At 50.7% G+C, this 526,499-nt stretch overlaps 19 protein-coding genes, 1 long non-coding RNA gene, 1 other non-coding gene and 2 pseudogenes across 37 annotated transcripts; 9 read left to right on the top strand and 14 right to left on the bottom strand.

Moving 5' to 3' along the window:
* Positions 1-250: 250 nt before the first annotated feature.
* Positions 251-34,238, bottom strand: WBP2NL (WBP2 N-terminal like). Its single transcript, XM_032882863.1, has 8 exons — positions 34,112-34,238; positions 18,911-19,019; positions 18,509-18,650; positions 18,215-18,307; positions 13,264-13,374; positions 9,615-10,120; positions 5,504-5,638; positions 251-321 (listed from the first exon to the last, which is right to left on the bottom strand). Exons 1-6 carry the CDS (start codon positions 34,171-34,173, stop codon positions 9,681-9,683), a joined length of 957 nt encoding a protein of 318 aa, XP_032738754.1. The 5' UTR covers positions 34,174-34,238; the 3' UTR covers positions 251-321; positions 5,504-5,638; positions 9,615-9,680.
* A 1,857-nt stretch (positions 34,239-36,095) lies between these two features.
* Positions 36,096-58,484, bottom strand: SEPTIN3 (septin 3). Of its 4 annotated transcripts, none has more exons than XM_032882866.1 (11): positions 57,077-58,484; positions 50,254-50,445; positions 47,116-47,244; positions 46,612-46,693; positions 45,528-45,665; positions 43,808-43,925; positions 42,814-42,909; positions 41,054-41,150; positions 39,946-39,997; positions 39,576-39,669; positions 36,096-37,439 (listed from the first exon to the last, which is right to left on the bottom strand). In XM_032882866.1, exons 1-11 carry the CDS (start codon positions 58,395-58,397, stop codon positions 37,374-37,376), a joined length of 2,385 nt encoding a protein of 794 aa, XP_032738757.1. In that variant the 5' UTR covers positions 58,398-58,484; the 3' UTR covers positions 36,096-37,373. The 4 variants fall into 4 exon arrangements, with proteins under 4 accessions (XP_032738757.1, XP_032738756.1, XP_032738759.1 ...); XM_032882865.1 differs by having other exon boundaries at positions 41,054-41,153; XM_032882868.1 differs by lacking the exon at positions 57,077-58,484 and adding an exon at positions 54,963-55,108.
* LOC116882539 lies at positions 48,168-48,286 on the bottom strand (annotated as a pseudogene).
* Positions 58,485-77,346: 18,862 nt separating the features above from the next.
* Positions 77,347-87,197, top strand: CENPM (centromere protein M). 2 transcript variants are annotated; one of them, XM_032882869.1, is made up of 6 exons: positions 77,347-77,484; positions 78,024-78,103; positions 79,134-79,241; positions 81,575-81,654; positions 82,779-82,870; positions 87,045-87,197. In XM_032882869.1, exons 1-6 carry the CDS (start codon positions 77,428-77,430, stop codon positions 87,183-87,185), a joined length of 558 nt encoding a protein of 185 aa, XP_032738760.1. In that variant the 5' UTR covers positions 77,347-77,427; the 3' UTR covers positions 87,186-87,197. The 2 variants fall into 2 exon arrangements, with proteins under 2 accessions (XP_032738760.1, XP_032738761.1); XM_032882870.1 differs by having other exon boundaries at positions 77,349-77,484; positions 79,149-79,241.
* Positions 87,198-96,060: 8,863 nt separating this feature from the next.
* TNFRSF13C (TNF receptor superfamily member 13C) lies at positions 96,061-98,214 on the top strand. Of its 3 annotated transcripts, none has more exons than XM_032882876.1 (3): positions 96,061-96,272; positions 96,551-96,868; positions 97,232-98,214. In XM_032882876.1, the coding sequence occupies exons 1-3, from the start codon at positions 96,128-96,130 to the stop codon at positions 97,411-97,413; spliced, it is 645 nt and encodes a 214-aa protein (XP_032738767.1). In that variant the 5' UTR covers positions 96,061-96,127; the 3' UTR covers positions 97,414-98,214. The 3 variants fall into 3 exon arrangements, with proteins under 3 accessions (XP_032738767.1, XP_032738768.1, XP_032738769.1); XM_032882877.1 differs by having other exon boundaries at positions 96,073-96,272; positions 96,632-96,868; XM_032882878.1 differs by having other exon boundaries at positions 96,075-96,272; positions 96,635-96,868.
* Positions 98,215-106,680: 8,466 nt separating this feature from the next.
* SHISA8 (shisa family member 8) lies at positions 106,681-112,135 on the top strand. Its single transcript, XM_032882874.1, has 4 exons — positions 106,681-107,596; positions 110,011-110,141; positions 110,835-110,981; positions 111,439-112,135. Exons 1-4 carry the CDS (start codon positions 107,067-107,069, stop codon positions 111,831-111,833), a joined length of 1,203 nt encoding a protein of 400 aa, XP_032738765.1. The 5' UTR covers positions 106,681-107,066; the 3' UTR covers positions 111,834-112,135.
* A 2,315-nt stretch (positions 112,136-114,450) lies between these two features.
* Positions 114,451-174,201, bottom strand: SREBF2 (sterol regulatory element binding transcription factor 2). Of its 2 annotated transcripts, none has more exons than XM_032882872.1 (19): positions 173,934-174,201; positions 148,989-149,447; positions 147,867-148,048; positions 147,034-147,180; positions 144,942-145,163; positions 143,866-143,980; positions 143,461-143,642; positions 141,196-141,388; positions 140,448-140,629; positions 137,858-138,137; positions 135,153-135,322; positions 126,961-127,129; positions 125,551-125,668; positions 124,672-124,781; positions 123,177-123,309; positions 120,585-120,753; positions 118,255-118,440; positions 116,515-116,626; positions 114,451-116,177 (listed from the first exon to the last, which is right to left on the bottom strand). In XM_032882872.1, exons 1-19 carry the CDS (start codon positions 174,019-174,021, stop codon positions 115,957-115,959), a joined length of 3,438 nt encoding a protein of 1,145 aa, XP_032738763.1. In that variant the 5' UTR covers positions 174,022-174,201; the 3' UTR covers positions 114,451-115,956. The 2 variants fall into 2 exon arrangements, with proteins under 2 accessions (XP_032738763.1, XP_032738762.1); XM_032882871.1 differs by lacking the exon at positions 173,934-174,201 and adding an exon at positions 164,835-164,985.
* Positions 174,202-179,489: 5,288 nt separating this feature from the next.
* Positions 179,490-192,717, bottom strand: CCDC134 (coiled-coil domain containing 134). Its single transcript, XM_032882875.1, has 7 exons — positions 192,598-192,717; positions 190,777-190,892; positions 189,821-189,942; positions 189,538-189,622; positions 187,148-187,329; positions 186,779-186,850; positions 179,490-179,678 (listed from the first exon to the last, which is right to left on the bottom strand). The coding sequence occupies exons 2-7, from the start codon at positions 190,874-190,876 to the stop codon at positions 179,553-179,555; spliced, it is 687 nt and encodes a 228-aa protein (XP_032738766.1). The 5' UTR covers positions 190,877-190,892; positions 192,598-192,717; the 3' UTR covers positions 179,490-179,552.
* A 1,079-nt stretch (positions 192,718-193,796) lies between these two features.
* Positions 193,797-271,050, bottom strand: MEI1 (meiotic double-stranded break formation protein 1). The gene is made up of 31 exons (XM_032882887.1): positions 270,848-271,050; positions 267,557-267,680; positions 266,697-266,747; positions 264,530-264,603; positions 263,071-263,176; positions 262,331-262,534; positions 260,586-260,716; positions 254,068-254,182; positions 253,039-253,155; positions 251,786-251,885; positions 251,529-251,663; positions 247,523-247,637; positions 246,556-246,647; positions 245,576-245,717; positions 242,385-242,496; positions 240,372-240,432; positions 239,274-239,371; positions 236,293-236,461; positions 230,274-230,421; positions 222,728-223,003; positions 216,726-216,891; positions 215,286-215,390; positions 213,514-213,624; positions 212,833-212,993; positions 209,413-209,494; positions 209,051-209,226; positions 197,445-197,526; positions 196,880-196,986; positions 195,029-195,160; positions 194,730-194,839; positions 193,797-193,973 (listed from the first exon to the last, which is right to left on the bottom strand). Exons 1-31 carry the CDS (start codon positions 271,016-271,018, stop codon positions 193,928-193,930), a joined length of 3,819 nt encoding a protein of 1,272 aa, XP_032738778.1. The 5' UTR covers positions 271,019-271,050; the 3' UTR covers positions 193,797-193,927.
* Positions 225,586-226,134, bottom strand: LOC116882461 (annotated as a pseudogene).
* Positions 271,051-271,122: 72 nt separating the features above from the next.
* LOC116882519 lies at positions 271,123-281,514 on the bottom strand. Its single transcript, XM_032882991.1, has 4 exons — positions 281,257-281,514; positions 277,830-279,918; positions 275,485-277,715; positions 271,123-271,173 (listed from the first exon to the last, which is right to left on the bottom strand). Exons 1-4 carry the CDS (start codon positions 281,470-281,472, stop codon positions 271,123-271,125), a joined length of 4,587 nt encoding a protein of 1,528 aa, XP_032738882.1. The 5' UTR covers positions 281,473-281,514.
* A 3,902-nt stretch (positions 281,515-285,416) lies between these two features.
* SNU13 (small nuclear ribonucleoprotein 13) lies at positions 285,417-294,965 on the top strand. Of its 2 annotated transcripts, none has more exons than XM_032882885.1 (3): positions 285,417-285,524; positions 292,783-292,903; positions 293,720-294,965. In XM_032882885.1, the coding sequence occupies exons 1-3, from the start codon at positions 285,522-285,524 to the stop codon at positions 293,980-293,982; spliced, it is 387 nt and encodes a 128-aa protein (XP_032738776.1). In that variant the 5' UTR covers positions 285,417-285,521; the 3' UTR covers positions 293,983-294,965. The 2 variants fall into 2 exon arrangements, with proteins under 2 accessions (XP_032738776.1, XP_032738777.1); XM_032882886.1 differs by lacking the exon at positions 285,417-285,524 and adding an exon at positions 291,234-291,344.
* Positions 287,802-287,905, bottom strand: LOC116882529. The gene has a single exon (XR_004385653.1). It is a non-coding gene; the product is annotated as a U6 spliceosomal RNA (small nuclear RNA).
* On the bottom strand, positions 291,443-324,541 carry XRCC6 (X-ray repair cross complementing 6). 4 transcript variants are annotated; one of them, XM_032882880.1, is made up of 14 exons: positions 324,416-324,541; positions 323,692-323,776; positions 320,930-321,042; positions 317,314-317,452; positions 316,798-317,052; positions 315,195-315,378; positions 312,187-312,373; positions 309,617-309,785; positions 308,741-308,902; positions 306,995-307,124; positions 306,255-306,355; positions 302,552-302,665; positions 300,773-300,856; positions 291,443-291,525 (listed from the first exon to the last, which is right to left on the bottom strand). In XM_032882880.1, exons 2-14 carry the CDS (start codon positions 323,765-323,767, stop codon positions 291,497-291,499), a joined length of 1,743 nt encoding a protein of 580 aa, XP_032738771.1. In that variant the 5' UTR covers positions 323,768-323,776; positions 324,416-324,541; the 3' UTR covers positions 291,443-291,496. The 4 variants fall into 4 exon arrangements, with proteins under 4 accessions (XP_032738771.1, XP_032738772.1, XP_032738770.1 ...); XM_032882881.1 differs by lacking the exon at positions 291,443-291,525 and adding an exon at positions 291,984-292,015; XM_032882879.1 differs by lacking the exon at positions 291,443-291,525 and having other exon boundaries at positions 300,449-300,856.
* Positions 324,542-324,680: 139 nt separating this feature from the next.
* Positions 324,681-344,170, top strand: DESI1 (desumoylating isopeptidase 1). The gene is made up of 6 exons (XM_032882884.1): positions 324,681-325,020; positions 335,705-335,726; positions 336,891-336,960; positions 339,280-339,389; positions 340,061-340,183; positions 341,682-344,170. Exons 1-6 carry the CDS (start codon positions 324,933-324,935, stop codon positions 341,770-341,772), a joined length of 504 nt encoding a protein of 167 aa, XP_032738775.1. The 5' UTR covers positions 324,681-324,932; the 3' UTR covers positions 341,773-344,170.
* Positions 344,171-352,667: 8,497 nt separating this feature from the next.
* Positions 352,668-361,958, top strand: PMM1 (phosphomannomutase 1). 2 transcript variants are annotated; one of them, XM_032882888.1, is made up of 9 exons: positions 353,142-353,407; positions 354,996-355,099; positions 355,232-355,349; positions 356,435-356,511; positions 356,638-356,729; positions 356,971-357,070; positions 360,094-360,169; positions 360,902-361,017; positions 361,413-361,958. In XM_032882888.1, the coding sequence occupies exons 1-9, from the start codon at positions 353,347-353,349 to the stop codon at positions 361,533-361,535; spliced, it is 867 nt and encodes a 288-aa protein (XP_032738779.1). In that variant the 5' UTR covers positions 353,142-353,346; the 3' UTR covers positions 361,536-361,958. The 2 variants fall into 2 exon arrangements, with proteins under 2 accessions (XP_032738780.1, XP_032738779.1); XM_032882889.1 differs by lacking the exons at positions 353,142-353,407; positions 354,996-355,099 and adding an exon at positions 352,668-352,804.
* Positions 361,959-362,985: 1,027 nt separating this feature from the next.
* Positions 362,986-374,277, bottom strand: CSDC2 (cold shock domain containing C2). Its single transcript, XM_032882891.1, has 4 exons — positions 374,125-374,277; positions 366,052-366,350; positions 364,762-364,884; positions 362,986-364,179 (listed from the first exon to the last, which is right to left on the bottom strand). The coding sequence occupies exons 1-4, from the start codon at positions 374,269-374,271 to the stop codon at positions 364,017-364,019; spliced, it is 732 nt and encodes a 243-aa protein (XP_032738782.1). The 5' UTR covers positions 374,272-374,277; the 3' UTR covers positions 362,986-364,016.
* A 10,566-nt stretch (positions 374,278-384,843) lies between these two features.
* POLR3H (RNA polymerase III subunit H) lies at positions 384,844-396,748 on the top strand. The gene is made up of 6 exons (XM_032882892.1): positions 384,844-385,260; positions 387,964-388,060; positions 393,535-393,621; positions 394,053-394,116; positions 395,464-395,665; positions 396,553-396,748. The coding sequence occupies exons 1-6, from the start codon at positions 385,150-385,152 to the stop codon at positions 396,604-396,606; spliced, it is 615 nt and encodes a 204-aa protein (XP_032738783.1). The 5' UTR covers positions 384,844-385,149; the 3' UTR covers positions 396,607-396,748.
* A 1,349-nt stretch (positions 396,749-398,097) lies between these two features.
* ACO2 (aconitase 2) lies at positions 398,098-450,744 on the bottom strand. The gene is made up of 18 exons (XM_032882893.1): positions 450,629-450,744; positions 419,592-419,728; positions 415,672-415,930; positions 412,397-412,489; positions 408,822-408,980; positions 408,442-408,592; positions 407,161-407,265; positions 406,099-406,190; positions 404,995-405,100; positions 403,504-403,661; positions 403,236-403,309; positions 402,654-402,765; positions 401,635-401,757; positions 401,207-401,362; positions 400,134-400,325; positions 399,628-399,760; positions 399,018-399,139; positions 398,098-398,615 (listed from the first exon to the last, which is right to left on the bottom strand). The coding sequence occupies exons 1-18, from the start codon at positions 450,662-450,664 to the stop codon at positions 398,478-398,480; spliced, it is 2,346 nt and encodes a 781-aa protein (XP_032738784.1). The 5' UTR covers positions 450,665-450,744; the 3' UTR covers positions 398,098-398,477.
* A 381-nt stretch (positions 450,745-451,125) lies between these two features.
* Positions 451,126-457,036, top strand: PHF5A (PHD finger protein 5A). Its single transcript, XM_032882895.1, has 4 exons — positions 451,126-451,244; positions 451,679-451,702; positions 452,228-452,394; positions 456,925-457,036. Exons 1-4 carry the CDS (start codon positions 451,193-451,195, stop codon positions 457,012-457,014), a joined length of 333 nt encoding a protein of 110 aa, XP_032738786.1. The 5' UTR covers positions 451,126-451,192; the 3' UTR covers positions 457,015-457,036.
* On the bottom strand, positions 452,412-465,553 carry LOC116882471. The gene is made up of 2 exons (XR_004385649.1): positions 464,190-465,553; positions 452,412-452,582 (listed from the first exon to the last, which is right to left on the bottom strand). It is a non-coding gene; the product is annotated as an uncharacterized LOC116882471 (long non-coding RNA).
* A 1,672-nt stretch (positions 465,554-467,225) lies between these two features.
* Positions 467,226-474,620, top strand: TOB2 (transducer of ERBB2, 2). Its single transcript, XM_032882894.1, has 2 exons — positions 467,226-467,682; positions 473,410-474,620. Exon 2 carries the CDS (start codon positions 473,509-473,511, stop codon positions 474,517-474,519), a length of 1,011 nt encoding a protein of 336 aa, XP_032738785.1. The 5' UTR covers positions 467,226-467,682; positions 473,410-473,508; the 3' UTR covers positions 474,520-474,620.
* A 22,228-nt stretch (positions 474,621-496,848) lies between these two features.
* Positions 496,849-522,636, bottom strand: TEF (TEF transcription factor, PAR bZIP family member). Of its 5 annotated transcripts, none has more exons than XM_032882900.1 (4): positions 522,374-522,636; positions 506,766-507,098; positions 501,633-501,853; positions 496,849-500,462 (listed from the first exon to the last, which is right to left on the bottom strand). In XM_032882900.1, exons 1-4 carry the CDS (start codon positions 522,474-522,476, stop codon positions 500,247-500,249), a joined length of 873 nt encoding a protein of 290 aa, XP_032738791.1. In that variant the 5' UTR covers positions 522,477-522,636; the 3' UTR covers positions 496,849-500,246. The 5 variants fall into 5 exon arrangements, with proteins under 5 accessions (XP_032738791.1, XP_032738792.1, XP_032738790.1 ...); XM_032882901.1 differs by having other exon boundaries at positions 506,766-507,083; positions 522,374-522,633; XM_032882899.1 differs by lacking the exon at positions 522,374-522,636 and adding an exon at positions 511,958-512,122 and having other exon boundaries at positions 506,766-507,083.
* Positions 522,637-526,499: the final 3,863 nt, after the last annotated feature.

The raw sequence follows: 526,499 nt of genomic DNA on the forward strand, positions 1-526,499 counted from the left end.
GGGCAAGAGACCAAGAAAAAAAACAAAGATTTCAGGATTCCCTTTTTCCTACACCAGCTTAGCGGACTTGAGGGCAGCTAGCCTTGGGCTCCCCAACCCCCACACCCCAGTTACATGGCAGCAGAGGATCTAGAACACATCTTCTGGCCCTGTGAGAAATCTGAGCCCTCTTTGACCTACTAGACCATACCGGATGCCCTCCGACCACCAGGGATGGTAAGCCCACAACCAGGAAGGGACTCCGAGCTTACCAGGACCTCACAGATGTGCGGAGAGGATCGAGGTACCACATGCAAGGAAACACCTCCTACTGCCTGGCACCTGTGGGATGAAAAGAGGATGATGCTAGGAGGTGGGCTCCTCAGTCAGGGGTTAGGGTCACAGGCTCTGGAGTTCATGTTCAGCCTGAGTTCATGTTCTGTGTCCACCACTCAACAGGTGTGGCTTCTTTGGTTTCCTGAGGTCACCAAGCTTTAGTGTGCTTAGCTGTAAAATGAGGAAATGAACAGTCCGCACCTCACTGAATTACTGTGGGGATGAAGTGAGACATGCTTATGAAGTGCCTTAGCACATTGCCAGGCACTCAACTTTAGTAATGATCATTAATTCACTTCCAAAGACCTTTGACACCAGGTAAGTTCTATGGGACCACCTTGCCAGCAGTGGTTTTGGCCAGTAGGAACCATATAAACCATGGCTGTGAGGTAGGAAGATGTGAAACATAACCACGCCTTCAGGACTGTTCAACTCAAGCAGACAGAGAAGGGACAGCTTTCTCTAAAATCTGAAATTCTAATCCTCTCTAACAGCCTGCCAAAAAAAACTCATCCTGCAAATTATAATCTTCAACTGGGGGCCAGAACTTAGTGGTGTATATATGTGATGTGTGTGTACATGATGAATCAAGAAACACAATTTTTCACATCTTTATTCCCTCAACAAATGTTTACTGGACACCCACTCTGTGCAGCGCCTTCTGCTAAGTGTCCCTGCAATGTGACACAGGCTCTGTTCTCAAGGAGCTCACAGGTCACGGAGGAGATGGGCACGCAAGCAATCCCAACAGGTTTAGCACAGGTGTTCGCCAAAACAATGCAAGCTCAGCAGAAGGGTAATTACTCTGCAAGGGGAGTACTCAGAAGAAAGAACTTTTCACCTTGTTTTTTGAGAGATTCCACCCAGCGTTAGGGAACCCATTGAGGAAGGCCAGGGACCTAGTTTTATCACTGTATTAATCATATCTTTTATTTTCTGTAGTCTGATTCTTGGACATCTGGGGACTTGCTACCCCTAAAGGGGCTGCCCCTCTCAAGGTTAGCCAGTTTCTAAAGATGGTAAACAAGCTGCCGGAAAACGTGCCTTTCAAAAGGAAGCAAACCATTCTGGAGCCATTCCCCCAACCACCTCTTTTATGAGGCTCTACCTGCTCTAATCGTCCCTGGGCCTGGTACTGGACAAACAGGGACAGCCTCTCTGCCCCTGAGCCCACTGAAGTTACTCAAACTATGCAGTCCTAAACCGGCTTACCCTGCCTCACCTATTCCTTCCCCTGGAAACCACAGTAAAGACTCTGGTACAGTTTCCCCTCACCCCTGGTGCTTTCCTTAGTGGCGCCCGTGGCGTGGCATGCCACTGCCTTTGCATCTGTAAGTGTAACAAATTATCTTCTCAATGGCAGCTGTCTCCTGATCCGTTGGCCTTTACCGTACCTAAATAATAATAAAACCTATGCTAAAACAATAACCAGAAATTCTTTTCCCTGAATCCTCCAGAAGAGTGGCAGAGTGAGGCAAACAATTACCTGACAACTAGTTCCCTTTTTGCCCTAAAGCGCTGATCAGTAAGTTCTTAGAAGACAGGGACTATATTTTAAACAACTTTGTCCCCAGTCTACAGCACTAGGAGTAATGGCCCAATAAATGTCCTCAGAGAACTCACAGTTCAGGGCAGAGACAGACATATAAACCAGCAATGACAATTTACTCTGTAAGTGCTCTCTAATGGAGTCATGCACAAAACAGAGTGGGACAGAAGAAGAAATAACATCTGGGGGCACCTGGGTGGCTCAGTGGGTTAAAGCCTCTGCTTTCGGCTCAGGTCATGATCCCAGGGTCCTGGGATCAAGCCCCGTATCGGGCTCTTTGCTCAGCAGGGAGCCTGCTTCTTCCTCTCTCTCTGCCTGCCTCTCTGCCTGCTTGTGATCTCTCTGTCAAATAAATAAATAAAATCTTTAAAAAAAAAAAAAAAAAAAAAAAAAAAAAAAGAAATAACATCTGAATTTGGTTGAGAAGTTCAGGAAGGTTTCATAGAGCCTTTGAGTTGGGACTGAGCAGATGAACAGAACTTCGCCAGACAGCCAGAATTATCATAGTGTTGCAGCGGGGAGAGGGGTAGGTAGAAAGCATTCTAAACGCATACATGGTGATAAAGGAGAGCAAGGCACATTCTGGTAACTTCTCACCAAACTCAGGAGATGACTATTACCTCTCTCGGAGATGGAGGATGAAAGTGTCCCTGCTTTTTCTCACAAGGCAAAAATCTAGCCCCAGTGGCTTTGGGGCTAGAGATTTGTCAAACGATTTGTCAAATGACTATTTAGACCTTAAAAAGAATTTAACAACTGTGGTCAATATTAGTAGCTACTTATTAACACTCAGTTCAATTAAAAACCTGTTTTATTTTTAATAATAAATGCTCATTACTAAATGTTATACAAAATTTTTAAACATTAGCTACTAAATGCATAGCTAATCAAATGGCTGGTCAAATCTATAGACCCTCTCCCTTAGACTGAATCCCTTCTTCTCGGGCCATTTAAGAATCTTCAAAAAGTTTATCCTCCAGCAGTCCTTGGTCGAGAGTGCCACACTATCTCCCTCTCCTAAAGGCACTCCAGGTAAAGGTTGGGATGGATGCTACATGTTTTACTTTCTACCAGATGGCTAGGGCACCTGTGCACTATGAATTTGAATTGGGTCTTTACATCCTATACATAGTCACACATACATGATTTCAAGCAAGCAGCCAGGCAGTGGGTAAGAAAAGCCAAGTCAGCATAAAGGCAAAGGCTCTCTATTATCTTCTGTGGAAACCCAAATCCCGAGATTAGGATTATAATGGCTGCTCAAGAAGTAGGAGGGATATAGTCAAACCTACTCTAGGGATACACAGTATAGCACTGAGTAGTAACTAATAAATATCTGTTATGTAAATTAAAAAAAAAAAAGTATAGGATGGGGGTGCTGGAGAATCTGAGAGGTTGGGAAAGAACTGGAGCCTCTCCAGGAGAGGCACTGGAATCCTGCTCCCCAGGGCTCAGGGGTGACATGGTACATGGAGTTGGACCTCGGACACCCAGCTGCCAGGCCCTACCCAAGATTCCAGGGACATGAGGGAACAAACGAGCTATCAGACTTAATGGGACCAGGACTGGGCAGTAGCTCTTTCAGAAGTAACCTGATGCCTAGAAGGGGCTTCCTGGAGTCTTGATGCCGCATGAGATCTGGATACCTTTGCATAATCTCAGGAGTTTGGGGGAATCCACCAGCAAGGCAGATGGTGGGGGGGATCTTGATAACAGAACTAAATTAAGGGATAACAAAGACATGCAATATTTCCTGCATATATTAATCTATGGACTGGAAAATCCCATCCACTCTACATTTTCCCCTTGATTCCACAGGACAGTCAAGCCAGAAGGCTCTGCAGCAGCAGGCTAACAAGCATCCACTCATCCAGGAAAAAGACTATTTAGGCGGTGCCTGGGTGGCTCAGTGGTTAAGCAGTTGCCTTCAGTTTGCATCATGATCCCAAGGTCCTGAGAATGAGCCCTGCTTCAGGCTCCCTGCTTGGTGGGAAGCCTGCTTTCCATCTCCCACTTCCCTTGCTTGTGTTCCGGGCTCTCGCTGTCTCTCTCTGTCAAATAAATAAATAAAATCTTAAAAAAAAAAAAAAAGAATATTTAGATGCTTATTTTGTGGGTCCACTAGCAGATAGTGCAGAGATAAAAGGCCTTTTTCCTTTCCCTTTGTATTTCTAATAGGAAATGAGGAGACAAAGTATAGAAAACAAGAGTAGTTTCTGTATTGCAGCTAGGGAAGAGAGAGGAAGAAGAAAGAATCCACAGCTCAGGGAGTGAGTCAGGAAGGAAGCATCCAAAATGTCAGTGGAGGGGTGTCCGGGTGGTTCAGTCCGTTAAGCGTCTGCCTTGGGCTCATGATCTCAGGATCCTGGGATCAGCCCTACAAGCCCTATGTTGGGCTCCTTGCTCAGCGGGGAGTCTGCTTTTCCCTCTCTGCCTCCTCCCAACTTGTGCACTCTCTCTCTCTCTCAAATAAATAAAAAAAAAAAACTTAAAAAAAAATGTCAGTGGGGAGCTGAATGGCCCAGTGTTAGTGCTTTCAGCACATAACAGGCCTAGCTGAACTCTCGCGGGACTTATGATAGGCGGCGCAAAATCAGATCCCTTTGGATACACAGGACCCAAAGCTCTCTTAATAGGATGTGCTTTTTTTTTTTTTTTAAGATTTTATTTATTTATTTGACAGAGAGAGATCACAAGCAGCCAGAGAGGCAGGCAGAGAGAGAGGAAGAAGCAGGCTCCCTGCTGAGCAGAGAACCCAGGATGTGCTTCTTATAGAAAGACTCTGAGTCTTTGGGGGAACAGCTGCACCAGGTAGTAGGAGCTAAAAGTAGTAGGTCTGTCACATAGCCCCAAGTGGATCCAAACTGTGGCTCTGCTTGGTCCCATCTCTATACAATCACAACCTTTGGTTGTATTCAGGCAGCCTGGTAAAACAGGTGAACAGGTTCCCTTTGCAGGGGAGAACATTATGGAATTCCACCTTCAGGAGACTTGGACTTACTAATCCTTCTAGGTCACTGGACCTCACTTCAAATTCACCTGGTACAGGGGCCCCTGGGTGGCTCAGTTAGGCATTTGACTCTTGGTTTCGGCTCAGGTCATGATCTCAGGGTTATGAGATCAAGGCCCCCCAACCCACACCAAGTCAGACTCTGCACTCAGCGAGGAGCCTGCTTGAGGATTCCTCCCCTCGGCCCCTCCTCCCACTCACGCATGCTCTCTCTCTCAAATAAATCCATCTTTTCTTTTAAAAAAACCCACCTAGGGGACCTGGGTGGCTCAGTTGGTTAAGCAACTGCCTTTGGCTCAGGTCATGATCCTGGAGTCCCAGGATCGAGTCCCACATCAGGCTCCCAGCTCTGTAAGTAGTCTGCTTCTCCCTCTGACCCTCCACCTCTCTCATGCTCTATCATTCTCTCTCTCAAATAATAAATAAATAAATAAATCTTAAAAAAATAAAAAATAAAGATAAATAAATAAAAATTTAAAAAACCCACCTAGAATGAAGAGCAGAAGACAAACTCTAGTTGCTACTCTTTTAGAATTCTAAGCCTAGAATGTGTCTGCCAGACATTGGTTATTTAGAGAAATATCCCGGCATAAAAGAGGTCTCACCCCTTGACCCTATTCCCAACTCACCATCACATTCCAGCAGAAACCGAAAAGCTGAATGAGGGAAATCCTATTCCTGCTCTGGTTTGTAGAATCTCTCCCTGTTCATCTTGTCACTTCTGCCCATGCAGAGAGGTTTAGAAGTGAGAAAAGAAGAAACTCCTGAAAGAAAAAAAAACCAAAACATCCTTATCACTTTCCTCAAAAAGATTTTAAGAGAAAGATCTGGAACCTGTGACCCACATTTAAGATCCATATGATCTAAGTTATCTATTTGGAACCTTTAGAAAAGGGTTATGCCTACGGTTTCCCTTTTTACTTCTTCCCTTCATGACAGCTGTCTGCGCATACTGTCAACCCCTTGTGCTACTGACATGCTAGCTTCTTAGACCCATGACTCTATGCCAGTAATTTCTGAGAGGAATCCGGAGCTACTTTCTATATCAACATTTACCTTCTTCAAGAAGATCCCCTGCTGTCTACAAACTGGACATGAAACTCTTTTTCTTGAAAGGGAAAGAATGGTCCTTGACTTGTCTCACTGCTGGAGTTTCAAGGGCTAGCATATTCCAGAGACTTACAGGACTTTAATTCTAATATCCCCTCATTCCAGAAAGTGTTTCCCAATGTTTGTTCCACTGAGTAATAGTTTTTCCAAAATGTTTAGTGACTAAAATAGTCTAAGGTCAAATAATTTTGAAAAAATATGTATAGGGGCGCCTGGGTGGCTCAGTGGGTTAAGCCTCTGCCTTTGCCTCAGCTCATGATCTCAGGGTCCTGGGATCGAGCCCCACATTGGGCTCTCTGCTTGGCGGGGAGCCTGCTTCCCCCTCTCCCTGCCTGCCTCTCTGCCTACTTGTGATCTCTCTCTCTCTGTCAAATAAATAAATAAAATATTTAAAAAAAATTTTTTTAAATATGTATATTTTGAAATTCTCTCCCTCTAGGGGATTTATGTTCATTAGTATATTCAGGGTGCTAAGAAATCATAAAGTAAAGAAACCTGTTTACCTGGCTTTTTCAAATATATATGACTCCATAACCCCGCTTTTCACTTAAGACCCATTAACACCCACCACTTCCTTAGGAAAGACTGTCCTTGGCAACACAGGAGCATCTGGTTTCCTAATTGTTACAATAAAGATCAATCAGTAACTCTAACCTCTTTTAAGGAAATAATCCAAGATTTTTTTAAAAAGCTCTATATAAGAGAAGTTAATTGCAATGTTGTTTGTAATGGCAAAAACTTGGAAACAACTAAAATATCTTAAAATAAGGATCGAGAAAATATGTAATGGTGCAACCCTGTCAGAATATCATGTAACCACTAACAATATTATGAAGAATTTTTAAAAGTCTATGAAACTCATTAAACTATACATTAAGGAGCTCCTGGGGGGCTCAGTCATTAAGCAGCTGACTTCGGCTCAGGTCACGATCCCTAGGTCCTGGCGTCAAGCCCAGTGTAGGGCTCCCAGGAGCCTGCTTCTCCCTCTCCCTCTGCCTGCTGCTTCTCCTACTGTGCTGTCAAATAAATAAATAAAATCTTTTAAAAAAATACATTAAATATATACAATTTTTAATGTATCAATTATACCTCAAAGCCATTAAAAAAACCCTATGAAAATATAAGTATCAGGTGAAACTATATGTACAACATGTTTTCAGCTACATACAAAATATATAGATAAAAAAATATATGATTTAAATGTCTTCTGATTCTGGTAATATTGTGCACTACAGTCCTTGAAGCCCTTCTGCTATATATCTAAAAATACTTGACATAATATTTTTAAGACACCATTTTTAGGTGGCTTGATGACCTGAAAGCAAGCAAGAAAAGGCCAATTAAATCAGGGAGTTGGTCAAAGTTGGGGGAACAGTGAGCTCTTAAGAGGCTGAAAACCTTGGAATAGTCTAGAATGAGTTCTCAGCAGGGAAGGCATTGACCCTCAGGGGGCAATTATGGCATAAGTGGGGGCATTTCTGGTTATCACAGTTAGAGGCCACAGTTGGTATTCACCAGGTGAGAGGTCAAGCATACTAGACATCCTGAAAAGTACAGGGCAGTTCCTCACAACAAACAAATGAATCTCTGGCCATTGATACAGGTGAAACATGGGCTTGTAATCATTTAAGCCTAGATCCTAACCTTGTTTCACATGATTTTAATACATACAGAACTTTTCTGGAATTCCACCACTGTGTAAATCAAGGAAAAACTAAATCTTTTATTTGGAAATTTGTCAAGAATTGGTTATTTTGGAAAATGACATTGCCAGTGGCATTGCCAGCCTGGTATTCAAGTCACAAATGCAACATACAAGGATCAGTTGGCGTCCCCAGCATTTACAAATTTGGTGAATCTACATCCCGGGGTGAGCACCTGATTACTTCGTGGTCTTCTAGTACGGTGGGATTTGAGCATTTATATATTAAATACTTAAAATTTTACTACAAACTAGTTTTCTATTATTTCTCTATATCACATTTATGGTATTATATGTGGATTTTGGTTGCAATGGTGTGGAATCATACTGTCTACAAATTTGACTCCAGTAATATAAAGGAGACATTACCAACTATTTGTTATGTGGGCATTCAGTCTGATGGGATTGAAAATCACTGTAGTATATAAGCCCTCAACTTGCCTTTCTCATTTAACATTAAGACAGAAATTGTTGCGCATGTAGCTTAGATGTATCATAGTTTATGTAAATATTTACTATGAGTGAACACATAGGTTGTTTCTAATTCTGAGATGTTAGAAACAATGTAATAACATCTGTCTGCACGCATCTTTGCGCACATGTACAAACATTTCTCAGGAACAGATACTAAGAAGTGAAACTACTAAATGGAGAGTAGGTCCTTTTAACTTTTAAAAGGTACTGCCAAATTTCCTTCTAAAAATTCATACCTATTTATACTCTCACTAGTTTTGTATCAAATAACCTTTCCCCCACATGTGTTCCTTCTCAACACTTAAGTTTTCAATCTTTTCAATATTTGTAAATCTTTGTAGATAAAGTTCTCATGCTATGTTGCATTTTCCTAACACTAGTCGAGTTGAATAAACATCTTTTCAAATGTTTCTGAGCCACTCTATTGCCTCAGTTAATTGGGAATTTACATCTTTTGTCCATTTTTTCTTTTTGATTGACTTGTCATCAAAAAGTTCTGAATGCAGAGTCTGACTTGGTGTGGGGTGGGGGGGCTTGATCTCATAACCCTGAGATCATGACCTGAGCCGAAACCAAGAGTCAAATGCCTAACTGAGTCACCCAGAGGCCCTTGTACCAGGTGAATTTGAAGTGAGGTCCACTTCTTCATATATTCTGACTATAAATTATTTGTTTAACATACATATTGGAGATTAACTTTCTCTTATTCTATTTCCTAGCTTTTTATTTTGGTCATATGGAAGTCCCAAATTTTGATATCATCAACCTTATCACTGTTTTCCTATATTGTTTCATTGTTTTTGATCTTTTTAAAGATTTTATTTATTTATATGACAGAGAGATCACAAGTAGGCAGAGAGGCAGGCAGAGAGAGGGGGGAAGCAGGCTCCCCGCTGAGCAGAGAGCCTGATGTAGGGCTCGATCCCAGGACCCTGAGACCATGACCTGAGCCGAAGGCAGAGACTTAACCCACTGAGCCACCCAGGTGGTCCCATTGTTTTTTTTATCTTAAAGAAGATTTTTCCTAATCCAGATATCATTTTCAATGGCCACATAATATTCCACTATATGGATGTACCATGATTTATGAAATTCTCTCTCGCTATTGGAAATTTAGGTTGTTCCATCCTTTCAATAATATAAATAATGCTGTGTTCAACTTGATATTTCTAACATATTTTAGGGCCTGGCAAACAGCACAATAAATGTTTCTTGAGTGGGGTAGAGGAGAAAGGCAGGAAGATTTTTCCACCCTCACATATGTTAAAAAATGCAGCCCAATGTCAACCAAATTATCAGGGAATTAGCTCTAATTCTACTTCTCCTCTGGCCCGTCTAATCAAGAGTTGACCCAGCTTCTAAAGTCTAGGCACGGAAGTACAGCTTTATCCTTCCCCTAAGACTGCCCGCCCTCAGGGTGCCACGGTACTTCACACATGCCTTCAATCACATACCCGAGTCCGCCTTCTCACCCTGACTTCGGTTTTTGAGTGCCACTTTGCTTGATGAGTCTTCAATGGTTATTTCCTAAAAGATTGTAGATGGCCCTCAGAAGATGAAGGAGGGGGAAGAGAAGGCTCATACCCAGCAGGCTGGGCTGCCATAAATCTGCTAGACCCAGCTCTAGTTCCAACAGGTGAAATTCCATATGCCGGGGGCGGGGCTTCATTTGCAGCGGGTGGGTTTTCATTTCCGGCCAGTGAAGCTTCATTTCCAGCTGGTAGGGAACCGTATCCTGCAGGGGGTGTTCCGTATACTCCAGATGGGGGTCTGTATCCCGCAGGCGGGGGCACGTATCCTGCTTGTGGGGGTCCGTATCCCACCTGTGGGGTTCCATACACCCCTGGTGAGGGTCCGTATCCTGTCTGTGCTGGTGCGTATCCCGCCTGCGGGGACCCGTATCCCGCCTGTGCGGGTCCATATCCTGCCTGTGGGGTTCCATAGACAACAAATGGGTAGGCTGAGAAGGAAAAAAAAAAAAAAAAATCAGTTACTCATTTTTTAGAGTGGGCAAGGAATAGGTAAGAAGGAAGAAGAAGCGAGCTGACACAGGAAAAGAATTCGGGCAGAATACTGCTAAAGCCAGATCCTTCAGCTACCACTGGATGAAGGCTTTACCATTTCCTGTTTTGGAGGGGTTCAAGTTAACATGAAAATAACCTTACAGTTATATCTCTACATTACTTATAGTTGTGCTCAAAGATATATTTTATTAAATAAATTTTGAGTATGAAGAAAGCAATACATGCTGAATGAGGGGTATGTATTTAGAAAATAAAGATGAACTTTATTTTTTTTAAAGATTTTATTTATTTATTTGAGAGCGAGAGACACAGTGAGAGAGGGAACACAAGCAGGGGGAGTGGCAGAGGGAGAAGCAGGCGGGGCTCAATCCCAGGACCCTGGGATCATGACCTGAGCTAAAGCCAGACACTTAGCAACTAAGCCACCCATGCACCCTGAAAAGATAAACTTCAAAAGTCGTCTATAACCCACTCTCAAATACAAGAATTTAATATTCTGGTGTATTTCTTTGTAGAATCTGTTAATATTTTTATACACTCACAATCATAACACCCATACATTTTTTTATCTGGCTCTTTTTGCTTGACATTATAAAAATTTTCTTTATATTATTAGCATATTTCATACATTAAAAGCTAGACAACATTTTATCACATGGATAGGTGCTACTTAATTTCCCTGCTGCAGGAGAGCATGTTGTTTCCAACTTTCTTTCTTTTTTTTTTTAAGAATTTTTATTTATTTATTTGACAGATAGAGATCACAAGTAGGCAGAGAGGCAGGCAGAGAGAGAGAGAGAGAGGAGGAAGCAGGCTCCCTGCTGAGCAGAGAGCCCCATGTAGGGCTTGATCCCAGGACCCTGAGATCATGACCTGAACCGAAGGCAAAGGCTTTAACCCACTGAGCCACCCAGGTGCCCCTAACTTTCTTTTTTTTTTTTTAAGATTTTATTTAATTTATTTGAGAGAGAGAAAGAGAAAGCACAGGAGCAGGGAAGGGGAGAGGGAGAAAGTCTTAAGCAGACTCCACACTGAGCACAGACCAGATCCCAGGACCCTGAGATCATCACCTAAGCCAAAACCAAGAGTCTGACAATTAACTGCACCACCCAGGTATCCCATTTCCAATTTTCTAACTCATATTGCAATAAACCTGGACTTCATTTATTTTCTTGGCTACATTTCCAAAGTGGTTTAACTGAGTCAATGAGTGGACAGCTGTCAAGTTACTTTGCTGTAATCCACATTTATGTTTGAGATAACCAGAAAAAACTTTAAAAGAATGGTCTTAAAGATTCTTAAAAAACGAAAGGAAAATGTGGAGGAAGTCAAGAAAATGATGTATGCATCAAACAAATACCAGCAGAAGTGGAAAACTTCACAAGAAGTAAAAAAGAAATTCTGGAGCTGAACAGTACAGCAACTGAGATGAAAAAATCACTATAGGGATTCAAATTCAGACTGGAGTAGGCAGAAGAATGAATCCATTAACTTGAAGATAAGACGACAGAAACAATAGAGGTTGAGGAATAGGAAACACACACACACACACACAAAACCGAACACTGAAGAAGAGTGAACAGGGCTTGAGAGTAACAGGGCTTGAGGGACCTGTGGAACACCATCAAGCAGACCAGAAGGAAGTCCCAGGAGGAGAAGAAAAAGGGACAGAGCAAATATTTGAACAAATAGTGACTGTAAATTTCTCAAATTTGATGAAAACATGAATATAAACATCCAGAAGCTCAATAAACTTCAAGTAAGATGAACTTAAAGAGACAAACACTGAGATACATTACTTTCAAAAGACAGAGACAAAGGGAGAGTCTTGAAAGTAGCGAGAGAGAAGCATACAAGGGATCCTCAGTAAGATAATCAGATTTCCCATCAGAAACTTTAGAGGCCAGAGATAAACTGTCAAACGAGAATCCTCTATTTGGCAAAACTCCTTCAAGAGGGAGAGAGAAATGAAGATGTTCCCAGATACACAAAAGCTGAAGGAGTTCATTCTTACTGGGTAAGAAGTGCTTAAGGTAGTCCTGCAAGGTGAAGTGAAAGGACACCAGACAATAACTTAAAGCCAACTTTATAGGGATAAAGACCTCACTATAGCTGAATCACTGGGCAATTACAAAAGCTAATATTTTATAATAATAGCTTGTAATTCCATTTTTTGTTTTCTACATAATTTAAGAGACTAATGCATTTATTTATTTGTTTTAAAGATTTTATTTCTTTATTAAGAAGAGAAAGAGCATGAAAGTGGAGGAAGGAGCAAAGGGGGAGGGAGAAGGAGAGGGAAAGAATCTCAAGAAGAGTCACGGCTGAGCGCAGAGCCTGACATAGGGCTCGATCTCATGACCCGGAGATCACAGTCTGAGCTGAAACCAAGAGTCAGAGGCTTAACTGACTGAGCCACCCAGGCACCTCTCAGAGACTAATGCATTTAAAAGAATTATTAGATTATATTTTTAGCCACACAACTATAAAGATGTAATTTTGTGACATCAGTTGTACACAAAACTAAAAGCTGTAGACATGTATGTCATGTTCCAAGGAGAACCCAAGAAAGGACTACCTTTTGGGGCCTGTTGACGGCCTGTTAGGAGACCCTTTGTGGCCCACCTGTACGCTGTGGACCACATTTGAGAACCACTGTGGACAGGCACAACTGTTAAAGGACACAGGGCATGAAGCTGGAGTCCTCAGTGATGCTGAAGGGCCCGGCACGAGCATGATGGCTATACTTGTGTGAGATGGGAAAGGGTCGGTGGGGAAGAGCACCTTTTTTGATGCAGGCTATAAGTAGGAAGTGACGGTTCCTGCTAGCAGGAGTCGTCCATGTCTGCTCCGTATGTGTACATTACAGTTAAAAGTAAGCCTCAAACTGAAGCCCAGTCATTGCTGACCTGCCATGGGGCTTCAGTCTAGAAATGAAGTCATGGACTCCATTTCCAATTCTCTAAATGTCTCCTCTTTCTCCTATAGCAGAGTTGCAGGCAAACTAGCAATGAATGGATCTTTGAGCCCTTGGCATATTTTTCCACCACCCAAGAAGAACTTCCCTGCCACTCCTTACCTGGACAAGGCATCTGTTGGGAGCACATCATGCCCCCCTGCCCAGTAACTACATACAGTCCTGGAGAGCCGAACCAGTAGTTTACACTTCCAAGTGGAACTCCCCTGGCAGCTGAGAAGACAAGTTTGGCAAAATAAGGACTTTTTAATTCTTTTAAGCAGCTATCAACCAAATAATTAATAAAGTATCAACCATCATCTCACATATGTATCCAAAAATGCTCCCAGGATACGAGATAAAAAATATATACCTCCCTTGTCCTGAACTGCATGTTCCGTGAGGGCAGAGATTGTGTCTTATTTGCCTGTGCTTATCCAGGGCCTAGCATAGCACTTACCATAAAAAATATTCAGAATCCAAGTGAGGATTCCATCTAGTTGGCAAGACACAACCATGGAAGCCAATGTAATGGCAACGTGATACAGAAGAAAGAAAGCGCTTCTTGTATATCTTCCTCTGCGTCTCTCTTATAAGGACCCTTGAGATGGCATTTGGGGTGCACCTGGATAATCCAGGGCAATCTTCTCATCTCAAGCTCCTTAAATTAATTACATCTGCAGATTTTTTTTTTTTCCAAACAAGGCAACATTCACGGATTCTGAGGGTTAAGGACATAGATATATCTTTGGGAGCCATTATTGGCCTACTGCTCTACTTCTGGCTTATGGCATGTGACCAGAAGTAAGGTACACCGCTTCCAGGGCTTCCCTGGTGCAAGCTTCCCAGGTGAAATATTTACTCTCTTTCCCTCCCTGCCAGCTATCCAGAGGGGCTGTGGAAGCCATGTGTTGAAGATGGCAAAGACCCTAGTACTCTGGGTCCCTAAATGGCTATGTGGTTCAGAGCCCCATATTATCTTTGCTAATTGTCCTTTACATAAGCAGTAGTATCTACTGCCTTAAGCTATGGATAATTTGGGATTTTTCTGTTTCAAGAGATAGCATTATCTTAACTAATTCATTATAAATCTGAAGTTGTCCTCTTTACCCCTACTAACCTCCTTGTCAATATCCTATTAATATCCTTCTCAGAAGTAATTATTTTATTAACTTATATGTTTGCTCATTTTTTCTTTTTTTAAAAGATTTTATTTATTTATTTATTTGACAGATATATATATATATAGAGAGAGAGAGAGAGAGAGAGAGAGCGCGCGCGCGCGCACGCGCACAAGTAGGCAGAGTGGCAGGCAGAGGTTGGGGGAGAAACAGGCTACCCGCCGAGCAAGGAGCCTGATGCGGGGCTCCATCCCAAGACCCGAGGATCATGACCTGAGGTAGATGTTTCACTGACTGAGCCACCCCGGCACCCCTATTTGCTTATTTCTTATATGACTCTCACTAGACTGTAAGTTTAACAAAGTTAGGGGCTATGTTCGCCTTGTTCACTATTGTGTTCTTAATCATCTCATATAGAGTTTGGCAAACAACAAGTACTCAACATGTATTTGGTAAAAACAAGAATCAAAGAGCCCCAACAAGTCAGCTCTGTAGAGGGGAAGAGACTTCTGCAAAGGGTCAAAGAATCAGATCATGAAGCATGATGGGTAGTTAATTCTAAAGACCTCAAAGAAGCCCATCTCACAATCTTACGTTCTTACTGGGGGAGCGGGGATAGGCTCCCACACCTAAGCCATGATGTAATCAGACACAGAAAACAGTGGGCCAAGCTCAATATGTTGCCTAAACTCTTCCCAAGTAGCTATATAACTGCTGGGACTCCGTAGCTTTGCAGACCAAGAAGCAGATTTTTTTTTTTTAATTGACAGAGAGAGACACAGCGATAGAGGGAACACAAGCAGAGGGAGTGGGAGAGAGAAAGGCAGGCTCCCCTCCGAGCGGGGAGTCCGATGTGGGGCTCGAACCCAGGACCCAGGATCCAGGATCATGACCTGAGCCAAAAGCAGATGGTCAACCAACTGAGCCATCCAGGCACCCCCAAGAAGCAGATCTTAATGAGAGCACAAAGAGGATCCCCTCAAGTTGCCTGATCCTTGGCCCATAATCTTAAAAATAAACCCCCTCCGTACTGTGAGGCCAGAAATAAGAGCGAACTCAAGAACCAATATGCAGTTATTCTGAGTTCTACAGACACCGGTAGGAAAGAGGAGCTGGACTTCCAAGTGGCCCCCGACTCTGGATTCCACAAGGCTGTGCTCTGTCTGCCAGGACACCTTGCTACCCAGTGTCAGGCTTCCAGATACTGTCTGCCCTTTGGACGATGAAGAGCTGTTGGTTGGGTACAGCGTGTGAGCTCCTTGGCCTTTGTATTTTTGCACTGTATCTTAAAGGTAACAGTAAAACAATTTCTTACTCCTCAATTTCTTATATATGGCTTTTCTCCCACCTGTCTTCTTTAGCATTTCTCTCTTTCTAAGAGCACCAACAAACTCAAATTTCCACATGCAATGCACATCCTTCAGTCTTCATTTTATCAAACATCTCTGTAGCAGCTGACAAATGATCACTCGGTAACGCCTGAAACTGTCTTCCTTGACCTCTAGGACAATAAACTCAATTCTCCTCCTACCTCAGTCAGCCCCTTTGCATTCTTCATTAAGGTCACCCCTCCCTACCCATCCCTGAGCTGTTGAGGACCCTTGGAATACCATTCCTAAGTCACTGAAGGATCCTATCACTCACATGGCTCCAGAGATGACCTGCGTGCTGAGGATTTCTAAACCAGTCTCTAGAAGATACAGTTCATCTTTGGAGCTCTGAGCTGCAAATCCACTGGCCACTAGCACTCCAATTTGCCTCATATTTAATAAGATACAGGAATGAATAACATAGGATCAAAAAAATACAACATCACTTATATCGTATTCCTGCCATTTAAAATGCATGATGTGCATCTAAGCATGAGGAAACAGACGAACCCAAATTAAGGGACAGTCTACAAAACAATAAGCCTGTATTCTCTTTAAAATGTCAACATCAAGAAAGGCTGAGTCCAGATTAAAGGAGACCAAAGACACAGGACAACTAAATTCAATGTGTAATCTGGGATTAGATCCTGACTGGGGGGGAAAAATGTGCTATTAGAATTAGGAACAGTAATGGGTTAATCATTTGAATTTGAATATAAGCCAAATATTAAATAACAGCATTGTTTCCATGTTACATTTCCTGAATTTGATAAGCAGACTGAGGGTAGATAAGAGAATACCCTTGCTCCTAGGAGATTTACATCCAAATACTTAGGGATGAAGGAAATGATCTTTGTGACTTATTCCCAAATACTTTAGTAGAAACAAAGCAAAAAAAGAACAAGATAAAGCAAAGTTGGGAAAATGTTAATAATGGGTGAATCTAGATGAATGGTCCATGAGAGTTTGTTGCAATACTTTTTTTTAAAGACTTTATTTATTTATTTGACAGACAGAGAGAGACAGCTCATAAGTAGGCAGAGAGGCAGGCAGAGAGAGAGGGGGAAGCAAGCTCCCCGCCAAGCAGAGAGCCTGACAGAGGGTTAACCCACTGAGCCACTCAGGCACCCCTTGTTGCAATATTCGTGCAACTTTTCCAAAGATAAGATTATTTTTCTTTAAAAAGTTCAAAAAAAGAGCAAGAAGAGTTTTAGGGTTTAGATTCTAGCTCCATTGCTCTCTATCTGTACAGCCTTGGGACACTGTATAACCGTCACTGCCTCAGTTTCTCCTGTTATCAACTGGGGATAATGACTGTAGCTACATCATAAGTTTTTGTGAGGGTTACAAGTACTGACACATGTAAAGGGTTTGGAACACTGCCCACTATATAGTAAGTGTTCAGTAAATGTTAGTATATCTAAAATTGAACTCCAGTGAAGACTGTCTCTTGCATTCTTCACTATGGTTTATAGTATCATGATCCAATCAGTCTTCTGAGCTAGAACATTCATTCCATCCTTCTGTGTCCCCAGCATTTTGTCCATGCCTCTGTTATGGCGTATTTGCATATGTCCATCTCAGCTAGATGGTGTTCATCTCAACGAGATTGAAGTTGGAGGTGGAGGCAACAGAGAAAGAGAAGGAACATTCCAAATAGAGCAAATTTCAGGACACCTAGTGGACTCAGTCAGAAGAGCAGGTGACTCTTGATCTTGGGGTCATGAGTTCAAGCCCCATATTGGGTATAGAGTTTACTTAAAAAATAAAAATAAATAAATATATAGATAAGTAAATAAAATTACCCAGAAAACAAATAACATGAAGGCACAGAGATGAGAGAACAAGGCATACAGAAGTCCAATTAGATTGGAGTACAAAAGGTGAGAGAGGAGGGGTATGAAATGAGGCTAGATTAAATAAAAATATATCATTAAGGGATTTATTTTTTTTTTAAGTAGGCTCTGCACCCAACATGGGACTTGAACTCACAACCCCTAGGTCAAGAGTCACATGCTCTACTGACTGAGCCAGACAGGTGCCCCGTAAAAGGATTATTTTTATTCACAGTCTGAAAAGAGTTATCTGGTACATACTTTAGATTAGTGCTGTGGCACTTGACAACACCTCTTCCCTCTTCTCATGAAAATGGGAACTACAGCTAAGAGAAGCAAAGACAAAGCCAGAGAGGAGAAAAGACAAAAAGGCATGACAGAGAAAAAGAACTCAGGCAACTGGGGCTTCCAGAGCTGAAAATGAGACTAGTCAATGATAGGAGACCAGCATTTAAATGGACAAGAGATTATCAGGTAAAATTAGTCATTCAGGTGTCTGAGTACAAGCTCCTGGTAGACTGCAAATTCCTTTAAGACAAGGAGGGACTGACTAATCTTGCTCCCAGCCTGTGGTGTGGTACGTGTCCCATAGTAGGGAGGCTCAGGAAATGCCTGCCGAATACATGTGCAGCTACCAATGGCTTGACCTCAGAGGCCAAAGTCTTGACCGGGTGGGTAAGAGTCCTACTTCGCCTCCACAGGCCTCAAACCCCCCAAAGCATTTAGAATCCTTATTAGCATTGCTCACCAGCAGAGGCAGCTTTCATCATCATCTGGGCAAATTCGATGGCACCTCCTTTTCTGAAGGCTAATTTAAAGGTAGCCTGTCCTTCCCAGCCACCTGGGGGAAGAAATGACACACACTCACTAAGGTGCTGGCACCTCTGGCTAGAGGGGACTGCCCCAGACAGAGAGAGAAGCACTACCCAAAGGAGCGGGGCAGCTTTTTTTGAATTCCAGCATGAGCCAAGTCTGAATCTTAAACATTCTGGAAGGTTTTGAGAAAAAACAAACAAAAAACCACTTCTGAGGGGGCACTTACCATCTGGGGCTGCCTGAATGATTCCTTTAATGAAGTTGGGGGTAAAGACTGGTTGTTCAACGGTGCAGTTACTCATCAGATCAAACGGCATCATAAAAGAAAACATGGAGTCATTGACTGTGTGTGAAGTCACGAAGATCACCTACGAGAGGAAAGAAATTTCAGAGAAGGACTACAGTTTGTCCACAGATTGAGACATAGCAGAGCAATTCTAAGGTAAAGGCTGCTTTGACATCCTGGCCTAATTGAGAAACATCACCCATTTTCTTCCATATTCCTCAACATGGAAAATCATAAAAGTATGAATGTTTTAAAAACACTTTGAAAGTCAACATTTACCCTCTCTCCATTTTAAGGAAAACAAATGTGCAGTTAATCCGATCAAAGAAGAAGTAGAATTACCCGGTAAGAAGTAAGAAACACTGTTCCCCTCTTTGTACCACAGAAGACACTGGATCCCTCTGGTTGCTGTGGGAAGGAGAGTTCTACATCCTGACACTGAGTCAAGACACTGCAGAAAAGAAAGGGTAGACACCACTCAATTTCAAAGTTATATAAAATGACACACATAAAGCTTTTAGCATAGTTCCTAGCCCAGAGTGAGCACTCGATAAACATTAGCTGCTGCTGTTATTGCCATTATTTTATTGAAATAGAAAGGAAATTAAATGATATTATTCTCTGCTCACTTATTCTTCTCTCTTTTAATCACTAGTTTCTCTTTTTTCTTTTTCTTTTTTTTTTAAGATTCATTTATTTATTACAAACTGAGGGTTGCCAGGGGGAGGAGGGTAGGGAGAGGGTGGTTGGGTTATGGACATTGGGGAGGGTATGTGCTATGGTGAGTGCTGGGAAGTGTGTAAACCTGGCGATTCACAGACCTGTACCCCTGGGGCTAATAATACATTTTATGTTAATAAAAATTTTAAAAAATGTTTTAAAGATTTATTTATTTATTTTAGAGAGAAAGCATGCACAGGCAGGGGGAGAGATGGAGGGAGAAGGGAAGCAGACTCCTCACTGAGTTGGGAGCCCTACGTGGGGCTTGATCTCAGGATCCTCAAATCATGACCTGAGCTGAAACCAAGGGTCAGAGGCTTAACTGACTGAGCCACCCCGGTGCTCCGGGTTCTTCTTTTTCTTAATTTACATTCTTCTTCTTCTTAACCTTCTTACCATCTCAAAACCTTCTTACCATCTCAAAAAAGAATTTTTATTCCTTATGTGCAGTAAGTATAAAGCACTGTGGTAATGGAAATGTTTCTCTGACTCTTATAGAGACGGTAAGGCACACAGGGGGCTTCAGATTCCTCAGGCATGTTGTGTCCTCTTCCTGTCATGTTCTCCCCTCACTATTATTAACCTGAGAAACTTGGACTCATCCTATTCTCGCTCACAGAATCCTAACGGGTTTCTTCTCTTTCTCAGTAATTACTATAATACATACGTGCTTATTTGTTCAATGTCTTAACTATGATCATTAAGGACAATGTCTTTCCACTGTAGCTCTTGCAAACAGTGGGTGCTACTAAATATTTATGGAGAGAATGAGTGAATGAAAACATGAATATAAATAATAGAGCAAGTATTGGGGTGTCTGGGTGGCTTAGTGGGTTAAAGCCTCTGCCTTCGGCTCGGGTCATGATCTCGGGGTCCTGGGATCGAGCCCCACATCGGGCTCTCTGCTCATCAGGGAGCCTGATTCCCCCTCTCTCTCTGCCTGCCTGTCTGACTACTTGTGATCTCTGTCTGTCAAATAAATAAAATTTTTTTTAAAAAATAATAAATAAATAAATAATAGAGCAAGTACTAATATGACATACATCACATTACTGGCACAAAAATGTCATAGTAGTTTAGTGGAAGGAGAGATTAGCTTTGGTCGAAGTGATTAAAAATGACTTTATAGAAAGATCGAAGTGTGAGCTGATTCTTAAGATATGGACAGTGTTTCAGGAGGCAGAGGTGAAGGCAAGGGGCAGTCCAGATAGGGAGCAAACAGCATGAATGGAGGTGCAAGAGCAGCATCCATGGTGTACGCAGTGGGAAGCAAACTGCACACTTGGGAGCCGGCTACATGTGTGGATTCAGCAAAACAGCATGGGAGTGTTGGGGTGGAGGAGAATAGTGAGATAGAGCTGGAAAGCCATGCTGGAACTAGAGCTTGGAGACACTAATAGGCAAGGAGAAACTGTGAGCTACAGCTGTCTTAGCAGGCTAGTCACATGATCAAGGAGCGGAGGGGGTGGTATATGAGAGGCACCACTTTAAGAATCCCTAAGGGGTACTGTGCTGGCTCAGTCAGTAGAGCATGCAGCTCTTGATCTTGGGGTCATGAGTTCAAGTCCTATGCTGGGTATGGAGTTGACCTTAAAAAAAAAAAAAATCCCTAAAATATTCCTGATGTGCCACAATAAGAACTGGAACTGGGGTGGTGGTGTGGTGATAAAAAGGGTTTTTTAATATACAATGAAAATATAGGATGCCAGCAAAAATGTCAGGAAAAATAGGGAATTCCGGGGGTGCCTGGGTGGTGTAACTTGTTGAATGTTGGACTTGGTTGGGGTCAGGTTGTGGCCTCAGGGTCTGGGATTGTGTCCTGAGTTAGGGTCCACACTCAGTGAGGAGTCTTCTTAGGACACTCTCTCCCTTTCCCTCTGCATCTCCTCTCTCTCTCTCTCTCTCTCAAATAAATAAATAAATCTTTAAAAAAAATAGGGAACTCCAAAACTCAGTTCAGAACTCTGGAATCTAACCAAAACCTTATAGCAACTAAGATAATGTTTAATCAAGAAAAAAATAGCTGAGTCTCAGTAAGAGAGCTTTTTGACACTTTAACTTACCCTGGTACCATCCTCCAATCCCCATTTTGGCAACAGCCTTAAAAATAACCCACATTGTGGGGTGCCTGGGTGGCTCAGTAATTAAGTGTCTGCCTTCGGCTCAGGTCATGATCCCAGGGTCCTGGGATCAAGCCCTGCATGAAGACCCCTGCTCAGTGGGAAGCCCACTTCTCCCTCTCCCAATGAAACTCTGGTGAAGCAGACTATTTCTGAATAAACGTAAAAAATAAAATAAAATAACCCACATTCCTAGTCTAAGTGCCAAGTACCAAAGAGAGCAGAACACACCTTATTCTCAAAGAATTGTGGTTGTTTTAACTTGTCTGGTAGCTCCCTGAGGGGCTGGCTCAAAGGGTGTGTGCCTAATTCAGGCACTACCCAGGTGACTACCCAGGGTGCATTTATCAAAAACAGTTCAAGGTAAATGTATTAGTTGCTGCTATCTGGGGCAAAGATGACACTTAGTGCAAATGAACAAAACTGAAAAGTTAGGGAGGAAAGGCTGATGAGATGCTTTAGTGAATAACAGCTTTGAAAAGCTCTGACATATTCATGGAACTCTAGAAAGCCATATGCATCTCTGCCCAGGGCTGGATTCAGGCTCAGAAGAAAACTGAGAAGGCCCAAAACTTTTACCTCTGGTTGACAATAAGGCTCTTCTCAAGCAGGAAGTGAAAGCTAAGACAGAGCTGTAAACTACCTGGCTGAGTGACAAAAACATGCTCTAAACATACGGGCAGACCCCATCTGCAAAGGCAGGGAGGTTTTTTTTTGTTGTTTGTTTTGTTTTGTTTTGTTTTTGTACAGATTTATAAGGTAATAGTCAAATCACTAGTTGGCAACTAAGTTAACATAAAAGAGACTTTAGTGACAACATTGGACAAAGAGTACAAACTTTATAAAATTTATAATTCAGAAAGCTTTTAAACAATAACCACAACAAGCAGCAACAATGTACCCTAAGAGAGAAAATCTGATTTTCAGATTTGCCAAATTATAATATTCAGAATGTCCAGTTTTCAACAACAATAAAAAATCATGAGGCTTGCAAATAAACAAATAAGTATGGCCCATAGGTTTTTCTGTGAACATTAGACAATCAAACTAATAGAAACTGTACTGAGGAAGCCCACACATTGGATTAACTGAACAAAGATGTTATTTGTTTGTCTGTTAGGTGAAACTCTAAATACAACGTGGTGCTCAAACTCCCAACCCCAAGATCAAGGATCACATGCTCTACTGACTGAACCAGCAAGGCACCCCACAAGACCAAGACTTTAAATAAACTATTTTAAGTATGCTTAAAGAGCTAAAAGAAACCATGTCTAAAATAACCAAAGGAAATAATGAGAACAATGTTTCAAAAAGTTGAGAATATCAATAAAGAGATAGAAATAGACAAATGAAACAAATAGAAATTCTGAAGATGGAGATTATAATAAGTGAAAAATTCACTAGTGGTGGGCTTAATGGCAGATTTCAGCAGGCAAAGGAAAGAATCAGTGAACCTGAAGATAGGTCAATTAAAAATAACAGTTACTACCCCAGTAACAGAAAGAAAAAAAAATGAAGAAAAATGAACAGAGTCTAATAGACCTGTGGGACAAAATCAAGCTTACAACCAAATGCATAATGAGACTGCCCGAAGGAGAGGAGAGGAAAAAAGGGGGCATAAAAAATATTTGAAGAAATAATGGCCAAAATTTCCTCCAATTTAATGAAATACATGAATCTACATATCCAATAAGCTCCTACTAGGATAAACTCAAAAAGACCCACACCAAGACATATTATAATCAAACAGCTGAAAACCAGATACAGAAACTCGAAAGCAGCAAGAGAAAAGGATCATCACTTACAAAGTATCCTCAATAAAACAAATAGCTGACTTCTCATCAAAAACTAGGGAGGCAGGGCTGCCTGGGTGGCTCGGTTGATTAAGTGGCTGCCTTTAGCTCAGGTCCTGATCCCAGGATCCTGGGATTGAGCCCCACATTGGGCTTCCTGCTCAGCGTAGAGTCTGTTTGCCCCTGTACCTGTGCCCCTCCCCCTGCTTGTGCTTTCTCTCTCACTCTCCCAAATAAGTAAGATCTTTTTTTATTATTATTTAAAAAAATGTTTTAAAGATTTTTATTTATTTATTTGAGAGAAAGCAGGAAAGAGAGAGAGCATGAGTTGGGGGGAGGGATAGAGGGAGAGGGAGAAGCAGACTCCCCACTGAGCAGGAAGTCCAACACGGAACTTGATCCCAGGACCCTGGGACCTTGACCCAAGCCAAAGACAGATGCTTATTGGACTGAGCCACCCAGGCACCCCTCAAATAAATAAAATCTTTAAAGAAAAGAAAAAAACTATGGAGGCTAGTGGGATGACATATGCAAAGTGCTAAAAGGAAAAAAAATCTGTCAACCAAAAATTCTGTATCTGGGAATACCATCCCTCAAAAATTAAGGAGAATTTAAAGTACTACCAAGTAAATAAAAACTGAGAATTCATCACTAGTAGATCTGAACTATAAGAAATGCCAAAGGAAGTCCTTCAGCCTGAAACAAAAAGACTCTGGGGTGGGGGGCTGGAAGGCTGTCAGTTAAGAGTCAACTCTTGATTTCAACTCAGGTTATGATCTCAGGGTTGTGAAATTGAGCCCTACATCAGGCTCTATGCTGTGTGTGGCCCCTGCTTGGGATTCTCTCTTCCCCTGCCTCTCTCCTTCTGTCCCTCCCCCACCTTTCTCTTAAAAAATAAAAATAAAAAGACACAGACAGTAAATTAAACCCTTACAAATAAACAGAGAACACTGGTAAAGCTAACTACATAGGTAAACATAAAAGTCAGTATTAATGTATTTTTGGTTTGGAACTCTTCATTTCTTCCTATATGAATTAAAAGGCGACTGCATAAAATAATAATTGTAAATCTTCAGTGATCAGTACACAATGTATAAAAATGTAAACTGAGGCAATAATTGTATAAGGGGACAGACTATATAGCAACAAATTTTTTGCATAGAATTAAAATTTGATATTGGGGCACATGGGTGGCTCAGTCAGTTAAGTGTCTGTCTTTGGCTCAGATCACGATCCCAGGGTCCTGGGGTCAAGACCTGTGTAGGGCTCCCTGCTCAGTGGGGAATCTGCTTATCCCTTTCCCTCTGTTCCCCCAACTCATGCTCTCTTTCTCTCTTACTTGCTCTCTTTCTCTCTCAAGTAAATAAATAAAATCTCTAAAAAACAACTAAATTGGTATTCATTTGAACCAGTGTTATAAATCAAGATGTTAAATGTAATCTTCAGGACAACCACAAAGAGAGTAACTAAAACACAAACAGTAAAAGAAATAAGGAGGGAATCAAGATAGCATATTAGGAAATATCTATTGAACACAAAGGAAGGCATTAATGAAGGAACTGAAACATAGAGGAAACAAATAGTAAAGGAGCAGAAGTTAATTCCTTCCTTATAATTATATTAGGTGTAAGTGAATTAAACTCTCCAATTAAAAGTCAGAGATTGGCAAAATACACATTTTTAAAATATGATACAACTATACGCTGTCTATAAAAGACTTCCTTTAGATCCAAAGACACAAATAGGTTTAAAGTGAAAGGATGAAAAAAGATATTCCATGAAACAGTAGCCAAAAGAGAGCTGCAGGAGCTATACTAATACCAGAAAAAAAATGGACTTTATTTATTTTTTTAAAGATTTTATTTATTTACTTGACAGAGATCACAAGTAGGCAGAGAGGCAGGCAGAGAGAGAGGAAGGGAAGCAGGCTCCCCAGTGAGCAGGGAGCCTGATGCAGGGCTCGATCCCAGGACCCTGAGATCATGCCCTGAGCCAAAGGCAGAGGCTTTAACCCACTGAGCCACACAGGTGCCCCCCAAAAATGGACTTTAAAACAAAAATTATTATGAGACAATACTATATCATGATAAAAGGGCCAGTCACCAAAAAGACATTACAAATGTAAACATGAATACATTTAATAAACGTCAACTAGACCTAACATAAGGACACTTCAGCCACAAAGGTAGAATACACATTCTTCTCAAATACACATGAAACATTGTGTAAGACAGATCATATGTTAGGCAACAAAACAAGTCTCACTAAATTTATGAAGACTGTAATCATATTGAGTATCTTTTCTGACCACAATGGAAGGAAATTATAATAACAGAGGAAACCTGACAAATTAACAAATATGTGAAAATTAAACAAAATGCTCTTAAACAACTAATGATTCAAAAAAGATATCACAAGTGAAATTAGAAAACAGAATTGAATCACTAGAAATTAGAAATTTTTAGATGAATAAAAAACACAAAACTTTCGAGATGCAGCGAAAGTGGTGCTTAAGAAGGAAATATATAGCTTTTAATGCTTGCAATTTTTTAAAAAGATTTTATTTATTTATTTGACAGAGAGCACAAGTAGGCAGAGAGGCAGGCAGAGAGAGAGGGCGAAGCAGGCTACCCGCTGAGCAGAGAGCCCTATGCAGGACCCTGAGATTATGACCTGAGCTGAAGGCAGAGGCTTAACCCACTGAGCCATCCAGTTGCCCCAATGCTTGCAATTTTTTTAAGAACAGCAAACCAATAATCTAATTTTCCACACTAGAAAACTATAAAAACAAGACCAAACTAAACCCAAAGCTAGCAGAAGGAAGGAAATAATAAAGATTATAGTGAACATAAATAAAGAATAGAAACAAAAGAATCAATGAAACCAAAATTTTATCCTTTATCCTTTAAGCAAAATTGACCAACTTTTACCTAGACTAAGAAAAAAAGAAAGAAAACCTAAATTACTAAAATTTGAAATAAAAGTGGGGATGTTATCACAGATGTTATCACAATTTATAGGGAAAAAAGGATTATGAGTGAATATATGAAAAATTACATGCCAACAAATTAGATAATCTGGGGCACCTGGGTGGCTCAGTGGGTTAAAGCCTCTGCCTTCAGCTCAGGTCATGATCCCAGGGTCCTGGAATAGAGCCCCACAGTGGGCTCTCTGCTCAGCAGGGAGCCTGCTTCCCTTCCTCTCTCTCTGCCTGCCTCTCTGCCTACATGTGATCTCTGTCTGTCAAATAAATAAATAAAATCTTTAAAAAAAATTAGATAATCTATTTGAAACAGATAAATTCCTAGAGACAAACAACCAAAATGGACTAAAGAAAGAAAATGGGGCACCTGGGTGGCTCAGTCATTAAGTAGCTGCCTTTGGCTCAGGTCATGATCCCAGGGTCCTAGGATCAAGCCCTGCATCGGGCTCCCTGCTCAGCGGGATGCCTGCTTCTCCCTCTCCCACTCCCTCTGCTTATGTTCCCTCTCTCACTGTGTCTCTCTCTGTCAAATAAATAAATTAAATCTTTTTAAAAAAAAATAAGAAAGAAAATCTGAATAGAACTATAACAGATTGAATCAGTAACCCAAAAAATTCCAACAAAAAAAGCCCAGGATGGGGCACCTAAGTGGCTCAGTGGGTTAAATAAGCCTCTGCCTTCAGCTCGGGTCTTGGTCTCAGGGTCCTGGGATCAAGCCCCGTGTCAGGCTCTCTCCTCAGCAGGTAGCCTGCTTCCCGCCCCCCCTCTCTGCCTGCCTCTCTGCCCATTTGTGATTTCTGTCAAATGAATAAACTCTTAAAAAAAAAAAAAAAAAGCCCAGGATGTATATTATGTGTTGTTGGCGGAGGGTTTTGCACGTGTCTATTAGGGCCAATTGGGCCCAATAGTGTTGTTCAGATCCTCTATTGTTTTATTATCTTCTGTCTGGCTGTTCTTTTGATCAGAGTTTCTTAGTAGCTGGGTTGAGTGAGTAATGTGGAACGATTCCTTAATAAATACAGTTTCTTTTGGGGTGATGAAAATGTTCTGGAATTAGACAATGGTGGTGATTGCATGATATTGTGACTATACTAAAAGCCTCTGAATTGTACATTTTAAAATGGTTAAAATGGGGGGTGCCTGGGTGGCTCAGTGTGTTAAAGCCTCTGCCTTCAGCTCAGGTCATGATCCCAGGGTCCTAGGATCAAGCCCCGCATCAGGCTCTCTGTTCAGTGGGGAGCCTGCTTCCCCCTCATTCTCTCTGCCTGCCTCTCTGCCTACTTTGATCTGTCAAATAAATAAATAAAATTTTAAAAAAAGAAAGAATGATACCTTGTGTCTGAGAAGAAAGATATTTCTACGCTAAGAACTCCATCATATGTCTTAATTCCATAAAATAAAACCATTTTTTTAAAAAATGGTTAAAATAGAAAATGTTATGTTATATGAACTTTACCTCAGTAAAAAAGTAGGTTTATATATTAAGTGTAAAACCTCAATAAATCAATTAATCAAATTTAAAAAACTGTGAAGAAAGAATCCCATGAGTTTGGATTGGATCTGGGAGACAAAAAAGTCATGAGAAATCAAAGGTGATCTTTGCCTCCAAAGAAATAGGGAAGCCAGAAAAAGAAGCTTATTGGGAAGTAGGAACATAAATTTGGCTCTAGACATGTTGAAATATTCAGGAGATAGGAGTAATCTTTGCAATTTCATTCTGTCATGTCCTTGGGTCAGCATATAGTACACGGGGTTTCTCAATCTTGGCACTATTGACTGGGTTAGATAATTATTTGTTGTTACGGGCTGTGCTTTGTAGATTGTTTGCAGCACCCCTTGTCTCTCGCCACCAAGTATCAGTAGAAGCCCACCTCCACACCAAATTGTGAAAACCAAAATGTCCCCTGGGTGCAAAATCACCCCCGACCAAGAACCACTGTCCTACAAGGATGGCAAAGTGACTGCAAAATTTCAGTCAAAAGTACAGTACAGTGAAACAAAGAATGAATTTTTGTCATGTTGGTAAATGTTATAATGTGGAAACAACAAATTTCTAAAAAAAGGGGTAAACACTGCAAATGAAATTTCACAGTACCAGGGTGCCAGGGTGGCTCAGTTGTTGGGCATCTGCCTTCAGCTTGGGTCATGGTCCCAGGGTCCTGGGATCAAGCCCCATGTAGGAGGACTCCCTGCTCGGCAGGAAGCCTGCCTCTCCCTCTCCTATTCCTGCTCCTTGTGTTCCCTCTCCTGCTGTGTCCCTCTCTCTGTCAAATAAATAAATAAAATCTTTTTTTTATATAAAAAAAAAGATTTTTTAAATCTTAAAAAAAAAAAAGATTTTATTTATTTGTTTGACAGAGAGAGGAGGAAGCAGGATCCCCACCAAGCAAGAGCCTGACTCGGGACTCGATCCCAGGACCCTGAGATCATGACTTGAGCTGAAGGCAGAGGCCTAAACCACTGAGCCACCCAGGCGTCCCAAAATAAACAAAATCTTTAAAAAAAAAAATTTCACAGCCCATTTGGCTAAGGATATCAAATACTATTCTCTCTCCAGTTAACAACCTAACTTTACACCTCGAGAAACTAAAGAACAAACCAAACCCAAAGCTAGTAGAAGGAAGGAAATAAAGATTAGAGCTGACATAAACAAAAAAGAGAATACAAAAGCAACAGAAAAAAAATCAGTGAAACTAAGTCATTTTTTTAAATCAATGAAACTGACAAATCCTTGGCTTGATTAACTACTTAAAAAAAGAGATGACTCAAATTACCAAAATCAGAAATGAAAGAAAGGACATTACAACGGAAGCCATAGGAGAAAAAAAAAAAAAAAGGATAAGACAATACTATGAAAAATTGTATGGCGACATATTGGATAACCTAGAAGAAATGGACAAATTCCTAGGAGCTAATTCATTAATAAATAGAAAACCTGAACAAACCAATAATAAGTAAAAACACTGAATTAGTAACCAAGAACTTCCAGCAAAGAAAAGCCCAGAATCAGAGGGCTACACTGGACAATTCACCAAACCCTAAAAGAATACCTAACACTGATCCCCCAGAAAATCTGCCCAAAAACTGAAGAGAAAGGAACACTTCCAAAGTCCTTCTCTGAGACCAGCATTACCCTGATGTCAAAGCTAGAAAAAGATACAAGACAAGAAAACTATGGATTAACATCTCCAAAAAACACTGATGCAAAAATCGTAAACAAAATGCTAGCAAACTGAGTATAACAGTACATTGAAAGGATTATACACATAACCAAATGGGATTTATTCCTGGAATGATATGTAGGATGGCTCAATATATGAATATCAATCAACATAATAAAAATAGAACTATCATATGATCCAGCAATCTCACTTCCGGGTACATATCCAAAGGAAATGAAAATAGGATATCAAAGAGATAACATGCACTCCTATGTTCACAGCAGGATTAGTCACAATATCCAAGATAGAGAAACAACCTACTTGTCGGTCAATGAATGAATGGATAAAGAAGATGTGGTATTTATATATACATATCATTCAATCATAAGAAGGAAATCCTGTCACATGCTACAACATGAATGAACCTTGAAAACACTGTGCTAACTGAAATAACCTGGAGAAAGATAAGTACTGTATGATCTCACTTATATGTAGAATCTTAAGGAAAAAAAAGTCAAATGCATAGAAGCAAAAATAGAATGGTGGCTACCAGGGACTCAGGGAATGGGGGAAATGGGGAGATGGTGGTCAAAAGGTACAAATTTGTAGTTATGTAGGATGAATAAGTTTAAAGATCCAACATACAGTAGGCATGATGACTACATTTAATGAGTATATTGAAAGGGCGCCTGGGTGGCTCAGTGGGTTGGGCTTCTGCCTTTGGCTCAGGTCATGATCCCAGGATCCAGGGATGGAGCCCCACATCGGGCTCCCTGCCCAGTGGGGAGCCTGTTTCTCCCTCTCCCTCTGCCACTACCCCTGCTTGTACTCTCTTGCCCTCTGTCAAATAACTAAAATCTTTCTTTTAAAAATGAGTATAGCGGGTGCCTGGGTGGCTTGGTGGGTTAAAGCTTCTAGGCCTTTGGCTTGGGTCATGATCCCAGGGTCCTGGGATGGGCCCCCGCATCAGGCTCTCTGCTCAGCTGGGGGCCTGCTTCCTCCTCTCTCTCTGCCTGCCTCTCTGCCTACTTGTGATCTCTGTCTATCAAATAAATAAATAAAATCTGGGGCACCGGGGTGGCTCAGTGGGTTAAAGCCTCTGCCTTCAGCTCAGGTCATGATCCCAGAGTCCTGGGATCGAGCCCCGCATCGGGCTCTCTGCTCAGCAGGGAGCCTGCTTCCGTCTCTCTCTCTCTGCCTCCCTCTCTGTCTACTTGTGATCTCTCTTTGTCAAAATAAATAAATAAAATCTTTTAAAAAAATTCTATAGGGTGACTTTGCAAAAATATATCTTTCTTTTTTTTTTAAATATTTTATTTATTGATTTGACAGAGAGAGATCACAAGTAGACAGAGAGGCAGGTAGAGAGAGAGAGAGAGAGGGAAGCAGGCTCCCCGCTGAGCAGAGAGCCCGATGCGGGACTCGATCCCAGGACCTTGAGATCATGACCTGAGCCGAAGGCAGTGGCTTAACCCACTGAGCCACCCAGGCGCCCCCAAAAATATATCTTTCAATATACATTCGTTTAATTTAAAATATTTTTGACAGAATTTTTATATATTTTTAAAAATACATTTTAATCTTTTTTAAAAAGTCTGTATCCTCTGAGTCCATTGTTCCACTTTCAGGAACATATCCCCAAGAAACTTTGTGATAGGTGGGCAAAGATAAGTCATCAAAAGTGTTCACTGAAGCAATGTTTATAGCAATGACAAATTACATCTTGAACATCCCGGAGAGGAGCTTGAACAAAGATTCATGAACACTGGAATACCAGTCATTGAAAATAATGATGTAGGTATTGATACTGGAGAGCATTCCCAATACATTGGTAAGTGAGGAAAACAAATTACAAAGCAGTCTCAGGTGTGGGGGTGTTGCTCATATTTCCCTGGGAGGAAGTGCAGAAGGATACATACCAAAATGTAAAAAGCACTGGATGTTGGAATCTGGGGTAATTTAATTTTTTTTTCTAGTTTTTCTACAATAAACACATATGGTACTATCTGCACAATTTTAGAATATTGGTTAAAAAAGAAAACTCAGTGTCTTCCCTATTTACCAGTAGAGTCCTATATGTTCAATTATAACTTAGCTGGGGGGAAAAAAAAAAAGCAACCTCCCCAGAACACAGCTACAGTGTGATAAAATTCTCAAATGTGTATTCTGAATAGGCAAAAGAAGTAAAAATACAACCAATCTTCTTCTCAACCTTGTTTTAAAAAGTAGTCTCTATCATCACCAAAAGAACCCCAAACAATCCCATTTAAAAATGAGCAGAGGAGCTGAATAGACATTTTTTACAAATAAGAGATACAGATGGCCAAAAGACACATGAAAAGATGCTCAACATCACTCATCATCAGGGAAATGCAAGTCAAAACCACAATGAAACCTCCCTTCACACCTGTCAGAATGGCTAACATCAAAAAGACAAAAGCAAGTGTTGGAGAGGATGTAGAGGAAAAAGAACACTTGTGCACTCTCTGTAGGAATGTAAATTGATGCAGACAGTGTGGAAAACAGTATGGAGTTTTCTCAGAAAATTAAAAACAGAAATACCATATGATCCAGTGATTCCACTACTGGGTATTTACCTAAAGAAAATGAAAACACTGATTTGAAAAGACATATACACCCCTATGTTTACTGCAGCATTAGTTACAGCAGCCAAGATATGGAAGTAACATAAGTGTTACTGCATAGAAAATTAGATAAGGAAGATGTGATACACACACACACACACACACACACACACACACACACGAATATTATGCAGCCATAAAAAAGAATGGGATTTTTTTTTTTTTGCCATTTGCAACAACATGGATGGACCCAGAGTGTATTACACTAAGTGGAATAAATCAAAGAATACCATATAATTTCAATTATACATGGAATCTAAAAAAAACAAAATGAATAAACACCCAAAAAGAATAAACACAGAGGATAAACTCATGGTTGCCAGAGGGAAGGTGCGGGGGTTGGGGGGGGGGTTGAGTAAAATGGATGAAGGGGAATGGGAGACACAGCCTTCCAGGTTTGGAATGATTAAGTCACAGGAATAAAAGGGAATGGCATAGGGAACAGTCAATGGTACTGTAGTACTGTAATCTGTTTTGTATGGTGACAGATGGTGACTATTTAGGATGAGCCTAGCATCATTTACGGAGTAGCCCAATCACTATGTCGTCCACCTGAAACTAATGTTACACTGTGTGTCAACTATGATCAAATAAAAAAAATTAAATTAAATAAAAATAAAGAAATATCGTAGTTTCTACACAAGAAGCCAGAGCACTGACAGGGTGGGTGTTCTCTGATGACAAGGTAGAGAAGCAGTCCTTTTGGTTTCTGAGGGTCAGCTGGAGTTGAGACGATCAGACCCCAATCCAAGCTCTCCCGGTGCGAGCAATTTACTTCTCTTTATTTCAGTTTGAGGAATTCCCGGAGAAATAAGGGAAACACTGCTGATCCTCATTGTAGATAGAGCAGGGAAGAGTACGAAGCTCTTACAGGTGTTTGGCGATGATCAAGCATTCAAGAGCACAGAATGGACGCCATCAAGGTAACTCGAACGACCATGAAATCAGTGTTTCTGATACAACCTTTTAAAACATGCTTCATGTCCTGCCTCCGAGCCACACACAGAAAAGCAGAGAGGCAGACCCGACGCCAGCGAGAAGATGCCCAAACACCAGATCAGAAGTGACTGCAGGGCACAGAGCCACCTGCGCTCAGGTCAAAGCGCTCTGGGCGGGTGAGCCGGGAGACCTCGCACGCGGCGGGCCATCATCATCTCCTACTACAAGGGAAGACCGACGGCCTCCACTGCACGAAGGAATCTGTCAACAACATTTTCTCGGGGAGGAAGCAGAGAAAACAGATCTGGACATCAGCACTCGGTACTGTCTGAGCGGATCTTCCCGACAAACGCGCAGTCCCCCGGGAGCACAGCGCTGGGTGTCAGAGTCTCCCGCTACCCGACAGCAAAGGAGACCGAGGGCCAGTCGGAGCCGAGACACGAGCCGAGGGGCACCGCGCAGGAGTCTGGAAAGCCGGGAGAGAGGAACCAAGCAGGGGAGCGGCGTGGAGGCGAAGCACGAGGTGGGAAGGGGAGCGAGAGGCGGACCCGCCCCCGCGCGAACCGGGAAGCGCCGCGCAGCCAGCGTCCGCCTCCCGAGGGGTCTGGTCCGCATCTTTACGGTAAAAGAAGCGCAGTCGGCCCCCCGCCCCCGTCGGGGCGAATAGAAACGGGGCTTCAGGAGGTTCTGAGGGCGAGCGAGGCCCTCGCAGCGCGGGACCGTCAGAGTGGGCCGCACTCCCGCCTCTTCCGCCACGGCGTTCCGGGAGCCCCGGAGGGGTGCGCCCACCGCTTCCCCTTACCCCCGCCCGGCCGCCGTCACCTCGCGGAGGTCCTGCACTCCCAACGGCAGCAGCCGCACGCGACCCCAAGGGGCGGCGCGACACCCTACTTTTACCAGTGCGCTCCCGCCTTTCTCCTGAGGCGACGAGAGCCTCGCACCGCGCACCCGCCCACTTACCTGACCGAGGCCACGCGCTCCAGCCTCGGCCACCGCTGAGCCCCTAAACGCCCGCCGGGGCGCGCGCGCTCAAACGGAGGGGGCGGGGCTCCGCCTGCGGTACCCGGAAAAGGCGGGAAAGGTCCCCATTGGCTGAGAGTCTGCAAGCCGCCGGCCCCGCCCGCCGGCCTCCTCCCGGCTCTGACAGCACCCCTCCCCGGCCCCCGGCTTCCCTTCAGGCACCTTTCGCCAAAAGGGATGATGGCCCCGCGGCGGTTCTCGGTGTGACTCTGATTCACTGCCATCTTTCTCCAGGCCCCCTCCTGCCGCCCCTCAGATGGGAAGGGGCGGGGCCTGCGCCAGGCCGGGGGGCGGGGCTTTGAAGGGGAGGGCGGAGATTATGGCGCAAGGACGAGGGTGGGGGGTGAGTGGGCGAAGGGTCTGGTCACGTGAGGGGCGGTGGTCCGAGAACCCAGAGGTGTCCAGGTTGGGATGCCGGCTGCGGGGGAGCGGGCGGGGAAGGGAGCGGAACCGGGGAACGAACCGGGGGAACTGACCCCGCCTCCGGAGCTCGGAGGGTTGAGAGGCAGGTGAGTGGCCTCCTGGATCCACACCTGTCCTCTTGGTCCCCGCGTCGTAGCCCGGGCATGGCTGCTCTGCTGCCCGCGGGAGTGGACTCACAAGCAGGATTTTCCTGCATCTTTCCTGGCCCGGTCAGGAGGCTAATGCCCTATGGAGAAAGGGTCCAGAAGGATTTCTCGCTTCTCCTAGGGCGAGCATAACTTTTCCCCACCCGAAAAAGCCTGGAATCTGAGCCGGTTTCTTATGAGGCAGCGTCCAGGAAAAGGTGCGGGGGTGTCTGTGCCGGCCCCAAGATCCAGAGAGGCCGTGTCAATCATCCTACCTGCGCGGCCTCCTTGGACCAGTGACTGGGAGGATCTGGTGGGATACGTTATATTGGAATCGCTTTGAAGACTAAACTGTTGTCCATACTCTTATTTCCTTTAGAATTCGCAAAACAGCACCAAAGGGCTTCAAGCAAAGGGATGTTAACATCTTCAGGATTACCGTATTTCTCCAAGTTTAAGATGCTGCCAGTTATAAGATGCATCATTTTTAAATATACCACTGAGAAAAAACAGTTGCCAAAGAAAGATGTGTCATCGGTTGTAAGCTTTTTTTTTCTTTTTTTTTTTTTAAGTAATCTCTACACCCAACATAGGGCTTGAATTCATGACCTGGGGATCAAGAGTCACATGCTCTAGGGACTCAGTCAGCCAGGTGTCCCAAGCTGATTTTTTTTTTTAAACACAAAACTATTGGAACAAATGCAATACAATAGGAATGGTGTGAAGCTGTAGAATGAGCATCGAGATGATGGAGTACTCCTCTTGCAATGGTAACTAAGCGTGCAACTTTGGGCAAGACAACTATGCTTTCTGGACTTCAGCGTCCATATCTGTATCAAAGAATGGAACTAAAAGAACTGTTTTCTCTTAGTTGTGATTTTTAAGTTGGCAGAACTACTCTGTCACTCAAATCTTCCCACATCTATCCATCTTGGTGTGGCATTGCCACTCTGCCCCTGGTCTGCATCATTCTACCTGAATGACTCCCCACCACTCTTCTATACCTTGCATTCACCCTACAGAATATTAAGGCCCCAGACACAATTGTTTATGGCCATCACATTCAAATTCAGAAAGGCAGAGACAAAGTTGTGTTATTTGTTGGCTACAGAAGAGATTAGGAACCTCAAAGGGAGGAAGTTTAAGTTTGAAAAAGACAAGAGACCAGCTAGTGCTTTAGATGTAAACTCTTAACTCTTTAAGCATTCACTGTACAGTAGGCAGGTCTCCAGGCACAAAGGGCCCACTCCTTTCATAGAATTGGGTTTTATGCCTTCTGGAGAAAGGAGGGAAAAGCTAGGGAATTAGTTAAATGAAAATAAACCTTGTTTACATTGAAGGAGACTGTCTATACAGAACAGTGTCCCTGAAGGTCTAGCATGATAGCTCCATCACTCCTTCTAAACACAAAACTCCGTAGAATAATGACTGAAGTCCAACCTCAAGCCAACTGAAGATAAACTGATCTCACGAAATGTTTTCCACCTATAATTCCTGTGGCTGCTTCTTACCAAGACGGTCCCTGTCTCACCCCCGACCCTGTAATGGCTGATTTAGGCCAAGGAGTGAGGAGCACAAATGAAACACAGGCCAGACAGTTCTTGTTCAAACAGCAATGTTTAGTTGTACAACACATAAAGTCTAGCAACATTTATACAACCAGTTGGAGTGTCTGTTGGCTTGTTTTCAATTGGGAAATTTAACCATAATGTCACCCAAAGGTTGGCTGGGACTGGTAACATTTAAGAAATGGGTCGTTCTTGCATCCCCTAGGCTTGGGCCTCTTGCTCCATCAGGACTTAGTTGTAGATGAATGGCCCACAAGTCACCAGCCTTTGAGAAAGTAGTGTCCAGGTAGAGATGGCGGGGGTGAGCAGGTGGGCGGGGGGATCCCATAAAGACATAGTATGTGGGGCAGTGGCAGCCAACATTCGCAAACATTCATGCATCTGATGGGGGGCTTTGCCCTCCACTGGGTATTTTCCACTAGCCTACAGTGACCAACTGAGGCCAGGCTAATTCATTACTCACATTAGCAGGGTGAAGGTCAGGGTAGCAGGTAGCAGGAGTAGTCAGGGTAGGTGGGAAGAGATCCTTCTTATTGCTAAGTGGACAGAAGGGTGCTTTTTGTTTTTTCTTCCTAGAGTTCACATCCCACGGGTTTCTGGAGGTTTATGTCTGTATTTAGTTCTTTTTTAAAGTTTGAGGGTAAGGAAGTCAATTCCGGAAATGTTTCTCCAGGAAAACCACTCTAGGTGGCCGCCTTACAGGGTGGGGCGAGTGTGAAGCTGAACTCTGGGCCAGCTACAAGTGGTGGTTTTTATTTTAAAATGACCCTAGGCCTGGCTCCCCCCACATCCATAGTGACCCATCATCAGAAATAAGCTGTAAGCAATGAAGGAGACACCCTTGTCCCACACTGGGGCTCACACGGCTGACATCCACAAATCTGACAAGCAGAAAAGTTGCTTTCTTGACCCTTGAAGGAAGCCAAGAGTAGCTCATGCAGATGAATGGACAGGGAGCAATGCCATTTCCCTTCGGAGATGGTTACAAGTAGCTGGTAGGGGTGTCCAAGGGCAGAAGGAGCTCTTGATGAGTTCTTTCCCCCTACAGATGGCCTGGGACCAGCTGATACAGACGATGGAGGAGGGCTGGGCTGGCGAGAACTCCATTCCACTGGGAGCAGGGAGGGGTTTGGATATAGGGAGAAAGCAACTGTCCTAAAGAGACAGCTGGCCCCTCCGACCTGCTGAGAGCTGAAGGGGGGCTGTGGTGGTGGTGGGCTGGGCAAGCACAGCTCTAAAAAAAGGGCATAGCCCAGCAGCAATAAGAGCTGGGAGGAATGGAGGGAGAAGCAGTGCTTGAAATGGCCTTCATTCAGCAGTGGGGCAGGGGGTGGCTGGCACAGGTGGAAGGACAGTGCCCAGGAGGCCTTCTCCCTGCAGGGGGGGGGGTTGAGAACGGTTGAGGGTGTGGAGGTCAGCAGCTGGCAGCAGACACATAACACAGCTTCTCCGCAGAGGCTGACGTCAAGGTGTAGGGGTGCCAAGCATCATTCTCTACTCAGCCTCTCCAATGCCCGCCACCCCCACTAGACCTCCCCTGCCAGCCTTAGGTGGCCAGTCCCGCGTCTGCATACATGACTGCCCACCGTATACCCCAGGGGTCCCTCTCCTGTTGAAATGTAGCAAGCTCTGTGCTTTAACCCCGCTGCTGTCCTACCCTGCTAGGTGCTTACCCTGCAATGACTTTGTGGGTGCGGGACTATGTGTATTGCACTGGTAAAGAGCCTCCAAGAAAGACTGAGACCATAGGTTTTGGGTCTCTGGTTTTGGGGTTCACCCACCTCCTTCCCCTGGCCCACTGAATCTTGATCTGAAGTCTATGTGTTTTCCTAGCACCTGAGTGATAAGAGACTAGAAATGCTGGGATTTGTCGTGGACCAGTAAAACACCGAGGGCTGGGCCCAGAAGTGGAACAGGAGGTTGTATGAGGTCATTGTAAACGGCAGCTAGTTGGGTGTTTTCCCTTACCTAAGGCTAAACTGTTTCCCCAGCCCCAAGTTTCAGCCACCTTACGGACTAAAGGAGGAAGAGGAACTTGTTTGTAAAACCAATGGGGGTAATCTAGGCCTTAATGCAGAGCTGAAGGGAATGGCAAGAAAAGGCCAACGGTATGATTGTGAGTGTCCTTAGGAATGTCTGCAGGAGTCAGGAGGGGGAAAGCGAGGAAAAGCAGAGACAGACAGACAGACAGACATGCACAGTGAGAGAGAACAGAAGCCCGGGGGGGTGAAGCATGAATGAGAAGCAAGCAGTAGAGAAGCCAACTTTTGGGGGAGGGAGAACCCTGATGGAGAAAAGTGAGGTGTTGTCTCACATTTGCCTCTGAAGCAAAACCACAGAGAAAGGCAAAGATTGTGTACCGCTCTTGAGACGTCTTTAGATCTAATTCTTCTAGAACTCAGTGCCCAAGGGTTGTCTCACTGGACCAGCACATGTGCTTCTCGAACCAGATACTGGGAACTGGGTAACTCATCGTGTTTCCTCCTCTGCCTGGGCCCACAGGGGTCCGCCATGCTCTGTGGATACTTTCTTTCCCTCTCGTCTCTGCGGGTCTGATTTCTCTCGTAATCCCGGTGGGCACTGTCACGTGGTTGGCTGTGATTTTATTTTAAGGTGGCCTGAAGGCCTTTTTGGGCATAAATCCTACATATAGGAATGTAGCTAAAATGGGTTAGACTCAAAGCGAGTGGAAGAAGTCACAGAGAGGGGCAGGATGAAGGAATGCGGGAAGGGGGAGAAGCTGGGAGCAGAGGGGAGTGAGGCGAGGCGTGTGTGGAAGGCAGCGGACTGCAACCAGGACGGACGGTGACAGGTGGTGGGTTTCCGACAGTGGAGACAGTGGAGACGACACACACTGAAGGGTGGAGCTCTCTTCCCCACTTCTCTTTTCTGCAGGAGCCCAGCTCCCACCTACTCTGCTCTCCTTCGACCTTCCCACTCCTAGGAAGGCCCAGCCTTACCCTAGACGGCCACCTCCCACCCCCTCCCACACCAGGTCCAGCTCCAAAGCTGTCCTTAGGGAGTCTCTGCCATCCCCTTTGTGGGCGGTTCAGAGATAAGAAAGAGTTACCTGCGGCTCACTTGTTCCCCATCATTTTGAAGTGAAACCTCCCCCAAAACCTCTTGAGTGAGGCGCACAGCTTGGTTCTGGGACACAAGGAAAGGAGACAGATAATGGACAGCCATGGAGGAACCAAACTTACAAGGGACCTTCCAGGGAAGGCAGTGACAATACCTCATCCCTGCGTAGGTACACACACACACACACACACACACACACTCTCTCTCTCTCTCTCTCTCTCTCTCTCTCTCACACACACACACACACACACACACACACTGTAGACAAACTCCACAAACACCAGACAGGCCTGCGGGACAGAGTAGAAAGCAAGAAGGTGGTTGGTGGTGATACTGGGATGTGTGTGTGGAAAAGCAGGGATGTGTGATGATACAGAGAAAGGGCCGTCAGGGGTTACTGTCGTGGCTTTCCTCTGTGTCCACGCTCACCGGAGGGAGGCCTCCATTGTCATTGAGCCGCTTGGCCCTGTAGGTCTCGTAGTGGATGTTGTGTGTCACTTCCTTGAGGTCCTGGAGGTGGGTCCTGAAGGACACGGGGTGAGGAGAGAGAGGGTGTGGTTATGGGTGGGAGGAGGAAGAGACGGACCCACACCTGAGGCCAGTGCTTCACTCCCATGGCCTAGGCCCAATGACTGGGACCCAGGCCAGAGAGAGAATAAAAATACTTCTTTGGCCCCTTCTGCTTCATAATGGGACGAGGAACAGGGCGCAGAGCGCTCTGTCGGAGGAAGTAGACCTGAGGGCATGGCCTCCTGACCAACAAGTAAAGCCACCCTCTGAGGGAACGGGCGAATCTCACCTGATGACAAAGTCTCGGAGCAAGGCGAACTCACAGTGGTTGAGGTTTTCCACTGTGGACAAAGCAGAACAGGTGGTCATTTCACTAATGCAGAAACACCCAGCAGGCTCACTTCTATTCAGGTCACACAGGGCTTCTAAAAACTGGCCCAAGGCCTCAGACACAATTCCTATCCTCGAGGAGCTTATGATCTGATTGGAAGAGAGTAACACACGCCAAATGTAACAGCCGAGCCATCTTAGAAAAGGTCACACGCTATATGGTGACTCTAACTCAATACAGATTTGAGTACCTACTATCTGCAAGCCGTCTGCCGCGCATTGTGGGAGAAGGGGACTAAGCCACGAAGGCTCTAGTCCCACGATCTAATGGACAGGACAGACATCCTCATAAATGATTCTAGGTCAAGGCGGATGAGAAAATACAATTAAAAAAAAAAATCTCAATACAAGGTCATCGGCAAATGAGAGACATGATCCAGTGGGATGAACTTGGTTTGGGAATTAAAATCAACTCAGCTGTGGCCTTGAACTCTGGCTCTAAAATCCCAGTTTCAACTGCTAACAAGTTGTGTGATCTTGAGCAAGACCCTTCCCCTGTCTGAGGCTCGAGACCCTCGGGGGCTAATGTTCTGAGGACAGGCACGCCTCCCCTGCTCCCCACAGAGGGTGGGCATGCTCGAACAAGATCACTGAAGCAATTCTTTGAAACCTTCCAGAATCGTTATTGACCTTCTTAAGGTCACATCCGTTCACAACAAAACGAAAACGAGCACCTCCGAAACACCCTTTAGCAGTTTGTCAGATCATGTCCCCTTTCATGTGAAAATCTTTCTGCGGTTTTCCAGTGCTTTTTAGTCTCTCCATGTCCTCCGCTCCTTTGACGCATGGGTCAGGGCCTCCCAGTCAGGTGTTAAACCAGCCTTTGACCGCTGCCTGCCTCTGACACTCATCTTCTCAGTTAGACTGTAAGCTCCTTACAGCAGGGTCTGGCTGGCATTCATTTCGTATCTGACGTGCCAGGACAGTGCCCTGAACTCTAGAGGCTGAGTAAGTAAGCATAACGTACCCACAACGGCCAGTTCTTCAAGAAGATGCACTGAATTTACCTTCAATGATTCCCCAGGGAGTTTTTCTGCCGAGGACACGCTTGCCATTCACTTGGTACTCCTTGTCACTTCCCACGACAGCGAACGGCATGCTTTCCTGCTGACAAACCACACACATGCACGTCAGCCTCCTGCCGTCCCGGCCGCCACGGACAGGATGCCCAAGGGTCCTGGGCCTCTGGCCTTGACCTACACACTTCCACTGCCCATTCCATGATCCCACGGATGGGCAAGGGCAAGGTGTGTGTCTCTTAAAAGGGACTCTGAAGTTCTGGGTCCAGCCCTGGCCGCATCCCTCCCTGTCTGGCGGGTTAACCTTGGTAGGTCGGCTTTCCTTCAACCAGAGAAAGCTTTGTATTTTTTAGGGAGTTTTAACGCATTTGGTTTGGTTTGGAACAGCTCGGACAGAACGACAGCTCTTTAGGGATACGCACCCAAGGGATAGCCAAGTTACATGTTTTACGCTACCTCCCATCAAACCTGCAGGCAGAGGTCCGTGTCCGCCACCCTCCACCTTTGGAGCTCCATAGGCTCCTCTTTTCCCCCTTAGTGGGTCGTATATATTCCCAAATCCATTTGCCTGATGTGTGTTCCACTTGCTCTTGGAAAAACTGTGATTTAAGCCAAGGATGTGTGACCGTGGAGAATGGTTTCTCTGAAAATCGAGCTGAGTGTTTCAGAAAGACTTGAGAAAGTCTTAAAAACATTTAAGATTTGCATACACCATTTTTTTTAAAGCGATTTCTTCTCTTCAGTGGATTTTCTCAATTAACTGACCCACTACCTCTCTCAGCTACACCAGATAAGGGGCTTCGGACGGATTATCCACCCCCAACAGAAGAGAAGACTCCAGACCAAAGCAAACAAGTGGCTTGTCTCAGGTCATAGTGGTGCATAGAAAAGCCTGGACTGGAACTCAGAATTCTGATGTAAAATCCCAGAACTGTCAAAGTTTGGAATTGAGAGAGGGATTGTAGAAATCCCAAGAAGTCTTAAGATCCACAGGAGAGGGGCACCTGGGTGGCTCAGTGGGTTAAAGCCTCTGCCTTCAGCTCAGGTCATGATCTCAGGATCCTGGGATCGAGCCCCGCATCGGGCTCTCTGCTCAGCAGGGAGCCTGCTTCCTTTTCTCTCTCTCTCTCTCTCTGCCTACTTGTGATCTCTGTCTGTCAAGTAAATTAAAAAAAAAAAAAAAAGAAAGAAAGAAAAGATCCCCAGGAGACGCCCCAGGGATAGCTGAGAAGACAGCGCTCTGTGCCCACATCCCTGAGCCAGAGCAGCTCTGTTTTCATGTTTCATATTTCAACAAGAGTTCTGTCTAATGTTTAATTTTTTAAAAGAGTTCCTCTAGGGGGAAAAAATGACTACAAGCCACTCACCTAGCCTGAACTCTGCATCTTATAGAGGGGAAACTGAGGCAGGGCTCTGATTAGAGCATGGACACCTTGGAGCCCAGCTTGATGTTCTTTCTGCCCATGCTCTTCCATTAACCACACCCTGTTTTTCCAGGCCCTGTTGGGGAAGAGGCTTTTGGGGTAGCCCGGGGATGGATGCAAACCTTGGCTCTCTGGGTTCAGGGTTCGCAGTCCTGGCCAGGGCCCTACCGCTCATCCTCTCCCATATCACTTCTGGTCTGGGTCAGCAAGGTGGGGCAGATGGTTCAAAAGGGGGAAAGCAGGTGGCAAGACAGAAGGGGGACACAATCCACATCCCACTGGTTCCAAGGGGGACATTTGTGCGCCAGAGCCCTGGGCACCCACCCGGATTTTGTCATTCTCTGTCTTGTCCTCCAAATCCTCATCAAATTCCTTCTGGGGATAGAACTCAATGCCATTCACTTCAAGCTCCTTTCGAACCTAGGGGTAAGGAAGAGAAGCAAGGTAACCAAAGGTAGCCAAGTGTCGGGATAACTGGGTGGGGGGGCGGTGATGCATGTGCATGTGTGTGAGTGTGTGTATGTGTGTGTGTGTGCACTGAAGTCAGAGGGATGAGTGCAGCCTTTGCTAATCCAGTCATCTCTGAACCCAAGGCCCTGAGCGGCAGGAAGATCATAAATGGCAGCCCCAGTCATCCAGCTGCTACAGCCCAGGCTGAGACGAGGAAGAATCTGGGGGGTGCGGCTTGCTCATCTCGGGGTCCAGAGCTTAGGGTTTAAACAAGCAGCACTGCTGAGTAGAGATTCCCCAAGGGCAGTGCTCATGCTGCCGTATGTCACATTGCTGTTTGCAGGGAAGAGAGTTGAGGCTCAACCCCAAGCCTGTCTGGTCTGTCCTTTCTCGAAGCTTGGCTTAAGTCTCACCTCCTCCAGGAAACTGTCCAGCAACTCCCCAGTGTTCTACCTGATTACAAGTTTCTCAAAGGCAGCAAATGTCTGTTTGAAGACCCTACTTCCATCCCTGTGCATCCAGCATGGGGACGAGCTTATAGAAGACACTAATAAAGACTAGCGGACAGGTGATTAATTATTCTAGCCCCTCAAGCACGCTAACTAACATCAAGGAGCGCTTTCCAGTTGCATGGTGATTTATGTATTCAGCGGTCTTCTCCAGAAAGTTTGGAGGGTGGGAAGGAGGCAGCCTGAGGCTACTAATTTCTCTTTGCCATTGGTCCTCAACACGGCCAGCCCAGCCTCTTTAATGGTTCAGTGGGAGCTGAGTGGGAAGGGGGGATATGATGACCAAGGATAGGACACGGCTTGGAGCAGAGGAAGGGAAGGAAGGGTGGGGACAGGAAAAGGAGGAGGGGCCTTCTCACCCTTTGCTTGAATTCAGACTTCTCCTCCAGGGTCATGGTGTCAGCCTTAGCAATGACCGGAATGATGTTCACAACTTTGCTGAGGTGCTTCATGAACTCCAGATCGAGGGGTCGCAAGCTGGGGCCCAGAGAAGGCGGGGTGTCAGAGCCACCTTGCCCTCCCCACTCTGACATGGCCACCACGCCAGGGCTACCCTTGGGACAGGAGGGACTGGGCGGGGAACCTGGCTGAGGTCAAGGGGCTGCTCCTTCTCCTCCATGACACGCTCCCAGAGTCTCACTGCCTGCGGAACAGGCTGCAACCGTCTGCCCCCACAGGGCAGAGACCACGGTCTCCCCTTCTCTTCAAATCCCGCCCCTCCTGGGATGCCTGGGTGGCTCAGTTGGTTGGACGACTGCCTTCGGCTCAGGTCATGATTCCGGAGCCCCGGGATCGAGTCCCGCATCGGGCTCCCAGCTCCACGGGGAGTCTGCTTCTGTCTCTGACCTTCTCGCTCATGCTCTCTCTCACTGTGTCTCTCTCAAATAAATAAATAAAATCTTAAAAAAAAAAAAAAATCCCGCCCCTCCTGCAGCCCTGCTCAAACAGCTTCCTGCCGTGGGGATCTTTTTCTCTTGGGAATAGCCAAGGACTGTCGTCTCTGCCTTTATGTCCCCTTAAGTCCTTGCGTCACAGTTACTGATATATCTTATTATCCATATAGGACAGCACTTTTTTTTTTTTTTTTTTAGTAATCTCCATGCCCAACATGGGGCTTGAACTCACAACGCCCCTGATTGAGAGTCGCGTGCCCCACGGACTGAGCCAGCCAGGCACCCAGGACAGCCCCTCTGATGGGCCTTCTCCCCATCCACCCTTAGTCCTGCAGGGCCCAGCTGGGGGCTTTGGCCCTCGCCATCTGAGGGTCTTGCTCCCCTGGGCTCTGGGGCCCCCATCTGGCTCTAGTTCCCAGTCTGGTGACTTACTGAGTCAGGCTATCTGCTGGCTTGCTCTACCATGAGTCCACCTTCTAGGGAGCAATAAAGCTAATCTTTTTATTGAGTTCCTAGACCCCACCATCGAACACTTGCTGAGTACCCAGTTCTTCCAAAATCGGGACACCACCTGGCTCACATCGTCCGCTCAAGAACTGAACCCTGGCCCAGCAGTTAGGCATAGTAGTAAGTTATGGAAGCTCGCCTGCTTGCCCACCGGGATCTCTCCATCCCACATTGGCACTCGCTGGCACTCGGCCCATCTGCCACTCACAACTGGACTTCCCTGCACACCTGCTTATCACCAGCCTTCATCTCTAGACATGCTGGGCTGCCCACCCACCAAAGCCTACAGCTGGACCCCACGCCCCCCCAAAACGCCCACCTGATCTAGTGGCCCTGCCCCTCCCCGTTTCACTGTTCTTGCTGCCCACCCCTCCCCCATCCCAGCCTTGTGCAAAGCAGATCTCCTGTATAGACGAGGAGCCCTCTGGGCTCACATGCAGGACCCCCCCGCCAACTGGCACAGTTGTGCTAGAACATCAGTGGGCAGCATGGCGGCTGGGCTCGGTCAGCTTTACTCTCTTGGTAGGAAAGTCACACTCTCCGGGGGAAAGTCCAGGCGATCATAGGGCCCTGATGGCAGCAGGGCCCATCTGGGGGTGTTGATTCTCCATGACAGAGCGGGCACAGCTGACACAAACCAGAGTGAGCCACAGCCATGTGGGGAGGGACTGGTACATACGAGTGTCCCGTGGGGGAGATGAAGTAGAGGCAGCAGTGGACACGAGTGTCGGGGATCCGTTTCTTCCTGGAGATGTTGACCTCTTCCTTCAGGAACTTCTCGTACTGTTCATTGATGTACTTCTCAATGGGCTCCCAGCTGGGGGTGGAGGGCGGGGTGGGAAGAAAGCAGATGGATGTCCCAGAAAGAAAGGCCTGTTGGCCACTCTCCCTCAGGCCCCCATGGATAGCTTTCCTTGTTAAGCAAAGCCAGAACTCCCACGGGGACCTGGTCCTCTTACTGGGCCAGAAGAACTTGCAGAACCCCGCCTCACCCCAGAGAGTAGCACACACTCTCCCCACCTCCATTCCTTATTAGCTAGGAGGCTCTGTGCGAGTCTCAGCCTCTCTCTGAGTACCAATGTGTGCCTGGAGGGATTAAGGACTACTTAAGACAGCAACGGCACATAGAAAGTATTCAACACAGCCACAACACATTATCGTGACCGTTGTCAACGCTATCACTACCTTTCTCCTTTAAGGAGCATGCTATAACCAGAGGACAGGACAACCAGTCGCTTTTCTAAGATTGTTCCAAGTTGTGTTGTTTGGCGATCCTGCCTTGCGTGCGGCAGACCCCAGCATCCTCACAGAGGAACCATGGTCTCTGTCCCTATCTGGGAGCAAATCTCCGCCTGGAACTTTCCATCTACATCCTTTGCGGGATGCTGATGGCCACTTTGCTCTGTGAATTCCCGGAGGTGTTCTCCTCCTAGAAATTCCCATGTGTCCTCTCATCATGCAGGGTTATGACACTGCCCACAGGCCAAGCTCGGCCACAGACTTCAGGTCAGCCTAGATGTTTGCCACAGGTCCCCTTGGGTCTGCCCTGCCCTGCTGCCACCTCCAGGCAATCCCACAGCCAAAATTCCCTCTGCTTTGGCCCTTTCCTGGGGCTCTTCACAAAGCCCCCATCTCCCATCCTTTAGCTCGCCTTCCCACTTAGCCCCTCAGCATGGAGGGCGCAGATAGTTCTCAATATGAAGGAATCTGCACCGTGTTCAGCGTCTTCAGGGCAGAAATCTCACAGGCAGGCAGACATATACCAGTTTTCATTGTTGATCTGGTCTCCGAATCCCGGGGTGTCGATGACAGTCAGCTTCATTTTGACCCCGCCTTCCTCTATCACTAGAGGGTGAACAGAAAAGGCACCAGAGATGTCAATCGTTGGGCTGATGCTGGCTATGCTCCTGGCTACCATCCAGGGAGACCCAGGCTCCTTCCTTCTTCAGGACCAATTATGGGAAAAGTCAATTTCAGGGTCTTCCCACTTCAGCAGCTCTGTTCATGCTGTTGCCTGCACCTAGCATGTCTTCCCTGCTTCTTGCTGCTTGAATCCCACCCATGCTCCACCATTCAGCTCAAGCCCCATTTCTAATCCCCCCCTGTCTTTTCTAGACCAAGGAGTTGGTTCTACAGACCTTAGGCCTCCGTTCTCTTCTGTCTTGAGATTGCTTTCCATTTGTCTCATTCCCCAGCAGGCCCATCTCTCCCTCCCTGGCAGAGAGCCTTCTGAACAAGGGCCACAGGGGACCCCGCCTGGTCCTCACCGTGCCCAATAGCTTTGATCTCCACGGTCTTGGGAATCTTCTCCTCCCGGTTCCAGCTGGAGGCCTTGCGGCTCACCTGGGATTTGAAGAGTGTGTTGACCAGCGTTGACTTGCCCAGTCCGCTCTGACCTGCCGCAAGACAGGAGGAGGATGACACGGTGGGGAAGACCTGTGTCTACCTCCTGAGCCTGCCGTCTCTCCTACGAGCTTACAGAATTCTACAGCCTTGATCCAGGTCATGCCCCCTCTTCACCACCCATGGGGGGAGCAGAGGACTGGATGGGAGAGCAGGCAGGTGGGAATGCTTCCCTGGTACCGGAGAGGGACTTGGGGAAACATCAGTTGGATTCCACATTCTCTCCTTCCTGGAGCCCCAGGACCGTGGGGAGGCGAAACAACTTCTGCCTTTGTCTAGTGCAGTGATTTCTTGTTTTGTGCCTGCTGGACTTCAGCTTTTAGTCTTTACTAATACTAAACGGAATGACAGAACTACTTTGTCTTCCTAGGCTGCCTCAGTGCATCCGAGACTTTCACATCTGTTAGCCACATCTGCCTTTGAATCCCACAGCCCTGGGAATCCCCTAGCAGAACTCTCCTTATCCCCAGCTCAAGTTGTCCCAGAGAGATTGACCCCCACCTGACATAAAATGTGTGCAAGGTCACATAACTAAGAAAGGCAAGACCAGGGCCTTGAACCCAAGGAACCCCCTGGTTCCGTGTCCACTCTTCTTTCTAGTGCTGCCTTAGTACCTCATGCCAGAAAAATGCCCAAGAGGGCACTGAGAGAGGAGGGGGCAGCTGATCAGCCAGGGCCGGTCCCTCAGCTCTACTTCCCTCGTGAGCTCTCCCTTTGGACCCATCTTTTTCTTTTTTAGTTTTTTGGTTTGTTTTTTTTTTTTTTAATTTTAAATATGCTCCACTCCGAACTTGGAGCTTGAACTTAGGACCCGGAGATCAAGAGTCACATACTCTACTGACTGAGCCACCTGGGCACCCCATTTTGACCTGTTTTACACGAGTCTGCAGAATCTAGAGAAGATTTCCTTCCAAGGAGGAGTTCTGCAACTAAAAGGCGCTTGAAAACCACTGGCCCAAGCCGCACTTCTCAAACTTGTACATGCACGAGGATCAGATGCTACACTTGATCTTAGCCAAAAGGCCGAGAAGCGATGCACGAGGATCACACAAGCCCTACATCTACTCAGTGGCACCAGCGTCACCTGCACCCTTGCAGGAAATGCAGGATCCCAGGCCCCGCCCCAGCCCTTTCATTCAGAATCTGCCCTTTGACAGGACTCTCCCAGATGAATGACATACACAGTAAAGTCAGAAGTGCTGGTCTAGAACATGCCTGTGGTATACTGGGGGGCTGATGAGACCCAAAAGCTCCAGACCCAACACTGCTGTTTCCCTGAACACCTGGGACTAGCCATGTTCACTTTTCTAGTTTCCTTACTGACAACTGATGGCAAGGGAGGGAACTGGATGAGACCAGGGATAGCAGATAAGGGGCATGTCTCATTCCAACTGATCAATCAACAGTAGCCACCCAGGCCAATATGTTAAAAAAGGCTACCTGTAAAAAAAGGCTCAGTCCTGAATGTGAGCTGGGACTGACCAGCAATGTCTCTCCCAGTGGCACCGCTAGGGAGAGAAGAAGCCTGCACAGCTTCTCCTTGCTGTTCCCAGTCTGGATAATTTCTGAGGTTGTTTGCTCAGTAAGTACTCTTGAGTGCTAAGTGCTGTGCTGGAATTGGAGGCAGAGAGGCAAACAAGACAACATCTTTACCCTCAAGAAGCTGTTTAGTGTGCGGAAGACCAAAACACAAGTGGGTAGTTATGATATGTTGCCATTATCACCATGAAAAAGGGAACTACAGAGTATTACGGCAGCAAACTGAAGGGAATGTAATCCCGTCTCTCTGGAATAAAGGAGGACTTCTCGGAAGAAGCAACAACTAAGTTGAAACCTTCGGAGAAACTTTGAAAGACCCCTGAGAAGCTGGAATGGGGTTCTAGACAGAGGGAACGGCAGAGTCAAAGGTTCAGAGGCTGGAAAGAACACCCTGAGTCCAGAACTTACCAATGAGGAGTAGAATGCTACACGGTTAGTGGTAAGAAGTGAATGGAGAGAGAGCCCCCGGGCAGGCTAGGAGTTTAAGCCCTTAAATCTACTGAAGGGTTTTAAGTAGGATGGGGGACCTGATGAGTTCTGCAGGTTGGGAAAATTATTCAGATACTGGTGAACAATGGTTTGAAACAGAAAGAAGACAGAGGACCAGGAGGGTCAATGCCAGAGTGTGGCCCGGGGCCATGGTCCCTGAACCATTTGCTACTCGTTCTTGAGGTAAGAAATTTGCACCAGAAAACATATTGACCATACCACTGAACACACTATTTAGTTCACCTGATTTTTTTTTTCCTTAACAGCAAGACTTTCTAGATGATTTAAACTGCAGCCAGCTCCTTATCTTTGAGCAGCACTGAGTCAGGGAGCTGTGGCAATGTAGGTGGGAGGCCTAGCTTAGCTCAGAGTGGTCACAGCGGAGAAAGAAAGACATGGGCAGACTTCAGAGAGATTTACAAGGGGAAACTGGCAGGACCTGAAGGCTGATGGAATGAAATAAGGGAGAAAGAAAGATGTCCATGTCTCTGTTTCAGCAATTGAGTGAATATCTCACTAATATCAGGCAAAAGTCCCTTCCTGCTCTTACATGCTGTGACCTGGTGACACCACCTAGTGACCAATCAATATCCTGCAAATTCTCTTTAAGGTTTCAAACACTACAGAAGATCAGAAAGAAGACCACCCTCCATCTGACACCAGTGGGGAAAGACACTGATGATTTCCCCGTGCCACACACCTAAAAACTGGCTGAGTATGGCTAAGAGGCTGCCTGTGTCCACCCTACTAGTATTGGGGCCAGGCGGACCATCTACCCACAGTTCCCACCCCTGGATTAGCCAGTCTTCTGGGGAGAAGAGAGTCAGGCTTTTGTGATCAACATAGTGAAATCCTTCCTCCTGGAAAGAGTTCATCTTAGGGAAGCCAGGGCTGATGCCCAGCCTAGGGACAGAGACTGGATCCTCGGTGCTGCCCACCAGCATGGCCTCCAGTGACCCCACAGCCTTGCATACCAACCACCATGATGTTGAAGTCGAAACCAGTCTTCATGGTTTTCTTGCGCATCTGCTCAATGATGGTGTCAATGCCAATGTAGCCGAGCAGGTTGGAGTTGATGCTCACGGGTTTCATGGGCACTGCCGGCTTAGGCCTGGGCTCAGGCACCAGCTCTGACATGGCTGCGTCCGTCCTGGTCTCTGGGAGCCCTGCAAAGCCAAAGGGGGAGAGGTGGGCTAGGGGAAAACAGAAGTCACGTGGAAGCCATAGTATTAGTCTCTTGATACAGAATCATACAGAGTTGGGACTGGAAGGGACCTCAGGTGTCATTCAGCATGGGTCCCTCACGTCACAGATGGAGAGACTGAGGCCTGGGGGGCGGGGGAGAAGGACTTCCCCAAGACACAGAGCAAGTCAAATGCCAGATTGGGATCAGTGCCCAGCCTCTCCAGCTGCTGGGGCACTTTCTGGGGTACTCGCTGCCCCAAAGCGCATCTATACATCTAATCCAGGGACTTCACCTTGGCCCTGTTGACATTTGGGTCTGGATAATTACTGGGGGGGGTGGTCCTGTGCACTGTAGGATGTTCAGTGCCCCCCCGACCTCTATTAGATACCAGTTGTGACAACAAAAAGTATTTGTACGCAGTGCCAAATGTCCCCTGGGGACAGTATAACCCTAAAGGAGAACCACCGATCTAAGATATGTCTGGGGTTATTCTGACCTGAGTTCTGCCTCCTCAAATAAAGGGCTAAGACCTTTTAGGATACTGGACCTAACTTCTATTAACAGTCACTGACCTTCTATAAGACAAAGCAACTAGTTGCTTTGTCTTATAGAAGCAAACAGGGCTCCCCCCTCACACCACAGGAGCATCACTCTTGCCTCCGGCCTAAGTGTCCCCTCTCTTCCATAAGCACCACTGCAAAGTCGGGGTGTCCATGCCTTGAGGAGCCCCAGACACCATCCTAGCCATAGTTTTAAATCTGTGGGAAGAATAAGTCTCTCCTTTTGACCAGTGGGGAGGGGATGAGACACAGCCCGCCTGCGGCAGCCACTTGCCTAAGATGACATAGTGTGTTCTTGGGATGGTGAGTGGCAAAAGAAAGGGGAGGCTAAGGACAGAGCATTCCCTAGAAGGGAAAGGCCAACATCCCTCTGGGCCTGGCAGGTCACAGGCATGTTCCCACACAAGGGAAATCTGTGCATTTTCTCATGGGGCCAATGTTCCCCAAGGCAGGTTTCAGTATAGAACACCTCCATTTTCCCATCCATAAAATGGGTATATGTGGTGAAATGGACCGAGCCTGGCCCTGCTACTTGCCGGATGTGTGGACTTGGGCAAATCACCACTCCCCGCCCCCGAGCCTGTTTCCTCATCTATAAGCTAGGATCATGATTAAGGCTGTGGTGAGCATCACGTGAGCTATGATGCCCAGAAGCAGCGGCATACCCCCCACACTTCCAGACCCTCTTGACCCCTGTGCCCCTTTCAAGTTCACCAGCTTGTCTGGAGGGTAAATGAGGTGGGGCGTGGGCAAGCGATGCTAATTACACAGCATAGTTATTGGACTCCACGCTCTCTCCAGGACCCCTTCCAGCGCTGCCATTCTGGAATCCTGGGGTTCCTGCAGAGTCTCAGGCTCCTGGGAGAGCTGATGGAGCAGCAGATGGGCAAGAGGGGGAGGGGACAGGAGGGCCTCCCTCCCCCACCCCCAGACTCAGCCAGGAGTCTGTTCTTGTACCCCCACCACCTGGTCCGGCCACCGGTCCTGGCAAGACTCTCTCTCTCCCAATGGGAAGCCGTTCTTTCCTTGTCACTCCCAGGCACAGCCAAATCTGACAAAGCCTCGGGACCTCCCCAGGGCCTGGCGTGGCTTCCTCCTGCTTCCCAGGAAGCTGTTGCCAGCCAGACGGCTCCAGGCGGCCGCAAGATTGGCTCAGCCCTGCAGCAGCTGACTCTCACAGCCTGGCCTGCTCCTCCACTCTCTGCACGTGGCTCCCGGGCCCCACTCAGCACACCTGCACCAGGGGCCGTGCCCCGTTTTCCCTGCCCAGCTGCCGCCACGGCTGGCCCAGGCCACTTCCCGCCATGCCTCTACAGCCAAGCCCACTTGTTCTCACAGCCATGTTGTGAGACAGATCCATCGGAGGGCAGGGGGGTATCCCATACCATTTTACAGACTTGGAAAGTGAGTCTTGTATTTATTTTCAGGAGATTTTGTTAGTATCCTTGTAAAGGAGGTGCCCTCCCTATGGCTGGCTCAGCTTGAGCCCGTCAATGGCAGAATCCTAAAAGAGCTTTCCCAAAAGACGGACGCTGGTTGCGAGAAGGGGGCTGCCCACCAGATTCCCAGGCAACTTCTAGAACCAGCAAGCACCTCCTCGCACCCGTGCACACACCGTGTTACGTGCCTGCTGGCAAGTCACACCTCTCCCAACCCTAGGCCAATTACATGCCAGCCACATGCTATCCGCAACCACCCGTCAGCCACACGCACGGCAAACGTGTGGCGGGTTACCATGTCACAACCTCTGCTGGACGGCCCTTGGCCACTCCAGCCCCTGGCCGACACCTACTCCTTCTTCACCATTGGGCTCAAGGCCTACCTCTAGAAAAGCCTCTGCTTTCCTACCTGATACGCGTGGCCCTCTTCTGTGCTTCCTTGGCCCCCCAGTACCCTGTACCCATCAGGTTCATTCCTTCACTCTGTCCCTTCCAGGACATTTTTCTTTTAAGATTTTTATTTATTTATTTGACAGAGAGAGACACACAGAGAGAGGGAACACAAGCATGGGGAGTGGGAGAGGGAGAAGCAGGCTTCCCACTAAGCAGGGAGCCTGATGTGGGACTCGATCCCAGGACCCCGGAATCATGACCTGAGCCAAAGGCAGACGCTTTAACAACGGAGCCACCAGGCACCCCGCTTCCAGGACATTTCATGTGCTGCCTAATGGAAACCTACTCCAGCCAACCCTAGACTTCATGCCGAAGATACTTTTGGACCCCAGACAAGGTCCTCGCCCCCAAGGGTCCACTGTGTGGTGAGGGTGCCTGACAAGCACACCATTCCCAGGGCACAGGACGATGCTGCTCTGGAGAGGAATTCCGTAGCTCCATCCCTAGCCCAGAAAGCAGCCCTGGTCCTACCATGCCAACCCCAGATGGGCATCTGGCCCAGGCTTAACTCCCAGCTGGATGACCTCTGTGAACCTCAGTTTTCTCCTCAGGAAAATGGGCACATTACCTATGTTGCCAGGTTGTTGTGAAAGTTATACAAAAGCATGGATACAAATTACCTGGCATTGAACACAGGCCCATCCTTCTTCAGGGAAGGGTCGTGTCTCATTGATCTCTGTGCCCCATTGAACCTAACATAACACAGGCACTCAGCAATGGATTGATGGATGGATGGATGGATGGACAGACGCCTGACAGGGAGGCAGATGTCAATGGATGGATGGTTGGATGGACGGATGGACAGATGCCTCGCAGGGAGCCAGATGTCACTTTAGAACCATCACTTTTCTTCTCCCTCACAGGCTGCTCCCTTTGCAGACCAGCTGACCCCCCCCCCCCCCACCGCCAGCAAGCAAATGGCTCCTCGGTAGGCCACGGTCAAGGGAGCAGACTCTGTTAAGAGCAACCCTCTCTCTCCCTGCTACAGGGACTGGACAGGGGTTCCCTAAGGGTGGGATGAGCTAAGGATGAAGGTCACAGCAGGATACAGCTCAAGTGCCACCCTGCCTAGATGGTCCTTTGGGGTCCTCCTAAGCTCCCAGCTCTCCCAGGCTTTCTGGAGAGGTGGGGGTTCTGTCAGCAGCACCCCCTGCCAGGTGCCACCTGCCCCATCAATGCTCTAGGGAGATGCACTGTCCACCTGACTCGGCTCTGGCTGAGGCCCCCACAGAAACAGCACCCCCCTCCCCGTGCCAAGCAAGTTCCCCAGCGCTTTTTTTTACACGGGCGAATAAATGGCTTTGTCTTTGTCTGGCCCAGGGACCCCACCCCTCTGTTGGGAAGGTGGCAGCAGGGGGAGGGGATCTTTCCGGAATAGCACCTGCCTCCTTGGCTCAGCGAGGGGTGGGGTGGGAGGGGTCTCTTCCTCCCTTCCAGGGCTGGAGATCTTCCCCTGCTCCCAGCCCTAGCAGCCTCCAAGACCCCACCCCCACCGGCAAAGGCAATTCCAGACCAATTCCAGACCACCGCAGCTCCAGCCCCGCTCTTAGAAAACGAATCACCTAAGACATCTCGATCCTTTCCCATTCACAGTTGCAAAGGGCCCTGGGACACCCCCTTCCCCCATCCCAGTTCTCTGGAGGCCAATGAGTTCCCTTGGAGACCACCAGCTGGTGCCTGTCTCAGTGTGCGCCTGTGTGTGGGGGAAGGGGCCTATGTGTCAGCGCACAGGTCTCTTATCTGGCCGTCCCTGGCCCCGATACCTGTGCGTGGTGTGCATGTGTATGCGTGTGCTCTAGCGTGGGGTTTTCTGTGCGCATCTGGGTCCCTGCTTGTACGTCCGTGGGCCTCTCGAACTCCCCGCGATCCGTGTGTGCGTTTCTCCGGGCATGTATACCCTGGGGTGTGTGCGTGTGTCCGTGCATATGTCACAGCGCGTGGGCTCCTCCGCGCAGCAACCCTCCCTCTGGCAGCACCTCCAGCCGGGGTTTTAGGAGCCGCAGCCTCCTCCCAGCGGGCGCCGGTGGCCCGGCCAGCCGCCCTACCTTTGGACATGAATCCTCCTTTGTCTCCGTTCCTCCGGGGAGATGCTCAGGGCGCGGGGCTGCAAGGCTGAGCAGGGCGCGGGCTCCCCCTGGGCAGAGCGGCCCCTGCAGCCGGGCCTCGCCTCTCCGCGCTCTCCGCCCACCCGCCCGGCCCGCGGCCCGGCCGCGCCGCCCCTGCGCCCCGCGCCGCCGCGCCCGCGGGGGACCTGGCTTCGGCTCGCTTGGCGCCGCTGCCCCTGCCCGCGCGTACCGATGCCGCCGCCGCCGCCGCCGCCGCCGCCGCTGCCACCCGCACCACGTGACCCGCGCGCCTGCCGGCCCCGCCGAGGGCCCCTCCCCCTCCCACAGCGTCCGCGCCCGCACCGGCTCTCCGCCCGCCCGCACGCGGGAGCGGGTACCGGGTCCCGGCTGCAGGCGGCCCGGGAGGCGCGCGGGGGCGCTGTGTCTGCCGCTCCGGATGCCGCGCCGGGGGAGGTGCCCGAATCCCCGTCTCGATCCCTGCCCGCCCCCCATCCCGCTCCCCGCCTCTTACCCTGCAAGCTGGGGCGGGGCGGGGGGCGCGGGGGATCGGAGACAGCGGCGAGCGGCGGTGCGCGCGCGGGTCACGCACGGGTGGGGATGTTGCGCGGGCTCAGCGCGTTTCTGCCCAGGCGCCGGCGCCTGCGGAGCCCTGAGTCAGGGGCCCGGGTTCCAGGCCTGGCTTCTGGATGATGAGCCCTATGACCTTGAGGTGGTCAGGAACTTTCCTGAGCCTCAATTTACCCATCAGAAAAAAATGTTCATGTATTCAGTCAACATTAATAGACAGCTCATTGCCAGGCCCTGGGGGCACAGGAATGAGGATGACTCTTCTAGGCCTAGCGGGGGAGACAGCTGGGGGCTGGGGTACGCAGAGAGTACTGGGTGCTCTGAGGCGGTCATCCCGGGGAGAGGGATTTTGGAAGAGTTCATGGGGAAGCTGAGGGCCAAGACAGAAAGGCAAATGGTGGTGGGAGGGAAGAGGGGAAGGACACTGTGGTTAGGGGCAGCAGAGGTGAGCAGACCCAGAGGGGAAAGCTGCATGGTGCTGGTGGACAACTCACAGCTCCTGGGGCAGCAGCAGCAGAGAAAATTCCAGATGGAAATACAGAGCTGGAGGCTGGGAAAGATCAAAGTCTTGGAAGCTGGGCGAAGGAGCTGGACTTTGAGGGAAGCAGGTGGTGAGTCACCAGTGACTGTTAGCATAAAGAGCCACCATCATATCCCTGAGTCCCTGGGACAGCTGCATGGGGAACAGAGACCCCCCCCCACACCCTGGAGTGCAGGGTGCGGTGGGGGGAGGGAGGGTGGGACTGTGGCATGGCAGGGGCAGAGTGTCAAAGAGTAGGGGACAGCCAGCCAAGTGCCGATGAGATAGATCATCAGAGATGGAAACAGACTGGTTGGAAAGAGAGTGAAAGATGAGGAAAAGGAAGAAACCCAGGTTTCTCTGAGACAGAATGAACTTCTAGCCCTTATGTTGACCTATTTACAGTTCTATGCGTACTGTATGCAGGACTTCTATGTATACAAGTCTCCAACTTACCTTTCAGGATGAAAGGGCTGGGGGTAGGGGACCAAGGAAGAACAGGTCAGGTGGGACACCTTTCCAGCAACAGATATCTTCCTGAAAGGCTGCATGTGCATTGTTTAGAAGGTCTCATGTGAGGTCACTGTGCCTATCTGAGAGCACTGTAGGGACGGCTGTTGGGCAAATCACGGCTTCTTGACATGCGAGTCTGTATTTCCACACAGGTGGTTCGCTTTGAAAGCTGGACTCACCTGTAGATCACCTGATGACTCCACCACGGAAGACGCTAAAGGAAGGACTCAGCGCAATTGCTCCTGCACAAGTCACCCCTGGAAACTTCCCTTCTGGTGACTTCCCTCAACCTCACCTCTGACCAGCAGGGGGGACCCAGCTTAGGGTGCATCCCCTGTGTTCCACCCCTTGGTCTCGATGTCTTTTCCCTCAGCACGTTCACCTTTGACCTTACAGTCCTACCTCCTTTTCCCCATCTATTTATCTCCAAGCCAACACACTCTGACCCCCCACAACACCCCCGTACATCCCCAGCCAAGCCCTTTGCATTTACCTTTGGTTTCTCTGGCTCGGTCCAGTGTGCCAGGCTCTGCGGGCCAGTCTCTGGCAGCATCTGCAGTAGCATGGACCCACGATGGGGCTGTGTTTCTGCTTGGCCTCAGCGGGTAGGTGGCTGATATGGTCAGGTTAATGACTCTGTCCAGTGTGATCTCCCCCATGGCGGTGCCCAGCTTGCTTGTGTCCAAAGTCAAAGAATCTGGAGCTCTGTCCGGCTGGGCTGTATTTGCTCTAGCCAGAGCCGTGGCTGCATGTGTCCCGGCTGTGCCCAGCTTGACTGAGTCTGGTACCACCAAATCCACGGCTGTGCCCTCTGTGGTTGGATCTGGCTTGGTGGGACCTGCTGTAGCTATGGCTTTGCCCAGCTTGTCTGGCTCTGGGGTCACCAAATCCGTGACTGTGCTTGGCTCGGTTGGGCCTGCTGTAGCAAAGTCCACAGCTGCGTCCAGCTTGGTGCCCAGAGCAGGCAACTCCATGCCTGGATCCCGTCCGGATGTGTTTGGTGTGGCCGGATGGACAGTCAAGTTAGGTCTGTTGGTGACCATTGTGCTTAAACGTCTGCCTGTGCCTAGCCTGGTTGTGTCCAGAGTAGCCAAATCCATGGTTGTCGCAGGACCCATGGTAGAGTTGGCCCTTTGGAGATGCAGCCGGGGTCTCGGGATACCCCTGGCCCGGGGCTTGCCTCTTCCTGGAGATGCTCTGGTAATCGCATGGGCAGTCCCTGGGACAGGATGCTTCTGACCTACCAAGCCTGGCCCTGCAGAACATGGTGATTTCTGGGCTAACCGGGATTGAAACGGTAGGGCCAGGTAGGAACTCACCAGAGGCTTCTCCACTATGGGCATCCTGCTGGGTTTGGCCAGACCTGGGCTCCCTGGGCCCTCACAGTGGACTCTGCCCCCAGGCACTTGGGTCAGAGATCGTGAGCCTGGGCTGAGCAGCCTCCCTCCTCCATGGGTGGCAGCCTCCTTGCCCGGGGTGGGCAGCTCTTCCCAGTGAGAAGGTAGGGGACTCAGGGGCCATGCCTGGCTGTTCTGCCGGAGTGTTAAGGAGATGGAGCTGAGCTTCCGGGGCATGGTCTCCTGTGGGGGCACAGTCCGGGCCCTGGCTCCAGGGCCTGGTCGGCCGGAAGCCTGTGGGATATGGCTTTGAGGAAAGGCATCCAGACGGATGGTTTTCCTGAGGACAGGGACGAGGGGAGACACCCTTCCAGAGAGCTTTGAGGGGCGGGCAGAGCGCCCCAGCAGGTGGCTGTGGGAGAGAGGGGTTGTGGGGTTGAGGGAGCCATGCTGCTGCATCTCAAAATCGTGGTCCATCCAGGTCTTCCGTCTTCCCCTGAGGCAATCAACAGAGAGAAGGCGCCAAGCGGGGGGTGAAGGGCTCCGCTTGCATTTCTTTGATTCCTAGTTAATAAAGAGTATGAAAACTTCTTTACTAAGTAGCAAATTAATTTGCAGTTGTCAGTGTTTGCCAAGGTCTTATAAAACAAGACAGTATTTTAAAATGCAAAATACTTAAATCCTATGAAATGTTACAGAGTAATTGTTGGGTAAAGCCTGATTTATCATTTTCATATTATGCAGTCAGTAAGGTACGAAATAGTTTTAAAAACTATTCACCATATAACTGGTGGAAATATAACAATGGAAGAAATTGCTAAATATATATGTAAAGCGGGGCACCTGGGTGGCTCAGTGGGTTAAAGCCTCTGCCTTTGGCTCGGGTCATGATCCCAGGGTCCTGGGATCAAGTCCTGCATCGGGATCTCTGATCAGCAGGGAGCCTGCTTCCCTTCCTCTTTCTCTGCCTGCCTCTCTGCCTACTTGTGATCTCTGACTGTCAAATAAATAAAATCTTTAAAAAATAAATAAATATACATATATATAAAGCTTAATCTTTAAATATAATTTGTTAACAATGAGACAACAGAAATGTTTTACAAGAAATATATTGACAAAAAAATTTTAATATATCGGGATATAAAATTGTGGCATCCTCAATGGTTTGAGTTTTATACTACTTATCCAAAACACAAATGCCTAGAGGTCATGGGCGCCTGGCTGTCTCAGTCAGTACAGTCAGTAGAGCGCACAACTCTTGATGTTGGGATTTTATGTTTGAACCCCATATGAGGCAAGAAGCCTACTTAAAAACAAAAAACAAGAAGCAAACAAACGAACAAAAAAACACTGCCAGGTCTGAAGGGGCCTTGTTCTGGGACCCCTGCTGGAGGGCAGTGGTTATCAGAAGCCCGTCTGCCTCTGTCTTTTCCAGGAGGGAACGGAGGGCTCTGGGTTCCCACCCACAGCACCCACAGGAGTTCAGGCATCCAGGTGGGAGACCGAGGGATGACCTGTTTGGCTTGGGAACAGCGTCTGCCTCTGGGGCTTCTGCCCAGGACCAGGAAAGAGCCTGGGCTGGCCTGCTGCTGGAGCCAGAATCAGCCGGAGCTGAAGAGGGCCGCGGTGAAGGGGGGGCTCGGAGAGCCAAGTGACAAGGGCTCACAGTGAACTAGCCACAGTCCCTGCCCCTGGGGAACCTGCCATCCCCGGTGGCGCCAGGCAGTGAAGCCGGCCCAGCTAAGCCCGGACGTGGGCGTTGGCCTCAGAGGAGGGAGGCTGGCCTGGAGGCTGGGGCGACTCCCACAGAAGCCCCAAAGGGGAGGGGTGTGTTATCTGCCTGAAAATCAACTGTGGGACTCCTAGGCTGTTGGGGAGGGGATGGAGGGCAGGACGGCCTAAGGCCACAGGTGCAGTGATCAGGTCCAGGCCAGGCCACAGTGATGCGCAGCCCAGGAAAATGACCCAGTCAGATCAGCCGGTGGTAAGAGTCACTCCTGTGCCGGGTGACAGACGGATGAGAAAGGAACAGAAGTGGAGGCCAGGGGAATGGCAGGGACACACACGGTTGAAACTCCGTGGCTGGCATGGAGCTGGAGAAGGCTGCCCAGCACAGGGGTAGAAACAACAGTCCAGCAGGAGGAGGGGGCGGTGGTCAAGGACGCTGGCTGATAGTCTGTGTGGATGAGCTATCCCCCAAGGTGGGCTCCAAGACCCCCAGATGGCCAACTAGCGCACACTCTGGGCTCCATATAATTTCCCTGCGGGACTGAAGTTGTTCCTGTTGCTTTCAACATAGCAGGCAGGGCAGGCCGGGGCTGGTCGGAAGGGTTCTCAGGAGAGGGGCTGACCCTAAAGCCATGTCCCCAAGGTCTGGAGCAAGGGATCTTCACAGTGATACCCCAGCCCTTCTCCAGCCACATGTTTGTATCCAAGACTGTGCCAGCCTCCATCACCGCCCACTCAGCACAGCCGTATGGCCCTGCTCTCCTGGCCTTATTCACAACCACGCATACCTGGGCACACGCTGGCCTCACCCGCAAATATCTACCCCCGGTGTGCATGCCCACACGGAGAGGGCAGGCCCAAGGATAGGATCTCTGAGATCCACTTGTTCCAATGTCGCCAGACCCCCACCCCCTCACTGAGCCTATCTCCCATCATCTATCCCTGGTCCCCTCCCATTTACTCCCTCTCCATACAAACACACATAAATACCCACCTGCCTTGATCAGAGAACAAGTAAAGTCCAGTGCTCCTCAGTCCAGGAAGCCCTCCTCTGTGCCCAGATGGCTACTGTGACCAGCTCAGGGTCCTCTTCCCTCTGGTCCCCTCATGGGCCTCTGCTCAGCCTCCAAGCCATCGTCCCCAGGCCTAGGGCGCAGCCCTCTCCTGACCTGTCCCACCAGCTACATCGGCAGCTGGGCTGGGCTCTGGGGCAGGGAGGGGCTGGCTTCTCAGGAGTGGGCGTCTGTGAATGGCTGTTCTGAGCCTCTGGAATCCTGAAGGGCCTGGGGAGGCTCCTAATGGCCAGGCTGGGCTGCCCTGGACTCAAGGGCATCTTGGGGGAGGGCCGTGCCCTGTTGTCTGCCCTCCCCAAATTTAAATCTACTCTGTCTCCCACAGACTCTCACCCCTGAGAGACATCTCCTGGTTCCCTCCAAAGTTTCCCTCAGCATAGCTAGCGCTCTCCCACGGGAACCCACGCAGTTTTATCCTGTAAACCAAATGATTAGAACTCTTGGAGCCAATTAAGGACACTCCAAATACGGCCACACTCCGGTGGTCCCCGCACCATCCTCGTTTCTCTCTGCATTGCTTCCACGCCTCCGTTTAGCTCTGCGACCCCCAGCTATCTTGTCACCCACCTGAGGACTTTTCTGGGTCAAGCTGGAGTTCCCAGAAGCTAAAGCCAGGGCTGTCTGCTTCAACAATTCCTTGAGCCCTTCCCCACTCCAGCTGGACCCTGTCCCAAGGCCCTGAGGACATGAAGATGACCCAAGTCTGGGCCCGGGAGCCCCACCCTGTGAGCTGGGTGTCTTCTTCTGCCCCTGTCATCGCAACAGTAATAACAGTGATCGTGCTAATCATAGCTGCCATTTACTGGACACTTACTATATGCCAGGCACTGTGCCGAGGCTGGGAAGGAGCTCGCCGGCTGCTCAAGAAGATGGGTATGTAAACAGGTCCTTACAGTAACACAGCAATGACAATACAGGACATCCTTTGAGCACTCCCCCTGAGCCAGGAACTAGGCTAAACCTGCTCTCAGTGCCTCCTGTAATCTTTGCCTTGTCACCTGCTTTTGGCTGATGAGCACACCGCCACCCACAAACGCTGTGCGGTCTGGTCGATTTTCCTGGGGATTACCCTCCTTAGCGAGTGAGCTCCTGGAGCCGTGCTGGCCAATAGAACGTTCTACGATAATGGAAATGTTCTATATCTGTGCCATCCAGTGTGACAGCCTCTAGCCACAGGGGAACTTATTTTCTCTGGGTCCGAGGCCCTGGCAAGCATCAGCTGAATGAATGAATGAACGGATGAGTGAATGAATGAAATGACGGAGTGAATGGTGACTGTGTGGACTCCGACCTTCCCCTCTCTATCCATTCTCTCCCTTTTCAACCTCTAAGTTTTCCAAACTTGGCTGCGCTCTGGTTACTGGGGCAACACCTGCTGGAAGCCCCGTGGGTGGGGGAGGGGCGGGGTCTGGAGTTCCTCCCCCTCCCTTCTTGTTCTGGGGACCAGCCCAGTTTGAGGAAGAATACAGATGGCTGGGGGAGGGGACAGCACAGTTCTGCCTGGACAGATTGGGTAGGGGGAGCCTTTACTGGTCACCCCCACTGGATTACATCATTCCTGAGATATGGAAGCCCTGAGTAGGAGTCAGGAGTCCTGGATTCTCTCCCCCACTTTGGCAAACGAGTCATTACACAGCTTCTACCAGATCGCTTGGGCTTCTGGCCCTCGGTGTCCTTTGCAAAGACATCCCAGGTGCCTTCACGGGGGCTGTTCCAGCTTAAAGATCTAGCATTCCTCCACCTGGCTCCCTGCCAGGCTCTTAGGGACTTGAGAGTCAGGCCTGAGTCTGGCTCAAGTCTGCATCTCCCAGGCCCATCTGCCCCGCTCTGTCCTCCAGGATTGGGGGAGCGGGGGCCACCTGGAGGGCACTGCCTGCCCAGTAATTACAGCCTGGGTTCAGCTGCCCTCTAGTGGTCTGCAGTGGCAATGACCTCATGTCTGCGCTGCTGTTCTTTCTCCGCAAAGGAATGATCCTCAAGGCCTTGGAAGTAGCCTCAGAGGACAAACATTGATCCAAGCAAAACATCATTGTGGTGGCCTCCCAGACAAGCGATGCGGGCTCTAGAATCCCCGTCTTGGATTTACTACCGCCGTGTGATTTTGAGGTCACCAGTCTCCAAGCTCCAGTTTCTTCACCTGTAAAAATGGGAATGGTATCGGTCAGGATGGGTTAAATTATACTGCAATAACAAACAGTTCCAAAACCCGAGGGCCTTATAACAACAAAGGTTTCCTTCTCATTCATTTCTCATGTCCACTGTGGTATGGATCCACAGAGGCTCTGCTCTGTGTCATCTTCCTGGGACCCAGGCTGATGGAGCAGCCACCTTCTGGAGCCTTGCAGGTCATTGTGACAGACAGACGGAGGGGTGAAATGTGCACTAGCAATGAAATGCTTTGGCTTAGACTCTCTCCTCCTCCTCCTCCTCCTCCTCCTCCTCATCCTCCTCCCCCTCCTCCTCCTTCTCAGTAGGCTCCATCCACACTGGGCCCAGCTCCAGGCCCAGACTCATAACCCTGAGATCAAGACCTGAGCTGAGATCAAGAGTCAGACGCTTAACTGCCTGAGCCACCCACACACCCCTGGCCTGGACTCACTTCTGATCCCAGAATTAGCCACATGGTCCCACCCACCACGAGGAGGTAGGGAAGTTAACCCTACTGTGTGTGAGAATGGAAGAGCCAGAAATAGTTGATGAACAGGACCGATGACCCACTTGCCCAGTTGTAGGTATATAGTGAGAAGTGCAGTGAATTCAATCCAGGTTAGCCACTAAAGCCGTAGCCTCGTCATTCTGGTTCCCTTTTTTCTTTGCCCTCATGATTTCCTGTGACTTCCGCATCAGCTCCACCTGCTTCCAGCTGCGGATACAGGGGTGGGGGGCAGACTTGGACTTGAGGAAACTCACACAGTAAACCTGTGGCTTGCCATCCAGGTCTCCAAATTCTGAGCCCTTCCTACTGTAGGGGGCAGAGAAGGGGTTTGCCCCCTGGAGGCGTTGATTGACAGCGTGATTGTCTGTTGAGGGAGCCTGAAGCCTCTTCCTTCCTCCCGAAGCTAGTCTCTGGCCTTTCGAAGCCCTTCCTGACCGACCAAAGTGGAGAGCCGAGGGGGTGGAACAATGGGAAGCCTGTGCTGCAACCCCCAACCCGGGGCCAAGAGTCCAAACATTGCAACCACTCCTACGCAGGGACCCTGTACATTCCTGCTTCTTGTCCTGTTCTGGGCCTGGCCCAGACACACCCACCATCTCCCGACAGCTCCCAGATGGTAGGAAAGGGAAGTTTCGGGACTCTGCAAAACATCCCAAGGCATTAAAAAACCTGCACAACAGTTTCCCACGCCCACCCTGGCCCCCAGGAAGCCTCTAAGCCTTTCTAAAATCTCAGTAGCTAAGCAGATGGGTAGCCCCTGGCAAGACTTCCAAAGAGACCAGCCCAGCCCATTCATCCAACAAGCATGCTTTCACGGAGGCCTTGCCCAGTGCCAGGCAAGCTGTGGGCTGAGATGAGGAGATGCCATTGCTGCTCTCCACTGACACATAAACAAAATCACAGCACAAGATTAGGGCTGTAATGGGGAAAGCTGGTGGTGGGATCAGGGAGGGCTTCTTGGAGGAGGTAGCAACTGGAAAGTCATCTGATTCTCTCCCTGGATCTAACCTTATGTGAAAAACCACCTTCTGGTCATTCAGTCTCCCTTCCCACCACTCACCAATATTCTAGACTTCAACCACACGACACCCCTCACACTTTTCAGAGAGTACCGGGTTCCCCCTAACCTCCATGGCTCTGCACTTACTGACTGCTCTTCCCTTTACAGGGAAAACTCTTATTCAGCCTTCAAAACCCAGATGAGTCGTTATGTCCTCTAGGAAGCTTTCCTTCACAAAGCCCCACCCCAAGAGTCTTCAGTTCTCTTTTCAGTTTCTCACACAGCTCCTTGCTGCGGTGGCACTTCTGTCATTTGCTTACACATCTGTCCCCTCCAGCATATGAGCCCTTTTAATTCAGAGACTCTTATCTTCTTTGTCATTGCATTCTTGGTAGCAGGGCTAGTGCTGGGTAGAGTAGGTATGTGATAGGCTTCCATGGGGTACGGGAGGATAGCTATAGGACACACAGTATTTATAGGGTGCTTACTTGCCAACTAGCTCTTTTGACATTTGCCACAACCCAGGGGGCAGGCAGGGCAGGAGTGATACAGAAACAACACGCCATCTACAGAAAACCTGCCCTGGGCTGAGCATGAGGCCAGGCACTGGCGGGGGACATTCATCTGGGCTTCGGTCATCTGTGATTTTCAGTGCCTGGTGCACAGAAATGCTGGCTGGATTCTGATGTATGTCTACAAGCTAAGGAAGCTTGCCCAAGGACGTGCGATATAAATGAACAGTTTCCTAGGATTTATTATGGTCAGGTCCCGACCCCAGGTTGCTCCCAGTATAGTCCTCTGGCATGCCCTGGCAGAAGGAAAAATCTGTCTTCATGGGCAATGGCCTGTTTCCGTAGGCTCTGCTGTCTGAGTCAATCCTCCCCCTTCCCCCAAAAAATGCCGAGGATACAGTCTGTTGTGTTAATGTCCCATTTGAGACATTTCTTTTTGTATCTAGAACCAGAAATTTGTCTTTCACAAAGAGTCCATTTCTCTCCCTTCTATCACATAACAAGAATAAAATGACTACTTTTTTTTTAAGATTTTTATTTATTTATTCGACAGACAGAGATCACAAGTAGGCAGAGAGGCAGGCAGAGAGAGAGAGAGGAGGAAGCAGGCTCCCCGCAGAGAACCCAATGTGGGGCTCAATCCCAGGACCCTGGGATCATGACCTGAGCCGAAGGCAGAGGCCTTAACCCACTGAGCCACCCAGGCGCCCCAATAAAATGACTTCTTAGTGTGTCCTTTCCCTCTGGCTGCCGGGAAGCTCAGAGACAATAGTATCACGGGAGTAGTCAGTCAGAATGTTTCCTTTTCGCCCCTATGTGTGTGGCTTCTTTAACTGAAACCTTCTTGCATTCTTTAGGCGAAGAGCAGATGTAAATAAGCATTTATGTAAGAAGCTGTGGGAACTGGGAAAGGGCCCAAGTTTAGGCACAAGGCTGGCGAGAACCCCTTACCCTCTCTGAGCCCTAGGCTCCTCTTCGGCAGCCCTGGGATGAGAAGCTCTGCTGCTCTGCAGCAGTGAGGAGGACTGGCCATGGCCCAAGCCTCAGGCAGGGTCACGGTCAACACCCTCCCTGCGGAGATTACGTGTTTATAACCTTGAACACGTTCACACTTCGAATCCAGTGTGGCCAGAAGTTTTATTTTTAAAGAGGAGTCAGAAAAGGAGATTTCTCATGTGAAATCTCCTGACTTATAAATGTTGCCAATTAATTTGCATTTTCCCCCAAAACGCTGTGTTGGACAAACCAAATTTGGCAGTAGGCCAGATATAGCCTGAGGCCCTCGCAGGCTCAGCTAGTCCAGCCCTCTGGGTAGCCTGGGTGGCTAACATCTCTCCATACTTGTTTCCTCCTCTTTTTTTTTTTTTTTAAGATTTTATTTATTTATTTGAGAGAGAGACAGTGAGAGAAAGTATGAGCAAGGAGAAGGTCAGAGAGAGAAGCAGACTCCCCGTGGAGCTGGGAGCCCGATGCGGGACTCGATCCCGGGACTCCAGGATCATGACCTGAGCCGAAGGCAGTCGTCCAACCAACTGAGCCACCCAGGCGTCCCGTTTCCTCCTCTTCAGTCCCTCTCTCTTCCTCCCAAGACCTGTTTCCTCCCTCAGGCAACTGCCCCTCCCTGCCTGCCCCAGCCCTCCTGGGACCATGTGATCAGTAGGCTATCTCCACCCGGGTCCAGCAGTGGGGACCAGAGGGGCTGGAAATCGGGGCGCCCCATGCCCTGAGCTCATGTGCCTCCAGGGGCAGGGGCTGAGGGCAATGGGAGTCCACGCCCTGAGCTTTTGCTGGAACAAGATGCCTGCTCCATCCTGGAATCAAGGTGCTGAAGACTGTGGGAGCCTAGGACTGCCAGGGGAACTTGACCGCCACCAGGAGAAAGTCTGCCGGAAAATGCAGCCGCCACAAAGGAAATCAGGACCAAGGGAGACAGACAGAGAGATGGCAGGTCCTGGGGACATCCTTGAACACCATGGTCCAACAAGCCTCAGTCCCGACCCAAACCCTTTTACTTCAGCTGATTTCACGTTGGCGTCTTGTGCCTGCAAGAAGGGCACAGTGAGGGTTAGTGAGGCCAGCCCCCTGGTACCAGAGCACGTGGGGAATATCTCCACAATTGGACGCAGCAGGGCCGGGCTGGGGGAGGCCAGAGAGGCCCCAGGGGCACAGAACTGAAGGAGGCACTTGGGTGTGAGCCTCGGGTGCCTCTCGGGCCTCCCCCTGGCTGGGTTCTGCAACCCAGGGTAGGCAAGACCTGGGCTTGTCCCATAGCAGAAGAGCAGCCCCAGCCCTCCAGAGATGCAGCTCCCGCTTTCCCTCATTCCTTAGGGAATGAACATCCGGGGACCCGGCCATCAGACTAGCTCCCAACAACCTTCCTGAGAACTGTGCTGTGAGTGAGAAAGAACATTCTATTTGGTTTAAGGCCTTTGTTTTGCATCTCTGTGACTGAACTCTTAGTCTCAGTGGCACGCGACCTCATGTATTCAGCTAACAGCTTCAGCTGTCCTGAGTAGGGGGAAGGGGTGAGAGTTACTGGTTTCCAGTTACTGGTTTCCAGAGATGCCCATTCTCCCACAACACACAGGACAGCCTCCCACAGCAAAGAATGATCTGGGCCACCACATCAGGAATGCTACTGCTGAGAAACTGCTTTAGCTACCCTCTCTGAGACAGGTGTCCCCATCCCCTAAAAAGGGGAATATTGCACTATCATAGTTTTTTCTGTAGATCCAATGACATGACAGACATGAACCGCCCTTCAGGAAAGGAGAGAGTCCCACAAAAATAGTCAGAAGTCTTTTTTATTGCAAGAAACTAAGAGGGGCACTCCAGGGGAAGAGAGTGAGACAGACTGCCAATCACACAGGAGGGCGGCTCCCTGGTGGGGCTAGGGTGGGCAGGGTGGGTGCGGGGAGGGGGCCAGTATCTGAAAGAGCAGTACAGGGCAGGGGCCTTGGGGACGGGGAGATATAGAAAAGTTTGGCCGAGGGACAGTTTCTGCTGTCCACCAGCTGCTGCTGGTGGCCCCGGGGGCTGCTCACTAGCTCCCCCTATCCCCACTACCTTCCCACTCCGCCTGTCACACACACAGACCTGCATCTCCTCTCCCCCACATGCCTCTCCTCTCCCCCCCAGACATACTCTCTCTCTCTCATGCACACACACACACACCCCTCCTTCCTCTGTGGTCTTACACCCTGCCCCCCATCACATACTCTCAGTGCCAAGCCTGAGTCCAGAGGCATGGGGCTGGGTTGGGTTAAGGACTTTTCCTTGGGTCTGCTTTGAAGTTGGCCATGTGAAGCTGTAGGGTGGGTGCCTTGGGTGGCCTGGGCCGTTGAGCATCACCAAGAATTCAGTAGGGAAGTGGGACTCTCTCGAGGCTCAGGACAGGCAGGGACAGCGGTGCCTGGCTGCAGGTGAGGGACAAGAGAGCTGGGCAGCACAAAGTCACTGGGGGTCAGTGGGGAATTAAACCCAGAGCTGGGGAGGGCAGGAGGTGGAGAGCAAGCCCTGGGCCAGCAGCAGTGACACCTTAAGGTGCCCAGGTTCCCCATCTTAACAGGTGCAGCCAGGGTCCACCCGGAAGACCCGGAAGCCTCTGCTGGGAGGGTCCAGGCTGAAGAAGGATGGCCTGGAGGACCAGGGGTTGTCCTCTCTGCCCCGGGGTCTGCAGGCTGGCCGAGGCGGGGGAGGGCGCCGGGTGCCGGCCACCGGCCACCCGCGGGGGTCCACTCAGACCTCTGGCCCTCCAAAGGCCAAGTTGTCTCTGACCATCAGGGTCTTGCGGAGGTCTCGGTCCACCAGGGGGCGCTGCATGCGCCACTTGTGCGCCTCCTGCAGGCCGGGCTCGAAGTAGTAGATGCAGGCGCCGAAGCCCACCAGGATGAGCACAGAGATGACCAGGTAGACGGGCACGAACCAGTCCAGGAAGTGCGGCATCGCGGCGGCCTCAGCTGTCGAGACACGGGCGGTGAGTGCTTGGCGGAGGCGCCCCTGGTCCCACCTGCCAGCCCGGAGGGACCCGCGCCGGCTTCCCAGAGCCAGAAGGTCGGAGCATCACCTTACAGCTGGGAAGGCTGAGGCCCAGGAGAGTGGAGGGCGGGGACTCGCCGGCTTGCCCCCTGCGCGGGGCCAAGAACAGAGCTGCCCCCCTCACAGGGGCCCTCCTGGGACCTACTCACCCTTCACGAAGGCCGCTTAGAGCTGAGGGCGGGACCTGGCTCCATCCCTCACAGGCCCCGGTGCCCTCAGGCAAGTTGCCTAAACTCTCGCTCAACCGGAGCCTGGGGGGGGGGGGGCGCTCAGTGAAGGACAGCTGGGGCCATGCCTCGCCTGAGCCACCCCTCCCGGCCCTGACTGTGCAGTCGCAGATGTTGCCCTCTGCCCCCCACCCTCTTGCCAGACCCTCACAGATGAGTGGGTCCCCAGCCGCTGGCACATCCTGGCTGGGTGTGGCTTGCAAGAGCCATCTGAACAAACACCCATCCTCAGGGGACCGGGTTGATGGCAACAGGGTCTGCGCAGTCTCCCGAACTCACGCCTATGCCCAGTTTTGTAATTATAACACTGTGAACACCGCCCCAAAAACTTGGGCCTTGGGTTTCTACATCTGTAAAATGGGCATGAAGATAGCACCTGGACCAGGGAGCTGCTGTGACTGTTCAATAGGTTAATTTATGTAAAATACTCAGAATTAATGCCTGGCCCATGATACGTGCTCTATAGTTCCTTGTTCTTACTCTCTGAGCCTCAGTTTCCTTATCTGTAAAATGGGGACAGAAGTAGGATCCATTTCTTAAGGTTACTGTGAATGTTTGACAAGGTAAGACCTAAAGAGCATTTAGGACCAAGCTGCATGGCCCCGAATCAGCCCTTGTCTTACCTGTTGTTATTTCCAGCCCACCGGGGGCAGGAAAGCAGGAAAATGGAAGGTGGCAGATATAAGGTGCTTCATGAAGTTTCCATATACCGAGACCCCTTAGAATGGCCCAAAGGTACTCATAGCTGTGCTCTGCCAACCTCCCCATCCTCCTCTCCCCGCCCATGTGCCATCCTATGGAACTGCTCATCAGTCACCTGTGTGTCCCTGCGTGTCATACAGTCTCCATCTTTCATAGGATGGAGATGCCCTTTTCATTTTCATTTTCCCTGGGATGTCCTTTGTACCATGTTCATGTGGTAGGCTCCTACTCATTTTTCAAAAGCCAGACCATCTTTTCCAGGAATGGGATAGAGTAGGACCCATTTAACCCACCCTCAAACCCTTCTTGAGGAGTAAAAATTGGGGAAGAATGAGAGCCCCACGTTTGCCTGCCAGGAGAGAGCCCTCTTAGGGCGTGTTTACAAATCACGAGGCCTGTGGGGTAGGTGTTACTGTCTACATTTTACTGAGGCCCAGAGGGGTTCACTAACTTGCCCTGGGTTGGAAGGTGACTAAGAGCTGTGTGGGCCCCAAAGGCCCAGAGATGGCCTGAGGTTTGAGTCCTCCAGAATGAGTAAAGGACGCCTGAGCAGACTGAGATGAGCAGGGACCCACGTTGGCTTCTGGGGAAGGAAGAAAGGATGAATGGAATGACTCCAGGACAAGCTAAAGAGAAGCCCCAGCTCCTCAGACCTCTGTCTCCAAACTCCAGCCCCTCTTGTCCTGCTACTTCCAGGTGGGTCTTCAAGGTGTGCCGTAACCCCCGGAGAGAGAGATGCTGCTTACCAGTCCCACATCCATCCTGATGCCTGCCCCTGACCCCCAGGGTCCCCACTGGCCCCTCTGAAGCACAGACAGAGTCTCAAGGTGCCATACTCATGGAGAAATAAAATGAAGAGGGCTTAGCCATTCTCTCCTAAGCATCTGCCTTTCTGGAGAGCCAAAGAGAGAGTTCAAAATTGCTTTGGTGCAGCTGGGTTGAGAGGAAGTCAGGAAGAGGGACCCCAAGCAGGAAGGCTGCTCCAGATGAACTTGACTGAGACCAAGTACTGTATTCGTGCCCCACCCCCCAGCCACAGGCAGGAATCCCAGTCCCCTTGCAGCTTAAACATGAGAATGAAGGACTTGGGCAGAGCCAAAGCCACTTGGGCTGCAGTGGTGTGGCTCTATGGAGCAGGGTTTAGAGTTCCCCAACCTCTCCATCCCTGTGAAGAAAACCCCAGGCATTCCCAGGCAGACTGAGGACCCCCGGACCTTCTCCTGGATTCTCAGGGACTAGCCTAGCTGAAACAAATCACTCGCTGCGCTTCTGTGCGACCTTGGGCCGTACCTCACCCCACTCTGGGCTTCAAGGTTCCCCACGCACCGTGACGAGGTGGAAGAGGGGTTATCAGATGATCTATAAGGAACTTTCCAGCCCCATTCTAGCCAAAGTCCCATCTAGGACAGTGTGAGGGTTGAGGACTGTAGAGCCCAGCTTCCTGCCTCGCAAACCATCGGCAGGTGCCCCCTTCCCCTCCCCCAAATGCCCGCAGACCCACCTCACGCCCTGCCGATGCCTGTCCAGGGCGGCTCTGTGCTGAGCGCACCACCTCAGCCAGAGCAGCTCAGCGTCGGTCTGCAGACTGTTGCAGCTGCTGTCCCCAGACACACTGCCATCTGCAGCCGCCGTGGGTGCTGGAGGCAGAGAAAGGGCGAGGCTAGTGTCCCCCGTGGGAGACTGAGCTCCTCAGGCCCTGGGGGCTCTGACTGGGCCAGGAGGGGGAAGTCTTATGCCGGCAAGGCACACTGGTACCTCTCCCTGCCCATCAAGACCCCTCTACCCCCGACCCTCAGGATGGTGGGAGGCGGGATGTGTCTCAGCCAATCAGCAGACTGGCAGAACAAGGGCTTTATCCTCCGTTGCCCTGGCAACCAACCTTCCCTTCTGGATCCCTCGCGCTGTGCACGTGGTACAGAAATGACAGTCAGAGCAGGGTTGGGAGAATTCGGGGAGGGATGGGAACCACCCAGCAGGCTGCTGGGTCCAGTGTCTGCTGAGCCTGGAGAGGAGGGGACCCAGCTGAGATAAATAGAAGGGTTTGGAGGCTTGCGGTTTGGTTTGCGGGTAGGGAGAGATGAGGGTCCCCAGCCAGTGGGTGGGTACACAGTAGTGACTGGTAGAGCCAATGAGAATCCTGTATTGTAGAGGAAAGAACCAAGGCGGAGACTCTGGACACTTAGGTCCAATGTAGACACTGCTTTCAGTGTTTTATGCATAGTAATTCATTTATCCGTCATCCAAGGTCACACAGCAAGAAAGTGACAATGCCAGAGTCAGAGCCCTAGCCTGGCCTTCAGGCCCCCACACAGGAGCTGCCTCTCCAGGTTCTGCCTCACCAGCCCCACAGTTGCCCTGGCTGGGATACAACCTCACATGGTTGTGACTCCCGGGCAATGAGCACCCCAATGTCCCAGGCATGGCCACCCACACTGTTTCATTCTGTCCTCCAGCTGGACTGGCGTTGAGAGCCCATCTGGGATGAGGCTGCTACAGCTCAGAGGTGAGGCTTCTTACTTTCTCCTCCCTCTAAGTCACCCAGCTTCTCAGTGACGAAGCTAGGGAGTGGGGGTGGGGTAAGGGGTCCACCTCCCAAGCCTGGGTCCTCCCACCTGTGCCATAAACAGAGTGTCAGCAAAGTGTCAGGCTCCCAGTGTGCACTCCATAAACATCAGTGCCTACTGCCTTAGGGTAGAGAGCAGCCCCAGAGGCCTATAGGGCGGGAAAGCAGTTTCAAGGAAACACTTCCTCAGGGAGTCCATTCCCAGAAATATGAGGATAGGCAGGTGGGAAAGGTCATTGGGGGAGATGCCTTCAGGACCCAGGGTCCCCCACCCCACAGACACCCTGCCAGCTCTGGGACCATCTGGACCCCTTTAAGGGTGGTGGGTCCTCTCCAGATGCATATGGCAAGGGGAGTAAGTTTGCATTCACAGGGGGAATTGTAATGAGACTGAGTACTCATTTAGTAAAATGCAAATCTTAAGTGGTGAGTGTTTACCTGTGTATACAGCTTTGATCAATGTCTAGGAGATTTCCATCTCCCCAGATGGTTCGCTTCTTCCTGGTGCCAGTCAATACCCCCTTCCCAAAGGTACCCATTGATATCTATCACTGTAAATTAGGTTTTCCTGTATTTGTATTTAATGTAAATGGACTCATACATTATGTACTTTTGTGTCTGGCGTCTGTCGCTCAACACAATCATTTTAGTTCTCAACTGATGTTGCTACATTGGTCAGTATACCACAACTGGTTTATCTGCTGACCACCGAAGGACATTTGGGGTGTTTCCAGTATGGGACTGTTGTGAGCATAGACTCCTCAGTGCTTCTCAACAGTCTGGAGTGGAAGGACAGAGAGGAGTTGGGGGAGGGGTATGGAGAAATTTTCAGAGGTAATGGACATGTGCATTACACTGATGGTGGTAGTGGCTTCCTAGGAGGACACACTGGTCAATACTTATCAAACCACAGGGACACCTGGGTGGCTCAGTCGTTAAGCGTCTGCTTTCGGCTCAGGTCATGATCCCAGGGTCCTGGGGTCAAGCGCTGTGTAGGGCTCCTTGCTCAGTGGGAAGTCTGCTTCTCCCTCTCCCTCTGCCTGCTGCTTCCCCTACTGTGCTCTCTCCGTGTCAAATAAAAAAATAAATCTTAAAAAAAAAAAAACTTACCAAACTATAGACTAACTATGTGTAGCTTATCCTATGTCAATTATACTATGGTAAAGCCGTAAAAAATGTGATCAATGGCCTTCAGATATTGTTTTAGCCATATGATTCTTTATTCACACACAAACATATTGGGGGCGCCTGGGTGGCTCAGTGGTTTAAAGCCTCTGCCTTCGGCTCAGGTCATGATCCCAGGATCATGGGATCATGTGGGATCGAGACCCTCATCAGGCTCTCTGCTCAGCGGGGAGCCTGCTTCCTCCTCTCTCTTTCTCTGCCTGCCTCTCTGCCTACTTGTGATCTCTGTCAAATAAATAAATAAAATCTTAAAAAAATAAAAACATAATGGGAAGCTCAATATAAAACAGAATAAAGCCTGAGCTGCTTCTGTTAAATAATGGGATGGGGTTTCTGGGCCCTACCCACGCAGCTTCCCCTTGCTCCTTATAGCATATCCCTAAGGCATCTCCCCAGAGCTCCACAGAAGCCAATTTGAAAAACACTGTCCCAGAGGGTGTCTGATGGCCCTGCCAGTTCCACATGTTCTTGATATTAGAACCTCCAGGCCTGGGTCTGGCCTTCTGGCCCATCCTCTCCCTTCATCGCTGTATGGATCCCACACACAGCTCCTTTCTACTGCACTACCCAGGCGACAAGCCCCAGCTCACTTTCACATCTCAGCCAACCGTTACCTCCGCAGCAAGTGTAGCGGTGGCTCCCCAGGGACCCTACATGCATCTGGGCCCCCGAGGCTCCCTGGGGTGGCTCTCACCAACTGGGCTGCTTTGGCTGTTGTAATCGGTCCAACCGCCACCGAGCAGGGATGGTATCTCTGGTGCCTGGGTCACTAGCGCGCAGCACCAAACCTGGCCCAAGGCAGGCACTCAGCACCTGATGATTGAATGGGTCTCAGCTCAGTCCCTTCTAGCAAGTGCTACGGGGGCCAGGGTCTCTCCGGGGCACTCCGAGGGCCTCAGTGACCTCTGCAGCCTTCCCTCTCCCCACTGTCTCCTGACTCCATCTGCTTCGGCCCCTGGCCTCCCTTATCAGGGATGCTCCCCGCTCTGGGTCTTAGCATCTGCTGCTACTCCTGCCTGAAGCCCTGTCCATATCCTTAACTGGCTCCTCTCTTGCTGAATTCAGGCATCTGCTCAAACATGACCTGCTGACAGAAGCCTCCCCTGACCCAAAGTAGCTTCTTCCTGTCCGTCTCCATCCCCTAGCTCACCTTACTTAATGTTCAGAGTACTAATTACCATCTGACTTTTGGGGAGTCCCTTCCACACCCCATGTAGCAGCAATCAGGAACTGGGGCAGGAACTCCATGAAGCCATATATTTCCCGCTCTTTCTAAGCAAGATACAGTTTCGCCTGCAGTGAGAAGGATGTAGGTTAGCCAGGGAGTATGGCTCTGCTCTCCCAGACACCACAGCAGGGAGCACACCTGTGTGATCAGGGTCTGGTTCCCCCCCACTCCAGAGCTGACAGACAATGCCTGACTTATCTGTATTCTCAAGGTGGGGTGAAGGGTCCGCCTAGGAAATGATGAAAGAACCCCCGCTGAGAATTAATCAATGGATGTAAATCTATCCATTCATTCAACAAATAATATTGGAGCAACTCCCATGGGGCCAGGCACTTTTTAAAGGCCCAGACAGGCAAAATGACAAAGTCTCCGCTCTCCTGTGTCTTTTGCTGTAGCTTGAAAGACAACGCACAAGTAATCATGTAACTGTTGGGAGAAACAATGGGCCAGCATCAGGCACTTCGCTGCGGGCTCCTGCCGGGAATGCCAAGGGAGCAAGGCCCTGAAAGCTCTTTACCCAAACGATTGATTTCTCAGGGTTGTGTTTGCAGCAAGCAACCTTGAAGGAGGAGGTGACATCTCCCCCATGCCCCGGACAAAGAACTGTATGCTGCTTGCTATAAAAGGAGTGAATGTCTAGTCCCCTTCTATACTGCTGTCCTACGCATGAAGTGTATAAGGGTCCATGGTGGGTCCTTCACAGGGCTTGGGGGACATGGAGTAGTGACACAAACACACCTGCTACTGTTTATACCATGAGTAATAGGAAACAAACTAGACAAAATTCTTTGTCTCTTACCCAGGAGTTTCATCCATGAAACAGTAACACACTATAACTAAACAATAATAAACAGTAACAGTTTATTCGTTTGTAAATGTGGTACAATCTCAGAGGCTGTGCAGTTCTTGACCACATGCGAAGTGGAGATGAGTGCTGTTGAGAAAAATAGAGCAGAAAAAGAAGACAGGGAGATTTGCTTTTTTTTTTTTTTTTTAAGATAATGGAGGGTTGTTTTTTTTTTTTTTTGATGATTTATTATTAATTTAAGTACACTCTACTCCCAAGGTGGGGCTTGAACTCACATCCCCAAGATCAAGAGTGGCGAGTCTACCAGCTGAGCCAGCCAGCCTCCCCAAGACTTGCTACTTTAGATAGGGATTGTTAAGAAAGGCCCTTCTAAGTATTTTTTTTTAATTAAAAAATAAAAATTAGGAGCACCTGGGTGGCTCAGTCAATTAAGCATCCGCCTTCAGCTCAGGTCACGATCTCAGGATCCTGGGATCAAGCTCCATGTCAGTCTCAGCTGAGAATCTCCTTCACCCCCTGCCACTCCCCCTACTCATGCTCTTCTTAAAAATAAAAATAAATAAAAATAAAAACAGGGGCACCTGGGTGGGTCAGTCCGTTGGGCATCTGCCTTTGGCTCAGGTCATGATCCCAGGGTCCTGGGATCGAGACCCACATTGGGCTCCCTCCTCAGTGGGAAGTCTGCTTTTCTCTCTCCCTCTCACTTTGTGCTCTCCCTCTCTCTCAAAGAAATAAAATCTAATAAAATAAAATTAAAAATTAAAAAAATAGGGGCACCTGGGTGGCTCGGTCCGCCTTGGGCTCATGATCCCAGGGTCCTGGAATCAGAGTCATGCAGCAGGCTCCATGCTCAGCACGGGGTCTGCTTCTCCCTCTCCCTCTGCCTCTCCCCCTGCACACGCTCTCTCTCTCTCTCTCTCTCAAATAAATAAATAATCTTTTTTAAAAATTTGAATTTGAATTTGAAAAATAAAAATTAATTTAAAAATAAAAATGTATGGGCCCCTGAGTGGCTCAGTAGGTTAAGCCTCTGCCTTCAGCTCAGGTCATGATCTCAGGGTCCTGGGATCAAGCCCCCCGCATCTGGCTCTCCGCTCAGCTGGGAGCATGCTTCCCCCTCTCTATCTCTGCCGGTCTCTCTACCTACGTGTGATCTTCGTCTGTCAAATAAATAAATAAATAGAATCTTAAAAAAAAAAAAAAAGATGGCTCTGATTGCTGCATGGAGAAGAGCCCCCCTGGGGAGGAAGCGGGGACCCAATAAGAAAGTTGTTACACGAGTCTGGGGTGAGAGATGACGATAGCTTGTCCTGGTGGTGGCGGTGGAGGTGGTGAGAAGTGGTCAGCTTCTGGATGCATTTTAAGTCTGAAACCCACAAGCTTGCTTATGGATTGGATGTGGGATGCGAAAAGAGGAGCCAAGAGTGACCTCAAGGTTTTGTTCTGAGCTGAACCAGCGAAGACTTGGGAGGGGCAGGCTTGGAAGGAATCGAGAGTATGATGAATGAGCATGAGCGAACGAAAACGAAACACTGAATGCCTTCTTCCTCCGAGGCGCGAAATAAAAGGCCTGTCCCAGAGACTGTACTTTAGGAGCCTGAGGCCAGAGCTGGAGCTCCCGGCTCAAAAAAGGAGGTCAGGGTTCCTTTAAAAGGACTCCGCCCCTCCCCGCGAAGCCCCGCCCAGATGAGGGTCACGTGCCCCTCTGTCTCTCGCTTAAGGGCGGACCTCAGCGGTTTGAAAGATCCGCGCGCGGGGCAGGAGCGGAGGTTCTTTGCGTGACTGGGATGTCGGTGTTGCGGCCACTGGACAAGCAGCCTGGCCTGAACACGGCCACCATCTTGGTAGGCGTCAGCTGCTCCGCTTCCCCCGCCCGCCTTCCCTCCTTCCCTCCTTGGCTGCGCCTCAGCTGCCAGCTCCTGGGCGCTCTGTCAGGGTCTGGAGCGCGCCTTTCAGGTTGCGGTGTGGTGGGCGGGACAGCCACACTCCGAACCAATGGGAGTGGTCGCCCGCTGAGGCTGAAGGACGCCCCCGCCAATACGTGCGCGGCGGGCTCTTTCCCCGTTTCTGATTGGTGGAGCTGCTGGGCGGGGAGACTAGGGAGGGTCCCGGGAGGCTGAGTTCCTCACGGAGCCGGCGAAGTGGTTCCCGGGGTCGCCGGTCCCGCGGCCCGGGGGAGGGTCCTGGGAGGGAAGGACTGCTGTGCGGCCAGCACTGGGCCCTCCACCCGTGCCCGGCCGAGCCCTGTCTCGGTAAACGGCGCCGTACGCGCGAGAGCGGGAATCCGGGAGCCGCGCGGCGTTCGGTGTGTGGCCTGCTCCCCGGGCCCCGCGGCGCGTCTGCGGCGCCCCGGTCTCAGGAGGCCGCCTTCTCTGCCGGGCAGCTGGTGGGCACGGAAGATGCTCTTCTGCAGCAGCTGGCCGACTCGATGCTCAAGGAGGACTGCGCCTCGGAGCTGAAGGTGTAAGTAGCCGAGGCCGGGGGTGTCCGATGGCTCTGCGGTGGCCTGAACGGTGGGCCCAGGAGCGCGAGCCGGGAGCCAGAGAGGCGGGCGCAGGTGGGGCCAGGCCCAGAGGCGCGATCCGTCCCCAGCCAAGGGACCCTCCATCGCTCTCTGTCACGCACTCCTGTTTTCCTGCAGCTCTTGTGACCACAGGAGATGTCTTTGTGCACCGGTTCGTTTTCTCGTTTCGGGGTTGCCAGCCCCACGGACCCCTGGGTCGGCCCCTTGAGGTCAGGGACTTTGACTTTTTTCCCTACTGAATCCCCAGTGGCTTGAGCAGTACTTGGCACAGAGGAAAGTTCAGATTATCCCCCAGATTTGGAGAAAAGTTGACTAAAGAAGTAGTATCTTGTTTTTCTTTTTTTAACTGGTGGAGAGTGGAAACAGCTGCTGGTGGGAATCAAGTGACTGGATGTATGTGGGTGTCATTGTCCCTGCTGGACAAGCTCCAGGGGCTCATGTTGACGGAGAAGGATCCCAGTCCACTGGGTGTTCCTCCATGGGAAACGGAAACACCCCTCACTGGGAGAATCAACCCCCTTCCAGCACTTGAAAGAATCTGATGAGGGAACAAGCTCGGACGAGTGATAAGGGTGACTTTCCCAAGGTCACATAGCTGGTCACAGGCAGCCTGAGATTTGAGCCCACTTCCATTGCCCTCCAGAGAGGTTCAGCCTTAACCCCTAATCCGCACAGTCTAACACCCCTCCTCTGAGCTTGATCTCCCTCCCAGCATGCAGGGTAGCTGGCTAGCCCGGTGCCATCTTCTACCCCGACTCCCTCTTGCCAAGGTGGTTACCAGACAGAGCTACCTTCTGGCAGTGGGGGTCAGTCTAGATGGGACCAGCTCTGCCCTGCCCCTATGCCCCTATGTCTAGTCCACAAGAGCCTCGGGGCAATAGGTGAAGAGCCCTTGACAGCCTCCTGCCCCAGGGCGGGCAGCATGCAAAAGGTCCCTGTGATGTGGGTATGTATATCTTTATCCTGCAGTTTCTCATTTTTCAGCCACCTGGCAAGGTCCCTCCCTCTGCCCTCCAATGTGAATCGGCCCCGAATTGACCTGATCATGTTCGTGGTCAACCTTCACAGCAAATACAGGTGAGAGCCAGAGAGTGGGGGCGTCAGGGCTCAGGTAGACCTGGCTTAGGGGTGTACTGGGATGGTGACCTCACTTGTGATGGGAAGCAGGGGACACAAGGAGAGGCTGCCTGGAGTTAGCCCAGAGGGTGAGGATGCGGAGCCAATGGCAAGTGAATGATATTTTAAAGACACTGATTAAGGGGCACCCGCATGGCTCAGTCGGTTCAAGCATCGGACTCTTGATTTTGGCTCAGGTCATGATCTCAGGGTCCTGGGATTGTGCTCCACGTGGGTCTGCCTGAGATACTCTGTCCTTCTCCCTCTGCTCCTCCCCACCATGCACTTGCTCTCTCTCTCTCTCTCTCTCTCTCTCAAATAAAATTTTAAAAATAAAAAATAAAGACACTAATAAACTCCAGCGGTGGCATCGGTCATTTATCTAATGCTTTCAGCAACCTTCTCTGTATCCCTGATGGCAGACCCAGACATGAATGAAGCAGACCCCCCACCCCAAGGTGCTCCCAGCCCACTGAGGGAGGAAGCCAGACTCCTGAACAGATGATTACAGTATCTGGCATCGGTCCTGTAGAGGAAGAATGCGTTGGGCTATGAGACTCCCAACAAGACCTCTGACTCGGGACTCAGGGCAGGGTAGACTTTCTGCTGGAGGTGACCAGGACAAATTAGCCTGGTAAAAATGGGAGTCAGCAGAAGGTTCCAGATGAAGAAAGTTAATGTAATGGGTAGGAGGAGCACAAGTTGTGTGTACAGGACTGTGAAGGCCAGTCCAGGGTCAGGAGCCCAGGGTAGTGGGAGGCTGTAGCTAGGGGAGCGTGAGTGGTGGTGATGCTGGGCGCCTGGCCTGGCCTCCCTGTGGTGCTGGCTGCCCTGGGGGACAGGACCGCAGTAAACCTGGGGAATACGGTAGAAGGCCTGCTTTCCCTCTTGGGGGATGGCCGACTGAGGGTAGGCGGGGTGCACCTCTAGCACAGAATCTGAAACACACACCCAGTGATGAGGTGGGGGTTAAGGGAAGGCTGGGGTGGAAACACTAGGACCAGGGACATAGAGCTACCAAACACAAACACCCAGCAGCAGGATCAAATCCAGACCTCCTGCCCAGCCAGGGGGAACAGGTGAGCAGTCGCTAGAGCCCATGGTGGCACAGAGAAAGGGCTGAGATCTGCCGTGATTGCCAGAGGTCCTGACTCAGCAGATCTGCTGCTCTTTGGGTGAGATCTCTGTTCGAAAGGGATGCTGACCTGTCTCGGGGGAGGTTCTGCTCTACAGTCACACGTCGGGGCAGAGAGCCATCCTTACTTGCTTCAGGCCTTGCTCATTCAGGCTGAAACCTTGGCTTGGTTCTCCTGATCAAGATGGCTTTTTGGCCAGGAGACAACAGATTTCTTTATCCCTCCTTGGACACCAATGAACGAAACCCTTGGCCCAGCGGGTCAAAGTGCCCTTTTCCTAGAGGAGAAGATTGTTTTCATATACTTGATAGGACTATAAATATTGTCACTTTATTGGAAAGCAATTTTGCAATACCTAGGTACTTTTTTTTTTTTTTTTTTTTTAGAGAGAGAGAGAGAGAGTGTGTGAGCACAAGTGGGGGTGGTCAGAGGGAGAATCTCAAGCAGGCTTCATACTCAGTCCCATGGAGCCCAACACGGCTCTATCCCAGGGCCCTGAGATCATGACCTGAGCCAAAAGCAAGAGTCAAGAGTCAGACAGAGTCAGATGCTCAACCGACTGAGCCACCCAGGCGCCCCCAACCTAGGTACATTTTAGAAAGACACATATTGTGACCCAGCCACTCTGCATCTAGCATCTTCCCTACAGAAACATTTGTCTACATGTGTAAGAACACACGGGGAAGAATGTTCATGTGGCATTCTTTGTAATGATGAGAAACTGGAGACCACGTAAGCATCTATCACCTAGAAAATAGATTGTGATACGGGGTGGTCGTTCCAAAAAATGTCACAGGTTGAACCCAACCAAACCCAACTACATGCTTATACATATCACTGCCTGTATTTGCATATGAGAAATTCATGTGCAAATGATATTATACCCCAAACTGTGGGCAGCAGTAACCCCTGGACTGTTGAGACAGAAGGGTGGTGCCAGAGAAGGACACTTACTCTTTACTGATCACATCCATATTTACTGTTGGATTGCTCTACAGGCTTGAGTCACTTTGTAATGACATGTCCTTAAACAAAGTGAAAGACAAAATATTCCCCTAGTAGTGTTTCCTCTTACATCTCCTTCTCCGGCCCCTCTGGGATGAGGAAGGCCTTCTGCCTTCTCGGTGGTAAGGTCTGTCCTCTGTCTTCTCGCACCAGCCTCCGGAATGTGGAGGAGTCCCTGCGCCATGTGGACGCCACCTTCTTCCTGGGGAAGGTGGGCTTCCTTGCCACGGGCGGTAAGTCCATTCCACCACTCTCCCTTCCCCACCCCGCCTCCCAGGGAGACTCCTCACTGGGGCCATGCAGATCCCCGGGACCTGGGGCGGCGGCAGGGTGGGGAGGAACGATGGAAAGAGCGTGAGCTTCCGAGTCTGCCCTATTGCCCGCCTCTCCGAAAGCAGATCTGAGCAGGTCATTCCACTGAGATAATTCCGGAGAGTTAGCTGGGGACTCCCCGTGGCTTTCAGAGTAAAACCCCAGCTCCCATGAAGACGAAGTTTGGCCTTCCGCCTTCCTGTCTGGGCTCACCCTCCTGTCACTCTCCGTTCTTGGGCTCGGCTTATAGTTCTCTGAGCAAATCCTGCTGTTCGGAGACTGTCGTATTAACAGCGGAACTGACAGTCGCTGGCCTTTCCCGAGCACTCCCTGTATACCAGACAGCGTCATTTCTCGGTACTTCATCTTCACTACACTCAACCCTTTGAGGCACATACTGTTACGTGTTATAGCTGAGGAAACTGTCCGTGTGGTTTAGTAACCTGCCCGAGGCCTATTGCTAAACAGCGGTACAGCCAATAGTCCTACCTCGAGAGCCCTCTTCTAGAGCCCACGTCCTCCTTAATGACTATATCCTACAGCTTCTCATGAATGCTCTTTTCCTGTTTGCCTCGCTAACCCCCATTTCCCATCTCGTGGGGGACAGCTCCCTGACCGGCCCTGCAGTCTGGGCCCCTGGGAGTCCGTCCCATAGACTCCCCACCCTCCCTCCTCCACCGGTGGTGCGTCCTCACCGTCCGCCCCGACCCAGCTGAACTGTGCACTCCCCAGGCTGTGCGGCGGCTGGTACAGATTATGCTCAGTAAGCATTGATGAATTCCCTATAGATTAATTCACTGAATCTCTGTAGTCCTGGGGGCTGTTCCCATCCTCATCTTCGAGATGAAGAAACTCATGTTTCTAGAGCACGCTCTCTCCAAGGCCTCCCAGCTTGAGAACAAATTATGTTCTAATTTGACGAAAAGCAGGTTGAACAGGCAACTGAGGCCCAGAGAGGGGTGATGAATGAGTTTGCCCAGTGCCTCCTGGCTCACGGCCGCCAAGGCAGACATTCCAACCTGCCACACTCACGGCTTCTTTGCAGCCGGCCGGGAGAGCCACTGCAGCGTTCACCGGAGCACCGTCGTGAGGCTGGCCCGCACCTACCGGAGCCCCCTGCTCTTCTGTGACCCGGAGGTGAGGACGCTGGTCGCGGGGGCGCAGGGAGAGGGCTGTCAGCGCTCCGTGGGTGTGTCAAGAACGCTTCTCCGAGGGTCATCAAGTGCTCGAGCCAGGGGAGCCTGATGTGAAGATACAAGATCCTGATCTGAATCCTGGCTTTGCGGCTCACTGTACCTCGGGTACAACAGTCAGCCTAAGCGGTGGGGGGCACAAACGCAAAGCAGAGCGATGATACACATTCAACCTGAGCACCTCCGAGACGCCAGGCGCTATGGCTTGTGCCTTGCGTTGCTTTGTTTTCTCTCATAACCAAGTCTCGTGTATGTGCGTGTGGGTCCTCGTTACCGTCTTACTCTCCTGCCGGGCTGTCTGTGCTGTGAGGCCAGGCATCTTGTCTGTTTCATTAACCAGGGCTGCCTCGTGTCCCCTGCAGTCAGAATGCCCACTGCCCCCTTTATGCCCCTGGACTACAGGCCTGGTCCAGTCCCAGTGCGGGGCAGGGCATCCAGCAGGCAGCGGCGGTGGCCGGGCAGTGGGTGGCTGGAGGGTTGGAGGGTGTCTGTGGTGTCGGTTCTGTCCCAGCTCACTTCTGTTGGGGCTTCTCATGGGTGATCCTAATTATGAGCAGGACAGAGCAGTTTTGCTGGTACATTTCACCCTCCTGCTTCTCTTCCTGCAGTATGAATCCTGACTTTTTGCTAAAAGTGGTGGTCAGCGGAGGACTGGGTGGTCAGCGGAGGACTCCCAGGGCCTGGGCCACCCCACCCATGTACCAGACCTGCTCAGTTCATTGTGGGCTGTGTTTATTAGTTTTGAGGTGCATTTCTGCTCTGTTTTGGGGCTTGCACCTGTTCCCAAAAAGCCAAGTGATGTAACGCAGAGAGAACCGAATCAGCGCCCTCTCCGTTATCAGTACCCAGACCTGGGGCTCTTATTCACGGGTTTGTGGACCCCTCTGGTCTGAGGGTAGAATTCGGGGGATCTGTGAACTTGTATGAGAAAAAAATACTTCCTTTTTTCCCACTAAGCTCTACGTGAAATTTAGCATTATGAGTATGGGCAGGAGAGGTCGGCAGTAGTGGCCGGGGCTGGGTCTGTTACCAGCAGAAGCGGCAGACGTTCCATCTTGTCAGGGGAGGGGCAGGTCTCCTGACTCAGTGCATTGATACAGACTGACGCACTACTCTCACAGATTCGGTTTTCGTATTGCGTGACTATTTAAGTCAGCACGCTGATGTCAGACAGGACCGTGAGGCCTGTGCCATGCCCCAAGTGCCTGTCCTTCCAGGCTTTTCTTACAATGTACCCCAGACACCCAAGACCTAGAGAGGAGAGGCGACTTGCTCAGTCATGCAGCTAGTAAGTTCCACGGGAGAGCCAGCAGATTTGCAAGCCGCTGTCTCCTTCCCTTCTTAGCCTGCTGACTGTGTGACTTTGGACAGGTCACTTCCCCTACATGCAGCCTTCATCTCCTCACCTCCAAAGGGGAACCATAATCTTTGATCCACAGCCCAGGTACCTCAAACCTCAGGTGTTCCCGCTGCGGGGTGCCCAGGACCTTGCGCTGTGTGGTGCAGTTCCCCTTATGGCCAGTAGGTGGCAGGCCACACCAGGTCCTGGGGTCTCCGGGAGCCTGACTCCAGGAGAAGGCCTGCCCCCAGCTAAAGCTGGCATTCCTTCGGAGGAGGCAGCCGGTGTTTGGACAGTCATCACTCCTCATACCTGTGTTGTCCTTTGCCGGACACACCCCTCCACATACCTGAGTTTGCGCCTCGCTGTATTTTAAGGCCTTGCCCGGCAGGAATTTTCAGTCCTGCTCTACACATAAAGAAACACATTCCAGAAGCCGGGGCATTGACCCAGTGCCTGTATTTCCCAGCACTGCTGATAGGGCCCAGGGCTGCTGCCTGAGCATGCAGACGGGCCAGGCATTGCAGCTGCCCCCGCAGAATCAGGGGAGCTAGACCGCAGGCACCGTGTGCCGTGGCAGGACTTGCCGAGACCTGGAAGCCTGGCGGTGGGATGAAGTCGTTCCTCCCTGCGGGTGACGCAGCAGCCTGGGGTGGTCAGATTTGGGTTTGGGGCCACAGCTCCGGAGTGTGGCGTGTGGATTGGAGGAGGCCCGGCCAGGGACGAGGCTGCTGCAGGAGGCCAGCCGGGGAGGCTGAGTGACAGCAGCAGCAGCTCGGAGCTGTATTCAGGGGGCGAAGGCCACAGATCCCAGAGGGAGCGGATTTCGTCAACAAAGACTTCTTCGGTACCTCCAGTGAGCCAAGCGCTGTTCTAGGCACTAGCCATGCAGCATAGAACAAAAGAGTGAAAAGGGAAGAGGAAAACCCCAGCTCTGTTGACATGGAGGGAACAAAGCAAAGAAGTAAAAGGTGTGGGTGTTAGAAAGTGAGCATGTGGCGTGTCGGGTGGTAAAGCAGTGAAGGTTGGTGGGGTTGACGGGAGTGACCATGAATGGAGCCTTAACAGACTTGAAGACGATCGGAAGGCAGGTGCCGAGACCGCTGGAGGGAGGAGGCCGGAGGACCAAGTGCGAAGGCCTGGTGTGTGGACCTTGCCTGGTGTGCCCAGGGTGCCCTCCCCGGGAGGCCAAAGACCAAAGCACAGCATAGGGCAGGGTAGTGGTGGCTGTGTCGTAGTGACCGCATCCCCAGAGCAGGAGGGCCTCGTGGGTCTTAGTAAGGGTGGTGACTTTCAGGCTGCGTAAGATGGGAGCTGCAGGGAGGGTGCCGGGGTGGGGGCGGGGAGGGCCTGATACGGGTTTTATTTATTTTTCTTTTCTATTTATGTGATGCAAGTTTAAATGGATCCCTCCAGCTGTTGCGAGGAGAGTAAATGGAAGAAAAGCAAGGGCAGATATGAGGAGGCGGGCCTGGGGGCTATTTCTGGAAGAGTTAGGAGTGGCCTGGGCTCCACGCTGCCCAGGGAAGGGGGAGGCAGGATGGCCTGTACCACTGGGCCATTTTCCAGGGTGGAGCCAACCGACTGTGCGGGTGGCCGGGGTGTGAGACATAGGAGAAAAGAGAGAATGGCCCTGGGGTTTTCAGCAGAGCCGCTGTTAGGATGGAGGTGCCCTTGGCTGAGATGGGGTAACTGCAGGGGGGACAAGTTGGGAGGACCCTCAGGGACTGCACCGGAGACATGCTAATCAGATCAGGGTGTCTGTCAGCCATGTACCCGGAAATCGAGCAGGCAGCCACGTCCGTGTGTCTGACGTTCAGAGGAAGGGTCTGGAGATGTAATTTGGGCATCGTGGGTAGTGAGAAGGTTTTAGATCACAGAACAGATGAGCTTCCCAGGGAGTGTGTGTGGGGAGCAGCCTGCGAAGGCCAAGGCCAGGGGCAGCACTTAGATGTGTGTGTGGGGGGGGCGAGTGTGGCATCCTGGGGCTGGTGAGAAGCCTTCTGGAGACGGGAGCGCTGTGGCTGACCAGGGTCTGATGAGAGACTCGGTGAGAAGGACAGCTGCCTCTGGATTTGGACTAAGGAGCCACAAGCGACAAAGATAGGAGCACAAGCAGCACTGAGGGTGCCCGGGCCCTAGTGAGGGTGACTGGTCGGATGGCAAAACCCCTTCCCCAGTTAGAGGAGGAGGAGGACGACGAGATGTGCCCACGGAGCCTGTTGGCAGGGCAGGGCGACTGAGCATCGTGTGGCCTTCGCCAGGCACTGATGTCGCATCTCCTTTGCTGCTTGCTGGCGCCAGGCCCTGGGGACAGAGTTGCCAGCCCTACCTGACCCCACCCCACGGCACCTCTGGGCCCCTGCCTTCAAAAGCCCTGTTAAAGGAACCCTGTTGATGGGACCTCCCTGTCCCCATGAGGGCCACTCTCTGTCCACTCCTCTTTTCCACGCCCAGGTAAAAGGGTCTTCAGGGCCTCTGCCTCCGGGACGTCGGTTGGAGCTGGGTCTGGTTCAGATCCCAGCCTGGAGACCGCTAGATCTGTCACCTGCCTTGGCCAGCCCTGCTTGCTGAGCCTCGCCTCCCCTGGAGGAGGGGTCACTGTCTGCGCATCCCTGGTCCCTGGAGGACCTCTGAGGGCTCTGTAAGCCAGAGCAGTTGGAAGCTGCTGGGTGAGGCGGGCTGTGGACAGGGGCCTGGCCACAGTGGGCAGTGGTGCCCGAATCCGGCCCCTGCTCTCGGCTCCCGCTCACCCCCATCCTCCGCTCTCCCTCGGCAGGTGGACGGCTTCCGAGCCCCGGTCGCACAGCGGCTGGTGCGAATGCTGCAGATCTGTGCCGGCCACGTGCCTGGTGTCTCAGCCCTGAACCTGCTGTCCCTGCTGCGGAGCTCTGAGAACCCCACCCTGGAGGACCTGTGAGGCCTGCGGTCCCCTCCCCACCCGACTGAGTCGCCCCTCCCCAGGGCCCGGGGTCTGGGGCCGGGGACTCCGCTGTTGCCGCAGCCCGGCTCTGGGTCTGCGGTCTGCTCCCTGCACGGCCCAGACTCGGGAGCCCCGCTAGTGGGACGGCAGCCCCCGCCCCGCCGTGCTCACGCCAGCAGAGCCCCGTGTCTTCATCCACCTGCCGGGCTGCCCCACCGCCCCAGGCTTCGTTTGAACAAAGCATCCACAGCTCAAAAATAAGTCTGAAAACCCCTGGTCTTCTCCACCACTTCGATTGTGCAGATGAGGACACTGAACCCGGACAGTTATGAGGGTCGGGCCGGGGGGCTTGGACTCTGCGACCCCATCTGACCCCACATCCTAGCCTTGCCATCCTCACAGAGCCCGCTGTGGCCTCATAGACCCTCAGTTTCCCCAGGTGCGTAATGGAGATCGTTCTACTGAGACATTGTCACGTTCGTTGGTTAGGACCGAATGAAATGACAGGCCTGCCGCTGTCGTGCTCCCTCCACGTCAGTTCCGTGTATCCCGTGATCCTTTGCAGTAAGGCCTTGCCCGGTTCCAGCTAAGCGCTCGGTGAACAGTACCTATTGTGTGAAATCCCAGAGCTGGGTTCAAAAGCTGGTGCAAACCCAGGAATTACACTGTTTATGAATTGATACGTTTGTGGGAATTATGTGAGAAAGGCTGTCTGGAGGGTTGGCTCCCGGCTTGGCGGCCAGAGGTTGTGCCGTGACAGTGGCTCCCCATCTCCTCTGGGTCTAATGAGAATTTGCAGAAGTGCCAGGGTTGGAATCCAGAAATCCGGTCAGCCGCCAGGGCTCCTGCCGCTGCCCGGTGGCCAGCGGGGCACACGCTGGTGGAGGAGACCGCAGGAGGAGAGCCGGGTCTGGGCTCCCTTAGACCATGACGGTGCCCCCTCCTCGCCCCCATTTGGCTCATGCAGGGACCTGCCTCCAAATTCAGGCCTCTGCTTCGACTTTGCCGTCACAGCTGGAGCCCCTGCTCTCCATGAAGTGGGGCCAGCTTGAAAATCGTGAGGGGTGCCTGCCTTTCTCCCCGCCACAGGCTCCTGCTCAGGCCTGGCCCAGCGCCGCACCCCTGGTGCTCAGTAGGTCCAGCAGCCAGACGGCTGGCTGATTAGAGGCCAACCCGGGGGACCCACTGAGAACCTCAGCTGCGATGATTCCATCTGAGGTCCCTAGTGTCCGTGACACAGCAGGGCGCCACACACTTCATTCTCCTCACACGGCCGCTCCTGTGTCCCCTGGCAGACCTGCGAGGTCGGTACTATTTCCCTACTTCCGCTCATGCCAGGATGCCGCGGCCAGAGGCGTGTCCACATCACACAGCTAATCAGGAGGCCGACCTCCAGGCCCTCCCCTGCTCTTCCCTCCAGTTGTTTTCTTAGGTGCCTAATGGTTGAGCAAAGGTTCGGGCATTTCTGCTGGGCAGGCCCTGGCTGTCCACACAAAAGTGGTGGACACGCAGGCCTTGAGCCTGAGAAAGCAGCTGTCAGGAAGGGCAGTCTCAAGGAGCTGCTCCCGCGTGCTGGGTCCGCACCTCAGGACAGGGGCAGGCCTGGGGGAGGAGAGGGCGAGGAGCAGGGTAGGAGCACTGCCTGAACCAGAAAGAGGACGACTGCAAATGTGGGGCTCCTCAGCACTGGGGAAGGGAAGCCAGCTTCCGGGGTGAGGTTGCTGCGTCCAGGGTTGAAGGAAGAGGCCGAGATGAGGTGAAAGTGCACGCTAGTCTCTGAGGGGATGGGCAGGATCCGCAGAGGCCCGGTGCCTCCTAGGAACCAGCCTTGTCTTCAGCTCCTCAGCAGCCTGGGCCGGAAAGGTGGGGCTTTGTAGGGCAGTGCGGAGAGGGGGTGAAAGTAGGGGGGGTCTCTGGGAGCCAATGGAGCAGGTATCCAGACAGAAGAGGAAGGCAGTGTAGACACGGCCTCCCTGCCTTTGCTGGGCCCCGTCCCTTTGTTGGAGACGAGGGGCGCCCCTCCCCTTCCCCCCTTCGCCTCCCCCTGGGCGGCATGGGGCACACTTCTCTCCCCTCCCCCCACTCTCTTGTCCCTGTGCCATGTTTTCTTTGCCACCTGGTGCCATTTAACAAGAGAAGTGGCATCACACTCCAGCCAAGGATCTGAGAGCCTTCCAAGCGCGGGGGGAACTCAAGGCTGTCACTGCTTCCAGCTCCAGCGAGCTTGGCAGGGGCCCAGGACCTGGGAGCCTGCCTCTGCCTCACCGCAGAGCTGAGCAGCCCCCGAAGGGCAGTCAGCAGCCCTCCCAGGCCTGTTCCCCCCGGCTGGGGAGTGCGGCTGCTCTGTACTGTCCGGAGGCCAGGGATGCTGGGAGGCAGTTCAAGCAAGGGAAGTAATGGAAGGCCAGTCTTTCCACCCCAGTGGTGCCTGGAATGGCTGCCTGATGCTGTGGTGGGGTGGGGGGAGCTAGGAGAGGCTGTGCCAGGCTCCTTAGGGATCTTGTGACCTGAGGCAGGTCCCTTTATCTTCCACGAGCCTCAGTTTCCTTGTCTATAGAATGTGATCAGGCTAATGAATGCCTTTCTCCCCGGGGGGCCTCAGGACTGAGAAGGAGAAGCCATTATTTTATTTGATTTATTTATTTTTAAAGATTTTATTTATTTGACAGAGCAGGGGGAGTGGCAGGGAGCGGGAGAAGCAGGCTCCCCGCTGAGCAGGGAGCCTGATTCGGGACTCGATCCTAGGACCCTGGGATCATGACCTGAGTCCAAGGCAGACGCTTAACCAACTGAGCCACCCAGGTGCTCCAAGAAGCCATTATCTTAAACACAAAACTTCCAACCAGTGTCAGAACTCTCAGGTTGGCCTTGGTCACAAGACAGTCACAGGCGAGGCAGTTACGGGGGGCGGGCTGAGGCCCCTATAGGAGATGCCTTTCTGCTGGACCCGTGAGCTGCTGGCTCCATGCTGTCTGAGCGCACGGAGGAAAGAGGGGGTTTGGGCCCCAATGTACGGGGCAAGGCTTGGTCAGCCCACAGGTTCTTTTGTTCCTTGGGCACACCCCAGGGGGCTCCCGTTCCTTCGCAGGAGAAGGCCTGGGCCTGTGTCCTGGCCCCAGTCTAATGCTATTTCCCACCCTGGCCAAGGAGGCCGAGCCTCCCCAGGGAGGAGGGGGCTCAGCAGCAGGGCACCGGTGTCCCCTTCAGCCCTCGGCAAGCGGAGGCAGGGGCAGCCTCCGGCTGGGGCTCTGCCAGGGCGACCTGGTCACAGAGGGGAAGTGGTGCAGTGGGAAAGGGCCCAGCCCTTGAGTCTCACTGACTTGGGGTCTGTGGCCAACCTGCGTGGGACCTGGGGGAGCTCACTTCCTGTCTTCCTCTCCCCACAGCCTCTTGAGGTTCTCATGGGTCTCAGAGAAACCAAAGAGCCCGACCCTGTGCGTACCCTGTGTATGCCCTGCACAGACGGGGCTGGCTGCCCGTGCCCTGCGGCGTGGCGGGCATGGTGGAGTGCCGGGGAGTTCTGGAGGTAACGGCCTGCCACAGCCGGCCCCTCCCCTCCCGCACCTACTGCCGGGCCAGGCCTCCCCGAAGGGCTCCAGCAGAAAGGGACCCTCTCCACAGGGCACACCTGCTGGCTTGCCCTCCTTCCTTCTGTCTCCCCTGGGGCCGTAAGGGCGCAGCAGAAACTCGGTGTGGGAAGGCTGCTCGTAGACACCTGGAGACTTGAGGGGCTGGGGGTGAGGAGTGAGGACAATGTGGTGGGTTGTCAGGACCTGCCCACCTCTGCGTCCCACCTGAGTGTGACCCTGTGGACTGAGGGCTGCTGAGGACCAACTCTGGGAGGGAGGGAGAGTAGGGAGTCCCAGTGGCCCTGACCCGGACAGGAGGCCAGGAACCAGCCTTCCTTCTAGGGGCCACCCTCTTACATCCGGAGGAATGCCAAAGGCATCTGGGGGCCCCTGGGAGTTCACACTGGGGGGAGTGCTGGTCTGGCTACGTAGTGGCCCTGCGAGGCCTGAGGGCTCCCCGCACCTGGCCGTCCTCGGCCGTGTTTGGCCACAGGCTGATCTTCCACTGAAGGCCACTGACCTTCCCTCCACCTGCTGACCGGGAGGGGACTCCACCGATGTGTGTGTCCTGGGAGCCGTGCGGGGGAGATCTCAGGGACTGAGGGGCTGTCTGGCTCGTCCCCCATCCTCCTGAGCCTGCTTCCCTCTTTGTAAAGTGGGAACCCCGCTGCCGTTTCCCCCACAGGGCTGAGGCAAGGGGTGTGGGCTCCCGCAGGGCACAGGCCGGCAGGTGCTCAGGCAGTACTGGGCCCTGCCATTTTCCTGGTCACTGTGCCATTCCCTGGGCCTCGTCTGCTCCTCCCCGGACATCCTGGGTGCGGGGGTCACTCTCACCCGCCTCCCTCTGTTCGGAAATCTCACTAGGCCGGGCCTGACTCGGGCCCGGGCCCTCCCTGACACCCTTCCCTCCTGAATTTGTCTCCCCAGCACTGCTCAGCCCCTCACCTACTACACGGTTTCCCCGTTTGGATTTTGTCTCGGGGGCTCCCTGCCCTCTCTCCAGCACCTAGAACAGTGCCTGGTACAGAGTGAGTCTCCGAAAGTACTTGCTGAAGGAATGCGGCGTCTGCTCACAGTCGGCCTGTGCTGGTCGGACTGTGCCAGTCAGACAGGGCCGAGAGCTGCAGGGAGGCCCAGAGCCCTCGGCCCTTGTCCCTGCAACGCCGGGGGAGGCTCCCTGCTCTCCCACCTGCCACCCGCAGGTGCTACTAGCCCCCAGGTGGCGGTGACTGTGTCCCCCATCCCAAGGCCGGGCTGAGAACGGCTGAGAACGGCTGGGCTGCCCTGGGCCGCAACCCCCAGGGATGCTGGACTGTGTGGGGGTATGTGTGCACGTTTACGTGTGTGCGTGCACATGTGCGTGTAAGTGTACGTGTGTGTGTATGTGTGGATGGTGGGGGGCAGGGAGATGAGGGCCTGAGTCTAGGCAGCCTGGGCCTGTGAAAACCTGGACAGGGTTTCCAGAACCACATCATGGAAAGGCCTCACCTGCCCTTGGAGAGTCTGGAGTGGAGGGCAGAGGGCTGGGGGCTCTCCACCTCGCGACGGCATTGTATGGAGCCTCTGTCTCTCCTGCCCCTCGTCCCAGGGTCCCCACATTCCTCCAGGGAGGGGGACTTTGTAGCAGTGTCCTGTGTGTCAGCGCTAGGTACAGGAGAAAGACAAAGGGAATCCCTGTTCTGGGGCCCCTGACCACTCCCAGGACAAAATATGACAAAAGACGAAGGAGGGCCCACGCGGCTGAGGGCTGAGGCGGGCAGGGAAGCCCACAGAACTGCGCACACTGTGTGGCCCCTTTTCATGAATCACAAACCCTGCTTTTCTGCAGACACTTACCTGAGAATGGAAAGGCACAAAATAGGATGGGAGGAAAAAGTCCAAAGGGAGAACAGCCCCCCTCTGGGGACAGCAGGGAAATGCCCCACCTTACTCACAGACTCCTGTGTTGTTTGAGGGTTTTTTCGTGAGAACGTGTTCAGGTATTACTCACAGAATTGCAAATAAAAATAATTTTTACGTAAGGAGTGCGCCCTGGGTCTCCGAGCACTTTCACATCTAGATCTGGGGGGGCCGGGCCCCTCTGTCCCCCGGGACTGCCCCCGCTTATCACCGAGCTTGTCCAAGTGGCAGAGTTTCCTCCTTTCCCCCACCCTGTCCCCAAGGCATGAAGGGCACAGGCCACGCTTCACAGCCGGCCGGGCACAGGCCCTGTCCGGGCTCCCGGGACGCGCCGGGTCATTCCTCTGCCCCGCAGAGCCCCTGCTTCGCCACCTGGACACCGGTTGTCAAGATACCGCCTGGGTCAGACCTATTGGGGGAGTGTCTTGAGGGGAATTCAAGGGACAAAGATCATGGGAGACTCCCTTTTCCCTGACAGACCCCAGATTAATTATCTTTGTAAAACGATTCACCAGGAAGCGAAAACGTGAGAACACGGAGACGTTCGTTAGGTGGGTTTTTCAGCAACAAAGACCCTTCTTGGGGCACTTGGGTGGCTCAGTGGGTTAAGCCTCTGCCTTCAGCTCAGGTCACGATCTCAGGGTTCTGGGATCAAGCCCTGCATCCCTGCATCAGGCTTTCTGCTCAGCAGGGAGCCTGCTTCCCCCCCTCTCTCTCTGCCTGCCTCTCTGCCTACTTGTGATCTCTCTCTCTGTGTCAAATAAATAAAATCTTTTTTTTTAAAAATTCCCTTCTTTTCTACATAGTACCTTTGAGGCCATGATACCAGAGTTATAAATAAAAATAAAATAAAAACTATCAAGCACCCAGCTGGCTCAGTCAGTAGAGTGTGAGACTCGATCTTGGGTCCTGAGTTCGAGCCCCACACTGGGTGTAGCAATTACTTAAAAAAAATAATAATGGGGCGCCTGGGTGGCTCAGCCGGTTAAGGTTTGCCTTCAGCTCAGGTCATGATGTTGGGGTCCTGGGATCGAGCCCGCATGGGGCTCCTTGCTCAGCGGGGAGCCTGCCTTTCCCCCTCCCACTCCCCCAGCTCCTGTTCCCTCTGTCAAATAAATAAAATCTTCAAAAAAAAAGTGATGGAGAGAACATGAATAAAGAAATTAATCGTCACTTCAGAGATGTGAACCAAAATAAGGAATACACTGAGAATTTAACCTAGCATTTATCATGCTGGTCCGTCGCGGAAATTTCTCTTAACTGTGAGGTCGAGATTCGAGGCCTCCCTCCGCCTCCCGTTCAGAAGTGGCGAGTGAGAAGGTGCGTGCGGGGTCGGGCACCTGCCCACGCCACTGACACGAATCACACACGCCTTTCGCCGTTGCCTGCTTTGTCCTGGGCACGTGGCCCGTTCGGCACCCCGGCGGCCCCCGGGAAACAGTCCCGCTCCCCACTCTGACTGGCGCCCCTGAAGGCCACGTCCCCTGCTTTCTACGGGAGCCCGTGCGGGCCCCAGTGAGACGGGCCCGCCCAGCCTGCGCAGAAGTGGCTCCTGCAAGTGACCCCAGACTGGCCCCACGGGCCCACCTTCTCCCAGGGACGGGTTCCTCACTCCCAGTCCCCGCAAGACTCAGTCTGCTCTGCCCGATGGAATGAGGGTTCAGTGAGGCGCCCGGTCCCATATAAGGGCTCTGCGGTCCTCAGGGTGACAGGTCGTAACAGCTCCGCCAGGGGTGGGGGTGGGGGTTCTGCCGCCGCTCCCCTCCAGGCTCCAGGTCCCCCCACGCCCTCACCACACACCCACACTCACACCCACACCCACCGCCCCAGACCCACTTCTCCTTTGCAGCTGCCTGACGCCTACACCTTCCTGCCAGGGAGTTGTTGGCCCGTGGGCAGGGGCCGGAGAGGCAGTGGGCCAGGGCTCCTGGAGGCCAGAAACCTGGGGCCCAGCCTCGCTTCCCTCACTCCACAGCATCACTCTTTCCTCCTAAACAACTTCGAGATGGTTCCCCTGCCCTGGACCCCTGTGTCCTATCTCCAACGCCACAGTAGCCAGAGAGAGAGGGTCCTTAGGAAGCACAGCTCCCTGCACTCACGTACCTCCTGGGGCTCCCCGGGGCCCAGCGCCTCTGCAGCCTCAGGCTCCCTGCCTCCCCAGCACCCCGCCAGGTAGCCATGCCTGTCCCCAGAGTAAGCGTCCCCGTAAGCGTCCCCTCTTACCTCTCTTTGCCTTTGCCCTTGCCAGTCTCTCTGCCTGGAAGCTTCTCTCCCCCTTGCAGCTGCTGAAGATCTACTCCCGTGCCCAAGCCCCTGCTGTCCCCTGGATCCCCAGCCCTGACCGCATAGGGGTCTGGTGTGGCCCACCGTGTCCGCTGTGCTGGGGCTCGCTGCCAACCCCTGCCCCCAGGGCCAGGGCAGCAGACGTCAGGAAGGCTTGTGTGTGTGTGTCTGAGACTCAATCTGAGAGACCGAGGGGGACAGACAAGTGGGGAAACCCAAACACTGGAAAGGAAGGACAGACAGAGGGGACTTCTGAGACGCAGAGGCAAGCAGGCCGGGACACACATATCCTGGGGAGAAGGAGTTGGGGTGGGCCGGCCGCCCACTGGGCCCTGGTCTGTCTGTTCATCTGTTGATCTAAGTCTCCCTCCTTTCCAGGATCTGGAGACAGCTGTGAGCCCTTGGACCCTCGGCTACCCCCCCTCCCCTGGCCGTGCCCTCTGCTCCTGCCAGAGGTTGCTTACTCTCACGCAGCTCGGACTAGGCACTGTCTGCTCAGAGCCCCGCAGAGTCCCCTGGTGCCCTCAGCCAGGGTCGAACTCCATAACCCTCCACTGAGGTCCCAGCCTAGCCCTCCGACCCAGCACTCTCTGGGCTCCTGCTCTGTCCTCCTCTGTCACGCTCCCCTAGACCTCGCTCCCTCTGGCAAACATCTTCTCAGTATTGCCTCCGTGACAAAGCCTTCCTGTCCCCCTCCGTGGCTGCTGCTGGGAGACACTGTCTTTCCCTGGGAGATGGGGCACTCAGGAAGCATCCGATAAGAGGACCCAGCTCTGCCTGGGAAGGGCAGGAAGGAGCCCCAGGGGCGGGTGTAGCTGGTGGGGGCTGTCTGGGGCTGGGGCTGGCCCTTGGGGAGCAGGACAGAGGAGGCCACCCCGAGGTCTTTGTCCTGACTATGAGGCCCAACTCTATCGGCCAAGAGCAGGCCCCGGTCTGCACCCCAGCTCTGTCCCAGAGCCCAGCACGGGGCCCACCCAGCCAGCGACTGGGGGTGATGGTTGAGCGGTTGAGTGGAGGAACCGCAGGTAGAAAGAGAAGGTGTGGGGTGCAGGGCCTTGGGGCCCTGGGTGACGGTGGTCCCACCCCAGCAGGCAGGAGGGTGGGGCGGGGCACAGTGGGTGGTGGCCCCTCCCGGTTTCCTCCTCCCGACAGCAGAAGCCAGACTCAGTGCGCCGGGTGTGAGGCAACATGGGCAGCAAGAGGAGAGGGGCCAGGAACAGGAGGGGCAGGGACGGCCCGGCCCCCACACAGTGTGTCCAGGCCCAGTGCTTTGACCCTCTGGTCCGAAACTGCGTGGCCTGCAATCTCTTCCGGACGCCAGAACCGAGACCGGGTAAGAGCCCGCCCAGTCGGCCAGCTGGGCAGCAGGGCAGTCCTGGTGGGGGGAGAGAGGGACCCCTACCAGCCCCGCGGCACCCAGGAGCCGCAAGCATGGTCTCTACCCCCTCCCCCCAGCCCCACGATGGGGAAGGGGCGCGGTGACCAGTTTGATGGGGGCCTGTAAGCAGGGGGCCTGCTTGGGGACCTGTGGTCCCCACGTGGCCCTCACCGCTCCCTGTCGTCCCCTCCTCCTGTCCACCCGCCCGGCCCTCTCTCGCCTCCCTGGCCCAGCCTCGCCTCCCACCGACCCTTCCCCTCCCCCGCCGTCTCTTCCCTCCGCCCCCTGCCCGCCCTCTCCGTCCCTTCCCCCAGCAGCGGGGGCCAGCAGCAGCCTGGCGCCCGGGACGGCGCTGCAGCCGCAGGAGTCGGTGGGCCCGGGGGGCGCGGCGGAGGCCGAGGCGGCGCTGCCGCTGCCCGCGCTGCTCTTCGGCGCCCCCGCGCTGCTGGGCCTGGCGCTGGCCCTGGTCCTGGTGGGCCTGCTCGGCTGCCGGTGGCGGCAGCGGCTGCGCGCGGCGGCTCCCCCAGGGACCCCGGAGCCGCACCCCGGCGGTAAGTAACGCGGGGCCTGGGAGCTGGGAGGGAGCCTGCAGCGGGGGCCGTGCTCTGGGGCGGGCGCTGAAGACCTCGGGTCGATTCCCCGGGGGGGACACGACTCTAGCCTCCCAGAGCCCTCGGAGCCCGAGAGCCAAGGCTCCCCCGCTTCTCCCTTCCCCCGCACCTCCCATTTTGCCAGCCCGCTCTGCACTTCCTGTCCCGAGGCCCCATGCCCTGCCACCCCTCCGCACCCCTGCAGAGGAGCTTCGGGACTAATGGCTCCGTCCAGGGGTGTCCCTCCAGTGAGGCTTCCTGCACAGGGGTGGGGAAGGGCTGTGACGCAATCCTGACCTTGCATTCCCCACCTCCCCCCACCAGAGACCCTGGACCATGTCACCATCCTCCCCCCGGGACCCCTTGATGCCACCGCTCCCGTCTGGCCTCCAACCAGAGAAGACGCAGCCAACACCCCACCTGCCCACAGCGTCCCCGTGCCAGCCACAGAGCTGGGCTCCACTGAGCTGGTGACCACCAAGACAGCCGGCCCTGAGCAGCAGTAGCGACGGAGGGGGCAGGAGGTGGCCCCTGTCCTCCCAGTGGGCCGTCAGCCAGGGGCTTGGAGGTTGGATTCGGCTTCACCCCCCGTGCCCACCTGCCCCTTTTCTGGGAACCACGCTGCTCCCCTGCTAACCCCGCAGAGCCACAGACTACAGACCTCAGACGGCAGGCGTGGCGGCCCTACCGCACCGTAGCATTTGGCTTAAAACCAGACCATCTTTGGCGGTCCTCGAAGGTTGTGGCTGAGCTCCCGTGCTTTTGAGTGGCTGGGGCACATGGCGTAGGAGGTTTTTCTCTAAGCGCAGGGAAGCCACCATCCACCAGAATGAATCTAGGAGAAGGATCAGGTGGGAGGATGCTTAATTTATAGCTGGGTGACGTATCTCTTTAATACGTGCTCTCCCAGCTGTCCTGCTTCTAACCGATGGAAATGGCAGCAAGGAGTAACCAGCCGACAGGTTTGCTTCAGGATTTAATACAGAATGATTCTGATTGTAAAAGAGCCTGAATTGTGCTAATTCTCAGGTATCTGTACCCAAGGGCCAACCCTGAGCTTGGCCCAACCTTCTAGGACCTGCGATGCCATTTTTCACCCCAGTAGCAGCTTCCAGAGCCCCAGGCTTGCCCTTGGGAGGAAGTCTCCAGCCCCCTGGGGCTGGACTGCAGGCTCACGCTGAAGGCACACGGCCAAGCTTCTCTCTCGGAGGCCACCTGGAGTCCCAGCTGTCTCCGAGGCGCTCTCAGCTGTACACAGGGAAAGGCCCAGGACCACCAAGGGGCTCCTTTGTTCAGAAGCCAGAGCAGACCTGTGGCCTTGAACCAGCTGGACCTGATGTCCCTTGAGCTCCCTCTCTCCATGGCCTGCCCTTCTGAAGCACTAGGCCCCAAGTGCTATGGTCACTCGGCCATTTTGTACCAGCCCCCGGGGTCACCTAATCTCCCAGGGGAATTGCTCCTCTGACAGCAGTGCCCCTTGCTCTGGGGCCTGGGACTGAGACCATCTCGTTGAGTTGTGGACCATGCCGTACTTGGTCAGGCACTGCGTCTCCTGCCGGCTCTCCTACAGAGTTAGAACCTCCTGACCCGGACAGTCCTTGGAACTTGTCACAGGTTAGCACCCTCCGAAGGAACATGGACTAGGAATTAGAAGATGGAGTTTTGGGTCCCATTTGTCCCACTGTAGGGCCTTGGCCATGTTCTGTTCCATGCATCTGATGCCTTTCTGCCCACTTCTCCCTGAGCTGCCCAGCAGAGCTGCCTGGCAGATACCCACCCTTCCTGGCCACCGGCTTCTCAGCCCAGAAGACGGCCTGGAGCCCCCAGCACCCTGACACCCAATTTAACTCTTCCTAAGCCACTCCCTCCCTGAATTCATCCCAGGTGCCCCTCTCTGCAAGCTGCCAGGTGGCTGGGGCAAGGTCAGATGGCTGGCAGTCGGCAGGAGGGTGGGAAGCTGGCCCAGCATGGGCCCAGACCTCCACTGTACTTCAACTGGGTACTGGAGAGTCTATGCTGTTCCTGGCCCCCTCTGCCTCCCACTCACCTTTTGTACCAGAGCAGGGGGCTGGGCCCTGGGGGTAAAACCCCTCTGGGGTCCAGACATGCAAACCTCTGGCACCACTGTGTCCCAGCCAAACCCCAGCTTCCCCTCTGGTCTCGGTTTCCATTTCTGAAAAATTGGGGCCGGGGGGTGGGGAGGTGTTGGATGCAAAGTGTTTCTCCAGGCCTGTCGCTGTCCGCTGTCCGAGGAGAAGGACTTGAAAGAACCTGAAAAGATCCTTGTCCACACCCCACCATTTTACAGATAAGGAAACTGAGACCCAGAGAGGGACAAGACTTGGCAAATAACAGAAGGGAGGTTCCTTGGAGAAGAACCAGGAGCAGAGGCGGGGGGAGGCATGGGCAACGAGGGGGTCAGTGTCCCCCAGACCCCGGGAAAGGACCCCACCACTCAGGGGCTTCCAGTCTCTGGCTCTGTGTCCCAGGAAGTGTTTTCTAAGAAGCCTTCAATGAAGTCACAGCTTTTGATCTTAAGGACAGCACCCCGAGGAGGGGCGTGGGTATTTGTTCGCTTTTTTCTTTTTTTTTTTTAAGGTTTTATTTATTCATTGGAAAGAGACAAAGAGGATGAGTGTGGGGCAAGGGCAGAGGGAGAGGGAGAAGCGGACTCCCCACTGAGCAGGGAGCCCCCCATGGAGCTTGGACACCAACCCAGGACCCTGAGATAATGACCTGAGCCCAAGTCAGATGCCTAACCGACTGAGCCCCCCAGGCATCCCTTGTTCGCTTTTTAAAAAGTTTTCTTTTTTTTTTAATTAGAAAAAAATTGAGACAAATACTTTGTAAACGCTTTGGAAAATTCAGGGCAGTGACCCAGGGTGGAGGCCATGGAGAAATGACCCATAAGCCTGAGTGACTGTCATCATTTTACACACATAAATTCGTACCTTGGCTGTCATACTTGGTGAGTTTTGTCTGGTCTTTCAACACTTCACCAACAAGATTTTCAACATTTGTAAAGGCTTCCACTTGAGTACTTGGTTGTTTTGAGCTTTTACTACTGTAGCTGAGGTAGCGCTGCCTCCTTGACCTAAACCTTTGCCTGAGTTTTTTTATGGGCCCTGTGGGTTGAATTGATTTCCTAAAAATCTGGACCAGTTCATGTCCGTGAACAGGGATTAGATGTCCCATTTTGCAGATAGGAAAAAAGAGGCCCTGGAGGTGAGAGGATCTCGCCCAAGCTACAGTTGGCCCACCATGGTGGAGCTGGGCTAGAGAGGCTCCGGCCCCTGCCCAGCACCCCTGTCCAGAAGGTCACTGGCCCAGGTGCCCTCCTTGGGGACGACGGACTCCAGGAATCCATTCCGGGCTTGACTACTTGCTTTCGTCACTCCTCAAAGATGTTTCTCCCCAACTGGTCTCTTTTTGCTTTAAAAGGGACCCAAGATAGACTCTGGAAGAACTGCTGGTTGGGGTGGGGACCTAGGGAAGCAGCTTCCCCTCCCCCCAGCCTGGGTTTCTGGCCAGTTTTTCCTGAAGGAGGCTCTGGTTTCCCTGAGGTCCCCAGGGCCCGGGCAGGTGGAGGCAGGGCTGGCTCAAGTCTCAGTTCCTCCTGGGGCTTCCTGCAGGCACCTTTCACTTCCTGCCGAGCAGCCCTGGGCTCTGGGGTCAGGGTGGGGGTGGGGCGGCCCAGCTGGGGAGGCCCGGGAGGAGAGACCTGACCCCTTGGCTCCCGAGGTCTCAGCCAGGACAGCCCACACAGCCCTTCCCTCTGAGCCTGCCTCCTCATCTCCGAAATGGAGCCCAAGGGCCAAGCCGCCTTCGGAGATGAAAGAGGTCATGTGGCAAGTAGAAGGGTTTTCACCCTAGAGTGCCGCCTCCTCCTTTCCCTGGGATGGAGTCACCAGCCCTAGGAAATTCCTCTGGAAGGTGAGTTTCCCAGAGCTGGTCTGAGGCTCTGGTCTCAGCAGTTACCACTCCTGCCACTTGCCCATTTGTTTACTGCTCCACTGGTCACACCAGATCCAAACACACCTGCTCTGGGCCAGCGCCATTCTGGGCAATGCTTGGAGGTCAGCCTCGGGCCCTGCCATTAGGTTCTGGTTCAATGGGAGAGAAGGAGTGGGACATAACGACGGGACAGGGCGATCCCTGCCCCAGGCAGGGGGATTGACTGACCAGCATCTAGGAAGTGCTTTGGACCGTAGGAAGTACGCCCTGAGCCTTGCCCACTTTTCCTGCTGGAATGGAGCGGAGAATAGGCATTCCTGGTCCAGGGGACTGTGTGCAAAAGTGCAGAGGAGAGGGCGGGCGCAAAAGGGTCACGAAGCAGGGCGCAGGGGCGGGGAGCTGGAGAGGTGGGTACCCTGACCTCAGAGTGCCGGGTGGGGCTGTGTCACAACCTTTCCTGCACTCCTGCCTGCCCCTCGGCTCATGGGAGGCATCCATCCCCCCTCAGGGAACCCCAGGTGCTTCTCCAACCCCACCGTTTAGGGTCTCACCAGACCCCTCTGGCCCTCCTCTGGGCCCAGGGTGGGAACTCACTCCCATTTGCTCTTTTTTGGGCGGCTGAGGTCCCATTCTTCCCCACCCAGAGCAGGAATCTGCCCTCCCTCCAGTCTCTACCTGCTCCCCAGCGGCCAGGTCCCGACCCGGGGGTGGCGGTGGGGGTGGGGTAGGAACGACGGCCCGGGGTACCGCGGAAGGAGGGTGGGGGAGGAGCGGGGAGGGCACGGATGTCCCTGTTCCAGGCCCACCCTCTTTCCCGGGACTCTGTAGGGAGGGGAAGCTGCCCAGGCAACGCTGCAGGGGTCCCGGGGCCCAGAGGGCCTCTGAACATCTCCTCCACCTCCCCTGAGCTGCAGAGAATCTGTGGTCCGGGAGATGACTCCGGGGCAGGCGAAAGTCTAGCTCCGCAGCTTCCGCGGTCAGCCCAGCAGGAGGCACCCAGACCTGAAGCCGCGGGGTGGCGGGAGTGGGGCCGCAGGACCGAGCGGGCGGGGACGCGGCTGGAGGCGCGGCTGCGGGCGGGGTCGGGAGGGAGGCGGGGCTGAAGGACACCGAGCCCCCGGGGAGTCGGAAAGGGGCGGGGCCGGGGCGAGTAGAAGGAGGGAGTTGAAGGCCAAGGGGCGAGGAGAAAGGGCGGCCCCCGACGAGCGGCTGGACCTAGACCACCAGAACCTTCTCCAAATCCTCACGCGGGGTTCCGGTCCTCACGAGCATCCCGGGCCAGATGCAGGGCATGGCCCCGGCTTTGGAGCGAGGCCTCTATGTCGAGGGGCTCAAAAACCGCTGTGGGCTGGGAGCTGACCTCAGAATTGTGTCCAGGAACCGGCAGGCCGGCGGGACGGGGGCGGGGGGGGCGTGCTATGCCGGGTTGGGGGACGCGCTGTGTGGCCTCCGCTGAGCTCTGTCCTCTCTGAATCTATTCCCGTCGTAGGGACTTAGTGGCCAGTCCAGATCTGCATATTCACTGGGGCCGGTAGTAGGTTGGGGGGGGGGGGGGGGTGTTAATCAGGGAATTCCAGCTGTGATGTCTGCAGCGCGACTCCCTGAGGCAGGGGAGGGGAGCTCCAGGGAGAGGGTGCTCCAGGATTTGGGACTGGAGGCTAAGCCCCCGCTCCCAGCACCCCTCCTCCCCCCATGTTGCTCCCTCAGGACCTCAGCCTGGGCGCCCCCTCCCTCCCACAGGCAGCTGGAGCCTGAGTCACAAGCTGCCTCGCAGGGAGACAAAGGAACCAGGGGCCCTCCCTTCCCGACCTGCTCCCGCACTGGAATAGGCATCGGTGCCAGCAGGGAGTCCATCTTTCTCTAGAATCTCTGCTTTTGGGGCAGCCCTCTATCACGGAAGAAATGGAAGCAAAGTGGGCTTGGGAATGGGATCGTGGAGGCTTACGGATGGCACCCACCGTGGCAATCACTGTCTCAGCGCCGTGGAGGTGGGACACTGGACAGCATGTACCTGAGTGTTTCTCCATGGGGTTTGGGGGGGACTGGCTTCTCCCTGCAGCCCGGCCAGAGAGGTGCTAGCTGAAAGAAAACAGGCCTAGAAAGATTGGCTGGTCCTATTAGAGCGGGAATCCCAAACCGCCTTAGTCTGTCTCCAAAATGAAGGATAAGTAGGAGCCGTCCTTGTGAGGGGCTGGAAAGGCATTCTGGGGACAGGAACAGCCTAGGGCTGGGAACAAGAGGCTCCTGTAGGAGTCGGGGCACATCAGGCATCGTCAGGCATGGAGTGTTATCGGGCTGTAGGAGCACTTGCCTGGCCTCTGGGCCAGAACTTCCCGCTGCTCTCTTTTTTGTATTAAACTGGTCAGAAATAGGATTGAGACTCACAGTTCAGGTTCCAAGTCAGACCCTGGTCCTTCCTGGCTGTGCGCCAGTTACAGCAAGCCATTTCCACTCTCTGGGTCTTGGGTTTGTCTCTAGGAAATCCCAAATTCCCTGGCCCAGGGCTGGGCAGACTGGTCACTGACCTTCAGTCTAAAATGGGGACACTGAGGCCCCTCCTGGGCTTTCCCTAATGTCCATGACCTCTCAGGACCCTGAGCCTCGCACAGCCAGAGCTGGGCACCAGGCAAGGACTCAACCATGAAGGAAGAACACATGTGCCCAGGGGTACGCACACCAACACACACACACACACACACACACGTGCACGCACATGTCCAGGGGGGAAGGAAGGGCTCATAACCAGGCTGCCCCCAGACACGCACTCTCACTCGCATTCGGAAGCACACGCAGACACCCTCACACTCAAGCTGCTGGCGCTCAGAGCTGGGGGCGGGGCGGGTGCCCTTCAGGCACAGAGACACGGCTCCTCTGCCTGCCCCGTGGGGCCCGCTGCAGATGCCAGGGGTTATTTTAAGCCCGGATCAATGGGCGATTTTTGGTGACACAGGCTTGGGGGGCAGGCAGAGGAGCCGAGAGACGGGTGCTCTGGTACCTTACTGAGGAGAAAGACCCCAGGGTCCAGGGAGGGTAACCTGGGCCAAGGGGTCACCCCTTAGCTGGGCCGCTCCATTTCCAGATGGTCAGCAAATGGTCAGGCACCCGAGGGGCAGCGCCAGCTGAATGAGTGGCCAGATCCCGGGTTCAGTCAGTCAGCCCTGATCTGTCTCTGCATTTGTCGCCTCCCCCCCACCTGCCCCCAGGCTCTGTGTTAATATTGAGAGAGCATAAGTGTCTGGCATTGGCCTGGTAGATGTGGGCATCTATGGTTACTGGCTGACCACTGAGCCAGGCCGAGACCGGAGGAAGCCTTGGATGTGGGGAGGAGCTGGAGGCTGGACAATCCGCTGGGGGGGGGCGAGGGGCTGTAATTCGGGATCCAGCTCCTTCATGGACAAACGATCATATATATCATGTGTATATGATATATATGACCTATGTATCATATATATGATCTATAACCATATATTATATGGTTATAGTATATCTATATCTATATATCTATGTGTCATATCTATAACCATATACACGTATATATAAGTGGACCTGATGGCAGCAACAGGGGCTGGAATCTCAGCAGGGCACCCAGTGGTGCAGGGACAGTGGGATAAGAGAGGGGCCTCGGGGGGCGCCTGGGTGGCTTAGTGGGTTAAGCCTCTGCCTTCAGCCCAGGTCATGACCTCAGGGTCCTGGGATGAGCCCCACATGGGGCTCTCTGCACAGCAGGGAGCCTGCTTCCCCCCCCCCCTGCCTGCTGCTCTGCCTACTTGTGCTCTTTCTCCCTCCATCAAATAAATAAATAAAATATTAAAAAAAAAAAAAAAGAGAGGGGGTGCCGGGGAAGGGACATAACCCAGGGAGGAGCACTGGAAGCTCTGGGCTCAGTAAGGCCATCCTACCTGGGATGAGGCCACAGTCCCAGGGGGACAGAGTCAAGCCTCTTAAACCTAGTGTCCAGCCATAGGGTGAGAAAAGGGGAAGAAGCAGTCCCCCTGAGAGCCCTGGTAAACTGGAGGGCATGGTGGGGACACTGATACAAATGGGACAGTTTGTGCCATGGAGTCCCTTTCTGGAACAACACCCCCGACCCGGGCCCCCAGGGACCAAGAATGGCTGCACCAGGAATATAGCAACTAAGTTCTAAACAGAATAACAAATGGAAAGTTTGATAGCGTAAAGTAAACTAAAAAACGAGTCACTGAAAAACAGTATGTAAAGTGGGGCTTATTTTAGCCTCAGTTGTCCCTGGTGATGGGATTAAGGCAATTTCACTTCATTGCTTTGCTCATCTATTTTCTTTGGCTCTAAAATTGTGATAGTCTTCTAACGGGGTAGGGTCTTCTGAGACGGATCAGAAGAGTGTTGTATGGGGAGGAGGAGGGAGCCGGCTATCTCTGGACAGGGCAGGAGGAATGACCCCGAGGAGGGAGGGCCTCTAGGCATTAATACCTGAAATTAGCCTGTCAGCCCCTCATCTCCACAACACGCGGACTTGATCCTCCTTTAAATGTAAATCCTTCTCCTTCCCCCTCTACTTCCTCCATTTTTATAAGCTGATCCCAGTCGCTGAGTGAAGACACCATGCAAAGGGGAGCAGGGAGAACCCTAGGAGCCCAAATCTTACAAAAACTAGACGCTAAAGTCACATCATTCGTTCATTCATTCATTCATTCATTCATGCAGCAGATACGACGCGGTGTGGGAACACTGGGGCGCAGTGGACGCCCAGCCCTTGTTCTCCTGGTGCTCCCCTCTGGACACTGGGAGGCACCGTACTGGCCCCTGCCTCCTGGAAGGGGTGGAGTATGAAACTGCCCACCACCCACCTCCCCGAAGAGTTTTTGTTGTTAAGATGAGAAACTGAGGCAGAGAGAAGCAAGGCGCCCCGAATCGGTCACATTTTCCAGTTAAACTCAGCTTCGAAAACACCATGGAACGGCTCCGTGCTAAGCCCAAGTTCCGAACCGCCTTCTTCCCCCTTCTCCCGGGGCTGGCGGGGGGCACCTGGGGGGCACCTGAGCGTCCTTGGTGGGGCCGAGCGGAGGTTCCGCCGCTGGCCCCGCCCCCTGACCCGGCCCCGCCCCCCGCAGCGGAGTCAGGGTCCAGCCTAATCTCCCCCGCCCCGCACACCTGGGATAGCGAAGAGATCCCGGGAGGACGCGGACTAGGCCATGCCCATCGCCGTAGAAGTGGGGGACACCGCAGGGCCCCAATCCGGGGTCCAAGAGGTTTGGGGACCAGGGCGCACGGCCCAGGGGTAACGCTGCGCTCCAGGCGGCGCAGAGACGACCGGTACTTGGCTCTGTGGCGCGGCTCTGCTCGGGGTTTCCTTCCCATTCGAGAGGCGGGAAAATCGAGGCGCAGAGTGGGGAAAGGGCCTGCCACCTGTCACACTCTGTCCCGGCCAGAACTGACGGAGAGGATGGGGAGGAGGAGGAAGGGGTGGGAGCGGCAACGACCCTCCCGGGACTCTCTGTCCCCTAAGTCCCCGCACCTGTACAACCGAGGCGCACTCCCGCGGGCCTGCGTCCGAAGTAACAGTCCTGAGAGCATCAGCTGAAGGCCCTGGAGCCCCCAGTTCCGAGGAATGTTTCTGAGAGGCCCTCGGGGGGGGGTCCCCGCGGGGGCGCCCCGGTGGTGCGGGCCCTGCCGCGCCCCCTCCCTCCCCTCGCGGCGGCCGCGCTCCTCCCCCGGCTCTGCTTCGCGCCCGCCCGCCCTCCTCCCCTCGCTCCCTCCCTCCCCCGCCCGCCCGAGCCCGCGCGGAGCCCGAGCCGCAGCCAGAGCGCGGGCAGCGCGGAGCGGGCGGCGGGAAGGCAGCGGAGTCGGGCGGCCCGCCGCCCCCGCTAGGCCCGGGCCACGCACGCCCGCCAGGCCGGGGAGAGGCCGGGGACCGCGCGCGGGCGAGGACTGGCCGCCCGGCCCCGGGGGGCGTCCCGGAGCGAGGACCGCGGGCTCGGCTCCGAAGTGAGTCGGCGGGGGACGCGCCCACCGGAGGGGCGGCCCCGCGAGCTCTGGGCGGTGGCCTCCCGGCTCCGGGGTCCGAGGAGGAAGGTGACCGCCGAGGAGGCGTCCGCCGCAGCCGGCGCCCGGGCGGCGGGGCCCGCGAGGTCCCGGAGGGCGCCGAGGAGCCGGCCCGGAGGCCGGGCGGCAGGGAGCCGCGGCGCGCCGCCATGCGCGGGCCGCTGTAGCCGAAGGCGCGGGCCCGATGGAGCGGGCCGGGGCGCGGGGGCTGCGGGGCGGCGGCGGCGGCCCGCCGGGGCTCCGGCTCGCGCTCGGGCTGGCGCTGCTGCTGGCGCGGCCGCCGTCGGGCCGCGCGGGGGCCCCCGAGGCGCAGGAGCCCGCGGAGGAGCCCGGCACGGCGGCCCCGGCCGGGGGCGACCGCTGCCGCGGCTACTACGACGTGATGGGCCAGTGGGACCCGCCCTTCAACTGCAGCTCCGGCGCCTACAGCTTCTGCTGCGGCACGTGCGGCTACCGCTTCTGCTGCCACGACGGGCCGCGGCGCCTCGACCAGAGCCGCTGCTCCAACTACGACACGCCTGCCTGGGTGCAGACGGGCCGGCCACCCGCGCGTGCCCGCGACGCCGCCGCGCCCCGGGACCCGGGCCGCGAGCGCAGCCACACGGCCGTCTACGCGGTGTGCGGCGTCGCTGCGCTGCTAGTGCTGGCCGGCATCGGGGCGCGCCTGGGCCTGGAGAGGGCGCACAGCCCGCGCGCGCGGCGCACGGTGACCAGGTGAGCGCGCGCCAGCCCCGGGCCCGGGGTCCCCCGCCCGCCGCGCCTGGACGGTCCTTCCCGACCGGTGGGCGCCCCCTCGCCCTCCCTCATCCTTCCCTCCCGTCTGGAAACTCTCGTCTCTCGGCAGCCCCCTCCTGGGTTTTCCTTCCTATTTCTGTCTCCAGGCCTGTTACTCCCCCTATCCCCACTTCCTGGAGGGAGACAGCTGATACCGTCTTCCCTTGACCTTCCAGAGGGAGCTGGGTGCTGAGCCCTTCTCCCCCGCGGCTCCCGCCTCCTCCGGAGTGGGCGGGAGGGCTGGTCGCCCTGGACAGAGGGCACCACGACCGCGCACCCCGGAGAGCGGGCCTGGAGCCTGAGACCCACTAGTGCGGGGTAGCGTAGGCTGATGTAGCGTTGGGCGTCTCGGTCCCCCATCGGAGGGAAGGGAAGGGGCATTTTCTGTAGCCCTCTTGGGTCTCTCCCCTCCTGCTTCTCTCCCCACTCCGCCCTCCCTTCCACCCCACCCCCAAAGCTGTGACTCAAGCCTGACCTTCTTTCCCCGGGGAGAAGGCCTCCCCCCACCGGCCACCCCGCTCCACTCCATACACAACCCATCCCATCCCCGACAGGGGTCAGCGTCTCTCCGGGTGTAGGAAGGCGCTGGAAATGTGGGGGACACAGATTCGTTGTTGCTGAGGCCAGGACAGGTGCTAGCTGAGTCTGAGCTTTGTGGGAAGTGGGGTCTACAAGTGGGGTCTCGGCTCTAATGGGGACTCTGTGTCCTTGCCCTGGAACTCTACCCCCACCCTGACACGCTCACGAGCCCCCCCATGTGTTGGGGCCTGTGCCCTCCTCACCCAGGTCTGGGCTCCCTTGGGTATGCGACAGGCTGGTGTTAGAGGAGACAATAGAGAGGCGCCCCCATGCCTGGGTAGGCCAGGTGTGGATGCTTCCGCCTCCTAGACTTCAGGGCCAGGGGATGAGGGCTTCCTAGGCACTCCCCAGCACCCCTGCCTCCCGGACAGCTGCAGGGCAGAGCTGGGAGTGGAACCCTGGCTCCGTGGTGACGCTGAGGCGCTCATCCTGGGTCCTGGATGCGGTGGGGGCCGGTCCTGAGCTTTGAGCCCCTCATGCTGGGCAAGGAGAAGACAGCGCCTTGACTGAGAGTGGGGCAGTGGAGCTGAGGGCCGTGAGGGTGCAGAGGGAGGGGTGGCTGGGCCACCTAGCGGACACGTTGCCCCTAGAGCCCACTTCTCCACAGGGCACGGGGAAGCGGGTCTGGTGATGCTTCGGAAAGATGTGGCTACCCGGGATGTGCTGTGTGGCCTAGGCCAGTCCCTTCCTCTGTTTGGGCTCCAGCTCCCATGTGCCCTGTTTTTGCTTCTCCGGGGAGGTCTGGAGCCCAGCTTAATTAAGCTCATGTGTGGCTGTGTGCTGGACCCCTGCCCCCTCTGCACCCCCCCCCCCGCATGACAATCACTCAGGTGCTTGGGAGAGCTGGCGCAGAGGTGGGACCACTGGGGCAAGCAGCCGAGGATTGGGCGGGGCGGGCGGGGCGTGACGATCAGCTCTTGCCACTTTGCAGCCAAACGGCATCTACCCCAGAGGGCCCACCTCTAGTGTGCTTCCCTGTGCTTCAGCCATTTGAGCCCCCAGCCCCAGAAGGAGGGAGGACCAGACAGCGCCAGAAGAAAACCATGGATTCTGGGCACCAAAGGCAGCTGGGTGGGAGGCCGGGTCTGGTTGTCTGCAGGGAAGGCTCAGTCAGATACCATCACACCTGGGTGGGACTGGGTGTCCTGGTACCATGGAGGTGGCCGCCCAAGGTCACAGAGTCTTGGGTGCGGGGCTGCCACTGTGGGATCTCCTGGCTCCTCCTACCCTTTATCTATTTGTCCTCCCCTCTGTGCCTGTGTGGCAGCTCTGTCCCAGGACCCAGCAGAAGCCCCTGCTGCAGGAAGGGAGTTAGGTTGGCAGGTAAAGAAGGCTTCCTGGAAGAGGAGGGATTCTGGTGGGGTTTGAAGAATGAGTAGGAATTTTGCGGAAGGAGATGGAGGAGAATTGTTGGCACAGGGCGCCAGTGCCGGCGCAGGCCAAATCCAGGGGCCTGGTACACCTGGTACACCTGCGGAGATTTCATGGGGAGAGGAGGCCCAACCCTGCGGGTCTTGATGAATGGACCCGGGGAGCAGGGGAGTCTTTGAGAAGCAGGGTGAACCTGTAAGAGTTTCCTGATCTGCCCTGGAAGTGGCCAGGTTGGGGAAACCAGATGTGGAAACTAGATGTGTGAGATCAACCACAGGACAGAAGGGAGGCCCACAGAGGTTGAAAGAGTGACAGAGTGTGGCGGCTGACCTTGGATAGGCCCTGCCTGACCAGTGGGGAAGTAGGAGGTTGGGAGGGCTGCTTCTCATCCCTCTTCCCCACAGGACACTCACAGAACTTCTGAAGCAGCCGGACCCCCAGGAGCCACTGCCTCCACCCCTGGGCCCACCTCTGGGCAGCTGTGTCCAGGTGCAGATGGGTGATGGCCGCCCCCGGAGCTCTCCCAACAACACAGGTGTGTAAGCTGGGGGACGGACATAGGGCCTGGGAGGAGCAGAAGGCAGGGGCTGAGAGGGAAGAGGCTCTTAGCTGACTGGCGACTGGAATGAGCTGTGGCCTCTGCAGGTGTGTGAGTGGGGGCTGGGCAAGCCGGTTGGCTCCCCTTGGTGAAGGGAGACCCGCTTGGTGTCCTGCAACTTCCAGTCACAGGGACTCGGTGAGGAAGGGTCCAGACTCAGGGATCCCTGGCTCAGGCTGTGGCTCTAGGCCTTGGCTCCATACCCACGGCGACTGCCTGGCACCAACCTGTGGACTCCTGTGGGCCTTTTTCTCCAGGCTAGAGCCTCCCTCTTGGTCTCTTGTTGGTGAGACAACACCCCGCACCCCCCATGGGTTCTGATTCTCAGACATTAACTCCATCTCATGAGAAGCAGGTCCTGGGACTCAGCGCCTGGCCCAGGCTGAACATGCTGGGGAGTCATCCACTGGGCCGCAGCCACTCAGGGCTGGCTGCTGTCATCCACATTATTCGGGGCCAGGCCCCTGCCCCAGGCACTGGAGAGTCAGGTTCCTCTATCGGTCTCCCCGAAGCAGCCACCACACCTGCTCTCCTTGAACTGCAGTTGGGGCGAGGACAAAGAGTGCTAGTGCCGGGGGAGAGTGTCCTCCAGCCAGCAGGCCGGGTCTCACCTTCCCTTTCCCGTTCCAGATAAGAAGCGCCCCAACAACGTGCCCCTGGGGTCAGCAACACCGGGACCCCCGCGTGGCCCCAGGCTGCAGGGCGGTGGCAGCATGACCCTGCAGCCCGATTTCGCCAAGTACGCCACCCTCAAGGCAGGCGGGCTCAAGGCCGCAGGTGAGTGGCCGGGGAGCGCCCCCCCCCCCTCCCGGTATCTAAGCTCCCATACAGCAAGGCTTGAGGTCCCGGTTGCAGTTCCGCGGTTCCCAGCCTTGCGGGACGGCGCTCCAGCCAGCTTCCTTATCGCGCCTACGCAGCCGGTCGGCTCCCGCGCCTCGACCTCCCGTCCCCTCACCAGGCCACCGGCTAGTCCCCCACGGCGGTAGCCGAGCCCGGGTCTTGGAGACCCTCCGAGTCCCGAGGCGGGTCCCTGGCTTGTCCCGCCCACAAGCCGCCGGGGCCCCGCCCCCGAGGCACGACCCCGCCCCCGAGGCATGACCCCGCCCAGTTCCGCCCAAAGAAGCTGAGGCCCCGCCCCTGCGGCCTGGCCTCTCCCTACCCCATCCCCGGAGTCGCTCGGGCCCCGCCTCCGGGGCTGACCTCGCTCTCTGGCTCGCCCCCGCTGTCCCCGCAGAAGCCACCCCACAGGACTTCTACCAGCGTTTTCCCGCGACCGACCCTGCCCCGCTGACCCTCCCGGCGCGGGTCCCGCGGCCGCGCGAGGACTTGCCCGCGATGCTCGACGCCTGCCCCTGGGCCCCGCCGGGCTACGCTCCCCCCGCCGGCCTTGCCCGGTCGGGCCACTACAAGGCCTGGGTCGCCAGCCGCCAGGCCCGGCCGCCTCCCCGCGGCCACCTGGCGGCTCAGGCCTCCCCCGCACCCCGGCGGCCCGGCCATGCGCCCCGGCGCCAGTTCAGCGTGGAGAAGCTCCCCGAGGCTTTCAGCCCGCAGCCCCCTGGCCTTTACGGCAGCGCGGGCCGCGGACCCTGGCACCTGAGCACCAACAGCAAAGCCGAGGTCACCGTGTGAAGACGGGGACCGCTGGTTCTCCTGAGCCATCGCATCTCCGGGGGCCCTCATCTGCCTTGGGGGGCGCCTTGGGCCGGTTCCGGGGGAGGAGGGGCGGCGCCCGTGGAAGGCCAGCCTTTCCTTACGCCCGCCCAGACTGGACTAGGGCCTTGGAGCCTGCAGGGCTAAGAAGGGGCCCAATGCGTAAAGCCAGTGGCTCTGTTCTCGGGGTCCTAGGGCCCGGGTTCCTCATGTAAATAAAGCCTTTTTCTGTGGCTCCCATCCCTGAGAATAAAGGAGCCCCAGCTTGGCGGTGAGAGGCACTGATGGTGGAAGCATTGGTCATTGACTGGACAGACGGCGGTCAGAGCAGAGGGCACAGCATGTGCAAGAGCAAAGGACGGCTCCTGAGAGCTGCGGGCGCGTGTTCTGGGAGCCAGGGAGAGGTGGCTGGAGAGGGTAGTCAGGGTTGAGTGCCAAGCTTAATGTCCGCACCAGTGGGAGCCGTGGGAGTTGCGCCCTAGCCATCGCAGGGCTCCAGAGCGCAGGGGAGAGGCCTGTTGGGGGCCCGAGGCCCCATGGAAGGTCCATGCCCCTTCCTGGAGGTGTCCCCGCTCCAGCCACTCACTCACTCTCCGTCTTGAGTTGGTTGAGCCCGGCTGATCCTCATTGACATAATCTGGCCCTGAGCCGGCACCTGGCTTGCAGGCCACTTGGCCAGCTTGGTCCAGGGCCACCCCCCTAATGGGTGTGGGCAGTGGGCCAAGCAGACAGCTGGTGCTCAGGATGGGGGAGCCTCCTCCCAGTAGCTGCTCTGGGGGGAAAGCGAATGGGGATGCTGGACACAGAGCCTTGGCAGTGTCCCCACTGGGGGGTGCTCACACATGCTCGGCTAAGCCAGCTCTCCCCCTTCCTGCCAGGCAAGCCTGGGTACCTCGCTGTGTCTCAGGGCATGGCCAGCAGCCTGGGTGTACGAGTTTCTTTGTGCCACGGACTGTTGGGGAGGTTGAGGTCTGGGTTATGCCCCTCACTGTGGGACATCATCAAAGCCAACCAGTTGGGCCTCAGTTTCCCTCCCGTGTAGCCTAGGCATGGTACACTGTTAGTAACAACGGTCACCATCTGTTGCTGCGTCTCTAATCCTTACAGAAGCTCTACGGGTGTGTGCCTTTAAAAATGAGGAAACAGGTTTTGAGACCTGAGTAGCTTGTCAAGGTCACCCAGCTGAGCAGTTTAAGGACTCTGCTGTCTTTTGCTACTGTGCATCTGGTGAATGGTGGGCAGGGCAGGGCAGGGCAGGGCAGTCCGGGGAAGCAGGAAGGTATGAATGTGTGTGCGGGCCGGGCTGGGGTGGGGCGGTGCTGCTAGGGAGGAACAGGCAGTCTGTCTTCCCCCTGCCGGCAGCCCGGAGGGCCCCTAGCCCCCAGGTCCTCACCTGGAGGAGGGCCCACCTCACTCTCCTGGCTTCTGAGGAATCCCAGGCCCAGAAGCCGCAGGACGTACCAGAGCCAAGAGTCTGTGGTCCTGCCTGCAGTGAGGACCCCTGTGGCTTGTAGGGGAGCTGGTCCTCATACTCTCAACTGGGGGTGGGGTGCCCCCAGCCTATCCTGCAGCTGTGCAGAGAGCTGGGGGAGGAGGGTGGGTGCTGAGTCATGGAGCCTGCGGAGACTCACAAAAGGCACAAAAGGCACAGGTTCCTGGGCGCATGGGCCACCCACAGCCACCCACCTTGGTGACACGGGCCGACTGGGCTTTGCTGGGAGGTGGGGACATTTGCAGTCCCAAGGCCCCTAGATCTCCATCCCGGGGGGGCCAGGCTGGGGCTACCGGCAGGGCCACCACCAAAAATGCTGCAGCTGGGCCTCTACTGGCTGCTCTGGCCCTTGGGACGGTGTGGCCTGCTGTGACTGCCCTTCAAAGAGGGGAGTGGCTCATTTCTCAGCCGGGCCAGGTCACAGACCTGGGCTTGTCCCCCAGATCACTTCGGACTCCTCCCCTTCCTGCCCACCGCTCCCAGTGGTCTTGCCCCTCCGCAGGTGCACAGGGCACTTAACTGTAAACTGGTACCTATTCTATCACTGAAACTGACCAACAGGTCTATGGGGACTTTGTCAAAGGAGGGGACTGTCATCCCTGTCGCGCACACATGGAAGTGGAGGTGAGGTTCTGCCCCAGGTGACCGAGCTGGGAAGTACGGGAGGGAGCTGGACTTGGATGGCAAGTCCATCCGGCGGGCCGGGAAGAGGAAAGCAAATGGCAGCACCCCCAGAAGGTGAGAGATGTATCCTTGAGGGGTGAACACATACGGGCTTAGCACCCCAATTCCAAAGCCACTGCTGCTGTGAGCAGCCAGCTGTGCCCTGGCCATAGGGACCTCTGCCTCCAGCAGTACCTCCAGCCACCCTTGTACCCCAGGCTCTGTCCTGGCCCCAGGAGCATGTACCAGGGAGCGGGCATCAGAAGGAAGGGGCTGGTGTGTGGGGGGGGCGAGGAAGGTCCTTCCGACTGGAACCTTCCAGGGGCCTCTCAGCAGAGAGGGAGAGGCTGTCCTCAGCCCCTGACCCACCAGAAGCCAAGCCACGCAGTCGCCTGGCTTGTCATCACAGCGGTCACACCACAGACCCTCACACACCTCCTGCTGGGTGGTACCAATCTGTGTTTATTGAATAACCTACATCCAGGACACAGTGAATGACTTCATATCAAGGAAACCACAGGTGTATCCCCTTTTCTGTGAAAAACACCCCCTCCCACCCCTAGACAATAATAAGAAAAGGCACGGTATATACACATGACACAAGGGCTGGCTCACCTGGGGGTCGGGGCAGGGGGCAGGGGCCACAAATCAGAGTGTGTGTGGGCAGCAGAGACAGAAAGGGGGTAGGTTCCAAGCTGAGCCATTCCAGCCTGCACTTGGGAGTCAGGGGGAGCCCCTACTGGTGCCCCCCAGCCCAGGCGGGGAGCGAGGGATGGCAGCCCCTCTCGGCCTTGCAGCAGACTCTGGGGTCTCAGGCAGTCCTTGGATCCTGGGAGAAACGGCCTCAGGGGAGGCACCAAGCCAGGGGGATCCAGAAAAGGGAGCACTTTTCCTCCCAGGGCCCCTGTCAAGGCAGGGGACATTAGTCCTAGTGTCCTCCCCAGAAAGGGATGGGGAGGGGTTGGGGGCTGGTCCCTGCCACCCCGGCTTATTTTCAGGTCAAGAGTTAGGGATAAAAATAGACAGTGGAGGTAGGAGTTGGGGTGGGCGGGAATTGAGAGCTCACACTGGAGGCCCCCGGTCCTCAGGCCCGATGGGTAGCTTCATCTCTTCCAGCCCCCTGGGCCTACCCTGAACTTGGGCTGGCATCCCAGGGGGTGTGGGAGCGGGAAGGAACAGGACAATTAAATAAGATACCATTTATTTTTTAGAAAATTAAAAAATAATGCCGACATTATTTCATCCAACCCCAGGCCTGCCCCCTGCCTCCCACTTGCCTCCCCAGGGCCGAGCTCCCCTCCTTCCCTGGCTGTCCTGTGTAATAAAGAGAAAACAATGAACTGGCTTTGTCAGGCACAGGGGAGGGGACACAGACTCAAGGAGAGAAATCAAGATGCCGCAGCAGCTCAGCCCCGAGTCACGGCAAACCCCAGCACGCGGATATAAAAACATCTGTATAAAAAGGAGGAAGGGGGCGAGCTGGGCCCAGTGCCAAGGGTGAAGCGCTCTGGTGCCCAGAGACCTATGTTCCCCACGGGGAAAGCCTGATAAAAAACAAGAAGCAGGAAAGGGGGATGTTCGGGGAGAGCAGAACTGGGGAGGGTGGAGGGCTGGAGGCGAAAGCCAAGCAGACTGGGAGCCCCCCACTGCTTTCAAGTCAGGGAGCTCCCCAGTTCCTGCCTGCCCTGGCTTTCCTCTCCCAGACCCATGGGCTCCTGGACCACGGGCCTCTCTCCGCAGCAGATTCTGGGGCTCGGCCCAGGGGCCTACCAGGTTGAGGTGGTCCAACGCCTCGGCAGGCGACAGCTCAGGAGACCAGGCTCACCCCACAGTTCCCAGAGGGAGCAGGGAGAGAGACAGCTAGACAGAGAGCAGGGAGAGAGACCCGAGAGACAGAGGGAGGAGGGCGAGGGGGGCAGGGGGGCTGCAGTGGGCGGAGCCCGGGGGTCAGGAGGCGGCAATGGCTGTGCCGCCCCCCAACTTGACAATCATTTGCTGGCAGTCGTTGCACGAACGCCGGTCACCCGCCTTCTCCAGGGTGCGGGCCGCCTCAGCCAGCAGCACCGCCCGCTGGCCCGGAGAGGACAGGAAGGACAGGGGAAGGTGGCGGCAGGCCAGCAGGATGGCGGTGGCCCGCTCTCGCTGGCCGGGCCAGGCGTCCACCTCTCCTGCGGGAACGAGACACGAGGAGGAAACCCTCACTAGGAGGCCTCCAGGACGCAGGGGCTGTTCCGAGGGCTTGCTGGGGCTCCTTTACTGAACCTCAGACCCCCCTGCCCCCCGCCCCGCCTATGAGGTGAGTTCTGGTGCCCTCCCTGGTTCACAATGACCCGCAGGGCACGCGGCTAGCACCCCGCCTAGAGTTCGCGGGTGGGGCTGAGATGTACCCCCCGAAGTGTGGCTCCAGGGCCCCCGCCCTCCCCTCCCTGCTCCTGAGGCACAGCAGCCCTACCGCGCTCGGGGCTCCTCCCCGGCCCAGAGCTGGGGTGCCCGCGGCCGACTCACCATGCTTGGTGCTCTGGGCTGTGCGCCGGCGCAGACTGTGCTCCAGCAGCTGGTGCGTGCGGGTGGGGCTGGCTCCCGCCATCAGGCGGACGGTGGCTTCATGCAGGAACACCTGGGGAGGGGCAGGGGACACGCCTGTTCCAACCCCAGCAGACACGTCTCCCGGCATCTCAGCGGCCACCCCACCATGGCCCTTCCCTGCTCTCCCCTTGGAAGCCACCTCTGTCCTCTGACCTCCAGGCCCAGTGGGCCACTGGGAGCAGCAGCAGGAGTGGGGAGCAGGGTGCAGGCTGGCGTGGGGCAGCGTGAGACTGAGCCCAGAAAGAGGCAAAGAACCGCTCCCCTCTCCTGGAAACAAGGAAGCCAAGAGGCCTGGGTGCAGCCTCGAGTCCTGCGGGGGTGGGGGTGGGGGGCTGCCTCCCGCTCGAGATCAGGCTGAGGTGAGGCAGCGGCAGCCGGGGTCCCATTTCCCTCAGTTTCTTCAAAATGAGAGGCCACAGGGGCGCCTGGGTGGCTCAGTGGTTTAAGCCTCTGCCTTCGGCTCAGGTCACGATCCCAGGGTCCTGGGATCGAGACCCACATCGGGCTCTCTGCTCTGCAGGGAGCCAGCTTCCTCCTCTCTCTCTCTGCCTGCCTCTCTGCCTACTTGTGATCTCGGTCTGTCAAATAAATAAATAAAATCTTAAAAAAAAAAAAAAAAAAGAGAGAGGCCACAAAGTGCCCCCCTTCTGTAAATTCGAGTCACTGGGGAATAGGAAGCAAGGCCTAGGCCTGTAATTCCTTAGGATCTCAAGGCTCCTTTATACTCCGTATCTTCATCGTGGGGATTGAGTGCCACCCAGGAAGGCCACGGGAGGCCACAGGGAGGGGGGGACCACTAAGGAGTGTCAGCAGTGTGGGGGGCAGGATGGAAATGGTGCTTCACGAGGAGGCCTTTGATGCCAGCCAGGCCCCGAGCAGACCACAGGGCCCCGAACCCTGGGGGCACGCGTCCTCTTTTCCCCGCTGGCGGGTGGGTCACCGGTGATAAACGTGTTTTGTCCACTGGCCATCCTGGCTCACCACACGCAGGAGTCACAGTGTGACCCATGAGGGCCCAGGGGAAGGCAGCCTGACTTTTTCGTGCCCTTCCCCCCTCATGGACACTTCTGGCCTTCTCACTTGAGTTTTTAGAAAGTAATTCAGGCAAAAACATGTTGAGTACATTACTCTAATTAGCAATAAAAATAAAACAAGAAAGTTATTTGGGTCCAATAAGCCCAGTTATACGACTGCCCTCGGAGACTCCTCAGATCCCGTGGCCATCAGCAAGGGGTCTTCCTTGCAGTCAGGCGGCAGAACCAAAGCCCCCAGGGGCTCCGAAAAAGAATTAAATGAAGTTCTAGGGAGATTCGGTCACTCTGACACCAGTGAGAAAAGCCAGAGTAGAGTTCTCTCCGTGTCCCCCAGCCATCCCAGGGCCAGGAGCTCCTCCCATCCTCACGTTGGGTGGGTGAGGGGCGCTCTGCGCCAGCCTCCGCCCGCGACCACCGGGCCGCTCACCGCCATGCCCGAGGACCGGGTGCCCAGCAGGGACTCACCTAACACAAAGCAAGAGCGGGGGGTCCCCGGCCCCAGGTCCGGCGCTTGACAGGTGAGCCGGCAGACCTCAGAGGACCAACTCCGCAACCCCACACTGGAGCCCCACCGGGGTCCAGGCCCCCCACCCCCACCCTCCCCTGCCGGGCACCCTGGCCTCACCTTGCGGTAGGCTGGGCGGAAGCCATGTGCCAGCCGGCGCAGGCTGCCCAGGTCCCGCTGGAAACCGGCCAGTTCAGCCCCCCACGCGTGGTATGTCTCGCCCAGGGCCTGGCTGGCTCCCGCCTGCTTCTGCCAGAGAGCCGTCCTCAGCGACAGCAGCAGGTCACAGGTCAGCAGCTGGACCACCTGTGGAGTGAGCCCCGAGGGAGGAGACAGGTGACGGGCAGCCGGGACAGCGATCCCCGCGTGGATCAGGCGGCTCCCCAGCCCCCCACTCAGTAGTGCCCAGAGGAGGGGAGGGTCCCAGAGGGGCAGCGGCCTGGAAGACACGCCACAGGGAACAAGAGAGCGGCTCAAGGGTGAGCTCGGGCTCCCGGCATCTGGCCCTCTCTGTGGCAGCAGGTGGGGAAGGGAGGCCCGGGCAGGGGCTAGCTTGTGTGTCAGGGACACACGTGGCAGGGGCAGGAATGAAACCCTGAGGTCTGACAGGGAGGCACAGGTACCTCCCACACCACAGGAGCCCCCCGCGGGTGGCCTGGCTGCTGAAACCCCCAGAAGGCGCCATGGCCCTGTCCCCCTGGGATGGAAGGGCCTGAAACGGAAGGATGGCCAGGAGATGGAGAAAGGGAAGGAGAGGCTCACATCAAGGCAGCCAAGGCTCAGCCCGGGTGGTCCCTGGGGCTGGGGACACAGGTGTGCAAGAAGGCAGAACCACGGAGCAGCTGAACGCCGGGGTTTAGACCCATAACCCTAAACCAACTGTGGTTCTGCCACCGACCAGCACACGACTGAACCTCTCAGCCTGTCTCCTCATCCTCGAAGTGGGCACCAAAGGCTGTTTGTGTTACATGAGAGCACTGTGTGTGTGTGTGCGTGTGTGTGTGTGTGTGTGGCCCGCGCCTGGCCTTGGGAGGCACTGTCAACGCCAGCCGCTGGTGCACGGACCCCACACGAGTGGGGGCCTCATGTACTGTCGTCTGCACGGCACCCATGAGGCCGGGCCGCCCACCTGGCTCCCATCAGCACAAGGGAGCGGTGACAGTGAGGAGACAGCCCAGTCCTTTCTGAGCGGGGTCACACGCAGTCCTCCGGTTCAGATGGACGCCCCAGGATGTTCCCCTTCTCGCCCCTTTGCCAGGGCACTGGACCCACCCTGGACCCTGCCTCATGCCTGCTCTGTGTCCTGACCCTTTGCCACAGTGTTTTCTGGCTGACGACAGCCTCCGGGGATACGGAGGCGGCCTTCCTCTTCAAACCGAACCTGACATTTCTAAGGCGTGAGCGTCGGGGGGAGCACCTGTGGACGGGGGAGCAGCCTGGGGCTGGATTCTGTCCTTTGAGAGATGCCAGGCTCCACGGCATCTCCTCCTTCTCTGCCCATTCTCCCAGAGAACTACCACCCGGGCACCCCAGCCCCAAGGGCGCCACAACCTCTCTCCTGTTCCCCAAACCCAGCTGAGACCATCTGGTTCTCTCACGACGACGAACTCCACCGGAGACCACAGAGAAGGGGCCCAAAGTGAGCGGTGGCTCCTCTGGGGGCTTTGCTCTTGGCCCTCTCTGCACCCTGCCCGTCCTGCAGGGCCGGCACGCTTCCTGGGCTTGCCTCAGTACTGGAGGCCACTGGCCAGCCGCTGGGGACCAAGCCTCAGTAAGGGTCTCAGAACCGAACGCTCCAGGCCACAGCTCACCACCCCCTTCGTGCAGTGGAAACAAGGCTCCTGAGGGAGCAGATGACGCTTCACTTCTCATTGTGGGCCCCCCTCCTTTCCCCTCCCCTCCCCTCCAGTGGGACGGACAATCCCACAGGGACAGCGGGGGCCCTGGGAGGGGGCACGGGCAGGCAGCGTCCCGAGGGCCAGGCAGGCCTCTGGGATGCACTGTGGAAACATTGCACGGGTACGGCCGGAACATGCAATGCAACTACAATGCACCGCAGCTGCCCGCTCGGAGGCGTGCGTGGGGCCGCGGAGGTGCCCGGGGCGGTCGGCGGGCCGGGGCCGTATGCGGGCGCGGGTGGGCGGCCCCTCGAAGTCTGGCCTGCGGCGGCCTGGGCACCCTGTGCAAGCTGCCCAGGGAAAGCGCAGAGCCCTGGCCAGCAGGGTCTGGGACTCAGGGAACCCAGCTGAAGTGCAGGCGGAGACACGCTTGCCTGAAGGCTGACAAGGGACCCCGACTGGGCCCAGAGGCGACGCCTGCGGGACAAGCACCTGCTGGCCTGGTTTGTCTTTCGGATGGCCCTATGGGCGTGTAAACCCAGGTGGGCCAGTGCATCCCTCCCCACCACAGCCGCCCACCTCCCTGAGGGGCCAGACAAACCCCCCACTCACGTGGTTGAGGGGGAGGTCGCCGGTGGCCCCGCTCACGTTGAGGCTGCTCCAGAGGTGGCCGCTGGCCCGCTCACAGTGGCAGAAGGCACTCTGCGGCCCATCCGCCTTCCCAGAGAGTGAGGTGTGCATGGCTCTGCAGGTGTGCAAGACGGCCTTCACCAGAGGGCTCCTGGGCACGGAAAGGAAGGGGAGGGGCGGGAGGTCAGTGGGCGGCACCCGGGCACCAGGAGGCGGGGCCTGAGCTGGCGACATGCAGGTATGTCCACTCCATATGCTGCCACAATGGCTCCAGATCCGAAAGGCCGGCCCTGAATGGGGGTGGAGGGGCTCCCCACCCCGACAGCATCTCCTCCATTCGGGATGGGGGCGGCAGAGCCCCAGGCCTGGCGACCCAGCCACGAGCAAGCCGAGCGGGCGCTCACTTTCTAGACGAGTCAGAGAGAACATGCACTGACCACGGAAGATGCAAGGACAGGCGGCAGATGTGCCAGGAAGGAAAGCCAAGCAGAGGAAGAAGGCAGCATCTCATGAGGGAGGGTGGTCAAGGATGTCCTCTCTGGGAAAGGAATATTTTAGCAGAGACCTGAGGAAACATAGGAGTGAGCTGTGTGGGTTTCTAGAGAGGATTCCAGGCGGAGAAGCAACACGTGCAAAGGCCATAAGTCTCCAATGCATGGGAAAATATCCAGGGGCCAGCATGACCGGAGGAAAGGAAACAGGGGGAGCAGAGAGAGGGCAGGTCCTTCTCAGCCAAGCCATGGCTCCGGGCCCCCACCTGCTTCTGATTGCTCCAGGAGGCAGGCACCCGGAGCCCACCTCCTTTTCCTTTCCTACTTCTGTGCCTCTGCTGACGTGGACGCAGGGGAGCGCCCCTTCTACCAACTTGTCTCCTGAGACTTAGTCCATCCACTGTGGCCCCTGGGCTGTCTTCTCCTGTCCTGCCCCCTCCCGGCCTCCTCTGACCACCCACGGGGTCAGGTCCTTTGTACCCACCTCTGGTCACCCTAACACCGGCCTGCGGTAGGCGGGCTTCCCTCCCTCTGGCCCAGAACCCCTCTGGGTGAAGAGACGTGCTGGCCACTTCCCAGAAGCCATGACTGGCCTGGTGAAGGCAGTCGCGCCAACTGCCCACAGAAGTGGCCATGCAGGCCTGGCCACTATCACCTGCTTGTGGCCGCAACTGGCTCTCTTGTTCCCTGCTGCCTCTCAGAGCCTAGAACACAGCTGCAACCAAGAGGGCCCTCAGTTGAGCATCTACTCAATAAACAATGGAACCAGGAAAGGGGGAGGGAGACCTGGGAACAGGGCGTGTGTGGGCGAGGAAAGAATCGGAGACCCAGGTTCACCCACCAGGAATGCCACTGAAGAGCACCTGATAAACCATCTGTGCCTCAGTTTCCTCATCTGTAAAGTGGCCATAATCCCATTTGCTGCCACCTGTGGCGGCATGATGTATTGACTCCATTATTTGCAGCTGCTCTCTGAGGGGCCATTCCCTCAGAAGCTGGGTGTTCAACTCTCTCGAGACACGTAACTTCTTTTCAGAGAGCAGATCGGGGAGGCTGGAGAGGCTGGGGCTGCAAGGGGGCCCCCGAGCATCATCAGCCATGAAGACGGACCCCAGAGGGACTGAATTCAGGAGTGTCTACTGAGGGTCTGAACGGATGCCAGGGCTCTGCTGCTTACACGAGGGGACCCCGGACGACTGACCTGCCATGTCCTCAGCCACCCTGGCTGGGAGAGCACACATGCAGGGCAGAGCGCAAGGCGGGTGCTGACTGGTCAGGGCGCTGGAAAAACAGGTTACCTGAATGGAATGGGGGTGTCAGACCTACCTCAGAGAACCTGCCTAGACCTACTTTCTCAGCTCCTTCCTGCTCTCCTGGTTCATGGTCTGCTTGACAGGAAATGTTCTAGCGTTGGCTCTGAGGACCAGACCTGATGGGGCTTTTCTGTCTTGGAGCATTTTACTACTTCTCTGGAGTTGCAGAAGATGTTAGGGACACGGAGTCAGCAACAGCAGAGTGTCACTTACTATGGGCCAAATGCCCCCCAAGAGGCAGGCGCTGAGTCCCCCAACAGGAAGGTCAAAAGCTCTCTGGTTACGCTCCTGCTACGGGCCCAGGGCTTTCTGAGTGACAGAGCTGACACAGGGCTAAGAGACGGCTGGAAGGAAACAATACCACACTAGCCCACGAGAGGATTCTAGAGCCCTCCCAAGCCCTGAGCCATCATCACACTGCCTGGCTTCACCAGCAGCTTCCGAAGATGCCAGCAGCCGCACTGCTCTCCCTGCAGCCTGTGGCTCCACGGGGGATGGGGGAGGTGGCGCCGGGAATCAGCAGACAGCCGCGGGGACAATACCGCACAGACTCGGTGCTTGCCTAGCTCGGTTTCTCCTCGCCGCCCTCTCCCCGCCTCTCGCTTTCTCTCCCCGTCTACCACGTAGTCCCCCGGCTGCCTGACCTGAGGTCACCCCAATGACCGCTCAGACCCGCTCGCTCCTGCTAACACGGAGAAGTGAGCCTGGCACGTGGGCCTCGGGGAGTGCCCCGGACAGAAGCAAGTAACCGGTCAAGGGGGCTTACGCACTCTGTCACTTCCAGGGCTTTGGGGACACGCTCTACTTCAGTAAAATGAGTGCGTACAGCCGCATCGTCTCCCTGGAGCCAGCTGATGGCCACCGTGATGGCGGACGTCCACCACCGACAGATGACATCTGGACCTAGAAGGGAACAGTACCAAACGTGACTCCAGCACCCACAGACCAACGGCGCTCAGCCCGGCTGCCTGCGCCTAGTTCCCGTGAGCACAAGCCATCGTTACCTTCTGGCTGTGGGCTGGGGACTTTTGGATTGTCCCCTTATACAATTCTGGTGGGACATGAGCCAGCACTATCTTCTGGAAACCTGTATGGCAACCTGTATCAAGTGCCTTAAAGATGTTCACTCCTATTAAGGTAGTAATCCCATTCTGGGCAACCTGTCACAAAAACACTGGCCCCAGAAAGAGGAAAAAAAAAAGAATAACAAAGGTGTGCACTGTAGTGTAATTTTTTAAAAAGATTTACTTATTTGAGAGTGAGAGCACGAGAGAGAGAGAGAGAGCAGGTGCTCGAGCAGAGAGCAGGGGCAGAGGGGGAATCTGAAGCAGACGCCTGCGGAGCGAGCTCAGCCCCTGCGATCATGACCTGAGCCGCAATCAAGAGTCGAACACTCAACCGGCTGAGCCACCTGGGTGCCCCATGTAGTACAGTTTTTAAGGAAAATGCTGGAAACAACCTGAATCTCCAACAGTCATGAAAAATGGGGCTTCCCAAAGGTTCGAAATAAAAGGCTCTTGTTAGAATCTTTAGTCTTTTCCTCTCAGAGACTCAAGTTTTCTCCGCTGCCGGTGGTCTCGCCATATGGGGTGGGAGTTGGAGGGGGGGTAGCGTAAGATAAAAGGCGCAAGAGCCTGTGCTTTTCTTAGGATAGTCCACAGGGTCAGGGGTCAGGGGTCGGGGCGGTTGCTTTTCTGGAATCTTTTCCTTCCCAGGGAGAATGGCCAGAAGAGAGTCTGGCAGCCCCCTCTCCCAGCAGCGTCAGAAACGCCTGCCATGCCACCATCCTGACAGCAGGCTAGGCACAGAAGCAAAGAATGTCCTGGCGCCAGCTCAGTCAGCGGGCTGCACTGGCTCGACCAATGGGCAGCTGCAGAGGACAGATGCCCGGATGAAAATCTCTACAGCAGAGAGTGTCAGACCCAAAAGCAGCCTTGGGGCCCCTGGGCATCCAAGAGTGAGCCACCATCAGCCCCCAGTCTGCGTGTTGGGGAAAGCTCCTGCCCCACTTAGCCGGGGCCCAGGGAAGATATCCCACTGCTTGTCATCCCACTTCCAGAATCAGGACTTCCTGTCCTCACAATGCCACCCAGCTGGGGGCACCTGTGAGCTGGGACTACGTGCAAGTCACAGACACACGCCTCAGATCCAGAGAAGATTCTCCAGCACACACTCGTAGCTGCCCCAGAGCCCTTGGGACCAACGGGCTGGGAAGGAGGGAATTTGGCAACACGAGGCCTGCAGAGCCGACATGCCGATGCTCACCAAGGGCTGACTTGAGCACGGAGCTGCTGGAGAAGGGCGGGGTCACAATCCCCACGGAGTCCACAAAAGAATTAAGTAATTTCAAGTACTCCAGAGCATTAGAAAATTCACTAGAAAGAAAAGAAACAGTCCCAGTGTACGTCAGAATGGACAGACGGCCCACCCTCATGCCTGGCTTCCAGGCTCCAGTTCCAAGACCCAGTGACCATTCTGGTCCCTTCTCCCTCATCGCGCCAGGCACACCCTGAGCCCGGCCCCCAACGCCGTTCCCAGTCTCACAGGCCTGCCTTCCTCACGTGTCCCTGGGCGGCTGATATCTAGCCATTCTCTTTCATTCCTTGTCCAGCATAAACCTGACTCCTCCCCTCAAGGCCTAGTTCACATGTCCTCTCCTCCCATCAGTCTGTTGATGTCATGGGGCAGAACTGGCCTCCCTTCCCCACTCAGGTACACTCCAGCTGGGACCTGGGCTTTGCAGGACAGTGACCTGGACACCTGTCTGCTCTGCAGGTCTTACTCTGAGGAGAAAAGACAGAGCCCCACTACTCTGTAGGAATAAGAAATTGCTTGGCACACGTCCCTCAGACGTCCGCCTTCTGCTCGGCCCTCCACATTCCAATCCTATGTCCCTGACAGGCCATCCCTCCCCACCCCAAAAAGCACAGCAACCTCGTCAAATCTCGGCACGCTCGGTCTGGGGGTAAAGGGTAAAGAGGGCAGGTCTGAACTCCCATGGGACTCTCGTGGGGCTGCCAGGTTTGGGAAATAAACACCAAGGAGTCACTTGACTGCCCGCAGACCCTACACTGGGTCTTGTTTCCTGCCAGGCATGTGGGCCTCGCGGATGCCCGAGGCAGGGGCCCGTCCTGGGGGCATTACCAGCACTCCTCGTCCTGGTCTCCAGCCTTCTTCTTGGCCTGAGGCTTCACCAGCGACTCCACAGCTCGCTCCAGCAGGTTCCTGCAGAACGCCTGGTGGACCTGGGCAATGGGGTCCGCTGAAGAAGAGGAGAAAGGCCAAAATGGTCAGAGGGTGTTCTCATAAGGCCATTCTGGCTTTTCTGAGAAAACAGAGGAAGGGGAGAGGAACCCCAGAAACAGCTCTCCTGTCTGAATAGGAATTGAACCCCCTTCTCCAGCAAAGCCCCAAAGCACCCTATTCGATAGCTGGAAGGTGGGGGGACGTGAGGTAGGGCAGTGCAGTGTCTCCCAGCAGTGCTAGCCTTCCATTCAAGGTTGGGGCGGCAAGCCTCAGCAGGAAACAGAAATGGGAAAGTGGACAGTCAGCAGAGGACAACAAAGTGGTGGCCACTGCCTTGACATGACACGCTCCTGTTTTCCAGAACTTTGTGGCCAATGATGGTCTGGCTGCACTGATTAAACAAGTGGCCTTGTACTGCTTGCAACAGCTGTCATGGCCAAGTTCCCAACTGGCAGGCCCGAAGCAGGGTGGCAACGGCCCCTTCCCTCCTGTCCCCTGCAGGGGTCGCTTGTCAGGGCTGCTACCTGACAAGGATGGGGAACACATTCTGGGCAATAGGGCCTAGAAACGAACGGAGTCCCCACGAGGTGAGAAAGCCTGTGGAAGTCTGCGGTGTAGACAAAGCAGACCGTGGGGATGGAGCTGAGATTCAGGATGACTTTAACTTTTATCCTTTCTTTTTGGTGTTGTGCACCATCGTTACACTGAGCCGTAAGTGATTATTTTTGAAAAAAAGATAGTGGAAGCTCATGCCTGGGCCATTTATCTGCAGAACACGCCCCACTCTTCCCATGCTCCCACTTTAGAGAGGGGAGAGCACGCAGGGAGCAGAAAGCCATTGGCCGCCCAAGTCTGAGAGTGGGACAAGTCACCTCCAATCACTGTCAGACACCAGGGACAGCAAGCCAGCATCTCCATGCCTGGGGCCCTGTTCCGGCCACCACTCTGAGCACCTGATGACCGCCTGTCGCCTACTGTTTTTCAACCACTCCGTATAGGACTGCTTTCCAGTGGGACTGGGGGGCTGGGGCCAGTGAACAGCAACTCCTCATCCTTTCTCCACTCATCCTTTGTGTCTCCAAAGCACCCAGAACAATGTGATGGAGTTAAGGGCCCCGGGCTCTGAATGTCAGAGAGAGGCGAGCTGCAAACCTAGCTCAGCGGCCAGCCAGGTTTGTGACGTCCCTGAGCTTTAGGGAGAACGAGATTGAGACCACCTGTGTCCCCGTGTGTTTGGAGCACAGTGCCCCTGAAGTCCTGGAGGCTCTCGTGGCTTTCTCCAATCCCTAGTGGCTGCCACTTTCTCACCTGGGTTCCTCTGAGCACAGTAGAGGCTCTCCTTGGCAGCCGACTTCACCGACCAGCTCCGCTCCATGAAAAACTTCTGGCCCAGGGGGTGACACAGCCATCTCAGCGAGTCGGGGACTGCGCTGCGCTCCGGGCCACACAGGCTCTGGGCTCTACTGAGGAAGTAGCTCTGCAGGAGGACAAGGACCAGGGGTGATTCCAGGGTGGCAGGATGCCAGCTGCAGCCACCACGGGCCCTTCAGAAAGCACCACTGTGGTGGAGGCAGGCTGGGGACTGATTAGCAGGGGGGCCGGGCCCCTCACCTCCATGGAAGTAAACGCCACCGGAACCAGGGCAAGTGGCTCTGGGGGAGCCAGCTCGACTTGGTGACCGGCAAGAGCGGGGGACAAGGTTTCAGGGCACATATGGTGCCCCCGCTGCACCCTGCCCTGCTCGGTTCACCTCACCCTCGTGCAATCTCCCTCTGGCCCTGCTGGCGTTCAACCTGCAGAGGTGAGGAGGGGAGGTTCGCAGAGGAGAGGTCACGGAGGTCTGCAGCTGCATGTCCACCCTCAGCCCTGTGAGGGACTCGCAGGGCCAAGCCAGGCACCCACCCCCTGCCGATCCTGGGACTTTTCCTGATCTGGCATTTTAATTACTTATCCTTAAGAATATTTTGAGGCAAAAGAGTGTTCTGCTTTGACTGGTTTTTCATCTCTTTAACCTCTGAGTATTAAGAGTAGAGAAAAGGCACACAGCAAGCAGCTAGGAACTGTTATTTTTGTCACCGTCAACGCTGGAAAGCACTGGAGCGACGGGGTAGCGCCCAGGTTCGTCCAAGGATCCATGCAGGCATGCGTGTCTACGGCTGCTGTCTTTCCCCCCAAAGCTGGCTTTGCAAGGGCTTTATCTAGTCCCCTAAAGAGACTGAGGCACCAGGCCTAGAGGATCCCCTGACACGAACACCAGCCTGTGAGCGAAGACTGGGAGAGACTCCGAGAGCCTCTCTGCGGGCCCTTCGAAGCCAGCGCCCTCGTCTCCCAGGCCGCTCCTCGCCTGCGGGGTCTCATCACTCCAGGCCTCCAGGAAGAGCTGCAGGCATGCTGTCCAGCTATGTTTTCAGAAATTCTGTCATTTACTGAGAGATGATATTTTTACTCTAAAATCCACGATTTCAAACCCGTAAGCCCACTCAGTGCGGGCTAATGTGAACGAGAAGCTGAGCCGAGAAGGATGGGAGGGAGGGAGAAGCACAAGACCCAGAGCTCAGGAAACCCAGAGGGGCCACTGGGACAGGCTCGCGGACTTAACCTTCACACTTCCGCCCCTGCCTCCACAATGAGGGCAGCGCCTCCCTGTCTGGTTCAGTCTGATGGTTCTGACCTTTACTGGGCTCTAAGCAGCCATCAGCTAATGTAACAGCTTCAGACGGCTTGAATGCCAGGGTCAGAAATAGCACCACCGAAGTGCTACTCGGGGAACACAGACCGAGATGACAGACTCTCATGGGGGCGGTGGGGGTGAATCCGGAGCGTGCTGCCTGAATCTGAGAGAAAATGGCCTGGCTGGCCCGGCCCAACTGCCCTACAGAGATCCCCCAACACGATCGCGGCACTTCCCCGGAGTTTCTAATCGCGGGGCCAGCAGCACTCATGACCTTCTCTCCTCTTGGCTGACCGCCATATTCGAGATGGGATACTGGAGAACAAATGCAGAGGAATCCCATGACCTTCACCTGACCCTCAACAAAGTGCTGCGGAATCTGAGCCTGTAACTGCAGTGGAGGAGCAGAAATGGGCCAAGAAGTTGGGCGTGGGGCGCTGGCAATCCCAAGGCATCTGAAGTCAGAGAAGCTTCTCACGGCTGCCTCATCAGCAAGGGAGCACAGTGCCACTCCAGGGGAAACTGAGAACGACTGGTCCCGGGGTGCCTGGGTGGCTCAGTCGGTTAAGTGTCTACCTTTGGCTCAGGTCATGATCCTGGGGTCCTGGGATCGAGCCCCACATCAGGCTCCCTGCTCAGCGGGGAGTCTGCTTCTCTCTCTCCCACTCCCCCTGCTCATGCGCTCCCACTCTCTCTCACAAATGAATAAATACAATCTTTTTAAAAACAAAATAACAATAAAAAACAACTGGTCCCTCAGAAAATCCCAAATATCAGCAAGAAAAGCAAAAACAAAGCCTCATTAGGCGGTTTTGCAAAAGGAACCCAAAGAATGACTTAGAAAATCATTAAGTTAGAATATATTTGTAAGCTTAATACTGCAGAAAAACCTCAGTTCTAAGACATCTCAGTGTGTGTGTGTGTCTCTGTGTGTGTGAGAGCTGGGGTTTAGCGGTTTGTATTAAGAAGACATATAAATCCTGGGGTACAATCATCCACAGTATAATTTCTAGGAGGCAAACTGAAAGAATGATGTCTGTTGCTCTTTTAATTTTCTTGGCATTATCACCCTACGATAATCTCCCTAAATTTTACAGACAGAATCCCCCCAGGCTGCGGTCTAAGAGCCGGATCCCCTCTAACTCATCTGCTAACTGCCAAACCGAGCGGCTGTGGCAGGAGACTCAGAACTGCTTAGATCCTGAGAGCCACCCTGCAGTTCCTGGCCAGGCCCAGTTCCACAGTGTCCCTCCCACACCAGGCTCACCCTAGAGTTCTCAAACTGTGTGCTGAGGTACCCCAAAGCACCCAGGGAACTTGGAGGGGCACCAAGGGAAGTTCACATTTCTGAAGTAAATACAGCCATGCCCAACACGAGTCAGACACTGCATAAACTACGAAGTGGCAGTTTGAAGTCTCGACGTGAGACTGCACGATCTCCCTTTGGATGTCACATCTTCACGAAGCTGAGTTTTAAGAGGCTATTGTAATAAAAAGCAAGCACTGGGGGCGCCTGGGTGGCTCAGTCGGTTAAGCATCTGCCTTCGGCTCAGATCATGATCCTAGAGTCCTGGGATCGAGCCCCACGTCGGGCTCCCTGCTCAGCGGGAGTCTGCTTCTCCCTCTACCTCTGTACTTTCTGCTCACTCACTTGCTTGCTCTAATAAATAAGTAAATAATCTCTGAATAAATAAATAAAAGGAAGCACTGCCTGAAAATCAGAAGTCGGTGGTGGTATTACTCTGATTTCAAAGTCTGAGAAGGTATGTGACACCCAACAGGTCCATGTACCCCAGTGATCAGTAATAACAGTTATCAAGATAGTTATCAAGTATCAATAATAAGTTATCAATAATAGTTATCAAGAAAAAAAATACTATTTCTTCTTTCAACTTTGTGTCTATTTCTTCAATAACTACTAAACTATTAAGACATAAATGTGTATTAAGATGTCTGTACCTAACTAATAAACAGAACTGCTAGGTATTTCTTTTAGCCCAGGGCAACCATGAAAAAATTAGGGAGACTCAAAGGGTGCCGTGAAGTGAGAAAGATTGGAAATCTCTAGTCTAAATCATTTTCAGAGGCCAGCCCTCTGCTTGCTCTCAAAGCCCGACTCATTTGCTAGCTAAATATATTCGACTGGGGCGCCTGGGTGGCTCAGTGGGTTAAGCCTCTGCCTTCGGCTTGGGTCACGGTCTCATGGTCCTGGGATGGAGTCCCGCTTTGGGCTCTCTGCCAGCGGGGAGACTGCTTCCCCCGCCCCCTTCAGGGAAGGACTGTCTGGGTCTCTGAGTCTGGCCCCTCTCAAGAGACGCCAATCCATGAAAGGGGTGGCTCCTTTCCTAGAAATCAGTTCCTCTCCTGTGCTCAGCCTTACTGAAACCCCAACTCTGGCCATACTGATGGGGTTCCAGATATTAATGCCCTCGGAGCACACACCACAACTTCTAGAGATTTCACCTCAGGAGAGACTTGGACAAGCAGGTGAGGACAGCATGAGGGGACACGGCCCGCAGCACCGTAACTGCAAATATGGGAAGCAACCGGATGCCCCCCAGCAACCATGCTGTGGTGCCAGGAGCCTCCGTGGAGTAAGGAGCCTGCAAAGATAAAGGCCCAAGACTCACAGGTTGGAAAAAAGCAAGTGGCAGAACAGGGAAAGCAGACTCACCACCGCGCAGGAACCCCGATGTGGGACTCGATCCCAGGATCCTGGGATCATGACCTGAGCCAAAGGCAGCGGCTTAACCGACTGAGACACCCAGGTGTCCCAAGGACAGTCATTTTAATAACAGAGTCTGGGGGCAGGGAGATTTGCATATGGAAAAATAAAGTAGATCTTACATCTCCACCTCACACACAAAAGTCAATTCCAGGTGGATTTGGGCTTGGGTCTGGAAATAAGAAATACAGTAGAGCATCTTCACGACTGAGACAGGGCAAAGAGTCACTGCACAGGATGTAAAGTCACTAACTGTAATGGAAAAGACTAATCGTCTAATTTCGTGAATATTAAGAACTTGTGCTCATCAACTGACACCAGGGAGAGAGATACTAGGTGGCTAGGTGGGGCCCCTGTGCGGCTCAGTCAGCTGAGGGTCTGACTCTTGGCTCTGTCTCCGGTCATGAGACTGAGCTCAGTCCGTGCTCAGCATGGAGTCCGCTTGAGATTCTCTCCCCGGCCCCCACTCCATATACACTCTCTTTCGAAAAGAAATAAATAGGGGCGCCTGGGTGGCTCAGTGGGTTAAGCATCTGACTCTTGGTTTTGGCTGAGGTCATGATCTCAGCATGGAGTCTGCTTGAGATTCTCTCTCCCCCTCTGCCCTTCCTGCTGCTTGTGCTCCCTCTCTCTCAAATAAATAAGTCTTAAAATAAATAAATCTTTAAAAGAGAGAGACCGGGCAAGCCACAGAAGGAGATACATGCAAAGAGGATATCCAACAAAGGATCAAAGTTAGAATAAAGAAGTTCAATCAGTAAAAAGAAAGAAAGGGGCGCCTGGGTGGCTCAGTGGGTTAAAGCCTCTGCCTTTGGCTCAGGTCATGATCCCAGCGTCCTGGGATCGAGCCCCACATCAGGCTCTCTGCTCGGCAGGGAGTCTGCTTCCCTTCCTCTCTCTTTGCCTGCCTCTCTGCCTACTTGTGATCTCTGTCTGTCAAATAAATAAATAAAACCTTTAAAAAAAAATAATAATAAGATTGCTGGGCGCCTGGGTGGCTTAGTGGGTTAAGCCTTTGCCTTTGGCTCAGGTCATGATCCCAGAGTCCTGGGATTGAGCCCCGCATCAGGCTCTCTGCTCAGCAGGGAGCCTGCTTCCCCTTCTCTGCCTGCCTCTCTGCCTACTTGTGATCTCTGTCAAATAAATAAATAAAATCTTCAAAAAAAAAAAAAAAGACAGACATTGCAAATAAACAGGTATAAGACTTGAACGTGGTTTTCACAAAAGAGATTATCCAAATGGCCAACGAAAAGGTATCAACCTTGTTAATTCCCTAGAAATTACAAATGAGAACTGAGATACCAGAGATATCAGAAGGGCCACGAATGATGGGATCATGTGTTTGGTGAGGAGGTGGGACCGGAACTTTCTTTCCTACACTGCTAATGGAGCGGAAAGTGGTGCAGCTGCTCGGGGAAAAGTGCTGGGCACGGTCTACTAAAGCTGAACACCGTTGGCGCCGCTGACTGGCAGCACCGACCCTACAAATGGAATCACACACTCACCACGGGACGGACAGCTACGTTCACAGCAGCACTGTTCATGAGAACACGAACAGGAAACTCAAAAGTCCATCTCTAGGTCTCGCCATAGGATGGACGATCTCACTGTGTGCAGCAACACAAACCAATCTTATACACAACCCTGCACAAAAGCAGCTGGACAGGGGGCACCTGGGTGGCTCAGTGGGTTAAGCCTCTGCCTTCAGCTCAGGTCATGATCCCAGGGTCCTGGGATCGAGCCCCACATTGGGCTCTCTGCTCAGCAGGGAGCCTGCTTCTCCTCTCTCTCTGCCTGCTGCTCTGCCTACTTGTGTTCTCTGTCAAATAAATAAATAAAATCTTAAAAAAAAAAAAAAAGCAGTTGGACACACACAGTACCTGCTACTCGACTATCCTTTCATAAAGTCCCAATAGACGCAAACACCTGCGGTGACCAGGATGGTGGCTACCTTGGGGGGGGTAGGTACGGGGACTTTGCTGACTGCAAGGGATGCTTCTGGGGTCCTGGTCATGCTCTGTTCTTGATCTGTCTGCTGGCTGTGCGAGTGTATTTGCTCTGTGAAGTCACTGAACTGTTACTTGATTTGTGTACTTTTCTCCGTGTACTTCAATAAAAAGTTTATAGAAATAACAAATAAGAGGCAGATTAACTTATGGTGCCAGAATTCAGAATAATGGTTATCTTTGTAGGGGGCAGTGTGAGTGAAAGCCTGTAAAAGCTTCTGGGGGTAACGGGAAGTTCTTCTTTTTTTAAAAGATTTTATTTTATTTTATTTTTTAAGATTTTATTTATTTATTTGACAGACAGAGATCACAAGTAGGCAGAGAAGCAGGCAGAGAGAGAGGAAGGGAAACAGGCTCCCCGCCGAGCAGAGAGCCCGATTTGGGGCTCGATCCCAGAACCCTGGGATCATGACCTGAGCCAAAGGCAGAGGCTTAACCCACTGAGCCACCCAAGTGCCCCTAAAAATTTTATTTTTAAGTGATCTCCATACCCAACGTGGGGCTCAAACTCACAACCCCAAGATCAAGAATCGTGTCTTCCACTGACTGAGCCAGTCAGCGGCCCTGCAAGTCCTACTTGTTGATCGGGGCAGCTGTTACATGGGTGAGTTCACTCTGTGACAATCCAACAAGCTGTACATTAAAATGTACACATTTTTCTATATATGAATTGTTATCTTGAATTAATGTCTTCAAAACACTTTTGGGGGGCAGAGAAGTTAAAAGTGTGATGACATCAGCCCAGAGCACCGGGACAAACAAATGGGACAGGGAAGCGGCCTTAGCTGATGTCTTCTGCTCTCAGCCTCGACTGGCCTTGCCCAGAAATGCCACCTTGCCTTCCACTAACACTGGGTCAAGAGCAGCATGCTCTCTGGGCAGCCAAGTGAGCCCCAGCCTTGCACTCACCCATGGTTCTTAAGGCCTGTTCCTTGTCTGGATGCCCTGCCAGCCTGGCTGCTCCCTGAGGACAGGGCGGACACCCTGCACAGCACTGCGCTTCCGCTCCAGCAAACGCCTGGTCTGGAGCAAGGACTCGGTAACATTTCCTGAATGAACATCTTTTTTTTTTTTTTTTTAAGATTTTATTTATTTATTTGACAGAGGGAGAGATCACAAGTAGACAGAGAAGCAGGCAGAGAGAGAGAGAGAGAGAGAAGCAGGCTCCCCGCTGAGCAGAGATCCAGACGTGGGGCTCGATCCCAGGACCATGAGACCACGACCTGAGCCGAAGGCAGAGGCTTAACCCACTGAGCCACCCAGGCGCCCCCTGAATGAACATCTTATCTAAGGTCGCTGAAATAGAGTTGAGACACAGAAAGTACATGGGGCTTTCCTGTGTCCTCTGTCACCTAGACAAGGGTGACACACTTCAGGAAACATCAGCGTCCCCAAAGGGCACGTTCCTATTCATCAGCTCATCAGTGCCACGACTGAGCTACGGCAACAAACGGAGATGCGATCGCTCTCTGCTAACACAGCACATGTACTCAGCAGCCTACTCAAAGCAGGCACCGAACAAAACGTCTCTTTCTGCTGGAGTAAGAGAAAGCCCAAGGTCAGCAGATGTGGGGAACCAGTTGATAACAAGGACTGTGAACTCCCAAGGCTGGCCCCATGCCGGGCACAATTCTGGCGCCTGATAACAGCTGTTCCTGCCCCGGGTCTGACCTGAGCTCCTTGAAGACGTGCACTGTTTTCCGTTTCTGGACTGAGAGTAATAGAAGATACGCACTAACTACATTTTGTGTCAATAAAAACACCAGGAGACACAACCATAAAAATCTCAGTAATTTTTATGACCACTTGAAGAACAGAAGGGTCATATATTTAACCCCCTAGAATGTGGGTCACCGTCTCACCGAATCCATCTTCTTATTTCAGGCACTGAAATGTCCTGCTTATGCTTCTAAGGGCCAGGAGGGGTTTTGTTATCTTGTGGGCCTGCTTTGTTTCGTGCCTCAAATGTGTGAAAAGACCCACTGACTCAGTATCTACCCGTCTAGGTAGTCGCCCCGAAGGCAGGGCCACACCTGTTTCTGCATCTTAGCTCCTGGCCGGGGAGGCGCGCCTCGCACTGGTACTACGGGGTACTCACCGCCAGGAAGCCTAGCTTGCCCCCACACCGGGTCTTGAGCCCCATGGCGGCCGTCAGATGGATCTCAACCAACGTGCTGGGCGGGATTTTCTCTTCTGCGCATTCGGCCAAGTTCACGGCGCACAAAGCCATGTGTACATCGGAGCAGGCAGACCCTGCAGGAAGCTTCCCTGTGCCAGGCAGAAACAGATGCTGAGTTGACCGCTTCTTCCAAACCTAGCTTTTTTTCTGTGTCCTCCAGTGTAATCAGAGCAAGAGCACAAGGACTAGAGAAAGTACTTGAACTCTGTCATCAGATGCTCCCGGCTCGGATGCTAGGCTCTGTGAGCGAGGAGCTGTGTGTTCCTTTCTACCTCACAGGCTATTGGGGCCGAGAGGAAAAGCGTGTCAAGTGCCTCACATGTGGCCCACGGGCTGTTTGCAGGTGGTTGCAGGGGACTCAGAGGTAGGTACTGTGACACTTTCCAGACACAACCATGTTCTGGGAAACATCTTGCGTCTCCAAACATGGAGAAAGGTAATAAAAATTGAAAAAACAACAAGAAAAAAAAATGATGTGAATTTATTTTCATTGTAAAAGAATGCATAATATCTAAGCACACCCCTTTTGGAAGAGTAAGTAACAAAATGGCAATGACATTGGCCACGTCTTGGGTTAGCAGTGGAAGGCCAGGAAGGCTTCCTACACACTCCGTGTGAGGGTTGCAGTTATGTGGCGTGACCCTGAAGTCAGGGGCGGAAGCGCCCCTGTGTGGGCAATGAGGGCCCATCAAGGCCATGAAGCTGTCACACTGTTGCTCACTTTGGTCCTTGCTACAGGGCCAGGCATGGGCCAGGACAAGCTAGCTTTGCTCAGGGAGGCTATGCTTCAGAGGGACCCATGTCAACGGTCCAGACAGTGGCCGAGCCAGGCCTCCTGACCTCATCAGCCCCACATTCTTCATCCAGGGCCACCCTGCCTCTCCCATCTTTCTATTAGTCCCTACACTTTGTTCTGCATGGACATCAGGTGTGGCTTTCTCTCTTCAGGGGAGGGAAGGTGGAGGGCAATGACAGGACCAGGTTTTAGTCACTTGTCCTTTCAGTGCCTTGAATAAAGCCAGGCCCACAGAGCGCTCAGCAAATGTTCAGGGAATGAGTGACCCACCCCAGGTAGAATTCTCCAGAACAAAACAGCTGGGAGGACGAAGCCTCCTGAGCCGAGACCTGGGAGGGAGCTGGTTCCATCCCCTGAGCGTACTCTGAGAGGGGAGAGAAGAACGAAGCCGGGTCTGCAGACAGGGACCCGCTGCCAGAACTCTACCATGATCCCAGGTGTTAAAACCCCATGGCTGGCCCCACGGGTCTCATCTCCCATTCACTCCACGCCTGGGGCCTGCTATCGCCCCGTTTCTGGGCCGAAGCTCCCTCACCGGTGCATTTCCACCACCTTCCTGTTACATCCCACTGCTGCTTTCTGACCTTCAGCAGTTATCCCCGTAGCAATCTCCCTTCTTGAGCCCTCTTTTCACTCCCCCAGCACCAAACCTCTCAGGCAGCCTTCGCCTGACTCCTGCCCCTGGCCTGCCCATGATATGTGATGTTTTTCTGGGTTCCTTGAGGTTCCCCTTCCAAAGCCTCTCATCAGCAACCTCGGCTTTCATTCTCACTAAAGGACAAAGACCAAGCCCCCTTCTCGGGCCACAGATCCAGCTCGCCCACCGCCATGCATCATTTCCCTCCAGTTCTCACAGGCAAGCGTCCAAAACGAAACTCCTCCCTTCTCCCTAGAAAACTGCTCTCCAGCCTTTTCCCCTCACCTTTGCTGGCAGCAACACCATTCCCTCAGACTCTCAAGCAGGAAACCGGGGAACCGTCCTCACCGCTCTTTTCATGACCCTCATGTCCACTAGGCCCCCAATTCTTGTCAACGTGAGCTTCTGCTCTCTCTCTGCCTGTTCTCCCGCCCCCTCTCGTCTCCAGCTGCATCTGCTCTCATTTGGCCTCCATGACGCCAGCCTTCATCCTCTGCCCACCCACCTTCTACCTGCCATCAGAGCGAATCTGCTCACTTCAGAATCTGATGGTGTCATCACTGTCTGGCTCCTGTCACCGCCGCCCCCCGCCCCTTGCCCGGCTGGCTCTAAGACCACCAAGCTCTTCTTCTCAAGAGTCATCCAGCTGTCTGGAAGGCACACCCCCTTCCACGCGGCTGGAGAACCATCTTGTCATGCAAAGCTGAGACTTTCCAGAAAGCCTTTCCTGAAACCCTCAACAGTAACCCCCACCCTGCAACTGAAACCGGGGCCTTCTGCTACCTCCACCACCCAAAATCAGAACTCACTTGCAGACCTGCCTGCCAGTTATCAGAGCAGGAGTTTGCTGAATGAAATGGATGACATTTCACTGCAACTACGGTGACATCCGTTTTAAGTCTACTATTAATTTAAATACCACTAAGGAAAAAACAGAGCCAACTCAGACACACCATCCACTGTGTAAAGGACACGGCCCAAGTGTACAGAGGTTAACGTGAAAACGCATGTGCCTTAAACCGATGAGGTATGGTAACGAGCCACATCTGTAGCCACGGATGTGGGAGGTCTGTCCGGGTGTTCTAGGAGAGCAGCATGAAAAGGGCTTTGGCCAGGGCAGAGAGCAGGCAAACCAGGCTGGGGTGGGGAGACGGCCCGGGGGCCTGCCGGGCAGGGGCGGCCCCCCCTCACCTGTGATGTGCAGCTGGTGCAGCCTGTGGTAGGCCAGGGCAGCGTCCCGGGCGCTGGCCTTAGCTTCGTCCTCGAAGCCCGCCGCGGTGGCCGGAGGGGCGGCCCGCCGGCGCTGGAAGACCTTCCTCAGCAGCCAGCGCACCAGGCGCAGCTTCTGCAGGCTGTAGCGAATCACGTTCCAGGAGAGGCTGCAGGCCAGGTCCAGGCGAGACGTGGGCAGGGCCCTGCCCAGCACCGACAGGCAGGTCTGCAGGTTGGCCGCAGCGGCTGCAAAATCCCCCTGTAAGGCAGCAAGTGGGGGCGGTGGTCGTTCACTGCGATCTCGCTGCAGCCTTTTCATTTTGCTTTCTTTTTTTATTTTTTAAAGATGTTCTTATTTATTTTAGAGAGAGGGGCAGGGACAGAGGGAGTGAGTCTTCAGCAGACGCTCTCTGCTGAATGCCGAGAGGCAGGCTCGATGCGGTGTCTTGTCTCACGACCCTGAGCCCGTGACCTGAGCCGAAACCGAGGGTCAGACACCTAGCCGACTGCACCACAAAAACTTTTACTTTCCCTTCACTCCCTAGATCATCAGAGTAACACATGATCACTGAAGAGTCTGGGAAAATTCAGAAAGCAATGAAAAGGTAAGAAGAAATCACCTGTAACCTTACCTCCCATGGTTACTGACATTTTCATGCATTTTCTCCTGGCCTTTTTACTAAATTGGGATTGTACTGTGGTCTATCTTTGAGCAAACACTATTGAGAATTTCCTACAGTAGCATTTTTTTTTTTAAGATTTTTAAAAATTTATTTATTTGACAGACAAAGATCACAAGTAGGCAGAGAGGTAGGCAGAGAGAGGAGGGGAAAGCAGGCTCCCCGCCGAGGACAGAGCCCGATGCGGGGCTCGATCCCAGGACGCTGGGATCATGACCTGAGCCGAAGGCAGAGGCTTTAACCCACTGAGCCACCCAGGCGCCCCTCCCACAGTAGTTTTACACATAAGATGAGAAGATGGATTTAAATGGTGATCTTTCAGGCTTATGTGACTTTTTAGGCTTTTCGGTTCTCAAAGTGTGGTTCCTGGGGACCAGCAGCATCAGCCCCTGGGATCTTGCTGGAAATGCAAATCCTTGGTGCTCTAGCCCCACTCTCCCCAAACCTGCTGAATCAGAAGCTCTGGGGTTCTGATCACCTCCAGGTGATTCTGTTGCCTGCTTAAGTCTGAGAGCCACCGTCTTAGACAAACACCTGGCTACGAGACCAGAACCAAGGATCTCGATAAACTACTCTATGCCAACCTGAGAGGGTCCAATGGAGAGTCTGTGGGCCTGAAGTGAAGGTCTCTCTCTCATGACCAGCAACCAGAAGGAAACCGTCCTCTCCCTTCTCCTGTCCTGCAGTGGGCACAGCTGCACTTCCTTCCAGCATCATCACAGGTAGTGGATGGATTGGTACAAAGGGAGCACCCCTCTCTGGCTGATGGGCGGGTTCCAGATGCATCTCAACCCTGCCCCCGGCCCCTTCTCACTCCCAGGACCCTCTCGCTGTACTTCCGAGCAGCACAGCTCAGACAGAGGCCACCGCAGCTCCAGCCTCCCCTACCCCGGAGTCAATGCCAAGTCACTTCCACTTCACCGCCTATCTTCAACATTTCCTTAATCAGTCTTTCCTTTCAATTCCAGGCTCTCACTGCCTCTGATCCAGTCTATCTCAAGAGCCCCTAACTTGCTTCCGTGCCCCTTCCCGCAACCCATCCTTCCTGCAGCTGCCAAAATGACAATCATGAAACACAGACCTGAACATGCCTCTAGGATATACATCTTGGAATGCTGTTTTTCTGGGAACAGGCCTGCTTCAGGCGGTCGGCCTCCAACAACCACACCTATAGTCCAGGAGCCACAGCTCTCGGCCTGGCTGGCAGCTCCAGGCTACTCAATCAGATTCTCCCCGGTGGGCACTGCAACCCACCACCACCAGCCCATGGGAGAGTCGGCCCATGGTGTACTGCAGCTGAGGACTGTTCTCGCTCTTGTTCCTGAAACGTGACCTTGAACTCTTCCTTCGATGCTGTGAGATGCCCCTGAATCCTTCCCATAAACTTTCAGCTAATCTCCCTGCTCAAAAACCTTCTTGGTTCTCCAGAGAACTGGGGAAAAAAAAAGCCCCAGATCAGTTACTAGTCAACGATCTCTCCAATTTGGGCCCAAGATACATGACCAGCTTTAGCCCTCATCTGTCCCAAATGTATCCTATACTCCAGACATACCTGTCTACCTGCTGGTCCCTAAGGAGCCCATCTACTCATGACCTCTCCACCTGGAAGGTCATCCCTGCCCCAACCGCTCGGCTCAAGCCCCAGGTTCCCTCGCCCAGCTCGTCCCTTCCGCCGCAGCTCCCAGAGCACTCTCCTCCTCCTCTGTGATAACACACACCACAGGGTATCTCGCATCCGTGGAATCATTCGCACACAGGGGTCCTCTCCTCTGCTGCCCTGTGACCGGCAGGGGCAGGGTCCTTTCCTGCCACCCACAAGCGCCCGCCCCAGCACTTCACACACCAGGGTGCTCGGCAGAAGTCGCCGAGTTATTAGCTGCAGACCTTACCCTGGCGAGGTCCAGATCTGCCTGCTTCCGGTGTCTCCAGAAGGTGACTGAGGGGCGTGAATGGGGCCGGATCACCGGTTCCCCGTGGACCAGCAGCTTCACGAAGACACTCAGGATGATCACACCATTTACCAGCCACAAGAGGAGTGTTGGCATCATCCAGTCAAACCAGCCTCCAGAACCTGAAGAGGCACGTCTCAGTGGAGCCCACAAGCGCAGTCCGAGGGGACAGCAGGCCCCCCAACTGACCACCGCATCTAAGAGGTTAGAGCCCTCCACCTCATTTTCAGAAGCGTGGAGAACAAGATGGCTTCATTTAGTAACAGTGTCTGAACGCTTTCCATAGGAATAAGACATAACCTTATTCGCACCCCAAGCAAATTTGGGACAGTTCTGTAGCCTAAATAGGAACCCTGTAGCCCTTGTGACTATGGAGCCAGGAGCCACAGCTAGATAGCAAAGATGACAAAAATGCCACATCCTCCTTCAAACAGGGACACCTTCCCTCCCCAGATCCCCAAGCCCAATGGTAACAGCAGCGTGGGTTCCTGATTTCTTTCGTTCTTACTGACTGAACTCGGGCTTGCCCTGTTACTTCCAAAATGTGACTTATGCCAATCCCTGGCAGGCCTGGTACAAAAGCCCTCTGGGACCCGGGGCACAAGCCGAACAGAGGGCACACACGGGGCCCGTCCCCTGCCGCAGCAGCCCACCCGTGTTTGGGGGATACAATGGGCCCTCCACCTACCTGACTCAAGGGACAGGATGCTGCGGCCAGAGCCTGAGTACGGGTGCTGGTCAGAGCCGTGGGCCCCTCCCCACTGCAGCAGGGCGGTCAGGGGGTTGAAGGAGAGGCAGAGGAAGGTGAGGACACACAGCAGGATTCGAGAGCGGTCCACCATGCCCAGTGCTACCGGCGGAGAGTCCGGCTCATCCTTGACCTTCAAAGCAGGGCCAAGAGGTTGGAATGAATACTGCGCAGGGTTTCACGGCATTTTACTTTTATATATACTGGAGTCAGACTGCGAGATTTAAATTAAAGACTACGAAGTCAGACAGGAAGAGAGCAGGAGGCAAGGAAAAAGCCCACAGCTCTTCGGCTGCTTCTCAAACACTGGCACACTTGTCCTCTTGCCACCTGGGACAAGAACATGTTCTGAAGACCAAAGGCACAGGAGACCTGCTCATAAAATAGAGCACACAAGAGAATATTCTGCACGGTTCGGTATAATTCCACAACAGGCAAGCTAATCTAACCTAAAGCAACAGAAAGCAGATCAGTAGTTGTCTGACGCTGGAGAGGGATGCGGGAACTACCAGCCACGGTGTACGAAGGAGCTTTGCGGAGATGGAAATGTTCTATATCTTGATTATAGTGACAGTTACATAAGCGAACTCTTCATACTGTACGCTAGTGCCTTATGCTACTATAAAACAGCTGCTTTATCTAAGCATGTAAATTTAGAATCAACAGGGGCGCCTGGGTAGCTCAGTAGGTTAGGCGTCTGCCTTTGGCTCGGGTCATGATCCCTGAGACCTGGAATGGAGCCCCGCATCAGGCTCCCTGCTGAGTGGGGACTCTGCTTCCCCCTCTGCACTTCACCTTGCTCATGCTCTCTCAAAAAAATAAATAAAAATCTTTAAAAATAAATAAACAAACATCAGTAGAACGAATTACAGACCATACAACTGGGGCACTTGGGTGGCTCAGTCGGTTATGCATCTGCCTTTGGCTAGGTCATGGTCCCAGTGTCCTGGATTTGAGCCCCACATTGAGCTCTCTGCTAAATGGGGAGCCCGCTTCCCCCTCTCCTTCTGCCCTTCTCTCCCCACCCTACCTGCTTGTGCTCTTTCTCTCAAATAAATAAAATCTTAAAAAAAAGACCATACAACTTCAGTATGAGTCTATTTACAGGACTTTGCCTGCTGTAAAACTGTAACACTGCTTTTTTTCCCCTCCCCATCTTACAGAGGGAGGACTGGAGGCAGGAGCCCTGCCTACCTAGGGAGCCGCCCACAGAGAGGCAGGGAGGAAGCCTGGGACCAGGTCTCCTCCAACTCTCAGTGCACACATACCACACCACTCTTTTTCAATATTTATTTTTAAGGATTTTATTTATTTGAGAGAGAAGAGAGAGAGAATGAGCCATGGGGAGGGGCAGAAAGAAACAGTCTCCCTGTTTAGCAGGGAGCCCGATGAGGGGCTTGATCCCAAGACTCCAAGGTCATGACCTGAGCTGAAAGGCAGATGCTTAACCAACCGAGCCACAGGTGCCCCTCCTTTTCAACATTTTAAAGCCATCTGAAAATTTCTTCTGATGACAGATGCCTAGCTAATTCAATGTATATGTCACATGGCCTTCTGTTACCAAACAGAATCACATTTATAAAGTACTTCAAGAATAGAGCTTTCTCAGTAAAATTAGGTACATGATACTCCAAACAGTTTGACCCAAAACAGGCTAGAAGGGAAGTTTGCACTTTCGAAATGGGAACTTGCCAGTAGGCTCCACCAGTTCCGAGGGCTAGATCATTAGGCTCGAGCCTCTTTTGGCTAATTCCATTAAACCACAATCACCAGGGGCTTTCTTGGACGATTAATGGCCCTTGGTTGGAATGTTACTTGTCAGGCTGCAAATTGTAATCATTTCCAGAAGAGGACCCAGAGGCAGCCTTGCCCTATACCGACTCAACCACCTCAAACAATGGTCTTGCCAGGTCCGCTACGAACGAGGGATGTAACGAGGCGCCGCAGGCAGCGCGACAGCTGCTGTGCGTTCCCGTTCTGATTTTGGCCCTTACTCCTCTCAGACGGGCTCCTGCACCAAGGACCACTTAAACTGGACTACACTGAACCAGTTAAGCGGATTTTGTGGGGGACGCAGCAGGATTCCTATTCTCCTTCCCTGGTCCTCTCAACACCTGGCCTGGCCCACCCTTGGCAGTGTCTCCACAGTTCAGCTGGGAGAGATGGGAGAGATTCCAGGGATCAGAGGATTTCAAAAGCTCATACCTTTGCATCATCCAACAAAGGGCTTCCTGGCTCTGAGTCGATGGAGTAAGGGGAGAAGCCAGCTTGGGACCCCGAGTCAGAGGCCGGAGGGGACATCAGAAGGACATTCTGATTAAAGTCATCGATCTTCAGCTCCACGTCATTGTCCACCAGGCTGCCTAGGTCGATGCCCTTCAGGAGCTCTGCAAAGAAAACCGCATCTGACAAATGTTCAGTTTCTCCAGAGCCCCACCACCCCCCGCTGGTGCCTAGGCCAGGGCTGGGCTGGGGGAGGGGCCCACGGTCCTTTTTCCCATTTCACCCCTGAAGGCGCCTTGTACACGGCCTTGGGCCCTCCGCAGGGCCCAGCACAGGACTTCTACAAGCAGAAGGTCTGATAACCCTTCTTTCCATGAGCACACTCACTGTTTTTTTGATTTGCCAGCTTCAGCACCATGTTCTCCTGGCGCAGTTTATGGTTGACCTGCTGCAAGTACTTAATGTAGTCGATGGCCTTCCTCAGGACACCAGACTTGTGCATCTGGGAAGGAAGATGAATGAAAACACTGAGAGGGCTGAGGCCCAGAGTCTGTGGGTGAAAGCAGGGCTCCGGGCTGCGATGCTGGCTCACTCACTGGTTAGCTGTGCGACCCAGGACAAGTCACTCAGGATCTCTGAACCCTGCTTTCCTTGTCCTTAAAACGGGGATAATGACGATATATGAGTCAAAGGTGTGCAGTGAGGGCAAAATGAAATAATGCTTGTACAGAGAGTAGCCCCCCTCCCCAGTCTGGGGCACAGTGACACTCGAAATACAGATTATTAGCTAGTACTCCTCTTAGAATAATCCTAGAACCAAAACAAACTTTAAAGAAAGCAAACAACAAAAATACCAGAGCACTGTTGGCTAACTATCTTAAGGAAAGTTCAATTAGCACATTTCCGGTCTATAGGCTAATAAGGAAAAAAAAATTGTCTTTCAAAATAGAGATGATGAAGATAAACAGATAACAGGTTAAAAAAAAAATCTATGGGACAGAAGATAAATTCACTGTAATACCTGAAACAATGAACAATCTAATCCCTCTATTTGCTGCTGGTTAAAGACCCAATCTCCATCTTCTCTCGTCCCTAAAGAGGTAGAACTATTGCTAACCACTCGCGAACACAACTAAACTGTGTCAGCAACGCCACCAGCCAACTCCAAGGTACACCCAGCCTCTTACCTGGCCGCCATCTTGCAGCACAGATCCCTCCGCCTGTGCTACTGGAACCTGTGGTCACTGCAGAGCAAAGGTCCAGGCAGGCTGCTGCCTTACCAACCCCCACCAGTTCCCTTATGTTGGTTAATATTTTATAATCTTGGATAAAAAAACACAAAACCCAAGACGCTTTAGTAAGAAAGCACCTATCACTTGGACGTGGGTTCTCCTAAATTCCTACGGCAAAGACAGAGAGAGGGGAGGTGATGGCACATGAAATGGTCGCTGCTCGGCACCCACCTTGGCATCTGTCCCCATGACCAGGTCCTTCAACTCGATGATTTTGTCATTGATAGAGGAGCGGTACCGCTTCTCAATGATGTTGTGGGTCGTTCGCCTTTCTCCCTCTTTGGGGGGCTCCAGTTGCTTGACTCCCCCAGGTACCTGCTTAATGGGCACTTTCTCTTGCCCCATCATCACGGGCATTGTGGTCAAAATGGTCCCATTGCTGCCCACCAGAGTCTAGAACAGGCAGAGACACAGGGCAGAATTACCCCGGGGCTAGTTGGAGTAAAGCAATCCCAGAACCTGCTGGCCTTGGCCTTGTGCCATTACCTGGTCTGACACTCTTCGTGGCTGAACCAAATCAGGCCCCACGAAGCCTCAGGAGCCACAGTACCTGAGCTCCTACACCCCCTTCAGAACCACTGTCAACAAATCACACCACAATGGGATTAACGTGGATAAGTATGTTTTAACCTTTGATCTAAGGGCACCCGAAACAAATCATAGGATTCCTGTTTTGCTGGTAAACCATGAGCCACCTGTGAACTCACGTACACTGCACCATATCATTCTGGCCTCAAGAAAAGCCTTCTCCTGGTGCAGGATATATCTTTTCCTCTCACATGACAGTGAAGTCACTTGCTGTATTTCCTTATATAATTTGGCTATCAAAAAGCACAAGGGCAGAAGGGCTAGAGCCATTCCAGTAGATAAACAGGCCAACTGTAGAGGCTCCCTCTTTTCTCCTCAAATCTGCTCTCTCCCTGTTTCTATTTTTACCAATTTTAGTTTTATTTTCTTCAATAAATGGCCTCAATATCCAAATGGCCAGTGAACTTCATTAACCATTAAAAAATAATTCTCACATAATAAAAAGCACACATTTTAAGTGTACAGCTTGATGCATTTTTTAAAAAGATTTTATTTATTTTTAAAATTTTTTTAAAATTTTATTTATTTCTTTGACAGAGACAGATCACAAGTAGGCAGAGAGGCAGGCAGAGAGAGGAGGAAGCAGGCTCCCTGCTGAGCAGAGAGCCCGATTCGGGACTCAATCCCAGGACCCTGAGATCATGACCTGAGCCAAAGGCAGAGGCTTTAACCCACTGAGCCACCCAGGCGCCCAAGATTTTATTTATTTATTTGACAGAGAGAGAGATCACAAGTAGGCAGAGAGGCAGGCAGAGAGAGAGGGGGAAGCAGGCTCCCTGCTGAGCAGAGAGCCCGATGCAGGACTCAATCCCAGGGCCCTGAGATCATGACCTGAGCTGAAGGCAGAGGCTTAACCCACTGAAACACCCAGGTGCCCCAACTTGATGCATTTTTACATATGGATATCACGCGTGTAACCAAGACAACCCAGACCAAGACACAGACCATTTCTATCCCCTTAGAAAGCTTGCTGGTACCTCTTCCCAGTCCACCTACCCCCTTCCCCCACTTGTGATCACTGCTCTGATCTCTAACACCACAGCTTAGTTCTGCCTCTTCTCGAACTTCATGTACTGGCATCCCCAGCGTGAGCTCCTCTGGGACAAGCATCTTTTGCTCAACGTACTATTTCTGAGGTTCGGCAGTTATATGTAGCAATGGTTCTTTTTGGACACGTGGGTTGTTTCTACTTTTTGGCTCTTATGAATAAAGCTTACTCTCAAATTCTGATCATCTCTCACTCTCTCGGACTCTTTTGCTACAAGCCGCTGAAGTGGCTATGACCCTGCAGCCCAAGGACGGGGCCTTCCCTGTCCCTCGCCTTGCAGCCCCTCCTTGCCTGGTGGGCCTGGGCTCCTTCAGAAGCCAAACCCCCATCAGCGGGACCTAGAGGCAGACAGCCCTGGGTGAAGCCGTTACCCAGGAACCAGGGATCCTCTGCTACTCCTCTCTCCTCCCTCAGAGTCCCCAGTACTCCCACATTACATGTACTGATGGTACTTCTCAAGGGGGAAAAAAAAAACCCTAAAAGGGGGCGGTATTTGCAATCTGACACATTCCACAGGGGTTCTGCCCCTGCCCATTCTGTAGAGGTTTTGTTAACATCTCTGGGGCCCAACACCTCCAAGAGAGGAGGGGGTGGAGGGGGGAGGGCAGGAAGGCAGGCGGTTCTTACTGGTACTTGAAGGGCAGCTGTCTGGATGGGGGTGGTGAGGGCGGTGAGGGCTGGGTTCTGGACTGCGGCCATGACAGGGCTGCCATCTGTCTTTAGTGTGGTCAAAACAAGGGAATCTGTCTTGATGATCTGAGGCTGTACCAGGACCTGGATGGAGAACGAAGAAAAGGAGAAAGGAAGGCAGTATTATTTTCCTATTTTGCCTTAGCTTCTTACTACACAGACTCCCTCCAGGAAAGAATGAAAAAAATATATAACATTTTCCTCAAACCAAGAACACAGCTTGATGGCGGGGTTGAGAGGGAGAAGGAGTAGAGCTGAAGGGTCTTAGGTTTTAAGATTGGAAGGGTTTGAGAAAAGCAATGTCAGGGCCTGGCAGGGGCAGAGTGGGGGGGGGGCGGAGAAAGAGGACAGGAAGGGGGGTCTGATTTTGGACAAACTCAGGAAAGCCAGGAACATGGCTGAGAAGCAGAAAGGAAAAAACCTGGATTTTTTTTTTTTTTCCCAAAGATAAATGACCTTGTTAGTAACTACAGTCCACTATAATAAGTGACTTGTAAACATCTTGGCACATCTCCTTCCAGTTTTATGCCCATTCTGTGTGTCACTAGAATAAACCACCTCCACTGACTGAGTCTGCGTGAGGGCCAGAGTATATCCACAGAGGCGGTCTCAGCCAGGTCTCCACACCCGGCTCAGGGGCGCCTCCCAGGCACCCCATATGCTGCTCCCTTACATGCTGCTGTTCCTTTGTAGTATGCAGACCACCTCTTCAACCAAAGGCCAGCTCCCAGCCTCTACCTGGGCCTCCCGACTTCTCAGCGGCCACCTACCGGGACCTGCTGCACCTGGGGGGCGGCGACCGTCTGCACCGTGGCCGGGGCGAGCGTCTGCAGTGTGCCATTGGCCGTCTGCGTCAGCACCCGCTGGGCCTGCACCGTCTGCACCTGCTGCTGGATGGTGACCGGCTGCACCTGGGAGGATGTCACTAGGCTTTGGACTTGAGGCTGAAGAACTTGGGAGAAGAGGAGGGAAAAGTCACACGGAGGAGAAATGCACCGTCACCGCAGCTGCAGCAACAAGCGAGGGGAGGGGTGCCTCAGAGCGATCCCGACTCCCCACCTGCTGCTGAAGAAGTGCACAGCCATTTGCAGGCTGGTCTAGATAACAAGAACATCCCATGAGGGCTGCATCAATTTCTGAGGGAACGGGAACAGATTGTTTTATTACTCTGAGTGCTGGGGTGGAAGTGCAGGGAGCTAATCGGCCAATGACTGCACCCAGCAAGGGAATTCAGAATCCAAGGAACCTACAATCGCACCAAGCTTCACTCCTTCTAGTGGAAGGAAGAGAAAGCGCACTCTGGGATGACCGACTCCGCTTTGCTGCCTCTCCGCAGCCCCAAAGCCCTCAGCAGCACACTGGAGAACCGTCAGATCCCTTGAACTCCAGAGTATCCCGCCCAGGGCTCCCGGCCACATGGGCACGGGGTGTAACAGGACACGGAGGGTCACTCGCATGCACTGAGGCCTGCGCAAGCCCTGCTGTGCAGAGCCAGAGCCCGAGCCCCTGCTCTAAGTCATATTCTCTGCGGTGACTGCTCAGGAGATGTTTGCTGAATGAATGGTTCTCCAGCTCCGGGCGCCAGGATCTGGCTGGTGTTTGGGTAAGTCTCTGGACTCGTTTCACTCAAGCCTCTAGCCCTAGTTACCAGTGCGGCCCTGTCTCTACTCTGCTCGTTAGACGCTTCCACCAAGGGTCCTCGAAGCAGGCATGACAGATACTAGGGTGTCTGAGGACACATAGAGTGTGAACTATTCCTGTCCCTACCGCCAAACTCATTCAGACTCGGTCATCCCCGAAGAGGGCAGAACCCTTGACCTCAGAAGCGTCTGCAAACTGGCCCAGAAACTTCTGAAGCAACCGGTCACTCCGCTCTCTGACTTCTGAATCACCTTGGAAGCTGGTGGCTGCGTTCTGGTACAGCAAAGGCTGCTGGATGATCCTGGTCTGGGGAGCGGTGCTGAATGTCGGGGTGATCATCACTGTCTGCGGCGGCAGCTGCGCGGGCGGCGGCGGCGGGGGCTGGGGGCGAGGCTGGAGCACAGGAGCAGCCCGAGGCGGGGTGGGCACCGTGCTGGGGGGGACCTTGACTTGCAGGGCTGGCGCCTGGGGGGAGGCGGCCGAGGGAGAGAAGGTGGGTAAAGGGACCTGGCTGAAGGACCGCTGCTGCATCGAGGGGTCCCCCGCTCCGGCCCCCCCATTGCTGCTGCTGCCGCCACTGCTGCTGCCCCCGCTGCCTCCGCCACCGCCACTGCCGCCGCCACCACCACCACCGGGGAAGGAGCTACACAGCTGCTCTGAGAACAAGTCAGGGAACTCTCCAACTTGATTGCTGACGAACTGCAGCATCTCTGTGAATAAACAAAAAGGAGTAATTTTATTGCCATACGAAAGATCTATTAACTTCCAAATTTCCTTAAGAAATGGAGGCATGCAAAGCAAAAAGCATTCCCGGGACCAGAGCAGAAGTGGGTCAGGAAACCCTCTTGGACCTCTCAGGAGGCAACCAATGGGCTTAGACGGCCAAGGGACAAAGGCACAGGACTTCCCGTCTCTGAAGTTCTCTCCCCACCCTACTTCCAGGCCCTTTCCACCAACTTTCCTGATTATATCAGGCCAAACAGAAGCTCCCTCTGTGCCAGGTGAGTACTGCTTTTGGAGGTTACTGCCCGTCTCATTTCACAACTGGGGACCCTGGGGTGGAAAGCGGGAATTGCTGAGTTCAGCAGCCTCAGGTGTGAGGCCACCTCCAGTCTCAGCACTGCTCCCCCGGACAGAGCTGGGGTCAGGAGAGTCTGGCTGCAAAGTCGTGCCAGACCCCAATCCGCTCTCAGCCCAGCAGCATTCCCTGCTCACCACAGGCAGGCCCCCGGCCTTCTCTCCAAAAAGGACATAGCCCTGGGCACTGCTGGTACCAGCAGGAACACTCAAGGATGATGAAGCTGATGGCCTCCGAGTTAGGCACTTTAGGGGTGGAGTGGATGTAAACATAACTAAAGCCCAGAACAGGGAAATAACTTGTCCAAGGTCCTCCAGCTCATCAGGACACAGCGAGGATCAGAACCAGTTCTCTGTCTCCCAGCTGCACGTTTTCCTACTGCACCACAGGGCACTCACTGCCGGAAGGCTGGGCCAGAGCCCCCATGCTTTAGAGGGGGCCCACTCTGGCCCTCTTTGGGCTGGGCCCTTCTCTCTGAGCAAGGAGTCTGTGGGACCAGAGGGATGTGTCCACCTGGAGACCATGGCCCCCTTCTAAATTATGTTCCAAGTACCTGGCGCCCTAAGCCCCAGCCCAAAGGCCTCAAGCCTGCCTCCAGGGCCTCTTCCCCTACTTCATCCTCCCTGAAATTTACCAAAACCCAACTTAATCCACAACTAAAACTCATCTCTCATGACTCCTGCCTCACCACAGAGCTGGTCCCCATCCGAAGTCTGGGGCCTCGGCTGTGTGCCAGCTATTTTCAGACCTATGGTTCTTCATGTTGCTTCCATGCCTTCCCCTTTCCTCTCTAATACATTCCCAAGAAGCTACTGCTTGTTCCCAAAGTGTACACCCTCCTCCTTAGCTAAACATTCAAGGAAACACAATGCTCTGACTTAGCCACCAAAATACCCCAAACCAAAAAGAAACACCAACTCTTCTCATTCCCCCAAACCTCCACCAGCAAGTCCCTCCCACCCTCCCAGGTCTCTAACACTGTGTGTGTGTGTGTGTGTGTGTGTGTGTGTGTGTGCGTGCGCGTGCACGTGCGCACAGTAATGGGTCTGGGCTATGAAGAGCCTTAGGTCAGGCAAGCAGAAAGCTCCTGCGGCAGCTTCATCGGGCGGCTGAAGCTCAGCAGTTAGTACTTCCAGCGTTTGATCAGTTCAACCTGCTGGCAAAACGGCATCATGAAGGATTACACTGTGCGGCAGTATTATTTACCAACACCTCAACACTGCTGTGTCCCCCTGACACTCAGCCTGCTGTGTGTGGGAAGGAGAAATGGGCACATTGCCACAGATACTGTAACTGGGACCCAGCAACTCCTTGTGCGTGATTAAACTAAGAAACGTCCTTAAAATCAGCACAGAATTTCCACAAAACACACTTTACTGCTGACAGAGTCCAAGCACAACACAAGATTTATAAAAACTTTTAAGGAAATGCTTAAGAGAAACCGAAGAATCTGTTGAGCTTTCCAGAATTCCCATAAAGTTCTTACTCTGGGGGATCAACACAGAGGCCGGCTTTGTGAGCCCAAAAAACATCACTCCCTGACTGACTGTTTCAATCCATGGAAAGCTAAGGAGGGCACAAGGCAACAGAGGCCAGAAGCTTGGCAGACAGGGCACAGACTTTGGCACCAGCTGGGTCTCAAGGTGCCACCTACACAGCTGTGTGAACGTGATCAAGTCACCTCTCACACCCTGGTTTCCTCACCAGGGAAGGCTGCCTTAAGAACACGTGGCTTCTTTGTTGTGGGGATTGATACAGTCATTTGTGTAGAGTGCTTGGTGAGAGGTAGACCTTTATAAAGGTCGCCGTTAGTGGTCATTCCGGAGCACCGAGCTCCTGGGCACTTGGCTCCACTTATCTCACTGGTCGAGTGTTCTCCAAAACCTTTCATGGAGAAAGACATGGGCTGGCACAGCGAAATAACCAGCAGAGGTCACAAAGCTTGTTCACAAAGCAGGTTAAGAGTGTGTAGGCAGATGGGATGCGGTGGTTTAAATTAAAAAAATAAATCCTTTCCAACCCACACACGACAAGCTCCAGCGGTGTTATCTGCAGCCAGGCGGAGAGGCATGGGGCTGAGCGGCGCAGAGGGGCCCCTTAAGACCAAGCATTCGAAGGCAGAAGTAATGGGAAGAGGCTCCCTGAGCCCCTGCTCCAGCAGGGCACTCTGGGCCTTCCCAGGACCCCATCTGGTCTGCAGTGACAGAGAGGAGGGGACGCCCTGCCAGCCAGAACGAGGCTAGGAGAACTGGAGCGCGGAAAGCCCACCCTGGGTGCAGTTTTGCTCTAATGCTCCACGCCACGCCCCGTGGGAGAATCCTAATGTCTGTGTTTGCTGCTCTCATCACTGGAGTGCCACAATGACACCGGCTCTCATTTCCGCCGGGGGCCATGAAACCCAGAAAAGAGAGGCATGGGAGAAGGCACAGGTTTTATGGGGCTTTGAAAATGAAGTTCCAGATCCTGCACGACGAGCTGCGGTCCCTAGAGTGGAAGGCCAGACTCGGGCCTCCTGGGAGGCCCCTAGGCCTGCAAACATGAGCTTACCTGGCAGGGTGCTCCCAGCGGTTACCTTCCCCAAACAGGCCACAGTCCCATTTTTTTAGCTGCTGCTTAAAGTAAGGGATAAGTCTGCTAAATAAAGTAAGTTGGGCCCCAAGAAACTACACTTGGGCTTTGAGCTCTTTAAAAGCTCAAGCTCATAGCCCAAATCAGAGGCTGCGGCTGTCACCTGTGCACTGCAGCCATCCAGAGCCTCATCCAGAGAGACCCCAAGTTCATGTGCACTTCACGGAGCTTGCAACCACCAAGCACTTTGCCTGGCCCAGCTAGCAGCATCCACCTGAGAGCAAGGTGACCCAAAATCTGGGCAGATTAATTCTGGCCAGGGATACAGAGTCTAAAGCCCCAAATGAGGTAACACAGTCTCCAAACTGCATAGTCAGTCAGGCAACAATCCTTCACTGGGCATCTGCTACCTAGCTCGGATAGGCGCTAAGAGACGTCACAAAGGTCATTTATTTTTCTTAGATTTTGTATTTTGTTACTGCCTTGTGTCAGATAATGTTCTAAAATAACTTTCTTTTTTAAAATCATAAAAGTCACACTACGGAAAACATTTGGAAAAACGTTAAAGGAAAAAAAAATCTGCAATTCCACCTCCCTGAGACATCTACTGCCGATGTTTCGATGTGTCCTTCCTAAGAGCAAGGCTTGCTTGCACGCGCACGTGCACATGTGTAAGGACAGTTTTACAAAAGTGGGATTGCACTGAAGATGCTCTGTTGCACCCTGCCCCCCTTATTCAGTAGCCATGGGAAGTGTTCCGTGTCAGCCATTACGGCTACGACAGCGTTCTCTGGGAGAGTCCCAAGTATGCATCGTAACATGTGGTACTGACACCCTAGAATTTCACCACTTAGTGATGACAAATGTCTATTTTCCATTTTTTAGCATTAACAACTTTTCTTTTTTAGATTTATTTATGGAGGGGAGAGAGGGATGGAGAATCTCAAGCAGCATGGAGCCCGACGTGGGGCTCGATCTCACAACCCTGAGGTCATGAGCCAAAAGCAGGAGTTGGATGCTTAACCGACTGCGCCGCCCAGGTGCCCCCAGGATTAACAACTCTTACAAAAATCTTTTCCCACTGATCTGATGATTGGGATAAACTTCTAGAAATTGATGGCAGGGTCAAAGGACAGGTTTATGTGCTTTGGGGAGGCTATAACAATCTATGCTTTTCCCCACAGCATTTCCCCACATCCGTTTCTGTTATTCAGATGGTGGGGAAAGAATGACATCAAACTGTTTTGGCTTGCATGAATGAGCGCTAAATGAGGCTGGATGTCTCCCTGCCCATTTTACTGGACATTTGTATTTCTCCCTTTGTAAATTGCCTGCCCTTGACCTTTGTGCATTTTTCTATAGGGCTACTTGTTTCTTTTTACTGATCCGAAAAAATTTCATACACTGTGGGTATAAGCTCCTTATATATGTGCAAATATCCGCCACAATGTTATTCTTTTTTACTGATGTACAGCTGACATACCATCCACTTTATTTTTCTTTAAATTTGTTGAGAAAAGAGAGAGGCACCGTGGGTGGCTCAGTCAGTTAAGTTCAGGCTCAGGTCAAGATCTCAGGGTCCTGGGATGAAGCACCTCCCCCAAAATCAGGCTCCCTGCTCAGTGGGGAGTTTCTCCTTCTCCTTCCGTTCCCCTGCCTTTCCCTTGCGCCCTGCTCCTGTGTGTTCTTTCTTCATCTCTCTCAAATAAATAAATAAAATCTTTAAAAAGACAAAGTTGCTGAGAAAAAAAAAAATGGCACGGGGTTAAATTATCATGCCCTAGCCCTATAACTTAAAAGTTTTACTTCTCTGGGCCACAGTTTTCTCACCTATAAAATGAGGCTGAAATTACACCCACCTGGCGGGGACGCTGAGAGCGCGCGTGCACGGACTCTAAGGCACAGGGCCTGGCCCTCGGGAATGCCTAGTGCATGCTATTCGTGGCAGGGTTTTTTGACAGTCAGTTTTGCTTGGACTCTTGTTTTGAAAATCTGAATTTGTTCCAGTGCATTTGGATTTATCAGGGAACACTTTGGACCTATCGTGAATTCTGTGTTTACTTATGCATGAGAGAAACACTAGAAAATGCAAAAACATTCCCAGCTGAAATGAGCCACACAGGAGTACACGAAATGAGCAAAGGCGCACGCCTCAAACATCCGCCAGCTTCGTCAGCTCACTGCACCTGTTACGAACCATAACCATCCACATCGGGACCAGAACTTTCCATTGGACTGTAGACTGCCCTCCGCCCATCACTACACAGGAGCTCGAATACTAACGCCCACTTCCACAAGCAAACCTCAGATCTTTTTTAAGGTAAGGGGTCCTATCTGTTGTATTTCTGTGTTTCTTACCCACTAAGTATCTATAAAACTGAGCTGTTTTATTAGGTTCTTAGCTTCCAGTCTTTTTATTTTCTTTTTGTTACCGCTGAAGATTTTGAGTGTTGTCACCCAAATCCCACTTCCCTCACATGCTGTGGTTTGCATTACATGATTTTGCTCAGTGTGGGGATTTTAAGGAACGGATACGTTGCATTACAGCAGAACAGCCTATACACAAATGCTAATACTGTGTAACGAAATTATATGGTTTTTGTGTTACACTGAAAAGGTCCCGCGTCCCCAAGATTAGGATATTCACCTAAACCTTCTTCATGGAGTGTTGTTTATTTAATCTTGCCCTACATCAGACCTGCCCAACAACATAAGAACACTGAATAAATGTGGTATGTGATGTCTGTAGGCTGCTGGGAATCAGATGGACCACAACCACTGACTGAGAGGGAGGTAAGCACAAAAGTTTATTCCCAACAAGCAAGCTTCTTAAAAAACAAGTATCCTGGGGAAAAAAAAAAAAAAAAAGAAAGAAACAAGTATCCTGAATTCAAGCTGATGATCCTATCTTCCCTCCTTCCTTCCTACCCTTCCCTAGGATCTGTTTTTTCTAATAATTAAAAAAAAAAAAAATCAAATGCAGACTAGTATCAAACCTGAGTGTCAAAGTGAGATAACTTTTCTTTTCTCCACCATTTTGCTATGTGTAATCCCCGCTGCTTTCTCAGGACCTGAAAAATTAGTTACCCCCCCTCAGGTCACCAGAAGAGCAGTTCAGAAGCTGGACTGTCAACTACACCCTTCTGCGTAGAAACCCTGAAATGCAAGACTGTAAAGAGCATAGGGAAAATAGTTAAGAGGCAAACTGGTGCCTAAAACCAATCCAAACACCAGGGGGCCCATTTGCTAAGAAGCTCATAGCACAGGGATAGCATCATGTACTTTAAGGAAGTCTGGGTCACCTTCTTGGGGGACAGGGAGTCCGGAGGAGGGCTGAATGACACCGGATGGCAAACTAGTGACTCAGGCATCCTATGTTTTAGGTCAGGGATGAGTAAACTCTTTTTACTTACAAAGAAACCACAAAAGAAAATTGGGCAGGGAGGTGGAAGTTCTCAAACATTTGTGTTGCGTAACACACACTTATGTATCACTGCATATATCAAGTATTACATAACGAGATAGATGAAAATTAAGAGAAAAAGAAAGCACAAAGGGAAGCACAAAAAAGAAAGCTCAAATGGCATTCTGGTCTGCTCTATTTGGCTCTCTCCCTGTCTGCCCGGCTGGCTGTTAGGGGCAGCCTCAGAGTCCCAGCTGAGCTGGCCAGTCCTGCCTCCTCTGTCCGGCACAGCTGGTCCCCAGAGCAGCTCCCAGTTTCAACCAGGACAATGATCTTCAGCACGACCTTCAACTGCTTTTTCTGTTTCTTTCCTCTGCCAGAAGTTTACTATGAACTTCTGGCAGGTCTCCTTTCACGGTATCAGAGTTTCCTTGCTTAACTTCCATACTCTGCCTTGATTTCAACCGCAACCTCCTACCCAGTAACAACTGTCTTCTTTGAGTATCTTGTTGGTCCAACAGTCTTTCAAATCAAATCAAATCTCTAAAACACAAGCGACAAAGCTTCCTACCGATTGCTCCCTCCCACTCCAAGGGATTTCACTTCCCACTCACCTTAGCTCATCATTCACCTGGGGAAAATACCCACACCCTTTTCTGCACATGCCTTTGGCGGGGTTAGGGAACAGAGCCTTTCTCTGTGACTCCCGTGCCCCACCTTTTCTGCTCTTTACCACCCTCTCTTCCCGTCTGAATTTCACAATTCCATTTCAAAACCACTTAAGGATTACTCTCAACCGGATTCTCTACCTTAGATCCAGTCATCTTTGAGCTCTTGAAACCAGCTGTGATTTATTTGTTAAGAAAAATTATCTGAGGGGAGCCTGGTGGCTCAGCTGGTTAAGCATCTCACTCTTGGTGTCAAGCTCAGATCTCAGGGTGGTGAGACTGAGCCCTGCCTCTGCACTGGGCATGGGGCTTGCTTATAAGTCTCTCTCTCTCTCTGCCACCCCACTCCCAAACGACACCAGCACACACTCTCTAAAAAAAAAAAAAAAAAAAGAGAGAAGAAAAGAAAAAGAAAAAGAAAAAAAGGGGGGGGGGGAATTATCTGAAACTTAAAAATAAGGCAAAAAAAAAAATGTCCTTTTAGAGTCATACTAGAGGTAGCCATGTCTATCCTGACTACATCAAGGTCATCTGATGCTCTAGAAACATAAATTTGTCTGACTTTTATTTACCACAGATTAGACCCACATTCTGTAAAGTTAGATGTTCATGTAATATAAAACTGGTAAGCTGTGAACAATTTTAAAAAAGATAAACTCGAAGGCTTTATTTTTATTGCCCTGTAAGACAGTAACCAGTTTTGCAACTAAATTTGCAATCTTATTCCTGCATCCTTTTTTTAAAAACTACATAAATATCTCCTTTACCTTTTCCTTTGACCCAGCTTTGTCATCTTGATGGTTTTTTCACTAATAATGTTAATAAATCTCTGATATGTGCTGATGATGTCTTAGTGTAAGAGTAGGTTTTTCACATATAAACATTTTTAGTTTGCCACATTAAATATAGTAAGTTATATTTTTAAATGTTTTTTTGATATTTTGTAATTCACAAGTGCATGGACAAAATCTTCCACTCCCCTGTACCTCTTCAACCATTAACCACTCCGGCAGTTTAAAAAACTGGCATCAATTCCCTGAAGTGCTCCCCAAAGCAACTTTCACGCAATCTGTCAAAATGGCAATTATGCTTTCTGAACCAAAACTAGAAGGGACATATCACCTCACAATGGGACAAGATATTTTTGAAATCCAGGTTATCCTGGAAAATCTGGACAAATCTGCAATTTCTGTAAAGCTTCTACTTTTGATGAAGTGGGTATGTAAATGCAAAAGGATTTAAGCGTGTTGAGCACCCACTGTGTGCTGGCCTAGAGAGATGATAAAAAAAACTCCTTGACCTCAGTGAGTTAGTGAAAATGACATAATCACAGCAGCAAGGAGGACACAGGGCAGGTGTAAGTGGAACAGCTTCCTGAGGGAGCTAGACTGAAGGCTGATGGGCACCCAAAGTGAATTGTAGGCCCAGGGAATCTCACAAGCCCAGGCTTGGAAGCATAGAGCTAGCACAACGGGCTGCTGAAGAGAATGGGCAACTGGCAGGACCCCGGGCTGGGCAGGTAGTCAGGGTCAAATCATGTCAGGTTGTATAGCTCATGATGATGAACCTGGTCTTTCTCCTTATCAAAGAAGGAAATGCCATAGCAAGTAGTCCAACAATGCTCTAGGAAGGGGAGCCTCTCTGGCCCCGTAGTTGCTCCTGCTGGTTTATACAGGGGCATCTGCTGGCCTCCCCAGAACCCCATGACATCATGAACACATTCTGAGCACAGACTTAAGACTGAATTCTGACTTGTGAAGATAATATCAAAATAACTGAAACAAAACTTGGAGAACTTCATCAACTGATGAAGAGAATCAGAATGCTGATTCAAGAAAAGTTCTGGTTGGGGTGCCTGGGAGGCTCCGTGGGTTAAGCCTCTGCCTTCGGCTCAGGTCATGATCTCAGGGTCCTGGGATCGAGCCCCGCATCGGGCTCTCTGCTCAGTGGGGAGCCTGCTTCCCCCTCCTTCTCTGCCTACTTGTGATCTCTCTCTCTCAAATAGATAAAATCTTAAAAAAAAAAAAAAAAAAAGAAATGTAAAGTTCTGGTTATATACGAGGTTCTAGAAAATGGTCCACACTGGGAAATAGGCCACCTCTGAGGACTATGTGAAGGACGTGTGGCCAAGAATCATAGTAAGGGAGAAAAGCAGGATGTCAGAAAGCTAAACCAAGAACTAACTAGAAGGCCGAACAGAAAGGGGATTCCCAAGTATAATTCAAAGAGAACTGGCTGAAGAAAACCGGGCTACCAGATTAGCAATGCTGGGCCATGAATCTAGTAATGCAACTGCTGTGCAGCCTTTGGAAAAGAAATCTCCCTGAGACTCAGTTTCTTATAGATATGTGAATGATCCAAACTCTGATATGTGTATATATCACACACACACGTGTATGTGTATACACACATATACACATTTTATAAATATATATTCAAGTCCATATATGCATGAATATGTCCAGAACATTAAAGAGTATTTGATTCTTTCATAGTGTTTTTTTTTTAACCATAACAAATATGAAAGGGCATCATCTCCAGGTTAGACTCTAATTTAACCCTTGAATAAAAGTCAGTGGTCACTATTGACTTTTTTTTTTTTAAAGATTTATTTGAGAATGAGAGAGTGAGCATGAGTGGGAGGGGCTGAGGGAGAGAAACTTAAGCCGACTCCAGGCTGAGCACAGAGCCCAATGTGGGGCTCGATCTCACCACCCTGAGATCATGACGCGAGCCAAAACCAAGGGTGGGATGCTTAACTGACTGTGCCACCCAGGCACTAAACCACCATTGATGTTGAAAAGCAAAAATAACTCAGTGATGAAGCTAATAAACTTATTTTCTAATCAGAGATCACATTTATGTATTATTTAAAAGTACACAGGTGGTTATGACTAAAATTACTTTCACAGTGATTCTAGGTGGACAACATAATAACAGCTCTCACTGACAGTTACTTAGTACTTTATATAAACCCTAAGACCAGTATTACTCCTTTGCTTATTAATAAATGAGGAAAATAAGATTCAAAGAAATTAAATTACTTGCCTGAGTCCCCTCATAAGATTACAAAGTGGCTGAACCGAGATCTGATTTGAGATCAGATTTTGGTTTACCTGAATCTCTCCTCTATGCATACTATTTTCCCTATTTACATTTGTGCTCATCACAACTTGGGAGAGAGATGCGAGAGAGACCTGGAGTGACAATAAAGTAAGGAGAACTGAGGGGTGTGGTATAGAGGGGGGTGCTTATGTAATCCACCTCATTATTTCCAATATTAAGTTCAATGTTAATGGAAGATTAATCTCAGGGTAAGCACACATGTAACTGACTCACTGGGGCAACAGGGGAGAGATATTTTTGCCTCCCTATTTGTATTCTGTGAGCATTCCTTCCTACTCAAATGATTACATTTATTCTCCAAATGAGACTTTCTGCCTTGGTAAGATGCTTTTTCTAGAAGTCTCTCTCTCTCTTTTGAAAAATACAAAACAAATAAAGACACATCAGTTAAGACATGCATTCAACAAACATTAACTAAGTTTGTTATGCACCAAACACAAAATTAAAAGCCTTCGAGAGGTACATGGTTTTTTTTTCCTTTTTTTTTAAGATTTTATTTATTTATTTGACAGACAGATCACAGGTAGGCAGAGAGGCAAGCAGAGAGAGAGGAGGAAGCAGGCTCCCTGCTGAGCAGAGAGCCCAGTGCGGGCTCGATCTCAGGACTCTGTGATCATGACCCGAGCTGAAGGCAGAGGCTTCAACCCACTGAGCCACCCAGGCGCCCCATGTTTTTTCTTTTTAAAGATTTTATTTATTTATTTGATGGAGAGAGAAAGCACAAGTAGGCAGAGAGGCAGGCAGAAGGAGAGGGTCAGTCTCTCCATGGAGCAGGGAGCTGGATGCAGGGCTCGATCCCAGGACCCTGGGATCATGGCCTGAGCTGAAGGCAGAGGCTTTAACCCACCGAGCCACCCAGGCACCCCAAGAATCTTTTGTAGTTGATTTTTACTACTATTTATCTTCTGTTTGTGTGTGAGTACATATTTATACGCAAAGTTTAAACATTTTTTTCCCCACTGGAGAAGAACCCCATTAGCACTGCCCCCCAAGTTGTTCTCGCCGGCACGCGCCCACATACCGTGGTATGTGACCTTCCACTCACCCTGGGAGGTAGCAGTTCAGCTACTCTTTGAAAAAAGAGTTAGTGTGTGTAAAGTGCGGAGAACGGTGCCGACATAAAAGTTCGTGAAAAGTGGTGGTGGTTACACGGGAAGAAATAAGTCCAAGTCCAAAGAGGGGATGGCCTGCACATGGTCGCAGGCAGGTGGCTGAGCGAGTGGCAGTCTCCCCTTCCTCTTCCCAAGCCTGTGCTCTTCTCACAAGTGCCCTGCCCCAGAAGTCCCGGAAAACCACACTGCGGGCCTTCCTCTCCGGAATTTCCTCTCTGCGCACGCCCAGCCTCCGGCCCGGGCTCAGAAGCCTGCAGTCAGCAAGCAGGTTCGACACCATGCAAGCGCCCCACCCTGGGTCCCAGGCAGTGCTCACTCAACACCGAGTTAGAGGCATGAGACTGCTGGCACCTCACTTTTGAAAGGCTGTTCCTCTTATTCCACCTATTACTTTTCAATGCCTGCTCTTAGGGAGAGGTTAAGAAGGGACTTTGAGAACCATTAAGAAGAAAAAACCTGAGCCAATTAGTGGCAGCGCTAATAAAAATAGTATCTAATTGTTAACATTTACTAAACTCTTACTAGTGTCCGCAGTTGTGTTAAGCACTTTGCACAGATTCCCTCAGTTAATTTCCACAACACTTTGACACCATTATCACCTCCACTTCACAGACAAGGTAAATGAGGCACAGAGAGGTTAAGCTGCTTGTCCAACGTCACCGAGTCAGGTGGTGGAGCTGGAATCTGAGGTCAAGTTCTCAGCCACCACGCCGCACAGATGCGTTGGTTCTACTACTGAAGGGAATTCACCAGACAGACCCCCGCAGCCGGCAGATGCTCTGTAAGTGCCTCACTCAGGAATGAGAGCCAACACCCCCCACTGAGAAGGGGAAGGACTGTCAGCTCTGGTCTTCCTGCATTTCCGCCTAGTCACTTGCCCCTCGCTGCAGGCTTTCCCTCTCCTGGAGAGACTGAAAGGTGAGCAAGATGGAGAGTGAGACTCCCAGGAACCCATCCCGCACCGTCCTGTTCCGGAAGACAAGGGCATCACACTTCCCAGCGCCAGCTGACCAAGTGGCCACAAAATCAGGCGCAAGCAGAACCACCTCCCGACTCTCCCAGGTGCAGAGTCTCCGTAGCAGGGGATCTCAACCCTGCTCAGTCCTAAAGCCAGCCAGGCAGAGGTGAAAGACCCCAGTAACCCACCATCCCATCCTTCCGCTCACGGCCACCCTCAAAGCTCCCTAAGACTAAGGACAAAACAAATACTTGGAAAGCAGGTTATTAAGTCATGCTACCAACACCACCCCCCGCCCCTGCACCACACCTGTGGGTTACCCTGCTAGGCGCTGGAGGCCACTGAGCACCTCGCCTGGGACCCGGCCCAGAGCCAGAACTCAAAAGGGCTGGTTCCCCTCCCACCTCCCAGTCTCACAGCGAAGACAGAGAAAGCCAACCAACTCCCATCCAGTGGGATAAGGGCAAGAACGGCCAAGCGCCTCACAAAGAAAGGGCCGTCAGGGAGCAGAGACAGGACTGATCCGTGCTGGAAGGCAGCGGACGAAGGGTTTTAAGAGAGAGAAGGAAGGTTACTGCAGGCAAAGGAAACGGGCTGAACAAAACCACAGCAGCAGGAAACGCCCTGCAAGCAGCTGAAATGGAGAGAGCATGAACAGCGAGGACAGATGCGGCTGCTTACAATTAAGTTGGGAAAGGCCTTAACAGCACCCTAAGGCATTTGGCTCTTCTTGTGGAGGCCAAGGGAGGCACAGAAAATGTAGTGGACATTTGCCACTTTTGTTGTTTGTCATCTGGCTGACCCTCCCCCCAGCACCCTGATATTCCTTGTGGAGAACCCCCACTGGGTGGTCTTGGTGGGAGGTCAGGCTTCCTGCCTGCCAGTCAGCCTGGATTCACGCAGACCCCCAACCAGGGGCATGGCTCTTGCCACGGAAAGCAGCGGGGTCCTCCCCCAGCAGCCCCTGGGCTCGCCTCATGAGCATCCCTTGGTTCTGGCCCGTTTTCCAAGCTTGGCTCTGTAGCTTTTCTGGTCAGTCCGTGTGCCACTGTCCTTCCAGTAAACTCTTCCATTCATGCTAGCCAGAGGCAGTTTCCCCTGATTATCACCAAGACTCCTGACTGATAGAGAGCACACGGACGCAGCAGAGGGAGGGACCCGATCAAAACCGCGTTTGAGAAAGATAACGAACAACAGTTATCAGGATGGTAGCCTGCCCACCCCACACACCCAAGCGCCTTTCGAAAGGGCTGTTCCCTGAGCCTGGAACGTGACTCCTCTCTCCCACCCCCTTAGCTGTAAGAGCCCAGCTTGCAAGGCGCCTCCACAAGAAACCTTCTCTGATCCCACCACTCCACTCCTTAGGTGCCCCTCCTGGATGCCACCCCAGACCTGTGGGTTCTCAGACACTTCGCCGTTTGAGAACCTCAGTCCTCTACTGTACTCTGGCCACCCTGAATCACATGTTCCCAGAACATGCCAAATTATTCCCAACTCTGCTCCAATTCTGTCAAAAATGAACACCCTGACACTTTTCCTTCCTAAAGTTCTATCACTCATCCTTCACATCTTGGCTCAAATGCTAAAGTCCCTGTGAAGATATTGCTAATTCCCTTCGCCAGTGCTCAAAAAAACCTTGGAGTTTGTCTCTCTGCCATGGCCTCTGCTGCATTTCACTTTGTAAATCCGGCTGTTTGGAGGTCAGCTCCCTGAAAGTGGGGACAGTTTCCTTCATATCCAACACCCCAAAGAGTCTAACACTGCTGTGAATATAGTGGATACTCATTCGTGCTGAACTGGTCTGAACAAGTTTAAAAAGTTTTTTGGTTTTTTGTTTTTTGTTTTTTTTTGACAGACAGAGATCACAAGTGGGCAGAGAGGCAGGCAGAGAGACAGGAAGGGAAGCAGGCTCCCTGCTGAGCAGAGAGCCCGATGCGGGGCAGGCAGAGAGACAGGAAGGGAAGCAGGCTCCCTGCTGAGCAGAGAGCCCGATGCGGGGCTCGATCCCAGGACCCTGGAATCGACCTGAGCTGAAAGCAGAGGCTTTAACCCACTGAGCCACCCAGGCGCCCCTGAAAAGTTGTTTCAAAATTTTTAAAGACTTCTGACCAGAGCAGGGTCTGCTAAGACAGGCTTCCTGAGTCAGGATACCTCCCACCTCATTCCCACAGGGAAGGAAAGAGTATGGGCACCCACGTAAGAAGGCCCAAATTCAACTCCCGACTCCCATCAGCATGGGAAACCTTGGGCAATTCAATTTATCTGTTTCAGTGTCTCACCTGCAAAATGGGAATAAAAAGCAAGCATCTACCTCACAGCACTGTCAGGAAGACAAATGTACCCAACGAACTTTTGTAAATTACAAGGCTTCACCATAAATTTCACACTTAGCCAGAAGCATGGTCTCCCCCTGTTGCTGTGGGAAGGTAAAGGCCCCAACCGAGCGAACAGCAGTTTAACAAGGCAGCTCTACATCTGGTTCGCAGACGGATTTTCACCACTGGTCCAAACCAGACTCTGAACCCAACAGACCAGTTCCACCCTCCAGATCCGGAAGCCAGATTATAAGGGACATTCTGACACATATTCTTTAGCAATTCCAAAGGGCCTAAGTGCTGCAGAAAGGGCTGTGCTTTTCCAGTTTCCAAGCCAGTCAATGGTTTAGGATTTGTTTCTAAACAGAGGTTCCTCAGGGAGCCTTACCTGGAGGCCCCAGTCTCTGGGATCCTGCTACTCTTTAAAAAATTCCACAATGCCCCCCCCAAATCCACAATGTCAACCAAGTTTAACCCTTGAATCCTGTGCTGCGAAAATGGAACATTTTACCCTGTACTCTGTGACTGCTCCTTGGTGTCCCGCCCACCACACCTACAAAAACCCTTTCAAAAGGAAGAAATAAACATTTCAAAACCGTATTACAAAAAAAGGCCCTTTGATCCTAAGAGTCAACTTGAGAAGTGAAGTTCCTCTTTCATTCTCAGATACAGTCAAAAGGGCATGTCAGTTCCTATCCTCTTCCTTTTATGTGCTTTTTTCACTTCTTGCAGCACCTGTGACGTAGACATCTCCAGTTCCTACCTTATAGCAGAAACTAAGGCTCAGAGAAGTGCTGCAGGACCCGGGGGAAGTCACTTGAAGTTCAAGTCCACAGCAGACCCCTCATGATAAACACATGTCCCTAAACCTGAGCAGAGGATCCAGGGTCTCTCTGGCCTTCGTCCACCACACCAGCTTGTGTTTGCAACCAGGAAGTTCACTGACATCAGACAGAGATGTAGCACAAGATACAGGAAAAGTAAACAGGTTTTGGAGTTAGACATGTCTGGAGTGAGGTCACCATTCTATCACTTAAAAATTGTGTAATCTGGGCCTCAGTTTCTTGTCTGTAGCACACCACAGAACTGGGAGGAAGGATTAAAAGCAAAACCACATTAGGAGGCAATGTAGGCAAAGGGCCAAACACACTTGCTTGTTTACCCCACCAGTGCTGTAACCAGACTCCGGCATAACACAGGTCCTGTAAAGATCTCAACTGCATGCCTGCCTAGCTAGACACAGTGACTGCAAAACCTGGTGAAGGACAGAAAAGTAAAGGCGATCGTGGGGACAGTCAATAACTAATAAAGAAAAAGATGAGTCACATTATCCTAAGAACACCAATGACTTTTAAAGTTCAAAGGAAGGTAATATGAGAACGGAGCTATTCAGAACAAAGGATACCCCCTAAAATGTCCACTGATTTTGGTGAAAAGTAGTCTTAAGAGAATTACAGCGAAAGCAAGCAACTTCCAGAACACCGTTTATAGTGATGGAAAGCCCCCAAAATGTTTTCTAAGAGGACACACTTAAATTTCAGGGCTCCATGGGCTGCCACCGTGAAGCTACATTAAAGAGAGCCCAGACAGAAGAGAGTCCCAGCGAAACAATGTAAAACAAGAAATCATCTTTCAAGTGCCTCAAGGTGGAAAGCTGAAAATAAGGAACTGCTCCACATTAAGGAGTATTTTTTAATAGGAGGCTCCATGCTAGGCATGGAGTCCAACACGGGGGCCCAAACCCAGAACCCTGAGATCAAGACCCAAGCTGAGACCAAGCGTCAGACGCTCAACAGACTGAGCCACCCAGGCACCCCAAGGAGCAATTTTAAAAGAAAAGAGAGCAAGCAAACCCGATGAAGGATCACTCCACGAAACCGAAAGTGGCAGAGTTCACAAGCATGAGGGTCCTGGACAAGCAAAGGGAACATCTGAGACCCAGGAGGTGATCATTCAGAAAGCTGGTCGCTACCCACAGACTGTCCAGTGGTCTAGTATACAGAAAAGTCAAGTGAGGCATGGCGAGGCTGGGACAAAGGGGTCTGCGTGTGTGTATTACCGGGAGTGGAGGGAGTGGCGGGAGCTTTGAAATGGCACATTTGGCAAAGGCAGGCAGAATAAAGGGACCAGAGTTCTAGACTCTGCCAGGACACTGAGGGGAATCAGGCCCTCTTCCACACACTGGTAGTGGTGTAAATTGGTATATCCACTGTGGACAGCAGCTTCCTTGGATTTCTTAAAACTGCAAACACATGGGCCAGAACAATGTTAGTTCCTGCCCCTTCCTTTTATACGTTTGATACCCTTGGGTTCTGTGGCATCCAATGTAGATATTCCCATCCCCACCTGGACCCAGCAATCCCACTTTCCATCATTTATCCCACACTTACACCTGCACATGTGTGAAATTATGAATTGATAAAGCTAGTTACTGGAGCACTGTTTTGGGTTTATTTTTTTATTATTATTTTTTTTAAGTAAGCCCCACACCCCACATGGAGCCCAACTCAGAGCCTGATCTCAAAACCCTCGGATCAAGACCCGTGAGATCAAGAGTTGAATGCTTAACCGATAGAGCCACCCAGGTGCCCCAGCATTGCTCTTAATAGCAGGACTGGAAAAAAACTCTCAAATGTCCATCAAAAAGGGATTGGATGAATGCGTTGCACGGCACCTGTGCCATGGAAAATCGCACAGCAGTGAAGACTGGAAAGATCCCCAACACACACAGTTAAGTGAAAAGGCAAAGGTGCAGAAGTACAGAGCTTGTCGCACGCTACCTATTTGTGCGGAAATTAAAAAGGCAGCAAATATTAAAATCCACATTTATCTCTTATATTTGCATTAAGGAAGTTCTGAAGAAGGTAAAAGAAACTACAAAATGAGTTACTTGCAAGGAAGTAGAGCTGGTGGGTGCTAAGCAGATGGGGGCAGGCCTGGGAGCGTGACTTTTCAGGGTCCCCTCTCACATTTTTGTATTTCGCCATGTGAACATACTGCCTTTTTGAAGAAATAACGATCTTTCCCAAGTAAGTGACAGTCAGCACAGTAATCACAGTAATGTTTAGTACTGGAGAGTTTCCAAACTGGAAGGGCCATGGAGGGTAGTGTGTAGGAGCTCTAACCCACCTAGTGATGTAAGGTCCTCGTTGGGAAACCGGCACCAACAGACTGACTCTGAAATAACTTGCTCCTCCTGCTCAGAACAATAGCGTTTATGTTGATGGAAAGATGCAAATGATCTAAATGTCCCATGGGAGGTGGATGTGCAAAGGCCTGCCTATTTGGGTGGATTACACTGGACTATATAGCTATCCCACATCAACTCTTTCAACACCTAGGAACCCATATGTGAAAATGTAACAATTTGTGCACACATTAATAAAGTTCAGCCAGAATCCAGAAGATACAAACAGTCTGATAGTCAGAAAGCCCTTTTTGAATCAAGTTGTTCAAGAACTTTTTAAATTATGAACTGGAGAAGAGAAAAGATCCAGTGGATATAGACACAAAAATCTATATTTTTAAATGCCAATACATGAGCTGAGTAGGAGAACGACAAAAAAGACTCTTCAATAACAGGTCCAAGGCCTGGGTGTGAATGCAGAACAGTGTTTGTCAAGGGCACAGCCGAAGAGATCCAGGGAGGAGAAACCCACGGAGACTGGTTCAGTGGTCTGAGCAATCCGAAAAAACTTTTATGTCCCAAGAAATGGACTAGATGAGATCAGGAGTTAAAATCAGGTAGAAAGCAAATAAGCTGTGATCAACAGTAGCTCTTTCAACCCAAACATGAGCAACAGTGATATATAGTCAAGTGTCAAAACAAAATGAATGTCCTGAAAAAGATCTGCACATGGGTAAAAAGCAGATCTGCACTTCACCTCACTGAGCAGCTTCCCCAACCATGACTCACTGGAGAAATGCACGTCAGTCGGTTTCCACCCCTCCAGGCACCTCAGCCTCCCAGGACTGCGTTGGCCACACCCTCCCCACGCACCAGCCTGGCTCAGCGGGTCGGCCACTCCAAACTCCCCATTGATGGGGACACCTGGCTGGGGGCCTGCGCTTGAAGGGCCAGCCTTCGTGAGACACACCTTTACAGAGCACCTGTTCTGTGCTAGGTAGTGTCCCGGTCTCTGCCAGAGATGGCACGGACTGCAGGGAGAGACAGCAGAGGACAAGGCGGTGCTACCCAAAGACTCAGGAATTGGAAGTTCCTCAGCAGGCTTGGAGTGAGGAGGAGGTCTGCATGAAGGCAGGTGTCTGACACAGTGAGCCCTCCAGAGCCCCCCAAGTAGGTACAGTGACTGACAGTTCAGTCACATCAGTGTATGTCACCAAGAAACTCAGAACACCAAGGATAAAGATCCTACAACCTTCCAGAAGGGAAAACAGGTGGCACAAAAGGATCAGGAAGCAAATGGTATCCAAGTTCTCAACTACCAGAGGCCAGACGACAATTAGGCAAGGCCTTCAAACTTCTGATATAAAACTAGGTGCAAGCTAAAATTCTAAACTCGCCCAAACTATCAAATTGGAGTGAGGTTAGAATAAAGATATTTTAAGACACACAAGGCCCCCTCACCGTAAATTTACCTCTAATGTACCCTTTCCCAGGAAGCTACCAGAGGATGAGCTCCATCAAAACTAGGGAGTAGGGGCACCTGGGTGGCTCACTTGTTGGGCGTCTGCCTTCGGCTCAGGTCATGATCCCAGGGTCCTGGGATCAGGCCCCACATCAGGCTCTCTGCTCAGTGGGAAGCCTGCTTCTTCCTCTCCCACTCCCTCTGCTTGTGTTCCCTCTCTCGCTCACTGTATCTCTCTCTGTCAAATAATAAATAAAATCTTAAAAAAAAAAACAACTAGGGAGTAAAAAAAACAACAACTAGGGAACAGGGGCTTCAATATCACCCCCCAGGGTAATGGCTAAAGTAATCCCATGGTAAGTGTGGGATGGTAGAGCTAGACAAACATCAGATGGGGCAAAAAAGAAGGAGGGCTTCAGAAGAGACAGTGACAAGGGGGATAAAAGCAACTAACACCCCACTGGGAGTTTCTGTTCCAAGAATTAGGGCTGAATTAACTGCCAGGACATGGAAAGTAAGCAAGTGAGTAACCAGTGCTATTATAAGCCCAGGGAAAAATACAAACCCAAGAGAAATTAAAACCTCCACCCAAACTAAAGCTTGCACACAAATGTTCCTAGCTGCTTCATCTGTAACAGCCGAAAAGTGGAAACAGCCCAGATGTCCATCAACTGACTGATAGATACATGAAACAGGATGTCTCCACACGAGGCAACACGGTGCTGCAACACAGATGAACCTCCCCATCAGGCCAAGTGAAGGAAGCCACACGTTGTAGGATTCCATTTGGGCGAAGTGTTCCGAACAGGGCAAACCCACAAAGACAGAAAGTAAATGAGCTCACTGGAAAGTTTCTTCGACCTCCTCCAAAGGAAACAGCTGTCTCTAATTGCCATCACCCACGCACTCCTGACTTCTTTCTGGCTTATCTAGACTTGGACCCCTTCATCTGACGGCTCTGTCAAATGTCGACCTTCTAATTGCCAAATCCCATGACTTCTTTTGTGAACTTGTCATCCCTGGTGTCCTCTGCACCACTACCCCCATCATCCACTAACCACTCCCTGAAAAGCTCTCCTTCCCTTAGTTTTTATTACACTTTCCTCACCTGACTGGACCTCCCAGTTCTACCTTCTCTCACCTCCAGCCTCAACTCCAGTGACTACTCCTCAATCTCTATCTCCAGTTTGACCTTCTCCTGAGTACTGGCCTCTGATCTCCTAGTGGATTTCCCAGCCACCAGCACCTCAATTTATGCCCAGTTAAGGCAAATGTTTATCATCTCCCCAAACTAGCTCTTCCTGCTGGCTTCTGAACTTGCCCAATGCCCCCAGGATGGAAGCTGGGATGGGATCTTAGAACTCCACCTCTGCTCTGCCTTCAGGATGAGGTCTTTGCTGAAGCCCCATCCTGTTATGTCCAACAACTTGCATAATGGCCACTTCCTATCCCAACCCCATCGCCCTCTTTATCATTTCGTACCCAGATGCCTGCAGCTCCCCCTAATTGGTCTCCCTGACTCCAATCTTCTTTGCCCATCACCACACTTAAATTTTCCTAAAATCCGTGTTTAACAGGTCATCACCCTACTCACTCAGCAATTCTCTCTCCACATTCCACAATACATATGCATCAGGTATGAAGACTGTCCGGTCTGGCTCCAACTCACCTTTCAGAACTTATCTTCTACCTTTTCCTTACACACACCATAGAGTCCAAGAACTCACCAGTAACCCTTTATCTCCAAGGCAGCTTGATCCTTCTCTGCCATGTGCTTGTCTTGCTGATGTTGCCACCCACCCTTCTGGGCCTCATGAGAAGGACACCTCCATCACTGTGCCTTTCCTGATCCCAGTGGAAAAATATCTCACCTTTTTGCGTTTCCAGAAGACCTGCTTTATCACAATACATGAGGCACTTTCTCATAACACAGCTATCTGCCATCAAAGAAAGTGCTCTAGATAATCTATCATCAGGGGCCTGGGACCTGGGACAACAGAGCATCCTGAAGTGCAACAAGGCCCTGGAGATCAAGTAACACAACAGATTTCTTTGTTGGCCCTACAGTATGTTTCTTTAAAAAACAAACAAAACCCACTTTAAGCCAACATTTAAAAATGTGGATACATCACATAAAAATCCCAACTTGGGCATCCCTTAAAAAAGAGAGAACAGATCTCTCCACCAAGAGGCCTCCCTTGCCTACCCCGTCTAAATTAGTCTGCCCTGGTTATTCTCTATAACACGGGTTTATTTACTTTTTTATTTATTTATCAAAGAGAGAGAGAGAGAGAGAGAGAGCGCGGCAGGCAGAGCAAGAAGCAGACTCCCTGCTGAGCAGGAAGCCTGATGCAGGACTCCATCCCAGGACTCTGGGATCATGACCTGAGCTGAAAGCAGACACTTAACCAACTGAGCCACCCAGGCGTCCCTATTTTTTTTTTTTTAAGATTTTATTTATTTACTTGACAGACACAGATCACAAGTAGGCAGGCAAAGAGAGAGGGGGAAGCACACTCCCCGCTGAGCAGAGAGTCCCATGTGGGGCTGGATCCTAGGACCCCAGGACCACGACCTGAGCTGAAGGCAGAGGCTTTAACCCACCGAGCCATGCAGGCGCCCCTATTTTATTTTCATGTGTCCTGCCAGAAGTGTTCATTTCAGTTATTTGCTCAGCTTGTTTCCTCCCTCAAGAATTTAAGTTCCCTGAGAGAGAAGAGATCGAGTATGTCTTGTTCCAAAGCGACCCTCGGCACTCTGTCCATCACAGGGGTACTGAGAAGCCACCGAAGAGACGTGCTGAATAAATGAATGCATGTGGCTTCCTTGGGCTCACATCCTTGAAGGGCCCTCATGGATTACAGCAAGAATGATGTTGCCCAGTGAAGCACTCTTGCCCTCCTGGACTTCCTGGAGATAGGCATGAGAGCTCCAGGTTGCAAATACCAACCCCCACCACCACCGCACACACAGAGTAAATGTATGTATTCATATCCAGTCTCTTCCCTATCTGACTGGCTCCTAGAAGCAACTGATCCAACCCAACCCCAGGGGATGTGTCTAATACAGCTTAGAATCCTCCCTAGCCCAAGGTCACTAAATTCATTCAGGCACTCCAAAAATACTTAGTTCTAAGTGCAAGAAACATAGCCGAAGGAAACAACGACCAGGCCCTCATGGAGCTGACATTCTGGGGAATGGATGTGTAAGAATACAGGGATATTTGTAGCTGTTTTAGATCACTGGCCTTCAGCCCACCCAACCCTTCTTGCGCTCCAAGACCCCAATGAAAGGCTACCTCCTTGGAGTCGTCTTCCTGGTGTGGCAGTCTTTACCAAGCTCCTTCAATGTTGACTTTCACTTACTGTAAGCCATTCTGTACTCAGCATTACAGTTTTACTGTTATTCATCTTAAGTTCCATGAGGCCATAAAATTCTCTTTCCTATCTTTCATGTTCCCTACAGCTCAGAGACCAGAGCTGGCACTTGAATGCTTGCTGACCATTATAAGACAGGGAGTCATTTTTTCCCCAATCTGGTATGGGGACCTGTGAATCCATTAAACCACTGTGGTCGTTTCCAGAATATATATTTTACTCAGAAATCTACAGGGGAAAGGCTAATACTTAACCACTAGGAAATTTAACACATTACAAATTAAGATAAACAGGAATCAGTTATGGAATGAGAAGGCAAAATGCACAGGACTTTCTTCATGGGAGCTTGCTGATGGGCAGCCTTAGTTAGATGTACTTCTTACTGGCTAGGTAACTTTGGGTAAGTTAATGAACTATGTTGAACCTCTGTTTCAGGATCTCAAAGGTGATGAGAGCAGTATAACAGACGTTATCTACCTGATGAAACTGTTGAGGATTGAGAACATTAATGTGTAGGAGTGCTTAACACGGTGCCTGCCACATAAATGCTCAAAACGTGTTAGCTACCCTTGTTGAGTTTCAAGAACCTCTCTTCTCCATTTGTTAACACATCTCTTTACCTAGGAGCACGTAGTGGAAAAATCTGTGGTTAGACCTGGTGCTTCAATTAAGGGTCTTCGCTCACTGCCAGGAAGACCAGAAACAGAAGTCAAGGACAAGCCAAGGGGTTAAATGTCACAGAAGCAAATCCTTTTCAATTAGATGCTGCCACTTATCTCTTCCCCTGGAAGAGAATCTTCTGCTGCCTCAGTGTCTTCATCTGTACAATAGGGACGGAGCCGCCATTTCTGCCTGCAAGACCGTAATGAAATTCTGGACATGACTGTACTTTATAAACTCAAGAGCACAATGCACTTGAGTTAGTGGTTAAGAGCATGGGTTCTGGGCAATCTAAGGTGAGTGACCTTAGACAAGCAAACATCTGGCCTCAGTCTCCCATGGGACTGTAGTGAGGAGTAAGTGAAACAGTACAAAGAGTCTGGGGACTAGAACATCAAAAGAGCCCAACTCCTGAGAGTTACTATTATGGTTATTAACCTGTTCATTGGACTCCTCACCCCGAAGGGTCAGGTAAAAAGCATGATACAGTGACACAAACACTAGCCCAGGAAATGGGCTCTGAAACCAGCTGGTTGACCTTGGGCAAGTAGCTGACCCTCTCCAAACTTTGGATTCCCATGGTCGTAAAAATGAGAACACTGCAAGGGAAAATCCCTGGGCTCCTACCAGCTCTTCCACTTCGCTGTAAAGGTCGCCTGAACAAAGGCTACACGCTCCCCAGCCTGTCCCCCGAAGGGCCACAACTCAAAATTCTCGCTCTTCAATTCCCTTTGCAGCGCGACAGCAGGAGCGCCCGGGTCTCCATCCCGGGGAGAAGCGCCCACACGCCGCCGCCACCGCTCGCTTCATCAGCAACTTGCTTCTGCAGCCGCTCCCTGCCCAAAGTTTCCCTGAGCGCCAGGAGACCTGGCCGCGGGTCAACGCTGGGAAGACCAGAGATGAGAGCACAGAACCTGGACACCCGGTTTCGGGGATCCACAGCCGCCCCCGCAGACGGGCGGGGAGTGACAGGTGCGATGCGGAGCTCAAGCGACGCGAGAGCGGGACCCCGGGCGGCGCGTGTAGGCGCGCGAGGGAGGCGGCGGCCGTCCGCTCTCCTCAGGCGGCTCCCTCTGGACACTTGCGACGCCCCCGCCTCCGCGCTCGGGCCCCACGACCCCCACTCTGCTTCCGGACACGCGGCGCCGCAGAACCGAGAGCCGGGCGGGGGCCCAAACCCGGAGCGCTCCAAAGGGATGGGTTCCGCCGGGCGGACCGCGCGTGCTGATTCTTCCCGCGCTAGCCAGGGCCGCGGGGGGTGGGCGCACGCGCACCCGCGCGCTGCCGTAACCCCTTCCTCCCCGCGCGCCCCCGCACTCCCCCCCACCCACCCACCACTCACCGTCGATGTCCCCCAGGGTCAGCTCGTCGCCCAGCTCCGTGAGCGTCTCCATGGTCTCCAGACCGCCCAGCTCTCCGCTCTCGTCCATCGCCCGGCTCGGCACGGAGGCCCCCCGAACCGTCCCGCTCAGGGAGATGCGGGGGCGGTGCCGCCGCCACCGCCCATGACACCCGACAGCCTCCTACCGGTACCGCCTCACCGGCCGGTGCCAGCCGCCGCCATGTTTGCGCCGCGCGGGAGGGGCGGGGCGGGATTCCCCCGCCCCAACCCGCGCCCCCTGCGGCCCCGCCCACAGGCCGCGCGCCCCCTTGTTTGTTGTCAATGGGACCAGGCTCTTCGTGGCCAATCGGCTCGCGAAGCGGCGCGTGGGGTGATGGCGCGTCATCGATCAGCAGCTTAGATTTGCATAGGGAGCCCCCACCCCTCGCGGTCTCCTAGCGAATGCGAAAAGAAGCCTCTGGGTCCTCGGCCCAACCTTCCTCCCCAGGCTTAAAGGCGCCGCTCACTTTTCCGTTGGGTCTGCCTCTACAAGCTCTTCCATCCACCGGCTGGGGGTTGAAGGGTTAACCCTCTCCGCCCCCGCTTGCGGGTCGCCCCCGGAGCGAGCTCTGAGCACATTACGTCATCTTCCCAGCTGCTCCCCCGCCCAGCCTGCCTGGGAGAGCGGGTAGAATCAAACCTGGCCCCCCAACACTGGGGCCCCGAGGGGTCTGGATCATTCAAGTCGCGTTCCTCGCAAGCCCCTTACAAAGGCGGAAATGGAGGCTCGGCGCGGGCCGGGGACTGCATTTTACAGCCTCCACGCCTTTGCACCTGTCGCAGCCACGCGCCAACTCCGGCGGCCCTTGTGGGGGTAGCTCAGAAACGCCTGCAGACGTTCAGCAGCAGTGCTAGTGCCCGGTACCACAGGCCCCCCAGGGTGTGACCCGGGCAGGAGCGTTTTCACGGTGCCGCAGAGATTCTGACGCGCAGCCCGCCCGCCCGCAGATTCCCGCTCCTTCAAGCACCTCCTTGCCCCATCTTGCAGCTGGTCGCGATGTAAACACATTTGCAAACTAACAGGAGTGCATCCTACGGAATAAAAAGTATGAGAACTCAAACAAGTGCGCAAATATTAAGTTCAAAGACGCTCATCACACAGTCCTCCCCGTAACTGGGACGAGCTGGGAAGCCTCATAAAGGAGGATGAACAGTACATCCACACAGTGGGATACTATGGCATCAGCCAAGATTGGGCACGTAAATGTCTCCCTATGGACAACTCTCACAGTATACTGTTAAAAAGGAAAAATAGGTTTCCTAAGAGATTGCTGGTGCTCTGGGGTCAAGAGGTGAGCACACAGACCCTGGGGGGCAAACACTCGGACCCACTCACGCAGTGTGACCTTGGGCTGCCTACTTAACTGCTCTAAGCCTCCGTTTTGAAATCTCTAAAATGCGGGGAAAATAGGGCCCTCTCAGTTTGGAAGATTAAATGAAATAAATCATTCGCACATTCGTTTCATAGTATTTATTGAACATTTCTGACAGGCAAAAAAGCAATTCCTGCCCTCCGGGAGCTTCCAGTAGTGACGAGAACAGACATTACACAAATGTGAAAAGCAGACAACAGTACAAGTAATCAAGGGAAAGTACTGGATGTGAGGCAACTAAGGAAGGATTCAGACATTTAAGATAAAATCTAAAATTCTTAAGAATCACATCTGGTGTAGCCAGGGCAACAGATGATACGGACAAAGGCCCTGAGGCAGGAGGAGCTGCCAGTGAGCACTTGGCATAAGGCCTGACATATACAGAATGTGCCCATATGCGAGAGCTATGGTAACTGAAGAAACAGGATCTCTGTATTCACATTAAGGGCTAAGAGGCTGGAGCCCCAACAGCCGAGAGTCCGTCATGATTGCCGAGTGGTTGGATTTAGGGTGAATTTTATTTCTTCTTGGTATTTCAGTACTGTCTAAATTACTTCTTATAATGAACATGTATTATTTTGGGGGGAAAAAGGACAACGTTTCTTCACTGTTCACATGCAGACTATACAAATTAGTCTCACCCTGAAATGGAAAACCAGACCCTGCTGCTCTGCTTGGGACTAAGCACTGACTTGGGCAGTGCCACCTTCGACAAGGCCTCTCACAGGGCCCCCCCCCACTGAGAGGTGACTGTCTGCCCGCCTACCGTAACTCACTTCGGTCCAGTGCTCTCCCAATCCAGAGCCTCAATAAGCCGCTGCAAAGGGATGACTGAACAGCAGGAGGTCCGGTGAGTGGGCACAGCACCTGTCACTCCGCGCTGTCCCCACAGCTCCTCTCTGAACCTGCCCAGGGGCTGCGGTGCTAATAAAATGGCCGGAGGAGGCACAAATGAAGGCTCAGTAGAAACTGCAGAAGAGGGGTACCTGGGTGGCTCAGTGGGTTAAAGCTTCTGCCTTCGGCTCAGGTTGTGATCCCAGGGTCCTGAGATCGAGCCCCGTGTCCCGCTCTCTGCTCACCAGGGAGCCTGCTTCCCATCTCTCTCTCTGCCTGCCTCTCTGCCTACCTGGGATCTGTCTGTCAAATAAATAAATAAATAAATAATCTTTAAAAAAAAAATTATAGAAACTGCAGAAGAAAGCTGACTACACCACACCCACACCCATCCTTAGCAAAACACTGGCATTCTCCCTGTGGCACTCGGTCCCAACTCAGTGAACATCGCCTCCAGTTGGCACCTTGCCCTGGGTGGGAGAACAGAGTCTGACTCTCAGAGATGGAGCAGCCTTAGACAAGTCACTCCTCAGGACCTGGGTTCTTCACCTGGAAAGGGACGGACCAGGCAACCATATATCCAGAGATCTACCACAGCCGGGGCAATCACTACAGGGCAGAGAAGTGAACTTTGAATATGCTTTCTCATTTACTACCCTCAATGCCTCCCTTTTAGGCCTCTGCTCAGAGTGCCTGTCACTTTCTCCCTCCTCCCCCAATCTTTCAGGATGTAGTTGTCACTTCCTCCGGAATTAGGCAAGAATGTGTACCCCACAGTTTGACAGAGAGATTAGGCTTGGGGATGGAAAACAAGTTTGCTTTTGGGTAAGCTGAAACATGAAGACAGAGTGTTATCAGTGGCAAGAGGGCAAATAACATCAGCTTTGGGGTCTCAGAGAATACAGCTCCCAAAAAGAAAAGCGCAGAGAGGAGAGACTAAGCTTAAAAAAAAAAAATGCTTTGGGGTACCTAGATGGCTCAGTTTAGCGTCTGCCTTCGGCTCAGGTCATGATCTTGGGGTCCTGGGATGGAGTCCCTGCATCAGGGTCCCTGATCAGCGGGAAGTCTGCTTCTCCTCTGCCCCTCCCTCTGCTCATGCTCTTATGCTCTCTCACAAATAAATAAAATCTTTAAAAAAAAAAAAAAAAGCTTCATTTAAGGGGCAGGTGAGGAAAGAGGAAGAATCAGGAAGAGACAGAGGAGACTCAGACTGAGGACAGAGAACCAGGACAGCATGGCAGCCCAGAAGCCTGGAAGGATCATCTCAAAGAGGTTCCAACAACATCTTTCTGGGAGCAGTGACAAGACAGCAAGAGGAAGATGTGGGGCTGGGATAAGGAGGGACAAGGGCTGTGGACCAGGGAGATTTTGCCCGTGGGATCATCTAGTAATGTCTGGAGACTGCTACTAGCATCTGGTAGGCAGAAGCTAAGAAAGCTACTAATATCCTTCAACACACAGAACACCCATCCTCATATACACAACAAAGAATTATCTGGCCAGAAATGTAAATAGTGCCACTGTTGAAAAACCCTGCCTCTGAGGATACAGGGGGCTCCCAGACCCTCCAGGGGGGCCTCAGATTAGACTTGGAAGCTCAGCAAACAGGAACAATATCCAAGAACACGCTGAAAACACCACTAAAGATGTCATTGTTGCCACCACTGGGCACCCCTGGCGTTAGTCTAGTCTGGTCACTAGAACCAACCCATCCCCTGCCCCACTGCTCCCTCTGGTCGCAGCGGCCTCCACCTCCATCAGCACAACTCTCACGCAGGCTGGTACATCTGGTTGATGGCACATTGCCCACAGGACCCAACCCTGGTGCAAGGAAGAAGGACAAGTGCCCTGGGGCCTTTACACCTCCTGACAAGGAAGTGGGAAGGCTCTGCCTGCAGTTAAGACTTGAGGCAGTCTCTGGAACTAGTAACCACAACAATGGCATCAAAGGGAAAGAGGAAGGGAGAACAGAGTTGTTCCGTTTCTTTCTTTGAACGTGTCAGATGGGAAAACTTGGGCCCATCTGAGGATGGAGAGGAAGGAATTAACCAAGATGGAGAGCCTAGGAGAGGGGCACCAGATGGGACAGAGGTGAAGATGGGTTAAGATGGCGCCCCTCTCTTTTGTTGTGCCTACAGAGATGCTCAGCAAACCTAAAGGATGATAGAAAAACCATCAGAGAACATCTGTCCCTGAGAAGCTGGGCCCCAGCCTCAGAGAAGCAGTTTAAGGCAGGACAGAGGGTTCAGACATTGTCAAATTCATTTTGCTAATGAAGCCACAGCGCAGAGAAGGGCTGCGCCAGGGTCACTTAGCAAGTCTGAGGGGCTGAGACAAGACTCCTGTCTCTCTTGGACTCTGTCAGTGTTGGGGTGCTGGAGGGTTCTGGGATGGTCATGTGTCTCTCCCCTTTTAAGACGCCGACCTAGCTTGGCAAGTCAGAGACTGAATTGGAATTCCCACCAGAGCCTCTCCTTCCTCTGCCTGGGAGGGACATGATTAAAGGGTAGCTGCCCATTCAGGGCCTAATTCTCTGCTCTGTGTCCCCTGGTCTCTGCCATGGGGAGCCCTCTGACCAATCCAGCCTGGGGAAGCCCAGCCATGACAAAGCACAGCCTCCTGCAGAGCTACAGCCAGTCCCCGACATCCCCTCCCCATAGCCCAAGGGCCTCCTAGACACACTGATTCTACCCTGCACCTGTTCATGGACTGTCCCCTGTATCTGATGACAGAGATCATGTTAGACAGAGATCTAAGGTCCCTGGCTAAACCCCGGGATGCTTCTTCATGAAGGACAGTGCTCTGAAGGGTAGAGGAGACCTAAGCCAAGCCCCTGCTTCACTGTTTTGCCAGGCCCCTGCCCCATGAAAGGGTTCCCAGCTCCCTGGGGCCCAAACCAGCATCCATTAGCCCAGAGGATTTGCTGGCTTTTACTGTGTCTTTGCAGAGGGCTGGGACCTGTGCCCGGCAGCTCAGTGCCACGGTGGGACCGGCAGCAGGCACGGCACTTCTACAAGTGGCTCAGAGCCCGATGCTGCTGCCTCCTCATGAAGGGCGGCAGCCAGCTGGCCAGTGGTCCTGACCCAAAGGGAGAGTCCAGCTCGGGATCCTTCCAGCGTCCCCCGGCATCTCGAGATGGTTTGATCTGCAGCATCGCATCCCCTGAAGAACCCCCCTGGCACCCTCTCCAGGGAGGCCCCTGGAAGGAAATCCAGCCCTCTGTGGCCCAGTCACTTCTGTTAGGGTGCAGAGCCGGCTCCACGGGGGCTGAGCAAACGCCACCTCCCCGCTCACATGGGCCAGCTCTCACCCAATCGAAGCCTCTGTCTCTTCCTCCAGACTGGTCTCCTCCTGAGCCCTGGGCTGCTCCCGGCTATAACTCCGACTGGGATCTTGAGATCCGCGGGCCCTTTCGGATCTCCTTCCGCTTCTCCTCTTTCTTCCTGCGTTTCTCCTCCTCCCTCAGGGCCTTCTGGAAAGGGTCGGTGCTAGAAATGAACTGAGAGAACAGAGCAGTCTGGTTTAGTCTACCAGCAGCAAAGAGTTTGTGCTGAGCCAGGCTGCCTTGGGCTTGGGGCAGCAGGAAGATGGCCTAGACGCACGCTCTGCCCTCAGGGAGCCCGCAGACAAGGAGACAGTTCAATGAGCCTGGGGAAAGCTGCTCAGAGGGTCTCGAAGCATAACCAGGAGCTCCCCAAGCAGACAGGGTGAGGGGAGAAAAGGACGTTCCAGGCAGAGGGGCAGGTGCTGAGGTGTGAACGTACCTGGGGCTCCTCCTCTCGGGGTGAGGGGGCTGAGTGCCCCAGACAACCACAGACACCCCCTCCCCCACCACACCCCTGAAGGGGGGAAGGCAGCCAGCGAGAGCAGGAGACCACGGACGTCCCACTGCTGGGGAACAAGCTGCAGAGAAGCCCAGGCAATGGGAGTACAGCCACAGGAAGGAGCGCACCAGACGTCACACTGGCAGAGCCTGGAAAGGGGGTGGAAAAGAAGATGGTAGTGCCCAGGCTCACGGCTTCCGGGGTGCATGGATGGTGGTCCTGGCAAGGAGAGAGGAAGCCAGGGCAAGCCAGGGTGGGAGGAGGACTTCAGTGGAGGTACTCTGCTCTCCGCAGACCCGCTCATCTGAAGCGCTGGCTTCTGTTAGGTGTGTCAGTTACCACTCAAACCGGCATCTCCGTATCTAAAGGCCGCTAGGATGTCCCCGATGTGCCCCAGACTTGCCATGACTCCATCTCCCCAAAACCCATTCCTCTTCCAGTGTCCCTGTCCTCGCGAACAGCAGGGCTCCACACCCCCACCTCTCTCCTTCTGCACAGAATCCTTGGCCAAGGCCCAGCTCATGGTACCTCCTAAGTTTCTCTCAAACTCATCTACTTCCCTCCATCTCTCCTATCGCTAACCCCATCGCCAGAGGACAGAGGCACTGACCAGACAACGTCCACGAGCTCCCACCTCCACACCCACCAACCCAGCTGCTTCTGTGCCCACGCTGCTCTTGGAGACAAGGCCGACCCTTCCCCTGGGTGCCAGATCCTCTCCCCTGCCTTACTTGCTCCTGGCCCTGCACCATCAACTCTTCCCGGCTAACGCGCTGTCCCCATCAACACGCCTAGTCTCTCCCACCAGATGAAAACTTCCCCTGGAATCCACACCCCCTCCAGCTGCTCTCCCACTGGTCTGTTGCCCTTGAAAAGAAAGCTCCTCGAAGGTAGTTGGCACTTGTTGTGCCCACCTCCTTGCCTCTCATTCTCTCGAATCTGATCTTTGTCCCGACCACTCCACCAAAACAGCTTGTATTAGGATCTCTGATGGCTACTGGCCATGGTCCTAAATCCAGGGGCCTATTCTTAGGCCTCATGCTCCTCAGCCTTCCAGCAGATTCTACAAGCTGCTCACTCCCTCTTTGCTACGCTCTCCTCACGGGGTCTCCAGGAAACGATCCTCTCCTGGGTTGCTACTCTCACGCTGACTGTCATTCTGGGACTTCTTTGCTGGTTTCTCCCCGTCCTCCCACCTCTACCTGTAGGCACATCCCAGACCTCAGCCCTCTCGTCACTGCTCTATCTGCCCTGGGGTGATGGGACAGAACCTGGGCCGTGGCTCTCTGTACCTTCCTTCACAGCATGACTCACATTTGTAGCCCGAGCTTCAACCCCCAATCTGGAGTTGAATTTCTAATCGCCTCCTTGACATCTTCATTCAGATGCTCACCAGGTCCAGAAACAAAGTTCTGATCTGCAATCCAGGCCTCAACCAGGTCCCACCACAGTCTGCCCATTTTAGAAAACAGCAGCCCCACCTTCCACGCGTGCAGGCCGAAAGTCTTCTAGTCCTTCTTAATGAGTCTCTCATGCCACATCTGCTTCCTTAGCAAATCGTATTGACTCTGTCTTCTAAACAACCAGAATCTCGCCATCCTTACTGTTGTCACCTGGTTTAAACCACCGTTAACTCCCACACGCACAAGCACAGTAGCCTCATGAGTGTCCCTGTTCCCACCCTGGTCCCCTAAACTACTCCCCACACAACAACCAGGCTGATCCCTTAAAGGGGGTTAGTCAGAGCCCATTACCCCACTCTCCATGTGTCTCAGAGGAAATGCCAAAGCCCCTGAGAAGAACCCCCCCTGCAAAGGGTCTTGTGATCTGGCCTACTCTGACCTTATCTTCTCACATCCTCCCCTCCCCCAAATATGCTTCCAACTCAGGACCTTTGCACTTGCTGCTCTTTCGGCTTGGAATGTTCTTCCCCCAGACACACGGCTGGCTCCCTCGCCTTGTTCGGGTCTTTTCAGTAAGACCTTCTGTGTCTGAGTCACATGAAGTAGCAATTATATCTCCACGGACCTTATCCCTGAATCCTTACCCATATTCTCCTGTTTTTCACCACCTACTATATTATATGTTTTTTATTGACTCTGTCCCAGGAGAGCAGGGCTAGTTGGTGGCTTCTCTAGTGGCTGGGATTTAGGAGATGCTCACGGAATGATAAATGCATGTGCTAGGCCTCTGAGCCTTTGTGCAACTAACTAGTCCCTCTGCCTGGAAGGTTCTCCCCAGGCTGGTCCACCCTTCAAGTCTTATTTATCCCAGGGTCTTATTTATCTCCACCGCCCACCTGCTGCAGCAGGGTCAGGTTCCCTGTTAGGGGTTCTACAGCTCACCATGCTTCCCTCCTCTCCTAGTGTGGTGATCACGCAAGATCAGGACTGTTTCCCTGCTGCCTTCCCCAACAGACCATAAGCACAGGAAGAGCAGGGAGAGGGCCAGCCCTGTCTGGACAGGGGCAGCGGGGTTGTTGCAGAGACGGGTACGTGAGCAGCAGGTGAGGATTCCCACAGTACTCCCTGGCATGGCAAGTGCATGCGGGGAGCTGCTGCTGCTGGGACAGGTCCACACTGAAGGCCAAACAGTGAGTCAAAGCTTGAGACCGTCCCCAGCCAATGACAAGTAAGACACAGATGTTGCTGCTATGGTTATTTCCAAGCAGAGCACACTAGGACATCTATCCTAGAACCCGTTCCCTCTGGTTCATGGTCTCACCCTCCTCCTGTGCCAGAGGCATTCATGACCTATGGGGCAAGGAGAGCTGATGTCACAGCTATAAAGCTTCTCTGTGGGTGCCCCTCCCTGGGAAAGGCAATCTGCCATGACCTTGAGTGTCCTTGCATATTCTTGCTGGGTATGCCCTGACTGTTCTTACACCGGCCATTTATCAGGGTTGCCACGGAAGCAGGCAAGCTCAAGGGACGTTACGTGATGGGGTGATAGCAGCAACCCTGGTAGGGAAAGCCCGATCCCCCATTCTGCTGCCTGGAGCAAAGCCACTGGTTCAAGGGGGCCCTTGACTCAGAGGTTCCCCTAAATACTCATGCTGGGTCCACTGAACGTTCACCTAAATTAAGAGCTAATGGTGCCATCCAGAAGAGTTAACACAGCGGGCCTCACTGCTAGTCTTCGAAAGGACTGCTTCTAAGGTGGGATCTTGGCTAGTGTCTGGAAACTTGGATTTGGCGGGCGAGGCTCCCACCGCCCTAATTAATGAGTGGTTCACTGAGCCTACTTTGTAAACAATGTGGTTTATGCTGAACACCTGCTTTCCTCCTGGGAGTCTGGAATTCTGGAATGCACTGGGCAGAGGTTGCTTAAGTGACCAGCTCCCAATAAAAACTCTGGGCACAGTCTTTTTTATTTTTTCTTTAAAGATTTTATTTATTTATTTGAAAGAGAGAGAGCACAAGCAGGGGGAGCAGCAGAGGGAGAGGGAGAAGCTCCTCGCTCTCTGCTGAGCAAGGAGCCCTACACTGGGCTCAATCCCAGGACCCTGGAATCATGACCTGAGCCAAACACAGACGCTTAACTGACTGAACCACCCAGGCACCCCGAGCTGAGTCTTTAATGAGCCTCCCTGACAGACAATTTCTCACGTGTCACACATATGCTCCTGGGGAACTCCACTGGGAGAGGACTCGTGGAGGTTGGCACCTGGTTTCCCTCAAACTTCACCCTATGAGTCTTTTCCCTCTCCCGATTTTGCATTGTATCCTTTCGCTGTAATAAATTACAGCCACGAGCACAACCACACACTCAGTCCTCATCAAACCTGGGGATGCTTTCAGGAACCCTAGATACTGGTATCTACTGGCCATCCAGTCCCAGTGACAAAGCTGGAAGACTAACTGCCATCAGGGCCGGTCAGATATTGATCCGAATTTGAAGCCACCACCCTCGCTTAGATGACACTCTGAACACCACACACAGTGTATTTCTACCGACTGTCATTAGCATTCTAGTAGTCTGGCCTGCCACTTAGAAGACAACAAACGGGCAGATCAAAAACAACCATTCCTCTCTGGGGCCACAAACCATGGAAACAAACTGTGGTGGATGGTTTAACAGTCCAGCTCAGTTGGTCAGATGTCCATCCTAAGGCCCACTCTCTGATGAGACCAACCAGAATCAAAACACTGAGCAAGACTCCGCTGCCCAGTTATACTGGATTGTGCTGGAAGCGGCAGCAAACCTGCCGCTGTGGACGGGCACAGGGCAGGGGGCTCCGTATTTCTGGCTTTACTACCTAGAGGTGCTGGTCGGGAAGGCATGATCTGAGATCATTAGGATAACGACCCCTCGAAGACCCTGTAACGGTGGCCCATGTGGCCCAAGATGGAAGATACAATGTGTCTCTGATTGTTTTGTAAAAATGCCCTTGTCCCATTCATAGCTGACCCTTCTAAATAAAACAAAGGTCCAGGTGAGAGTAGCAGATGACTGGAGAAAAAGTGGAATTACAGGTCCTGGGATGTGACACCCTGATTTTGTGGCAACAATCTTAGCATCTGGGGAGGGAACAATTATTCCTCTTGGTCTCTTAGATCCAGCACCGCCACCTGGCAAACAACCCTAGGTTCTGCCCAAGCTGAGAGGCAGCTGCAGCTGACAATCTAGTCAGCTGTTGGGTGTCTCACTCTCAACCCTGTGATAGGAAAACTCACAGGGACATGGTCAGTAGTGAACTACTCTAATGCGCCTGCCTGATGCCATCAAAGGCAACTCCCAAAGGGACCCTGTGCAGACACGCTCAGCAGCACAGCCTGCTTTAATCTGACAGATACAAATGCATCTGCTTCTCCTGACGCCTGAGTGACCTTCCATTATGCCAAGTAGGGCAACTGAGGCTGCAGCTCCGTAGGGATGTTGCCCTCGGGGCTCAGGCCAATAATATAATGGTGACTCAAATCAAGTAGTAACGTGTGGGAGACAGTGGGCCATGAAATGTCTCTTTACTGGGGCGCTTGGGTGGCTCAGTCGGTTAAGGAACCAACTCTCGATTTAGGCTTAGGACATGATCTCAGGGGTGTGAGATGGAGCCCAGAGCCCCATGTCAGGCTCCATGCTGGGTGTGGAGCCTCCTCAAGATTCTCTCTCTCTCGGGGCGCCTGGGTAGCTCAGTGGGTTAAGCTCCTTCCTTCAGCTCAGGTCATGATTTCAGGGTCCTGGGATAGAGCCCCACATTGGGCTCTCTGCTCAGCAGGAAGCCTGCTTCCCCCTCTCTCTCTGGCTGCCTCTCTGCCTACTTGTGATCTCTGCCTGTCAAAAAAATAAATAAAATCTTTAAAAAAAAAAAAAAAAAAGATTCTCTCTCTCTCCCTCTGCCCACCCCGCCCCCTGCCCACTAGCACAAGTATGTGCACACACTCTAAAATAAAGAAAAAATGAATGTCCCTTTACTGGGGACAAGGACTGCTCTGGGTCCATCTACTGCTCCCTGTAATTACTGACAATAACATCAAAGATCAGCAGGTCAGTCTAAACTCTTACGTGGATGGTAACAGGTAACTGACTGGCCTCAGACCACATTCTGATTATCTAAGGTAAGCCCCACTGGCCGGCGCAGGACTTCTCATACTGGCTGAGTCTGCGATGCTGCGGGGTTGAGATCAACACAGAAGACTGGCTTCATCCCGCTGCTTAGTGTCCTGCTGATGGCAGCCTTAACCAAATGGCAGTACGCAACAAACTGAACATATGTGATGCTAGCCTCTACCTATGAGATCAACCAGAACTGAACTGCATGGTCATGCGGAAATTTAAGGTAAGCCAAGAGGGCTGAGGGATGAACTATGGGGGAGGCAATCAACCAAGGCCCTGAGCATCCCTGCAGATTCTCACTGGGTTCCCCAAGAAAGCAGAGCCCTGATCACTCAGTCTGGGCCTTCTGTCAGGACGGCTTGCAGAGAACAACCTGGAAGGGTGACATGATGACTTCCCATAAAGAGCAGGTCTGCTTCTATTCATTCTGAAGGCCGTGACCGTGAATATCCCAAACTCGGTATTCTTCAGCTTCATGCAAACCCACCGCATGCACAGTATCTGCCTGGGCCCCTGGGTCACCCCTGGGTGACTTGGGGAACAAGGGGAACCCACATGACCAGGCCAACAGTCTACATATTGCTTTTGCCGCAATGAACTCTGATGTCTCTGACCTGTCAGCATCCATGAAGCAGGAGCAGCTAAAATCCTAGACCCTCATGGACCCTGACACTCCTTCCTGCACCAGAGGAGAGCCTGTGATTTGACAAGTCCAGTCCTCCAGCCTTTCCTGCCCCTGCTGCCCTGTCATCTCTGATTCCCTCCTCCTGCTATGTGTCCCCATCTGTGACCCTACCCTGCAGCCTGCAGCCCTTGGAGCCCACCTCAGCCCCCTAGGATGAAAGCATATGCAGGAATGTGAGACAGAAGCCAGGCTGAGCACTCAGAGGCTCAAGGTCAGAGAAACAGGGCCTGACCTCCCCGGTGTCCACTTGATGTTGGATGCCTAGTGTACATAGGGATGGTGCGTTCACAGCTTCTGACTGCCCCCCACAGCTGGGGTCCATACCCCATGAAAAGATAGGGAGCCTGACGCTATGACAGGGGCAGCAGCTTGCCCAAAGGTACCAAGGAATGAGTGATGGTACGTGCATCCAGACCCAAACATGTCTGGCTCCAAGTCGAAAGCCCTCCATTCAAGGTGCCCCAGCCCCTACATGACCTGGCTGCCCATGACCCCGCAGAGGCAGAGTAGACATGGCCATCGGTTCCAGCAGCTTACCTCTGGGCGGTCTACTTTAAATGGGTTCTGGAAGTCAGAGTCTTTCTCGCTGATCCCCAGCTCCTGGGCCATCTGTGGATGAGGAAGAGTTAGTCATCCTCTGCCTTCTCCTGACTCCTTATCCACGGCCACTCCCTCCACGGTGGGACCCAGGCCCAAGACTTAGGCAGATGTGGAACAGATGATGACCTCTAGGGACCCCGGTCAGCACAGAACCCCTTGAGACAGAATCTCAGGGTGCCCTGAGCCTCATCACAGAAAACACGACCCAGGGCTGACATTTGCGCGCCACTGAAGGCAGATGCGAGGTTCGCGGTACACCACCAGGCAGAGGGCCCCCTCACCTCCTCTGCCGCAGCCAGTCCTTACCAGGCTAAGGATGGGTGCGTGGGGGCCCTGGTCAAACACACCCGACTGGTTGCAGAAGCTGATGCCCCAGCGGATGAGGAGGTTCCAGTTGGAATTGTGGTCAAAGTAGTGGTGCACAATCCTCGGGAAGCGCAGCACCACGTCACCGAAGAAAGCCGTGTTCTCCACTACTTGCGAGAAAGCTGGCGAGAGGATCCTGATGAGTGGTCTGGGCAGACGTCCTTCTCCTGCCTGCCTGGCCACCCCAGCCACCCCTCAGAGAACCGAAGCCCACTAAGCCTACTCATCAGAGAAGGGAACTGTGCCCGCTCTCTGCAGGGGCTGACCACGTGTGCAGTGCCTACTAACGGCTTTATGTCCATCAGTGACCACCAGGTCACTGAATCCTCAACACTTCCTCCAGGGAGATGTGGCTGCTGTTCCCTCTGTACAGATGGGAAACTGAGGCTCAGATGGTGGGTGAGTGGCAAAGCTGGGCTGCAAACCCAGGTCTGACTCCAAGGGCCATGTTCTGTCCCCTGTAACTCATTTGTTGTGGGGACCAGAGAGGTGGGTGTCATTTTGCACATGAAGACCCATGTGTCATGTGAGGCTTGGCTGGGTCTGACTTCCCCAACTTGGCCTCCAAATACCCAGAGCCAGGCCCCAGTGTTAACACAACTGCACTGCATGTGAAGGGCAGGTCTATTAGGATCACCGGGGAACACATAAGGGGCTTTTTGCTCTTTTTAAAAAATCTTTCCAATTTTATATTATTTTTATTTTTTAAAAAGATTTTTATTTATTTATTTATTTGAGAGAGAGAGAGAAAGAGAGCATACATCCAAATGAGCTCAGGGTACAGGCAGAGGGAGGAGAAGCAGACTCCCCACTGAGCACGGAGCCCGATGCGGGACTTGACCCTAGGACCCTGAGATCATGACCTGGGCCCAAGGCAGATGCTTAACCATCTGAGCCAACTAGGTGCCCCTTTATTTTATTCCAAATGCCTCTTGAGATTTATATTAAAATAACTTTATTTTTTTTTTAAGATTTTATTTATTTATTTGACAGAGAGAGATCACAAGTAGGCAGAGAGGCAGGCAGAGAGAGAGGAAGAAGCAGGCTCCCCGCTGAGCAGAGAGCCCAATGCGGGGCTCGATCCCAGGACCCTGGGATCATGACCTGAGCCGAAAGCAGAGGCTTTAACCCACTGAGCCACCCAGGCGCCCCTTAAAATAACTTTAGACTTCCATCATACATCATAAAATTCCTACACTTGGCTTCCCCTAATGTCATCATCTTACGTAACCATTGTACAGCTATCTAACAAGGGAATTAACATCAGGACTAATCATTAGACCTTATCTGAATTTCACCAGTTTTCCCACTAACGTCCTTCCTCTGGTCAACAGATCAGTTCTGACTAAGTCAGTGTGTCCATCATGGCGGAACGTCCCCCCACCCAGGCTACCATGAAATAGAACACTCCCAGCCCCGCTGAAGTTGCTGTTTGGCCATCCCTGCAGATAAGGCCCAGGCAGCTCTCACCAGCATCAGCCAGGACGCACAGAGAGATAAGCAGACTCCTCCAAAGATATGCCAGGTTGGGTCCAGGTTTCTGGTGAACAGAAACCTCTGGGTTTCAGAACAGCCTTAAGCCTCAAAGAACTCAGGAAGTTAGCTTGGTTTACAGGTTTGCAAGAGCAAACCCCTTAGTCTCTTTTTATCTGGAAAACGGGGGCAATAGTACCTTCCTCAGAGTTAGAGCAGAGACTCGAGATGGTGTTTGTGAAGTGCCCACCATCTGATATATAAATGCTATTTCCATCCTCTCTCAGACAGTATAATCTAACAAGTTTTATTGTTAGATTATGACCGGTTAACACGGGGGAGGGGGAATTACCCCAAGAGAACAATTCTTAGAAGAGGGGATGAAGGGACACAGGACATTATTTTACTTATCTATTCTTCCCATCATGTCTCAAAAAGGATTTAAGGGGGTTGGGGCTTTCAAACAGTAGTAAAGAGCACTCTGAATTGCCCCCACTGGCCATTCTCTTCAATAGAATTTAGGTTTTTTCTCCTATAAACGGGAACAACCCTTGCCTTCTCTACTGCAAGGGTCAGGATGGTAGAAAAGGCAAGAATCCCTGAGGTGAGGTCATAGGCAGAAGCTTCTCCCTGTTTCCCTTGCCCCCAGCACAAGACAGTACAAAGAACTATATCCAGAAACTGGCTCTGAAGCCCAGAAATATGGTTTAAGTATCCACACACCCAAGGGGACCCCTTGGAAGGTGTTCTAAGCAGATACTTCCACAGAAAAAAAGCGTGAGAATAGGAGGGAAGGAGCAGCTAGAGAAGGTCAAGGTGGTGGGGAGCGGGGAGGAGTAAGATTGGGAAGACCATACCATCCTTCAGTTTCTCGTCCTGGGGGAAGGGCCCATCTGGGAGCACATCTGCAGCAATGAGCACTGTCCGCGAGTCCTCCAGCACCTGAGGGAACCCCACCCAGGCTGAGTGGCTTTGCAGAGCCCTTCACACATGGCCCTATTTATTTAAACCCTATTTCAAAACTTTTGTGCATGTAGTCCCCCTTCACTGAACACCATGCCCTTAGGGAAATCCTACCCATCCTTCAGTGCCCAGATCAAAGACTGGGCCTGCCGTGAGCTGCCCCACGCCCACACGCACCTTAAAGAGCCCCTTGAGCATGACGTCAAGAATCTTGTATTGCTGGTGGACATCGTTTAGCTGTGCCAGGTTTTTTAGTGCCAACAGCTGTTCTCGCCGTTTCACCTCAAACATCTTCTTGTCTGAGCAGCATGAAGTTAAGGGGCTGGCACCCATACTCCTGCCTGGACAATCCAGCGGTCCCAGTCCAGAGGCCCCATTCCCGACAGAAAGTGTCTGCAAGGGCCGGAGATGCCCACGGCTGAGACACCCCCCTTGTCCCCCACCGCCAGGGAAGAGACAAACTGGGAGGCATAGGCATCCATTTCATGTAAGATTCTATATCTGACACCCTGAACACAACCCTGACGACCTGGCTCCTCGCCACCCTCCCCATGGTCTTCCTGCCACCTGCTGCAACCATTCACTATTTCCAGAACCTCCTCTCTGCTTACACTGTACACTTCACCTGGGATGCCACTGCCCCCAACCCCTCCATGAGTTTGTACTCTCAAGACCCAGTTCAAAAGCCACACCACGTTTCTCCCTGCCCCTCTTCCCCAACCATGGTTCATAAAAGTACTGACTGAAGAGAAGAGCGTGAGGTCTGTGAGTTCCTCAAAGCCAAGGACTGGTCCTGACTCTTCTTTGCGTCTCTGAGGTCTGGCCCCAGAGCAGGTAGCTGAGGACGCCAGGGCCTAAGTCTCCACCTAGGGTCTCCCCCATAAGATGCAAAGCACACGCACAATCCTCAGAAGAAGTATGCCTTGCCTTTTCTGTTCAACATACAGGGACACTGAGGTTTAGAAGAGAACTGACTCGATCAAGTGTTGGTCAGAACACCTCACCTTTTCTTCCATTCCCATAGACTGGGTCTGCTCCAATCCTGAAATCCAAGCGTTTGTGGGTCCAGAAAGACTGTTTATAGACAACCTCAGAAAGAGCTTATTAACACTACCTCCCATGGCAAAGGATACAGATCTCCAGGCTCGGGTCCAGGGAGGTCTTCAGGGTGCCTGTGACTCCCGTCCCAGACAGCAGCAGGACAAAGAGGAAGGCCAGGAACTGAAGATCCATATCCAAGATCCTAGGACTAGGAAAGTAACCCAGAGAGAGGTAAGATCCAGAGCTTGGTTTTATAAAATAAAGAGTGCAGGTGAACAGCAACTTCCTGACATGCCATGGCCTCCAGATACCAGGAACCCAGCTTTGGGAAGCCCTAGAGCACTAGTCTCAGCCCGGGGCCTGTGACCACCAGACACTCCATAAACACTGTGGGATGGTAGGAGGGTATATATACAGATATACCGATACTATTGGCAATTTAGGAACGCTTAAGGCACAGGGGTCAGTGTCTAGAGCTCTGGGCTGGAGCCTTGGCTCAGCCTCTGACTGTGGGCCCTGGGGCAAATTGCTCAGCCTGAGCCTCAGCTTTTTCACCTGTAAAACAGAGGTTTCTCCCTACTGTAGGGAGAAAGGACTGGGTGAGGCATTGTGCCTGGGGAAGGGGGGTCCGGTCATTATCATTCCCTTTCAATATACCCCATCCTGGGCCCCAGGAAGATGTCCGGTTACGGAAGCCCAGGGGAGATGTGAAAACTTTCAGTTTCCCTCCCTCTCTGACTTCTGTCATCAGAACAGAAAGGGGCCACCTGCTTGGCTCTGTCAGTGGGCATGCAACTCTTGATCTTGAGGCTGTAAGTTCGAGCCCCACACTGGGTGTAGAGATTACTTAAAAATAAACTCTTAAAAAAAAAGAATGGAAGAAGGGATTTGGGGCAGGAAAGGAGGGTGCACAGTCTTGGGTAAGAAGGCTGCCTGCCACTCACTCACTGTGGAACCACAGGCACCACAAGCTACACCTGTTCCTACTCAAGCACTATTCCCTAATTAATTTTTAAATTCCACATTCAAGGCACTGTTTGAGACCTGGGAATACACTGGTGTCTAAGACAAAAATCACTGCATTCATGGTACTTGTGTCCCCAGAAGGGGAAAGGGACAATCAATAAACCTGTAAAACAAGCACAAAAGGGTAAGGGAGCTGACAGGGTGGAATATGAAACACAGTGGTCAGGTGACAGCTGCCCAATTTTACCAATGTGGAAACCAAGGCACAGAAAAGTGAGGTGATTGTCCAAAGATACTCAGCTATTCCCAGGCTAATGAGATTCTGGATAAGCAAAGGCTACCTCAAAGCCGCCACTGTACTAGCAGGACACCTGCTCCCGGGGAAAGACGCTCAGTGATTGACAGAGCCTGCAGAGGTCATTCAGAGAACCGTCCCGGTGCCTGAGGATTAGACAACTGAAGCTTCCAGGACGGGAAGGAGTAGTCCAAGTTCGCCCAGGACCACCTGCCTTCCAACGTCACGCTCTAGACTCAAGAGAACGACCCGGGCGGGCTAGGGCAGAACTTGAAGCCAGGGGGAATCAGACAGCCGGTAACGACCGAAGCAGGAGAAGCGGGAAAGGGAAACCGAAAAAGCAGACCGCGTGGAGGCGGACCCTGCCTCTCAATCCCGCTCCCCGCCCCGTGCGTTCCCAGCGCTCTTCCCGGCTGGGTACGAGGCTCTCAACCCATTCTGTAAGGGGAACATGGCGGTAGCGGGCTCGCGGACCCGGCTTGCTGACCCGAGCCTTTGAGGCTCCCAGAGGAGACAACGAGTCCTTCCGACGAGAAGACTCCGGGGCCGCGAATCTCATCCGCTAGCCCCAGCAGCAGGTTCGGGGGCCCTTGGTCCCTGCGCTCCAGCCCCACTAGGAGCCCGCCCTCCCTCGACCCCCGGCCCCACCTACCAGGCAGGTCAGTGCGGTCAGAGGCGTGCGGATAGGACGTCGGTGTGCAGCCCGGCTCTGGGGTCCACCCGGCGAACTGCAGAGACGCGGAACCTCACACTAGGCGCCAGCAGCAGCGCAGGAACCTCCGAGCGCGACCCCGCCAATGAGCGCGGGCCGCGACCGCCGCTCCGCTGACCTCACTTCCTGCCCCGCCCCGCCCGGACCCCAGCGCGGCAAACCCGAGTCTTGTCCCGCCCACCTTGTGACTGGGTAGCGACTGTCGCCCTGTCACGGTCAGATTGGAGGAAGTTAAGCCTGCGTGGGGTCTGGGCCCGACTCAAAGGGCGCGCCAGCGGACTGGGACCCTGACCGAAACTTTTCATAAGCTGACAGTATCTTTTAAACTGTAGTTGACGCAATCAGTTTGGCGGGTCACCACTAGCCCTTTTTTTTTTTTTTTTTTTAAAGACAACTGCAGTTCGGAGTTGGTGCATCCCCTGCTCGCCTCTCCAGTCCACCAGCTTCTAAACCTAGTTCGTCGGGGGCCTCCCTATCCGTTCATTAGGACGGAGTTCAGACCAGTGTTGTGCAGGGTCCCAACAGCCAAACCCGAGGAGCTGGGTGGGCTGCCCAGTTACGGGCACCCAGGTCGGGGATGGGGGGACCGGGGGTTTCGGCAAGCGGACGAGCCAGAGGCGCGGTGGGCTGAGTTGGGAACAGGAAGCAGCACATTTGTGGAGAGCAGACCTTAAAAGAACTGCACACGCGGTAATCAAATACTAACTCTGGGGAGGGCACACGGAAAAAACACAAGGGACCTGCTCTAGCCAGGGAACAGCTGTGCTGGGCTAGCGAGGCACAGGATTTGAACTGCTCAGCTTCCTTGCCTGGAAATTGCACCTCTCTCCACCTTCATGTGAGGTGAGGGAGCAGGTAAAGTGCCTCTTGGAGCACTTGGATCACACGGGTACCACACACATGGCCTTTCTCTGCACTTCCAGACCCGTGGATGGCCTTGCTGGTTTTTTTCTGGGTACAACTGAGGCAGCCGGCTGGTGCTCTTTACATGTTACCAGAACAAATCCCAGCCCCCCGTCCCTGAGGAGGCCATCCATTCCTCACGGAAGCAGTCCACTGTCTGAGTGACAGAGTCACCAGCTCCAGGGAGCCAAGACAAGTCACGTCCGAAACGTTTTTGGAGAGCCCACAGAGACATGTTGAGTGTATCATTTTATTTCCTGACTCCACTTCAACAATGGAGTTAATGGCTACAGTTGTCATCCATTTCCCCAACAATCCTTTCTCTTCACCAGGTCTTAGTTCTCTGTTTCTGGGCCTTCTACAAAGGTCAGTCTCTGATGTGGGACAGGGATACAGCCACCCCTCCCAGGCAACTGGCAGCAAAACATGAGAGGAAAACAGCAGAAAGGTGGAGCCAACCATGGGAGAACTACACTTCCAGTGCTCAGAGGTGCCGTAGGAAGATCGGGCTGGGTTCTAAAGCTGGGACCCAAACACCAGAGTAGCTAGTCGCTATTCAACAGGGAACTGTTTCAGGCACAGGGGAAGGAGAGCCAGGGAGGTAGCCAGCAGGGATGGGGACTGAACCAGATTGAACACCCAGACGGAAGTGTCTCTGGGGCACCCCAACCACCCCCAGAGGGCCTCTAGCCACTGCCCACAGCCCCAGGCTTTCTCAGGGACATCACCCCCCCACACACACACTGGCCTGAGGGAAGTACCTGTATCTGCTGGATTTGTGCAACTTTCTCCAAAGCTCTTGGGGAAGGACTGGCTCCTTCCTGAGTTTGGTAATGTGGCTTTGGAGGCAGACAAATGGGGGTCAGATCCTGATGCTATTACTGTGTGATCCTGGGCACATCATTTAACCTCTCTGGTCTAAGTTACATCTATGTTAACACCCTAGCTTCTGTGAGGATTAGACATGGTGCAAGTAATGTGCGTGGCCCTTGGTAGGAACTTAAAAAGAATAAGCTATTGTCATTGCTATCACTATTATTCTCACTGAAGCAGATGCTTTAAAGGACAGGGCTGTAGACAGTGTCACCCTTCTGAAGCATGATGCCACAGCCTCCCATAGCCTGAGTGACCTTGCCCAGGCCAAGGCTCCCAGATGCAAGAAAGGATACAGCATGTCCAGGGGTGGCTGGGTGGAGGAGCTATTCAGGGGAAGGCCCTCTAGGGAGGCCTGCAGGGTCTGGGCCGTGGTGTGATCAACCAGGAGGCCCATGCTCTGGACCTGGAGGAAGACGACGGCAGGGAAGACAGTCCTTCTCAGCAGCCACTCCACACAGGCCCTCTCAACCCTCCACCCTCTGCACTCTGCCCTCCCCTCAGCTGCTGTGGCCAGAACCACCATCCTCCGCACAGAAAACGGCGTGGAGGGTCTAGCCTTACAGTGGCTACACAGCATCCCCTCCCCACCCACCTGCAGGAAGAAGCCACGCAGAGCCTGGCGTGTGTTGTTCGACAGGGTAGAGAGGTCAGCCAGAGCCGCGGCTTGCAGAACATGACCCACCTCCTCGTGAGAGAGGACACTGCTGCTCTGGAACCGCACAAGCTAGGCCAGGGAGAGAAGCCCCAAACACACGGGAATATTTCCTGTGCCTCTGCTGTGTCTGGCCCTGGGCTGGGGGCACAGATCTGAAGCCCAGAGAACCCTGCCTTCAGAAGCTCAGAGTTGGTGGGCAGAGGTGGGGTTGTCATAGAAGAAGGGTGTAAACTAGGCACACTGTGAAACACTCAGAGAGTTGGCCCTGCTGACCTCTTCAGTACCCTTCCCCTCACTCCTTGGCCCTGCACGAAACACGCATGGCCAAAAAGGACTATGTGTGGTTACCCAAACACACCACCATGTATTCATTTACCTGCTATTTTCACTTCACTACCTGGAACACTTGTCCTCTTCTTTGCCTATTAATCCTTCAAACCTCAGCTAAAATGTTACCTTCCTGCTGAATGTTTCCATTTCATTAAAACAGGAGAGGCATTAATTGAGTGCTTACTGCATCCTTATTCACCTCTCCTTCCTGGCTTTGGCAGAAGCAATTACAGTCAACCTTTGAACAACACGAGAGTGAACTGCACAGGTCCACTTAGACACAAATGTTTTCGATAATACACTATTATAAAAGTATTTTCTTTTTATGATTTTCTTAGTAACATTTTCTTTTACTAGCTTCCTTTATTGTAAAAATCAGTATTTAGTACACATAACACGCAAAATGTGTGTTAACTGACAGTTTATGTTATCAGTAAGGCTTCTAGAGAAGAGTGGGCTATTAGTAGTTAAGTTTTGGGGAGTCAAAAGTTAATATGCAGATTTCCAACTGTAAGGGGGTCAGCACCCCTAACCCCCACGTCATTCAGTGGTCACCTGTGCTCGTCTCCGTGTTCCCACACCAACCACTGCCTTATTCACTGATCCACTTCACTACCATTCACAGGCTCACGGCTTTGTTCTTTACTCAGTGGGCACTTACTGTGTGCCAGGCACTTAGCATATCTTCTGCTGAGCCACTAATAACATCATGTTTCTTTTTTTTTTTTTAAAGATTTTACTTATTTATTTAACAGAGATCACAAGTAGGCAGAGAGGCAAGCAGAGAGAGAGAGAGGCGGGGAGGCAGGCTCCCTGCTGAGCAGAGAGCCCAATGTGGGGCCCAATCCCAGGACCCTGGGATCATGACCTGAGCAGAAAGCAGAGGCTTAACCCACTGAGCCAACCCAGCCGCCCCATAACATCATGTTTTAACTATTAGTTTCCTTTTCTATTTTCTTCTCTAGACTGGGGGACCCTTAAAAGGCAGAGCATTTGGCTCGGTGACATCTTTGGTCCCTAGCACAGGATCTGGATGTGGCAGACAAGCCTTGGCCAATGTTTCACGTGCAAATGAATTAGAAAGAGCATCTGGGGGGAGCCTGCGTTCAGCTGGGGTTGTGATCCCAGGGTCCTGGGATTGGGTCCCATGTTGGGTTCCCTGCTCAGTGGGGAGCCTGCTTCTCCCTCTCCCTCTGCCTGCCTCTCCGCCTACTTGTGCTCTCTCCATATATAGCTGTCAAGTAAATAAATAAAAATCTTAAAAAAAAAAAAAAAGAAAGAGTATCTGGGTCTTTTGGGGTGAGAAGATGTGGGCGCTTAGAGGAATTCTCTGAGCAGCTCTCAAAGACGGTGAAGGCCCACCCAGCCCCTCTGCTTTCTACCCCTCTACCTGGCCTCTTCAGGACCACACAGCTCATAACAACCTTCACACCACAGGACCATCCATTCTGCACTTACCAGGGTCATGAACCTCAAGATATCAGGTCTGAGGAAGGAACTCTCTCCAGCATCCAGGAGGGTAAACAGCAAAAACCGATTCCAAGGCTGGGAGGCCACATGGAATGCTACAGGAAACACCAGTCACCCTGGGTTGTTACTGCTGCTTTTCTGTAGGCCTTGGAACATTGCTGAAGAAGACGTTCTCTTATTGTCTCAAAAAGGGGCTGCTCAGCTAGCGGTAGGGCCTGGGACAAATTGGCCACTGCAAGTTTCTTTCTTCCCTGGGCTTCTAGCCACCTATGCTGCCTGGCTCAGGGAAACCACATATCCCACTATTGTGGGAAGCAGGAGGAAGGGCTGTGCCATTTCGGAGCTTTGTGACCTTGGTTGGGCAGGTTACTTGACCTCTCTGGACTGCAGTGTCCTCATCTGTATAATGGTCATTATAATGCCCTTGCATGTTATGAAAAGAATTAAACAAAATGAGTGTGTATCAAAAAACAGAGGTTGGGAGTCTGGGACAGAAGGGTGGCAGGGGCTGGCCACCCCTATGGGAACATCAAAGAATGGGGAAGGTTTCTACCGATGTCTGGGCTCCGGGCATGCAGGTAGTCAAGCAAAGCTTCCAGGCAGCCAACACAGGCATAGGACAACAGAGGGTCCTTCTGCAAGCAAACAAACAAATAAAACCCCTTCATGTCAGGTTTTGCCACCAATGAGTTTTGGTGCCAACCAAGAAAAGAAATTTTGGTTTTCAGAACAATCTGTATTTCAGAATTTCGGATTTGGGATTGTAACCATGTAGATAATCAAGAAATATCTGTTGCTTTTACCTCTAACTCACCCATAGAGCCTAGTACTTATACTGATGATTTACCTATATTCTATCTACATTTAAGAGACCTTTTCAGAAAAGGAGCAGTGCCTGGGTGGCTCAGATGGTTAAATATCTGCCTTTGGCTCAGGTCATTATCTCAGGGTTCTGGAATCAAGGTCCTCATTGGGCTCCCAGCTCAGTAGGGAGTTTACTTCTCTTTTTCCCTCTGTGCATCCCCTTCCCACCCCACTCCTGCTCTTGTTCTCTCAAATAAATAAATAAAATCTTTTTTAAAAGAAGAGAGGAAGACTTTCAGAAAAGGAGTTAAGCCCTGGGCTCCACTAAGAGATTCACAGATTACAGACTCTGTAAGAACCTCACAGTTTATCTAAACCAGTAGGTTTCCACCCTTTTTTTTTTTAAAGCAGAACATTACATCGAACAACATTTTATGCTCTAATAAGCATACCAAATGATCTCACTATCATCAGTCATTAGAGAAATGCAAATAAAAACCACCATGAGGTACCATTACAACACTTACCAACAGCTAAAATTAAAAAGACTGACAATACCATGTTGGCCAGAATGTGGAGCAACTGGAACTCTCATACACTTTTGATGGGAAAGTAAAATGGTGAAGTCATTTTGGAAAAGTTTGATGGTTTCTTATAAACACATACTTACCATACATGGTAGGTAGAATTTTAAGACTCTCTCATGACCTCTGCTCCCAGATGTTACACCTGTGATTATGCTACAGTATATGGCAAAAGGGGGATTGATTGGGCCCAAACTCGTCTACCAGCCCTTGATAAGCAGTTTTTTCTGGCTGGTGGCAGAACCAGAGAGCCTGGGGTGTGAGGAGGACACAGCATGCATGGGTGGTTTGAAGACAGAGGGGCTGGCTAAGGAGGAACGTGAGCAACCTTAAAGAGCTGGGAGAGGCCCCAGAGGAAGAGGTGGATTTTTTCCCCCAGATCCCCCAGATAAGCACCCAGCCTGGCCAACACCTTGATTTCAGCCTTGTAAGACCCTGAATGAAGGACTTGATTGATGGAGAGACTTCTGATGGAGAGAACTGTGGGATAGTACAGTGCGGTGCTAAGCCATTATATTTGTGGTAACTTATTACGCACTTAGAAACTGAATATGTTGTTTGACCCAGCAATTCCACTCCTAGATATGTACCCACAAGAAATAAAATCCTATGTCCACAGAAAGACTTGTACTTCAGTATTAACAACAATTTTACACATAATCGCCAAAAATCTGGAAGTTCCAAATCAATAGGTAAATGGGTAAACAGCTGTGGTATGGCCATATGATAGAAGACTGCTCACTAATAAAAAGAAATTTAGTACTGACACACATGACTCTCAAAAGCATTAAGCTAAGTGACAGAAGCTAAACACCCAAGACCACATTTTGTACAATTTCATTTGTATGAATTCTAGAAAGTTCAGTGACAGAAAGCTGGTTAGTGTTTCCTGAGGGACAGGGATGAGGAGAGGAGACTGACTGCAAATGGCACAAGGGAACTTTCTGGGGTGAGGGAAATGTTCTTGATCATGGTTGTGGTAGTGTTTATAAAACTATTTGTCAAAAGTCACTGAACTGAAAAAGAAAAGTCATTGAACTGTACACTTAGAATCAGTGAATTTTATTGCATGTAAGTTATATCTCAAAAAAACTGATCTTTTAAAATCTTTTTCTTTTTTTATTTTTATTTCTTTATTTGTCAGAGAGCCAGAGAGAGATCAAGCAGGGGCAGAGGGAGAGGGAGGGGAAGAAGCAGACTCCCCTCTGAGCAAGGGTTCCCAGGACCCTGGGATCATAACCAGAGCCAAAGACAACCACTTAACCAACTGAGCCACCCAGGTGTCCCAAATAAAATGTTTTTTAAAAATAAACATTTTAAATTAAAAAAAAAAAGAATATGGGACAGACTTAGACTTGGCATCCTTGCTTAGTCACTTATCATCTATGTGACCCTAGCCAAGGTCACTTACCCTTGCTGAGTGCAATTAAAAAAAATTCCGGGGTTGCTGAGAGGGTTGGATGAGAACGGATACGGTATTCAGCCAGTGCTTGGCAGAGTAAACAACAATGGGTGAGAGCAGCCTCATGAAATGCACAACAGAGGAAACACCCCCCTCTTTAACAACTCCTGGGTTTTCTCCTAGAGCCCCTAAGGCCTCCAAGGCACACAGCTTGAAGTGTTTGAGCTAATCCACTCACCTATTTTAGCGCTAAGATAATGAGGTCCAGGGGGAAGCAATACTTGACTGGAAGACACCGGTCCATATCAGTAAATGGCAGGTCTAGAACAAAATCCTAGGCTTTGTGCCCTTTCTCCTCCAATCTAAAATTAACTCTTGGGGCACCTGGGTGGCTCAGTCAGTTAAGCATCTGCCTTCAGCTCAGGTCATGATCCCAGGCAATTGAGTCCCTTGTTGGGCTGCCTCCTCGGTAGGGAGCCTGCTTCTCCCTCTGCCCCTCCCCCTGCTCATGCTACCTTTCCTTCTCTGACTCAAATAGATAAATAAAATCTTTTTTTTTTTTTTTTTTTTTTTTTAAAGATTTTTTATTTATTTATTTGACAGAGAGAGATCACAAGTAGACAGAGAGGCAGGCAGAGAGAGAGAGAGAGGGAAGCAGGCCCCCTGCTGAGCAGAGATCCCGATGTGGGACTCGATCCCAGGACCCTGAGATCATGACCTGAGCCGAAGGCAGCGGCTCAACCCACTGAGCCACACAGGCGCCCCGATAAATAAAATCTTTTTAAAAAATAAAATTAACTCTTAACCAGTGGGAATTTCTAGCCTCTTCCCAGGTATGCAAGCTCACATAGCCACAGGCCAGCACACTTTGGCTTCCCCACCTGGTGAAGAGCTGTGGCCCCAGTGCCACTCTCTGACCCCATGCCCATATTACCTAACATACCCAGTGAGGACTGGCTGAATGGTGTGTGGGGAGCCGGGGCCACTGGGCATTAGGAAGGCCAGGTACTACTACTCAAGTAACAATGGCTTCTATTCACAAGAAGCACTTCTTGAGACACCGAAAGAACATGGATTTGGTAGCCAAAAAGACTTAGGCTTGAATTCTGACCTAAAAGTGTGTGACCTCAGGTAAGTTACTTAATATCTCTGGACTCTGTTTCCTTGTCTATAAAACTGAGATGAGGGGCACCTACGTGGCTCAGCATCCAGCTCTTGATCTCAGCCCTGCACTGGGCTCCACGCTAGGCATGAAGCCTACTTAAAAAACAAAACGAACAAAACAAAACAAAAACCCAAAAAAAAACAAAAAAACCTGATACCTTATAGAGGAATTGTAATGAATAAACAACATATGTCGAGTGCTTACACAGAGTAGGCACTCAATGTTCTCCCCACCTTCCACTCTCCGAGAACATTAACCTGACATGAACCTCTGCTCTAATAGAAATGATCCTCGAGATCAAAACCTCACATCTTGTAAAATTAGCTCACTGATATCCAAACTGATAACAACATTCCATGCCCACCCCAATCACAAAGCCGAGTTTGAGCACAAGGATAACTGTCTCTTCCCTGCTCACACCCACTCTTACCCTTTCCCAAGCCTCCACAGAGATGTAGCAGCTGGACTGGAGTCCAGCAGACGTTCTTGCTGGAGACACCTGGTTTCTGCTTGGAGACCCCCAGCCACAAGACACTCTTCTCCATTCCTCCCAAGGTGGCCTGCTCTACTGTTAGTCCTGGCCAGGAGAAAAGGCCCCTGCCTGTCTTCCTGCAGCTCCACCTGCTGGCCAAGGTCTCCATCTCCAAAGAAAACCAGAATAAACCTACTTTATTTCTACTCCGGAGACCTTCAGAGATTTGCAGTCCTGAGGTTCCTCTGAGAACGAAGCAGAAGGAAAGTTTGTCCTGGCTTTGCCCTACTCCAGTGCCATGCAAATCACACCAATGACAACAGCTCTTCTTCGGACCCTTCCACTGCTACTAATGTGCCCTCCTTCCGCCACGTAACCCAGCGTGATGAACCCTGGACACTGTGTCCATCCTCACTGCAACCAACATATCTCTCCTGCGCTCCATTCCTGGGGGAATGGAAGCTGTTCTAAGAGGCCCAAATCACTTACTGCTGAAAGAGTCCTTTTGTTTTGCAGATAGAGAAATTGAGAATCAATAAGAGATTGAATTGACTTGCTAAACCCCTTAAGAGTTAGGAGCTGGGCAGGGGCTCAATGCAGATCTCTGTGATTCTGGCCAATGCACCTTCCACTGCACTGCACTGGCCCGCCTCGGTCAGACAGCGGCAGATCCTCCACACGCTGCCCAGCACTGCATCATTGGTGTTGATGCTACGTGGCTGCTTTGGCCCAGAGATGTCAAGGAGGACCAGCACTGAGCGCACTAGCTTATGCAGTACTGTCATTCTTTCCCCTTTGATACCGCTTTCTAAAATAACAGCTTTAATGAGATCTAATCCATAAACCATAAAATTCATTCTTTTAAGGGTACAGATCAGCATTTAGTATATTCACAGAGTTGTGCAGCTATAGAATTCCAGAGTATTTTCATCATCCCAAGGAGAAACCTCATTACTCATTAGCAGTTATTCCCAATTCCCTGCCCCCCCCTAACCTCGGTCCTAGGCAACCACTAATCTACTTCCTGTCTCTACAGATTTGCCTATCTTGGACATTTCATCTAAATGAAATCATATCATACGTTGTTTTTATTTCTGATTTCTTTCACTGAGCATGTTTTCAAGGTTCATCTATGTTGTAGCATGTGACTACCTCATTACTTTTTATGGCCAGTTTTCATTTGTATATACAATTTATTTATCCATTCATCAGCTGGCGAACATTGGGGTTCTTTGTACTTTGGAACTACTATGAAGAGTACTGCTATGAACATCTGTATACAAGCATCTGTGTAGATAAACGCTTTCAATTTTCTTGGGCATAATACCTGGGAGCAGAGTTGTTGGGTCATATGGTAATTCCACATTTAGCTTTCTTTCTTTCTTTTTTTTTTTTTTTTTTCAAAAGATTTTATTTATTTATTTGTCAGAGAGAGAGAGCGAGCACAGGCAGACAGAGTGACAGGCAGAGGCAGAGGGAGAAGCAGGTTCCCTGATGAGCAAGGAGCCTGATGTGGGACTCGATCCCAGGACGCCGGGATCATGACCTGAGCCGAAGGCAGCTGCTTAACCAACTGAGCCACCCAGACATCCCCCACATTTAGCTTTCTGAAGCACTTCCAGGCTGTTTTCCAAAGCAGCTGTGTCACTTTGCGTTCCCATCAACAACCTGTGAGGGTTCCATTTAATCTACATTCTCACAACATTTGATATTATCTATCTTTTGTTTTTAGCTATCCCAGTGGGTATGAAATGGACCTTACTGTCATTTACTTGAGTCACAGCAATAATCTCTTGTTCAACAGTACCCTTGCCTTCAGGCTTTCCCCTCCCACCCCTCTTCCCTACTGACCCCAGTGATTCATCAGTCAGTTTTGATCAGCCAGTGATCAAAAACTCAGTCTGATATCAGATAAAGGACTGGTATCCAAAATCTATAAAGAACTTATCATGGGCGCCTTGGTGGCTCAGTGGGTTAAGCCTCTGCCTTCAGATCAGGTCATGATCTCAGGGTCCTGGGATAGAGCTCTGCATTAGGCTCTCTGCTCAGCGGGGAGCCTGCTTTCTCCTCTCCACCTCCTTGTGACCTACTCAGTGACTGTGAGCCTGCTTTCTCCTCTCCACCTACTTGTGATCTCTGTCAAATAAATAAGTAAAATCTTTAAAAAAAAAAAAAAGAACTTATCAAACTCAATACCCACAGAACAAATAATTCAATCAAGAAATGGGCAGAAAACATGAACAGACATTTCTGCAAAGAAGACATCCAAATGGCCAACAGACACATGAGAAAGTGCTCAACATCACTCAGCATCAGGAAAATACAAATCAAAACCACAGTGAGTTACCTCCTCACACGAGTCAGAATGGCTGAAATTAAGAAGTCAGGAAACAACAGTTGTTGGTGAGGATGTGGAGAAAGGGGAACCCTCCTACACTGTTGGTGGGAATGCAAGATGGTGCAGACACTCTGGAAAACAGTATGGAGGTTCCTCAAAAAATTGAAAATAGAGCTACACTACAACCCAGCAATTGCACTACTGGGTATTTATCCTAAAGATACAAATGTAGTGATCTGAAGGGGCATATGCACCCCAATGTTTATAGCAGCAATGTCCACAATAGCCAAACTATGGAAAGAGCTTAAAAGTCCATCAACAGATGAATGGATGCCTGGATGGCTCAGTCGTTAAACACCTGCCTTAAACACCTGCCTTAAACACCTGCCTTCGGCTTGGGTCATGATCCCAGGGTCCTGGGATGGAGCCCTGCATCAGGCTCCCTGCCTGGCAGGAAGCCTGCTTCTCTCTCCCTCCCCCACTCCCCCTGCTTGTGTTTTCTTTCTCTCTCTCTCTGTCAAATAAATAAATAAAATCTTAAAAAACAAGGTGTGGTATATATATACAATGGAATATTATGCAGCCATCAAAACCCCCCAAATCTTGCCATCTGCAACAACATGGATGGAACTAGAGGAAATAAGTCAATCAGAGAAAGACAATTACCATATGATCTCTCTGATATGAGGAAATTGAGAAACAAGACAGAGGCTCATAGGGGAAGGGAGGGAAATACGAAACAAGAAAAAATCAGAGAGGGAAATAAACCACAAGAGACTCTTAATCTGAGGAAACAAACTGAGGGTTGCTGGAGGGGAGGGAGTAGGAGGGATGGGGGTGGCTGAGTGATGGATATCGGGGAGCTTACGTGCTACGGTAAGTGCTGTGAATTGTGTAAGACTGATGAATCATAGACCTGTACCCCTGAAACAAATAATACATTATGTTAATAAAACCCACGGATAAGAGCTCAGATAGGAAAACCTGGATTTCAGTCTCATAGATCTGTAGTACAGAAACCAGCTGACTTCACCTGTAATAATCATCTACAAAATTATATAATAAATTCACGTTAGTTAAAAAAAACAAATGTGGTAAAGAGGTTTCATTCCATGATATTAAAAAAATGTAACAAAATTACTTTATTTCTTAACTTTGTATATAACACATGTGTCATATGAATTTCTTTAAAGATTTTCAATAAAAGAACAAGTAGTAAAATGAAAAAAAAAAAAAAAAACCCTCAATCTGATAGAAGCCCTTCATGGCTCCTCTCAACACTTCTTGGCCTGGCACATAAGGTACTGACTGGTGTCCTCTGTACCCAGCTCCTCAGTGTCATCTTCTAACTCTTGCCACCCCCCCCGCCCCGACCACTGCACACTTCTATATTATGTGCTTTTGCTCATGCTGTCTTCCCTGCCTGCAATGCCCTTCCCTCTACCTCTGCCTAGACACTGTTTAAGTCTGAATTCAATGTCACCTTCTCTGTGAGGCTCCCTATGACCTCCGCAAGCAGCAGAAGCTTTTGCCTAAAAGTTTTACAGAAGAAGACAGAAATGCAGACCACTGACCATATAATAAAATATGAGAAATGTAACCCTTATTACAGGGGTGAATAAACCATTCCAGGAGCTCAGGAGAGAGAGAGAGAGAGAATGAGACCTCCTGGATTGCTTGGAGAGACCTTGGATTTCTATGGAATAATGTTTGCTGAATGTATAAATGATTGAACAAATGAAGAACTATTTTTAAACAGCAAACCTATGGAAGGGTCCAAAGGAGGTTTAGCTCCAGCCCTGGAGGAAGGGGAAGGACAGAGAAAAAAAATGACTCTTCCATATACTTCCCTGGGTCAAGGGCAGTGACAGAAAGGTCATTATGGCTAAAAACAATAGGGCAGGGAATTTCTCGGGAATGTGTCAGTGAGAGAAAGGAGGAAGGGGCTTCTTGGTCCTGTTCACCAGGCTGTGACAGGGACAGTGACTGTGAGGCTGAGCAACTCCCCACACAGACCCAGTACCCTCTTCATGAGGAATTCATGAGTTACTCCAGTTGGTTCACCTTCCCCAGGACTGCTGAGGAGAGTCAAAAACTTCCAGAGAGATAAATAGTATATTATTCTACTTATATGAGGTCCTAGAATAGTTAAATAGTCAAATAGAGACAGAAAGCAGAATGGTGGTTGTCAAGGGATGGGGAGAGGGAGCAGTGGGGAGTTACTGTTTGATGTGGACAGTTTCAGTTTGACAAGATGAAGAAGTTTTGGAGAAAGAAGGTGGTAGTGTTTGTACAACAATGTAAATGTACTTACTACCACAGAACTGTAACTTAAAAATTATTAAAATGGTTAATTTTGTTATGCAATATTTTACCATGATTAAAAAGAAAAAGACTGCCAGAGGCACAGAAGAGTGTCACAGGCTGATGACATCCAGGCTCTTGGGCAGGAGAGCTGAATGGTAATGGTGCTACAGGAAGTCACTGACCCCCTTGTGTTTAGGCTACTGGTTTGAGGAAAGTTTTTCATCACTCAAGGCCTGGTTCGAATGCAACCTCTCCTATAGAGACTTTTTTGATTCAAATAATAGGTCATTTTGGCATTAATTGTAATAATTAGTATTTCCTACTATCTGAGTGCTTAAATGGCTAGAACTGTAACATATTCATTTCTGTGTCCTCATTCACTCATTCAACAAACATTATATACCAATTTGGTGCCAGGCTTTATGCTGGATGTTGAGTATAAGGGAGTAATTTTTCTCTTATGTTCTGAATGTTAAAATAGGAACTTTGGCCTTTTCAAAAACATTGGAGAGAAAGCATTTGCCTTTCCTCCCACATTTAACTGGCTCCTCCTCACCAAAGGAGAGATTTATCTAATAGGTAAAATGTTAGCTTAACATTTAATGTGCCAGCAGGACAGGATCAAGGTATTAAAAGTCATGTTCCCATGAACTCTTAAGATCACGGCCAGGTGGCAAAGTGTCCATAATGTAAACATAATTTCCCTGCCTATGGGCTTCTGGTATGGCCTGGGGGGAAAAGAGGGTGGTTCAAAAGCTCTCTTTGAGGGGCACCTGGGTGGCTCAGTGGGTTAAGCCTCTGCCTTCGGCTCTGGTCATGATCTCAGAGTCCTGGAATCAAGCCCCACATCAGGCTCTCTGCTCAGCAGGGAGCCTCCCCCCCCACCCCGCCCCCCACCTGCGTCTCTGCCTACTTGTGATCTCTGTCAAATAAATAAATAAAGGGGTGCTTGGGTGGCTCAGTGGGTTAAAGCCTCTGCCTTTGGATCAGGTCATGATCCCAGGGTCCTCGGATTGAGCCCCGCATCAGGCTCTCTGCTTAGCGGGGAGCCTGCTTCCCCCTCTCTCTCTGCCTGCCTCTCTGCCTACTTATGATCTCTGTCTGTCAAATAAATAAATAAAATCTTTAAATAAATAAATAAATAAAATCTTCTAAAAAATAAAAAATAAAATCTCTCTTTTAAAAACATTAATTAATTAATTAATTAAAAGGAAAAAAGCTCTTTTGGGTAGATATAAAGCAAGTATACTAAAATGCTAATGGTAGAATCTAGGTGGTGGGTGTATGCTGTTTTGGTTAGACTTGGACTCCCACAAAAAGTCTTTCACCTTTGCTGTATATGAAAAACTCCAGGCCAAAAAAAAGCCCAGTATGATCTGAAGTCCCAGCTACATTCTCCTACAGCATTTACCAGAAATAAAGCTGATGTTTTGGTTCTCATCTGATTTCTGATTTTTTTGAACGCACAAGGGGAACAAGACACAAAGATTAGTCAGACATAGTTCCTACCTTTAAGGAGCTCACAGCCTGGGAAAGACTGATATGAAAATGGGGACTTACAGCAGAGAGAGCTAAGTGCCTTGTGCATAGATATGCTGGCAGGACAAGTCTCAGCAACCACAGAGCCAGCACAGGGCGACTCCTGGAGCATCCTCTATCTCCTTACATTTCCAACTTTCCCCATACTGTGTAGAGGTCCAGTGGGGACCAATCCTCAAATATAATCTCCCACAATCAATAGCCATATCATATATGTGCAATAACCAAATAGAGTCTACTCAAATCAAGGCCCCCTTCCTACCCCCAGAAGTCTCTGCAACTCGTCTCACTCATTTGATGGCTCCCTGCACCTCCCTCCTCTTGTCCCATGAATGACTTGCCATCAGATCACACTGGATCTGTCTCCCTTAGACAAGCTCCAAAGGGCAAGGAAAGAGAGTCCAAGTCTAACTAAAACAGCATAAACATATAGGGCTTCAGTCACCTTATGGTGGCCGGCTCTTATCTGAAAATAATACACACTAACCTTCTTAGAAGAAAGTCCTGGGGAATCAAGGGTGGGAGACAGGCCACGAGGCCAGGGACAGGGAATGAGTCCATACCAGAGAACAAAATGGTGCTGCCATCAAGATAAATGCCATTTCTGATAAACCCCTGCCCTTGGGGAAGAAAGACAAGTCATGTGGTCTTTCCAGCCCAGTTCAATCACCTCCTTCAGGAAACCTTCTCTGACAGCTAGCTCTGCACTAACCCTATACCAGCCTATTAGTTATACCTGGGACTCCCACAGTGCAGTTGTCCCTTTAGCCCCAAACTGACCACATGGTGTTATCACCTCTTGTCTATATGGCAGCCCACAACCAAATGCTCACTCCTCAAAGGCAGACACGTGACATATCTCCATGCCCCAACTACTCTTCCCAGCATTCGAAAGCTGGATAAACAATGATCTCCAAAAGTCCTCTGAGCCGTGAAACATAAAACCCTATGAGGTAGATATCTACTGTTTCGGCTTACATGAAATTCATTCCTCCTTTTTCTGTGAACAGTTTTCTTTGCAGAACCATCCCTCTTTTATGTTCACTCTACACGAGTTATGGAGAGCTGACCATATGCCCCAGCCTCCGGGAGAGGGCACTGGCCCAAGCCAGGTCAACCAGAGCATCGGATGGCCCAGCCACAGTGACTGGCACATTACCCCAGCCAGGCTAATGAGACTCCGTTCTGGCCACTGCTGGGAAATAGAAAGTCTCTTGTTGCTGGAAAGGTGCTGCTATTGGTCATCTTACCATCCCATGAGAACAAAGCGGAGAGAAATGCAGAACCAAGACATGGACACAGAGTTCTGATAACATTGTCTGAGCCCATGGGATCCAGGTGGGCCTGAAGCCAGTGCTGAGCCCTGGCCTTCTCAGTTATGAGCCATTTTGAGTTTCATTTCTGTCACTATAACTTTGAAAGTCCCAATTAATCCACCCCCCAATCCTGGAGGAAATGCCAGGTTCCTGACAAGCAGCCACCTCTTCCTACAGTTGTTCTGGGAGAAGCAGGCTCCACTGACAGGGTCCTGTTCAGCAAGGGCCTTACCTGCACCAAGAGGTTCTGCAGTCCAATGACCAGGGACAACACCTGTGATATTCTCAGTGGAGCTAGGACAGTGTTCTCAGAGGCCGGTGGTGGCTGGGCCCCTGAAGGCACCAGGGCCACAAGCGCAGAAGAAAAGTTTTGCCGCAGGGCTGTCCGCAGGAAGCATACGATGGCAGCTGAAAGCAAGAACCCCCTTATACTCAGTTCCTTCCTCCTTCCTCACCTCCCACCTAGCTCTGTCACAGGGGGAAGACAGTGGAGATAATAATAGGGTGACCACAGGCTGGCCTGGGGAGAGTGGTCCCATCTCACCGTCTAAGGGAAAAGCTCTTCCTTTCCTGTAGAGTGCCCTGGGACCATACCTGAGAGCAGCACAGCCTTTTCCTTTGGAAAGCTGAGGACCTTCAATACTTGGTCCAGTTCCACGGACAGTTTCTGGTGAACCTGGTAGGGCAGAGGTAAGGGGACACCTCCCACATTCTGGAAGCTTGAGCAGAAAATAACCTGTCCCAATAGCTCCACACATACCTACTGCATCCAGAGGGACAGAGGAGACCACACAGTCTTGTGAGCCCACCAGCCCTGGATTCAGGAATGTGGAGGCAAATTAGCCTGTACATAGAGGACCCTTCTTCTCCCAAATCTCCCCCATCATCAATGAACTCTTCCACTAGGGAACCTTCCTGGCCTCATGTGTGACTCAGTCTCCACTCCAGCCCACCATCCAACTTAGATCTAGAGCCAGACAGCCCAAAATCAAAACCCTGGCTCTGCCACTAGCTATCCAAGTGGCCAAGGGGAATTCACTGCCCCTCTCCCAGCCTGCCTCACTTTCTTCACGTATGAAACGGGAACAATGACGCCTGCTTTCACTCCTTCCAGAACTATTGGGAAGAACAGCTGAGGCTCAGCATTGGGGAATGTGTCTTTAAAGCCAAAGCACTGTCCAAACTGAGGGGTTAGTTGGGAGTCATGGGTTCAAAGCTGAGTCTGCTCTGCTCGCCTCACCCAGAACACATGCTGCTTCAAGGCAGGAATTACTTCTCTGCCTTCTCTACTTCTTCTACTTCTCTGGATCTATCACAGTCTGACACAAAGCAGTTCGTCAAAAATGCTTGGCTGGTGGAATCAGCAGGTTCTAGGCAGAAGAACCAATCTGTACAAAGGTACTGAGATGACATACTAATGTAAGATGCTAATAGAGGAAGCTGTATAGGAGTTATTCGGGAACCCTGTGATAACAGCTCAATCTTTCAGTACAGCTAAAACTACCTTTAAAATAAAGGCTATTGGGACACCTGGGTGGCTTAGTCAGCTAAGCGGCTGCCTTCTGCAAAGGTCATGATCCCAGGGTTCTAGGATCGAGTGCCACATTGGGCTCCTTGGTCAGCAGAAGAGCCTGCTTCTCCCTCTGCTTGCTGTTCCCCCTGCTTGTGTGCTCTTGCTCTCTTTCTCTGAAAATAAATAAATAGTGCTTGCTTTGGCAGCATATATACTGAAAATATAAATAAATAAAATGTTAAAAAATAAATAAAATAGGGGCGCCTAGGTGTCTCAGATGGTTGAGCACCTGCCTTCAGCTCAGGTCATGATCTCCAGGTCTTGAAATCAAGCCCCACATCCGGCTCCCAGCTCAGCAGCAAGTCTGCTTCTCCTTCTCCTTCTGCTTCAACCCCTGCTTGTGCTCTCCCTCTCTCTTGAATGAATAAAATGTTTAAAAAAGAAATAAATTAATAAAATAAAATAAAGGCTATTAGGGGTGCCTGAGTGACTCAGGTCATGATCTCAGGGTCCGGGGATCGAGCCCAGCTTTGGGCTCCCTGCTCAGTGGGGAGCCTGCTTCTCCCTCTGCTTCTGCCCCTCCCCTCCATACTTATTTGCTTGTGCTCTCTCTAGTTCCCTCCCTTTCAAAAAAAAAAAAAAATCTTTAAAAAAATAAAGGCAATTAAGAATCAATCACTCAGGGGCGCCTGGGTGGCTCAGTAGGTTAAGCCTCTGCCTTCGGCACAGGTCATGATCTCAGGGTCCTGGGATCGAGCCTCACATTGGGCTCTCTGCTCAGTGGGGATCCTGCTCCGCCCCCCCCCCCCCACTGCCTGCCTGCCTGTCTACTTGTGATCTCTCTCTGTCAAATAAATAAATAAAATCTTAAAAAAAAGAATCAATCACTCAGGGGCGTCTGGGTGGCTCAGTCATTAAGCGTCTGCCTTTCGCTCAGGTCATGATCCCAGGGTCCTGGGATCGAGCCCTGTGTCAGGCTCTCTGCTTGGTGGGAAGCCTGCTTCTCTCTCTCCCACTCCCCCTGCTTGTGTTCCCCTCTCTCGCTGTGTCCCTTTCTGCCAAATAAATAAAATCTTTAAAAATAAAAGAATCAATCACTCAATCAAATCATCAACCATATGGAGATATGAAAGAGCAAAGCTGATTTGGAGAGGAGCTAACAGTTGGTCAGAGGACAGAGGAGGGTAGAATGGCAGAAAGTAAGGCTGCAGAAGGACCAAGGTCAGCAGGGTCTCAGCGGCCATGTGGAGCATGCAGACAGACTGGCTGCAGGGACGGGAGATATGGAGCAAGGGAAAGACCAGGGACCAGGAGACTGAATAGGCCACTTCAGAGGTGAGGACGAACCATTAAGGCAATGGAGAGGACTCAGAGTGGAGGTGGTTAGTAGGTAACTGGCTGGGTATGAGCTGAAGACCAGAGAGCCAGGGACACGGTGCAGGTTCCCACACAGGCAGGTGACTGCAGGGGTAAGGTGGGCCCAACAGCCTCACAGAAAAGCAGAAAATGCTCCTGTCCCCAATCAATGCTGTGGGCAACAACCAGAAGACTTATTACAGTACAGATCTGCCACAGCCTGATGCCACTTTAGAGGACAAACTTTATTTTGTTGTTGTTTTTTGGGGTTTTTTTGGGAGGCCAAACTTTAAAAATGACTTCACTTCTACACAAAGGAGCATGTGCCTGGCACTTCAATGGCACACGGCTGGGCACAGGGCAAAGACACCTCAAAGGCTAGAAGATGGTTTCTATCCACCAGCAGCAGTCGGGCTTAGGAAGGAGACACAGGAACGTGGAGCAGCCCACATAGGAGTTCACGCACGGCACTCTGATGACAAGGTCCCATACAAGGGGGTGAGGAGGGCCTGAGAGGGAAGAGGTGCTTTGTGGATATGTCCACTGTTCCCGTTCCCTGCATGACCTTTCCCAACAATACAATGACAGCTTGCATATGTCTGGCATTTCACGGCTTACCACCTAGCACTGTAAGGTCACAGGCTGGCTTCTGCCTTCCTGTCTGATGTGACAGGCCACTCCCTACATTCTAGTCACATGGTATCTCACCAGTCTCCAAATATGTACACTTGTCCAAAATTTGTGCAGCTTCGTGTCTTTTTTTCGAATTGTTCTCTTTACCTGGAATGCCTTTCCCTACTATATTTGCCTGGTACAATCTTACCTTTCAAAGCTTTGCTTAGAGACTACAATACAAAGTTTCCCAAGTGTGGGGTACAGGCTGTATTTATTTCTTATTCCTCTGTGCCTAGAATACAGCCCGGCATGAAGGTTATCCGTGTATGATAAATTAATATAAACCAACCTGACAACAACCATGGACATTTTCTTCCCCATTCTGTAGGCAAGGACACTGAAGCTCAGAGATTAAATATCTCGCCAAGGTTACTCAGCTAATAAGCCACAGAGCGGGAACCAGAACTCAGGAACTTTGTTACTCCTCTGTGCCACCCCATGCCCCAGAGCCACACGGGCTAGTGACTCACCTGCAGACCGCCATCGTGCTGCTGAGCAGAGAAGGAGGCAGTGAGCAGCCAGGCGGAACAAAGGAGTGTGGTGCTGGGAGAGGCCCCCTTGGTCCAGGTGAGTCCCAGAGTCTTCTCCAGAAGCTCAATCAGGGCCGTGCTACTAAGGAGCACTGCAGCAGCTGGAGACGGTTGGCAGGGTAAGGGCTATGAGTTACTCAGGAGCCCCTGCTCAGGCTGCCGGCACCGTGGTTAGCACCTGACAGGGACTTCACGCACACATGGTGAATGAACAAAAGGATCAGCTTTAGGCTCTACGGGTTCCAGCTTCATTCTAGAACCACAGGTTATCAGGACCAGAAAAGATCTTATGACCATCTGACCCAGCGACATCCTCCCCATATGTATATATAGTTTTTAAGATTTTATTTGACAGAGAGAGATACAGCAAGAGAGAGAACACAAGCAGGGGGAGTGGGAGAGGGAGAAGCAGGCTTCCCGCGGAGCAGGGAGCCCGACGTGGGGTTCGATCCCAGGACTCTGGGATCATGACCTGAGCCAGAGGCAGACACTTAACGACTGAGCACCCCAAGAGCCCCTCCCGATATATATTTTCACAAGCGGAAAAAAACTACGGGCAGCAAAGGCCACAGACACTGCCCAGCACCCCTCCTATTCATTGCCTCGCTGGGGCCTCAGCACCTCTTTTCTGACTGCTTGGTGTAGTCTGATGAAGGCTCCAGTACAGGAAGTTGAAGGCGGGCTGCAGGATGTCCACGTCAGCAGGGCCACATTTCCCACACAGCTTGCTCACTGCAAGAGTCCCCAGGACCCATCATGTAGCCCTTCATGGATTCAATGCACACCAGCACTCACAATTCTCACAGATAATGGCCTTCAACTGGCTAATTTCAGATGTCAGTCTGTCAGTCTTGGGGACCAAGCTCAAACTAAGTGTCCTTAGTAATACAGCCAAGGAAGAGAAACACAGTAACAAAAGTGAAGGCAAGCAGCCCATAGCTGCAGCTCAGGACAGACTATACAAGTTTATGTGATCTAAAGGCATCCTGGAACAGCACTGATGCCAGAGAAGACTCCAGGTTGGAGTGTCTGCAGAGGTCATCTAGGCCAGCCTGCCACACCTAGCAGGAAAAGATCCAGCCTCTGAAATCTTCCAGCAATGGGGCACTCACCACCTTTCCAGTGGACTCCATCAACATCAGTGTGAAGTTCCCTGAATTTGCCATATTCTTTCTCACATCACCCTCATCTGGCTAACTCCTTAACTCCTACTCAGCAATTAAGATTCAGCTCAAAGTTCACCTCCTCCATGAAGCCCTCTGTAACTTCTCATGGCAAGAGTCGATGTCGATTGGTCCCCCAGCCCTCATCAGAGTAGTTACTACACTGTAGAGCAGACATCTACAGAACGTATCCCTTTTCTCCTGGGATTCGGCACTCTGCTCCCTGACCTACACCACCTCAATATGAAACCTACCTAAGTCTCCGTTCACTGTTTTGGCGGCCACATCACACTTGACTTTTAAGTGGCTTGTGGTCAACCAGATAAGCAGCCCTCTCCTCACCCGTCTTCTACTCGCAATGCTCTCAAATAAAAGGATTATATAAAAATGTATATTACACTTCACACGTATTTCAGGTCATTATTATCCCCTCCAGAGGCCCTTTTGACAGCGGTTTGATTTTGTCACAGGCAGTCTTCCTCCCAGCTGAGTGTTACACTTGACCTGATAGGCTGGGAGGACCAGAACCAGGCCAGGCCTGAAGGCCCTTTTTAAGTCTGATACCGATCTCATGAGGATGCCTGGGCTCCAGGCAGGGAAAGAACCATCTTCACCTGTGGCCAGAGCATCTGACAGTCCACAGCACCTGACTAAAGACACACCATTTTTCCTATTGATTTCAGTATTTCCTCAATAATCTTCCTAAGGATACTGCCTCTGAAGTGGCAACTGCATTAATCCGCAATGAAAGGTCCTGATGAAGTCTGGGTACAGGTGAAAGAGGCCTAGGGAACTGTGACGTGGATCATCAGATCCTGAGTCAGTTGTGGAGTGCGGTGGAGAACTGAGCTTGTGCCCAGAACAGGGAGTCTGCACAGAGCTGCACTGGAAGTCTACTGTGTGCCAGGCACTTGAGTATTCCACATCTAGCTCTCCTTTATCGTAACCCTACATCAGCTAAGTACTACTGTTTTACTTGTGAGGAACCGAAAGCCAGGTGATTGCCCAAGGTTGCATAACTAGCGACTGAGAACAAACCGAGGCATTCCTGACTCCAGAGCTTTCTTTTCCCAAACACTCCCACAGTACAATTAAAGAAAGAGCTAAAAGGTCCCACAGCAGGAAGCTCACAGGAACAGTGACCCACTAGCTTCTTCCAAAAGGCTGAATGATGGAATAAAGGACCATGCCCAGCCCTGGGCCCTCAGGCACTGTCCCAAGCCCAGGCACCTTGGTGAAGAAGCTTCATGGCCATGCTGTCCAGTTCTTGCTCTGATGTGTTCTTCAGCTGCACTAAAGAAAGGAGGCTCAGGAGCAATGGCAGGTTCCCTGAGGCTGCGAGGAACAGAAGGGCTGGTCAGGACACCTAATACTCAGATGACCTCAAGGTCAAACAGACGCCCTACCCCCCTGTAAATGTTTGCTGGGATTCACTCCTACCTCCTGCCTTCTTCCTTCAGTACAGGGGCAACTGACAAATTGGGTGCCAACTCTGGGCTGGGTACCAGAAATTTAATATTTCACTTAATCCCCCTTGTGAACTAGGGACTATTTCTATTTTGCAGTTAAGAAAACAGGCTCAGGGGCACCTGGGTGGCTCAGTGGGTTAAAGCCTCTGCCTTTGGCTCAGGTCATGGTCTCAGGGTCCTGGGATCCAGCCCCGCATCGGGCTCTCTGATCAGCGGGGAGCCTGCTTTCTCCTCTCTCTCTGACTGCCTCTCTGCCTACTTGTGATCTGTCAAATAAATAAATAAAATATTTAAATTATAAAAAAAAGAAAGAAAGAAAAGAAAACAGCTCAGAGAAGCTGAGTGACTTCTCCAAGCTCCGACAGCCAGTTAGTGGCAGGGTCAAGACTTGAACTTAAATCTGAGTTCAATGCCCACATTTTTTCAACTATGTTTCCATGAAATCTCATGGCTCTTATACATTATTATCAGTTAGATGTGACTTATCCTTCCCTGCCAAGGAAGGACTCAGCTCCTCTAGACTCTCTTAAAACTATCTGAAAACTTTCATCCTCAGTCAGGACTGATCAAATGAACTACAGTTCTCCTCCCACTTCCTCTTAATTGCTTGGAAATTTTAAATTTCAACTTTTTAAAAATAGGAAAAGATAAAGCAATGCCAATCTTTTCAGTGTCTTTAATCTGTACCAAACATCAAACTTCCTGGACTCCAGGGACTCCGGGGAGTCCCATTCCAGATTTGGAAACTATCCTTCTGGATCTCACTAGCAGCTTCTAACACATTTCAGATCCACCCCCTTCCAAGCCCTTGCAGGCTGCTGCTGCCTTCGTGGCCTCCCCCATTATTTCCTGCTTTCTTCTTCCCAAGTGGGGGCTACCATTCTTATGACAAACAGCTCTGAACACATGCCACGCTGGGTGGGGACATGCATGCATAGACTGAACACACCCACTTATGCTAAACACACAGAAACATTAAACATAAACACATGCGCTCCATACACACACACATACATCAAGTATGCTGAGTGCTTTGTCTCTGATGAGAGGAAGGAGGTAAAGTTTAGCTTGATCCCACACTGGCCTGACTTTTATTTTCCAGAGAAAACTCTGACTCTCTCCTGGAGCAGATCTCATCAGGGCACAGATGCCCACTCCTGAGTTAAAGGTCAAAACACACCCCTGACAGCTCCAGACTAACCTCCTGAGGGAGAGGCCCCATGTTCCATCAACAGTTGTTGTAGGATCAGCAGGAAGTGGCCTCGGATGAGACCACTCACTTCGACATCCTCATTCTTCCTCAAAAAGGTCCTTAGGACAATCAGTACTTTGCGGGCTGTGTCCACTGGGCTGGAATAGATGAGATCCTGAGCAGGAGAAAAGGAAGCCAGAGCTCAGAAGACATCACAGTTGGGGACAGGTAGATAGGAAAAAGAGAGGAACTGGGGAAGGACCCAGGATGATGGTGTCACAGAACCTGGGGAAGGGAGCACTGCCTGAAAAGGTCCATCCCAAATAGGAAGAAACTGAGACTCAGAGCGATTATGTGGTATGCCAAAGGTCACAAAAGCCAGTAAGGGGCACAGCTAAGATTTGAATCTCCTACTTCCAAGCCCAAAGTTGTTTCTACTTTCCAGGATGCCTCTCTCTGAAAAGGTAAGTTTTAGGGTCAAGAAGAGGTTATTTCAGACAAGGGACCTGAATGTGCCTTAAGGGAGGAAAAGAGAGGGGGATGGAGATGTTACAGGGCAGGAAAAGGATGGGTTAGGACAGATTCAGGGCACAGGAAGGGAAGCGAGGACCAGGTCAGGCCCCTTCTCTTCCACGGCATCTGGCTATTTCTGCCCCAAGCTATAAAGGCCTTGGGTTCAGAAGGTAGGAAAGGACATCACTTTTTATTTGCTTTCAGAGTTATTTTAATGAGTATATGTTACAGGCAAAGCCAGTCAGAAGCCACACCAGAGACCATCCTACTGATAGCTCCTGGCACCTACCAGCTCAAACAAGCCAATTCCTTTGGACATGCTCGGTGCTATGCAGCCAAGGTCACTCATGGACTCCCTTTCCAGGGAGGACAGCTGACACACAGAGAGACATGGCTACAGGGCACCCAGCCAGACAACTCCAGATGTGCTGATCACTGGGTGACACAGGGCATCTGGGCTTGGCTCTTCACAAACGCCCACAGCTTCCAGAGAAACAACGATAAATCAACAGTGATTGCTCAACTATGGACTAATAACGTCAGGTCCTGCGATGTGTTTAAACTGCAGCTGTATGTTTGTTGATGGATTATCTGCATCTTCAAAACTCTTCTAGGTAGGTGTCACCTTAATTTTTCAAATGAGGCAACAGGCAGATTAAGTAGCCTGCCTGTTGAGACGGCAGTGGCACTATAAAATCTACTATGCTGTGAGTTAAGGAAAAACAGACATGAGTTCGGCTTCATCTTTGTCACCTTATACAGGGACTCAGAAAACTTCTCTGGAAGGAGATGATCACAGAATAGGAGGGTTAGGGAGACTCTCAGTTCATTTACATAAACCGTTTTACTTTACAGGGTATGAGGCTAAAGCCTGGAGCGGGTATGATTTGCCCAAGGTCAATTCCCTGATCCTGCTCCTTCACCAGCACTTGGTGGCCTAGCTAGAGAGCTGGTCCCTCAGGACCCTGAGTTAAATTTTAACAGTCCAAAAGGAAGAAGGCTACACAGCCTTCTGTGGCTATGGTGAATGCCAGGGAGGGAGAGTGCACCCCACTGTGTGGGTCAGTGCAGAAGGCTCTGGATGGAACACGGTCCACTCTGCAGTCTCTCCTGCCCAGAACTGTCCAGAAATTTCTGAGTGGGATCAAGTAGGGTGATATGGGTAAGGAGGAAACAAACAGAGCTTCTGTGACATCATTGTTTTTCACATTTAAACAACCTACATGAAAGACCACCCATTGATAAGAGTGGCAATTAACAGCTTTGTTTTCAGCTGTTAATTACCCATATCAAAAACAGAAATTGGTACCAACACATATTTTTAGACACTTTTTCCCTCCTGTGGCTAGAAGCTGGAGAGAAATGGTAAGAATAATATGTATAAACAGACAGCAAAGTTGTTCCTTGCTATTCTTTTTCACCACTGATGTTTCCAGGATCTAATTTAGTGAAAAGCTCATTAACTTGTAGGCTCCAATCACAGTCATGACCTTTATTAGTTATATGACCTTGAGCAATTTAATAAGCTGTTCTGAGATTACCATTCTCTCTCTGATTCAATGATAAGCCTAACTGTGTACAGGATAACAAGAGTGTTTCCCACATATTCTTTCCACATATTATTCCCATATATTTATCCACATGTTATCTCCAATTTATACACAAGGAAACTGAAGCTCAGAAAAGTCTTCATCTTCCTGGGTCCCTATGTAGCATCTAGCCCTTGGGATAGATTTTTCTTTTTGAACTCTAGGCCAGCAAAACACAAGGCTCCTTCCTCCCTGCCCAGGAAGGAGGGGTAGTGAGGGTGATTCACATCCAAGGACAGTAACTGGGTCACCACAATAAAGGGCGGAGTGCCTGCCCCAGCCTACCTGAGACATGGTCTCTCTAAGAATTTGGTCTTAGGATGCCTGGGTGGCTCAGTGGTTTAAGCCCCTGCCTTCAGCTCAAGTCAAGATCCCAGGGTCCTGGGATTGAGTTCCGCATTGGGCTCCTTGCTCGGCAGGGAGCCTGCTTCTCTCTCTGCCTCTGCCTGCCTCTCTGCCTGCTTGTGTGTGCGCTCTCTCTCTCTCTTTCTGACAAATAAATAAATAAATAAAGAATTTGGTCTCTTGAGATTCATTTTCTCTTTAGCTTATTTCCTTTAAGTACTTACACTCCTTAAAGCTAGTGACGCAGGGTAGTCTTCCTCTAAGGAGGGATCGCCACCCTAGAAGGACCCAGACTGAGAAAGAAAACTTGGGGGAGGAAGATAATGAGCTCCATTTTAGACAGAGATGTCAAACAGATGATTCACTACATGGGTCTGGAGCTCAGGAGAAAGGTCACAGATGGAGACAGAGATTTGGGTCATCGGCATGTAGCAGGAGGCAACCAAATCCATGAGAATTATTGACACAGCCCAGAAAGAAGACACTGAGTAAAAAGAGAAAGTTGAGGCACATCAACTTTCAAGCACTAGCTAGAAAGAGAACTTTTTATGAAAGAGACTGGAAGAAGCATGAAGAGAGGTAAGGGAAAAATTAAGAGAGCTGGTATTGCCAAAAGCAAGAGTGTGTCAATAAAAAGTGGACAATCATGAAATAATAACAGGTCATGTAAGATGAGAACCAAAAAGTGCACTGTAATTAATCACAAGAACATTGCTATTGATCCTGCTAAGAACAGTTTTAAGTAGCAATGTGGGCAAAAGCCAATGGGTGAAGGAATAAGTAAGAGATGACAGTTTTGAGAGCAGAAAACTACTTCTAGGGGTTTGGCTGTAAAGGGAAGGACATGAACATGAAAGGGTTCGGAAGGGAAGGACCAGTGAGCATCTGGGTCCCAGTAGAAGACAACCGGAGCAATCAGAAGTAAGCCTACAGGGCTTAGACTCTATTAGACTCTACCACTCCCATAGCCCAGTGTCATAACCTGAGGTTTCTTCCTAGCTTCACCACTCTTTGATTCTCCCCTCCCAGGGATACTTTAGAAGTCTCTATAAGGTGACAGATGAAACAAGCATCTGTGATTTCCTCAATGGCAAGGGAACAACCATATCCGAATGGCTAGTGCCTATTAAGTACCAAATAAATGTATGATAAAAGAAAAAGTGAACAACAAAACTCAAGGCCTCTAAAAACTGCTCCTCCCTATCCTTCTTCAACCTCAACTCCTGTGACATACCCTCCATGCTCCAAAACCTCACCCGACCACTCAATGTCCTTGAATCACAGTAAGAACTTGCATGCTGCTGTGCTGGCCTGGCAGGACCCTCCCCCAACACTGTCACTTGTCAAATCCTTTGCAATATATGACATCTTTCAGCCCCCCCACCCCCCGCCACCCAGGTACTCTGCCTCACCTTTACTGCCACACTGTTAGGACAGGTCCTACTGGTTTGTTGTGTCCAATTCTCTCCCTGGCCTATGGGGCAGGCTCTAGGTCCAGTGCTTCCCTGTATCCTGCTGCTCAAATAAAGAGCTCTCCTGTTAGATGCAACACTGGTTCAGGGTTGTTTTCTCTCTTGTTCTGAGAGTTAGCTCAGTTAACTGGGAAGAACATTACACAGGGAGTCAAAATCTGGGTTTTAATTTCAACTTTTGTGACCTATGGGAAATTTCCCTAAACCTATCTCTTTGTTTAAAAAGAAAAAAGTACCATAAATATCTCTATCGGAAGATCTGCTTTTTTTTTGAGAGAGAGAGAGAGAGAGGCTTCTATCCAGAACCCTGATTCAATGGGTCAGCAAATATTTTTAAGTACCTACTCTGTGTGAGAAACTATCCCTGAATGGTTGATCGCAAAGAAAATCCAGTATCTTCGCTCCATCCATTGCTACCCTTCCTGGCACCCATCTTGCCTTCCTCCTCTATAACTGATGCTTTATTTTTAGCCCATTCCTTCTCTTTTCCTCCTCTTCCAAGGAAGAATTTGAGCCAAAGCATGAATGTGGTCCCTATCAAGCCAACACATGTGGCCTCACAAGATGAGAGGTCTCAGGGATGGAAGATGAAGACTGAAGTCTGAGCGGGGAGCGTGTGCATGCATGTGTGACTATGGACAGAAGTACTTACCTAAGGAAGTGAGGTCTACAACGTGAAGGTGTTATTTTCACCACAGTCACTCTAATAAAGTCAGTCCAATAAAAAACTCAATAAATCATGTTTGTTGGTGATTAAGAACATCAAAGGAATCCCCACTCTTCCCTAACGGGCTGTCATTCTTCCTGGACTAGGGAAGGGCAAAGTTGGTGAGCTGGCATTGAAAGCGGTGGTTTTAAACTAAATGTCTCCCATGCTGCAGTCAGTTTGGCACCTGCCACTAGTAATCACTCACTGAATACAAAGTGTCAAAGGGGGGCGCCTGGGTGGCTCAGTTGTTAAGCATCTGCCTTTGGCTCAGGTCACGATCCCAGGGTCCCAGGACGGAGCCCCGCATCGGGCTCCCTGCATCAAGGCCCACATCGGGCTTCCCTGCTCAGCAGGAAACCTGCTTCTCCCTCTCCCCTACTTGTGTTCCCTCTCTCACTGTCTCTCTCTCGGTCAAATAAATAAATAAAAATAAATAAATAAATAAAATCTTAAAAAAAAAGTGTCAAATGGGGCAGATGACTTTCTTTTTTAAATAAATAACAAATTCTAGCGGTTACCCCTATAATAAAACTCTGTTACTCTCATTAATTTATTTTCCAACATGCTTTCTTGAGTGGATGAAGAAAATGGAGCTAAAGCTAGTGTATTAGAAATTGCAGATGAGGGGCGCCTGGGTGGCTCAGTGGGTTAAGGCTTCTGCCTTCGGCTCGGGTCATGATCCCAGGGTTCTGGGATCGAGCCCCGCCCCGCATCGGGCTCTCTGCTCAGCAGGGAGCCTGCTTCCTCCTCTCTCTCTGCCTGCCTCTCTGCCTACTTATGATCTCTGTCAAATGAAGAAATAAAATCTTTAAAAAAAAAAAAAGAAATTGCAGATGATAGGCAGCTAGATGACTTATCTGATATACCTGATAGGAATTACAGGAATGTCTTAATTCATTAAAAAAAAAAAAAGCACTGGAATTTCTGACAACTTGGGATTACTTGGGGTTTGCCCAAGGGAGTGTGTTGCGCATATAATGTTATCTTGTGAGTCATGGTAAAAAAAAAAAAAAAAAAAAAAAAAAAAAGTGCACGGTCCCTCTATAATCAGCCATCTCCATTAACATGCCCCAGGGGTCTCCTCTGACATTAAGCCCTTGTTTAATGTCGAGAAGACAGGGAGGTGAGAGGGAATGGTGACTGGGGTCAGTATTTCACAGTTCTAGTCCATGAGGAGTACAGAGGGACAGATCTCTCAGTGAGCAAACTTCCATTAGACTTAGAAAAGAGTATGGATTCATAGAAAACAGGCACCTGCCTGCCAGTTCACATGGAAACGTCGATAAATCCAGAGGCAGACACAAACATCGGAGGTTGCCTCCTGACCCCAGTAATCCAGCTCCCGGAGAGAAAGAACCCAGCACTCAGCAAGTGGTCACCTACTAGCAAGATGAGCAGGATGCTGGGGCTGCTTCTGAGCACGTGGAACAGGGCTGTTAAGCTGGCAGGAAGCGGGGACTGTCCAGCAGAGGGGACATCATCCAGCTCCTCATAGCTGCTCTCTTCCCAGGAGAACCAAAGTTCCAGGACGCGGTGGCCAAACCTACTCATCAGCTCTGGATACGACAGGAAGAATCTGAGCAGGAGGGGGTGGTGGGTGTAAACCAGGTGCAGGTCTGGGATGTCCTCTAAAAATTTTCTGATGGCACTGACCACAGCCTGGAGACAAAGAAAAAAAGAAAGAAAGAAGAGAAAGGGACTAAATAAATCTTGCAGAGGACCCAAGACAGCCCAACAAACATAGCCAAGACGTAACTGGGAAAAAGGTTCTTGGCATTTCAGTACTCCAGGAGAAAGAAAACTCATTGTGCTCACCTGTAACAGTGGTTCTCAAATTAGAGTGATTTTGTTCCCCAGGAGACTTTTGGAAATGTTTACATTTTTTATTTTCTTGATTTAGGGAGTGCTACTGGCATCTAGTGGGAGAGAACAGCGATGCAGCTAAATATCCCACAATGCACGGGACGGCCTCCAACAGAAAAGAATTATGTTGTACAAAATGTTAATAGCGCCAGGGTTGACAAACCCAGCTCTATGACACTTACTGTGCCGTGTTGTAATTACCAGTGTAGGTGTCTACCTCCACACTAGACTTGAGCTGCTTGAGGAAACAGACTGATGCAGATTAACCCGTGCCCCTGGCACAGGACCTGGCACAGAGGGGGCAAAGGGCATGTGTGTTGAATCATATATTAACCCTCAAAAGCCTACCTCCTCCCATTGTACATATAGCAAAGTTTAATCCTTAATATGCAATTCTAAGAGTTTTATACTTCATAGTTTGGGCTGTTTCATTTAGGTCCTTGATCCATTTTGAATTTTGTATATACTATGAGATAAGGGTCCAACTTCACACTTCTGCATGTGGACATCCAATTGTTCTAGCACTGTTTGTGAAAAAGACTATTCTTTCTCCCACTAAATTGCCTTGGCATCCTTATAAAAAATATGTGGGTTTCTTTTTGGACTGTCAATTCTATTCTATTGATCTAGATGACTATCTTTATGTCAGAAACACAGTCTTGATTATTCTGGTTTTTTAAAAAGGAATATAAAACTCTTGACTATTTACCAGTATTCACAATAAAGTAAACAATATATAGTTGGATAACATTCTGATTACTATAAAGTTATTGTTTTTCCTGGCTTCTGCAGAACCAGTAATCCAAATACTGAGAAGATTGAGCCTACATGCAAGGAATGAGTTGCGGTAAAGAAACAACACGCAGGTCAAGAATTTAGATTACAGAATTCTATTCACTCATTTATTCCAGAAGATCCTAAACTGCCAACATCTTTAACCATCTGATTATGATTACGTTTCCATGAATGAGGTCTAGACATTCCATGAATCATGACCTTTTGTCCAATACAGCACAGGGATTTCAACTTCTTGAAAAGGAATGGATCCCTAGAAGGAAACTTTAAATGTCCATTTAACTAAGTTTTGCTTATCTAATTAAAATACACCAGCACTTATCTAGTTTTCTCATTTGGGTGAGGAGGTTGTGATAAAATTTTCCTTTCAGGGATGCCAGGGTGGCTCAGTTCATTGGGCAGCTGCCTTCAGCTCGGGTCATGATCCCAGCGTCCTGGGATCGAGTCCCAAATCAGGCTCCTTGCTCGGCGGGGAGCCTGCTTCTCCCTCTGCCTCCGCTACTACTCTGCCTGCCTGTGCTCTCTCTCTCTCTCTGACAAATAAATAAAATCTTAAAAAAAAAAATTTTCCTTTCAGAGGTTTTGTAAATAAGCTTGCATTTCTATAACTATAGAGATGGATATGAATTCTGATATGGCTGCTTTTACATTGTCCAATTTAAATTGCTTCCATTATATTTAAATTACCCCCAAAAACTATAAAATTTGAAAGGTTAAAGTTTCAGAAGAATTTTCAATCTAACTTTAAGTGATTTATTTCTTAGGGTGCTGAAAATGATAGCATCCCAGAAACATGGGCTTACCCACGGTTATGAAATGCTGTTTTTGTTTTGGTAAATGTGAAAGAATGAATTGAAGGAAGGAAGGAAGGAAGGAAGGAAGCTAGTTGGCTCGGAGAGAGAGAGGGAGGGAAGGAAACTATTTATCTATGTAATTTTATGTATACACCCCGAAAACCCCCAAGTAAACAAAAAACCCAGAATGATCCTTGGGCATATGGGGGTTAAACACAAATTCTGATTGAGTAACAACTATGAAGACTTACCCAACATTTAGAAAAGGTGTTCTCTTTTTTTTTTTTTAAGATTTTATTTATTTATTTGACAGAGAGAGAGACAGCGAGAGAGGGAAACACAAGCAGGGGGAGTTGGAGAGGGAAGAGCAGGCTCCCAGTGGAACAGGGAGCCCTACGTGGGGCTCAATCCCAAGACCCTGGGATCATGACCTGAGCTGAAGGCAGCTGCCCAACAACTGAGCCACCCAGGCGTCTCTGGAAAAGGTATACTTGAATGCAGGGGAATAATATACCATGGTCTCAAATATTATTTTCTGATGCAGGGAGCAACTACAGAAAGCTTATATTTGTTCAAAGTAACCAGTGCTAGTAGATGCAAAAGAACCCCAACAACTCCCCCAATACTACTTCAAAAAGAACCTATCAAACTGGTTTTTCATTAGAATGTTATTTCTTCACACTAATAAATAAAAAACCCAAGGCCCATCTATACACACATACATACATATACACACACTTAAGTATATATATAAAAACATATATAAAAAAGCAACGCAACCCCTCAAAATTATTGAGCTTCATTTTCTGGACAAGAATGCCAAGTTAGTCTCTCTTCATAAAAAGCAATTACAGTTTGAGAACACTTCATATTTGCCTATTTTGCCAGCACCAAGTCTGCCTCATCTGAATGTCTACATTTCATGAGACCCATGAATTCTCCACTGCTGTCTGTAGCACTGACTCTTCAGCCTGATCAAGACTTCTGGCAAAGCCTCTTGTTATCAGCAGCATCTCTTTCCTCCTCTGATTTGCTGTTGTTGGATTCACTGTCAGATAAAGATTTTTTTTTTTTTTTGGTACCATCTTTTTCTTAACTGGCTTCTTGAGAACTAAGAAATACTTCCATTAACTCAGGACAATCTAACTTTCCTTCAGGTTCCCAAGTACTGTCCATAAATCCCTTCCACTTTAGGAAATACTGCACTTTCCCATTCACTACACATTGGTCCAGTATTTTATCCACCACAAACTCTTCAGGCTCTCCCTCTTCTGATTTTTCAGTCTTTTCATTCTGTTTCTTTCTCATTTTTTGTAATGTAGTCTTAGTGGAGGCCATTTTTTAATGTGGACTTGAAGAGCTATTTTTCATCACCTCAGAGCTGCTCTGGGTCCTGGGTATCCAGCATCTCCCTTGATGCCTCTAGTTTGAAATGAAGGAGTGTGAACTCTTCAACTTTATTCTTCTTTTCAAGACTGTTTGGTTATTTTGGGTCCCTTGCATTTCCATATGAATTTTAGGAAGGAAGGAAGGAAGGAAAGAAGGAAAGGGCAACTGGGATTTTGTTTGGAACTGTGTTCAATCTACAGATCAATTTGGGGACTATTGCCATTTGAACACTATTAAGTCTTTTCCCCCCAGTTTTATTGAAATATAGTTGCTATATAACATTGTGTAAGTTTAAAGTACACGATATAATGATTTGATAAATGTATATATTGTAAAATGATCACAAGGTTGGCTAACATCCATCACCTCACACAAAGTCTTTTTCCTTGTGTTCAGAACTTTTAAGCTCTACTTTCCCAGCAATTTCCAAATACCCAAAAAAGAATCATCAGCTCTAGTCAGTATTTTGTATGTTGTATCCCTGAACTTTTTTTTAATCTTCTAACTGGCTATTAAGTCTTCTGATTCATGAAAACAGGATGTCTTTCTATTCGTTTAGGTCTTCTTTAATTTCAATGATGTTTTATAATGTTCAGCAGTCAGAAGTATATTTCTTTTGTTAAATTTATTCCAATGTATTTTATTTCTTGATGCTATTATAAATGGAGTTGTTTTCTTAATTTCATTTTTGAGCATTATTGTTAAAGACTTAAGTCTACCTTTTGAGCTTCTCTCCAGTCTGTCTCCTAAATGACTCAGCTAAGGCACATTACACCTGACTTTCTTCCTTGAAGAAGAAACTGTCAATTTTGTATCTTAATTCTCTCCTCAATGAAGCCTCTCCTGATGTCATAGTCAGATACAATCTCTTTCTCTGTGTGTTTTCAAACCTCTCGAGCAGTCAGTCCTCCAGCTCCAGGAGAGCATTCATTGTTGTTATTACCTGCCTGTAGAGGACCTTTTTTGTTTCTCCTGCCAAACTGTGCTGAGAGCAGGGAGCATGTTTGATTCACCCCAACCCTGACAGGAGGCCAGATGGCATGTGACACATGTCAAATGGTCAATTCATATTGGGGAGTTATTATTTAATAGGTATAGAGTTTCAGTTTTACAAGATGAAAAGAGTTCTGGACATGACTAGTGGTGGTAGTTGCCTAAAACTAATGTGCTTAATGCCACTGAACTGTACACCAAAAATGGTTAAGATGATACATCTTATTTGGGTGTTTTACCACAACAAAAAATACTGAATGAATAATATATAAAAATAAAAAAACAGAATTGAGTTAAAAATCAAGCTGTGATTATATATTACCATTTATATATTTATATATGATTTTTAAACATGCAAAACATGTTATATGTCATTTATGGATTCATACCCTAGAGGGAAAGCCTAGAGTTTCATGGGCTCCTTTGAAGTTTCCATGCTACCACTGGTAGATATGGAGAGATGTCCTGAAATTCTATCTTACCACCAATATTAGTCGTGAAACTATCAGACTTTTCCTATCATGTTCTTTCCTCCTGTTTACATTAGTCACCTCAGGAAGCCCAGAACTTCCAGATCATCCCATATGGCTCAAAACATGCCCTTTTCTATTCTCATCTCCCACTCATTCCCAGTTTCCAAAACCTTTCCACAGAGCCCTTCAGAACTCACTCAGTTATCAGCAAATTCCTTGTCCTGTGCCTCTTTGAATGTTCCCTTCACCTGCTTTGATCTTCTTCCAAAAACCTGTCTTCCCTACAATCTCTCAATCAAGGCTATATTTGCTCCCACCTTCCTGGTTCCCAAAACATGGCCTCAAAGTTCTTCTCCCTTCTAATATCCTCCACTTGCCTCAGCCAGTCATGCCCATGCATGGTCATGCCCCGACGCCTTATCATTACCAAGAACTGCGTGTTCCTCAATAATCCCAGTTCCAGCACGCCACTTTACCACCACCCCCTCTCTCTCTCCAGATCACTCCCTCTCGTATTTCAGTACAACTCTTTGGCCCCCATCAGAACCAAAATCTTTGGAAACATCCTTTTATTCTCTCTGATTCTTACACCTCACACTGATCCACCAAGATTCTATTGGCTCCATTTCAAAATATATCTGAAGTTAATACTCTTCACCACCTCCTCTACTATCTCTTGTCCGTATTATTGCTGTAACCTCCTAACTGGCTTCTGCACTTCCGCCTTGTACCCTTCTGGTCTATCATCCTAGAAGCCAGAGTCACCTTTTTTAATTCAGCCATGAATCAAACCATAATACACAATACACAATATTGTTGTATAAAAACAACTATATGAGATCACCAAAGAAATAAATTTAAAGAGAAAAGAAAAGCATCAAAGACTGAGCCCTGGGATATGACAACACTTGGAGGTCAGGGAGATAAGAGAAAATCAGCAAAAGGCACTGAGACAGAACCGCCAGAAAGGTAGGAGGAAATCAGGAGTACACAGCATTCTAGATGCCAAATAAAGGCAATGTTTCAAAGAAAACAGATGCTGTTGATAGGTCAAGTAAGGTAATGACAAATATTGATTACTGGCTTTATGTATCTGTTACTGGTGACCTTGATAAGTGCATTTCCAGAGATGTGGTAAAGTTGAAAGTCTAACTGGGGTAGGCTCAAAAGCAAATGGGAAAGCAGGAAGTATATACAAACTTAAAGCATCTTGTCATAGCAGAAAACCCAAACTCTGCCAAAGAGTACTAGGGTTGTGTCAAAAGGACTCAGGATCTACCCTGAATAGGCTTCCACTGATCAAAGATAGGACAATTGGAGCTTCAAAAGGGTAATAACTACAGTGGATTGAAACACATCAAATATTTTAAAATCCATGAATTCATAATGACACTAAAAAAAAAATCTCTTTGGTCCCTTTTGTGGAATGCTAGAAAATCAGTTCATTTCTTATAAACTGTAATTAAAAGAACCAAACATTCAACCTTTGCTTCCTATAAAATCTACCATTCAGAGTAACTGAGTAGTTGATAAAGGAAGTTTCCTTTCATGCAAGTATGCCAGTTAATAAACAAAGACTAAATGACAGAATTAAGGTATTATTTTTTTGAAACCCTTAATGAATTAACAGTAGGCAATGATCACAAGTGGCTTCAAATATCACCAAAAAAGAGACAGTGGAATATTGTATATCTAGGTCTATCTTACTTGAAAACTCATGCACTTCAACTACAACTTTCTGCTTCCATTCAAATTAAACCAGGTCTGCTTCCATCATGTTTGCCCCAACAGGAATAAAAAAGGGGTGCCTCAATGGCTCAGTTGGAGAAGCATGTGGCTCTTGATCTCAGGATCGCGTTCGAGACCCATGTTGGTGTAGAGATTGCTTAAATAAATTTTTAGTATATGAGCTGCTGAAGCGAGCACGCTTAAATAAATTTTTAAAAACCCTTTAAAGAAAAAGGAGGTGAAACATTAGCCAGTGAAGAAAGAGTATCCTTAGGTTGAGGCCGAAGTGTCCATCTCTAAGAAGGAGAAGCAATCTTCAGTGAAAGAGGTGGAAGATTAGCGATCAATCAGATATAGTCCTTGATCCATAAGCATTTATAAAGAATCTGGAAAGAGAAAACTTGTATACATACAACAAAGCGATCCAAAATCAGCCTGATTAACAATGTTCTGGGTCCCAGAAACCCACTTTGTTTGGTAAACCGTTAACAGAAGGATCTACCTCACACTGCTCTCCTCCTTCTCAAACCAGAGATGGTACTAAGATAAGTGTCTTGGGAGTTGATCAAGTCTAAATTGGAGTCCCCGCTCTCCCATCAATTAATTGTGTGACCTGGAGAAAGTTACTTTAACCTAAGACTTGATTTTCTTACCTGTAAAAAGTGGAAATAATAATCTTTATCTCTCAGGACTGTTGAGAGAATTCACTAAATCTCAATGTGTCAGCCTCCTCCCACTCCCCATTCCACCAAGATTCTCCCTCTCCCTCTCTTCCCCTCTATCTCTCTCTCTCTGCCACCTGCCTTCTCTCTGTATATCATCATGGTCTCTCAAGGAGCCATGATGTATGGCGTGCAGCAGGAGGAGGAAGGGCCCCAAGCATTTTGTCCATACCTCATCTAGGGCACAGTCTTTGTCCTGGCAGACTGCAAGCAGATAGATGGAGGCTCTGAAGACCACCAGTGGAGGGCGCTCACCCTGGTCCTGCAGAGACAGGAGGAAGCTTTGCACAGCCACAAATAATTCTGCCTCTGAGACAAACCTGTTGACCAAGGAGAGTCTAAGTGAAAAAGACAGAGATGGCTATCCTGCCTTGTCACGTCCTGTCTTGCCACATCCCCCCTCTGCCTTCTGTCCTTCTGCCCCAGCCTGTCCATGGCCTAATGACACCTTGCACAAAGAACACGCTATATATACTTACAAAACATAGTCATACATGCATAGCACAAGATTCTATGCTTTGTACAAAGCCCTGTCAGGGGCCAGAAACTCCTCACTCACAACTAGAAGATGAAGTGTCTGGGCGCCTGGGTGGCTCAGTGGGTTAAGCCTCTGCCTTCAGCTTGGGTCATGATGTCAGGGTCCTGGGATCGAGCCCCACATCGGGCTCTCTGCTCAGTGGAGAGCCTGCTTCCCCCTCTCTCTCTGCCTGCCTCTCTGCCTACTTGTGATTTCTCTCTCTGTGTGTCAAATAAATAAATAAATAAAATCTTGAAAAAAAAAGAAGATGAAACGTCTGCCAGCTAGAATAGCACTATTAAAGAGAAGGATGCCACTTCTGTGGTTTAGCAATCCATTTTTTGGCCAACAGCCCACTCCTCTTTATCATTAAACTGGTATGTTCAGTGGGTTAGTTTCTGGGGAAGGGAATTCGTCTATGCTTGTACATGCAATGGTAACAGGGGTGAGAAGGGGAATGACTTTTTTTTAGTAAAATACAAAAGGCATATACCCTATTATATCTTTTCAATTTTCCACCATGGGTATCTCTCATCTATCAGATTAAGTTCTTAAAAAAATTAAACATTTTAAAATGGGTAATACTAAACACAACGTAATGTCCTGGAACAGAAAAGGGACAGTAGATGAAAAACTAGTGAAATTCAACAAGAATGCCAAGACCAGGGGCGCCTGGGTGGCTCAGTGGGTTAAAGCCTCTGCCTTCGGCTCAGGTCATGATCCCAGAGTCCTGGGATCGAGCCCCACATCGGGCTCTCTGCTCAGCGGGGAGCCTGCTTCCTCCTCTCTCTCTCTCTGCCTGCCTCTCTGCCTGCTTGTGATCTCTGTCTGTCAAATAAATAACTAAATAAAATCTTTAAAAAAAAAAAAAAAAGAATGCCAAGACCATTCAATGGGGGAAAGGACAAGCTTTTCAAGAAATGGTCCTGGTGGGGAGCCTGGGTGGCTCAGTTGGCTAAGCAGCTGCCTTCAGCTCAGATCATGATCCCAGGGTCCGGGATTGAGCCCCACATTGGACCCCCTGCTCAGTGGGGAGCCTGCCTCTCTCTCTCCCTCTGGCTGCTGCTCTGCCTACTTGTGCTCTCTCTATACATATATATCTGTCAAATAAATAAATAAAAATCTTAAAAAAAAAAAAGAAAAGAAATGGTCCTGGCAAAATTGGATATACAAAAGAATGACTGTGACCCCTCACCTAACATGATCTAAAAGAATATAGATCCCAAATGGGTCCAGAGCTAAAACTATAAAACTCTTGAAAGAAAACATAAAGCAAAAACTTCACAACATCAGATTTGGTAATGATTTTTTTGGATATGACATGAAAGGCACAGATAATAACACGAAAAACAGACAAATTGACTGATGAGGGTTTTTAACTTCCATGTATCAAAAGATACTGTCAACAGAGTAAAAAGGCAACCCACAGAATGGGAGAAAATATTTACAAATCATGTATCTAATGAGAAATTAATATCCAGAGTAAATAGAAAACTCTTAAAACTCAATAACAACAATAAAACTTGCTGATTCAAAAATGGGCAAAGGATTTGAACAGACATTTCCCCACAGAAGACATACAGATGTCCAATAAGCACATGGGAAGATACTCAACATCACTAATCACTAGGGAAAAGCAAATCAAAACTATGAGGTGATAACCTCACATCCATTAGGATGGCCACCATCAAAAAGCAGAAAATAATAAGTTGATGAGAATGTGGAGAAACTGGAACCCTTGTGCATCATTGGTGGGAATGTGAAAAAGTACAGCTGCTGTGAAAAAGAGTATGGCATCTCCTCAAAAAATTACAACTAGAACTGTCAGATGCTCCAACAATCTGGGTACATACAAAGAAGAATTGAAAACAGGGTCTCAAATTGATATTTTACACCCATGTTCACAGCAGCATTATTCACAACAGCCAAAATGCAGAAGCAATCCGATGTCCACTGATGGACAAATTTGTAAGCAAAGTGTGGTATATACATACAACGGAGCATTATTCAGCATAAAAAGGGAAGGAAATTCTGACATGCTACAGGACGGATGAATCTTGAGGACACGCGTTAAATGAAATAAGCCAGCCACAGAAAGATATATGCTGTGTGATTCTACTTACAGGAAGCACTTAGAGTAGTTAAAACCATTGGGACAGAAAGTAGCATAGTGGTTTCCAAGGGCTGGTAAGGGGAAATGGAGAGTTATTCAATAGGTACAGAATTTTACTTCTGCAAGAAGAACAGAGTTCTGGAGATGAATGGTGGTGATGATAGACCAACAATATTAATGCACTTAGTAACCCTGCACAGTACACTAAAAATGGCTAAGACATAAATTTTATGTTTGTGTATTTTACCACTATAAAAAATTGGGAAAAAATACTAATGTACCAAGGTTGGTGTCTTAGTTTGATAAATGTACCATAGTTATGTTAACAGTAGGAGAAAATTAGTGAAGAATTCTCTGTATTCTTTACAACTTTTGTATAAATCTATAATTACCCCAAAGTAAAATGTTCATTTAAGAAATATAAATAAAATGGATGATAGGTATAATTTACACATTGTACAGCTACTAAAAGTATGAGGCAGACCTATTAATAAATACATGAGCTAACATGAAAAGACCTCCAAGATCTATTGTTAGGTTAAAGGGCCAATTGAGGGGCGCCTGGGTGGCTCAGTGGGTTAAGCCTCTGCCTTCGGCTCAGGTCATGATCTCAGGGTCCTGGGATCAAGCCCCGCATCGGGCTCTCTGCTCAGCAGGGAGCCTGCCTCCTCCTCTCTCTCTACCTGCGTCTTTGCTTACTTGTGATCTCTGTCAAATAAATAAATAAAATCTTCTAAAAAAAATAAATAAAGGGCCAATTAAAAACCTTATATAATATCCCATTCTGTATACTGGGAAAAAAGAAGCATATGTGTGTTTCTTGATACATAGACAAGTTCACAAGTTCACTATTAGGTCACCTAATAGTAGTTAATGCTGGCAACTATTTTACTTGCATATTTACATGAATTTTTAAAAAAACATTCAAAGAATCACATGGGCAATAATCAATTTTATGGTATTGCCATAAAAACAGACACATAGGCCAATGGAACAGAACAGAGCCCAGAAATAACTCCATGCATATATAGTCAATTAAATTATAACAAAGTTACCAAGAATATACAATGGGGAAAGTACAGTCTCTTCAATAAATGGTGTTGGGAAAATTGCACAGCCACATACAAAAATAAATAAATAAATAAAATTGGACCACTCTCTTATACCATACACGAAAACTGACCAACATGGATTAAAGACATAAATTAAGACCTGAAACCATAAAATTTCTACAAGAAAACATAGGTAGTAAGCTACTTGATATCAGTTTGGCGGATGATTATTTTAGAGCTTCTACCAAAACCAAAAATAAACAAATGGGGCTCTTTCAAACTAAAAAGCTTCAGCAAAGCAAAGGAAACTATCAACAAAATGAAAAGGCAACTTATTGAATGGGAGAAAAATCTTTGCAAATCATATATCTGATATAAAGTTAATATCTAGGGGTGCCTGGGTGACTCAGTGGGTTGAGCCTCTGCCTTCTGCTCAGGTCATGATCTCAGGTTCCTGGGATTGAGCCCTACATCGAGCTCTCTGCTCGCCGGGGAGCCTGCTTACCCCTCTCTCTCTCTGCCTGCCTCTCTGCCTACTTGTAATCTCTGTCTGTCAAGTAAATAAATAAATAAATCTTTAAAAAAAGTTAATATCCAAATATACAAAGAACTCATACAACTCAATAGCAAAAAATAAAACTAAAAGAAAGTCCAATTTAAAAACGCATAGAGGATCTGAATACACATTTTTCCAAAGAAGATGCAGATGGCCAACAGGTACATGAAAAGATGCTCAACATCACTAATCAGCAAGGAAATAAAAATCAAAACCACAATGAGGTATCACCTTATACCTGTTAAATGGCAATTACCAAAAAGACAAGAAAAAAACAAGTGTTGGCAAGGATGAGGAGAAATGGGAACACATGAGCACTGTTAGTAGGAATGTAAATTGGGGCACTCACTATGGAAAAGAGAAAGGAGTTTCCTCAAAAAATTAAAAATAGAACTACCATATGATCCAGCAATTCTACTTCTGAACTCAAAAAGATATCCACACCACAATGTTCATTGCAGCACTATTTACAATGGCCAATACATGGAAAAAACCTGCGTGTCCATTGGTGGGTGAACAGATAAAGAAAACGTGATACGTACATACAGTGGAATACTATTCAGCCAAAAAAAGGGGAATCCTGCCATTTATAACAACATGGATTGACCTTAGGGCATTAGGCTAAGTGAAATAAGTCAGAGAGAAAGAAAAATACTTTATGATCTTACTTATATGGGGAATCTTAAAAAAAAAACAACTAAACTCTCGGATACTAATAACACATGAGGCTGGACATTGTTACCCACGGGGTGAATGCTTAATGGGTATGAGGTTTTATTCTGGAGTGATGGAAATGTTTTGGAACAAGAGAGGTGGTGGTTGCACAACTGCAAATATACTAAATGCTACTGAACTGTTAACTTTAAATGATTAATTTTGTGTTGTGTGAATTTTACCTCAATACAATTATTTTTTAAGCTTAAGGAACAGTCTTTTGATTTTGAAATTTTAATCAATTGTACAGTAATTTGTTTGTTGTTTTTTTTAAAGAGATGGAGGTGGGGGGCAAAGGGAGAGGGAGAGAGAATCTTAAGCAGGCTCCATGCCTAGCACAGAGCCCAGTGCAGAACTCGATCTCAGGACCCTGAGATCATGACCTGAGCTGAAACCAGGAGTTGGACGCTTAATGGACTGTGCCACCCTGGCACCCCTTAAACTGCACAGTAATTTTTAAAAAGATTTTACTTATTTATTTGAGAGAGAGAGCTAGTGCAAACAGCAGGGAGGAGAGGGGTGAGGGGAGGTACAAGAGGAAAGGGAAAGGGGGGGTAGAGGGAGAGGAGGAGCAGAAAGAAAGGGAGAAGCAGGTTCCCCACTGGGCAGGGAGCCTACCCCAGGGACCCAGAGCTCAATCCCAAGACCCTGGGATCATGACCTGAGCTGAAGGCAGACACTTAACTGACTGAGCCACCCAGGCACTCCTGTTTAGTAATTCTTTTTTTTTTTCCCTTAAAGATTCCATTCATTTATTTGACAGAGATAACAAGTAGGCAGAGAGGCAGGCAGAGAGAGAGGAAGGGAAGCAGGCTCCCCGCCAAGCAGAAAACCCAACTCGGGGCTCGATCCCAGGACCCCGGGACCATGACCTGAGCCGAAGGCAGAGGCTTTAACCCACTGAGCCACCCAGGCGCCTCCTCTTTAGTAATTCTTAAAACCAAAGCAAACCACTATTTTTTTTTCTATGCACAAACAATACTTTTTAAGGATACCAAAAAATTCTAATTAGCACTCTAGGCCTCTTCTCTCTACACTGTAACTACCCACCTATCTGCCTTAACCCTCCTCCAATATGTGAGCCCCTCAAGAATAAAACCCATTTCTCACTTATCTCTGTGTCCCCAGTGCCCAACACCAGGCTTGGAGTAGATGCCTCTGTGAATATTTATCAAACTAAACTAGGCTACAGATGTGGGTCCCAGGATCCACTGCCAGCCACTAGCATCGAACACTGACCTATCCTCATGGATGTAGGCCAGGTAGAAGAGGAGCAGGGTGCTGTACTGTCTCTGGCGAGCAGTTCCCTCCACATACTGGCGATCTGACAGGAAGGCGAGGCTTTCAGGGCTCCTGCTGCTTATCTGGGGCAGCCCCTGCTGCAGGAAGGTAGATGCTGCAGAGAGTTCTGGAGAGGAAAGAGGCAGGAGAAAGCCACACAGAAAACACAGAAGAGCAGGTAATCAGCATATAAATACGTGCCTACATGAAGGGTACTGCACAGGGTAGCAGGGTTCATAGAGGATAAAACGAAATCAGAGTTTCCTATTCCTATAAAGCTTTCAACCTGCCAGGAGAGACTAAAGATGTGAAGATGAACTAAAGATGTTCTTCCACTAAACATGTGGAAGAACATGGATACAATCCTTGATTCATTCATTCATTGACAAATGTTCATTGAGTGACTACACTAGGCCAGGCTGTGAAACACAGGCTCTATCTCCCGGAGCTGATAGCTGAGAAAAGACAGATAATGAGACAGACAGTTTAATAGGACATGCGATCAAGTGTCCCATTCAAGCGTGACTCATACCACCTGGGGTGGGGAGGACAAGCTCAAAAAGGAGGGAACTGTGGAAGGTATGCAGAAAACAGGCAGAAAAGTGAGGGCAGAGAATCCTAGGCATGGGAAGAAAGGGGTTCAGGGGCCCAGAGGCTTAAGAGGACATGCTCAGGGTGCGGCAAGGAATTCCGTCTGACCAAACCAGCGATGAACAGACGTGGAGTGTCAAGAGTTCCAAAGTGATGTGACATAATTTGTAGTTTGAATGCTGAGTCAAGAATTTAGATTTTGGGGCGCCTGGGTGGCTCAGCCTCTGCCTTCGGCTCGGGTCATGATCCCAGGGGCCTGGGATTGAGCCCTGCGTCTGGCTCTCTGCTCGGCGGGGAGCCTGCTTCCTCCTCTCTCTCTCTCTCTGCTTGCCTCTCTGTCTACTTGTGATCTCTGTCTGTCAAATAAATAAATAAAATCTTAAAAAAAAAAAGTTTAAAAAAAAAAAAGAATTTAGATTTTATCCTGAGAATAGATCTCCTATGAAATCTCTATTTCAGAAAAGAAAGGATATTTTAATACCAAGAGTATAAAGAAAAAGACTTCAGAGCTTAAACTTGAATAAAGTCAACTTTATAGAAAATTCACTATATTACCCTTATTTTTTACATTTCACCATGGATCAGAGGAACCTTCAACACTGTCTGACAGTGTCCCACAGACTGATCTTCAGGGGCCACCAGCTGAAGGCTGGGGTGTTAGGATGGTAAGACTTGATTTTTTGGACAGATCTTTCCAGAAGTGGATGGAAACCAGTTGGAGGATGAGAAACTGAAAGCAGGAGGCCAAGTCAGAGGTCAAATGAAGGGTCTGTCCTGCCAATACAGTGGACTTAGGACCAAGTGGAGGATGAGGATAGAGAACATGTACAGCAGAGCCAGGTCAGTTCTCCTAATTCTAAGTTTAGTCATTTTTGTACCAAAGCACACTATAATCATTATTGTAAAAATGAAACTAATATGCTAGAGTTCCACACATCCACCCACCTTTTCTCCTGATATATAAAAGAAAGAAGCAGTCTGCATGTTAGTAAGGTCTGCTGTTCTTCCTGGTACTCTGAGATTTGACAAGGCCTCATTGTCTAAGGAGGCAGATATGTGGGGCTCCTCCTATTCCCCCAAAAGAGGATGCTGTCAGCAGCAGTGCGGCTAGCACAGTGAGCACAAGAGGTGCTGTGCCGTTGGCTACCAACGTAAACTTAGGCGTCAACCATGGCAGAAGTGGTTGTGCTAGTGTCTCTGAAGGCCAGACCACACCTAACACGCAAAGAGCAGGACACCACATGGAGAGGAGTGCCTGCTACAGTGAGAGACTTGGGAACCAAGCCATGCTGGAAGGAATGAAAATGTTCACCCGAGATTCAGTCTCTCTCAGCACAGTGCTGGAGAAAAAGGAAAAGAAGGAGTGAGGTTTGGGAAGTGGAGGGACATGACACATCTTCATAAATGTAAAAAGAGGAAACACGGCCAGTACCACAAAGAAGGTATCATAGTTGCTGAATGAATAAGACAATGATTAAATTGTTTTCTATTATACCAAAAGAAGTCTAGGATAGAGGAACTCCATGGGGGCAGAGAACATGTTGTAATTATCACCATAGCCACAGCAGCACTGTGGCCTCCCTGGCATGTAGCAGAAGCTCAGTGACTTTCAGCAGAGGGAAAAACTTCAGCTCTCAGCCCTCCATCTGCTGTTCCTCCGGCCTAGACTCTCCATGAGCCTCCTTTATCTTACGCAGACCTCTGCTAACATGCCACCTACTCACAGAGGCCTTCCCTGACCACCTATCCAACATGTATTTTCTCCCTCCACCATCCTCTATCCTTTTGTCCAGTTTCATCGTTTTCATAGAACCTATTCATTTTTGACATTGAATCTATGTGTTTATTGTCTACCTCTCTCATTCCATGAGGACAAGATGTTGGAACTCTATCACCAGCACCTGGAAAGAGCCTGGCACACAGTAGATGCTCAAGAAATATTCCATGAATGAAGAAACAAAGAAATGGAACAGACCATTCCAAGTATTTTGAGCAGAAATCTCTGGAGGTAACAAGAAGAGAGCGAAAGTTCTGCTGTAAGGGATGTTACAGAGGAGATGGCCTGGATGAGAAACTGGACTTGATAAGCTCTGGAGTCCTTCTCAGTCCTTAGAGTCTAAGGGTCCAGGAAGCTTGGATTCTCTTGTTTTCTGATTCTATTATCTCATCTCCTTAAGTGTTAGTCTCTAGTCCTACCATTCCATGATTCCATGGTTCCTCTGGCAGCTTCTAGCAAAGAGGTCATAATTACTGTGATATTAACTCACTACCCAGCCAATCAACAAAGGCATCCAGGCTGTAAAAAGATCACCTTGGACCTGAGGAGTGGTCAAGCCGCAGCATCTTACCTTCTTCGGAAGGTGGTCCTGTCTTCTCTGGAGCTGAGAGGAGGTTGAGGCTCATGCAGTAGAGGAAATTGGAACATACCTGATTTAGGGCTGAGTGACTTAGAGGGTGGAAAGGAAGAGAGAACGAGAGGACATTGTGACTTTGGCTGGGACAGCATTACCCTTGCCATATACTGGGGCACCACTGCCTTGTGCCAAAGCCCAATGAAATTCTAACCACGGCTCTGGAAGAATAATTCCGGACGTAGCTGTGAATAATTAGTATGGAACCTGTTGCCACAGCTATAATGTAGACACATGGGCATTGACTAAAATTCAGAGTTGAAAAAATAAGTCAGGGAAGGCTACTGAACTCCGACTTAACAAAACATAGCAACAAAAACAAGTGCTCCTAGACCAGGAAAGAGCTTGGGAGTACTAGGGGGTAAAGCTATTGAATCCAAGACAGGTAATTAAGATCTCCTTAATTACACACATCCAAAATTGTGACTTTGAATCCAGATCGATCCTTGTATTTGTATCCCCTCCTGAAAGTTGGGTGTTCTATTCAGAGATATGCAAGGAGACCTAGACACCGCACTGTGGTCGCCTTGCAGGTTGTAGGCAGTAACAAATGGGATCTGCCAAGTAAATGCAGAGACAGGTGGCAAATCATAAATGGGAAGGAAGAAAAGGCTACTGCAGAAACATTAACAAGACAGACTAAAGTCTCTATTTTGAACAAGAGAGTTTCTCCTCTGGAAATGCTGGGCTGGCAGCAATGAGGACATGACTCTCTGTGGACACTTCTTTCATACCCTCAAGGGCTTCCAGTTCCCCATTTGTAAAATGAGGGGTTAGACAAATGATCACCAAGAGCCTTTCCAGTTTTGACGTAACAGGTGCCCATCCACATGTCACATGGAATGAATGTCTCAGCAGAACCAGACTAAATAAAAGCTACAGAAGCATGTCAGGTTCATACCACCAGCTGCTGAGCAATTCTGACACTGTGTCAATCCCCTCACAGTCCAACGACTAAACCAGTCAGATATTTCCAATTGTCCAGTCAAGGACACTGGCTCCTTTGCCACCAATTTTGCCTGAGACCAGACATACCTCAGGCTGCTGCGGAATCTGGCCTTCAGTTCCAGGGTTAGTCGTATGAAAGATGAGGAAGCTTGGGAGAAAAGGGAAGCAAGCAGAGAGCGGTTTAAACTAGATTTATTACATCGTCATCCCTGCCCATACCGATCACATCCTCTACTGCCTTCCCAAATCAAAACCTCTCCCAGTGAGACTTCTCTCAATAAAAATCAGCACAATCCACCTAGATGGCAGCCACAAGCCAAGGCATTACCCTGAGCTGTTCCCTCTCCTTTCTGCCCCACATCCAACTGTCACACACCCCCCAAAACCACCTTTGTTCCTATCATCAACCTGAGTTAATACAAGAGTTTAAATTATTTTCTCCAGTCTTGCATTCCTCTAACTCATGGTTCATACCAAATCAAAAAGGATCGTTCTAAAACAGAAAGCTGAGCCTATCACTCCTCTTTTTTAAAACTCAAAGTTCCTAGGATAAAGTCCAAATTTCTCACATGGCCAACAAAGCCCTCCATGACCAAGCCCTGGCTACTCCTCTGTGGTAGACCTTCCACTATATGCTATGTGACAGGAAGAAAGGGCAGGGCTTTAAATGATAATGGTAAGAGGTAAGCATTGCATAAAAATTGAGGAAGCAAAAAAAAAAAAAAAAATCAGAAAGCAGGCTCCAGAGCCAGATTCCCTGAGTTTGAATCCTGGGTACACCACTTCTAGTGCAATCTTGGGCAAATTATTCAACCTCTCTGAGTTTCAGTATGCTTCTTCAGAGAATGAAGATAATCATAGCACACACTTCCTAGGGTTTTTCTGAGAACTAAATGAATTGATATGTATAAAGCACTTAAAACAGTATGTGACAGAGGTTCCTGGGTGGCTCAGTCAGTTGAGCATCTGACTCTTGATTTCAGCTCAGATCATGATTTCAAGGTCCTGGGATCAAGACCTGCAGGCTCTCTGCTCAGCGGGGAGTCTGCTTGTCTCCCTCTCCCTCCACCCCTCCTCCCCTCCTCCTGTTCACATGTGCTCTAAAGTAAATAAATAAATAAATCTTAAGGGGGGGGGACAGTATCCGGGGCATCTGGGTGGCTGAGTTGGTGAAGCATCTGCCTTCAGCTCAGGTCATGATCCCAGGGTCCTTGGGATCAAGCCCAGCAAGAGGCTCCCTGCTAAGCAGGGAGCCCGCTTCTTCTTCTGCCTCTCCTCCTGGCTTAGGCTCTCTCAATCACTCTCTATCTCTACCAAACACACAAACAGTGTCTGACAATAGTAAGAGTGTAATAAGTGTTAGTTGTCATTAGTTATTAATTATTACTCCCTTTCTCTCTACTCCCTTTCTGCTTTGGGCTGTTTTCCCCTTCCCATTCTCACCATCACTAATACTAAGGAAAATAAAGGAGACTCTAACTCTGACTCCTGGGCTTATTCAGCAGACTGAGGTATTTACAGGTAACAACTGGACAAGTGAGAAAGGAAGCTCTACACTTGAGAGGGAAAAAATGACTGGCGAGAGAAAAAAATAAATAGATGCAAGAAAGCCTGGATAAGGCTGAGGGAATCAAGAATCCCTGGGGTTCAATTATAAGAAGGCAGTTCAGTGTACAGCGAGACAGCAGCTTTCACACAGAGTGCTAGTTCCCCCCCAGAAGGCATCTGGAAGTCTATGGGACGTTTTTCAGGTGTCACAATGACTGGGGGTACTTCTGACATTCAGCACTCAGGTGTCAGAGATGCTAAACATCTTGAGAAGTCTGAGGGAATATCAAGTATGGAGAACAACGTGGAAAGATGTGTGTTGTGGGACTGGAACTGGAACCTCCTTGATATTCTTAGAGAAATAGCAATAAATCCGAGAACTTACTTTAAGTACCTTCGGTTGTTGGATAGTATTGCCTTCCACTCAACACTGGGCAGAATATAGATATTGACTCTGAGTGATCACATAAACCTCCTGCCCACAGGTTATGCTCTCTTTGAATACTCTGGCACCCGCCTCCCTCCCAACTTCCACACTTGCCTGATGCCTACCGAGCTTCTTGGAGAACTTCTCCTTCATGTGGGGAGCGATGACAAAGAGACTGTGCAGAATCGAGAGGAAAACTTCCATCAAGTTTGGGTGGGTGGCCTGCTCTGAGTGCCTCTGCAAAGAACCAGGAGGGAGAACACAGCCCACCAGGACTGAGCCTCTGAAGAAAAAAGCATCAGCAAAACTGGCATCAAATCTAGCAACAATAAACTAACCCTTTTTACTTGAAGGGCACAAGAAAAGCTAGGGAGTCTGAAATCACAAGCCTGCATCCAAGGATTGTATCCACCACTTAATAAGTTGTATGAGACGCATCACCTCTCTGGGTCTCTCTGTACCAAAAGGAATAAAACAGTAATAACAACAAGACCTAGCTCCCAGAAAGAAATAAGATCTGATGTGTAAAAAAGTACTTTCTAAACTATAATGCAGAGTGATGCTGAAGTTTCTTTCTTTTTTTCTTTGTTTTTTAAATAGGCTCCACACCCAACATAGGGCTTGAACTCATGACCTAAGATCAAGAGCCACATCCTCTACTGACTGAGCCAGCCAGGTACCCTTCCCTGACACTCAAGTTTCTATGACTAGAGCCATCAGTAATAATCATATAGTTTGCAAGCTATCTTCACATTTATTTTTTTAAGATTTTGTTTATTTATTTGACAGACAGAGATCACAAGTAGGCAGAGAGGCAGGCAGAGAGAGAAAGGAGGCTCCCTGCTGAGCAGAGAGTCCGATGCAGGGCTCGATCCCAGGACCTGGAGATCATGACCTGAGCTGAAGGCAGAGGCTTTAACACACTGAGCCACCCAGGCACCTTGTTCACATTTATTTTTCCTTTTTCTTTTAAGATTTTATTTATTTATTTGGGAGAGAGAGAGAGAGAGAGCATGAGAAGAGAGAGGTCAGAGGGAGAAGCAGACTCCCTGCTGAGCAGGGAGCCCGATGTGGGACTCCATCCCCGGACTGCGGGATCACAATCCGAGCCAAAGGCAGTCGCCCAACCAACTGAGCCACCCAGGTGCCCCACATTTATTTTTCATGTGACCTCTGTGAATACTCCAGTCATGGGGCAGCCCGATAGAGCAGACAGAGCTCTGGATTAAGAGTAGACAAACCGGGACGCCTAGGTGGCTCAGTTGGTTGAGCAGCTGCCTTCGGCTCGGGTCATGGTCCCAGCGTCCTGGGATCAAGTCCCACATCGGGCTCCTTGCTCAGCGGGGAGCCTGCTTCTCCCTCTGCCTCTGCCTGCCTGTGCTCACTTTCTCGCTCTCCCTCTCTCTGACAAATAAAATCTTTAAAAAAAAAAAAAAGATTACCCCTGGGGATAAAAATATATGTTTATTTAAAAAAAATTAAAAAAAATTAAAAAAATAATTAAAAAAAAAAAAAGAGTAGACAAACCTGGGTTCCAAATTAAGCTCTGCACAAAGTCACTTCGTGCCCAGGGGATAGTTAACCCTGCCCCTCTCAGTGTCTCAGTTTCCTGCCTGTGAAAGATGGGGTCTCAGAGACATGGTTCTTATAGATACATTTCCTTTGGTTTTTAAACAAAAAAATTTTTTTAAGATTTTATTTATTTATTTGACAGAGAGAGAGATCACAAGTAGACAGAGAGGCAGGCAGAGAGAGAGAGGAGAAAGCAGGCTCCCCACCGAGCAGAGAGCCCAATGTGGGGCTCGATTCCAGGACCCCGAGATCATGACCTGAGCTGAAGGCAGAGGCTTAACCCACTGAGACACCCAGGCGCTCCACAAAAAATGTTTTTATTTAGAAATGTAATACATGCTCATTAAAGAAAAATGATCAAATACAGAAAAGTAGAAAGCAAGAATAATATAATTCTATCAATTACTTCAAAAAATTTTTTAAATCTTAAAAAAAAATACCCCAAGCCTCCAAACGCCAAAGTGTGGTATTTAGAGTCTATCCAGTTCCAGATCTGACTCAACACTTTGTGAGTCTAGGAAGAGGGCAGAGCAGATGAGGAACCAATGTGAACTGCCCAAGTGTTACTGCTTAGTGAGTGCCAATCAGAACGTGCTTGCAGTCCACGGCTCCTGACGGTGACCCACCTGAAGACCCCCGCATGCGGGCTCAAAGGCTTCTTCCAAGAGGTCTCTGCCTCCAGAACCAGAGGATGCCTCCCTGCTGCCACCTACTGTTCACAGTAGGTGTACGAAAGTGCCCTGACTAAGGCACTCTGCAGGCTCACCTCAAAGAAGACAGGACTCACCCCAAGGCAGCCAAGCAGTCAGACACTCTGGACCCAGCTCTTCCTACCACCTCCATCTCAAGTCAGCTCAAAACGAAGCGCTTTCGGACCAGGTCTCTCTTCGGAGTGGCCAAATTTCATTTACAGAATATGTGTGTGTTCCTTGGTGAAGCCTGAATCACAGACCCTCACCACTGTTCTTCACTCATCCTAAGGACACATGGGTTCGAATCTCAGCACTGTCGTGCACTTGCTTTACGACTATTGGAATGTGACAACCCCATCTTTAAATTGAGGTGGTTATAGCACCCATCTCACACAGTCACTGGGATGACCAAATTAGGTAATGAATACGAAGCATTTATCACTCCATAAACACTGCTTATTTATTATATTACTACTGCTTTCTACTTTTTCTTGAGAGGCATCTGTTAATGTTCATCTGTTAATGAAATACCACACTTTGGGGTTTGGGGGCTTGGGGTTTATTTTTTAAGATTAAAAAAATTTTTTGAGGGGCGCCTGGGTGGCTCAGTGGGTTAAGCCGCTGCCTTCGGCTCAGGTCATGATCTCAGGGTCCTGGGATCGAGCCCCGCATCGGGCTCTCTGCTCAGCAGGGAGCCTGCTTCCTCCTCTCTCTCTCTCTCTCTGCCTCTCCGTCTACTTGTGATCTGTGTCTGTCAAATAAATAAATAAAATCTTTAAAAAAAAAATTTTTTTTGAAGTCACTTCTACACCCAATATGGGGCTCAAACCCACAACCCCAAGGCCAAGAATCGTACACTCCACCGCCTGAGCCAGCCAAGTGCCCCTACACTTTGTTTTTAAAACCAAAGGAAAAGTGTCTGAAGAACAGCAGCACTAAGACCCTCAGAAGGTCTAGTTGAGTACCCGCAACCTTGTGTCTCTCGGCCTGGCTCAGTCTCACATCCCTCTCCTACCCAAACTTCATGCTATCTGTGGCTCAGGGGAACCTACCATCACCATGGGGATACAAAGGGAGTCACAGGCAGTGAGAAGAAATTCCGAGAAGGCCTCCAAAGTGTCTTCATTCTCGGCACTGGGAGCTGTGAATGGGTTCTCCTGGGCTGAAGGCTCGCTCTGGAATTCCACAGCCAACCTAAGAAATCAACATGTGAGTGTATCCACTACTACCTATGCAACATAAAGGTCAGAGGCATCCTCCCAGAGCTCAGGGTTCTGGGAAAGTATCCCCATCATCAGATCTAGAGAAAATTCAAGAGGCCTCAATGACAGAGCACCTGGTCCTTGGCCACCCGTCCAGATGTGTGCTCCCCACCCCCTCTCCCATAGTACAGAACTCTCCTGACCTATCACATGTACCTCCCTGAACACACCATGCCACTTGTTGTTTCACATCTCTTTGCCTTTATGGATGCTGCTCTCTCTGCCAGGAAAGCCTTCCCCAGATTTGTGACAACCTAATGAATCCTACATATATACACAAAACTGCCTCTTCCCCAAGACACTGTAAGCTCCTTGCGGGCAGGAGTCAATCTGACCTTATCTGTCTACTCCCACTGTCTAGCCACAGGCCTGACACAGAGTAGACTCAACAGACACTTGTTACTGTAAATTAAATTAGTCCAACAAGCATTCAGCAAACACTATTGGGCAAAGTTATTTGGGAAGAGTAACAAAGTTGAATGAGACAGAACCTCATTGTATGGCAACAAAAACTTCACCAGGAGGGAATCTTTAGAGACCTCCTACTCTAGCTCCTCTTCCTCAAACCTTCTCTACACACCCCTGCACACACACAAACACACACACACACACACACACATCCCCAACCTCTGCCCCTGCCAAGCTGCTCTCATTATGCAGCAAAGCATCAGAAATCAAACGTTGCTTCTAGAACTTCATCCTCAGTCTGATTCTTCTCCACCTCCACCCTCCGTAATACTGCCTCAGACCACAGAATGTCAGTCCCTCACCTGCAGGCATTTCTAAATCCCTCCAAAGTGCTCAGAAGGAACTTTCCCCTTCGAAGAATGGCCTTCTCTGAATCTCTGCTGGAGGCACGGCCCTGAAGTGAGAAGAAGAGGGGAGCATCTATTAGTCAAGTACGTACTCTGTGTCCCAAACTGTGCTTGGAGGACCACAGACCTCTTCCTCCCCCACTGGAGTCTGGCGTTCCCATACACCTAACACTTTCCAGGGGATCTTGGTTATATTCTCACAAATCTAGTCATCTAATAGCTCTTTAAAAAATGGCAGAAGGGGGAACATTAACTATTTGTCTCCCTGCGAACCGCAGGACTGGCTCTGTTCTATTATATGCAGAAAGCTGTCACAAGCTGGTGCACATTAGCCTAACTGGCTGTAATGCCCATATTAGTTGCTCCAAAACACACAAAAATCCCACCCCATCAGGTGTGATAAGCTTAATTTCCAAAGTTAATTTTGAAAGACATAACCAGCATTCACATTACCCATATCCTTTCTGATATTTTAAGTGGTGTGCCATTAAAAGCCAACAATTTCAACACATTGCACATTGGTCAGATACTTTCCAAGATTCTAGCGAACCCAGCCTTAAATAATTTAGTGAGCATGTTTACCGTAACTGCTTAGATGATATAAAAGAAAAAGTGGTATAGTATAGTAGATCTGGGTACAAACACCCTGGGATTTACTATCCAAACTCAGATACTCGCTACTTTTGGACCTTAGAGAAAAAGTATTTGACCCTATGGCTTCAGTTTCCAAATCTGCAAAGAAGAGGAGAGCAATCATGAAGCTTCATAGCTCTGCCATTAGGGGAGAAAAATAACACCTCATTATAGATGTTTTTGCATGAGAAAAAGTTATAAAGAGGCATACAAAGGTAAGGGAATTATCTTCTTAAAACACCTCATAGCATGATCTCCAGAAGAAACAGGCTGCATGCAGCGTACTGACCAGGGGCCTCCTGTTCAGCGGGGTCTGGGATAAATCGGCACAGCGGCTCAGCATGGCTTCAAGCAAGGCCCGCAGTTCCCTGTACTGCACAGGTGGAACGCTCTGGTGGTCCTTCCTGCAGCCAGAGAGACAAAGGCAAGCTTAGGGTAAGGTAAGAGGATTCCAAGATACCCTCATGTTCTTAGGCAATGGGAGACTGTGATGGATCAGAACATGGGTGTAGGATCTGATCTGATAAAAATCCTTGCTCCAACACTTGTCTAGCTGCGTGACTCTACGCATAGTCCTTGCCTTCCCTAGTCCTCAGCTTTGTCATCTATTAAATGAGAGGTAATAGCAGTTTCCTCACAGAATTATTTTAAGGATCAAATTAGATAATGTATGCCAACCAGTTATGACAATGCTTAATAGATAGTAAGCCCTTATAAATGACAGCTGGGACTATCATTGGTGTTATTAAGGAGACAGAGGGCTTTCTCATGGAGGAGGACCTCCTGGTGAAAGTAGTACTATCTAGAAATGAAGGTGCATGAAGACATGAAATGGCTACTACCCCCAAATTAGTAATAAGTTCTCTTGGGGAAGAGAGATCAAATATGCTGTTACCTTGGTAAGGAAAACCACGATCAACAGGGAAATATTATCAGGACTCAGACTTTATTTCAGAATAGAGAAGAACTTCCTAAGAGTCAAATTCTAGAGAGGTAAAGGGGAAATTCTAGGTGGAGCAAGCTCCCCATTCTTAGAAATTATAAGCAAAGACTAGAAACTAGTTTTGGAGATTTAATCATTCTGAGTGTGGCATAAATGTGGAAAGTAACACTTTCATATTCCATGGATTCAGGGAGGCAAGAGTCATAGATTAGTCTAACTGTGAGTTCCAAGAGGCCAGAGACCAGCTATATCTTTTCATTTTACCTGAACAGAACTAGATGCATTATAAACTGATGATAAATGTAAAAATATGTTAAATGAATGAATAATCACTCGACAGGGTATAAAGTAGCTGTATTTGTTTCCTAGGAATGCTATAACAAATTATCACAAAACGCATGGCTTAAAACAACAGAAATTTATTTTCTCATAGTTTTGGGAGATAGAAGTCTGAAATCAAGGTGTTGGCTCCCTCCAAAGGCTCTAGGGAAGAAACCTGTCCTGCCTCATTGTTACTGGTGGTTGCCAGCAATCCTTGTCATTCCTTGCCTCATAGCTGCATCATTCCACTTTCTGCCTCTTCTTCACAAGGCCATCTTCCCTGTGTCTATTACACTGTATGTCCAAATCCCCCTCTCCTTATAAGGGCACCAGTCTTTGGATTTACCAGCCAACACTGTATGACCTCATTTTAATTCAGTTGTCTCTACAATGGCCCTATTTCCAGATAAGGTCACATTCACAGGTTATAGGTGGGCATGAATTTTAGAGGGATGCTATTCAATCCAGTGCAGGAACTTAGGGGAAACCTATGTCAACCCTCATCCCTGGGCCTTTTTTGAACACTGAGAGTAATCTGTTGAGCCTTCTAACAGGCACTCAGTTCACTGTATATAGTTAAGCTTTGATTTCCCCTTTCCTTCTTCATTTCTAGAAGCTCTGGGTCTTCCCTGGTGGTCTAGTGGTTAGGATTCGGCGCTCTCTCTAGAAGCTCTAAACTTTCTGTCCTACAGTGATTGTCAAGTCCTGGGTCCACCATCTTTAAATTCTTTTCAGCAGTTCTCATTCCTCGTTCCTCCTTCCAGCTGGGCTTCCCAGAGACCCAGTGAACCACTATACTTCAGAGGGACCACTTCAGTAAATATTCTGGGAAATTAACATGAAAAATAAAATCATCTAAAGATTAATAACCAGCCCTCAACTTAGCACTCTCCACAATTCTGACCCAACCTGCTTTCCCAGCTTCTTCATGTATTACTCTCCTTCACACAACCTGCTGGCCAGACTAGCTACTGTACCCTAAGTAATCCCTACACTTTCCCACTCACAAACCTAAATCTCTCTCATCCCTCTTAGCAAAGCTCGAACATCACCCACCTCCTGCCTCAAAGGTGCTACCAGTTCCCCAAAGAACTGGCCTCCTGGGAGACTTCCAGTTCTACCTGTGCACCTCTAATTGACATTGCTCTGCCTCTGTGCCTTTGATACCCTGTCAGTTTACTCATCTCCCCCTCACTGGGATTCATGTCCCAGATTCAGAGATTCAGATCCGAGGAAAGAGGAGGAAAAGAGACAGACTGAAGTCATTGTAATGTAAATGTTATTTTATGTTTCCATTTTTAGATCCCACCTACAGTCAAATCACAAAGACTTAAATACGGTTACAGAAGAAACTATAAATATTAACAACCTTTACCATGTAAAATTAAAGGTACAGCTGACTAACACTGAGAAGGAGAAGGTGGGGAGGAGAAAGGAAAAGCTGGATGCTAATATACTCAGCTAATCAAGGAAGGAGTCAAAGATACTACTTGAAGTTGAGGGAACAAGAAATATAAATTTTAAGTATACCATTTAAAGATTTGAAGACATTAAATATTAATTAGCAAAAATGCCGAGGAAATATAGAGAAGACAAAATAATAGGATCTAAATCTTGGTCTTTCTTACTGGTGACTCAATGAATAATGTCCTAAATTGATAAAGTGACAGCATTATAAGCACATTGTTTAGGTGCAGGGAGATAATCACCAGAACTAAAACCAAAATGAGTTATAGTTCATTTTCCTTAGAAACTGGGAGAGGGAACTGTTCTTTTTCATTATAAACCTATATATTTTATTTTTTATTATTTGAATATATTACTTTGTTAGATTTTTGGAAAGGAAAACATGGAAATAAAGTACAAGTTATTTCATAAATAAATATAAGTTTTCTCCATTACTTTTTTTCAAGGTATCAAGCATCTTGCTAAGGAATACTTTACCATCCTGACCCTAGGATCACTTAGTCTTACCATCTGTTTTGATATCCTTCATTCATACGCTTTCAGGAGTGAGGCATACAGTAGTGAGCAAACTGACATGGTCCCTGATCACTTGGACATTATATTATAGTGGGGACAGACACAAAACAAATGAATAAACAAGAACTATTCAAATGTTTGATAGGTGCTATAACAGCCTAATAGGTCAGTTAGGGAAAGATGCTCTGAATGTGACCTGAATGATGGGAAGAAGCCAGTGGTGCAAAGATTTTAAGGAAGAGCATTTCAGGCAGAAAGTACAATTTGTAGAAAGGAAATAGGGGGAAATTCTGGACTAAAACAGAAGACTGAAATGTTTAAAAAATTACATCCATGGAATAAACAGAATAAAATGTTATTTGAAAACATGCAAGTGGGGCACGTGGCGGGCTCAGTCAGCAGAACACGCGATTCTTGATCTCAGTATTATGAGGTTCAGCCCCACATTGGATGTAAAGCTTACTTTAAAAATTAAAAAAAAAACATGCAGGGAATTGGGAAGAACTCTTCCAAATTAAAAATATGAAAGCAAAAATAACACACACAGTAGAAGTGTTGAAAGATAAAGTCAAGAAAATTTCCCAGGGCGCCTGGGTGGCTCAGTGGGTTAAGCCGCTGCCTTCGGCTCAGGTCATGATCTCAGGGTCCTGGGATCGAGTCCCGCATCGGGCTCTCTGCTCATCAGGGAGCCTGCTTCCCTCTCTCTCTCTGCCTGCCTCTCTGTCTACTTGTGATCTCTGTCTGTCAAATAAATAAATAAAATCTTTAAAAAAAAAAAAAAAAAAAAAAAGAAAATTTCCCAGAAACTACTACATAATGACAAAAATAGGCAAAACTGTCAGAAAACAAAGAAAATTAGAGGACCAGTCCAGATCCAACATTTGAACAGCAGTTCCAAAAACACAAAAGAGTAAATAGAGTATTGGAAAGAAAAAATTGAAGAAAATTTCCCTGACCTACAGGACAAGTACTGCCTGAAGCTTCCCTGGCTTGACCTGGCCCACGGGGCATACAGAGGTGGAAAGTTCAGTCTGCCTGGGTCTCTCACCTCAGAAAGGCAGAAATGGCCTTCACTGCCTCAGCAGCCACCTCCAGCACAGGGCTGCTTACTGCTTCTTGGAGAGCACGGCCAGCATCTCTACACATGGCTGAGCTTGTAAACAGCTTAATCTCCTCTGGCTGCCTGAGCAATGGTAAATGATCAATGAATAAGTTAATGCCTATCATGGACACAGCCAGGAACAAACACTTCTTTCCTTCTCCAGTCTGGCCCCTACAGGCCTGACACCCCATCACTTTGCTCACCGAGTCAGGATCTCGGCAAAAAGCAGCAGGCCCTGCTTATGCAGCTCTGTGTTGTTCATCCGGAGGCTTCCCTGTAGGCTCCTCACCACTGACTCGATCCCTATCTCAAAATGACATGACAGAGGCCAGGGATCAGTGCTTGGTAGCTCCTTCACTGCCTGCCCAGGAGAAGTGAGCGGCTTTGGACAGCACATATTTGCTGGTGGCCCCTCACGGAGGGGCCCTGACACGACTGCATGGAGGGGATGGGACTGTGAGATCTTCAAGGGCAGGCCATTCCCTGATTCATCTCTGTCTCCCTGAAACTCAGCACAAGCCATAGCACAGGCCCTGGTACTTGAAGTATTTAGTAAATGTCTACTGACTGAGTTGTGCCTTTTCCACTAGACACACTCACATCCCTTCTCAAAGAATTGGGTCAGACCTCCACTCCTCCTGGAAGCCTTCCCTAATCCATTCAGGCAGAGCTAAGGACCTCCAGTGAGCTCCCACACCTCCTATACTTCCCTTTGGCAGAGCCCTAATTGGCTCGTTTGCATTTCTCTCCCCTTCCAGAGGACAGGGACCACATTCTAGGTATCACTAAATCTCTAAGTCCCAGCCTGGTGCCTGGCACAGAACAGGAACATAGAATATAAAATGAATGACCGAATGTGTCCAGTCTAAAAATCCAGACATGATGTAAAAAAGTCCCAGACAAAAAAAATACCACCAGGAAGGAAGAAGGGACAGTTTCAAAAAACTATGAAAGAATGAATCAGCTACACTTAGGGACTAACTTTATGGACACATATCTGGGGGACAGGAAAAGACTGAATCCAAGGCTGAGTAAAGTTATTCTTAAGGTACAGGAGGAATTCATTCAGGGGCTAATAGGAGTACTTTTCTCTTGCCAAACAAATAGACTTCTTCTAATCAGCTATGGGAACTGTCTGGATGTCCCTGCTTGCATATGGAATCTGGTAATGAGTTTGGGCGGATAGAAATGACTAGACCCAGCCCTCCCTCCAAGGTGTAAGCTAGTGCCCCATCCTTCTTACTGCTACTCACCTTCAAAGTACTGACCACCCTGGGGGTGTGTGGGGTGGCTCAGTTAGTTAAACATCTGACTCTTAATCTCAGCTCAGGTCTTGATCTCCGGGTTATGAGTTCAAGTCCTGCACTGGACTCCATACTGGGCATGGAGCCTACTTAAAAAAAAAAAGTGCTGACCACCACCCTACCAGAGCTAGTGTAGGACTCCCACTACCAACCATACACCGTGTGGCACTTGGAAAAGAAGAGTGGCTCTTCTGCCAGGAGTATCAGGCAGTTGTAGCTGGACCAGACAAGCACTTCGCTGGAAGAGGAAAGGTGCTCAAAGAGGAACTCTGGCCGGGAGAGGGGAGAAAACAATAAATGACAGTCGTGTGACCACGATCCCTTCACCAAAGCTAGGGGCTTGGACTACTCAGCATCTCACACCTATTACATCTGTTCACACACTCCCTCCGTGAGATGTGATCATGAATTCACAGGTAAACCTGGAAAATAACCTCAGGATTATGGTCTAATGTCATCTTTTTAACAGGTGAGGAAACTGAGACCCAGAAAGAGCTATAGTTAATGGCAAAGGTTTGACTGGAACTCGGGTCTCTTAAAACCCAGGGTGGGTGGGGCGCCTGGGTGGCTCAGTGGGTCAAGCCTCTGCCTTCGGCTCAGGTCATGATCCCAGGGTCCTGGAATCGAGCCCCGCATCGGGCTCTCTGCTCAGCAGGGAGCCTGCTTTCCCCTCTCTCTCTCTCTGCCTGCCTCTCTGCCTTCTTGCGATCCCTCTGTCAAATAAATAAATAAAATCTTAAAAAAAAAAAAAAACCCACCCAGGGTGGGTAACAGCATGATGCAGAGAGAAGTTTTTAGAGCCAGAGAGGCTTGACTGCATAGCCTTCTCTGCCAGTGACTAGCCTTATAAGTTTACACCAGTTATTTCCCTTCTCTGATCCTCAATTTCCTTATCCATGAAACAGCCAAGTTGAGGACCTAAATGCGGCATCTTTCCATCACCCCACACTAGGTATTACCCCTAGACGGTCAAGGTCATTATAAGGAATCTGTAGCAAGAGGATTCACTTAATGAGGCCTTATTCTCAAGTCTATCCTGTACAACTGAGCTTGCCATCAACCTCTCTCCAGTACGCACTATCAAAAAAACCCCAATAGGACAGCTGCTGCTGCTGTGACTCCAGGGTCTTTGGTCAGAACTCTGGGGTCCTCAGAAGAGAAGATTAGAAGGAGATCCCTACCTGGGATGTCAGCATGGATGAAGGCTGGGGCATGCTTCAGCGGGGAATGGACCAGTACTGCAGTCATACAGTGGGCACTGGCCACCTGCAGAGTCTCATCTCTAGAGAGGAGAAGCTGGAGAAACAGGCAACGAAAAGTGCTTATAGTGACAGAGGGCCCACGCAGCATCAGGCACAAGGGTGGTGCTCAGGGAGAGCTACAGATTACGAAAGGGGTCTCTATGAAGAACAGCGGGTGGGAAACAGAACAAAAGAACATAATGGCATCAAAGAACACTAAAGCCATCACCAAGAAGGGTTTGGGCCTTCACTGACAAAAGTATTTTCACAGCCCTCATCTGGTTTTGATGCTTGCAACAAGCCTGAAAGGTAACAAGGGACCATACTACTGTGAGTCTCACTTTACAGAGTGTGCTGAAAAGAACTAACAATGCAGGCATGAGGCTGTTATCCTTAGACATGGCTGTCTGCAAAGTTCATCATTGACTGGATTTGGGAAGCTGGATCTCAGGAGAGCTCCCGCCACTCCAAGAACCAGTAATAGTGACTCTGTGACTACTCTCTGTACAAACAATGCAGTCTACATGCTGAATACCTGCCATCCTTCTGTGAGTCTGGAATTTTGGTATGTGCTAGGTAGAGGGGGCCAAGGTGACTAGTCAGCCCCCAACAGAATTTTTGGCCACTGAGACTCCAATGAGCTTCCCTGCCAGGCACCATCTTACATGTGTTGCCACAATTCATTGCTGAAGGAAGAAAGTGCATCCTTGTCTGACTCCACTGGGAGAGGACTCAGAATCCTGTACCTAGTTTTCCTGAACTTTACCACATATGCCTTTTCCCTTTGCTGATTTTGCTTTGTATCCATTTTGCTTTGCATCTGTATTAAGTAAGAGCTATGAGTATGACTATCAGGAGTATGACTATCTGTTGAGTCCTCCTAGCAATCATTGAACCAAGGGGTAGTCTTGGAGACTCTCAACCCACAGAAGAAGGAATTAAAGCTCATGGAGGTTAAGTCACTCGCTCCAGGCCACACAGTTAATAAGTGGCAAAGCTAAGGCAGAAACCCGGGTCAGCCACGTCCAAATCTGGGAGTCTTCCTACAGGAGAGATGCCTCCTCCACTAAAGTTTTAGATTAGATTATTTCTCTACTCAAAATATTTCAGTGTTGGGGCACCTGGGTGGCTCAGTGGGTTAAGCCTCTGCCTTCGGCTCAGGTCATGGTCTCAGGGTCCTGGGATCGAGTCCCGCATGGGGCTCTCTGCTCAGCAGGGAGTCTGCTTCTTCCTCCTCTCTCTCTCTCTCTCTCTCTGCCTGCCTCTCTGCCTACTTGTGATCTCTCTCTGTGTCAAATAAATAAACAAAATCTTTAAAAAAATATTTCAGTGAATTTCCATTATACTCTGAGTAACATCCAAACTCCTACTGGACACCATACCTATTAGGAGTCCATGACATTTTCAGAAATCAAGGAAAGGGGACACCTGGGTGCCTCGGTCAGTTAAGCATCCGACTTGGTTTTGGCTCAGGTCATGATCTCACGGGATGGGACTGAGCCCCACACTGGCCTCTGCATTCAATGTACAGTCTGCTGCAGATTCTCTCTCCCTCTCCCTCCCGGGCACTTGCTCTCTAATAAATAGAGAAAATCTTTAAAAAAAAAATAAAACCTTCTTGGGGCACCTGGGTGGCTCAGTGGGTTAAAGCCTCTGCCTTCAGCTCAGGTCGTGATCCTGGAGTCCTGGGATCGACCCCCGTATCAGGCTCTCTGCTCAGCGGGGAGCCTGCTTCTCCCTCTCTCTCTCTGCCTGCCTCTCTGCCTACTTATGATCTCTGTCTGTCAAATAAATAAATAAAATCTTTAAAAAATAATAATAAAAAAAATCCTTCTTTAAAAAAAATCAGGGAAAGGGTTAACTGCAACTGCGGACTTCAAGTGTAGGAGAAACTGGCCTCCTATGGGAAAATGGTGAGTAAAACATATAACATGAGACAAAAGAGAGTATGTCTGGTTTTAGAGCTTCAGAAGAAAAGGATCAAGTCATGCTCATACCTGGTAGAGACCCATCTGAGGGCTGTAAGCTTAAATAAACCTAGCTCAGTCATGTCAGACTTAAAAAATAACACAATTGACCAGCTTTGCTATTAGTATGTGAAAGAGTTTCTAAATATTCTTAATCTTTATCTTGTTCTCTTTTATATAAGAAATGACATGTATTTCAAGATGCTATTGATATAAGGCAAACCATTATTTTATATGCCACTAAAAGAAAAAGAGCTATAATTAAACTATGACACACTATTGATGGTAAAATGTCTTCCAATTTCAGAGCTGCTAAAATGTGAAAAAAAAAATCTTAGAAAAATTCTCTCCAACTCTTAAGTAAAACAATGATTCTTGGTTTAAAGTGCATATTCCTTATTATGTTGAGGAAAAAAACCCACTCCAGTCCTACTTTTCCATCATACACAAACTTAACTATGAAAATTTATCTTTAAAAAAAAATCCTAGGGGGCGCCTGAGTGGCTCAGTGGGTTAAGCCTCTGCCTTTGGCTCAGGTTGTGATCTTAGGGTCTTGGGATTGAGCCCTCATCAGACTCTCTGCTCAGCAAGGAGCCTGTTTCTTCCTCTCTCTCTGCCTGCCTCTCTGCCTACTTGTGATCTCTCTCTCTCTGTCAAATAAATAAATAAAATCTTTTTAAAAAATAAATAAAGGGGCGCCTGGGTGGCTCAGTGGGTTAAGGCCTCTGCCTTCGGCTCAGGTCATGATCCCAGGGTCCTGGGGTCAAGCCCCACGTTGGGCTCTCTGCTCAGTGGAGAGCCTGCTTTCTCTTCTCTCTCTCTCTGCCTGCCTCTCTGTCTACTTGTAATCTTTGTCTGTCAAATAAATAAAATCTTAAAAATAAATAAATAAATAAATAAATAAATCCTAGGGGCATCTGGGTGGCTCCCATGGTTGAGCATCTGCCTTTGGCTCAGGTTATGGTCCTAGGGTCTTGGGATCAAGCCTTGTGTCAGGCTCCCTGCTCAGTGGGGTGTCTGTTTCTCCCTCTCCCTCTCCCCTGCTTATGCTCCCTTTCCCTCTCTCTCTCAAATGAATAAACAAAATATTTTAAAAAGTAAAAATTAAAATAAATTAAAATAGACTAAAAAGTCCTAATTGGGGCACCTGGGTGGCTCAGTCGATTAAGCATCTGCTTTCAGCTCAGGTCATGATCCAAGGGTCCTGGGATTGAGCCCTATGTCAGTCAGTCTCCCTGCTCAGCAGAGAGCCTGCTTCTTCCTCTCCTGCTACCTCTGCTTGTCCTGTCTGCTCCCCACCACCTTGTCAAATAAATAAATAAAATCTTTAAAAAGAAAAAAGGCCTAGGGTGCCTGGGTGGCTCAGTTGTTAAGCGTCTGCCTTTGGCTCAGGTCATGATCCCAGGGTCCTGGGATCGAGCTCTGCACTGGGATACCTTCTCAGGGGGAAGCCTGCTTCTCCCTCTCTCACTTCCCCTGTTTGTATTCCCTCCCTCGCTGTAAAATAAATAAAATCTTTTTAAAAAAAAGTCCTAATTATTTACCATAACTCATCAGGACTTGCACGATTTTCCCTGCTTAATCTCTAGACTCATCTCTGGCCACTTCAACTTTCTACCCACCATCCATCCCATTGGCCTCCGTCTGCTTCTGGAACACATCAAACGTCCCCCTTCTTTTGGCCTTTATTTGTTATTCTATCTGCCTGAAATGCTTTTCTACCTGTTCTTCATATCACTGGCTTACTTATTTTACTTATTAATTTGTTAGTTTGTTTATTTTCAGTTTCACTGAGGTATAATTGATCACTGGCTTACTTTAATTCTTCAAGTGTCAGCTCAAGCATCAACCTTTCAGAGAGGCCCTGCCTGACCACTCAGCCTATACCTGGACTTCCTCACTATCTCATTTCCTCTTTATTTCCTTTGTAGCAAAATAAGAGTTACTTTGCTTTTTCATTTACTTGTTCATAACCTGCCTTCCCCACTAGACCGTGCAAGGACAAGGAACTCATCTATTTATATACCACGATATTCCCAGTGCCTAACACAGTGACTATCACATTGGTGCTCAGTATGTATCTGACTAAATGAATGAATCAACATTGCAACAGCAGGGATACAAACATTGACAATATATATCTAAGGACCTGAGTTTTGGAAGAATAAGTTGATTATCAGCCAAAGCAGGAAGAAGTAGCATTAGACTCTGACAAAAATATCAGAACAGACGTAAAAGAATACATGTCCGTCTCCTCTTTATTTAAAATTTTGGTATTTTGTTCATTATGAATTTTTTGCATTGATTTTTTTTAAATACTGCACTGAAATACTATCTATCTTGATTGCTGAGTTTTTTAGCATCCCTTTAAATTTTACACCTGAGGCAAGTGCCTCACTTATCTCACCGTAGCCGCAACCTCACTGGTTGCTGTAGTAAAATATGTTGATCATCCAAAATTGTCAAGAGAAGAACAGTCTCCATATGTGAATGGAAGACAGGACCCCTAAACCAAGATTCCTATCTCTACAAAGTCCTGTCCCCTAGAGAAGTGCTCTAATCTCTGTCCCTGCCACCACTGTGCTTTGTTGGTGCACTGTGAGGACATAAGAGCTTGTGCCCTGCTGAGCCTGAGATCAAATGTTTTAACTAGATGTTACCTTGGACTCCCTGATGGCAGCAACAAAATGAGCACAGAAAAGAACCCAATATGAGATATTCTGGTTCAGAGACATAGGACTTGCTCTTCAGAGTTCACTGGCCCTGAGTGGACCTTTCTAGAGGCATCCCAGAGAAACGAGGAGAAATTTACGCTGGCTCTTTTTTTTTTTTTTTAAGATTTTATTTATTTATTTGACAGAGAGAGATCACAAGTAGGCAGAGAGGCAGGCAGAGAGAGAGGGAGAAGCAGGCTCCCTGCTGAGCAGAGAGCCTAATGCGGGGCTCGATCCCAGGACCCTGGGATCACAACCTGAGCCGAAGGCAGAGGCCTAACCCACTGAGCCACCCAGGTTCCCCCACACTGACTTTTTAATACCTACCTTATCTATCCCCAACTGCCCTTTCCCACTTCCGATCAGAGCTCCTCCTCCTTCCTGCAGAAGGAGTCCCACAGTCTGGTCATTCAGTGATATCCCCACAATCAGATGAGGATAAGTAGTTCTGCCAAGCCCTGTGCTGAGCACTGCAGAGAGATACAGCCAAATCAGGTTCTGCCTTAAAGAAACTCCCAGTAGAACAACCACAATACGGTGAAGTAAGTGCTGTGACATAAGGCACATTCTCCCTAAAGGAACCAAGAGGACAAGGGAACCCTACAGGCCTTAAAGAATCAATACCAAGGACAGGGGAAAGGTTTTAAGGCAAAGGGGAAGAGCATCTACACAGGCATAGAAACAGGATGTCCCAACACATGCAAGGCCAGGGAGAAGTTATATATGACTGGAGCACTGGGTTGTATGGGGTGGAAGAGACAGATTAATAAGGCTGAAGTAAGGCAAGCTCCAGAGAAAGAGGGCTCTAGCAAGTTGTTTTATCCCTAAAATAACCGAGATAGCTTTGTTTCTGTTGATGCCTGTATTCTGCATTATCTGTCAACCTAGATGTTAAGGAGAAGATGCGTATATAAGGACTCACAACTGAAATAAAACCTACAGTTGATCCCTGAGCAATATGGGTTTGAACTGCACAGGCCACTTACACATGGATTTTTTTCAATAAATACAGTACAGTCCTATAAATATTTTCTCCTTATGAATGTCTTTTTTTTAAAGATTTTATGTATTTGACAGAGACAGAGAGATCACAAGCAGACAGAGAGAGAGGGAGAAGTAGGCTCCCTGCTGAGCAAAGAGCCCGATGTGGGGCTCCATCCCAGGACCCTGAGATCATGACCCAAGCTGAAGGCAGAGGCTTAACCCACTGAGCCACCTAGGCGCCCCTCCTTATGAATTTCTTTTTTTTAAATTTTCTTAATTTTTTATAAACATATAATATATTTTTATCCCCAGGGTACAGGTCTGTGAATCGCCAGGTTTACACACTTCACAGCACTCACCATAGCACATACCCTCCCCAATGTCCATAACCCCACCCCCCTCTCCCAACCCACCTCCCTCCTTATGAATTTCTTAATAACATTTTCTTTCCTCTAGCTTACCTTATTATAAAAATAAAGAATATAATAGATATAACATACAAAATATGTGTTAATTGATTGTTATCAGTAAGGGCTCTGGTCAACAGCAGGCTATTAGTAATTAAGTTTTGGGGGAGTTGAAAGTTATATGTGGATTTTCAACTGCATGGAAGGGTAGTCAATGCCCCACCCCTGCGTTAAGGGTCAACTGTACATCCAGTACTCTAATAGCATATTGCTTGGGCCAGCAAGAAAACACCTTGGAAACCTTAGATAGTAGTAATACAAGGGCCAGGAGCCATTTGGGTTCTCTTGTTATTGAATCTAGAGACCAGGAATAACAGGACAATCACCTTTTTGAGCACCAAAGGCAATGAGGTCTTTCCCGGCGGCCCCTCAACACCCTCAGTACTTTCCGCCAGCACAGACTTGTTCATGATCACAGACACAAAGAGATCATACTTAAGCAGCTGCCTCAGCAAACCTAGAAAATGAAAGTTTTGGGAGGTGAGGCAAGAGGAGTATAGGTACCAGAGTACACCCAAGGTAGCCCCTCAGACATCTTCTGGAAACTTCTTCATGTCTCCTTAAACATTCCTAAGTATTTTGTGGGTTGTTTGTTGGTTGTTTTTAAGATTTTACTTATTTGAGAGAGGACAAGTGGTGGGGGCCAGGGAGGCAGAGGGAGAGGGAAAAGCAAACTCCCCATTGAGCACAGAGCCTGTAGGCTCCTAGGACCCTGAGATCATGACCCAAGACAATGCCAGACCCTTAACATACTGAGTCACTCAGGTGCCTCAGTACTTTGTTATTTTTAATGCTGTTATAAATGGGATTGTTTTAACTTCTTTTTCAGATAATTCACTATTAGCATTTAGAAAAACTGATTTTATAACCTGTGACTTTACTAAACTCATTTATTAGTTTTTAACAGTCTTTTGGTGAAGTTTTTAGGGTTTCTATATATAAAATGATGGCATCTGCAGAGACAGTTATATATCTTCCTTCCTAATTTTGATGCCTTTTATTTCTTTTTCTTGTCTCATTGTTCTGGCGAGGACCTCTAACCCAATGTTGAACAGAATCTCACACTTTTATATACCACCACCATGACAACACTTACCACACTGGGCTCTAATTGTCCACATCTGTTTTCTATACTAGACTATGAGCTGCTTCAGAACAGATCTCAGGTTTGGTCATCTTTATGACCCTAGAGCCTAGCCCAGGGCCTGGGCCAAAATGAACAGTCACCATGTGTGACTGGACTGTTCATAACAGAGCTCTTGGCCTAAACTGTGAAAAGAAACTATTGTCATTTAGACTATGTTTTTCCCTGTAGATCCTGCTTTGGAACAGGCCCTCACCCAGTCTCCAATCATAGTGGCCATGTGCTCTGTTCAAAAAGTGAAAGCTCCCTACTCAGAAGCATTTGATAGATCTTGTGTACATATGTAAGGAAACAGCAGGAGAAGAGGCCGAATGGGTACACTGGGGCTCCTAAGGAGCCTCAAATAACAAGAAGAAATACCTAAACATCACCCTGGAGGCCAGAGATACCATAGAAGATTTTTCAAATAGGAAAACGTGACCTATGCAGTGTGAAGAATAACTTGGCAGCAAAAAACAGGACACACTAGGACAGGCAGTAAAAACCTGAGGTAGAAAATTGTTGTGCCACTTTCTTTCTTCTTTTCCTTCCAAAGGCAACATTCTTTTTTTCTTTTTTTAAGATTCTATTTAAGCATTTGAGAGAGGGAGTGTGAGGGAGATAGAATGAGTGGGGGGAGGGGAAAAAGCAGACTCTCCACTGAGCAGGAAGCCAACATGAAGCCAATCCCAGGACCCTGAGATCATGACCTGAGCAGAAGGCAGATGGTTAATCAACTGAGTTACCCATGCGCCCAAAGGCAAAAATTTTTAAGATGCCACACCAACTCTAGTCATTTGTCACAGTCTGTGCATCTTATGTTCCAAACCCATGACTTCTACCCTTTGCAAGGCACCAAACTTCCCCACCACTAAAGAGCCAACATCTCAAGTCCTCAAGCAAAACCTCAAAAGCTTTCTCTCTTTTCTCTCCAAACCTACATCTTACCCAAACAGTTGATCTGTAGCTCCTTTGTCTGGGCACCATCCAAGGCAGAAAGGAAGAGAGGACACAGCTTCTCCCGGAAATGGCCCGAAAGTATCTCAGCAGCCACTGGTGAGGAGTACAGCTTCCCATAGAGGTAACAGACAGAAGCTTGTACCCCCTCATTGGGGTACACTAAACCTCTCAACAGCTGCTCCATCAGGTCACCTGTCCATAAAACAGTATGAAACTGCTGTATGTCAACTGTGTGCCAGCTGTATGTCAACTGCTGTATGACACTCCAGACTACTGTGCCCAGTAGGGTAGTAATAGCAATCCCCTATAATCGCCCATAATAAATGACTTCTGGGCACTTAATTAGAAGGGAAAACCAAAGCTTATAGAAGTACAGTGACTTACCCTGGGGTAAACAATCTGTGAGATATTTATTTGCTTTTTATTGATAGAAAAAAATACTTCTATATTGCAGAACTAATTCCTCCTTTCACCCAAAGGAAGGTTCAAAATAAGTATTTAATTAGTTTTTACTAACATAGTAAATCAAAATGGCTCAAGATCAGAGTCAAGAAATACTTTTTTCGACTTGGCCAACATAGAGTACATTTTGCAGATGGGGAAATTAAATCCTAGAGAAGGAAAGTAATGATTTCCCAGGTGTATATATACTGAATGGACCACCCAGATGGAAGTGTGATCAAACCGGGTAAAAGGGTAGTAGCGGCTCCTCCCCAGAGGTCACTTACTGTGCTCCATTACAAGTTTATCTGCCAAGGGAGGGATGGCATCCACCAACTTGCCGAGAAGGGTCAGGGTGGCCAGGCTGCCTCTCATGGAGGGCATGTTACACAGCTATAGAAAGTGAACACATTCCACTCCATAAATTAGGATCAGGACAGATCTCCCACCAAAATGTATCTTGCTCTATCCAAACCAAAGCCTATATTGTATGTGTCTCTCAACGCAATCAGTAATCAGCCTCTTTAACTAAGTGTCTATCTCCCTGGAGAAAGGCTCTGAGTCAGATTCCTCTCTGAGTGCTCAGTATCTAGCTCAGTACATGACAGTTAAACTGAATTAAAATTAGCATATTTTGTCTCCTATAGAGCCAGAAACGGGGGGGTGAGAGTTGGGAACATCATAAGGACAGAATTCTGGCTAAGTGCAAAAAAAATAAAATAAAAGTAAAAATTAAAATTAAATTTAGTTTAATTTAAACATATATATACACACACATATATATATATATATAAAATCGTTATCATAACCATTATTGAATACTATTTGCCAGTCCCTATGCTTAATGGTTTATAGGCAGAGTTGATAGTATATATTTCCCTTTTCTAGTGACTAACTACAACATCTTAAGTAAGACTCTTAATTACTCTGGTGGGAAATAATAATAGTACCAACCTCATAGGGTTGTTAGGACTAAATGAGATACTGCACGTAAACCACCTAACACAGTGCCTAGCATATGGAAAGTGCTCAAAAGGGTTAAATGGCACTCTCATAATGATAAGCATTGATATATATAATTATAAATTCAACCTGATATATTAATCATATGCAGAGTAATCATAATGATATAATTTAGTATAATTTATAATTGCATGTTGCTCTTGGTATTAAAATAAACATCTGTCTTCCTTTTGTAAAAAGTAAAAAGTGATTCTGATATTATTCCTAAATCTTAAACACAATGCAAAATCTACTTATTAAAGTGGTATCTTTGACTACCTTGAAGAAGAAGGCAGGTTAAATATACCTACTCAGTGCCTGCCTTAGATGCTGATAAAAGCAAATGACTTCAGTATAAAATACTGTATACAATTCAAACCAAATAAAAACACCAAGCAATCCAAGACATAGTAAAACTATTTCCTTAAATTAATCAAGAAAATCTATGTTGTACTTGGACATGGAGAATAGCCATGGGGTGATTATGTCAGAAAGATGGGACTTCACTGCACAAAGGCAGTGTTTGGAAGACTGAAAGGGGAAGGAGGGAAGCTACAAACAGTAGCGGACCAGGATCAGAAGGCCCAAGCCTGAGCTCTGGCTCTGCCACTGACTCACTGATCACACAGATCCCTTTCTCTATGTATTCCAACCTCCCCAACTATCTACCCAAAGAGGGTTGCACCCAGCTCTGATTTCTGAGGATTCTGAGGGGTACTCAAGAACCCACAGATATTCACTGACCTCTTTGTGGCACTCATCCAGCAGGCAATGAATGATCTGCTCTAACTTCAGCTGAGTTGTAAGCTGGATAAGGACTGAGCAGACACAGTAGCATTAGTAACCAGAAGACAACCCCTGGCCCACATGTCGCCTTTCATAGCCCTTCTACTCAAAGTCATTTGTTTGTATTACCAGTATAGTCTTTTCTATCTCCCCAATTAAACTGTGTGTATATATCTAAACCAAAGGATTCCTGGCTTCTTCATCATTTTATATAAGTGGTTCACAATTAGGCTGCACATTAGAATTACTTAGGAAGTTTCCAAAAATATATTAATGCCCAACTCCCAGTCTAGACAAATTAAATCAGAATCTCTAGAGAAAGAGCCTAAGCATTTGGATATTTTTTAAGCTACCCAGGTGAGTCTATTGTGAAGCTTAGGTTGAAAACTGCTATTTTATACTCTCCCTACTTTTTTCCTCCTCACAATTTGCTCCTTTATATGCTAGAAAACAGAATTATGGCAGACTCAATAGTATAGATTTCCCTTTTCTAGCAACTAACTATAGGATCTTAAGTAAGACTCTTAATTCCTCTGGTGGGAAATAATAATAGTATCAACTTCATAGGGTTGTTAGGACTAAATGAGCTACTCCAAGTAAACCACCTATAATTGCCTATAATGTTATCTCTCAACCCCAAACCCATCTTTCTATACATTCATTTGTGATGCTTCTGCTGGTATGTTTGAGGAGCAGTGAAGAAGAGGCTGGCTCTGCAAGTCTGGGCAAAGCTACAAATTAGATTTAGAGGCTACTGCAGAAAGGCTCTGCCATTTCCAAGGTAAAGAAACATTCTAGGATAATAGAAACAGGAAGAAGGTAGGCAGCAAATAGGAAACAATGAGGAAGGAGCAAATCCTTCTTCTCTCTCTGGCTTTGCAGTCTCTAGTGCCTACCACCTCAGTAAAGTTCTTGGGTTCTGAGGAAGTTCTGCAAGTTACCCTGGCACCAATCAGAAGTGGATGGCTTTAGAATTATAGCCCCACCCAAGAGTGGTCGAATGGTGAAGGGAAATCTCCCCATTCCTGCCAGTGGTCAGAACTTCAAGTGGTATACTTGTCCACATTATCTAGACGGAGAGATGGACAGAGGGATATACAGATCATATTAACTTGTGATCTGTTACAGCTGCTAACTGCGAGGCTGGATGGTCAGAGACCCAGGAGCAGTAAGCAGCATCCCCTCCTCAGAGAAAATTTATGTTTTAGTAATTCCAACCCCCTTTTGTTTCCCCAGCCCTAAGGGTGGGAGTTGCTTTATGATATTGCTACATCTGTGAAAACTTGGGTGTTCTCTTTTTGCCTTCAGTTACCCAGCTAATAATTTTTATATTAAAGTTTTCCCTGTTTATTTTTTAGAAGACGTTATTTATTTATTTGAGAGAGAGAGAGTACAAGCAGGGGGAGCAGCTGGCAGAGGGAGAGGGGGAAGCAAGCTCCTGCTGAAAAAGGAGCCCGAGGCGGGGCCCAATCCCAGGACCCTGTGATCATGACCTGAGCCAACGGCAGATGCTTAACCGGCTGAGCCACCCAGGTGCCCCTAAGTTTTCCCTGTTTAAATAACTCGTGTGGTTTCTGTTTCTTGACTAGCCTCTAACTGATACAATTCTTGCTCTTTCTGCAAGAATCCTCCTATCCCAATTCTCTTGTCTTCTTTCTCCTCGAGCCCTTTAAAGTTTATTTTAGTATTTCTACCCCCAACATGAAGCTAGAACTCAAGACCCCAAGATCAAGAGTCATATGCTCTTCTGATTGAGCCAGACAGGCACGCCACTCCTCCCACCCTTTCTACACTTCCACAACTCTTACTGTTGCCTATGTGCAGGCAACTTTTAACCAACAAATGTGGATGGAATGAAAACAGAATTTGTACATGCCTTTCTAACAGTGTTCTTCAGCTCTCATTATTGTCATCCAATCTCTCCTCCAGATTGTAAACTCTTAAAGGGCAGGAACCATGTCTTACCCATCTATGTATCCCTGGTTTCTGACACAGACTGACAATTGACTTTTCCTGATAGGTCTCTAAAATGAAGCAGTTATTTCATCAAGATCTCAGATAACCAGAGCTGCAATCGAGGTTAATATCCTCAGCTTCAAAAGCTAGGTACACAGTTTCGCCTCACCTTCAATACAGCGCTCTGTTACACTCCCATCTTCCACATTGCATAACAGCCCTTGGAGCCGAGAGAGAAGAGATGGGGATGGTAAATAGTTAAAAGAGAAACAAACCCACAGAGGCAAGCTATAAATTCTAGACTAATAGCAGCTTTAAGCAATGTCCCAGATAAATGCTATCCTCAACACCAAACACCTAGACTTTCAGTGACCCACTCTGGCTTTAAAAGGATAAAAACAGTCAGTGTGGCACAGCATAAAAACTAAGTGTTCTGGGGTCTGTAATAGACCTGCGGTAAAATTCCAGTTCTGCCTGTTGTTAACCATGTCTTCCTTTAGCCTTGGGGACCATCTTCTCTCCCTTAAAAAACTGTCTTGGCAGTTAAAAGCCTGAAAAGCCTCTAGCAGAGAAAAGAACCCAATATGAGTTAGCTCCCCTCCTCCCTGAAAGGGCTCTTTCCATAGGACATTATAATTACATTAAAAGAAGGGACCTTTTAATCCATCTCAGGCACAGAAGAGGGAAAGTAATTCAATCAGGGTCACACCAGGTCAATGGAGTCTAGCCTGGACCTTCTGACCCTATTGAGGGGCAGAGTGGACTTTTTGAAGATCACACATTTCCCATACTCATATTCACACTTTTACAACCCTCTTGGCTGTAGCAAAGCCAGTTACCAACCAATGCATCATGTGTCTTAGAAAGGGGATCATTTCTTCATAATATGACAAAATAATTTACTAATACATTAAACTGATAAATGGCAAAAAACCTAAATTGTCTTTCCAAGACCACTTCTCCAAACCCCAAAACAAATATGCATGCTATACATACAAAATTCATGCCAAGTTCCCCTTCTAATCTCACCGAAAAGCACGCTTATGAAGTGAATACAGATTCTCTGATCCTGAGCCACCAGCTGCATGACCAGCGAGGCATGCCTCAAGAGAGCATCTCGGAAGCAGGACAGCACATGCTTCTTGCGCACCAGCTAGGGACAGATGAAAAAAAAAATTCAGTAACAACCAAGCCTCAGCCATTCTGAACCCAAACAACTGTAATTTCTAAATATAATTGCAAAATGATACCAAAGGGTTCATCTAAACAATAGTACTCCTAAAGGGAGTAGGAAAAAGGGCATCGACTACACATAGGAATCCATGTGTTCATACAGAGGATTAAAATGAGCTAAGGTTCCCACCACCCTGTATTTACAGAGCACTTTACTATTCACAAATCACTCTTCTGTCTACTAGCTCATTTAAACCTAACCAGTTGGTGAAGCAAGCAAAAATAGGTATTACTGTCACCGTTTTATAGATGGGAAAACAGAAGCCCAGGACTCAAACGTCTCCAAGGAGGCCTTATGCAAGGTCAGCGCCCTTTCCACTTCAAAGGTCCAGGAGAGTGATTCTGGAGACCCTGCATAAGCCTCAAAGAGGCCAGTAGAGACACGCATCCTTCCATTCAACATGGACATAAATCTTCACACTCAATTCACCTCCCTGTACAGGGAGCTGGATAGTAGCTGTGTAAAGTGCTCAAGATAGTAGCAAAAGTTAGGGAAAAAAAGGGAGTATGCCCCGAGGATAGAACAGGAACATGGATACAACTGACAGCATCCCCCCCTTTCAATTGGTGAGAGCCGAAGCTAAAAAAAAAAGTGCATTCAGTAAGAAGTAAAGTGCAGGGTTGCCTGGGTGGCTCAGTGGATTAAAGCCTCTGCCTTCGGCTCAGGTCATGATCCCAGGGTTCTGGGATTCAGCCCCAAATCGGGCTCTCTGCTCAGCAGGGAGCCTGCTTCCCTTCCTCTCTCTCTGCCTGCCTCTCTGCCTACTTGTGATCTGTCAAATAAATAAAATCTTAAAAAAAAAAAATAAGTAAAGTGCATTTTCTTGGTGCCTCTAACCTGTGCTATTGCAAATCTCATGTACTCCTTCACCAGTTCCTCCTACATAATTCATTAAGCTAGTGATCTAAAAATCTTGAGGACTCTCTTTTACCTGTGGGATTAAGTCCACACTCTAGCTTGGATTCAAACGCTTCGAGGAACTCATCTTAACCTGGCTTTTCAATCCCACTTCCCTCAACTTCCTTTCGAACACTCTGATTACCTCCCCGAACTCATCCTTGCTAATACCTGCCTCCTGGGATAAGCTCCCCCCATTGCCTCTGGTCCAAATCTCACTCATCTTCTCCATCCTAATTCAAATGCTTCCTCCTCTAAAAAACCTTTTTCCTGGGGCGCTTGGGTGCTTCAGTGGGTTAAGCCTCTGCCTTCAGCTCAGGTCCTGATCTCAGGGTCCTGGAATTGAGCCCCGCATTGGGCTCTGCTCAGCGGGGAGCCTGCTTCCCCCTCTCTCTCTGCCTGCCTCTCTGCCTACTTGTGATCTCTCTCTCTGTCAAATAAATAAATAAAATATTTTAAAACAAAAACAAAAACAAAAAAAACTTTTTTCCAGTTTCCCTCTTTATCCCAACAGCTCTTGACCATAAATATATCAAGCTACTAAAATCCTAGTAATTTTTAGCCTTCTCATATTCTCCTCTATAAACCCTCTTATTTATCTCTTTATGTCTGACTCGCTATCAAGGAATGGCAGCCTTAGAACTCCTGGTCTCAATGAAATCTCAAATATTCTCAGCTAGAGCTATCAGTTCTCAGAGGGTAGCCTGGGAACCCCAGAGGGTGCCCAGAACCTTTACAGAGTATCCAAAAGATCAAAATTATTTTCATATGATACTAAGATGCAGTTTGTTCTTTTCACTCTTATTCTCTCACAAGCATACAGTGAAATTTTTCAAAGATTATATGGCAAGTAATACACAACAGATTAAGTGCAGAAATATATGAGAATCCAGCTATCTTCTATTAAGCCAGACATTAAAGACACTTGCAAAAATGAGCCATTCCTTTCACTACGTTTTTGTTTTGGAAAATATCATTATTTTTACTTAAATTACTTATGCTACAGAACTGTACACTTAAAACAGTAGATTTTATATCATGTGTATTTTGCCGCAATAAAACCAATTATGCTAATATGTAATGGACTTAGCAGTATTTTTAAATTAGTATTTTAAAATTGTTTTTACTTCTAATACAGTAAATGTCAGTGGATACAACCCACATAAACAAAAGCTCTCTGGGGTGCCTGGTGGCTCGGTGGGTTAAGCTTCTACCTTCGGCTCAGGTCACAGGGTCCTGGGATCGAGCCCCAAATCGGGCTCTCTGCTCAGCAGGAAGCCTGCTTCCCCCTCTCTCTCTACCTACTTGTGATCTTTCTCTCTCTGTGTCAAATAAATAAATAAAATCTTCAAAAAAATTGTGTTTACTTCTAATACCGTAAATACCAGCGGATACAACCCACATAAACAAAAGCTCTTTGGGGGTCCTCAACACACTTTAAAAGTGTAAAGGTATCCTGAGAATAAGAAAACACCTTGAGAACCACTGATCTAGCCCACCCCCCTTCCCTCCAAGGGACGAATTCCCCTCTCATGAATCTGAGAGAAAAGTGATCTCCCAAACTTTTCTTGGATGCCTCCATGGACCAAAAACACTCACTACAGAGGTGGGCAGGCAGTGAGGGGAAAAGCCCATTTTTCAGCCAGCTCTGCTTATTAGAAAGTTCTTCCCCTTCACCCCACTCTGCCTGGCTGTAACTTCTCCTTGTCACCCCTGCCATCACAGAGACCAAGGCAGCCCCCACATTTACACCCTAAGACATGCGAAGGGAACGAGGAGCCTGGTCCGTGGGCCCAGCCGAGGCTAACTCCCAGAGACATGGCGACCGCAACTAAGGGCAGGGCAGCTACAGAGAAGGGAAGGGAAGGCCGGCATGCGAGCCAGCACGTCCTGGAGGGCTGGCGGGCTTAGCGGACAGGAATAGGCCCGGGTGAGATCCAGAGCCAGGCGCCGGGGCTAGTCTGAAAAGCGGCCCTCTGCTCCGAGCAGGACGGCCTGCAGGGTAAACTGAGGCTGGGATAGTACAGAAAAGAAGGCAGCTCCGGCCTAGCAAGGGAGCAGGCCCGCTTACGGGGTCAAGTTAACGAAGCGGCTGGGCCCGGTGTAGGGAAGGTGCGTCAGGTTCTAGGGAGTCGGTCTGGTGAGGTAAGGCTGTTTGGTGAGGGAAATGCCGGAGCCTCTGTTCCTACCGATACGCAGGGCTCCGGCAGCAGCTCCACCATGCAGGCCAGACAGAGGCGTGGGGGCACGGGCAGCAGCCAGCACGGGTCATGCCTGTAATGGGCCCTCTCGAAGAGCAGCGTCGTGTCCTCGTCCCTCCCAGGCCCGGGAAGGCCTACCGCCGCGTCCCTCACAGACATGTCTCCACCACCTTTTCCCGCGCAGCGTGTGCGCAAGCGCACTTGAAAGAGCCCCTTTCCCTTCGGCGGGGAGTGGGGGGTAACGCGCGTGCGCAACTCGAGTGCTACGCAATCTTCACGCGAGCAATCTCGCGCGAGCAGCGGCCTTTGAGAGCCTGTGGTAGGTGCGAGGACTCGCGAGTGTCCCGCAAAGGACAAAGCAGTTTGCTCATTGAGTTCGTAGGCGTTTGCCTTCACCGCGCTAGCTATGGGTTGAAAAATATTTATAAAGAAGCTATCAATAGCCTTGCGAAAGGAAGGAAAGGAAGTAATCTCTTTCTACTATTAAAAACGTAAACGATCTCAGGGATCTAAAAGCTGTTACTATTTTTTTAACTCTACGTGACCCCTTTCTCGAAGAGTCTAAGACGTTTCCCTTAAGATGCCCTTTCACAGACGGCTGCACGGCACTTGAGACTTTGTGAGCGCGCAAGGAACACTGCAGAAGGAAAAATCGTTCATCGTTGCATGTATGAGCAGTAACAGTCTATCCATCTACAAGGATTTATTTAGCACCTGAGTGTCCAGCAACTGGCTAATGGTGAAGGAGGTAAGCTCACAAGGTGTTTTCTACATTCAGAAGCAGTGTCACTGCGTGCAAAAAAAATTATTCCATAGCGAAATAGTTCAGAAAATAAGGATTTATTGTCCAATGTAGCGTTATGAAATAATGTTTGAGAAAAGTAGGTATTAACATGGACTAGTTCTCATTAAAATTCTGCACACAAAAGATGCAGAATTATATATAAAGTATTAAAATAAGTAAACAACATTTATTCATCATATTTTAAATACATTATAGCAATAGTACATATTCAGTGAAGACAATGAAAGAAAAATAATATTTTGGTATATTTTCTTTTAGTCTACACATTTTTAAATGTATTTTTAAAGAGATTTTATTTATTTATTTAACACAGAGAGAGATCACGAGTAGGCAAAGAGGTAGGCAGAGAAAGAGGGGCAAGCAGGTTCCCTGTGGAGCAGAGAGCCTGATGCGATGCGGGGCTCAATCCCAGGACCCTGAGATCGTGACCTGAGCCAAAGGCAGAGGCCTTAACCCACTGAGCCACTCAGGAGCCCCAAGTCTACACATTTTTACAACAGTAACATACAAAGTTTGTGAACTGCTTCCTCCAGATTAAAAGATATCATATATGTCTTCCATATCATTAAATATTATCCTGTATATTTTTAAAATGTCAACAAACTATGTATTCTTTTTGACAGAGTTTTGAGCTAGAAACTGGGCTAGGAGCTGGAGGATTCTAAAGTGAACAAGACAATTCTCGTCCTCAAGTTTAGTCAAGGAAGCAGATGATCAATTATTGCAATACAGTGTTAGTTATCTATTGCTGTGTAACAGATGACCCCATGTGATGGGTTGAATGGTGACCTTCAAAAATATATCTCCGTATCTGCTCTGGACTGAGTTGTGTCCTCCAAATTCAGATGTTGAAACCCTAACCCCTGATGTGACTGTATTTGGAAAGAGAACCTTTAAGAGGTATTTAAAGTTAAAAGACATTGTAAGGGTGGGACTCTGGTCCCACGGGATTGGTGACCTTATAAGAAGAGGGAGAGGGGCACCTGGCTGTCTCAGTCATTAGAGCATGTGAACTTTGGTCTCAGGGCTGTGAGTTCGAGTACCACATTGGGTGTAAAGATTACTTAAAAATAAAATTTTTCTTTTAAAAGAGAGAGAAAGGGGCGCCTGGGTGGCTCAGTGGGTTAATGCCTCTGCCTTCGGCTCAGGTCATGATCTCAGGGTCCTGAAATCGAGTCCCACATCGGGCTCTCTGCTCAGCGAGGAGCCTGCTTCCCCCCTCTCTCTGCCTGCCTCTGCCTACTTGTGATTTCTGTCTGTCAAATAAATAAAAATAATCTTAAAAAAAAAAATAAAAGAGAGAGAAAGATCTCTCACCTCTTTCAGTTTACATGTGCCAAGGAAAGGCCATGTGAAGACGCAGTGAGAAAGCAACCATCTGCAAACCAGGAAGAAAATTCTTACCAGAAACCGAATCAACCAGAACCTTGATCTTGGACTTCTAGCCTCCAGAGTTGTGAGAAAATACATTTCTGTTGTTTAAACCACCCAGTCTCTAGTATTTTGTTACAGCAGCTAGAGCAGATTTATGAAACACCCTAATCCTCAGAATTTGTAAATGTTACCTTGTTTGGAAAAGTATCTTCACAGTTGTGATTAAGTTAAGGATCTTGAGAGATCATCCTGGAGTATAGAGTGGGCCCTAAATCCAATGACAAGTGTCTTGAGAAGAGACCCACAAAGTAAAAGGAAGAGGCAGCTTCTTTCCAGCTTCTGCAACCACCAGAAGCTGGAAAGAACAAGAACTGATTGCCCTCAAGGCCTACGGAGGGCCTTCTGACATCTTGATTTCAAACTTCTGGCCCCCAGAAGTTGTTTTAGGCCATCAGGTTTGTGGTAACTCATTACAATAATAAGCCCCCAAAACTTAATAAGTAATAAGCCCCCAAAACTTAGCAGCTTAAAATAAGAAACCTGGATGATCTCATTGTTTATGTGCACCAGCAATCCAGGAACAGCTTAACTAAGTGACCCTGGTTCAAAGTCTCTCACAAGGTTGTAGTCATCTCACAAGGTTGTAGTCATCTCTAAGGCTGAAGGATCTGCTTCTAAGCTCGCTCGCATGCTTGGTGGCAGGATTCAGCTCCTCGAAGGCTAAGTGAGGACCTCCCTTTCTTGACAACTGTTTTCCAGTGTTCTTCTCGGTGCTTTGCCATATGTGCCTTTCCATAGGGCAGTTCACAACATGGAGGGTGAGTTCCCTCAGGGAGCAAGCAAGGGAACAAGAGAAATGCCCAAGATGGAGCTACAGACTTTATAACCTTTTCTCCGAAGTGACATTCCATCATGTCTGCTGTATCCTAGCTGTCAGAAGCGACCCACTAGATCCAATCCACACTCAAAGAGAGAATATACAAGGGCAAGGATACTGGGAGGTAGGGAGCATTGGGAACCTTCTTAGAAAGCCTGCCTATCACAATGTAAGTGCTGTAGTAGAGGTAGGCATGAATTGCTATAAGAAACACCATACCGGGGGCACCTGGGTGGCTCAGTGGGTTAAAGCCTCTGCCGTCGGCTCAGGTCATGATCCCAGGGTCCTGGGATCGAGTCCCGCATCGGGCTCTCTGCTCAGCAGGGAGCCTGCTTCCTCCTCTCCCTCTGCCTGCCTCTCTGCCTACTTGCGATCTCTGTCTGTCAAATAAATAAATAAAATCTTAAAAAAAAAAAAAAAGAAACACCATACAGGTAGCAATGTGTAGCAAGAAAACTATCAACACAGTAACTGGGTAATAAGATTATGGATTATTTTTCCTTTTCTGAATTTTTTAAACTTCCATCAATGAGCATGTATGGGTTTTACAATGAATAGGAAAACTAAATGAAAGGTAAGAAAAGAAGGGAGGAAAAAAAAAGAAGGGAGGGAGGATAAAGGAGAGGGAAGGAGAAAACCTGGATTAAATTCTCAACTCCAGCTTTCATGGATATAGGATATAGGATGCACTTCCACATGTTGAAGCTGTCTATAGAAGTATCATAAGACATGTCTTTTGGCTCAGAAGCTTCAGGCTTGATTAAAACAAATAATCACCAGGATGTCCCATTGGTGAGACAAGTAAGGCAACAAGTAATTATGGTTGACAGTGCTTGAGAAGTGGAGGGGGGAATGGCTTTTCCATGAAGTATGTTCATGGACAGCAGAGTTCCAGCTGGGGGAATGCGCCATAATCAGTTTCCTTCCTTGTGACCAAAAGACTTGCATATCAGTGTCACGTGCAGAGCAACCCCCCTCCCCAAACAGTGTGAGCACCCCACCTCAATCAGAATTAGCCTGGACCAGGACAGGACAGAGCCATGATAGAAACCTCAGTATACCCTACTGTGAGGAGCTAGGGAAAGGAAATGTGTTTAGGAGATGACGACATTGGGTTGACCCACATTCCCAAAACCTTCAATACCACAGAGTACACTGGCTTCTACCCCACCTACAAAGTATCCCAGCCTCCAAAAGGGGATACTCAGAAAACATGTGCCAGAAATAGCAGAACCCCACAGGGCCCAAATAACCAATTTTATTAGAAGCTTTGAGGGTGAGCAGACAACTCATGCCTTCTCTTATGTGTTCTGAGGACCCTGGGCCTGCAGCCTACTTTCTAAAGCCAAGCTGGAGCAGAAAACATCTCAAATGCTTCATTAAACCAAACTTCTGGGGGGCTGATAGATTCTTCAGGGATCCATGTAGGTTCTCAGGTTCCCCCTGACCCTGAAAGCACTTTATCTTGGGAAGAACTGCCTCGGCACAGGAATGACTTGGCGGCTGAAAGTCTGTCTTCAGAGAAATATAGACTCCAGGGCTGTCCTCCCTTGTATGTTGGTCACTCACTTTGGAAAGCAGGGTAGGATCAGGATCCCGCAGGCTCAGGTTGGGGGCTGAGTGCTGAGGCTTGGCCCAGTGTGGGGACCAGGATATCTTGTTTAAAAGGGTCACGCTCAACCTTGCTGCAGCAGAGTGGAAATTACGTTTGAAGCTGGAGGTATTTGTGAAACGGAAGGAAGGCTGCTGCCCAGCCCCGCTGCCCTCTGCAGCCTCCAGGCTTTCTCTTCTCCCATGTGTGGGCTGCTGACATTTAAGTCTGGGGGGCTTAGGGGCCTCCTGGGGTATGTGCTCCTTCCTGCAGGCGTCATGGCTTGCCCTGGAATATGAGGTCCTTACTTTGCAAGGAGCCATCTCTGCCGTCTGGGAGACTCCTGGCCTGACCACTTTCCTGTCCCTGCTGTTCTCACTGGAAGGCTCTTGGCCACACCAGCTCCTGGACTGTGCTGCGGGCCTGGAGTTCCTGTAAGTGGCAGCAGCCTTGGCTCTAGGAGCCTTTTCCGGGATGTCCCGTGGTTCTCTAGTGCCTCCTGGTGGCCGGACTCTCCCAGGCTTCTCAGAATGGATGGAAATGCCCATGGACTCGCACCCATGTGACCCACATTTCTCTAGAGCCCTGGCCCGAGTAGGAAGTTTTGAGCTTTTTCTTTCTGGGGGCTGAACTCTCTGGGATCTCCCAGTTGACTTGAGGACTGGCCTGCAGCCCTGGGCCTCACAGTGCGTTCCCTGCTGTCGTTGGAGCTCACGGGCTGTGTACAATCCAGGGAGCCTCATCCCAGCACGGGGTAGCGGGCATGGTCCCAACTTGTTAAAGAGCAAATGGGACTCCAGGATCCGCTTGGGGAGGCCCCACTTCAGGTGTGCAATCTTCCGTCGCATGAGGGACTCCAAGAGGAGCTGTTGGCTCTTTTTGAGGACTGGCCACTTGGGCAGGACAGTGAGGGCAGTGGGAGCACCCACCAGAGCTGCAGCAGCTTGGGAGGCTTGGCGACATGAGACAGAGGGGCGGGCAGCGGGCAGGCCCAGGGGAGCAGCCAGAAGTTCTCCAGAATGTACGTTCTGGAGCTGCCGCATCCAGCCAGAAGTCCTCCCTGCATCCACCCTTTTATCCTTTTGTCGGCTTGTCAGGGCTTCAGGTGGGGCCTGCTGGGAGGCTAGCCTGACCCTCACTCTGTGCTTCTTGGCAGAGGCCATGCTCTGGCTGACCATATGCTCTCCCTCCTCACTGACATGCAGGGACAGTTGACTGCAGCTGGAGAGAGGCTTCAGCTCAGGACAGGGAGCAGAGGCCACTGCCTGTTGCTGTTCCATGGCCTCATATCCAGGCCCCTCGCCCCCAGAAGAGTCAACTGGGAGATTGTCTTTAGCAACATCTTTTCCTCTGACCTGCTTCTCGTTTCCTCCTTTTGGAATGTGAGGTCCTCCAGCCTCCTCAGCTCTGCACTCTCTCTGGTTCCCAGCTTCTTGGATTTCTGCAGCGTCTTCATCTCCATCCTTGTCCTGGTTCCCCAGCTCTTGTATCTGGATCTCTCCATCGACTTCACTTTTTACCTGTCCCTGGTAATCTCCCCCTGGAGCCTGGGCCTCTGTACCATCATCACCTGTGGTCTCTCTCAGGTTTCTCTTCCCTTGTATTTCAGTGTCTGCACCATTCTCACCTCCTGTCTGCTCCTGGTTCGTCCACTCTGATAAACAGCTCTTTTCATCAGCTTTGCTTTCTATCAATCTCCGGGAACCTCCGCTAAGTCCTTGGGTCTTTCCACTACCCTCACTCCTAGCTTCTCTCTGACGTCTCTTCTCCAATGTCTGATTTTCCTCCTCCTTTCCCCTCTGCTCCCAATTGCTCCTCCCTCGTGAGTGACTCTCCCCAGTTCCACCATCTAACTGTTGCTGGTTCTCTCTCTCAGGCCTCTGGGTCTCTACAGCATCCTCACTTCCAGCCTGAATTTTTGTTCCATTCTCACCTCCTGTCTGCTCCTGGTTCTTCCACTCTGATAAATGGATATTTCTATCAATAACACCTTTTACCTGGCTCTGGTCTTCTTCTCCATGTTCCCAGGTCTCTGTATCATCTTCAACTACAGCTTCTCTCTGGCTTGTCTTTATTGGAGCTTGAATTCCTGTACCATTCTCATCTCCAACGTGCTCCTCTTTCTTCCATTCTGCTGAATGAGCTTCTCCATCAATGTGATTTGTTAATTCTCCTCTCTTTTCAGTCTCAGATGCCTGGGTGTTTCCACCTATCTCACCCCCAACCTGCTCCTCTTTCTTCCATTCTGTTGAATGAGTTTCTCCATCAACTTTACTTGTTAATTCTCTCCTCTTTTCAGGTTCAGATGCCTGGTTGTTTGCACCATCTTTGCCTCTAATGTATTCCTGATTCTTAAACTCAGATATATGAATCTTGCCATTAATTTTACTGCTTGACTGACCCTGGGTTTCTTCCCCAAGTTCCTGGGTCTCTTTACCAACTTCACCGTTAACCCCTCTCAGATTTCTCTTCCCTAGTGCCTGAATGTCTATTCTATTATCATCTCCAAACTGCTTCTCATTCCTCCTCTCTGGTGGAGGGGTGTCTACAAGAGTTTCATGTCTTAATTGTCCCTGGTTCTCTGCCTCAGGAGCCAAGGCATTTGTACCATCTTCTTCTCCATCTTTTCTCTGATCTCTCTTCTCTGTTGCCTGAGTTTCTGCCCTAAGTTCACCTCCAATCTGATTCCCCCAACATGGTATCTTGCATTTTCTGTCTATTTCACTTCCACTCTGGTCCAGATGCCCCCAACATGGTATCTCAAAGTCTTTGTCAATTTTACTTGCTACTAGTCTCTTGTTTCCCCACCAGGGCGCCCGGATCACCACCCAGTCCTCCTCTCTTATCTCCCTGAAGTTCTTCCTTCTAGAGATCTGGGTCTCTCCAGCATCCTCCCCCTTTCTCAGGCCTTGGTTTCTCCACCCCACTAGAAGTTCGTGTCTTAGTTGTTTCCAGATCTCTTCCTTAGATGCTTGGATCTTCTCAGATTTCTCACTTCCACCCTGATCCTGCTTTCCCCACCCTGGGGTCTGAGTCCCTATAACATTCTCACGTCTAGCGCATTCCTGTTTTTCCCACCCCAGGGCCTGGGTCTCCACACCTTTCTCTTGTGTTACTTCTCCCAGGTTCTCCCTCCCCAGTACCTGGGTTTGCACATCATTCTCACCTCCAACCTGGGCCTTGTCTCTCCTCTCCTGTGCCTGAATTTCTATGCCAGTATCATCTTGAATCTCGTCTTGTTTTCCCCATCCTGACACCTGGCTTTCCTCACCATCCTCACTTCTACTCTGGTCCTGCTTCTCCGATTCTTGGGCCTTGGTCTCTCCTTCATCCTCTCCTCTGGCCTCTTTCTTGTTCTTCTCAAGTGCCTGGGTGACTATAGCATCCTCATCTCTACTCTTCTCTTGGTTCCCCCATTCTGGTGTCTGGGTCTCTGCATCAGTTTTACATCTTAACTGTTCCTGGTGCTCTGCTATATGTGCCTGGATTCCAGGAGGATTCTCACCTTCAGCCTCCCTCTCGTTTCTATTCCCTAGTTCCTGAATTTCGGCTCTATTCTCAATTCCCATCTCATCCTGGTTCTTTGACCCTGATGTCAGGATATCTCCATCGGTTTTACTTATTACTAGTTTTTGACTTCTCCATGCCAGGGCCTTAGTCTCTGCACCATCCTCCATCTCAAAATTCACTGGGAGTTGCCTTCCAGTTGCCTGAATCTCCCAAGCATCCTCCCCACTGCTCTCTGTCTGGTTCACCCACCCTAGAGCCTCCCTGCCTAGCATCTGGTTTTCCCTCCCTGGTACCCAGGCCTCTTGTGGGCATCCCCAGGACTTCCAGGTGGACATTCTCACTTGTTGGATGGAAGGATCAGGCAAGAAGTCTCTGGAGCAGAACTGTAGCCTCTGAGATGAAGGGAGATTTGAGAGAGAGGTAGCTAAAATCCTGGATGTGAGATGAGATGTCAGGCTGACAACAGGCTCCAGTGGCACCAACTCTTCCTGGGAGTGGACCAGCAGCTGCTCCATCCTTTGGTACCAGTCCAGGGCAGGGGATAGTGACTTGCAAATCAGGTGAGTCTGCTCATCACTGAGACACCAGGGTACCAGCCATGCTTCCCGAGAACTGTCCTGGGGGAGCATACAGGTGCTTGAAAGGGAGGTGGTGCAAAAGAAGGGCTCAATAGGTGTTTGGAAATCCCAAGGTGGGCCCTGAAATGGGTGTTGCCAAGAGAGCAGGTGTTGGGTCCATGATTCCTGGAGGCCCCTTCGGTATTCCTGTCTCTTCTTTTGTACCCATTGTTGGACATGAGCATCCAGGTCGTTGAAATTATCAGGACTGAAGAAGAATTCAGGGGTCATCCTGAAGCAAGTGTCATGTCTCACGGAGGGCACTGTCCACTTCTGCTGTGTCACCTGTGGTTTAGAATGAAGAAGCTAAATCTTTGCTCACACATTGTCTCATCTAATACTCACAGATCAGAATTACAATGTCCATTATCCAGATGAGGATACTGGGCTCAGAAAAGAGGGAATCACTTCCCTTAGGGCATTCATTTAAGAAAGACAAAGAGTTTACTCCAGACCAGGCACTATTCTAGATGCTGGGGTTACCACCATGAACAAGACTAAAGTCCTTGTTGGGAGCTATCTTCCAGACATGAAAGACACAATAACCAAGTATACAACATGTTAGGTATTGAAAAGTGTTCTGGTGGAAATAAAAGTAGACTGGGTAAGGGACTAGCTCCCTTAGACAGACTGGTCATAGAAGGCCTCTCAGAGGAGGTGACATTTGACTGGAAACCTGAATGAAATGATAGGCAAGATGTTAGTGCAAAGGTCCTGAGATCAGAACAAAGTCATGTGTATAAGAACATCAAGGGACCCTATGCCCAGAATGGAACAGGTAATGAAAAGTGTGCTGGGAGATGGGGTCAGAGAGAAATGTAGGACAGATCATGTTGGGCCTTGGACTTAAGGTTAGGAGTTTGAATTTTTTCTGAGTTGACAGGGAGTGTACCTGTAGGAGCCGTTGAAGGGTTTTGAGGGGCAAAGTGGTATGATTTATTTTGAAAAGTCGGTTCTTGCTCATAAGCATGATTTTAACTCAGGTGCAAAGGAATACCTACCACATGGCATCATCATACAGGCAAAACTAGTCCATGTGATTAGGAATCAGCATAGTTGTGACTGCAAGCTTCTGGGCTGGGTGCTGCACGTGGATGTATCCAGTTTGTGAAAATTCATTGATCCATACACATGCGGTCTATGTACATGTATTATCCCTGAATTAAAATTTTAAGGGAGAAAGAGAAAGAAAAAGAAAGAAAGAGAAGAGAAGAGAACGAAAAGAAAAGAAAGAAAGAAGATAATCCTGTTGGCTGAGTGGAACATCGTCTGTGCTTGGATGAGAGAGGCCACAGGAACCGGAGAAGACAGTGCTACATACAGTGTAGGGGAGATATGAGGGAGGGTTTGCCCAGGGGGCAGCAGTGAGTTTTCTAGAAGTGATCAGATTTGAGATGTGGTTTGCAAGTAGAGCCCATACGACTTGTAGATGGACTGAATGTGTGGAATGAGGGAGAGGGATCAGGGTGACTGGTGGGTTTTGGGGTCTGGTGATGCTCTCCCTGACCAGTCTTAAGCTCCCTTGTGATTTATCTCTGGTATAGGGCATAGAACAGGGTCCTCATAACAAGTGAATGAGACAATCTTGGTGCCGAGGGAAGGAAGTGTGTGGGGTCCCCTCACCTTGATGACCTTCCGCGTGCTGGTGTGGGTCCTTGTGACCTGGTGCCAGTAGTGCTGGACCTGCCAGATCAGAAAGAGGCAGAGCACAAGCAGGTTGCCACAGCACCGAGGGTCCCTGCAGCTGCGATCTTCAGAGAGCAGGCCCCGCACTGGTTCCCACTCAGGGCCCTGGAATGGCCCCACCACAGCACAGGCTCCCAGCAGTGGCAGCAACATGACAAAGCCTAGGTGAGCAGGTGGTGTTAGGGAGTTGGAGGGCAGGACCGGTGTGGCTGACTCAGCCAGTTTGGGGTGAGGCAACCCCTGCCTCACAGCACTCCTGTCACTGAGGCTACCTCACAAAGGAGCCTCAGCCTCCGTTCCAGCCCCTGAACCTGGCACCAGAGCTGGCTAACATGCCCTTAGTGCAGGTAAGGACAGCGTTGGGAGACTGCCCAGAAGGGAATTAAAAGGAAGAATTTGTTTCATATATCCCATCCTCTGGAGGGAAGAGATTACATTTCTCCCTATGTGATGGGGTAATGTAACTTGCAGTTTATATGACTCTTTCTTCCCATCAGATACTTTCATCCATGTGTCCATCTGTCTATCCACTACCAAACATTAAGTAATGAACACTGTATTGAACATGTGTATTCTTGTTTGAACACCCAGCATTCTTTCCTCTTTGTTCACAGTATTCTGGTTTTCTGTTGGGGGTTACTTTTCCCATGTCAGGATTGGTAGAGGAAGGAATAAATGCTACCCTGAACACTGTCTTTCACCCAAAGGTTATATTCAAAATATTGAATAGTGGAGTAGGAAAGGGCATCAGTCAATTGGATGGGCCAGGCCTTAGCCCTTTAATAGCTGCATTATAAGTGTTCCTGAGCATCCCAGGAAAGGGGCATCACCTACTTGCCAACCAGTTGGGATGTATTTCTCTATTTTAAGAACCCAGTATCCCACATGGTGTATTCTGGCTGAATGTTACCCCAGCTTATATATGATACTCTCTCATAGATCCAGGACAGTCAAGGAATGGAGGTGTGACCTAAGCTTGGCCAATGAGGCTTTCTCTGCCAGGGCTCTAAATATCAAGATCAGAGATTCAAGGTGGGTAGAGGAAGTTGGTGAGAAAAAGAGAAAGAAAAGCAGCCCATGACAGCTAGGAACTGGCCTGTTTCTACCAGTTAAGACTTGGTATTGCTAGGAGATGCCTTGACACTCACAGCTGGGTCCTGGTATTCTCCTGCTCAGTATAAACAATTTCATAGATTATCAACATCAGACAAAACCACTCTGTGATAATCAAGACAAAAACAAGACCACTCTTTAATCCCATCTGAACAAAGACAAAAACATGAACATTATTGAAACCACAAAAATCACCAAATTCCTCTTCTTCTGGCTAATATGAGTGACTGCTATTTCTTTACCAATTACAGCTTTAGCCCCACTTTATTCCTTCTGCCTTGTAGATAAGATTATTACGATACCCAATTATAGGGGTACCTGGGTGGCTGAGTTGGTTAAGTGGCCAACTCTTGATTTTGGCTCTGGTCATAATCTTGGGGTCGTGAGATTGAGCATTGCATTGGACTCCACATTCAGCAGAGTCTGCTTGAAATTCTCTTCCTCTCTCTCTGCCCCTCCCCCTGCTCATGCACTCTTTCTCTAAAATAAATAATCTACCTATCTTAAAAAAAAAGATGTCCAATCACAGAATTATTCACACTGCCTGAAGTCATCTAACCCAGAGTAAACCCCTCAATTTCTTGAACCTTCCCTAAAATCACCTATTACAACACAAATCCTACAGTAAATCCTTCCTAAGACCCTCTTATTGAGAAGGCCTATCATTGCCCACAATGTGCATTCTCCCTTGATGCAATAAGTAATAACATTATAAGGTGTGTTCCTGCTAGTCCTTGGCTGGAAGGCACTGACAGTGGAGTGAGACTGTAGGGCTGCTTCTGCTCTCACAACCAACTCCTGTGGAATCTGTGGGCTCCACAACAGAGTTTTTCTCAAACTCCTTTTTGATTGCTTGCCAGCAAAAATCCCTAAGTGAAACAGGCACTACCTCTGGGCCAGGCATAGTGCCAGCAGATAGGTATTCAAAGTACCCAAGGCATCTACAAGACCTGCTCTCATGGAGCTCTTGGTGTGGTTGGAAAAGTGGGCACTGAATAAAGGCGATGTTGACAGGTGCTGTAACAGGCAAGGACACAGGACTGTGGGTCCACCCGGCAGGGGCAGTTACCTGATCTGGGTGATCAGGGAGGCTTCACTGAAGAGGTGATGAATTGAAGTTAGCTTAGCAAAACAGTGGAGCACATTCCTCTCAACAAAGGTTGGGGTTAGAGAAATTGGGGTGTTCCCGGGGTAGAAAAAAGGTGGGTACATCTGTTATCATTGGGATGCAGGTGGGGACTGGTGGAGAGGAGCCTAGTAAGCCATGAAAAGGACTTGGGTTTTTAAGCACAGAAGTGTGGTAAAGGACAAATTTATAAGACAGATTGATATTGAGCATATGTCAACATTTATGAACTTACTAGCAAGAGAAAAAACAAAATCAAAAGTGTGACCTAGCTTTAAGAGAATTTGGAAACTGAGTCATTATATAGTTGGGAAACAATTAATTAGGTGAGATGTGCTGTCTCTTACTCATAGTACTCAAAACTTCACGTCCCCATTAGTCTTTACTGAGGAGACCTGAGATATGATGGTTCTAGATGCCAGGTAAGCCAAGTAACAACTGGAAATTGTTTATAAAGTATATCTAAAAATCAAGTGATAAGGACACATCTATGACTATAAATTGGAATAATGTTTAATTCCCCAATAATGGTGGTTGGTAGGTTCCATTAATATGGAAACATAAACAGGATCTGAAAAGTGAGCAGCACAATCCAAACCACAGGTTCTGCTCTTACACAGGAATCATCTGTGGGCATTTCTTAATTTGGGGACAAATTTTGTTCTTTGACAATTTTTCTAGGATTTGCATGAAGTGAAGTTCAATGGAGCCATTTTTTATGTAATTCATGTTCCGTCCTGGAGGCAGTTCAAACCCATTCTGTTGCCCCATACCACAACTTGTCTCAGGCAAAGCAGCCAGATGTGGTGGAAGTAATCCGGGACAACAGCCAAAATCCCAAGGCCCAGTTCTGATTCAGCCACTGCCTCACTCTGTGACTGTGGGCAAGTAGCTTCCCTTCTCAGGGCCTTGGTAGCTGTAAAATGAAGAGATTGCTGCATGATTCCTAAAGGATCCTGCTAGGGCTCTAACTCTAGGTTTCCAAAATGATTAACTGGAACTAGCCTATAATGGTCTAGTTTGGGCTAGATCCAAATAGTCCCAAGATGTGTTTGGCATCATGTAGGAGAGAAATGAGTAAGGGCCCTAAGGACTTCTTGGAGGTGGCGAGGCATGAGTCTAGCTTTAAATAATGGAGATTTGGAGCAGCATAGAGAAAAGAGCAGTATGCTGGGCAGAAGAAAGTGGGTGTCCTATGAAATCTCCAAGCTCAACCTGACGGAAACTCAACCCTCACCCCACAACCTGCTCTTCTTCCTGAATTCCCTACTCAATGGATTCCATTTCTGGTGGACTTCACATTTCTCACCAGTGTTTTAACAAGGATATCTAAATATGGGGGCGCCTGGGTGGCTTAGTTGGTTAAGCATCTTCTTTGCGCTCAGGCCATGATCCGGGGTCCTGGATCCAGCCGGGATCCAGCCCCACTTCAGGAGCAAGGTGCCTGGTTCTCCCTCTCCCTGTTGCTTATGCTCTCTTGCTATCTATCTCTCTCTCAAATAAATAAAATCTTTAAAAAGAGAAAAAGGATATCTACATATGCAGGAAAACATTTAGGATTACCCATCTTATCTCCATACCGTTCCCTCACCAGTGTAGGGTCAAAAAGAGGATTTTAAAAGCACAAGAATGTCCTCAAAGATAAACAGGCAATGGAACGATGACACCATTGAAACCCGTTGGTGTGTGTGCTGTGTGTACGCAAGTTTAATTCATTGTTCCTGCCAAAGATTTATAGTATAACGAAAACAAAGATAGCAAATTACAGCCCCTCTCCCAGAACCTACGCGGTAATAGGGCGACCTTAGAGGACGAGATCCGCCCGCTTTAGTGGCGTCACTTCCGCTTCCTGCCGCTCGCGGCCATTTCCACCCTCAGGCGCAACTTTCCGGCAGTGGCGCGCGCGCTCCCGCTCTGACGTCGCCGGCGCTCCAAGGGGTGGCGGGACCGCGGAATCGCAGCTATGGTGAGTGCGTGCTCCTGGCGCCGGGGCTGGGAAGCGGGAGACTCTGGGTTCGGGTCACCCACTGGACTGCGAGGGCTTAGAACTTACGTTGGCTAGACAGTCCGGTCCGGGGTTAGACCTCCGACGACCGCGGAGTCCCAGCCTCCCGGCCCCGAGTTAGAACTCGGCAGTCGCGGGGTCCCCAACAGCCCCCCGCTCGAGGTTGGAACTCGGGAAGCCTCACGGTCCCAACTGCTGAGGTCGGGGGTACTTGACAACACCCTGTGCGCGTGGCCGAAAGCGTCGGGGGAATGGAGGAGTCCTGGCCCAACGTGGGAGAGATACCAACCCACGTGGGGGAGAGTAGGAAGTGGGGTGAGAAAACTTGGCTCCTTTTTGGCGGGGGGAGGGGGGAATCGCTAAGGATGGTGTGGAACCCAGGATTCGAATCAGTCTGCTCTACACCATTTCCCATTTGTGATGTTCAGGATGGGGAGATCTAGGTCTCCGTGGGTCTGCGCCCGCCGCGAGTTACACGTGCCAGGGACTTACAGATGGAGCCTTTGGCGCTTGGGGGCTGCGGGAAATGAGGCCCCGAACCCCGGCCTGGTTTGAGAAAAGGCTTTCTTGGGGCGGTAGTCTCCCAAATCAGAGGTCCTGGTATTACCACGTGCAACTTATCTAAGTTGTTGGTGATCTCCACGTTTTAATCAACTCCTGTAGCTTGGTAGCTAGTTTTGTTTAGCACTTGGTAAGGAAGGAACAGCTTGCAAAGAGGTTCCACTTCCATGGTGAGGTTTAATCCTTCGAACGGATCTTGGATCCCGTGGCCATCTTCTCCCCCTCGCTTTCTCCCCACCCATTTCTGTGAAGCTAGGACATGGCTGAGGTTAGAACTTGAAACCAACTCATCTTGGGCAATTCCATGAAAAGTTTTGATATAGAGTGGTCTCAACCTGAACTTAAGAGAAGTTTCCCTAAACTGTAAAAGGGGGATAACGATGCATGAGCATGTTTTCATGATTAAATGATATAATGCAGGGGCGCTTGGGTGGCTCAGTGCTTTGAGCCTTCGACTACTTATTTCTGCTCAGGTTCTGATCTCAGGATCTTGGGATAGGCAGCGTGTCTGGCTCCATGCCCTGGGTAGTGTCTGCTTGGGATTCTCTCTCTGCCCCTCCTCCCTGCTCGCTCATGCGCTCATTCTCTCTCTCTCAAATAAGAAAACTTTTTTAAAAAAATTAAATGAGATAATGCATGTTAAACAGCTAATCCTAATACTTGGTAGGGTGTTAATGAGCATGCATTGTTTATTGTTAAATCAAAACTTTGCGGGGTATTTTTGGCTCTCTGGTGTACAGGAAGACCAAAGGGATCATGTTAGGGATGAAAATCAGCTAGCAGTATGATTTTATTCCTTCACTCCATTTAAATAACCCTCAGAAAAAATTAAAAGGTGGATAAATACACACTAAGGAAATTTCAGTTACTATGTATGAGCCGACCTTTTATTGTTGATTGTAATTAAAACGATAAGGTGAGACCTTGTTGATGGTTTTGGGGGCTCCTGAATTCTTCCCTTTTTATGCATTTAATATTTTGTTAAGAGTTGAGAATCCTAAATTCCAGAGATGGGTTGTTGGAATTGTATTGGAAATACCTGATGGGGATGCCTGAGTAGCTCATTTGGTTAAGCAGCTGCCTTCAGCTCAGTCATGATTCCAGGGTCCTGGGATCAAGTCCTGCAACCAGCTCCTTGCTCTGGCAGGAAGCCTATTTCAGCCTCTGCCTGCCACTCCCTCTGCTTGTGCTTTCTCTCTGACAGATCGATCAATCGATCTTAAAAAAATACGTAACAGTTTTTTGAAGTATATTTTTCGGAGTGATTTTTAAAAATAATTTATTTTTTATAAACATATAATGTATTATTAGCCCCAGGGGTACAGGTCTGTGAATCGCCAGGTTTACACACTTCACAGCACTCACCATAGCACATACCCTCCCCAATGTCCATAACCCCACCACCCTCTCCCTACCCCCTCCCCTTGGCAATCCTCAGTTTGTTTTGTGAGATTGAGTCTCTTATAAAAATATGGGGGGCGCCTGGGTGGCTTAGTGGGTTAAAGCCTCTGCCTTTGGCTCAGGTCATGATCCCAGGGTCCTGGGATCGAGCCCCGCATCGGGCTCTCTGCTCAGCGGGGAGCCTGCTTCCTCCTCTCTCTCTCTGCCTGCCTCTCTGCCTACTTGTGATCTCTGTCTGTCAAATAAATGAATAAAATCTTTAAAAATAAATAAATAAAATATATGGAACGCTTCACGAATTTGCATGTCATCCTTGCGCAGGGGCCATGCTAATCTTTGTATTGTTACAATTTTAGTATATGTGCTGCTGAAGCGAGCACTTTTTGGAGTTGAATTAAAGTATTGGATCCTTTATTGTTGATGAACATTAGATTTTGATAAGTCAAAGACATGTGTTGTAATCTCTCAGGTAGCCACTAAAAGAATACAGATCTAAAAGTCCAAACCAGTAAATGGAATAGTAGTGTGAAAAAATAATAAACCCAAAGGACAGAAAGAAAGAAAAAGAAACATATCAATTGAAACAAATAGAAGGCACAAAAGAAGTATTTGAACCGAACATATCAGTACTTATGTAAATATAGAAAGAGACCGGGGTGCCTGGGTGGCTCAGTGGGTTAAAGTCTCTGCCTTCCGCTCAGGTCATGATCCCGGGGTCCTGGGATCGAGCCCTGCATCGGGCTCTCTGCTCAGCAGGGAGCCTGCTTCCCTTCCTCTCTCTGCCTGCTTCTCTGTCTACTTGTAATCTGTCTGTCAAATAAATAAATAAAATCTTAAAAATATATATATATATAGAAAGAGACCAAGTGCTCCAATTAAGACACTTAAATTAAAAATAGTAAATGTTTGCCAAGTTAAAAGGTATGGTGTAGCCTCTCTAGACATCATATAGAAATGGGGTTTAAGGTGAAAGGCAGGGATGCCTGGGTGGCTCAGGTCAAGATTATGGGGTTCTGGGATCAGCGCCTGGGATTGGCAAGGTATCTGCTTCCCTCTCCTTCCCCTGCTGATGCTTGCTTGCTCTCTCCCTCTTCCTCTTTCTCAAGTAAATTAAAAAAAAAAAATTTTTTTTTAAAGATTTTATTTATTTATTTGGTAGACAAAATTCACAAGTAGTCAGAGAGGCAGGCAGAGAGAGAGGAGGAAGCAGGCTCCCCACTGAGCAGAGAGGCCCATGCGGGGCTTGATCCCAGGACCCTGGGATCATGACCTGAGCCGAAGGCAGAAGCTTTAACCCACTGAGCCACCCAGGTGCCCCTAAAAAAATTTTTTTTTAAGATTTTATTTATTTATTTGACAGAGAGAGAAAGAGGGAACACAAGCAGGGGAGTGGGAAAGGGAGAAGCAGGCTTCCCTCCGAGCAGGGAGCCCAATGAGGGCTGGACCATGACCTGAGCCAAAGGCAGACATCTAAAGGCTGAGCCACCCAGGCGCCCCAAGTAAATAAAATTCTTTAAAAAACAACAACAACAACAAAAAAGGATGAAATGCATCTATGAAGATAAAGTGGCTTAAAAAATAAAGTATGAATAAAAATGACATAATTACAAGAAGAAATAGATAAAAATGCAATTATATAGCATTTTAGTATATAAATGATAGATGGTAAAGCCAGAACATCAGTATGATAATAGAGGATTTGAACAGCACCATCAATAAACTCGATCTAGTGGTTGTAGTGAGTCTAGTGAATAAAATTGTAATGGAAATTTGAAAACAACTCATCAAGAAGGAGAATACCACACACCAGAGCATGTAGGAATTAGCTAAAATAGTACCTGAAACTTAAAATGCTTAAGTTGGAGGGAAAGGAAGTATAAAAGGTAGAAAAAGAATAAAAGGACAAAATACAAAAGCAGAAATTATTGAAAAAGCAAATAGATCTGATTGTTACTGGGAACACAGAATCAGAAGATTTTCTTTGAAAAGTCCCCTCTGGTGAGGTTAATCAAGAAAATAAGCACAAGAGGTATAAGTCAGCGGTAGCAAACATGAAGGAGACATAATCTGCAGATATTAAAAAGGATATTATGAACACTTTGATACATATAAATATAGAAACTGAGATGAAGTGAATAAATGCCTGAAAAAAAAAGTATCAAAAAACAATTTAAGTAGAAATAAAACTTAAGGAGTGCCTCAGTCCATTAAGCATCTGCCTTCAGCTTAGGTCTTGATCCCAGGATCCTGGGATCAAGCCCCACATTGGGCTCCCTACTCAGCATGGAAGCCTGCTTCTCCCTCTCCCACCACCCCCTGCTTGTGCGCACTCTCTCACTTCTCTCTGTCAAATAAATAATAAAATCTTTTATAAATAAATAAACTCTTAAAACTGAAGAGTAAAGAAACAAAATTAAAGTTTTTTTCATGCAGAAAAATCCTATACCTGGTTTTGAAAATAGCTTTATTGAGATAATTTATGTACTATAAAAAGTTCATCATCTGTTTGAAGTGTATAGTTCAGTGGTTTTTCATATACTGACAGAGTTGTGCAATCATTGCTGTAAAATTTTAGAACATTTTTATCATTCCTCCCCACCAAGAAACCTTAAGTCCATTAGCTAATGGATATAAAATAAAATAAGAAAGCCTATTTAAGTTGGTTTTATCTCAGGAATGCAACATTGGTTTAACATTCGAAAAACTCAAAAAATTAAAGGAAGAAAGCCTTTTTCATCTGTGTCAGCTCAGCACCAAAAAAAATCTGATAGAATTCAACACCAATTTGTTTAACAAAGAAAAAATTCTTTTTAAAAATTTTTTATTTAGGGGTGCCTGGGTGGCTCAGTGGTAAAAGCCTCTGCCTTCGGCTCAGGTCATGATCCCAGGGTCCTGGGATCGAGCCCCACATCCGGCTCTCTGCTTAGTGGGGAGCCTGCTTCCTCCTCTCTCTCTCTCTGCCTGCCTCTCTGCCTGCTTGTGATCCCTGTCAAGTAAATAAATAAAATCTTTTTAAAAAAATCATTAAAAAATTTTTTACTTAAATTCAGTTATCCAACTGATAGTACATCATTAGTTTCAGAGACATTCTTAATACAGTAGGAAATAAAGGGAATTTTTTTTCTTAATAAAGTGAATTTTCTTAGCCTGAAATATCTAGGAGTAAATCTAAAAGATGTTAAGCCTTCTGGGAAAATCGTAAACCCTTACTGAAAAGTGCTGAGTTGGGGTGCCTGGGTGGCTCAGTCATTAAGCATCTGCCATCCGCTCAGGTTATGATCCCAGGGTCCTGGAATCGAGCCCCGAATGGAGCTCCCTGCCCCGCGGGGAGCCTGCTTCTCCCTTTCCCACTCCTCTGCTTGTTTCCTCACTCGCTGTCAAATAAATAAAATCTTAAAAAAAAAAAAAAAAAAAAAGAAAGAAGGAGGAAAGGAAAGGAAGGTACTGAGTATATATAAAGTGATGGACAGATTGTGCATCCTAAAAGTCTTACCGCAATTGGGATCATAGCAAATCTGCAAATCAGATTATCCCAGCAGATTTTTATGGGCCTTGAGCGGCTGATTCTAGAGTGTATGGAGAACACCGGACCAATTATAAGACCTTTTCCCCGCTTCTTCCGGGATCTCCAGCCTTCACTCAATACCACTTCATCCTGGGACCACTGCAGTGGTTTAGGGACGGGGCGTTTTGGTGCAGTCTCGCTCTTGGTGTCACTTCCGCTTACGTCATCCCTACATCACTTCCGGCTTCCCTGCGGGTGGGTCATTTCTGTGTCCTTGCGGTATCGGGCAGGAGACCACCGAGACGGACGCGATGGTGAGTGTTCCCACCGGGCCGTCACCCATGGGGTCACCACCTAGAACTGCGGTGCCGCGTGCCGCGGTCCAGCCTCCAGAACCAGGGTTAGACCGGACCGCCGGGGCGAACCGCTTGTTGCTCGCGATGATAACGTGGAGTGCTCCCGAATTTTATATGCAAAATAGTTGTAAAAAGAATCCTAGGGAAAACAAGTGAGAAATTCATGAAAATTGTTAAACTCGAGAGGTAGGGGTGAGGAGGAAGGAATGGTATAAGCAGCCCCCCAGTTCGTTCCGTACCTGGGTTATTTTGAAGCAAAGCCAATGACGTAGTGTTTTATTCATAGATATTAAAATATGTGTAAAATAAGTTTTAGCAACTGCAACGCCATTATAATTTAATAATTCCATAACAGTAAATATCTAATACTAGAATCAAAGGCTTGATCAGATTTTTTTCTTCCCATTTGTCCCCCCCCCCCCCAAGACTACCTGAAGGTAGATAATTTCGTTCTTCAAGGGGGGTACTGATCACATGGCATCTTACGATGTTGGTGGCTGTGTCTGAGTTAATGACCTGGTGAATATGGGTTGCAGGATGGTGGGATTTGATTGAATCGGTCCTTCTTTATTAGGTGGAATAATGATACAAGAGAATGTTGGCATCTGTTTGTTACCCTGTGATACAGTCTGTAGGAAAGGTGGGAATAAATGCGTTACTGTTTACCAGTTTTCAGAACACTTTTAGCTCACTGACATAGCTTTTACTTTGAAAACATGTAGATATTTTACAGATTTGAAAAGTAAGATCTTAGTTCTTTAAGCAGGCTGAATACAAAGGAACCCAATTTGTATATCAGATTGATAACCACAGGGAAAAAATGGAATAACTTGAATATAATACTGTCTTTGTGGGTGAATATATACTCTATAATATAGATGGCCCTAATCAGATATATTCTAAGAACAAAAGGAAATTTCAACCTTGGTGAGCTTGTTGGTAGAGGTACCAACCATTTTGTTGGTACCAGCCATTTTGTATGTATTAACAGGTCAGATAAAGGAGAAAAGATGTTTTGGAAACCAGGATTCTTAGGACAGAGGAAGATTTGAATATTGAATGGGGAATGGAGAGAGAAAATTCTTTGCTACATTTGTATAAATTATACCTTCATTTTGATTCAGTAAATATGTATGACTCAAGTGGATATTGAGCCAAGAGAACCTATTTGTAATCCATTTGCTATAATATTACCAAGGAAAAGAGAGGCACATATAAGTATATAAGCTTTAGTGTACATCATTGGACCGGGTAATTGCTAAAATTTTTTGAAGCTAATCCTTGTCTCTCTCAGTTGTTAACTGAAGTGTTTTGTGACTTGTCTGGAACAACTTCTGGTTCAGTTTTAACTGATGCTTTAATGACTACCCCCCCACCCCCAATTCACATCCCATAGACTGAGGCTGATGTGAATCCGAAGGCCTACCCCCTCGCAGACGCCCACCTTACCAAGAAACTATTGGACCTTGTTCAGCAATCATGTAACTACAAGCAGCTTCGGAAAGGAGCCAATGAAGGTAAGGCAGCTGGAGAGTGCTTGAGGTAGAGTGATAAAGACCCTGTCTCTGGCTTAGATTTCCAATTTGGAAAGAGGGCTGGATACTCCTGATTGGAACCAGTGGATGGACTGACTTAAGAGCAGTATTTTGGCAGTAGATGCTGAAAGTTAATGGACTAAGAACGATTTTAGATCCACCAATTGGTAACATTTTGCAGCATCTACCTTCTGATGAGTAGGAGAGTCAGGATTTGGACATGGCCATTGTGACTCCAGAGTCTCTGGTCTCGTCAGTACTCCAGCATTAACAAAAACTGTGCCCTAGCACTGGGCGACAGTGGTTAAACAATGCTGTGGGGTGCTGATTTTGCTTGGTAAGTTGCATGTGGTGTGAGCTTTCCAGAAATACTGCTCATGACAAACTGGGATGGTAAAACCCTGGATCCTTCCTTGATCGCAGAGTGTGAGAAGTGCTGTCCTGCAGAGCTTGTGTGAGAGCTGTTCTTGTCTACCAGGCAAGAGATGGTGGTGACTTAGGCAAGTGTGGTAGCCAAGGAGAGGAAAGAAGTGGTCTGTCTCAGGATGTGTGTTCACAGAACTGATGGGTTTAACGTAGGGTTTGAGAAAGGCATGGAAGATGGCTAATTGATGCTTAAATCCCTTATCACTTCCCAGGGCCACTACAGGACACACAGAATTGCTTGTGCCTAGGGATTTTTGCCCAGTTTTCTTACACCTGTGTTTCTTTTTCTTGGAAATTGTTTTGTTATAGCTTTCCTGCCCAGCCCCCACACCCCCTCAATCATTTATTGACCTCCCGTCTTCCTCTCCTCAGCTACCAAAACCCTCAACAGAGGCATCTCTGAGTTCATCGTGATGGCTGCAGACGCTGAGCCCCTGGAGATCATCCTGCACCTTCCGCTGCTATGTGAGGATAAGAATGTGCCCTATGTGTTTGTGCGCTCCAAGCAGGCCCTGGGGCGGGCCTGCGGGGTGTCCAGGCCTGTCATCGCCTGTTCTGTCACCATCAAAGAAGGCTCCCAGCTGAAGCAGCAGATCCAGTCCATTCAGCAGTCCATCGAAAGGCTCTTAGTCTAAACCCCTGGCCTCTGCCCCACTCCTCACTGAATCCTCCCCCTGGGGTTGTGTATCAGACCGTCTGTGTCCGCATGTGGTTTCTCCAGCTCCCTTCTCATTGTATTCTAGTACTAAATCTGGGGTTTGCATTTTTGTATTATTTTTGTTTTGTTTTATAGGTTGTTTTTCATATATTAATCCCTCACCTCACCCCCGGTCTCTCATTCTACTCTCTCTGCCGTCCCGTCCTCTTTTGAAAAATGAACTAATGCCGAAAACGGGCGGAAACAGAGTGATGACACCATTCAAAGGCAGGGAAGAGCCAGGATAGAGATCTGGTTCCAGCATTCAGGCGCTCACTTCCTGTTGTGTGTAGGGCATGATGGATGTACACGCCATTCACTTTGTATCCCTTGTGCCTGGAGTACGGAATCATTCCATATGTGTTTGCCCTCGGGGAGTTATGTATCATTTGGGGAGAAAGCATGTATTCCGTGAGGTTCTTAGGTGTATGTCCAAGAGTCATTTGCCAGTATACCCCTGCTGTCTGCTTTGGTCACGTGATGTTATTCCCCTTCTTCCCCAACTCCCAGCCATGCCCCGGAGGGTGGCGGGGCAGCAGCATACCAAAGAGATGTGCTGCAGAGTTCCAGAGGCTGCCTGGGCCAGGTAGACCTGAGGCAGCTGACCTCGGTCTTGAAGGAGTCCAGAGGGGCTAGAAAAAAGAGGGTCAGCTGATGCTGGAATGAAGAAGTCTGGGCAAGTCACAGAGACCTGACTGGAAGCTACAGCAGAGACGTTGGATGGAATCAAGGAAGCATCCTCTCTGGTGAATGGAGATGTCTGCAGTGGACACTTGGTACCAGCTCTGAGAGCCCTGACTCCGGTTTCCTGCCATGACATAGGTCAGATGTATGTATTCTTTACCACTTCGGAAGGACAGTGCTAGTGTGTCATTCTTGTGAGCAACCTAATAAAGAAATATATTCATATTCCAATTTAAAGATAAGTGTGAGTCTTGGTACGTATCCAGCTGATGCCTAACTAAGGACTGCTTAGCATTATCAGAATGGCCACAGCTCCATAAACTTTGTACCAAGAAGGTGTGGAAAAGCCAGCACCTCGGCTGATCTCTAGTCGCTCCAAGTGTCTGGTATAGACTCTCTCACTGAGGTGCTGCTCTCAGGCTACAAAGGGTTTCTTGGCCACAGCACCGCTGACGTTTTGGAGCTGGAGAATTCTTCACGATAGGGGGCTGCCCTGTCTGCTGAACTTTCAGCAGCATCTCTGGCCTTTACCCTCCAGCAAGTCAGGACCAGTCTCCCACCCCCAAGACAGTGCCAGATGTCCCCTGGTGGCTAAGTCACCCTAGCTGAGAACTGTTGCAGAATGAGGGCTCCTCGTAGCCTTTGGCATATGTTAGATGGGGGGAGGGGAAGGTGATGATGGAATCCCTGCCACCTCACCTGCCTCTTCTACCCGTTCTCTCAGGGTCAGCACTGTGAGGTCCATGTCCCTCAGCAAGAGTTTTTTTTCCCAAAGTGTAGATAACTGGATACCATAATGGCCAGATGAGTAAGGATTTTATTTAGTGTCTTTTCAACCAGCTTGGGTCCATATGCAGGAAACCTGGAAATCACCCCACCCTGCAAAGACCTGTTCTGTGCCTACCAGGCTAGTCCTTTCTCCAGGCTCACTCCAGTGTTTACATACCCCTATCCCATCCCAAGCAGTTTTACATTTGTGGATGGTGGAGTCCGAGATGCTTACTGTCTCTTGTGGTGCCCATACATTTATAATTATACTTTAAAAGACGGAAGTAATTCGGGGAATGCAAAAAAATCAGGAAGTCTGGATCTCCACCTCGGTGGAAACATCCATCGCCACTAGAGCCCTAAGGAGTGGGGTGGGGCAGGGGCTCCTAGGATCTTCACTCCTAGCGCCCAGTTAACCCTGGAGTGTTAGCCCAGTTGCCACAGCCACAGCGGAAGCCTTCGAAGGGCAGGGTGTTCGTCTGCGATCCTGCGGGAAAAATTGGCTCTTTTCCCCTGCTCCTTGTGGCCTCCGCTGCCTGTCCTGTGCCTGCCACTTTGCTATGTTCTGTCTTCGCTCAGTGTTTCACATTTGGTTTCTCCAATACTCCAAACCTACTTTCTTCTCGTATTTGGTGTTCCTTTACTGCACTGGTGGCTTTCTCCTCATGCCAGTCTTGATTCAAGTATCACTTATGGAGGGCCTGAGGTACAAACTACCTCATTTCTCCTTCCCCCAGTGCTGCGACATTTGATTTTTAACTTGTCCTTAACTAGTATCAGGGGTTTGTTTTCTGATTATTACCCTCATGAGAGAGCAGGAACTTGTGTGATGCCGTAGCACCCATGGTGGTACCCTAACACAGATGCTCCAAAAGTGGAGAATGAGTAATTCCTAAACCAGACATGCAAGCAAGGACATCTAATAATTTCCATCCAGCCATCTATGAAGTTGGTTGCAGAATTTTGCATATAAACATTCTGGAGAGAATCCAGTGGCTTTCATCAGGTCTGAAAGGGTCTTCTGACCCCAAACGAACACTGGTTAGTAACTCCTGTTTTAGCCTAAGTTTCCTGAGAGGACCCATGATTAAGGAATGTGTTTTGTTTTGTTTTTAAGTAATGTTTTTTACATTTGCAATAATGACCTTGCTAAAGGCCATTTGTAGCATGTTAAGTACTAAACAATAAATTTCCATTATTTTTAATCCCAAACTGATAAGGAAGGAAGGGTAGCTTGTTCTAGACACTTGGTATCCCTGAGTCCCTCTCAGTGTCAGCTAAGCTACATTTTGAAAAATCACATATGTGCTTCTGACTTAGATGTATCTGTTTATGGTGGGAGTTGGGTGAGTGGGTATAACTGCCTGTCCTCTTCCAAAGGAAGAAAAAGAAAGTAGCCAGTCAATATTTTCCATGATAATCCTATGGCAGCCAGCCTCTAAGATGGGCCCCAGTCATCCTCACTCCTGGAATTCATTCCCTTGTGAATTGTGGGCCCTCAGCCCACACCAACTCAGAGTTGGACCACATGACCAACATGGCAGAATGATGTGACTTCCAAGGTTCCAGAAGACATTACAGCTTCTGCCTTCATGTCTTTGGATCCCTGGCTATGAGGGAAGTCATAGTCGTGTTACAAAGTCCTTTAAGCAACCTGTGAAGAAGTCCAAAGGCTTCTAGGCAACAGCTAGCGTTAACTGCCAGCCATGGCAATGACCCTCTGTCTCATCTGTACTCACAGGATCTTAATTTACAGAGGTGAGTACAAATTAAAAGAGGAGAAGAGGTTGATGCCATTGGAAGAATTTACCACTTACATTTCCCAAGAGAAGGGGGCATGCCACACCACACAGAGCCACAGGGGAAGCACCCAGGATTTGGTCGGGTGGTAGAAGCAAGAGCAGGGGGAAAGCTGAGGCCAGGCTTTATTTGGGTTTCTGTGGCAAAGGCAAGGCAGGGCAGAGTAAAACAGCTTAGGATTTGCCAGTCTGAACAATGCCGGTGGGCTCTGGGCTCTAAGAGTGGTTTTGAGTTGCCTAGGAGCTGGCTCTGGGATGATTTAGGGCAGGGACAATGTTGGTAAGGTGTCTGGCTTGCATGAGAGGCATGCTGGTAAATACATCATTTACCGTGTCCACAAACTAGCTAGCTTTGGGGGGGGCAGTCTCTCCCCCAGCCTAAAAGCACCCTCCCGTCCCTGATGTCAAAACAAGATACAGAAAATTTAAAAGATTAATCAGCCTTCTTGTAAGTGGATCCTCCAGCCTCAGTCAAGCTTTCAGAGGACTGCAGGCCTGACCGACATCTTGAATGCAACCTCATGATTGACTTCAAGCCAGCCTATCCGCTCCCCAGATGCCTCACACACAGAAATGCTAAGAAACAGTAAGTATTCATTGTTTTTAAGCCAAGTTTTGGGCTGATCTGTTACACAGCAACAGACAACTAAGGTTGTGGGGGTTGGTGACTCTGAGGGGTGAGGCTGTCGGGTCAACACAGAGATAAATATGGCCATGTCAAAACTGCAGGGTCATGCAGAACACCAGAGGTGCTGGCAGGGCCCACACGGGAAATGTCCCTGGCTGCTTCAGAGTGGCCAGAAGTAAATCCCACGTGGGACTGGCTTTCACAGGTAATGCAATCAGTTACAATAAGAATTATTCCACATTCAGGGACACTTTGCACTAAAACCAGAAAGGCTGGATAGTTGTCTGAGTATAGCCGGGGGTATGTTCCCGCCCGCTGCACGGAACTGAGGTTGGAATTTCTGGATGAGGGGAGGGAGAGGAAGTGGATGACTAATCTCTCCCCAGAGTTTGTGGTCCTGCCTTTTCTTCTGATATTTTAATAAGACATTAAAACAAGACATACCAGAAGATGTTCCCTCTGCATCTGGCCTGGCTGGAAGTATAAATGCACATGCGCATACCTTCGCTTGCTGTAGCTTTGACCAGAGGTATTCGTGCTCTCCAGCTGCTGCCCACCGCTGCTCCATCACCTGCCCATGCTGCTGGCCAATCCACCAAGATGTGGTGACCCCACCCTTCCCGCCGGGGACGCGAATGCGCGGCCATAACGCCACTGGGCTCTCCACAGGGCCCCCAACCCCGGCACATGACCACCCCCTGGTGGACCGAAGCGTGTTTGCAGCCAGAGGGGTTAGACGGCTCAGAGCTAGTACCTATTAAGCAGCGTGTTACATGTTTTCTATTTTCACCATTCCATGGTATCCTTCTTATAATAAATATGAGGAAACTGCGGCTCGAAAATGCCAGAGAAATTGCTCACGCTCACTTGGATGTATGTGAGGGAGCCAAGATGCACATTTACTAAATCTGATTTAGGAGCTTACAAAAGTCCCACCAAATTACACTTTGGTTGTATTTCTTCTCTCCTGGAGGATCAACAGCAGGGAAGGCAAGCTGGTCAATTCACTCAGAGAGATCGTACCACTGCTGTGTATCACAGACCTCAGACGGTTATTTTTCTAACATCATTACCTTGAGCTGTTTCCTTCTCAACACTTTGAAAACAGAACTGAGGGAAAGGAGCCTGGACTTGAGTCAGGTCCCCCAGGAGTGCATAGAAAAGCCTGGATTTCACTCTAGGGCTTCTCCTCACTAGCTAGGAAATCCAGGGTTTAAAACAAAGGCTCAGTAATGGTACTCATTCTTACTCTCCTACTTGTGACTAGCCTAGATTCAAATCTACCTTTGTAGTACTAGTAACATCCTCTAGAACTTAGGGTTTCCAAGCATGCTGCATGTAAGAGGGATGGTCTAATTTCTCAACGAGAACGAGCACTGACTATATTAAATGAATTTGCATCATCTTGCTGTGTCTTCAAAAGCATCTCTTCTAACTGGAGAATTAAGTTCTCTCTCCCGCAGAGAGAAAGGCAAACAAGAACATAACATCTGCTTTCCAAGTAAAAACAAAACAAAAAAACCCTTATAATCCTCAGAGACCAAAGCATCTAAAACCAAAAACTCTCTTACAAGAGTAACTTGACCCCTCCTATGTCTCATGAGATGCTCAATCTGGTCCTAAGACACAGGACCTGCGAACTCTGAATCTCAAGCTATCCCTGGAGGATACAAACCCTTCCAGATGCTTTCCTTCCTTCTCTCAGGCTAATTCTTCAAAAGCAGTAGAGCAGAAAGAGCAGGAAAGGGACAGGGAGGATAGAAGAGGGATGGCATGTGGGGGGCATAGGGGACACAAAGAGAAAGACACCCTACCCTGCTCCTTCCTAGGACCTCTCCTCATCTTACTACAGCTCCCCTGAAAAATAGAAATAACTCACTTCACTTATGTTGGTACCCAAATTCTCAGGGCAACAGAAAATGTACATATAGGGGCACCTGGTTGGCTCAGTGGGTTAAAGCCTCTGCCTTTGGCTCGGGTCATGATCCCAGGGCCCTGGGATCGAGCCCCACACTGGACTCTCTGCTCAGCAGGGAGCCTGCCTCCTCCTCTCCCTCTGCCTGCCTCTCCACCTACTTGTGATCTCTGTCAAATAAATAAATAAAATCTTAAAAAAAAAAAAAAAAAGAAAATGTACGTATCTTCATATACCTGAATGTCACATTAACATCTTAAAGGAGCATGAAGGGGGTTACTGTTACTGATGAAGCAAGTGGTACCAGGATTAGAAATGTTACATACTTACTGCTTCCAGAAATCTGATCTTTAGATCTATATTAAGACGCAATGAAAGGGAAAACAGGTGGGAGGCCAGAGCATGGATGAATATTGCTAGGGCTTGTCATCCCTCAAGTATATTCACCTGTCCTTAATTGTCACACTATCCCCTGCCTTCACTGATATCTGCTTCCATTATGATGATGATATGTTCCTAATGGGAGAGAAAATTAAGCTAACAAGCCAAAGGCAAGTGATCTTTGGATTTGAGGCAGACACATGCTTCTGCATCACACTGAAGAACAGTATATAGTACAAAGTTAAGGCTCTTTATTCAGACAATAAAGCACAGCAAAGTGAGACGGCTATGCTGCTTCCATGGCAACGGAACGTCTCATAAATGTAAAGTCCTTGGCTTATAACAGGCAGACTCTTCCTGGCTCAGGAGAAACAGGTTTCAACTCGATGAGAACAAAACCAGGCAGCCTGGCGAGAGTGCAGGAGGAGGGGCTGGCTGGCTGGTCAGTTCTGGAAGCGCTTAGTAAGTGCGTCCAGCAGCTCCTGCTTCTTTAATCCGCCCCTCAACCCATACACCCTGCAGGCTTCCTTCAGCACGGGCACAGTGAGCTTACCCAGCGTGCCCTTGTTCACGTGGGCCTTCAGATCCTCTTCAGATAACTCCATCTTGGGCCTTTTGCTTCCAGAACCTTCGTCATCTGGGGGAAAAGGTCAGGAGGGAGTGACTGTTAATGCCACCAGCGGCATCCCAGCTACACTGCACAGGGACCCTCCTATGATCTGGGCTGCAGTTAGCCATTTTCCATAAGGCTGTGATGTCCACCTAGAACACCACGGAAGGGTGGTTTTTGGTTTTCTGGGTTTTTTTTTTTTTTTAAGATTTACTTATCTAAGAGGGAGAGAGAATGCAGGAGGAAAGGCAGAGTGAAAGGGAGAGAGTCCTAAGCAGACTCCACACTGAGCCCAACATGGGGCTCGATCCCAAAACCCCAACATCAGGACCTGAGCTGAAACCAAGATTTGGACGGTTAACCAACTGCACCACTGAGTCACCCCTGAAGGGTGTTCTGATAAAGCAGCTTCATTAAAGCATAAAGTCCCACACCAAGAAGGGAGTTCAAAGTAGTTTAAGTGCCACAATTTACCCAAAATTGGTGCTCACTCTGAGTAAGTCATTCATTCCTTCCTTTATTCAAAAAGCACTTACCATGTGCTTGTTTTTATGGCTGTGTAAAATACTTAGACATCATGCTAGGTGATCTCAAAGTGCGCACGGCGGTGGATCAACAAGTAAATCACAAAGGTGTGCACAGGTGTGAAGAGCGAGGACAGCAGTTCACACACGGCACTATACAAGTCACTTCGGATGCAAAACAGAGAACGTTCCATGGCCACCAACCTAGGCTCTCGCCGCTCCACTTCCTTGTAGGGCTGCTAGGCAAGCAAGGCCCACACTTGGCTTTACTAGACCAAAAACAGCCCCCCAAATTATAGCCTAAGCCAGAACTATTGTCACATGCTGAGGAACTCACAACATGCTGTCCCTGAAAAAGGTGAGAGTCACGGTGAAGAGTATTTTGGGTCTAGTGGTAATAAAAAGGATAGTCCAATAGAAAAAATGGTTAGAGCCAATCCCTGGAAGTTCACAGAAAAAAAAAAGTCCAAGAAAACCACATCTCATCTGGGATGTCTGGATGGCTCAGTCAGTTAAGTGTCCGACTCTTGATCTCAGCGCAGGTCTTGATCTCAGGGTCAGGAGTTCAAGCCCCGCAATGAGCTCCACACTGGGCATGGAGTTTATTTAAAATTTAAAAAAAAATTTTTTTAATTAAAATTGAAAAAACAAAACAAAACTAGATTTCATTCCTAACTGGAGAATTACAAATGAACACAGGATATAGTTTTCCCTCTAGTATTCTTTGTGAAAAAAAGAAATAGTGTATCAGGTCCAGTTCTGGGGAGAAATGTAGGGAAATACACACACCCTTTCTTGAACAGGGTATAAACAGTATCACTTTTTCAGAGGCCAACTGGTAATTCCATCAGAATTTTAAATGGCGACACCTTGACCCAGCAATACCACCGCTAGGAGCTTATCCTGGGTAACTGGTGGGTCCGCTCACACCGGAACGCAACAAGGGTTCATGTTCACTGCAGCATATCCGTCAAGAAAAGGTGAATGGCATTGCCCTTCAGCTGAATAAACTGTGAACATCTATCCAGTGATGTACCCACCATATGTAGCTACGTAACAAAATAAACTAGAAAACAATGTGAATAGAAATATGTATGTTTGTGTGAAATGCGTTGGCCTGTACAGAAATTTCTGAAGGAACATGACCCTCTGTGATAGGACCATAAAGGCAACTTTAAAAAATAACCCAGCTCCTCACCTTGCCTCCTCTTGGAAACTTTTCCTTCAGGATTATAATCTGGTGGGTAGACAAGCTCCTTAAACTCACTCACCAGGAAGCCCAGTCTTTTGTCTATTGCTTCAATTTTAGGCACTAGAAAATCCAAACACAGGAAGAGTGGCCAGGTGAGTCACAAGCCCTGGCTTTCTGTACAGTTCCAAGCCTATGGGGACCGGAGGAGAAAGTACCTGACTGCTGGGGTCGGGGGGAGTCAGGGAAGGGTCCAGGAGGAGCCACCTGATCTGGCCATGACTACGTTCGTGAAGCCTAATATTGATCAAGCACCTTGTAACAACCGCATTTAATGAGCACTTACTACAGCCAGGCACCCTTCTACATGCTTTAAACTTGTTTTTCAATTTAATCCTCTAGAGGGTAGGTAGATACATGTGTCTCCCCGTTTTGCAGAGGAAAGCCAAGAGGTTGAGAGACTTGTCCAAGGCCATAGAGCTGGGAGTGATAAGAGTCACAAACGGGGCTGGATTGTGGGGTTTCAAACAAGAGTCCGCGCCTGCAGTGGGCTTACAGTCTGGTCAGGGTAAGGAGGTGGTGAAAACAGAAATGCAGTAGGTGGCAATGCCATGAAGGGACCAAACAAGAAACACTGGAACACGGGAGGGGTCAGGAACGACTTTCGCAGGCGGGTCCGGAAAGTGGAGTGTTCCTCCTCAGGCAGATACTATTCCAAGCAGAAGGCATAGGGGCAAGAAAGGGCAGATGACATACAGCTTGAAGGCAGAAGGTCAGGAGGGGAGGACCAGCGAGGAGGCCGGAAAGACAGTCCTGGCGAGGTCATGGAAGCCTTGAATGCCTGCCCGGGGCTTTGACATTATCCTGAGAACAGTGGGGAAACTCTGAAGGAATATGGGCAGGGTGGCAACAGGATCCCATTAGCATTTTAGAAAGAGTCCCCTGGAGCTGCGTGTGGAGTATGAACCAAATGAGGGTGAGACAGAAGGGAGGGGAGCAGGGCCCGTAAACCTTAGAAGCTGCAGAACTGACGGACGCACAGACGGAACGTGAGGTGTGGGGGCAGCCGGGCGGAGGTGTGGCTGGCTGGGAGGGCAGGGGCCTTCCCCAAGAACGCTACAAAAGAACAAGACAGCTCTGGGGGAAAGACAGTATTGGTGTTACCTTACCATTAGAGATGGTTTGTGGGGCTTGTGACGTAAGCTGTGTCACATCAAGGGCAGACATGAGATCGAGTCTCAGCATCTCCTCACGTGGCCACGTTTGCTAAGTACTGAGGGGAACTCCTGGCACAACGTCACAGCCAAACCGGCCAAGTCAGAAGCCCCGTGTCCCAGACTACACAAGCATCTGTGAGAACTCTGGTTCTCAGCCTGGGAACCACCTAGAACTTCTTTTTAAGGATCTGAGAGAGACAGAAAAAGCACAAGCAGGGGGAGCAGCAGAGGGAAAGGGAGAAGCAGGTTTCCCACTGAGCAGAGAGCCTGATGTGGAGCTCAATCCCAGGACCCTGGGATCATGACCTGAGCCGAAAACAGATGCTTAACCCATTGAGCTGCCCAGGTGCCCCAGGCACACTGATGCTGCTTCCCCCTCTCTCTCTGCCTGCCTTTCTGCCTACTTGTGCGCTCTGCCAAATTAAAAAAAAAAAAAAAAAAATCTTTGGGTGCCTGGGTGGCTCAGTGAGTTGGACCTCTGCCTTCGGCTCAGGTCATGGATCCCAGGGTCCTGGGATCAAGCCCTGCATCGGGCTCTCTGCTCAGTGGGGAGCCTGCTTCCCCCTCTCTCTGTCTGCCTCTCTGCCTCGGGTGAGGCCTAACCAGCCAGACTTTATTAAGTTCCCTAGACAATCCTATTGTACGGCCAATGTTGAGAACGAGCATGCTAGAGGTGGGGGAATGTCTCAGATCACCTGGAAGGCTTGTTGTAAAACACGGATTGCTGGGTCTTGGGAAAGGGCTCAATAGTGGATTCTGACAAGTTTCCAGGCAATGCCAGTGCTGCTGGTCCAAGGAGCACCCTCAGAACCACTGGGGTAGCCTGCGGAGGCCACCTCGGGAGACATGAAGTGACAGAGAAAGATGGGGCCCAAGGTCATCTAGAGTGCTCCCACGTCTGGAGGAGGAAAAACGGAAGCAGGCCCAGCAATGGAGTCCTGGGTCACTGTGGGCCCAGGGGAAAAACCAAGACAGCGTGGCATCCAAAAGCCAAATGGAGAAAGCGACAAAACAATCATAAGTCTTCAGTAAGTGATTTATGAAGAGAAAACCACTATCACTGCGCCAGAGGGAAGCAGAGACGCTCCAGATTAGAAGTGAATAAAGAACATAAAAGGGCACAGAGTCAAAGCTGTGGGATATCTGAGCGGTAGGAGAGCCGAGTCCCAGGGCATGATGGCCGCTGGGCAGGACGGCTGCGGTCCGGGCCAGAGCCAAGCAAAAAGGACAGGGCTGGGGACACAGGCTTGGGAGGCATGGAAGTGAGGGGACACTGGAGGCTGTCAGAGCAGACCAGATAACCAACAGCTGAGGAGTTAGAGGAAACATCAGCGCAGCTGAAAGGGTTTTAAAAATGCTGCGGAGGAATGGGGGACTGCTGTGTCCTGAGCACTTCCTGCGCCTCAGGACCGAGATGTACTTAATCCCTTACAGGAACATCACACCGTCCCCATCTTCCCTATAAAGAAACTGAGTTTCAGGGAGATGAATGAGATCCCAAGCCTACTCGAGCTGGTATGTGGCAGACCTGGGATTCAAATCTGTATCAGCTGTTTCCAAAGTCCGAGTCCTTCACCCCATTGCTGGAGAGCAGGCTGCTTACTTCCTGAGTCACCTCAAGGCCACCAAGAAGACAGGCCACGTCACCCCAGCCTTGCCCTCCTGCCAGATCCAGCTCAGGGTCCCACCCCCGCACGGGGGCACTGGCTCTCACAGCTCTTATGCTTGGTCTAGCGTAAGACAGATTAGTAAGTGGGGAGCTAAGCAGGCCGCACGAATTGTTCAGATCTTTTCAACATCTGTCCAAAGCCTTCATTAAATCCCGTCTGTTTCCCGCTGGGCAGGTACTTACATCCCTAAACCGCACATGCGCTCTCGGGAAATAGGTAAGAGAATCACAATCAAGAAAGGGATGGGCAGCGAGCTTAGGGCTCGACTGAGGAGGGCAGGCCGATCTCCCCCGCGCGGGGTAACGAGGGGGATCCTCTCGGGCACCGCGGGGCCGAGCAAGGGCTCCGGGCCAGACTCCCTGGACTCTAAACCTGGATCCACTGCCCACCACTTAAGGCCTCAGCCCATCACTTCCTTCTCCAGAAGCCAAGGTCGACAGCAGCACCTACCTCACAGTTAGTAACAAGAATTAAATGAGTCAACGGCACACAGGACAACAGTGCCTGGCACACAGCGCGCGCTCAATAAATGTTACGGATTTTTTTTTTTTTTTTTTACTTTTACCAACATGGAGTCATGAGGTGGCCTCGTTCAAAGGCAGGTCTCAGAAGCCTGGTACTTTCCTCTCCTCTGATGACAGAACCAGCCAAATCAGCTCCGCCGCGGCTTACACTGCTCTAGAGCATCTCTCAGACGCGGCTGAACAGGGAGGCTAGGTCTGGAGAGGGTGCTAGGAAATGCAGCCACCTTTCTGGTCTGGAGCGAGAGCACTACGAGAAGTTCCCACGGAAAGGACCACGGGGCTCCGCCGCGGCCCTTCTTACATGTCAGATCCACCACCTGCTCGGGCTCCGAGAGATCCAAAGCCAGCGCCTCCAGGTTCCTGAAGTGGTGCTGCAGCACCGGGTTCTCGAAGCTGTCACTTCTGGTGGAATAGTCATAATAGCACAAATACATTAAAACACTGAAAATAATTTAAAATTATTCAATAAACCCGACTGAGGCGGCTCAGGCCTGGGGCTGGCTGAGGCGAACAGCCCAAAGCAAACAGCGGGGAATCTTGTCTCTTGAACCAAGTTTTCGCTCTCCAATTTTCAGTTTGTTGGGAATCTAGAAGCTAATTTAAAGGCAAACACCGGGGCGCCTGGATGGCTCAGTGGGTTAAGCCTCTGCCTTTGGCTCAGGGCATGATTCCAGAGTCCTGGGATCGAGCCCCGCATCGGGCTCTCTGCTTGGCGGGAATCCTGCTTCCCCCTCTCTCTCTGCCTACTTGTGATCTCTCTCTGTGTCAAATAAATAAATAAAATCTTTAAAAAAAATAAAATAAAATAAGGGCAAACACCACCTGCCCCTCTGTCCCGAGAAGCAGAGGGCAGAGAGAGACAGGGAGGAGGCAGGGCCGTGGAAGTATGAAAACAAGACGAAGGAGAGGAGGTGGGACACGGGGAGAGAAAGGACCTGAACGCTCTTCCTCCCCATACTCAGCAGCAGCCTGGGAGTAACAGAATCCTCTCACCTCAGGAGACAGTTCCAGAAGAAAGCCTGAGACGGACCCACCGCTCACCTATAGTTGAAACGGAGCTTCTGAACGATAGCTTTCATCTTATCTATCTGCTCTGGGTTTGCCATGACTTTCTCAGTAAAGGGCACCTTCCGCTTATCGTCCGCGTAGGGCAAGAAGATGAGCTGGAAACCTGAGGAAGGGGGAAAAGTTCTCTGAGATTTGCCTTTATGGAAGGTTCCAGTTACAGAGCTGTCATTTGTCTCTCAACTCCAAGTTCACCCTTCTACGACCTGTGACCCTGGGGCAGGGACCCTGCCACCCCTGCGTCTCCTTTACCAACTGACCCCTGTGAGCATCTGCCCGACCAATTCCCTCTGGAGCCTGCAGAGCGGACAGGGAGGGAGGAGTACCCCTTCCCGTGCCCTCCCGTCCCTGCCACCCTCGCCCCCCGCCATGGCTCCTCGCCAGGGCCCTTCACCTGCCCGGCGGTCGGCTCCAGCCTCCAGCTTTCTTGACACACCCCGAGCCAGCTGGGCAGCGCCCCCTCCCTTTCTGAGGCCCTCCTCTGCGCTTCAGCCTCTCCCCTTGGTTCCCACACCCCCAACCCACGCTAGAGGGAAAGGAAAGGTTATCAGGCTGTTCCTGTAACAGGTTCTGAGAGACTCGAAAATCTGGACTGGAACCAGCGGCTGCTGCCAGGGGAAGGGCCCTTGCTGGCAAGGCCAACAGCGCTGAGCAAAAGGAAGGAACAAGTCCCTTTGCTCTCCGCTGCCTGAGGCTCTCACGAGCACCCACTACTGAGACAGTCTGACAGTCAGCGGTGGAGGAGGAAACTGGGTCTGGAGAGCATCAGCCTCAGCAGCACCGAGCGTAATGGGGGAATCTGGAGCTGAGAGACCGCCGTCTACTGACTGACATACAGAGCTCTTCCTCAGCACCCTGATGACCAGGGTTACAAATAGAACATTTTCGGGTGCCTGGGTGGCTCAGTGGGTTAAAGCCTCTGCCTTAGGCTCAGGGCATGATCCCAGGGTCCTCAGATCGAGCCCCACATCGGGCTCTCTGCTCAGCGGGGAGCCTGCTTCCTCCTCTCTCTCTGCCTGCCTCTCTGCCTACTTGTGATCTCTGTCAAATAAATAAATAAAATCATTTAAAAAAAAAGAACCCAAATATAACATTTTCGAAGAATTACTTTATAGTTTACTTTTATTAGCATGGCCTATTGTCTTAGGCACTTTCACAGTTATTAACTTGTTTCACATGGGAAACAACCTGAAAAGTAAGATGTTCCAGAATTCTCATCTTTGCAGATACGGAATGTAAGTCGAAAGGTTAAATGATTTGCCCAAATCGGCCAGGTAACAAGTGGCAGAGATGGGCCTGAAATAAGAGAGAGTAAACTTTCCCACACATAAGGATAAGTCAAGTCTGACTTCAAAACCCATGGTCTTTCTGCTATACCTCACTGCCTTAGTATATGCAGAGGGTAAACCAAACACCAAACATTGCAAAGGTGTCTAACAATGGCTTTTAGTAAAGGTGCAGCAGTTGCGCCATAAACTTTGTCAGTAACCTGCAAACAGTCCCTATGCAGCCAATTCTTTAATGGTGGCTGCAGAGCTGCCTTGCACAGTTGCACATGCCGTGCACTGCACAACCATATTTGGCAGTTTTACCTGGCTCTGCATCAAATTCACCTGTGAAACCCTAAAATTACACCTTTCCCAGACCCCACTCCTGGAGACTCTGGCTGAGACTCTGGTCTGAGCAAGGTTCAGAAGCACTGAAAAGATCTCTTCCACATACCTGGGGGAGTCACCTGAATTTTCTGCTCATCCAGCTCCTCTTCCTGTGGCAACAAGGCCACAAAATAAGGAGGGATGTTCTGACGGGCAGTGTATCGGCACACTGCCATGACCTCCTTTTCCAGACACTTGGTGAGGAGAGCATTGAACAGGGTTGAGCTCCCTGGAAAACAAACATCCCAGGAGTCTGCATCCCAAAGGTATCTCCTCCTCTATTCCCTCTAGCCCAGGTTACAAGCCTATGATTTCTCTTCCATTTTCTTAAAAGGGCTTATGATACTTCATTAGGTAAAGTGTGATGAGCCCAGAGCTGAAAGGAAAGTGGGGGCAGCAGAGGCACAGAAAGGAAGAGAAAGGAAAGAAATGAGAGATTAAATGCCTCAAACACCCATTTCGGAGTGTGAATTATTAACATCAGTTCATTTTCACTATCTTTAGACTAATGCTATAAGCCCCAGTTACTAATAAAAGCCAGCCAGGTCAAATACAGGGGCCGGTTAGCTATAGCACAGAGGAATTTAGGTCTGGACAGCACAAACACAATGACCTAGTTAACAGCATCTTTAATTGCCAACACTAGGGGAGAAACTGTTTGTTTGTTTTTTTTTAACTCTCCATCTGATGCCTCAAAGGAAGACTTCCATAGGAAGTAAGTTTTAAAAATTCTAATTCCATATCCCCCCCTAGATATTCACAAAGCATATTAGTGTATTGTAAGTCCTAAAGAAACATCTTTAACTTTGTTTAGTCCCAAATTTCCACAACTTATCTAAGCACGAAACACTTTTAGAATGCCCCCTTAATATGTCCTATCCAGGCTCCAAGCAAGACTGCCTTCTGTGACTCATGCATTTAACCCTCGGTCCACACCACATACCATTCACCAGGGACTCCTCGGGGTACATGAACAGGGAGGGCCTCAGGTGATGGTGTTTCTTCAGCATCATCAAGGGCTTGAAACCGATGAGAATCAAACCTGGTTCGTCAAAGCGTTTCAGCTCTTCTGTTTCCTCTTTCTCTAGTACAATCTGACGACTCCCATAGCTCTACAGGAAGGGGAACACGAGGGCCACATACACAGGCTACATGGAGATGCAAAGTGATTGCCACACGACACTAGCAAGTTAAAATCAACTTTCTTCTAAGGAAAAGGAAGATGGCTCACCAAGGACATCTTCCTGCTACCGCAGGGAATGAACAGTTACTGAGGGCCTGCCAGGCACCTTACACACAATTTATCCAGCCGAGGCGGTAGATGTTAAAAACTGCTTTACAAATGAATGAACTGAGTCTCGATGGTTGATAACTTGCTCCAGGTTATATAACTGAATTGGGCTTTAAGCCACCATCTCTCTGGTGCTGAAGGCCATTCTCTTCCGGAATTTATCTCTTCCCTTAGTTAACATATAGCGAACCCTCAGCATCGTCCCTGATCCACAAAAGCAGCTCAAACCACGACTACTGATCAAGAAGACCTATGTGAGGTATTGGGGTAGGTCTGAGCAAACACGCACATTAAGTATTACTTCCAAACTTTAATTCTGGATTATGGTCCTAGATATACGACTGGTAACAGAACTTAGCGACAGAGTCAAATGTGAGGTTTTTTTTGTTTTTTTTAAAGATTTTATTTATTTATTTCAGGCAGAGATCACAAGTAGGCAGAGAGGCAGGCAGAGAGAGAGAGAGGTGGAAGCAGGCTCCCTGCTGAGCAGAGAGCCCAATGCGGGACTCGATCCCAGGACCCTGAGATCATGCCCTGAGCCAAAGGCAGAGGCTTTAACCCACTGAGCCACCCAGGTACCCACCCTTTTTTTTTTTTTTTTCCAAATTTGAGATTAATGAACAAAACAGACCCCTCAAGTTTTTTTGAAGGCACAATGGATCAAGAAAGAAACTCCATGGGGCACCTAGGTGGCTCAGTCGTTAAGCATCTGCCTTCAGCTCAGGTCATGATCCCAGAGACCTGGGATTGAGCCCCCCATCAGGCTCCCTGCTTAGTAGGAAGCCTGCTTCTCCCTCTCCCACTCCCCCTGCTTGTGTTCCCTCTCTTGCTGTGTCTCTGTCTGTCAAATAAATAAATAAAATCTTTGAAAAAGAAAAAAAGAAAGAAACTCCATGACCAGAAGAGCGACTGCCTATGAATAAACCAACATGAGTAACTAGTTACTTCCAAAATGGAAGAGGAAATTTCTAGTCTTCTCCTTCCAAAAGTAGGGCAAAACACTCCGGCCTGAGATTTGTGCTCCAAAAAATATCTCATGAGTTGAATCAAAATAATAATTAATTTTAGTCACTTAGTTGATCCTTCTAGGTCCTGAACTTAGGCAAAAAATCTCAGATTCTCTCCCACATTTTGCATAGTTAAAAAGGATGAGTCATGGGGCGCCTGGGTGGCTCAGTGGGTTGAAGCCTCTGCCTTGGGCTCAGGTCATGATCCCAGGGTCCTGGGATCAAGCTCCGCATCCGGCGCTCTGCTCAGCGGCGAGCCTGCTTCCCCTTCTCTCTCTGCCTGCCTCTCTGTCAAATAAATAAACAAAATCTTAAAAAAAAAAAAAAAAAAAAAAAGGATGAGTCATTTGATTTTAATTTTAGACATCCAATACTTCCACAGATTGAACAAAGGTAAGAGAACGAAGAAAGATAATGTTCTGCATTCTTAGTCCGTCCTTCGGATTAAGAAAGGCATGTGTATATTATTTCAAAGCACAGGAAAAAATTTGGTTTGGGGGGAAAAAAACTCCCCCCCCCAAAAAAAGTTCACTTCACAGCTAACAGCTTCCTTAGCTCATCTCCCTAGTTAACGATAAAGCCTTTTCTACTACTATACCCAAGCAAGGAATTCGACTGTTAGAGCAAAATACAGAGGGGTCGAGGGCCAAAGTTTCCACTGCCATTTTTTTTCAAACGCTGGTTCTAACTCTCTAGCTGTCAAAGTATCAATGATCTAGACACTGGGGTGCTTGGCTGGTTCAGCTGGAAAAGCATGCAACTCTCAATCTTGGGGGTGTGATTTCAAGCCCGACATCGCCTGCAGAGATTACTTAAAAAAAATTTTTTTTTTTTTTTTTTTAGATTTTATTTACTGGGCTGCCTGGGTGGCTCAGTCAGTTAAGCATCTGCCTTTGGCTCAAGTCATGATCTCAGGGTCCTGGGATGGAGCCCCATGTTGGGCTCCCTGCTCAGCGGGGAGTCTGCTTCTCTCTCTCCCTCTGCCCCTCTCCCCCTGCTCCTGCTCTGTCTCACTCTCTCACTGTCTCTCAAATAAACAAACAAAATCTTTAAAACAAAAGGTCTAGATGCCAGAGTTCCAAACAGGAATGGTTTTGTGTTCTAACAGCCTAGCTACAAAGACGTACATAGAAAAATATTTAACTGGTTAGGCTAATCGTCTCCCTCCCTGTTAACTCTTCAATGGAACAAAATACAGTAAGAAAGCAGGCCTACCTGAGACCTCTTGGTGTCACTAGGCAGAAGCAAACTGCCCGTATTTACATTAAATGTCCGGGTCTTGGATTTCACTGGTTCATTGGTTTCCCGATAAAGCCTCACTGGAGGAGGTTTGACAGCCTTCTGGACCATATTATACATGCCAACAGTGAGTGCTATATCTTTGCTGAGCTTAAACTTCAACCTGGTGGAGAGAAAAACAAAAAACCATGGACTGAAAGATTATGGTTTCCTAGCTAAAATTCTTCTGTGGTACCCAAGCCTTGTTTCATTCTCCCCAACAGTCCAAATTCCTCAAATATAAATATAACACGTTTAAATAATACAGTAGAGTTTGCAGAGCACCTGGGTGGCTCAGTGGGTTATGCCTCTGTCTTCGGCTCAAGTCATGATCTCGGGGTCCTGGGATTGAGCCCCGCATCGGGCTTTCTGCTCAGTGGGGAGCCTGCTTCCCCTTCTCTGCCTGCCTCTCTGCCTACTTGTGATCTCTCTCTCTGTCAAATAAATAAATAAAATCTTTAAAAAAAAAAATACAGTAGCGTTTGCTATAATAGTATCTCAGGGTCTATATCACAAAAATTAGTTTCAGAATATATTGTTAAATTACTTAAAATAACGATAAAGAGTGTACCGTAATAAAAATAATGATTGTTTTAGGGTGCCTGGGTGGCTCAGTCAGTTAAGTGTCCAACTCTTGATTTCAGCTCAGGTCACAGTCTCAGGGTCAGGGGATGTGAGATCAGGTGCCTATGTCAGGTACACTGGGTTCCACACTCAGCGGGGAATCTGCTTCTCTCCCTTTCCCTCTGCCCACCCCCCAACCCCACCACACACTCTAAAACAAACAAAAAGAAACAAACAAAAAAAGATTCTCTTCCTGTTCTTCTGCCCCTCCCCCACCAGGCTCACACATGTTCTCTTTCTGTCTTTAAAAAATAAGGGCGCCAGGGTGGCTCAGTCAGTTTAGCATCTGCCCTCGGCTCAGGCCCTGATCTCAGGGTCCTGGAATCGAGCCCTGTGTGGGCTCCTTGATCAGCAGGCAATCTGCTTTTTCTCCCTCTGCCTGCTGTTCCCCTTCCAGTACTCTCTCTCTCTCTCTTGCTCTCTCTCTCAAATAAATAAAATCTTTTCAAAAATAAAGATAAAAGTTAGTATGTTAACAAAGAACTTAGGACAGTGCTGGCATACAATAACCTTGCAATTACATAATTCCATTATTTGATTATAGTGAGAACATTAATCATTTTCTAGGCCTAAGGCGTTATTAGTTCTCAAACAGTTCCAGTTTATTACTCCTATCAAGTATCCTGTAACCATTCTTCCAAAGAATAATACTAACATTTGGGGACGCCTGGGTGGCTCAGTTGGTTAAGCCGCTGCCTTCGGCTCAGGTCATGATCCCGGGGTCCTGGGATCGAGTCCCGCAACGGGCTCCTTGCTCGGCAGGGAGCCTGCTTCCCTTCCTCTCTCTCTGCCTGCCTCTCTGCCTGCTTGTGTGTACTCTCTCTCTCTGACAAATAAATAAAATCTTAAAAAAAAAAAAAAAGAAAATACTAACATTTGTAAATAATTACTATGCCACGCACTCTGCTTGGGTTATCTATCTGGGTTAGTCAATATAGCCGTCCTATGAGGAGGGACCATGTTTGCCCCCATTCTACAGAAGTCCAGAGAAGTCATGTGACTTGCCCCAGGTTGCCGAGCAGAAGGGCCGGGACTACAATCCAAGCCAACCTGGCTCTAGGACCTACATTTTTTTTTTATTTTTTTTATTTACTTATTTGACAGAGAGAGAGAGATCACAAGTAGGCAGAGAGGCAGGTGGGGGTGGGAGAAGCAGGCTCCCCGCTGAGCAGAGAGCCTGATGTGGGGCTCGGTCCCAGGACCCTGAGAACATGCCCTGAGCCGAAGGCAGAGGCTTTAACCCACTGAGCCACCCAGGCGCCCCCAGGACCTACATTTAACCGCTATTTTATCCTCTCTGCCATCCCCACCGAAACATGTGCTAGATTTCCAAATTGCAGTGACAATACTCCATTATTTCAGGAAGGGAGAAGAGATGCCAGCGTGTTTGTGTGAAGAAAAAGAAATCATTCCCAAGGGGCAAAGGAGAGAACCAACAGCCAAACTATAACCATTCGCAGTGGGCTGCTATGTGGTTGCCCTAAAATCGTTTCATGGGTTTTCTAGCAGAACTGTCAGTAACCTCCTGAATCAAACTCAAAAACTACCTATGGTCATGTTCCCCTATGTTGAGGAACCTAGTCTAAAACAAAAGCCTGATGTGCTGATGTGAACCTTTTGAAAGCAACATGGGAGAGCCCTTGGGACTCTCGGGGCAAAGTTCTCTAAGAGAAGGTAACTTAGGGGAGCCTGGCTCAGTGGGTTAAGCCTCTGCCTTCGGCTCAGGTCATGATCTTAGGGTCCTGGGATCAAGCCCCATATTGGACTCTCTGCTCAGCAGGGAGCCTGCTTCTCCCTCCCCTCTGCCTGCCTCTCTGCCTACTCCTGATCTCTCTGTCAAATAAACAAATAAAATCTTTTTTAAAAAAATAAATAAAATTTTTTAAAAAGAGAAGGTAATTTAACAAGCTGGTTCCTGTTGATCTCAAGTTTGTAAGAAACCAGAATAATGCAACACCAGTGACAATAACTAGCACTTCCGGAGTTTTTGCTCTAGACCAGGTATTACTGTTATCCCCAATTTACAGAGAATCGAGCAGACAACATACTAGTGACTGCAGATGAGGACAGCAGTAGACCACAACTGTTTACCCCAAGGAAGTGGAGAGCTGTGTTCTTCTGGAGAACTAGCCTACCCGCTCTTACCAGAGGAGGAGAAGCACAAAGGCAAACATGCTAGGCTGAGATAAAGCGAGTTTTCAGAGAGGCACACCGGGAGGCACCACCCAGAGGTAAGAAGCCAAGGAAGCTTTGTCAAAGCAGCTGGGTGTTCCAGACCGGGCAGGGCCCTTGCGGGAGGCTGGCCCAGGTTCAGAGCGCACCTGCATAGCACACGCTTCTTGGTTTCCTTGGCTCGGACTTTCCTTAGCAGGTCCTCCAGTTTGCTGGATTCCTCAAAGTGAACCCCTAGGTCCTCATCCTCGGCCGTGCTGATGATATCTCGGTAAAACAAGGATATGTCAAAGCCCCCACGTTTCTTCAGGTGCATCAAATCCAGGAAGATACCTGGGGCAAGGAAAACAACTTTTAGCAAGCGAGAATTTTTTTTTCAGTTAAGCCCAAATACGCAAAGAACTAGATGGGTTATTAACATTTTTAGGACTTATAGACACTCTAAGGGAATCAGCTGCTATAAGGGCAACTTATTCAATATTTTTATTTTATTTTTGAATAGGCTCCATACCCAACGTGGGGCTCGAACTCCCAACCCTGAGATCAAAAGTCACATGCTTTACCAATGGAGCCAGCCAGGTGCCCTGAGCACTTACTTATTCAAACCATCACCATGCATGGTAGCATGAAAAGTCAAGAAAAGCTCGCTCTAGTAGAGCTCTTTAGAAAGCACATGGCCCTGGGGCGCCTGGGTGGCTCTGTGTGGTGAGCATCTGACTCTTGATTTCAGCTCAGGTCATGATCTCAGGGTCGTGAGCTCAAGCCTGGAGCCTGGAGTCCGGCTCCACACACAGGGCGGTCTGTTTGGGATTCGTTCCCTCTGCCCTCCCAGCACCCACCAATCACACACACACACTCTCTGTCTCTCTAAAACAAATAAATCATAAAAAAAAAAAAAAAAAAAAAAAAAGAGAGAGAGAGCAAATGGCTTCATTATTTTCAGTAGGAATGTTACATAGGTGTCTCCCCCAACTTCATTTTATTCTTTCATTTCATACTCAGTGGAGAAAAAAGAAATGTTTGACATCAATTACAAAGAAGCAATAAGATTAAGTGTCGATTTAAAAGAACAGGGATGGGGCTGGGCGCCTGGGTGGCTCAGTGGGTTAAAGCCTCTGCCTTCGGCTCAGGTTATAATCTCAGGGTCCTGGGATCGAGTTCCTCACTGGGCTCTCTGCTCAGTGGGAAGCCTGCTTCCCCCTCTCTCTCTCTGCCTGCCTCTCTGCCTACTTGTGATCTCTGTCAAATAAATAAATAAAATATAAATTTTTTTAATTTAAAAAAATAAATAAATAAAAATAAAAGAACAGGGATGGGGTGCTTGCGTGGCTCAGTCAGTTGACTGTCTGCCTTTGGCTCAGGTCATGATCCTGGGGTCCTGGGATAGAGCCCTGCATGGGGCTCCCTGCTCAGCAGAGAGCCTGCTTCTCCCCTGTCTGCTGTTCCCCCCCGTTGTGCACACTCTCTCCCTCTTTCTCTGTCAAAAAAATAAAAGCTTTAAAAAATAAAAATAGGGGTGCCTGGGTGGCTCAGTGGGTTAAAGCCTCTGCCTTCAGCTCTGGTCATGATCTCAGGGTCCTGGGATCAAGCCCTATATCAGGCTCTCTGCTCAGTGGAGAGCCTGCTTCCCCCTCTTTCTCTGCCTGCCTCTCTGCCTACTTGTGATCTCTCTCTCTGTCAAATAAATAAATAAAATCTTTAAAAAATAAAAATAAAAATAAAAAAACAGAAAAGAACAGAGAAAATGCCAACCTGTGTCACGGAGATCTCCAGCTTTGGTCCTGGCCCGGCTGGCTTTGGCACTGTCATGGCCATGGGGGTCATCTTCATTAGTGAACAACATGATCCTCTTATGGCTCATCTTGACCTGGACATCGCTAAAGAGGTTGGCACAGACCCAGAGTACCTCACTCAGTGAGTAGTCAGATCCATGGCCAATTAGGTCTTGGAAATGTTTTTTCCCCTGCTCCCCTTTAAACTGGTCAAGCTCGAGCACTCGTTTTGCACCTAATCAGAGATAGGGAGTCAAACAGGCAGAAAAATCAAAACAGAGTTAATGCCCCATTTATATGGTAAACAGAAGAGCGGAGGTCCCGTTCTCACCCCAGAAGTGTTTAACCCACAAAGTGTACATCCCAGGAAGAATCCCCTCTGCAGGAAAGCATACTCTTAGTCAACATGCCATCTACTTCCTTCTCCACATCCTTCTCTGTTCAGGGCAGTGACCTTCCAGTTTAAGGGAAAAGCTGATCTTACGCCTCTACTGACCTGGATTATCCAACTCCTGCAAGACGTAAATATTTTTGAAATTCACTGAATTTTTATCCTTCTCAGTACCATAGAACACCACTGCCAAGAGATCTTGATCACTGCTTATGATCTTATTGGTATACACACTCTGGATACACTGACAAAATCAAAATAAAAATTCAATTAATATTTAACTTACCATAAAATTTAAACTCCGTAAGTGCCTGGGGCATAATAGATGCTTAATATATTTGCTGAATCTGTCCATGGCGTTAGATTAAGGCCTGACTCCTACCTTCAGGAAAGTCATGAATCAGTGAGAAGGATGGGCATATATATTATGCTATAACAAAAAGCAAAGTGTGTTAAGTATGAGTAGTTCCTACCGTAAGAAATCAAAGAACTGGAAACACTTATTAGTCAGGGAGGAAATTCTGCTGTAAGAAGGGAAAACAGCCCAGTACTGGAATCAGAAAACCTGGATGTGAGTCCCACTGATGTCATTTACTTAATTGACTGAGTTTGGACAGGCTATCTGATCTTCCCTCAAGCAGCCTGAGACCAAGAAACAGAAGTTACCTATGTAAAATAATCACCTATGCGAAAGGTTTAAGCTAACAATAAGTAGATGTGGCCCAACAGGAAGTCCTTAACTGCTAACAGCATCTTTTTTTCCCTAACAGCATCTTTTAGAATAAAATTTGCTTAATTACACAATTAAAGATGTCAGTATTCTAGGAAAATCCTGTCTAGTAATTATTTCTACAAGTATTTTAACCTACTCTTTTTTTTTAATTGAAGTATATTGTAACACAACGTTACCGTGTCAGGTGTACGACATAGTGATGTGACAAATCTGTACATTATGCTTTTCTTGTCACAAGTGTAGCTCCCACCTGTCACCCTATAAAGCTATTATCATACCACTGACTATGTTCCTTCTGCTGTACTTTCCATCCCCTCAACTTTATTTACTTTGAGCAATCTATAAACATTTACAAAACTTTGGTGAGGGCTTCTTTTAGGTTCTAAGAATTAAAGAAAAAAATTTTTTTTGAGAAAATATTTTTTCATTGCTTATCAAATACATTATATTCATCTGTGAATGTCTCACTTATTTGCTACATAGCAATACATTTTCTTTTGGGTCCTTTAGGCATCAAGCGTTCTAAGAACCCTTTGAAATTACATGCAGAAGTATGAGTATCTTTTTTGGAGATGGGGTACATAGTTTTTGCCACATCCTCAAAGGCGGCCACAATCCCAAAAAGGTGAAAGCAGTCCTCCTCAAAGAGTGATCTCCAAACTAGCAACATCAGCATCACCTGGGAACTTGCTGGAAATGCAAATTCTTGGTCCCAGCTCTAGATCTACAGAACCAGAAATTCTAATTCTGGGGTAAGGTTCTGCATCCGTGCTAACAAGGCCTACAGATGACTCTGAAAACCACTGCTTTAAAGTTAAGGACTATTCTCATTAATTCTTTTTCTAGATACAAGATATTCTGATTTGCCAACTACAAGAACTGTCTGTATACAAATTAGAACATCAGAAGCTTCTGTTTGGCTCCAAACTCTAAAAATATAAAACGTAATATATGCGGCTAAGTCTTTAGAATTTATAATTCTTCTCTATAAAGAAATGATAATCTTCTGGAGGTGGACTTCACATAACAAAATTAACCATTTTTATTTTATTTTTCAATAGGCTCCATAGCCAGTGTGAGACTTGAACTCACAACCCCAAGATCAAGGGTCTCATGCCCTACTGACTGAGCCAGCTGATGTCCCCAAATTAACTATTTTAAAATTAATTAATTCAGTAGTATTTAGTACATTCACAACACTGGATAAACACCACCACTGTCTAGTTCCAAAATAATTTCATCGCCCCAAAAGCAAGCACCACTCTTACCATTAAGTAATTGCTCCTACTTAATTACCATTAAGTAATTGCTTACCATTAAGTAATTGTGATAGAGGCAGAGGTGCCTCTGCCTCTATCGCCATTCCTGGTAACCACCGACCTACATTCTCCATGGATTATGTATTTCTTATTTCATATAAATGTAATCCCAAAATGTGTGACCTTTTGTCTGGCTTCCTTCACTTAACATAATGTTTTGAAGGTTCATTCACCTTGTGGTCTCAATACATCACTCCTTTTTAGGGCTGAGTAGTACTCCACAGCATGTATAAACATTTTGTTTATCCATTCAAAATGTTCAGGAGTAACACAGAGGTGGTGGTTACACAATGAATGACTAAAACCTTTGAAATGTGTACCTTAAAATGGTTAATTTTATGTTATGTAAACTATACCTCAATTTAAGAAAAAAAATATTGAGGCTCCTGTGCGGTGCCTTTGGCTGAGTGTCAGACTCTTGGTTTTGGCTCAAGTCGTGAGATCAAACCCCACATTGGGATCCTCGCTCAGCAGGGAGTCTGCTTGAGATTCTCTACCCCTCTCGGCCCCTCCCCCCTGCTAACACTCTATTATATAAATAAATTTTTTTAAAAAACAGAACAAGGGGCGCCTGGGTAGCTCAGTTGGGCATCTGCCTTCGGCCCAGGTCATGATCCTGAGGTCCTGGGATTGAGCCCTGCATTGAGCTCCTTGCTCTGCGGGGAACGTGCTTCTCCCTCTGCCGCCTGCTCTCCTGGGTTGTGCTCTCTCTCCCTCTCAAATAAAGAAGTAAAATCTTAAAACAAAACAGAACAAAACCAAATATTTACTCCTTGATGGGACAGGTACTATTATTTTCTCCATTACGCAGATGAGGAGATAGATACCAAAAGGTTCAGCAACTCTTCTGACCTCATATAGTTTGTAAGTGACAGAATCAGGACCTGAACCCGTTTTTCACTCTATTGGGTAATTAGCTAGGAGAGGGATTGCTGGGTCATGTGGGAATTCTATGTTTAATTCTCTGAGGAACTGCCATCCTGTTTTCCACAGCAGCCGACCCATCTCACATTCCCACCAGCAACGTAGGTTTCCAATTTCTCTGCATCCTTGCCAACGTTTCTTTGTATCCTTTTCTTCCCCCTCTAAAATATAGCCATGCTAGTGGGTGGGATATCTCACTATGGTTTTGCTTTGCTTTTAATTTGCTTTTCTCTAATGACTAAAGATGTGCATCTTTTTGAGGGCTTCTTGACCATCTGTAGATCTCTAGAGAAATGTTGTTGCAAATCCTATGCCCATTTTTAAATGGGGTTGTCTTTTTGCAGTCTTTTTTCAGCCATGGGTAATACTCAACTTCCAAATACCAATGAAAAGAGGACTCATTTAACACCATTAACTGTTGGAATATCCTTTCTTCCTTCACACGCACATCTTTACAGGAGGAGGAGCCCTTCTGTACCACCAGAGCCAACACAAGAAGTGGGAGCAATGTATTACTAGGGTCTGAAGTTCAAACACAAAATAAAATGGGTCTTTTCTCCAGTGCTGCTACCTTTTTTTTTTTTTTTTTTTTTTAGCTCAGAGTACATGCAACCATCCTGGGAGAGGCTAAAAAACACCAATCATTCACAAATTTTTCAGAGTCCATAATTTTTAGAGTGGTGTTAATACTTTTTTCTTCCTCTCCTTCTTTCCTTTTTTTAAATTAAATAGAAGGTAGTCTTACCTGGATGCTCATGTCAAAAGGAGTCATTTCATCTTCACCCTCAGATTCAAACATGGCCCTAGAACCATCAACCAAAAAAATCAAACTATCTCTTCCTGAGTATGTATATTCTCCTATGGGGGAAAAATAGGAGAAAATGTTTGCACTTATGGTCATATTTATCATGTTTATTATTCATGTAAAACAAACAGAAAAAAGCCCATTACAATGCCCACCCTCCTCCAAAGAGTAACCACTAACCTGACTTTCAATAATAATTTCCTTATTTCCTTTATAGTTTTATGATCCTAGTGAACATTCCTAAACACTAGTTTTGACTTAAAAAAAAAAAGTTTCGGGGGGCACCTGGGGGGCTCAGTCAGTTAAGCATCTGACTCTCGATCTCAGCTCAGGTCTTGATCTCAGGGTCATGAGTTCAAGCCCCCAGTTGGGCTCCACACTGGGCATGGAGCCTACATAGAAAAAATAAGTTTTTGAAACCCCTTAAACTATAGATACCCCTCCGTTTTTGTGTCTTTTAACTTATTTGCCAAAGAACCAGAATGTTGTGTTGCATACAGTTTTCCACCGTCTGGATTTTGCTGACTGTACTCTTTCGTTATAAACTGACATAATCCTCTGTCTTTCCTACTGAGGACCTAGAGAGGGTTCATCATCAGATTCAGGTGTTCTTTTTTCCTTTCTGGCATCATAGGTGATGCTGAGTTTTTTATAAAAACACATAAAATGGGGGCTCCTGGGTGGCTCAGTCAGTTAAGTGTCTGCCTTTGGCTCAGGTCATGATCTCAGGGTCCTGGAATCAAGCCCCAGTCAGGATCCCTGCTCAACGGGGAGCCTGCTTCTCCCTCTGCCCTTCCCCCATGCTTGTCCTCGCCTGCTCACTCACTTGCTCAATCTCTCTCTTGTGTTCTCTCTCAAATAAATAAATAAAATCTTTAAAAAAAAGAAACACATAAAATGTCTGGTTGTCTCCCTTTTTTTCACACTGCTGCTTTTAATACAATAAACGTAATTGCCCATCTATAAAACAATATGGCAATTATGGGTCAAGAGCCCTAAACAAAATTATTTTTTATTTTAATTAACTTATTTTTATTAACATATAATGTATTATTTGCTTCAGGGGTACATGGCGGTGATTCATCAGTCTTACACAATTCACAGCACTCACCATAGCACATACCCTCTCCAATGTCCATCACCCAGCTATCCCATCCCTCCCACCCCCTCTCTTACAGCACCCTCAGTTTGTTTCCTGAGATTAAGAGTCTCTTATGGTTTGTACAAAAATTCTATCATGACCCAGTGAATTCTACCTCTTAGCAATCTAAAGAACGTAAGATATGGGAAACCCCTTATACAAAATTTTCCACAATGTTGTTCATTAAAGTAAGAAATTGAAAATAGGGCGCCTGGGTGGCTAGGTCATTAAGCATCTGCCTTCACCTCAGGTCAGGATCCCAGGGTCCTGGGATCAAGCCCCACATCGGGCTCCCTGCTCAGCAGGAAACCTACTTCTCCCTCTCCCACTCCCCCTGCTTTGTTCCTTCTCTTGCTGTGTGTGTGTCTCTCTCTCTGCCAAGTAAATAAATAAAATCTTAAAAAAAAAAAAAAGAAAGAAATTGAAAGTAACTAAAATGTCCAATGGGAAGCAGACTGAAAAAATTACAGTACCTTTAAAATTAGTTATAAAGAGGACATATATGTAGTTACATGGGAAAATATATCTATAATATATTAAGGAAAAAAGGCAGAACACAAAATTATGTTTAAAATTGTTTTTGGAAGAAGACTGGTGCAAATGAAAATGAAAAAACAGGGACGCCTGGGTGGCTTAGCTGGTTAAGCGGCTGCCTTCGGCTCAGGTCATGATCCCAGCGTCCTGGGATCGAGTCCCACATCGGGCTCCTTGCTTGGCGGGGAGCCTGCTTCTCCCTCTGCCTCTTCCTGCCACTCTACTCTGTCTGCCTGTGCTCGCTCTCGCTTCTCTATGACAAAAAAAAAAAAAAGAAAAAAGAAAAAATATATATTCACTATGATTATAAAAAATCAGACACAAAGAAAAGCAGACATACATAGTTAAGAAATAGCAGAATGAAAGATGAAGGAAATTTCCTTCAATGAAGGAAATATGCAAAATGCCAAAAAGCTGGCAGTAGTAGTGTTCGGGCAGTAGAATATATAGATTACAGCAAATTTTCTCTTTTATGTTATACGTTTCCTGTGTTTCTCGCTTTTAGTAAAAACACTTTAAAATTTTTTTACCCAGGACTTAAATTCACCAGTATGTAGACTACATGCACCCCTTACTTCTCTTCCTTTATCCTTTGTGTTACTACCATGCCTGAGACCATGGTGAGAGAATGAATCTTGTAATTGTGTTGCTCACGTTTTCGCTTTGGTTGCTGCAGTTATTGTAGGGTGAAGACATTTTTATACTGAGGTCCTACAATGAGTAAAACAACTCTCCTGGGTGAGGAAGGGTCTTCCCTGAGCCACCTAAGGTGACAAAAGGTACCAATGTTCAGGGTCATTGACTGAAGCTCAACAGATGTCTACCTCCCAGAACCCAGTAAAAGTTGAAGGCTACAAATGTCTCAAGGACTGGAGTAGGACTTGAGTAAAAGAGCCTTGGATAGCTCTGCAAAGTTCAAAGGGAGAAAAGCGTTTGAGATTCTCTGGGGAGAGCAGGGTAAGCCATTAGATAGCAGAGACAGGGAAAGTCTTATACACAGAACCGCGCACACGTTGAAGTCACTTACCACCTGCTTCAAGTCCCTCTTCTTGTTCTTCTTCTTCATCGCCCTCGTTTTTGTAATAAGACTCCCAACCTGACATTATTGTTTACTGCTCACCAGGTGAAAGAAAGTTATGATCAGTAAGAAGCAAATTTAACCCTAAAAAATATCGACTCCTAGGCTCCTATGAGATCCGCCCAAAAGTCTCAAGGTTACTGGTGAGAAATGTGGATGCTGGATCTTGCTGCCTCCAGAGGTCTCAGTAACTTAGATGCACTAGTATACGGCCGTGGGCATCATTCCAGCGGCAGCCTCGCCTCCGCTATCCCTCAGGGCCTCTTCAGGGCTGGTAGCGGCCCTCCGACTGACTGGGGTGCTGGGGCAGCCCAACCTGAAGGTCCCGTCTGGCCTCCAGCACCATCTGGACCTACGGAATTCCTGCTCCAGGGTACTAGATACTCCAGCGGACCCACTGTGCTCATCCCGCCCCCAAATTTCCCCCAACTCCTCCGCCAGCCACGCGGAGCGGAAGGGTCTCACTGCAGGCTGGCCTCAAGGCCAGGTGCCGCCTCCCACGGAGGAGGGGACGGGGACCAGAATCTGTCTCTACCCCGCCGGTCTGCACACTTCGTACTGACGCTGCCTCGCGGGGAGGATAGAAGGGCGCGCAAGACTAAGTGAGCGAAGCACGTTGAGGCCAGCCCCGGCCGGAAAGCAAGGGACAAAGCGAAAAGCCCGAACTGCCTACCTTAGAAACAACGAAGAGATCAATTTGGACAAAAGGCTGGGCGCCACGCTCGCACGGGCTCCAGTTCGCGCTCCCAATCAACGCCCGTTACGTCATCACGCATAGCGCGCACATTCCTCCTCAAGTTGACACGCCCACTTCCCCCACCCGCTTTCCACTACTGTCTCGAACGAATCCAACCCCGTGAGCGAAAGCCCCGCCCCCTTCCGCGAAACCCCGCCCCTCGCCGTCCGTCGGGACGGTAGCACATGCGCAAGAGTGCGTCTCCGCCCCCGCCCCCGCCCCCTCTTCCGCGCGGACCCTGCCCGTCCCGGCTCTGTCACCTCACAGTAGTCGTTGCCGGTGGCAGGCGCGGGGGCGCGTGTAGCGCAGGGCCGCCTTTCCCCCGCCCCTCAGGCCGGGCCTGGGCTCGGTCCCCCCCCCGCTCTTTCCGCTCCCCACCCCGTCGGGTACGGGAAGGTCCAAGCCGCTGCCGGGTGCCTGAGGGACTTCGTGGCAGCCGCCGCCACGGGTCCCGATGGAGCCGCCGAATCTCTATCCGGTGAAGCTCTACGTGTACGACCTGTCCAAGGGCCTGGCCCGGCGGCTCAGCCCCATCATGCTGGGTGAGGGGTCTGGGGGCGGGCAAGAGGGTGCCGTGACGGCCGGCAGAGGTAGGGAGGCCTGGACTACGGCTCGTGGTGGGGACGCAGGGCCCAGAGGATGCAGGAAAGCGCGAGTGGAGAAGGGAGAGGTCTGAGGTTCGGGCCCCTGGAGCGCCACTTTCCCGACTTCGCGTTTGAATCCAGGAGGAAGGGATGGAGGAGTCACGCCCTCCCCCTGCCCGCTGCGAGCCGTGGGGCGAGCCGGCGCTGCAGCCCGGCGGCTCCCCTGCCTCACTTCGGGAGCCCTTTACACTCCTTCCTCCACCGAGTGTAGGGGAGAGGATGCCTACTGCGCGGTGCCCCTCGTGGTGGAGGAGACACTGCGGTGATCCCCGGGTGGCCCTTAGAGAGCCTTCCCTCCGTGCCAAAAGGACACTCTCTGCAGTCTCTGGGGTAGATGGGAGTAGGAAGCTAGAGCCGCCCCGGGGGCCCAGCCATGGCTCCCAGGTGGAGGTGAAGTCAGGTCTGCTTCTGGAGCCCGAACTCGAGTGACAGTGCGGTCTTCTCAACAGTTTTTAAGTTAATTGCTTTTGTCCAGATGGTTAGAAAGCAATTCTAGGGGAGGACTGGATACTGTTGTGTCAGTAAGTGTTAGTAAAGGGCGTATTTCAGTTGTGCTCCATTAAACTACTTACCGACCAGGAGAGAACATCAGCCCTAGTTCGCTGCATGTCAAACGTCATTATAACCCAAATACCGAAAGGTCTCCTCTAACACAGGAGTTGTCACGTTTGTGATTTCAGTTGATTCTGGGCAGGAAAGGATTCCAGGAATTGAAAAATTGAACAGCTTTGGCAACATCCATTGGAATGGCTAGTTTTTCCTTACTTTTATGGACTCATTAGAGAGTGTTTTAGTTCGTCTTGGTAAGACAAGAGGTGGAAGTCAAGTAACAAGACTACTTGGGAGGCATCTTTTCAATGTCCCTGAGTTTCTGGTGTATCATAGTGAGTTGCGCTTAATCTCTTAACCCTGGGCCAGTGAGTGGTTACTGATAGTTGGCTTTACCTCAGAATCACCTCGGATGCTTGTTAAAAATACAGATCACTTCACTTTCAACAAGTTTTGTTCAATGGAAGTAGAGAAAACAAAGTTGGAACGGTTCTTTAAATATTCGGTGTGTTTAAAGCAAAGGATTTATACATGCTCCTGTAGACAGATAATTACCAGGAAGAATACATAAGAAATTGAAATAGTGGGGCGCCTGGGTGGCTCAGTGGGTTAAAGCCTCTGCCTTCGGCTCAGGTCATGGTCTCATGGTCCTGGGATCGAGCCCCGCATCAGGCTCTCTGCTCAGCGGGGAGCCTGCTTCCTCCTTTCTCCCTGCCTGTCTCTCTGACTACTTGTTATCTCTGTCTATCAAATAAATAAAATCTTTAAAAAAAAAAAAAAAAGAAAGAAAAGAAATTGAAATAGCGGTAACTTATGGGAAGGGGAACTTGATGCCAGAGGACAGGAATAGAAGGGAGACTTCACTGTAAACTTTTTGTACCTTTCGAATTGTGTACTGCACACATATATTTATTCAAAATAAGCAAAGTTTTGAATTTATGGATTCTAGAGCCTCATTACACAGGTACTAAATAAGAATCTTCTGGAGTTTTGATCCAAAAATCTGCATTTTTAATAAGCTCTTCAGATAATTGTTATGTAGCCAGGCCATTGTTGGCTAGAAGTTTGGGCCCAGATCACCAGTTGTTAAAATGACTAAGGCAAAGTTGAAAGCAAAATTTACAAAGTCATGGAGGAAGGTGCTAATCACTAACAGATTACATCAGTCAAGTTCTAACTAAACTTCTTGGAATGGAGCCATTATTTGCTTACTTTGGTCATAGCTATGAATGCCCTTAGGCAATCACTGCTACGTGATTCATTCAATAGATTGTTGTTTGTTTTGTTTTGTTTTTTTTAAGTTTTTTTTTAAGATTTTATTTATTTATTTGTCAGAGAGAGAGAGAGTGCACAAGCAGGCAAAGTGGCAGGGAGTGGCAGGGAGAGGCAGAGAGAGAAGCAGGCTCCTCGCTGAGCAAGGAGCCCAATGTGGGACTCCATCCCAGGACACTGGGATCATGACCTGAGCGGAAGGCAGCGGCTTAACCCACTGAGCCACCCAGGCGCCCAATAGATTGTTTTTTGAGTGCCTACTAGGTGCTAGTCCATGTGTTAAGCTTAACTGAGGACAATATATTGAGCAAAATGTTCACTGCCATCTTGGAGCTGCTCACCGGGGATATGATAAGTGTTAGGCGGTTCGAGAAGCAAACAGGGTGCTGAGATTGAAAGTAACAAGAGAAACCTGACTTTAAGGGTATCAGAAGGAGTGACTTAAGTTGGGAAGTCAAGGATCAAGTAGTAGTCACAGGAGGGTGGTGAGGGAGTTCTAGTGTTCTAGGCATGAGGAAGATCAATCTTCCAAGGCCCGGAGGTAGGATAGAGCCTGGCCTTGTCCTGGAACTGAAAGAAGGCCTTTGTGGAGTATCATGGGTGAAGGGAAAACTGCCATAACTGAAGGGGGAGAGCCAGACAGGCCCCCTCCCCCTACTTTTTTTAATAGATGAGAAATCCTAGAAGGATCACAGGCAAAAATGGGAACTTCACCACTTTGGCACATCTGCCCGCAATGGTATTTCTGAGAACATCACATTGCCTGCAAATCTAATTCTCTCTTCTCTATCTTTTTTCCCCCATATTGCTGTTATGGCTTTTGCAAAAGTAATGAAAGGATTATCAAAGCTAATAATCACTACTTTCTAGAGTTGGAAACTTTTGGAAAATGGGCATTGCCTTACTGGTTCACCCTGTCCAGACATCACCAACCTTAAAGTTGGGTATGTCCCAGTGTATTGATTTCCCATTCCCAAATATATTTGAACCTTTAAAAAGTCCACTTGTTTCCTGATTTTTGCTATATGACTTCCAGAAGCATATTAATAGCTTGCATTTGTTGAGAACTTCCAATGAGCCACACTCTTTTTTCTGAGTACTTTGTGTGTGTTATAATCCTCACCATAGTTTTGTGAGGTAGGTCCTGTGATTACTTCCATTTTTCATTTGAGGAACCTGAGACATAAGGCGTAAAGAGACTTGCCCCCCACATCCCCCACCAAAAAAGAAACTAGCCCCTGCTCACACAGCTGGTAAGTGGCAGGGCTGGGTTATAAACCCAAGCATTCTGACTTTCAGGGCTCATGTTGTCAGTCATTTTGTTATATCACCTCTACTGTGGAACGTATCCCTTTATAATTTTTCAAGTTTGTAAAAGCATCTTTGGTCAAGTGTTTCAAATTTGGATGAGAAAAGGATCTGGGTTAAGTATTTCTGTGCCATTCATAATCATGGATTTATGATCATTGCTCATCGCACTCATTTTGCCATATTAAATTAGTGTGGCCTCATCAGTTGTACCTTATTCTTGTTATGATGGTTCCTCATTAAAAGACGCCATCTAGGGGTACCTGGGTGGCTGCCTCCAGCTCAAGGCATGATCCCAGAGTCCTGGGATGGAGCCCAGGGTACCTGCTTCTCCCTCTCCCTCTGCCTGCCGCTCTGCCTACTTGTGTGTGCGCTGCTCTCTCTCTCTCTGTCAAATAAATAAATAAAATCTTTAAAAAAAAAAAAAAAAGACCCCATCTAGCTTTATTACAGTCATGACTGGACTGGAGAAAGCCTAGTGCAATTCCCTTCTCCTCCAGTGTAGACTCCACAGTTTTATCCTGTCCAGTGTCCAGTCTCCTAGAATAATTGCTTCACATGAAGGTATTTCTAATCGACTGTCCTTCAATCACCATGAAATGGTCCCAGATTTATCCTTAGCATTCTAACAGACAGCTGATGACACCTCTTTTTCGTAATGTACCATTTGCCTAAGATAATTAGCTATAATAATTGTCCTTTAAGTTCCTCCTCTTGATAATTTTGGCTGTTCTTTAAATTTCATGACCTTTTTCAGTGCTAAAGGACATAGAGACAAATGCAGAGGTGCTTGGGGTTTTTTTTTTAATTGTGATAAGAATACATTATATTTGTTGATTGTTTTCTAATCTAAAGTTTTGTGTGCATGCACGTATCCCAGGGATATGTTTATTTTTTATTTTTTTCAGAAGCCTATCTCAAAATTGTTCTCAGGTTAAGACAGAAGGATATAGAACATATTTATTTCTTGGCAGAATGCAATCTAATGAATATTTGAGATTTTACTTTATACTCAGTTCTTTGCTTAATTCTGTAATACAAATAATAATGAAGTAAAAAACGTGAATTCTGAGGGGTGCCTGGGTGGCTAAGTCAGTTGAGCATCTGCATTTGGCTCAGGTCTTAATCCTGGGGTCCTGGGGCTCCCTGCTCAAGGGGCAGTCTGCCTCTTCCTCTCTTTCTGACCCTCCCCCAGCTCCTGCTGTCACTTGTGTGTATGCGCCCCCCCTCAAATAAATAAATAAAAACTTTTTTTAAAAAAGAGTTTATTTATTTATTTATTTGTTTGTTTTTAAAGATTTTATTTATTTACTTGACAGAGATCACAGGTAGGCAGAGAGGCAGCCAGAGAGAGAGGAAGAGAAGCAGGCTCCCCGCTGAACAGAGAGCCCGATGTGGGGCTCAATCCCAGGACCCTGGGATCGTGACCTGAGCCGAAGGCAGAGGCTTAAACCCACTGAGCCACCCAGGCGCCCCTAAAAGAGTTTATTTATTTGACAGAGATCACAAGTAGGCAGTTGGGGGGCTGGGGTAAACCAAGCTCCCCTCTGAGCAGAGAACCTGACATCGGGCTTGATCCCAGGACCCTGAGATCATGACCCGAGCCATAGGCAGAGGCTTAACCCACTGAGCCACCCAGGCACCCCCTGTTCAGCACATCTTAGCTCTTCAAAAGCTATGCTGTCTGCCATAATACTTTCGCTTGGCCTGGCTAACTTCTACTCATCCTCGAGGTCTCAACTAACATATCTCTTTCTCTAGGAAAACTTCCCTGACCCCTACCCCACAAATCTTGGTCACGTGTCCCCAGTATGTGCTCATAACATCCTATGCTCCACTTTAATAGCATTCATTATTCTATTTCATAATTGTTTTCTTTTTTTAGAAAGCGATCACTTGCAAGCAGGGTGGGGTGGCGGCAGGGCGGTGGTTTTGGGATGGGGGGATCTTAAACAGGCTCCACACTCAGCACAGAGCCCAACGTGGAGCTCAACCTCAGGACCCCGAGATAATGACCTGAGCCGAAATCAAGTAAGTTGCTGGAGCACCTGGGTGGCTCAGTCGGTTAAGCATCTACCATCTACCCAGGGGTCCTGGGATCAAGCCCTGCATTGGGCTCCTTGCTCTGCAGGGAACCTGCTTCTCCCTGTCCCTCTGCCTGCCTCTCTCTCTACTTGTGCTCGCTATCTCTCTGTCAGATAAATATATAAAATCTTAAAAGAAGAAAAAAATTCAAATGCTTCACTGGCTAAACCACCCAGGCACCCCTATAATTGCTTATTTCCTCATCAGTGTTCACACACCCACAGAACTGGACTGGAAGCTCCACTAGGGGCAAGAACTCTATGGATTTATCCAGAGTCTAGCACCGTGACCGGTAGATATAGCCTGGCTGAATGGCGGTATGGTGCAGACCTACCTCAAAGCATTGCTACGAGGCCTGAGTAATGAAGACAAGCAAGGGTTAAAGGGAACTCTCTCAGTACCGAGGAAAAGAACTCCTAAGTCAGTTATTTTATGCGAGGAAAGAATCCTGTACTGGCTCCAAGGAATCCTAGCATTGGAATATCAAGTAGTTTTAAACCTACTTTTTTTTTTTTTAATTAAAATACCCTTAGTTTTTGGGGGCGCCTGGGTGGCTCAGTGGGTTAAGCCTCTGCCTTCGACTCAGGTCCTGATCTCAGGGTCCTGGGTTCGAACTCCGCATCGCATCGGGCTCTCTGCTCCGCAGGGAGCCTGCTTCCCCCCGACTCTGCCTGCCTCTCTGCCTACTTGTGATCTTTCTCTGTGTCAAATAAATAAAATCTTAAAAATAAATAAACAAAGTAAAATAAAATACCCTCTCAGTTTTTAACAATGTACTGCATTTGATTTTGTGATAACCTTTCTCTGCCTAAAGGAAGGGAAAGCCCTCCTGCCAATAGCCTTTTATTTTTCTTTACAATATTGGCACAGAGGCCCACTTATGTTATACAAATGTTTCCTTTTACCTCTTTCCCACCTAGATTCAATATTTATCCAGTGGCCCCAGAGAAGAGCAAGCTGATTTTGTAAGTTACATTAACCCCTTCACATGGCTGGTAATCTGGCAGATGCCAAGCCAACCAGCAGATTAAAACATTGCCAGTTAAGGGCGCCTGGCTGGCTTAGTGGGAGGAGCGTGCCGCTCAATCTCAGGGTTGTGAGTTCGAACCTCACACTGGGTGCAGAGTACTAAAAATAAGTAAATAAACCTAAAAAATGTTTTAATTAAAAAAAAGTATTGCCAATTAAAACCACTATCAAGGGGTACCTGGCTGGCTCAGTAGGTGGAGCATGTGGCTCCTGATCTCGGGGTTGTGAGTTCAAGCCCTACATTTGGTGTAGAGAATACTTAAAAAGTAAAATCTTAAAAATAAATAAATACACTATCAATAACACTGCATGTACTGGAATTAAAACAAAATAAATAAAAACACTATCATTAGAGGAATTTGGGAGGTGAGCTAGGGCTGCATTTGATTTATACCAGTGACCTAATGCTGCTTGCACAGAGCCCCGTGCTGCCCATCACCAAACAGACATTTGCTGAACACCAGCAGGATTCCAGGGGCCGATCTCGAGCCTGTCCTGCAATCAGTGTGTACGTCTATGTGCCACCTGTGCCAGGATGCAATATTTTCTCCTTGGCTTTTGTATACTAACTCACCTCTTTCACAGTCAGTGGAATGCTGACGAACGCAGACCTCACTCTGCATTCTTTGTTACTCTTGATGGAAACAGGACTGATATCCCTGCCTTCCATTTGTTTTCATGTGCATACTTCATAGCCCTTGAAATCCGTGCCCTAGATGTTCCAGCAAGCTTGGAGACATGCGGGCATCTGACCCACCCACTCTTGGGCCTGCTGACGAAATCCTAATGGGAAAATAATCTGCTTCTGTACTGTGCTAATATCCACTGAGGCTAATTCATGTTCCAAAATGGCCCTGTGACCTAATTCAGTCTCAAATCACCACCTCCTACTCACTCCCGCCCCAGTGTGGCCAACAAAAAAAATTTTTTTTAAGATTTTATTTATTTATTTGACAGACAGAGATCACAAGTAGGCAGAGAGACAGGTAGAGAGAGGAGGAAGCAGGCTCCCTGCTGAGCAGAGAGCCCGATGTGGGGCTCAATGCAGGGCTCTATCCCAGGACCCTGGGATCATGACCCGAGCCGAAGGCAGAGGTTTAACCCACTGAGCCACCCAGGTGCCCCTGGCCAACAAAATTTTTATAAAAATCAGTTTCGTTCCACTTTCCAATGGCTGTCACTTGACAGAGGAGACTGTGGCCCTTGTTCTTTTCCTCCCAAGAACAAGCTGCTGAGCAACTGCCCTTATGTTTCTCCCTGAATTGCTCCAACGAGTACATTGGCATATCATGGTTTCTCCTCCTTGCTTTTATGCCGGACAAACCATGCCTCTTTATTTACCTGTTTGTAAAATGATGTTAATAAATATTTGCCCTACTCCACCGCATAAGGATGTTGTGAAAATAAGGATAACTGAGAGTAAGGATAAGAAAGGATGTACATCTGCGGAAGCTGCATTTTTTTTTTTTAAGATTTTATTTATTTATTTGACAGACAGAGATCACAAGTAGGCAGAGAGGCAGGCAGAGAGAGAGAAAGGGAAGCAGGCTCCCCGCCAAGCAGAGAGCCCGATGCGGGGCTCAATGCAGGGCTCTATCCCAGGACTCTGAGATCATGACCTGAGCCGAAGGCAGAGGCTTAACCCACTGAGCCACACAGGCGTCCCCGGAAGCTGCATTTGAAGACGCTTGTCCTAAATGAGTTACCAGTGCCGTGTGGCCTCCAGTCTGTTTCTCGGCCACCTCTGTGGGATTTCAGCTCAGTTTGGATAAGGGCAGAGCCTGGATAAGGGCAGAGTCTAGGGAGCTACCTTAGAAACCCCAGCCTGAATCCCTCTGTCTGTTTGGGCCTTGTGGGCCAAAGTAGCAGGTCTTTTAGTGAAAAGCACACTGGTCTCCTAACTGAAGGAGAGACAGAGCTCTGCTACATTTTCTTTTCCTTGTTACTGCATTTAGCCTGGCAACACTAACAGGGAATGAAATGTTTGTATTGAAAATAGACACAGTATTTCATATTAATTCCCTACATACTGAAATCTCTTCTTAGATTTTACTACCAATCCTAAGGTAAAATTTATCTTTTTGAGGTCTTTACCTTTCTCCCCAAGGCCGTTGTACCTAGTATAGTCTCCATTTATCAAAATTCTGGGTACCATACACTGTAATGCTGTATTTTATTTTATTGTTTCAAGAGGGGAGGAGGAGTAGGGGTAGAAAGAGATCTTAACAGACTCTCCGCTGAGGACAGAGCCATTGCAGGGCCCAGTCTCATGACCCTGAGATCACGGCCTGAGCCGAAATCAAGAGTTGGATGCTTAACCCACTGAGCCACCCAGGCGCCCCTACAGTTCTCTTATAAGATGTAGATGTCTTTTAAAAAAACATGGATCCAGGGGCGCCTGGATGGCTCAGTGGGTTAAAGTCTCTGCCTTTGGCTTGGGTAATGATCCCAGGGTCCTGGGATGGAGCCCCTCATCGGGGCGGGGTGGGTCTCTGCTCAGCAGGGAGCCTGCTTCCCTCTCTCTCTCTCTCTCTCTGCCTGCCTCTCTGCCTACTTGTGATCTCTGTCAAATAAATAAATAAAATCTTTAAAAACAATAAATAAAAATAAAAACATGGATCTGATCGAGGCACTCTACAGCCTAGCAACCACGAATGCCCCCACAGTGTAGGACAGCCTTCCGTCCGGGTTTACCCTACTTTGCTGGTGCCCCTGCTGGCCCTTTTCCCTCCTGTCACCATCACTGCACTCTTTTCTCTAACCTGTCTTTATCACAGCTGTGCATTTGCACATATTCACTCTGGCAGAAAGGTCCACTCCTGCCTCTACTTGTTCCCTAGTTGAATTGCTGCTTATAAAGTTTCCTTATCTTTATTATATATAACATCTTATTTTTAGCACTCTGTAATTATACCGCTCTATAATGAGAGCCTATCAACATTGTATTTTACTTAGTTATGTGTGTGTCTCTCTTTCCATTTGACTTTGGGCTCCTTACAGGCAGGAGAGTGATCTGTTCATATTTTCATTTCCATACCTAACATCGTTTCTGCCATGTGGAGGTAGAGAATACATCTGGATTGACTACTCAGATGGATGGCGTTTGTCAAGTTTTGCTCTGTCATTTCCTGAAGGATTTCACCTCACATATGCTCAATGAAGAAGTGGATGACAGCCTTTTTATACCATTGTTCTGTTGTCTCTGTATGTGAGACAAAGAAATTAAAAAGGCAAAGTTGGGGCGCCTGGGTGGCTCAGTGGGTTAAAGCCTCTGCCTTCGGTTCAGGTCATGATCCCAGGGTCCTGGGATCGAGTCCCTCATTGGGCTCTCTGCTCAGTGGGAAGCCTGCCTCTCCTTCTCTCTCTCTGCCTACCTTTCTGCCTGCTTCTGATCTCTGCCTGTCAAATAAATAAATAAAATCTTTAAAAATAAATAAAATTTAAAAAGTAAAAATAAAAAGGCAAAGTTGAATTGACCCTGAAGGGGAAAAAAAGGCAGACACAAAATTGGGGGACATCTGTACCAGTGATTTCTATCTTTTATTCTAGTTAACACGACATACCTGTATCAGGACCTAAGGACCTTATTGGAGGATAACTGCATTCCTAGAAAGTCTCCCAAGAGGTTTTTAATAGGTTATTCTGGGTGTTTTTGTTTTTTAGATTATTTATTTCAGAAAGGGAGGGGGTTTGGTTTTGTTTTGTTTTGTTTTGCCTCAAGGGAGAGAAATTCTTCCCCCAACTCAAAGATTTTTTTTTTTTTTTAAAGATTTTATGTACTTATTTGACAGAGAGGGAACACAAGCAGAGAGAGAGAGGGAGAAGCAGGCTTCCCGCAGAGCAGAGAGCCCATTGCGGGTCTCAATCCCATGACCCTGGAATCATGACCCAAGCCTAAGGCAGACGCCTAACGACTGAGCCACCCAGGCGCCCCCACCCAAAGATTGATTGATTTTGAGAGAGACAGCCAGAGAGGGAACACAAGCAGGGGGAGCGGAGAGGAAGAAGCAGGCTTCCCGCTGAGCAGGGAACCAGATGTGGGGCTCCATCCCAGGACCCTGGGACTATGACCTGAGCCAAAGGCAGAGGCTTAAGGACTGACTCACCCAGGTGCCCCAAGGGAGAGAAAGTCTTAAGCAGACCCTGCACTCAGTGCAGAACTCAATCCTATGACCCTGAGATCATGACCTGAGCTGAAACCAAGAGTCAGACACTTAACCGACCGCGTCACCAGGTGCCCCCTGGGTTACTCTGGGTTTCGGTGATGGTCTGAATTTACTCAGGCTGAGAGGACATTTAGTCTGATCCCAACTGGCTAAATCTCTTCTTTTCTCCACAGGGAAACAACTGGAAGGCATCTGGTAAGTTGGGTGGGACTCTACATGGGTTGGCTAGTTTCTGAAACAAAGCAGTACCTGTGCGTTTCAAGTCTCTGTCTGTGGCTTCCAGCTTGAAACCCAGCACTCCCTGTCATCAAACTTCTAACTTCTAAAGCAGTGGTGGTTCTCAACCAGGGGTAATCTTGTGCCCTGACTCTCACCCCAGGGACATTTGGCAGTGTCTAGAGACATCTTTGATGGGTGGGTGGAGGCCAGAGTTGCTGCTGTAAACATCCTACCGTGCACTGGATAGCTGTTACAACAAAGAATTATCCAGCCCCAAAAATGGCAGTGGTGCTGAGGTTGAGAAACCCTGCTCTAATGAAAGGCAGGATGATGTCATGCCCACCCGCCCAACCAAGGCTTTCTAACTACAGAAGTCTCAAGGGCCCCACATGTCTGTCTTGAAACTCGTCCACTTTGGTGCCTCTGTCCTGGATCCATCCCTGTCGGACAAGATGGTAGCTGGGTTCTCAGTTCCATGAAGGAGGAAACCGTAGGTCAGTATTTCACCTGGACTCCTAGAGCCTGCTGACATTTGGAATGACCAGAATGATCTTTGTTTTGTTTGACTCAGACCAAGTAATATGACCTCCTTCCCCTGAAGTAGGTCCACACTTCTCATCTGGTCTGGCCCTCAGCAGGGTCCAGGTTAACTGCTCCTGTTAGTTTTCAAAGTCTGGGAACACACCTGGTCTGCAGAGCTTGATTTCACTAACGGTTTCTCAGTATCAGGGTGAATCCAGGGTCTCCCCTCTGCTGACATGATCTATAGCAACGGTTCTCCAGGAGGACAGTTCTGCCCCCGAGAACAATCCAGACAAGTGTCTGGAGACAGGTTTGGTTGTCACAGCTGGTGGGGGCGGGGTGCTCCTGGCATCCAGTGTGGGGAGGTCAGGATGCTGCTAAACTTCCTAGAATACACAGGACAGCCTCCCAGTCAAGAGTTCTCCAGCCCCAAATGTTAGTAGTGCCAAAGATGAGAAACTCTGTAGGATATTTATGCCTTTGGTTAGTTACATAAGGCTGTTGACCTTGTAAGTCCTATCCTCGGGCAGAAATTACTCTCCTTCCAGTGTGGTATTTGCTTTTTCCCAGACCAGTTTTAAGTTTTCTGGCTTACTGTCTCGCTTCTCTGCATTGCAGGCACACCTCCATAGTTGTGCACAAGGATGAGTTCTACTTCGGCGTTGGCGGTATCTCCAGCTGTCCCCCAGTGAGTGGCTTCCCTCACACCCTCCCCCAGTCTCAGGTCCCTGGGGTCCCCACTCTGTATGTCTGGCTTTTAGCCCAGTGGATGTTGGCCTGCGACATAGTTCCTGCTAACTACCTTAAGATTCAGCTCAAGAACACCCTTCCCTAGCTTCCTCTCTGCTCCCTTGGCATTTGGGGGTCCCTCTGGGTCCCACCGAGTGGGATACGGTAGATGAACCATTCCTGAGTCTCTGCAGGGAGCTGTGTGTCAGCTCCTTGTGACCTGAGACTGTGTCTCGCCCTCTGTCCTCGTCACCAGCTCAGTGCCTAGCTCATAGTAGGAACTCAGCCAGTGTTCAGCTGAAGGATGAGGGCTCTGAGAGGTAAAGTGTGTTGCCCCAAGTTATAGGGCCAACAAGTGGCACCGGGGTATCAGTCAGGACTCTCTGCCTCTAAAGTCCATGCATCTTTCCAAGAAATTCCTCTCCGAGCTATCTAAGGGTTTTCACAGGAGGTGGTCAAACAAAGACCACCATTCATTTTGGTACTTACAAATGGAAAGGCATTCTGATTTCTTCCTCTCACCGGTTTGCCACCTTCTCTAACAAATCCTTCATGAAGCCCAGTTAATTCCATCTTGTAAATGTATCTTAAGTCAGTCTCTCTCTCTCTCTTCATCTCTTCCCCTGTTTCCAGAGCTTTCACCTTTGTCCATGCCACCCTCACATCTAGCCTGGACCGCAGCAGTACCTCTGCTCCTCCTCCGTCAGGACTCCCCCCCCATGGGGCAAAGTGATCTTTTCAAAATGAAAATCTGATCATGGCATTCCCCTGCTTCTGTCAGAACTCCCCCTACTGCTCTTGGAATAAAACCCAGCAAGCTTAGCCTGGCCTCCAGGCCCTCTCTGATCTGGTCTCGGTCTCCAGCTCTGCATGACCTTTTCAGGTGGTGCCTTTCCCCACCCCCACCCCCTTTTTATTTCTGGAACATTCCATGGACATTGGAACCTAAGCTCTCACTTCAGCCTACCTCCCTGATCCTCCACCTGGTTCTGCCTCTCCGTCCTTCAGATCTGAGTTCAGTGTTAGTCTCTCAGGCAAGTCTTCCCATACCCGTCCGACTGGAAAGGTCCCCTGTCCTACGCACTGGTGGTGCTCTGTATTTTTCCAGCAAGACCCTTATCGCAGCTCATAATTATGCATTAGTTTATGGGACTTTTTTGCCTGCCTTCCTGCTAGACTATAAGCTCCATGAGGGCAAGGATCTCATCTGTTTTGTCCCCATCATACCCCCAGTGCCTAGCGTAAGGCCAGCATCTAGTAAGTCCTCAATGCATGTTTGTCATATGAGTGAACAATAGGGACTCAACGAATGACCTTTCAGTCTCTTACAATTCTGAGACCATTATTCTTGGACCACCATAGTTGCCCTGCTCGCCATGCTTTCCCCCATGCCTAGAACAATGTCATGCACACAGTAGTTGCTTAATAGCTGTTGCATGAATGAATGATCTTTTCTAGGAGTTCTGCTCAGGAGTCCTCTCCCTTACTTCCCCAGCCCCTTCCCAGCTCTGTCCTCCCCAGTGATCTGTTGCTTCACCCTTGGCCGGTTTCCCCCTTGGCCTCAGTCTCTCCTTTGGTCTGCTGTGGCAGTCTGTTAACCCGTGGCAGAGGGTTTTCTGTAGGCCTTCCATGGCCCATTAACTCTCTTGCCTGGGGAACCCTATCACCATTATTAGATTATCTTCACAGATCAAAATAGAACTAAGTTGTGAAAGTATTTGCCAGCCCACCGGATCTCTCAAGAGTCCTTCACATTTTCCCAGTCTACCCAGGGATATCAAGTGTGTCACAGGAGAAAACTGGCTGTAGACACTTAAATGTAGGCCTAGAAAGTTGGCCTGTCAAGTGCTAGCCATTTCTGGTTATCCTGTTGTGCCCTTGGGATCAGGCATGTTGGAGACAAAGGGAGACTTCAGGTTCTGGATTTCTTTCTTTTTCTTTTTTTTTTTTTTTTTGATTTCTATTTTTTTAATCAACCAGATGAGTAGACAGCCTAAGGGGTCTGACCGGCCAGAGACTCGGCTTCCCCAGGCCCCTCCAGAAACCAACAGCCCAGCTTCTTAGGCACATGGCCAGCACGTGGCAGTGGAGAGTTGACGAGAAGCTCTAAACCATTGCAGCCTGATCCGATAGGATATAACACTCTTCGTCTGCCCTGGGTGCTCTGAAAGTTAAACGTTGTTGGAACAGAGCGTTGGTGGCCTTCCATGGGAAGCCACATGAAAAAAATTCAGTGGAGATAGTGACTTAATGACTTTCTTTGGGTTGGCTCTTTTAGGGAGGGACATTGCTTGGGCCCCCAGACTCTGTGGTTGATGTGGGGAGCACGGAAGTCACAGAAGAACTCTTTCAGGAGTACCTCTCCTCCCTGAGGGAGTCTCTATTCCGGTGAGTGGAGACATGGGCCGTGGTTAGTCAGGTCTGTCCCCCCACTAGATAGCAGGCCCTGGAGGGCAGCCACCAGTTCACATCCTCTAGCGCGCTCAGCACAAGGTCTGGCCCAGTATTGGCTGAATGCATTTGAAGAGAAGGCAGTTCTGCCCCCAGGGAGAGCTCAGCATTGCTCCAAGACTGATAGTCTGTCCCAGCATACCTTTTGCGGGAACTCTGAGGGCAAGAAGGCCTGTTTATTCCTCCTGACTGAAATCAGCAGCTGCTGCTCGCAGCCCACACTGGGCAAGTACCTTGTCCTGAAAAGTCAAAGACGGGGTTTGTGGAGGGGTTGGGATGATATGCAACCTTGAGTAGGTTCTCTCTTTAAGAAGCTTTAACCCGCGGTTGTAAGCGTTCAGCGGTAACCCTTGAGCTTTGCTTTGGTGAATACAAAGATTCTCCTGAAATGGTAGAGGAGCCATATATTTTTATTTCCTCCTTCCCTTAAAAATTGGGGTCTTGCAGTCCACGGCGGCAAATCCAGCAGCCCTCTGGAGTGTAAGAGAAGGAGAATCCCAGGGCTCTACTCAGCCGAGCTCGCCAGGCCGTTACTTGGGTTGAGTTGTTGCACATACGTGCTCGCTGCCCCTCTCATCTGTTCTCCAAACCTTTCGCACAACGCACAGGAGAGAGTCCTACAATGTCTTTGAAAACAACTGTAACACCTTCACCAACGAAGTGGTGCAGTTCCTGACTGGGCGGAAGATCCCTTCTTACATCACCGACCTTCCCTCCGAAATTCTATCCACGTAAGTGGCCTCGGTCTCTGGCCCTGCCCTTGAAAGCCCTGTTCACGGTCCGTGCGCGTGTCTGGCCCACGTCTGCCCTCCCCTGCTCTCAGCAGAATCCTCCCATGGGAGGTGTGCCCCGTTGTGATGGCACCTGCCAGCAGGGGAGGCCACCATTCCCTCAGTCCCTGGTCCCCGCCTGTGCGACCTTCACGCTCCCTGGAGTCGGACCTGCTCTGCCCTGGCCTGAGTGCAACCACAGGACTTAGGAACCCGCTTGAATCTAGCTAAGGCATTGACACACCATCCTGGCATCTGTCTGTCATGTTGCTCACGAGGCAGGCCCCTCCCAGAAGCACATGAATGTAAAACACTTTTAGATGGACAAGCGAAGGATAGATCGGAGCATTAGTATGGTGGCTTATTCTGTAAATGTCATTTATTGTTCTTGCTTCCTCTGTACATGAGCTCTTTGAGGCCCTCCCTCAAAGACAACTTCCTCCTGGCCTTTGTAGCACCCAGTCAGCCCTCCCATCTGATGTAGTCGTCCCAGTCTCAAATGTCCCCTAAAAGGGCACGCACACCCAAACCCATCATACCCTTCCCTATCTTGGCTGTTGATTATGTTAAGGCAGCCTCTACCCACGCCAGGACCCTGTCCCACCTGCTGACTCTGACTCGGTTTCTCCTGAACTGGGGCCCTGTCCACCAGAGGTCCTGACAGGTGTAGCAGGCTCGGCAAGGTGAGGTGTTTTCCACACGTGGGTAGGAACCCCTCAGGAAAAACTCGCAGAGGAAACAGGACTGCTGTGTCCTGGTGGGGAGAGCCCTCCCGGGCCTGGCCCTCCCTGCGTGTTCCTCAGTGGGTGTGTTGAACCCCACAGCCTTGCTAAGGATCCGAGGTAGTAAGCGTTGCTAAGGGATCTGGGTTATGGGGCCCTAAGCAAGTAGAAGTAGCTGGAATGTTCTTGTTGCTGTTATTTGATGGGTGGGGTTCCAAGACTTGTCTGGATTAGGGCTAATATATCCTGATTTCATCTGTTTATGCTCGAGAATGCTTCATTCCCTTCAAATCTGGACTTGATTTTCAAAAAGGGCACTCTCCACTGAAGAAAAAGAAGGCCAATAACTGAGATGTGTGATGGGTCCCTGATTTAAGGTTGTAGGAATTTTGGAAAATCTCTCAGACTCCAGTATTGGCAATGTTCTGGTACAGAAAGGTCAGAGAGCTCTAGTTCCCTGTGTGTCGCCAGCCTGTTCAAGCCACCAAACTAATCAGTATCTAGCAGTGAAGGTACTAAGATGGCAGCATCTACTGAGGCAGGGACCGCAAGGGTAAAAGGGCAGAGCAGGCTATCTCGAGAGGCCCCCCGATGAACATCACTTGCGGGGCAGGTGACAAAACTGAATGAGGCTGTGCTGTCCTTCTTCCTGGTTGGTGGCACCCCTGCCCCCGGGGGCGCAGCTGTGATGGTCTGCACCCAGCCCACCCCAGCCCCTGGGTCTCTTTTCTCCACAGGCCCTTCGGACAGGCCCTACGGACCTTTCTGGACCCCAGGATTCAGCCTCCTGAAGGGAGCCCCGTGGGCCCACCCAACGGCCAAAGCTAACAGGACTGCATGGGACCGCCCTGCCTCACAGGGGCTTTTCCTTTTTAAACAAAACAAACCCTACCAGATTTCTATTTTATAATTTTACATCAGAGCTAACAACCAGGGGACGGCTTTTTAAATTTCCCAGGGAAGGATGTCATCAGGCTGCATGTAGGACAATGCTGCTAAGAAACAACAAAATGCCATCCCTTCTAATAGTATTATACTAATTTATTAAGGCTGTCTTGTCTGTGAGTTCACTTCTGACGCTGCTTCCTGAGCGTCCTCCGCACTGGAGAAAGGGAGGGGGTTTGTTTAAGCAGAAGGCAGGAGGCACAGTTTTGGGGAGCCCTGACCTAGCACCTCTTTCCACAGACCGCCCATGCTCTACCCAGGTTGTCACCACCTGGGAGACCCAGGTGAGTTTTACGACATCCTGTGAAGCACCAGTTGCGACATCCCAGAAGCAGTGACTCTGGTTTTTAAATGAACCAAAGGACTTGGTGCACCTGAGACCAGTTTCAGGAAGACTGACCCAACCCAAGTGAACTCTGTAGGCACAACCTCTCTTACCGTCCCTCCCTACCCCAAGCAAGGCCACAGGGCCAGGCCTGGAGCGACCAGAAGCCTCAGGATCGAGGGAGAGTGACAGCAAGTGTCAGGCCAGAGAGTACAGGATAAAGCCATTCTTCCTTCCACCTACCGATTGCCAATCCTCTGACATCAATTTTGGAGAACCTGCCTAGCTGCCCGAGGGCTGCTCTTCCTCGGCGTAGCTGGCCTGTCAAGGTGGAGGTTTGGGCTGGAGCGCCAGAGACCCAGGCCTTTTGTCTACAAGTAATAATGTAGGTTATTTGCAGTCCCTGTACCCGCCCCCAGTGCCCAAACCAGTATGCAGTATTCGGCTGGGGACCAAGGGGGAAGAATCCCTGCTCTAGGAAACTATCCCTGATGTAGAAAGAATAATAATGCAGAATTAAGGTGTCAAGAAAATTGTGAATTGTTTCTAATAGAGATTTTTACATTCTCCTCAATGTGTTTTGAAGGCACATGTTATTTCCATTGTCGTTAGGACTTTAAGGATGCATTGTTGAGAGCCTGCCTGGGCACCTTCCTAATGAGCCGCTGCAGGAGCTTATAGGGAGGAACAATCTGGACGTTTCTTCTCTGGAGAGGCTCTCCGATTCCTTTTTTTCGCGTGCCTCTCTTAAGTTTTGGGGCAGTGAGTGTGGCAAAGGGATGTAGAACTGCCGGGTCCCCGAGTCCCAGCCCTGGCATCTGTGGGCTCCTCCTGCCACAGCTCCTGCCTCTTCTCAGACTTGAATTATGTTCTCTTTCCTGGGGTCTGGCCCGTAGCAGGTGCCTTTGCTTTTCAGAAAGCTGCTACTCATCTCTGGCCTCATCCCCTCCTGTCTCTGCCATTAGTCCTAGCAGTTGGCACCATTGGGGTCTCAGCTAGAGGAAAAGATCGTTTTCTCCCCTAGTGTTGGTCTGTGACCTGACAAGGGGCACCTCCACAGTGACCAGCTTTGATGTCAAAGGTCATTTTGGAGAGCAGAAACCAGCAGAGACTGTACTTAATGTGGACCTACTGGCAGAATTGGGCTCATGGAGAGTGGGTTTCAGGCTGGATTTCTCTCTCCCAGGAGGGCAGCTTGTTGGTGGAGGCCTTTGCCCTGCCTCCCACCCAGTTTCTCTCCTGTTCCGGCTTGCCTCGCCTAGCCCTCTCTTCCAGGCTCCTGCTCCAGACCTCTTCTCCCAGAACTCTCAGCTCTATCCAGAGGGCACTGGGCACCACAGGATCCTCCCCTCTTCTCCCCCATGTCCAGGCTCAGCTGGCTTCACTCCTAATAGCAGTCACTCCAGGCCCAGGAGAAGTTAGCCAAAGTGCTACCCTGAGAGACTGAGTCACTCGGTTCATTAAAAGCCCCCCTCCATGCCCAGCAGCCATTTGTGCCAATGCCTGTGCCCTGGGGATTATGGGGTCTTCTTAAGAGCTCTCCAGGAAGCCAAGCTCTCTCTCCCCATCCAAGTCCCCCTGTCATTCATTTTGGAAGCCTGGGCTCAGGCTACGACCCCTAGCCCCATCCTCACATGTCTTGGTCAATCCCAGAACCCCAAGAGCGGGCTCATTATGACCAGCTAGCTCCACACGGGTGTGCGAGGCGAGCAGAGTGAAAACTGAACCATGTGTGTAATCGTATCACACAGCGGACACCTCCATGGAGGTCCATTGGTTTAAAGGGACAGGGAAAGAGGACGGATGAGACCATCACCCCTCCCCAAAATAAAGCTGTACCTTTAAGATTCCTTTTCACCCTTAAAGTCAAACTACTAATAACTGTCTCGTATGGAGGTGTTTTCTGGTTTCTTTGGTGTTTTTTCTAATGCAATAAACTCATTTCTGCCTGCCGCATTTGTGTAGTGCCTCAAGGTCACGGTACGCGCCCAGCATAGCCAGGCTTCTGTCTGCCTCTGAGTTTAACCTTGCTGAGTCTGGATAGTCTGCCTTTGCTTGGTCGTAAGCCTTATGGATAAGAAGTGACACTAGCCGGGAAGAACGCATGACTTTCACCACTGGTTTACAAAAATGGGGAAAAGGCCCAGAGAGAATATCACTTGCCCAGTGTCACCTTGTGACCCGTGGTAGAATAAGACTCAGAGCCCCATCTGCTGGCCCCAGCTTCAGAGCTCTTCCCCGAGGACACGGGCCATCAGAGGACATCTGACCTCACCAAGAAGTGTTCCCTTCTGGTTTCATTTTGGCTATCGGCTGTGTCTGTGGCCCTAAGGATCTCTCCCCACCTTGACCTCACTGAACAAGTCGGGGTGGGTGGAGAGCTCTCTGAGCGTCTCCTGGTACTCGCCCACTTTGAGCGAGCACCTTCCACAGGCTGAGCCTGTGCTAGGTGCTTTCACATGCGACAGACTTGAGATGTGGTTACGGGGAGACAGGTGCGGAGAAAGGAAGTTACCCATGTGGCCCATGGCTGAGCCCTGGAGTCTAGGTCCTGTGTTCTCACCACCACACCCGTGAGACCTCACTGTTGAGGCGTGGAGTCTTTCCAGCACACTAGCTGGAGAAGACGGTTCTGGCTCCCCAGAGGACACACAGGGTAGGTGGCTTTGGCTGGCCTTGTTTTCTCCCCCCACCCCCCACCCCGTGATGGCTGGCATGTTCAGAGGCAGGAGTCCTTAAGAGTGCCTGCTCCGAGATCACGTAGCCCGAGCATATATGAAGCAGCACTGGGCTCTGGGCTGGGGGTACGGTGGTGAGCAGGACCAACAGGGCCCCTGCCTGGCAGGGATTCTATTCTGGGGAGGTTGGGAGACAAAAAGGGGAGAGAAGTTTGGTCATCTGAGGTGGCACAGCCCTGGGGAGGAATTAAAACCAGGTGGCAGCAGAGTGTGTGAATGGGGGGAAGCCGTGTGACAAGGTGATGTTTCAGCTGAGGCCTAACTGACGAAGGACAGATGCGACAGAACATTCCGGGCAGAGGGAGCAGCAAGTGTAAAGAACACTGGAAGGACTGAAGGAGACCGGAGTGGCTGGAGCCTGAGAGCTGAGGTGTTGGTGGAAGGTGTGGAGGCCGGAGAACCTGGTGAGTCAGATGGTACCAGGCCTCGTACGTCAGAAAGTGACTTGCTGGATTTGCTGTGTTGAGAACAGACTGGGGGTGGGGGGGCGCCTGGGTGGCTCAGTGGGTTAAGCCTCTGCCTTCAGCTCAGGTCATGATCCCAGGGTCCTGGGATCGAGCCCCACATCAGGCTCCCTGCTTGGCAGGGAGCCTGCTTCCCCCTCTCTCTGCCTGCCTCCCTGCCTACTTGTGATCTATCTCTCTCTGTCAAATAAATTAAAAAAAAAAAAAAGGAAAGACTGGGGATGGGGTGGTGTGAGAGGCAGCAGAAAACCAGGGAGGGGGGGTAGTGCAGGAGTCAGGGAAGAGGAGGGGTGTTGTGTATCAGCCGAGTGCCCGGAGAGGAAGGCCCCCCGACCTGGCCGGTGCCCGGGTATTCAGAGTGTGGGGAGGAATGGGCCCCCCCGAGACAGGAATGGTCAGAGCTGCTATGACTACGCAGCCAGTCAGCCTCTTGCCCTGAGTCCATAAGCTTTGACGGAGCTACCCCAGCTTTGCTCTGGGGTGCACTTAAAATTCTTAATCTGTTTTTCCCAAAGCGAATTTTTTTGAGGGGGAGGGATTTACAAGATAATCTATATTTAGAAAATGTAAGCGACCAATGAAAGTACAAAGACGAGAGGAAAAAGTCATCAGAAATTCCGTGATCCTACGAGATACTGGATTTTGTGAACATCTCTGCCCCTGTTTCTGTGGGTTTGAGGACCCGCTCTGTGCTGCCTGCCTTGGTTCTCTCACAGCATGTAGTGAGGACCTGCAAGGCCCCGGAAGGCGGGAGGAGAACCATCGAGGAGGGAGAGAGGGCGCCTGGTGGTGGTATTGGATAGAGGAAGCTCTAAGGAGTGGACATTCCAGCAAAGTTCCCCAAAGCTTGAGGGAACCAGTAGGTAAGAGTAGGCCGCTGGTGGGGGCAGGACCTGCCCTGGCGTGGGAAGATGGTGTAGGAAGATGTCCACCCGGGCTGGCGGGTTGGACCATGAGACCCATGGTTCCTCAAGCTCAGAGGTGCTCGGGCCTGAGAGGGCAGCAGAGAACCCACGAGGGGCCTGGTACATCTCTGAATGTGCGCGCCTTGACCATGGAGCCCGGCTGCTTTGGAAGGGGGCAGGGGTTGTGGGACGGGCCGGGCCCTGGTCTGAAGCGTTGCCTGGGAGCCCAGAGTCCCCTGCAGAGATCTCTGCTCCACAGACTCCCCCCGCCCCCATGCCACCCCTGGAGAGAGCCCCTACAAGGTCACGCTGCAGGGAGAAAGACGGCCACCAGGTGGCACCGTGGAGGAGCAGAGGGAGAAGCAGAGAGAGCATCCCAAGCCGGTGCTACACCCAGCACAGACAGCGACACAGGCCTCGATCTCACAACCCCAAGACCATGAACTGAGCCAAAATCAGAGGTTGATGTTTAATTCACTGAGCCAACCAGGTACCCCATCAAGGCCCTTCTCAGACCCTGGGCCTCTCCAACCCCCATACCCTGCAGCAAGTACAGGGCCCTATCACTGCAAGCGCTTTCCAACCCCTCCCTCAGTTACAGTTTGCTGCATCGGGTCACCTCTCCCCACCTGTCCACAGAGCTGTCCCTTACTCGGAGCTAAAGGCCCAGCTCCAGCGTTTCTTCTACAAAACCGTCCTGATTTTTTCCCCACCCCAGAGTGGAGTCTTCTCCGCTTCCTGGCGCACTCCCACTAGCAAGGGCACCTTCCAGGGGTAGGGCCTGGCTCTGATCACCTGGGAGCACGGCGTCCAGCCCAGGACCTGGCAAAGAGCCAGCATCTCCTGGGGAGCCAACACTGAAGGGGAGAGCAGGTGATAAAAAACCCTGGACTTGGATACAGGCCTCTGACTCAAATAACCCTAATGAAGGCCTCCCCCTCTCTGGGCCTCAGCTGCTTCTTCTTTCATTTGTAGAATGAAGACTGTGGCTCAGATAGTCTCTGCCACCCTTCCCGGTGGGGACTCATCTCCCTGCGTCTGGTTCCAGAGATGAGGAGTGAATTGCCAAGTCCTCAGTCCTGGGGCTGGGCGCTGATCCAGGTGTGGGGGTAGGGAGGACTGCCGCCCTTGCCCCCCACCTCCAGGTGGGGCAGTGTCATCCCTGTCCCCACTGGCTTTGGCCCCAAGGGGGCCTGGTGCCAACCCAGCCACAGCCCTCCACCTCCTCCATAAACACCTCTGAGCATGCGCCCTTCCACTTGTTTAAATTCCATGCACTGTTTATTGTGAAAACAATGTAAGCCCAGCAGACATTTTGAAATAGGGAGGAAAAAAGCCAACATCCACAATCTCCCCAGCCTCCTGCTGCCCCTGAACCCAGAGGGAATTAGAACCAGCAACCAGCCCGGACTGTTCTTTGCAAAGCCTCTTGTAGCACATCTCCTTCCCTGTGCCCCTCATCTTCCTGACTGCTTGGAGGAGGCAGGCACTGGTGGCCCCATTTGTATATGAGGAACAGGCTCAGACATTGGGAAGGACCTGCCCAAGGTCACCCTTGGGCTGTGTCGGGGCAGCCCCAGGAGCTGTCAGTTTGACTATATACACACCACACCAAGACTGCCCCACAGGCTGGGACTGCAACCCTTGAAAAGTCACACTCCAGGCAGGGAGAAAGAGGGTCCATAGCCACTATACTCAGCACGCATTGATAGTTGGCCTTCCAGGAAGGGGGCAGGGAAATGCACAAGCTTTAGAGGAACAGCACGGAATGTGAATCCTGGTTACACTGTGATCCTGAAAGCCAGCTTCACCTCCCTAGTGTCAGTACTGACCTCTAGAAATTGACATAAGGGTACTCACCTCCAAAGGTTTTTGGCAAAAGTAAGTGAAACACCCAGGATAGGAGCCACAGTGTCTAAACCAGATATGGAAGCTTCACTAACCTCCAAACCTCAGATGCCTGGCGCCACAAAGCCAGAGCCTGCCTTCCTGAGCAGGAACCTTCTGGGTTAGGGTCTCAGGCCCCCTGTCTTTAGGCCTGGCTTCCTATGGTGCTCTGGAAATGCCTTCTGGCCGGTCTTTCTAGTCCCAGTTCCCCCAGTCCTCCTCCTCCCTCTCCCTAGGGCCACTCCAGGGCCCCACCTGAGTACCAGTTGCCAGGGACAAGCCTCTCTCTTAAAGGGACACACTGGTGGCCACAAGGGCCACTCCCTCTGGTTGAGATGAAAATTCAGAAAAAGACTGTGGAAGGTATTTGTAAGGAAACTAGTTCACTGCACGTCTAAGGCACAGGTGTGCTATTGCTGTGGACCCAATCTGCAGGAGGCAAAACCCTGTCCTGCCCTGTGAAGCCCTATCCTACAGCTTCTGGATCCCAGCTGTGGGGGTGGGGCCCGGGTATCTGCATTCAATCAGTTCTTAGGAATTCTTGGGCAATGGAACAGGTCTTGGCTGTGAGATATGAGAGACTAATCATGCCACTCCAGCCCCACCCACCGGCTCTACACTCCTGGACCCTGGCAGGGGTCTCAGGTCCCGCCAGTGCCCAGAGTCCCAGGGACCAGATCCGGATGGAGCAGGAGGAACAGGACGGGCAGGAGAACGAGTTGGGCTTCCCTTCCCATGCAGATGATTCTGTTTGCTGTCTGTATCCAACAGAAAACAGGGCCCTTGTTTTGTTCTCTACAGTGTTCCCAGAACTCAGGACAGCATGTAGTGCAATGCATTTGTTTAATGAATGAACCAAACTCTGGCACAGAGCCTGGGGAAAAAAGGCAGATTTTTTTTTTTCTTTTGCCCAGCTTGAATATGGCTCCTCGGCAGGGCACAATTACTGATCCTGTCTTTTTTTTTTTTTTTTTTAAGATTTGTGCATTTAGGGGCACCTGGGTGGCTCAGTGGGTTAAAGCCTCTGCCTTCAGCTCAGGTCATGATCTCAGGGTCCTGGGATCAAGCCCCGCATCGGGCTCTCTGCTCAGCAGGGAGCCTGCTTCCCCCTCTCTCTCTGCCTGCCTCTCTGCCTACTTGTGACTTCTGTCTGTCAAATAAATAAATAAAATCTTAAAAAAAAAAAAAAGATTTGTGCATTTATTTGAGAGAGCACAAGTGGAAAGGAGAGGGAGAGAGAATCTCAAGCAGGCTCTGCGCTCAGCACGATGTCCAGCTTGGGGCTGGATCTGATGGATCCAAGATCATGACCTGACCGGAAACCAAGAGTCAGAGGCACAACCAACTGTGTCACCCAGATACCCCTGTTGATCCTGTCTTTTAAATTTTTTTCTTATATTCTGCTTGTCATGGATTCTTTTGCATTAATTTTGATTTTTAAAAATATTGTTAAAAAATTAAATTGCCATTTATTTTTATATTTATTTTGGTGTTCTCCTAAGTTTTTTGCCTGTGGCATGTCACTCACCTTACCTGTCCATGCTGGTCTCAGCCCAGGGGGCCTGCCAGGTGCTTTGTAAAGCCTTGGACACATCCCTTTTGTTTTTCTACACCAAGTGGAGACAGTGATGAAAGATTGTTAGAAGAAGAGGCCACAGGGCCAAAGCTCCCTGCCAAACCCCCTACCCTAAGAGGAAACCATCCTTAAAAGGATTCTACACCCACCCTGGAAGGAGCCCTCCACCCTTTTCCACATGACAGATAAATGACAAAAACCTGATTGGGTGACAGGCACCGGGAGAATTAATTAGATTAAAACAGCCCGTCATGGGGATGCCTGGGTGGCTCAGTCGGTTAGGGCGCTGCCTTTGGCTCAGGTCATGATCCCAGGGTCCTGGGATCCAGTCCCCCATCTGGCTCCTTGGTCAGCAGGGAACCTGCTTCTGTCTCTGCTTCTGGCTGCCACTCTGCCTGCTTGTTCTCTCTCTCTCTCCCCCCTGGCAAATGGTAAAATCTTAAAACAACAACAACAAACCAGCCCATGAACAAGCCCATGAAAACCCCTAGACTTAAGAAAGTCTGGTGGCAACTCGCTTGGGTCTCCTCCCTCCTTAGGCGCTTTGTACTATCACTCAATAAACTTTGCGTTGCTGCCCACCACTCTCCCTCTGGTCTACGTCTTCATTCTTCAAAGCGGTGTTGACCGAGGACCATGGGCACCAAAGGAAAATAAATCTTGCAACAACAATAGTACCTTCTACAGCTGCTCTGAGAATGAATGAAGATATGCAGTCGAGTGCCCAGTGTGGTGCCTAGCGCACAGTCTAGGGATCAAGAAATAACAGTTACTGTTAATGGAGTTTTGGAATATAGGCGAGGTCGGGAGCCGACAGCCAAGAAAGAGTTCTTGAGATGTCTTTGGTGCAAAAAGGTGATTTTATTAAAGCACGGGCACAGGACCCTTGGGCAGAAAGAGGCGCTACACTAGGGTTGTGAGGGCTGGCTGATTCTCTACTTGGGAGTTGGGGGTAATGAAAAAGGGAGAAAAGGGAGGTGTCCAAAAGGATTTTCATTGCTTAAGAGGACCCTCAGGATACTGGAGTCCTTGCTATTATCAAGCTAAGGTTGTTTTCCCTCTAGTAAAGCATTAACATGAAAATAGTTGGAAGTTTCCTAGAGGAATGTCACACAGATCCTACTGCCCCACTGCTGGGGGTGAGGGGGGGTTTGGGTTGCGGGAAGTCAACTTGTACCTTGTCCTTTAGCTTGCCTGCTACTCCATCACTACTGTCTCACTGTTCATAGTCATAGCAGGTGCCGATTACATCTCCATTATACAGATTAAGAAACAGGTCAGGACAGGTGACCCGTCCAAGTCCTTACAGTTACCAGGGACCAAATTACACTTTTCCTGACTCTGCCTTCCATGATCTTCCCGGGCCACTGCAGCTACGGAGACAAAAATAAAAAAACAAAACCCAACTATCAAAGGATCATGCGCCGAAGTGCCACTCATAGGTGTGTGGATGTGTGTCTTTGTATGACCAAAACTGCCGGGGCTGATCATAGGCGTCAGGGCAAGAATGGCGGGTATGGCAAAGATGCCCATCCAGGCATACGGTCAAGCTGAATGACATCCCCGGGGAGCACAGAGGGAAGCAGGGGTGGGCTGGGCTCTGGCAGTATGGAAGGAAGACCCCCCCACCCCCAAAAAAAGAGTCCTGGAGAAGAGGAAGCTGCAGTCGATGCATTTCTGAGGGGAGAAAAACGTTAAAATTCACCGTGATACCACTCCCAGGGACAGCCTGCTACTTTCCATTTTAATGCTCTTTCCATGTTAAATATTCTACTACGCAGGTTTTATGGCTTCATGGCACTTCATCTCATAAATGGATCATAATTAAGTTAACCAATCCCCAAATTCTCCCTTATTTCCAACAAGTTAAATTGCCCAAAGGTCTGCCCATTTTTAAGACTTTTGATGTCCCATTAGCTGTTTAATCAGGAACGATACCAAGTACATCTGTAGAAATTCTCCTTTGGAGTAGGTCTGCTGTGTGCCGGGTACTATGTGGGCTCTTTTTCATTTATTATTTCTTTGCAGGTGCCACAACAACCGTTCAAAGTAGGTGGTAGTCTTCCCATTTTATAGGTGGAGACACAGAGCCTCAGAGAGGTGAAGTGACTTGTCCAAAGTCACGTAGTGGTGAAGGGGGGAAGAAAACCTAGAACTAACCATAAAGTCAATGTGATGTTAAATAGTCGTGAACAGAAGGGTCCAGGAAGGTTTCCTGAAGGAGGTGGACCATGAACAGGGCCTCATGGGGTGGACACAATGACAGCAGGGGAGTAAGAATCGGCGAAGGCCATCTGGCAAAGTCCAGAGCCTGAGCAAAGGACATCAGGTGATCACTTAAGGCTTGAGATTTGTAGGGCAAAGGCATTAGCAACAGGCCGGTGAGTCACAGATGATGGCAGGCGGGGCGAGTCGGAGACAGCGCAGGTTCTTTGAGACCCGCCCCGCCCTGCCCCGCCCTGCCCCGCCCTGCCCCGCCCTGCACTGCACTGCGGAGTTTGAGGCTCCGCCCCCGTCCAGCCCCTTCTCGACCAGATGCAATCAGAATCTTCCCGCGAAGGAGGGACTCTGGCCCCGCTCCTCTCTTCCGGGTTGTATCACTTCCCGCCGGGCCCCGGCCCAGGCCCCGCCTCCGTTTGGTTTGAAACAGTCCGACCAACCCGCCGCGCTCAGCTCCACCCAAAGCCACGCCCCCTCCCCTCCCGGTGCAGTCAGAACCAGCCTCCCTGAGTCAGCTCAGGCCCCGCCTCTGCCCCGTCCGGGCTGTCCCTCTCCCGCCTAGATCACGCCCTGATCACGCCCCTTCCCGGTTTGGCACCCGCCGGCTGGCCACGTGGCCCCGCCCCTCCCAGGCTCCGCCTGGTCTAGCCTCTTTCCGAAGCGGCTGTGGCGGCCGCATCCCTGGCCTCCGCCGCGCGCGCGGAGTTGCAGCCATGGCCGTCTCCGCTGAGGGCGCCCGCAGGAAGGAGCGAGTCCTCTGCCTGTTTGACGTGGACGGGACCCTGACGCCGGCTCGCCAGGTAAGGCCCCGACGTTCAGCAGCTGCCGTCGGGAGTATCACGCGGACGCTCAGAGGCCGAAAGTGGTGACGCTGGACACCCCAGGACGGAGTGTGGGATGCAGCGGTCCCCGGCCCCTGACGCCCCAGGGCCGCCCGCTGGGAGTGATGCGGCCCCGGCCCCCCATGTCGCAGCCCGCGAGTGTCTGCGCCCACGTTCTGCCCGGGAGCGTCGGAGCGGGTGGGATTCTGGAGGGAGGAGACTGCGAGCGGGGACCTAGCTTCCCTACCCCCCCCCCCCGGCTCAGGCTTCGTCTTGCTGAGGCCTGGTCCCCGGACGCCCCCGCCTCCCCAGCCCGGGCTCCCGCCTCTAGGACGCACCTGTAGCCCGAAACTGGCATCTGAGCCCAGGGTTCTAGACAGGGTTCGGCGCGCACCCGAGCATCAGAGTCGCTATCTAGGGAGAGTCCGGGAGTCGTGAAGCCATCCCACCTGACCTTTCCAGGCCCCGGCCTAGGTCTGATTTCTCAAGCTCCTCTGCCACTTCACCTCCCACCCTCAGTTATGGAAGCAGGTAGGGCTTCTGTACCTCCTCGGAGGAGTTTTGGGCTCCGCCCACCCGGAGGTGAGAGTCACCGGGCCAGGTCTGGTCACTGTGAAGGTGTCGTGGCCCAGGGAGCGTGGGAGTACCACTCTTCTAAAGACTTGTCACTGTGTTGATCCTCCAAATTCTGCCCCGCGCTCAGTGTTTCTAGCTTTGGATCTCACCCTAGATGAGCCCCTAGACCGATTCTCACAGTAGTAAATAGGCAGGCCTCTTTCTGGACAGCCCTGAGGCTATTCCGCCCTCCAGCCGGGCCTTAGGGGACAGCTGGGATCCCCTAGAGCAGGGACCCGTAGGGCTGGGTTGCAAGGCAGAGGCTGATGGGAAGCCAGGTCTTAGCCTCCCCTCTTAGGTCCTAAATGGCACCCCCTTCCCTACCGGAAGACCCTGGATTAGGCTCTGGGAGCACAGGGAGAAGTCAGGCTGCTCTGCCTCCAGTAGCTTCCAGGGTCCTCAGGTATGGGAGAAAGATGACAGTGGAGGGAGGGTGGCAAGGTCTAAGGCACAGCTCCAACCCCTCCCTTTGACCCTTTGCTCTACTGACCCAACAGCCCGTACATGTGTTATTGCTGTCCACCAGTTAATGCCAAGCCCTGTCCTTAGTGCTCTTGAAAGTTAATTACCAGGGAACCCTGCGGACTCAGTCGAAAGATATGTGACTAGATCTGGGGTTCCTAAGTTCTAGCCCACGTGGTATAGAGGTTACTTAAATAAATAAATAAATAAAAGCTAATTTTAAAAAATATTTTATTTATTATTTGATAGAGACACAGCGAGATAGGGAACACAAGCAGGGGGAGTGGGAGAGGGAGAAGCAGGCTCTCTGCTGAGCAGAGAGCCCCATGTGGGGCTCGATCCCAGGACCCTGGGATCATGACCTGAGCTGAAGGCAGACGCTTAACTACTGAGCCACCCAGGCGCTCACCCCCCACCCCGCCTTTTTTTATGAGTAGTGTCATACTGTGTGTGCCTTTCTGCAACTTGCCTTTTTTTTTTTTTTAAAGATTTGTTTATTTATTTGAGAGAGAGAAAGCAGGGGGAGGGGCAGAGAGAGAGAGAGAGAGAGTCTCAGGTAAACTCTGTGCTGAGCTACTTGTTTTGGACAGTTAACAGCATGCCTTAGGGACTTTTGCCTGTTGGAAGCACAGGCCTGCCTTGCTCTGTAACCACAGGGCACCATTTCAGATCAGGTGTTTACCCTTCTCGGGTCGACAAGCTTAGGAGTTGTTTGCAGGTTTTCACTATGATAAACCACACCTCAGTGAACCTCCATATATACCCAGGCAAGAGAAGTGGAAATTCTGGGGGACGGGGTGAATGCATTTTAAGTTCTCTTGCCAAATTGCCCTACAAAGGGGCTGCACCAGTTTACACTCTCAGTGGCAGAATTTGACAAGGTCATTTCCCTATAGGTACTCTCGGCTTTAAATAGCCGGGAACCTGAAAACATGGAGTATAACTCATTAGTTTTCATTTCCTTAGGGAATCTTCATGTGATTAGTTGCCAGTGAATTGCTTGCTTGTTTCCAAGCCATCGGGATGCACTATCTCATTTAATCTTAGCACGGACGGCCTCCAGCTGGTTGCTGCTATGATCCCCATTTTACAGATGGGACAGTCACTAAGGCAAAGAAAGCAAAGCCAGTTGCCCGAGAGCCATCTGCAATTGAGGGACTTGAGCGAGAGTTTGAATCTGTGACGTCTCCTTTTGAGGTCTGGGTTCTAACCTTGAGCTACCTCAGATTCAGATGGAACATGGGCCCCCTTGAGTACTGCATGTGGGTTGAGTGAGGTCCCAGACCTGCTGACAGCCAGAAATCTTGTGCTTTCCCCACTCCCCTGCAGAAAATTGACCCTGAGGTGGCTGCCTTCCTGCAGAAGCTGCGTAGTAGGGTACAGATCGGTGTGGTGGGCGGGTCCGACTACTCTAAGATTGCCGAGCAGCTGGGAGATGGCGACGAAGGTAGGAGGAGCACCCAGAGCCGGCTCCACAGTCCAGATGGGGGTGGGGGTAGTTCGGGAGGTCCCAGGACCCTTGTGCCTTCAAAGACCCAGCCCCGCTTCTGTGGGGCAGAGGGAGTAGAGGAAACAGTCAGATAGCTCCCTCACTAGCTCACAGGGAGCCCCGGTCATGTGCCTGGCACTGTGGCAGGCTTTGGAGAAAGGGCAGGGAACAAAGCAGGCAGAATCTTGCCCTGGAGTAGTTGACATTCTCAGCTCTCTCTGCTGAGTCTCAGGTTTCCTGTTTAAAGTGCACGTAGCAGTAGTGGCTGCCATTACTGAAAATGACCATGTGTTGATTTCTTTTCACTGCATCCTGACAGCCACACTGTAGGGTGGGCACAGTTATCCCACTGAACAGAGGATTCTGAAGTCACCCGGGGAAGTTGTTTTGGCCCCAGAGCATCTGTTCTCAGCTGAGTTCCAGGTCTCAGCACAACTGAGGCACATCCCACCAGCTCATGAACTAGAAAATTTACCTTTTACCTTTTCCCCTACCCCCTTGTGCATCCCATCAGCAAGTCTCTAAATATCTCCCTGAGGACCCACCTCTGCATCTCGAGGGCCCCTCCATTGTCCACGCTCCCTCCTGGCTGTGCTCCCTGAGCCTCTCCTCTTGCCCCCTCCAGCCACTTACTGTGGCAGCCAGAGCTGAAAACTCCTCCATACAGCTCCCCTTGCAGAATAGTGATGGAAACTATAAAACAAGGCGGGAGCCTCAGGACCCTGGGTGCTGTGGGAGCACCCCAGAAATGGCGCCCTCTGCTGGGAAGTCTCTTGAGGCTGCCAGAGGAGGGAGCGGCATCTTGGAGTAGGGAGGGCGATCCAGGCAGAAGGACCTGCGTGCAAAGGCCCAGAGGTGTTGACCGACTTGCTGGCTTGTTTGGAAAAAAAGTTGAAGGTAAAGAGCAGAGAAAAGCAGGTTTCAGATGGAACAAATGGGCTTTGAATGCCAAACCCAAGGAGTGTGAGCTCTCTCTCTCCATTTGGCTCTGGGGGCTTGGTCTCACAGTCTTTCTTTCTTCCCGGCTTCCATGTGCCCTGAAGTCATTGAGAAGTTTGATTATGTGTTTGCCGAGAATGGGACCGTGCAGTATAAGCATGGACGACTGCTCTCCAAGCAGGTCAGTGCCCCTCAGGGCCTCAGCCTGCGACACTTTTCCATAGCGGCACAGCCTCTGGTGCCTCGGTCCCGGGCCGGGGGAGGGCACTGTGCCCGCCGCCCTCAGAGCCCCGCGTTCCTTGCCCAGACCATCCAGAACCATCTTGGAGAGGAGCTGCTGCAGGACTTGATCAACTTCTGTCTGCGCTACATGGCCCTGCTCAGACTGCCCAAGAAGCGGTGAGCCCTCCCAGCCTGCAGCCTGCAGCCTGCCCTGCCACCCCCGCCCCAGGCCTCAGGGAGGACAGGGCCGGGTCTCCCGGATGCCACCGGCAGGCGCTGGGGCCCCAGCTTATCGCTGTGTGGATTCTTGTCCCGGGTGAGGTCTGAGGAGGCCGTGGTCCCAGATGGGGCTGGATTTGAATTCAGGGCTGTCCTTCTCTCTGGCCCCCTGCCCGCCCTCCTGCCCCTGTACCGCCAGCGGAACCTTCATCGAGTTCCGGAACGGCATGCTGAACATCTCGCCCATCGGCCGGAGCTGCACGCTGGAGGAGAGGATCGAGTTCTCCAAGCTGGACAAGGTAGCACCTGCCGCGCAGCCTTGGGCTCGGACCTCGGCCGCTCAGCCTGTCTGAGCCTGTCTCGTCAGCGAGATGGCTCAGCGCGGGGGGCGGCGGTAGTTCTGATTCAGCCAATACCCTCTGGGACACCCATCCCGAGCCATGGTCTAGGCACTCCCATGTCTTTCCTCCGTGGCTGGTTTCCTTCCCTTGGTGACTGGCATCAGCAGCCATCACTTACCTAAGCCAAGGGCATCATTTCTACCTCCCGCCCACGTGGGGGCCAGCCTCTCGAGTGGCCTCAGATCTGTTCACCTGTGTGTCTCCCCCCAGGCAGCTCCCCCCATAACCCCCTGCCAGTCTGTTCTCCAGCGATGCCACTGAGAACCTTCTAAAGCATGTCAGCCCCCCCACGTCCTGCTGACAGTGCTTCCAGCACTCCCCTTGCCGATTGGCAGTGCCCCAGCCCCTCCCCTGGTGCCCTGAGCCCTGAGGGGTCTGCCCAGCCCGCACCCACCCTTTCAGCTTTCTCTCTGTGCATCTGTTCTTAGAACATACCGATATTTCTCTTGCCTTCCGGTACGCGCGCCCCTGCTAAACCTTGACTTGCATTTTGTGTGTCATCCGTACCGCCCACCCCATCTTTTCAGGAGTAAGGCCATCCAAGCCTCTTGCCACTGGCCCATCTCTGGCCTTCTCTGGCCTTTGCTGTCTCTGCTCCAACCACATCCTCCTTGTTGATTCTAGAGATAGCAGGTGGAGATGGAGACAGCTTCAGGGCTGTGCTTTTCCTCTCCCTCATCCCTTCCCCCTCTGCTCAGGTGTCCCTTTCTCATTCCATCTAACCTGGCACCCCTGCCCCTGCTCCTTTCCTGTCCTGCTTCTCCCCAGGCAGCCATCGCCACCCTCTAGTACACTCTCTCACCTACTTTCCAAATCTCGGTTACTGTCTCTCTCCCCCGCGGAAGCTGTAAGCTCCTTAAGGGCCAGCTTGTCACGTGCCCAACACATAGCAAGTGCTCGAGAAATATTTTCTGAATGAGTGAAACAGGTGGTGGTGTCCCATTTTATGAATGAGGAAACTGAGGCTCAGAGAGGGGAAATGACTTGCCAAGGTCCCATAGGGAATGGGTGAGGTTTCCTTGAGGGTGGGTGGGACTCTCAGGGATGCTCACTGACCCCCACCTCTAATCCCAGTCCATGTCCCAAGACTTAGGGGAGGCACTGCCCACGGGCACGGAGACTTTTCCTTTTGGGGTGGTGAAGACTGACCATTGGCAGAGAACCCCTCCCACTCACATACTGAGAGGTGGCCCCTACTCAGGCCGAGCAGCCGGGGGCTTTGCTAGCTACCGTGTGCCTCTGTTTGCACATCTGTAAATGGGGGTGAGCACAGTTCCCATCCCATGGGCTGTACTGACTGGGCGAGTTGGAAGTCTGGCACACACTGACCCTTCCAGCAGCTTCCAGAGTCTTTTCTTATCTCTCTGGCTCTTGTTCTCCCCCTTCCAGTCTGAGGGGAAGGCACAGACTCCCTGGCCTGTGTGACCTACACCAGCCAGGATCCCATTTATTTTCTTCTTTTCTTCTTCTTCAGTCCTTCAGATCCCAAGAGCAGGTAGCCCCTTTCCTTAGACGAGGACACGGAGGCCATAGGCTGACTAGCTCAGTATCACAGTGCTGGTCCTTGCTAAGGCTAGACTTGACACACAGGGCTCGTTCTCCAGAGACAGGAAGTACACCCATCCTGGGTTGCCTGGGGCCCCGTTAACTCTTAACTGTGGGCCCACAGAGTGGCCTCTGGTGGGGACTCTGGCCTCCCTGGGGGACCATTTGCCTGCTGGGAAGGTAAGGCCACAGTAGGCAGGGGCCTCACATCCCACCTCTCTGCTTGTTAGGAGAGGGAGGGAGGGAGGATTCATTCATTACCTCTCCATCCTTTAGATCAGGAAACAGGCTCAGAGAAGTCAGGCGACTTGCCCATGGTCACACAGCCAGGCCTGGAACCCAGGAGGCCTGCCTTTATCTCAGATTCGGCCATATCTGGCCTTATAGCTCATGTCTTCCCTGGCCCACTTCAGGTCCCAAACCATTGGCCACTGCCTGCCTCTCTCTGTTCCAGTCCTACCCAGCGTGGACTGACTAAAATGCAGTCCTAGGTACTCTACTCCCAGGCTTCAGCATCCTCAGTGGCTCTTGGTCCCCCCGGATGTGTGCAAGCTCCCTTCTAGGCCACCTGTGAGCTGACTGTCCCTCCAGGCTCTTGCTGCTGCTTTGGGCATGGCAAACCTGCACTGCATGAACCTTCCGTCCTGTGGCGCTGGTCCCCAGCACAGCAGCCACGGAGCTGCCCCTCTAGGCCCTGCATGGCTCCTCCATCTGTGGCCCCAGCAGGGCCAGGCCGGGGGTCCTTGAGTGCATGTCTCCTTAGTCCAAGTCTCTAGATACGCTGCAGACTTGCAAGATCCTGCCAGAGGAGTGGGGGGCGGCAGGGGGCTCCTGGGCACTGCTCAGGTCCCCAGCCCCCTGCACATGGGAGGTGTCCAGCCGGCGCACGTCACCCTGTGGTTGGGCCCATGGCTGTGCCTGGATCCTGCTGACCTTGCTCTGAGTACCCACGGCAACGGCCACGGCCACGTAGTAACAGGGCTCCATGTGCTCGTGGCTCCTCACACTCATTTCTGGCATCTGGTTTGCTTTGTTGAGCTGGGCAGAGCCCATCCCCTCAAACTTCTCCTCCTGCCCCGGCTCCAAGGCCTCCTTCAGATACCCCGCCCACACACCCCCCCCCCCCCCCCCCGCGGATGGGATCCGCCCCTAAGTTCAGTCATTGACTTTCTGGATTCAGGCCCTGGCTCTGCCACTGAGGCTGGCTGCCCTGAACAAGGCACAGCCGTTCCCTGAGCCTCAGTTTCCCCATTGGTGAAGTGGGGATCACGATATCCACCTGGAGGCCTCTGAGCCCCCGGCAAGTTGTGTGCCCAGCACAGGGCCTGGCACACAGCAGCCCTGGGAGCCTGAGTGTGCTCCCTCTGCTCCTGCAGAAGGAGAAGATCCGGGAGAAGTTCGTGGAAGCCCTGAAAACAGAGTTTGCTGGCAAAGGGCTGAGGTTCTCTCGAGGTACGTGCTTCCATTCATCCTGTGGAGGGTCTGAGAGCCTGGCCCGGCCGCCAGCCCCGGCCTAAGCCTTCCTGCCCCATAGTCCTCCCCACCCAAACCCAGGCCGTGCCCTGCCTCACCCAGTTGCTCAGGTCAGAAAACCAAAGCGTCTTGTTCAGTGTTTATCTCCCTCACCCCTTCCCAAGGGCAGTCTCCTAGCAAGTCCCAAGGCCCTGCATCCAGAATGTTTCTGGAATCTGACCACGGCTCACACCTCTGCCACCAGCAGCCTCTTCTCAGGCTCTGGCTGTCTAACACCACTGTCATAGTGTCCAGTGTCCAGGGATGCTCCTGGGAAAGCAGACCATACTAGACCCCAGGACCTAAGTGGCCGCGCCCCTGCACTCCCCTGGCCTCCTCTGGTACTGGGACACTCTGTGCCCTTCTCCACCTTGGGGACTGTGCTTGGTTCCCTGCAGTTGGCGCTCTGGCTCAGGCCTTAGCTCAGTGTCCCCTCCCAGAGAGGTGTCCCCCGCAGCGCTGTCTGGGGGACCTTCTGGCTCTCTACCCCACTGCCCTGAGGTGGCCTGGCCTGTTCACTACCTGTTCTGCCCGCCAGGATCATAGCTCTCAGTGAGGAGCCTGAGGCTGCCAGGCCCCGTGCCTAGCTCTATGTAGGCATAAATGCAGGATCTTGGCCAAGTCCACCCCGTGGGCCACCCCACTGTTAGCCTCGTCTGCCACCCTCCACAGGCGGCATGATCAGCTTTGACGTCTTCCCTGAGGGCTGGGACAAGCGCTACTGTCTGGACAGCCTGGACCAGGACAGCTTCGACACCATCCACTTCTTTGGGAACGAGACCAGCCCCGTGAGTATGGCTCAGCCCAGGTATATTCCACTCCAAGTCACCCCCAGGTCAAGGCCAGGACACAGGGGAACAGAAACCTCCCTCAGGAGACCCCTGGAGAACAGCCAGTGTTCCTCAGCCCCATTACACAGATTGGAAGGCTGGGGCTAGAGCTGGCTGGATGCTTGTCCCACGTCACACAGCAAGTGAGGGCAGATCTGGTGAAAGCTGAGGAGGTGGGGTCCTGGGTTGGAGGAGAGGGGGGCTGGAGGAGAGGGGGGCTGGAGGGGAGGCAGCTCTGCAGGAGCCATTGTGGGGAGGGGACCCCGTGGCAGGGCACATGCTGGGCCTCAGCCCTGGGGACCTCCTCCAGGCACCACATACATAAGTGCCTTCCTAGCCTCCCTTGTGCGCAGGGTGGGAATGACTTCGAGATCTACACTGATCCCCGGACCGTCGGCCACAGCGTGGTCTCTCCGCAGGATACAGTACAGCGATGCCGTGAGATCTTTTTCCCAGAGACCGCGCATGAGGCGTGACCAGGGCCCATGCCTGCTCGTAGGGACTTCAGAGAGCTCCCCCCAGGCCTAAAGAGAGCCCCTGGCCCTGATGGTGGGGGTTGGGGGGTGCCAGGCCCCTCCTCCTGTGGCTCAGGATGCCTGCCTATGACCTGCTGCAAGGCCTCCCTTGACAGGGCCAGGGTCCGCACAGACAACCGTCCCCAGCTAGTCAGCTCCTGGGGGTACCGGCTCTGTCCTCCACCTTGATGGCCCTGGCCACAGCTGTTGCTTGTACTTGTGAACAGGACAGATTTCGGTCTACACCGCAAGTAGGCCTGTGCTAATGTTGGCATGAGATAGAGCCTGCCCAGTTTGCCTGTCCCAGGCAGGATGCAGAGCACCGGGGAAGGTGCGTATTTGCCAGAACTTTCTCTCTTAAACATTAAAGTTCCTGGAACAAGGTATGGTGTCAGCTCTGTCTGAATGCGTAATTGGCCCCCATCACAAACCACCGATGTCCCAGCCACCTCTTGACAGGTGAGGGAGCTGAGGCAGAGCTGGCAGGGACTCCCCGACCCCCTGCCGGGTCACACAGGAAGTCTTCAACCCACTTGACCATGGGCCACTGAAGCCCTAAAACAGGTTAAGTTTGGGGTACTCTCCCCAAGTGCCTCCCCCAGGACCCAGACAGACGGAGGCAGCTCTGGGCCAGGCGGAGTCACAGTTGAGGGTTTATTGCCAGTGTTAGGAAGGATGGGGGCTGGGGGGGTCCAGGCGGTTTGGACACTGCGGGGCCATGGGTTTGGAGGGGCACAGCCGCCCCCTGCCTCCCAGGCAGCCCTGGCGCTGATGTTACCACATCTTCTGTCCAGGCTAGTGCCTAAAAACGGGGTGTCTGCTCAAAGGAGGGAGTCTCAGGGGGCTCCCAGGAGTTAACCTGTACCCATAAACCTTCCACCAAGGAAGCCAGGGAGTCCTTGTTCCTCTGGGTCAAGTCCTCGGGCCTTGTCCGAACAGCCCGGCTCAGACTAGGGTGTCAGGCTGGGCTATTCCATTTCTCAGCAGCTCTGATCTCCCCCCCCAGCCTGGTAGGGACCGACGTGTGGTGCACGTACCCCAGCTCATTGCTACCCCGTGGGCCTCGGGGCACCTGCAATACTGGGGATCATTCTAAACAGATACCCCTCATCTTGGGCACTTGAGCCTGTTTTACTCACAGACCCGGTCTCGCAAGGATCACTGTCCCTGGCAGGCATTCTCTCGACCCCCATTTCTTGTCCCATCAAATGGTGTGTTCTCTGGGAAGGAGTGTGGTGGTGATGGCGGGGGTAGTGGAGGCAAAGCCTCTCCTTCCTGGCCTCCCAGGCCACACCAACCCCCCCACCCGAGAGCAAATGCACACGGACACATACACGCACAGACACACACACCTTAAGGGACCCAATGCACGAGATCGGGACGATATCCCCCAGCCTCCGGCCTATGGGGCCAGCAGTAAGGGCTGAAGCTTCAGGGTGAGGGTCCAGCAAGGGGCTGCGGGGCTAGTGGCCTTGGGCGAGGGCCAGCCTGTGGGTGCCCCTGCCTGGCCTTGCCTGAGGGGACCCACGTCTGCCTGGTGGGGTCCTCAGCAGCCACATCTGGGCATGGGCAGAGCATCAGCGGAGTTTGTGGGTCAGGGCAAAGGGGATGGTTCCGTCCAAGCCGGGGGAGATGTGCCCCTACCCCTCCACGGATCTATGTCTCCGAGTGGTGGCGGCGTGGCTCAGTGCAGCCCAGGGGAGGGGACACAGCCTTGAGCTCACAGAGCCATTGCCAGGCTGAGGCAGAGGGACCATGGCCGGCAAAACTGAGACCCCCAAACCACCTTCTGCCCTCAGCTCCTGCTTGCCTGCCTCTCCGGGATGCTGAGAGGAGGGAGCAGGTGGAAGGAAGGGAGGCTGGGCCCGTGGCAGTGAGGAGGGTTCTGACTCCAAGGGTTACCCTCCTCCCCTGCCGGAGGCTGGGAGGCGCCCCCAGAGCTCTCGCTGGCCAGGCTTCTGAGGGAAGGGCTACAGGCCACCGTGGGAGGCCCCAGCCCAGGGTGGGAGGTCTAAGGAGCACAAGCAGAGTCTGGTCCCTGGGCCAGGCCTGGAGCAGAGGCAAGGGCAACACGCTTGTATGGACAGGGGCCCACCGGTGCCCCCTGCCTCCTGGGACCAGGCCTGACGCAGGCCCTCGGGCTCGGTGGACAGGAGGGCGAGAGGGTCCTGTGCGGATGTGGCAGGGAGGGGAAGGAGACAGCGGACAAACAGAGGCGGGGCTGGGGGCCTCCCCTTTGGTCCAGCTCACGCAACAGTCACGGGTCACGGGGGGCGGATGGAGGCACGTGCTCACGGCCACAAGCACAGACAGACAGACGTGTATGCTGAGGCCGCCCAGGGGACCGGGCCAGCCAGTGCAGCGGGGCCTGGAGCCCCCAGCTGCCCATCTACCCTGTGTGGCTCCCCACCCGCCCGGCGGCTGACACGTGAGCCCCCCAGCCTAGGAGCCCACGACCTGGCCAGACCACGTCTCGTGGGGAGTATGTGGGGCCAACTGGGTGAGCACCACCTCCACGGCCTGGAACTTCTGGTTCTTGGGTGGGATGGGGCACATCTTGTAGGTCACCTCGTCGCCTTCCACGGGCACGTACTCCCCCTCGATGCTGGCGGGCGGGAGAGCTGCGTCAGCCCAGCAGCGGGCCCCACTCCCAGACACCCGCTGTGGGCTGGCCTGAGGGCTGCCTCCCCTCCCTTCTCAGAGCTTCAGCTCTCTAACTTGTAAAATGGGACTCCGAAATGGTCCCTCCCTGTCTGTGCTGTTTGGGGATTGAGACATGAAAGGCAAGGGAGGTCTGGAGGCCTAGAGAAGCTCAGTGCCCTCCCCAGGTCTTGCCTGGCACCAGGGCTGGGGGCCAGGCCTAGGTCATCTCTCCCATGCCCATCTACCTTCCAGGCTGAAAGACCCAGGGGCTGGCCCCGCCCTCTCAGTTCCCGTGGTGCTGGATCCCAGGGCTCAGCCAGTAGTTCCCGGGGCTTCTGGGGCCAGGATGTCCCCTCCCCACCTGGTCCCAGCCTTCCCCTGTTCCCCCTCCCACGCACCAGCAGCCCCTGCGACAGGAGGAGAAAGATGCCAGGGACACAGACTTCAGCCAGCCAGGGTACAGGCCTGGAGAGGCGTTTCTAGAGGCCTTGCCAGGACCCTGCAGTAGGGGCCCAGCCAGGGATGTAGTGGGGGAGGGACTCACTCAGATACATGCACAAAGATGTCCTCGGATCCATTCTCGGGGGTGATGAAGCCGTGGCCTTGTGAGCGTGAGAACTGCTTACAGACGCCTTTGAACACGGGGCCAGCCGAGGCCCGGGCTGTCCTGAGGTAAGAGTAGGGGGATTAGAGCTGTGGTCTGGGGACTCCCCTCCCTGGACTCCCACAGCCCTCCTTGGCCATGTCTGCCTGTAGAGCCTGTCCCAGGGCTGTAGAAGGTCCTCCCCAGGCCAGAAACTGCACACGGTAATGCTCTGTCATGGTCCCATTGGACAATAAGGAGACTGAGGCCCAGAGAGGGCAACTGGCTCTCCCAGGGTACACAGCAAGCAAATTTCCTGACTCCCAGCCAGTGCCCCTCTCTGTGCAGAGCACCCTTTCCTCCTGAGACGATTCAGGTTTACATGGGCTCCTGCTGTAAGACTTCTGAGTGAAGAATACTCAGCCTGAACTTGAATACTTCTCAAAATGGGGAGCTCACTACCTTTCGAGGTCACGGTATCCTATTCACTTATTTGTCCCTTACCCACTCATTCATCATTTATCAAGCATCTGCTCTGTGCCCAGCCTTGGGTTGGACACAGGGGACAACTAGTCCCATCCAAAACCTCTCCTTTAGGGACACCTGGCTGGCTCAGTCGGTGGAGCACATGACTCTTGCTCTCAGCGTTGTAAGTTCAAGCTCCATGTTGGGTGTAGGGCTTACTTAAAGCAAAAACAAAAAAATCTCTCCTTTGGCCAAGGCAAGTCAGTCTGCCTGTGATCTCTCCAAATCGCCTCTCCCATGTGACCCCAGCCAGCGAACTACCCCAGAGGCCCAAGGCTGGTCTCTGTCTAGTCCGCCCACCCCTCACCAGAGGTCAGTCCTTGCTTCCATTTTGGTCCAGGCTGACCCATGTACCTCGAACACCCAACTTCCTTCTTCACCTAACACGTCCTCCAAACTCACTAGGACCTCATCCCCCCTGATGCCTGACATTGTATCCTCTCTCCCAACCCTGCTGGGTGGAGGTGAACTGTAGACAAATTCCTTCTGGATTATAGACAGCTTATAGGCAGAGACTGTCTTATTCATCACCGGATGCCCTAGTCAGATGCTCAGTAGATCTTAGTGGAGTGAAGAATGAATGAATGAATAAACACAGTAGTTTCTGGAAGGTCCATATCCAGTCCCCTGTCCTTGAGTGAGGACAGCAGGGTTTGATCAAGGATAGGACTGGAGCCTTGTCCTGGGGAAAGATCCCTGGAGCCTGGGCGAGGGGCAGGTACTCACGCTGAATACGTCCTGGTCCGTTTGGTGGGCAGAGGACTGGGCAGGTCCCGGGACGAGACGCCGCCCCGCTCCCAGACCCTGCTGCCCTCCCGGTGGAAGGGGAAGGTGGGCCAGACAGGAGACTTGGGGGAGTGGAGTGGGGGCACTACCGGGGGCGACGTGGGCTCTGAAGTCATGGCGGGTCCCGCGAGAGAGCCTGTTGGGCTCCCGGGCACAGGGGCCGGTGAAGAACTTGGGCGTCCTTGCGGGCAGGGCCCGGCCTGGCCCTGCTCGGCAGCCGCACCAGCCACGGGCTCCGTCTGGAAGGGGGAGAAAGAGGCAGAGTTGAGTGTGGGCCGGGCTGAGCGGCTTCTGGACACCAGGCCCGAGCCTGGAGGGCCGGGCCTATTCGCCGACCCTCACAGTGTGACCTCAGGCCTCTCATGGCCCCACACTGACTCAGAATCCTTCCCAGAAAGACAAAACGGTCTTATAACCTTGCTCTGAGCTGAATTATTTCCCCCTAAAATTCATATCTGGAAGTCCTAAACCCAATGTGGTGGTATTTGGAGATGGGGCCTCTGGCAAGCCATTAGGAGCAGGTAAGGTGGGAGAGGGGTTTGGGGGGCATGATGGGATTAGTGCCCTTGGAAGAAGAGACCCAAAGAGCTTGCTTCCTCTCCGCCACGTGGGGACACAGCGAGACAGGAGCTGTCTATAGGAAGGGGGCTCTCACTAGAACCAGACCATGCTGGCTCCCCGATCTTGGCCCGCCAGCCTCCAGAGCTGTGAGAATTAAACTGTCGTTGAAGTCCCCTGTCCACGGTATTGGGTCACAAGGGATGGTCCAAGCTAAAACTAACCTCCAAGTCCTTCCAGCTTGAGGCTCAGTTCTCTAACTCCAGAGGCCTGGAAAGTGGGATGGGGAAAGCAGCCAGTGACCCTCTGGAACACGGTTTGGCCCAAGTGTGAGCAGTTTCACATCCACACACCTGAGCTCAAATCTCAGCTTCGTCACTGTCACTTGGTGACTTCAACAGTTCCAGGAGACAGTGCAGGCTCTGGAGCCAGGTAACCTGGGTTTGAATCCTGCCTCCTGCCCCTAACCAGCTATGCAGCCTGCCTTGGTCAACGCTTTTAATCTTTGACTCGGTTTTCTGCACTGTAAAATGGGGCTAGTGCTGGTCTTTACTTCACGGCAAGGTTGCTGTCAGGATTCAGTGACTGTCTCCACGCCAGGGCGTGGTAAGCCCTTGGGAACGCTGGTGAGTTTGCCTTAGCCCTATTTTCCTCTGCTCTGAAGTGAGATTGAGAATACTTACTGTGCAAGGTTGCTGAGGGGTCACTGACGGAGTGTGGGACATATCGGCATCTCAGAGATACCCAATGAATGGCTCTCGTCAATGCTCAGCGATAGAAATTCCCTTGTCACCCACTAAGTGCCTGGATGACCTTGAAAAAATTCACCCTATGTTTTCCTCTACTAAAGAAGAGAACATAGTTCTCTCCCCACGGGGGTTGGGAAGTCTCAGACCCTAAGAGACGCTGCTGTGGAACCCCGGGGAGGACGGCTCAGTGTACTGAGCCAGGCTGTGGATGGAGCCTGGGGCCGCAGTGGGGCCAGGCAGGACCCCTGGACCAGGAGCCCTCCAGCTCTGCCACGGACCAGCCGCCAACCTTGGGGAGTACTTCCACTGGCCTCAGTCTCCTCATCTGTATAGAGCAGCTGATAAACCCTGCCTTACTCCCTCACAAGCTATGGTGAGCCTTGGCTAAGCCTAGGCCTTCCCAGAGGCCCCATCATAATCTACAGTTATGCAGGAATGAGGAGGACAGGATTCTCTACCTCCTCAGCACCCTTCTTCACTACCTCCCCCCTCACCCAAAGACCCTAGTGCCTGAGGTAAATCCCTGAGCCGCAACCCTATTTCTGGCCTCCATCTTGTGCCCCACCCCCGCTCCAGCCTAGAATTTCCAGGGCAGAATCACCCTGAAACGCAGTGTGGCAAGGTATGGGAGAGCGGAAAAGTCACAAGATCCAACAGTGGGGCAGGTCTCCTGGCCGCCATTCAAGGTCACACAGCAAGTGGGACCCATCTGGGTCAGGATCATGAGCTGGTTCTGCCGGGCCTCCAGGTGGACATGCGGCCTTCCTCCTCCCCAGCCCCCGCCCCCCAACATGCCTCTCCACCCAGGAGAGCTGGTCCCTCACGGCCCCTCACAGCTCCTCACAGCCCCCTCAAGCCGATGTGGGGTTTTTCTTTCCGAGCCTGCTCCAGGAGGCCGGGCCAGGTTTGGCATTTTTATTCCCATTTTTAGAGAGAAGAAAACGCAATCACACAAGAACTTGGGCCTGAGTGTTCACAGCAGCATTATCCACAACAGGCCCAAAGTGGAAACGAGCCAGAAGTCCATCAACAGACAAGCGGATAAACAAGCCGTGGTCTAGCCACAGAGCGGAACATGATTCAGCCGTAAAGAGGAACGGGAGTCCTGACACCTGCTGCAACACAGACGAGCCTGGAGACCCTTACGCCGAGTGGAAGAAGCCAGCCAGCCACAAGATAGCACGTTGCGGGATTCTATCCATGCAACATGTCCAGAATGGACAAGTCCACAGAGACAGAAAGGACATCAGTGGTTGCCAGGAATTGGGGGGATGGGATCATGGGGAGTACATTCTAACAGGTGCAGTTTCTTTCTGGGGTGATGAAAATGTCCTGAGGTTGATCATGGCCTTGTTGCACAATTCTGTGACCATACTGAAAACCACTGACTCGCCTACCTTGAACGGTTGAATCATACGGTATGTGGGTTATATCGCCATAAAGCTGTTATCAAAAAGGAAACCAGGCAGCAAAACTACCCAAGATGTCAGAGCCAGGACAGCAAGAGACGCCGGGGCCCCACAGTACCCGCTCAGGTGTCCCCTCCGCACCTGGGCACGGGTGGCAGGTGGAGAGATGCTCCCCTTCCTTCTGTCCAGAAAGCAGGGCAGTCCCAGCCTGCCCACTGCACAGTTTCCCGAGCTGGCATTGTGCTTGGTGGTGACAGCCGGTGCTGGGAGGTCGTGGGGAGGAGGGGCAGAGGCAGCTCACAGCCGTTACCAGGGAGACACAGCTGAGCCAGGCCCTGCTCTGGCCAGGCCGGCCAGGCCTCCCGACCCGAAGCTTCTTGCAGGGAAGGGGGGAGATGCATTGATTAACTACCCAGGGTTAGGGGTGAGGGAAGGCCCCTCTTCCTTCCCTTCCCCAAAATGGTTCCCCATAAGGGACTAGGCACCAGAAGAGAGGAGGATGGAATAAGGACAGGGATAGGCCTTCCTACCCTCTGGCCCCACAGGACTGGCTGCTCCTGGCCCTTCAACCCCACCCCAAACACCGCTCTGTGCAAGCAGCCCACAGTTGGCCTTAGGAGTTTGGGCTGAGGGTGCAGAAAAGGCCACCTCCCGGGGGGCAGAGGGTGCTGCCCTCGGATCTCCCCCATCTCCCTCCTCTTCTGGAAAACGGGGAGTGCCAGAACCCTTCCTCCAGAGCTCCTGTAAGGATGAAATGCGAGGCAGTGCGGGGTGGCGGGGGATGGAGAACAGCAGGTGCTGGGCGAGAGGTCGCCCCTCCCAGACAGGGCTGCTAAATTGGGCTTAGGGGTTAGAGGGAGTGGGAGGAAGGTGAGCCCCAGCTGAGCCAAGCCAAGCCCATCCCCACTCCCCTCTTTCCTGTATCCCAAGGTCTTGCCCACCTACCAGGTCCCTGCCCTGCCCCTCAGAGCTTCTTCCTTATCAATTCCTGCAGCTGCCCTTTCAGTGGCTGCCATTATAACTACATTTTGCAGAGGAGGAAACTAAGGCTCAGAGAGACCAAGTCATTCACTCAAGGCCACACAGCAATTACTGTCTGAGCCAGGACTCAAACCGAGGTAATCTGACTCTGGAGCCCTGAGTTCAGGCCCTGCGTTGCCACTGAGTTGCTGTGCGACCTTGGACAGGCTTCCCCTCTCTGGGCCCTGCCAGAAGAGAATAAGGGGACACAGAGCAAACTTCCAGTTCAGACCCTCTCCCCAGGGTGTTGCTGCAGAAAGGAACCAGTAAAGACAGGCTTTTATTGTCTGAATACGGTATCTAGTACAAAAGTCTTTACAGAGGTCACTTTCCCTTCGGAAATCTCCCAGTGGCCCTGAAAGGTTGGAATTTCCATCATTTCTATTTTACAGCTAAGGAAACTGAGGCTCAGGGAGGTGGAGTGACTCACCCAAGGTCACACAGCAGGTAAGTGAGAAGAGCCCAGATTCATCTGAAAGCAAATGGTGTTCTTCTTAAATTCTGCTCCTGGTTCAGCCAAAACACGGCTGGAGTTTTTACTAAAAGACCTTTCCCTGAGAACTGAAGGGGAAAATAAACTCCCAAAAGCAGCAAAACACATGAGTTTGAAGAAAGTTTGTTTCAATTCAGGGTAAAGCCCAGCCCCCAGGGGACTGGGTCCTAGTGTCTGGGAAGCCCTTCAGAACTGGCCGCTGGAGGTTCGAGGACAGGTCGGGACCATTTCTGGCCTGGGCTGGACGCCAGTGACCCTACCCTTCTGAGCCTCAGTTTCCTTATCTGTCCAAGGGCTATTAGTAGCACCTGTCCCGCGTGTGGGAGGGGCTGAGGGGCCGCTGTATCAACAGTCCACCTGTGAGGGCACGTCTCCCTGTCCACATGTTCTGGCTCTGACCCTCCCGGCCACGCTTGTCTTCATTTCCCTGCATGAAGGCCAAACCTGGCCATTCTGCGGACAGAAGGACTAGGGGAGGTAAAACCAGAACATCAGGGCTGTTCAGAGGTAACCTGAGGCGAGGCTGTGATACAGTGTGACTCAGCCCTGTCAGCAGGTGACCATCGTCCTGGTGCTGGGGCTTCTCCAGTTCTCAGATACCCCAAAAAGACAGGGCAGAAAATGGCTGTCAAAGTCCTCTCTTGACTGTGCGAATGTCTCTTGTCTGGGGCAGAGTAGGGAAAGCCAACTGGATCAACCCCCCCAGTGCTGTGTGACCTGGGGCCCACCCTTGACCCTCTCTCAGCCTCACTCTTCTCCTCAGCTGCTTGAATCATCGCTGGCCCAGATGCCTACTGAAGGTCAGTCCAACTGCCCTCTGAGGTTTTCAAAAAAACACATGTAACTGCAAGGAAATTGCATGCCAGGCACTGGGACCACAGACACGGGAGGAGAGAGCCCCAGCCTGCAGGGGGAGGACCAGACTGACCAGGGCACAGAGTGGGAAGTCCGAACGTGACACGAGGCACGGCTACCACATATAGATCGTTAGCCACGTGGCCATGCTCTGCCAAGTCCTTGGCCCCATTTCCTCAGGTGGTCCCCACAACACCCCTACGTGACAATGACTGTTATTAGCCCCATTCTTCAATAGAGTAAACTGAGGCCCAGAGAAGGAAAGAAGCTACCTGGGGTCACACAGCTGGTCAGGGACGGTGCTTTCTGCACGTGAGATTGTGGGAGGGGGGAGGAAAGCTCCCTGACATCTCCTGCCCTCCTCTGGTGAAGGAAGAACGGGGGTGTAGAAAAACTGGGGAGTCAGGCCTTGGGGTTCTATTTCTGGCTTTGTGCCGACTCAGACTATGACCTTGGGTGAATCACTTGCCAACTCTGGCAAGCCTAAAAACAACTCCCCCAGAGAGTATGTCCCAGCCCTGAGCCCCCATGTGCAGGAGCAGCCAGGGGCAGGAGAGGGTACAGTGGCTTATAAAGGGGAAGGACACAGGGCACTGGATGGCGGTGGGAGGGCTTTCTGAATGTTGGGATCTTATCTAAGGTCGGTCGGTCGGTGGTCCTAGGAGCAGGAGGAAATAGCCTCAGGACCACCAGCCAGAAGCTGGCACTTCCCCAGCCCCTCCCCTCCCCCAGCCACCTAGACAGTCCTTAAAATACCTCAGCAGCTGGAGGTGACCTAATTAAACCTGGTTCTTCTCCCTCCTACAGCGTGTGCGTGCGCGTGCGTATACGCGCGCGCGCGCGTGTGTGTGTGTGTGTGTGTGTGTGTGCATGCATGGGGTTAGGGGCTGCCCCAGCCTATATTTGAGCTTCATGAAGACCTTTTCACTCTCCTTGTCACATGCCCCTACTGCCTGGGGGAGGGGCCGCCCTGATGAAGGCCTTCGGGCTTCCTTGGCACCAGTGAGGGTAAAGATGCCAGAAGGGGCCCTGCAAGAGCCGTGCTCACATCCCATCTCTGCCAGGCTGTGTTACCCTGAGCAAGTCACTTTCCCACTCTGAGCCCCCTAGAGAGAGGAAAGGATTGGTCAAAGTCACACTTAAAGCAGCTGAACTCAAATCAGTGTGACCTCAAAGCCCAGAGCTCTCCGGGGTGCCAGCCGCCACGCCAGTGACCATCATTCCACCGGCTTTGGAGCAGGGGGGAAGCCCCCCACTACTTGTTGTTCCCTACCTGGCTGCTCTGCGTGGACACGGGCCCCAACTGCCCCAAGCCCCCTTCCCACCAGGGTCCAGCTGGTGGTGACCCAGAGATGCGACCCTCTCACCCAAGCCCGGAGCGCCCTCTGCTGGTGCCAATCTTGGGGCGCTGCCTCCAGACCCGCCCGTGGGTGTCTCTTCCCCACAGGCTGGCGGTGTAGGTCCCCCTATTCCTCCCTCCAGAGCCCCTCCATGGCCAATGGGCTTCCGTGAACATTGCCAGGCCTGGGAGGGGACTCTGTGACCCAAACTGTCCCTCGGCCTTTCCCAGGCCTCTCTGTGACCAGTTCCTGCTCAGATCTTTTTTTTTTTTTTTTGGAGTGGAGGGCAGACAGATCCAGAGGGGTGGGACAGATATGGGAAATAGATGCTGGAAAGGACTTCAAGGAAATGGTTGGGGTAGGCGGGGCGGGGTGGGGGGAGTCTGGGTGAAGGAAACATCCAGAATTTGGAGGGGCCTCTGGGATAGAGTCAGTTTTGGGGAACTGGCTCCGCGTTCTCCAAGGGGCTGCAGACTGCCCCTCCCCATCGAGAGCCCAGTTCTGGAGCACATCCAGGTGGGCACGGTGCCAGGCTCTCAGTGAGGTTGCCCACCCTCCTCCCGGGCGCACTTCCTCCTCCCCTCCCCCAGCCCCAGCGGATGCAGCAGTTCACACTCTGTATTTATTATTGTTCTCGCTCCGCGTCCCTCCCCTCTCCCTGGGAAGAGCCTGCAGGCTGGCAGCTTGGCAGGAACCTGCTGTCTCCCTTGCGGGTGCCAGCATCAACCCTTATCTCTGCCCGGACTCCTTGTGCCCAGGCAGGCCACTCAAGGACTTGGGGTTAGCCCAGGCTGCCCCGAGTCCCCGCATCCCGCAGCTGGGGGCCAGCAGCCCCGGGCTCAGCACCCTCTCCACCTCCCACCCCGCCGCCCCAGGGTTGCACCCTGGCAAGGGTGGAGGTCAGAGCGAGACCAGCAAACAGGGGAGAGGAGTGGCCTCCGGAGAGGCGAGTGCTCTGGGTGGGGGCTGCTCCGAGGCGAAGATAATTACAGGGAGCCGCCTCTCCAAGCCCATTAACACAATTATCCCCACCGTGTTGGGGACGAAATAGAGTCAGGACGACACAGCTGCTCCAGGTCCAACTGTCTGCCTGCCCTAAATGGTCGGTCCCCGGGCCCCAGCCCCGAATTCCAGGGGGACAGACACATGGCCCCTGCTGCAGCTCCCCTCTGGGCATCTGGTAGGAGCACAATTATTCCCCAGTCATTTCTCTTCCCCCGGTTCCCAGACGGGAGGCTGCGGCTTGGCAGGTGTTTGCTGTTCTCTGCTTCTTGGGCCAGACACAAGTCCCAGACACAGACACACACACACAGACCCACACACACAGACACACACGGTCTCACAGGGAGCCACACGGCCTCGGCTTCCCTTGGGGGCTTGGAGGAGGGAGGGAGGGAGGGAGGAGGGAGGACCGGGTGGGCTCATCCACAAACCCTCCAACACCCTCCTCAGTAAACTGAACGGGGCTGGGCCAGCCCCAGGGGAGGGACCCACCTTCCCAACCCCGCGTGTCCTACCTCCCCGCTTGGCCCCTGCCAAAGCCAGTTTCTCGAGCTGGTGTGCCCTCGCCGCCCCGTCCTGTCCCTTACCTCTCCGGGGCAGCCGAGGTCCAGCCACCGCCTCCCGCAGCCGCCTTCAGCACTCTGCCTCTCTCTGGCCCTCGGAGCTGGCCAGCAGGGGCCGGGTCTGAGATGTGTTGTGTGTACGACTGTGTGTGTGTGTGTGTGTGTGAGCATGCGGCACCTCGAGCCCCTCACTCACTCACACACGCCCTCCTCCTGACGTCAGGAAGAGCAGGAGGGAGGGACTGGGATGGGAATTTGTACTCCCTGCTTAAAGGGACCCAGGGCCCTGCTGCCTCGGGGCCAGACACCGCCTACTGAGTCAGGCGCGGACGGGGTGAGGGAGTTTTAGCTGCGTCTCTCCCGGCCCTAAAGCTTCTTTTTTTGGAAGGTGGCTTTTATTGCCAGGCTGGGGTATAATTTGCCCTGCCAGGTGGGAGTAGCTGCTGAGGAATGCAGGGGGGGTGTGGGGCGGGGTGTGGGGTGGGGGGGAAGAAGCTGGAGCAGCCCACATTCCTGACAATTAGAGAGCTGGTGGGTGGGCGTGTGTGCGTGCGTGTGTGCGTGTGGGTGGGTGTGGGGGGTGTACATGCGACTGTGCTGGGGGCCACAGGGTCTGGGCCAGGTGCAGTGGTGAGTCTGGAAGAACAGAGGAGGGGGAGGAGCCCTCTCTGAGGGAGCCCCAGACAAGGGCGGGGCAAGCCCTGTTTTGGGGACTCTCAGACCTTCCTCTGCCCTCTGGATCCTCAGTGTCCCCGGCCTCCATTAGCGCTGACACTGTGCTCAGGTCTACCCTTGCTTGGTGGAGATCCTTGTCTGCAATTATGGGAGCTCCTCTCCTTCTCTGGCCCACAGTAGATGGTGTTTCTGTTGAATTGAATTGAATTGAATTGAATTGAATTGAATTGAGAAGCCCCTTAGGGGGGGATAAGCTTGCTTCTCTTTTTCTCTCTCTATCTCTCTGTCTCTAGGATGGACAGCCCCTGCACCCTTCCCAGTTCCCCCGTCTCCACATCGGAGAGGCCCTGGGTGTGGATCTCCACTCCAGCACTCCCGGGCCGTGATCACTTGGGAGAATCTTTTACTGACTCTGATCCTCCACAGCCTCTCTGCAAAGAAGGGAAGAAGGCCCTTTCTCAGCGGTGCTCCATGTTTGCAGAGCAGTCTGCGGTTAAGCCTCAGGCCCCGCTAAAGAGGCCTCCACCAAGGAGTTTCTGTTCCTCCCCACCCCTTCTCCTAGGCCTCAGCTTGGAAAGAAGGAAGGTTTCCCGCATGCATCCTTCATCCTCCTGAGGCAGGCTGGCATTTCAACAGAAGTCTTATTAAAATCAAAAGGAGGAGGGAGTCAAAAAGGAAATGATCGAGAAAAATGCAAATAACAACAGCCAGTAAGACACACTGAGGGCTTCCCAGCTGGCTCTGCCTCACCCAAGGCCCACAGGGGTCCGGCCATTTATGACCATCGCCCCTGCTCTGCTGCTGAGGACGTAAGGCTCAGGTAGGAGGAGGGAGTTGCCCGTGTTCATTATCTGGCTAGAAGGATATTAAACCCAGGGCTGTCCAATGCCACCACATATCCCTGCTCTTCCAGAACCTCCCAGAACAATCAGGCTCAGACAGTCTAGGTTTCTGATCCTGCACAAGAGGTGGCCCATCCGCACCCGAGGTCTGGAATTCGGATTCTGTTCCACTCACTAGACTGAGAACCCTCCCAGTGGAACCTCATCCCGCTTGAACCCTTCTCTTCCCTCTTGGTCTTCCTCTCTTCCAAAGAGAATCGTAGTTTTCAAAGGGCCCACTCGAGCACCAGCTCCCATGCTGCTTGTAACAGCTCTGGATGAGGAAAGGGGCTGGGAGAGATGGGGGACCTCGCTGAGTCACCCAGCGCGGAAGCGACAGAGTGACAGATCAGGCTGTGGTCCCATTATGTTCTCACGCTCCAGGAGAAGGGCCAGGGCTGGGGTCGAAGCCCGAGATCTCCCCACTCACCACCCACTGTCCCTTCTGGGGGGAATGGCCCCATGTTTTCATCTGGGGAATGCCTTCTCTCTCCTGAGCCACAGGAACCCCAGCGGCCCATCAGAGCCAGAGTCGGGAATTGGGTTGGAACGTCAATGCCAAGGTCGGCTCTTCGCACAGCTCCTGAGTTGGCGGAGATTGGATCTTGGCTGCTGGTAGCCGAGCTGTGGATTACAAGCCAATGATGGGTCAAGAATGGGGAGCAGCCAGGGGGGACTTTTCTGAGGGGATGATGTTTGAGCTGAGCCCCAAGTGACAAGAAGGAGCCAGACTTGCCAGAATCCAGAGAGGAGGCTGGTGTGGCTGGAGGTGGTGAGGGAGGTGAGGGGGAGGATAGGAGACTGGAGGCCAGGAGGCAGGGCCTGAAAGGCCACCTATGAGAGCTCGAGGCCTGGTCTGCTGTGGACAAGGACAAAGCCGGGGCCACGGGCCCGACCCTCACTTTGTGGCCGGCCTTTCTTGGAGGGCCCACCCGCCACCGGCAGACATGAGTGGGGGCTTCCAGGCACCCTGAGAGCCGTGAATGAAGGAGGCTGGGCCGAGGTTTGAAGTAGTGTTGTGATTATTCTCGACAATGAGGAGAGGGCACAGCTGTTCATTCAGGAAATGAGCAGCCCGTGGCACCACCCACCCACCCACCAGACGCTGAGTAACAAAGAAATTGTCTGCTTGAAACCAGGGGTTCTGCCGTTGAGGCTATTTTTGTGAAACGCTGAGAATTCAAAAGCTCATCTCCTCGAAAGCCTTCCTCGCCTCGGAGAATCTGGAGGTGGGTAAGGGGCAGATTAGCCCAAGGCCTACTGATTCCCTCTGACTCACAATTCCCACCCTGTGACCCGCTGCCAGCCCACCCACAGGGGCCAGGCCTGGGCCACCCTGGCCTTGAATCCATAGAATGCCTTAAGATACATCCAACCTTAAGACGTGGGTGCCACCCGTTGGACGGACGTGGAAACTCAGGCACAGAGAGGTAGAGAAACTTGCCGGGTATCACACAGCTGGTGACGGAGCTGGGATTAAATCTCAGGAGTTCTGGCTTCATTACCTTCTCATTCCTTCTGCTACACCACACTGCCTTCGAGATGTCTTTTTGGTTCCCTGGATGCCCATCTCCTTGGCCATGGGACTCTTCTCCAGCGGGTTCTAGTGATTTTGCCCCGTAGATAACAGTGGCTTTTCCATCCTCTCTTCCTGTCCCCCGGCCATCTTGTCCAGTCCGACCACTGCCCTTCTACCAGAGAAGGTCTATTTCTGCAGCTTGGACCACGTCCTTCGTTCACTCATTCAAACATCTGACAAATATTTATTGACTCCTCAGGCAGTCTAGGCTGGAACACAGCAGTGAACCAGACAGATACACGCCCTGAGTTTATAAAGCTCATGTCTTATCTAGGAAGAGACATAGTACCAAGTATGCAAACGAATAAATGTATAACCACACATTACGAAGACAGCACAGAAGCAGGGTGGGAAGAAGGAGACAGGCAGGACTGAATCTACCCACTTAGGGCTGAGAGAGGCCACTTGGAGAAGGAGAAGGGGCCCTTGCAAGCTGATCCCCAAGGGTGAGAAGGAGCCAGCCTTGTAAAAAGCAGGGGAAGAGTGTTTCCCAAAGAGGGAACAGCATGGCTGAACTCCCAGAGGCAGGAAAGGCTGCTGCATGTTCCAAAGGTCACTGATGTGGCTGGATGAGGAAAGACAGAGGAGGCCAGGGTCAGACTGTGTGTGTGTGTGGGGGGGGGTGCTGGCAATAGGTCTGCTCCTCATCTGAAATGAGATAGGAAGGCGTGACGTGCTCCTGCCTCCAAACAGTACCCCCAGCGGCCTCACAGCCTTGTCCAGGGTAATGACCGACACAGGCAGGAGACTGAGGAAGATGGAGGGGTCCCCTGGCCCTGGCCCCAGAGCTAGAGATGACCCTGTGGTCTGCAGGTGAGAGTTTTCTGACGCTTAAATCCCCTTGAGTCATTGGAAAGCGCTCTCCATCATGGGGAAAGGGGTCCCTGCCCACAGCTGGCCCCCTCTGCACCCTGCCCTGAGACCCCAGGGCTAAAGCAGCCAGGCTGACCCTCCCCACAAACCCAGGGCTGGGAGGAGGTGTGGGCCAGGCCTCCCTCGCACACCCATTCCCGAACACCCCATGTCTTCTCAACATTCAGGCTCTCCTCCCCCTGTACATTCTGAGTGAGGCCGTCCCTGACTGTCCTGGCTAGAATTCTAGTCACTCACTGTCATAGTATGCATGTGACCTTTCTCCATAGCAATGCCTGGAATGAGCTCCCACATCTGTTTCCTGCTTCCCATCAGGGGCCCCCAATAAATACCTCTTGATTTTTTGCACTTTGCTTTTGGCTCAAGCCAGAACAGAGAGCAACATACCAGGAGACTCTGTTTCCAGGTCCCTTCTAGAATCACTATTCCCAGTAGTACTTCAGCTGTGTTTTTTGCCTCCATGGAAAGACTTTTTTTTTAATAGTTTATTTTTGGGGCGCCTGGGTGGCTCAGCCGGTTGTGCGGCTGCCTTCAGCTCAGGTCATGATCCCGGGGGCCTGGCTCCCTGCTCATTGGGGAGTCTTCTCCCTCTCCCTCTGCCTGCCTCTCTGCCTATTTGTGCTCTCTCCCTCTCTCTATTAAATAAATAAAGTCTTAAAAAAAAAAAAAAGTTTAAGTAATCCCTACACCCAACCTGGGGCTCGAACTTGCAACCCTGAGATCAAGCATTGCGTGCTTTTCCTACTGAGCCAACGGGGTGCCCCCCACCATGGAAGGACATTTTAAAGAGTGTCCAAACGAGAATTGTTCCTGGTTCTGCTCATCAGAGCTTCCATTCCTAAGAACCCGGAGGGAGGTCTCTGGGGCTCAGAACTGAGACAATCTGGACTTACCGACACCTGGTGAGTTTCCAGATTGTAACTGAAAATGTTTTCCTCTTGGCTGTGGTTGCTGGAAAGCTCTGAGCCAAATCCCTCCACCATCAGCAAGCTTCCAGACCATGGGGCTGGGTGTCTCAGGGCTAATCTTTTCTTTCCTCCCTTCTTTCATTCAATCATCCAACAAACATTTGTCCTGGAGTGACTGTGCACCTTTCTAGGTTGGCGGGAGTTGACAGTGAACAAGACAGACGGAATGTCTGTCTTCATGGAGCTCGAAGTCAAGAAGGGGAGGGGGCGAGAGAAGAACCTGGTGAAGCAGGTCATGTGCTGCGGGAAACTGGTAAGTGGGATAGGGAGTGGGGGTTGCTGGCTGGGGAGCTTGAGATTTAAAATGGGGGGGACTCTAGGTGGGGGGTTCAGGAAAAGCCTCACAGAAAAAAGCAAGGGTCTGGAGGAGCTGAGCAATGAAGACACAAGGAGGGGAAACCATTCTGGGGAGAGGCAGAGGCCTGAGTGGGGAGTGGGCCTGGGGTGTCAGAAACAGCCACTGGGCACATCGATGGGACATGCAGTCACAGAGGCGAGGGGCAGAGGACCCCATGGGCTATGAAGGATACCCTAAAGCCTTTTATTTATTTATAGGGAAAAAACTTTTTAAAAGGTTTTTTATTTATTTGTTTGACAGAGACAGAGAGAGCTCACAAGTAGGGAGAGCAGCAGACAGAGGGAGACGGAAAAGAAGGCTCCCAGCCAAGCATGTGGGGCTCAATCCCAGGACCCTGGGATCATGACCTGAACTGAAGGCAGAAGCTTAACGGACTGAGCCACTCAGGTGCCCCAGGCCTGGCTTTGATGAGATGGAACATTGCAGGGTCTGGAGAGGTGGAGCGAGAATTTCTGACCAGCGTTTTAACAGTGTCTCTCCAGCTTCTGTGTTTAGCAGAGCCGGTGGGGGAATGAGGCCAAGACAAGGAAACCAAAGTGGAGGCTAAAGCAAAGGCCCAGGTGAGGGGCATGGGGGGAGGGGTGCAGGGAGAAGGGGGCTGGGCCCCAAGGGTTGCAGTGGGGGTGAGCAGGACTGCTGGACTCAGGATGCATCAGAGGTAGAAACACCAAGATTTGTTCACAGGTGCTTAGAGGAGGTGGTGAGAGACAAGGAAGCCTAATCCCCAGGTTTGGGCCTGAGCAGCCTGAGAATGGAAGAGTCCGTTTCTAAGATCCGAAGACTGGGGAGGCCACTCAGGCCCAGACTAAACTTGAGATGCTGAACAGGGATGTGCAGCAGGCAGTGGGGGAATCTGGAGCACGGGGAGAGGGCCACGAGGGAGCCATGAGGGAGCCATGGGAGAGCCTGGGTTGGGGGAAGGGCTCATCACCACCCCGAGGCCACATGAGGCTGCAAAGTGGGCCGGGACCACCAACAGTCAGAGATGGATGGAAGACCCGGGTGAGTGTGGGGCCCTTTGGAGCCAAGGAGTGTGTGAGGGAGGAAGGAGGAAGGGGGGCCCGCGGCTGCTGAGCGCTGACAAGTAGCCCTGGATTGGACCATGTGGAGACTGTCGGTGACCCAGAGAAAGCGCTGTGGGCTGCGTGGCGGGGCCAGAACCGGACTCGACAGGTTGAAGAGAGGACAAGAAGAGGGGATTTGGGGACCGCCAACTGGGACGGCACCTTCAAGTGGTTTTGCCACTAAAGGGAGCAGAAAATGGGCCACTAGCTGGAGGGCCGAGAGAGGGGTGTTTTTAAGACGTGAAAAATCTTAATTGCTTTTTCAATTTAAATTTAAATTCTGAATAGGTAATATATTCCCATGATCCTAATTATCGAAGATTCCAGAGGGCAAGGCCGCTTCGTAATCTCACTCCCCTTCCTTCCCTTCCCCCACACCCTCAGCCATTCTGTTCCTTGCATGGCCCCCCCACGGAATCAGCTGCGTGCCCACAGAGTATTATTTTCCCCCTTTTCCCGCAAACGGGAACATCCCATACACACGGCACTGCGCCTCTCATCTTTATATTTAGTGTATCCAAAATCTCATTCCACAGCAACACACAAAGAACCTTCTCGTCCTTTTTTTTACGGCTTCGTATTATTCCGTTCTGTGAGGCACCATATCTCATTTCTATCCTGTCCTCCATGCCGGACAATCGTCTGAGATCGGTTCTATTATTATCTCTGTTGTACAGAGAGACCGCCGAGGCGCTGAGAGGCTCTCGGGCTTTCGCTCAGCCACTGTGCAGTGGCGTGGGAACTCCATGCCCTTCACCACTCCCTGCTCTCTCCTCCTCCTCCTGGATTAGCTTCCAGCCCTGTCTCTCCCTCCACTTAGCAATGATTTGGCTAGCCTTTTGTTCATTCCTAGTTTTACAAGACGGACACAGGACTAGGCCCGGAGGACGCAGAGGCACACGGCGCCGGGGTCCACCGCCGCTGAGCTCACAAACTGCCTTTGTGTGTGTCTGCGAGCCGTCTCACAGCTTCCACGGAACAACGCAGAGAATGAATAAAGAAGCCCGGTCCCTGTTTTTCCTAATGAGGAAACCAAACGTGCCAACAAATCCTTGTTGCCGTCCTGTGAGCTGAATGCCATAAAAGAAGCCTGGGAACCCAGAACACTAACGCCGCAAGGCCAGCCCCATCCCCTCAGCCTGGCCCCCCTCCAGTTTCCCATCTCAGTGAAAGGCCCACCAGCCTGCCAGGCCCTGAAGCCCTCCTGCCTTGGCTCCTCCCCCTTCCGTCCTTAGGTCACCCACCCTATGGTGGAGACCACCTCCTGGAAACCTCTGGACTCTGCCCAGCTTCACGCTGCATGGCTACCAGCCCTACTCGGGCCTTCTCTCACAGGAGCCTTCCAGTAACTTCCTCCCTGGTCTTCACGTTTCCACCCCAGCCCCTTCCCACCCGCGGTCCACCCTGCTGATGTGTCTGTGTCATTCCCCTGTTGTTACCATCTAAGGCTTCCCTTTGCCGTCCTTGGGCTAATAAAGTCCTGGCACAGCCCAGTGGTTAGGATCATGGGCTCTGGAGCCTGAATCCCAGCTCTGCCACTCATTAGCTGTGTGACCTTGAACGACCTACTTAACCTCTTTCTGCCTTAGATGAGGCAAAATGAGATGAGATAAATGAGAATGAGATAAATCAGATAATGATAATTATAGACCCTACTATATAGCTGTTGTGAGGATTAAATTTAATGAATATTATAACGATAAGGCCCCTGTGATCCGGACCCTGCTGAGGTCTCTGATCTCACTGGTTCTTATCTCCCTATAAATCAGCTGAAATACTTTTAATTCTGAGAGCTTCAAATTCCATTCCTCTCTCCTTCTTCCCTGCAAATGTTGAGTGAATGAATGAAATGAATGAATGAGGTAGGCATTGTGTTTGGGTTCTGATGGGTGAGTAGGAGTTTTCCAGGTAAAGAAGTGTTCGAGATGGGACTAAAAGAACTTGCCCCACCCCCGTGCTTGGAGGACAGAAGGGAGGTCAGGCTGGAGAGAAAGGCTGCATTCAGTCCAGACCATGAAGGGAGGGTTTTCATGACAGTGTGAGACCGAGGCCAGGAGCCAGGGGTGTGGCTAAGCTTTAGCAGAGCTACGGAAAGGCCTGAACCAGGGCAGTAGCAGCGGAAATGCAATGAAGAAGCAGGTTTGAGAGATTGAGGGAAAGACTTAATATCATCTCCTCAAGATGTCTCCTTAATGCCTTCTAGAAACCATATTAGGGGATCATGGGACTAAAGAGCTGAAGTAGCATTTCCCCCTGTCTTCGAGTAGCTCAAACCCTAGGAGAGGCGGACAGACCTAAAAATAAAAATATGGATGCAGAGAAGGCCAAATTAAGTCTCACTGCAGCCAGCCTCACGCAGATATCACTACACGTGTAAAATCTGCAAAGTGAAGCAGCGTGCATTTCCGAGTGCGTCTCTCCTCTACCCCAAGACTTTTTTTAAGTTTTCAAATTTTTATTTGGTTTAAACACACAGCAGTAGATTTCCACAGCCCGCCAACTTTTAGAGGCAATGCAGAGGTTTAGATGGGCCTGCTTGCACCACAGCCCACGATGTCGGACAAGCTGCTGAATTATCTTAGCCCAAGCCCATGTTACCTATCATAGGAAGATGAGTGGGGTTGGCAGGGGCGGCAGGGGAGAGAACAAAATGGGGCTGGAGGTGTGGGTAGAGGTGAGATCCTACAGGGTCTTGTGAGTGATCATAAAGGTTTTGGACTTAATTATTTATTTTTAAGATATTTATTATTCGAGAGAGAGAGAGCACACCAGCAGTGCCTCGGGGAGGGGAAGAAGGAGAGGGACAAGCAGACTCCCTGAAAAGCAACACACACACTGGATCCCAGGACCCTGAGATCATAACTGACTGAGCCACCCAGGCGCCCCAGTTTATTTATTTATTTTAAGTAATCTCTACACCCAAGTGTAGGCTTGAACTCACAATCTGGAGATCAAGAGTCACCAGCTCCGCAACTGAGCCAGCCAAGTTTTGGACTTTATTATTAGTTTAATGGGGAACTACTAAGGTTGTTTTTTAGTCCCAATTTATTACCACTTTTCAGTTGAGATGTAATCTACCTACATTTATTTTATTTTTTTTTTAAGATTTTATTTATTTATCTGACACACAGAGATCACAAGTAGGCAGAGAGGCAGCAGAGAGAGAGGAGGAAGCAGGCTCCCTGCCAAGCAGAGAGCCCGATGCGGGGCTCGATCCCAGGACCCTGAGACCATGACCCGAGCCGAAGGCAGAGGCTTAACCCACTGAGCCACCCAGGCGCCCCTCTACCTACATTTAAATGCAAAGATCCTGTTGAGTTTGATGAGGTTTTTTAAAAAGGTTTTATTTATTTATTTTTTTAAAGAATTTATTTATTTGATGGAGAGTGAGAGAAGGAGAGAGAGCACAAGTGGGGGGAGCAGCAGAGGGAGAGGGGGAAGCAGGCTCCCTGCTGAGCAGGGAGCCCAATGCGGGACTCTATCCCAGGATCCTGTGATCATGACCTGAGCCAAAGGCAGAGGCTTAACCCACTGAGCCACCCAGGTGCCCCTAAAAAGGTTTTATTTTAAGTAATCTCTATACCCAAGGTGTAGGCTTGAACTCACAATCTGGAGATCAAGAGTCACCAGCTCCACAACTGAGCCAGCCAAGTTTTGGACTTTATTATTAGTTATTATTATTTTTATATATTTATTTTATTATTTTATTATTAGTTTAATGGGAAACTACCGAGGTTGTTTTTTGGTCCCAATTTATTGCCACTTTTCAATTGAGATATAATCTGCCCACAATTAAATGCAAAGATCCTAACTGCTGAGTTTGATGAGGTTTTTAAAAATATTTTATTTTTAAGTAATCTCTATACCCATCTTGGGGCTTGAACTCACAACCCTGCTATCAAGGGTTGCATCCCCTGCCGACTGAGCCAGCCAGGCACTCTGCAATTGCATGCACCTGTGAAACCCACCCCTTAGAAGAAGATACGAAACATTTCTATCACCCCCAGAAAGGTTCCGCCTGCCCCTTTCCAGTTAATTCTCCCGCCTCTGGGGTACTGAGGGGTCTAAGCATCCCGTGCCGGCTTTTGGAAGGATCCCTCTGGCTGTGGCACAGAGCACCACCTGAGACCAGGAATAAGAGAGTAAAGCACCCGCCCCGCAGGTGAAGTCCGGAACCGACCGAGGTCGCCTAGCAACCAGAAAGCGCAGTCGGAGGACCGTCAGCTCCGCCCCGGCAGAAAGGGAGGCCCCGCCCCGCCCCGCGCCGCGTCAGGGGGCGGGAAAAGGCTTCTTATTGGTCTGTTCTCCGGAAGCGACGGGACTCGGAATCTCGCCCTAAGTCGGCTGCGTGTGGGAGCGTGCTGCGTGGCCGCGGCGCGTGGCTTGTGGCTGGGCAGCGCGGGGTCGTGCGGCGGGTGCTCGCACCCCTCCCACCCTAGTAAGGGCTTCTCCCGCTGAGCCCCAGTTTCCTCACTTTGCAAAAGCTGAGCACGCCCCGCACGGGGCACCGGGTGCCCTACCGCGCAGCCCTATTGCCGGCCTTGGTGTGGTGGTCGGGGGTGTCTCAGCGTTTGGGACGGGGCGGAGGGGGTTCGGCCCCAGACGGTGCGCGACTGACCCTCCCGCTCCCAGGGCCCCAGCGCGGGCCGGCATGTTCGTCCTGGTGGAGATGGTGGACACTGTGCGGATCCCCCCGTGGCAGTTTGAAAGGAAGCTCAACGACTCCATTGCGGAGGAGCTGAACAAAAAGTTGGCCAACAAGGTACTGGGCCGACGGGGTCGCTGACAGGCCCTGGCACCGGAGGGCCCAGCACTGCCCACCTGCCCACTGCAGCCTGGCCTTGGTCGTGCCAAACCTTGGCCTTGGTCAAGTAGCTTAACGTCGCAGAGCTGGGTTTCTTCACCTGTAGGTGGGATGGGGGTAAATCCCCCTGCATATGGGATATTAGAAGGAATCAAAAAAGAAACTGGGGTTGAAAAAGGCCATTCTGACTGGGAAATGCTAGATTCCACACTGCCAGATTACTTTGCAATCTTGGGCAGGTCACTTATCCCCGCTGGGCCTCAGTTTCCCTTTGTAAAATGGAAATAAAAATGGTCGCCTAATTGCGCACTGTTTTTGTGAAGATGGACAGAGTGTTTTAGAGTTAGCGGTCAGGAGGTTTATTTATTCATTCCTGCAGAAAAGTGGTTGTGCACCTTTTTACGTGCCAGGTCCTGCATGCCTTAGTGACCGCTGGTCTGGGGCCTTCTCACTGCCTTTTCTGAAATAACCCTCCCTCAGTTACTCTGTGTCGCATCACTCTTTCCTTCTTAGATGGTTATGGTTTTTCTTTCCAGCTCCATGATGGCTGGGACCTTTGTCTTCTTCCCCACATGGTACCTTCATATTTGGCCAGAGCCTGGCACACAGCAGATGTTCCATAATTGTTGACTGACTGAATGAATCAGACAAGGTTCTGCCCTGTAGTATGGGGAGAGCAGATATGAATGAGAGGGACCCACAGTTGAGTATGTAATGACAAGTTGAGGTAAGTGCTGTGAAGGACAGGCCTTCACAGGTCTCTCACAAGGAAAACTCTGCCTACAATGAGGGAGAGAGCAGCCTTGTTAGGGGTGTGGCATTTGAGCTTGAGCTGAGAGATGATGCTGAAGAGGGGATTCATTTTTGAGGGTGGGATAGGGCTGTGCAGAGAGAAGAGTTGGGCAGGCAAAGGAAACAGCATGTGCAAAGGTCCTGTGGCAGGAGGGAATACTTCACCCATCATAACATGGAGGAGGCTGGTGTGGCCAGGGCAGAGGAAGAGAGGGCAGGGCAGACTGGAAAGGTGGTAGGAACCAAGCTGCACGGGACTGCAGGATATCATGGCCGTACTGGTCTTTATCCATAGACCAGCAGGAGGTGATAGGCTTAGAAGGAGCCAGCCAAGAGGAAGGTTGGTTGGCTTTAGACGGTCCTTTCCATAGAGTGAGGTCATAGAAGGGAAGTGTATGGATCTGGGGAGCTGTTGGTGGAGAGAACTCATGAAGTCCTTAGTGGATGGCTTCTGGCTGCTTTGTGAGTTAGAAGGCCGGGGAGTCTGTGGCGGGATGAAGTGCGAGCATCATGGTGAGAGAAGCTGTGAAAAGTCCAAGAAGGAAATGAAGTCTCTTTGGGGCCTTCAGTGACCTGTTGAGATGAGTCTTCTATTTTTTTTAAAGATTTTATTTATTTATTTGACAGACAGAGATCGCAAGTAGGCAGAGAGGGAGGCAGAGAGAGAGGAAGAAGCAGGTTCCCTGCTGAGCAGAGGGCCCAATGTGGGGCTCGATCCCAAGACGCCAGGATCATGACCTGAGCTGAAGGCAGAGGCTTTAACCCACTGAGCCACCCAGGCACCCCCCCACCTTTTTAAAAAAAGATTTATTTATTTATTTGACACACAGAGAAAGAGATCACAAGCAGGCAGAGAGGCAGGCAGGGGGGGCGGGAAGCAGGCTCCCTGCTGAGCAGAGAGCTCGACGCAGGGCTCGATCCCAGGACCTCGAGACCACGACCTGAGCCGAAGACAGAGGCTTAACCCACTGAGACACCCAGGCGCCCCGAGATGAGTCTTCTGTATTTGAGTCATTTGAGAGGAGGCTGCACAGAAGAGGTCCGTGGTCCAGCCAATGGCACAGATCTTGTGCTGCCGAAGCCAGCCAGACCTCATTGTGGTGAGGTCTGGCCCAGACCCTGAGTTCTCTGAGCTTCTTGCTAATCGTTGAACAGTATGCAGGATCTGTAATTGGGAGGTGATGACACTGGTGGCAGATAAGATGATACGAAGCGGGTCAGTGGTTTGGAGCACTGTGGGGGTGGGGATGGGGGCATGGGATGCTGTCTGCCTAGTCTTGGGCCCTTGGCCATGTGTCACTCTGCCAGCTGCAGTCCCTGTGGCCATGGCTGTGTCTCCTACTTTGTGTGCAGAGTGGGGATTAGCCAGGACTCTGACACGGAGCCGTGAGTTCCGGCGTGGATCTGGGGACTTTGGGACGTGGAGGTTTAAACCAGGGTTCCCTAGTTATCAGTGATCCTGACTAATAACAGTGACCCATGGTTGACAATGATTACTTCTAACATGTGAGCCAGACACTGGCATGGGGCTTCACATCCATTCTCTCTCTTTATTTAACAAGCTTGCAGTGTGGGAGGTCCATTTTTGCAGATGGGGAAAACTGAGGCTCAGAGAAGTGACCTTGGTGGTCACACAGTGGGTGGTGGAACTGGCACTGTAAGCAGGATCTGCCTTGTGACAAACACCCCGCTCTTTCCAGAGCTCCACACCCTTGGGAGGCCCCGACCCATGGTTACCTCAGGGTGCCCCAGCTCATTTCTGGCTATAAAACGGGGGTAATCGATCGGCCCTGGGTGGTGAGGGTCTCAGGAGAGCATGCTGGGGAGCTGGACCTCTGTCACAATGTGTGTGTCCACGGATGCACACAGGTCGTGTACAACGTGGGGCTCTGCATCTGTCTGTTCGACATCACCAAGCTGGAGGACGCCTACGTGTTCCCAGGGGATGGCGCGTCGCACACCAAAGGTGGGTGCCTGTTCCTCCTTTTTTTTTTTTTTTTTAAGATTTTTTTTATTTCTTCATTTGAGAGAGAGAGCCCATAAGCAAAAGCGGGGTGGGGGAACAGCAGAGAGAGAGGGAGAATCAGACTCCCCGCTGAGCAGGGAGCCCGATGCCGGACTTGATGCCAGGACCCTGGGATCATGAGCTGAGCCGAAGGCAGATGCTCAACCCACTGAGCCACCCGGGCGGCCTGCCCTTTCCTCTTTGGCATTGGGTTTCTTGGGGTTTGGTTTTTGGTTGTGGGAATCCTGGCCTAGGGATTGGGAGACCTGAAGCCTAGTAGTGACTCTGCCAGGAACTGACCAGGTGACAGTGGGCAGAATCTCTAAGAAACGGTGGATGAGGAGAGTGTTTTTTATTTTTATTTTTTTTAAGGATTTTATTCATTTATTTGAGAGCAAGTGCGAGAGAGTGTGCATGTGCCAGTGGTGTGAGGGGCAGTGGGAGAGGGAAAGGCTGACTCCTTACCGAAGGTGGAACCCAATGCCCTGCTCGACCTCACGACCCTGAGATCCAGACCTGAGCTAAGAGTCTGTCGCTACACGACTGAGCCAGATGCCCGACATCTGGCGGCCTCTGTCGCTCTGCTATTGTGGCTCTGCCTGTGCTCCCTTTGGTCTCATTTATTACTGAGCTCTGCTCTGCCTGGCCTTCAGGCTGCTCAGTCTGGTTGGGGGGTGGCCAGACAGGTGGGGGCACTTGGAGTGGTCATTGCTGCGTTAAAAGTGAAGAGCAGGGGCACCTGGCCGGCTCAGTTGGTAGAGCAGGTGACTCTTGATCTGGGAGCTGTGAGTTCAAGACCCATGTTGGGTGTAGTGATTACTTAAAAATAAAATATTAAAAAAAAGAATTAAAAATGGAGAGCAGAGTTGAGTGCATCTGTCGCTTGGGGAGGAGGCTAGCTGAGGGTGGGGGACTTTGTGGGGCACTAGGACATAATGGTTAAGTGTAGCCTCTGAATTCAAATCCCAACTTGGCCACTTACTGCTCTGTGTCCTTTGCAGAATATGTAATCTTTCTGTGCTGCTGTTTCCTTGCCTATAAAATGTAGTTAACAATAGAGTTTATATTACAAGACTGTTGTAAGAATACTAAATTAATATGTGCAAAGGTCCTAGGATCGGTCCTTGTGTTCTTGGCACACAGTAAGGGCTCGGTGGCTCCTTGATTTGAACTGTTTCTCCTGATTCTGTCGATCCTCTAAATGGGTTCTTCTGGGCTAGCCTGTCCTGTCCCGGGCTGGATGGGGGCAGATGGCCTCATGTGTCCGGTGGTTGGCCGACTAGCTGGTGGGGAGGGGGTTCCTGGGGAGGGCTCATCTCTGCAGCACGTGGCCCCATCTTCCCATACCTGTGCCTTTGGTCCAGCCTACAAGCAACTTCTCAAGCCTCTGCTTATAGCCCATTGGCCAGAGCAGGTCACGTGGTTGAGGCTGGGGCAAGGGAGGGGAAGAGACCCCGCCTCCCGATGGGAGGAACTGCCATCCAGTAGCAAAGGGGGGTGCACCCTGGGAAGGGCAGGGTGGGTTGGTTACCAGTCCTGGACCGTGTGGAGGGACGGTCCCCTTGGCTAGGGTTCTCAGGGAGGGAGTGGGGCGTTCTCTCTCCTCCCTGCACCCAGCCAGATCAGAAGCAGGGCGCAACGGGGGGCTCTGAGGTGGTTCCCGCAGCCCGCGGCCGGCGCTTTAGCAAGGAGCCCGGGGTTTCTCACATGAGGCCAAGTGTCAGGAGCCCAGCCCTAGCCTGTCCTGGTCAGCCTCTGGGCACAGAGATGTCGAGCATTCCAGAACGTGCCGTGTGGCTGCCTGGTGTCTGTGTCCAGGAATCCAGAGACGTAATTAGTTCACGGAGATGTCACGGTGCTCTGTGGACAGCCCCAGGAAACAGGCTGAATTTGTACGCACTGAGAGCACTTTGCGGAAAAATAAAACGGGTGACGTGAAAACAAGACCACGGGGCCTGTTTACAGAGAAAGGTGCCCTGGAGCTGAGCCCAGCCTCTGCCCTTAGACGGTTGTCCAGGGGACGAGTGGTAAGAGGCACCAGAACTTCAAGGAAACCTGGGAGAAAAAAGTTATAAATTCTATAAATTGAGGAAATTCTGTTCTTTCATTTGGTTGTTTCTGCCACTTGGTGTAAGATTATCACTGTGGGTTTTCATTGCCCCCCACTCCACACCCCCAGGGTGCCCTGGGCCCCCTCGTTCCTCGGGAATGAGATGTGAGGATTAGGGCCTGTCAGGCCTGTCACATGGACCTGGATTTGGATTTGAATTCTGGCTCTGCCCCTCCCCCACCGCCGGATGGGGACCTTAGGCAGGTAACTGCCTCTCTTGGCCTCGGGTTCATCATCTGTAAAATGGGGTCAGCACTTGGAGCCGTGAAGCCCGTGTGGTTACGGAGCACCGTGCAGGGTGATGTTCTGCCGTGGGGATCCATGGCCACGCTTCCAGGCCGATCCTCCATGCTGGGCCCTGTCCTTGCTGCCCACCATCCCACTGCCTCACCCAGGGCTGTGGCGGGGGCGCGCAGAAGGAGGCGCCAGCACTATGCCTCCCCCTCTGCGTTGAGGACTCTTGGTTTGCTTGTTGCCTTGTATCCCTTCTCCCTGGGCTGGATCACTTCTCCTCTCTCAGAAGGTGCTCGCAGGACATCAGCGTCCGTGACTGTGACACTGCGCCCAGGTGTGCAGCCCCAGCTCTTGTCACTTAGGGTACTTGCACGTGACACCAGTGCCGTGTTCCCCTTGCCCCACAAGCCGGCTGGCCCCAGCCCCCCGGGGGAGCCCCCCCTGCCCCGCCCCGCCACCCCCGCCTGCTCAGAGCTCCAGAGCAGACTGTCTTCGTGCCCAGACTTTGCTTTGTTCTGTTTTCTCTTTTTGTAAGTTGTGGTAAAATACAAGATTCACCGTGTTAACCATTTCTCGTGCCAGTTCAGTGACACCGAGTACAGTCATGGCCGTGTGGCCACCCCCAGCCTTGTCACCTTCCCAGCCTGAAGCTCTGCCCCTGTCCCGCAGTCGCTGCTCCAGGCCCTGGAAACCTCTGTTGCACTTCCCGTCTCTGTGAATTCGACCCACGGGGTACTTCATACAGGTGCTGTCATCTCGTGTCTGCCCTTTGCAGAAACTCAGTGCATCCGAGGCAGCCCCGCTTCTCCCGGGACTTGGCTCGAGCCCGCACCTGAGAGCAGGTCCTCCCCCGCTGGTCCTGCGGACCCGCCCTGGCTGCCTTTCCCGGCTCCCGTCTGCCCGCTGCGCACCCGAGGCTCCCAATATGGCCTCGGCCGGCCGGCTCTCCCACTGGTCTGTGGCCTCCTATTTTATTTTATTTTTAAATATTTTATTTATTTATTTGACAGGTCACAAGCAGGCACAGAGGCAGGCGGGGTGAGGGGGAAGCAGGCTCCCTGCCGATCAGAGAGCCCGACCCACTGAGTCACCCAGGCGCCCCTCCTGTTTTTAATGGACATCTAATTTACATGCCATAAAATTCACGCTTTGAGAGCTTACCACTCAGTAGCTTTTTAGGATATTCACAGAGCTATGCAACCGTCCCCACGATCTAATTCCAGAACATTTTCTCTGCCTCAAAAAAGCAACCCCGTGGGACTCCTGGGTGGCTCAGTTGGTTAAGCAGCTGCCTTCGGCTCAGGTCATGATCCCAGCGTCCTGGGATCGAGTCCCACATCGGGCTCCTTGCTCGTCAGGGAACCTGCTTCTCCCTCTGCCTCTGCCTGCCATTCTGTCTGCCTGTGCTCGCTCTCTCTCCCTCTCTCTCTCTGACAAATAAATAAATAAAATCTTTAAAAAAAAAAAAAAAAGCAACCCCGTACCTGTCAGCAGTGGCTCCTCGTTCTCCCCTCCCCCAGCTCCTGGCCAGCACTGATCTGCTTTCTGTCTCTGGATTCGCTCCTTCTGGACGTTTCGTGTAAATGGAATCACGCGGTATGTGGTTCTCTGCGGGCTCATTCCGTGTGATGTGATGTCCGCGAGCTTCATCCCCGTCGTGGCGGGTGTCTGAACTCCCTTCCGAAGGCTGAGTGGTGTTCCGTTATGTGGGGACACTTCGTTTCTGCGTTCGTCTGTCGATGGACGCCTGGGTTGGCCACCCTGTGTGGTGGTTCCAGACCAGAGCTCCCTGGGTGCGGGCCCACGTGCTGCGCTGTCCCCATAAGCCTGGTGCCCACACCGGCCCTGGCACAGACTCGGTAGAGGCTCTGTGGGCACTTGGTAAGCGGAACTGAACGTCGGGTCACATGGGGAACAGGGCTTTTCCACCCTGTGGATAAGTGACTCTTGGCTGCCCCCAGCTGCTCTCTGCAGGGTCAGCATGAGGCTCTCGTCGCGGGAGGGCGGGGACAGCAGCTGCCCCCTCTTCTTCCCTCCTGCTTCCTGCCCGGCGGGGCCCCAGAGAGGCCGCCTGGCGGGGACCTGGGGGCCCCCGTCGGCCCAACTGGCCTGAGGGCAGGATGGGCAGAGCGGGCGGCCAAGGATGCCAGTGGTGGGAGCCTGCATGGGGATGAAAGCTGACCGGGGAAGGTAGGGTCCCCTTGTGCCCTGTCCGGTGGTCTGGAAAGACTCGGCGTCTTCCCCAGGGACAGCAGGGCGGAAGGGCTGTGTGGCTGGGAGCAGGTGACGCAGCCCTCGGAGCTGCTTCCCCGTCTTCACAGTGGGGACATGTGACAACCGACACAGGTGAGCCACGATGGGCCCCATGTGACTGGCAGGACGTGGCCTCACGGTTCTCCTCAGGCCAGAGCTGGTCACCCCTTTGGGGGTGTCAGGGGCAGGAGTGACGAGGCAATGACTTCTGCCATGTCCTGGGGGTCTGTGATGTGGGCATGGACCTGACCTGACATCTTCCTGGGGGTCTACTGGGTGGGGACCACCAAAGGCAGGGCATGAGAACCCCCAGGCATTTTTGTTGGCCCCGCGCCTCTGCCTCCCCATGGCCCCCTCCATTTCAGGGCATTTTAAACTTCTGTTCCAGATCAGAGCTGTGCCTGGGGCAAACTTTCACATCAGAGGGAGACGGCGAACTTGATCCTGAACCTGGCTCTCTTTGCCCGTTACTTCTCTCCTTTTTAGAATTTAAGGGAGTGAGTCTAGAGGGAGGGTCGAGCTGACTTTGGAGTCATCCGCGGCCCAGAATCTGGGTTCAGGAGTGACTTGTCAGGTGGGCTTGGGGGCCAGCTCTCCGTACAGGGCCACTGCTGTTGGCCTGTTGTGGGGGCCGCACCGTGGCCTTGAGGGGACAGCGTGTGGGTCCCTCCAGCTCCGCTGGTGGGTCTGAACCCCCAGGGGTATTGGGTAGCAGACTCCCAGCTAGCCGCAGGGCCTCCGGGTCTGGCCAGTGCGGTCGACATGGGAAGCCGGGGCCTCCCCAAGCGGCCATCCCTCACCTGCCGGCTCGGCGCTGACACTCTGCCTTCACTTCCAGTCCATTTTCGCTACGTGGTGTTCCATCCCTTCCTGGATGAGATTCTGATTGGCAAGATCAAAGGCTGCAGCCCGGAGGGAGTGCACGGTAACGGCGGCCCCAACTCCTCAGACGAAGCTGGGAGCACGTTGGGGCGAGTGGTCACACCAGCAGGCCTGCCTTCAGCTTCTGTGCTGGGCCGCAGGTCAGGGGAGGGGTCGGATGCAGAAGCTTCCACACTGTCAGGGAAGCCGGGGAGGGAGGGTGATACGCAGCCCCCTCGTGCTCAGTGCTCAGGGAAGGCCTCGGCCAGCTCTGGGCTTCACCGTGAGGCCATAACTCAGGACCTCGGGGCGAGCACTCAGGGGGCTCGGGGTCCCCGGCACCCTCTGGCCCCTGTTTTGTGTGGTGTCCGCTGCAGGTTTTCGGGGCTGAGAGGCATAGGCAGAGGCGCGGGGCTCCGAGCAGGGTGGGGGGCTCAGATTTCCATGGCGACAACCGCCCTGGTCCCATGCTGTCACTTTCTTCACATGTTCCAGTCTCTCTAGGGTTCTTCGATGACATCCTCATTCCCCCTGAGTCGCTGCAGCAGCCGGCCAAGTTGTATCCTCCCAAGGTTAAAGTGGGTCACAGGGGGGCTCAGGTCTTTCCAAAGGACATTCCCGCTCCTTGGGGTGACCCTGGGGCCTGTGATCTGACACTGCTGACCTGTGTGTCCGCCCCCACCCCCGGGCCTGCACATGTGTGGTGCTGACCTGCCCGTGCCCCCGTGGGAGCTCCCGTGGCGTCCCACACCGGTGCCCGTCTGAGCGCAGGCTCTGTAGCGTGTGTGCTGTTTGCTTGGCTTAGGTTGTCGTCTCAGGGATCATCTCGGAGATCCCCGCCCTGGGGAGGTTTGCCCTGACTCGCTCCCTGCTGTGTGGACAACATGGTTTGAAGGCCTTGACTGCCTGGTCCTGGGCTGGGTTGTTCCCCTCTGCTGGCTTCCCCCATTGCCCTGCCCCAGCCCTGGCCCAGCAGCATTGGGGTGTGTGTTTCTGGGGCGCCCTCGCTGAGAATGCTCCCTGGACGGGACCCCATCTGGTCAGGACTGTGTCCCCTGCGGCCCAGTAGGGGCCCTGGCTCCCAGGGGTTGGGGCACGACCCTGCGCATGACAGCCACTAGAGGGCGCTGTGGCGCCGCGGTGTGGGCTGAGGGAGGACGTGGGCTCTGCCGGGAGGTCCAGGTGCGCTCAGGCCGGCCTGCGTGGGACGCCAGGGCCTGTCAGGGAACCCGGTCCTGGCCGGCTGGGCCTCGCGCTGGCTGTGGGCCCGCAGGCGGGTGACCCTCCGTCTGCCGTGCTGTCCTCCCAAACACCGGGAAGCTCCTTGTGCTGCGTGTTCAGGGCACAGCGGGAAGGGTTGCGGGGTGGGACGTGCGGGGGACACAGCCCTGCTCCGGCCGGCTCCCAGGCTCCCCGGGCGGTCCCGCGGGAAGCACCTTCTGGGTGCGCTGCTTCCTGCCCCCCTCACTGCAGCCCCGCGAGGGCAGGCCTTGCCACAGTCTCTGCGGACGGGGGGACCCGAGCACAGCCGCTCCAAGCGTGGCAGCCGCCCCGAGAGGACACACGGGCCGAGTCAGACCCAGCAGGGAGCACACCCCGGGCCGCAAGAGGCCTCGAGAGGTGGGGCTCGCTCTGCTGCTGCGCCTCCTTCCTGCTCTGGGGCCGAGGATTGTGCCCACCTGGCCGTGGGGCTGGGTGGGGGAGCCTGTGCCCCCCAGACTTCCCGCTCCCCCCTCCGCGGCCCGGATCTTGCCCAGCCTGGCAGCTCGCGTGTGGCGTGGGTCCGCCTCTCCTCGACACCCCAGCCAGGGTGATCTCCCCGATCGGGTTTCCCCAGGGGCAGGAATCCCCCCACCCGTGGGCCCCCTCCCACCTGGTTGTTGCCTTGACCCCGCGCCCCCGCCAGCGACGAGGCCGAGCAGGTGTGGGTGTGGGAGTATGAGACCGAGGAGGGAGCGCACGACTTGTACATGGACACCGGCGAGGAGATCCGCTTCCGGGTGGTGGACGAGAGCTTCGTGGACACGTCCCCCACGGGGCCCAGCTCGGCCGAGGCCGCGGCGTCCAGCGAGGAGCTGCCAAAGAAGGAGGCTCCATACACGCTTGTGGTGAGACGCTGACACCGTGGCCAAGACGGAGGGCAGCGGGGGGGCTGGAGAAGCCAGGCCGGGAGCGGCTTCCGGGGGTGTTGACTTGCTCCCAGCCTGGGGCCTTTCCCCTGGGTCAGGGCGCAGGTCCCTGGGGTGTTGTCACCTCGCCCTAGGGATCTTGTGTCAGAGGCCAGGCACGGCCCAACACTGGGAGCCACAGGCTCCTGACGGCCAGAGGATGGAGCCCACACGGGTGACAAGGCTGCTGGGAGTGCATCAGGCACGATGGTGGGGCTGCAGGGAGGGAGGGGTGACCCTCTGTCGGGCTCCCCTACCGAGCAGGCGTGTGCCCAGGGTAGCAGGGGAGCCGCGACTAGATTTGACTGGGCTTCCCTGGGTTGTCTACCCTCATGAAGTGACAGCGATGCAGGATGAAGTGGGACACATTTCTGGGCCCTGCTAGTAGGGTTTCCTTGATAATGTATGCTGCGGGTGGTTTGCTTTGTCAAAATCTGGGTGGCCAGGGGCACCCCCTCCCCCACATGTGTCTGGAGGCTGGGGCGCAGGGTCACTGGGCCTTCCTGAGAGCATGTCCAGGCCCGGCCTGCCGGTGCGCATGTCTGGGCAGGGCCTGGGGGCGAGGAAGGGAACCGATCTAGCTGAGGCCTTGAGATCAGAGGCCATGCCCTTAGAGAACCAGCGCTTTCCTTAGAGGCCTCAGGAGAGGTTGGGGCGCGAGAGGGGAGATGGCCTGTGTTCCCAGGTGCCAGCCAGGCATGCTGGGGTGGCCCCTGATGTCCCCCCATCCTCTCGGCTGGTGTGTGCTGGCTCCACTGGTCCCTTCATCTCCCGAGGTGGCTTAAGCCCTGAAGGCAGATGGAATGTGCCCGTTCTCTCTCCCGCAGGGATCCATCAGTGAGCCGGGCCTGGGCCTTCTCTCCTGGTGGACCAGCAGCTAGCGGTGAGGACAGCAGCTGCTCCCACAGATGCCGAGCAGCAGAGTGTGCGCCCCGCCAGCCTGGGCCCGTCCTGCTGGAGCTGCCCCCAAACTCCCACGGTCTCTCTGGACCTCTGCCTCTTGGCAACAGCACAGACTTTTAATAAACAGACGGTACTGGGTGCCTGGGTGGCTCAGCGGGTTAAGCCGCTGCCTTCGGCTCGGGTCGTGGTTCCAGGGTCCTGGGATCGAGTCCCGCATCGGGCTCTCTGCTCGGCAGGGAGCCTGCTTCCCTGTCACTCTCTCTCCCTGCCTCTTTGCCTACTTGTGGTCTCTATCGAATAAATAAATAAAATCTTTATTATTATTTTTTTTTAAACAGACGGTATTGTCAGGGAAGAGCCACCCTTGTCTCTGTGGTTGAAGGTCACTGAGCTGCCATAGTGGGACCACATGTCCTTCCTCTCCCGGTTCACTTCTGTAGGTGACACCCCTCCCGCTCCCACACCACCCTGGCAGGGCTTGCGGGTGGACAGAGTGTCGGCCTCAGGCTGGGCTCTGGGCTAAACTTGGTGGCTCTCTAGAGTGACTGAGCAAGAAGCTGGCCTGGGGTAGCTGCTAGTTATTGTCAAGTCTTGACCTTTTAGGGACAACCGCCTTTTCCCCCACCAGCGGGCGAAGCTGGGGGCCTGCACTCAGCCAAGACAGCCCCGTCAGGAAAGTGGAGGCCGTGGGCTTAGGTGGCCTGAGGTCCGGGCTGGTGACCAGCTGTGTTATCCCTCCCCCCAGCAGGACAGTGGTCACTTGTGACCTCCGCCACACCAGGAACCGTCTGTGGGCCTGCTGGCGACGCCAAACCCCGGGCGAGGGCAAACAGCGCCTTGTTTATTCAGAAGGGCTTTGCCACCCACCTCCCACTTCTTCTCTCGATTCCGCAGAACCCGCAGCCCGGCTTTACGGCGCTCACTGGACACGGTGTTTCTGTCAGGCAAGTCTCGCACTGAGGAGGGCCCTCGGAGCCCGCCTCCTGCTCTGGCCTTCTCTGCTCGCACAGGCACCAGGGCGCGGAGGTGTAGGTCCTGCCCGTGGAGCGTCTCCACCGGGTGGGTGTGGGGAGCAGCTGCAGAACGACGCCCGCCGCCGCCTGGTGCCATAGGGCAGGGGACGGTGCCCATCCCTGCCCAGCCATGGCCTTGAGTGAGGTGGCCTGTAAGAAGGGGTCTGGGCCCCCCCTCAGGGTGTCTGGAGGGATAACTCCGTGCCCAGGGGCAGGGGAAGTGCCATCTCGGGCCCAGCCTCCTGGCACACAAGGGGGGGGCTATGCGGATGCTGGGGTACAGGGAGGGGAGGCCGAGAAGACACGGGAAAGCTACCGTCTCACGTGTCCTTCACGGCAGTGGCGGGTCCACTGAGGCGTGGCTAGCGGGGGGGCCTCTGCCGGCCGGCTACAAAGACCCTTCTTCCCTGAGCCACGGAGTCGGCGACAGTACGGACACCACCACTCACACACAGGGACAGTCACTGAGTTTGGATTATTTTCCTTGCAAGAGCAAAAGTTTCTTTAAAATCCTTGAGCCACCAGTGAAATGAGGCAGGAGAACACTTTAGATGGGAGTCTTGTCATAAAAATAAATACAGTTGAATGGAGCTGCTCAAGGTCTGAATCAGACTAAAAATGGGAAGGCAGGGGGGCTGGAACATTCTTTTAAGACCCACCCCCAACCATGGGTCACTCGGCGGGCTGAGGGCGGGGAGGCCAGGAGGCCTGACCGCACCATCTCGGGGCAGGAAGCCATGGCTGGATCGGGGCGGATCCGGCTCTGATGAGGCGCGGGCCGCACGGGCATCCCGGAGCCGGTCCGAGGAGCAGGTGGGCTGGCGCGGGGCCGGGCCCTAATGCTGCTGCAGCTCCTTCATCCTGTTCAGGGCGCTGCCGGCGCGGAACCACTCGATCTGGGTCTCGTTGAAGGTGTGGTTCAGGAGGATGGTCTCCTGGGTCCCGTTGGGGTGCTTGATGATGCATTTCAGGGGCTGCAGAGAGTGGGGGGAGGTGGAGACTCTTAGGAACACGGCCCTGGGCTCTGCTGCAGGGTCTGCAAGGTGGGGCACACTCAAGGTGAAACTCGGGGGCCAGAGGCCAGGCCCAGGCTTGGGTGGCCACAGTGAGACGTGGATGGCGTAACTCCCAGGGCCAAGAGGGTCCTGCTCTGCACAGGCTCTTGGCCTGAGCTAACGAGGGGGGCCTAAGCTGGCTCCACCCCTGCCTCTGGGAAGGTACTTTCTTCCCTCCAAGGGGGATCCCTGGAGAATTTCAGGGCCCTTCCAGCTGAAACAAAGCCTCATGGGAGGAGGAGCAATTGGGGCCAGAAACCGGTGGAGGAGGAGAAGCAAGGTGGTGGTCCCCGACCCGCCCTCCTTCCCCGGCCCCCTGACCTTGCCAGGAGCAAAGTCTTTCAGGCCCTGGATGGTCAGCTTGTCCACGGGGTGAATCTTGTTGTAGTCGGCTGGGTCGGCGAAGGTGAGGGGCAGCAAGCCCTGCTTCTTCAAGTTGGTTTCTAGAAGGCAAAGGGCACACAGAGTCCATAGAGCGCCAGTCCCCGCTTCTCTGCTCGGGGAGCCTCACCAGCTTAAGAGCTTCCTTTTCTAACCCCACCGAGGGCGCTGGGATAGAGAGGCACCTGGTCCTGCCATCTGGAGACCACGGAGCGGAACTGAAAGGACCGGGGTGGCTACAGCCCCGGAGACGGGGTACCTTCCACCAGAGCCTATCCCAGCGTGCCGGCTGGGGTACCCGCTGGCTTCCCCGCAGACGCTCACGTCAGCGGCTGCTTGCTTGGAAGCAAGTTCCCACTTCAGGAAGTTGTGGGCCCCAGACTCAACGAACTCAGAAGGGATGGAGACTGTGGTGGAAAACGGGAGCCGTGGACATGGCGTGGAAACTAAGCGTGTGGCTCCAGGCCTGCCTCCGCTGCAGGGGGGGTCAGATGACCACGGGCTGCTGCTGAGGGCAATCGGACGTGGCTGGACCCGGGCTCCACCTTACCGTGGATCCTGGCAAAGCTCTTGGTGATGATGGCCCGGCCCCCGAGGTGGCGAGGTTCCAGTGCCGCGTGCTCCCGGCTCGAGCCCTCCCCGTAGTTCTCGTCTCCGATCACCACCCACCGAATGCCATGTTTCTGTCAGGCAAGTAAGGCCACTATGAGGGGTGCTGGCCCCCGCCTGCTGTCCCTGGGCTTCCTGAGGTTCACAGGTCAAGGGGCTAGAGAGGCCCCTCCTTGCCTGGGAAATCAGGTGAATTGGGCCCCAATGAGGCCCTGAGGGGACGGAGGGGATCAGATGTGGGCCCTGACTCTGCAAGGGGCCTGGGTACGTGCTCAGGACAGAGGCAGGAGTGGGGGGGAAGGCCACAGGGTGAGAGCAGAGCCCAGGAGTATATGATGGGGGGGACACAGGATGAGCCCCACAGGACCAGGGGACCCTTCAACTGCACAGCTACCGGTGTCGGCTCCTGGGGGGAGAACACCCCTTCCACCACTGACTTGGACCCACCTTGTAGTAGCGGGCAGTGTCAGGGACAGGTCCAAACTCCTGGGTGACAGCATTGCGCACGGAGTTGGCCTTGCCATTTTCGATGTTGATGGCGCCAATGAGCAGGTTATTGGAGATGTTGTCCAGGTGCCCGCGGAACTTAAGCCAGGGGCCAGCGGCCGAGATGTGGTCAGTGGTACACTTCCCTTTGACCTTGGATTTGTAAGAGGACGGAGATCAGGGCATGGCGCAAGGGAGGCAGAACAAGGGAGAAGCCCTCTAGAGGCTGGCAGAGGGCCCAGCAACTGCGACCCAGGAAAGGTGACGAGGGCAGTAGGTCTGGCTTTAGACACACAGTCTGCCGCCCTGGCCTTGCCACACTTTGACCACGAGGGCTCAGGCAAGACCGTCCCCAACCCCTCGAAGGCCCTGGGGGCTCAGTGAGTGGTCCGGGACAGGACACTCTCAGGGGCAGGGGCTGGACAGGCGGGTCTGCTCGTCAGTCTTCAGACCCAGGCCCCCAGGCAAGTGCTGCCCCGGCAGGAAGACTGGCTATGGACCTCAGGCTGGACCCAGAGGAGTCCGAGGAGGTGTCCTGGCTGGTGACCACTTTTATCTATCACGTGGGAACACTGGCTGCCACTGCTTGAAGGCCCTCCATCAATAGCAGGACATCATGGCTGACGTGGGTCCCAGGCCTCTGGGCACACCACAGAGGCTTGCGTCTGCCTGGCTCCCAAACACAGGCCAGGCCGACTGACGCCCGACTGCGGGAGCAGAGGACTCAGTGGCTTCTGGAGACCATGTGGTAAGCCAGAGGTGTGGAGACCTGGTGCCCTTCTGGTCCTCCCCGCACTGCACCCACTGACTGTGGCCGCTGCTGGTGGCCTTCACCAGTGGCCACGGAGCACCCTAGACACCGCCAGCCAGACCCAGCTCAGCCCAGCAGGGGGTGGAGAAGGGGACATTGGCCTGACCTTCCCCTCTGGGGCCCAGGGGAGAACTTGTGGTTTCTCCACCCTTCCGGCTGAGGGCAGGGCCAGGGCGAGCCAGGGCTGTTCTCCCTGCCCATCCCCCCCGTCGCTGATGCTGACCTTGATGAGGATCTGCAGGTCCTCCAGGTCTTTGCCGTCCCACTTGTCAAAAGGCTCCAGAAGCTGCAGGCGTTGGCTGGTGGGGCTCACGTCTACTCGCTGCCCGCTGCTGTCCTTGGGAGGGTGCTGGTAGGTGTCCTGCCCAGGGTCAAACTCCTGCAGAAGATTAGGACGTGCTGGGGGCTGAGTCCTCAGTCCCCACGTAGAGGTGCTTATAGAAGGCAGCCTCCCGTGTCCCCTGCCTTCCCCTCTGGTGCACGGAGCTGCCTCATTCTCACTCCCACCAGGGTGGTCCTGCGTGCCCAGGAGGGGCAGGGACCGGACACTGGCATGCCTGGAAGGAGGGTCTTAGCCCCGGAGTGAGTGGCGGGGGCCCAAGGCGCCCGGCCCACAGCGGCCGAGAGCACAGGGCAGCGGCGCCTGCTCACCGCCCGGGGAAGCTCGTCCGCATCTGGGGCCTCCAGCTTGAATTTCTTGCCGTCCTTGCCCGTCAGGAAGTCAGTCTCTGGGTTGAACTTGAGGGTGCCCGCGATGGCCAGCGCTGTGACAATCTGGAATGGAGGTGGCCCACTGCTGATTAGTAGCCAACACCACTCCTGTCACCCCCCCCCCCAGCAGGAGCCCAGACGGAAACGGAGCACGGAGCAGGTACACCTGAGTCCTCCCCATGTAAGTCCTCCCCAGAGGCCAAAGCTACAAGAACGTCTCTGGGGGCTTGGGCCACAGGCCTGGGCCCCGGTACCCTCCCAGGGGCAGTCTCCTCCCCTCACAGACACGCTGCTGCAACAAAATCTTCCGAAACGGGCAGCTGAAGACAGAAGGAAGGCGCCGCCTCTCCAGTCATTTTTAGCAAACGTTAAGTATTTGTGTAACACTCATTTCAAGTCAAGAAACTGCCCGGCCGGCTCAGCGGCAGAGCGTGTCACTCCGTCTCGGGGCTGGGAGCTTGAACCCTGCATCGCGTGTAGAGATTACTTAAAATCATCTACATAAAAGATAAAAAGGCCAGAAATCCTGGCCGTGCGCTGACAATGGTCGAGGCTGAAAGCCCGCTGAGCCCCCGAGCACTTGGCGCAGCGCTCTTCACAGAGGCCGCCTTCCCGGCGGAGAGGGTCAAGCGCTTTCCATCCTCGTCCTGGGACCCTAACAGGATCCTCGGCACAGAGCAGTGTGACACCGGCAAGCCCACACGACTGGGTAGAGGCAGAGCTGGCCTTTCTCCCGGGCAGTGACTCCAAGCACCGGCTCGTGACCGTAACTGTGACGCTTGAGGCCTGGGACTCTTGGTTTCCACCCACATAGCCCCTTGCTCTGCAATACCAACCCTCCCGCCGCAGCCCCACAGGGTCAGACGCCTGGACCCAGGCTCCATATCCCCCACCCACCAGCCAGGGGCGGCAGGGCCCCAGAGGCAGTCCCAGGTCACGGCCCCGATGGGCAGGCTCACCTCCGGGGACGTGACAAAGGCATGGGTCTCGGGGTTCGCGTCGTTGCGGCCTGTGAAGTTCCTGTTGTAGGAGGTGACGATTGTGTTCTTCTCCCCCTTCTTGATGTCCTTCCTGACAGGCCAGAGGAGACAGTTAAATTAAGCACTGTCTGCCCTTGTCACCAAGCCCACCGCACCTGGTTTATAACAGAGAACAGGTCAATGGAAGGACCCCGAAACAGCCACCTCCTCCCTGGGACTCATGCAGACACAGGAGGGAGCCTGGGATCACAGAGGTTTGCTGGGACCACACGTAAGGCAGGTAAAGCCCAGACTAAGGCCCGAGTTTCCTGACTGGGGGCCACTGCCTCCGTTCAAATGGCTCCGTCAGAGCCCCGGCCTGCGTCTGGCTTCAGCCAGGTGGCTGCTCCTTCTCTTTACTTCCAGCCCAACTTTCCAGTCCTTCCTAGAAAAGTCTTCTAATGTGCAGTAGCTCCCGAAGCTAGAGGCCTGGGTCTGAGTCTCTTCTCTCCACCCAGTAACACTCCCCCTCAATACCTGGGGCTCCGGGCCCAGGTGTCCTATCAGTAGTGAGCCTCTCACCTGTCCCACTGGCCAATGCAGGGGCCACAGGCATTGGCCAGGACGATGCCACCCACTTCCCTGAGGATTTGTGCCTGCAGAGAGAGGAGGACGGGCACGGTCAAAGGCAGGCTGATGGCGGATGGGCAAGGGTGGGTCAGGAGTTTGAGTGATAAAGAGCCGTTCTGGAGCCCCGGGGCAGCTGTGCGGGGGGACCTGTACCCGTCCCAGCCGGTCCCAGCTGACAAGCCAGGTTGCGCAGCAGTGGGGAGGGTGCGTGGGCACTCACATAGCCGTCCCGCTCGATGGTGGCACGGATCTGCTCAGAGCCTGGTGTGATGGTGAACTGGGACTTGCACTTGAGTCCATGGGCCAGCGCCTGCTTGGCCACGGCTGCCGAGCGCCCCATGTCCTCATAGCTGGAGTTAGTGCAGCTGCCGATCAGACCTGGTGCATTGTGGGTGGTGGGGCCAGGGGTCAGGACCAGAGGTCTCCACCTGACCTCAACTATCCAGACCTGGTCAAGAGTTCGCCAACCATGCCAGGCCTGGGGCTGTTCTTCATGGAGACGAGTTGGAAGCAGGCCAGCTCTAACAACACAGGACAGGCTGCTCCACGGCACAGCCGTTAAGGGGAAGACGATGTGGCCAGTGATGGGAGTCAGAGGGCTCACTCCAGAATACCACCCGTGACCACAGCTGGATCAGGGCTTTTAGGAGATAGTTAAAAGTTTCTTCTTTTAGGGGCGCCTGCGTGGCTCAGTTAAGTGACTGCCTTCAGCTCAGATCATGATCCCTGAGTCCTGGGATCGAGTCCTGTGTTGGGCTCCCCACTTAGTGGCTTCTCCCTTTGAGTCTCTCCCCTCATGCTCTCTCCCCTCTCTCAAATAAATAAATAAATAACATCTTTTTTAAAAAGTTTCTTATACTTTTGAGTATTCTTTCCTTTTTTAATTGCTTTATAATCAGGGAGAAAAAGAATTTTTTTCAAAGTCTAGGATTGTTCTTCAAAAAGTCAAAGACTGGATGATGTATTATTGAGAGACCTCAAGATAGTCTGACTCATCAGTTTAGCAATTTTGCTTCTAATGAAACCACCATTTTTTTTCACATTTGCTTCAACTGCTGAGTGTGAACACACCCCATGGCATTGTTTTGCAACAGACTGTGGAAAGCACTTTGCCCGCGTTAACTGCCCCCCCCCCCCGCCCACACTGACAAGGAAACACAGTATCACCCTTGTTTTCCAGAAAGGGAACGGGCACACAGGAGGGTAACGTAACTTGCCACCCAGCTCTGTGGTACCCAAAGCCACCTGGCTTTGTGGTCCACACTGTAGTCACACTGTCCAGTGGCAAGAGCAGGGGCTAGTCACAATGACACGCCAGCGTGTCTGTACATGTAAAGTGTGTGAACGGAAATCAGGCCAACGGGGTTGGGCTGGTGAAATGTTCGTAAAACAAAAGCAGACACACGTTGATATGTACACATATGTGGAAAGAACCCCTCTAGGAGCTCCTTGAGCTGGTTTCTGGCTGGGGGGTTAAGATGAGGAGTTTTTAAAATTCATTTGTTTGTGACTATCCACTACAATGAGCACATACTTCTTTTTGTTATTACATAAAAAGTAATTTTTTTTAAAAAGCCTTAAAGGAGAAACAGACTCTTTCAGAAAGCGCCTGGGACCTTCAGGAAGTGGCCCCTGGTGTAGGCAGGCGTCTGCAGCCCCGGGCAGGCCCTGGTCCCGGCCTTCCGAAGCTGGCAGGGTGGGAGCGACTCACCCACTCGGATGTCCAGGGGCCACCCTTCCTTCTCCGCCACGGCGCCAACTTCTGCTACAGGGTGAGCCAGGTCAGGGGTGAAGGGCCCATTGATGTGAGGCTTCAGCTGAAGAAACAGAAAGGGGAGAGAACAACTTGTGGAGGGTGGAAATCTTAAGACTGTTCTCCAGAGGCTGCGTGGCTCCCTCTCCCCCAGGGCCTCATGGAGGACCCGGGAGGCTAACTTCTAGCTCAAACCCAGGAACACCCGAGCGGTGGGCTCTGTACACGTGTCAGCTCCGGATCCTTCCAGCCCTGCCAGGTGCATATTATCTCTGTGCAGATGAAGGAGGTGGCGTGCCTTGCCCAAGGTCGCTCAAGGTCACAGAGTAGGAGATGGCAAGAGCGTGGAACAGATGGAGGACATCAGCATCATGAGTCCGTCTCCTACGCTGCGCTCCGTAATCAATCTCAGCACAAAAGCAGACTTAAAGCCAGGTGCTTTGTCTATGATAACACTTACCAATAAATGCAAAAAACTTGGCAAAATGCACGCAGCTCTCAGTACAATGTGCCCAATTATTACTACATGAATTAGTGAATTTAAGTCCCTGGCCAGCTGAGACTTTACACATGATAAAGTGAGGCCAAAAGAGGTTGAGGAACTCGCTCAAGGTTACAGGCTTAAGTTGGCAGGGTCAGGAATTCTGACTGGAACTCATAAAGACCGGCCTAAACCCTCAACCAGTCTACTTGGCCACTTCCTTTCCTGCGGCCTTCCAGATGCTCACTCTGGTCTGCAGGTCTCAGCGTGCCAAACACTGCCCAAGCCTGGGAGTCGTGGGCTGTGACCTCTGAGCTGAGACAACAAAGCAAACTCCAAGGCAGAATCTTGGATTCTGCTAATGCTGAGGTGGAGGCAAACTGAGCACGTTTCTGAATCACCAGCCCCAGCCACCTCTCCCACCCGACCGCAGCCTGAGTGGGCAACAGTTTGCAGGGGCACTGGGGAACCACAGGCCCAACTACCCTGCTGGGTATGCAGGCAGGGTCCCCTAGGAGTCCCCAGATGGGGCCTGAACTCGCCACCCACAGAAATTCCTTGGAGCCAACTGCCTTCCTCACCTCGCTGAGGTTAATTTCAATCAGTTGGTCGTAATGGCAGCCAGGGTCAGGTACCAAGTGATCCTTGTACTCATCAGCTAGTTTGGCAATGTCTGAAACCAATAAGGGAGGGAGATTAAAGCATGCGGGACAGAACCTGGTCATCAGACCGTCCAACCAACCGTCCAACCGTCCATCCATCCATCCACGCACACACACACCCACTTAAGCCAGTTCCCTGGCACCTGTTAAACCGGGCCATGGCACTGAGCAAACAAAGAAATGATGAAAACAGCACGGGACACAGTCCCTGCCCTCAAGGAGCACGGAATCTAATGGAGGAGCGATCAGTGAGCTGGAAGTTATGTTACGATACAAAAGACACACAGCAACAGGCAGAAGTAACAACCGAGGTTCCGAGCCCAGGAATGCTTCCTGGAAATGAGAAGCACTGAATTTTGGAGAAGGTACTTGATCGGAAAGAGAGGGACGGGACTGCCAGGCAGCACTCCCATGTGTTCAGCGCCTGGAAGCAACTGGACAAGCTCTCCCCACGATCCCTGGCCTCTCGCCCTGCAGCCACCCTTGTTCATCTCCCTTCATGGCTCCAACGACCCCTCCCACGGGCCCAATTTCTTCCTCTGAGCTTCAAAGAAGCCAGGCTAGAACTTCAAGGAAATTGTGGGGGAGACTGGCAAAGTGATTCTGGTTCCAAATGTTTTTCCTCCTACTGGGCAGGAATCAGAAACAAAACCAGAACCATGTCATTTCCAGAGCTTCCTATAGGGGGCACCAGGGACCAGACCAAAAAGACCCTGGGCCTGGCCAACCTTTCAGGTGGAACTCCATTCCAATCCCAAGGCAAAGGTATCACAAACTTAGATGACAGGCCTTTCGAGAGGCTGCTGGAGCTGCAGACACCCTACTCCGCAACAGTAACACACACACACGTAACTTTCCACACCCCTCTGAAGCCAGTCTGGAAACACGAGATTAAAGACTCCGGCCCCAAAGGGAAAGGTTTAGCTCAAGGGTCTCCCTGCACCACGACTGTCCCGCCACGCCCCGGCCCGGCTGGCTCACCCTCCCGGCCTGTCTTGCTCAGGTACTTCTTCATCCTGTGGTTGTACGGGAACACTGACGTGGTGGCCCCGATTTCTGCGCCCATGTTGCAAATTGTTGCCATGCCTGGAGAGAAACAGAGCCCGTGAGGGGGGCGGAGCAGCTGGACACCGGTCCTACACACCTGCTGGGTGGGCACACACATCTTCACCCGGGGAGCTGGTGTCACTCGTTCCCTTGTTCACACAGCCATCTAGTGGCAGCCGGCAGACTCGTCCCTCGCTGCCCAGGGTTAATACAAGGGCCAGCAAAGAGAACCCAAGATTCAGCCCCTCCCAGTCGGGTTCCACATCTGGGCCTGGCGGTCCTGCTCGGCAGACGGGACAGTCACTGTGTACCAAAGGCTGACCTGGCCAGATGGCCCAGCTGTTACTGTGGCCATTCTGCAGGTGAGCAAGCTGGCTCAGAGAGGTCCGAGGTCGGGTGCTGGCACTGGCATTCAGGTCTAGCCTACCTGCCTGGTGTCCAGGCCTGCCCTCCTTTCAGCCACACTGCGGCACTATGTGGAAATGTTTCTGGGTCTCAGGTTTTCCAGCAACAAGACTGGAAGGACGTCCACTGTCTGGACCACAGAGCCTCACACAGAACCGGGGAGGCCTACAGATGTCCTGACTGTATCAGGATACTAGTCTCCTGGGGTTGGTGGGGCATGGGGATAGAATTGCTATCCGTTTCCAAAGTGCGCTGCCCAATGTAGTAAGGGCTCCCTATAAGACTGAGCCCCCATCTCTGGAGGGGTACAAGCCCCGTGGGGCTGCTGTGAAGCTGAGAAGTCTGGACTGGACCACCTGGAAGGCTTTTTCCAAGTCTTCCTACATCCCAGAGCACGCAGGCATTGAAGCCAGGTCACCTGGAGTGATGGGTAGAAGATACTGGCTCCTACTTACTAATCTTGTAGTCTAGTAGGTGCTAAGTCTAATTCCAGGGAAATGAATGAGGGTCCTGGGAAGATGTGGGAAGGGGGCTGCTTCATGAATGAAGCCCTGGCTCTGACTCGCCATTCCCACCACCACCTCTGGGATTCCCTTTCTGGATCACCCAAGGAAGCCCAGGGCCATGGCAGGTGAAGTTTACTGAGTGACCCTGACTAGATAATATCCTCCCCACCCCTAGGTGTCCATCCACGTCCCCCAGACATGATGGATTCTCAGGGGAAGGCCATTCCCTGCTTCCATGGCTCAACTCTAGGCCCCATCAGGCCCAGCACAGGCTGACGACCGTGTCCCATGGCCGCCCCCTCACCGGTGCAGGAGATGGAGTCGACACCAGGCCCATGGTACTCCACAATGGCGCCTGTGCCACCTTTCACCGTGAGGATACCCGCCACCTTTAGGATCACGTCTTTGGGGGACGTCCAACCGGAGAGCGAGCCCGTCAGCTTCACACCAATCACCTGAACAGGCAGAGTGAGACAGCAGTTACAGGCGCCATGTGTCATACTCCAACCAGGAAGCCAAAGGATCTGCCTGCTGGGTTCCCACTCCTGCTTATTTACCCTGCCTCTCGAAAAGAGATCTAAGTCTGAACTATTCCCTCACCCCACCTGGTCTCAGCAGCCCCACGCCTCCCCACCAACCACCGCTCTGCAGCCACCCCCAAAAGAGCCCTTCCCTACTCCTTACCTTGGGGCACTTCAGCTCCCAGGGGATCCCGGCCATGACGTCCACTGCATCGGCACCCCCGACTCCAATGCAGATGCCCCCCAGGCCACCGCCATTGGGGGTGTGAGAATCAGTGCCAATCAGAAGAACCCCAGGGTATGCATAGTTTTCCAGAATGATCTGAAAAAGACCCAAAGATCTTCAGCCTAAAAGCCCTCATCAGAAAACGGAGGTAGGGACCAAAGGGGTCAGCAAAGCTATTCCCTGGGCCATTCCCAGGCACCCCTCCAGGACAGGGCCTCTCAAGTGTGGCCGGAAGAGAGACAGGGAGCCGGGCTCCTGACCAGCTTCCACAGTCCGGGACTGTCTGACTGGGGCTTGCAAGGGCTTCCTCGTGCCCCAGTATCCATGTCTGTGACACGGTACCAAGAATGCCTGTACTGCCTTGACCGTGGACTCACGGTACGAACCAGACAAGCAGGGATACAGGAATGTGTTCTGTGACAGGTGTGGCTGTCCACAGGAGCTCCTGACACCACTCCCCACCTCGTGGCACGTGCCCACTGGGCTTCTTAGGAGGGACGATTCCCTCAGGACCTGGTTCCAGAGTCCACAAGGGGGCTCCCTCATCCAGGGCCTCCTCACAACTTTGGGAAGGTGCTGGCAGTGAGCATTTCCCCAGACACCTGATTTTAGAGGTGCAGCTATCCCAGAGCAATCCCAGCTATCCAGACAGAGCAGCCCTGCCCCCAATCCAGGCATCAGAGTCCACAGGATGTTGCTGGAAAAGCCCCGGCCAGGGGGCCCTCAGCCTGAGCCCCAGCCCCACCACCTGCTGGTAGGTGTGGGAACTTGGGCAAGTCACTTCACCTTCCAGACCTGTTTGCACATCGACAGAAACAGCCAGTAGTGCTCACAGTGGTAACTCCACGAGCTCGTGTGTATTACTGGGAGAAGCAGTATTTCTATTTATTGTTTTGCAGCACACCCTCGGATGCTGGGAAGGGGAAAGGAGATCACAGACGTGCAAGACTCCATGACTGGTTGGGCCTGCCTCATGGTGGACAGGCTCCATGGAACATTACAGAAACCCCAGGACCCCTGCGCTGGGCTACACATCTCCCAGCAGAGATGTGCAAGCAAGACCCCCTCTCAGGACTGCCAGCAGTTAGAAGGGCTGGCTCCTTCCCCAGGATGGTGGCAAGTGGCCGGGAGAGAGGGCCAACAGAGAGGACCTGCTGGACAGGGCACCGCTCAACTGGTTCATTCCTCTGGCCTCCTGGCCCCAGCCATAAGCCGAAGTTTAAAACTCGTTACGATAAGGCTCCTCAAGGTTCTGCAGGTCTGATCCATGTAGAGCAGACACACAGAATTCGGTGTGGTCTACACAGTACAAACCACTCATATGGTCCCTGTCCAAAAGGAAGGGGTTAGTGCAGCCCCTAGAACTGTACAAAGTTGTCACCGTGAAGCTGGCTGTGACTATGACCTCCACAGGCAGCTGGACGTGGATGGAGGAGAGGAAGAGAAGTGTCCGTTAGCCATCCATCCATATGTGTGTATACCGAGGACCTAGTTGTGCCCACCTGGCCCCAGGCCCAGAGCTACAGAGGACTTGGTGAAGTGCAGTCTCTGTCCCCAGAGCACATGGTCTAGGGCATAAGCACCTGCACGTACGGGGGTCATAATGTGAGGGGACCCACAGAGGGTCACACAAGGGGGCTCTAATGCCAGGAACAAGGGCAATGGGCCTTTAGAGGTAACCAAAAGGCAGAGATGGGGAGGAAGGATGTGCCGGGCCTGGGCACAGGACATTCAAGGTGGAGGGAAGGGGTTAAGGTTTGGTTTGCATGTGGTGGGTGAAAGCTGCTGATGGCCTGACATCAAGGGGGAGAGAAAAACCGGAGCTGCACAGAGATCACACGCTTCAAGGGAATCTTTTTATTTTTTTTTTAATTTTTTTTATTTTTCCTAAAGATTTTTATTTATTTATTTGACAGAGAGAGATCACAAGTAGGCAGAGAGGCAGGCAGAGAGAGAGGAAGGGCGGGGGCGGGGGGAAGCAGGCTCCCTGCTGAGCAGAGAGCCCGATGCTGCGGGACTCAATCCCAGGACCCTGAGATCATGACCTGAGCCGAAGGCAGCGGCTTAACCCACTGAGCCACCCAGGCGCCCAAGGGAATCTTTTTAAAGGAAAAAATTAGGGGCACCTGGGTGGCTCAATCGGTTAAGCGTCTGACTTCCTCTCAGGTCATGATCCCAGGGTCCTTGAATGGAGGCTCCTTGCTCAGTGGGGAGTATGCATCTCCCTCCCCCCACCCCTCCCCCTGCATGTGTACATGAGCGCTCTCTCCTGCTCTCTCAAATGAATAAATAAAACCTTAAAAAAAAAAAAATCGGGGTGCCAGGCTGGCACAGTTAAAAGCAACTGACTCTTGATTTCGGCTCGGGTATGATCTCTGGGTCCTGAGATCAAGCCCCAGGTCGGGCTCACACTCAGTGTGGCATCTGCCTGAGATTCTCCCCTCTGCCCCTCCCCCAACCCTGTCTAAATAAATATTTTAATAAAAAATTTTAAAATAATAAAATAGCAATTTAAAATAAAGGAAAAATATATCACGCTGTACACTTAGCTGGCGGCCAGTGTGTTTCTAACGGGGTAGAAAGGGAGACCCTTGGACTAGGGTGCCCTTCACGATTAAAGTCCAAAGTTGGATCTCCCTGACTCCCCAGCCCTGCCACCAAGAGAGGCTTTCTACGCCCTGCAGACAGCTGTGATCTGCCATTCCCAGGCAGTCCCTTCCTGGCAAGGGCAATGGCTTGAAAGGGCAGAGCAGTGATCCGTGGGCTCTGGTTTCGGAGTGGGGCAGTGCTAGAGCAGGGTCAGATTACAGCCTGACTCAGCTCGTCTCGACGGAGGCCTGGGACAGAGGTGGGGAAAAGGGTCACCTTGGAAAGGTGCAAAGAGGCAGGCCTCACACATCCAGGATGGACGGCAAATGGACATGCAAACCAGTGCACACCCCAGACATCAGTCACCTTGGGTGAAAGTGAAGCCCCGATCTCCCCAGAAACACAGGCACACACCTGCACTTGCAGAGACAAAATCGCCCATCAAAAGATGATCCGTCCCTCAGGAAAGCCCGGAAGAACCCCTGGCTAACATAGCCATGTGACCTCAGGTACCTCCATACTGCAGAATCAGGGGCCAGAAGGGCCAGAAAGACCCTAAGGAGTGCTCCGTGCACCGAGGGGGGAGGAACACCTGGTGTGACAGGAGGCACCTGCGGCACACGGGGCAGAGCTCTGGCTCTGGGGCCAGAACCCCGGAGGTACCTCACAGAGTTGTGGTGAACAATGATGTAAGTTATTATCTGTCAAGTGCTAAGTCTAGTGCCAGCATACAGAACACCCATCAAATGTCAGCTGTCCATGCAACAAGGAGTAACACTCGTGGGAAAAAAACAAGACCAAAAAAACAATAAACCCCCCTCCCCGCTCCTGAGCCTATGGCCTTCTGCTCCTGTAGGCCAGGAGGTGCTCTCTGATTCCCTAAGGGCCCTTCCCCCAGAAAGGCAGGCCAAGCCCAGCTTTACCTGGTGAATGATCCCAGAGCCAGGCCTCCAGAAGCCCACACCATACTTGGCACCCGCAGTTGCCAGGAAATTATACACTTCCTGGTTTATGTCCTATTGAGACAAATCAATAACCAGAACATTAGTAACACGGTGTGTGTCTGGGATGACCCTAGCTGAACCCCCCCTCCCCACCCACCACCACCTGACTCTGAAATGCTGGTGCTATGAAGACAGGCCCTCTCCCGGAGGCCTTCTACAAGTAATTCCAAAAGGGCCTGGATGTTGGCCCAGTCTCAGCAGGCTGGCCTACGGAGAAAGGCAAGGGAGCAGAGACAGTTCTGTGACACCTGGCCAGGGAGTGGGTCTGGCACGAGTCCCTTCTCTACCCTGATCTCAGTTTCCTTATTTGTAGAAGGAACTTGGCTATATCACCTCCAACGGTCCCTCTGGAACTCAAGTCCTCTGTCAAGGCCAGCAGTGAGGGTCACACCACCATAGGACCGTCTAACTGGGATATAGTGTTGGGGGAAGGGGGCTAAGGGAAGCCTGGGATTAAGTGTGGGGTCCAGTCCCACTGTAGCTCACGTGAGGGCTGTTTCTCCACCTAAGCCTCAGATGCCTCATTTAAGGCAACGTCAGCAACCCTGGCTGACATTTACTGAATGCCCGCCCACTGCCACTACACATGCTCACAGTCCCTCCCACCGAAGAGGGAAGGCACTGTCTTCGAGGCCATTTTACAGATGCAAAAAACAGAGGCTCAAAGATGATCTAACTTGCTGGAGATCCCAGAATTAAACCCCAGGGTTTGAAACCAGGTCTGTGCCGCCACATAACCCAAGAGTTACATTCCAACGTGAGATAGAGCTACCTCCCTTATAAGGAAGAGGACAACTAGGAACACCAGCGTCTGGCACATTCTAGGTGCTCAGAATTTGGTAATACATTTGATGGTCCCCAAATGAAAGACTCTGATGGACCATGTGCTAAAATGCAGATTTCAACACGACAGGACAGGCCGTGCCCACTCTGCCTGCAACTGGAAGGTAGCTTCCTCAGTGGGCAGGGAAGGCTTCCCAGCACAGCTGATGTGAGCTCAGGGATTATCTGGAAGACTAAAGGAAGAGTCTTCCTGGACAGGGGAGAGTCCAGTCACAAAAGGGAAGGGACCGGGGCAGACTGCACAGAGTCCCAAAGGAGGAACCAGGCAGTGACATGGGCTGGCCTCTGGGCATGGAGACCCACGCTCCAAGGCAGAGGGACTCACTGTCAGCTCCCAGGCCCTCAACAGAGACCCTCAAGGCCACAAAGTCTCCTTCATTTAAACTCCAGACCAACCATGCATCCTTCTGAGTTCCATCATTAGTCCCAGGCAAACAAATAGCATACAAAAAACTTGGGCCCCTGGAGCCATCTCTCTTGATTAATTACTAAGACAGCTTTTACATTCAAATCAGTCACTTAAATAACATTGGCACCACAGGCAGGAGGCAGTGGTTGTGGGAGTGCGTGTTCTCATGTCTGGGCAAGTGGTGGCAGTGGTGGAGGGGGACAGAATGGTGGAGCAGAGTCTCGGCCTTAACTCAGCCTAGAGCCTTCTCTGGCTGTGACCCTGGATAGGTCACTCTGCCACTCTGATCCCCAACCACAGCGACTCCACAAATATATGCAAATCTGACCATCATCCTCCTCTGCTTAAGCCCTTTGGGGACTCCCAGAATGGTGCCCATGGCCCTCAGGGCCACCTGCCCCCATCCACCTCACACCACCCTCTTCACAAATGCGTCAAGTTGCTTCCTGCCTCGGAGTTTATATATATACACTGTTCTGCCTAGAATGTTCTTCCTCCAGTTAATATCAGCTTATCTGTGTGAGTTTTAGCTGACATGTCACATTCCCAAGAGACTGTCCCTTTCCCCTCAGAGTCTAAATTACACTTCTTTCCTATATTCTCTCAGAATCCTGTCTCCCCTTCATAAGATACATCCAAATTGGCAATGACCTGCTTGTGTGATGGTCTAGCGTCTGTCTCCCTACCAGCCTCTGAGATGCACGAAGGCAGGGCCCCTGTCTTGTTCACACTGCAAGCCCAGCGTCTAGCACAGCGCCCAGAACATCACTAGTGGTCAATAAACACTGAAATCCCATGATCCTGTGAATCGCATTTCCAGAAGGCAGATTCGGAATCCATAAAGTAAAGGGACAGCCAGACCCTGAAGGCGGTGGTGGCCTGGAGCGATCAGTCACTCCCAGGTTGCAGAGGACCCTGTTCCTGGCCACAGCCAGCTGCCGGCACTGCAGAGGCCCCTATACCATTGCCCCCCAACACCCCCAGCTGCTGCTAACTGGGAAACCTCTGGCCAGCAGGCTGGGATTTTTCCACGGAGCAGAAAAAGAGCTCCTGGCAGCCAGGACCCAGACTGACAGGCCAGGGTGGGAAGGGAGGGCTCGAGTGGGAAAACAAGAATGTTTCCCATGGGTCTGAGAGGCTCTGTGAGCTGTGCTGACCCTGGGAGCCAGAGCACTTTCAATGGCAGCCTTGCCAGCATTCAGCTCCTGCCAGCGGCCCCCCAAGAGGGGTGTCCACTTCCAGTGCAGGGGGAGGAAAGGATGGTGCCCAGAGCTGGCAGAGATCTGCTGTGGTCAAGGGCAGCCACACACAAAGGTACCACAGGCAGGGGCTGGGGGAAGCAGCGGCAATCTCATTCCATACGGAAGGCTGGGAAGTCAAGGAAAAATCTGTTCCACGTGGCACACAACTGTTTCTACCTCGTGAAGCAAACTCCCAGAGGAGAGCCCCCAAAGAGGCCCATCAGTGAGAGCACTCAAGACGGGGGGTTCCCTGCACAGGGCCTCGGCCCCCTCGGATGTACAAACCGCAACACCACCTGCATGCCTCCCGGCCGGGGTCCCCCAGAATCAGCCGACGCGTGAGCGTACAGCTGAGGCTGGCGGGAGGGGAAGCTTAAGTCTCCCTTCCAGAGCAGCCGAGCCGGCAAGATAGACCAGAAGCTGGTGGCTGCATGATTTTCCCAACAGAACAGAAAAATGACCACAAAAAGATGCCTTTAATGTGGGAAGATTAAGAGGGATTTGGGGGGTTTTGATTTTTTTTTTTTTTTTTAAAGACTTTCTCTGTATTTTCTAACATCCTCAGAATAAGCAAATGGTATTTTCAGAGTTAGGAAAGAGCAAAAATGTTTCAAACAAGACTACACCGAAGAGCCTAGCTCGAGGGCTCTGCCGTCGGTCCCAGGCCACACGCACTGGCCCTCGGTGCCCCTTCCGCTCACCTTGGCCCGACGCAGGTCCTTCTCACCCCCGAGCTGGGCCTCGATCAGGTGGTCGCAGTGGATGGTGGACGGCACGGCCACCTTGGGCAGGCCGCTGCTGATGAACTGCAACATGGCCATCTGCGCCGTGGCGTCCTGCATGGCCACGCGGTCGGGCCGCAGCCGCAGGTACGTCTTGCCCCGCTCGATCTCCTGTTTGGCTGGCTCATCCAGGTGTCCATACACGATCTTCTCTGAGAGAGTCAGAGGCCGGTTCAATCTGGGGGGAGAGGGAGGGGCGCTGGCTGCACGAGCCCGGGCCCACCCACAGCCACGCTCTCTCTGCCGCGCGGAGGCCCTGACGGTGGGCAAGGGCAGGGCGCCTGCGCTCCATGCCAGTGGGCACGAATCCATCTTGCTCGCTGTGGTCCTTCTGGCACACGGCACTCACCAGGTGCTCCAAAAATCACATGATGAGTAAGTGACAATATCTCAAGAAGTGGGCAAGCTTGTTTTTTTCTAAGGATACCCGCTTTTCCAGCATACTGATCACTATTTTTTTTAAAGATTTTATTTACCTGACAGAGGGAGACACACAGCGAGAGAGGGAAACAAGCAGTGGGAGTGAGAGGGAGAAGCAGGCCTCCTGCCCAGTAGGGAGCCTAATGCGGGGCTCGATCCCAGGACCCTGGGATCGTGACCTGAGCCCAAGGCAGCCACTCAACCAAATGAGCCACCCAGGTGCCCCCCCGCCGCCACAATTTGTTAGTCTTGACGTGAGTACACGCCTGTGAACGCTCCACTGCAATGAAGATAAGAACACATCCATGACCCCCGAAAGTTTTCCTGTGGCCCTTTGTCATCCCCTGTCCCCATACCCTGAGCAACCAGTGGCCCGTCTTCTGTCACCACGGATTCATTTGCTCTAAGCACATCCTTTTAGCTCAGCATGGCTCTAAGTGCCTTAATGTCTGCGAGCCTCTGGCTCCTCAAGACATGGACGGGGAGCCCGTCCCGCTGCGAGGGGAAGGAACCTGCCCCGGGCACGAGCCAGCGAGCAGCAGAGCCAGGACGCCAAGAGCCGAGCACTACGGCCCAGCCATGCCTCCCTCCGGAACACATGGAAGCCAGAACCAGGCCCAGGCTCTGGAAAGTGCTCAATCACTCGCACTCTCAGGGCTCGCACCGCTGGGACTTGCTGGGAAAGCAGAGACGCTCCATCCAACGGCCTGGGCTCCAGCCCCTCACCCCCACACTGATCTAGTCCCGAGAGCAAGAGCTGCCTACGGAGCTGGCTCTGTGGACAACAGCAGAGCAACCGGCAACTCTGGAAAGCTCTATGGTTCTGCTGTCATGAGAACCTCGAGTAAAAATAGCACGGGCCTGAGGTACAGCCTGCCCCCTTTTGTGGCAGCGTCTACAAGGCTGGGGTACTGGCAGTGACTCACGGCACGGAGCACAGCCCCTTTCCGGCCCCAGGGGAGACGAAAAATAGCACATGGGCTTTAGAACCAAAGACCTTGACAGCAAATGCCTGAAGCTGTACAAAAAAGCCTGACAATGACAAAAGCCGAAGGACGAGTTCAGGACCGCATTTCCTTAAGGATTAACTAGGGATGGCCAAACAGGGCCTCTGCGTCCATCTGTCCCTCGGCTTTACTGGTTGACAGAGACCTGGATTCCCGGGAACAGAACTGGGCCCCCCCTGTCACGAACGCAAGGTGGAGGCAGAGTCCCTCTGCACGTCCCCCGGCCTTCGACGGCCTTCTTCACATTTCCATCCACTGAACTCTGTTCTGAACAGCCTCACTTCCAACCAGCTCCCACGGTGCGGCTGGTGTTGCTTGCTCACGGACCACGTTTGGAGGAGTCAGGCCTAAACCAACTGAATTGGAATTGGGGCCCAGGTGTCGGTAGTTCTAGAAGTTTCTGAGGTGGGGTGCCTGGCTGGCTCCATTGGTGGACTCCTGACCTTGGGTTGTGAGTTCGAGCCCAATACTGGATGGAAAGATTACTTAAAAACAAAATCTCTTAGAGGCGCCCGGGTGGCTTAGTCAATTAAGCGTCCAACTCTTGGTTTCGGCTCAGGTCATGATCTCAGGGTCTTGAGATCCAGCCATACATGGGGTTCCCAGCTCAGGGTGGAATCTGCTTGAGTTCTTTCCCCCTCCCTCCTTCCCCCTCTGCTCCTCCCTGGCCTGTGCATGCACTCTATTGCTCTCTCTCAAAATAAAATAAATAAAATCTTCTATAAAAATAAAATCTTCTAAAAATAGATGAATAAAAGCTTCCAAGGTGGGGCACCTGGATGGCTCAGTGGGTTAAAGCCTCTGCCTTCGGCTCAGGTCATGATCCCAGGGTCCTGGGATCGAGCCCCGAGTCGGGCTCTCTGCTCGGCAGGGGGCCTGCTTCCCTTCCTCTCTCTCTGCCTGCCTCTCTGCCTACCTGTGATCTCTATCAAATAAACAAATAAAATCTTAAAAAAAAAAAAAAAAGCTTCCAAGGTGGTGCCTGCGTGGTTCAGTCGGTTAAGCATCTGCCTTCGGCTCAGGGTCCTGGGATCGAGCTGCACATTGGTCTCCCTGCTCAGGGAGGAGCCTGCTTCTCCCTCTCCTTCTGCCTCTCCGCCAGCTCATGCTCTCTTTCTCTCTCTCTCTCTCAAATAAATAAAATCTTACAAAAGAAAAAGCTTCCAGGATGATTCTACGGGGCACCCTAGACGAAACCACAACGATGCCAGAACAAACAGCGAAAGGCAATGGGGCAGACAGACCTGGGTTGAGTTTGGGTCCAACCACTCAACAGATCTATGACCTCAGACTGGGGACTTCCCCAGTCTGACACTCGATGTCCTTATCAGCAAATGGGGAGGCAGATGTAACAACAACCTATAGGGGTTGCTGAGAAAAAAGAAAGGTATATGAGGGGCCTAAACGAACTAGACACACAGGCAGCTACTATTCCCACAGCCATCCCTGGTGAACATTCCTCAGTTCTTACTCTGATCAGGTGACGCCTGGCTGAAGGCTGCTGGAGATGAAGACTGTGACAGTCTCTCCCCACTCAAAACCGAAATGAGGACACCAGGAAAGAGGAGACCAAGTAGCAGCAGAGAGGGAGCGTGGGATGGCGGCTAGAGCACTGGACAAGGGCAGGGAGACAACGTCCCACTGCTCGCTCACCGTGTGCCCCTGACAAGTTGCTTCTCCGCCCGAGCCTGTTCCTTGGCTATAAATGGATAGACTCGTATTTTTCTCTCTTAATCCCAGGGTCATGGTCACCAGGTGGGCAAGTACCCAGTCCTGTCTATAGTCTTTCGAGCTCCGGGGGCAGTGCTGGTTGCTATGTACTACCAGCACTCCCCGTCATCCTCCTGTGGTGTCACATGCAGCCTTTCGGTGCCAGCGTCTGGCGCAGGACCTGGCACACAGGACAGCAGTGCAAAATGGCCACCATTCCACCAAATGAAGAAAGAGAGGCCCAGAAAAAAAGATATGCTCGAGACCCCACCTGAGCTTCCTTCTGGGTCTCAAGCCTGAGCGCTCCTCGAGACCTATACGCCGAAGAGGAAATACGGATTGCAGCCTTTGGGCCAGGCAGATCCCAGGGGGCTGGCTCAGGGTCAGTGGTCTGCCCTGGAAAGGGCTGCTGGAGGGTTCAGGCTACAGTGCCAAAGAGCGTCTGAGACATTCCCTATGCAGAGCCCAAATCACCAGGCTCCTTGACGGATTCTTCCCTGGCAGAGAAGGCCAAGGCCCATCACCAATCTGCAGTGCCTTTCCTCGGCAGGGAACTTCGTACCCCAAAGGCCTCGATCCTATCGCCATCACCAGCCATCCTTTGCCAAGCACCTCCCATGCTGCCTGAAAGGGGCAGGAAGCAGAAGCAGCCCCCTGGGGCAGTCTCCACAGCCCCCCGGCCCCCACAGCCTTACCCCTTACCGTTTGCGAACAATGTCAATGTTCTTCTCTAGCAGGTCATAGCGGATGTACTCATGGGGCTCAAAGTGGCTCATGGCCACCTTAGCCCGTTGGCACAGGACTGAGGCCACATGGTACTGCCGCACACCCAGGGCTTTCTGCAAGAAGAAAGACAACAGTGACTGTCAATGGAGTACTTAGGACCCTGTCTCCCCTGGAGGAGGGCTCAGTGTGGTGAAAAAAGCGAGGTGGAAGTAGCAAGAGCTCCCCAGGGACTGCAGCCTCAGTGCCCTCCTCTGAGGCAGGGGATGACCCAGCAGCCATGGAACACAGCCCGTAGCAGCAGAGAGTGCAAGAGATTTGTAGTCAGAATTGCTGGGATCAAAGTCAAGTTGTATCAGCTTAAGAAAACCCCCCATCATCTGACCCGTGGAAGAGACGGGTAGTGGGGTCACCGCTGGCCACAGAGATCACACCGGGTTACTGGATGGTTAAATACGAACATACATGAAAGTCCTCAGTAAGGCTGTAAAGTACTGCCCGAACCACAGCTGTCCTTCTACCTGCACGACACGCTCCTCGAGGGTTGAGATCAAGCCTTATTTGTCTTACATTTCTGTATTTGGACTCCTGGGACATAGTAGACTTGAGAATAATTACTGAATGGCTGAAAAAATGAGAGAAACCCTGTGCATGAGCTTTGATGTTTCCTCATCCCTTCAAAGGAGGCCCCCTTAAATGTGCAGCAGACGGACTTATTTCTAATGACTAGAACGAGGCGGGAGGCCACGTGACCTCCAAGACTGGTCCTAAAGAGTAAAGGATAAAACCATCATAAAAAAATAGCTTCTTGGGGCGCCTGGGTGGCTCAATCAGTTAAGTGTCTGCCTCAGAGTCCTGGGATCGAGCCCTGCACCTGCTCCCTGCCTGGCAGAGAGCTTGCTTCTCCCTCTCCTTCTGCTGCTCCCCCTGCTTGTGCTCTCTTGCTGTCAAATAAATAAATAAAATCTTTTTTAAAACATTAAATAAAGGATAGCTTCTGCCCAGCCCTCTCTGACTGTTCTCGAGGAAGACAGTCACTGCGTTAAGACATTTGCACAGTGCTGGGGAGGACCGGAGAGGTCCACTCGCAGAAGATCCGCAGCTTCTTGCCAATAACCAGCACCACCTTGCACGTGAGTGCTCTAGCCCAAGACCCAGGCTTCAGGTAACTGCAACACCTGACTGCAATTTCCTGACTGATCCCAAGCTAGAACCACCCAGCCGAGCTGCCCCCAAATTCTGGTCCACAGAAACTGTGAGTGAGAAATCTTGATTGTTTTAAGTCTTTAAATGAGGGGGCACTTTGTTTTGCAGTCATAGGTAAGGGGCTGTTATGATGAGGCCTATATTAGCTCATTTTATTTATTTATTTTTTAAGATTTTATTTATTTATTTGACAGAGATCGCAAGTAGGCAGAGAGGCAGGCAGAGAGAGAGGAAGAAGCAGGCTCCACGCCGGGCAGAGAGACTAATGCGGGTCTTGATCCCAGGACCCTGGGATCATGACCTGAGCCGAAGGCAGAGGCTTTAACCCACTGAACCACCCAGGCACCCCTATTAGTTCATTTTAAACTGCAACAACCTTTATAGGGTGCACTGTGATCGGGGAAAAATAAAGGAACCCCAAAAATGAGAGGGAAAGGGATGGCTGCTTCCCTCCTAGGTGATGCTCCTGGTCTAGCGGGTCATACTGACAGGTAAGGGAAGAGGCAAAGCTCCAGCCACTACCCCAGGCCCCCTTCTCTACGTCACCGGAACATTTAGATCCAAACTCTGCCAACCCTGGCATCTGAGCCAAGACAGGTGCACTCATCAGTGAGAGCCCACCCCATTAGGAAACGGCACCCCAACCACCACCCACCGCACCGCCCCAGCAGGAGGGTCCTCCCCAGTGCAGACTGCAGACCCCTTGCCCCCTCCCAGGGGATCCTCACGATCTGCCTCAGGGGATAGGTACGAAGAATCCACCAATGGCGCATCAAAGACTCTCAACAGCCTGCACGCACAGCCTGCCGGGCAGAACACGGGCGACAGCAGCCAGGGGCCCCTGCACAGCAGGGGACTGGGGAAAGCGGGGCTGAAGCTGGCGGCCAGTGACTATGGAGTCATCTCGGTCAATTTACCCTAAGCACTCGTTTCCTCACAGAGCTACTGTGGGGATTAGCAGTTACATAAAGTACTGGCACAGTTTTCTATTATTACCCCCGTAAGAGAAACCACACAAGCTGTTCTGCAACTTGCTCTTCTCATTTGTCAACACACCTCAGACACCTTTCCAGTGTCCACATACAGATCTTTCTTTCTTTCTATAAATTAACTGTCCTAAGCTTTAGGTTCCTTAGAAATAAGAATAAAGGGGCACCTGGGTGGCCCAGTCCGTTAAACATCCGACTCAATTTCAGCTCAGATTGCGACCGCAGGGTTGTGGGATTGACGAGCCCTGGGAGCCCTATGTCAGGCTCCAGGCTCAGCCAGAAGTCTGCTTGTCCCTCTCCTTCTGCCCCTTCCCCAACCACCCCCACCCTGCTGCCTGCACTGATTTTTTTTTAAAGATTTTATTTATTTATTTGACAGAGAGACAGCAAGAGAGAGAACACAAGCAGGGGGAGTGGGAGAGGGAGAAGCTGAGCAGGGAGCCTGATGTGGGGCTCAATCCCAGGACCCTGAGCCAAAGGCAGCTGCTTAATGACTGAGCCACTCAGGAGCCCCCAAAAATATTAGGGTTAAGAAACAACGCCAGGGCGCCTGGGTGGCTCAGTTGGTTACAACTGCCTTCTGTTCAAGTCATGATCCTGGAGTCCTAGGATGGAGTTCCGCGTCAAGCTCCTTGCTCAGTGGGGAGGCTGCTTCTCCCTCTGACCCTCTCCCGCCTCATGCTCTTGCTCTCTCTCCCAATAAATGAAAAACAAACAAAAAAAAGAAACAATGCCAACTGGAGAAAAAAGGGACAAAATCAGATGTTCTCACCTAGACTACGGGTAATGGATAAAAGAAAATTATTAACGCCCAGTGGTGCCAGCGCTCTGCTAAGTGTTTTGCAAGGGTTACATTTTCTCACCCTCACAGCCATCCAGTGAAGTGTCGCCTATAATTAGCCCATCTTCCAAATGAGGAAACTGAGGCTTGCAACAAGTGACTAAGGCCACAGAGTAGCAAGCAGGACTGGATTCCAGCCTGACTGACCCACTTACCTGCCCTTGCCCTGGGCATGTTACGTAACTCCCTAAGCCTTCCCTCCAAAACGGAGGTGAACTCTGTTGTTAGTAACAGAGAAAATCACTGCCTGCTCAGCCCCTGACTGCCATGGGCTCTGCTTTCCAAACATCTGGGCACAACAGCCAGCACTGGCCAGAAGGACTTCCGGCAGCGACGGGCGCGTTCTAGATCTGCACAACCAGTACCCTGGCCGCTGGCCACACAGGGCTGCAGAGCACCCTGGGGGGTGGTGAGTGATGCTCAGGAGCTTTCAATGTTATACAATTTTAATGAACTTAAAATGAAGCTGCCACATGGGATGGCTCAGGTTTATATACTAATAAGGAGTGAAAGTGTTTTTTCGGAAGCCCGAACAACTCGCGTGTTCCTTAAAGCCCTTTTTCTATAAAGGTCCTTTATGCTTTTAAGTTGGGAGCACCACCCACACACACCTCCTCACGCCAGGAGCTCATCAGCCCGCACAACGACACCCACCCAAGCCACTCCTGCACGATTTCAGAGTCCTCTCCAGCACGCTCAGCCCAGCTCTGCGTCCTCACACGGTCTGCTTTCTAGCCGGCATCCACCCTTGGGGACCCCGCTCTCTTCCTCAGGACGACGGCTCCCAGACCTCAGAGGCATCACCATCTCCTGAGTCTGTTAAAAATACAGAATCTGGGGCATCTGGGTGGCTCAGTGGGTTAAAGCCTCTGCCTTCGGCCCAGGTCATGATCCCAGGGGTCCTGGGATCCAGCCCTGCATCGGGCTCTCTGCTCCGCAGGGAGCCTGCTTTCCCTCTCTCTCTCTGCCTGCCTCTCTGCCTACTTGTGATCTCAATCAAAAAAAAAAAAAAATTAAAAAAAAAAAAATACAGACTCCTACACCGTACCCACGTCAGTAACTCTGTCTCCAGGGTGGGGTCCCGCACCTACTTGAAGTCACCGCACCCTGTCATCTTCTCTAATATCTCGTCTTGGCCAAGGGGACCCAGGGTTATTTTCAACCATCCCCTTACATGGCAGGTTTCCCAATTCCGCAACAGCCCTACCCTGCCCTGGGCCGAGGGTAAATCCTTTGTTCAAGGCTGCTACCAGCCTATGAGAGCCCACCTCACTGTGGACACATACTCGCTTCCAGACGCTCTAACACCCGACCAACCATCTTCCTCCTAGACCACAGAGCCTCGCGGTACTTGGAGGCTTGGTTTTCTTTGCAAAGCTCTACCTTCATCTTGATTTAATCTCATCATCTCTTTCTATCTGCCTCCTGCCCCTGGAGTCTACAGGAGCCCTGGTCAGTCACCCCACGTCCTGACAGGCCGGCCTTCGCAGTGCATGTCAGTCACAAACACAGCACAATTCCCAGGCTCTTCATCCAAGCCTCAACGGGACCCATTCCAGGCTGGGCTCCCCAGGGCACACGTCTGGTCAGGTCAACAGTGGTCTATTTAGCAACTCTGCAGGTCTTTTTAGCAACTCTCCAGGTCTTTCGTCCACTGCAAGAGCTGCCCAACTGTATTTTCTTTCGAGTAGGCTCCATGCCCAGTGTAGGGCTTGAACTCATGACCTGACATCCAGAGTCACATGCTCGTGGACTGAGCCAGCCACGCGCCTCAACAGCCACCTCAGTGTATTGTCACTAAGGCCTTATTTTGCTGTTAGGGACTGCCTGCCTGACACGTCGAATTCCCTGCAGAAATCAGTACTCATGCTCACAAAACTAACTACTAATCCCCCCAAAAAAGTAAAAGATGCTCCTTTGGCCATGAGACCGTCACACAATTCATTTCATCCCTTAAGGCCTTAGTTTTTCACACCCAGAACAGGTGAAATCTCAGCCTTGCTCCCCCTTCAGTGCTGTGAGAGGCCAACGTGCATGAAACGTCCTGTGCAAATTCTGAAGAGCCCCACGTTACAAGATGCTTACCCCAGAGACAGGCCTCAAAGGCAAGGATATCACGTATCAATCATTCACGAACCCCACAAATCTCACATGTAAAATGAAGATTAAAGGGGCACCTGGGTGGCTCAGTGGGTTGGCCCTCTGCCTTCCACTCCGGTCATGATGGTCCTGGGATGGAGCTCCACGTCGGGCTCTCTGCTTGGTGGGGAGCCTGCTTCCCCCACCTCTCTCTGCCTGCCTCTCTGCCCACTTGTGATCTCCGTCAAATAAATAAATAAATAAACTTAATTTAAAAAAAAAAAATGAAGGGGCGCCTGGGTGGCTCAGTGGTTAAAGCCTCTGCCTTCGGCTCAGGTCATGATCTCAGGGTCCTGGGATCGAGTCCCGCATCGGGCTCTCTGCTCAGCAGGGAGCCTGCCTCCTCCTCCTGTATCTCTCTGCCTGCCTTTCTGCCTGCTTGTGATCTGTCAAATAAATTAAAAAAAAAAATCTTTAAAAAAAAAAAAAAAATGAAGATTACATTCTGGGTGACTGCCTGCCACATGTCCATCCCCCCACCCCCTGGAATAAGAATAAAACAGCTGTTACTTATTAAGCACCTGCTCTGTGCCAAGCACTTTCTGTGCCTAATTTTGAATTCCCATGACAACAGGGCCAGGTCACTGCTCTTCTGGTCTCACAGATGTGAGAACTGCAGAGCAGGAAGGTTAAGCCAGAAGTCACATACTGGTAAGTGGAGAGCAGGGAATCTGGGATGCAAGTTCAGGTCTGTCTCCAGAGATGGGTCTGCTCCCCTGGCTTCTGCCATTCTCTCACCCCTCACAGCCCACCCTTTCTCACTGAAGGTGGCACAGTGTGATGGTTGGTCCGGATTGAGGATCTGTACTCAAGACTGCTCAGCCCTACAGCACCATTAAGCTGCTATGGCCTGGGGCGCCTGGGTGGTTCAGTGGGTTAAGCCTCTGTCTTCGGCTCAGGTCATGATCCCAGGGTCCTGGGATCGAGCCCCGCATTGGGCTCTCTGCTCAGTGGGAAGCCTGCTTCCTCCTCTCTCTCTCTCTCTCTCTCTCTCTGCCTGCCTCTCTGCCTACTTGTGACCTCTCTGTCAAATAAAATCTTAAAAAAAAAAAAAAAAAAGCTGCTATGGCCCTGGACAAGTTATTTTGCCTCCCCTACTTCGTTCCTCCAGAGAGAAAATGGAGATAAACTTCATAGTGTTATTATTTAATAACACTATTTAATACGCTGGGTTTTGGCACAGATCCTGCTCATTACATGTTCTTGTGTTATCTTCCTCCATAAAGGAGACAGATGCAAAATGAAATGTGAAACTGTGTTCCTTCTCTGGATGCTGGCAGAAGGGTCTCTTCGTTTGCTTACTACAAACAGATTTTTTTCCCCTAGATTTTATTTATTTATTTGAGAGAGAGAGGCAGCACCAGCAGTGGGGAGGGGCAGAGGGAGGGGAAGAAACATACTCCCTGATGAGTAGGGAGACCGATGCAGGGCTGGATCCCAGGACCCCAGGATCAGGACGTGAGCCAAAGTCAGACACTTAACTGATTGAGCCACCCAGGCACCCCAACAACACAGCTTTTAAATGCTCTTTTAGCAGATCGGCATTTTTCAGAAGACTGAGTTCGTCTGGGCCTTTAGCATTCTTGACACTCTTCTGATGTATTCCAGTGGCTGTGTAATTTCTCCTTGGTTACTTGCCCTCCAGCTTTCACCAACTTATCCCAAAAATCTAAGCTGATGTCTTTCGGTGTATCTCTTCCTTCTCTCCTGCAGATGACTTGCACTTTGTCAGAATTTGCCTAGGAAAAGCCCCTCATCCCTCTGAAATCCTTCCTGCTTATGGGGTCCTGGCGGTGGGGTCTCACCTATTTGGTATCAGTCATTCAGAACGTGCCTTTCTAAAGGCACCAAACATGCTGAACTTCGCTGGCCAGTAAAAATTCTAAAGTGATCTGCCACAGGACCTTTGTAAATGCTGCTAGCGCAGCTTAGAATGTTCTCTGCCTACCCTCATTCCCAATCTGCGCTTTGTCTAGGTCACTCCTACTGAACTTTCAAGTTCCATATCGGGGGACAGGAAAGGAATCCTTCCTGAACTCCCAGCCCAACCAACGCCTATCATCTATGCCTACTTATTACTTCTTTTTTTCTTTTAAAGATTTTTTAAAGATTTTTATTTACTTGACAGAGAGAGTGATCACAAGTAGGCAGAGAGGCAGGCAGAGAGAGAGGGGGAAGCAGGGTCCCTGCTGAGCAGAGAACCCGATGCGGGGCTCGATCCCAGGACCCTGAGACCATGACCTGAGCTGAAGGCAGAGGCTTAACCCACTGAGCCAGACTCCCCCTTATTATTTCTTCACATTCATTTGTGAGACGGCATCTGTCTTCACTAGTCTCTAAGTTCCACCAGCGAGGGACGTGTCTATTTATTCATAATAAATATCCCATGACTGAACACTAGGTCTGATACATAAATATCAATTAAACCAAGACTTGCTTCTGCTTGACCACTGAACCATACTGAACAGGGTTAAATACAGAGCAGGTTTGGTTAATCTTGTGAGAGCAAACAGTTAACAAATCAATAATTTACCAGACTCAGACACTCTTGGTTAGAATATAAACAGGTTCAACTTTTTTTTTTTTTTCTTAAGTAGGCTCTATGCCCAGCGTGGAGCCCAATGCGGCTTAAACTCCTGGACCCTGAGATCAAGACCTGGGTCAAGATCAAGAGTCAGGTGCTTAGGGGCTTAACCAACAGAGCCACCCGGGGGCCCCCAGGTTCAGCATTTCTGAAAGACAATTAGGTAATACCTATTGAAATGTAAAATGTTTGTGCTTTTTAACCAGCTTTCCTCAATTCCAGAAAGCTAGTTCACAAAAATGCTCACATAATTGAGCACTGAGACAGGCAAAGCCATTCTCTGCAGCACCATTCTTAAGAGAACAAACCAACTGTCCAAAAAGAGGGCACTGATTGAATAAATTCTAGTTCATCTACCAAGGAAAGCCATCTTACAGCTATTTAAAAAGAATTAACTTGAGGGGTGCCTGGCTGGTTTGTGACTCTTGATCTCTGAGTCGTTGAGTTCAAGCTCCACATTGGGTGCAGAGTTTACTTAAATAATTAAAAACTTAAAAAAAAAAAAAAAAGAGGGGTGCCTGGGTGGCTCAGTGGGTTAAGCCTCTGCCTTCAGCTCGGGTCATGATCCCAGGGTCCTGGGATCGTGCCCCGCATCGGGCTCTCTGCTCAGCAGGAAGCCTGCTTCCTCCTCTCTCTCTCTCTGCCTGCCTCTCTGCCTACTTGTGATCTGTCAAATAAATAAATAAAATCTTTAAAAAAAAAAAAAAAGAATTAAAGGTGGTGGTCCCATAACATTGTGAAAGTAATTACTGCCACCGAACTGAATACTTACACATGGTTAAAATGTGAACATTTATGTTACATACATTTTACCATAATTAAAAAAAAAAAAAAAAGAAGTTAGATCTACCTTTACTGGCAGAGAAAAACTTCCATGACACATTCAGGGGAAAAAATTAAGTAGCAAGATAGTATTATGAGAGCTCACTTCTATAGAATAATAAATCATAATTCACACATGTAGATATGTTAACAAATGAAATGTCTGATCTGTGCCTGGCAATTATCTCTACGGATTAGAATTATGGGCACTTTGACTTTCTAGGCCAAGTATTTCTGTAACTTTTTTTTTTTTTAAAGACTTTTAAATTTTACTTATTTGACAGAGACACAGACAGCGAGAGAGGGAATACAAGCAGGGGTAGTAGGAGAGGGAGAAGCAGGCTTCCTGCTGAGCAGGGAACCCGATGCAGGCTCGTTCCCAGGACCCTGGGATCATGACCCGAGCTGAAGGCAGGCGCTTAACAACTGAGCCACCCAGGCACCCCAGGAATGATAGTTTTAAGTACTATGTAGCAACGCAGGAAATTGTCTAGGATACAATAATATATGAAAAAGCAGGTTTACATACACACGGACTACAATGCTATAAAACTCATGTTCATGGGGGGAGAAAAAAACAAAAGGAAATGCACTAACATCATTAAAAAAATGTTTGGGTTAAGAGGGAAAATTATTTTCTCCTATAATTCCCCAAATCTGTATTAAGGTGATGTGTGGGAAAGAGATTGACAGCAAGTTGTTTTCAGCTGGCATAGAGAGAGCTGAAGTCCCCTAGTGTCACTGTATTTTTGTCCCTGAACTCCAATTTTGCAATCTGACATTCCAGTGAGGGCACCATGCTCAGATGGCCCGAAGAGCGGGGGCGAGCCTGCCCCATGGGCACTTCCCCGTGTGCAGACAGAACAGTGAAAGCTCCCACGTGACGAGAGGGAATATTCCAGGCATGGGAGTCCAGGGACCTGGCCTCCTAGCTCAGTCACTAGGTACCCTTATAATAATCTCGTCTCTCTGTGCCTCCCTTTCCACTTCTAGGAAACGGGAGAAGTGGATCATTCCAGTGGTTTAAGGCCACCTGAGAGGTTTCAGCTTCTCGGCCGTGCCACTCCTGGACCTGTCCGTCAGAATCACCCAGGGTGAAGCCCAAGCGTCGGTGGAGACAACCAGGTCACTCTCATGCTGCTGCCATGTCTGGGAACCACTGGACTAGATGTTCTCCAAAGTTCTGTCCGGCACAGATTCTATAACTACTCCTCCCCAGCCTGCGGGCTCTCAGAGAAGCCCGTGCGTTCCCCAAAGGCCCAGAGGAAAATGCAGCAATGTCAGAAGAGATGCACCTGTACCAGGGAGGAAAACCCCCTGAGCTCAGGCTTGTCTGCACTGGCCTTCGCCTCCCCACGGGGAGCTGTGTGCGCGCACGTGAAACCCAGCCCGACGTGGAGGCCCAGAGAGCACTAGACGCTCAGCACACTACCTGCTCATCACTGGCCCCTGATGACTGGCCCAACGCCTGACTCTTTCTGCTGTAAAATCTTAATAAAATAAGGGAGAATAACCCCATCCAGACCACCTCACTTAACAATGAACACCTTCCTAGGTGCCGAACGCCGTTAGCGCACAGTTCCCAAACCTTTTTAAGTTAAGGCCCACGAACAAAGTAACTCATTTTGGACATCACAGTTAGGCAGGCAGACCAGGCTGCTGCAGGACGGCACCTGGGGGGTGGGGGGTCAGGATCTCGGCACACCCGTGTCCTATCTGCTAGAGCGCACCTGAGGAAAGCTTAGCTGTACCCACTAAACTCCAGAACACCCCCATGCTGTCCCTACAGGCAGGATCACAACCTGGTGGGTAAGACAGACACGGAAACTAAGTGTGGTCCTATTAAAGTTGCTCTTGTGACATTAGGTCTAAGGTTCAGCGAAGGCACAGAAATATGAGTGGTCAAGTGAACAAGAGGCCAAGACCTTCTCCAAGGTCATGTTTGAGTTCAAGTTCAAAAAAATTGGCTACAGATGCAAAAGCCAAACAGAACGACTCACTTAAAGTCGCGTGGCATTTGTGGAGTCATGATGGAAGGAGGAAGTCATTCAAAGTCCACTGTATCCTCGTGTAGTCACCTCAGAGGGACGGTCCTAGCAACTTTCAAACATTGGCCACGGGATGTTCTGAGCTAACAGAAGCCTTAGAGAAGGGGCTTTCACATTTTGACTGAGAACACACATGCACATAAAATACATTTTATGTTGTGATCCAGGCCAAAGGTACTGCCAGGGTGGCGTAACTAAAACAAGGTTCACGGGGCGCCTGGGCAGCTCAGTTGGTTAAGTGTCTGCCTTCAGCTCATGATCCCAGGACTGAGCCCCACATCGGACTCCTTACTTGGTGGGGACCCTGCTTCTCCCCCTACCTCTGCCTGCTGCTCCCCCTGCTTGTGCTGTCAAATAAATATTTTTAAAAATAAAAATAAATAAAAACAAGTTTCACTAAACGACACTCACCATGTGCAATGCACACTGATACTTTTTTTTTTAAGTAGCCTCCACATTCAGTGTGGGGTTCGAACTCATGATCCTGTGATCAAGAGTCACATGCTCTAATTTTTTTTAATTTTTTTAATTTTTTAAAAAGATTTTTATTTATTTATTTGACAGAGATCACAAGTAGGTGGGGGCGGGGAGCAAGCTCCCTGGTGAGCAGAGAACCTGATGTGGGGCTCGATCCTGGGACCCTGAGACCATGACCTCAGCTGAAGGCAGAGGCTTTAACCCACTGAGCCACCCAGGTGCCCCAATACTTTTTTTTTTTTAAGATTTTATTTATTTCTAGGACAGAGACACCAGCGAAGAGGGAAAACAAACAGCGGGAATGAGAGAGGGAGAAGCAGGCCTCCTGCCAAGCAGGGAGCCTGATGTGGGGCTCGATCCCAGGACCCTGGGATCATGACCTGAGCCAAAGGCAGAGGCTTTAACCCACTGAGCCACCCAGGTGCCCCACCCCATTAATTTCATGACCTGATGACAGGTCAGGATAGGCAATCTGAACACCTTATAGAATTTAAACAAAGAGTCACAAACGTCCGAGCAAAACAGCTGAAGAATGACATTCACGGTCGCCCCGGGCCTGTGCCGAGCACTGTCAGGATCTCCACAGCGTTTAGTTCAGTCCGTGGCACCAGAGGCACCCAAGCCTCCGCCACCCACTTGGTGCCTCTCTGCACACAACTTTCCACCAAGAAAATCAGAAAAATAAAGACAACACAGCAAGTGTGTTTTGTTTTAAGTCTAATTTAATGGGGAATCTGAGTGGCTCAGTTGGTTAAGCGTCTGCCTTAGGCTCAGGTCACGATCCGAGAGTCCTGGGACTGAGCCCCACACTGGGCTCCCTGCTCAGCGAGGCGCCTGCTTTTCCCACTGCCTCTCACCCGCTGTTGTGCTCTCTCTCTCTCCAAATAAATAAAATCTTTGAAAAAAAAGAAAGTCTAATTTATTAAATTTAAAACATGACTTTTGTTCTGAATCTTGCCTTCCTATGCCTTTACGTTAAAAAGCCCTTTCTTTGAAGCAGGGATGCTGATAGCAGATAATGGTCTGCTGGGCACGAGGCGGGGGAAGGTGGTGTTTCGGGACCCTTACTTGCAGAGGTTTAACAGCTGCAACCCCGCGTTGATCCCGTCAATTGTGTGTGCACATTCTGGTGTTCTGTATCATGCAACTTCTCCAGAGCATACCTGCCTGTGGGGGGGGCAGGTACAGTCATTGGAGAAGACACGTGGAAGAAAAAGCTAAGATTTTAATTTTACCCTTAGAATTGCAGTAGCAGCCAGAAATATGAGAAGGGGTGAGCACAGCTGACTGGGGAAAAACATCTGTCTTCACTGCCGTTCTCTCTGTCCCTCTTCCCTCCTACCACCGAACCTTACTCACTCATTCACCCATTCATCTGTCTGCCCATCAAATAGTTACTAAGTGGTTATGGGGGCCAGACATTGTTTTAGGCACTGGAGATACAGCAATGAGCAAAACGACCCTCCTGGGACTGACATTTCCCAGGCCTCAGAGGAAGTCGGACAGAGAGACAGATAGAAACACGGAAAAGAGTAAAACCTTGTCAGATGTTGGTAAGTGTCATGAGAGGTAAGGAAGCAGGAGCAACGGGAAAATGAGCCAGGGCAGTGGGGAGCGGGGGGGTGCCATTTAAAAGAGAATGGGGGGGCGCCTGGGTGGCTCAGTCGGTTAAAAGAGAATAGTGGGGAATGAGAAGGTGACACTGAAAAATGACCTGACAAAAGGTACAAGCCAACCTACAGAATGAAAGAAAAACATCCCCTACAGAAAATCTAAGGGACCTCTAAAGTGAGGTGGTAACTGCTGTGTTCAAAGAACAACACAGAGCGAGATTCATATACCTCCAGTGACAAGAGCCTTTTTCACAACAGCCAGAGTGGCAGCAACCCAAGTGTGATGCATACGTATGATGGAATATTCCTTGCAAAGGAATTTTAGGGTGCCTGGCTGGCTCAGTCGGTGGAATAAATAAAAGATTGTATTTTTAAGTAACCTCTCCACTCAATGTGGGGCTCAAACTTACAACCCTGAGATCAAGAGTTGCACACTCCACTGACTAAGCCAGCCGGGCATGCGTGAAAAGGAATTTTATTTATTTATTTATTTATTTTTAAAGATTGTTATTTATTTATTTGACAGGCAGAGATCGCAAGTAGGCAGAGAGGCAGGCAGAGAGAGAGGAAGGGAAGCAGGCTCCCTGCCAAGCAGAGAGCCCGATACAGGGCTTGGTCCTAGGACCCTGGGATCATGACCGGAGCCGAAGGCAGAGGCTTTAACCCACTGAGCCACCCAGTGCCCCAAGAAAAGGAATTTTAAAAGCCTGAAAAATTCTGACATGTGCTACAACATGGATGAACCTCGAAGGCAGGGTGCTAAGTGGACTAAGCCAGTCACAAAAGTACAAATACTGTATGAATTCCAGTGATATTTGGTACTGGGAGTAATCAAATTGATAGAGTAGGAAGTAGATGGTAGTTGCCGGGGCTGGGGTGAGGGATAAATAGGGAGTTAGTGTCTAAATGGGGACAGTTTCCATGATCCCAGGTTCCTGGGATCGAGCCCTGCATCGGGCTCTCTGCTCAGTGCGGAGCCTGCTTCCCCACCCCTGCCTGCCTCTCTGCCTACTTGTGATCTCTGCCTGTCAAATAAATAAATAAAATCTTTAAAAATAAACAAAATAAAATAAAATAAATTGAGACAGTTTCAGTATGGGATAATAAAAAAGATGGGGCGCCTGGCTGGCTCAGTTGGTTGAGCAGCTGCCTTTGGCTCAGGTCATGGTCCCTGGGTCCTGGGATCGAGTCCTGCATCCAGTTCCCTGCTCAGCAGAGAGCCTGCTTCTCCCTCTCCCTGTCTCCCGGCTTGTGCTCTCACTCTCTCTGTCAAATAAATAAAATCTTTTTAAAAAATTTAAAAATGGGGCATCTGGGTGGCTCAGTGGTTAAGCCTCTGCCTTCGGCTCAGGTCATGATCTCAGGGTCCTCGGATCGAGCCCCACGTTGGGCTCTCTGCTCAGCAGGGAGCCTGATTGCCACTCACCCTCTGCCTCTCTGTCTACTTGTGATCTCTCTCTGTCAAATAAATAAATAAAATATTTTTTTAAAAATTTAAAAAATTAAAAAGCTCTGGAGATAGATGGCGGTGATGGTTGCTCAACCATGTGAATTACCTGATGCCACTGAACTGTATACTAAAAATGGTAATTTAAAAAAAAAGAAAAAAAAATGAGCAAGGAAGCCAGTGTGGCCAGAGCAGAATAAACAAAGGCAAGTGTGGTAAGAGATAAGCTCAAGAGGTAGCAAGGATTCAAACTGCACAGGATCTAGCAGAATTTAGTAAAGATGCTGACTTTACTCTAAACGAGGACCTAATGAAGAATTCTAAACAGGAATCAATGCTCCGACATCTTCACAGGGATCCCTCTGGCTGCTCCGTGTAGAACAGAAGGCAGCAGGGAGAGCAGGGCAAAGGCTAGTGCAACAGCCCGTGAAAGATGGCGGTGATGTGGACCAGAGTCAGAGTGGTGGAGGCCAGAGGGGCTGGAGTCTGCATATATTCTGAAGGTAGTAACCGTTAAGATTTGCTGAAAGAATGGCCATGGGGTATGGGAATGGAGTGAAGAACATCTCACGGGGTTTGGGGCTTGGGTAACTGAAGAATGGAGTTGCTTAGCAATGAAATGGGGAAGGCAACAGAAGAGCAGGCTTGAGGGTGAGATCAGGAGTTTGCATATGGAGAGGACACTGGGGTGGAGATGTCCACTAGGCAGTGGGATTCTTATCCCAGGCCCCACCGCTCTAGAACCCTGGTAATTAAATAGTTCATCTAGAACCACAGATTTTCAGAAGCACCAGTAGCCCAGATCCCCAAGTATTTTACTTCATTTGACAGATGAAGAAATGAAGGCTGGAGGTCTCATACCTAGTTAACAGCAGTCAGGAGCGCAGTTCAATTCTCAAGTCAATGCTTTTTCCCCCACACTACTTCCTTCCCTAATTTAAGCTAAGGTGATACTGATTCATTCAACAAGTATTTATCAAGCCCTGGAATTTGTGCTGAATTAATGAGATAAACAAAATGGGCACTTTCCTGCCCATGCCCAATTCAGAGCTTGTGGAGAAGACAGATATGTAATCACTCAAAGGACCATATAAGCAGCTACATCAGAGAGGCTATGAAAGAAAAGTTAATCGGTTGTAACAGTAGAAAGTGGGACAACCCAAACCTGACTGGAAGAAGGGCTTTCCCAAGAAACCAGTATCTAATCTGAGAACTGAAACATTATATGAGTTGGCCAGACAAATAAAAGGGGTTTAGGAGAGGGAGTCCAAGGAAACTTACAGCCACAAAGCAGCATGTGTAAAGGCCCTGTGGCAGGAAACCACCTGTAATGAATGAAGACAGAAAGCCAGCCTGGCCGGAGCAAAGTAAGCAAAAATGACAGAAAATAAGGCTAGAGGTAAAAAGAACTCACATATCATGAGTGACCTTGTAGGGATAGGAGAAAAGTACCCTAGCAACCCTGAACCACAGGTTGTCTGAGTCCTGTTGGAATACCTTCTGATTCCCCGGAACACGAGATGGGAGGCCTCTAAAGGAGCTGCTGTGAGGCCCTCTCCCACCTGCCTCCTCATCTCCCCTGGGAGACTATCATTAGACAGTTTCTCCTGTCTCCCAGAATCTGATGATGTATGAAGCTCTCTGCCCCAGACCCTTCAGACTAGAGCTGCAGAATGTAAACACACTGAGCTGCAGCAGGGTACCCACAACGCGTGTGCAGTCATCGGCTCCTTCAGCTTTGGTGTGCTCCACTTGGTGTGCGGGACTGGGACCCAGGGAGCTGGCACCTTTGGCTTGTTCTTCTGTTGCCTGTGTCAGTTATGAACTGTCTGTACATGAAAGCGCCTCACTGTACCTGTACCAATCCAATCATTCAGGCCTTGACCTTGTCTTGTAAGTGTGTGTGAGCTTTACAGTAGGACACCTTCAATGTTTAACTTGCTCCTAAAAGCAGTGGGAAGCCACAGAAGGTTTAAGCAGGATCATGACTGGATCAGATTTGCATTAAAAAAAAAAAAAATCACTGTGGCTGCTATGCAGGTAATGCATCCAAGAGAGGCAAAAGGAAAACAGGTTGATGGTGGCTTATCCTGTAACCTGTTTCCTCTAGGAAAGAGGTGTCCACACCCACTGTGACACCTGAACACCTATGTGCCAGGCAACAGGAACAGACACCAAGAAGAGGAAGACAGTCCCTAAGCTAATATACCTTACTCCGACCAAGACGAGCAGGTAAATGTAACCAGCTGTGCAAAAAGGAAGTACAGGCCAGAAGCGGGAGTGCTGCAGAGGGAACCATAACCTCGGCTTGAGGAGCCAGGGCAGGGCTTCGAGCAGGGCTGTGGAGGACGCACGGGAGTTTGGAGCATACCGGAAGAGACAGTACGTAAAGATACGGAATCATTAAGTGAGCAAAAGCTACTAAGCACAGAGAAGGGTAGGATGTCATCGACAAAGCAGGAAATAGTGGAAGGTCAGTTTGGGTGTAGCTGACTATCCTAAAACTTGGGACTATAACCCATGGTTTACTAACAGCACAGTGAAAAGAACTTAGATCCAGCTTCAAAGCCAGCTCTACTGTTTACTAGCACTTCACCTTTGAACCTGATTTCCTCATTTAGAAAAAGGGAACAGCTGTGTATTATATGAGCTAAGAAAGGTCATGAATGGGTTCCTCTCAAATAGCAATTAGTATGTGAAACACTACAAGCAGACTAAAAAAAATAGCATTTAATAGGGGTTTTCCAGCCTTTTTTTTTTTTTAAGATTTTATTTATTTATTTGACAGACAGAGATCACAAGTAGGCAGAGAGAGAGAAGGAAGCAGGCTCCCTGCCAAACAGAGAGCCAGAAACAGGGCTCGATCCCAGGACCTTGAGACCATGACCTGAGCCGAAGGCAGAGGCTAACCGGCTGAGCCACCCAGGCGCCCCGGCAGATGTTTTTAAAGAACATGGCTGTTCCCCTCCACCGCCATTATACAAAAGTAATGGGCAAAAATCTCAAAGATTTACAACAGAACGTGTTGGCAAGAGTCTAGAGGAAAGAATAACCTTGAATTTTGCTGTCTGAGAACACTAGTAAAGTCTCGTTAGTGGGAACTGGCAATAGCTACCAGAATTCAGTACACTTGTGACTGAGCGAGTCTGCTTCCCCAGGCACCCCTGCACCACGCACACGCACAAGAAGGCAGCTGCAAGAACGTGCACTGCCCCATGAAGCAAAATATTTAAAAAATTAGAAATAGGGGCGCCTGGGTGGCTCAGTCGTTGGGCATCTGTTTTTGGCTCAGGTTGTGATCCCAGGGTCCTGGGATCGAGCCCTGCATCGCTGGGCTCCCTGCTCGGCGGAAAGCCGCTTCTCCCTCTCCCACACCCCCTGCTTACACTCCCTATCTCGTTGTCCCCCTCTCTCTGTCAAATAAATAAAATCTTGGAAAAAAAAATTAGAAATAACCTAGGGGTGCCTGGCTGGCTCAGCTGGGGGAGCATGTGACCTTTGATCTCGGGGTTGTGAGTTGGAGCCCCACACTGGGTGGAGAATTTAAAAATAAAACCTTAAAAAAATTAGAAACAACTTAAATGTTCTCTTTTTTAAGTTATATTTTATCCATTTTGTGGAATACTTTAACACTTTAGGAAAAATCTCTAAGATTCACTGTTAAGTTACAGATAAAACACACAGCAAATTGCTTTAACACTGTATATGTATGTACTGTATGTTCACAGACATGCACTTAAGAGGACATACACTGATCTGCTGTTACTCCTGGGGAAGGAGAAAAGCTTAGGAAAAGGTTGGCAGAAAGAAAGATTTTAGTTTTATCAAGAGTATTCTCTTGGGGCCCCTGGCTGCCTCAGTCAGTGAAGCATGCAACTCTTGATCTCTGGGTTCTGAGTTTGAGCCCCATGTTGGGTGTAGAGATTACTTAAAAAGGGGGGGGGTTTCAAGCGTTTATAAGAATGTCCCCATTGTAGGAGTACCTGGGTGCCTCAGTCAGTTAAGCATCTGCCTTCGGCTCAGGTCATGATCTCAGGGTCTTGGGATCGAGCCCCCATATTGGGCTCCCTGCTCAGCGGGGAGTCTGCTTGTCCCCCTCCCTCTCCTCTTCTCCCCCGTCCCAGCTCCTGCACTTGCACATGCTCTCTCTCTCTCAAATAAATAAAATCTTTAGGGGAAAAAAAAAAAAAGAATCTCCTCATTGCTGCTTTTATGATTATAAATACACATATTACTGTACATGTTTTTAATCTGGATTGTAAAAATTTAAAAACATTAGAAAGACATATACCAAACGTTAACAGTAGTTATCTCTGGGTAAAGGTGGGGTATTACAAATATTTATAGGTAACTTTTATGATATTCTCTACACTTCTGTATTTTCCAAGTTTCCTACAATGGGTAATTACCTTCATAAACAAGAAAAAAGTTAAGAAATCAATTTTACCTTAAAAACAGGTATTACTGGGCGCCTGGGTGGCTCAGTGGCTTGAGCCTCTGCCTTCAGCTCAGGTCATGATCTCAGGGTCCTGGGATCGAGTCTCGCATCAGGCTCTCTGCTCAGCAGGGAGCCTGCCTCCCCCCTCTCTCTGCCTGCCTCTCTGCCTACTTGTGATCTCTGTCAAATAAATAAAATCTTTAAAAAAACAAAAAACAAAAAACAAAAAAACAGGTATTACTGAGTCCTACAGTAGCCAACCACTGTGGCTGGGGGTCAAGTAGTCTGGATCAGTGTCATTTATTTATTTATTTATTTATTTGACGGGGGTGGGGGGATACATCAAGAGAGGGAACACAAGCAGGGGGAGTGGGAGAGGGAGAAGCAGGCTTTCTGCTCAGCAGGGAGTCCAACTCGGGGCTCGATCCCGGGACCCTGGGATCTCGACCTGAGCCAAAGGCAGACGCCCAACAACTGAGCCACCCAGACGCCCCTGGGTCAGTGTTATTTAAAGAAGGATGATGATTTGTGGGCATATTAAAAAAATAATAATAACCTACTAAGATTTTGTTTTTCTTTCCTAAATCCAAAAGTAAAACATACTCAAATGCTCAGTTCCACCTGGCCTTGGGACCCAGAAACATTCCTGAGATCACTCGTAAGGCCTACCAACCCAGATGTTGATTGTTTCCCATTCCTGGAGCCCCAGTCTCAGGTCTTACGAAATTCTCATGGGTACATACCAGGCCCTTATCTAGAAGGGGTACTTTCACTAAGCCCTCACCCTCCACTTCCTCTGGAACAAAGGAGCCTAGAGCATGGCTGAGCAGAAAACCTCTCTCGGGCAACGTCCCTGAGCCCCTGATTGAACAGGATGGGACCAGGAAGCTCAGTTTCTTCCAGAAAGCCTATTCCACTCCGGGACAGTTCTAATACTTTCCAACTGCTACAAATACTTCTTATACTGAACTGAAACATGCCTCAGTCACATCAGAACACAGATTCCGGCACTGGAGACTCTGTCCCCAAGAGGCCATGTAACCTCGAGAGGCCGTACTTAGCATCTGAACATCACCTTCTCTCCTCTAAGTGGGGTTAACCTTCCCAGGCCGCCGTCAGGGCTCAAAGGGAGCACCTACAGGAAGGACCCAGTCCAGTGCTTGACACATGACAGGCCGCACTTCCTAGCCCTGCCCTTTGGAACCAGTTCAAATGAGCCTAGTCACTCTTCCACATCTCAGCCTTTCAAATCCTTGAAAACCTCAATCGTGTCTTCAACAGTCTAAGCATCCACACAGCATTTCCTCTGCTACCAAATAACTCCCTAATTTTACACTTGGGTGGGAGTCTCCCATAGTAGCCAGATGCTCACAGATCTGTTTTGGAGTGAATAGCTGTGAGCGGTCACCTGCTCTGTGCCAGCTACTCTACTAAACCTTGCACAAAGCTCAGCCTCCCTAACTGCCCTGAAGATGCACAGGCCCAGAGACAGGAAGTGGCCGGCCCAAGGTCACACAGCTGGGAACCTACGGAGCCTGTGGTCTTCTCACTGTGCTACAGAAAGTGTTTCCCAACCTCTGCTCTGGCCCAAGAGCCAGGCAGGCCCAGCCCTCAGTGCGGGGGTGGGGGGGGCTACTGGTCCCAACTGCTAAACCAAAGTGTCTTTGGTGGAGTCTGGCTCCTCGGTCTCGGTAGTGCCCCTCCCTTACCGGGTAAGATCCAATTCTCCAGGGCCCCAAGGGAGTAAGGGAGGCACCGCTGATCCTGCATTTACTGACACAGAACAAATTCTGAAGGAGGAAACATACCCAAAGTGGACCCCAATGGGGAGCCTGGCAAGAAATGAAAAGAAACAAAACAAAACTGTGCCACGCAAGATCACAGAGGTTATCTTCTGTCCCCTTCCCAACAAGTGTGCCACAGTCCCTCGTATAGAGAGAAAATGGAGACTCGGGCAGATGAGAAAGTAAATTCCACTAAACTGTAAGCGCCCTGAAGGCAGAAAACCTGTCTAGTCACGTTACCATGCATACTCAGAGCCTAGAACAATGTCTGATACACAGAAGTTGAAAAAATATTTGGTGATGAGAGAGATGAAGGCAGAGCCACAATTTTTTTTTTTTTAAGATTTTATTTATTTATTTGACAGACAGAAATCACAAGTAGGCAGAGAGGCAGGCAGAGAGAGAGAAGGGGAAGCAGGCTCCCTACCTAGCAGAGAGCCCGATGCGGGACTCGATCCCAGGACCCCGAGATCATGACCTGAGCCGAAGGCAGAGGCCTAACACACTGAGCCACCCAGGCGTCCCAAGAGCCACAATTTGAACACAAGCCTCTTCATCCTGCTTTCAAATTCACATTGTGAGCGCCTCTAGCCAAGGTGCTGAACTGGCCGTGCCCATTTACAGAAGCAAAGCCCACGGAAAGGGGATCCACGCGGTGGCACGTTATGTGCTTCCCCACTCAAAACTCTGGCCTTCCCAACTGGCCAAGGTCAGACGTGCTACTCTCCCTTCCCAAAGGACACAAGTCTTCCTTGGAACCATTTGTATCAAGAGAACGGTCCAAACCAAAGAGACTGACATATTCTCGGCCAGGAGGCCAGCCTGACCTCTAACCCACCCGGTGAGGCAGGGCACGTGCCAGCACTGCCTTAGGGAGCCACATGTCGCTGAGCACCAGAACTCGGAGCAAGCCAAGAAGCAGAAGTGGCTGAGCTGTCCCAACAGGCTGGGCTCCTAGAAGATGCCTGGTCTCTTGAGGCAACTGCTTCAGCAAGAGACAAAGCAGCCACCAACCCCACGCAGTCCTGTCGAGGGCCACTGTGGAAACACTCCAACCCGTGCCAAGTCAAAGAAAGGGCATCCACTCTAGAGCCGGATGGATCTGGCTTACAATCTCGGCTCCCCTAGCCACAAGACCTCAGACAAGGTTTTCCACCTCTCTGAGCCTGTTTCCTTTATTTTCTATAAAATGGGGTAAAAGAGCAGAGGTTTTTGTGAGATTTACAAAGAATGTACCACGTGTAAGTGTAGAGAAAAAAACATCTAGAATGATAACACACAAAATTCCTATCAGTGTTTGCCTTTGGGGATTGGACTGAAAAGAGGGTTTTTATGAATACACTACATTCTTTAAGGAAAAAAATATATAAGCAAAGCACAGAGTTCAGTCTGGATTCCTGACAGGAATTCAATACATGTAGGCTATCACTGACTTCTCCCGGGAGGGTATGTTGCTACTAACTCACTGCCTGCCTGTGTATTACAGAAATGACGAAACCGTGCTGTTTCCCACCATGTCCTCTACCCCCTTCCTAGCTCACAAAGACCAGGGGCCCCAGAGCAGATCCCAAGCACCAGGGCCACACATCGAAGCAATGGCACTGAAAAGGTCTCCTCCATCCTCTCATGCTGCCCGGGCATCCCTAACACGAGGCCGTCCAACCTGTGCCCAGGGGTGGGGGAACGTGCTACCTTACAAGGCAGCCCACTTCAACAGCAGGATGACTTCACAGTCTCAGTAGGGTAAGACCCCTGGTTCCTCTGACCATGACCTTCAGCAGCCTTCAGGCTCACAGCTGTTAGCTTGGAACAGCTGGGCCATTCCTGGCAGGGAAGCCTCAGGCAGGCTCTGGCTAGGTGGGCCACAAGGAATGCCTGTCAGTCAGCACCCTCCAAAGCAGCATCTTCCTACACCTCTGCGGCCTGAACAATTCTCTCCCACCCCTGGGAGGTGACGCTGGGCTCCTCTCCAGAGCTAACAATTCCCCCACTCCGCCCAGGAGGCAATCAGCTAGCTTGGCTGCTATGCAACTGGCAGGCACAAAAGGTGATGCAGTCCTTTTCAGAGGCTTGGGAAGGGGGCAGGGAGCTGTGTTTCTCCAAGTCAGCTGGTGCTCATGTGCGTGCGCGCGTGTGTGTAAGGCCAGGGAGGGGTTCTTTGAGGAACTGTTTGATAGATTCACTCATCGGCCCACTTGTCCTTTGCTGCTGGTGGCAGGGGCAGAGATGCCAGGCACACTGTGAACTGCATACAAATCTGAGCCCGATTCCAGCCTCCGGGGCAACGCCGCGCACACACTCAGGAAGGGCGGCTTCGCGAGCTCAATAGGCGGCCTGTGCGGCTGCCCGGAGTCTCCAGCAAGGAATAAAGCTGTCTCTGTGGGGCTCAGCCCTCTGGCCTCGCCCTCCCAGGCCTGGCTGGTATTTGGGGCAGGAGGCAATCAAGGCCCCAAATAAACATAGAGCCAAGCAGGGCAGGGAGCCAACTGAACTGTGTCCCCTGCATTCGGCCTCCTCCACAAAGGTCTACTTTCGACTCTCCAGCCCCGGGGGTAGTACTCTGAGGAAACAGTTCAGCAGAGTGGTCAAAAGCCTGGGTTCTGCAAGCAAACAAATCTGCATTCAAAATCTGGCCGGGCCACATGCTAGCTGTGCCCTCAGACGAGCTGCTCAGCCCCTCTGGTTCTCAGGCTAAAGACACCCGCTTCTTAGGGCTGTTGTGAAGGGCAAACGAGGCAGTCTTTGTAAAATAAGACCTAGTCCAGCGAATGGTATCTCTAAGAGCGATGTGTGTGGCACAGACTAAACGCGTCCCAACCCAAGACACCTAAGTTTTACGATGGCCCAGCTCACCCCTTCCCTCCTTGCTTCAGGCCAGCGTGTAGTGCGGTTAGGAAGTGACTTCCTCCTCGCCAAGGTATGAGCTCTTCCACAGGCAGGGCCCTTGTCTTAAACCAGCTCTACAGCTCCCTCAATGAACAATTAAGAACAACACAAATGTCCAGCAGAAGGTGAAGGAACCCAGTGACACAGCATCAAGTGCAGGGGATTAGAGGGGCTTCTGAGACCCCTTTGGGTCCTCCTGCAGCCGGCCCCAGAATTCAAGCTCCCCATCAGAAGCTGTCCCAGTCTCTCTCTGCAGGATAGAAGCAGAAATACTCCCACTGGGCCCGACTTCTCCCAGGACCCAGACTTTGATGATGAAAATACTACAAACATGGGGAGCCGGGGTGGTTCAGTCAGTTAAGCATCTGACTTCGGTTCAGGTCATGATCTCGGGATCCTGGGCTCAAGCCCTGCATCGGGCTCCCTGCTCACCGGGAAGTCTGCTTCTCCCTCTCCCTCTCCCCTGCCCACACCCCACTCATGCTCCCACGCTTGCTCTCACTCTCAAATAAATAAATAAAATCTTAAAAAATATATATTACAAAAGTAACTGTAAAGCTCACTTTCCCAGAGTTGCACTTCAACTTAGAGAATAAAATCAGGAAGCCGAGAGATTCGTTTCTACCTCTTCTCCCAACTCTTACAGTAGCATCTGCACGGGGATTAGGGGAGGAACAAGCAGTTTCCCTAGAGCCAGTCTTTTTTTTTTCTTTTTAATAAAGATTTTATTTGTCAGGGGCACCTGGGTGGCTCAGTGGGTTAAAGCCTCTGCCTTCGGCTCGGGTCATGATCCCAGGGTCCTGGGATCAAGCCCCGCATTGGGCTCTCTGCTCAGCAGGGAGCCTGCTTCCCCTGCCCCTCGCACCTGCCTCTCTGCCTACTTATGATCTCTCTCTCTGTCGAATAAATAAATAAAATCTTTTAAAAAAATGATTTTATTTGTCAGAGAGCGGGAGAGAGAGAACGAGCACAAAGAGGGGGAGCGGCAGGCAGAGGGAGAAGCAGCCTCCCCGCTGAGCAAGAAGGCTGATGCAGGACTCCATCCCGGTACCTGGGATCATGACCTGAGCCAAAGGCAGATGCTTAATGAGCCAGTCTTTTTTAAACATTAAGAGCTCAGGATAAATGCCAAGGTAATGGAGGCTGGAAGCCATCTCCAGGGCCAGAGACAGAGACTAACATTTACCAAGGGTCTGTACCCTGCACCAGATCTGCCCTGGGAACATTACACATACAGTCCTACTTAATACTCACAACTATTCTAGGAGGGAGAAGGTACTAATAAGCCCATTTTACAGATGAGAACACTGAGGCTCTAGAATGTTAACTACACTGTCCATGGCCTCACAGCAAAGACGGAATTCCAGACCTCGCTCCAAAACTGGTGCCCTTTCCTTTGATCCAAGTTTTGCAGAACGAACCCAACAAAACCATTATCCATGCCTTCTGGGACCCCCGAAATAAAGAACAGTGTCTACAGGTTCATTCAGAAATAATCTGAGTTGGGGCGCCTGGGTGGCTCAGTGGGTTGAGCCTCTGCCTTCAGCTCGGGTCATGATGTCAGGGTCCTGGGATCATGCCCCACATCGGGCTCTCTCAGCAGGGAGCCTGCTTCCCCCCTTTCTCTCTGCCTACTTGTGATCTCTCTTTGTCAAATTAAAAAAAAAATAATAAAAATTTTTTTTTTAAAAAAAAAAAAAATATAAAAAAAAAAAAAAAAAGAAAGAAAGAATCTCAGGGAAAAATTTGCCCCTGTTCTCAATATTAGAAAGGACCTATTCCTTTAAAAAAATAAGTGTATTTTTCAAAGGGCCTATTCCTACAATAACATCAAAAACTATTCACAAATGTTTACAGTGTATTAGAGCTTAAAGAACTTTTTAAATATTATTTAGCCTTCAGAACCCTTAGTGGAAGGTAGCAATTAATACTGTTTTGTAAATGTGTAACCTGAGGGCTACAGAGGGCTGAACCCCTGAAACCACAGGTTAGGATAAGGACAGTTAAGTCCATGGCAGAAGAAGTCTCTCTCAGGGTTCTGATATTCTTTGTGCTTTTTAAAGAATGCAAGCGGCCTTCCTGTAGTCCCTCCTGTCCCGCATACTGAGAGGCCCAGGGCCTACCACTGCCTTCCAAACCAGGTACAGGGAAAAAACAACTGTGTCAAAGAAAGCCGGAGCCAACAAAGACCACTCAAGCATCAACACTCACTTGAAGTACTGACCAGATGCCCTTTGGGAGACACCAGGTAACAGAAAAAGGCCACAACAGAGAGAACAGGGCTCATTTCGGAAATGATGCTCGTACTCAAGTGAGGGACGGCCCCTGGGCAAACGCATGACCCCATCCAGCTTCCTCACCTGTGAAATACGGGTACTTGTGACAGCGGATGGAAGGATCAAGAATTTATGAATAAACTTTGGCCACGTTACAAGTACTATCCAAACATGTAACTACCAGTCAGGTTCACCCATCCCTCAGTTGCTCAGGCCATGAACCTAGGAGTCATCCTTAATTATTCCCTATCCCTCACACTCCACGTCTAACTGATCCAAAATATCTCCACTACCAGAACCCTAGTCCCAGATACCATCACCATGCCCTGGATGATTCCAACAGCCCCCACTGGTCTCCCTACCTCCTCTTGTGTCCCACTGTGGTTCACCATCCATGCAGCAACAAGGATGATTTTCTTCAACCATAAATCAGATCCTGTCACTCCCTGGCTTAAAACTTTCCGGGGAGGGGTTGGGGGGGATAAAACCTTCCAGGGGATTTTCTTCCACTTAGGGTAGAACCCAAGCCTACATGACCTTGGCCCCCACCTCTTGCTTCGACCTTCCTCTCAACTCCTCAGCGACACTGGCCTTACTTCTTTTTTAAAAGATTTTATTTTTAAGGGGTGCCTACTTTGGCTTAGGCCATGATCCCAGGGTCCTGGGATCGAGCTCCACATTGGGCTTCCTGCTCAATGGGGAGCCTGCTTCTCCCGCTCCCTCTACCTGTCACTCCCCCTGCTTATGCACTCTGACAAGTAAATAAAATCTTAAAACAAAACAAGACAAAAAAAGATTTTAAAGTAATCTCTCCACCCAACATGAAGTTTGAACCCACAACTCCAAGATCAAGGGTCACACATTCCATCAACTGAGCCAGCCAGGTGCCCCAATATGGTCCTTATTTCTTATCTTCAACACACTAAGCTCATACCTATATCAGGTCCTTTGCACATGCTGCTCCTACTTGAAATCTGTCCTCCCAAAACACTGAAGGGCTGGGGGCGCCTGGCTGACTCAGTTGGTTAAGCAACTGCCTTTGGCTCAGGTCATGATCACGGGGTCCTGGGATTGAGCTCCACGTTGGTCTCCCTGCTCTGCGGGGAGTCTGCTTCTCCCTCTCCCTCTGCCCTTCCCCTCACCCACTCATGCTCTCTCTCTCTCTAATAAATCTTTTTTTTTTTTAAGGTTTTATTTACTTGAGAGAGAGAGAGACAGTGAGAGAGGGAACACAAGCAGACGGAGTGGGAGAGGGAGAAGCAGGCCTCCCGCTGAGCGGGGAGCCCAATGCAGGGCTGCATCCCAGCACCCTGGGATCACGACCCAAGCGGAAGGCAGACGCTTAACAACTGAACCATCCAGGCATCCCATAAATAAAATCTTAAAAAAAAAAAAAAAATACTGAAGGCTGTCTTCTTGTCATTTAAGTAACAGCTCAAATATCACCTTTTTCTGTAGGGCCTTTGCCACCCACCCCAGTTAAAGCCATGTCACATGCCCACCCTGACCCTCTCTACCACAGGCTCCTAATCTACCTTTCTGGTAGCACTTAGTAGTTACAATGTTGTCTACTTGTTTACCTTCTGTTTGCCCAGAACTACAATATATAAGATCCACTATTCTTGTTCACTGTGGCACTCGCAGAGTCTAGAAGTGTTAGTCATATACTAAAGCTTTCAATGAACATTTTGGAAACAGCTAGTTAAAAGGCAACAATGCACTCCCCTAGTTCTCAAGATGGTGACTCTACTCTCTCTGCCCAAAGTTTAGACTCGACGTTTGTTGAAGTTTGCTTACTCATCCATTCAATCATTCATTCATCTACTCAACTCCAGTCACCAGCTGACTACAGGATACCGAGACCGGACTACAGTGACATGCAACCAGAACGACCCATTTCCTAATTCCCAAGGTGGTGGTGGTGGTGGTTGTTTTAACCTGGCACTTGACAGAACTTAACTTCTGCCAAATCTGTCAGACTCCATTGTAGTTAATGGCCATCTCGGACTTGCATGTGAGGTTACATGATGAGGAACTCAGCAACTCAGCACCTCAAGGCAAAACCAAAGACCTAAGAAACATATTTGCAAGCACCCAAACCCTTTTATCTACCATCCACAGTTGTGTGCACACAAATAAAAAATAAACACCAGAGAGTAAATGGGGCTTTTCAAAATGCTGACCTCCATTTTTTTTCTCTGTTTCTAACCTTACAAGCTGGTGGCAGGCACTTTTAAACAGTGGAACACTTTCGGAGCGCCTGGGTGGCAGTGGGTAAAGCCTCTGCCTTTGGCTCTGCCCCCCCCGCCCCGCCTGCCTCTCTGCCTACTTGTGATCGCTGTCTGTCAAATAAGTAAAATCTTAAAAACAAACAAACAAACAAAACAAACAAACAAACAAACAAACAAAAACAGTGGAAGACTTTCAACTTAAGGAGATCTGTTCTCAGGTAAGGAAGCATTAACAGTACCCTGGTGGATAGGCTGAGTCTCGATGCCGAAGGGAAGTAGTATAGCACAGGTGCTAGAACTCAGACTCTGGAATCAAAAAGGTACCAAAAATAAAAGGTACAGATTCAAATCACACCTGCTAATGACTAATGATAAGGCCCTAGGCAAGTTTATTTCATGTTACTTAGCTTAATTGTACTTAATTATATAGCCCTTACTAGGTACAGGGAGGGTTCTAGTTTGCAACTATAATACAATAATCAAATAAACCAGATGTACTATCATTATCTGTATCTTACCGGTGAGGGAACAGGTACGGAGAGGTCAAGTAATCTGCCCAGTCATGGCTGGGGAATATGAGAGTCAGCTTTCAGGTCCCGGTAGTACAACGCGAGAACCCAGTTCTTAAGCATCATACTGTGTTTCTTCTCCAATCCTGTTTCTTCATCTATTAGAGCCAATAGGTCTGCCTTAACTCACGGCATCATGTGGGATTACTGGCACACAGTAAGGTAAATGTTAGGTACTCTTAATGGCAGTAGAAACTGCCATCATTCTATTATTTACCTTCACCTTTGGTCCAGCTGAGGGCAGAAGAAAAATATTTTGGCTGAGAAAGATTTTCAAGGCCCTCTGCAGGAAAACACGTTGACTATGTAATAGAATACAGTATGGTAGAAGCATAGAGTAGAAGTTCCACGAGAATGGGAACTGTCTGCTTTGCTTATCATTGTATTTGAAGCAAGTGGTGGGTACTCAATGAATATGCGTGGAATGAGGTCGGAATAAACTAAATGCATGGACAGGGTTCTACAGACATGACAACTACAGCAGCACCATCACTTCTCAAATGTAGCTAAATACAAAAAAGGTAAACTTACAAGATTCTCAGAGGACAGTGTTAGCACGCCATTATTTAAGATAGCTTGGCTACTGAAGGCAGTGTGGTATGCTGCTTTTCATTCATCTTAGCTGAATGAACAAACGAGGACACCTGGATTTTAATCCTGACTCTGCTACTGGAAGTCACCCAGGCTTCCAAGGTCTTAGATTATCCATCTGTAAAAGAGGAGGCCGGACTACATGATGATCAAAAACAAATATATTCCATTTTCTTATCACTTCATAACAATCTGAATGGAACCAAGTACTCAGTAAGCATTTTTCAATGAAGATCATCCCCAATGATCTGTCAGGTGAGGAAACTAGAATCCAAAAGTAATTTGCTCAAGGTCACAGGGTCAGGAAAGAATATGAACTATGGCCCAGATCTCTTTCTATACTGGTCTAACACTAAAAGCTTTCCAAAATCCTTTAAAAAAAAAAAATACCGTGATATTAGTCCTCTCTTCCAAGATCACTAAATCTGTTAATCATTTAACCATCAAATAATATTGCCTGACTTCACTACATCATGGGGCAGCAGGATCAGGAAAAAACAACTACCTTTCTTTCTACATCATTAACCTAGAAAATCAAAAGTTCTAAAGAGAAAATTAGGGCAAACCCCTTGTCTTTGTCCAAAATTGAGAGATCAGAAGTATTTAAAACAAATGATGATTTCATTTTAAACCATATGGTCTAAATTTAAGCAATGTGATTAAAAAACACAAACAAAAACAAACCCTAGTAACACAATGCTTCCTGAGAGTGTAGCACATAACTTCTTTAATTTTATAATCAAAGCTATGCCACTTGATTCAAAGCAGATTCACAAAGTTAAATGTAAAAGATTGCCAGAGAATGTCTACTTTATTGCTTGCTTTATTTATTTTTTTTAAAGATTTTTATTTATTTATTTGACAGAGAGAGATCACAAGTAGATGGAGAGGCAGGCAGAGAGAGAAAGAGAGAGAGAGAGGGAAGCAGGCTCCCTGCTGAGCAGAGAGCCCGATGTGGGACTCGATCCCAGGACCCTGAGATCATGACCTGAGCCGAAGGCAGCGGCTTAACCCACTGAGCCACCCAGGCGCCCGCTTGCTTTATTTTTATTAATAAAATACATGCCTGACATTGAAACCTTCCATGTAACACCTTCCTAGTGTTATCAAGTTAGGAGTGAAGAAAACCATCTGGCATTCACAGTCAGTTTTCTAGATGGTTAGTAACAGAAGAGTCAAGGTCAAACTGTTGAGTCTCTTTATCCTCCTACCTCCTAAATGAAAAGCAACTGAGCTCAAAATACTCTATACTGGTACTCTCACAAATACAATGTCAGCTCAAGGATCACACTCTGGCTTAGAGAAGACAGGCTGACATGAACAACAACAAAAGGGTAAACAGGGCAGATGCTCCAAACAGCACCTCGGTGACTCTCAAGAGAGCACAAACTTTCACCTACTTTCTAGTAGTTTTATAGCCTATCCAATGGGAATTATATCACCAGATGATTATATGAATTAAATGATAAGATGAGGAATTAAAACAGTCTTACAATCTTGCACAGATGAGAGACTACTGCTACCATTACTATTTACTATGTCTGGGCCAAGAAAGCCCCCTCGCATTCTTGGCTGTATGTTCCGCAGGATCCTTTTAAAATGGAACAGGGTACCAATCTCGTCTACAGCCTCCAGGCCTCGCAATCGTAGAAGGCCCTGGTTAGCAGGGCTCTGCTGCCTAGAGATGGGAAGTGAGGCCTTCAGACTCTGGGCCTAGCGGGCTCCACAACGACCGCGCCCCCCAGTCACCTTGTCCTCACCTTGAGGAAGGGAAAAACACCCTACAAGAGAGCGGAGTGGAGTCCTCAAAAAGGGGTGCCTCCACTCTTCACCTGACAGCCGTTGCTTGGACCTACGCTCCCTACCGGGCGGGGACAAGACTGGGAGAGCGGAGCCGGGGACGCCTTGACCTCGGGCGCGGGAGGAGCGGACACCCGCGCTAGGCCCGCGGCCCGGACAGGTCCACGGAAAGTCGGCGGGAGGTCGGGCCCGCCTCGCCTTGCCTCGCCCACAGCCGCAGGCTCAGTAGGAGGCTCCCCGCCCTCGTGAACCCAGAGGGCCCTGAGCTCGCTCACCTGCAGCCGGGTCACCAGTAGGCTGTAAGGCGCCATTTTGTGCACTGACAAAGATGAGGTCGCGTAAAGATGACGTGAACCATGGCGTATTTAAAGCTTTGGGGCAGAGGCGTGGCCTGGAAGAGAAACGCGTAACGGCAAAGGCGGGGCCTCGGTAGAGGGACGAGAGCGCGGGGAGCTCATTGGGCGGAGCTCCCGTGTTAGAAACGGAGGCCTGAAAGGAAAAGAGCTGCATAAAAACACTTGCGGAAGTAAATACCAGACACAAAGATGTGCTATCGAAGGGCAAATTTCAGTTGTTTCTTCCATCCAAATCTGGGAAAGGCAATTTTTTTAATGACTTCCATGCATCTGCCAGGACCTGGCTCCCAAGCCCCGACGGAAACTCCTCTATTTTTTAACTTAAGGCTTAGATCGCGCGAGAGCGAGCGCGGGCGAGTGAGCGCGAGCGGGTCTTGATGAAGCCTGGAGAACCAATCACGGCGACCGGGGGGGCTGGAAAATGGAGGTTAAAGTTCGGACGGAAGTTCTCTAAACTTCCGGTGGCCGGCTTGCGCTGGAACTATGGCTAAACATCATCCGGATTTGATTTTCTGCCGCAAGCAGGCTGGTGTTGGTGAGGCAGCTTCCTGCACCCGGCTGTCAGGGTGGGGATGGTGTCAGGAGCTGGAGGGTGGGAGGTGGTCAGAGGTTCCGATCTCATCCTTAGGGTTTTGCCTCGGAGGCGCCACGTTTCCCGCCTCACGGTTGGTAGCATGGGAGCGCGCACGTTTGTGGTCTCTGATGCGAAGAGGGCGGGGGCGCGCGTGCTGGGAGTCAGGCGGGCGGCGGGAGCGAGGTCCGAGGAAGCTCAGATTGCCCAGGACCTGAGAGCGGTCTGAGAAGGGTGTGGGTTTGCTTCGGATGGAAGCTTGCGGTGCGGGTTAGATGGATAGGAGCCCTTAGGGCTCACTGCAGTCCCTGCTGTGTCGCCACCCCAGACTCGAGGATCTTTCCCCTCTTCGTCAAAACCAATTCTAATTGTATTCTTTACCATCTTTGATCTTGCAGCCATCGGAAGACTGTGTGAAAAATGTGAGTGAACACGCCCTCCCAAACACCCCACTCCTTCCCCTCACAGTTTGTTTAAAGCCAGCAAACGGGCATTTCCAGCAGTGCCACAAAGAGAGTTTTGGGTAGATGTGCCTGGAAGTTTGTGAACATTGAGTACCAGGCTGCAACCAAAGCCCTCTCCATCTCTCCGTTGCAACTTGCACATTTTAAACATTATGTTTGGGTTTTTGAGAAAATCTGTAGCTTTGGCCAGGAGATAGCCTGACCCTGTCCCCAAACGACCCATACACAGTTCTTTGCCAGTAGTGATGGAGACTTCTTGTCTATGAGGTGATGTTCTAACCTCTTTATATATTAGTTGGTTAACTTACTCGTTGAAGGGATTGAGAGGGACACAGGGTTAGCTGAGTTTTGTAATACCAAAATAGAGAGTCGTAAAGTCACTAGCTGGTGGAGACCACTGTATGTTCCCCATAGCAGGATCAGGTCAGTAGACTTAAGGAGGTACTTGTATGTGGGCGTAATTCCATTCTCTCTTCTTCCCAGGTGATGGCAAGTGTGTGATCTGTGACTCCTACGTGCGTCCCTGCACTCTGGTGCGCATATGTGATGAGTGTAATTATGGCTCTTACCAGGGGCGCTGTGTGATCTGTGGAGGCCCTGGAGTCTCGGATGCCTATTATTGTAAGGAGTGCACCATCCAGGAGAAGGATGTGAGTGTACACTAAGCTTTCCATCTGACCTTTGCTGCTTTTATTTAGTAACTCTTGCCAACCAGGGCAAACTCCTATGGCTCATAGAGATTACTATGTTCAGCTAGGCACGCAGGTTATAATTTCCTCAAGTTCTGTGAGGTCAGCTGGGTGTCGTCCAATAAAAGGCAGTTATTTTGCATCAAGGGCTGAAATGCAACAGAAACAAAACTTTGTCAACGTCAGCAATTTGGAGAGCCCTCTCTCTACTCCTTTGATGTCTCTCTCTAATTATTTTTTTTTAAGAAGCTTATTTATTTGACAGATCACAAATAGGCAGGGCAGGGGGGAAGCAGGCTTCCTGTTGAGCAGATAGCTTGACTCGAGGCTCGATCCCAGGACCCTGAGACCATGACCTGAGCCGAAGGCAGAGGCTTAACCCACTGAGCTACCCAGGCACCCCTCTGATTATCCTTCTTCAGAAACAATATCCTGCCTTTGTGAGTCCAGGCACAGTGCACAGTAGGTAATAGCTGCTGTCATTTTCTTTCCTATTGTGAAAGATTGTTTGAGTGGATGTGGTGACAGTTGAATTTGGGACACCTCAAGTTGATTTCCACTTTTACTCGCTAAAGAATGCCTTTGGGCTGATAGTGCAGGATTGTGATTCTGTCTCGTGACATTTTTGCTCCTTGACATTTTGTAGTGGCGGTGGCTACTTATTCAATTCCTTTAGTCAAATGCCAGGATAGGGGGCTTGTAGATCTATAATAAAAGCAAGTTTTACTATTTTTGTTTAGGTTGGAAGCAGGAGCCTTCTTAGAGGGTGGGGACTGTGAATCTGCTTGTTTTCTTCTTATGTATGACACACTAAAAAGTGTGGGGACGCCCGGATGGCTCAGTTGGTTAGGCGTCTGCCTTCGGCTCAGGTCATGATCCCAGGACCATTTATTAGCTGAGTGACAGACTGTAAAATGGGGATTACATGGGACACCTGGGTGGCTCAGTCAGTTAAGCATCTGCCTTTGCCTCAGGTCATGATCCCAGGGTCTTGGGATAGAGTCCCACATTGGGCTCCTTGATCTCCTTGATCAGCGGGGGGCCTGCTTCTCTCTCTCTGCCTGCTGTGCCACTCCTGCTTGTGCTCTCTCTCTGACAAATAAACAAAATCTTTAAAAAAAAATTTTTTTTAAGTGTCATAATAGTATCACTAATAGAAGGTCCCTGGTTACCTAAATCTAGGGTAAGGTAAAAGATACATGAGGGATGCCATGGTGGCTCAGTAGAATGAGGAGCCAACTCTTGGTTTCAGCTCATGTCATGATCTCAGGGTCCTGGAATCTAGCTGGGGTCAGGCTTGCGCTCAGCAGGAAGTCCGCTTGAGGCTTCTCTGCCCCCCGCTCCTCCCCCCTCTCATGGGGGCACATTCTCTGTCAAATAAATAAATCTTTTGTTTTTTTAATTCTCTCTCTTTTTTTAAGATTTTATTTGACACAGAGAGACCAGGGGTGCTCCTGTGCACACACAGGTGCGTGCCTGCACAACAGCCCCAGCAGGGGGAGCTGCAGAGGGAGAGGGAGAAGCAGGCTCCAGGATGAGAGGAAGCCTGGGACTGGATGGCAGGATCATGACCTGAGCTGAAGGCAGACGCTCAACTGACTGAGCCATAGAGGCACCCCTCAAATAAATCTTAAAAAAAAGATACATGATTCTTAACATTCCCACGTACACAGTAGATAGTTTATAGATGTCATCCTTTATTCTTCACAATAACTTTGTTAAATAGGGATTATTGTTATCCTTTTTCTTTTTTCTTTTCTTTTTTTTTTTTTTTTTGGTTTTTATTTATTTATTTATCAGAGAGAGAGAGCGCAAGCATGGGGAGCAGCAGGCAGCGGGAGAAGCAGGTTCCCTGCTGAGCAAGGAGTCCCATGTAGGACTCTATCCCAGGAAGCCAGGATCATGACCTAAGCCAAAGGCAGACGCTTAACTGACTAAGCCACCCAGGCGTCCCATGTTATCCCCATTTTACAGTCTGTCACCAGCTATTAAATGGCAGGTGCAGATTGTCTGACTAAAGCTCGTGGTGTCCCCATTACACCTTGTCATCCTTTCCTAAGTCCTTCTGGGAGGATGTGCCTATGTTGAGTAGAAACACCCAGCCTCCTGAGTCTGTATATTTGGAGCCGTCTAGCCCCAGGAAGGGGGACGTATCTGGCCAGATGAAACTGTTTCTTACAACATTATGTCTTCTAATTTTTTAGGGAGGTGAGAAAGGACATAGATAAACTACCAAAACCATAATTTCAATTGGTCATTTGAACATTATCCTGTCCTGAACTCTGATTTGCATTTATCTTTGTGTGTCAAAGCATATCTCTGTCCATCTGACCCACCAACTGGGTTGTACCCCTTTAGAGAAAGGACCTTGGTTTCGCTATTTCTCTCTCTTTTCCCACGTTCTTGGTATAGTGTCTGGTATGTATTACAAGCATGGTCCACATTTCGGTGCTTCCTCTGTAAGCCATCCATAGTAGTGCCCCATGTAAAGTGTCTGGTATACAGTAAGTATTTGATATTTATAATCTGTAAGCAGTGAAACCACAGGAAGGCAACAGCAACGATGAGAAAACATGAATAGGTCTTAAACTAGCTCCAGAGTCCATAAGGACAACATTTTTTTGAACGTCTACATGCTTGTAGCTGGAGTTCTTGTCTGGAATAAGCTTGTAATCAGAGTGCTTAATAAATGTTAATTACTGTCTGACTTGTCTGCATGTGGTACGTGAACTGATACCTTTGGATCTTTGTGCTTCATTCCGTGCCTGAGAATTATTCTAGACATCACTCTGTCTACTTCACAATGTACAGGAGTGTTCTGAGGATACTTGAGACGGTATCTACCTTACGTTTATTCAGCAGTAGTTTCCAGAGGACACAGAGCACTTTAGTGACATGATCCAGCCTCTCAGCCTACAGATCTTCATGGAGATTAAGTCCCTCAGACGTTTTTCCTAGGCAGAAATCCTGCCATCAAAGCAAGCCAGAGTTCTCATACTCCTTCTTCTTCCTGCCATTTTCATAATTTATAAGGGAATTAGACCCGTCGACTAAATGGGTTTTCTCACTTAGTTTTTCAGCATCAAGAATACTCAGGAGTCCTGTCTGGGGCCACTGCTGCCAGAGGACTCATTTGTAGTTTCTACAGTGCAGCGTCATACTGATCTGATGTCTCCTTACCCCTCGATTTATCTCTTTTACTTACATTTTCTTCAGCTCTCCCAGCCAGAAGACAAGGAGAATAGCCACTAACATTCGTGTGTGTGTGCGCGCGCGCGCGCACGCGCGCCCCAAACTGTGCTGAATGTTCTTTTCCAACAGGTCTTTGTGATACAAATGAGAAAACTAAAGCTTCCAGATGTTAAGCAACTTGGCCCAAGGTCACATGGCTAATCAGTGGCAGATCCAGGCCTAGAACCCAAGTTGTCTGGCTCCGTGTTTCTCAGGTTTTTCAGTTCACTATTGCCTCCCCACCCCCAAGAGAAAAGTTAAAATTCAAATTATATTTTCCCTCTAACGAGAGAAATTAAGTCCTAAGGAATAAGATTTCATTGGGTGAATATAAACACCAACTGGTAATATTGAAGATGGTTTTATCACCTTTAAGAATTGGGTGGTCAGGGGCGCCTGGGTGGCTCAGTGGGTTGAAGCCTCTGCCTTTGGCTCAGGTCATGATCCCAGGGTCCCGGGATTGAGCTCCATGTTGGGCTCTCTGCTCAGCGGGAAGCCTGCTTCCTCCTGCCTCTGCCTGCCTCTCTGCCTGCTTGTGATCTGTCTGTCAAATAAAAAAAAATAAAAAAAGAATGGGTGGTCAAAGTCAAAGCATTTCCTCAAACCAGCGCACTGTGTTGCTCTTAGGGTGGTCAAGGATGTGCCTCTCCCTCTTGCTATTTACATCATTCTCTTCCCCCTGTTTAGTGAACAGCAGAGCCATTAGACTGAAAAAAAAAGACACTTGGTACTTTTCCAAAATTAATTCAGAAATTTACCTCCTTTACAACTACTACTACTTTTTTGGGGGGTGTTAAGATTTCCTTTGTTTATTTGACAGAGATCACAAGTAGGCAGAGAGGCAGGCAGAGAGAGAGAGGAGGAAGCAGGCTCCCTGCTGAGCAGAGAGCCCGACGTGGGGCTCAATCCCAGGATCCTGAGATCATGACCTGAGGCGAAGGCAGAAGTTTTAACCCACTGAGCAACCCAGGTGTCCCTATAACTAAGATCTTTAAAAAAAAAAAAAAGAAAAAAAAGATTTTATTTATTTGAGAGTGGGAGCACAAGAGAGCGGAGGGGCAGAGGGAGAAGCAGACTCCCCACTGAGCAGGGAGCCTGAAGCAGGGCTCAACCCCAGGACCCCAAGATCATGACCTGAGCCAAAGGCAGAAGCTTTAACCCACTGAGCCAACCAGGCGTCCCCCAAAAGTTATTTTTATCTTCAGTCCCTCTCAGTTCAGACTCAGAGGCTTTTAACAACTTCTCTATCCTGTTTTCCAGAGAGATGGTTGCCCAAAGATTGTCAACTTGGGGAGCTCTAAGACCGATCTCTTCTATGAACGCAAAAAGTACGGCTTCAAGAAGAGGTGATTGGTGGGTGGCCTCCCCACCACCAGCACAGAGGGAGGAGAGCCCTCATCCACGGGCCCCCCTCCACCTTTCCTCCTCTTACCCAGACATGTGATAGCGACAGAAAAGGGATCTTCAGACCCCACTCTGGCAGACCAGAGCGGAGAAAAATTGATAGATTGGCTCATGGTTTTTCTTGAATTCAAGAAAAAAGCATGTTTTCCAAATGGCTGTGTTCTCTCTACACTAAGAGCTGCTGCTGCTGCCGCTTCTTTAACACCAAGAGCTTCTGAAACAGGAATGATACCATCTCGGTCTCCTGTTGGAGGAATTAACTTTGACGCTACCGCAGTGAGAAGCCTGTTCTTCGCAGCAGCCCTGACGGAGGAGACATCTGCCGGGTGGGGGAAGCTCTCGAACAATCAGCGTGGGCACTGAGTTTTGTAACACTTAGCAGGTGCCGCCTGTTCATGTTATTTTCCTTCTAAGAACTTGGAAACCCTTTCTGTTGCTGTTGTGTTAATAAAGCAGGTGTTTCTTTTCTGGTACTCGGTCACAGTCCCAATTTAAGTTTGGCTCTAGGAATTTATTTTAGTCACCCAGGAATTTGTGATTCAGGATAGACGTCTTGGGATTCATCAACCACCGTGTTTTCCTAGTATTGCTGGAAGGGATTCTGAACCATCGGTGCCCTTTGTTATAGGTAAATCAAGGTTGTTTTTAGAAGCTATTTTTTTCTTCCTGTTCAACTTTAATTTGAACTGAAGAAATAACTTCTGATAATGGTCGCAGGAATGAGACAAAATGTATTCAAATTGATGAGTTCAGAGAACAGAAATTGGTCGATTCATTATACAAAGTGGACATATACTTACATATATGTCTCCCCCCTCCTTTTTTTAAGTAAATACACAGAATAAGGGCAAATCCAGACATACTCTTTACCCTAAGACATCTATACGTTTTGCCTACTAGAGGTCATCAGCAGGTTATCCGAAAGAGGCACAAACATAATTTGAGGTTTAAGTCAAGTGGTCTTTAACACCATGGACTTGAAACACATTTTGAGTCCTTAGGAATACTGCGGTTTAGTCCAGAGGTTACACTAAAATTTAGCAGCGAAGCCAAGGAAAAAAATTACAGTCTTCTGACCATTTGTCAGAGCTTTGGTTAGGATCAACAGAACACCTGATTGATTAATTGGGATATATTGAGGGTCAAAAATTAAAATATAAAATAATCTCTGCCTTCAAGAAGTTTCATGATGAGGGGCACCTGGCTGGCTCAGTAGGTTAAAGCCTCTGCCTTCAGCTCCAGTCATGATCCCAGGGTCCTGGGATCGAGCCCCGCATGGGCCTCTCTGCTCAGCAGGGAGCCTGCTTCTCTCTCTCTCTCTGCCTGTCTGCCTACTTGTGATCTCTCTCTCTCTGTCAAAAAAAAAAAAAAATCATGATGAAGGCAGCCAGCAACAACTTAGAATAACCCAGGGAGGATGCCCAAAGGAAGTTTCTTAGCCCAGGTGGGGGCACCTCTGGAAAACCAGTGGAAGGTCATAGCCACGGGGAGGTAACGATAAAGCTTTACCACCTCCTCTCCTACCACTCTTCACACTGTAGCCACTGGGGCTCATTTCAGTTCCTCAACTGCTGGTTCCCTTGCCGCTCAGTACTTTTTACCTATTAAGTGCTCTCTAATGCTTGGTGCCCCTTTTGTCTAGGTGTTACACATCCTTCGGACCTTAAATATTTCCTCAAAATATGCCTCTCCTGACCCCAATCTAAGTTCATTCCTCTTGTAATACCACATAGCACCATAGCATTTTGTTGATGGTGTTTGGCGATTTTTTTTTTTTAAGATTTTATTTATTTATTTGACAGAGAGACACAGGGAGAGGGAACACAAGCAGGGAGAGTGGGAGAGAGAGAAGCAAGCTTCCTGCAGAGCAGGAAGCCTGATGCAGGGCTCAGTCCCAGGACCCTGGGATCCTGACCTGAGCCGAAAGCGGACGCCTAACAACTGAGCCACCCAGGCTCCCCGGTGTTTGGTGATTACTGACAGTCTCCCATTAGGCTGGCTCCATGGTGGCAGTAACCAACCTTTCGGCCCAGCAGGCAGCAGCTCCCCAGTATTAAATGAGTAACTGAAGTCAAACTGGATAATAAACTGGGCTTTGAAGGATATATTGGAATCTACAGGCAAAGGGGGTGGGGTGGGCATTTGTGTGGGGGAAGCAACCTGAATGGGCAGTGGGTTTGGGGAGCTCTCTGAGCAATCCTAAAGTGTGGGTCAGGAGGATTATGGTGTGTCAAAATTGTAGAAACCAGGTAATTTTCAGGTTAGAATTTGTCACTGATGGGGCGCCTGGGTGGCTCAGTGGGTTAAAGCCTCTGCCTTCGGCTCAGGTCATGATCTCCCTTCCTGGGATCCAGCCCCCGCATCAGGCTATCTGCTCAGCAGGGAGCCTGTTCCCCCACCCCACCCCACCCCGTCTCTCTGCCTGCCTCTCTGCCTACTTGTGATCTCTCTCTCTGTCAAATAAATAAATAAAAATCCTTTAAAAAAAAAAAAAGCTAATTAAAAAAGAAAAGAATGTGTCACTGATCCTAAAGTAATTTTAGTTTTAATGTGTACTGTAAGTCAAGATGTTTTGTCTGGATAAAGACAAATCAACTTTCAAAATTTTCTTCTTAACCCCCCTGGTCCATATAACATCTTGCATTTGCAAATTTATCAAAAGCTACTCCTTAGTTTCAGCAAAACACCACTTCAGGGGTGCCTGGGTGGCTCAGTGGATTAAGCCTCTGCCTTTGGCTCAGGTCACGATCTCAGGGTCCTGGATCTCGAGCGGGGAGCCTGACCCCCGCCCGCCTGCCTCTCTGCCTACTTGTGATCTCTGTCAAATAAGTAAATAAAATCTTAAAAAACAAAACAAAACAAAAAAAAACCCACTTCAGCTGTGCTCCATCAGCCTCCGTGAGCGAACCTCTGAAAGGTACTGCAAGTTTAATATGAATGCCCAATTTCAAGGGCATACCCCCTCCATGCTCCGTTGCTTAATAGGGCAAGTTCAACCTCAACCCAGTGAATTCTAATGCACTCTGCTCCTCTGTCACCTACTTTCGTAATCCCATTCTTGGTTTGTTTCCTTTCCAAGGCCAAGAGAACAATACAATGAATGAGTTCTGAACACCTGTGATCAAGTGAATGGCCCTGAAGTTCAAATCCTTAATTGTCCATTTTGTAATTTCAAGTTCAGTCCTCTTCAATTTTAAAAATTAGGATAATAACAGTACCAAATTATCTGCTGTTGGGAAAACATAACTTACAAACGAATTTTAACCTCTAACACTATATATACAATTCTGTGGAGAAAATTAGAAAATTATCTCAGCCAACTGTGTATGTCTACAAAAAATCAAAATGGTCTTAAAAATTATTAAGTGCTTGGGGCACCTGCGTGGCTCAGTGGGTTAAAGCCTCTACTTTCAGCTCAGGTCATGATCCCAGAGTCCTAGGATCAAGTCCCACATCAGGCTTTCCGCTTGGTGGGGAGCCTGCTTCCTCCTCTCTCTCTCTGCCTACTTGTGATCTCTGTCTGTCAAATAAATAAATAAAATCTAAAAAAAAAAATTCTCTCCCTCTACTCCTCCCCACCTCAAAAAAAAAAAAAAAAAGCACTACCTAAAAAATAAGCATACCTGCATAGGTCTAGTTGAAATAATTGAACTCATCATGGTCAGTCTGAGAAAGCAGTGCCCTTTCCCAGATTTATGGTATTACTATTATTTATTAAGTATTCAGTATTTGATATTCATTTCTAGGTTTTAAAAAGGATGGGTGTCCTCCAGTTTCTCAAGTATACTGTACTTAATTTCCTTTAAACATTACACTTATTCCATGTGCTCTTGCTTTTAAAAAAAAGTGGGGCACCTGGGTGGCTCAGTTGGTTAACTCAGTTGACAGCCTTCAGCTCAGGTCATGATCCTGGAGTTCCAGAATCCAGTCCCCCATGTTGGGCTCCCTGCTCAACAGGGAGTCTCTTTCTCCCTCTGACCCTGCCCCCCTCATGCTCTCTCTCTCTCTCTCAAATAAATAAATAAGATCTTTTTAAAAATTAATTTTTTGGGGAGCCTAGGTGGCTCAGTGGGTTAAAGCCTCTGCCTTCGGCTCTGGTCATGATCCCAGAATCCTGGGATCAAGCCCCGCATTGGGCTTTCTGCTTGGCCAGCAGCCTGCTTCCTTTCCTCTCTCTCTGCCTGTCTCTATGCCTACTTGTGATCTCTGTCTGTCAAATATATTAATAAAATCTTATAAGAAAATTATATTTTTTTAAGTAATTAGAAGTGTGTGGGCCGGGGTGCCTGGGTGGCTTAGTTGTTAAGCATCTGCCTTCGGCTCAGGTCATGATCCCAGGATCCTAGGATCGAGCCCACATCAGACTCCCTGCTTCCTTCTCCCTTTCCCACTGCTCCTCCTTGTCCTCACTCTCTCTCTGTCAAATAAATATATTTTTTTAAATGAGTGGGATTTATAATCAGACCTGTACTTGAATTCTGCTCTGCTGTCCATCTTTAGTGAGTCATTTAGCATCTCTTTGCTTCTTTTCTTTTTTAATCTATTAAATAAGGATAGGGACACCTGGGTGGCTCAGTCAGTTGGGTGTCTGCCTTAAAACTCTAGTCATGGGGCGCCTGGGTGGCTCAGTGGGTTAAGCCTCTGCCTTCGGCTCAGGTCATGATCCCAGGGTCCTGGGATCGAGCCCCACATCGGGCTCTCTGCTCAGCAGAGAGCCTGCTTCCCCCTCTCTCTCTCTCTCTCTGACTGCCTCTCTGCCTACTTGTGATCTCCGTCTGTCAAATAAATAAATTAAAAATCTTTAAAAAAAATTGACCTTATAAGTTCCTTACCCTTATTGGGGAAGTCTTCACATAAATGGTAATTTTTTTTCCAGTAGGTTCCTACTTTTTCATAGGTACTCATTTAAGTCCTGGCATGGAAGGGCCTCAAAATGGTTCCCTCTTCCCTATCCCCAAGATTTTCCTTATCTCGCTTCTCTCTGAGCTCTTCCATCAGGCAGTTAAAGGGACATTCCTTGCCCATATCCTGTCCTCTTGGCTCTCTATTTCCTTTGTTCGAAATAGCCTCCCACAATCACATGAGCCAGCCAGCTGGGTACCTCTTCCTTCTAAGCTCCTGACAGCTCATGAATGTTTCCAGATGCACCATACCCCAGAACAATCTCTCCCACTTGGACTATTCAGGCCTAGTACACGCATTTAACAGAAATAAATTTCATGAAACAATCTTTACTATGTAAACACACTCCAATATTTTCATTTTATTCCATCCTATTCTAAAATTTGTCTGAAATCCACTAAGCCAAATGATTCCATGACCCCACTGACGATTGTGAATCACAACCCAGAGTTTAACAACAATGAACTAGGTAAGATCCTTTAACTCCTTCTGCCTCTCCCACCACTGCAGGGCAATCACTCAATTATTTATTACATTAAACTGAAAAATGGGTCACAAATTCAAGAGTCTGAGTGAGCAGTATAATTGATTGAAAACAGAGGGGTGTAAAAGATACCCCAATACCACAGGATGAGATGATAGGTGGCATATGACCCTTGGCCTCAGTGTCTGGGATACGAGAGAGTGGTGAGGACTTGGGGAACCCAAGAATATAGGCTCGGCCTTAAAGCAGGCAGCTGCCATTCAACTCCAGGCAATTGCCAGCTTGGATGCTCAGTTCCTATGAATTCAGGAGAAGTAGCAAATGGAAATATCTTTGTGCAATCTCCCAATTTTTAAATGTCAACTCATTTTATTTATTTTTAAAGATTTTGTTTGTGAGAGAGAGCAGGAGAGGGGAGAGGGTCAGAGGGAGAAGGAGCCTCCCCTCTGAGCAGAGAGCCTAATGTGGAACTTGATCCCAAGATGCCGGGATCATGACCTGAGCCAAAGGCAGGCGCTTTACCGACTGAGCCACCCAGACGCCCCAAATGTCAACTCATTTTAAAAAATGTTAATGTGTGAAAAAAAAAAATGTTAATGTGTGGGGCGCCTGGGTAGCTCAGGGTTAAACCTCTGCCTTCAGCTCAGGTCATGAAAGCAGGGTCCCGGGATGGAGCCCCGCATCAGGCTTTCTGCTCGGCAGAGAGCCTGCTTCCCCTGCTCTCTCTGCCTGCCTCTCCGCCTACTTGTGATCTCTGTCAAATAAATAAAATCTTTTAAAAAAATGTTAATGTGTTAGGGGCGCCTGGGTGGCTCAGTGGGTTAAGCCGCTGCCTTCGGCTCGGGTCATGATCCCAGGGTCCTGGGATCGAGCCCCACATCGGGCTCTCTGCTCGGCGGGGAGCCTGCTTCCTCCTCTCTCTCTGCCTGCCTCTCTGCCTACTTGTGATCTCTGTAAAATAAATAAATAAATAAAAATCTTAAAAAAAAAATGTTAATGTGTTAGTATACACCAAGACAATACGTCCACCAGGTGTGGACCCTGGCCTGCCAATCAGCAGCTTCTAAATTAGGATTAGGGGTGCCTGGGTGCGCCCGTGGTCGAGTGGCCCAGTCTTGACTTCAGCTGAGGTCATGATCTCGGGGGTTGTGAGATCTAGGCCCCCATCTGCTTATGCACTAAGCTCAGAGTCTGCTCTGGATTCTCTCACCCACTCTCCCTCAGCCCCTCCCCCACACCCCCCTCAAATAAATAAATAAATAAAATCCTTAAGATTAACTAGTTTGGAGTTTTTTATTTATTTTTTAAATTTAATTTAATTTTTTAAAGATTTTATTTATGTATTTGACAGACCGAGATCACAAGTAGGCAGAGAGGCAGGCAGAGAGAGAGAGGGAAGCAGGCTCCCTGCCGAGCAGAGAGCCCGATGCGGGACTCGATCCCAGGACCCTGAGATCATGACCTGAGCCGAAGGCAGCGCTTAACCCACTGAGCCACCCAGGCGCCCTTGTTTTGTTTTTTAAAGATTTTCTTTATTACACCGAGAAAGGGAACACAAGCAGGGAGAGTGGGAGAGGGAGAAGCAGGCCTCCCTGCAAAGCAGGCAGGGAGCCCGATGTGGGGCTTATCAACTCCATCCCAAGTGGCCCGCTACCACCAAGGTTAAAATGTTACTTTCTTTGAACACTGCAGTTTCAGTGTCCCAGCAAACCTTTAGGGAGCTTTGTTCTCTCACCTCATTGGTGAATAAAGAGCGAACCACTTGCCCTGCATCCAGATACTTCTCTGAAGCCAGTTTTGTTGGGGTTGTCTTTGCTTCTGCCCAGCTGGATCAGGGCTTCTGAAAAAATCAAACATGAGGAGCTATTTTCTTAGATAACACAAAAGGAAGTACAAAATTGTTCACCCTGGCATGCGTGTACGAGAGAGTGACTCACCCCTGAGAGTTAATTGGGGTTAATTATTACCAACCTGACTTGTCAAGGCAACAAAACATCTGGTGTAACTTACTCTCAGACAGGGGAGTTGCTTCTGAAGCTCACCACGTTGAAAACACGGTGTGTACCTTTCAACCTATCATTATCTAAAATGGGAGAGGACTGTGGAATGCTCCAGTGGAATTAAGCTCACAATTAGGCCCTGGCAAGATGAAGTCACACACCGAGGAGAGAAAACGTCCTCTCTCCTCCTCACCACGTGACAAGTGGAGACATCAGCAGTTAAGAATGGTGATTACCTTTTGCCCCTCTATTTTATCCCTTCCTATATATGCCAACCCTTTACCCAGAGCTCCCAACTGCCAAGGAGGCTGGATTTCTCAGTTTTGTTTTAGTTAAGTTGCTCAGGCCTGGTGTGTCTCCAGCACTGCAGGGGAAATTAGAACAAAAGCACGAACACGCAGAAATCCTATGTCTTCTGTCCAGGGATTCTGTGCGCCCTCCTTCAGCCTGCACTAAATTTAGGTAAGAGACGTCTACCCTTTATCTACTTATATGGACTCCATTCCTCCTTCCTGAGATGCCCTAGGAGAATTCGTTTCCGCTCACCCTAGCCTTTCTTTCTCATCATTCTGTATACTAAGGTTTCTTGCTCAGGAATACATACCGAACCGTGCACAGGGTACGCAGGAGGCAATCTGGCCTGAACGGTCATCTTTAAATTAAGGATACCAACTATTTGAACCATGCTTTACATCCTGTATCATATTTAATCCTCACACGGTCTCCATTTTAAGAACAGGAAAGTACGTTTGATGAAGTAAAGAGATTTGTTACACATTAAATCAAGATAACACGGTTGGTGGACACAATTGGGATTCAAAACCATTTCTCCCTCTCATGACTTCAAATACCAGCATCCTTTGCAGCTCCCCACTGCGCAAACGCACACTTTTCCCAAGGGCCCGGCGCCAGTGCTTTTGGCCCCAGTTCTTAATCCTAGCGGTGGGATGGGAAACCCAATCAGAAGCCGCCTCTCCCTGCTCGCCGACCAACCGGAAGGCTGTTGCTAGCACCCCGGTTATATTTTTAGCTCTTCAGTGCTCTGGCACCCTGTGGGTCGGCCGGGTTTCACTGCTCGCGTGGAACACGCTAGGGGAGAGCGAGGAGCGATGGGGAGGGGAGGGAGGTGGAGAGGGAGGAAAAAGGGGAGGAGTGGAGTGGGGCAAAGCGGAGGGGGGCGTATATGTGACGCTCTGCCAGCCGCTGACGCACGAGGCAAGTAGTCCCTGGAGGTGCCTCAGGGGTTGAAGCGCTCACAGTGTGGGGGATGGGGGGGTTTCGGGCTTAGGCTCCCTCGCGCCTCCCTGTCCCCTTGGAGTTTGCCCTCCAGTCCGGCGTTTTTCTGCTGCAGTTAAGGAAAGCGCTTTTAAACCCCCACACTACCTTTTTCTGGCTTTGCCAGAAAAAGTGACCGAGTAACAAACATGCAAACTGTTCGTAGTTGGAAACTTTCAGATTTCGCCACCCCACGGGGGTTCGGAGACTGCCGAAGGGCTGGAACCGTCTGGAATGAGAATAAAGGTCAGGGGTTGGGGAGAGAATTGGGGAATGGGGGTCTGGGCAGAGGCCTTAACGCGCAAACTCCTAGAGGCTCCGCTCCTCGCCACCTGGCAGTCGGGTCCGCCTGTGACCTCACCTGGGCACAGGCCTCCCTACCCTCAGCTCCGCGCCCCGCAGTCACAAAGTGACCGAGCGCGCGGACCTGGCGCGCCCGTTCAGGGTCAGGGGGCCTTGGTCTGCAACCCCATGGACCGTCGGGTGCGTGAGCCCGGGGCCCCTGGCACAGGGAGGCGCCACAACCCGCCGGCGGGTGCTCCTATATAGAAGAAACGCTGCTCTCCCTAGTCCTCTGTACGGTGGTTGCAAACGAGAGGACGCGCAGCACGGCTGAGCCCCGCCCGGGGCGGACCGGGGGCGCGCGAGCGCGCCTGCGCGGAACCGGTGTTGGCCTTCGGCCGCGAGGTAATCCGGGAGCCAGAGGTGACAAGTAGAAGGTTTATGTGGCGCTAGGCTTCTTTTCCCGGCCTACCGGCCTCTCTCGCCTCCCCTTCCTCCCGCTCAGCGTGCCCAGACCCCCGTTTCCCCTTCGCCCTCCCTTCGACGTTAGCACCCCCACCCGAGGCAGGGGGCGCTCGGAAGACTCGAGCCAACCTGAGTTAATAAAAGGAGTGAAACCTCTTCCAAGCTCTCGCCATCCCTTTAGCTCCCGCTCCCGCCAAGGATGATAACTGGGGCGGTGCGAGAGCCATGGGGGTGGTCGGCCAGTCATACGCCCAGACCCGGAGGGACTCGCCGAGGTGGCCCCGGGGGACGCGCCGGACGAACCGCGCTGGGGCAGGTGCAGGGCCCAAGGGAGCTGGGGGAGGGAGTTTCCCTCCCCGCGACATCCATTCATTTCACACATTTAAAGTGAACCACCCGGTTCCAGTCCAGGACCTGCCCTCCGGCAGCTCGCTGTCTACCTGGGGAAACATTGTACCCGATGAGCACGCTTTCAGAGTGGTTTGGGGCATGAAGAAAATAAACGGCACGGCGCCGTGATGGGGCGGGGAGGCGGGCATCATCAGACCGGCTAAAGGCGGCCTTGTTGGCATTTGGGCTGGGATCTGAGTGAGAAGAGGCCGGCCACAGGAGGGCTGGCGGAAGGAGGGGTCCCCGGGAACCCCCAGGTGGGCAGGGGGCGCAGGAGACCGCGCTGCCATAGGGGTTAAGCCGCCTGGCGGGCTGCGAAGTAGTCCCGGCCCGGCGCCCGGCCCCGCCCCTGCAGGGCGGAGGGACGCATCACGCAGGGGTGGGGAAGCAGGATCCGTGCGCAGGGTTGCTAAGGGTGAAACTTTTCATTGACTTTGCTCACTTCGGGCCGGGGCGCGGGAAGGTGCGGGTCCTCGCCGGAGAGAAGCGAGTGGTTTGGGCGACGCGGGGCCAGAAGGGCAGGACCGCCCGCGATACGAGCCGCCCTCCGGTCCGACATCCCCGCGCCGTCGCCGCCGGCCGGCCCGCCCGCCCGCCTTCCGTCCCCTCTCCGCCGAGCCTGACCTCCAAAAAGCTGAAAGAATTATTATTGAGAGTCATAGCCCCAAACTCCCTCACTTGCCCCCCCCAACCCTCAACGAAGAAAAGGACCCATCAGCCTCCTGTCCAGCAGCGCCCAGAAAGGAAGAGCGACATCCGCCCCGCGCCCAGGACCACCCTGGAGGAAGAAGCCAACCAGCCACCGCGGAGACCCGAGTGAGTGAGCGGGGGTGTGCGGGCGGCGGGGACCCCTGAGACGCCTTCTCCCACCCCCGTCCCAATCCCGCTCTTTGCTTTGCTGCACGTTGCTGTCGTGCCTCCACCTCGAGGACTGGCTAACATTTTCCTTTCCCCTTCCATCTCCCCTATAGAACCCCCCACCCTTTCCCCGGTGCTCCTCTCCGCTCGGTGTTCTGAGTGTGGCCCCCTCCTGGGTGGGGTGCATTTCCTCCCCTCTCCGCCCCCCTCGTATCGTAGAGACTCGCTAGATTTTTCCTTGTACCACCGGTAAAAGATAACTTCCATCACCATTAAAAAATCAGAGGAAGGAAGGGGAACCAGGCCTTGTTTTTTGCTTCTTTTCCCGTGTGCTGGGAAGGGGGGTGGTGATAATTAATAGGGCTTATTTCTGGCCCTGTGGAGCTGAGGGATAGAAGGTAGACATCCCCTTTTGGACCGGTCAGTGGCGACTGTCCTCCGGCCGCTGAACCAGAATTTACCGTTTTGGCTTTAGTGTTTTAAGGGAAAACTCTGTGGGGGGCGGAGGAAAGTGCCTTTACAGCAATACCAGTGAGTGGATTCTGGTTGATCCCGAGGAGATGCCTGGGAGGAAGAGCCCTACTTCCAAGCTCGTTCTCGTCCTGCCCAGAGGATGGACTGTGTCCTTGACCAGAGAGGGAGGGGAGGACGGGAGCAGAAGGAGGAGGGGCAGCTGGCTGGCCTTTTCCCACCCCGCAGAGGAACCAGAACCCTACACAGCAGGCGCTTGGGCCAGCGGAGGGGGTCTCGGGTGCCTTGCTGAGTGTCTAACCTCTCTTCTTCTCTGTCCTATCCACCCTACCTTGGGAGTGACCCCCCTCATCCTTGATTTTCCAGCAGAAAAACACTCCTATTGCTTTCTTGGGCGCCTGTCCCCATCCCCCTCTTAAGCAGTGGGGGAAAGAAGCTTGTGTGGGAGGAAGGATTAGGGAGGTTTAACACCGTGTAGGGGAGCTTTGCCGAGGATCTGGTAAGTCTGGTCATAGAGCAGGCCTTGCAATGGGAGGAGACTCGCAAACAATTTCAAGTATTAGACTATGTTGTTCGGGTGTCAGATGCACAGTTTTTCCCTCCCTCGCCGGAACCTTTTCCCATTTCCCTAGCTGGGTCTAGTTACTTGGACTTGGATTAGAAGAGGGGTGAGGCTTGGGCCCTGCTGGCTCTGGGCCTTCTGATTTTTGGCCCGGCCCCTCCCCGCAGCTTAACTGGGAATTTCTTTGGCTGAGAGGAGGGAAGAACTGGGTTTAGTTCCTGCCTTTTCTGGCTGTCGGGGTGCTGGAGCTGAGCCCGCCGGGCATTAAGTGAAAAGGCTTTTTTCCTCTTTGAATTCACCGTCCCTACAGCAACTCCAGCCGGAGACCACCCAGCCCAAGGAATACAGATTAAGCGGCAGGGGCGGGGTGGGGGTGGGGGGCGGTGGAGGGATGTGTGACCTTTATCTGTCCCAGCCCACCGTGTTCACCCGGAAAAAAACTCATTAGATGGAGATCCTTAATTGAACAGTCAAGGGAGGCTGTGAAAGGGGGGGGGCAGTTCTGCCTTTCTTGAGACCAAGACGTGAATACGGTGGGGTGGTACAATACGGGGAGTAGGCCTTATGGGTAAATTTATATAAAATGTATTAGGCGGTGGGCGGGGGGGGGGGCGTCCACCACAGCGCGCATGTGCGTCGGAAACTTTTCCTCGGTCCTTCGGACCTCGGCCAGCTCCCCTTACCAGGCATGCGTAATACGCTGGCTGAACCTTCGCAAAGCGCGCAGGGAAGTGTAGTGTGGAGAGAAAGTAGGTCACTTGCTTCTATTTGAGCGTGAGGTGTCGGAAGACTACAGTTCCCAGAGTGCAGAGTGTACCTTCACTGCCGGCCTACGTTGGAGTTCAGTGAAGTCTTCCTGGCTTCACAGGAATCGAGTGCCCCAGAAAGGGCCTTCTTAGTCAGAAGAGTTGGGCTTGCCTGGTCCATGTTTGAGGGACGTGGTCGAGACTTGCGGGGTGTTGCGCTTCGTCCGCACAAGTCCTGGAAGGCCATCAAGCGTACCCGCTGGTCTGGGTCTCTGCCTCTGACACTGGCGGGGTGGGGCCAGGTGCTCCCACCTGGTTCTCACTCCCTGGGATCCGGTGGCCTTAGCAAAATTAAAGACCCCTTCACCCCGACTCCTCTTGCCAGACTCATTTGATTCTGATAGTGCTTGGTTGTAGGATCATTGGATGTTAAGACTTGAGGTGCCTGGATATTTTTATAGGTATACATGGTTTGGGACCTGAGGAGTTCCCTCACCATTATCCCTCCTTTTCCCCCTTTAAAACACTGATTTTCTTCTTAAAAACCTTCCTTCGCATTTTTGTCATAAGCTCTTTCTGGAAACTCCATTACCGTGTCATTGACTGCAGCAACCACCTTTCTTACCCCATTTTTGTCCTTCTCTTAAGCACTCTTTAAAACACAAGTCAGCACAAATCTGAATCCCACATTAATTTTGCTGTTGGGAATAAAAAGTGAAGGAGGATTAGATTCTAATGAAATTGGACAGAACTGACTCTCACATTCGCAACTTTTTGATACATTAACAAAAGGTAGATGTTGCTGCTGTTAAACACTTTCCTGTCTTTGATGTGTTTTGGGGGCGGGGGTTGTTTGGTTCCTCTTGTTCTTGTTTTTACTTTTTGCCACCTTTCTGGCCTTTGGCACCTGAGCCAGGGTTGGAGAAGATCTTAGAGTCCTCTCTTCCCTCTTAACTTGAATCCACTTCTTACTTGTACTGAAGAGTAGTTACTACTAAGCTTTCTAATCTTACCACATTCTATGAATATTTTATATATGAGTATAGAATTTGTCCACTGCCTTAAAAAAAAAAAAAGATGAACAAACTCATCCGAGTGGTCACTCCTATCTTTAGTTAAAGACAAGACAGCACCAGTCCTTTAATCCTCTGTTCCATAAGCTTCTTGAAGTCAAAATTAGAGCCTGAGCTGATAGAGCAGAAAATCTCATTCTGGTTGTCCAGCATTTTTGAAAGGTTCCACCCCACAGCCATCTGGCCGGGCCTGTTCTCCAATTAAAGAGGCAAAGATGGCATTATATGCTTCCTTATTTGTGTGGCAGCATCACTGAGGTAGAAATTGGTGTGCAGCCTTGGTTGCTTATGCTGCAGAAAATGGTTAGCTAGGCAGGGCTGATGACAGTGGTTCTATTGTATTTTGGGGTGGGAGGCTTATTTCCCAATGACTTTGGCCTGCATTTTAAAATGCTCCCATTTTGAAAAGGAAAAAAAAAAAAGGAGAGAGGGAAACAAGCCTTAAAAGACTTAATGATAAGAGAACAAACTGAGGGTTGACGGAGGGAGGTGGGGGGGGGATGGGCTAGATGGGCGATGAGGAGGAAGGAGGGCCCTTGTGGTGGTGAGCACTGGGTATTGTATGTAAGTGATGAGCCACCGAATTCTACTCCAGAAACCAATACTGCATTATATGTTAACTAAGGAAAATCTAATTTTAAAAAAATAGATAAATAAAAATGCTTCCATTTGAGGCTGAACACTTCAGGGGAGGTTGACTGGTAAGGCATGTACGCAGCAAAGGTTGAGGAGGCCTAGAAAGGTGTAGGAGCCCCTTAGTGTGAGTGGTATACCAAGAGGCCATGTGGTGCTTTGGGGAAGTGTCATGTCATATTTAAGTCCGTTTTACTTTTTGAAAACATTGTCTTTAACTCCAGGCCCATCCTTGGGGAACCAGTGCCAACTTTCTTCACAACTTTTTAATCTCCTCCATATTGGACACCTCCGGAGGGCTGCTGTGGCCCTTGTAGACTTCCTCTTCGGGGACGCCTGTAGCCCTGGTGGCCAGCCTTGCATCTGGCGATGAACCCAATCCTTATAAACAGAAAGCCCCCTATCTTTACCATTTTTTTTTTCTCTCTTTAAACCTTCTGGAATTGATCTGTGCTCATGGCCTCTCTGTTGAATCCCCATGTGACCCTCTGCTCAGACCTGAAATGAGGGTGGGGTTAGACTTAGCTAGGGTCCTATGATGTGCCATTCTTCTCTGATATTCACCCAAGAGAGCTTTGCCCAGGGATCCAGTCCTAACAGTACCCCTAGGAGCCATGGCCCTAGTCCAGAGAATTATAAGGAAGTGAGCTGAGCCAGGTACTCAAAAAAGGTACTCAAGACCCCCAAGCCTCAAATTAGCCCCTGAATACTCTCTGCAGGACCCAGAAGGGATTTTAATCAAAATCCAGCTCCAAATCTGTCACAGGACAGAAGAGGCCCTTGATGGATCATGGATTAGTCTTGTCTCTTCGCTGAGCTCAGCAGCACATTCCCACCCGGAGGCCTGGCTGAGAGCAAATTCCGGCCCCGATGACCCTTGAAGAGGGTCCTTCTCAGTCTTCCTACCGCATGACCCTGGAGCTGCCCTTTTGGAGAAAGTGATCACTGGCTCTCAGGACTTTACAGATCATCTTCCTGAGACATGAGGCTGGCCCAGACCTCAGGAGTAAACCTTTTTGACCTCTGTGGGAGCCGGCTGTGAGAGAATCCCAAAATAACAATCTGAGTGTTTATCTTGGGCTGTCTCCTCTCCGGGGATCTCCAGACACTTGAGAAGTCTGATCTGGTGCCAAGGACAGGTGGTCAGATGGTCCCCAGGAGACTGAGTGGTGATGAGTCCCCAGCTGGAGGCTGCAGAGTGGTGGAAAATTTCTTCTCTTTGCCACCCTCATCACTTACCCCCTAGCCAAAAGCCAGAGAGTCCCTCAGGCCACACCAGTGCTGCGCTTAAGGACTTTTCGACCTACGGGGTCCTTGCCTCCGTTCCATTTCCTCTGTTTCCCTGAGACAGCTCCTGGTCAGCGGTCCCTTTTGGCCCACACCTCTGGTTGTAACAGGTCTTGACTTCTTAGAGATCGTGTTCTCCGTTCTTGAAGGCTGCCTGGAGGGAAATGCACCCTCTGGTTACACTGTGTTCTTACATCAGTTCTGCAAACCCAGAGTGAGCCAGAGAGCATGGAGAGCGACGGGGCCCAGGATGACAGACTGGATGTGACTGGAGCCCGAGCCCCCAGTGAAAGGTTGGCAGTGCTGCTTCCTGTTCAGTGATCCATAGCCCTTTCCATTTAAGGAGAAAAACTAAGGACTTTGAACTTATATCTTGGCCTGTGACCATTCGGGATCACGACTTCACCAAGACATTATGGAGATTAGTTAGCAAGAGCTTCCCCTTCTCCAGCTGAATTAGGGTCTTGTTTTTTGTGTGTGTTTTTTTTTGTTTTTGCTTTGGGTTTTGTTTTGTTTTTTTGTTTTTTTTTATAGCAGTTGTATAGTGACTTGGATTCTCAAAACAGTGGAAACCACAGCACACCTGTTTCTTTAGAATTCCTTGCAAAACCATAGCTCATCTTATCAAGTGTCTTCTACGTAGCAGGTTTAGTGCGGGCCAGTTTACATCCTTGAGCTAACTTACTCTTCATGGTAGCCTTATGTCACTGATGAAATTAAGGCTCAGAAGAAAGTGGCATGCCCCCAGCCACACAAGCAAGCCAGTCACTAGTGGAGCAGAAAAGGGGCCCTGAGTCTGCATGATCTAAAGTTGGTGCTTTGCTATCCTTTGCCATGATCTCCCTGCCCCACTCCCGGCCCCACTGGGCTTTCTGCACATCTACTCATAATGCCCTTTGTTCTTGGTTCACAGAGCTGTCTGGAGCCCAAGGCTGCCTACCTTCCATCACCTGCCACTGCCCTGGGCTTGCATACACGTGCCCGAAGCTGATCTGCCACCTCGGAGGGGACCATGCAGCTGGAGATCAAAGTGGCTCTGAACTTTATCATCTCCTACTTGTACAACAAACTGCCCCGGCGCCGGGCAGACCTGTTCGGGGAGGAGCTGGAGCGGCTCCTGAAAAAGAAATACGAAGGCCACTGGTACCCCGACAAGCCCCTGAAGGGCTCTGGCTTCCGCTGTGTTCACATCGGGGAGCTCGTGGACCCCGTGGTGGAGCTGGCGGCCCGGCGGAGTGGCCTGGCCGTGGAGGATGTGCGGGCCAACGTGCCTGAGGAGCTGAGCGTCTGGATTGACCCGTTCGAAGTGTCCTACCAGATCGGCGAGAAGGGGGCAGTGAAAGTGCTGTACCTGGATGACAGCGAGGGCTGTGTCGCCCCAGAGCTGGACAAGGAGTTCAAGAGCAGTTTCAACCCCGATGCACAGGTCTTCGTGCCCATCGGCAGCCAGGACAGCTCCTTGTCCAACTCCCCGTCGCCGTCGTTCGGCCAGTCGCCCAGCCCCACCTTCATCCCCCGCTCTGCCCAGCCCATCACCTTCACCACCGCCTCCTTCGCGGCCACCAAGTTTGGCTCCACCAAGATGAAGAAGGGGGGAGGTGCCGCGAGTGGTGGTGGGGTGACGGGCGGCGGGGCCAGTGGCCCCCAGCCTCCCCAGCCGCAGCCCCGCCTGGCCCGCTCCCCCACCAGCAGCCTGCTGAAGCACAAGAGCCTGTCTCTGTCCCTGCACTCGCTGAACTTCATGGCGGCCACCCCGGCCCCTCAGTCCCAGCTCTCCCCCAATGCCAAGGAGTTCGTGTACAATGGCGGGGCCTCCCCTAGCCTCTTCTTCGATGGGGCCGACAGTGGGGCCAGCGGGGCCGGCTCATGCAACAGCAGCAGCTTAGACGTGGCCCAGGTGTTTGGGGGCGGTGCCAACAGCCTCTTCCTGGAGAAGACACCCTTCGTGGAAGGCCTCAGCTACAACCTGAACACCATGCAGTATCCCAGCCAGCCCTTCCAGCCCGTCGTGCTGGCCAACTGACCACCCGCGACCACAGAAAAGAGAAAGGAAAAGAAAGGCCAAAAAAAGAGGAAAAGAAAAATACACAAAAAGATTTCCAGTCTTCTCACTCTGGCTTCTAGAAAAAAAAAGATCCAGCCCAGGCATGGAGTGGGAGGGGGCTCCTGAAGCAACCCCCTGCTGTTTCCCTGCCTGCCTCTGATTTATTTGGTTGGTTTGGGTTTTATATTTTTTCTTTTTTTTTTTCTTTTTCTTTTTTTTTTTTTTTTTTACGTGTAGTTTTCTATATAACATCTTTAATTAGCGGCTTCCTGTGCTAAGAATGGTCCAGATGTGAATTGCTGCTCCCTGCTCCCTCCCTCCCTCTCCTTCACACGCCTGGTTTAGGATTGGTGTGTCCAAGCTCACAGGGAAGGAAGAGCCACAGCTGGGTCCTGACCCTGCCCACAGCAGGGAGAGGTTGCCCTGTGTCACTGCCTCTGTCCCCCAGCTCTGCTTTCACTCAAAGCCATCCAACCTCAGCAGGCCTTCTGGGCTCTGCCACCCAAATAGGTCTGACCCCAGTCCCCGCTCCCTCTCAGGCCTGAGCCACGGGGAGCTGCTGGCTGTCTACTGGACACCCTCCCGCTAGAGCTGATGTCTGTGGCTCTGGGGAGGTTAGCACTCTGTCTAGTGGAATTGCTTTCATCTCTGTCCTGTGGCCCCACACCACCACCACCACCTCCCTCTCCCCCCCCCGCCCCCCGCTCAGACCCCCACTGTGGCCCTGGAGACCCAGCCGTTGACACTTGTGGCCTCTCTTGCAGCCCCTTCTTCCCTGGGCCTGAGGTTGTGGGGAAGGAGGTGGGGCGGGTGTGTGTGCATGCATGTGCGTGGTTTGCTGTCCTGTTTTAAAGGATTCCAAGCCATGTGAACCCCCCCCCCCCGCCCCCAACATGATTCCAGGTTGTGGGAAGTGCTTATTTACGTAGGAGGTTGGGGAACGGGCCGGGTGGGTTGTCAGTCCTTTTGTAGGGTGGGTCACGTGTTGGCTGAGCCTGAGACACTCCCAGGGGAAAATACTGCAGAAGGAACTGGTTTCCAGACTGCGGAGGGATCTGCACTTTTATTTTTGACCAAAAAAGGGGGGAGATGGCTGTGATGGGCTGAGGGAATACCAGCCTACCAGCCCCTGATGCTGAAGACAAGTCCCCGGACTCAGACCCTCCTGTTTCGTGACCTTTACCCAGGGTGGGAGCTGCTCACCTGAGCACCCTGGGGGTGGGAGTTTGGGGTCAATGCCTAGAGTGGGCAGTCCTGAGCCTTGAACTGAGACTTCTTAGTCCTTTGTTTGTAGATGTTATTTTAGTATGTTTCTGCCCCTGCCGCGTGAGAACTTCTTGGTACCTCTTGCCATCCCCTCACTGCCCGACCCGACCCCACTGGGCCTCGATGCTGTGAGGAGGGGTCTCTCTCGGGCAGGCCGGCTTGGGCAGGTGGTTTGGCCATCGCAGGTGGTATGCGTGGATTACGGGAGCGCAGCGGCTCCCATGTCTGCCAGGAGAGAAGTTTCTCCCACCTGACCCCAGTGAGCCAGCTTCCACGCATGCCGTGATGCTTTGGCTGGTGGGCCACATGGCATCAGGGCCCTCCATCACCAAAAAGTACCAAAGCCCTCGGCACCCCACCCCACCCTCCTCAATGTCCCCAAGTGGGGCGACCGCCGTGGCAGTGGGTCCGGCCCAGACAGACACTGCCAGTCTCCTCCCCCTGCAATGGGCACCAGCTCTACCTCCCCCAGAGGGGCAACGCCCTGGCTCCTCAGCCCAGTATCCTCTGTCCCCTAGATTTCTCAGGGGCCAGCCCAGTCTGGGCTTCCCTCTCCCTAGCCCTCAGCTCCCACACAGGTGACAGGCCCAGGCAGATGGCTGCTCTCTGGGAAAGGTTGGATGCTGCCTTATTTATGCCCTCTTCCGGCCCCCTTTCCCTTACACTCACATACACAGGTACCCACCACCCCCGGTTGGCTTGTTTCTCACCACATCTAGGGAGAGGGGAGACCAACCCCTTAGTGTCTTTTGAAATACGAAGAAAAATGTATGTTCAGGAGCATGACTCCCATGCTGGACTCTTGGGCCCAGTTCAGTCTGTCTCGTCTCAAATCTAGGCATTTTTGCTTCAATTTTATTTTTTTTAAGGAAACAAAAACAAAAACCTGCACTAATTTACCTGGTTTCGTAGGAAAACTTTTTTTTTTTATTTTTTACATTTTTTGGTGTCCATTTGTATTGAATAATTTGCTACATTTGTAAAATGTAAGAGGTATATATAATATATGTATATTTCTAACGTAAAAAAAGTAATTTTTTTCTTTTCAAGATTTTTTCTTAAAAAGAGGAGAGAAACAGATATTTTTTCAGGAAAAACAAACTTTAAAATAAAAAAAGAGGAGAATTAAACCTATCTCCCCTTTCCCTATCCTCTCTGTCTGCCCCTCTTTCCCAGGAACAAATCAAAAGGTGGACCGTTTTGTAAAGAATGTAAAGTTTTAGTCCGGAATGATGTATTTTTCTCAATGCAGTGAGCTATAGATTCTCTAGTTTGACCCCTAGGGATGGGAAGGAGGGCATTGAGGCAATGTGGAGAGGAGCTTGGGGGAGCAGGGTAATGAACTTGTTTTCTTTAGTGAAGGAGGAATACAATCAGGCGTTTTGTATTCAGAATGTTGTGCAATATTTTGGAATGGGACATTGGTGTGTTTAGAGATTTAGTTTAAAAACAAAACAAAAAGATTGATCAAATCTGTACAGTTTATATTGTTCCAGATTTTTTTAAGTTTGTATTAAAAGCATGATCTATAACAGCCTGCTGCCTGCTCCCGGCTGCTTTGACTTGGGGCCCCTGTCAGCTTCAAGAGACGTTGGTCTTCCACACCTCCTGCCTCGGGGTGCCTCGGTGCCCTGGGCCCCTTTTACCCCCTATCGCGTCATCCCAGGACACAGAGTCCCCATTTGGAGGGGTTCTTTTCCACCCCGGAAACCGGTTCCCCGAGGTTGGGAACTGCCCAAGCTCCCTCTGCTGATAGGCTGGGGAGCCATTGCCGGAGCCAAACCTTGCGATTACTTCCCAGCTTTTTTAGGAATGGCCTGTTCTTGGGAGGTCGAGGGAAGGACCAGCCTCCCACCTGCTCTACATCTAGGGTTTTACCTCCCCCAGACTGCTACCCCCTTGGAAGTGGGTAAGGACGAGAAGAGCCCACCCAAATCAGGGTCTGTCCCCAAACCCCGGGCTTGGATTCTTGGCCCTTCTCTAGGCCGGGCAATTGCAGAGTTGCCATAGGGGCAGGAGGGCCTGCGTGGGGCTGGGGAAGAGCTCAGCCGCCTCCCTCTCGCAGGGCCCATCACTGGGGAAACTACTCAGGCGTACCTTATCCCTGGCCGTGGTTCACACGTCAGCCCTGCGGGCCCCCAGGTTGAAGAGGGCGGCCAGGGATTCAAGGAATCTCCTTACCCCCCATGGCAACCTGGTGACAGAGGTGTTACCTCCAGCCTACAACAGAACGGGGCTCCAAGTCTGGATGCACAAGACTAACGGGAAGCTGAGCTTTTGGACGGGACATTCTCACATACAGAGCGGTGGCAGCTGCTGGAGAAGAGTGCCGCTGCCCCGGAGGGGGTGGGAGGGCTGCCTTGCCACCCCCAGCATGGCACAGGGGCCTGGTGGCTCTTCTGGGCCATCAATGGCCCTCATTTCCCAAACAGGCCAACACTGATCCCTCCCCATCCAGGAGGGTGAACGAGGCCTAGAAGCTCTCAGGCCAGGCCTCTAACCTCTGCACAGGGTCCCAGGAGCTCTTGAAGCTTGGCCCCCGTAAGCCACTTCTCCATGGAACACATCAAGCAGAGGGAGTCCCCTGTCCAGGATGCCCAAGACTTTGATGCATGTAAGGCCACTCCCAGGGTTCTCCCCTTCCCCTGTCCTGCGAGGGAGAAACGTAGCCTGTCCCTGTGACCCTGTGGACAGGCTGCCAGCCTACCTGTGGGACCCAGGGCCCGGCTCACACTTATGCTAACAGAAACAAAGTACCCAGCACAGGTCCTGTCACAACAGGTGCCCATGGGGACCCATTCCCACTCCCTGTGCACGTTCTGGAGACCTCTGCCCTGAGAGGCCCCTGCCCTACCAGAGGAAGAAAGAGCATTCTAGTAGACTCAGCTCCTCAGGAAAAAGTCTCATTTACTCACTTGACAAATCCTCCATGAACACCCCCAGTCTGCCCTGGGAGCACAGGTGAGATGGCCGTTACAGGACAGGCGTGCACGGGGGGCCTGAGGACCCGGGGATCAGTAGTTAGAGCGCAGGTTAGCCAGGCACCCCCCCCAAGGGGAGCCATCAGGGGAGAGACTCCTCTACACCCTGAGAAGACGCGGGCTCCAATCCCACCTCAAGCAAACCACTTCACCTACTCCGGATCCTCTGTTCCCTCCCTTCTAAAACGGGGATAATAATTGTACTACTCGTGAAAATCAAATGAAATAAGGAGTGGAAAATGCTGCGCACAGTGGCCGGCCCAGAGTGAACAAGTGTCACCTTCACTGGGGCGGTTCCTGTCTGTCCTCAGACACCACCCGCCAGCCGGCTCCCAGAGGCCTCCTCGCATCAGCAAACACGCCGAAACCCAACCCCGCCGCAGCAGGCCCAGTCTGGGCCTCAAAAGGAAACTCCATCCTCAGAGCAGGGACTAGGCTGGCCACCGCTCCGCCCTCTGCCAAGGTGGGAAGCAGCTTGTCCCCCAGCACTGCCCCCCACCCAGTGCCACAAAGTATGCTCATTGCCTCTTGTCCCCTGCAGGGGCCCAGCCTTGGGCCTTGGGATGGAACCGGTCCTTGACCTGTGTCCCGAAACCTCCTGGGAGTTTCCCTCTGGAGAGCAGATGGGCGGGTTGGTGTGAGTCATGGCAGCAGGAGAACCCTGCTTGGTGGGTCACAGCCTGCCTGACTCGGGGCCTGCCCGCAGGTCAAGGGGATGCCACTGGCTGGTCCTCTGAGTGAGTCAGGGGCGGAGGGGCACACTCTCACCCTCCCTCCTCCTCCCCTTGGGCCTGGCCAGTTTGGCCAAGTCCTTCGTGGGCAGGGCCAAAGGACAGGCTGGAACCAGCCAGGAAGTCTCCAAGCCCCTGGGCTATAGGAACCTACTGATCCCCCGGTTTTTAATTTGGGGCATGTCCCTGCCAGCAGGAGAAGTGGGCTCCTGGTCCTGTGTAACCTTGAACACCTCTCTTCCCTCTTGACATCTGTCCCACTTGTACAACAAGGGATAGCAGGTTGGGGCCCTGGCCAGCTAAACCACCCCCTGGGCCAACGCCTCTTCCTCTAGCAGTTGCTCCCAAGATGTGACGAGAACCCTGTGCTGTAGCACCTTTCCCAGGGAGGAGAGGGAAGAGTAATGGGCTAGGTCCTGGCCAGGACCACACGGCTACCGGCTGAGACCCCCCCAACCCCTGTGCAAGGCACAAGGACCCGATCAGAATACTGCTGGGATGTGGCATGTTGAACAAGGAGAAAGGCCATGGAGAAGAGGCCCGGGCCCACCACTCAGACAGCCAGGTCCTCTGGCTACCTCTGCCCTGATGGGCTCTACTCAACATTCACTATTCACCACACAACATGGAGCCCACAGACATGCTGGACACTGTTCCCAGAATGAGGGAAATAAGGGTGAACAGCAGGGGAAATATCCCTGCTCCCCCAAAGACCATGTTCTATTAACCACAAATAAATGAGAAAATGTCAGACTTTGAGGACAGGCCATGAAGACAATCCCAGCCAACGATGGTAGCTAGTGACCTTTAGATTGGTCAGGGGAAGAAGGGGCCTTCCCCAGCAGGGAGCTCTCAACCTAAGATCTGAATTACAAGAGAATTAGCAGAGGGGTCAGCCCCTTCCCAGCGCAAGGCAGAAACAGGCATTTCCTTTAGGGAACAAAAAGGCCAGCAGTAAACAAGGCCAAATAGCTCAAGATCAGGTCAAGAGGTCCTCAGGGCCACCCCACGGGCCCTGGAGCCCAGATGGGGAGTCGGGATGTTATCTTAAATATGAGATTTGGGGCGCCTGGGTGGCTCAGTGGGTTAAGCCTCTGCCTTCAGCTCAGGTTGTGATCTCAGGGTCCTGGGATCGAGCCCCACATCTGGCTCTCTGCTCAGCAGGGGGCCTGCTTCCCCCTCTCTGCCTGCCTCTCTGCCTCCTTGTGATCTCTATGTCAAATAAATAAATAAAATCTTTTAAAAAATATATGAAATTTAAGTCTCTCGCCCCCAGGTTGCCCCATCTGTATCTAGCAGAGAGAGTGAGACACTGTTCTCTCACACAATCAACAAACCTTCCCGGAACCCAACCTTCATGCCAGGCTCTGAGCTGGACACAGATGAGAGGCCCAGCATGGGCTTGCCGGAGGAGGTGGGGGGATACGTCTGGTGATGGCAGACAGACCTGGGTCATTATGACTTCAACCCCTTGATCAGGTTCATGCCAGAAGGAAGTCCAGGGAGACCCAAGTGCCCAGAGGAGGCTCCCGCCCAGCCCGGCAAGGCCCTTCAGAGGGTTGGCAGAAGCTGGTGAGTGAGAAGTTATGGCACAGGACGTGGGCCAAGTGCTCCGGTGTGGACTGGTAAGATGACACCCAGAGTGAGCACTGGGGGGCTCCAGGCTGGGGAGGTAAGGAGATGAACAAGGCTCAGAAGAGGAGAAGTGAGAGCCAAGGACAAAGCAAGTGCAGAGGATCCCCTTCGAGAAGCCACGGAGATATCCCAAAGGCAGAAATATGCAACTAAAACTAAAACCGCCTCAAAGAAAACAGAAGAGAAAATCTTTGTGATCTTGAGTTAGGCAGAGAGGTCTTAGCTCTGACTCCTGAAAAATGATCCATAAAAGAAAAAACTGGTACACTGAACTTTATCAAAATAAAAAAGAAATCTCCCTTAGACACTGGTTAAGAGAATAAAAAGACAAGCCACAGACTGGAAGAAAATATTTGCAAGTTATATGTATCTGATAAAAGTGTTTTATTTATTTTTATTTTTTTAAAGGTTTTATTTATTTATTTGACACAGAGAGAGAGATCACAAGTAGGCAGAGAGGCAGGCAGAAAGAGAGGAGGAAGCAGGCTCCCCGCTGAGCAGAGAGCCTGATGCGGTGCTCGATCCCAGGACCTGAGCCGAAGGCAGAGGTTTAACCCACTGAGCCACCCAGGCGCCCCTGATAAAGGTGTTTTATACAGAATCTATAAAGAACTTTCAAAACTCAATTACATCATTTTGCAATATATACAAATATCAAATCATGTTATATACCTGAAACTAATATAATTTTATAGGTCAAAACAAAACAAAAACAAATCAGGAATGCCTGAGTGGCTCAGTTGGTTAAGTGTCTCTCTCAGGCTCAGGTCAGGATCCCAGAGTGCTGGGATCAAATCCTGCATTGGGCTCCTTGCTTAGTGGGAAGCCTGCTTTTCCCTCTGCCTGCCACTTCCCCGCTTGTGCACACTCTCTCTCTAACAAACAAATAAATAAAATCTTTTTTAAAAAATCACTTAAAAAAAAAATAAAAAACAAGGGGTGCCTGGGCGGCTCAGTCCTTGGGCTCAGGTCATGGTCCCAGGATCCTGGGATCAAGCTCCACATCCGGCTTCCTGCCCAGCGAGAAGCCTGCTTCTCCCTCTCCCACTCCCCCTGCTTGTGTTCCCTCTCTCGATGTGTCTCTTCCTCTCTCTCTCAAATAAATAAAATCTTTTAAAAAAGAAAAAAGAAAAAGAAAATAAAAAACAAAACTAAACACCTCTCAATTATAACACCACAATACAAAACTGGGCAAAAGCTCTGAAAAGATACTTCACAGAAAAGATACATTAATGGGGGGTTCAGTCAGTTGGGCGTCCAAGTCTTGATTTCAGCTCAGGCCATGATCTCAGATAGTGGTATCGAGCCCCATGTCAGGCTCCATGCTCAGCTTGGAGTCTTCTTAAGATCTCTCTCTCTCCCTAGGGGGGGGGCGTGGGTGGCTCAGCTGGTTGAGCAAGAACTCTTGGTTTCAGTCAGGTCATGTTCTCAGGGTCAAAAGATCCAGCCCCTTGTTGGGCTCCGCGCTCACTGTGGAGTCTGCTTGAGATTCTCTCCCTGTTCCTCTGCCTCTCCCCCGGCTCTTTCTCTCTCTCAGATAAAATTAAAGAAAAAAAAGAAATCTTTTTTTTTTTTTTTTTTAATTTGCCCAAGAAAGAATGCGGGAGGGAGAGACAGAGCACAAGCAGGGGAAGCAGCAGGCAGAGGGAGAAGCAGGCTCCCCGCTGAGCAAGGAGACTGATGTGGGACTTGATCCCAGGACCCTGGGATCATGACACAAACCTAAGGCAGACGCTTAACCAACTGTGCCACCCCGGTGTTCCTAAAATAAAAAAATCTTAAAAAAAAAAAATAGAAAAGATCTCTCCCTCTCCCCCCTGCCCCTCCCGCAGTCTCTCTTTTTCTAAATAAATAAGTAAAATCTTTTAAAAGGTTATATGAATGGTAAATAGGCACATGAAAAATTGTTCATCAGTCATTAGAAAAATGCAAACTAACACCACAATAAACACACCTATTAAAGCAGCTAAAATTTAAAAGACTGACAATACCAAGTGTTAACGAAGATGTGGAGGAATTAGTTACTTTCATGCACTGCTGGTGGAAATGCAAAATGTTACAAAGACTTTGTAGAATAATTCAGAATAATTCGGAAGATTCTTTAGAAGTTTAACACACAATGGGATCTAGCCATTCTATTCCTAATTATTTGCCTGTAAGAAACATGAATGTCCATACAAAGACGCACACGAATGCTCACAGCAGCTTTACGCATTAGTCCCATACGGGAAACAACCCACATGTCCTTCAAGGGGTTAGGGTCAAACAAACATAGGACATCGCGCCGTGGAACACTCCACGACAACAAAAAGAAATGAGCTTCTGATACACACAATATGAATGAATCTCAAAATATTAAAATGAGTGAAGTCAGACCAAAACAAACAAACGAAACCAACATATTATTTGAATCCATTTATAGAAAATTCTAGAAAATGCATGTAGTAACAGAAAGCAGATTAGTAGTTGCCTGGGACAGGAGAGGAGGAGGGCAAGAGACCGGAGAAAGGAATTAAAAGTGGGAACAGGGAAACTTTGGGGGATAATGGATATATTCTTTTTTATTCTGGTGACTAAAGGGCACAGCCAGTACTTGATTGTCCATTCCACAAATATAGGTTGACCTACTATTTCCAAACCCTGTGCTCTTGGCCCTGGAGAGGCAGCGGGGACAACAAAGTCCCTGCCCTCACCAGGCTCCGAGTCTCTAGGGCAAGATCAACAATACCCATGGGGCACCTGGGTGGCTCAGTGGGTTAAGCCTCTGCCTTCGGCTCAGGTCATGACCTCAGGGTCCTGGGATCGAGCCCCACATCCGGCTCTCTGCTCAGGGTGGAGCCTGCTTCCTCCTCTCTCTCTCTCTGCCTCTCTGCCTACTTGTGATCTCCCTCTCTCTGTCAAATAAATTTTTTTTTTAAAGATTTTATTTATTTATTTATAAATAAATGCGGCCTGCCCCTCGGGGACTGCCCTCCCCCCACCCAGTTGCTGCTGCCCGTCAGCCCCTTCCTGCTCCAAGCGGGGCAGCCTCAGCGGGCTCCCGTGGCTTTGCCAGAATGGAATCGGGCCTCCCTCTGCAGCTCAGCTTCCTTAGCCGTACAGGGTGGCTACAGGGTCGGGCCCAGCTCACATGGGCACAGAGCGGGACAGGCCAGGCTGGCCTGAGGCCCGGAGGGGCAGGGCGGGAGGTCATCGGCCACCGGTAGGGGGGCCTGCTTGGCCCTCTCTCTGGACACAATGTCCTGGACTGCTTCACGGCTTGGCTGGCCGACAGAGAACAGTAGCTGGCAGAGGGCGCGGGCAGCCGGCTGACTGGGGGCGGGGAGCGGCCTGGCCTGAGCAAAGGGCTTGTCCCGTACACCCTGACCTGCTCCCTTGGGCGAGGAGGGGACCAGCTTGTCTGGGAGGGAGAGGAGGGGGCCTGGCTCCCTGTGAAGGCCTCCACAATCCCTCCCTAACGTCTGCCTGAGTCTCCCCAGGCCACTCCCGGCTGCGGTCACTTGAGCTAAGTTCTGCAAGGGTACAGTGCCCGGCGAATGCTGGCCCTGCCCCCTGCAGCTGTGACCTTTGGCAGGTCGCAGACTCTCTGAAACTCAGACCTTCAGCTGAAAGATGGCACCCAGTTCTTCGGGCTCGGATGCACAGAGGGCATTTAAGACATTTCTCTGACCCAGGAAGGGCTCGCCGGGGGAGTCCTGGGCTGTAATTAACCACATGAAGAAGCAGCCGAAACGCCGATGTACGGAGGCTTCCTGTGCGCCAGGAGCTTTACCCTCATTTCCCTGAATCCCTGCAGCAACCCGCAGGCAGATTTTATCTCCCCGATTTTATAGGTGAGGAAACTGAGCTGGGGCAAGCAAAACACAGCTGGTATTATTAGCAAGTGGCTCCTCACCCCTGTAGAAACAAGGGTAAGAGCCTGATGGGCAGACCCTCAGGTCAAGGTGAACCACAGAGGCCCTGAGAGGGATCCTAGGAATCCGGCAGCTGAACCCAGAGACCATACTCACTTCCCACAGGACACTTCTGGCAGAGTCCAAACTGTCCTGATACCTGAGGCAAGGTGCCCGGCAAAGGCTGAGGGACCGTTGCAGGAGGTATGCGCTCATTCATTTAGCAAATACTGGTAGAGGGAAATACAGTCGGGAGCTGGACTGCCAGACTTTGGACTCAGACACTGTACCTTGTGGGGTGTGTGTCCTGGAGGCAGGGTGACTCCTAGTTTTCCCAGTAAAAGAGCTGTGTCCCAGGAAACCCCTGCATCTAAGGCAAACCAGGACGGTCACCCTACCTGGAGGAGTTACTCTTGGTTTCCCCAACTGTAAAAGGACACCAATTCTCACCTGTTGGAAGGTAAAATGAGCATGAAGTCCACAGTCCCTGCCCAGTAACTGGGAACAGGGATAGAGGCTTTTCCTCTTATCCTGGCAGAGGGTGAGCAGGAAGGGAAGGAGGAACGTGTGACCGTTCCCATTTTGCAGATGAAGGGACCAAGGCTCCCACTGCGTCTGAGCAGCACTCAGAAGGGCCGGGCAGATGCTTCTCTCATCCCAAAATCTGCTCTTAGAAGGTACCAGGCAAGGCCCTCCCTGCTTCATCGCCCTCCAGGACCAGCCCTGCCTCTAGCAGTGGGCCAGACCACACGGCAGGCCTGGACCATGTGCTCTCTAGGCAGAGGCCAAGGTCCACAGCCAGCCCACTGACTAGGAGCCCAAGGCTGGGCTCAGGTCCTGCACTGGCCAGATCCTGGGAGGAGATTAGGGGAGAAATGAGGGCAGTTCACGGTTCCCATGCTGAGTACTCAGCAGATGGTGACATGCCTCGGTTCTTCACTAAAACACTAGAAGGAGGGCCCATAAGCAGTCCGAGTTTAAAAGTGGGGATACTGGGGCGCCTGGGTGGCTCAGTGGGTTAAAGCTTCTGCCTTCAGCTCAGGTCATGATCCCAGGGTCCTAGGATCGAGCCCCGCATCGGGCTCTCTGCTCAGTGGGGAGCCTGCCCCTCTGCCTACTTGTGATCTCTATCTGTCAAATAAATAAATAAAATCTTTAATAAATAAATAAATAAATAAAAGTGGGAATACTGAAGCTCTGAGAGGCAAAGTCCACCCTAGGTCACCCGTATGGGGTATGGGGAGGAACCAGTCACCACTGGATATCACTGTCTGACTAGAATTCAAGTTACACTGTGGCTCCGGCACAGTGGATGCGGGTGGGGAGCAGCCGTGGAAGGTTCCCGGAGCCGGGGACCTCGGTGGGGGCGGTGCCCTAAGGTCCCGGCCAGGGAGGGAACCTTAGCACAGAGGAGGAAGTCGTGACCCGAGGCGGCGCTGAGGCTCCCATCACAGTCTGGGCTGCTCTGTAAGCCCAAGGATCCTAGCCTGCATGGTCACCCCAACCCCGCTGACACCCACCTCGCTGGGCCCCGCCAGACAACTGCCTCAGTTTCCCCTTGGGCGTGAAGCAGCAGTGGAGGTCGCTGAGCCCCGCAGGACCGCGCCCAGGGAGGGGCCAAGGCCTCTCCTTTCCGGGCCCCCAACCCCAGCGGGGGCGGGAGGGGGGGAGAGGGGGAAGGGTTACGTAACGGGCGGCGCGGGGGGCGGGGCGGGCCAGGGCAGCCAATGGGGGCGGCCCCTCCTAGGAATAGCCCGGCTGTTCCGTCCTCCGACACTAGAACTGCCCCCTCCGCGCGCGCCGAGCCTCGGGTGCGGGGCGGGGACGTAGAGGGGCGGGGGGCTGGGGCGCGAGCGGATACTCGCGGAGAGAGGCTGAGACGGCGCGGGGCGTGCGCGGGGGCCGAGGCCATTCTCCGGCCGGCGAGCGGTCTGGGCCCGGAGCCCCTGGTTGGCTCCCCAGCGCCGGCATTCAGCGCCCCAAGCCTCCCGGCCAGACCCGGCGCCCCCGCAGCGCCTCTGCGCTCCCGCGGGACGGGCGACGTCACACCTCCGGGCCCGGAGACCCCGCCCTCCTCCTCCAAGGTCACCCGGGCCCGCGCCGCCCCTTCCCCGCCGCGCGCGTCTGCCTCCCCCGCTCCCCCGCGGCAGTTCCTGCCTCCCTCCGCTCGCACTTACTTCATCCGGCCTGGACTCGCTGTTATTTATATCCGCGTCTGGCTCGCCAGCAGACGGCTCTGATGGGAGGCGGCGGCGGGGCCCGCGCACCGCCTGGGGGTCTGCCTTTGGCCTGTAGGCCGAGGAAGTCCTTTGCCGAAGCCCCCAGCTTAGGGCCTGCTCGCGTCCCCATCCCACCCCCGCCCTCGGGAACGGGAGAAAAGGCTGCAGGCAGCTACGACCTGAGATCGCCCCCCGCCCAGCCCCTTCATGATGGCCTTGGCTCTCTCCCTGCCAGCCTCAGGTCAGGGCATCGTGTTGGGCTTCCATGCTGCCCTCAGGAGGCTCCAAAAGCCTGGTGAGGGTCACCGGGCGGCTGCTTAACAATGGTGATTCTGGGATTCTACACCAGTGGTCTGGCGTGGTCCTTCTGGTCATGAGGCCTGGAACTCAGCATTTGAAACAGACTTCCTAGGGGAATCTTGGGCTTTCTGAGGTTCGAGGGGCTGTCTTGGGGTTGCCTTGGGGAAGGTAGCAAGCAAGCAGCAGGAGTGTGTCAGGTTGGGACTGCCCCTGCTTGGATTTGATGGTCATCTGGGGAAAGGGCAAAGCAAGTGAGGGGCCTACCTTTGAGGGGGGGCGGTTAGACTTCGGTTTGTGTCCAGAGACTGAATTGTGTCGAACAACACCCCCAACACCGGTAAAGCCCTTTAATGCCTACTAAGGGACCCAGGAGATCCCACCATTCTCCAACAAGCTTGCAAAGTGGTCTTATTCCCTGCCTTACAAGACTCGGAGAAGAGATGTGACTTGGACAAAGTCCCTGGTGAGAAATGAGCAGGCTCAGGACCCAGTTGGATTCCTTCATCCAAGCACCAACCAAACACTGGCCCGGAAAGGGGAATACAGTTCGGTTCCTGCCCTTAAAGAGTTATGGGTCCAGAGGAGAGGGGGGCAGTAAATGTAGCAATCGTCAGGATCAGGGTTGTGATCTGATGAGCAGGATGGCTCAGAGCTGAACTGTGAAGGATGAATAGGAGTTCCCCAAGAAGATACAGGAGGGGGCATTCCAGGCAGGGGGAACAGCTTGTTCAAATGCTCAGAGGCCTGAAATAGCAGTCCCTGTAGGGATCTAGAAGCAGCTGGAGGCCCAGGCTTGGAGTGTGTCAAGTATGTGATGAGAGATGAGGCTGAATTTGCAGGGAAAGCCTTGACCAGGCAAGGCCTGACTTTGTCCTGAGTACGAGGGGGCAGGAAGCCATAGAGGAGGGGTGAGGAGGGAGAGCAATGGGAGGGAGGCCCAATAAATGGGGCACCCAACAGCAGAGGCAGCAGGGTCTCCTTTCCAGCCCTCCCCTGTATCCTGGCCGCCCCTCTTCCCCCAGCCCCTACACCCACCCTGGCTCCACCTTAGCTCCCTCTCCATTAGCAGCTCGGGCTGGGGCTGCTGGACTCCATCCCAGATGGGCATGACATGCTGCCTGTGAGGACTAGAGTGGGTGGTTCTGTCTCCCTGGATCTCAGTTTCCTCATCTGTAAAATGGGGAAGGCACGAATCCCTGCCAGTTCCTCCTCAGGGTGCGAGGAGATGCAGAGGCAGAGGATGGTCAGGAGGAACTTGTTTGTTCCTGAACAATGTCAAGTACAGTGCTAGGCATTTGCTCATTCGGTGCCTCCCCTTGCCCTCCTTCCAAGTGAGACCTCTCCCCAAATGGTCCCCCATCCCATGCTCACCGGACTTCAGAACCACTACCTGAGAGCTAGTGCTGCTGGCCTTGAGGTCTGGACCTGCCAAATCTCTCCAAGTTGGGGCCTCAGTTTTCTCAGATATGAAATAGAATGTTCTCAAGTGTGGGGTGAGGAGGGATCCCTGGCAGCCCTGGGGACAAGCCAGGCTGGCTCTCCCCAAACACAGATAACAGAAAGGGCAAATCAGGACCCCCTCCGCCCTCCCCTTGCCACCCTCAGGCCTGCCAAGGACATCCTGTGCCCTGGTGATGTCACCAGGGCCTGGAAGCTGGGGCTGGCTGGAGGGAATAGCACTCAGGATTTATTTTTAAACTCTCAGGGCATGGTCAGCTCCCTGCTCCCTCCCCATCCCACCTCACCCCACCCCCCAGCTGTCTCCCACATCCCAGGTGAGCCCCTAGGCCAGGCCTTGAAGGTTTTCTCCACACACACTGTGTTGCTGCACCTGCCAGGCTTCTGAGGGGCTGTGGGGAGCCTGGTCATCGGCCATGTGTCTCTGATCACCAACTCCAGACTTGCTGAGGTAAACAGAAGGGCCCCTGGAGGTGGACCCCAGCCTCCTGTGCCTTCTAAAGCCCAAAGAGGGCAAAGGGTTTGCCCAGGGTCCCCCACCATCAAATGGGCTCTGGAGACACCTGGAACCCCTGGCTGGGCTGGATGGCTGTCACCAGAGCTTAATTTAAAATCATTTTTTAAAAACTGGTTTTCTGCCTGCAGGAAAGGCATCCTTGATGCCGTGTAGCTCAGACAAGCTTCAGGAAGAGACTGGGTGCTGCGGTAGCTCCTGGCACCATGGCCCTCACCAACACCCCAAGCAGGATGTGTGTCCCTTTCACAAGTGTCATACACTTACCTTCTCAACTGACTTTAGACAAAGGACCTGTCAGCACCCTGAGTTTAGAAATGTATGCTGATGAAACAGCCCTTTTATAAGCTTCATATGTTGGCCTTGTGGGTACGATGGTGGTTGAAAATGAGGTTCTAGTGGAAAAATCCATTTGACGATGGCAGCCTGGACCCCATCCTCACAGCTGCCCTGGGAGGCTGGGCAAGCCCAGAGCCTCCTTTAGCAAATGGGGAAACTGAGGCTCAGAGGGGAAGAGTGACTTGCACGGTGGCTGGAATCCAGGTTGCTTCTGTCCTCTAGTCCACATGACATGAGATGGACCTGCCTTGGCCAGACCAGCCCAGCCTGGGGTCGGTGGTCTAAGACCCCTCTGCAGTCCACAGCGACTAGCGGGGACAAGCCCTTAGAATATCCATTTCTTGACTGTTCACTTCAGCACAATAGACTCTAGACCCAGACAGACTCAGTTTGAAACCGGTCTGTGGCATTTCTTAGCTGTGTGATCTTAGGTAAGTTACTTCACCTCTCTGTGCCTCAGTTTTCTCCCCCTGAAAAAAGGGGATAATAATAGGATGCAATTTGGGGTTCCTGGGTGGCTCGGTTGTTAAGCGTCTGCCATTGGCTTGGGTCATGGTCCCACGGTTCTGGGAAGGAGCCCCACATCAGGCTCCTTGCTCAGCGGGAAGCCTGCTTCTCCCTCTCCCACTCGCCTTGCTTGTGTTCCCTCTCTCGCTGTGTGTCTCTCCGTCAAATAAATAAATCTTTAAAAAAATAAATAATAGGCTACAATTCTAGTTGCAGGAAATATTGCTTTGAGAGATTGCCTGAAAAGCACTCAGCACGGGCTGGATACTTAGTGAGCATTCAACTGATGGCAGATGATATTATTATTGTTGTTATTATTATTATTATTATTATTATTACTATTAAAGCAAATAGTCACTGAATCTTCACCTTGAAGCCTGGACCTGGAAGGTCGGCCTCTTCAAACAGTGTCTGGACAGGGCCATCAGGAGATGGGGGATAGCTAGCTCAGCTGGTCTGGGAGAAGGAATTGTAGAGAAAACCTCTGATCAGACTGGGGTGGGTGTGTGGAGAGAGGGCAGAGCCAGCTCAGGAACCCCCAAATCCTCAGCAGCCCCTGTGTCTTCTGCCATTACTACTACCCCACCATCTCCTGAGGGGGTCACTTGAGTGAAAAGGCCAAGAACCAGGTGGCAAGGTAGATGGCTTGTCACCCAGAGGGCAGGGAGCCAACAAAGAGAGGCTGTGTCCCCCATTCTCATACCCACACCCCAGTGGGTGTGCAAAAGTCCACCAGAGCTGACTTCCAGTCCCACTTACTGCAGGAACTGGGCCGAGTCACTTCCTTTCTCTGAGCCTCAGTTTTCTCTGTAAAATGGGCATAAAGATACCTTAAAGTGAAGATAGAATGAATGGGTATATAAAACATCTGTACACAGTGAGTGCTTAATAATTCTACCTCTTAAGGAGGGAAAGAGCCAGGCTGACTGCATGAAGAAGTGGGCGGGCCAGGGGACAGTGGCCCCTCACCCACAGGAAGAAGTCTGCAGCCTCTGTGATGGGGCTGACGGGAGTGAGAAGACACTGTGATCTGAGGGAAGGAGGGCCTGGGCGTTCTGAATGCAAATGTATGCAAATCAGGCAGCGCAGGTGCTCCTGGGGAGAGATGGAGAGAGAAGATCCAGCTACCAGGTGCGTGGGGGGCTGGGAAAGAAGTGGGGTGCCCTGGTGCCCTCTTAGGGCCCCATCCCTGGTACTGACTGAGTAGATGCTCCAGGCCTGAGGGCCCCTCATGGCAGGGAGATGAAAGCCCCTGGTTCCCTGGAATTCCTGATCCTCCTTGGCCAAGGTGAGTGGCAGCCCATCCCCCGACATGGGCTCCTAGACACAGACATACTCACACCCACTCAGACATCCAGGGACTCTGACACACACGCACCACACACGCTTCAGGTCACAAGGTTCAAGGCAAGGGAGGCCCTAGAGACTTCGCCCGGTTGGCCAGTTTCCTGTCCACCTGCCTCTTCCCCAGATGCACACACCACCCACTCACGCATCACTGGGGAAGCCCTCCCATAAAGCCCCTCTGCCTCCTTTTGATAGAGCAGCGCACCTCACCTCCCTGACACAGGGTTTCAGTCCCTGCTCACATTTTATCCCCTGCTGACAGATGAGGAAGTCGAGGCTCAGAGACAGGACCAGGCTTGTCAGAAGCGGCCAGAGCACTAGAGGAGGGAGGATACAAATCCAGAACTCCTCATTCCAGATCCCTTGCTCTGGCTGAGCCCCCGGTTCCCCACCCCGCCCCCTCATGCCAACACACCCACTCCCTCCGCAGAAAGAGCCAGAAGTGCAGGCGGTGGGAGGCAGCCAGGCCTCCCTCACTCCCTCCCTCTGTGGATACCCCTGGACCACATCCACCCGCCTGTGGCCACCAGAGGACAGGGAGGGCGGGGGCCGAGTCGGCTGGTGGCCCACAGCACCGCCTGGCACGGGAGGGAGGCGGGGAGGCTTCGTGGACAACAAATCTGAAGGCTGGACCGGAGGTCACGGCCCAGGGACGTGTCTGCAGCGCCACCTAGTGGTGACACGGCACTCCCGCCAACACCTGGCCCTGCTCCTGTCACCGGGTCCCGTCAGGTTGGGCCACCGTTTAGTGAGCTGCTGCCAGGCGCCCAGCGTTGGGCAGGCCAGGCCAGGCCTGGAGAATGAGACCAGGCCGAGGAGACCTGGGGGACAGCACTCCAGCAGAGTGGACAGCAAGTGCACTGGCTCTGAGATGGGAAGGAGTTGGGGGTGACCCAGGAGGAGCCCAAGGGCACAGTGGTGAGAGCCTGTGCAGGGGGAAGGGTGTGTGTGTGGAGAGCGGGCAGGTCAAGGGCTGTGGGGAGGGGTTTGGATTTGTTTCTGAGAGTGATGGGAGCCGTGGCACATGGTAGGTACCTGAAAGGATGTCGTGAGGACAGAGTGCGGTGGAAATAGAGGAAATCGGAGGGGATGGGGGGCGAATGCTGCCACCATCCAGGCAGGACACAGAAGCAGCTCAGGTGCCGGGGTGGCCATGGGGGTAGTAAAGAGACACTGGATTCTAGAATGGGTAAGATTTGTGGACAGATCCGATGGGGCTGGGAGATACAGCAGGGAATCAGGCTTTGGTTTGAGCTCCTGAGGAATGGTGGGGCCCTTTACTGTGTGGGGAACACTGAGGAAGACCAGCTTTGGGGGAGACCAAGAGCCTCTGGGCAGGTTAGGGGGCAATGCCTGTGAGACCTCCCAGTGGCGGTGCTGGGTAAGTGTCTGGAGCTCAGGGAGAGAATGGGGCTGGAGACACGGGGGTGGGTTGCCGGGGTGTGGGTGGTACATATGGCTGCTTGCTCGATGCCTGGTGCTGTTCTAAGGATTTCATGTATTGTAACTCCTGGGCCCCTTACCTTGAGTGTGAAGTCGGGCCTGGGCCTGGCTGGATGCCTGCAGAAGGAGGTGTGGAATCATGCAAGAGGGGCAACTTGTCCCCAAGAGTGTTGGTGAGGCCTTCCTGGCAGAGGTGACAGCTGACTGGGTCCTGGAGGGATGACTAGGAGTTTGTGAGGCAGAGAAGAGAGGGAAGGGAAGGCTGGGCTTGCCCAAGCACGGACAAAGGCCTGGTGGTGTTACGGAGTCTGAACATCAGTACTGAGACCCAAGTACGGAGCATTCTCGGGCAGATGGGGAAACTGACTCCCAGAACAAGGAGGGCCACGGTGAATCATCGGTAGATTGGGCACTGGCTCCTGGCCCAGCTTTGGGTGCCTCCCCTTGGCTCTGATCACACCCCTGAGGCTCGCACCTGGGGCCTCAGCAAGGCTCTCGGGGTAGGATTTCAAGGTGATTTGAGCTCAGTCCAGCAGCTTCTCAGAGTAACGGGAGTGGGGGTGCGGCCCAGCTCTGCCACAGACACGGGTCAGAGCAGTTCTGGACTCAGCCCCCAGCAGGACAGCCAGGCTCTTTAGCACTGAGTGGCCTGACCCTGCTGACTTCGAGCCCCGTCTCCTGCCTCTACCTTCCTCTCTCTCCGGCCCGCAGCCAGCTTCTCTAACGGTAGAACTGCAGGCGCGACAAGCCTGCGAGGAAGGTGACGGCGCTGATGAAGAGGAAGGGGCTCAGAGGGGTGTGCTTTGCAGGAGGGCACATAGCAGGTTGGAGATGGACCCGGGAGCAGGCCAGTTCCACGTGAGCCCAGGTTTTTGTGAACGGCTCAGGGTTCAGGTAGGCGTAGGAACAGCCAGCGCCCTCCCCGAGGGGCCGCACCCAGCTTCCACGCGACTTCAGGGAGCTGGGAAATGTGGAGCTGCAAACTCCCTTAGTCCCAATCTCATTTTGTCCTGTGACCTCGGATAGCTCCTTTCCCCTCTCTGGGCCCCTCTCCTATCCATTCCAGGAGGGCCTAGAGGTAATAATTTGTAAGGTCCTTGTTGTCCAAAGCCTCCGACCCTGGCACCCAGGAGGAGAGGACATGCTATGAGGGAGGGAGAAAGAGAGACATTGCTCCAAGGTTGGATGCTGACCAAGGAAGACGTTGGGAGGGGGGTGGGGAGAAGCAGTATGGCCTCAGGGAAGTTATGTGCCCTCTCCAAACCTCAGTTAACACATTAGCCCAGAGGGAGTCCCTGCGAAGGTTCTGGCCCTTATGTGGGACAAAGATCAGTCTTTTCCTCCCCCACGCCGGCAGCTGCGCCTGGCCTCCTTGCTGCTGCTCGGGGTGGCTTAAACAGTCCACGGGAAGATGCCAGACCAGGCCTTGGTCTGGCTGCTTTGGCTGGCCGACCCCCGCTGGCCCAGGGGAGGTGGAAGGCAGGGGTGTACTTCCCAGGTGGATGGGCGCGGGCAGCGCCAGCACCTCTGCCGGGAGATGACCGACACGGCAGAACAGCTGGGCTTAGGAGCGACCAGGTCTGGGCTGGACTCTCAGCTCAGCTACTCGGTAGCTATGACCTCAGTGTCCTCCTCTGTAAAATGGGACACACATCCTAGGTGCCGTGAGGCTGAGATGACAGGAGAGCAGTGAGGAATGATGCTCCTGGCTTGGGCTCGGAGACTGGCTGAGATTCCGCCTTCCTCTGCTTTCTCTGCAGCCCACATGGGACCAGCTAGAGTCGGCCCAGAATCCAAGCCGGAGTGGTGCCCCCCCCACCACACCCAGCTTGGAGACACCTGCAGCCTCAGAGCTGGAGGCGGCTGAGCACGGCGCACTGCACGGCCCCAGCTCTTGCTACAGAGAAGCAGTGGCTCACGACCAGAGGCCCCAGCTCCACTATGCCCGGACATCAGCCTCTGGGGTTGGGAGGGTTTGCTGAAGAAGCTGATGGGAGCACAGGAAGGGCTGGCTGGGGGCTGGGGGCCAGGGCCCCCCACCTTCAAACCTGTTTCCAATTTCCTTTGCCGCTCATCCCTATCTCTGGCTGGCAGCTTTCCCGGATTAGCAGCTGACGTCAGGAGCTGCCAGCTGGGCCGGCCTGGCACAGCCTCGGGGAGGTGCATGAGGGCTGTCTGGCGGCTGGGTACAGTCAAGGAAGGAGGAACATGTCCAGCTTCGGAAGCTTGTCCTCCAGAGACGTGGGAGGGAGAGCTGCATTGGGTTAGGCACTCACACATGATCGATGTAGCCTGTTCACCTTGTACGGAGACAGAAATCACCCCCGGGGGTGGAGTAACTCACCCCAGGCCACGCAGCTGGTCTGAGCCCGCTGCATGCCGGCCTGGAGGGGCTCATCTCTGGGTAGCACCTTCTACTCCATGACCTCAGTGCCTCAGCCAAATGCTGAGCACCTGCCCCGTCCAGGAGCCTGCGAAGCTGGTGTTCCATTCTAAGATTTAAAACAAAAAAACAAGCCCAGACTTGCCCAAGATCACACCCTAAACTGGTGATGGAGGCCAGGTTTGGACCCAGGATGAACTCCAAATCCTGTGTTCTTACCTGCCATAGCCTCAGCAAAGATCTTGTAGCTTTGACATATTTTGAGCTCAAATCCCCTAGGTTCCCATGGCTGCACAAAATCCTGCTTTGGGTGGGAACATCTGTATGCAGAGTAGAAAATGCCGTGGGTTAGAGCAGGTCACTGCCACAGAGAAACAGACCTCAAGTTGACAAATTTCAGGGAAGGATGTGATAGGCCCAGTTGAGTCACATGTTCACTCCTTGACCAATCAGCTGTGTGCAGGGCTAGTAACCATGTAGCAGCGGGCTGGAGACCCTGAGGGGGTGTAGGGGGTATAGTGGGTGTAGGGGGTAGGGGAGGCTGGACACACAGCCTTTGCCTAAAGATTCCACCATGGGGCCAAAGGCTCTGTTCGTTATCTCTGCTTTCCCTGGCTTCTTGGTGTCCTAGTTCCAACCTCAGTGACAACAGGGAGCAGAGGTAGGAGGGCGAAGGTGGGGTGCAGGTAGGGGAGGGGGTGGCGGGATGTGCAGCCGGCTCTGCCGAGGGTGGTGCACCCTATTCTGTCCCCACCCCCGATGAGAGCCACCAGGGACCCCCGGCCAGCCCTGAGCAGGGGACCTGGGGACGCCAATGCTGAGTGAATCAGTAGTTTCCACATGGGCACGCTGTGAGGGGCCACACACTTGTGTGTAAACGGATCTTCTAATTGCTGGGCTCTCTGGACCACAGACAGAAAACTCGGCCAAAGGAGAAAAGGAAAACCCCCGGAATCCCATCCCCAGGACCCCACTCTTCGTCTTTGTACTTTCTCCTTTTTACATAGTTGCTGTCCGGGGTCTCCTGTTTGGGAACTCTTTTCCTGAGCAGTTCCTGGTCTTTTTAGCATTTGTACTGCACTTTTCCTTGTTCCGACTGCTTTGAATGTGACATTTGTCCTTCCTCAATACACGATGAGGTAAGCGGGCAGAATTACTCCCATCGGTTGGATGAGGAAACTGAGGCACAGAGTGGCCGAGATGAGCCAGCTGGTGATGCAGGGGTGCCTGGGACACGTGCAGAGGAAACATGGTGGGAAGAGGGGAGGAGGACAGAAAAGACAGTCCCACAGTTCTCATCTCAAAATATTTAATTTTGTTTTGAAAAGGACATTCCCGGCTTCCCTCCCTGCCACATCACTCCAGCCCACCAGCAGCGACACATTCGCACGCACACACGCACATAAGGCCAATGGGCTACAGTCTGCTTCTGCCCTCTCTGGCTGGGAAGAAGGGGTTTCTCCTTGCCTCCTTCCCCCAGCAAGGGTACAGGGGAGAGGGGCCCGCTGGAATGCCAGCTCCCAGGGGAGGACGCAGAGCCCCACACATTCTACCACGTGCACTTAGAAAAATAAAACCAAGTGGTGTTCTGGCATGCCCAACACCGTAAGATAGCAATATCCACCTGGAAGTCATCTTTGCCATTTTCTAGAAAAATTTATTGCACTTAATTAACAGATGTTAAAGGAGCTCTGGGGTGGGGCTTTCCCACGAAAACCAGGGGTTCCTGGCCCCTTGTGTTACAGGGAGCCGAGCTCCCAGGGCCGTGGATGGAGAGCTGCCCGGCACAACGGGGCCCTCCTCTGCTGGTTCCCAGGCCTGCCACCCCGCCTCAGGCTGGAGGACTGTATGAGCTGCCTGCCCAGGGGCCCAGCAGCCCCCCTTAGCAGGGCAGTGCTTACCCAGAGTCAAGGGTCACTGCTCAGTGCCCTCCCCAACCTCAGGACCTGGACAGGCAAACCCCTTCCTTTGGCCAAGGGTAAGAGTTACCCAGGTCCTCCACAAGGTGCTAGCCATCATGAAAGCGCTCTCTAAATATATATATTTCTATATCTAGATATACATTTATTATATGTATATTCTTTCAACATTCTAGCTCATTCATGATTTGTCTGTTCTGAGGTTGCAACGAGGCTGCCATGAAGCTGAAGACAGGGAGCTCAGGGAGGCGAGTGCTTCCCAAGCGATCATGAACCGAAGGGAAGCCGAAGCCGTTCACACCGGCTCCCCTGGCCTCCCGTGCTCCTTAGAGATGTCACAGATCTGAGCACAGGAGCCACACTCTTTGGCTGTCAGCCCCAAGGAGAGAGTCAAGGAGACTCCCAACTCCGGACGGATACTGAGCAGGCAGCAGCCCTCTCCTGCCCCAAGCACCCGTTTCTTAGGCCTGGGAAGGAGACACGCTTTACCTGAGCGCTCCTCTTCCCCCAAATGTCAACCTTCCGTGGACCACCCCCTTCCTGTCCCTGTCAGGCTCCTGACTCCAAGGAGCTCTTCTGAACGAGGCCAGCAGCCCCACTCTTTCCAAGTGAGCACTTTGGGAAGGATCCAGACACCCACTGCCTGGCGGGGAGGAAAAGGGGGGCACTGAGCAGGCAGAAGGTGAGACAGAGAGGAGAGACATCAGGCCATCATTCCACCCACTGGCGGGGGTTAGGGGGACATGGACACCAACCAGAGATTAAATGTCCACCCTTAAAACAAAACACAACACAACACAAACCGTATACTTTCTGGCCAAAGAAAATGAAGAGCATTTAAGCTGGAGGCTCTTCTATCAATTACAAAATGAGAACTGCCCTACTGGTGGGTAGCCAGACCAGACAGAGAGTGCCCGGGCGGGCAAGCTGCCCGGGGCAGGACACGGACATGCCGGATGCGACGGCCCTGTTGTGGTTACAATAGAGTGAGAGTGAACACGGTTTTTATAGAACCACAAAGTCAAAATTGAAAGGGAGGGGGGTGGCCTCCCTTGGCCTCAGGGACCCTTGTCAAGTACCCAGAAGGGCAGGTGTGCAGGTCCCTGGAGGGCCGTGGCATTCCCCTGGGGTGTGGCCCATGACCAGTGCATGGTTTCCCCCAGTCTTAACATCTGTTAGGAAAAGTCTTTCAGGGTCAGGGCCCAGGACTCAGAGCCACCACTTTAAATAAAGCCAGTGGTAAGCATGACAAAGTGCGCCCGTTGCCTCTGACCCCTCTTTACCACAGGCTACCTGCCCTGAGCAAATAAATACACCCATCTCCAGGTGCCCCAGCCGACCACAGTGAGCAGCGGGTTCCACGGCTTTCCTCAGCGAATCTTCCAGGTACAGCCGAAGGACGACTGAGTCCGCCGACACAAGAGAAAGGAGCAGCTGTGAGGTAGTGGGGCCACAGCTGCGAGGACCTCTCCCCTCCACGCAGCAGCCAGGCTCATGTGGGTGGCCGGTGTCTCCTGGGACACAGACTCAGGGGCCCCTAGCCCCACCAAATGGCCCAAGAGCTGAGCTGTGACTCCCGTGATCCCTCACTGGGTCCTAGAGGCGGACGCTCCGGGCAGCTCGCATGGGGGAAGAGATCCCAAAACAAGAACTGGGAAGCCCTCCTTCTGTTTCTAGAGAAAAAGGACGACTCTGGCCTGGCCCACACTGGAGAGCAGAGCAAGAAAAAAAGGGTACTTCTTGGGAAACATGCCCCAGCTCTCCGGCCACAGTGTACGGGGCCATGGAGGCCGGTTTTCTAAACACCATGCGAAGGGGCATCCTGGCTCCAGGAAGTTAAGCTTCCTAGGCAAGGGGTGGGGGGTTCCTTTTAAATCCAAGATCTGAGCATGGTCACTAGGTGAAAAGAAACAGCAGGTTCCAAGGCCCAGTGTGGTGGGACAAAAAAGTTTCAGGTGGCCTCCACGAGTGGCCTGGATAAGAGGAGATGGAAAGGCCTCCCTCTGCACTGTGGGCGAGACTTGGGAGACCAGCCGCCCTGGGAGTCCCTCCTCCAAAGCAGATCAAACAGGGAGGGCCCCTCGCCAGGGCCTCCTCCCTGGCTTGCAGGTCTCAGAAGAAAAGGGGTGTGGGAGCTAAGAATGGGTGGGTGCGCTTCTGTGGCAGGCCCCAGACCCACACCCCACGCCAGGTGTGCAGAGACCCTGCTCCTGTGGCCTGACCCCCAAGGGGCCACCATGGAGGAGCTGCTTTGTCTTTCTACCTCTGAAGGAGATGGGAACGGATGTGCCTCTCAAAGACTTTCTGGGGAGGATGAGGTGGGTGACAGACAAGCCCCACCTGAAATGCGCCCCGCTACCTGAGAAGACGTTGGGCGACAAGGATCATGACTCATTCTGTGGAGACAGGCTCAATGGCCCAGGCCGGAGACTGAGGGAGAGTCAGGGAAGCCTAAGCCCCCTGTGAAAGGAGATCTGTACCCCAGAGGTCCCCTTCCGATTCAACTGGGACATCCGAGAACAGAAACTAAGGCTGATTCACCCGTCTACGTAGACTCTCTCGCACCCCCACGGGGGAGGAGGCTGGCCCCCCAGAGAAGTCGCCACGTGCGCTGGCCATGTGATAATGAAGCTTGAACGTGAACGCTCCTGGAGCAGGTGTGCCACCATTCGACCATGACGAGTCATAAGTCTCCACGCGTGTGTGGGGTGTCAGGGAGCCCCCAGGCAGAGGTCTGAGGTGCAGGCGGCGCTGCCCGGCGGGGGCACGGGTTACAAGGGCCCGTACTTGGTCTCATACTTGGACACGATGGTCTTGCACTTGCCCACCTCCTTGCGCAGCTCAGCGACCTCCGTCCGCAGCGCCGTGTTCTCCTTCTCCAGGAAGGCGGCCCGGATGGTGATCTGGTTCTCCTTCAGGCGCCGGGCATCCCGGGACCGTTTGGCAGCCACGTTGTTCTTCTTGCGTCTCGTCCAGTACTTCTCGTCCTGTGGGCAAGTGTCCCCCATGGGTGTCTCCTCTCGCCCCACGAGGAAACCCCAACCTTTCCCCCTCCTGCCAGCACCCTGCGCCCCAGATTCCTCTTGAAACTCACCTGGTGCCGCCAGCCAAAAGCTCGGACCCCAGGGAAGGAGCTGCAAGTGCCAAGGACACCGAGGGCCCCCCCCCTTACCCCGGGAAGGTGGAACAAGCAGCAAGGTCGCCAAGTGGGATATGCAGGGGAGGAGAGGGGACTCGCTGCTCACCGGCTCTGGGCTGCTTCAGGATAAAGCACCGTCCACACCCTCACCTCACCTCAGCATTCTGGTCATGACTAAGGGCCTATGCCCTGGGTCCAGTTCCCGGAGTTTAAATCTTGGCTCCTGCCACTTCCTCGCAGGGGAACCTTGTGAGCCCCTTAGCCTCTCACTGTCGCCTGTCCCACAACCTTATGATGCAGGACAGTAACAGCGACCGTGACACAGAGCTGTCTGGGGAGTAGATGAGTTCCCATGTACAAGGGGCCTATGACAGTGCCCAGCGTACAATAAGGACCACACAAATGTCCACTGTCTTCACTGTCACTGTCACTGAAGCCTCAGAAACCTCCTGAGAGGCGGGTATGGTTATTTCCGCCCCAGAGATGAGGCATCTGAGGCCTGGCGAGGTCTAGGTGACAAAGTGGAGTTCGAACCCAGGTCTGCCTGATTCCAAAGCTTGGAGGAAATAGGTTCCTTGGAGTTTTCCATAAGAAAGGATGGAAAGACTACAAAATCCTCCTCTCCCTCCCACTCTCTGAGTTCCTACAAAAGCATCAGCTTAAAAGCTGCTTGCTCCTCCCTGGGGATGGCAACATACAACCATCTTTTGTCCTTCAAAGCAAAGGCTTGTTCAACCCCAGTTCCTGTGGCCTAGTGAGCTCCTGCCCAAAGGCTGGGCCAAAGCCAGGGAAGTGGGAACATCACCATGGTGGCGGCCAGTAAAAAAAGACAGAAGCTACAGGGAGTCGTACTGGGGCCAAATGTTACCTGACTCCCTTTCTTTCTACCAACTGCTGCAGGATATGGCTCTGTGCTCTGAACTCATGCCTTTCTAAACGGTGTCCACAAGGAGAGAGGGTCTTCTGCACAAAATCAAATGGGAGGCAGCGCAGCCGCTCAGCTCAGACATCAGCTTACCTTCTGCTCATCGGGGACAAAGACCTTCTTGGCCTTTTTGATCATGGGCTGGGGCTTCAGATCCTCCTCTGCAAACTTGTGCTTCCGAGGGTTGAAGAGCTCCCCGCCGGGGACACTGGAGAGGACCAGGTCAGCAGGGTCAGGATTGAAGTTCACATCCACCTCCACACAGTTGGGGTCAATGGGACTGGGTGTCTCCCTCTCCTTTTCCAGGGAGGATTCTGAAAGACACAGAGGCAGGTGGTCCCGAAATAGTCCACTGGACAGCAAAGGCTCACTCCCCACACCTAGATACCTGCTTGAATCTCAAGGCTGCCCCAGCCACTGTCACATGCAGGCAAGAAAAACCACCACAGCATCAGCCCCCAAGCTGGCATAAGTGATTCAACCCAAAAACACAAATATGGAAAGAATTCTTTCCTGTAGGAACAAAATGCTCAAAAGGAAACAGAGGCCCTCGAAAAAGACGGGATTTTCAGATTGTTTTCTTCCCCCCAGAAATGTTAAGCAAAACATTAAGTCATTATACCCCCTTAACTTCCTGTGGTTTCAAGTTCTCAAATAATGAGAAACAGCTGAATTTCTCTGTGAACTATTATGGGCTAGGGACACAGGCTGAACAATGAAATAGCTTCCATTTTTGAATCCCCTGAGACGTATCAGTCAAAGTGCTCATTCAGCCTTAGAACAACTCTGAAAAGCAGACAGGTGTTAACCCTATGTTATAGATAACAAAACTGAGGCTCAGAGACACAACCTGGTAGTCCCAGCGTCACACAGACGGTAAGTGACCGAACGACAGTTTGAGTCTGGGTCTGGCTGACTCTGAATCCTTGTTCTTTCCCACCCTTTCTGGCTGCCACTTTATTGTGCACATTGGATGAAAGGCACTTTCAGAATTCAAAGGTTGTGCGTTACTAGAGATAAGTCATAAAAGAACAACAAAGCATACCTTTGGCCTGCTCACCCAATGCTACTGGTAGAAGTACACAAAATATCCAGTCAACAGATATTTGTTAACTATCTACCATATGCCAGGAACTGTCCTTGCAAAGACGAGTTCACAAAACAAGTAAAAATCCTTGCCTTCGTGGAATGTTATTCTAGCGGGGGAAGGCTGACATTACACAAGATAAATTAAAAATATCTGTAAGAGTGCTGGACGCCATGTGGCTGTTCGGGAGAACATTTCAGCAGGAGTGAACGTCAAATGCACTGGGATGTGCACAGGCAGGCGGTGGTATACAAGAAACCAAGAGGCAGCCACTGTAGCTGAAGAGGAAGGATGGGAGGAAAGAGTAACAGGACAGGTCCAGAACGCAAAATGCAGACCTTTTAATCCCCAGAAAGCAGTGGTTTTCAATAGGGGATGATTCTGTCCTGCCAGAGACGTGTGACCACATGGTGGCGGGGGTGGGGGGGGGTCCGCTGGCATCTGGTGGGTAGAAGCCAGGAATGCTGTTAACATCCTCTAATGCGCAGCCCCGCCCCTACCCCTACCCCAGCAAAAAAAAAAAAAAAAAAAAAAAAAAATTATCTGGTCCAAATGTCAACAGTGCCAGTGACTCTGACTTTTAGCCTGAGATGGGAGAAGCCACTGGAGGGTTCTGAGCAGACAGGTGACCTGATGGTTTTTCACTGGCTTGTGTGCATAAACTCAGTGGCTCTTCTTAGACAGGGTTAATTACAAAAAGGGCTTGGCATAAGGAGAGTGAATGACCCACATGGTAAGGACGGGAAGGCCGCAGCTGCCAAATCCTACACCCACAAGCCGAACAGCCAGGGGGCCAGAGCCGACAAGCGGGACTCCCACACCCCGCTGGGACGAGCAGCCACCGCTACAGCCACTTTCCAAGTTGTGCGGCAGAACCTACAAAGACTGAACATCTATGTGTCTGAGGACCCAGCCCCACGGAAGCGCACAGATGTATTTACCAAAGGACACACATGTAAATGACCACGGCAGGGCTGTGCATAACCTAAAACTGGAAATGCCTCAAACGCCCATGAGCCACAGAATGGAGAAACATGGTATGATCAGACGATGGAGTCATTCAAGCGAATGAAATGAACAAACTGCTATAGGTATGAAATAAATTTCCTCACAAATTTGAGGAAAAGCAGCTAGACAGAGCGGGAACTCTCCTTTCGTTTCTACCATGTGTACAGTTCTTCAATATAAAACTTACTTTACCTGTATTGTCGTTTTCTTCGCCATAGAGTACTCCATAAGTATTTTTTATAAATATATAATTTATATGTGTTATAATGCTAGCTATAGGCACCTATAAATATCGGACTATGAACATAATTATAACAGGCAAAACAAACATATTATACACATACACAATGAATATACAATTCCATGCACCTTTGCTGATGGAGATCAGGAGTGATTACCTCTGGGTAGTCATGACTGAATTGGGGGCCACAGGGCATTTCTGGGACACCAACAGTGTTCTATATCCTGATTTGTGTGGTAGTTACACGGTGGGTTCACTCTGTGAAGATCCGCTGGGCTGTGAAACGGGAACTTTTGTATGCCAAAAGTTTCATTAAGAAGGCTTACTTAGAAACAAAATCAGGTCGCCTGGGTGACTCAGTTGAACTTCTGACTCTTGATTTTGGCTCAGGTCATGATCTCAGGGTCGTGGAACCGAGCCCTACGTCGGGCTCCGTGTTCAGCTCAGAGTCTGCTTGAGATTCTCTCCTTCCCTCTCCCTCTGTCTGGCCCCCTCCCAACTCTCTCTCTAAAATAAATACATAAATCTTAAAACAACAACAACAATGTATCAGAGGCAAACACCACCTTAGGCAAGTTGCCTAAGGCATAAAAAGAGGACTCATTTCCAGCTCTGCCCCCTACCCACACGCGGACCCGGCCTTCCGGGACAAGCTGATGAGCACAGAAATGAGTGGCCCTCAAACAAGAATTCAGCTGGAATCAGCCAAGTCTTTAGATCTAATCAGTTTACAGGAAAAAAAAAAACAAAAACAAAAAACAAGGGGCAGAGGAACATGTGAAATGGCACTTCGGGGATACGGACTGAAGAATCCAGCGTGTGCAAAACTCTACAGGACCAATGACTAAGTGTCTTCAACAAATGAATTGCAAAGAAAAAAAGGAGAGGGGATCCCAAAGATTACAAAAGATTTAAGAGACATGACTAAATGAGATCTGCGCGTCTTGTTTGGATCCTGATTCAAGCAAACTGTAAAACAGTAAGTTTTGGTGTTTTTTTTTTACAGATGTATTTATTTGAGAGAGAGTGGGTGGGTGTGCGCACATGGGGTGGGCAGAGAGAGACTCTCAAGCAGACTCCCCAGTGAGCGCAGAGCCCAATGTGGGGCTTGATCTCATAACTCTGAGATCATGCCCTGTGCTAGAATCAAGAGTCAGACACTTCACTGACTGAGCCACCCAGGCGCCCCTCTAAACAGTAACATTTCTGAGACAACTTTTTGGAAATTTGAAAGCTTATGGATATATTGTCAATTTCTTATGTAAAACTGGTAGTTTCATTACGGTTTTTAAAAGAACCCTTACGTTTTACATACATGTTGAAATATGTACAGATGAAATTACATAGTATCTAGGACTTTATTTTATTTCTTAAATATTTTATTTATTTACTTTTTTTTTTTTTAAGATTTTACTTATTTATTTGACAGAGACAGAGAAAGCACAGGCAGGGGGAGTAGCAGAGGGAGAGGGAGAAGCAGGCTCTCTATAGAACAGGGAGCCCAATGTGGGACTCAATCCCAGAACCCTGGGATCATGACCTGAGCCGAAGGCAGACATTTAACCATCTGTGCTACCCAGACGCCCCAAAGCTTTTATTTATTTATTTAAGAAAGAGAGAAAAAAAAGTACACACGAGCAGGGGGCAGGGAGAGGCAGAGGGAGAGGGAGAAGCAGGCTTCCCACTGAGCAGGGAGCCCAATTCAGGGCTCTATCCCAGGACATTGAGATCATGACCTGAGTCAAAGGCAGTCGCTTAACTGACTGAGCCCACCAGAAGCCCCTAGGATTTGATATTAAATAATGAGGTGAGAGGCTGGGAGAGGTTATGGAATACAAGATTGATTATGAGTTAAGAATTAGGAAAGGTTGAGTGATGGTTACATGAGGGCTCATACAGTAGTCTCTTACTTTTGTATTTGAAAGTGCTTCCATAATAAAAAGTTAAATAAGAAATAAAACTAGAGCATGAGAATTCCTTGGGGGTGGGTCCCTTGGGTTCCAACACCAGCTCCTGGGATCCTTCTTGGGAGCCATCAGCCTGTGTGTGCCTGTAACTGAGCCTGCAAAAAACTTTGTAGGCCCCAGAGACAGCGGCCATGCCTCCTCTGAAGGGTTCATGCCTAGGAGGCATGAAAACCAACCCACCACCCACCCCTTTACAAGAAGTACAAAAGAAGAGAGATGAGAGAATAAAGAGTCCCGGAGATAATGTCTGTCCTGGTAGCAGGGCAGTGCCTAAGCAGTACCTGGCTATGGGATCAGGCACCCTGGCTGCTTTCACTACCTACCAGCTGTGTGACCCTGGGCAAGTTACTTCTAGTTTCCTCACCTGCAAAACAGGTATTAGAGTATCACCTCGTAAGGTTCTTGTGAGGATTATGTGTTAATGCCTGCCACGGAGTAAGTGCTAAATAAACGTTAGCTACTAACATTTATTTAATGTTAGCTAAATAAATAAATGGTTTATTTATTATTTATTTAACTAAATAAATGGTACTACAACTACTACTACTATTATTATTATTACTATTATTACCGCCTGAGCTTGCCAGTAAGCTTTGGCAGAGCGCATGTGGAGGGAAAGAGGAGAGCTGAGGAAAAGCAGCACGGGATCTCCAACCTGTAAAGCCTCGGACTTCAAGGGCTCACTCCACTGGCCCGGCTCACCTGCAGCAGCCCGGCCCACAGCAAGGCCCTGACTGTGCGGCGGCTGCTCTTTTCGTCTCCAGCCTCAGGGACTGGGCTCCAGGGTGGGGAGCTGAGGCTTTCTCCACGCTGCAGGGCCACCAGGACCTCCTCTGAGAGGGAGGCCTCACTGGGTGTGCGCACTCAGTGGCCCTTGGCGGGAAACAGGCTTCTCCGCACGGGCCGGGTGGCCAGGCACCCACCTGTGCTGGACGCGGTTTCCGAGGGCTGGAAGACGGCCGTGGAGGAGGATGGCGGGGATGCTGTGGAAGAGCTGGCCGACTCCTTCCCTTCCAGCTCGGCCACAGGCAGCAGCAGGTTCTGGGCCAGATGGGTGGGGCTGGCGGGGATGCCGTTCTCCAGCAGGAACTCATCCAGGTCCATGTACTCCAGGTGGAAAGACTCGCCGTCGTAAGGGATGGTCTTGTCCCAAATGGGCGGCATGAGGGAGGCTGAGACGGCCATGGTGCTGGCTGCCGCAGCCTCGTCTTCCTCCAGCTTTTCCTTCCCCTTTTCTTTATCTGCAGACACAAAATCTGTGATGAGACATCACACAAGAGGTCATTCAATCTCAGGAGGTGAGCTGTGGGCCTCTCGGGGCTGACTCCTCTCCATCTGAGCCCCAATCCAGACCATCAATTCCGAGAGCTCGCTCTGCTCTCCAGTGATAACCTGCTGTTTGACCGAGGCCCACAGGTCTCCTTCAGACATGGCTGCATGGCCTTGCCCAGGTCTGGCCTTCCCAGAATGTTCTCCACAAGTTCTGGGGTCTAATGTGGTCCCGGGATTAGTTCAAAATAGGCTTTGGCATGGGCATCTACAGGAGAAAGGCTTCAGGGAGGAAATGGAGTTTCTGATATCTCAGTAATATTTTAGGAAAGGATATTTTAAGATTCTTCAGACCAAGAACCTTGGTGTTCTGTCCTGTTCCCTCCAGCCAAGCTTCTCCACAGTAACCCAGCCTTGGGCTTGAACCCTAGCTTTGCCACCCACTTGCTTTGGTGTGTGATTTTAGCCATGTTACTTAACCTTTCCCAGCCTCAGTGTCCTCCACCATAGATAAGGATAAAGTAGCCTCTTTGGTGAAGACTAGAGATAACATTTTTTAGAAAGATTTTATTTATTATTAAGATTTTATTTATTTATTTGACAGAGATCATGAGTAGACAGAGAGGCAGGCGGGGGTGGGGGGGCATGGAGGCAGGCTCCCTGCCACACAGAGAGCCCGATTCTCGGCTCAATCCCAGGACCCTGGGATTATGACCTGAGCCGAAGGCAGAGGCTTTAAGCCACTGAGCCACCCAGGTGCCCCTTAAGATTTTTATTTTTAAGTCATCTCTACACCTAATGGGGGGGTTCGAACTTAACGACCCTGAGATCAAGATTCGCATGTTCCATCGACAGCCAGCCAGGTGTGCCCCTAGAGACAACATTTGGAAGTGTCTTGTATGGTACCTGGCACACAGCAGGCATTTGCTATTCCTGTGAGCTTGTTGAGGGCAGGGACTATATCTGATTCATTTCTACATCTCAAGGACCACTGCAGGGGCAAGCTGAGGGAAAACGTGCATACTGAATGAAAAATGCTGGGTTTGCAAACTGACTCCCTTTAGGTTGACTGGATAGAGAGGGCTCGGAGCTGTCTTTTCAGGACCTTTTTCAGAGCAACCATTTCAAGAGACCGCTATCCCTGAATAAGCAGAGAAGACTGAAGGCAGGTTTTCTGGGAAGAAGGAAGGAGTGGAACTGAGGAAGAAAAGCTTATTAAAAAAAAAAAAAAGAAAGAAAGAAAGAAAAAAAGCTTGTTCCCATTCATAGCAAAACTAATCAATTAGTGGGGACTGGTACATACCTAATTGTCTCAGCCCAAAAGCTATGTACAGAGGTATGTAAGAAAGGGCAAATTAAGAAAAAGAGATGAAAGAAATGTGACATGGTTAGAAGGAAATCAAAGTGACAGGGAGGCTAATCAGGGAATCAAGAGATAAAATCATGACAAGTTCATAATGGGCTTTCAAATTGAGGGAGACAACTTTGAACTCTGGATTCTGAAGTGAAAAAGAGAAATCAAATATGATTATGTTGGAAATAAACCAGTCATGCATGGACTCCTAGACCACAGTCAGCCAAAAATCAGCCTGTTGGTCCAATAAAAATGGACACACCCAGTGTGTTAAAAAGGTGGAGGTTTTGACAAACAGAATTTGGTCATGGCTTCTACCCTGAATTGTTGCAACTGCCTTCTGTACCAAGCTTTGGTTTAAAACCAAATGGGAAGTAAGAAAGCCAAGCTTTGGTGGGCTGGGTGGGCCAGATATCCTCCTTGTTCTCCTCTGAGATACTGACCCTACATTCTATTCAGAAACGACTGTGACCCACGTCGGTGGGATCATGGGGATCAGAAGAGGCAGGAAAAGGGAAGAACAGAAAAACAGCCATACTGAAGGACAAGTAACAATAAGTTCCAGGTTTTATCTGGTGTAAGCAATTAAACATATTTAAAAAATTTTTATTCTCTTAATTTATTTTAAAAATTTATTTATTTTTGGGGCGCCTGGGTGGCTCGGTGGGTTGAGCCCCTGCCTTTGGCCCAGGTCATGATCCCGGGTCCTGGGATCGAGCCCCGCACCTGGCTCTCTGTTTGGCGGGGAGCCTGCTTCCCTTCCTCTCTCTCTGCCTGCCTCTCTGCCTACTTGTGATTTCTGTCTGTCAAATAAATGAATAAAATCTTTAAAAAAAATTATTTATTTTTAAAGATTTATTTATTTTACAGATTTTATTTATTTGACAGAGAGAGAGACAGCAAGAGAGGGAACACAAGCAGGGGGAGTGGGAGAGGGAGAAGCATGTTTTCCACCGAGCATGGAGCCCAATGCAGGGCTTGATCCCAGGACCTTGGGATCATGACCAGAGCCAAAGACAGATGTTTAACAACTAAGCCACCCAGGCATCCCAAGATTTATTTATTTTAGAGAGAGAAAGAGAGCACCAGCAGGAGGGGCAGAGGTGGAGGGAGAGAGAATCTCAAGCAAACAGCACCCTGCGTGTGGAGCCCGACACCAGGTTCGACTGCAGGACCCTGAGATCATGACCTCAGCTGAAACCAAAAGTCACATGCTTAACCGACTGCACCACCCAGGCACCCCTAAATTTATTTTTAAGTAAGCTCTACCCCTGACGTCGGGCTTGAACTCAAGATCCTAAGATCAAGAGTTGTGTGTTCTATTGACTGAGCCAGTCACACAACCCAAGAACATTTTAAATCAGTGTTTTCCTAATTTTTTATAAATTATAATCGGAGTTTTAATTATAGGAGATGGTAAAGGACGAGGTACATCACAGAGGTCACAGGGATGGATATCAGTGGATGCCAGCGATATGGTAAAAAGCACCAGACCAGGCAGAGAGCTGTAAGGCCTAGCTAGGTGACCTTGAGGAAGCATCCTCACCTTCTGAGCCTCAGCTTTCCTCATCTGGGAAGTGGGGATAATATCTTACAGGATCGCTACGAAAGACTAAATAGATTATTTCAGAGTGCTTTGTAAGCATTATGCAAATGTAAGGTAGAATTACTGTTTTTGATGGTTGCTGCTTGGTAATCTTGAGTAAGAACCTGAGAGATGTGTACACCTGTCTCAGTGGCTTGTCTCATCCCCACATCTGGAACAAAGCACTACCTTCAAAACAAAGAAAAGGGTCTGTGGACATGAGGTTCCAAAGCAAGAGGGGAGAGTCTGGCCTTACCTGATGTACATAAGCTATTTATAACTCAACAGTGGCAGCCCCAGAGATGGCAACCTCAGAACGCATCCCGGAAACGAAGAGAAACAGCATTTTTAAAAAGAAAAGTAATTCCTCAAAACAGGCAATTCACAGAAGGCTTACTCCTTCCCAGATCCTGAACTACACTGATGGTTCTTAGAAATTCAAAGATGTCAGACGGAAAGCATACCTCCGTGCACCTAAACCCTCACAATAGGTGGCACTCCTCCTGTGCCCTGAACCTCCCGTCCTCAGTCCAAAAAAACAGAGCCAAACCTGCTTTCCACACAGGCTCCAGGGACCTCTGTGGCCTAGGAAACAAGCAGTAGCCCAGCTCTGCTACAGTGGCCCCAAAGTCTAGGGTCAGCCCCAAACAAGTGGGTGAAGGTGCCACAGCGGCCTCACTCTGACCCTCCTCCCTCTACCTGCCTCGCCCCAACCTCTCCCTGGGAAGGCGCCTCACATCCCTTCTCCTGACACCCCTCCCCCACCTCAGCAGCAGAGCAAATCCCCTGTGTGCACCCAGTAGCTGGGGATACGCACACGCAGGGATGAAGAGAGGTCCTCCTCCCAGGTGCAGGAAGTCCACATACAAAGACAATCCGCCACCATATATCAGAGCTCCTCAAACTTTAGTGGACTTTGGAATCACAGAAGTGGGGTGCTCCTTCAAATGCAGATACCTGTGCCAGCAGCCGCAGATTCGGGGGCGAAGGGTGGGGCCCAGGAACCAGCATTTTAAACTAGCATCCCAAGTGATTCTGATGCCGGCATCCCCAGAGAAGGCGCCCTGGGGCATCCTTTAAGGGGGAGCCTCGACCCCCACCGGCCTCCTCAGTAACCCCTACACACGTCGCGCGCGCCGGGTGGATGCCCGAATGAACCTCCTCAGTGAGACCCCCACCCCACCTCCTCCCTCCTGCCCCTTCCCCGCCAACCCCCATCTGACCTAGCCTGTCTCCAGTTGGTCCGACCTTCTCTTCCCACCCCCCTTCGCCTCGCCCTCCAGGCCCCTCCGCAGGACAACTACACCCTGACCTCCGACCTCCCCGGCCCCGCCCTCGCAAGGCCCCGCCCCTGCAGAAACCCCGCCCCCAGGCGCGCGCGGACCCCCTCCCCTCACCGAGGCGCGCCTCCCGCGGGGGGTTCTCCATCAGCTTCTTCAGGACCAGGGGGAAGGAACCCGGCAGGCCCCTCTCCCCAGCTGCGCGCCCCGGTCCCGGGCCCGGCCCCGCCTGCGGCTCCACAGGCGGCTTCTTTCCGCCGCCCGCGTCCGACATCGTGCCCCGCGCTCTGCTCGCGCGCCTCGCCTCCCCCGCCCGCCCCCCGAGATGGGCCAGAGCCGTGCGACCCGCAGCAGCTGCCGACACGGGCAGCTACTGCGCAGGCGCCCAGCGGCACCCCCCCACCTCCCTCCATCCCTACCCCGCCTGCGGACAGGCTCTGGCATATTAATTATTCATGAGGCCAGGCCAGCTTCCCCGGATCGCGGCTTCGGATTGGCCCGCCCTGTAAGGAGGGCAGGCGCAGCCTTCCGGGCCGTGATTGGTTAGGCCGCTGGGGTTAGCGCGGCACGTGCGGGGCCAGGTGAGGAGCAACGCCGGAGACCCCGCCCCGTCCGCCCCTGTGTCACCTGATTGGCGCCTGCTGGAGTCAGCGTCATGGGCCCTCTTCGACAGCAGCCCCTTTCCCTCAACCCGCGGTTTCACCTTCGCTTCCCTCTTCATAGCCCCCGCCTTCCTCCCTGACCACCGCAGCCGTTCCCCCTTCCCTCTCATTGCAATCTCGCCACCTCCCGGACGCGCCCCTGAAAGGAAGCAGGGCTGGGCGTGGCCAGGCCGGCCGGGGGAACCTATCAAATCGCCCGCTCGAGCCGCGCGGCCGTCCCCCCGCGGATCACGTGGAGCCGCAGCCGAGTCTAGTGGGAAGGGGGGAGGGAGAAGAGGAGGAAGGCGCGGTGCAGCCAATGGAGGGCGGGGGCGGGGCCCGGGGCGGTGCACGAGGCGTAGCACGTGCAGAGCTGCGGCGGGGTGGGGGGGGGGCGGCGGCCTTTTTGTTCCGGGGACTCTGCCCAGGGTCGTGGGACAGGAATGCAAAACCCAGCGCGCACCCCTCCTCCTCAGCGACCCAGAGGTTGGCTGAGGGCAAGGCGTCAGACGGCGACCTGCCGTGCCCGTTGGGTTGGCCCGAGCTGGCTTGGCCGCTGCTGGGGGGGGGGGCGGGGCAGGAGGGGGTGTCAGGTTCCCTACGGATCCCGGTTTCTGGTGCGGGCGTGGCAGCCAGATAAACACTAGCGTGGAGGGAGCATTCTTGAGCCCCGCGGGTGGAGAGAAAGGGCCGTCCCTGCGCCAGGGCCCGGGTACAAGCTTCCTTCCTCCCACTTACTATCTTACGACCTTGGGAAAGTCCAGTGGCTTCACTTGCGCCTGCTTCCTCATCCATAAAATGAAGGGGTTGGGCTAATCTGTAAAATCCTGAACAGCTCTGCAATTCTGTTCCTCTCTAGGACTTTCCCTTCCTTTTCCTAGGGAAAAATGAAACAACAAAATTCCTTTACACAGGGTACCGATTACACACTTTGTGGGTGAACGTCCTCTTAAAACACAAATACTCCTAGGAATGCCTCTGGAAACCTATAAAAGTGTAAAATGTGAGCGGGTACACAAATGGCGGAGGCGGTAGAGGAAGCTAATCCCAAAGAGCGCCCAGAACTTTGTACCTTACTAGAGCACAAATCACCCTCTGCTTTGCCCCTGAACTGTACTCCACTTTCCCTGTCTAAACTCCCAGGGTGGGGGCAGGGAGGGGCTTTGGCCTGTTTATCTGGTTTTTCACCAAGGAGTCTGGGCCATCCAGTAGTTAGGCTGGGGAACCGCAGAGTGCTGTCGTTGGAGCATGGTGTAGGTGCGTGACCGACAACAGCCTGCCTCAAAGCTGTCCAGCCGACGGGATAAGAATTTTGCTGGGAGTTGAGGAGGAAAAAGAGGTTGCTCCCCACCGCCTACCCCGCTCTGGACACCTGGGTGGTTCAGTATGGTTAAGTGGCTGCCCTCAGCTCAGGTCATGATCCTGGAGTCCTAGGATCAAGTCCAGCTTTGGGCTCCTTGCTCAGCAGTGAGCCTGCTTCTCCCTCTGCTTGTGCTTGTGTTCTCTCAATCTCTCTCTCTCTGACAAATAAAATCTTAAAAATAAAGGGGGGGGGGAGAAGAAGAAGTTGGGCCCCTAAGCAGGCCTGGAAAACAAGAAGTTTGAAGGGATTCTGGGAGATGGCTGGGACAGGGTGATGGCATCTGACTCCAAATTCAAGTTCTTACTGCTCTGTGCATTACACTTTGGTGGCCTTCTGGCTCATACCTCCAGCCAACTGCTTCAAATCTCCAGGCCACCTTTCCTGGTATATCATATGGAGGTAGGACAGGGTCTACCTTTGGGGTTTCCATAAGCCAATGCACTGCACAATTGTAAACCTGCAACAGATGGTAATTTTCATAATTTTACTAAAACTCATGGGTACAAATCCGCTGCTTGTGGTGTACGCTGATTCTGTTTAGTAGAAATACTAAATTGTGCACAGAAAATCTGTTGACTTGTTCGTGGGAATTATGTACATGGCTAAACAAAGATATCTTTAGGGGGTACCTGGCTGGTTCAGCTGGTGGAGCATGGGACTCTTGATCTCAGGGTTGTGAGTTCGAATACCACATTGGATGTAGAGATTACTTAAAAATAAAATCTTAAGGGGCACCTGGGTGGTTTAGTCATTAAGCATCTGCCTTTAGCTTAGGTCATGATCCCAGGGTCCTGGGATCAAGCTCCAAGTTGAGCTCCCTACCCAGCAGGAGGCCTGCTTCTCCCTCTCCTACTCCCCCTGCTTGTATTCCCTCTCTTGCTGTCTTTCTTCCCGTCAAATAAAATCTTTAAAAAAAAAAAAATCTTTTTTTAAAAAAAGGTATCTTTAGGAGACACTGACCTAGAGGTTTTCAGAAACAAATTTCAAAGTGTTAAAAAAAAGGGTATCCCGAGGAAATTGACATGAACCCTTTTTTAAAATGGCTGGTTTAGGGACACCTGGGTGGCTCAGTTGGTTGAGGGACTGTCTTCGCCTCAGGTCATGATCCCGGAGTCCTCGGATTGAGGTCCAATTCCGGCTCCTTGCTCGGCAGGGAGTCTGCTACTCCCTCTGATCCTCCCCCTTCTCATCCCCTCTCTCTCTCAAAAAAAACAAAAAACAAAAAACAAAAACCTAAAAAAAAAAAAAAAAAGGCTGGTTTGGCCACGGTGAGACTTGTTGCATTAGAGTTAAATGTCTGTTTTCTTGGCTAATATGACATTATTGAAGGGGGAAACAATTTTCAAGGTATTAGAGGAGGATTTGTGATCATTTAACAGTGGAAAGTTATAACATTTCTTTATAACAGGGGTGGGTATAGTAGGAAGGAATAAAGATTCAGATTTCTTTGTAAGTTACAGTTTTCCAAAAGTCATAATGCCAACCCCATTTACCACCTTTCCTGGAGCAACTAACATAACAGGTGAGTGACACTTGTGAGAAGCAAAACAAGCAGGTGGGGACTTTAAAACTCAGTTTTGAGGGTCTCGTAGGTGGCTCAGTCAGTGAAGTGTCTGACTTTGGCTCAGGTCATGATTCGGGGACCCTGGGATCGAGCCCTGCATGGGGCTCCCTACTCAGCAGGGCGCCTCCTTCTCCCTTATCTCTCTGCCCCTCCACCAGCTTGTGCTCTCTCTCTCTCAAGTAAATAAATAAAATCTTAAAAAAAAGAAAACTTAGTTTTGATTCCATTCTCTTTTCATGTCCTGACACTCCCCAGAAAGGTTTGTTGTTTTTTTTTTTTTCTTTCTTTTCTCCTGGATAGCCACAGGGTAAATGGTGTGTCACAAACACTGCGGGAACATTACAAACATGTCCTTTCTCGTGCTTGCTTGCAAGCTAGGAGCTTAGCTATGTTGTGGGCTGGCAGCATGCAGCAGCACCACCCTGGAGGTGGGGTGAGAGCCCTTACACTTCGGGCTTCATTCTCCAGCTCACAGGAGAAGAACCATAATAGCATCTGTCTACCCTGTTTCCTATCAATCAGTAAAGTGGTACCAACAGCCTTACCTCACCCCTTCTCAGAGAGGAGGAACAGATGTTGTGAGAATTAGGTGATTTCCATAGTGTGTGTGAGCCCTATGAAGAAAAAAACTCCATAAAAAGAACATGTCAGGGGCGCCTGGAGGGCTCAGTTGTTGAGCGGCTGCCTTCAGCTCAGGTCATGATCCCGGGGTCCTGGAATCGAGCCCCGCATCAGGCTCCCTGCTCAGCAGGGATCCTGCTGCTCCCTCTCTCACTCCCCCTGCTTGTGTTCCTTCTCTGGCTATGTCTCTCACTGTCAAATAAATAAACTCTTTAAAAAAAAAAAAAACAGAATATGTCATTACATGGTTAAGACTGTAAAGGTGTGAAGTGTTACCTCAGTGTTCTTTCGTGGTGGGTTTTCAATGCAGTGACTTTTTTTTTTTTTTAAGATTTATTTATTTATTTGAGAGAGAGAGACAAGCAGGGGGAGTGGAAGAGGGAGAAACAGGCTTCCTGCCGGTTGGCTTTACCGACTGAGCCAGCCAGGTGCCCCGCTGCCGTGGCTTTTTGAGGGAAGCATGGTTGCAGGGGGCAGCGGTTGAATTGTGGACTTGGGGGCAGGCCTGGGTTGGGTCGCCTCTCAGCTGGTGACTAGCCACATGGCCTTGGGCAAGCGACTTTTCCTAAGCCTCCTATTTGTCTCTCGGAAACCGAGGTGGATGTGCTTACCTTACAGAGTGGTTATGAGGATATGTGTGAGAAGCAACCTCAAGTGCCTGCCTGAACGGTGAATGTCACGGAGTGGGTGGGCCTCCGCACTTCCCCTTCCTTCAGGTTGTGTCAGGTCAGGAGTAGAATTATTCTGGAAGGCTGAGTTCTAAAGTCAAAGCTACAGCAGAGCACGGATGTGAAATGTCCCTTTTCCAGAGCTAGACTGGCTCTAAATTCTCTTTAGTGTTTCAGAAACCTGCTAACCAACCCCAATTAAAAATGTCATTGAGGGTTGCCTGGGTGGTTCAGTTAAGCATCAGTCAGACTTGATCTCAGCTCAGGTCTTGATCTCAGGGTCGTGAGTTCAAGTCCTCCGTTGAGCTCCACACTGGGCATGGAGCCTACTTAAAAAAACAAAAACAAACAAAAAAAACCACCTTACTAAAAAAAACTTAATTGAGCATATGCAGAACAAGTGCCTTTCATTAAGCCATGATGCCATTCAGAGTATTATTATTTAAATTTGAATTTCAGAGGAGCTGCAACTCCAGCCCAGGAGCCTTTGGCCAGATAGTCCCACAAAGATCCATTTGGCCACAGAGTCGGTATCCAGTAGGACAGCACCTCTTCCAATCTTCTGACTTTACGGAGCATGGTGTGTGTAGGTAAGAGCAGGACAGTGAGAAGGCTTCCATCAAGCTCTCAACAAAGCCCAGTTATCTGTGGGCCTCGCCCACTGCAGGAGAGCACAAAACTTGGTTCAGGGTAGTAACTCAGTAAATATTTGCTGGCTCGCTTTGTTGGCAGGGCTGGTAGGAAGGTTGACAAAAATCCTTCAGAGCCAAGTCCTATACATTTGGAACGTTATTAACACGAGATCACAGTCACTGTGTTGATTCACAGTGGAACCTGGAATAACAAATGTGAGCCACCCGGGATGGCAAGTTCCCAGCATGAGCCTGGCCCATAGCTCGCATACCTGTGGCCGTGGAGTTCTGGGCTGTGGTTTTTACCTTGGTCTCAGTGTGTTCTAGGGGGGAAGTGGTGGGTGGAGCTCTTCACTAACTCCTGCCCATCTCTTCAGTTTCCTGTTTGGCTCGCCTCTTGTCCATTCCCAGGGTTCGGATTACAGATGGAGAGCTGCCCCAAGAGTGCCATTTCCAGAGAAGCCATCACCTCCAACCTCTGCCACGTCTCAACAGCCACTGACAACCATGGTTTCTCCGGGGAACGCTGCGTTGATGGTGCTGTGGTAGGGTGTGGGCTCTGGAGTCAGATTATCCGGGTTTAATTCCTACTTTGACTACTCCCCTAACTGTGTGACCTTGGGCAAGTTACTCAGCTTCTCTGTGCCTGCATGTCGAAGGCAAACAATTCAGGCATACTGCCGAGAACCGCACTTGGCACATAGCAAGTGCTCGGTTGAAGTTAACTCTGCCTAATTGCATTTTGGGTTGTTCTGGGAACATTCCTCCCCACCTGCTGCTTCCCCAAGAATAGTGGGGGCGGGGTGGGGTGGGGACTTTCAGGCAGGGATAGGACAGCTTCACTCTTTCTCCCCTCTGCGGGTCTCTCCAACCTCACCTCTTCCTTCTCTCCACCTTGCTCACCTTTGACAGCCACGGTGGCCTTTTATTGCTCAAATACGTGTCTTTCCCGACCCAGGAAAGGGCCTTTGTGGGTGCTGTTCCCTCAGCCTGAAAGTTCTCGGTGTCACTCACTCTCCCTCACTCTCCGGGCCTCTGTCCCAATGTCACCCCCTCAGAGAGGCTGGCCCTGACCCTCCTCACCGCTGACTGCCTGTCTCTCCCCACCGGAAGGCAAACACAGGCGAGGGGGCAGTGTCTGGGTCATTCACCCCCCCAGCCACAAGTGTAGCAAACACTCAGTAAGCGACTGGATGACTGAAGAGATCTTGGGGAATCCGGTGGGAGAGGAGGAGCCTGGCAGCGGGCAGAGCTGGGTTGGAAGCCTTGATAAGTGTATGGCCCTCCCTTTCCTGAGCGTTCCGTCTCCTCATTATGGAATGGCTAATCATAAGGCCCTTGCAAAGCCACTTCACAAATGGTAATGAGAACGCTCACACTCAAGGAACCGGTGGCTCTTAGAATCAGGATTCACTCCTGTGGCAGCCTAGCCTTGGGTCAGGCTCATAACCCTTGGCGAGGGGCAGCCTGTCAGTCTCGGACACAGCTGTCCGCTTCCCCGCACTCCACAGGAACGAACTGATAGCGTTTCAGGGATCGGTGATGGTGGGGAAACAAATAGGAAGGAAGGCTCCGAGCCCTAACGTGGAAGCCAAGAAGAGAGGCTGGTCCACACCCTGGCCCGGAGGGCAGCTGATCCCTCTGGGCGCATTTCCTCCCCATTTAGAGTAGTCGGATTAGAGGAGCTGGTATTGCAGAGAACAGCCCCAACCCCACCCGCGCCCTCCTTTTCCCTGAAAGCAAACTTCACACTTTCTCAGTTTCTCTCTGGTTCTGCCAGGCTGGGAATGGAGGCAACCACGTGGACTTTTCCTGAGGCCGAGCTCAGGACAGCCCAAGGGGCACTGAGTCCGGTTTTTGGCCGACTTAACTGAGTCCTCCAAGGGGAGGACGCCCAGGCCCTTCTAGCGCGTCCCTGACTCTGCCCTGGCGTTATTCAGCCCCTGCTCTGGTCCGCTCGGCGGGCACCAGGGTGGAAGTGTGTGTGTGCAGACAATGGCACCACGCCCCGGGAGCCTCAGCACGCGTTTCCAAGGAGACAGCCGTGTGTGTGTGTGTGTGTGTGTGTGTGTGTGTGTACCCACAGATTGCAACACCCATTTCTTTCAAGGAGAATACCGGCGGGAAGGAGGGTGGAAAGAGGAGAATGGGGGGTCAGGTTACAAATAGGATGTTGGTGGAAGGCGCAGAATGCCAGGCCCAGCGGCTTTGTCTCTCATGGGGAAAACAGTGTAGGACTTTACAGTTTGCAAAGGGTTTCCTCGTAGGGTAATTCATCGAATCCTGGCAATACACGCGTGAAGCAGGCATGCTTTGTACCTTGTATAGGTTGTGGGTGGGGACCTGTCAAGGATGCCCTGCTGGGTAGCTCACAAGGGATTCTAGCCAGAAGCTCTCTGAGGCGGGTACCCTGCCCGCCCCGCTCCAAGTGAGGGCCTTGTTCAACCTCTGGGTGTGGGTTCCTGCTGCACGGTGGAGAGGCTCTGCAAAAGAGGCCTGAGCGACCAAAGCTGGCAGAAAAGTTGGGGGCTAGCCTCAGAGCAGCTGAGGCCCCACATGTTGACGGAAGGATAGGATGTAAAGATCTAACAGTGTGGTTGAGAGAAGCAGGGTCTTTTCAGAAGCTGGAGAAGAAGGTGAGAAAATGTGCAACAGAACAGAATCCCCTCTTGGAAGAGGATCCCCTGGAGAAGGGGCAGCAGCAGAAACACGAATCATCCTTAGGAATCAGGAACCGGAGACAGAGGGGGAAACTGAGTCAGGACTTGGGGTCCAGACACCCTCTTTCACCGGACATGACTTGTCTGCCCTCAGGAAAGTCAGTCAAACTGGTGACCAGAGTGAAGGACCACTAGGCGGCCACCGTGACCTGGAGCCAAGGGAGGCTCCCGTCTGGTCAGCTCTGCTAAAGAAAGTCGGCTTGATTAGGGGGACCAGAAAGAAGTGGAGGTCTGTGCAGGCTGCTGGGGGGGAGGCCCAGGGGCTGCAAGAGGGAGAGGGGCCCCGAGGCTGGATCTTAGGGAGCATCTCTGAACTAGAACCTGGAGGGAGAGGCGTCAGGGAGAGCAGGGGCTCGTGAGAGCACACCTGGGATTTCGCACACTCTGCATGGCTTGCTTCTAAAATTCCTTCACATGGGACCCAACATACCCTCTGCAGGTGACCCAAACGTGTGCTGAGGCAGTCACTGGGCTGGAGAAAGTGGGGAGTTTGTAAACAGGTCTCAGTCTCCTGTGCGGAAACCACCTCTTTTACCCAAAGCAAAAGGTGAGCAATCCTGAGGACAGGCCCGCTTTCTGGGGGCAACTAGCTGTTTCTCTTGTCTTCTTCCCATTGAGGTCAGATGCCAGGGTCGGGGGACCCAGGGGGAGAGACCTTATAAAGTACTTGCTACATGACTGCCGGAAATTCTAGTTCTGTGTAGTATATGTATATTTTTTTTAACCAAGGGATGTTGGTTTTCAGGTAGATACATTTATTTTTATAGAAGATATGGAGAGGGATACCTAGCTGGCTCAGTCGGTGGAACATGCAATTCTTGACCTCAGGGTTGTGAGTTGGAGCCCCACCTTGGGTGTAGACATTACTTAAAGATAAAATCATTAAAAAAAAAAAAAGCAGCAGCTGTGGAAAGTCTGGGAGCTTTGAAAAGCGGTGATGGTGGGTTGGCAACAGGCATGAGTGAGGTCTTTGTGGGGTACACTAACCCCTTTAGCTCTTCAACCTTTATTCCATTATCTTATCTACCCATTGGCATCTGTCATTCCCATGGGACCTCATGCTTCTGACCCTCAGTAACATGCCACATGGGGACGTGATAAGAGGTGGCATGGGGCTCTGGTTCATGACCCTTGGACCAACCCAGCCATACCAGACAAACTGATCTTCAGTCAGAACTTGCCAGCTCTTGGAGAGGCTCTGCCTGAGAGCCTGGGCGAGTCCCCTCAGTTGCTGGACCCCAGTTTTGCCCACCCACAGTAAGCAACGGGGACTTTCCGGCTGGTCCCAGGGACCAGCTGGGAGCCCGCGGCCAGAAGCTGCTGCCACATTTCAAAAGCTTTGTTATCCTGGTCCAAGGAGCAGCACCCCGAATCGCCGCAGAACCCTTTTCTGTCCAGCTGAGAGCTGTCCCTGCAGAGCTACTGGCCACCAGCTGGTCTCTGTGCATGCGCCGGGCCATCCAGAGACACCCTACTTTCCTCAAGTGCCTGGAGCAAAAAGGAAACCTTTTGCCTTTGGAAGGACTTCTAACTTCACCCACCCACACGGCTGTTCAGAGATGCTAAGAAGTCAGCTGCGGCTTCTCTGCCAGGCTAAGCTGAGGGTTCCCTGAGAAGATGGGCTTCTCCTGGTGAGCAGCTGGGGTCCTGAGGCTACAAAGGCATAGGAACTGCTTCTAGGATCCCTGCCTCTGGGGGGTGGCCCAACTGTCCCAGCCTTCAAACCACAGGGTGTCGTCTGAGGGGCCTGGGCCCAGAGCTCTGTGAGAGAGCCCGCAGGGACTATGTCCCAAGCTCGGGGGGCCACTGTCCCCCGCTCGGGCAGCACCTCCTCCCTCCCCAAGGGATAAGAAAGAGGGCAGGGCCTGTGGTGTCTGTCCTCTGGCTCCAGAGTTTGGGAATGGCTAAGAGTCCTTTGGAAGGAAGTCCCACGGGGACAACCAGGCTCTGGTGATGAGACAGACACAGCAGGATGAGCCAGAGCCCGAGAAAGCTCCCCTGAGGGGACACGTGGGGCTCCCAAGTCAGACTCCTGCAGCCGAGGACAGCCGGACGCCTTTAAAGGTGCATGTGGATTTTGAGCCCTGAGGACCCGGGTGTGAGCCCTTGACATCTTAGAACAGAAGAGATTTGGAGATTTATGTATCAGGAGGGAGCACCCTGAGCTGGCCGGGCCCCCAAGTCTGGCCAGGGGCTTCTCAGGGCAGAGCTCAGGAGACACCTGGTGCGGGCTCTGGCCCTCTGTCCACGGCCTCCTCCGCGGGCTCCCAGGCCCCGTGTTTGCCTGTGTCTCCTAGGAACCGGGGCTGCGAGCCTGTGGTCCTGTTACATAACAGCTTCCATCCCATCCAGGGGTTCAGCCCTCCAGCGAGCGGGAGCTGAAGCAGGCGAACGGAGGAAGGAGGAAGGGCTCTTCTCCAGACACGGGAGACGGCCCAGATCCACAGACTCCGCCGGTCCGCCGCCACCCCAACGCGCAGAGGGAGGGAACTTAATCAACAGTCCGCCTTCAGCGCATTGTCCCAGCAGGGCGCTCTGGTCCTGCCCTCGCCCCACGTGAGCACGGCACCTGTCAGTGGCCACATGCTGGCCGCAGCTTCCCAAAGCTAGCAGGCCCAGGAGGCGGCCCCTGAGTGGCAGGGACGCTCCCCACTGTGTCCCTCTCTGCACCCAGCCCTGCTCCTGCCCAGGGAGGGGCCAGGGGCAGACCCCGGCCGGGGACCCTCCCCAGCTCGGAGATGCCAGTCCTGCCACCGTGCCTGTGACTGCCCCCCCCGCACCCCCGCTCCAGGGTACCTGGGCAGACGGCCAACGCAAGCCACCCCCGTTCCTACCTGTCCTCTTCTCTGGCCAAGGGAGAGAGTGCTCCAGCAGGGACTTGAGGACCTCAGGCATGTCCATGGCAGGGGCCACTCCAATCCGGTCGCAGCTCGACATGGCCCGGCAGGAGGTGCTTGCTCGGGGGAGTTCAGAAGCAGCTAGAGAGGCAGGAGCTGGCCTGGGAGCCGCAGGCTCTGGAGGCGGGCGGGGCGGGAGCCCGAGGCAGCCAATGGGCAGTAGAGGCCCCGGCCCACCCGTCCACCCCCGGCTCGGCCACCCGCCAGCTCCGGCTGCAGCCAGGCCTTCCCTTCCCGCTGCCTGGCAGGGCGGGCCTGGCCCTGCGCCAGCCACAGCACGTGGAGCCCCCGCGCCAATCCTCTGACGGAGAGCCCGGCCTGTTATCTAACTTTGCAAAGGGAAGTTCTCCCCCAGGCTGGGAGCCATAACCAGGGCCTGCCAGGTGAGAGCAGTGAGATGGCTCCACGCCCACAGCGAGCGTGCACTGCACACTCAGGCACACTCGGCGGGGGGTGGGGGCGGTTGGGGGTTGCTGGTGGCCCGGCGCTGCAGAGGGCAGGGCCGGCCTTGGGAATCAGTGTGGGCTGGGACCTGACATCCGGCACCCCAGGCAGCTCAGCACAAAGGATATACTCTGTTAGCACACACCCGCACAGGAAGGGGCTTCACACATGTACCTGCGAGCCTGTGAGCCTCGAGGGGTGTTGGCATGCTTCGGCGCTGACACCTGTATGCAAGGCACGCGTGTCCTGCAAGGCACGGGGGTTTGCATGGGGTGTGGGTAAGTGGGACTTTGCACCATCAGCAGAGCCTGAAGCTTGCTGTCCTAAAAGAATGGAGGAAAGCTGCAATCTGGGATTCCTTTAGTCTTCCGGGGAGGGGAACAGAGGCAGGTGCCCGGCAGACCAGCCCTGGGTGGGCAGGCAGAACAGGCACCCCCGAGAGGGAGCAGCTCTGCAAACCCGGCTTAGACTCATCTTGGGTGATGTCCTGCTTCCCAGCCCATCCTGTGGACCTTAGTGGCAATAAACTGTTTGCTTTCTGTCCCTTTCACCAAGACCTTGGTCTCTGTGGTCCCCAGGCCACCTGAATGTGTGGTCAAAGCCAAGGTTCTGCATGTCCCCCTCCACCAAAGACTGACATCAGACTTGGCTGGTGGGGTGGGGGTGGGGGATGGTGTCAGGCTCTCGGTTCTGCCACACACCAATGTGGGATCTTTTTTTTTTTTTAAGATTTTTTTATTTATTTGACAGACAGAAATCACAAGGAGGCAGAGAGGCAGGCAGAGAGAGAGGAGGAAGCAGGCTCCCCGCTGAGCGGAGAGCCCTATGTGGGGCTCGATCCCAGGACCCTGGGATCATGACCTGAGCCGAAGGCAGAGGCTTTAATCCACTGAGCCACCCAGGCGCCCCCCGATGTGGGATCTTGAACAAGATCTCTAGATCTCAGTTCCCAATCTCCTCGGTGTTGTGACCTCTGAAGCTCCTTCCAGCTCTGGTTCCATGTCTCTGACACGCCAAACTGGATGCAATAAGCACTTGGTTTCCTCCATGTAGATGATTTCTAGAGCTTTCCAAAACTCTACTTCGTACAGAAGCAAAAATTCTCCAGGAACCTCTCTGGACGCTCCCCTCCCCAACAGCCCTCTGCCTGTCTTCTGATCACCCTCCCTTCTTTCCTACTAGCCCTCCCCCAACTATGCTCTTTCCCCCAATTAATTACAAATTAATTTCAAGTTTTGAATAAAAAAACATTATACGGTGCAAAGCTCAACACTTTTGATTTCTACTCCTGTCCTTCCTCCCCATTCCTCTTCCTCATAAACAAACTTACTTTTTTGTTTGTTTGTTTTTTAAAGATTTTATTTATTTATTTGACAGACAGAGATCACAAGTAGGCAGAGAGGCAGGTAGAGAGAGAGAGAGGGAGAAGCAGGCTTCCCACTGAGCAGAGAGCCTGATGCGGGGCTCGATCCCAGGACCCTGAGATCATGACCTGAGCCGAAGGCAGAGGCTTAAACCACTGAGCAATCCAGGTGGCCCACAAATTTAGTTTCTTATTTATCCTTCCAGTGCCCTTTGCTTCTGAGACACTGGGCGGTGAGGGTGAGATGGGCCTGGGGTGCTGGCTGCCTCAAGCTGACCTAGGATTTTCAGGCTGGGCCTGACTGAACCACCTCTTGGCCCAAGAATCCCCTCACGTGCTAGACCAGCTCACCATGAATGTGGAGTGGGTGGGCGCCCACAGACTGCACGATTCCAGAGGCAACAGGAAATGCCTACCTGTCTCAGAAATAAGCCACCTGCCGAATGACATTTCATCCTCATGAACTCTGCGGAACACTTTCTTCTTCTTCTTTTAAGATTTTATTTATTTATTTGAGAGAGCAAGAGAGAGAGAGCACGGGGCAGGGGGGTGGGGCAGAGGAGAGGGAGAGGCAGACTCTCCATGGAGCAGGGAGCCCCACCCGGGAGGGCTCGATCCCAGGACCCCAGGATCATAACCTGAGCCAAAAGCAGATGCTTCACTGGCTGAGGCACCCAGACGCCCCTCTGCAGAACCCTTTCAATGTACAAATGTACTAAGTATCTAAGACGGTGCGTGAGTGCTTACTGCATACCTGGCACCAGCCTAGACCTTGTGACAAACCCTGCCAGGCAGGTCCCTACCCTTAGGGGATTTTCATGCCACTGCAAGTCAGCCCACGTGGCACCCCTCCTCTGCACCCAGGGTATCCAGTTGGCAGCGTCACCTGTGGTCACACAGGGGCGACATCGGCGGGTTGCTGGGTCAGGCAGCTGGAGAGGGGAAAGATAGGGAGGGGGGAACCTGCAGAGAAATCTGGAGACCTCTGGAAGGAACCTCCAGGCGGCAATGTTGGGAATGTCTGCACTTCGGTTTCCTGGCTCAGAGGTCTGACACCCGCTGTAGACGGCCCCCCCATAGGGGGTTATGTGGACGAGCTTTCTGGCAGAGTCCTCCAGGGCTTTCTCTAGAGAGGCGCAGAGCTTCCCCCCACCCACCTGCAGGTCCCTGACAGCCACCCCACCTGCCCAGGTGGCCCTCCCTAGCAGCAGCTTCCCAGAGGCAGGCAGGAGCCTGCTGGGGGCCCATGGTGGTGGTGGGGGGGCGCTCCCTGCCTCCCTTACCCACAGGCGTAAAGACCAGAAACAGACAAGGGCTCAGTAACCGGAGGCTGCTCAAGCCAGCTCTGGCCCCTTGATGGAGGAAGGGTCAGCCACCGATGGTAAATACGTAGCTTTCACCGGGGCTTGGAGACGCACACGTGAAATACAACAGAAAAAAAGACAGATGCAGGACAGTGCGTGCACGTCGATGACAGTGATACGGCAATCTCTTCAAGCCTCTCTTCTAGTTTTTGCCTCCTCCAGGAAGCCCTCCCTGGATCTGACACCTGCAGTACCCCCCACCACTGTGCCTATCCTACCTTCCTACACTCTCCCTTGTGGGTCTGTATCCCCTGGCAGACTGTGGAGTCAAGGGAAGCCATGTTTCTTCAGGACCCGTGTTCCCAGGACCTTAGATAGAGTGGGTGCTCACTGTTTAGCCCTTTGAGCTAAAGGAGGACCAGAAGAGAATTTAGGGGAATGTAGAGAACTTAAGAATTTCATCCGCCAGGTCCTGCTTTTCTTACTTTCTTTGATTTTTCTGAGTTCGAGGAGGTCTGGATGCAGGTTCATGATCTCTCCAGCCCGAGGACGGGCCTGCATTTTTCCTCCGGGGGTGGTAACTTGCTGGGCCACTTTGGTTGTTACGATGTTTCCAGGGGTGCTGAGAACCCCAGAACATCAGTGCCGAAGGGACCTTTGCCAATCACTCAGTTCCCAGTGGTTCTTGTTTTACTGTCTCCTTTCTGAGGGTCGTTGGAACCTCTGCCAAACATCTGTAAGAGCTGGACATCAAACATGCAGGACCGCAGTAGAGAACGGACACGCCGCATGCAGTGCCTGTGCGCAGAAGGCGCTCGGTCAAGTTGGTGGTTCCTCTGGCTCATCTGGACATTCATCAACTCCCTGAGCCCCTCTGCATATCTGACCCAAAGGACTCCACCTTGGAGAAGTCACAGGCCTTGGACCCCTGTCCCGGTGCCACTCCACACTG

Source organism: Lontra canadensis, unplaced genomic scaffold, assembly GCF_010015895.1.
Source record: "Lontra canadensis isolate GAN:19392208 unplaced genomic scaffold, GSC_riverotter_1.0 scaffold84, whole genome shotgun sequence".
NCBI lineage: Eukaryota > Metazoa > Chordata > Mammalia > Carnivora > Mustelidae > Lontra > Lontra canadensis.

Excerpts from the sequence above, each read along its gene's own strand:
- CCDC134 (XM_032882875.1), bottom strand. The coding sequence starts at position 190,876 with ATGGATCTTCAGTTCCTGGCCTTCCTCTTTGTCCTGCTGCTGTCTGGG. Across the intron at positions 189,943-190,776 it reads GGACCCGAGCCTGGAGATCT|ACAAGAAGATGTTTGAGGTG; the intron begins GTATCCTTTGCC and ends CATGCTGCTCAG. Across the intron at positions 189,623-189,820 it reads TGCTCAAGGGGCTCTTTAAG|GTGCTGGAGGACTCGCGGAC; the intron begins GTGCGTGTGGGC and ends GGGTTCCCTCAG.
- CENPM (XM_032882869.1), top strand. The coding sequence starts at position 77,428 with ATGTCGGTGTTGCGGCCACTGGACAAGCAGCCTGGCCTGAACACGGCC. Across the intron at positions 77,485-78,023 it reads TGAACACGGCCACCATCTTG|CTGGTGGGCACGGAAGATGC; the intron begins GTAGGCGTCAGC and ends TCTGCCGGGCAG. Across the intron at positions 82,871-87,044 it reads TGCTCTTCTGTGACCCGGAG|GTGGACGGCTTCCGAGCCCC; the intron begins GTGAGGACGCTG and ends CTCCCTCGGCAG.
- DESI1 (XM_032882884.1), top strand. The coding sequence starts at position 324,933 with ATGGAGCCGCCGAATCTCTATCCGGTGAAGCTCTACGTGTACGACCTG. Across the intron at positions 335,727-336,890 it reads AAACAACTGGAAGGCATCTG|GCACACCTCCATAGTTGTGC; the intron begins GTAAGTTGGGTG and ends TCTGCATTGCAG. Across the intron at positions 336,961-339,279 it reads GTATCTCCAGCTGTCCCCCA|GGAGGGACATTGCTTGGGCC; the intron begins GTGAGTGGCTTC and ends TGGCTCTTTTAG.
- PMM1 (XM_032882888.1), top strand. The coding sequence starts at position 353,347 with ATGGAAGCAGGTAGGGCTTCTGTACCTCCTCGGAGGAGTTTTGGGCTC. Across the intron at positions 355,350-356,434 it reads GCTGGGAGATGGCGACGAAG|TCATTGAGAAGTTTGATTAT; the intron begins GTAGGAGGAGCA and ends TGTGCCCTGAAG. Across the intron at positions 356,730-356,970 it reads CTCAGACTGCCCAAGAAGCG|CGGAACCTTCATCGAGTTCC; the intron begins GTGAGCCCTCCC and ends CTGTACCGCCAG.
- TOB2 (XM_032882894.1), top strand. The coding sequence starts at position 473,509 with ATGCAGCTGGAGATCAAAGTGGCTCTGAACTTTATCATCTCCTACTTG.
- XRCC6 (XM_032882879.1), bottom strand. The coding sequence starts at position 323,767 with ATGTCAGGTTGGGAGTCTTATTACAAAAACGAGGGCGATGAAGAAGAA. Across the intron at positions 315,379-316,797 it reads TGGAGATCTCCGTGACACAG|GTATCTTCCTGGATTTGATG; the intron begins GTTGGCATTTTC and ends TCCTTGCCCCAG. Across the intron at positions 312,374-315,194 it reads AAGAAGCGTGTGCTATGCAG|GTTGAAGTTTAAGCTCAGCA; the intron begins GTGCGCTCTGAA and ends TCTCTCCACCAG.
- SREBF2 (XM_032882871.1), bottom strand. The coding sequence starts at position 164,970 with ATGTCTAACTCCAAAACCTGTTTACTTTTCCTGTATCTTGTGCTACAT. Across the intron at positions 149,448-164,834 it reads ACCCTGGATCCTCTGCTCAG|AGATGCTGCAGTTCGTCAGC; the intron begins GTTTAGGGACAT and ends GTTTATTCACAG. Across the intron at positions 143,981-144,941 it reads TCATGGGGACAGATGCCAAG|ATGCACAAGTCTGGTGTCCT; the intron begins GTGGGTGCCGAG and ends CTTCCTTCCCAG.
- TNFRSF13C (XM_032882876.1), top strand. The coding sequence starts at position 96,128 with ATGGGCAGCAAGAGGAGAGGGGCCAGGAACAGGAGGGGCAGGGACGGC. Across the intron at positions 96,273-96,550 it reads GACGCCAGAACCGAGACCGG|CCTCGCCTCCCACCGACCCT; the intron begins GTAAGAGCCCGC and ends TCCCTGGCCCAG. Across the intron at positions 96,869-97,231 it reads CCCGGAGCCGCACCCCGGCG|AGACCCTGGACCATGTCACC; the intron begins GTAAGTAACGCG and ends TCCCCCCACCAG.
- SHISA8 (XM_032882874.1), top strand. The coding sequence starts at position 107,067 with ATGGAGCGGGCCGGGGCGCGGGGGCTGCGGGGCGGCGGCGGCGGCCCG. Across the intron at positions 110,142-110,834 it reads GAGCTCTCCCAACAACACAG|ATAAGAAGCGCCCCAACAAC; the intron begins GTGTGTAAGCTG and ends TTCCCGTTCCAG. Across the intron at positions 110,982-111,438 it reads AGGCGGGCTCAAGGCCGCAG|AAGCCACCCCACAGGACTTC; the intron begins GTGAGTGGCCGG and ends CTGTCCCCGCAG.
- ACO2 (XM_032882893.1), bottom strand. The coding sequence starts at position 450,664 with ATGGCGCCTTACAGCCTACTGGTGACCCGGCTGCAG. Across the intron at positions 403,310-403,503 it reads CCATCGAGCGGGACGGCTAT|GCACAAATCCTCAGGGAAGT; the intron begins GTGAGTGCCCAC and ends CTCTCTCTGCAG. Across the intron at positions 399,761-400,133 it reads ACACTGCCCGCTACTACAAG|AAACATGGCATTCGGTGGGT; the intron begins GTGGGTCCAAGT and ends CTTGCCTGACAG.
- MEI1 (XM_032882887.1), bottom strand. The coding sequence starts at position 271,018 with ATGTCTGTGAGGGACGCGGCGGTAGGCCTTCCCGGGCCTGGGAGGGAC. Across the intron at positions 230,422-236,292 it reads GCCTACATCCATGAGGATAG|GTTTGTCTCAGAGGCAGAAT; the intron begins GTCAGTGTTCGA and ends CTTGGTCAACAG. Across the intron at positions 215,391-216,725 it reads TGGGGCCTCTCCCTCAGGAG|CCTCAGGGAACCTGCCATTG; the intron begins GTTAGTCTGGAG and ends TGTTCCTCGCAG.
- WBP2NL (XM_032882863.1), bottom strand. The coding sequence starts at position 34,173 with ATGGCAGTGAATCAGAGTCACACCGAGAACCGCCGCGGGGCCATCATC. Across the intron at positions 19,020-34,111 it reads ATCATCCCTTTTGGCGAAAG|TGTCTTGACTCAGTGTCAGG; the intron begins GTGCCTGAAGGG and ends TCTTTTCTGCAG. Across the intron at positions 18,651-18,910 it reads TGTTTCTTACTTCTTACCGG|GTGATCTTCGTGACTTCACA; the intron begins GTAATTCTACTT and ends TTCCTCTCGTAG.
- SNU13 (XM_032882885.1), top strand. Across the intron at positions 292,904-293,719 it reads TCGGAAAGGAGCCAATGAAG|CTACCAAAACCCTCAACAGA; the intron begins GTAAGGCAGCTG and ends TCCTCTCCTCAG.
- POLR3H (XM_032882892.1), top strand. The coding sequence starts at position 385,150 with ATGTTCGTCCTGGTGGAGATGGTGGACACTGTGCGGATCCCCCCGTGG. Across the intron at positions 388,061-393,534 it reads TGGCGCGTCGCACACCAAAG|TCCATTTTCGCTACGTGGTG; the intron begins GTGGGTGCCTGT and ends CTTCACTTCCAG. Across the intron at positions 395,666-396,552 it reads AGGCTCCATACACGCTTGTG|GGATCCATCAGTGAGCCGGG; the intron begins GTGAGACGCTGA and ends TCTCTCCCGCAG.
- CSDC2 (XM_032882891.1), bottom strand. The coding sequence starts at position 374,271 with ATGCTCACACACACACACACACACACAGTCGTACACACAACACATCTC. Across the intron at positions 364,885-366,051 it reads CGGACCAGGACGTATTCAGC|GACAGCCCGGGCCTCGGCTG; the intron begins GTGAGTACCTGC and ends CTCTTACCTCAG. Across the intron at positions 364,180-364,761 it reads ATCTTTGTGCATGTATCTGA|CATCGAGGGGGAGTACGTGC; the intron begins GTGAGTCCCTCC and ends CCCGCCCGCCAG.
- SEPTIN3 (XM_032882865.1), bottom strand. The coding sequence starts at position 58,397 with ATGGACCACGATTTTGAGATGCAGCAGCATGGCTCCCTCAACCCCACA. Across the intron at positions 41,154-42,813 it reads CAGAGAATGACAAAATCCGG|CAGGAAAGCATGCCGTTCGC; the intron begins GTGGGTGCCCAG and ends GTGGTTTGTCAG. Across the intron at positions 37,440-39,575 it reads ACAATGGAGGCCTCCCTCCG|GGAGAAGGCCTCCTGGGCAC; the intron begins GTGAGCGTGGAC and ends CCCCCCCTGCAG.
- LOC116882519 (XM_032882991.1), bottom strand. The coding sequence starts at position 281,472 with ATGTTGCTGCCACTGCTGGGAGCCTGTGCTGTGGTGGGGCCATTCCAG. Across the intron at positions 277,716-277,829 it reads ATACATTAGAGGCAAAGATG|GTGGAAACACCCAGGCATCT; the intron begins GTGCAAACAACC and ends GGGGTGAGATAG. Across the intron at positions 271,174-275,484 it reads ATCCTACCCTGCTTTCCAAA|GCTCTCAAAGGCCGCTGCTC; the intron begins GTGAGTGACCAA and ends CACCTACCACAG.
- PHF5A (XM_032882895.1), top strand. The coding sequence starts at position 451,193 with ATGGCTAAACATCATCCGGATTTGATTTTCTGCCGCAAGCAGGCTGGT. Across the intron at positions 451,703-452,227 it reads CGGAAGACTGTGTGAAAAAT|GTGATGGCAAGTGTGTGATC; the intron begins GTGAGTGAACAC and ends TCTTCTTCCCAG. Across the intron at positions 452,395-456,924 it reads GCACCATCCAGGAGAAGGAT|AGAGATGGTTGCCCAAAGAT; the intron begins GTGAGTGTACAC and ends CCTGTTTTCCAG.
- TEF (XM_032882896.1), bottom strand. The coding sequence starts at position 511,604 with ATGTCGGACGCGGGCGGCGGAAAGAAGCCGCCTGTGGAGCCGCAGGCG. Across the intron at positions 501,854-506,765 it reads GGAAACCGCGTCCAGCACAG|AATCCTCCCTGGAAAAGGAG; the intron begins GTGGGTGCCTGG and ends TGTGTCTTTCAG. Across the intron at positions 500,463-501,632 it reads TTGTCCCCGATGAGCAGAAG|GACGAGAAGTACTGGACGAG; the intron begins GTAAGCTGATGT and ends ACTTGCCCACAG.